We start from the raw sequence: 576,716 nt of genomic DNA, 5'->3' as shown, positions 1-576,716 counted from the left end.
AGGTACAAATGTGGCCAGCCAGGGCCCACTACTGGAGGACGAGGAGGACGAGGATGAGGAGGAGGTGGAGGAAGATGAGGATGAAGCATGGTCACAGCGGGGTGGCACCCAACGCAGCTCGGGTCCATCACTGGTGCGTGGCTGGGGGGAAAGGCAGGACGATGACGATACGCCTCCCACAGAGGACAGCTTGTCCTTACCCCTGGGCAGCCTGGCACACATGAGCGACTACATGCTGCAGTGCCTGCGCAACGACAGCAGAGTTGCCCACATTTTAACCTGTGCGGACTACTGGGTTGCCACCCTGCTGGATCCACGCTACAAAGACAATGTGCCCACCTTACTTCCTGCACTGGAGCGTGATAGGAAGATGCGCGAGTACAAGCGCACGTTGGTAGACGCGCTACTGAGAGCATTCCCAAATGTCACAGGGAAACAAGTGGAAGCCCAAGGCCAAGGCAGAGGAGGAGCAAGAGGTCGCCAAGGCAGCTGTGTCACGGCCAGCTCCTCTGAGGGCAGGGTTAGCATGGCAGAGATGTGGAAAACTTTTGTCAACACGCCACAGCTAACTGCACCACCACCTGATACGCAACGTGTTAGCAGGAGGCAACATTTCACTAACATGGTGGAACAGTATGTGTGCACACCCCTCCACGTACTGACTGAGGGTTCGGCCCCATTCAACTTCTGGGTCTCTAAATTGTCCACGTGGCCAGAGCTAGCCTTTTATGCCTTGGAGGTGCTGGCCTGCCCGGCAGCCAGCGTTTTGTCTGAACGTGTATTCAGCACGGCAGGGGGCGTCATTACAGACAAACGCAGCCGCCTGTCTATAGCCAATGTGGACAAGCTGACGTTCATAAAAATGAACCAGGCATGGATCCCACAGGACCTGTCCGTCCCTTGTCCAGATTAGACATTAACTACCTCCCCATAACCATATATTATTGGACTCCAGGGCACTTCCTCATTCAATCCTATTTTTATTTTCATTTTACCATTATATTGCGAGGCTACCCAAAGTTGAATGAACCTCTCCTCTGCCTGTGTGCTAGGCCTAAATATATGCCAATGGACTGTTGCAGTGGTGGCTGACATGAAGCCTGATTCTCTGCTATGACATGCAGACTAATTCTCTGCTGACATGAAGCCAGATTGTCTGTTACGGGACCTCTCTCCTCTGCCTGGGTGCTGGGCCTAAATTTATGACAATGGACTGTTGCAGTGGTGGCTGACGTGAAGCCTGATTCTCTGCTATGACATGCAGACTGATTCTCTGCTGACATGAAGCCAGATTGTCTGTTACGGGACCTCTCTGCTCTGCCTGTGTGCTAGGCCTAAATATATGCCAATGGACTGTTGCAGTGGTGGGTGACGTGAAGCCTCATTCTCTGCTATGACATGCAGACTGATTCTCTGCTGACATGAAGCCAGATCGTCTGTTACGGGACCTCTCTGCTCTGCCTGTGTGCTAGGCCTAAATATATGCCAATGGACTGTTGCAGTGGTGGGTGACGTGAAGCCTCATTCTCTGCTATGACATGCAGACTGATTCTCTGCTGTCATGAAGCCAGATTGTCTGTTACGGGACCTCTCTGCTCTGCCTGTGTGCTAGGCCTAAATATATGCCAATGGACTGTTGCAGTGGTGGGTGACGTGAAGCCTCATTCTCTGCTATGACATGCAGACTGATTCTCTGCTGACATGAAGCCAGATTGTCTGTTACGGGACCTCTCTCCTCTGCCTGTGTGCTAGGCCTAAATATATGCCAATGGACTGTTGCAGTGGTGGCTGACGTGAAGCCTCATTCTCTGCTATGACATGCAGACTGATTCTCTGCTGACATGAAGCCAGATCGTCTGTTACGGGACCTCTCTGCTCTGCCTGTGTGCTAGGCCTAAATATATGCCAATGGACTGTTGCAGTGGTGGGTGACGTGAAGCCTCATTCTCTGCTATGACATGCAGACTGATTCTCTGCTGTCATGAAGCCAGATTGTCTGTTACGGGACCTCTCTGCTCTGCCTGTGTGCTAGGCCTAAATATATGCCAATGGACTGTTGCAGTGGTGGGTGACGTGAAGCCTCATTCTCTGCTATGACATGCAGACTGATTCTCTGCTGACATGAAGCCAGATTGTCTGTTACGGGACCTCTCTCCTCTGCCTGTGTGCTAGGCCTAAATATATGCCAATGGACTGTTGCAGTGGTGGCTGACGTGAAGCCTCATTCTCTGCTATGACATGCAGACTAATTCTCTGCTGACATGAAGCCAGATTGTCTGTTACGGGACCTCTCTCCTCTGCCTGGGTGCTGGGCCTAAATTTATGACAATGGACTGTTGCAGTGGTGGCTGACGTGAAGCCTGATTCTCTGCTATGACATGCAGACTGATTCTCTGCTGACATGAAGCCAGATCCTCTGTTACGGGACCTCTCTCCTCTGCCTGGGTGCTGGGCCTAAATTTATGACAATGGACTGTTGCAGTGGTGGCTGACGTGAAGCCTCATTCTCTGCTATGACATGCAGACTGATTCTCTGCTGACATGAAGCCAGATTCTCTGTTACGGGACCTCTCTCCTCTGCCTGTGTGTGTGCTGGGCCTAAATATATGCCAATGGACTGTTGCAGTGGTGGCTGACGTGAAGCCTCATTCTCTGCTATGACATGCAGACTGATTCTCTGCTGACATGAAGCCAGATTCTCTGTTACGGGACCTCTCTCCTCTGCCTGGGTGCCGGGGCCTAAATATCTGAGAATGGACTGTTCCAGTGGTGGGTGACGGGAAGCCAGATTCTCTGCTATGGAACCTCTCTCCAATTGATTTTGGTTAATTTTTATTTATTTAATTTTTATTTTAATTCATTTCCCTATCCACATTTGTTTGCAGGGGATTTACCTACATGTTGCTGCCTTTTGCAGCCCTCTAGCTCTTTCCTGGGCTGTTTTACAGCCTTTTTAGTGCCGAAAAGTTCAGGTCCCCATTGACTTCAATGGGGTTCGGGTTCGGGACGAAGTTCGGATCGGGTTCGGATCCCGAACCCGAACATTTCCGGGATGTTCGGCCAAACTTCTCGAACCCGAACATCCAGGTGTTCGCTCAACTCTACACATACAGTCATGTGCATATAGCCTAGCCTGTGCCCTCACTAAGAGACTGTAACTATACAATTGTTGTTCCATTTGCGACTATAATGAAGCTAGTTGTCTCTTGCAAGAACATTGTAACCAAATGTGTTACCTCAGCTGAGAACAGTAAAGGCATTGTTCCAGTTGCATCTGTGTCCACCTGTTTCTTTTCACCATCATTGAGTGGGGAGCCACATATACCAATCATAGGCCAAAAACATTCTTTGATAACGGCTGACCATTTTACAAATGCATGAATCTGTCTACAAAGCCAAATGCATTATTGCCCTTAAAGGGGTTATTCAAGGCTGGAAATGCCCCGACATATGCCCGGGCCCTCACACTGATTCTACCTACCTGGCTCCCCACTCCCTGTGCCGCTTCTGGTCTCAGCACGGCCGCCGTTGCTTCTCCCAGTGCGTGGATAGAAAAATCCGGTGTTGGGGCGGGCAGCCAATGGCTTAACATATGTCTTCCTATTTGCAAATAGGGAGAAACATGTCAATTTAAATGGCTGTCCAGTCTTTAGTAAGTGATGACCTATCCTCGTCAGGATATGCCGTCACTAACTGATTGGTGGAGGAGCACTGCTCCCATTGGGATCAGCAATGGGAGAAGTGCTGTTCTAGCAAACTCCCTCCACTACAATGTTGCTGGTTCTTTGCAGCACCATTACCTACATCCGGCGAGAGAGATACCAGAAACAGCTCATCATCAGGTGGGACCTCTATTGATCAGCTAATGGTGGCCTATCCCAGGGACAGTCCATCACTTACTAAAGGCTGGACAACCCCTTTACACCAAGAAGGGTGTGCAGAAGCAGTACAATGGACTTTTATCCCAGTGTCCAGCTCATTCTTAAAATTTTGTTTGCTATAAAAAATCGCAACTTTTCAGAGTCAAACCCAGATCTTTGTAATGAGGGTGTCATTTGGGATTTTATGCTGTCCAAAAGACTTTCAAGTTGATTATGAAGCTTCTGTAAAGGTTAGACAATACATTTATTGTAAAGTGCTATGCAGGGGCGTTGCTAGGGTCTCCAAAGATCCGGGGCCCAAGCCCCAAAGTATATGGCCCAATTATCTAAGTCGACCAACTGCCCCCTCCCCTCCTCCCAAACACTAGCACTGAAGAAATTTTGCTGTACTTGCTATACAGCAGCACGTACATCTCACATCCACGGCCTCCCAGGTGGCGTCTCCTCTGATGTAGATCTCTGTCATTATCTTCTCCATTCGGTCCAGACAACTTCTCTCAGTCGCCTCTTCTCTGCAGAGTGTGACACACAGACATCTTAGCTTCCTCACTTTTCCATCATCATCCCCCAACCTGGAATTATCCTGCTGCTTGCTGTGCCTCCCAATACTCCCAAATACTATCCTGGAGGAAAATGAGTGCCATACAGATAATCTTCCCCATAATAATTGTGCTCCTCATAGTCCTATCAATAGTATTTCCCTTCTAGAATGCCCTCATTGGAAATACTGCTCCCTAAAAGTGCCCCAACAGTGATAATGCTCCCCAAGAGTGCCTCCATTAGTAGAAGAGCCCTCCAGTATTAATAATGCCCTTACAGAGCCCCCAGTAGAAATAAGGCCTCCCTATTGTTCCCCCAGTGGTAATAAAGCTCTCTAAAGATCCATCAGTGGTAATAAGGCCCCCTATAATGGTGTTAGAAGAAATAATGCGGATCTATAGGTCCCTCCTATATAGGCCCCAGTAGTAATAAGAACGCCTAATGTCTCCTAGATTTAAAGTGCCCCCACAGGGCCGCCAGTATTTATAATGCCCCCTACTGTTACAATGCTCACCCTGAAGTCCCCCAGTATTTATATCGCCCCATACTGTTATACTGGTACTACAGTGCCCCCAGTATTTATATTCCCGCCTACTGTTATAATGCTCACCCTGAAGAGCTCCCAGTATTTATAATGGCCTATTTATAATGGCCCCTGCAGTGCCCCCTGTAGTTATATTCCTCCATTTAGTGTCCTAAAACAAAAGAAATTATAATTCCTCAGGCTCTCCACCATACAGTCCCATGTAAATAACATTATTTCCCTCCCTCTGTCATAGAGTCCCATGTAAATACCATCACACCATCTCTCCAGCCCCTCCAATATACAGTCACATGTAAATAACATCACACCATCTCTCCAGCCCCTCCAATATATAGTACCACATAAATAACCCCCTTTCCAGCCGCCTTCAACATACAGTCCCATGTAAAGATCATCATCCCCTCCCCAGTCACCTTCAACATACAGTCCCATGTAAATATCACCCCCTCAATATTCAGTCCCATGTAAATAACATCACTCCCTCTGGACACCTTTAACATACAATCCCATGTAAATAAAATCACCTCCTCCCCAGCCACCTCCAACATGCAGTCCCATATAAATAACATTACCCCTCAACATTCAGTCCCATGTACATAATATCACTCCCTCCCACAGCCACCTTCAACATATAGTCCCATGTAAATAACATAACCCTTCCCCCGCCACCCCCAACATGCATTCCCATGTAAATAACATGACCCCCTCAACTTTCAGTCCCATGTAAATAATGTCCCTCCCTTCAGCCCTAACAGACAGTCCCAATTAAATAACAACTCACAACATTGATCTGTCTCTCATACTGAGTAATCTACCCCTTCACTTACCTCTCCTCTTGTAGCAGACCTCACCTCAGCTTCTCTTCACTGCTGAGCCATCCTCTACTGCACTGGTCACATGATGGTGACATCATTGCAGGTCCTTTTCAGCTACTGCATATAGAACTAGTCACATGTCATCACAGGTCCTTCATCTTTTGCAGGGCATTAGATTCAATTGTATTGTCGTCCTGAGGACGGCAATGAAGTTGTATCTATCTGGCAGGCAGCACATGTGGGGCCTGGGAGAAATTATCAGGGGCCCAGGCCCCGAATGTTTTAACCTAGCAACGCCCCTGGTGCTATGTACAAGATTTACAATCACACAACTATAATGAGTTAAGTTTCTAGAAGAGTAGTGACAAGTAACACAGTTATCATGATAACAATAACAGATTTTAATAATACCTTAGCTATAAGCAATTAAAGCTGAAATAAAATCTGCTAAAAAATAAAGTAAATACAATTATAGCTGGAACTAATTGATTTTTTCCGTTCGAAGTGTTTACGCTGCAAGCTCAAACGCCTGCAGTGACTCCTCAGTGACTCATAATATCTAGAGCCATGCCAATGTGGTTTTTGTATCGTCGCCTTTAGTACCTATCTAGGGATTAACCTAATTGCTCTTTCCTAAACTCTACCACTGCAGCATGTATTGTTTTGTTGTCTAATAATTTACACTAGATTATAAATAGAGATAATTGTCATGACGTGGACGAGAAAGTTATCTTGTAAGAATAAACACTGGTCCAGATTTACTTATCCTTTAGACCATATAAATTTAGACAGGCTGTCAAAACCTGCACCAGATTTATTATAATGGCTCAAGCTGGATGATAAATCTGGTGCATGGAATTAAACTTTTGTCTAAAGGCCCCTTTACACTGCTAGTATTCCTACGAACACTTGTTGTTGCGATTATCTTGCCGATGCTTGTCCAGTGTAATGCCACATGGTATGGGGCAACATAACACACAGAAGGTAAAGTAATAGGGACAGATAGGGCAGCAGCATGCACGGTATTCTGTGTATCAGCAGGGCGGGGAGTGTGTGTGTGGGTTTGGGAAATATAGAATGAATGTTAGAAAAGTTAGGATCCAAAGATTTCTATGTTGAAAACAATTCAGACACATGTTATGGCTGGAAGAAGTCATCATGGTGGTCTGGGCCAGAAAAAAATAAAAAAATGATTCCAAGTTCCTACCAGAGATGTCCACTGCAAATTATTGGCTATAACTTTACTGTAATCACGTGTTCAATATTTTCTGCACAGTACCGCTGTAAAGCTAACATCTACCACTTTTTGGTCACAGTGTAGGGGTAATATTGGTCCTCGTACAGTATTTAGTAACAGTTTGTTTAGTGACAGTATGGCGGATATGATTATAGGTTGGAAGCGCACTCTGGAGACGATATGTTTGTGTATATAGCAAAAGATCTGTGTGTAAATGGCCATCTGACCAATAATTTGGCAGAAAATCTGTTGGTGTAATACAGTCCTTAGATGGCGGCTAGACAGAGCATGCATACATTACCACTGAAGCCATTGATTTGCCGCCAGTGGACATGTATGTATACAGCACACCATCACTTTAGGTCTGATGTTGATCAGAAATAGCAGGGACGAGAGCAGTGGCACTGAAACTGCGATGATGTTAAAAGATGAGCGCTTTTTTTGTTTTGTTATTTTAAGCAATGTCCAGCCAGCCTATATGTTACGCTGAGCGCTCCGGGTCCCCTGCTGGCCGCGGAGCGCTCACAGCGTATGCCCCCAGGCAGCACTCCAGTGTCTCGGCGTGTGCGTCCTCGCTCTCTAGGGCGTGCGTGCACCGGGACTCTTAGATTCAAAGGGCCAGTGCACCAGTGATTGGTGCCTGGTCCAAAAGGGATATTAAGGGTTAAGGTTTGTGAGAGGCAGTGCTGACTTAATTAGGCTGCACCTGTGCACTGCCCATTTATACCTTCTCCTCCCACAGCTTCCTGACGGATCTTTGTGCCTTGTGCCTCAGAGAAAGCGTTCCACAGTGTTTGTTTGCCTTGCCTGTTGCCGAACCCGTTGCTACCGTCTACTCGCCTTAGAACCTTTGCCGCCTGCCCTGACCTCTGCTACGTCCGACTACGCTCTTGCCTTCTCCCTGTGTACCACGCCTTATCAGCTGCCAGAGAGGTCGAGTTGTTACTAGGGGACACGACCTGGTAGTTACCGCCGCAGCAAATCCATCCCGCCTTGCGGCGGGCTCTGGTGAAGACCAGTAACTGCTTAGAACCGGTCCTTTAGTACAACCCGCGCCATCGCCTCTCTGGTCCAGAGGATCCACTACCTGTCCTGCCGGTACGTGACAGTAAGATCCGGCCATGGATCCCGCTGATGTTCCCCTGCCAAGCCTAGTGGACCTCACCACTATTGTGGCCCAGCAGGGTCAATAGCTGGCCCAGCTGACCGCCATGTTGCAGCAGCTCCTGCCTTCTCAGCAACAGCCAGCTCCTCCGTCTGCTCCTGCTGCGTCACCTCCGCCTGCAGTTGCCACCGGTTCCAGATTCCGTTTGTCCCTACCAGACAAATATGACGGAGATCCTAAGCAGTGCCGTGGGTTCTTGTCGCAGTGCTCTCTCCACCTCGAGCTTCTGTCCGACCAGTTTCCTTCTGAGCGAGCCAAGGTAGCCTTTATTCTCAGTTTGCTGTCCGGGAAGGCCCTGGCCTGGGCTACACCACTATGGGACCGCGCAGATCCTGCCACCGCTTCCGTCCAGAGCTTCTGCCTAGAGTTCCGGAATGTTTTTGAGGAGCCTGCCCGGGTTACCTCCGCAGAGACTGCCTTACTAAATTTGACCCAAGGAGGTTCTTCCGTGGGTGACTATGCCATTCAGTTCCGCACCCTGGCCTCTGAGCTGAACTGGAACAATGAAGCCCTTTGCGCCACCTTCAAGAAGGGACTTAATAGTGAAGTAAAGGACGTTCTGGCTGCACGTGAGCTTCCTTCCACTCTTAGTGACCTCATCTTGCTGGCCACTAGGAAAGACAAACGTTTCGCCGAAAGACAAGAGGAACTCCTCCTTGAAAAGGAAAAAGCTCGTCCTAGACGCTTTCCTCGTCTGGCTCCCGTTTTTCTGCGTCCACCTCAACCCGCTACTGGGCTTTCCGCCGTGGAAGCCATGCAGGTGGATCGGTCACGCCTGACTCCGCAAGAACTAAGCTGCCGCAGAAACGAGAACCTGTGTCTGTACTGTGCCAGTACCGAGCACTTCCTTAGAGATTGTCCTCTCTGTCCACCGCGTTCGGGAAACGCTCGCACCTAGTAAACGTGGGAGAGGCGTTGCTAGGTGTGGATTCTTCCTCTCCACGTCTCATCATACCCGTGCAGTTGATCATCTCTTCCAAGTCCTCTTTCTCCGCAGCCGCCTTCTTGGATTCCGGTTCAGCTGGCAACTTCATTCACGCCTCCTTGGTTGATAAGTACCGTATTCCAGTAATCCGTCTACCCAAGCCGTTTTTCATCTCTACTGTTAACGGTGAGAGACTCTCTGCCACCGTACAGTTCCGTACCCAGCCTCTGCAGATGGACATCGGAATATTTCATACCGAGACTATAGAGTTCTTTGTCCTTCCCTTCTGTTCCTCCGAACTCCTCCTGGGTCTGCCGTGGCTTCAACGTCATAGTCCTGTCCTGAATTGGTCCACCGGTGAGATCCTGCGTTGGGGTTCCTCCTGTTCGGACCGCTATCTCAAGCCTGCTCTGGTCAAACAGAACCCGCAAGTTTCTCCGTCTTCTGGGCTGCCCAAGCCATAGCATTCCTTCGCGGATGTCTTCTGCAAGAAACAAGCTGAGGTCCTTCCTCCTCACCGATCCTATGATTGCCCGATCGACCTGATACCCGGTTCTACTCCACCTCGGGGCAGAATTTATCCTCTCTCACCTCCTGAGACTCTTGCCATGTCCGACTATATACGTGAGAACCTACAGAGAGGATTCATAAGAAAATCTTCTTCTCCTGCTGGGTCCGGTTTTTTCTTCGTGACAAAAAAAGAAGGCTCCCTCCGCCCCTGCATTGACTACAGAGGTCTTAATAAAATTACCATCAAGAACCGTTACCCTCTGCCTCTAATCTCTGAGCTATTTGATCGTCTCCGAGGGGCTAAGATCTTCACAAAATTGGACCTTCGAGGGGCCTATAATGTGATCCGTATCCGGGAAGGAGACGAATGGAAGACCGCCTTTAACACAAGGGATGGCCATTTTGAGTATTTGGTGATGCCCTTCGGCCTCTGCAACGCACCTGCTGTCTTCCAGGAATTCGTCAATGATATTTTCAGGGACTTACTTTACACCTGCGTGGTCGTATACCTGGATGATATCCTGATCTTTTCCTCCAATTTGGATCAACACAGGGTCCATGTGCAACAAGTTCTTACTCGTCTTAGGAGAAATCGCCTGTACGCTAAACTTGAAAAATGTCTTTTTGAACGGACCTCCCTGCCTTTCCTGGGATACATTATCTCAGCCCAAGGACTTCAAATGGACCCAGCCAAGCTCTCGGCGGTTCTGGATTGGCCACGCCCCTCTGGTCTCCGAGCCATACAAAGATTTCTGGGCTTTGCGAATTACTACAGGCAATTCATCCCTCACTATTCCACTCTGGTAGCTCCTATCGTGGCCCTCACAAGAAAAGGAGCTAACCCCAAATCTTGGCCTTCCCAAGCCGAGGAAGCCTTCCAGTCCCTGAAATGCGCCTTTGCCTCTGCACCCGTTCTCTCTAGACCAGATTCCACCAAGCCTTTCTCTCTTGAAGTGGATGCCTCCTCGGTGGGAGCCGGAGCTGTCCTCACCCAGAAGTCTTCCCGGGGCAAGACTTCTACTTGTGGCTTCTTTTCTAAAACATTCTCTTCCGCAGAGAGAAATGACTCCATTGGGGACAGGGAACTGCTGGCTATTAAATTGGCACTGGAGGAATGGAGACATTTACTCGAGGGCGCCATACATCCTGTGTACATCTTCACGGACCACAAGAACCTGGCTTATCTCCAGTCTGCTCAGAGATTAAATCCCCGTCAGGCTCGTTGGTCTCTGTTCTTCGCCCGCTTTAATTTTGAGATCCATTTCCGTCCAGCTTGTAAGAACATTAGGGCAGATGCTCTCTCGCTCCTCTGATGTGGTGGGCGACGAGTTAACACCTCGATATATTATCCCTCCAGAACGCCTTATAACAGTCGCTCCCGTGGACCTGCGCCTTCTTCCTCCTGGCAAATCCTACGTACCCCCACGTCAGCGGCTGCGAATTCTCAAGTGGGCCCACGCCTCCCCTTTTGCCGGTCATCCAGGGGTGCAAAAGTCTCTCCAACTAATCTCCCAAAGGTACTGGTGGTCTTCTCTAGAGAAAGATGTCTCGGACTTCGTCCAGGCCTGTATGATTTGCGCCCGGGATAAATCGCCTTGCCAGAAACCAGCGGGTCTCCTCTTGCCTCTACCCATTCCTGAAGTTCCCTGGTCTCACATCGCCATGGACTTTATTACAGATCTTCCCTCCTCCCATGGCAAGTCCGTTATTTGGGTCGTGGTGGATCGCTTTTCCAAGATGGCTCACTTTGTACCCCTGCCCGGTCTACCCTCTGCACCCATGTTGGCCAAACAATTTTTCCAACACATCTTCCGTCTCCATGGCCTTCCCAAACATATTGTCTCGGATCGTGGGGTACAATTCGTCTCCAAATTCTGGAGGGCTCTATGTGCTCAGCTCGGGATCAAATTGGACTTTTCTTCTTCGTACCATCCTCAGTCTAACGGCCAAGTAGAACGGGTGAACCAAATTTTGGGTGACTATCTGCGTCACTTTGTATCCTCACGCCATGACGACTGGGCTGATCTACTTCCCTGGGCGGAGTTCTCCTACAACTACAAACAATCCTCTGCCTCTAACAAGTCTCCTTTCTTTGTCGTTTTTGGCCATCATCCTCTTCCACCTCTGCCGCAGTCTCCCACTCCTTCTTCTGTACCTGCCGTGGACAGTCTTGTACAGGATTTTTCCTCCATCTGGCGAGAAACCCACGCTGCTCTCCTCAAGGCTTCCGCCCGTATAAAGGTTCAAGCTGACAAGAGACGCAGATCTCCTCCGGAATTTCGCCCGGGTGACAAGGTGTGGCTCTCCTCTAGGTACATCCGATTTAGGGTCCCAAGTTACAAGTTGGGCCCTCGTTTCTTGGGACCCTATAAAATCAAGAGTCGTATCAATCAAGTTTCTTATCAGCTCCATCTTCCTCCCTCCCTCCGAATCCATAACTCCTTCCATGTCTCCCTTCTTAAACCTGCTGTCTTTAACCGTTTTTCTCCCAAGCTTGTTTCTCCCACCCCTGTCGCCGGTACCTTCAATATATTCTCTGTCAAGGAGATCTTGGCGACCAAGATCTCCCGGGGAAAAATATTTTTTTTGGTCGACTGGGAGGGCTGCGGTCCTGAGGAGAGGTCATGGGAGCCGGAGGAGAACATCCTGGACCGCAGTCTCATCCGCAAGTTCTTCGGTACCAAAAAGAGAGGGAGACCAAAGGGGGGGGGTACTGTTACGCTGAGCGCTCCGGGTCCCCTGCTGGCCACGGAGCGCTCACAGCGTATGCCCCCAGGCAGCACTCCAGTGTCTCGGCGTGTGCGTCCTCGCTCTCTAGGGCGTGCGTGCGCCGGGACTCTTAGATTCAAAGGGCCAGTGCACCAGTGATTGGTGCCTGGTCCAAAAGGGATATTAAGGGTTAAGGTTTGTGAGAGGCAGTGCTGACTTAATTAGGCTGCACCTGTGCACTGCCCATTTATACCTTCTCCTCCCACAGCTTCCTGCCGGATCTTTGTGCCTTGTGCCTCAGAGAAAGCGTTCCACAGTGTTTGTTTGCCTTGCCTGTTGCCGAACCCGTTGCTACCGTCTACTCGCCTTAGAACCTTTGCCGCCTGCCCTGACCTCTGCTACGTCCGACTACGCTCTTGCCTTCTCCCTGTGTACCACGCCTTATCAGCTGCCAGAGAGGTCGAGTTGTTACTAGGGGACACGACCTGGTAGTTACCGCTGCAGCAAATCCATCCCGCCTTGCGGCGGGCTCTGGTGAAGACCAGTAACTGCTTAGAACCGGTCCTTTAGTACAACCCGCGCCATCGCCTCTCTGGTCCAGAGGATCCACTACCTGTCCTGCCGGTACGTGACACTATAAATATTATTTAATGTTAGATAATACTTTTTGGATTCGCTCAGGGGTGTAGACCCAATAAAAATGTATTAGGGCTTTAGCGCTTAATGCAGCTAAAGCCCTAATACATTTAATGTCATACTTGTGGGCATGCTCATGAAAAAAGGTGAGGGTTAGGCATGGTGGTAAGGTATTTCTTGATACCATATCACAGTGACCATATAGTTATAGCTTATAATTCTTAATCATACGTTATATAGGTTGAAAAAAAGAATGCTGACATAGTATCTGTCCTTAGTACTTCTTGGGGTAGGGCATTCTATAGTTTTTACTACTGTAACTGTAAAGAACCCCTTCCTGTATTGATGTCTAAATCACCTTTCCTCCACACAAAATGAATGTCTCCCGTTCCTGTGTAAAGTCCTTGGAATGAATAAATCATGTGCCAATTCTGTTTATTGGCCACAAGTATATTTGTGCATGTAAATGAGATCACATCTAAGATGTCTTTTCCATGCTGAACAGCCCAATTTTTTTTAAGCCTCTCATTATAAGACAGACCTTCCATCCCATTTAATAATCTTAGTGCCAGTCTCTGAGCCCTTTTTAGCTCTCCTATATCCTTTAGTACAGTATAGCTCAAAACTAAATCCCATATTTAAGATGTGGTCTTACAAGGCATTTATGGATTTAATATGTATTTAAAGATTTCATTTAAGGATTCTAATGTTGGCATCGCAGGTTTTTATCTCTCTCCTTATATACCCTAAAAATGTATTTGCTTTTGCAGCTGATGCTTGACATTGAACACTGCTGTTTAGCTCCTTAGTACTTTCTTTTGCTGTGTTCTCTCCATTTATTCCATTTTATGTACATGTAGCCATATGATTACTCTGGCCTATATTATTTTACATTTATCAACATTACAGGGGTTTTCTGGGAATTAAGAAAATGAAAATACAGTGTACTTAAATATTGCTTCATTATAAATATATTCCCGTGGCTGTTGTCTGCAAGTGGCAGTAATGCCAATTGCGGACATTTAACCCCTCAGATGCCGTGGTCAATCCTGACCACGGCATCTGAGCGCTATGAAACCGAAAGTGTGCACTTTTGGTGGTGCTCCGGCTCCCCTGTGTAGAGATCGGAGGAGCCGGAGCATGTATGCAGCAGCCCTTGGAGTCCTTGCATGTAATAGGGCTCCATGGGAAACTAGTAAAATAATCATAGATTCCAATGCAAGTGCATTGGAATCTATGATAATAGCAATCAGATAATTGACTGTTATAGTTCCCTATGGGAACTATAAAAAAAGGGTAAAAAAAAGGGTAAAAAATAAATACAAAAAAACATAAAAATTCTAATTACCCCCTTTTCCCAAAATAAAAATAAAAGAGCTAAAAAAAAAAAAAACACATCATGAGTGTCGCAATGTGCGAAAACACCCATCGTATAAAAATATATTCCTCATACGGCAAACAGCAAAATGGAAAAAAGCATCCAAATGGCCGATTCGACGTTTTTGGTCGCTTCATTGTCTACAAAAAAATTCAATAAAAAGTGATCCAAAAGTCATACACACTTCAGATGATATCAATGAAAAGTTCAGATCGCCTGCAAAAAAATGAGCCCCCATAGAGCTCTGTACACATAATTGCAAAAAATTTATAGGGGTCAAAATATGGTGGCAAAAAAAGAAAACTGATTTTTTTTCCCACTTAAATTTTTTTTTATAACTATCAAAACGCAATAAAAACTATACATATAAGGTATCGCCGGATTAGTACTGACCTGTAGAATAAAAGTAACCAGTCAGTTTTATCTCACATCAAACGTTGTAAATAAAAAACCCATAAAACTGTGGTGGAATTGCTTTTTTTTTTTTTTGCAATTTCACCCCATTTTTTCCTGCTTCCCACTACATCATATGCAATATTAAATGGTAGCGTTGGAAAGTACAACTTGTCAAGCAAAAAACAAGCCCTCATATGGCTATGTGGACAGACAAATAAAAAAGTTATGGCTCTGGGAAGGTAGGGAGTGCAAAAGGAAAATGCAAAAAAAATAAAAAGCTCCGGGCTTGAAAGGGTTAAGAAAGGGAGTATCCAAGGTTTCTCAGGCTCACCATGTCTCCACTGCTGAAGTCCGTCAATGCCTACACTGATCACATGATGGCAATATCATCACAGGTCCTTCCCACTTCTCCTCTCCACTGCTGAGCTCAGGCCCCTCCTGTATTGATCACATGACGATGACATCATCACAGGTCCTTCAGCTCTTACTCTGTTTCATATTATAGTGCCCACCCTGGACTAGGAATTGTAAGGGCAGTATGGATTTCACTTATGGAGTTTGGGGGCACAGTAGGTTTCAATTATGGAGCTACAGTGGCTGGAAGTTCTGGGGGCATAGTGGCTGGCAGTTATAGGGGCTCCAGGGCTATCACCCCTGGCATCCCTGTGGATTACACCTATGGGGTCAATATTACGGAGACAGTAGATGAAAGATATGGGGGCATTACTTGGCACGTTCATGGTATTGTTTCTCACTATCTCTAATAGGGACACTGTGGATAGTACAAGGGGCCCACAGTTGTAAGATCTGTGGGAGTGGTGTCGCTGGCACCAACTATTGGCCAACTATTGGTGGGCAGTTATGAGGGCAATCCCAGACACTTGAGTAAATGTATGAGGGCATACAGACATGTACATCTTAAGACCCATTCACACACCCGTATATTTCTATCCACATTTATTCAGCAATTTTACGGAATCGATGTGGACTAATTCCTTTCAATGGGGCTGCAAAAAAAATCAGACAGCACACGTGTGCGGTCTGCATCCATACTTCCGTTTCTTGGCCCTACAAAAAAGATAGATTAGGTCCTATTCTTGCCCACAAATTGCCCGCAATTTGCGGACAAGAATAGGCATTTCTATCATAGGGCTTGCCGCGTGCATTCTGCAAAATGTGGAACGCACACGACCGATATCCGGATTTTGCGAATTTGCAATTTGTGGACCACAAAACACATATGGTCATCTGAATGTTTCCCTAGAAACCAATCAGAGCTCAGCTTTCATTTCTTTATCTGCTCTGGAAAAATGAAAGCTGCTCGCTGATTGGTTGCTATGGGCAATGAAGACAGTCTTACTGGTAGATAGCTTTGATAAATGAGGACCCATTCCTCAGGGGGGAGGTGCACCTGTGTTATTTATTCTATGTAATCCCCTAAGGCCTCTTTCACATGGGCGTGAGTTTTTTTGCCCGGATAAGAGCCGGGTGCGTTGCGGGAAAATGCGCGATTTTTTCTGCGCGAGTGCCAAACATTGTCATGCGTTGCACTCGCGTGAGAAAAATCGCGCATGTTTGGTACCCAAACCCGAACTTCTTCACAGAAGTTCGGGCTTGGGATTGATGTTCTGAAATTGTATTATTTTCCCTTATAACATGGTTATAAGGGAAAATAATAGCATTCTGAATACAGAATGCATAGTAAAACAGCGCTAGAGGGGTTAAAAAAAAAAAAAAAAATATTTAACTCACCTTAGGCCACTTGCTCGCGAAGCCCGGCATCTCCTTGTGTCTCCGCTGCTGATGAACAGGACCTGGGGTGAGCTGCTCCATTAAATACAGGTTAAGGACCTTCGATGACGTCACTCCGGTGTCAAGGAACCATGAACCAGACGTACAACAAGAGATAAGTGGAAATAGAAGGCTTTATTGAAAATCAAGCTGTAAGCAAAAGTCCAAACGGATGGCTAAACCGAAGCAGGGTCTTGCGTAGCCAGAGGTCAGGAACCAGAAGGGTAGTCAGACGAAGCCTGGATCAGGAACCAGCAGGGTAGTCAGACGAAGCCAGGATCAGGAACCAGCGGGGTAGTCAGACGAGGCCAGGATCAGGAACCAGAAGCAGCAGCAGTCTTAGAAGCATGTGAACACAGGAGGACCAAGCAAGGAACTGAAGCCACAGACCTCCTATATATATGAGCTGGGCATCCAGCTCCTCCCAGTGGGAAGGAGAAGCCGCAGGGTGGGAGGCTACAAGAAACCCAGAAACCAAGATGGCCGCCAGCACATGTCAAACGAAGGAGAACAGCAAGAAGGTAAGACCATGACATCCGGTCATCACATGGTACGTCACATGATCTTTTACCATGATGATTCACCATGGTAAAAGACCATGTGATGACCGGAGTGACGTCATCGAAGGTCCTTAACCCCTTAAGGACCGAGGACGTACCGGTACGCCCTATTTCCCGAGTCCTTAAGGACCGAGGACATACCGGTACGTCCTGACTTAAAATCTGAATTCCGGCGCCGCGGGGGTTAATCGAAACGGGCATCCCGAAACGGGCATCCCGTAACAACGCAGGGGGGGTCATTGGACCCCCCCCCGTATCGGCGATCGCAGAAAACCGCAGGTCAATTCAGACCTGCGGTTTTCTGCGTTTCCGGTCCATTCGGGTGTCCTGTGACCCGATGAACCGGAAAAAGACTGCGATCGGTGGCGTAATTTTACACCACCAATCGCAGTCCGAGGATTTGAGGAGGCGGTGCTGGCCCTGGTGCTGAACGCCGCTGTCCAGGGTGCTGATTGGTGCAGGGGAGAGAGGCGCGAGATTCAAACTTCCTGCGCTCCTCTCTCCCCTCCTCTTCCTGTCCAGCACCCTGACCGTGCAGCATCGTCCAGCACCAGCTCCTGTGTCCCCCTAAATCGGCATCCATCACCCTCCTGCACCCATCGCCACCCAGGTAGGTTAGGGTCAGTGAGGGAGAGGCACCTTTAGGCAGGGATAGAAGGGAAAAGTTAAAAAAAAAAAAAAAAAAAAAGCACATTTATTCCAAACTTTTTTGTTTCAACTTTCAGACCCCAGACCCCCCCTGCCACTTGCCCCCCCCCACCCACCAACCCCCTCCCCCCACCACCAGACCCTTCCCCCACCACCACTGCTGACTGGCCGGCACTTTTTAGCGTCCGTCCACTGTTAGCGCATCGCCCGCCCCACCACCCCACCGACCGCTGATCAGCGTTGAACCGCTGATCAGCAATTTTGAACTTTTTTTTTTTTTTTTTTTTCCTAACACTTGCCCATTTTTTTTGCCTGGACTTTTTAGTACGTGAACACCCGTGCCCCCACACACACGCACATAGAATAAAGGTTTACACGCACGCACATACACACGCACACACACACACCCATGGCCCGCCGGGTGTTCTCGGCCGAGGAGGCATATGCCCAGATTGCCTCCGACTCTGAGAGCCCCAGTGAGGATGAGGATGACCCCACGTTCCTTTTGTCATCCGCATCCTCCTCATCATCATCGGATGACGATGAGCCACCAAGGCAGCGGAGACGCCGCCAGGCAGAGCCAGGGGCCACACATGCTAGGGATCCTGTGGCCCACCCTAGTACGAGCCGCCCTGGGGTTCGTACTGGTTTCCCGGCCCACCAAATAAGTTCACCGGAGCCCCCTGCCGATGAACTTAGCTGGTGTCCCCCAGTGGACTTTGAGCCTGAGATTCTGGATTTCGCTGGCAATCCTGGAATCCAGATTCCCACAGTGAGGTTTACTGAAATAGACTTTTTTAGTTTTTTTTTCAGTAACCCACTGGTGAATTTGATGGTGGAGCAGACGAATCTGTACGCCCAACAGTTCGTCGCTCAAAACCCAGGCTCAGTTTTGGCTAGACCCGGTGGCTGGACGCCGGTCAGTGCAGCCGAGATGAGGACATTTTGGGGCCTCGTGCTGCATATGGGTCTAGTCCAAAAACCCAGTGTCAGGCAATACTGGAGTGGGGACGTCCTGTACCAGACCCCACTGTACAGTATGGTCATGACACGTCACCGGTTTGAGGCCATCCGGAAATGTCTGCATTATTCCGATAATGCAGCATGTCCACCCCGAGGTGATCCTGCCTATGACCGGCTGTATAAGATACGGCCGGTCATCGATCACTTTGGGGCCACATTTCAGCAGGCCTACGTACCTGGAAGGGAGGTCGCGGTTGATGAGTCTCTCGTTGCGTTCAAGGGGAGACTCAGTTTCCGCCAATACATTCCCACAAAGCGGGCGAGGTATGGCGTGAAGCTATACAAAATTTGTGAGAGTACCTCAGGGTACACTTACAAATTTCGTGTGTACGAGGGGCGAGATTCCCGTATTCAACCCCCAGAATGTCCCCCCACTCTGGGTGTTAGCGGGAAACTCGTGTGGGACCTTATGTACCCACTGCTGGATAAGGGTTACCACTTGTACGTGGATAACTTTTATACCAGCATTCCCTTGTTCAGGTCCCTTGCCGCCAGATCCACGTTCGCTTGTGGGACTGTGCGGAAAAATCAACGCGGCCTCCCTGCCTACCCCCTCCAGGTACCTATCCCCAGGGGTGAGACCCGTGCACTTACCAGTGGAAACCTGTTGCTGGTCAGGTATAAGGACAAGAGGGATGTCCTTATGCTGTCCACAATCCACGGTAACAGCACCACCCCAGTCCCTGTGCGAGGTACCGCGGCAACGGTCCTCAAGCCCGATTGTATCGTCGACTACAATCGGTATATGGGAGGAGTTGATCTCTCTGATCAAGTCCTCACGCCATATAACGCCATGCGCAAAACCCGGGCATGGTACAAAAAAGTTGCGGTCTACTTGGTGCAGGTTGCCATGTACAACTCTTTTGTACTATCACGAAGCGCTGGCAGCACAGGGACATTCCTCCAATTCTATGAGGCAGTCCTCAAGGACCTGATCTTTTCGGACCGGGAAAGAGCAGGCCGGAGTACCTCGGGAACTGGAGGCGCCCGGATCGTCCCTGGCCAACACTTTCCAGGTGTGGTCCCCCATACTGGAAAGAAGGGACGAACCCAAAAAAAGTGCAGAGTGTGTCACAAGAGGGGGATACGGAAGGACACCACAACTCAATGTGACACGTGCCCCGATCATCCGGGCCTCTGCATTATCGATTGCTTCAGGGAGTATCACACTTCCATGGAGTACTAAATTTTTATAATCCCCAACAGTTCACTAGAGAACATAAAACACTATGGCTCTCAGACTTTGGAGACACGAAAACAATTTTTCTTTCCCCAAAAAATATTAGTTTTAGTGCAGGCATCCTCAAACTGCGGCCCTCCAGATGTTGTAAAACTATAACTCCCAGCATGCCCAGACAACCTACAGCCATCATCAGGGCATGGTGGAAATTGTAGTTTTACAACATCTGGAGGGCCGCAGTTTTAGGATGCCTGCTTAGTGTCTCCAAAGTCTGAGAGCCATACATATTGAGCATCGTCGCGTGCGTAAAAGTCGTCGCTATAAAAATAACTTTTTACCAAACGCCTCGGATGAACGGTGTTAAAAATATAAAATAAAAACGGTGCCAAAACACCTATTTTTGGGCAAAATTTAAATTTAAATCCATTTTGCCGGTAATAAAGCAAGGGTTAACAGCCAAACAAAACTAAACATTTATTGCCCCAATTCTGTAGTTTGCAGAAACACCCCATATGTGGTCGTAAATGGCTATATAGCCGCACGGCAGGGCATAGAACGAAGGGAACTCCATACGGTTTCTGGAAGGCAGATTTTGATGGACAGTTTTTTTTTTTTACACCATGTCCCATTAGAAGCCCCCCCTGATGTAGCCTAGACTAGAAACTCCAAAAAAGTGACCCCATCTAAGAAACTACACCCCTTAAGGTATTCAAAAATTACTTTACAAACTATGTTAACCCTTTAGGTGTTCCACAAAACTAAATAGCGAATGTAGAAACAATTTTAGAATTACATTTTTTTGTTACATTGCCTCAAAAAAGAGTAATATAGAGCAGCCAAAAATCTAATTTACCCCAAAAATTGTCCCAAAACAACAACCACCTTATCCCGTTGTTTCCTAGATGGGGTCACTTTTATGGAGTTTCTACTCTAGGGGGGCATCAGGGGGCTTGAAAGGGTACATGGTGTAAATAAACCAGTCCAGCAAAATCTGCCTTCCAAGAACCATATGGCGTTCCCCTTCTTCTATGTCCTGCCGTTTAGCCAAACAGTAGTTTACGACCACATTTGGGGTGTTTTTGCAAACTACAGAATCAGGGCAACCCATTTTGAGTGTTGTTTGGCAGTTAACCCTTGTTTTACTCCTGGAAAAAACTGATTATATTGGAAAATTTTCCCAAAAATAGAAATTTCTAAATTGTTTCTCCATCTGCCATTAACTCTTGTGGAACAGCTAAATGGTTAACAAAGTTTGTAAACCCAGTTTTGAATACCTTGAGGGGTGTACTTTCTTAGATGGAGTCACTTTTTTGAAATTTCTATTCTAGGGGTGCAACAGGGGGCTTCAAATGGGACATGGTATAAACAAAACCAGTCCTGCAAAATCTGCCTTCCAAAACCCATATGGTGTTCCCCTCCTTCTATGTGCTACCGTTCGGCCAAACAGTAGTTTACGACCACATATGGGGTGTTTTTGCAAACTACAGAATCAGGGCAACCCATTTTGAGTGTTGTTTGGCAGTTAACCCTTGTTTTACTCCTGGAAAAAATGGATTATATTGGAAAATTTTCCAAAAAATAGAAATTTCAAAATTGTTTCTCCATCTGCCATCAACTCTTGTGGAAGACCTAAAGGGTTAATAAAGTTTGAAAAAACAGTTTTGAATACCTTGAGGGGTGTAGTTTCTAGAATGGGGTCATTTTTGGGAGGTTTCTATTATCTAAGCCTCACAATATGACTTCAAACCTGAACTGGTCCATAAAAAGTGGGATTTTGAAGATTTCTCAAAAATTTCAAAATTTGCTTCTAAACTTCTAAGCCTTGTAACATCCCCAAAAAATAAAATATCATTCCCAAAATGCTACAAACATGAAGTAGACATATGGGGAATGTAAAGTCATCACAATTTTTGGGGGTATTACTATGTATTACAGAAGTAGAGAAACTGAAACTTTGAAATTTGCTAATTTTTCAAAATTTTTGGTAAAAAATGTATTTTTTTATGCAAAAAAATTAACTTTTTTGACCCAATTTTAGCAGTGTCATGAAGTACAATATGTGACGAAAAAACAATCTCAGAACGGCCTGGGTAAGTCGAAGCGTTTTAAAGTTATGAGCACTTAAAGTGACACTGGTCAGGTTTGCAAAAAATGGCCTGGTCCTGAAGGTGAAAATGAGCCTGGTCCTTAAGGGGTTAAGCTCTATTTAATGGAGCAGCTCACCCCAGGTCCTGTTCATCAGCAGAGGAGGCACAAGGAGATGCCGGCAAGTGGCCTAAGGTGAGTTAAATTTTTATTTTTTTATTTTAACCCCTCTAGCGCTGTTTTACTATGCATTCTGTATTCAGAATGCTATTATTTTCCTTTATAACCATGTTATAAGGGAAAATAATAATGATCGGGTCTCCATCCCGATCGTCTCCTAGCAACCGTGCGTGCAAATCGCATGGCATCCGTACTTGCTTGCGGATGCCATCCGATTTTCACACACCCCATTCATTTCTATGGGGCCTGCGTCACGTCGAAATCGGACAATATAGAGCATGCTGCGATTTCAACTGAACGCACAAGTGATGCGTGAAAATCACCGCTCATGTGCACAGCCCCATAGAAATGAATGGGTCAGGATTTAGTGCGGGTGCCATACGTTCGCCGCACGGATCGCACCCGCACGGAAAACTCGCCCGTGTGAAAGGGGCCTAATATTACATATATAATACGCATTTATATATTTAGACCAGGCTATGTTCCAGTTTAGCCACAAAATGGGACACGCGGCTAAATATGAAAGTTACCAACGCCATAAAGCTGTCAAAGAAGATTGATCCATTCGCTCCACAGCATTCACCTGAACAAGTTATTCAGCGCAACGGTATTGGGGCACCTAACACTAGAAATGCTCTGCTAACACGGGCAATGCTCTGCAACGCTCTGCTAACACTGGCAACGCTCTGCTAACACTGGCAACGCTCTGCTAACAATGCTCTGCAACGCTCTGCTAACACTAACAATGCTCTGCAACGCTCTGCTAACACTAACAATGCTCTGCTAACACTGGCAATGCTCTGCTAACACGGGCAATGCTCTGCTAACACTGGCAATGCTCTGCTAACACGGGCAATGCTCTGCTAACACTGGCAACGCTCTGCTAACACGGGCAATGCTCTGCTAACACTAACAACGCTCTGCTAACACTGGCAACACTTTGCTTACACTGTCAATGCTCTGCTAACACGGGCAATGCTCTGCTAACACGGGCAATGCTCTGCTAACACGGGCAACGCTCTGCTAACACAGGCAACGCTCTGCTAACACAGGCAACGCTCTGCTAACACAGGCAACGCTCTGCTAACACTGGCAACGCTCTGCTAACACGGGCAATGCTCTGCTAACACGGGCAATGCTCTGCTAACAGGGGCAACACTCTGCTAACACTAGAAATGCTCTGCTAAAACTGGCAATGCTCTACTACCACTTGCAATGCTCTGCTAACACTAACAACGCTCTGCTACCACTTGCAATGCTCTGCTAACACTAACAACGCTCTGCTAACACTGGCAATGCTCTGCTAACACTGGCAATGCTCTGCTAACACTGGCAATGCTCTGCTAACACTGGCAATGCTCTGCTAACACTAACAATGCTCTGCTAACACTGGCAATGCTCTGCTAACACTAACAATGCTCTGCAACGCTATGCTAACACTAACAATGCTCTGCTAACACTGGCAACGCTCTGCTAACACGGGCAATGCTCTGCTAACACTAACAACACTCTGCTAACACTGGCAACACTTTGCTTACACTAACAATGCTCTGCTAACACGGGCAATGCTCTGCTAACACGGGCAATGCTCTGCTAACACTGACAACGCTCTGCTAACACAGGCAATGCTCTGCTAACACTAACAACACTCTGCTAACACTGGCAACACTCTGCTAACACGGGCAATGCTCTGCTAACACTAACAATGCTCTGCTAACAGGGGCAACACTCTGCTAACACTAGAAATGCTCTGCTAAAACTGGCAATGCTCTGCTACCACTGGCAATGCTCTGCTACCACTGGCAATGCTCTGCTAACACTAGCAATGCTCTGCTAACACTAGCAATGCTCTGCTAACATGGGCAACGCTCTGCTAACCCTGGCAATTCTCTGCTACCACTGGCAATGTTCTGCTAACACTAATAACGCTCTGCTAACTCCGGCAATGCTCTGCTAACACTGGCAATGCTCTGCTAACACTGGCAATGCTCTGCTAACACTGGCAATGCTCTGCTAACACTAGAAATGCTCTGCTACCACTGGCAATGCTCTGCTAACACTGGCAATGCTCTGCTAACACGGGCAACGTTCTGCTAACCCTGGCAATGCTCTGCTACCACTGGCAATGCTCTGCTAACACTGGCAATGTTCTGCTAACACTAACAACGCTCCGCTAACACTGGCAATGCTCTGCTAACACTGGCAATGCTCTGCTAACACTGGCAACGCTCTGCTAACACTGGCAATGTTCTGCTAACACTAACAACGCTCTGCTAACAGGGTCAACGCTCTGCTAACACTAGAAATGCTCCGCTAACACTGGCAATGCTCTGCTAAAACTGGCAATGCTCTGCTACCACTGGCAATGCTCTGCTACCACTAGCAATGCTCTGCTAACATGGGCAACGCTCTGCTAACCCTGGCAATTCTCTGCTACCACTGGCAATGCTCTGCTAACACTAATAACGCTCTGCTAACTCCGGCAACGCTCTGCTAACACTGGCAATGCTCTGCTAACACTAGAAATGCTCTGCTACCACTGGCAATGCTCTGCTACCACTGGCAATGCTCTGCTAACACGGGCAATGCTCTGCTAACACGGGCAATGCTCTGCTAACACGGGCAATGCTCTGCTACCACTGGCAATGCTCTGCTAACACTGGCAATGTTCTGCTAACACTAACAACGCTCTGCTAACACTGGCAATGCTCTGCTAACACTGGCAACATTCTGCTAACACTGGCAATGTTCTGCTAACACTAACAACGCTCTGCTAACAGGGTCAACGCTCTGCTAACACTAGAAATGCTCTGATAAAACTGGCAATGCTCTGCTAACACTAATAACGCTCTGCTAACACGGACAATGCTCTACTACCACTGGCAATGCTCTACTACCACTGGCAATGCTCTGCTAACACTGGCAATGCTCTGCTAACACTAACAACGCTCTGCTAACTCCGGCAACGCTCTGCTAACTCCGGCAACGCTCTGCTAACTCCGGCAACGCTCTGCTAACTCCGGCAACGCTCTGCTAACTCCGGCAACGCTCTGCTAACTCCGGCAACGCTCTGCTAACTCCGGCAACGCTCTGCTAACTCCGGCAACGCTCTGCTAACAATAGCAATGCTCTGCTAACACGGGCAACGCTCTGCTAACCCTGGAGATTCTCTGCTACCACTGGCAATGCTCAGGGCCAGCCTTAGGTGTTCAGGCGCCCTGTGCGAGCTTACCTTGTGGCGCCCCCCCAAAAAAAAAAAAAAACACTGCTTGTTGCTGGCATCATAGCATAGGCTGGCTGACTATCCAACCAAGTAGTTACCAGCCCTCACACCCCAAAGGCTGGTGTAATGTTATACTTCCCTAGTTCGTGAGATTTCCCTACCCTCGTCACTTCCGGTCGCACTGGACATGACGTGAGGAGGTGTGCAGCGCCGCGCAGGCGCACAACGACAGGTTAGGGAAATTTCACAGCAGAGTGCGCATGCGCCAGGAGCCTCGCCGGCGGTTAGGGTAGGGAAAAACTATGGGCCAATGCGCAGGCGCAGTGATCGGATGGATGTTCTTAGCTGAACACCGGCCGACACTGCGCATGCACCGGGAGCCTCACCAGCGGTTAGGGAAGGGAAAAATTTACGTACGGGCCAGTGCTTTTTCCCTACCCTAACCGCTGGTGAGGCTCCCAGCGCATGCGCAGTGTTGGCCGGTGTCCAGCTGAGAAAATTAGTTTCCAATGTAGTATTAATAACTAAACAATTAAATAATAAACATATTGCATTGTCTACTTACCACCAGGACAATAAGATGATCTGGACTCTGGCTGCAGTCTGGCTCTGGGGACTCCATTGTCACTCCCCCCCCCTTCCCTTGTCACTCTCATTATTCCACCCCCCCCCCCCCCCTCTCCCTTGTCACTCTCATTATTCCTCCCCCTCTCCCTTGTCACTCTCATTATCCCCCCCCCTCTCCCTTGTCACTCTCATTATTCCCACCCCCCTCCCTTGTCACTCTCATTATTCCCCCCCCCCTCTCCCTTGTCACTCTCATTATTCCCCCCTCTCCCTTGTCACTCTCATTATTCCACCCTCCCTCCCTTGTCACTCTAATTATTTCCCCTCCCTCCCCCCTTGTCACTCTCATTATTTCCCCTCCCCCGCTTGTCACTCTAATTATTCCCCCCCCCCTCCCTCCTTGTCACTCTTATATTATTTTCCCCCTATCACTCTCATTATTTCCCTCCCCCCTTGTCACTCTCATTATTTCCTCCCCCCCTTCCCCCTTGTCACTCTCATTCTACTCCCACCTCCACCTCTAGTGTAGCGTGGCCGAGCTCTGTTCGATCCGCGGTACAGGAGCATTTGTTTCCTGTACCCGGCCGGACTGACAGGAAGTGCACACTAAGTGAGCACTTCCTGTCAGTCTGGCCGGGTACAGGAAACAAAAGCTATTGTACCGCGGATCGAACAGAGCTCGGCCACGCTACATTAACAGCACACAGCAGGCGCAGGCAGGATTCTTTAGAGCGCCAAGCGCTCAGCCTCAGCCACTCAGACTGCGCAGAATGAGGGGCGCCGCCGGCCGCCCGAACTTATATAAGCAACTTTTTTTTTTTTTAAACCGCAACGGGCGCCGGGCGCCCCCTGCTGAATACAGGGGAGGGGGAGATGGAGGGGGCGGGGGGCCCGCCCCGTGGGAAAACATAAGTGCCGCCTCGCCTGCCCATATTACATTGCGAGCTGTCGGCCGCCCGGCGCCCCTGTTGCTATGGCGCCCTGTGCGGCCGCACAGCCCGCACACCCCAAAGGCCGGCCCTGGCAATGCTCTGCTAACACTGGCAATGCTCTGCTAACACTGGCAATGCTCTGCTAACACTGGCAATGCTCTGCTAACACTAGCAATGCTCTGCTAAAACTGGCAATGCTCTGCTAAAACTGGCAATGCTATGCTACCACTGGCAATGCTATGCTACCACTGGCAATGCTCTGCTAACACTAACAACACTCTGCTAACACGGGCAACGCTCTGCTAACACGGGCAATGCTCTGCTAACCCTGGCAATGCTCTGCTACCACTGGCAATGCTCTGCTAACACTGGCAATGTTCTGCTAACACTAACAACGCTCTGCTAACACCGGCAACGCTCTGCTAACACCGGCAACGCTCTGCTAACACTGGCAACGCTCTGCTAACACTGGCAACGCTCTGCTAACACTGGCAACGCTCTGCTAACACTGGCAATGCTCTGCTAAAACTGGCAATGCTCTGCTACCACTAACAACGCTCTGCTAACACCGGCAGCGCTCTGCTAACACTGGCAATGCCCTGCTAACACTGGCAATGCTCTGCTAACACTGGCAATGCTCTGCTAACACTGGCAATGCTCTGCTAACACTGACAATGCTCTGCTAACCCTGGCAATGCTCTGCTAACCCTGGCAATGCTCTGCTACCACTGGCAATGCTCTGCTAACACTGGCAATGTTCTGCTAACACTAACAACGCTCTGCTAACACCGGCAACGCTCTGCTAACACTGGCAACGCTCTGCTAACACTGGCAACGCTCTGCTAACACTGGCAACGCTCTGCTAACACTGGCAACGCTCTGCTAACACTGGCAACGCTCTGCTAACACTGGCAACTCTCTGCTAACACTGGCAACGCTCTGCTAACACTGGCAACGCTCTGCTAACACTGGCAATGCTCTGCTAAAACTGGCAATGCTCTGCTACCACTAACAACGCTCTGCTAACACCGGCAGCGCTCTGCTAACACTGGCAATGCCCTGCTAACACTGGCAATGCTCTGCTAACACTGGCAATGCTCTGCTAACACTGGCAATGCTCTGCTAACACTGGCAATGCTCTGCTAACACTGGCAATGCTCTGCTAACACTGGCAATGCTCTGCTAACACTGGCAATGCTCTGCTAACACTGACAATGCTCTGCTAACACTGGCAATGCTCTGTTCACTTGGTTATTTCATAATTAGTTTCACTTTAAGGAGTATACCCTGGGACATTTATACAGATACAGCAGAACTAAACTTGATCGCTAACGCATAAAGTAAAAAAAATGGCACAAAAAGGTTAATTAACTCTTTCAATGTATTTCAATGTCTTTTATCAAATGATGGCACCAGGTAACACTGTGTGATGTGTTATCAGAGTCAATTTTAGTCCGTCTACATCTGTATCCATAGGATGGGCCCCTCAAAGTATACAGACAGCAAGTCGAGCATGTGCGGTCACCTTCATCCACCGTTATGGTACTTCAGAAAATAGCTAAGCGCCGGTTTGGCTATTTTCAGGAGTCCCATAGTGGTGAATGGCGATGTGGCTGCGCTTGTGCTGCTTGTTTTCCATTCGCAGAAACCAGCCAAGCTTGCTTGCAATTTTGGGAACTCCCATAGCAATAAATAGGGAGGACGCGGCACATGCGCAATGTACTCTCCGTTTACTTCAGACCCCAAAGGCGCGACCCTCACCTATCGGACATTTATCATCCTATTGATATATGCTATATATGTCCCAGATGGGAATACCCCTTTAACCTCCTCCCTGAGAAAATCATGCATACACCCCTGAGACCAAAGAACGCAAATTAAATACACAGAATAAAGACACAGAACACGTTAATTGGGGAATAAAAGGCCAAATTGTTTATTTAAAATATTTAAAATGACAAACCCCCGACTCACGGAGAGTCACCCTCCAGCACTCAGGAGAGGAAAACCCCCTGTGGAGGAAACCTCTAGGGAACCATGGCTGGAGGGCTGCCCTTCCCTTGGGCTTAGAGGGTAATGCCACTATGTGGCTGCCACATAAATAGTAGAGGGGGGGGTGCAGCAGCCGGGCTGATTTGGTTCGCTAGGCGGATGTCCCTTTCTTCCCATTGGGTGATGGGCTTCCTGCTAGTACCTCCAAAGGTGCGGTGGGCAAGGGGTAGTCAAGCTCAAGGTCCTCAGGCCATCAAGTACGGCACCAAATATGGCCGCTAACTCACGTTTTACAAAGAGTCTTCCCTTATGACACATGTACTTGTGATGTCACAGGTGTCTATGACTAATGTTCTTAGCAGTGTTCTGAAGGGTTAACTCTTTAGTGACTGTCAATGTGCCTTACTGCAGAGGCCCTTAACCCCTTCCTAACCACACTTTGTCAATATACCCCAGTTTGGATAACCGCTGTATGTTTATGCTTCCCCCTGAAGATCGCATGGTTTTCTGCTTTGATCTGTTCTGTTACTGAGATCCACTGGTCCAGGTGCCAACACCAAGCATCCAGACCAGTGGCTCCTATTTAACCCCTTCCAGACGTCACCATGTAAATGAACAGACTAACAGCATAGTACAGTCAGTTTTCTACCCTCTCCCTTCCTCTGATACCCCATAATAACAGCCTAGACATACTGGGAGTTGTAGTTCTCTCCTCTTGTACCCCCTCCCTGTAATGTCCTCTGATATCACAATATATCAGTCTCGACATGCTGGGAGCTGTAGTTCTCTCCTCTTATACCCACTTACTTCCCCTGATATCCCATAATTTCATCCTGGACATGCTAGGAATCGTAGTCCTTTCCTTTTATATCTTCCTATAATGTCTGCTGATGCTGGTATATATTGTAGATTATGCTTTCCATTCTGTGTGTTATATCGTCACCTACTGTCCTGGGTATGGTGTCCTCCCTGTGGGGGTTAAGAAAGTTATCACCCTAATCTATTATATAACAGATAAACTACATGTATGCTTGCCACTTTTCCCAGCAGATTGCTGGTAACACCGGCTAGGTCAGTAGTTTACCAGGCAGGTGGCAACCCTAGTGGGCACCCCACCGATTAGCTGTTTTTGGCAGCCTGGAATCAAAAGGCTCCGTCCACTGTGCAGTGGCCTTGAAGTTGCTGCCATACTGCAGATTGTAATGGGATGGTGCTGCCCCTTTAAATTATTTCATCCATACTTTGCACTTTCAGGGACACCGGCTCTTACACTGAGAGGAAGCCCAGCAGTCATGTATGATGTCTGTCCTCTTTACCAGTCTTCTTGTGCCTGACATGTAAAGGAGCCCAGCACCTATAAGGGATGTGGCTGATGATCAGTCAGATGTCTAGGCTCAGTCAAGGAGAGAAAACAGCAAGAGGCAGTTGAGGGGAAGATGACAGTTGGGGGGAGGGAAGAGAGTGTCTAATGGCCTCCATAGCGTGGCCCTGACAAGACAGCCCTGATCCATGTGCTCCGCCACATCTTGTTAGCGTGAGTTGTTACAAACTGAAAACTAGTGCCCTCAGGGCGAGATCTGTTCAGTTGCCCGTAGCAACCACCAAGCTTATAATAACAATGTAACCATCAGGCTTTCTACCCAATGGTGACTGAAACGACTAAGTCAAGATGCAAGTGTCTATCTCAGGGCTGCACCATCCTCAACTGGACCACGTTGTTAGTCTGTTCTTTCCATCCATTGCTGTGAGAGTTCCCAAAATAGCGAGCATGCTCGGCTGTTTACAGAAGTCCCATAGCAGCGAATGGCAAACAAGTAGCAGAAGCACAACCACCTCTCCATTCACTACTAAGGGACTCCTCAAAATAGCCAATCCAGCGCTCAGCTATTTTCTGAAGTTCCATAGCAGTGAATAAAGGGTGGCCCCGCATGCGTGACTTGCAGTCTATACGCTTTGGGGGGCCCATCTTATGATATAAATGTCCCAGATGGGAATACCCCTTAAAGTGAAATTCATTTTGAAATAACCAAGTTAGCAGAGTTTTGCTAGGACTCTTAGCAGTGTTAGGAGTCCAGGCACCGTTGTGTCGAATGAGAGCAGTTGCTGCTGACAGCAAGGGTCAACGACTCTTCAGGTGAACGCTATGTGGTGAATAGATCAATCTTCTTTGCCGCAAGAAACTTGTGTAAATTGACCCTTAATTGCGTATCCCAGTTTGTGCCTAATTCAGAGCACAGCCTCGCCTAATTATATTATGTATTATATATGTAATATTAGGGGATTACATACAATAAACATAGGCGTGTGTAGCCTATTGCGCGTGTGTATGTGTATATATAAATATATATATATAATATCCACAGATCCTCTGCAACAGTGTGTCAATTTTTATTGTACTAACCTAATACTTAAAAGACAAGCTTTCAAGAGTTTTCCTTTCTTCCTCGGTACGCTTGAGTATTCAGAAACAATCTATTTCTAAGGTTGGGTTCACATGTGCGTTATCCCATTCTGTTATAGGTTCCGTTTCAAACGGAATATAACGGAATGGCCAGATGGAATGCAAAACGGAAACCTTTAAGAGGCATTCCGTTTTGCTCCGTCCTAATAGAAGTTTATGAGAAAGTATCCGTCTGGGTCCCCTTAAGCAAGAGAGAAAACAAATTCCCGTCGACAGGACCTTGTTTTCCGTCCTGCATAACGGGAACCAGATGGATCCGTTTTGATTCCCCTAGACTTCTATTAGGACGGAGAGCAAACGGAATGCCTCCTGCAGAGTCTGCACTGTAGGAGAGAGAGATAGCTGTGGCTGTGAAGGGGAAAGTTCCAGAGCACACAACGACCGCCCCAGAGCCTTTCTGCTGCCTGGCCAACTGTATGCTTCCACAGTGCCAGCCCAGCCTGCAGGACATCAGAGAGGCCTGGGGTCCACATTACAGCATCAATACATTTACATTTATTTATTATCAAAAAGCATCATACATAACTAAAAAAATATATATATTTTACTCTCCCTTTAAGCAAAAGCCAGATTATAATAAAAGACTAAAACAGACATCAAACTACATTTATAATAAAACAATTTACTTACAAAAGAAGCTATTCAGTCATCTGCTGTGCCGTCCTCTGCTTGCTTCTGCAGATTCTTTGCCCTCCTTTCTGTCTCTCCTCAGTGTGCAGGCGCACTGTTATGGGGGACCTGTAGATGACACACTGTTATGGGGGACCTGTGGATGACACACTGTTATGGGGGACCTGTAGATGACACACTGTTATGGGGGACCTGTAGATGACACACTGTTATGGGGGACCTGTGGATGACACACTGTTATGGGGGACCTGTGGATGACACACTGTTATGGGGGACCTGTGGATGACACACTGTTATGGGGGACCTGTGGATGACACACTGTTATGGGGGACATCTGTGGATGACACTGTTATGGGGGCATTTGTGGATGACACTATTAGGGGGGCATCTGTGGATGACACTGTTAGGGGGGCATCTCTGGATGACACTGTTAGGGGGGCATCTGTGGATGACACTGTTAGGGGGGCATCTGTGGATGACACTGTTAGGGGGGCATCTGTGGATGATTAACAGTGCGTCATCCACAGATCCCCCCCAAATAACAGTATCATCCACATATCCCCCCCAACAGTGGCACTGTTATGGGGGCATCTGTGTGGAATATGACACAAATGCGGGGGGGGGATCTGTGGATGACACTGTTATGGGGGGCCAGTGGGGATCTGTGGATGACACATAGCAGCATCTTGTTCAATATATGTGTCATCATCTACAGATTCCCCCCCCCCCCCCCATAACAGTGTCCCTGACAGTGACCCCTCCAACAGAGGGTGGAGGCTGGCAACTATTGTAAGACCCCGCTGTGTTCCTTATGTAAAGTGTTGTTAAACTTGTGCCAAGTTGTACTGCTAGTACTATCTAATCTATTACTAACTTACTTGGACAGGACTCCAGCTGGTATTCACAGTTTTTATTTTTCACACAATCACCATATTCACTGGGCGGGCAGGCAGGCTCTTCAAACATTCAAGCTAGGCCGGCAGCAGCGTAGCGTGACGTCGCTCACTCCGCCACACCGCATGCGCCTGCTCCTCCCACTTTATTAATGAAGCAGGCGCATGACATCGGAGTGAGTGAAGTCACGCGGCCAGCCGCCGGGAGACGGGGCACAGGAGCAGTGAGCAGTCGTATACGCAGATGTATGTCATTGAAGCTGTCCGGGGCTGGCAGGCGGCAGTACAGGAGGCGGCGCACAGGGGTGTGATTAGGGTGTGCCCAGGCACACCCGGCACATCCTGTGCGCACGCCTATGACAATAAATAATAACATAGGCAAACCTCCCTCTTGAGGAATTGATTGTCATTTATTAAGGCTAACTACCAGTAAGACTTCATTGCCCATAGCAACCAATCAGAGAACAGCTTTCATTAGGGGCAACAAGGATTTTTCACATGTCTGTATCATCACAATACTGTCACGGATGGTGGTGCATAAAACAAGAAGTAACAAATAATGATCCAACTGACTTGATCCCAAAACTAAGGAACAAAAGGGTGAGCTCTGTTAAAGCCCTATAGCTCTCCCTCACTGCTCAGCCCATGCAAAGAGCTCTGTGATAGAAAGTTGCATGTCCACGTACCTAGACTGAGTGACACCTGAAACCCCTATAATAGTGAGGGGATACAACCACCGGCTCCCTGCACTTAATACGGAGGGAGTCAGGGTCACCTAGGATAAAGCCAACAGGAAAACACAAATAAAGTAACAGACTTATCTGAAGAGCTAGCAGTTGCAGCATCTAGCCATGAGCACCATCCAGGAAGTTGTATAAACTGCAAAGTGAGGCAGTATAGGAGGGAATATAAAGGGAGGCAATCACTGCTAATAGATGACAGCTGGAAGAGGGAGAAGAGATGTCAAAGTGAAACCACAACAAAAGAACATCATGCAGGAGGTACTGAAGAACGTCTATAAGAACTTCTCAGAGATCTGGCGGTGACAGTACCCCTCCCTCTACGAGTGGACTCCGGACACTCAGAGCTCACCTTCTCAGGATGGGACCTATGGAACGCCCTGATAAGACGAGTGGCCTTAATGTCCGCCACTGGAACCCACATCCTCTCCTCAGGACCATAACCCTCCCAATGAACGAGGTACTGAAGAGAACTGCGGATAATACGAGAGTCCACAATCCTAGAGACCTGAAATTCAAGACTACCATCAACCATAATCGGAGGCAAAGAGGAGGGTACAGTGGCTTGGACATAAGGTTTTAATAGGGACCTGTGAAAAACATTATGGATCTTCCAAGTCTGAGGAAGGTCAAGGCGGTAGGCAACGGGATTGATGACCGACAAGATTTTGTGAGGCCCAATAAACTTAAGACCTAACTTCCAGGAGGGAACCTTCAATTTGATATTCTTAGTAGACAACCACACCAGATCACCAACATTCAGGTCCGGACCAGGCACACGTCTCTTATCCGCCACACGCTTATATCTCGCACTCATGCTCTTTAGATTATCCTGATTCTTTTGCCAAATAGATGACAAAGACGAGGAAAATCTCTCCTCATCAGGTAAACCAGAAGACCCCTCTCCAGAGAATGTCCCAAACTGTGGATGAAACCCATATGCACCAAAAAATGGTGACTTATCAGAGGACTCCTGATGACTGTTATTTAAAGCAAACTCAGCAAGAAACAAAAAAGAACACCAATCCTCCTGATTCTCCACCACAAAACAGCGCAGATATGTCTCCAGATTCTGATTGACGCGCTCTGTCTGGCCATTTGACTGCGGGTGGAAAGCAGAAGAGAATGACAACTGAACCCCCAAGCGAGAACAGAAAGCCTTCCAGAATCTGGAAACAAACTGCATGCCCCTATCAGAGACTATGTCTGAAGAAAAAACATGCAATTTGACAATGTGATCAATAAATGCCTGCACCAGCGTTTTAGCATTGGGCAACCCAGGAAAGGGAATGAAATGCGCCATTTTGCTAAAGCGGTCCACCACCACCAGAATCACAGTCTTCCCCGAAGAACGAGGCAGGACCGTAATGAAGTCCATGGACAGATGTGTCCAAGGACGGCAAGGAATGGGTAATGGGAGGAGAGGACCTGATGGCCGTGAATGAGGGACTTTGGCACGAGAGCAGGTCTCTCAGGCTGCCACAAAACCCTCAACCGACTTACGAAGCTCCGGCCACCAGAATCTCCGAGCAATGAGATCCACTGTGGCTCTACCCCCCGGATGCCCAGCAAGGACAGTATCGTGGTGCTCCTTAAAAACCTTGTGTCGTAAAGCGAGAGGCACAAACAACCTCCCAGGAGGGCAAAGATCAGGAGCCTCTGCCTGGGCTGCCTGAACCTCCTCCTCCAATTCAGGACAAAGAGCAGAGACCACCACTCCTTCAGCCAAAGTTCCCCCCTCCCGGGAAACAGCGTGACAGGGCATCCGCCTTCACATTCTTAACCCCAATTAAACCTTGAAAAGAACAAAGACCATCTGGCCTGTCTCAGGTTCAGACGCTTGGCTGACTCTAAGTAGGCCAGATTCCAATGGATGGTAAACATGGTAATAGGGTGTCTGGCTCCCTCTAGCCATTCCTCAAAAGCTAACTTGATGGTCAACAACTCCCTATCTCCCACATTGTAATTTCTCTCTGCGGAGGAGAGTTTCTTCGAGAAAAAGGCACACGGACGACATTTGGCAGGAGAGGGACCCTGAGACAAGACCGCACCCACACCCACCTCAGAAGCGTCCACCTGAACAATGAAGGGCAAAGAGACATCAGGTTGTACCAAGATGGGAGCAGAAGCAAAACTCTCTTTGATACTAGAAAAGGCCTTACGCACCTCTACCGACCAGGAGGAAAAATCTGCCCCCTTTCTAGTCATATCAGTGAGTGGCTTAACAACAGAGGAATAATTCAAAATGAACTTACTGTAATAATTGGCAAAACCCAAAAAGCGTATCAGCGCCTTCTGATTCTCAGGAAGCTCCCAATCAAGCACCGCGTGGACCTTCTCGGGGTCCATGCGAAAATCAGAAGCGGAGAGGAGAAAACCCAGAAATTGAATTTCTGGAACCGCAAACACACATTTTTCTAGTTTAGCGTACAATTTATTCTCCCGCAGAATGAGCAAGACCTGACGTAGGTGGTCCCTATGAGTTTTGAAATCAGGAGAGAATAATCAAAATGTCATTTAGATACACTAGTACATATTTAACCATTAAATGATAAAAAATGCTGTTCACAAAATGTTGAAAGACGGCATCAAACCAAAAGGCATAACCAAATTCTCAAAATGGCCCTCAGGGGTATTGAAGGCCGTCTTCCATTCGTCCCCTTCTCTGACCCTGACCAGGTTGTATGCCCCTCTTAAATCCAACTTGGAAAAAACTTTAGCCCCAACAATCTGGTTAAACAGATCCGGGATCAGAGGAAGCGGATATGGGTCACGAATCGTGATACGGTTCAGCTCCCTGAAATCCAGACATGGTCTTAAAGAACCATCTTTTTTCTTAACAAAAAAAACTGCGGCAACAGGTGACTTTGAGGGTCGTATGTGTCCCTTTCTCAGGCTCTCAGAGATAGAAGTACGCATAGCGACCCTCTCAGGTTGGGAGAGATTGTATAAATGGGATTTAGGCAGTTTGGCGCCTGGGCTGAGATTAATAGGGCAATCGTACTCCCGGTGAGGGGGCAGCTCCTGAACACCACTCTCAGAAAACATATCCGAAAATTCAGAGAGAAAAGATGGTACCGTCTTAGTAGAAACTTCTGAAAGAGACGTCGAGAGGCAATTCTCTCTGCAAAAGTCATTCCAACCGTTTATTTGCCTCGCTTGCCATTCAATGGTGGGGTTATGTTTAGTGAGCCAGGGTAGCCCCAACACTATAGGAGTAGGTAACCCGCTTAGGACAAAACATGACACATCCTCAACATGAGCATCACCCACAGTCAAACGGATATTGTGAACTATGCCCTTTAATGATTTTTGAGAAAGTGGAGCGGAATCAATAGCAAAAACAGGTATGTCCTTTCCCAAAGTGCATACCTGGAAAACATGTGTTATAGCAAATTGATTATCAATGAGATTGACAGCTGCTCCACTATCTACAAAAATCTCACAAAAAATGTTCTTGCTCCTTAGCGCCACCCTGGCAGGTAGGACAAAACGGGAACTACAAGCAAACGGAAAAACTTCAATTTCCACATCAACCTTGCCAATGGTAACAGATGGAAAGTTTTTAGAGGATTTTTTCCTTTTAGTTTCTTTATTACCCTCAAAACTCTCCCTGAATCTTCTAGAGCACGGGTGTCAAACACAAGGCCCGCCAGACCTAGTCATGTGGCCCGCGTAGCCGCCGCCGGCCGCCAGCCTTCACCTTTTATTCTCTCTTTTTTTTTTTTTTTACACAAGAAAACCACCTCTTCGGTGCATGCGCAGCAGCCTACAAGCCAGAGAACGTCTTCCCTCTAGCGGCGCCGGCCGTTCTACACAGGAAACCTCCACTTGTTTTTATATTGAGCGCATGCCATCCTGTGATGTGACAGATCCAACGGCTGCCTGAACCCTTCTCTCCTGTACTGTAAGTACATATGTTGTATGTGGGGGGGGGGGGTCTGCTTATTATTCTGCTTAAAAGTCTGATTATAATTAATTTGAGAATATAATTCCAGTAGGAAGGTTGCACACTGCTGGTATCATCCGCAAGAAAACTTTATTGGAGACTGCTCAGACGGAAGAACATGGTATTTGGTCTGAGCAGTCTCCAAGAAATTGTCTTGTGGACAATATCAGCGATGTGGTCTGCTTATTATTCTGCTTAAAAGTCTGATTATAATTAATTTGAGAATATAATTCCAGTAGGAAGGTTGCACACTGCTGGTATCATCCGCAAGAAAACTTTATTGGAGACTGCTCAGACGGAAGAACATGGTATTTGGTCTGAGCAGTCTCCAAGAAAGTGTCTTGTGGACAATATCAGCGATGTGTGACCCTCCTTTTCTGACTTGCATCATCTGCTACTGAAATGTGAGTGGGCTCTGCGTTGGTCTGCACCTGCCCTTCACAGCACTGCAATGGTTACATACCATGGCAGGTGGAGCGGTAAACTTTGGATATACTGACCACTTCCATGTCACTTTACAGTGGTATAGGGACCATAAACTACAATCAAATAACCCAAAAATGTCCAAGAAAAGAAAAGTTGATGCAGAGGGAAGGCAATTTCAGGAGAGATGGGAAAGTGAATACATGTTTGTGATTAATGGAGATGTCAGCCATCTAGTCAGAAAAGTAAAAAAAAAACTTAATGCCTTGTGTTTGCCATACAGTCATGTGAAAAAATTAGGACACCCTTTGAAAGCATGTGGTTTTTTGTAACATTTTTAATAAAAGGTTATTTCATCTCCGTTTCAACAATACAGAGAGATTAAAATAATCCAACTAAACAAAGAAAACTGAAGAAAAGTCTTTTCAAGATCTTCTGTAAATGTCATTCTACAAAAATGCCTATTCTAACTGAGGAAAAAGATAGGACACCCTTGCCCCTAATAGCGAGTGTTACCTCCTTTGGCTGAAATAACTGCAGTGAGACGGTTCTTGTAGCCATCTACCAGTCTTCGACATCGGTCTGAGGAAATTTTACCCCACTCCTCAATGCAGAACTTTTTCAGCTGTGAGATGTTTGAGGGGTTTCTTGCACGTACAGCCCTTTTCAAGTCACCCCACAGCATCTCAATGGGATTCAAATCTGGACTTTGACTTGGCCATTCCAGGACTCTCCATTTCTTCTTTTTCAGCCAATCTTTGGTTGATTTACTAGTATGTTTTGGGTCATTGTCATGTTGCATGGTCCAGTTCCGCTTCAGCTTTAATTTTCTAACTGATGGTCTCACATGTTCTTCAAGCACCTTCTGATACACAGTAGAATTCATCGTGGATTCTATGATGGTGAGCTGACCAGGTCCTGCTGCAGCAAAGCAGCCCCAAACCATGACACTTCCACCTCCATGCTTCACAGTTGGTATGAGGTTCTTTTCTTGGAATGCTGTGTTTGGTTTACGCCAAACATGTCCTCTGCTGTTGTGTCCAAATAATTCAATTTTGGACTCATCTGTCCAAAGAACATTATCCCAGAAGTCCTGGTCTTTGTCAACTTTATCTCTGGCAAATGTCAGTCTGGCCTCGATGTTTCTCTTGGAAAGCAAAGGTTTCCTCCTTGCACACCTCCCATGCAAGTTAAACTTGTACAGTCTCTTTCTGATTGTAGAGGCATGTACTTCTACATCAACAGTAGCCAGAGCCTGCTGTAGTTCTCGAGATGACACTTTAGGGTTTTTGGAGACCTCTTTTAGCATCTTGCGGTCTGCTCTTGGGGTGAACTTGCTGGGGCGACCAGTCCTGGGCATGTTGGCAGTTGTTTTGAAAGCCCTCCACTTGTAGACTATCTTCCGGACAGTGGAATGGCTGATTTCAAAATCTTTTGAGATCTTTTTAAATCCCTTCCCAGACTCATAGGCTGCTACAATCTTTTTTCTGAAGTCCTCTGACAGCTCTTTTGCTCTCACCATGGTGCTCACTCTCACTTCAACAGTCAGGAGCACACCAAACTAAATGTCTGAGGTTTAAATAGGGCAAGCCTCATTCAACATGCAGAGTAACGATCTACTAATTATGTGCACCTGGTGTGATATACCTGTGTGAGATCTGAGCCAATTTAAGAGGGAATACATGTGAGGGTGTCCTATCTTTTTCCTCAGTTAGAATAGGCATTTTTGTAGAATGACATTTACAGAAGATCTTGAAAAGACTTTTCTTCAGTTTTCTTTGTTTAGTTGGATTACTTTAATCTCTCTGTATTGTTGAAACGGAGATGAAATAACCTTTTATAAAAAATGTTACAAAAAACCACATGCTTTCAAAGGGTGTCCTAATTTTTTCACATGACTGTATGTGTAATAAACAGTGTTTGGCAATATTTGTATGTTTAAAAAAAATAAAAACTGTCTGTTACCAAAAATCATTTTTCAATAAATTGTACATTGGAATATCTACTTGCCATTATTCTGACTGTTCCTGCTTTCAGAGCTAGTTATTACTTACATTATTACAAAAAACAGTAATAATTGAATGCAGTGACAATAATTTATGATAATAAAGAGTGGACACATAGTGCTACAGATACAACCGGCCCTTTGAGGGTGACCAAACTGCTGATGCGGCCCCCGATGAATTTGAGTTTGACACCCCTGTTCTAGAGGGACAAACATTTGCCAAATGACTTATACCTCCAACACAGAAACAAACCCTCCTCTGAAAGATGAATCCTCTGTTGTTAGAGGCAAGCAAACACAGGTGCATGGGCTCCTCCTCAGAGGGGATTGAGAGAGACTGAGACCCTTGCGCACTGAATGAGACCGCCCCACTGTCCTTGGACTGAGTATGACAGGAAGGAGTGATCTCTCCTCTCTCTCTAAGACGCCTGTCAATACAAAAGGCCTGAGACATGGCAGACTCCAAGGAGGTAGGTCTCTCATGAAAGGCAAATGCATCTTTCAATCCCTCTGAAAGACCATGGCAAAATTGACTTTGGAGTGCAGCATCATTCTAACCAGTATCAGTTGCCCATCTCCGAAATTCTGAACAGTATATCTCTGCGGACTGTTTACCCTGGCATAAAAGACGCAGTTTAGATTCAGCCAGAGCAATATGATCCGGCTCATCATATATCTGACCCAGAGCTACAAAAAACTAATCCACTGATCGGAGAGGCTGTGCCCTTACTGGCAGCGAAAAGGCCCAAGACTCAGTGTTATCCCTGAGCAGTGATATGATGATCCCCACCCTCTGCTCCTCATCACCAGAGGAATGGGGAAGTAGGCGAAAATGGAGTTTGCAAGCCTCTCTAAAACGAACAAAATTCTCCCTACCCCCAGAGAAGGTATCTGGAAGCGAGGTCTTAGGCTCAGAACAAACTCCATGAACGCAAGCAGAACCAGTCGCCTAAAACTGAGACTCCAGTGAAAGCGCATGCATGCGGTCCGTCAAGGCTGAAAGCGGATCCATGCTTAAGACGGTTTATAATGTCACGGATGGTGTTGCAGAAAACAAGACGTAACAAATAAAGATCCAACTGACTTGATACCAAAACTAAGGAACAAAAGGGTGAGCCCTGTTAAAGCCCTATAGCTCTCCTTGACTGCTTATCCCATGCAAAGAGCTCTGTGATAGAAAGTTGCATGTCCAAGTACCTAGACTGAGTGACACCTGAAACCCTTATAATAGTGAGGGATATGACCACCGGCTCCCTGCACTTAATACGGAGGGAGTCAGGGTCACCTAGGATCAAGCCAACAGGAAAACACAAATAAAGTAACAGACTTATCTGAAGAGCCAGCAGTTGCAGCATCTAGCCATGAGCACCATCCAGGAAGTTGCATAAACCGCAAAGTGAGACAGTATGGGAGGGGATATAAAGGGAGGCAATCACTGCTAATAGATCACAGCTGGGAGAGGGAGAAGAGATGTCAAAGTGAAACCACAACAAAAGAACATCATGCAGGAGGTACTGAAGAACGTCTATCTCTATCAGAACTTCTCAGAGTTCTGGCGGTGACAAATACAGCAGTAACACAAATGTCCCAGTGTCCGCATTGTGCCCCTTTACCATAAGTGCCAGACTGAGCCCTCATAAATTTACTCAAGAGTCTGGAATTGCCCATTATAACTGCAAACCATAGTTAGTTCCAGCCACACCACTATTACAGATCCTAGAATTCTAGGGCACTTGTGCTAACCACGGTGTCCCTATTAGAGATAGCAAGCGACAACGCCAACCAACATCCCCATAAATTTAATCTTCTGTTTCCATAATTGCCAGCCTTAGGTCCTCAAGAAATCACAGCAATAATAACCCCATAGGTGTTAACCACAGTAATGCCACGGGTGATAGACTCAGTGCCCTCATAACTGTCACCCACTGTGCCCCCACAACTGTCAGCCACTGAGTCTCCATAAGTGAAATCCACACTGCTCCTACAGCTCCCAGCAATACTGATAAAGGGTTATCCCATTATTAATATAAAAAATCAGACATCATATAGTACATGACAATCTCTCTCTAACAAAGCTAGAACTAGCCCTGTACCTCACATGGATGCAGAGATCTCCCCATTCATTTCTCCAATTGTTCTGCTAGATTCTCTTCAGGCTGGCACCTCAGGGGACATGTCCTTTCTCAGGGAGTGTGTCCATTCTGCTGCAGCTTTGATCATGGACAAACAAATAAGAAAAAAAAACTGCAGGTGGCACTATACAGATATATTTTATTGAATAACTCAGTTTGTGCTTGTTTGAAAACCATAGAATATATTTTGTGGGATGATCCCTTTGACATGTGATGATTAGTGCAGGAGGCCCGGAGCTCAGCAGTGGAGAGGAGAAGTGGGAAGGGCCTGTGATATTAGTGTCATGTGATCAGTGCAGGATAGGCCAAAGCTCAGCAGTGGAGAGGAGAAGTGGGAAGGGCCCTTGATATTAGTGTCATGTGATCAGTGCAGGAGAGGCCAGAGCTCAGCGGTGGAGAGGAGAAGTGGGAAGGACCTGTGATGATATCACCATCATGTGAGCAGTGGAGAAGTGGTGAGCCTGGGAAACCTTGGAAGTTGTAGTCCACTCTTATACACCCTCTTTGAATTGTACTCTTATGTAACAGAATAGGCATGCTGGGAGTTTTATTACTCTCCAGTATCAGACTAGGATACCTAGGGCCCACCAATAAAATTAATTCTGGGGGCCACTGCACAGATAACTGCAAATATTACACATTCACACATTGGAAGACAGCTGCAAGACACTACGAGGTGATTGATTATAGGGGTCCCTGCAGTGACCTCAAGAAGGCAGGTGCCTAGAAAAGGAGGATACTGGCTGGCCTGCTCCGATGTCTAGAAGTCATCTCAGCCACGCAATGCATCTATAATAATTAACTGGTAAATAACCTACCCAGTTTTTATATGGACATAGGCTTGTTGAGATGCTGTACTTTGCCTATCTATACATAGTGAAGTAAGTCTACTGTGCCACGTGTGCGGGGGGTGAGGGACTAGGGGCCCAGCTTACTCGGGGCCCACCGGGGAACCACCTGTACCCCTGTAGGTCAGTCCAAGCCTGTGTACAGTTGCAAGAAAAAGTATGTGAACCCTTTGGAATGATATGGATTTCTGCACAAATTGGTCATAAAATGTGATCTGATCTTCATCTAAGTCACAACAATAGACAATCACAGTCTTCTTAAACTAACAACACACAAAGAATTAAATGTTACCATGTTTTTATTGAACACACCATGTAAACATTCACAGTGCAGTTGGAAAAAGTATGTGACCCCCCAGACTAATGACATCTCCAAGAGCTAATTGGAGTGAGGTGTCAGACAATTGGAGTCCAATCAATGAGATGAGATTGGAGGTGTTGGTTACAGCTGCCCTGCCCATTAAAAAACACACACCAGTTCTGGGTTTGCTTTTCACAAGAAGCATTGCCTGATGTGAATGATGCCTCTCACAAAAGAGCTCTCAGAAGACCTACAATTAAGAATTGTTGACTTTCATAAAGCTGGAAAGGGTTATAAAAATATTCCCAAAAGCCTTGCTGTTCATCAGTCCATGGTTAGACAAATTGTCTATAAATGGAGAAAGTTCAGCACTGCTTCTACTCCCTAGGAGTGGCCATCCTGTAAAATGACTGCAAAAGCACAGCGCAGACTGCTCAATGAGGTGAAAAAGAATCCTAGAGTGTCAGCTAAAGACTTACAAAAGTCTCTGGCATATTCTAACATCCCTGTTAGCGAATCTACGATACATAAAACACTAAACAAGAATGGATTTCATTGAGGATACCACAGAGGAAGCCACGGCTGTCCAAAACAAACATTGCTGCACATTTACAGTTTGCACAAGAGCACCTGGATGTTCCACAGCAGTACTGGCAAAATATTCTGTGGACAGATGAAACCAAAGTTGAGTTGTTTGGAAGAAACACACAACACTATGTGTGGAGAAAAAGGGGCACAGCACACCAATATCAAAACCTCATCCCAACTGTGAAGTATGGTGGTGGGGACATCATGGTTTGGGGCTGCTTTGCTGCGTCAGGGCCTGGACGGATTTCTATCATCGAAGGAAAAATGAATTCCCAACTTTTTCAAGACATTTTGCAAGAGAACTTAAGGCCATCTGTTGGATGTTGCAACAGGACAATGACCCAAAACATAGAAGTAAATCAACAAAAGAATGGCTTAAACAGAAGAAAATATGCCTTCTGGAGTGGCCCAGTCAGAGTCCTGACCTTAACCCGATTGAGATGCTGTGGCATTACCTCAAGAAAGCGATCCACAGCAGACATTCAAAGAATATTGCTGTACTGAAATAGTTCTGTAAAGAGGAATGGTCAAGAATTACTCCTGACTGTTGTGCATGTCTGATCTGCAACTACAGGAAACGTTTGGTTGAAGTTATTGCTGCCAAAGGAGGTTCAACCAGTTATTAAATCCAAGGGTTCACATACTTTTTCCACCTGCACTGTGAATGTTTACATGGTGTGTTCAATAAAAACATGGTAACATTTATTTCTTTGTGTGTTATTAGTTTAAGCAGACTGTGATTGTCTATTGTTGTGACTTAGATGAAGATCAGATCACATTTTATGACCAATTTGTGCAAAAATCCATATCATTCCAAAGGGTTCACATACTTTTTCTTGCAACTGTATAAGTAATCCAACAATCACAAATTCAAGTCCCCTATGGTGACAAAAAAAAGTAAAAAAAAGAAAGTTTTACATTCAAATTAAAACTTTGCATATAAAAATAAACCATAAAATATAAACATAATTGGTTTTGCTGCATCTACAAATGTAAGAACTAGTAAATATAACAGTATTTATGCTGCACTTTGAACATTGTAGTGAAAAAAAAATCTAAATGCCTTTGCATCACCTTGCACCTCCCAAAATAATTAATAAAATGTATGCTCCTCAAAATGGTACCAGTATAAATTACAGCTTGCCCTGAAGAAAGAACTCTAAGTGAACTGCAGATAGAAACATTTAAAAGTTTTAGAATACAGTGACACAATGCAAGTTTTGGCTCTACACTTTTTTTTTAACCTCTTAGGGACATATGACGTATCGGTACGTCATAATGCCCTAGTACTTAAGGACACATGACGTACCGGCAGGCGGTGATCGGAACTGGGTGCCTGCTGAAATCAATCAGCAGGCACTATGGGACAATGCGCGGGGGGGGGGGTCCCGTGATCAATTCAGACCTGCGGTTTGCGGCATTTACGTGTCGTTGCAGCGAGAGGTCAGCGGTGCCATCAGGTCCCAGTGCTGCTGCAATGGGGACCCGATGGCAAGGAAGGCAGCGCAATGCCTTCCTTAGGCATTGGCGCTGCCTTCCGGTGAAGAGCCTGTGAGATCCAGCCCCCTGGATCGACCGGCTCTATAAACATATCACATGACCTAACCCCTCAGATAAACATCGTAAAAAAAATAATAATACAAACTGTGCTAAATAAACAATTTTTTTGTCACCTTACATCACAAAATGTGTAATAGCAAGCGATCAAAAAATCATATGCACCCCAAAATAGTGCCAATCAAACTGTCATCTCATCCCGCAAAAAATTAGACCTTACCTAAGATAATCGCCCAAAAACTGAAAAAACTATGGCTCTCAGAATATCGAGACACTAAAACATTTTTTTTTTGTTTAAAAAATGAAATCATTGTGTAAAACATAAATAAATAAAAAGTATACATATTAGGTATCGCCACGTCTGTAATAACCTGCTCTATAAAAATATCACATGACCTAACCTCTCAGGTGAATACCGTAAAAAAATTAACATAAAACGGTGTAAAAATAGCCATTTTTTGTCACCTTACATCACAAAAAGTGTAATAGCAAGCGATCAAAAAGTCAAACTAACCCTAAAATAGTGCCAATTAAACCAACATCTCATCCCGCAAAAATCACAAGATAATCACTCAAAAACTGATAAAAAAAACTATGGCTCTCAGACTATGGAGACACTAAAACATGTTTTTTTTTGTTTCAAAAATGAAATCATTGTGTAAAACTTACATAAAAAAAAAACAATACACATTAGGTACCGCTGCGTCTGTGACAACCTGCTCTATAGAAAAACCACATGATCTAACCTGTCAGATGAATTTAGTAAACAACAAAAAATAAAACCGGTGCCAAAACAGCTATTTCTTGTTACCTTGCCTCACAAAAAGTGTAATACAGATCAACCAAATATCATATGTACCCTAAAATAGTACCAACAACATTGCCACCCTTTCCCGTAGTTTCTAAAATGGGGTCACTTTTTGGGAGTTTCTACTCTAGGGGTGCATCAGAGGGGCTTCAAATGGGACATGGTGTAAAAAAACTGTCCAGCAAAATCTGCCTTCCAAAAACCGTATGGCATTCCTTTCCTTCTGTGCCTTGCCGTGTGCCCGTACAGCAGTTTACGACCAGATATGGGGTGTTTCTGTAAAAGTACAGAATCATGGCCATAAATATTGAGTTTTTTTGGCTGTTAATCCTTGCTTTGTAAATGGAAAAAATATATTAAAACGGAAAAAAATTTTTTTTTTCTCTATTTACCATTAATTCTTGTGGAACACCTAAAGGGTTAACAAAGTTTGCTAAATCAATTTTGAATACCTTGAGGGGTGTAGTTTCTAGAATGGGGTCATTTTTGGGTGGTTTCTATTATGTAAGCCTCACAAAGTGACTTCAGACCTGAACTTGTCCTTAAAAGTGGGTTTTTGAAAATTTCTGAAAAATTTCAAGATTTGCTTCTAAACTTCTAAGCCTTGCAACATCCCCCGAAAAAATAAAATGTCATTCCCCAAATGATCTAAACATGAAGTAGACATATGGGGAATGTAAAGTAATAACTATTTTTGTAGGTATTACTATGTATTATAGAAGTAGAGAAATTGAAACTTCAAAATGTTTGCTAAATTTGGCATTTTTTTATAAATAAAAATTTTTTTTTTTACTCCATTTAACCAGTGTCATGTAGTACAATATGTGACAAAAAAAACTATCTCAGAATGGCCTGGATAAGTCAAAGCGTTTAAAAGTTATCATCACCACATAAAGTGACACTGGTCAGATTTTTTAAAAAATGGCCTGGCCCTTAACCCTTTGAGGACCATAAGATTACCGTCATCAATATAAAAATAATAATTATATTTTTTTCCATTTTAGAATGTATTTGAACAATAAATAAAACCATTTCCACACTTGTGTCATTTTTGGGGGAGTAGTTATGACACGGGACAAATGTGACTTTTTACATTACTTTTAATGGAAGGCCAAAAGAAGCTAAATTTTTTTGTTACAGCAACTGAAGTTCGTATACTTCAGTTGCTGTAACTAAGCCATTTCATGAAATAACTGGCAAAAAGCTAGATCCATTTGTTGATAAGAACTAATATTTTGACTCAAACAAAAAAAAAAAAGCATTTTAAGTTCTTAATCAGACGATACAGGCAATTAAAATTATGGGACAAATACGTCCCTTGGTACTCAAAGGGTTAAGGTGAAAATGAGCCCGATCCTTAAGGAGTTAAAGAAGTAAAGCATAAAGAAAACTATTTGTTATCACTGCATTTATACTAGCCTGCACAATAATGGTAACACGTCAATTTTAGTGCATAGTGAACACTGTAAAAACATTTTTTTTAAATGGCAGAATACATTTTTTTTTCAGTATCACATTCACTAGTGTTGAGTGAATCAAAATATCTGATGTGGACTTTGAGCCAAATTTCAGGAAAAAGTGTGAAACCGAATTTTTCCTGAAATGGCGCTTAAAAAAAACATACTCACCTCATCCATTTGTGTGATAAGAGGCCAGTGTGGCCATCTTGATTGCAGAAACCGCGCAAAATCTTGTGTGAGATGACATGTGTATCACAACGCTGGCAGCGATGACGTCGCCACACCAGGCGAATGTGATGACGGTATCATGTCACTGTGCAAGATTTTGCACAGTGTCTTCAGTCAAGATGGCTGTGCCGACCTCCCTGGGATCAAATGGATAAGGTGAGTATATATAAATATAAAAAATATATATATATATATATATATATATATATATATATATATATATAGAGAGAAGGAAAAGTCCGCAGCACTCCTTTAAGTAAAAAAGTGAAATTTATTCACACATGTCAGACAACGTTTCGGTCCTCTCACAGGACCTTTTTCAAGTCAAGTGAACCAAAAAAGTGCATAGTGCAAAAATAAATACAGCTCTACAGCATGACACAATCCATTATCAGCCAATAGAGTACTAGTGCACTCCCATTCATGGGTGGACTACAATTCATATAATTAACTCCATATATTGCCGTACATTCCAACTTCAGTAACAGTATATCAGTGATACATTCAATAATAATTCATCATCATATGTGTACATAAGTGTATATAATAAAGTGAACTGTGCAATTTAAAAAAGTCCTTGACTGTATTACCTTGCCTCAAGCCTGCTGGAGAACCGAGATAGTTTGTGGAGAAGGCGTCTCTCCTTGTGTCTGAACACGCCACTCATCCGCGTCCTCTACTCCTTACTGCGCATGTATTCAACCCCCTTCTGTTCACGCAGCTTCTAATACTACTACGTCGCCTCTACGGTGGAAACCAGCGTGATGACGTACGGTCGATCACGTCCAGGCGCCGCGCACAGACAAGTCTGCGTCAGCGTATAGACAGATCGCTCGCGCCCCATCACGAGTCCATATCCACCATCTTACTTTAGGCAATGTTTTTGGGCAACAATATCATGCCTCCATAACTCCCATATTTATCTCGTCTCCATCCACACAAGGCCCGGCACTGGCAAAAAGTCAGCATACATATATATCTTTAATTCAAACAAATCATTGTAGCTTCCATTCAATTCACTGCATATAGAGAGCAGACAACATCAGGGTATAGGCCATGTAAGATGGATATCTAGCTAACCATTCCTCCTGTCACCCTAAATTCTACATTTAACCCTTTGGGTTTTAGGGTATCAAGCCGAAAGATCCACCTTAGTTCAGTTTTTTTTAATTTGCTTAATCGATCACCTCCTCTTTCCAATGGTTTAACATGATCTATAATCATAAATTTCAAATCACTTTCTTTATGATTTTTTTCGGCAAAATGCTTTGATACAGGCAGATCTCTTCTTTTATTCCTAATAGATTTCCCAGTTTACGTTAACGGCATCGACTGACCGGGTGCAATATTTGGATACACAAGTATATATTGAGGATGAACAGGTACATATGGATTTAAACATTAAGGCCACAGATAAGAATACATTGTTGCATTTTACCAGTGGGCATCCAAGAAGGATGGTAGATTCTCTGCCGTTTAGCCAAATGCTCCGGGTGCGGAGAATTGTTGATAAAGATGAGAATATGTGCACAGCAATGAAAAATATGGAACAATCTTTTATAGACAGGGGATACCCTAGAAAGTTAGTGAAAAGACATGCAGAAAGGGCTAAAAAAATCCCCAGAGATGAGTTATTGACCCCGAAAACTAGAAGAACTAATGATAGAATGCCGTTTGTATCATCATATAACGAGTTGAGTCCCGAAATTGAAAAAATAGTAAGGCGACATTGGAGTTTATTGAGCAGTGGACACCCAAATGTTGCTGCATTTAGAAGTGTGCCGATGATGGCATATAGAAGAGCAGGCAACATCAGGGATAAGGTAGTACACTCCAAAGTACCAGATAAAGGACAATCTAGACAGACATTTCTTAAAACAAGGCGCACGGGCTCTTTCCCGTGCCTGGGATGTGTGAACTGTAAACAGATGGTCAAGGGATCGACGTTCACACATCCAGACACGGGTGAGACCTTTGATATAGGACATTATCTCACCTGTGATTCGTCATGGGTGATATATGTACTATGGTGCCCTTGTAAAAAATTATATGTTGGTGAAACCACTTGTGATCTAAAGACTAGGTTAAATAACCATAGGCAATCCATCAGGAATAAAAGAAGAGATCTGCCTGTATCAAAGCATTTTGCCGAAAAAAATCATAAAGAAAGTGATTTGAAATTTATGATTATAGATCATGTTAAACCATTGGAAAGAGGAGGTGATCGATTAAGCAAATTAAAAAAAACTGAACTAAGGTGGATCTTTCGGCTTGATACCCTAAAACCCAAAGGGTTAAATGTAGAATTTAGGGTGACAGGAGGAATGGTTAGCTAGATACCCATCTTACATGGCCTATACCCTGATGTTGTCTGCTCTCTATATGCAGTGAATTGAATGGAAGCTACAATGATTTGTTTGAATTAAAGATATATATGTATGCTGACTTTTTGCCAGTGCCGGGCCTTGTGTGGATGGAGACGAGATAAATATGGGAGTTATGGAGGCATGATATTGTTGCCCAAAAACATTGCCTAAAGTAAGATGGTGGATATGGACTCGTGATGGGGCGCGAGCGATCTGTCTATACGCTGACGCAGACTTGTCTGTGCGCGGCGCCTGGACGTGATCGACCGTACGTCATCACGCTGGTTTCCACCGTAGAGGCGACGTAGTAGTATTAGAAGCTGCGTGAACAGAAGGGGGTTGAATACATGCGCAGTAAGGAGTAGAGGACGTGGATGAGTGGCGTGTTCAGACACAAGGAGAGACGCCTTCTCCACAAACTATCTCGGTTCTCCAGCAGGCTTGAGGCAAGGTAATACAGTCAAGGACTTTTTTAAATTGCACGGTTCACTTTATTATATACACTTATGTACACATATGATGATGAATTATTATTGAATGTATCACTGATATACTGTTACTGAAGTTGGAATGTACGGCAATATATGGAGCTAATTATATGAATTGTAGTCCACCCATGAATGGGAGTGCACTAGTACTCTATTGGCTGATAATGGATTGTGTCATGCTGTAGAGTTGTATTTATTTTTGCACTATGCACTTTTTTGGTTCACTTGACTTGAAAAAGGTCCTGTGAGAGGACCGAAACGTTGTCTGACATGTGTGAATAAATTTCACTTTTTTACTTAAAGGAGTGCTGCGGACTTTTCCTTCTCTACTGAATTTGTCCCATATCGAGGGACCACCGCGGGCACCTGCACTATTTTATTTGCACCGAAGGGAGTGCTGCCTGAATCTTTCTATGGATCTATATATATATATATATATATATATATATATATATATATATATATATATATATATATATTTATTTATTTATTTTACAGAATTGGCCCCTGAAAGGACTTTATTTTATCTCAAATGCCACAATCAGTGATGAACGTGGCATCTGAGTGGTTCAATGACAGGGGGCAGCGCAATTCCTGTTCCACATCACAAATAGAATTTCTTTGTGAAACTTGGTGAAGCAGCCAAATCAAGTTTTTCATAACTTCGCTCATCTCTAACCATCACAAATAATTTTTCAAAATGCAATCTGATAAATGAACTTGTCCTGCAAAAAAAACCTTATATTGCTATGTGAATGGAAAAGTAGAAAAGCAATGGCTCTTGGTGGGGAGGGAAAAAATTTCAACTGGCTCCAGCAGGAACGGTTTAAAAGACATGGACTAACCCAAAACTGGTACAAAAACAGCAGCAAAAGTTACTCAAATATACACTGAGCAAAAATATAAAGGCAACACTTTTGGTTTTGCTCCCATTTTGCATGAGCTGAACCAGGGGCGGACTAACCATTCGGGCACTCGGGCATGGACCGAGGGCCCGCAGCCTCTAGGGAGTCCCGTCAGGCCCTGCTGGCTACTGCCTCCGCTCCGCCGGATCCTTGTGTGTCCCGATCCTATCCTTATAGTGAATGACTCACCATGAATACTAATCGGCACTTTTATTTTGGAAGCGTTGAGTAGTAGGGAAGTGGTGAAGGATCGGTACTCATCGCTTCCTGGTCCTCGGCTGTCAGCTGTGCAGGGCTACGCTGACAGCAGGAGGAAGAAGATTGCGGTGCCGGTGAGGAGCGGCGGAGTCCAGGAACAGGAGAGGTAAGTGTTTTTATTATTTTTTCTGTGGGCATAATGACCAGGCTGCTGGGGGCCAAGAGGCACATAATAGGGGCCTGAGAGGTGCATAATGGGGGGCCTGAGAGGCGCATAATGGGGGGCCTGAGAGGCTCATAATGGGGGCTGAGAGGTGCATAATAGGGGCTGAGAGGCGAATAATGGGGGCTGAGGGGCATAATGGTGGGCCTGAGGTGCATAATGGGGGCTGGGAGCAGCATCATTTGTGCTCATTCTTTTTTTTCCTCTATATTAAGGGATGCTATAGTCACCAGAACCACGACAGCTAAACATAGTAGTTCTGGTGTTTATAGCATGTCTCTGCAAGCTTTTATGTAAACACTGCCTTTTCAGAAAAAAAAAAAGGTTGTATTTACTTTACTGCCAAGTTACACCTCTAGTGGCCACTCATCAGACGGCCACTAGAGGTGCTTCTTCCTAGTCCAGTGTTGCACAACATGCAACACTGGCATTTACGCTAAACACTCCTCATAGCAATGCATTGATTCAAAGCATCTCTATGAAGCCACGCATGCGCACTAGCCTCCCAATGCTTCCCTATGGAAAGTAGTGGGTTGGCTTTGATATACTCACACACTGCACATTCCTGTGCATTTTATTGATGTAAAGCTTTCAATACTCACACACACATTACTGTAGGTTGTATTGCTGTGGAGATATGCGATACACTGTCTGAGATACGCATGTGTTGTGGGGGAGGGCGTGATTATATATTTTTTTTAATTAGTAAACATTTATTTTGAACATAGCTAAGAGAAATTCAGTACCAAGTGTAGGTGATGTGGGCGGCGCGATATGTGTGTGTGGGTGAGCCTTGATGGTGAGCGGGGACACAGGGGCTCCATAATCTCCTATTGCCCGGGGGCCTCATGAGTTGTCAGTCCGGCTCTGAGCTGAACTCAAAGATCTTAAAAATTTTCTACATACACAAAAGACCCATTACTCTCAAATATTGTTCACAAATCTGTCTAAATCTGTGTTAGTGACCACTTCTCCTTTGCCGAGATAATCCATCCCACCTCACAGGTGTGGCATATCAAGGTGCTTTTTAGACAGCATGAATATTGCACAGGTGTGTCTAAGACTGCCCACAATAAAAGACCACTCTGAAATGTGCACTTTGATCACACAGCACAATGCCACAGATGTTGCAACGTTTGAGGGAGCATGCAATTGGCATGCTGACTGCAGGAATGTCTACCAGAGCTGTTGCCCATGCAATTAATGTTCATTTCTCTACCATAAGCCGTCTCCAAAGGAGTTTCAGAGAATTTGGCAGTACAGCCAACCGGCCTCACAACCGCAAACCACGTGTAACCACACCAGCCCAGAACCTCCACATCCATCATGTTCACCTCTATGATTGTCTGAGACCAGCCACCCAGACAGCTGCAGCAACAATCGGTTTGCATAACCAAAGAATTTCTGCAAAAACTGTCAGAAACCATCTCAGGGAAGCTCATCTGCATGCTCGTCGTCCTCATCGGGGTCTGGACCTCACTGCAGTTCATCGTCGTAACCGACTTGAGCGGGCAAATGCTCACATTTGATGGCGTCTGGCATGTTGGAGAGGCGTTCTGTTCACGGATGAGTCCCGGTTTTCACTGTTCAGGGCAGATGGCAGACAGCGTGTGTGGTGTCGTGTGGGTGAGCGATTTGCTGAGGTCAACTTTGTGGATCGAGTGGCCCATGGTGGCAGTGGGGTTATGGTATGGGAAGGTGTATGTTATGGAGGAAAACGAACACAGGTGCATTTTATTGATGGCATTTTGAATACAGAGATACCGTGATGAGATCCTGAGGCTCATTGTTGTGACATTCATCCACTACCATCACCTCACATTGCAGCATGATAATGCTCGGCCCCATATTGCAAGGATCTGTACAAAATTCCTGGAATCTCAAAACATCCCAGTTCTTACATGGCCAGCATACTCATACTCACCGGACATGTTGCCAATGCTCTGGATTGGTGTATACGACAGCATGTTCGATTTCCTGCCAATATTCTGCAACTTCGCACAGCTATTGAAGAGGAGTGGACCAACATTCCACAGGCCACAATCAACAACCTGATCAACTCTATGCAACAGAGATATGTTGCACTGTGTTAGGCAAATGGTGGCCACACCAGATACTGACTGGTTTTCTGATCTCACTTGAGGCAACATGTTTGTAGGTTGCAAACTGCTTACAACAGGCAACTAGTTTGATGGTTAAGAGACAACCAGCCTATCATTTACAGTCTAACTTTCTTAGTCCCTTCAAACATTGCACTTCTGAGCAACAACACATTGGGGGTTTCCTGTTGGCTCACAGTACTGAAGATGGCTTCTTTGTCACTAGATTTTAGGACTCTCTAAATCAATATGCACAAGTGTCTAACAGGTCATCGTATCTCTCTCCTCACAGCACACTGGGACAAAGAGAGTTCACATGGCACGATTCAGTCATCTACCTGCAGCAAGTTGGCTGGTTTTTACTACAGAGCTGGCTTATTCACATGTCCTCTGCTGCTCCAAGGTGCAGAGAATAAGAAGTGCAAGTAAGCTACCTGTCACCACCAGACATCTGAGAAGCTCTGACAGACGTTCTTCAGAACCTCCTCCTTGAGGTTCCTTTTGTTTTGCTTTCGGTTTCTCATCTCGTTAGCCTCTCTCAGCTGTCATGTAGTTTCACTGATTGCATCCCTTTAAATCCCTTCCCATGCTGCATCATTTTGTGGTTTATACAACTTCATAGAGTGTGTGCCTGCTGGATGCTACTACTGAGTCTTCTACAGATATGTTTTGTTCATTCATTTGTGTTTTCCTGTTTGCTGGATCCCAGATGACCCCACGGCCATCGGGTCCTCTCCTTCCGTTACCCATTCCTTCCCGTCCTTGGACACATCTGTCCATGGACTGCATTTCATTCCTTTTCCTGGCTTGCCCAATGCTAAGACGCTGGTGCAGGCATTTATTGATCACATTGTCAAATTGCATGGTATTCCTTCAGACATAGTCTCTGATAGGGGCACGCAGTTTGTTTCCAGTTACTGGAAGGCTTTCTGTTCTTGCTTGGGGGTTCGGTTGTCATTCTCTTCTGCTTTCCACCTGCAGTCGAATGGCCAGACAGAGCGCGTCAATCAGAATCTGGAGACATATCTGCGCTGTTTTGTGGCGGAGAATCAGGGGGATTGGTGTTCTTTTTTGTCCCTTGCTGAGTTTGCTTTAAATAGCCGTCGTCAGGAGTCCTCTGATAAGTCACAATCTTTTTATGCATATGGGTTTCATCCGCAGTTTGGGACATTCTCTGGAGAGGGGTCTTCTGGTTTACCTGATGAGGACAGATTCTCCTCGTCTTTGTCATCTATTTGGTAAAAGATTCAGGATAATCTAAAGAGCATGAGTGAGAGATATAAGCGTGTGGCGGATAAGAGACGTGTGCCTGGTCCTGACCTGAATGTTGGTGATCTGGTGTGGTTGTCTACCAAGAATATCAAATTGAAGGTTCTCTCCTGGAAGTTGGGTCCTAAGTTTATTGGGCCTTACAAAATCTTGTCCGTCATCAATCCTGTTGCCTACCGTCTTGATCTTCCTCAGACTTGTAAGATCCATAATGTTTTTCATAAGTCCTTATTAAAACCTCTTTGCCTCCTCCTCCGATTGTGGTTGATGGTAATTTTAAATTCCAGGTCTCTAGGATTGTGGATTTTCGTGTTGTCCGCGGTTCTCTCCAGTACCTCGTTCATTGGTAGGGTTATGGTCCTGAGGAGAGGATGTGGATCCCAGTGAAGGACATTAAGGCCACTCGTCTCATCAGGGCTTTCCATAGGTCCCATCCTGAGAAGGTGGGCTCTGAGTGTCCGGAGTCCACTCGTAGAAGGAGGGGTACTGTCACCACCAGACATCTGAGAAGCTCTGACAGGCGTTCTTCAGAACTTCCTCCTTGAGGTGCCTTTTGTTTTGCTTTTAGTTTCTCATCTCGTTAGCCTCTCTCAGCTGTCATGTAGTTGCACTGATTGCATCCCTTTAAATCCCTTCCCATACTGCATCACTTTGCTGGATGCTACTACTGAGTCTTCTACAGATAAGTTTTGTTCATTCATTTGTGTTTTCCTGTTTGCTGGATCCCAGGTGACCCTGACTCCCTCCGTATCAAGTGTAGGGAGCCGGTGGTCGTGTCCCCTCACTATTATAGGGTGTTCAGGTGTCATACAGTCGAGGAACGAGGATATGCGATCATCTACCATTGAGATTTTTGCATAGGCTGAGCAGTTAGGGAGAGAGCCAGGTCTGTTGCAGGGCTCTCCCTTTGGTTCCTTAGTTTTGGATCCAGTCAGTCGGATCTTCATTTTGTGTCTTCTAGTTTTCTGTACACCTTCGTGACACTACCCCTGCTCCAGGCCGGTCTTGCCTGCGGCTTCTCTTGAATCCCTCTAGTCATTGAGTGGCACTTCTGCACAAAGATCCTTAAAAAGGACCTGTCACCATAAAATGCAGTGCAATGTGCAAGCCGCATGTTATAGAAGAGGAGGAGCTAAGCAGATTGATATATATATATATATATATATATATATATATTATTTATTTATTTATTTATTTTGTAGGAAAAGATTATGTAAAACTATTAATTTACAGTATAAATTTACATCTCTGCTTTTTTTTATATTAAGACCACCCCCGTGAACAGCTCTCAGTACACTAATTGATAGCATTCAAATATGTATGATTAATTGTGCAGCGATCCGCTATGGAAGAAACAGATTACTAAGAGTTCACACTGTGTCAAAAAAAGATAAAGTATCTCTGGCTCTAAACATCTCTTCCAATAGTAACACAGAGTACTCAGGGACTTACCACCATCACCTCAGAAGAGACGGAGGGTAAGAAGTTTATATGCGGTAAGCGCATATAAACCTCATACCTATAAAACATATATCAGATGTCAAAATGTGGGGTGGGGGTGTCAAGGGTGGCCCCGCCGGCAGCAAAGGCCGCCCACGGGGGCAGCTGAGGCGTCCCCAACCCACCAGGCCATTGGTGCGGTCCCCAACAATTATTGACATCAAGAAATAACAATACAAGAGGTTACATGATGTGGGACGAGAGGCGACCCACCATCCATAGGTTCGACAATGGCACTCCCAACCCGGCACACAAGAAGGAGAACCGTAGACCCATAGTATATATAATAATCTCTACAGGAACAATCGCCAGCATATGCGAACATCAGAAGAAAATGGCAGTACAAAGATAACAGAGCATGGGGGCGAGAGTGTCCAGGGCAGCCCAACCGGCGGCAAAAAGGCCGCCCATGGGGTCGACCGAGACACTCCCGACCCACATCACACCAAGATCCCCATGCCAATGATGCATACACAAACGGTATCTAACAAAGAAGGAACATCAAACATAACCCCAATTATAATGTGGGGAATGCACATACACTTGATACATATAATTCGCCATATGATACATTTTTCTGTATGCATGTAATTAAATGTTCATCCAGGGCACTGCAATTCTTCCCAAGCGTGTCTTCTCCTAGTAGATGGTTGGATCCACCACCATATCCCAGGTACGCAGAATAAATGATCTCAAAACAAGAAAAAGAGTAATATTATAATAAGGAATAAAACCTACTATACCCTGTTGATTAAAATTTGCGCTATCCTTATAGGAAGGAGGAGAAGCTATTAGATTAATTCAGGCCGTATGGGGTGACAGTTTCCAAGATGACTATCCATCTCGTTTCTCTGCAAAGCAGAGCTAATTTGACATTGCCACCCCTGGATCCTAGGTGGACTCTATCAATACCTCTCACTGTAAGACCCTGTGAATCGGAGCCGCAAATTACGAGACCTTCTCCATGTAATCTGGGGGTGTGATGTAAGGCACACTGCCAGATCTCCATCTGTTTGCAAGACCGGCCAGTGCTTGCGCAAGATGTTTTGGATGAACCACCATTTATTGTTAAATGGAGTAATGAAACGGACCCCTGAATCTCTGTTGTCCTTTGTTTTAATTTTACTTACCAGCAGGGAATCTCTTGCTGCCTTTTTGGCTCTCTCATAGCCTTGCTGAATCATATTAGGTTGATATCCTCTTTCAAGGAATCGCTGTGACAAGATAGATGCCTGCTGTTCAAAGTGCTTATCACTGGAGTAGATCCTGCGTGTTCGTAAAAATTGCCCTGTAGGTATTGCCTGAATTGTTTTCGGGTGATGTGCAGAGGAGGCGTGGAGAAGGGCATTCACAGCTGTGGTCTTCCTAAAAAGGTTAGTGGACAGATCCATCAGGACCCTTCGTGATCATAATGTCTAAAAACTCAACATTGGTTAGACTGTATTTCCAGGTGAGTTTGATGTTGCGTTTGTTGATGTTCAAACGAGCCAAAAATTCCTCGAGGGCAGGAACAGAGTCCTGCCACAAGAAGAATACATCGTCTATATACCTAGACCATAGGAGTGCGACATCGTATCCAGGAGTGTTATGGACAATCTCTCTTTCCCACAGCCCCAGGAACAAATTTGCATATGTGGGTGCACAAGACGCCCCCATTGCTGTTCCCTGGAGCTGTAGGAAGAGGTGGTCCTTAAAAAGAAAATAATTATGCGTGAGCATAAATTCTAATAGCGCCAAAATAAATTCGACCATATTGTTGTCATAGTCTGTCATAGATAAAAAGGATCTAGATGCTCGCACTCCCTGGTCATGGTATATAGACGTGTATAGGGACTCGATGTCGCACGTGACGAGCACCACATCCTGATCAACGTGGATCCCATTAAGGCGTCTCAACATGTCGGTGGTGTCCTTCATGAAGGAAGGGAGAATTTCCCACTCTTTTGGAGAAAAAAGTCGATGAATCTGCCCACATTGGTACACAATCCCCCAATCCCCGATACTATGGGGCGTCCGGGGGGATGGGTTTGACTTTTGTGGACCTTTGGGAGCAGATAGAGAGTTGGTTTGATGGGAAAATCGACCTGTAAGCCCTGTATCATCCCTGTTAGAGGACCTGGTCGATGTCAGGACCAGCAAATCTCTCATGTATCTGCACCAGCATTCGCGTACGTTCCCCCTAAAACCTTATGTCCCATGGTGGATGTCTTTGTTAAGCTGGTCAAACGCGACTTAAATGTCGGAGACCCATATATAAGGGGAGATAATCTGACCAGATTGCAGAGGCAGGCACTGCGTGAATTACAGGAACTTAGTGATATAGTGATCAAACCTGCTGACAAGGGGGGTAATGTCATGATATGGCCGGTGCAGATGTATGAGAAGGAAGCTTTCCGGCAGCTTAATAACAAACAATGCTATAGGAGAATTGATAGAGACCCTACTGCTCTCTACAAAAGAGAGTTGGACTATATCTTGAGGGATGCCCACGATCAGGGCATCATTAGTCTCAAAATGATGCAGGGCTTACAGGTCGATTTTCCCATCAAACCAACTCTCTATCTGCTCCCAAAGGTCCACAAAAGTCAAACCCATCCCCCCGGACGCCCCATAGTATCGGGGATTGGGGGATTGTGTACCAATGTGGGCAGATTCATCGACTTTTTTCTCCAAAAGAGTGTGGAGATTCTCCCTTCCTTCGTGAAGGACACCACCGACATGTTGAAACGCTTTAATGGGATCCACGTTGATCAGGATGTGGTGCTCGTCACGTGCGACATCGAGTCCCTATACACGTCTATATGCCATGACCAGGGAGAGTGGGCATCTAGATCCTTTTTATCTATGACAGACTATGACAACAATATGGTCGAATTAATTTTGGCGCTATTAGAATTTATGCTCACGCATAATTATTTTCTTTTTAAGGACCACCTCTTCCTACAGCTCCAGGGAACAGCAATGGGGGCGTCTTTGTTCCTGGGGCTGTGGGAAAGAGAGATTATCCATAACACTCCTGGATACGATGCCGCACTCCTATGGTCTAGGTATATAGACAATGTATTCTTCTTGTGGCAGGACTCTGTTCCTGCCCTCGAGGGATTTTTGGCTCATCTGAACATCAACAAATGCAACATCAAACTCGCCTGGAAATACAGTCTAACCAATGTTGAGTTTTTAGACATTATAATCACGAAGGGTCCTGATGGATATCTGTCCACTAACCTTTTTAGGAAGACCACAGCTGTCAATGCCCTTCTCCACACCTCCTCTGCACATCACCCAAAAACAATTCAGGCAATACCTTCAGGGCAATTGTTACAAACACGCAGGATCTGCTCCAGTGATGAGCACTTTGAACAGCAGGCGTCTATCTTGTCACAACGATTCCTTGAAAGAGGATATCAACCTAATATGATTCAGCAAGGCTATGAGAGAGCCAAAAAGACAGCAAGAGATTCCCTGCTGGCAAGTAAGATTAAAACAAAGGACAACAGAGATTCGGGGGTCCGTTTCATTACCCCATTTAACAATCTATGGTGGTTCATCCAAAACATCTTGCGCAAGCACTGGCCGGTCTTGCAAGCAGATGGAGATCTGGCAGTGTGCCTTACATCACACCCCCAGATTACATGGAGAAGGTCTCGTAATTTGCGGGACATCCTGACCAAGAGCCATTATGTCCCTAAAACAGCAGGAGGCATATTTGGTAGTAAGGGCCCTAGATGTGGGTCATTCTCTTGTGGGTCATGCGCTGCATGCAAGTACATGGTCCGTTCTACTGCCTTCTGTGATTCTTCTGGCAAGAAGAATTTTAAGATTTTGCATAACATCAATTGCAACACAGAGGCAGTTATATACCTGATTACATGCCCATGTAAACTTATTTACATTGGTATGACAACTAGGGCTCTTAAGGTTCAGGTGTTGGATCATGCTAATAAAATTCGTAGATTCCACGGCTCCGATTCACAGGGTCTTACAGTGAGATGTATTGATAGAGTCCACCTAGGATCAGGGGTGGCAATGTCAAATTAGTTCTGCTTCGCAGAGAAACGAGATGGATAGTCATCTTGGACACTGTCACCCCATACGGCCTGAATGAATCTAATAGCTTCTCCTCCTTCCTATAAGGATAGCGCAAATTTTAATCAACAGGGTATAGTAGGTTTTATTCCTTATTATAATACAAACCGGATTCCCAAAAAGTTGGGACACTATACAAATCGTGAATAAAAACTGAATGCAATGATGTGGAGGTGCCAACTTCTAATATTTAATTCAGAATAGAACATAAATCACGGAACAAAAGTTTAAACTGAGAAAATGTACCATTTTAAGGGAAAAATATGTTGAATCAAAATTTCATGGTGTCAACAAATCCCCAAAAAGTTGGGACAAGGCCATTTTCACCACTGTGTGGCATCTCTCCTTCTTCTTACAACACTCAACAGACGTCTGGGGACCGAGGAGACCAGTTTCTCAAGTTTAGAAATAGGAATGCTCTCCCATTCTTGTCTAATACAGGCCTCTAACTGTTCAATCGTCTTGGGCCTTCTTTGTTGCACCTTCCTCTTTATGATGCGCCAAATGTTCTCTATAGGTGAAAGATCTGGACTGCAGACTGCCCATTTCAGTACCCAGATCCTTCTCCTACGCAGCCATGATGTTGTGATTGATGCAGAATGTGGTCTGGCATTATCTTGTTGAAAAATGCAGGGTCTTCCCTGAAAGAGATGACGTCTGGATGGGAGCAAATGTTGTTCTAGAACCTGAATATATTTTTCTGCGTTGATGGTGTCTTTCCAGACATGCAAGCTGCCCATGCCACACGCACTCATGCAACCCCATACCATCAGAGATGCAGGCTTCTGAACTGAGCGTTGATAACAACTTGGGTTGTCCTTGTCCTCTTTGGTCCGGGTGACATGGCGTCCCAGATTTCCAAAAAGAACTTCGAGACTCGTCTGACCACAGAACAGTCTTCCATTTTGCCACACTCCATTTTAAATGATCCCTGGCCCAGTGAAAACGCCTGAGCTTGTGGATCTTGCTTAGAAATGGCTTCTTCTTTGCACTGTAGAGTTTCAGCTGGCAGCGGCGGATAGCACGGTGGATTGTGTTCACTGACAATGGTTTCTGGAAGTATTCCTGAGCCCATTCTGTGATTTCCTTTACAGTAGCATTCCTGTTTGTGGTGCAGTGTCGTTTAAGGGCCCGGAGATCACGGGCATCGAGTATGGTTTTACGGCCTTGACCCTTACGCACAGAGATTGTTCCAGATTCTCGGAGTCTTCAGATGATGTTATGCACAGTTGATGATGATAGATGCAAAGTCTTTTCAATTTTTCGCTGGGTAACACCTTTCTGATATTGCTCCGCTATCTTTCTGCGCAACATTGTGGGAATTGGTGATCCTCTACCCATCTTGGCTTCTGAGAGACACTGCCATTCTGAGAAGCTCTTTTTATACCCAATCATGTTGCCAATCGACCTAATTAGTGTTAATTGGTCTTCCAGCTCTTCGTTATGATCAAATTTACTTTTTCCAGCCTCTTATTGTTACCTGTCCCAACTTTTTTGGAATTTGTTGACACCGTGAAAATTTGAATCAACTTATTTTTCCTTTAAAATGATACATTTACTCGGATTAAAGGTTTGATCTGTCATCTACGTTCTATTACAAATAAAATATTGACATTTGCCATCTCCACATCATTGCATTCAGTTTTTATTCACAATTTGTTTAGTGTCCCAACTCTTTTGGAATCCGGTTTGTATTACTCTTTTTCTTGTTTTGAGATTATTTATTCTGCATACCTGGGATATGGCGGTGGATCCAACCATCTACTAGGAGAAGACACGCTTGGGAAGAATTGCAGTGCCCTGGATGAACATTTAATTACATGCATACAGGAAAATGCATCATATGGCGAATTATATGTATCAAGTGTATGTGCATTCCCCACATTATAATTGGGGTTATGTTTGATGTTCCGTCTTTGTTAGATACCGCTTGTGTATGCATCATTGGCATGGGGATCTTGGTGTGATGTGGGTCGGGAGTGTCTCGATCGACCCCATGGGCGGCCTTTGTCGCCGGTGGGGCCGCCCTGGACACTCTCGCCCCCATGCTACCATTTTCTTCTGATGTTCGCATATGCTAGCGATTGTTCCTGTAGAGATTATTATATATATACTATGGGTCTGCGGTTCTCCTTCTTGTGTGGCGGGTTGGGAGTGCCATTGTCGAACCTATGGATGGTGGGTCGCCTCTCGTCCCACATCATGTAACCTCTTGTATTGTTATTTTTTGATGTCCATGATTGTTGGGGACCGCACCTGGCCTGGTGGGTTGGGGATGCCTCGGCTGACCCGGTGGGCGGCCTTTGCTGCCGGCGGGGCCACCCTTGACACCCCCACCCCACACTTTAATATCTGATATATGTTTTATAGGTATGAGGTTTATATGCGCTTACCGCATTTTTGGGGTGTATATATCACCATGACTGGTACAATCACCTCCCTGTGATGTATTAGCCTCATTGGTAATATTCTGACTAGTATGATGCACTCATTTATTGATTACAACCAACGTTTTTAAATTAGATTATTGAACTATTATATGTACAATCACACATGGTATTCACTCAGTGTTACATTGTGGCTCTCGTGGGTTCATGGTTATTCATGAATGGCACGGGAGCCATTGTGGCATTGATTGATTATGTATTGTTATAGCACTATTTTTACGATATCTGTTATTTATTCACTTATTCACATATATATTTTTCTATTCATATCCCCAATGGGACATTTATTTATGGTTGACCATGTATTATATCACTATGTCACTATGTGCACCGGTGGTTAGGACTGTATCGGATATACCGTTGTACTTTGTGTCTCCTTGTCTGTGGATATCTTGGTGTATGTAGAGGATTGTGGGCCTAATATGGATGTTCTTCCCAGATACATGATTCATTCCCCCCCGTCTTTTGAGACTACTCATATATACTACACGATTTGTAGTTCTACCCTCCACAAGAACCACCCTACGCGATTTGCGGTCCACCTGCGTTCCACTGGGTCGCGGATCACGCATGCGCTGCACGGTGTCATCTCAACGTGCTCCGCGATGTCTGTATGCGCCGTGCATGCGCAGTATGCAGGCGGGGACGTGCTGAGAGATGGCTCCGTGGATCATGATGTTTCCGCGCCCGCTCCACTGGATCACAGGTGTCCGCAATCCAGGTAAATTAAATTCTGCTGTTACTTAGACTATATATACCCTGTCACTATGCTACTTAGTACCTCCTGACGAAGCCGCTGAGGTGAAAAGCGCGTCGAGGTCTTGCGCTTAGGGCTTTATCCACTTGTGTTCATCATGTCCTCAGGTACGTTCCATGTATAGCACTACGCTACATCTATACATGGTTTTACATCACATCCACATTAAGCCCAGGATATTATTTGGTGGGGCATCATTACACCCTGATATCCAGTGACCGACTGTATTTGTGACATGTTATAACATATGTATTGGTCCTGGAGGTCCATTTCTTCGATGTGAGGTGTTATTCATGGACAACCAGTTATTTATCTATTTTGCTACATAGTATATACACCCCTTGTGGGTAACCATCACTATTTGCTATGCAGATTTGGTTGTCCGTGTACCATAATCACCTTTACCTGTAGGTTATCGATGCTTATTTTTGCGTGGATACACATGGTTACGCAGTTGTGCATATTGCCCTTTGCTTCTCTGTATACTGTTTGCCATCCTGTCTTTTCCCCATTTTTATATTTGATAATAAATTGATATTTTGGTATATTATCTCCACTTGTTCTTTTGTTTATAGATCAGTTGCTATACAGTTGAAATGTTTTGGAGGTTTAATATTTTTTTATCTAATCTGTAATCTGTTTAATGCCCATTTTAGTTAGCAAGGAATGAGCCATTGCCGGCAGTCCAAATTTCCAATAATTTAGTACAGAGGTGGGGATTGGTCCTGGGGAGAGGGTCACTTGATGTCTTAAAGAAAGGGGTTTTAATTTGCTTGTGTAAATAGCCTGGTTCCATGATGTTTATGGAAACCGGGAAGCAATCCTTGTTCCTCTGGACAGGATCAGGGTCTTGGACACAATCAGCTTTACTTAGCTGCCGCTCTGGTCACTGAGGGATGCTCTCACACCTAGATGCCGTCGGATCCTCTGCTGACACAGTTCCTCAGTCTCAGCTCCCTCTAAGATGGCTGCCCCCTTTCTCTTCCTCCCCAGGCTCTGTGTAACCCCACCTCTCATGAATATGGAAATATATGCAGTATATGCAGTAATGGGAAAATTGGCTTCTCAGTTGTTCCATGGCCAGGTGTTTGTTATTCCCTCATTATTCCAATTACAATTAGCAGATAAAAGGTCCAGAGTTCATTTCTAGTGTTCTATTTGCATTTGGAATCTGTTGCTGTCAACTCTCAAGATGAGATCCAAAGAGCTGTCACTATCAGTGAAGCAAGCCATCATTAGACTGAAAAAAGAAAACAAGCATCAGAGAGATAGCAAAAACATTAGGCGTGGCCAAAACAACTATTTGGAATATTCTTAAAAAGAAGGAACGCACCGGTAAGCTCAGCAACACCAAAAGACCCAGAAGACCACGGAAAACAACTGTGGTGGATTACCAAATAATTATTTCCCTGGTGAAGAAAATACCCTTCACAACAGTTGACCAGATCAAGAAGACTCTCCAGGAGGTAGGTGTATGTGTGTCAAAGTCAACAATCAAGAAAATAATTCACCAGTGTGAAAATAGAGGGTTCACCACAAGATGCAAACCATTGGTGAGCCTAAAAAACAGGAAGGCCAGATTAGAGTTTGCCAAATGACATCTAAAAAGCCTTCACAGTTCTGGAACAACATCCTATGGACAGATGAGACCAAGATCTACTTGTACCAGAGTGATGGGAAGAGAAGAGTATGGAGAAGGAAAGGAACTGCTCATGATCCTAAGCATACCACCTCATCAGTGAAGCCTGGTGGTGGTAGTGTCATGGCGTGGGCATGTATGGCTGCCAATGGAACTGGTTCTCTTGTATTTATTGATGATGTGACTGCTGACAAAAGCAGCAGGATAATTTCTGAAGTGTTTCAGGAAATATTATCTGCTCATATTCAGCCAAATGCTTCAGAACTCATTGGACGGCGCTTCACAGTGCAGATGGACAATGACCCAAAGCATACTGCAAAAGCAACCAAAGAGTTTTTTAAGGTGGATGTTATGCAATGGCCAAGTCAATCGCCTGACCTGAATCCGATTGAGCATGCATTTCACTTGCTGAAGACAAAACTGAAGGGAAAATGCCCCAAGAACAAGCAAGAACTGAAGATAGTTGCAGTAGAGGCCTGGCAGAGCATCACCAGGGATGAAACCCAGTGTCTGGTGATATCTATGCGTTCCAGACTTCAGGCTGTAATTGACTGCAAAGGATTTGCTACCAAGTATTAAAAAGTGAAAGTTTAATTTATGGTCATTATTCTGGTCCCTTAACAAGTGGGAGGCACATATGCAAACTGTTGTAATTCCTACACCGTTCACCTTATTTGGATGTAAATATCCTCAAATTAAAGCTGACAGTCTGCAGTTAAAGCACATCTTGTTCGTTTCATTTCAAATCCATTGTAGTGGTGTATAGAGCCACAAATGTTAGAATTGTGTAGATGTCCCAATATTTATGGGCCTGACTGTATATTTGCAATTCATTTTAATGATGTTAGGTATTTGTTTTTCTGTGGCTAATTTAGCCAACTCTAATTCATCTTTACATTTCATTTGAGATCTTTGTAAGCCTGGAATGCTTATGAACCTATGGCCTTCAATGTTTTCTAAGGGTGAGTTTACACTTCTGCACTTGGCATGCATTAACTTTTTGCACTGAGCACTTAGCATACCAATACAAGTTATCTCTCCTTTTGTATGTATTTTGTATTTGTATGGCCTTGTGTATTATGTATCTAGGTTTGCACTATGCACTTTTATTTTTGGTATTGAAAAAATTGTTACTGCTATACCCAAATTGCTGTAGGTCTGATTGACCTATTTGGGTTCCATTTTATACACTGACAAGTGTTGCAGTTCTATACATATTTCTGCATTGTATGTCATTATTTGCACAGACCATTTTAGTACATTTCTGGATTACTGTTATTGCTATTTTATATGTACAGGGTTGAAGGTTCTGGTCCATTTTGTGCTGTGGATCATATCTGTAAACCAGCTTTTAATGTATTTATTTTATTGGTATGAATTATATTTGTTAATACAGGTGGATGCACCAAAATTATGTAGAGGCGCACTTTTTTATGTAGAGTTTATATTATTTATGTGCATTGGCCTGATATATATGCTAGCCGAGAAGTATCTATGAGGTATTTATTAGTTGGGGCAAATTTGATTGTTTTGTTGCTATGTAGGTAACACATATGTTTAATGGATCTAGCAGGGTGTTGCGACAAAGAATAGCCTGCTGTAGTTCACTGGATCAGGCCTAGCTGGATACTGTCATTCACCGCCGGGCCCCTTTGACTCTTTCTTGCAAACTGCGACTTTGCAAAAAATGTTGCATGCAAAGGGCCAAAAATCGCTACTTATGCCGGAACACTACAGGATCCCATTATAGTCAATGGGGTCCAGCAGAGAATTGTTGTATCCAGCTAGGCCAGATCCGATGAACTCTGGCAGGCTGCTTTCTGACGTAACAGGTTGTCGAACCCATTAAATACAAATGTGAACCTAACCTTATTATGCTTAGTGCATTCCTTTTTAGCTACATTGGTTTACTTTTATTCCTGGACATTTTGTTACTTGCTGGTATGCACTTACTAGATTCATCTATTATATCTTTAACCACCTCCGGACCGCCTAACGCAGATGTGCGGTCCGGAGGTGGCAGCCCTGCGCTCAACGACGCATATACGCGTCATCTTGCGAGGGCCGGGATTTCCTGTGAACGCGCGCACACAGGCGCGCGCGCTCACAGGAACGGAAGGTAAGCGAGTGGATCTCCAGCCTGCCAGCGGCGATCGCTCGCTGGCAGGCTGGAGATCCGAATTTTTTAACCCCTAACAGGTATATTAGACGCTGTTTTCATAACAGCGTCTAATATACCTCCTACCTGGTCCTCTGGTGGTCCCTTTTGTTAGGATCGACCACCAGAGGACTCAGGTTGGTCAGTACAGTCGCACCAAACACCACACTACACTACACTACACTACACCCCCCCCCGTCACTTATTAACCCCTTATAAACCCCTGATCACCCATGATCACCCCATATAAACTCCCTGATCACCCCCCTGTCATTGATCACCGCCCTGTCATTGATCACCGCCATGTCAGGCTCCGTTCAGATGTCCGTATGATTTTTACGGATCCACGGATACATGGATCGGATCCACAAAAAGCATACGGACGTCTGAATGGAGCCTTACAGGGGGGTGATCAATGACAGGCGGGTGATCACCCATATACACTCCCTGATCACCCCCTGTCATTGATCACCCCCGTCATTGATCACCCCCCTGTAAGGCACCATTCTGACGTCCGCATGATTTTTACGGATCCATGGATACATGGATCGGATCCGCAAAACACATGCGGACGTCTGAATGGAGCCTTACAGGGGGTGATCAATGACAGGCGGGTGATCACCCATATACACTCCCTGATCACCCCCCTGTCATTGATAACCCCCCTGTAAGGCTCCATTCAGACGTCCGCATGCGTTTTATGGATCCGTAAAAAATCATGCGGATGTCTGAATGGAGCCTTACAGGGGGGGTGATCAGTGACAGGGGGGTGATCACCCTGATTACCCTGATCACCCCCTGTCATTGATAACCCCCCTGTAAGGCTCCATTCAGACGTCCGCATGCGTTTTGTGGATCCGATCCATGTATCCATGGATCCGTAAAAAATCATGCGGATGTCTGAATGGAGCCTTACAGGGGGGGTGATCAGTGACAGGGGGGTGATCACCCTGATTACCCCCTGTCATTGATAACCCCCCTGTAAGGCTCCATTCAGACGTCCGCAAGCGTTTTGTGGATCCGATCCATGTATCCATGGATCCGTAAAAAATCATGCGGATGTCTGAATGGAGCCTTACAGGGGGGGTGATCAGTGACAGGGGGGTGATCACCCTGATTACCCTGATCACCCCCTGTCATTGATAACCCCCCTGTAAGGCTCCATTCAGACGTCCGCATGCGTTTTGTGGATCCGATCCATGTATCCATGGATACGTAAAAAATCATGCGGATGTCTGAATGGAGCCTTACAGGGGGGGTGATCAGTGACAGGGGGGTGATCACCCTGATTACCCTGATCACCCCCTGTCATTGATAACCCCCCTGTAAGGCTCCATTCAGACGTCCGCATGCGTTTTGTGGATCCGATCCATGTATCCATGGATCCGTAAAAAATCATGCGGATGTCTGAATGGAGCCTTACAGGGGGGGTGATCAGTGACAGGGGGGTGATCACCCTGATTACCCTGATCACCCCCTGTCATTGATAACCCCCCTGTAAGGCTCCATTCAGACGTCCGCATGTGTTTTGCGGATCCGATCCATGGATCCGTAAAAATTATACGGACGTCTGAATGGAGCCTTACAGGGGGGTGATCAATGACAGGGGGGTGATCAGGGAGTCTATATGGGTGATCACCCCCCTGTCATTGATCACCCCCCTGTCATTGATCACCCCCCCTGTCATTGATCACCCCCCCCTGGTAAGGCTCCATTCAGACATTTTTTTTGGCACAAGTTAGCGGAAATTTTTTGTTTGTTTTTGTTTTTGTTTTTTCTTACAAAGTCTCATATTCTACTAACTTGTGTCAAAAAATAAAATCTCACATGGACGCACCATACCCCTCACGGAATCCAAATGCGTAAACATTTTTAGACATTTATATTCCAGACTTCTTCTCACGCTTTAGGGCCCCTAAAAAGCCAGGGCAGTATAAATACCCCACATGTGACCCCATTTCGGAAAGAAGACACCCCAAGGTATTCCGTGAGGGGCATATTGAGTCCATGAAAGATAGAAATTTTTGTCCTAAGTTAGCGGAAAGTGAGACTTTGTGAGAAAAAAACAAAAAAAAATCAATATCCGCTAACTTATGCAAAAAAAAAAAAATTCTAGGAACTCGCCATGCCCCTCACACATTTTGGCCCCTAAATTGCCAGGGCAGTATAACTACCCCACAAGTGACCCCATTTTGGAAAGAAGACACCCCAAGGTATTCCGTGAGGGGCATGGCAAGTTCCTAGAATTTTTTATTTTTTGTCGCAAGTTAGTGGAATATGAGACTTTGTAAGAAAAAATAAAATAAAAATCATCATCATTTTCCGCTAACTTGTGACAAAAAATAAAAAGTTCTATGAACTCACTATGCCCATCAGCGAATACCTTAGGGTGTCTACTTTCCGAAATGGGGTCATTTGTGGGGGTTTTCTACTGTTTGGGCATTGTAGAACCTCAGGAATCATGACAGGTGCTCAGAAAGTCAGAGCTGTTTCAAAAAGCGGAAATTCACATTTTTGTACCATAGTTTGTAAATGCTATAACTTTTACCCAAACCATTTTTTTTTTTGCCCAAACATTTTTTTTTATCAAAGACATGTAGAACAATAAATTTGGCGAAAAATTTATATATGGATGTCGTTTTTTTTGCAAAATTTTACAGCTGAAAGTGAAAAATGTCATTTTTTTGCAAATAAATCGTTACATTTTGATTAATAACAAAAAAAGTAAAAATGTCAGCAGCAATAAAATACCACCAAATGAAAGCTCTATTAGTGAGAAGAAAAGGAGGTAAAATTCATTTGGGTGGTAAGTTGCATGACCGAGCGATAAACGGTGAAAGGAGTGTAGTGCCGAAGTGTAAAAAGTGCTCTGGTCATGAAGGGGGTTTCACCTAGCGGGGCTGAAGTAGTTAAAAACTTTTGTTTTAGCTTTAGCATCCCCATTCACCAAAACATTATCCAGGTCTATATGACTGAGCTCTTACCTTAGTCAACTGAATTTGGCTTTTCTAAAGCTGCAGTTTTATCAGCTCCCTTTTGTATGACTTGAATATTATATTTGTATGATTAATTATTACATTGAAGCTTAACATATTATTTTCGGTGTTGCCCAAGTGCTCCTGGACTTTCACATCCAAAATTATATTTGGTCTGTTTGACAAGACCAGATCCAGCAAAATAAATCCTCTGGTCAGGTCCTGAATTGTGGATAAAAACTTAAGGAGACATTTATCGTCTCTTCTATGTCAGAAAGTCACAAACTTTAGCGCATACTGCTGTTGTGAATTTTTTTTAGGTTTTACTCACCGCTCATCACTTTTAAAATTGGCGAGCTGTGAGGGGCTATAGAAGGGGTCTGTCACATGTATCATAATCAATGCGGGAGACTGGCATAGATTATAGCAGAGATCTAGGCCAGCTGGTGAAATATTAAGAGGTATCTGCTTCTTAATAACTGCAGTGCATTTATAACAAGCATAGGATAGATTAAGAAAGGTGTGTGAAAAGCCCCCCTTAGAGTTTTTGTACAACCAGCAGAATCAATGTCCCAATTAATGTCAGATATTCAAAATCGTCTATAATAAGGACTACATTATTGGTTGCTTCCTTTCCTATTTGTTGCAGTGTTTTGGCCTGTTTGGCTATGTTAGGTTATTTATATCAAACTCTCTTACACAATACACATATTACTGAGGCAAATGACTCATTTACTTACAAAAATGTATATTACTAAGTCACCCCTTCTAACCCAGGCCTATTTACACCTTCCTTCCCAGGCCTATTTTTGCAAATCTGACATGTCAATTTATGTGGTAATAACTTTGGAATTGTTTTACTTATCTAAAAGATTCTGAGATTGTTTTCTGGTAACTTGTGCTTCATGCTGTAAATTTGGGTCAATATTTTTTTCCTTTATCTATAAAAAAATGCACTGAAATATACTGAAAATTTCGAAAAAATTCACATATGTTGGCATCATTTTCTAAATGTCATTTTTTTTTATTTTTAGGATGCTAGAAGGCTTAGAATTTTAGAAGCAATTTTTTAATTGTCAAGAAAATTCCCAAAAACATTTTTAAGCACCAATTCAGTTATAAAGTGATTTTGAGGGGCTTACATAATAGAGACCACCATAAATTACACCATTTTAGAAACAACGTCCCTCAAATTATTCAAAATTGATGTTACAAACTTTGTTAACTCTTGAAGTGTTCCATAAGAAGTAAAGGAAAATGAGGGTAAGATTTAAAAATTTAATTTTTTTGCAGATTTTTTATGTTAATCTGTTTTTCATTGCAACACAGCAAGGGTTAACAACAAAATAATCCTTAATATTAATTACTCTGATTCAGAAGTTTAGTGAAACACCGCATATGTGGCCAGAAACTGCTCTACAAGCACATGATCAGAATGGAACGAGCACCATATGGTTTTTGGAGGGCACATATTGTTGAAATGGTTTTTGGGCACCATGTTCTATTTGAAGAGACCTTGATGTACCCCTACAGTGAAATCTCCAAGAAGTAACCCCATTTTGGAAACTACACCCCTCAAGATAATTTAGTAAGCTGTGTACTGAGCACTTTGACCCCACATGCGTTTTACGGAATATAGAAATATTTGGCTGTGAAAATGAAAAATTTTATTTCTTCCAATAAATTGTTGCTTTAACCCCAAATTTTCAATTCTCACAAGGGGTAATATGAGAAAAAGCACCCCATAATTAGTTACCCATTTTCTCCTGAATACGGCAACACCCCATATGTGGTGGTAAGCTGCTGCAAGGGTACACCACAGGACTTTTTGCAGTGCAGATGTTTATAGATTGGTTTATAGTCACCATTTTGGTATTAGTATAGTAATGCACTGACTGTTGGGTCTCACAGACTTCCATAGAAGGCAAGCCCTGATACCTTACACAGGCTGCCTTCCAGCCATTGGGTCCTCATCACCACAGCGTAGGGAGTCCCCTCCCTCCACAAACCCAACCAAAGATCAAATCACCTCCTTTCCCTATTTTACATATAAAATATATAAACAAAAAAAAAACATATTAGGTATCGCTATGTCTGGAAAGGTCCGAACTATTTAAATATAACAAAATATATCCCATGAGGTGAATGCCATAACAGAAAAAGATAAATAAAAAACAATTGATTTGCCATTTTTAGTCACCTTGTCCCCCCAAAAAATAGGATAAGCCTGTTCTATTATGGGGCGAGTGTTCCATAAAATTTGGAGTTTTATTTTTTATGCGTGGTATCGAATGGTATCGAGAATCACAATACTTTTTTACGGTATCAAAATCTAATCAAACGTTTAGTATTGTGGCAACACTAGTATGGAACAAGATAACAAGATATCTGTGGAAGATAAATTGAATATCTGTATGTAGAATAGTGTCAGAACAATATTTTAACTTTCATTTCATTGCCAAACCGTCATTTACTGTATGTTCAAAGAGGAAAGTTTTTTATGTATTGTGTTGATTCTGTGCCCCTGAACATTTAGATATGAATACAAAAAAAACTATGATTACTTATTAGAAGTCATGTTGGGTTCTGTTAATAGTTTTTTTTCACCCTTTCCTACTGAAAATTGAAAACCCACGGAAACTGTAATAAAATCAACTATATGTTTTAAAGTACCAGACTTTTTTCTTTTTATGTTTGAAAAGCTATGTTTAGAGACGGCAGTGGTGAGAGCTGCAGTGATAAATGATCTTCACCAAATATGGCCTGCTATCTTAGAAAAATATACTCTGTGTATGTGTGTGTAGAAGAATAGCATATGACATCAGTGGAGGCTCAGATTTTCTTCTGACCTTTGTTGATAACCTGTAGTAAATTAGAAAAATAGCTTTGAGTTTTTCTTCTGCAGCTCCTTTTAAAAAACATTATTACCTCTGCATAACCTTCATTTATCAATGTTTGTAGTTTAGGGCTCACAACAATAGCTCGGAGAGCACAGCAAAATGATGAATGAACAAAGTAGCAAAAAGATATTTATTTAAAGGATTTCTCGATCAAAACACTGGCAATCAGAAAAGGTCAGTCTTTGGGGCAACATTAATTGGGACACTCAGTGATCTACAGAAAAAGGGGGTTCTGTTACCTGCTTACAATTATCAGGTTGCTTTGCACAATTAGCCAATGTAAATTATATGAATTGAAAATTCTTAAAGGGATTTTCTAGGATTTTGATATTGATGGCCTAACCTCAGGATAGGTCATCAATACCAGATCTGTTATTTCCAAGTCCTGGCATCCCTGCTTTTCAGCTGAGCGCTTAGGCATCTTCCTAGGCCAGTGACATCACCACGCATACAGTCACGTGGCCCAGGCGCTGCTCATTCCCATTCAAGTGAATTGGGCTGAGCTGTAATACAGTCCTGATCAAAAGTTTAAGACCACTTGAAAAATGGCTAAAAATCATATTTTACATTGTTGGATCTTAACAAGGTTCCAAGTAGAGCTTCAACATGCAACAAGAAGAAATGAGAGTGAGACAAAACAGTTTTTGAGCATTCAATTAATTGAAAATAACGATTAAACTGAAACAGGCTGTTTTTCAGCTGATCCCAATTTTAGGACCACATGCCTTTAAAAGGCCAAATCTGTGCAAAGATGTGGATTCATTGTTATTTTCTGTCAGGTAGTCCCACGTTGTGATGCCAAAGGCCAAAAAACTCTCCCTTTTTGAATGTAGTCGGGTTGTTGAACTGCATAAAGGGTCTCTCACAGCGCGCCATCGCTGCTGAGGCGGGACATAGTAAGACAGTCATTGGAATTTCTTAAATGATCCTGAGGATTATGGAACAAAAAAGTCAAGTGGAAGACCCCAAAAAATGTCACTGAGCCAGAGGATCCAATTGGCTGTCCGTCAAGACACTGGATGATCCTCGACCCAAATTAAGGCCCTTACTGGTGCTGACTGGAGCCCCATAACCATCAGACGGCATCTGAGACTGAAGGGCTTCAAAAACAAAAAAATTCTTTAAAGACCTCGTCTCCTTGAAAGCCACAGAACTGCTCGTTTGGACTTTGCAAGAGAGCACCAAACATGGGACATTCAAAGGTGGAAGAAAGTTGTATTCTCTGATGAGAAAAAATTTAACCTTGATGGTCCTAATGGTTTCCAACGTTACTGGCATGACAAGCAGATCCCACCTCAGATGTTTTCTACGTGCCACAGTGGAGGGGGCGCCATAATGGTCTGGGGTACTTTTTCCTTCAGTGGAACAATGGAGCTTCAGGAAGTGCAGGGGCGTCAAACGGTCACTGGCTATGTCCAGATGTTGCAGAGAGCATTCCTCATGACTGAGGGCCTTTGTCTGTGTGGTAACGACTGGGTTTTTCAACAGGACAATGCTACAGGACACAATGTCTGCAGGAAGAGGGACTTCTTCCAGGAGAGTAACATCACTCTTTTGGCCCATCCTGCGTGTTCCCCTGATCTAAATCCAATTGAGAACCTTTGGGGATGGATGGCAAGGGAAGTTTATGGCCATCTTCACCACTTGGAGAAATGTTCCCACTCACCCCATGGAAACGTTTGCATCAAGCATGCCGAAACAAATTTTTGAAGTGATAAACAATAACAGCGGAGCTACTCATTACTGAGTTCAGGTTTGGAAGCTGGATTTCTGTTTTGGGGGGGAGTTCTTTTTTGGAGGTGTGGTCCTAAACTTTTGATCAGCTGAAAAACAGCCTGTTTCAGTTTATTCGTTGTTTTCATTAAATTGAATGCTCAAAAAATGTTTTGTCTCACTCCCATTGCTTCTTGTTACATGTTGAAGCCTACTTGGAACCTTGTTAAGATCCAGCCATGCTAAATATGATTTTTCAGGATTTATCAGGACTGTACCAAGCACAGCTGCTGTGCAATGGATGACTCTGTGCTTGGTAAGCTACGAGGAGACAGCAGCATTTACTGGAGCTCTCGTAAGCACAGCGACCTCTTCCAACAGCTGACCGGTGGGGGTGCCAGGTGTTGGACCCTCCGCCAATCTGATATTGATGACCTATCTTGGGTATAGGCCATCAATATTAAAATCCTGTATAACCACTTTAAAATTTCAACATTCAAAAAGTTCCATATCTGCTCTTGTTCAACCCTTTGACAAGAGTACATAGAGATTTTGCATATCTGCCAGCCAGAGCAATTTACACATTTTTTTTATTGTGTATGTTGGACTGCATCATGCCTATTATTTTGTTCCTGCAGGAGACAAGCCACTGCTGGTGGATTCTGGCAGCAGCTTATTTTCTTCTCGCCAAAGGGAAAAAAAATATTCAGCTGAGTGATCATTTTTATTATGCTAGGATGACTAGCTTCAGGGGGGATTGGGAACTTAAAATGGGCAGTAAAAAAAAATCTAAAAGTGGACTGCCATAGTAAGTAGGTTAATGCAAAAATACAGTGGAATACCTCATTAAGACAATGGAACAGAGGTCACTTACTGACCTTTGTAGCTCTGCAGTCAAATATGGAGCATATCATTTAATATGCAACTCTGTAGTGATATGTAGAGTCAAGCTACTACATATAACACCATATAGTGAAATATGGAGCACCAGAATAATTGATACAGTCCTACAGTGCTATGTGGAGCGCTATCATTATACATACAGCCCTCCTTTGAGCGGGCATTGGCACCACGTCACTTACCCCACTCTCCGATCTGCTGTGTCAGTGGGGTCCAAACCCGCTCAACCTCCTTCGCCCTGCAAACTCTGCCAAAAAAGGTGTTTCTTGGGACTCCATAGACATATGCTGTACTATGATCAATACTCCTTGGAGATATATATCACTGGCTTTGCTTATACCTCCTTTCATGGTTTGATGTGCATATTTCCATTGCAGTTTCATGTTAGTTTGGTACTTTTCTTGATTGTCTTTGTGTACAGTACTTTTATCATCTTTGGGATTAGTTCCTGACTTCACCACTTGCCATATAAATATTAGATGCTTTAAAATTGTTTGGTCTATGTTCACTTTCTGTAATAACTGTGTCCAATCACACGTAAGTGTTTCGCGGTCTGAAAATTGCTTATCTGCTAAAGACAGATATCGGCAATGTGCTTTCCGCATTTTGTGGACCGCAAATGGCCAGCTCTATGATAGAAATGCCTATTCTTGTCCGCGATTGTGGGCAAGAATAGGACATGCTATATCTTTTATGCGGGGCCGCCGAACGGAACAATATATGCGGACAGCACATGGTGTGCTATCCGCATCTTTTGCAGCCGCATTGAAAAGAATGTGTCCACACCTGTTCCGCAAAATTGCGGAATGGATGCGGACCCAGAACTATGTACATGTGAATGAACCCTAACAGAAAAATAATTTTGTCATTTAATCTGTGTATGCAGACTGTCATCTGGTGTATCTCTCTCCTCTCTCACTCTCTCAAGCGAGAAAGGCTTCATGTTGGAGCCAAAACGTCGTGTCACCACTGGGTGAATAAACAGCTTTCTTTTTTTCACCTTACTAGAGCGCTGCTCTGTTTTTCATTGATATTATCCTGGGACGCTATTCCCACTGGAGCTTGCACCCAATCTCCAATATATTCCAAGGTTGGTGCTGCCATTTATTATAATATATATATATATATATATATATATATATATATATATACATATATTAGCAGGAACTGGTCTTGTTGTACCTAGGTGATATGTTGAAGGTGCTAGCCCCTATCACATGTACTTTGCTTTATATAAATGTGGTATTGGAACCAAAGCAAAAGTAATTAAATATTGAAGTTTAATTCCTGTACCACTCTTACTGCTATACCACAAGAGACCTCTAGCTGGCACTATACATAAATCTTCCACTATATCATTAGTGGCAGTGAACGGTTGACATGCCACAACAAAACAGTCGCATGTTGATACATGGTATATTTTAATTAATAACACTTTATCTAGTGCTGACCTATTCCACTGCGCTGTACAGATAATTTATTCTTCCAATTGAGTTTGCAAATTAAATTATTTACATTCAAGCTAATTTGAGTATAAGTGAATGAACGTGTTAGTTTGTTTTCTGATTGTGGGAAAGTCATAAAAGAAATAATATACAGAAAAAAAATAACATGAAAACTCCATGTAGCTAATGACCTTGCTGGAGTCATAGAGTTGCTATGATGCAATGATAGCATCCATGTTTATCTAATATATACAACATATGTATTCATTTCTGTGTTTGGTTTTAGATAAATTCTTGTCATTAATAGGGCTCACAATTTAATTTCCCTCAAAAGTGCACTCGGTACAGATTAGCGAATCTCTTGAAATTAATTTAATGTCCAATTCAAACAATGAATCCATCAAAAAAATTGTATTCAGATCCTAATTAATTCTACCCAAATCGACTTGCAAATTGGTGTATAACACTATGATGTCTTCTAAGATTCCATTTTTTTTCTCTTTTGTCTTTCTCTATTTTTTGGCTCTCTCTCACCTTTGAAGCTTGTTAATGCAATGACAAAAATAGCTAATAAGGTCAGTGACACTGACATATATAGCTATGGGTAAACATATGATTTAGGCCTCATGCACACGACCGTGCCATTTTTTGCGTTCCGCAAACCACGGAACCCGTCCCGTGCCTTCCGCAATTTGCTGAACAGAATGGGCGGCCAATTGTAGACATGCCTATTCTTGTCCGCATCACGGACAGGAATAGGACATGCTATATTTTTTTTGCGGGGTCACGGAACAGAGCAAAGGATGCGGACAGTGCTGTCCGCATCTTTTGCGGCCCCATTGAAGTGAATGGGTCCATATCCGAGCCACAAAAACTGCGGCTCGGATGCGGACCACAACTACGGTCGTGTGCATGAGGCGTTATGGTGTTAAAAGATTATTTAACCCCTTCCCGACATCCGTCGTACATGTATGGCGCATCAGGAAGTGAGTTCCTGAAAGCCACCATACAAGTACGGCACGCTGATCAGGCTGTTGAGAGAAAATGGTTGTCAGAAAATGGTTGTACTGGTCTCCAGAGGCTGATCATTAGCAACATGGAACCAGTAAATTATTCCACCAAAATCTGCCCTCCAAAAACCATATAGCCATCCTTCTCTTCTGATCCCTACCATGTTTCAAAACAGCAATTTACAACTACATATGGGGTGTTGCCATGTTCAGGGGACAATGCTTAACAAAATTTGTACAATGTTAAAACTGAGCTGCTGACTAGAAGCTCCACTCAGACTACTTCCGTTTGTGTTGACATTAATCAATACGCAAACCAAAAGAATAAAGGAGAAAATAAAAGGTATTTATAATTTGAGTTCATATCAGCTCATGGATAATGAAAAAACTGTCCTAATGAAAGTGAACAAATTTGAAATGTTTTTGGATGTGCATAAATATATTGGAAGATTAAATTTAGCAAAATATGCGATCCTAAATCCCAGATTAGAAACTAATGGGGGAAAAGGGGATATTATTATTCACTCAGGATTGCGGGAAAAATCTTCTGGCAATTAAAGAAAATGAATGTGTAGAGGCCTTTAGGAGAGGGATTTTGAAGGAATTAGAAACTATCAATACTAAACCCGTATACCATAATTTAAGATATGAGGAAAGGCAAACATTGCTAGCCCTGGAATCCCGAACTGAGATAGTGATAAAGCCTGGCGACAAAGGGGGTGGGGTTGTGATAATGGATAGGATAAAATATGAGGCAGAAATGCTGAGATTATTGGAGGATAAAAGTACATATAAATGTCACAAGGGTGTCAAGAGCCACATCTAACTTCGTTATACCCGGGGTCAGGAAGTCGCAGCGGGTGGCTGCGCGCTCTATGTCTAAAGATAGTGCTGTTTCTTAATGGTAGGTTTCTGGGTTTGCCTTGCAATCCTTTTTGGCTCACTCAGGGATCCGTAGCTTCTTCTCCTCAGCTGTTCCTTGTCCAGCACTCCCAACCTTCTTATATTCCCCTCTCCCACGTCTCTGGTTGCCAGATATAGAGCTTCCTGCCTGGACTTCTATACTGACCCACTGGAGCTGTGTTGCTGCGTTCCCTGGTTGTTGTTCCAGAACGTTACCCTCCGGATCCCTGTTGGGCTTTTGTTGTCCGCTGTTGTCGCCCACCTGGGATTATATGTTTTGTCTGTATTGTCTGTCCTCTCCCTGGTGTTTCCCTCTTAGTGTCAGTGGTGCGGACTAGTGTTTCCACCGCCCTATTCACTACGTAGGGCTCATCTTAGGGAAAGCCAGGGTTTAGGCACGTGATCGGCGTACGGGTGAGGAACCCGTCTAGGGATGTCAGGGCAGTCAGGTGCCAGCCTCAATGTGAGTTAGGGGTCACCACCTTTCCCTCTCCCTTGGACAGGGCCTTCCCATTTCCCTCCCTTTGCGTCACATATGTGGTCGGCACGCCGGTCATGATAATAAAGTGTTGAAAGGAGACCCTACTAATGAGTTTAACCACCTCCGGACCGCCTAACGCACAGATGCGTCCGGAAGGTGGTTGATTTATTCCTCCTGGACGCATCCGTGCGTCATCTCGCGATAGCCGAGATTTCCTGTGAACGCGCGCACACAGGTGCGCACGCTCACAGGAACGGAAGGTAAGCGAGTGGATCTCCAGCCTGCCAGCGGCGATCGTTCGCTGGCAGGCTGGAGATGTGATTATTTTTAACCCCTAACAGGTATATTAGACGCTGTTTTGATAACAGCGTCTAATATACCTGCTACCTGGTCCTCTGGTGGTCCCTTTTGTTTGGATCGACCACCAGAGGACACAGGCAGCTCAGTAAAGTAGCACCAAACACCACTACACTACACTACACCCCCCCCCTGTCACTTATTAAACCTTTATGAACCACTGATCACCCCTGATCACCCCATATAGACTCCTTGATCACCCCCCTGTCATTGATCACCCCCCTGTCATTGATCACCCCCCTGTAAGGCTCCATTCAGAGGTCCGTATGATTTTTACGGATCCACGGATACATGGATCGGATCTGCAAAACGCATACGGAAGTCTGAATGGAGCCTTACAGGGGGGTGATCAATGACAGAGGGGTGATCACCCATATAGACTCCCTGATCACCCCCGTCATTGATCACCCCCCTGTAAGGCTCCATTCAGACGTCCGTATGATTTTTACGGATCCACGGATACATGGATCGGATCCGCAAAACGCATACGGACGTCTGAATGGAGCCTTACAGGGGGGTAATCACCCATATAGACACCCTGATCACCCCCCTGTCATTGATCACTCCCATGCAAGGCTCCATTCAGACGTCCGTATGATTTTTACGGATCCACGGATACATGGATCGGATCCGCAAAACACATACAGACGTCTGAATGGAGCCTTACAGGGGGGTGATCACCTCATATACACTCCCTGATCACCCCCTGTCATTGATCACCCCCCTGTCATTGATCACCCCCCTGTAAGGCTCCATTCAGACGTCCGTATGATTTTTACGGATCCACGGATACATGGATCGGATCCGCAAAACGCATATGGACGTCTGAATGGAGCCTTACAGGGGGGTGATCAATGACAGAGGGGTGATCACCCATATAGACTCTCTGATCACCCCTGTCATTGATCACCCCCCTGTGAGGCTCCATTCAGACGTCCGTATGATTTTTATGGATCCACGGATACATGGATCGGATCCGCAAAACACATACGGACGTCTGAATGGAGCCTTACAGGGGGTGATCAATGACAGGGGGGTGATCACCTCATATACACTCCCTGATCACCCCCTGTCATTGATCACCCCCCTGTAAGGCTCCATTCAGACGTCCGTATGTGTTTTGCGGATCCGATCCATGTATTCGTGGATCCGTAAAAATCATACGGACGTCTGAATGGAGCCTTACAGGGGGGTGATCAATGACAGGAGGTGATCAGGGAGACTATATGGGTGATCACCCCCTGTCATTGTTCGATCCCGCCCCCCCCCCCCCCCCCCCCCCCGTAATGCTCCATTCAGACATTTTTTTGGCCCAAGTTAGCAGAAATTTATTTTTATTTTTTTCTTACAAAGTCTCATATTCCACTAACTTGTGTCAAAAAATAAAATCTCACATGAACTCACCATACCCCTCACGGAATCCAAATGTGTAAACATTTTTAGACATTTATATTCCAGACTTCTTCTCACACTTTAGGGCCCCTAAAATGCCAGGGCAGTATAAATACCCCACATGTGACCCCATTTCGGAAAGAAGACACCCCAAGGTATTCCGTGAGGGGCATATTGAGTCCATGAAAGATTTAAATTTTTGTCCCAAGTTAGCGGAAAGGGAGACTTTGTGAGAAAAAAAAAAACAATTTCCGCAAACTTGTGCCCAACAAAAAAATATTTCTATGAACTCGCCATGCCCCTCATTGAATACCTTTGGGTGTCTTCTTTCCAAAATGGGGTCACATGTGGGGTATTTATACTGCCCTGGCTTTTTATGGGCCCTAAAGCGTGAGAAGAAGTCTGGGATCCAAATGTCTAAAAATGCCCTCCCAAAAGGAATTTGGGCCCCTTTGCACATCTAGGCTGCAAAAAAGTGTCACACATGTGGTATCACCGTACTCAGAAGAAGTTGGGGAATGTGTTTTGGGGTGTCATTTTACATATACCCATGCTGGGTGAGATAAATCTATATATCTTGGTCAAATGCCAACTTTGTATAAAAAAAATGGGAAAAGATGTCTTTTGCCAAGATATTTCTCTCACCCAGCATGGGTATATGTAAAATGACACCCCAAAACACATTCCCCAACTTCTCCTGAGTATGGCGATACCACATGTGTGACACTTTTTTGCCACCTAGGTGGGCAAAGGGGCACACATTCCAAAGAGCACCTTTAGGATTTTTACAGGTCATTGTTTACACATTTTGATTTCAAACTACTTACCACACATTAGGGCCCCCGATTAATAACAAAAAAAGTAAAAATGTCAGCAGCAATGAAATACCACCAAATGAAAGCTCTATTAGTGAAAAGAAAAGGAGGTAAAATTCATTTGGGTGGTAAGTTGCATGACCGAGCAATAAACGGTGAAAGTAGTGTAGTGCAGAAGTGTAAAAAGTGGCCTGGTCATTAAGGGGGTTTCAGCTAGCGGGGTTGAAGTGGTTAAAAAGGAAATGATGGCTCTGTTGTAAAAAGGGTATAAAAAGGTCATATTGCGTTGAAAAGAATATGAATACCTGAGTGTTAAACATCCAGTCATACCGGTAATCTACCAACTCCCTAAAATGCATAAGAGTCTTGTAAATCCACCAGGGAGACCCATAGTTTCGGGAATAAACTCAGTGACTAGTAGATTGACAGAGTATGTAGACTACTACCTACAGAAATATGTAATAGCTACAGCCTCATATTTGCGGGATACGGGATATGTATCTTGCTACAGTTGATGTTGTGTCTTTGTACAGGGTAATTCCTAGGGAGAAAGGGTTAAGAGTGGTTTAGAAGCATTTGGAGAATGATCCAAATATGTCTAAAGTACAAGGGGAATTTTTGGTTGAATAATTTTTAATTTTTTTTATTACCATTCAACTGGTACGTCGATGGGGGTGAAATTCACCACGGCCTTCGGAAATGTATTTATGGCCACCTGAGAAAGTGAATTAATTTATAGATCCTATACCAAATTTGCAACAAGAAAAGAGAAAATTGTGCTTATGGAAGCGATTTATCGATGACTTTCGAGAAATTTTTGCAAAATATTAACAATAATCACTGGAATTTAAAATTCACAAACACTATAAGTTCAGTTAGTATTAATTTTTGGGATATCACTATTTTTGTGGAGGATAATACACAACAGACAAAGACATATTTCAAACCCACGGACACAAATACATACATTGATATCACTAGTTGCAATTACGGTCCCTGGATTGAAAATATCCCAACGGGTCAGTTTAAAAGAATTCACCGGAAACAGAGAAAAAAAACTATAGGGAACTGAGCAATATGATACAGAAGTAGTTTTTGGAAAAAGGGTACAAAAATAAAAATCTAGAGAGGTGTAGGGAAGAAATAGAGAGTGAAAAACAGGAAATCACAAAAAAATATGGAAAAAAAAAAAGCAAAAAGGATTACAGATTTTCATTTATCCCCCAATTTAATTGCAATGCTGGTTTAATTAGCAATGATATAAGGAAAAATTGGTCAGTCCTTAAAAATGATCCCGTTTTAGGGGAGGTGATCCCTGCTCATCCCAAATTTATATTCAGAAAGGCACCTCATCTAAAAGATCGCCTCTTGCATAACTGTTTACCTTTAAAAAATGAAGGTGCCAAAAAACATGTGTTCACATGGTGCGGTTCCTGCTTGCCATGCAAAAAACATGAAAAGAAAGACAGAAGACATAATATAACTGAATTGGTATCTATGAGCAATGGTGGTGCATTTTAGATTGGAGGTGAATTGTCCTGTGAAACCATGGGGGTCGTCTACATGCTGGTGTGCCCTTGTGGAAAATTAAAAACCTGTATACAAGACATAGTGTCTCGACCTATTTCAAAAGAGTACATAATACAAATCCGTCCTGGTTAAAATTTGTTGGAGTTGAGCATGCGATTAACACAAATGCTTATGGGAGGGTAGTAGCTTTTTCTGAATGGGTTTTGATAGTATTCTCCGATTGACGTTATACGGATATGTGATGTTGGAATGAAGCATATACGCATGTGTGATGTTGTAATGAGAAGGATTGTTGATTTTATGAATTTAAGAGCTAATGAGTTGTTAAACCAATGACTTGCATATAAAAAACACTCCTGTCTTGGGTGGGACATGCAGCCCTGATGAAGTATAATAAAAGCTGTTTTGTGATAAAATCTTATTGCGGTGCTTCACTATTTTTGCCGATCTGGTCTTGACCATTGTAGGACAGGCGAATAGATGTGCAGCAAGAAGTCAGTGATTGGCATATCGATTAATGTCAACGCAAACTGAAGTGGTCTGAGTGGAGCTTCTGGTGAGCAGCGCAGTTTTAACATTGTGAAGATTGGAGCTCGATGTGAACAGGACCCACCACACCTGTAACCTGAAGCGCTCAAAGTAGGATTGACAGTTCGGAATTTACTTTTTTATTTCTATTAACTAAATTTGTGGAGTTTTTCTCCTGTTACCCCTTGTGAAAATGAAAAATAGGAAGCTTATAAAACATTTAATTGGAAGAAATGAACATTTTCACAACCAAGTATTTATAAATTTTATTAAAAGCCTATGGGGTCAAAGTAGTCAATACACTCAATAAATTCCTTGAGGGGTGAAATTTCCAAAATAGGGTAAATTTTCAGGGGATTCTACTGTGGGGGTACCTTAGGGTGCCTTCAAATGTAACATAATTCCCCAAAACCACTAATCTGCCCTCCCAAAAACATATGGTTCTCCTATCCTTCTGAGCCCTGCCGTGTGCCCATACTGCAGTTTATGACCACACATGTGGTGTTTCTGCACACTGCAGAATCGGGGTATTAAATATTGAAGCCTGTTTGGCTGTTAACCCTTTCTACCTTACAGAAAAATGGTTTAAAATGTAAAATCTGCAAAAAAAAGTAAAACCTTCAAATATTGCCTATATAATTCTTGTGAAGCACATAAAGGGTTAACAATGATTGCAAAATCTGTTTTGAATAATTTGAGGGCTTTATTTTTTTAATTGGGTTATTATGGGTGGTTTCTGCTACATAAGCCCCACAAAGTGACTTCAAAACTCAATTGGGGTTTTGGAAATTTCTTAAAGAATCTGAAAATTTGCTTCTAAAAATCTAAGTATTCTAAGGTCCTAAGAAAAATAAAATGACATTCACAAAATGATACAAATATAAAGTAAATAGATAGTGAATGTTAATTAATAACTACTTTATGAGGTATCACTATTCGTTTTAAAAATAGAGAAATTCAAATTTAGAAAACAGTGAAATATCCGTAAATTACCTTAAACATAAAGTATATTGTGTCATAAGAAAACAATCTCACAATTGCTAGCATTCCAAAGTTAATAACAAATAAAGTGACACATGTCAGATTTGCAAAAAATAAGCTCTGTCAGGAAGGTGGAAAATTGCTGTGTCCTGAAGGGGTTAAAAACACACTGCAACATAAGATTTGTTTTGCTTTTTAAAATGAAAAATATTCCAAAAATTATCCCTTTTTGGGGGCAGCCGTCTGCTCATGTTAAGCACAAATGGGGGAATTGGAAAAAAACAGTGGCTTGTTCTGAAAAAGTGCTCCCAAAATCCTCCCTTTTATGGATGGGTAGCATCAAATGGTAGGCATTTGTGGGTTATAATGCAGCAGAACACTTTTATTGAAGTCAAAATAAACAGGATGATTGTCCAGTAGCATATAAAGTCTAAAAGGAAGTGTGCTTTCTTCAACAAACAATATAAGCCTTTACTTAGGCAAGTTTCATATAGTCCATATCTTCACATAAGAATGGTAGCTAGCACGGATTAAGTGCATCATAGGCCAGGGGCCCCCTCCTTCCATTTGCCCTGACCATCCTCCCTTTATATACACAGACATGTACAATATATACAGTATATACACAGACATGTACAGTACAGACCAAAAGTTTGGACACACCTTCTCATTCAAAGAGTTTTCTTTATTTTCATGACTATGAAAATTGTAGATTCACACTGAAGGCATCAAAACTATGAATTAACACATGTGGAATTATATACATAACAAAAAAGTGTGAAACAACTGAAAATATGTCATATTCTAGGTTCTTCAAAGTAGCCACCTTTTGCTTTGATTACTGCTTTGCACACTCTTGGCATTCTCTTGATGAGCTTCAAGAGGTAGTCACCTGAAATGGTTTTCACTTCACAGGTGTGCCCTGTCAGGTTTAATAAGTGGGATTTCTTGCCTTATAAATGGGGTTGGGACCATCAGTTGCGTTGTGGAGAAGTCAGGTGGATACACAGCTGATAGTCCTACTAAATAGACTGTAAGAATTTGTATTATGGCAAGAAAAAAGCAGCTAAGTAAAGAAAAACGAGTGGCCATCATTACTTTAAGAAATGCTGGTGACACTGTTGGGGATGCTGTCCTCCTTGCCTCCTCTCAACCACCCGCCACTCCACCTCTTGCCTTGAGCAGTTCCTGCTCATCTACCCACAGTCAGGTGTCTGTCAAGGACATGTTTGAGCGTAAGAAGCCAATGTCACAGAGTCACCCCCTTGCCCAGCGTCTGACAGCTGGCTTGTCGAAACTCTTAGCCCGCCAGCTTTTACCATACAAGCTGGTGGAGTCTGAGGCCTTCAAAAAATTTGTAGCTATTGGGACACCGCAGTGGAAGGTACCCGGCCGAAACTTATTTTCACAAATGGCAATCCCCAACCTGTACTCTATTGTGGAAAAGGAAGTCATGGCATGTCTGGCACACAGTGTTGGGGCAAGGGTCCATCTGACCACTGATACCTGGTCTGCAAAGCACGGTCAGGGCAGGTATATCACCTACACTGCGCATTGGGTAAACCTTCTGACGGCTGCCAAGCATGGAATGCGTGTCTCTGCAGAGGAGTTGGTGACACAGCCACGACTTGCAGGCAGGCCTGCTGCCACCTCCTCTACTCCTCCTACTCCATCCTCTTCACTAACCTTCTCGGCTGAGTCCTCTTCTGCTGCTGCATCTTGTTCCACATCAACTGCACACCCCCAGTCCCCAGGGGCTATTCCACATCCCAGATACAACAGTGTCACGCCATCTTGGGGTTGACTTGCCTGAAAGCAGAGAGTCACACCGCACCAGCACTCCTGTCTGCCCTGAACGCACAGGTGGATCAGTGGCTGACTCCGCACCAACTGGAGATCGGCAAAGTGGTGTGTGACAACGAAGCAATTTGTTGGCGGCATTGAATTTGAGCAAGTTGACACATGTGCCGTGCATGGCACATGTGTGTAATCTGACCGTACAGCGCTTTGTGCATAACCAGGCTTATAGGACGTCCTCAAGCAGGCCAGGAAGGTGTGTGGCCATTTCAGGCGTTCCTACACAGCCATGGCGCACTTTTCAGATATTCAGCGGCGAAACAACATGCCAGTGAGGCACTTGATTTGTGACAGCCCGACACGTTTGAATTCAACACTCCTAATGTTCGACTGCCTGCTCCAACAAGAAAAAGCCGTCAACGAGTATTTGAATGACCGGGGTGCTAGGACAGCCTCTACGGAGCTGGGAATTTTTTTGCCACGTTACTGGACGCTCATGTGCAATGCCTGTAGGCTCATGCATCCTTTTGAGGAGGTGACAAACCTAGTCAATCACACTGAAGGCACCATCAGCGACATCATCCCACTTCCTGGAGCGTGACCTGCAAAGAGTGCTGGATCAGGCCGTAGATGAGCGTGAAGAGGAAGAGAAACAGCTCACCACCAGAAACAGCTTTATCAGCATCACTTGCTGGACCTGCGGCAACGCTGGAAGAGGAGTCTGAGGAAGAGGAGTCAGAGGAGGAATGTGGCTTTGAGGAGGAGGAAGACCAACCACAGCAGGCATCCCAGGGTGCTCGTTGTCACCTATCTGGTACTCGTGGTGTTGTACATGGTGGGGGGAAGAACAGACCTTCAGTGAGATCAATGAGGGCGAGGAACGGGACATGAGTAGCTCGGCATCCAACCTTGTGCAAATGGGGTCTTTCATGCTGTTGTGCCTGTTGAGGGACCCTCGTATAAAAAGGCTGAAAGAGAACGCTACTAGTTGTTGATAGAGGACATTCAGAGCTTTTTAACCACCTCCGGACCGCCTAACGCAGGATTGCGGTCCGGAGGCGGACGGTTTGTTCCTCTACGACGTGCCGACGCGTCATCTCGCGAGATGCAAGATTTCCTGTGAACGCACGCACACAGGAGCGCGCGTTAACAGGAAACGGCAGGTAAACGACTGCATCTACAGCCTGCCAGCGGCGATCATTCGCTGGCAGGCTTTAGATGCGATTTTTTAACCCTTGAAAGGTTTTATTAACAGCGTATACCTGCTACCTGGTCCTCTGGTGGTCCCTTTTGCTTGGATCGACCACCAGAGGACACAGGTAGCTCTGTAAGTAGCACCAAACACCACTACACTACACCCCCCCACCCCCCTGTCACTGATTAACCCCTGATCACCCCATATAGACTCCCTGATCACCCCCCTGTCATTGATCACCCCCCTGTAAGGCTCCATTCAGACGTCCGTATGTGTTTTGCGGATCCACGGATCCGCAAAACACATACAGACATCTAAATGGAGCCTTACAGGGGGTGATTAATGACAGGAGGGTGATCACCCCATATAGACTCCCTGATCACCCCCCTGTCATTGATCACTAGGAATAATACTACTTAACATACCACTCATATTAGGATTGCATAGTACATTGCACGGCGCACGCGCAGTGCCCCAAGTTGGAAGTAAGAGGACCGACCAAGCATCTTTTTCCATCTCCCGGGTCCTAAAATCTATTCCATACACGTCCCCTGATAGGGGACGTAACAGGGATTAAACAGATAGGAATATTACTACTTAAACACACCACTCATATCTGGTGGCACAGTACATTGCAAGCCGTACGCGCAGTGCCCCAAATTGGAAGTAGCGGGACCAACCAAGCATCTTTTTCCATCTCCCAATTCCTAAAATCTATTCCATACACGTCCCCTGATAGGGGACGTAACAAGGATGAAACTGATAGGAATAGTACTACTTAACATACCACTCATATTGGGATTGCATAGTACATTGCACGGCGCACGCGCAGTGCCCCAAATTTGAAGTAAGAGGACCGACCAAGCATCTTTTTCCATCTCCCGGTTACAAAAATCTATTCTATACACGTCCCCTGATAGGGGACGTAACAGGGATTAAACTGATAGGAATAGTACTATTTAAACACACCACTCATATCTGGTGGCACAGTACATTGCAAGCTGTATGCGCAGTGCCCCAAATTGGAAGTAAGAGGACCGACCAAGCATCTTTTTCCATCTCCCGGTTCCTAAAATCTATTCCATACACCGGCCCCTGATAGGGGACAAAACAGAGATTAAACTGTTAAGAACAGATTTTTTTTAATAAAATAGAAAAGAGGACAGCCTCTGCGGAACTGGGTATTTTTTGGCCGCATTACTGAACGCTCATGCACAATGGCTGTAGGCTCATGCGTCCTTTTGCGGAGGTAACATCATCGACCTCATCCCATATGCGTTTTTTCTGGAGCGTGGCCTGCAAAGAGTGCTGGATCAGGCCGTAGATGAGCATGAAGAGGAAGAGTTGTGGTCACCATCACCACCAGAAGCAGCCTTGTCGTCGTCGATTGCTGGACCTGCGGCAACGCAGAGAGAGGAGTCTGAAGAAGAGGAGTCAGAGGAGGAAGGTGGCTTTGAGGAGGTGGAAGACCAACCACATCAGGCGTCCCAGGGGGCTTGTTGTCACCTTTCAGGGACCCTTGGTGTTGGAGGAAAAGACCTTCAATGACGTCAGTGAGGACAAGGAACGGGACATGGCTAGCTTGGTATTCAACCTTGTACAAATGGGGAGTTTGCGGTTGTGCAAATGGACTGTTTGCGGTTGTTTGCGGTGCGTTAAACGGGGAGTTTGGTCTGTCAGAGTTTGGTCTGTCACTGTAAAGCGGGCGTAACCCTTGCACTACCTGATCGATACAGCATCATACCTGATCGTATACACACACTGGATGTTTTAAAGCATGTTATTCCAAACAATTTAGGAATGTTAGGTGATTTATGCCCTTTATGGATTAAAACCCGACTCTGCGTCAACTATGTAATTTTCCAAGGGAGTTTTGCCATGGATCCCCCTCCGGCATGCCATAGTCGAGGTGTTAGTCCCCTTGAAACAACTTTTCCATCGCTATTGTGGCCAGAAAGAGTCCCTGTGGGTTTTAAAATTCGCCTGCCTAATGAAGTCTATGGTGGTTCGCCCATTCGTGAACATTTGCGAAAATTCGCGTTGGCCGCTCACGAATGGAAAATTTTATGTTCGCGACATCTCTATTGTCATGCTCCACTCCGAGATTTAAGAATATGCCCATGTCCAGTGATGCTACTTAATCCTGTTGCTGGACTTGGGTGGGGCTCTCAGTCTGAGGAAGGAGCAGGCTGTGCTAAAGCCTGTGGGAGCCAGGACCCTCTGATCCTGTGTGAGGTAAGCACTGCAGTATTTTAGGGAACTGGGTGGTAGACCCTGATCCTGCTAGAGAGGGACTATACTGTTTAGTCAGTGGCCAGACGGCTGAGGATTTGTTTTGATTTATGTTTTGGTTGCTGTTTGTGCATGAAGACTGCCAAATAAATGCAATGTTTGGACACTAAAGCCTTTGTCTGGAAGAAGTCTGAGAATGACCCCGAATAAAAAAGACGATCCCTTACAACAGACATACACACAGTTACATACTGTAGGAAAGTGCAAGGGGCCGTCACGGAAGATATGTGTCACCAAGGTTCCTGGCCTCGGTGAGGTAAGAGCCATTGGGAACTGCTACTGCCAAAACCGCTGACAAGGTGAATGCTTTTTGTTCTGTGGACTTGCCATGGTGTAAATGAACACCAAGACAACGAACTGTCATTTTTGTTTATGTGTGAATAAACATGGCAATGTTTAAGTCAAAGACTTTGGTTTTGCCTCTGTACTGCGTCTGCTAATCTGCCTACCAGAGGGAATCCCCACACTACTTACAGGCATCATGGAGTAAAACTGGGTCAGAGGAGGGAAGAGATGATCTTGAGCTCTTCCCTGACACAGCTGATAATTTTCATTGCTTCCTGTCTGGGTCACAGGTGATCATCATTCACTTCCTGTGCTGAAATTTGACGGACTGAGGCAGTGGAGATGGGCAGATAAAGACAGACTCTGCACTGGAGTCTAATATGTGTTTGTGTTCCATTAAGATGGTGGATGGTGTGGGAAATCATGGTCCCCGAAAAAATGTTGGGTCGGAGCTACTGCTCCCAAACTACCACATTATAATCCGCCATTGATGATAGCATAAGAGGGCTTAAGATAATAATGCACTTATTAAAGCAGATGCAAGCACTATATATGGACCAAGTCCTCACTCTGATATGATAATGTCTGAGACACTTAGTCAATATATTTTGATCAAAACACATCTAAGCCCGCCTACCGAGCGTCAAGGTGGTCTCAGGTCAGGCGGGTCCTACGCTAAACCTACCTAAGCCGTTGGGCTTCTATGTTCAGGAGCGCAGACGCCGCACATATGGTGTGCTGCTCCTAGTAACCTCCATGTGCATCAAGCAACCAATGGGAGGAGGAGCAAGCACAGCCATATGTACCACCTAATTAAGGCACTCATTGGATAGGGGAGGGGGGCAAAAGTGCAGAGGAATGCTACTCCCAAGATACTAGGTGCGCATTCACACTTGAAGGTGCCACTCCCTCAAGCAAACACTACATAAACAAAAAAATCACAGAAAAAACTAAGATAAAAACATCCTGCACGATATGATACAAATTTGCGGATGTCCCTGGCCATATTATTGAAGAAAACCACAGAAATGAGATAATAATGCACTTATTAAAGCAGATGCAAGCACTATATATGGACCAAGTCCTCACTCTGATATGATAATGTCTGAGACACTTAGTCAATATATTTTGATCAAAACACATCTAAGCCCGCCTACCGAGCGTCAAGGTGGTCTCAGGAGGGCTTAGCCTACAAAGATTACCAGAAGCCAGTCCCATCATGACAGAAGTCTGTTCTCACCAGAACTGTTTTTCTAGCTCCCTGACCATGCATCTTGTCACGCTTTCTCACACAGAAGCTTGCCCTCTTTAATTGCATTTTGAAGCCTAACTGAGTTGTTACCTCAGCATGGCAAAACCTGAAGTGTAATACAGGATCAGCTATACCACCCAAACTATAGAGCCACAACTAGATCCTGGACCTAGAATCCACCAACATCATATATTTATTACCAAAATGTTGCTCAGCACCCTCCAGGACATCCCCTGGATGCAGCCAAAATATACGGTGCTGTTGTATAAAATTGCAGCAGGTTTTTTGGGAAAAAAACACAGATGCAATAGGAGGTCTTTTGGGTGTGACAAAATATATAATACACTGCTGTTGACACACTAAAACACGCTAATTGCAATGCGCATTTTTAAAATTGTAGAAGCTTTGCAACAGGTTTATGTGCAAAAAAGGCTGGGGCCTGCACATATAAAAGTATTTTATAAGCATACTTTCTTGTGTAGTACAAAACATGTAGTTACTAACGGGTCCATTCCTGGCTATAGACACAAAGTACTCTAATGGCCCCTATCCTGCCCCTAATGATAAATCCTATTTTCTACCTAGTAACTCAATCTACCAAAATAAATACTTCACTTAAATCTACTTCACAATCCCTACACTTCTCTGCCAGACACTAAAATGGCTGGTTCCTTATGTGTCTATTGCAGATAGGACAGATATATCCTGTCACATCAGCAGCTGAACTCACAGTATTGTCTGTGCTTCAGAGCTAGCATACAGCCTGATACACCAGCCAATATCCTCCCTCCTAATTGACTGTCAGGTTGACTACAAAGCATTGTGGGAAACTACAATGGCCAGGGCCCCAGCCTTGTTTCATTTTATCCTCCATCCTCAGCCTCCCTGTCCTGTTTCCTTCACTAGTATACTGAATTTTAAATGTAAAACGGACGGATTTTGCACAATTTGACCTAAGAGAATTGGCAAAACTTCAGATTCACTTCGAAGAAGAACTGAAATTTGTGACAAATCCGATGAATTTAGAATCAATTTGCTCATCTCTAGCATGGATTTATAGGAAGCCAATAAGCCTATCAGTATGTTCTTAGAAAGTGGACAGAAATGGGAGTAGCTGAAAGAAACCAACACAGACACATGGACAACAAATGAAAGGGGTTGTGCCACTAATATAAATGTATTCCACCGAACAGATATCGCTGTTATAACACTTATCAAAACTGCCTTATTCTAAAGTTATTAGCTTACCATTGCTGTAGGTTACATCCTACACTGGAGCCTTGTAATGTAGGATGTAGAAAGCATCATTTGTAAGAAATAGGGGCATGGTTAATGTCACATCATGTCAGTCCACATCCCACTGTCCTAAGGCATGATGACACATCACTAACTAGGAAGCAGGATTCAAGAATGGGGATAAGAGAAAACTGCAAGTGAGGTAAATTTTGGGAAAAATAACAATCCAAGGAGGAAAGGGAGCTAGAGTAAATGATAAAAATAAACTTTAGCATGAAAAGTAGTTTATGGCAGAACCCCTTTAATTCCATGCAGTGGGATTCCATGCACTCCACTACTGTGGAATTAGTGTATACCATGGCTGTGAGGTAATGGGAGCTAAGTGTAAGAACTGTAGGTAGAGACACAAAAGGACAGTGAGTCCTAAAGTTAGAACTCAGCCTGCTTTCCCTACCTACTTCCCCTAAAAGCCATAGATAGCTAGACTGCAACTGGTCGACAGTCTCTAAGCTATTTCACCCTTCCCCGATATGAGACATACTATTACATCACATTGGGTCTTTATAGATTGCGCCCGCTCCTGAGCGAAGCAGGTGCCATAGCAACAGGCTGCCTGTGCAGTGACCAGGAATGGGTACGCTGATGCCTCTTATGCAGTGGGCCAGGATATGGGTGGTTAATGTTCTGAATTTGTTGTGATGCCAATTGCAGCGTGCGCAGGGTACTATCCCAGGGCCCTTCCAAGGTGCTGTAACGCACGTCCCAGATTAGGAATGCCAGAGTGCGGTAATGGCCTATAGTGTCTCTATAGGGTGATGATAATTGTGTCAATGGTGTCTCCTACCTGGGTACGGCTGGACTCCTGGCTCACTTGCAATAAATTTGAGTTGTATGTTGCAGCAGAAATTATGTCCAGACCTTTAGATGAAGTTCAAACATTTCTTTACTGAAGATAACTTGTATCAAAGCAGTATACAGCTTTGGTCTCTGGTGCCAGCAGGTTTTATCAATGATTGGCAGGAAATAAATGCTTCTGCTTTAAACTTAGGGAGCTTGCAGGATATGTTGTCTGCCTTGTAGCTCTGTAATTGTAGCAGGAACTAATCTTCTGCACTTTTCTGTACTTCTGCTGTATGGGGACAGACTAGCTGAGGAGGAATGGCTTCTTCTAGGTCTCCGGGCTTAACTCACAGATAGATTCTCATGGGATGCTTTCTTCCTGGAACTCTGGAGGTTGTAGTTTCTGCTTCTTTTTATCCAGCTGAGGCGCAGGTGCTTAGTCTGGGTATATGATCAGGTCTCAGCCGAGACAAGATCCTTGCTGTCTTCCCTATGCAGGGGAACGCCTCACACACACCCTACCCCTAGCAGGGGGTGGGCTACACTCAATAATTTCCTTCTCCACACCTCCACAGAGGGGGAGCTAAGCTGGAATAACCCATTAAAGCCTAGATACACTAAACTAGGACTTGTAGCTGGCCAATGCATTGCTACCACCTGCTGGTAAACCTGGAAAATTTCAGGAGCGATTGTGTTTAACATGGTTTTACATTTGTGAAGACATAATATAAATTACATCAGATGACAATATACAGGCTCTTAACAGATAGTAGCTGGGTAGAGGAGTGTAGTAACACAACTCTGGGGTGTTAAACCTGCTGTTTCATACAGCAGACGCCCGTGGCTAATGTCCACGACCACGGTAATGCCAATCATGGACATTTAACCTCTCAGATGCCATGGTCAAACCTGACCATGGCATCTGAGCGCCCTAAATACTGAAAGCGGGGTTATGCTCTGGCTCCCCCGTGCGGCGATCAGAGGAGCCCGAGCTTGTGTGTGGCAGCCCCTGTCATAGTGAATGACAGCAGGCTGCTGCACAGTGTTTCCTATGAAACACTAGCTTGTTGCAGGGCTCCATAGGAAACTAGTAAAATCATCATAGACTCCAATGCTAGTTCTTATGATTGCCTCTTATACTTCCCTATGGGGGAAAAAAAAGTGTAAAAAAAAATAACGTTTTTGCAACAAAAAAAAAAAAAATTATGTAAAAATTCAAATCACCCTCCCCTCCCCAAAATGAGAATAAAAATGCAAATCATCGGTACCGTCACGTGTGAAAATGCCCATACTATCAAAATATAAATGTAATAATCGCATACGGAAAAGGGCGAAATGAAAAAAAGGGTCAAAATAGCCGATTTGCCATTATTTGTCACTTCTTCTCCCACAAAAAATGAAATAAAAAGTGGTCAAAAATTTGTAAACACACTAGAATGAAATCAATGAAAAGTAAAGATCGCCCGCAAAAAATTAGCCCACATAACTACGAAAAAGTTATAGGGGTCAGAAAATGACAGCAATAAAAAAATGTTTTTTAGTTATTTTTCAGCATCAAAGCGCAAGGATAACTATACATATATGGTATCGCCGGATTCATACTGACTCGGAGAATGAAGATCACCAGTCAGTTTTACCGCATAATAAATACTGTAAAAAAAACGTTAAACTGTGGCAAAATCGCGTTTTATTTTTCTATTCCACTTTTTTTCCCACTTCCCACTATATTCTATGCAATATTAAAATTGTGAAGTTGGAAAGTTTTTGTCCTGCAAAAAAAATGTGAATGAAAAAATTAAAGTTATGGCTCTGGGAAGGCGGGGAGGGCAAAACGAAAACACTAAGTAAAAAAAATCCTCCAGGGTGGAAGTGGTTAAGTGCAAAGAATGACTAACAATACTAGAGTCGTTCATAAATGGGTCAGAACCAGACATGCTATGCAGTACCAAACAAGAGACAGAGAGTGGTCAGAAGACGAGACAAGATCAGAACCAGACATACAATGCAGTACCAAACGAGAGATAGAGAGTGGTCAGAAGACAAGCCGGGGTCAGAGGAACAAGCAGTCCAATGAGCACAGGAACAAGGAACCAGGGACACAACTAGTGAGTAAGAGACTATCACTGGCACTGGTGTATGGCAAGATATAGGTTAAAATAGAACGCCAAGTCCCTATATCAGACCCTGATAGGTCCATCACTTGGCTTTCCATTAGTCAGAAACACTAGCACACAGTAATAGAGCAGCTGAGCAATCAGCCCACTGCTAATCTCCCCCAGCGCACACGCCTGCTACAGGGAGAAACAGAGCATTGCATCCTGTTGCTAAGGATACTGTTGCATCACCAGGGAGAGTGGCTCAGGTAAGTATGTTACACTAAAAAAGCTAGTGGTGGGTCCTCTTCCAATCATCATTATCATTATTCACATCAATTCTTGTCTTTAATAGGGCAGTCACAATCCGATTCCCCTCACAGTGAGCAAATTCATAGGTAGCTGATTGACCTATCACTATTAGAGAGTGGAAAGAAGAGTAGCTGAAAGAATCACACAGACACATGGAGAACATAGTAAAGCCATAGAGTGCTATACCTTTGTTGAAGTCAGTGTATACCATGGCTATGGGGCTGTGGGTGTAAGGAAAACACTGCTTGGCTCCTCTTCCATTCAATGCAGTTGAATGCACTGGAGATTTGGATGATCTATCATACATGCAATATGCATCCCAAGGCCTACTTCGACTATAACTCATTGGAGGAAAGTAAAAATGTTATATGTGGACACTGACTGTCTTGCACTTTCTCTGAAGATTAAGGGTTGATAGGCACATATGGCTGAAATCCCTTAGGATGATTGTACTGCATGATATTGAGGCTGGATGGAATTGTTAGGTAATTTAGGTGTTATGCAGCCAGCCAGTCGCAGGGGGTACACGTGAGGTTCACAGTAGACCGATGAGGGGTCAAAAGATATAACATACAGTTCATCAGTTTACTCACGGTTAGCAGATGTTGAGGTGGACAGCACAAAATCCTCCGGGGCACGCTCTGTGGTAGGAAGCATCAGCCAAGATGGTGGTTGAGGTGCCCTTGATGTTAAGGGTGCTTAGGGTGCTTGTTGCGGCTGAGTCCCTTGATGGTTTTTGTCGTGACGCCAGTACCGTTAATGGTGGTACAACCGTAGCTAGTAATAATGAGGTAGACAGTGGTAAGATGCAACTCACAACTTTTACTTTAGTGGTTTTTCAGTTGCAGTAGTACACTTATGCAGACTTTAGATGGTACAGAGACAATACTGCAAATCCACTGTTTAAGGCTTGTCAGGTGTTTGGTTGGTTTTGGAGCAGTGGGTTACTTCAATATCAGTGGAATCTTGGTGAGGTTGCCGGAGGCTAGAGTATGCTTCACCTAAAATATCCCAAAGGTCCTTTATGCCTGGGTTATGACTTTTATCCTTTGGATGAAGTTAAATTGAAGCTAGTTCTTTTCGGTTGTCCCTCTCTGGACTAGAACTTTACTTGAGCTGAAGTGGTGGATCTGCACCTTTTCACTCTCTGATCTTCACACTGACCTGTGGTCTCAACTGACTCCACTCCTAATCTTGTCTAATCTCTCTCACTAGGCCTGACCTGAGTATATATAGGACCTTAACTTTATCCCCATCTAGTGGTGGGATGTATAAATTCACCTAATAGGCCTGTTAACAGGGATTTTGCAGTTACACAAATGCAAAGTTATACATTATAGTACAATGCAATTATTATGATCAAAAGTACTTTTAAGTAGTGCCCATAGTGGGACGCTGCAGATTGTCCCATTCATATGAATAAAGCTTGCAGAAATCTCTGTGCAATTGTAAATGCAACCCCATTCAAACACATGGAAACATGTTTCAGTATAGAGCCTCATGGTTACTGTGAGGAATATGGATTAATATTTACTGTCAGCCATGTCCTCACACCCCCCATTTGCTGACAGACAGCAGAGGTAGGGATTTCCCTGCTTCAAAGCCCCCCAGCCCTGATTGTAATTTTATGCATCTCTTGGCATGACTCAGGGTACATGCAAAATAAGTTTACACCCCCCATGTGCTGACAAATTGCAGAGGTAAGGAACTCCACAGGAGGTCCCTGCTTCAAGGAAAAGTTCACACCTCCATGCACCAGTTTGGAGCCAGCTGAATCCTGAGGCAGGGAGGGGATGGACCAGCTACAGGTTAAAAGCCTGGTGCCAGCAAGTAGGCGGCGTCTTTTCTCTGAAGAGGGGTCACATTCTACACATGTGTTTAGAGGGACCCAGGAAATAGCAGGAGATCACAGCCCCTCGTGTGGCCTCCGGCTCAGGACATCGCCAAGGAACTTTCATCATACTTGGTAACTTACTTTCACCCTGCTCAATCCTATTGTAACCATATACCCTGTAATCTGTAACCTCAGACCACTGTATATATATTGTCTGTGTATAGTATGTTATATCTAGTGTGCTCTTATAGCGATTAAATCTATAATTTAATCTTGTGCTATCTTGTATCTCGATCACGAATCCCCACGTCCGTGTTTTGGCCTAGTTATAAGCTACCGTGGGTTGGTTTCTGACCCTATATAATCCCGTTAGCGGACCGGGCTTATATCAAACGAGAAACTGGTGGCAGTTACCCAGGCTGAGTGTGGGCTGTTTTGTTGCCTCTCTGTGCCCGCGTGGACAGGAGGTGTGTGTGTAAACTATACCAGCCTGACCTTACGTGCTCCTCTGGAGGGCGTAACTTCACGTTTTTGGTAAACCCCGTGATCATACCAGGTCTCGTGAGCTCGACGTGGTTGACGTCAGCGGACACGAGGGGTGGTATTCATCACATATTGGTGGCAGCAAAGTGGGATCGAGATACTAGTGTTTGTGAGTGTGAGACCCATACTTCCAGACACTAAAGACGACCAGCAGTAGCTCTTGCTGCTGGAGTCTTAAGATCAGTTCAACACTAGACAGTCTGAGTGCAGATACAATAAGGTGTGTGTGCATCAGGTTGCAGTGGTGTCAGTGACCATCCGTTGCAATGACGGCCAGTATCACAAGGAGCAAATCGAAGGAGATGGCCGATGCTTTAAATGGGGGCGGAGAGGAGGTGGAAGGCGAGGGGGAGCACAACCAAAGCTCCCCAAGGAGCCAGTCGCCAGAGGTGAGGTCCGCGGCGGGCCTCACTCCACCTGCCCATCCCCCCAGCCAAGCTGGCTCAGCTGCTCTCCTACAAGCTGCCATGGACCGTCTCCAGGCTGGAGACCAGGCAGCCTCTGAGCTCCTACTGGCGGCTGCAGAGCGTCGCGAGCGAGCAGAGGCTGCAGAACATCGCGAGCAAGCCCAGGCCGAGCGTGAGCACCAGCTACAAATGCTCCAGCTGAAGCTTCAATTCCAGCAGCCCTCCCCAGCCCAATGTGAGTCTCCAGAGGTCCGGATTCCCAAACTGCGGGCGGAGGACTTTCCCCTACTGGACAAAGATGGGGACCTGGACACCTTTTTGTTGGCATTTGAGACAGCCTGCCATCAATACCAACTGCCAGAGGACCAGTGGGTCAGATTCCTCACGCCACGGCTCAGGGGAAAAGCCCTTGAAATCTTCGGGTACCTGCCCAGCGAGACCATCCTGAGCTATGAGGATATCAAACAGGCTCTGGTCAGGCAGTATAACTTAACCCCTGAGTCGTACCGGAAAAGGCTCAGGAATTTGCACCAGGGTTCTACCCAGAGCTGGGCCGATCACATGCGGGCCTTGCTGAGAGCGGTCGACCAATGGACCACAGGATTGGAGCTCTCCACCGTCCAGCAGCTGAAGGAGCTCATCGCCACAGAACAGTTCTTGTGGAACTGCCCAGAGGATCTCCAGCAGTACCTCCGTGACCGGAAGCCAAAGGGGGCCTCCGCAACAGCAGCCCTGGCCGATGAATACACCAACAACAGGACTTCAGAGGCCCGGAAACCTGTCGGCTGGAGAGGGGGTAAGACGCACGCTGCACCTGCTACCCCTGCCCCTAGGCCCAAGTGGGCACCGGCCCCTGCTGCACTTTCCACGTCGGTGGGGGAACCCCGACTTTGTCACCTGTGTAAGCAGCCAGGACACTTCCAAGCCATGTGTCCCCAGCGCCCGAGGGATCCGTCCCAGTCATCAACCCGGAAACCGTCCACTGTGTTGTGTGTGGGTGGGGGTGGTGGGAGGTCCCTTGACAATGTTCAACCGGTCACCGTGGGCCAGGCCGTGGCCATGGGACTTAGAGACACCGGCGCTGAAATGACACTGGTACGGCCTGAACTGGTGACACCCCATGATTTACTGCCCGGGAGATCCCTCACTGTCTCCGGGATTGGAGGAGTGGACCCGGCGCTGCCCGTCGCCAAGGTCTATCTGGACTGGGGCGCCGGCCGAGGAGTAAGGGAGGTGGGGGTATCCGCAAATATCCCTGCCAGTGTTTTGCTGGGGACGGACCTGGGGCGGCTTGTGTCTAAGTATGTGGCCGCTGACGCCCCAGGGTCCGATTCCCCAGAATGTGATGTATTGTCCTCCCCTGATAATACTGTGAATGTACCTATTATGCATGTTGATGGGGATGTGGGGGATGTAATGTGTGCCTCTCCCCTCAGTGGGGATGGGGTCATTCCTGTCAGCTGGGCTGAAGCCCCAGGGTGTAGCCAGCAAGCATGCTGGGACCTGTTGTCCTCCAGTGTGGTGACTGGGGGGACAAGCAGGGGGCAGACAGCTGCGGGGGAGGAGGATGCAAATGAGGTCAGGGCTGTCCCAGGAGAAGTGGGACTGCCAGGTGAAGCCTCAGTGCAGTGTTCCTCCACCACTGGGATGTCAGAGGGCCAGGTTAGTCCGCCTGGACTGGCGACTTGGTTGGGAGTTGAGGGGAAGCAGGCACTACCAGCGGTGGCAGCGGCTGTCAGCCATGTCCTCACACCCCCCATTTGCTGACAGACAGCAGAGGTAGGGATTTCCCTGCTTCAAAGCCCCCCAGCCCTGATTGTAATTTTATGCATCTCTTGGCATGACTCAGGGTACATGCAAAATAAGTTTACACCCCCCATGTGCTGACAAATTGCAGAGGTAAGGAACTCCACAGGAGGGCCCTGCTTCAAGGAAAAGTTCACACCTCCATGCACCAGTTTGGAGCCAGCTGAATCTTGCAGGAAACCCCCCCCCCCCCCCCCAGCAGGGGGTATCTGCTTTTGCCTGGTTCAATGAGATTTCCTAGACATATTGGCACCTACCTCTCATAAGGAATTATGAATCACCTGGCCACCGCAGACGCAAACCGGATACATATTTGTGTCCCGGTGGCCACGAGGTACGGTCCCATGGTCTTTTTTTACTCGTACCCAGTCGGGGTAGGGAGATACCCATATCTCCCCATAGAAGCCACCTACCGGTACCAGGTTTGGGCTCTACTTGTAGCCGGAACCCAGGCAGGTCCATTAGTCCCAGAACTATCTCCCTGTGACCCTCTAGTCTGGAGCTATGACCCCTAAAGTGTTTTGTGGGTCATTCACCGTCAGCCCAGAAGAGGGGGAGTTGACCCCTCCCTGAGGCAGGGAGGGGATGGACCAGCTACAGGTTAAAAGCCTGGTGCCAGCAAGCGGGCGGCGTCTTTTCTCTGAAGAGGGGTCACATTCTACACATGTGTTTAGAGGGACCCAGGAAATAGCAGGAGATCACAGCCCCTCGTGTGGCCTCCGGCTCAGGACATCGCCAAGGAACTTTCATCATACTTGGTAACTTACTTTCACCCTGCTTAATCCTATTGTAACCATATACCCTGTAATCTGTAACCTCAGACCACTGTATATATATTGTCTGTGTATAGTATGTTATATCTAGTGTGCTCTTATAGCGATTAAATCTATAATTTAATCTTGTGCTATCTTGTATCTCGATCACGAATCCCCACGTCCGTGTTTTGGCCTAGTTATAAGCTACCGTGGGTTGGTTTCTGACCCTATATAATCCCGTTAGCGGACCGGGCTTATATCAAACGAGAAACTGGTGGCAGTTACCCAGGCTGAGTGTGGGCTGTTTTCACTGCGGCAGTGAAAAGGCCCTTCCAGCTTGTTGCCTCTCTGTGCCCGCGTGGACAGGAGGTGTGTGTGTAAACTATACCAGCCTGACCTTACGTGCTCCTCTGGAGGGCGTAACTTCACGTTTTTGGTAAACCCCGTGATCATACCAGGTCTCGTGAGCTCGATGTGGTTGACGTCAGCGGACACGAGGGGTGGTATTCATCACAGTTACTTATGAAGTTTGCAGCATTACTTTTTTCCATTTTTCTTGTGCTGTGACATCATTACACTATTCATGTATTGTGACATCATATGTGCATAATACTTGCATGTGACATCACTTTGTGTATAATTCTAGTGTAGCATAAGTAGATTATGTATATACTGTGACATCAGTGTTCTTATCACCTCTGCACTGTGGCATCCCTCTGTGTATTATTCAAATATTGTGACATCAATGTGTCTACTATTCCTATACTCTGACTTCATTGTGTTTATTACCCCTGTCCTGTGACATTAATATAATAATATTGGAGAGGGGAGAACAGAGGTAGACAGTTTTATTTATTTTAAAAACCTAAAAATGTTGCTAAAAAACAACCATAGAATGCCCAGTATATTTAAAAATATATATACTTTATTATATCATAAATTGATATAAATTCACAGATATAAGATATTATTGCACAGAATTAATTGGAAAAAGTCAGCAAACAACCTGGATGCCGTAGTCCCCCCCGCCGGTGTCTCAATAACCCGCCAAACAGATGGAACACATGTCTGGTGTACAGACGTGGACAAAATTGTTGGTACCCTTTGGTCAATGAAAGAAAAAGTCACAATGGTCACAGAAATAACTTTAATCTGACAAAAGTAATAATAAATTAAAATTCTATAAATGTTAACCAATGAAAGTCAGACATTGTTTTTCAACCATGCTTCAACAGAATTATGTAAAAAAATAAACTCATGAAACAGGCATGGACAAAAATGATGGTACCCCTAACTTAATATTTTGTTGCGCAACCTTTTGAGGCAATCACTGCAATCAAACGCTTCCTGTAACTGTCAATGAGACATCTGCACCTCTCAGCAGGTATTTTGGCCCACTCCTCATGAGCAAACTGCTCCAGTTGTGTCCGGTTTGAAGGGTGCCTTTTCCAGACTGCATGTTTCAGCTCCTTCCAAAGATGCTCAATAGGATTGAGGTCAGGGCTCATAGAAGGCCACTTTAGAATAGTCCAATTTTTTCCTCTTAGCCATTCTTGGGTGTTTTTAGCGGTGTGTTTTGGGTCATTGTCCTGTTGCAAGACCCATGACCTGCGACTGAGACCAAGCTTTCTGACACTGGCTAGTACATTTCTCTCTAGAATTCCTTGATAGTCTTGAGATTTCATTGTACCCTGCACAGATTCAAGACACCCTGTGCCAGACGCAGCAAAGCAGCCCCAGAACATAACAGAGCCTCCTCCATGTTTCACAGTAGGGACAGTGTTCTTTTCTTGATATGCTTCATTTTTTCGTCTGTGAACATACAGCTGATGTGCCTTGGCAAAAACTTCGATTTTTGTCTCATCTGTCCACAGGACATTCTCCCAGAAGCTTTGTGGCTTGTCAACATGTAGTTTGGCATATTCCAGTCTTGCTTTTTTATGATTCGTTTTCAACAATGGTGTCCTCCTTGGTCGTCTCCCATGTAGTCCACTTTGGCTCAAACAACGACGGATGGTGCGATCTGACACTGATGTTCCTTGAGCATGAAGTTCACCTTGAATCTCTTTAGAAGTCTTTCTAGGCTCTTTTGTTACCATTCGGATTATCCGTCTCTTAGATTTGTCATCAATTTTCCTCCTGCGGCCACGTCCAGGGAGGTTGGCTACAGTCCCATGGATCTTAAACTTATGAATAATATGTGCAACTGTACTCACAGGAACATCTAGTTGCTTGGAGATGGTCTTATAGCCTTTACCTTTAACATGCTTGTCTATAATTTTCTTTCTGATCTCTTGAGACAGCTCTTTCCTTTGCTTCCTCTGGTCCATGTCGAGTGTGGTACACACCATATCACCAAACAACACAGTGATTACCTGGAGCCATATATATAGGCCCAATGGCTGATTACAAGGTTGTAGACACCTGTGATGCTAATTAGTGGACACACCTTGAATTAACATGTCCCTTTGGTCACATTATGTTCTGTGTTTTCTAGGGGTACCATCATTTTTGTCCATGCCTGTTTCATGAGTTTATTTTTTTACATAATTCTGTTGAAGCATGGTTGAAAAACAATGTCTGACTTTCATTGGTTAACATTTATAGAATTTTAATTTATTATTACTTTTGTCAGATTAAAGTTATTTCTGTGACCATTGTGACTTTTTCTTTCATTGACCAAAGGGTACCAACAATTTTGTCCACGTCTGTATGTGTGGTATGCAATGGGGTAATTTACAAGTAAGTAGTATCTGGTATAAAACCACTACGAGTAACTGTTATCATCACTCCATTGCATAGCCATGAAGCGAGTCTATATAGGTGTAGTGACCTAAGTAATCTATCAATAGTGACAAAACAGGTTTCACAATATCTATCTGAAGTACTCAAGTAGATAAGTCCCCATACACCAAACCATCTAATAGAGGCTATAAACAAAAACTCGCCCACAGGCACCTGCTAGAAATTCAAAACATACATAAAATCACTGAAAAGTTCAGTAGCAACGCTAACCTAAATAAAGGATTTGAAACTCAAAGCCTCATTTAATCCATGAGGGGTCACAGTGTTGAGCAGAACCATCCACTTTGTTTCCTTTTGGAGGAGACAACGTACCCGATCTATCCCTTTAAAGAGAATGCGTCTAGGATTGCAGTTATGTACCTCCCTAAAGTGTTTTGCCACTGGTTTTAGTTTCCTGAGCTTGTCACACTCAGTAATCTCGGCAGCCGCCTTAATATCCCGGATGTGCTCCAGAACTCTCGTCCTGAGCGCCCTTGTGGTCATCCCAATGTAGATCAGGCCACAAGGGCACTCAGCACAATAGACCACCGCCTCTGATTTACAGGAGATATGGTGCACAATTTTGTACTCCTTCTCCCTGTTGGTATTAGTGAATTTGTCTGATCTGGTCATATATTTACATGTGGTACAGTCCCCACAGGGAAAAAATCCCCACTGTGGGCCCCTATCTCCAAACATTCCCCCCTTTGTGGGGGCTACGTAGTGGCTCCTGGTCACTATGTCTCTCAGGTTTTTGGCTCTCTTCCAGGTAACTAAGGGTCTCTCTGAGATAACCTTCTTCAGGTCCCTGTCAGTTTGAAGAACCTGCCAATGCCTTTGGAGAATGTCCTGCAATTGTCTCCATTGGGCATTGAAATTAGTGATAAACCTAGGAAAGCCATACTCTTTTTCTTTTTCTTTCTTGCGGGAAGGATGATTTAGCAGACTATCCCTAGAGGAATTTTTGGCCCTGATGTAGCCCTTTCTGATGACTTTATTACTATAACCCCTCTCCCGGAGTCTCCTAGATAGATCTGCTGCCTCCCGCTCAAAACTCGCTTCACAGGAACATATCCGCCTGGCCCTGCAGAATTGTCCAATGGGTATGGCACGGGAGACCTGTGGATGATGCGAGGAAGAGGAGAACAATAGTGAATTTGTCGCCTTGGGCTTCCTATGTATATCAAAGCCCAACAGGCCATTATTCTCCACAGTAATCGCAAGATCCAAAAAGTCAACACGTTCTCCACTATAGAGCCACGTGAGTTTTATGTTCTGATCATTAGAATTGAGGTTGTGTAAGAACTTCTCCAAGTGCGACGTCGAGCCCTGCCAGATGAACAGCACATCATCTATATATCTCGACCACGAGACCACGGCATCATGACCTTCCAAATTCAGGACAATCTCCCTTTCCCACAGCCCCGGGAAAAGGTTGGCGTACGAGGGCGCACAAGTCGCCCCCATCGCCGTTCCCCGGAGCTGTAGGAAATAGCGGTCCTTAAAAGTAAACGCATTGTGTTTCAATGTGAATTCTAACAGTGTCATGATTAAATCAATCAAGTCACTGTTTAAGTTAGTTGTATTCAAAAAGAATCGTGACGCTCGTAGCCCGTGGTCGTGGCAGATAGAGGTATACAGGGGCTCGACGTCGCACGTGACCAGAACCATACCACTGTCCAAATGCATACCACTAAGTCTCTGAAGGACATCAGTGGTATCACGTACAAAAGAGGGCAAAGTCTCTACACATTTTTGCAGGTAGAAGTCCACAAAGCGGCAGACAGTCTCACACAAACTCCCAATCCCAGATACTATGGGTCTACCTGGAGGTGTTTTGGGATCCTTATGTACTTTTAGAAGTAAATAAAATGTGGGGAGCACCGGAAATTCAGTAGTAAGGCCCTCCCACATTTTCATGCTGATAATACCCTTCTCATATGCATACCTAAGGATACCATCCAGCTCACTCTTATATTGTATCATGGGATTGAAGTCCAATTTCCGGTAACAGGATGCGTCCCCCAATTGCCAGAACGCCTCCTTCTCATACATTCGCACCGGCCAGACCACAACATTGCCCCCCTTGTCCACAGGTTTTATGATAATATTTTTCATATTTTTAAGTTTTTTTAAGGCAAGCCGTAACTTCTTAATAAGATTGTCATGTGATCTAATGTCACATAATTTTTCCAGATCTTGTTTGACTAGTTTTACAAATATATCAACTGCTGGACAAGAAGCCGTGGGGGGCCACTATTGTGATCGGCGGTGCAAGAGTATGGGGAACCTAGGCACATCAGTTTCCTGTTCGTCTAATAATGATTGTAAATCATTTAGAGTTTGTACCTCTATAGGGGAGAGATCAGAATGATCCCCTCCTCTACTCTTCTTACATTTACTTATTACTACATCAGCCTTAAACTAAGATATGTAATTCAATAGCAATAAGATGGAAGCCTTTATTATTCCAGTGCCAGCGTGCCAGCCAATACTATCCAGTCTGCACCCCTTAGGAAGGCCAGGTCTTAAAGGGGTTCTCCGGGAATTAAGAAAATGAAAATACTTAAATAATACTTTATTTTAAATAATATTCCCAAATACCTTTCATTAGTTATAACGGTTCGTTTTGTCTAGGGAGCAATCATTAGGAGAAACAAAATGGCCACTGTCCTATTAGTGCACACAAAACCTGCCCTAATCACACAGAAGGACAATTTACTTTTCAACAAATATATTTTCATTTTCTTAATTCCCGGAGAACCCCTTTAATGATGACCGTCCTCATCTTTTGCTGGTTTTACTTCTTCCTTCAAGCTCTCCATGTCCTTGAAAATTCAGCAAGCTGCAGAGAGAGGAGGAACTGGATGTTCCTGATGACATAGTCTCACCGATATTAGATTATGTGGGAAAGGAGGAAAATCAGATGGCAGAAGAAGGGCTCCTATACCTATATATGGCAGGAGAGTGCTGGGGGTTGGAGAAGTGGATTTGCCACAGCAGTTTAATATTCAGTGTTTACTGTCAAATAACCTGCAGGAGATTGCAGACCAGAACAGCAATATGCATATTGTCCCCCCACCTAACTTCACTCATCTCTAATTATGTTTGTACTGTGATATTACAGTGTGCCCTATCCCTATACTGTGACTTTGTGTACATTATCCCTGTACTGTGATATTATATGTCCATTATATTTTCATTTGACATCACTGTTTGTATAATTAGAGTAGATTATCTCTATTTGTGACATTATTCTCTATATTATTTCTGTACCGTGACATCACTGTGTGTATTATGTCAATATTGTGACATCATTGTGTGCACTACTCCTATAATGTGATTTCACTGCACACATTATTCCACTATTATTACATCACTGTGTACCTTATCTCTGTACTGTGATATAACTAAGTGCATTATAACATCAATGTGTGCCTTAGCTATGTGCATTAGGGAGAACAATCATAAGCTTTTCTGACCATGCTGCTGAAAGTGGTTGTGTTCAAGTTTTGCTATTGGGTCTGTGACACAGTGAGAGATTTTGTCTGGAAAAACAGGTATTTTCCTCCCAGCATGTGCTTCTGGGCTGATTTACAGCCAGGTGAGGTCAAATACCGGACCGTATTTTAAGCGCCGGTCCGGGTTTTGGCAGCACCTGGCTATCCTTAAATAGGCAGCTGGGCTCAGAAGCCAGGTCTCTGTGTTGGGATCTGGGAGCCTTGTGTCTGGATGATGGCTTGCTACCTGTTTGGCGTGAAAACAGGTTGGTGCTGCCATGGTCAAGGACTCTTTGAGGTAGAATTGCTGCAATGTGACTTTTTGTTTGCAAATGACTGCGTGTTTTGTCACTTTCCTAAAGTGTGAATAAAACACTGAACTGTTTGATCCAAAGAACTTGTTGTTCCCTCTATACTGAGTCCGCTATGCCTGTCTACCAGAGCGAAACCCCACAGGTCCCATGATTACTTGTTACTCCCTTGCACGGAACTGATAGACCTAGTCTGAATATACCTTTAGGATGTCCTTTCTAACGCTATGTATTTTTCTGCATATGTGCCAGATAGGCAAATATTTTGTTTTTTGGCGTATATATGTCATTTAGTAGCAGCACTATATTTGCAATGGTTTGAAGGCACTTCCTGTTGACTCATTTATACCTAGCTCGTGAATTAGACAAATATGATAGTTTGGCCTTTGGGTTTAATGTTTATTTATGCCGCAAGCAATTACTAAGGTATGCTTACCAAGCACTGTCAAGTTATCATTTAACCATGTACAGTATACTGGAAAACAAGCTAAATGCATCCTGTCCAGAGAGATCTTTCTTTTTCCAGCAGTGGTTATTATATTACAGAAAATAAAATATACATGCTTGATTCATTTGCCCTTTATTAATGAAAAGGGAAATTATGTTTTAGAATGCTTGACTAATAGAGGTCATCTAAGTAGTGATTGATAAGCTATGGGGAAAAACTTTAAATTATGGAGGTAGTTTTTTTACTTTTCGTCATCTCTTTTTGGTGCGGGTTAGGGGGTGAGCAGTTAAAGGCTGCAGAAAAAAAAACAGATGTAGAAGACGGATGCTAATGGCTCTTTCAGCTGTTGTTTATTTGGGTCTCTCTCACTTGCTGTTTTACTGTTCATCTGTCTCTGGCAAAAATAGTTTGTGAATAAAAATGACTGAGAATACAGCTTTCTTCTTCCAGCATAGTCCCTTCCAATGTTCCCTTTAATAATATGCCATTGTTCTCCTCCAACCACCTGCCATCATTGGCCCATGGTTCTGCGCTTCAGACAATAGAACCAGGACATAGAAGCAGGATACTTGGCTTCAGTCTGAAGATAATTTGGGGAAATCGTCTGAAATTGCATCAAATTTCAGACAGGCCAAAAAACAGCTTATTTAAAAAAAAAAAGGATTTTACATCTAGCATTTCTCATTTGAAATGAATGTGCTGATTATGTCTCAGTGAAATCAATGGAAACACTGTTTCACATTTTAGTTAAACCTGCAGTAAAAATATTGAATAGATTATAATCTGATCCCACGAAATTCTTACAACTTTAAAAAACTGTTAACAAGTTGGGATGCATGGAGAAAAAGTATAATTTAGTGGTCAGATTCCTGCTTGTAAAAAAAAGGTACATTATTAACTGGACACAGGACAAATGACCAAAAGCAAAATGATATGCAATGTAAAATAAAATTTGTAATACAATATTTTGCTCCTTTGGGCTAAATTCATATAAGACACAGTCCAAGAAAAAACCTCTGGTAAAATTACATGGCAAAGGTTAAAAATCATGGCAAACTCTGCCACAAATATGCCACATATAGAGCATCTAATAGACAAAGACGACCCTATCTGGGAAGGGTTTCTATAAATCACCAAAATAAAGCCTGCTTAGGCTAATAACCACGCTTGTCCCAGATAATAAAACATAACTTTTACTACCATTTATTAAAATACAATCCTAAATATAAGTGAATGTGAGCAAAAAATAAGTGAAAAATATCTCATGCCCTGTCAGTTCTGAAGTTTATTGCTGCATCTGCAGTGACAGTTGGGGGTGCACTCCCCGTGCCTTCACATGCTTGAACTCTGCTTGGTAAACCAGTGCAGCACCGTCCTACATGTATTTGAAAGGAATAGTGCTTTGTGGCAAACAATGTTTACTCTGAAATATCTTCACTGATGATTTGCTACACTGGTTGCCAGAACTGACTCGGACATAGAAATCTAAAACACTAAATGCTGTCCCCCAACATGTTTCGCCAGCTAACCTGGCTTCATCAGGGGTAACGGACAGAATTGAATAGAGATGCCATCCTTGAACCTTATAAAGGCTAACTCCACCCTGGCAACAGGCTGGAGGGCCAATAAGCACATCAAATGTGGGAGGTGGGGTCACTGCCTCAATTAATCTGCCAGTAGAAAGGCCAGAGTTCACAGTGACTCATATCTCCATCATAAGGGTGGGTGTAATTGAATGATAAGGATGCGCTGCCAATACCTGCGCAAGGACTTACCTCCTACCAACACCACTACACTGTCCTGCGGCCGGACTTGGTCTTAAATATCACAGACGGACAACTCGTCCCAGTGCGCATGCTCGTCCCAGTGCACCAATCGTTCCAGTGCGCATGTGCCGACTCAAACCACGAACCGATCATGCCAATGCGGGTTTGAGTCTAAGTGTCGGCACATGCACACTGGAAGTCAGGGGCCTAGGGGCTAGGGGCTTACTAGGGCCATTTTTATATAGGGTAAGGTTACGGACGGGGTCGCTCTTATCAGGGCGGGTGGTCTGTGGTTAGGCTATCAGGGCCAGAATAGCCCCCCCATGTAGGGCAATATCAGGGACAGTTCTTTGCCCACCCTGTCCTTCAATATCACATCATCATCTAGCCCAGGGATGGATGTTTTTTTTGCTTTCCTTCCTGGATTCATCGATGTGCACTGGAACCCCCCGGATTGTGGTAGGACATATGGTTTCTAATTTGGTGCCGCCGAGCGGATCCGCAAAATACTCACGGACGTGTGAATGGACCCTCATAGTAACATTATTAAAGGTTATATTTTATCTTTATGTATATTCTAATGTAGTGATCGACCGATTATCGGATTTACTGATATTATCGGCCGATATTCAGGATTTTGACCGCTATCGGTATCAGCATTTATTTGGGCGATATTCCGATAGCGTATGAGGAACACAGATCGCGCTGCTGACAGCGCTCTCCGCGTTCCCCTTAGCAGCACAGGGGAGAAGGAAGCAGTGTCTCCTCCCCCTGTGCGTCTGCTGCCGCCAATGAAAGGACAGGGGACAAGAGGAGGGGAGGAGCTATGGCCACTGCGCCACCAATGAAGCTTAAGCTCTCATTTATTCATATACAGGAGGCGGGAGCTGCAGGATCACATAGCCGGCTCCCGACCTCTATGAGCGGTAGCTGCGATCTGCGGTAGTTAACCCCTCAGGTGCCACGGATCGCAGCTACTGCTCATAGAGGTCGGGAGCCGGCTATGTGATTCTGCAGCCAGCTCCCGCCTCCTGTATATGAATAAATGAGAGAGGGGTTGTCCAAGTTATATTTATTGATGACCTATCCCCAGGATAGGTCATCAATATCAGATCGGAGGGGGTCCGACACCCGACACCCCCTCCGATCAGCTGTTTGAAGAGGAGACTCGCACGGTGTCAGCGCTGCCTCCTCTTCACTGTTTACCTTCTAGCCGTTGCATCTGCAGTGGTGAGCAGGTGTAATTACACCCAAGCCATCCCATTCATTTCAATAGGAAGGCTTGGGTGTAATTACACCTGCTCACCACTGCAGATGCAACGGCTAGAAGGCAAACAGTGAAGAGGAGGCAGCGCTGACACCGTGCGAGTCTCCTCTTCAAACAGCTGATCAGAGGGGGTGCCGGGTGTCGGACCCCCGCCGATCTGATATTGATGACCTATCCTGGGGATAGATCATCAATAAATATAACTTGGACAACCCCTTTAATCTTCATTGGTGGCGCAGTGCGCCCCCCCAACAACAGTATTAGACATTGGTGGCGCAGTGTGCCCCCCCTCCCCCCCAGTATTAAGCATTGGCGGCGCAGTGCACCCCTCCACAGGATCCCCTCTCCCCTCCTCCTCCGATCGGAGCCCCAGCATTACTGCTGGGGCTCCGATCGGTTACCATGGCAGCCTCCCCCCAAGCCCCCCCCCCCAGTATTAAGCATTGGTGGCGCAGTGCACCCCTCCACAGGATCCCCTCTCCCCTCCTCCTCCGATCGGAGCCCCAGCATTACTGCTGGGGCTCCGATCGGTTACCATGGCAGCCAGGACGCTATTGAAGCCCTGGCTGCCATGGTAAGCTCCATGCTGCTGTGTGCACAAAGCACAGAGCAGCAGGGACAGTGTGAGCTCCTATTCACCCTGATAGATCTCCATCAGGGTGAATAGGACAAGGGTTCTAGTCCCAAGGGGGCTAAAAGTTAGTAAAAAAAAAAAAGTTACAAAAATAAAACACCAAAATATTAAGTATAAATGAAAAAGAAAGATTTACAAAAAAAAAAAACGACACATTAACAATAAACATTAATTTTCAGCAGATTTGTGGTTTTTTTTCTATAATTTTTTTTTTTAAATAAAAATTCCCAGAATATCGGTATAAATTATCAGCTATCGGCCTGAAAGTTCACAAATTATCGGTATCGGCCCTAAAAAATCAATATTGGTCGATCCCTATTCTAATGGATTGCCTTCCTTGCACAATGTTGTAATATACATTCTATGTTAGAAAGTATATTATAGTGCATTTGTATTGTGCGGCAGTTGTGTGCGGTTCTGCTGCGATACTGCAGGTATATAGAGGGACAAGCGTTATTGGAACAAATAATTTCTACTGGTGTGATATACGAGTCGTCCCCCAAAAAAGCAGATTGAAGCGGGGTGTTATATACCAATATACTTTCTTTATAGTGCATTTGGGTACTGTATAGTGCATTTGCGCATGCGCGTTCGCGAAAATTATATTGCCGATATTTCACATTGAATTTTTTTTTTATGGAGATCGCAAATTCGAATAATACATCTGGTATGTCACTGTCCATGTTGTGGGACTATTTGTGCACTTCTAGTAATTATTTCTTGGCTCCAAATATGAGCTGAAGGTTTATCAGATTCGCCTGCCATTAAAATGAATGGGACCCACCGCAAACTTGCGGTTCGCGAACATTTGATCACAGCCGTCCCAGCAGATGTTCGTCCATCACTACTGACAGGGCATGAGATCTTAACTTATTTTTTGCTCATATTCACTTATATTTAGGATAGTATTTTAATTTTATGGTAGTAAAAGTTACATTTTATTATCTGGGACAAGCGTGGTTATTAGCCTAAGCAGGCTTTATTTTGGTGACATATAGAGCATGCTGCAAAACTAAGGCTACTTTCACACTAGCGTTCGATCGGATCCGTTCTGAACGGATCCGATCATAATAATGCAGACGGAGGCTCCGTTCAGAACGGATCCGTCTGCATTATTTTAGCATATAAAAGCTAAGTGTGAAAATAGCCTCGTACGGATCCGTCCAGACTTTCAATGTAAAGTCAATGGGGGACGGATCCGCCTGAAGATTGAGCCATATTGTGGCATCTTCAAACGGATCCGTCCCCATTGACTTACATTGTAAGTCTGGACGGATCCGTACGCCTCCGCACGGCCAGGCGGACACCCGAACGCTGCAAGCAGCGTTCAGCTGTCCGCCTGTCCGTGCGGAGGCGAGCGGAGCGGAGGCTGAACGCCACCAGACTGATGCAGTCTGAGCGGATCCGCTCCATTCAGACTGCATCAGGGCTGGACGGCTGCGTTCGGGTCCGCTCGTGAGCCCCTTCAAACGGAGCTCACAAGCGGACACCCGAACGCTAGTGTGAAAGCAGCCTAAGCACGCTCTTTTTTTCTGCTTGCATTACTAGGACCATGTAACACCCCATAATGTACCCTTCACTGTAGTATAATTGGCCTCATGGGATCCTGACCAAGGAAAACATCTGCATAAAGTTCTCCTCCTCTTTCTGTGGTTTTCACCAAGACGTCAGGGACTGATGGAACTAATGCACAATATGATGGCACCATAGAAGAAATTAGAGTACCAATTCTGCCTGTATCCTTCATGGACAATAGTGATTTGGATGATAGAATGTAGAAGGTAAATTCAGTAACAATTTTTCGGTGAGAATGTTTTTGGAAGTTACAATTTACAATTAAAGGAGTTGTTTCATTTCACTATTACTAAGGTGAGATGGGACAACCTCATTAACCCATTAATAGCCACCTCATATATAACTGCTCAGGAGAGCTTCTAAAGCACTTCCTAGTTTGAAGGCATCCATACAGATTAATGAGTTGTATTTGGCATGGTGAGCTGACTATCTAATGCGCATAGAGGCCTCCAACTGTCATATCAGGGGAAGATAGGATTGGGTAAGTTGAATTTCAATGGGTGATCCGTTTATTCTGAAAGGAAATGAGCCACATTCAGAAATGTCTGAAATTGGCTTTCTCCTCTCTCTTCCCATAGAAAATACATATAGTTTTAGCTGACAGTAATTAAAGGTGTCTTGGCACTTTTATAATGGTTATTTAATTTAGTAATGTGCATGAATGTATACTGTCCTTTAAAGTGCAAAGTGTTTCTAAAACGTTTGGCACTGATCTAGAATCAATAGGTATGGTACAGAGATGAGACAATTTCTGGAAATTCGGAAAGTCTTCAGACCCTTTTTCCTTTTATGACATTTTGTTATGTTGTCACCTTGCAGGGGGCATCAAAGGGCCTCCTGGCCAGACATGCGGGTGGCAGGAGTCTCCTCACTGAATGCTGTGGCAAGCTGTGTACACAGTGTATCCTGGTAAATTGTCCTCCCTTTTAGCAACAGGAAAACATTCCTTCATTTTGCTTTGATAATGAGGGTCTAAAAGCATGTCTATTCAATAGTCATCAGATTATTTCATGTGAAGGATACGCCTGTCAGTAGGTAAGTTCCACAAGGAAGAGTAGAGGATGGCAGTGGCAGTGCTCTGGCTAAAGTGCATGATAGGCCAGGGGCTGTCTAATTCAACTTGGGCCCCTCCTTCCATTTTAGTTTATTTATTTATTTTTTCCGTGAGTGCCACAGTCTCTTCCTAGGCCATATGACATCTCCAGACTAAAAAATAAATACCCCAAATTGGCTCCTAAACTGAAAAATTTGGTTGCTAAATTTTAAATACATATAATTATAATAAAAAAGACTTGGAGGAGAATACAGCACCACATACCTCTTGCATCCTGGGACATATCCTGTCATGTAGACCTTCTCTTTCCTCTTCCCCTCCATTAGATAATTATAAATTCTTTCAGCCGCATCTCGTTTCTACAGAGTTTGTAACACAGACACGTTAGATTTCTAAATTTTTCCATCAACCTCCCCATCCAGGTGTCCCAACAATGTCATCCTGCTGCCACTCCCAATACTGGACCTGGTGTGTTCCCCAATGCCCCAGGTACCATACTGCTGAAAAAATAGTGACCCCAGTAAAGGGAATCTGGAATCTGATTGTCTGCTATGGGCAACTAAGCTAGTTCTACTTTACCTTACACCAGTTTGATAAATTACCCCAAATGTCACTATAGTGTCCACATCAGTTATAATGTCCCCTAGAGTGTCCCCAGTAATAATAACACGCCTGTGCTACAGGCAATAATCCCTGTATAGTGTCCCATTAAATAATAGAATTGCCTCTACAGTGCCTCACCAATAGCAACGCCCCCCCCCCCCGCTGCCCCATATGGTAATTTCCCCTACACTGCCCCCACATAGTAATCCCCCATAGTAATTTGTCCCCACACAGTAATTTTCCCCAAACTGCCCCATATAGTAGTTTGCTCCACACAGTAATTTCTACCACACTGCCCCCATATAGTAGTTTGCCCACACACAGTAATTTCCCCCACACTGCCCCCACACAGTAGTTTCCCCCACACTGCCTCCACACAGTAATTTCCGCCACACTTCCCCCACATAGTAGTTTCCCCCACACAATAATTTCCGCCATACTGCCCCCACACAGAAATTTCCCCCACACAGTAGTTTACCCCAAACTGCCCCACACAGTAATTTTCCCCACACTGCCCACACACAGTAGTTTACCCCATACTTCCCCCACACAGTAATTTCCCTCACTGCCCCACACAGTAATTTCTGCCACACTGTCCCCACACAGTAGTTTCCCCCCACACTGCCCCCACACAGTAATTTCCCCCACATTGCCCCATATAGCAATGTTCCCCCACATATTAATCTCTCCCATAATAATTTGCCCCACATAGTAATCCCTCTCATAATAATTTGCCCCCACATAGTAATCCCTTCCATAATAATTTGTCCCCACTTACCAATCCCTCCCATAATAATTTGACCCCACATAGTAATCCCTCCCATAATAATTTGCCCCACATAACAATCCATCCCATAATATTTTCCCCCCACATAGTGATTTGCCTCCATACTGCAATGTCCCCCCGATGTACTGCCTCTTCACATGTCCTCCTGTTTGTTAGCCCCCATGTCCCCCAAAGTTGGCACATGAAATAAAAGCTAAATACTTACCTATGTCCAGGTGTGATGACAGGCGCGCACACTTCACTGTGCTGCATCCCAGCACAGGCGCACAAAGATGTCATCACGCACGCCTGCGCAGGGATTTCACTACCGCCTGAAGTCTATGGTGATGATCGGCGGCGGGCAGGGAACTATGCCCTCCCGTGCCCCGTCGCAGTATGTGGGCGTTCAGGTCGGCGTTGGGCCCACCAGCGGTCCCTATTGTAATCCGCCACTGGGCTCTGGCTTCAATAACTATTTACAGTGGCAATCCTCGCACCAATGCTCCCTAGGGGCCAGGGCATTGATAGGTGTGTGCATCCATTCTTTCCTTGGGCAAACTCTAATATTGGGGCTCCTGATTGATGGTAGTTGGGGTGCCCGTGGTGTTGTACGTGTAGGTGTAGGAGGCGTAGGTGCTCTGGCCGGCATATGGTGCTGGAGTCAGTAACTAGGCCTTTTGTAGGAAAATTGCAAGTGTTTTTTTATTGAATTCAAAGACAGAGGCACAATTAAACATCTTCCTCTTCTAAAAACGCAGTGGTCCCTGGTATTGACAATTTACTTTGCTAATAATGCAAATTGTGCAGTAAATGTGTTTGAGCTACACGTTCTGTTGGAGTATTGCATTCACTAACAGGGTATAACAAAAGATTTTTGGTAAAAAGTTTTTGAACTATGCGTTCAATAACATGGGTAAGGCCTCATACAGACGTCCATAGCCGTTTTTGCAGTCGGCAAATTGCGTATGCGTAAAACACGGATACCAACCATGTGCATTCTGCATTTTGTGGAACGGTACATCCTGCCCTTTGTAAGAACTGCCTATTCTTGTATGAAAAATACAGATAAGAATGTACTTTTTTTTTTTTGCGGGACCATGGAATGGAAGTGCGGACGGGGACAGAACAAGGTGTCCTGTCTGCACCTTTTGTGCCCGAATTGAAATGAATGGGCCCGCATTCGATCCGCAAAAAATGCAAATTGGAAGCGGACCAAAACCACGGTCATGTGCATAATGTGCATCATGTGGCCTGCATACTAAGCCCACTGGCTCCTGAGATGGAAATTCAGTAGGAAACATCACATAGGCGCAAGATCGGTTCAATACCATAAAGCAGGATCAGCAATCTGAGGGAATATTGAAAGCATCTCACTGACATTCATAGAAACATTCAACACTAAGCTACTGATCGTCAGCAAAATAGTTTTTTATTCCTGATATGAAGAAAATCCATAGCACACCCAAAGAGTCGATGCAGAGAAATACAATTTTATTGGTTTGGGCATATGATACCGTAGGGCAGATATTACATACTGTATATTCTTTACAATAAATAAATAATCCCAAACTAATAACATAATGTTTTTTTTTATAACTGTAGTCATATATCTGTTCTGCACGGCAGGGTTGGAGAAACATTACAGATGTCGTCTGCCTCAGTCTTGGTATTTCAAAAGTTGTATTATACTTTGTTTTTCCTGTTACAATACTACTGCATTGTGGGTGGTGCACTGAAAGCAAATAAATCACTAAAACAGGAGGGTAGCACAGAAGCACTGAAAAACTTTAAGGAAAAAAATAGAACATGCAAAAAAACTAATAAAAGCGGCCAAACTAGAGACCGAGATTAATTGCCAAAGAGAGTAAAACTAACCCTAAAATGTTCTTCAATTATATAACTGTTAAAAAGTATAAATCTGAAGGTGTCGGCCCTTTAAAGAGTAATGAGGGGGGAGTCGCAGAGAGCGACGAGGAGAAAGCAAAGCTGTTAAATATTTTTTTCTCCAATGTATTCACTGAGGAAAATAAACTGTCAGATGACATGCAGAATGTAAAAATAAATTCCCCATTAAAAGTGTCCTGTCTGACCAAGGAATAAGTACATCAGCGACTTAAAAAGATTAAACTAGACAAATCGCCAGAACCGGATCACATACACCCCGTATCCTAAGGGAATTAAGTAATGTCCTAGCCAGACCCTTATTTATGATATTTGCGGACTCTATACTGACAGGGAATGTCCCACAGGATTAGCGCATGGCAAATGTGGTGCCAATATTCAAAAAGGGTCCAAAAACAGAGCCTTGAAACTATAGGCCGGTAAGTTTAACATCTGTTGTGGGTAAACTGTTTGAAGGTTTTCTGAGAGATGCTATCTTAGAGCATCTCAACGGAAATAAAAAAATAACGCTATATCAGCATTGCTTTGTGAGGGATCGGTTATGCCAAACTAATTTAATCAGTTTCTATGAGGAGGTTCTAGACTTGACAGCGGCGAATCAATGGATGTTGTATATCTGGACTTCGCCAAAGCATTTGACACTGTGCCACATAAAAGGTTAGTATATAAAATGAGAATCCTTGGACTGGGAGAAAACGTCTGTGTGTGGGTAAGTAACTGGCTGAGGGATAGAAAACAGAGGGTGGTTATTAACGGTACACACTCAGATTGGGTCACTGTCACTAGTGGGGTACCTCAGGGGTCAGTATTGGGCCCTATTCTCTTCAATATATTTATTAATGATCTTGTAGAAGGCTTGCATAGTAAAGTATCAATTTTCGCAGATGACACTAAACTGTGTAAAGTAATTAACACAGAAGAGGACAGTATACTACTACAGAGGGATCTGGATAGATTGGAGGCTTGGGCAGATAAGTGGCAGATGAGGTTTAACACTGACAAATGTAAAGTTATGCACATGGGAAGGAATAATGCAAGTCACCCGTACATACTAAATGGTCAAACACTCGTTAACACTGACATGGAAAAGGATCTAGGAATTTTAATAAACAGCAAACTAAGCTGCAAAAAACAGTGTCAGGCAGCTGCCAACAAGGCCAATAAGATAATGGGTTGCATCAGAAGGGGCATAGATGCCCGTAATATGAACATAGTCCTACCACTTTACAAATCGCTAGTCAGACCACACATGGAGTACTGTGTACAATTCTGGGCTCCTGTAAACAAGGCAGACATAGCAGAGCTGGAGAGTGTCCATTGGAGGGCAACTAAAGTAATAACTGGAATGGGGCAACTACAGTACCCTGAAAAACTATCAAAATTAGGGTTATTCACTTTAGAAAAAAGACGACTGAGGGGAGTTCTAATTAATATGTATAACTATATCAGGGGTCAGTACAGAGATCTATCCCATCATCTATTTATCCCCAGGACTGTGACTGTGATGAGGGGACATCCTCTGCGTCTGGAGGAAAGAAGGTTTGTACACAAACATAGAAGAAGATTCTTTACGGTAAGAGCAGTCAGACTATGGAACTCTCTGTCTGAGGAGGTGGTGATGGTGAGTACAATAAAGGAATTTAAGAGGGGCCTGGATGTATTTCTGGAGCATAATAATATTACAGGCTGTAGCTACTAGAGAGGGATCGTTGATCCAGGGAGTTAGTCTGATTGCCTGATTGCAGAAGGAAAGGAATTTTTTACAGTTTTTTTTTTTTTTGCCTTTCTCTGGATCAACTTGCAGGATAACAGGCTGAACAGGATGTATAGTGTCCCACTAGGTAAAGGTGGGCACTACACAAAGGGGTTAATGTGTTTACTGCCTTTACTGTTATGTGTATGCATTTCCTGTGTTAACTGGGTGTCAGGCCTGTCAGGGTGCACTTTAGCCTCCCAGGCGTTAGAGGGAGCTAGAGAGCCCTAGTTATATATAGGACGGCCCAGACAGGGGAGAGGCAGTGTATTCCAGGGGACTAGAGGAGTCACCTAGTCAGCCTGAAGCTCCTGAGGCTAAGGATAGCTCAGTTGAGATACCCCAGCAGTAGGAAAGCACCTCCTGGGAGAAGCCTGCAGCCACCTTTCCCATCCAGCAGTGAAGACAGCTAGGAAAAGAAGGTATTGTAACCTTAAGCAAGTGCCAATACTGGAGGAAGGATTTTATACCAAGGATTTAAGCCAGCAATTAGGCACCCGGGCCTTGGAATCCAGCCAGCTAGAATAGCTGTGGGGATAGAGCAGCATTGCACTGCAAAGCATTAACTATATACCCTCCAAGTATCTTGCAAAATTGAAACCTGCTGTGACACAAACCTGCTGTGTATTTTGAACTGTAAAGGACTGCATTATCATCTACTGTAACTACATGTACAAAGTTGGACTGTTTCATCAAGTAAAGCAACGTTTGGTTCACCAACTGTGTACTCCTTTAATCCTCCTGCAAACCGGTGTGCCACCGTTACAGGCACTGCGTCACGATTCTTAAAGGGACCTTACCTAAGGCACTCGAAACACCTATAACATCCAGGGCACCTCACATACCATCAGGCCTGGTCCCTAACTACAGAGTGTGCCCCAGAGGAACTAGTGTCTGCCTCTCTTTCACTGTTGCATGCCTGCCCAGGGTTCTCCTCAGAAAAGTGAGTAACCCTCTATTGCCCATACCGTGACCTCACTGTCGCTAACACCCTGCAGGTCTGGCGTGCTGCATAAATTGGCGTCACGAACAGGATACGATCATTCCTGCGCCATTGCGGATATAAAAACTGTGTGCTGTTCTTTGCCTTAAAGTGACCAAGCCCTAATTGCTTTATTGAAAATTACTGGGCCAAAGTGAACTGTGATAATTTTCGGTGTGAAGATAATATTGTCTGGACTGTTTGCTGCTTATTTAATCCACCGCTTGCTGTCAGCGATTTTGCCCACTTAACCTGAATTGGATTACAAGTGCGCCTTGTGGAACCGTTTGGCGCGAAAAAGAACAAGGTGGAGTCATCGCCCAGCCAACAACGAGGAAGAACGCCGCCCTGTCTGGAAGAAAAGGTGCCGCCTACCTGAGTCCCGGAGCTACGAGAGACTGCGCCCACCTGCTGAAGCTGTACGCAGGATGCTCGGCGCCCGTAGCCACGCATGTCGCGAGATCTGGAGCGAGCATCACCGGAGTAAGTACAGACTTTAAACTTTTGCCGGCCCGTCCGATTACCTTACCGGAACATTCCCGACCCCTGTCAGGGCACCGGAGAAGATCCCCTTAGTGACCAAAGACTTTACTTAGAAAAAGTTATTACCATTGCCGCTCCAGTCCGCTCCGCTACATTTAAAGGGCCATACCCACATATTAACGCCATGTCCGCACCTGAGGAAATCGGGCAAGCGGCCCCAGTCGTGCCTTCTGAAGTACCCACAGCCGACTCTAGGGCCCCTGCCGCCGCGGCACCGCCAAGCCTGATGCCGTTAACCATGCCGTATTACTTTGGGGCCCCCTGGTTCCCACGTTATTCAGGGGAAGCCCACAAGTTAAAAGACTTTAGGGAGCAGATACTGGCCTTGTTCCGGCTTTATCCCATAACTGCCAAACAACAAATGGAGATCCTCCTAGCTCAGTTAGAAGGGGCCGCCTGCAGGGAAGTCATGTCATGGCCCCGCACTGAGAGGAGTAGCCTGGAACAGATTTTTGATCGCTTGGGCACCACATTTGAGGCCAGAACGGTGTCAGAAGTTAAAATGCGTTTTTTCAGCAGAAAGCAGCAGCCTGGAGAGTCGCTCCGCGATTTTGCCCTGTCCTTACAAGAGACACTGAGAGCTGTAGTCCAAGTGGATCCCAAAGAAGCTGAGGACCAGGACCGGACTCTTAGAGAGCAGTTCATTGCGGGCATAAGTACTGAGCATTTAAAGGGCCAGCTACGGATGTTGTCAGCTCAACACCCCTACTGTACATTTTTGGATTTTAAGGAATTGGCCATCAGTATACTAGGCCAGAACCCTGCTCCAGGGCCAGCAGCCTTCTCTGAACCTCAGGCTTGTCAGCCAAAGACTGTTAATGTGGGGCCTGCAGGAGTCAGTCAGGCCACCCAGGCTCCAGTCACAGATGTAGTGGCAGCACTAATGGAGCAAGTGAACCATCTTACTCTAAGCTTAGAGAAGGTGTGTAAGAAAATTGAGGTGTGGGAGAGACCATTGTTACTGGAAGATGAAGGCCCTTTTCCTCCAAGGCTCCCACCTGCCTATAGGGATGTATATCCAAAAGAACCTGATGGGCGACCGAGTTACCGGCCCAGAAGTAGAAAACAGCCTGTCTGCCACCACTGCAAGAAATATGGACATACTGAATCAATGTGCTGGCAGTTAAACGGGCAACCCTTGAGGCAGAGGACCGCCCCTCGGGAGGTAGAACAGTAGGTCCAAAGGATCCAAGCTGGATGCCTAGGTATGTAGGATCCCGTCCAAAAATTAATATATGTATCAATGGGATACCCTTTGAAGCCCTGTTGGACACTGGGTCACAGGTCACCACCATTCAACGGCCTGCCTTTGACAAGTTCAGGGATCCAAGTCTCCTCACCCAGCCACCAGAGTCCTGGCTAGATATCATTGCCAGCAATGGTAAGCCAGTGAAAGTGCATGGGTATTGGGAACCTACCCTTCAGGTGGGAGAAGCCACCCTGCCACAGCAAGGCGTAATTGTGGTACAAGCAGGAGATAAAGGAGGACACCCTGTGATCTTAGGGACTAACGTTCTAAAAAATTGTTACTCTGAAGTGCTTGACGCATTAAATCAAACTATATCTTCAGCCTCATCTGCTTCCAGAAGAGTTATTCAAAAGACTATTAATGTGCTGTGTGCTCAACAAAGGTTCGCCAACAAGAAAGGAGAAATTTGTACTGTCCGGATCCGGGATAACCGGCCGGTAATTCTGCCTCCAAATTCCCAGATCATCCTGTGGTGCCGTGCTGTGTTAGGGATCCAGGGCCAGGACTATCAAGCCCTAGTGGAACCTATTAACATTGAGAATCATCCCTTCATACGGACAGCTAAGAGCCTGGTGACCATGTCTCAAGGTAAAGTGCCTGTCCGTTTAATTAACTTTGGTGATCATCCCGTTACTCTCCTTAAACACTGTCTTTCCAGGATGTGATCCGTCTGCCTGCCACGGAGGCGTTCCAGACCACACAGAGCAGCAGCCACCCTACGACATCCTGGTGGGAAGAACTGCATGTGTGGAACGAATCCACCCCAAAGGAACAAATAGAGGGAGTCCTGAAGCTGGTGAAGGAGCACCACCAGGCTTTCAGCAAACACTCCACGGACTACGGAGAGGTCAGTGTAATCAAACACACCATACCCACTGGCTCTCATCCTCCTATTAAGGAGAGATACAGACCCATACCACCTACTACCTATCAGTCTGTGAAAGAGATGATATAAGAGATGAAAGACCCTAATATAATCCGGGACAGTCATAGTCCCTGGGCTGCGCCCCTAGTTCTTGTCCGAAAAAAAGATGGCAGCATAAGGTTCTGCGTGGATTACAGAAAAATTATCAAATCACCCACAAAGATGCATATCCATTGCCACACAGAAGAGTCCTTGACTGCCCTGGGGTCATCAGCCTATTTCTCCACCTTGGACTTAACCAGTGGGTACTGGCAAGTACCCATGGCCCCAGAAGATCGAGAAAAGACTGCTTTCACTACACCTATGGGCCTGTTTGAATTCAATTATATGCCGTTTGGACTGTGTAACGCTCCAGGAACGTTCCAGAGGCTGATGGAACGTTGTTTAGGCCATAGGAATTTCGAGACGGTACTATTATACCTGGATGATGTCATTATATAGTCCAAGACGTATGAGGACCATTTAAAGCACCTGGGTGAGGTGTTTCAAGTTCTTACTAAATATGGCCTCAAAATCAAGCCATCCAAGTGCCACCTGCTGAAACCAGCGGTCAAATACCTCGGGCACGTTGTCAGTGCCGAAGGAGTACAGCCTGATCCTGATAAACTTGCTGCTGTCCGCAACTGGCCTACTCCTACGACCGTGAAAGAGGTGAGAAGCTTTCTCAGTTTTGCAGGGTATTACAGGCGTTTCATCCCGCATTTCGCACAAATTGCGGATCCCATCCAGGAACTCCTGAGGGGGCATCCAAAGAAGAGCCCAAAAACTCCTATTCCTGTTGAATGGAATGAAGAACGGGAAATTGCCTTTCAACTCCTAAAGAAGAAGTTGACTGAACCCCCTGTTCTGGTTACCCAGATTATCAGAAGCCATTCCACCTCTACACAGATGCCAGTAAAAGAGGCCTGGGGGCCGTGTTGGCTCAAGTGCAAGATAACAAAGAAAGGGTAATTGCCTACGCCAGCAGATCCCTGAAGGGAGCTGAAAAGAACGACCAGAATTACAGTTCTTTCAAGCTGGAGTTTCTTGCCTTAGTGTGGGCTGTGACCGAAAAGTTCAAAGACTATCTCGCTGCCACACCATTTGTTGCCTTCACGGACAATATTCCCCTGGCTCATCTAAATACAGCCAAGTTAGGGGCACTGGAGCAAAGATGGGCCTCCCGCCTTGCCAACTATGACTTTGCTGTGAAATACCGGGCAGGCCGCTCCAACGATAACGCTGATGCTCTGTCGCGGCTTCCCACTACAGAGGCCCCAGATGAACTAAAAGATGCCTGGGAAGAAGTGGAAATGCCAGCGTTCTACAATAAATTTGCCCAGCAGGATAATATCCGTACTGAAGATCTCCCTGCTGCTGATCCTCCCTCATCAGATGGTCCTGAGTCCAGAGGCGATCAAGAAAGATGGATTAAGCTCCAGTCCGAAAGTAGAGTCCTCGGTGAACTGCTCGACTTCCTTACAGAGGGAAAATCCCTGAGAGAATCCGTAGGAAGAGTGCAGACCCAGAACTAGCGAGACTGTGGAGACATCGCCACCAACTATTCCTTCAAAGAGGCCTGTTGCTCAGAAGGAGTCTTGATCCAGTGTCCTGTGATAGAGTGTACCAAATTCTCCTACCACGTCGGGATGCCAGCCTGGTGTTGGATATGTATCACAACCAGTCCGGACACTTCGGTGTGCATAAGACTGAGGCCACCATTCGCAGAAGATTCTATTGGATTGGGATGAGAGAAGATATTGAGAAATATGCCGAGAATGCACTGCTTGTGCTGTGGGGCGAACTGAATGCCATGACCAGAGGGCGCCTCTCCATCCTATCGTAAGTAGAACTCCTTTAGAACTTGTTGCTATTGACCATGTGAAGTTGGAGCCGAGTCGCTACTCAGGGTATACGTATGCCATGACTATTATTGATCGCTTCACCAAGTTTGTCGTAGCAGTGCCTGTGAGAGACAGCCAAGACTACAGCGCAGGCGTTCTGGAAGCATTTTCTACTGCCCTACGGCTGCCCAGAAAGGATCCTCACCGACCAAGGGTCTGCGTTTGAGTCACAGCTGTTTCATGAGATGTGCCTGCTGCATAACTGCCAGAAAGTCCGGACCACTGCCTATCATCCGCAAGGTAACGGACTCTGTGAAAAAATGAATAAGACTCTCATTGAAATGCTGAGAGCAGTACCCCCCGAGACGAGGGGTGATTGGCCTACTCTGTTGCCGCAGCTCATGTACACTTACAACAACACCATCCATTGTTCCACCGGTTACACCCCGTTCTATTTGATGTTTGGCCGACAAGGGAGATTGCCTGCGGATCACTCCCTGGGTGTACAAGTACCGGATGTGATCAACCCACTGCCAAGGACGGATTGGGTAGTGGAACACCAAAGACGTCTCCTCAATGCTAAGGAGATCGTCCAGGAACGCATGGAGAATGTTCGAGAAAGGCAGCAAAAAGACTATGACCAGGCTGCCCATGTGGAACCCCTGGCTCTTGGAGATAAGGTGTGGTTGAAAAACAACCACCGGACCAGCAAATTGGATAGCAAATGGGAAAGGATTCCCTATATTATTACTGCCATCCCCAATGCTGCAGCACACATTTATCAAGTCTCCAGAGAAGGAAAAGGTTCCCAAATCGTTCCTGAACCGTCTCAAGCCTTGTATAGAAGGAGAACCAGCGGCAGAGGATATGGAGCCTGAACCTTCTGAAAAGGAGTTGCTGGTTCCACCTATGGACCCTATGCAGGCTGTGGAGAACTTAATCCATGACAAGGAGCCGCTCCACTGGTTCCTCACGCCCTGGTTGAATTTAATGGTTCCTGCTCCCGTTCCTGTCAGCCCTCAGCCTCAGGACACCTTACCCCAGAGAGCTCCTGAAGTAGCTCCAGAGGCGGTGGGCTCCTCTGACCTTCCTGAGTCCAGGCGGGAAGAACCCCTGCCAGTAAGGAGGTCCACCCGTTCTACCAGGGGGCACCCACCTGTGAGGTTTGGAGACTACATTATGGGCCCAGGTAGCCCCTCACGGGAAACCCCTGTTTAACCCTTTGCAAGCCGGGGTACGGACTCATGATATCCTTTGAGCCTCCCAGGACTTTTGTTTGTTTGCATTTTTATGGACTGTTTACATTTAAAGGTTTATAATGGACTATCCTGGTTTATTGATACGCTGCACCAGGTCAGCGCCCCTGTTCCCTTACATATCCTGAGAGAAGAGAACGACGCCCCTTTTCACCACTCCTTTCAGTAACACTGTTTGTCAATTTTTATATTGTTATTGTGGTGATTGCTGTGTGCCTGTTCTTCATTTGTCTTTCAGGCTGCCGCTTCCAGATGGGCGGACCCTCCATGTTGCGCCGAGGACGGGCAACGTCATAGCGTGGGGGTATGTAGTGTCCCACTAGGTAAAGGTGGGCACTACATAAAGGGGTTAATGTGTTTACTGCCTTTACTGTTATGTGTATGCATTTCCTGTGTTAACTGGGTGTCAGGCCTGTCAGGGTGCAGTTTAGCCGCCCAGGCGTTAGAGGGAGCTAGAGAGCCCTAGTTATATATAGGACGGCCCAGACAGAGGAGAGGCAGTGTATTCCAGGGGACTAGAGGAGTCACCTAGTCAGCCTGAAGCTCCTGAGGCTAAGGATAGCTCAGTTGAGATACCCCAGCAGTAGGAAAGCACCTCCTGGGAGAAACCTGCAGCCACCTTTCCCATCCAGCAGTGAAGACAGCTAGGAAAAGAATGTATTGTAACCTTAAGCAAGTGCCAATACTGGAGGAAGGATTTTATACCAAGGATTTAAGCCAGCAATTAGGCACCCGGGCCTTGGAATCCAGCCAGCTAGAATAGCTGTGGGGATAGAGCAGCATTGCACTGCAAAGCATTAACTATATACCCTCCAAGTATCTTGCAAGATTGAAACCTGCTGTGACATAAACCTGCTGTGTATTTTGAACTGTAAAGGACTGCATTATCATCTACTGTAACTACATGTACAAAGTTGGACTGTTTCATCAAGTAAAGCAACGTTTGGTTCACCAACTGTGTACTCCTTTAATCCTCCTGCAAACCGGTGTGCCACCGTTACAGGCACTGGCGTCACGAGTCTTAAAGGGACCTTACCTAAGGCACTCGAAACACCTATAACATCCAGGGCACCTCACATACCATCAGGCCTGGTCCTTAACTACAGAGTGTGCCCCAGAGGAACTAGTGTCTGCCTCTCTTTCACTGTTGCATGCCTGCCCAGGGTTCTCCTCAGAAAAGTGAGTAACCCTCAATTGCCCATACCGTGACCTCACTGTCGCTAACACCCTGCAGGTCTGGCGTGCTGCAGATGGACAAATGTCTTTTTTCGGCCTTATGTACTATGTTACTGCATTGTGGGCGTGCAAAGCATTCTGGGAAAGAGAAGTCTCTAGTCTCCAGGACACAGTTCAGAGCTGTCCTTTTGCAAATCTCCTTCTCAAACTCCACCATCCTTGTAAAAGCATATCTGGTGAGAGATCTACCTTTGTTTCAGGGACATTATGTTATGCAGAGCTGTTCAGTCAGTTGTAATTGTTATTCAGGGAGTTATAACTGTTATATGTTAGCCATGTAATCCTATTTATATATTCAGCCATTTTACCATGTGCTTTCACTGTCAATGCAAATTTTATAGTACATGCTATCCGTGCTTAATACTTATACATGTTATTTGTATTCTTGTAGTTTTACCAAACAATCCTGTTTTACCAATCAATCGTATATAATTAATCAATCACATATGTACGGCCTGTTGACCAATAAACAAGTTAGACTACAAAGAACATTCCTCTTATTTGGAAGACAGGAATGGTTCATGGTGAATGTCAGACTGCACACGTTGTGAACGTGTAAGAAGACAGAACAGATTCCACCATTAAAGGGGTTGTGTAACAAAACATTCAACATTTTTTTATATCTGTTTTATTTGTTTTTCACAAAGAAAATATAGGCATTATTTGCAGTGTTACAGAATAGTACAAAGTTATATATTCTCTTTCACATAGTTGCAAATACAGAAAAACAGTCATATATAACAAGCACTTGTCAAAGTATTCGTTTTTGGGCAATACATAGATAAGAGTGACATTTATTCTTCCGACCAGTCTAGCAAAGACCTGAAATATCTCAAATATTGCACTTATTCCATTCTACATTTTTTTAACCAGTACCTGGATCTTAATAATTTTGTAATTGCATGTAATCAGGGGTAGACTGGCCATAGAACCTACGTGGAAATTTCCCTTTGGACTGAAGCCCAGAGGGCTGCCCAAGCCCTCCTCTTGGCTGCCTGCTGGGTGCATAGTGAACTGATGCTCTCACCATTAATTAGTGTAGGAACATCAGGCATTTATGCACCGGCCCAAAGGCCGCAGGTGCCCTCCTAAATTCAACTGTATTGCCATTATTAAGACCATGATACAATTTCATACTGTGGCGTGGGTGGCAGTATTTTGTGCTGCACTGTGGTATTTGGTTCTGCTGGGGTGGTATTGTGTTATGCACTACATTATTGCTGGCCCCACCTACTTCTGTTGTCCCACCTTCTGTCAATTTGGACCCGCCTACAACATGGGACCACTTTTAGGTTTCTTTCCAGAGCCACTTTAAGTTCCCAGTCCACCCCTGCATGTAACTTTAAATTTTGTATAGCCACTGAGAGATTCAATAAAAATATATCTGTATAGCTCCACCTGCTGTTTGTGCAGTACACCACCCTGCAGGGTGAGGAGAATAGTGAGGTCACAGGGGTAGTTACTAGCCAAGGGTGGTTGTAGTACTCACAGTCTTTTATATACCCTGGGCAGACGTACAGCAGTGATGGAGAGGCTGGCACAGGGGACCACTGTGGCACTCTCTGTGTATAGGGACCAGGCCGTATGGTAGATGAGGTGCCTTGGATGTTGCAGGTGTTTAATATGCCGGTGGCAAGATCACTTTAAATTTGTGCTGGTAATGGTGGCACACGATTTATGGTAGGAATAATTGAGGAACACGATGTTGTGGTGAACCAAAACTTCCTTTTACTGGAAACAGTTAACTATTTACAGTCTTTTGGCAAAGTTTCATATGTCAGCAGCAGTCACAAGAAGGCTTATACTAATGGCAGGCACACTATTCTTGCAAGATACTCAGAGGGTTAAACACTTACAGATCAGGCTGCACTTTTCCTCAGAATCCTGTCTGTCTTTATCCCAAGGCCCGTATGCCCTATTGCTGGCTTTATCCTTGGTTAGGGGAAACTTCCTCGGGTATATATCTCCTTGCTTTAAGTAGATCCTTCTGCCCTTCAGCTCTCTTGTTGGCTGGAAACACTTTTGCTCTGCTCTGCACTGGTTATAGGAACTTCAGGTTTCTCAGGAGGCAACTCTTCCCCTGGAGACAAGCTAGAAGCCTGGGCTGTCTAGCTGCATGTTAGTAGGTGGCCTTCAGCTCCTCTCTGGCTAAAGTGCACACTCACTTCTGGCTCTACACAGACTCCTGACTCTACACACCACCCCTGAACAGGAAATGACTATATATATTAGGGGTTCCCTAGCTGCCTCTACTGTCTAGGAGGAGGAACTACACCCTAAAAGGTCTGATACACAGATAACAGGGAAAAATACACATAAAAACATAGCAATAGACATTAAAATGCAATGTAAAATACAATGCCACTGTCCCATAAGGAATTGGAGAACAAACGTGGCCCAATTGACCCTTGTGTAGTGCCCACATTTACCTAGTGGGACACTACATTTGTTATTTTCCGTATTTTTTGTCCGTCTCACTGAGCAGGTCGAACCTGCTCAGTTTAAAAGGCATATGTCCGCAGATTTGTACCTATGAAACTGGCTGACCTGTTGCATATGCGCTAGGTAGCTGAAGGCATCTGTGCTGGTCTCATGTTCATATGTGCCCGCATTGTTCAGAAAAAAGTTTTAATATATGTAAATGAGACTTTTGGTGCAACAGGGGTGTTGCTGGCCGGCAGATCTCATTTATCATTTTCTACAGTCTCTACATCATTTTGGCGTATCCACCGCCAGCTAAAAGGGTATTAAGACTGACGTCTAAAACACTGGTCTAAATAAATCATCCACTTTTGTGGTTTTTTTCTTTCCTGGCCTACATTTTAATAATTTAGAGGGCACTACTGGGGGCACTGGTGCACTGCTAGGGGATATTAGACTAATGCAGGGAGCATTGCTAGGCACATTGGGGCACTGCTTAGACTAATACAGGTGCAGTAGCCTGGTTTGGGGTGGCCCTAACGCTATGCTGGGTCCCCACTTGTTGCTGCTCTCCGGAAGGGATGGTAAGGAGTGGTGCACACCAGTGGGAAATAAGTCTAGAGAGTCAGGTTCTGCAATAAACCAGTGTGCTTCTTTAATGCATGAATTCAGGTGCAAAACAATACAGGCAAGGAGTAGGCTGGCTTCTCCAGTCTGCTCCTGGGCAGAAGAAGGGTTTGATGATGAGGAAAGGCCTGACCTAGCTGTCCCTCTCTCTCTCTGCAGAAGGCTGGTTCCCTGGTCAAAGGCTGGTGATTCAGGGTCTGTGGCAGAGTATCCCAGTCTCAGTGTCTTCTTCTGAGCACTGTTTCCTAACTGCAGAACACTAGGGGCTCTGACTGCTCTTCTTATATACCATTTCTATCTAGACTGGAATTTTCTAGTGGGAGGGATGGAGTGGAGAAATGCAGCACAAATATTACAAAGTTACCACTCCCGTCTGTCATAGACTTATATTAGAGCTTCAGTGATACTCAATGGCAATGACACAGCAGTTTTTCCAGACAAAAACAAGTTTCCAGACATAACAACAGAATTAAACCAGACATTCAAGAGGTCAGTCTTTCTGGTTTTGGTGGTTAACAAGTCTGGCTTTTTCCCACCTAAAAAAATGCTCTGCTGTGGAAAATTACCAACTTCTTATTCAAAGTCCCTAAAGTCCCATTTCCACAGTGCTGTGCAAATACAGTGCAAATGAGCAGGATATATATATATATATATATATATATACACATATATATATATATAAGTATTATACCGTGCAAGTTAACCCTTTCAAGTGAAATAAAGTAAGAAGTTTATTAATGCCCCATTGGGGCAATGCTGGTAGACATCATACTAATGTAGGGTACACTACTGGGAGCATTGGGGTACTGCCGGGAGATATTATACAAATGCAGAGGGCACTACTAGGGGCATTGGGACACGGCTAGGGGACATTATACTAATGCAGGGAACCATATTGGGGGCATTGGGGCACTGTTGGGGGCATTATTGGGGACATGATATTAATTCAGGGGAATTACTTTTGGCATTATTATGAATGAAGGGTCATTGTTGGGGGCATACTAATGCAGGGAGCACTGCTGGAGGCATTATGCAAATGTAGGGGCACTACTGGGACATTGAGGCACAGCTGGAGGACATTATACTAATGCAGGGATGCCAACCTGCGGCTCTCCAGCTGTTGCAAAACTGCAACTCCCATCATGCCCAGTCCGCCTACAGCTATTAGGCTACCAGCAGGGCTTGGTGGGAGTTGTAGTTTTACAACAGCTGGAGAGCCACTATTGGGGCATCACTGGGTACATTAGGGTATTGCTAGGGGACATTATCCTAATGTAAGGGGCACTGCTGGGGGTATTGTAATAATGCACTGCTGGGGGACATAATACAGGGGGAAATGCTGAGGGAGATTATAATAATACATGGGAAACTACTAAGGGAGCAAACTCGAGGCATTATAAGTGTGGGCACTGCTGGGGGACACAGTGGGCACAGTAGTGTAGGTGGCAACAGGATAACACTGTTGGGGCACCAGGAGGGTGAGGATAATGGAAAAGTAAAGAATCTAACTTGTCTGTGTAGCAAACTCTGTAGAAACGAGACACGGCTGAAATAATTAATCATAGAAGGCCTGGTCTTAATGGAGAAAATGAGGAAATAGAACATCTACATCAGAGGAGACACCACTGTATGCAAGAGGCATGTGGTTCTGTATGTAATGTCCAATTATCATATGCCTTTAGAAGTATGGCTGGGGGGGAGGGATTGGATTGAGAATTTGGCATGGGTTGGGGGTGTCATTTCAATTTTCACCTCAGGCAGCAGAAGAGGTAGAATAAATCACAGGCCACAGCTATCAACTAGAAATATGTCCTAAGGATGCAGATACAGTTGTGGACAGACAGGGAACCACTGCAGGGAACAGCAATTCCTGGCTAGCTGTCCTGATTAGAGCTCCCAGACATAACTTTGCTTGGGGCTGCTGGTGGACATCAATTGCTGCAAAAGTTAAGGCTCTGATAGAAAAGTGTCACAAAGTGCATTGCCTATGCTGTCCCCTGTCCACTTACAAAAGCCACTACAAAGGAAACATTAACATCGGAACTGAGCCATGGAGCAATGGAAGAAGGTGGTCTGGTCTGATGAATTACATTTTTTATATCATGTGGACGTTTGTCACTTGGTGAAAAAATAGCATTAATTTGCAGTATGGGTAGAAGCCAAGCTGATGGAGTCAGTCTATTGCTCCTGGAAATCCTTAAGTACTGGCATTCATATGAATGTTACATTGATACATATGCCTAAAAATTGTAGCATACAAAGTTCATGGCCACGACATTCCTTAATAGCAGTGGCATCTTTCAGCAAGATAATATGTCCTATGGCACTGCAAAAATTGTTCAGGAGTGATTTCAAGAGCATAATAAAGACTTTTTTGGTATATGCCCATTGCAGTAGTATAGTTTATGTAGATTTTCTGTGTGTTTTTTTGTGTGCAGTTCTCGATGCACTTCTGCACCAAAAGATGCATGTGTTACTTGCGTATTTTTCACAGATTTTGATCCATGGAGGACCCACATCCTAACTAACAAGACTTAAAGGGAATGTGTTATCATAAAAAGACCTATTGTTTAAATCACATGTTCATGTTTAACCTCTTCCAGACACATGACGTACCAGTATGTCATGTATAGATAATGGAAGCATCCAGCTCACCCTTGTTTTGTGATGATGTGAATGTTCCACCTCGGGTGCACGGAAGTGAAGGTAAGACCTTGATAGTAGCAATAGAGAAGAATTTTCCAGCACCACTGCTTTCTTGAGCAAAATTTTCTTTATTTTCAGTGACAAGAAGACAGCAATAAAACTTGTTCGCAGGTCCTGTTTACAATCTACGCGTTTCAAACAGGTGAGTTCTTATTCATGACTGGCATATCTTGCCTGTGTGAGAGCGGCTATATATATATATCCCTGTCTGGAGAGCCTATCCCCCAATTACAGGGAGGAGAATATATCCAGGTGTATGCAAGGCCGTAATCACACTGTTGTGGAAATTTTATTATGTGGACATTTTACTTTAGGATGTGTATTTAATATATTGTGTATTGTCATCATGTCTCTCAGTGGTAATGGTAGATTATTGTATACATGTGTTTGTGAGCTGGCTATGTTATTCTAAATGATGGTGTCTTGTCTTCCTATGTCATCACTTCCTGTATGTCATCACTTCCTGCATCCTTGTCTTGGGCCAACCCCTTTTACACCTTTTTGTGAGTAAATAAAAGTGAACACACTGAGCAGGGCGGGGGGGAGTGCTCAGCAAGAATTCAATCAAGATGGTAGCACCTGGGTCTTTCTCTGACTGCGGCTGATGGAGGATGGATTTATCTTTTTCCTTACACAAACTTTGATGCAAGCCGATTACAACTATTAATATTTCTACAACAGATGGCAAGCTCAGGAAGGAAATACATTTTTTCTCTCTGTTATTAGCAGAACTTAAAGGAGACACAATTTAATTTTCAAAAAGCAAAAAAGGCTGGTATAAGGTAATATCCTTTTCCTTACTCTCATTTTTGAGAAAGTTTTGCTCTTTGTGAACTGAAATCTGTGTACTCCAATCTGCTAGTATAAAAATAAAAAAATCTATTTAAACAACCTATGTGGTTGTCTTCTGCTGCGTCAAGGGGTGTAAGGATAAGGTAAGCATTTTTCTATTGTGTAGTTTTTGATGGATCTGAGTTGATTGCATGATGAGATTGTATGATGAGCAGTACAGGGTATTGTGTTTTTTTTTAACTTCTTAACTTTTATGTTACTGTGATTTTGTAAGAGGCGATTTTATAGAGGTTTTTTTAGAGGCAGCAATTCGTTTTAGTGTGTGTACGACCATGTGCTTGTCGGCCATCTTTACCATGCTTGTCGGCCATCTTTAAGTTTGTCGGCCATCTTTAAGTTTGTCGGCCATCTTAGTTAGTTTGCTTTGGAAAGCGTTTTTGCCTGAAATGTTAGTTTTGTCAAATAGTTATCTTGTCTTTTTGTAACCTTTCTATGTACAGTTTGATTTTGTTTTGATAAGTTTTGTGCTGGATATCAGTTGAGTGTTCGGTTATGGCATAGCGCAGTGACCAGTCTGATACAGGAATCATTGTGTGAGCATTAGTGGCAGTTTAGTGGTGAAATCGTCCTATAGTTGATGATTCTGCTTAATGTTTGTATATCTGTGGCTGTTACACTGAATTGTAGAATTGTTGGGCATAATTTATACGGGTACTACAGTGTAGAAAGGTTCTGTGCCAAAAGTATTGGGACAACTCCTAGAAATTGGTACTAGTGTTTTGTAGCAACCATTGTGGTGTTTGTTTTTTGTGCAATGGAAAGTATTTTTAAAGAAGTAGCAAAGTTGAAGGACACGGCGCCCATTCTTCAGGCTATGCAGGGATCTACTTATCCATGGCTGCAGGCCCAGAATTGTGTAGCAAACCTGATCAGTACCAAAAAATGGCGCAAAAGGAAAGGCAAGTATGCTCTGATTTTTGCTGCTGGGTGGATAGCGGATAAATATCAGGAGCCTTGTAGGCTGAAGCTGAGTTTGGAAGGATAAGTGGAAAATTTAAAAGTGGAAATTGTTAAATTGAGATCTCTTGTCCAGCAGGCAGCTGAAGCTAGCGCTAATGTACTGTGAGGTGTAATACTGAGCTGTGCAAGGAAAATGAATGTCTATCTGTAAGCCTGATGCATGCACAGGGTGCTGTAAGGGAATTGCCAGAGTTATTGAAACAACCATTGGAGAGTAATGTGTCTGGGATTAGAGGCAATGTATGGGCTGAAAGCATGGAGAAGTCTGAGGACTGTGGGTCGCATGGTGGATCTGACTCAGGAATGGAGATGGACAATGTGTCTGACCCTGGAGTTGGGCGTATTAACACAAGGCCAGAAGATTCCTCAGATGAGTCTGTGGTAAGTGGACTCAATACAGATAGTAGTGTGGGATCTACTCATGCTAGGATGGTTAATGTTGTGCGCCAAGTCAAATCGCCTTGTGCAGGGAGGCAGGCTATTCTTTGTTTCGCATGCAGGGAATACGGGCACATTGCACGATATTGTGACATTGCTAATGGCAACAGACACAGGTTTGTTAAGTACCCCAGAACCACACCTAGAAGTGAAGTGGTTTATTCAGGAAGGTGGGGTAATGGTCCCAGACATGCTTCTTTGCAAAGGCAGAGAACCCAGGGACAGCCAAGGTCATGGATCAATGAAGCGGATTTTAAATCATAATATGAACGGTTAAAATGTGAAAGAAACCGGTTTTGGGACCTTGTGATGTTAAATCCTGCTTCGCTGGTCAAATGAATCTGAAGCTGTTTGGGGCTGGGCAAATTAACATTTCAATTACTGGGTGGGTAGAATTTCTCTTGTACGGTTTATGGGGAACCCTCCAGGACATTGATTTGTTAATTCAGTCCTATACAATTGTATGTGTTCCTAAGGTTTTAGGTTTTGTATCTGAGTTTTGGGTTTTAAGTTAAAATTAACTTTTTACTGAAGCTCAATGTATGTAATCAAGTGTTTTTTCCTTTTTTATTTTTCAGTTATTTTTGTCTTTTTTGTTTGGGTATTTCTTTGATTAATTTACATTTACATTTTTCTTCTTTTACTAATTCATTTTTATTTTTTAGGTTTTTATTGAAGTTTCTTTCAGTTTTTCCTTATTTACCAACCCATTTTTATTTTTAGTCCATTATTAATTTTTTCCTTTTTTCATATTTTGGTGCTTTTCTCATTTTCTTTCTTTTTCTCTCTCGCTCCCTCTCTTTTCTCTGTAGATTTGGTTAGGAGTACTGGGGGTCTCATGATATTGTGTGGGAACTACTGTCTGAATTCAAGGGTTGCTGCTGAGTGAGAGGTTTTTGATCAGCCACTGCAAAAAGGGCTTTGTGTGCTGTTCAGCTTGACTATATAGAATCATATCGGCAAAGGAAAGTGAGTTGATGAGCATTTTTTTTTTTAAGGAGACAAGGTGATATATATCACTTGGGCATACCAATAGCTGTGTGAGTAACCCCATTCCCACAGAAGGTACTGTGTGTTCTCTGTGTACCCCTCGTTCCCACAGAAGGCACTGTGTGTTCTCTGTGCACCCCTTTTTCCACTCCAGGTCAATTGAAAGCCCTATCCTGTGGTCAGGTCACTATTCAAAGCCAAAACCGAGGCTGGTATATCTCATTAGGAGACATAGAGGGCCGCCGTGTGTCGGTGAGAGCCCTTTTCCTCACACTGATTAATCCTTTTCCTGAGGTCTAACTAGGGTGAACGGAGTCCGTGTGTCGGTGCCAGAAACCCTAGGGCAACTCAGAGGCGAACGAAGGGGATTAACAGCAGTCCGGGCGTAGGTCGCGGTACAATTCTTTGCGTAGGTCGCGGGAAAATTCCTTGCGTAGGTCGCAGGAAAATTTATGCTCGAGCATGGGTTTAGGGAAATTTAGGGATCAGAAGGGTACTACTTCTGACTATAGGACAACCAAGCAGTACATGAAATCCATCTATGGAGGAGGAGTTGTTAAGCCCCTAAAAGATTGGCACCAAGGGACTGTAGGTTCAGAGTGGACCATCCCCAAAGAAGGGACCTTTGAGGTCTGGATTGGGAAAAAGTTTGTTCGTAAATTCCCCACTAGACTCCAAAACCATGGTTCCCTCAAGAAAGCAGAACTGTGGCTGCACGAATCCATTGATCTCCAGCAACAGGGCATTTGAAAGTCCCAGACAGTGCAAACTAACACTGTCATGTACTCCCGTCCCGCTAAGACTGCAGAGTCCAAGAGAAGCGCTTTTCTCTTTCTCTATTTCTCTCTCTCATCCCTCCGTCATCTCTCCATCTAACCTTGAGATGATGCACCATGTTTAATCCAGCTTCTCTTCGTCCTGGTTTTAAGGACGATGAGAAGGGGGGAAAGTGGTGCAGAAAACAACAATCTTCAAACTTTCTAACCTCTTAAATGTCAATCAATTTCTAAACCATCACAACTGCCTTTTCTTTGCTGGTACTTGGGTCAGATTTTTGCAAAGAAGGTAAAAATCACGGCCGATCCATGGCCTGAATGTTCCGCTCTAACCCTTTTATTCCATCAGGTATGCCCCCAGGCAGCCCCACGGGTTATCACACGATGTCCACCACCGGGTTCGGGAGTTTCTCCCGGACCCAGAGTCAATAACCAGTGTTCATTCTAGTCAACCAGGTGATTGGGTCGTGCTAAAGAAACATCCGAGGACGGGACTAGAGCCGAGATATCTTGGGCCATTTCAGGTGCTGCTAAGTCAAAGAATGCAGAGTATCACTTTTGTTTATTTGTTACAAGGAGGCATTTGTTGATAGACGATATTAATATTAGCTCTGGCTCCTGCTCCTCGCTTGTTAATCCTGTATGGGTGTCCGGGCAGCTAGGCGACCCGTAGATGTGGGATCCTCCAGTTGTGAGGAAGGTATATGGTTATGCCAGGCTAGCAGACTCCATTGACAAGGGTCAGGCCCATACTGACAGGAGCAGGGCAGGGGCGAAGCTATGACTAGTGAGGGTCAGAATCCTTTTTAAAGCTTTGGGAGGTCAAGGGGCTCACTGGTTTTCCATTGGATCCGGGCGAAAGGAAATAGGACATATACTTATGTTTTTTGTTTCCATTCCTTCTATACGCCGGAGTGAAATGTTCCTGATGTCTAATTGACATATACCGAAGCCCGAACAGACAAGACGCCCTGAAGACCAAACCATGGACCAGATGCAGAGGCTCCCAAACCAGCCGGCGACCAATGCGAAACGCCACCTCCTAAGTCACCTCCCAAAGAAAAGAAGCTACGTGTCAAGATTGACGTTCTGTTTTCCATCATCTGTTTTGTTTTATGGATTCAGGACTTTTCGTAGACAAGACAGTTTTTTTTCAAAGAAAAAGATCGAGATTCGTCAAGGGACACTGGGGAGCATATGACAAAGAGGAGGGACTGTTGTGGAAATTTTATTATGTGGACATTTTACTTTAGGATGTGTATTTAATATATTGTGTATTGTCATCATGTCTCTCAGTGGTAATGGTAGATAATTGTATACATGTGTTTGTTAGGGCTCTTTCACACCTGCGTTGTTTTCTTCCGGCATAGAGTTCCGTCTTCGGGGCTCTATGCCGGAAGAATCCTGATCAGTTTTATCCCAATGCATTCTGAATGGAGAGAAATCCGTTCAGGATGCATCAGGATGTCTTCAGTTCCGGACCGGAACGTTTATTTGGCCGGAGAAAATAGCGCATGCTGCGCTTTTTGCTCCGGCCAAAAATCCTGAAGACTTGCCGCAAGACCGGATCCCAAATTAATGCCCACTGAAAGGCATTGATCCGGATCCATCCTTAAGCTAAACGTCGTTTCGGCGCATTGCCGGATCCGACGTTTAGCTTTTTCTGAATGGTTACCATGGCTGCTGGGACTCTAAAGTCTTGGCAGCCATGGTAAAGTGTAGTGGGGAGCGGGGGAGCAGCATACTTACCATCCGTGCGGCTCCCGGGGCGCTCCAGAGTGACGTCAGGGAGCCCCACGCGCATGGATGACGTGATCGCATGGCACGTTATCCATGCGCATGGGGCGCTCTGACGTCATTCTGGAGCGCCCCGGGAGCCGCACGGACTGTAAGTATACCGCTCCCCACTACTACTATAGCAACCAGGACTTTAATAGCGTCCTGGCTGCCATAGTAACACTGAACGCATTTTGAAGACGGATCCGTCTTCAAATGCTTTCAGTTCACTCGAGTACACACCGGATCCGGACAACGCAAGTGTGAAAGAGGTTAGCTGGCTATGTTATTCTAATTGATGTTGTCTTGTCTTCCTATGTCATCACTTCCTGTATGTCATCACTTCCTGTATCCTTGTCTTGGGCCAACCCCTTTTACACCTTTTTGTGAGTAAATAAAAGTGAACACACTGAGCAGGGCGGGGAGGAGTGCTCAGCAAGAATTCAATCAAGATGGTAGCACCTGGGTCTTTCTCTGACTGCGGCTGATGGAGGATGGATTTACCTTTTTCCTTACACAAACTTTGATGCAAGCCAATTACAACTATTAATATTTCTACAACACTAAAAGGCAAGGCAGGCGTCTGTTCAATTCATGGTACATATTAGTAAAAATACTGGTTGATTGGAATAACATATAAAGACTTCAGTGTAAGAAATGGGTCTTTGTCATGGTCAAAAAAACCTGCAACATGCAGCTCCATATAAGGTTAGAAAAATACAAAAAATATAGTAATCTTGGCCATGAAAAAAAAATGCAGAGTGTGAACATGGTTCCAATGAACCCAGTATAGAAAAATTTAAAATAGTAATGAGAACAGACAAGAATATACATATGGTACATAATTTTAAGCAATATAAGCTAAGCTCAGTAAAAATACATGTTATTTTTTAAGGTTTAATTCAGCAGGAAATCTGGTATTTAGTTTCAGGATCCAGTATGCTTCTCTTTGTGTGATTGGTCTCTTTAGATCACCACCTCTGTATGGGGGGACAACACGTTCAATAACATTGGCTGAAAATGTTGTTAGACTTCTATTGTGGAAAGAAATAAAGTGTTTAGCTGCATTGGATATATTCACATATGCACTATTAGTTATATAATTCAGGTGTTCTAATTGTCTTATTTTGAATTTCCGAGATGTGCATCCCACATATAAAAATTTACACTCCGTACATTCTATTACATATACTACACCAGTGGTATTACAGTTTATATATGTTTTGATCGGAAAGCATTCCGTATTAATGGAATTATGAAAAACCTTGTGGCTGATAACATAGCTGCATGCTCTGCAGGGGTGACTGTGGTCCTCAAATAGCACCGAAATACACCTAGAAAAAATGTTTTTTTATTTTATTGAATTAGTTACTATAAGTGAGAACCAGTGTCGGTACATTTTTGTTCTGAGATTAATTTTTTGGTGAGGACTCTTTATCAAAGAGAAGTTCCCTACGGCTATGTTATCACCCGCAAGGTTTTTCATAATTCCATCAATCGGAATTGTCAACCTGTTGTCAGGCATTACTGGAGTGGGGACGTCCTCTACCAGACCCCACTTTACAGTATGGCCATGACACGCTCCCGGTTTGAGGAAGGACACCACTACTCAGTGTGACACGTGCCCCGATCATCCGGGCCTCTGCATTATTGGTTGCTTCATGGAGTACTAAATTTCATGGAGTACTAAATTTATATACCCCAATTTAGCCACTGACAATCGGATAAAAAACTATGGTTCTCAGACTTGAGACACTAAAACTAAAAATTCATTTTTTCAAAAATATTATTTAGTAAAACTGAAATAAAATAAAAAAGTAGAAATATTAGGTATCGCCATGTCCGTAAGAATCTGCTCTATAAAAATACCCCATGAACTAACCCCTCAGATGAACATGGTCAACATTTTTTAATAAAAACAGTGCAAAAAAAGGTATTTTTGTCACCTTACATCACAAAAATTGTAATAGCAAGCAATCAAAAAGTCATATTTTGCCCCCCAAAATAGTGCCAATAAAACAGTCCACTCATCCTGCAAAAAATGAGCCCCTACCTAAGATAATTGGCTAAAAACTAAAAAACTAAATTACTCTTAGACTAACATTTTTTTTTTTATATATATATATATATATATATATATATATATATATATATAAAAAGATAATATAGTGTAAAACATAAATAAATTTAAAAAAGTTGACATATTAGGTATCATTGCATCCGTAAGAATCTGCTCTATAAAAATACCCCATGACCTAACCCCTCAGATGAACATGGTCAAAAAAAGATTAATAAAAACGGTGCCAAAACTGCAATTTTTTGCCAAATTTTCCATTTTAATCTGATTTTTTCCAGTGACAAAGCAAGGGTTAACAGCCAAACAAAACTTTATATTTATTACCCTGATTCTGCAGTTTACAGAAACAGCTCATATGTGGTCGTAAACTGCTGTATGACCAAACGGCAGGGCGCAGAAGGTAAGGAATGCCGTATGGTTTCTGGAAGGCAGATTTTGATGTCCTTTTTTTTGGCACCATGTCCCATTTGAAGCCCCCCTGATGCACACATAAAGTAGAAATCCATAAAAGCAACCCCATCTAAGAAACTACACCCCTCAAGGTATTCATGTAATAAAGAGCAACCAAAAATCATATGTACCCTATAAATAGTCCCAACAAAACTGCCACCTTATCCCGTAGTTTCCAAAATGGTAACTTTTATGGAGTTTCTACTCTAGGGGCACATCAGAGGGGCTTCAAATGGGACATGGTGTAAATAAACCAGTCCAGCAAAATCTGCCTTCCAAAAACCACACAGCGCACCTTTCCCTCTATGCCCTACCATGTGCCCGTACAGTAGTTTATGGCCACATATGGGGTGTTTCTGCAAACTACAGAATCGGGGCAATAAATTTAGCATTTTGTTTGACTGTTAAACCTTGCTTTGCTACTGCAAAAAATAGATTAAAATGGAAAATTTGCTAAAAAATTGAAATTCTCAAATTTTATCTCCATTTGTCATTAACTCTTGTGGAACACCTAAAGGGTTAACGACGTTTGTAAAATCAGTTTTGAATGCCTTAAAGGGGTGTAGTTTCTAGAATGGGGTCATTTTTGGGTGGTTTCTAATATATAAGCCTCACAAAGTGACTTCAGACCTGAACTGGTCCCTAAAAATTGGGTTTTTGAAAATTTCTGAAACATTTCAAGATTTGCTTGTAAAGTTCTAAGCCTTGTAACGTCCCCAAAAACTAAAACGTCATTCCCAAAATGATCCAAACATGAAGTAGACATATGGGTAATGTAAAGTAATAACTATTTTTGGAGGTATTACTATGTATTATAGAAGTAGAGAAATTGAAACTTGGAAATTTGTAAATTTTTCCCAAATTTTTGCAAATTGGGTATTTTTTTATAAATAAAAATATTTATTTTTTTACTTCATTTTTTATTTTTTTTTAACTTCATTTTACCAGTGTCATGAAGCACAATATGTGATGAAAAAACAATCTCATAATGGCCTGGATACGTCAAAGCATTTTGAAAATATCACCACTTAAAGTGACACTGGTCAGATTTGCAAAAAATTGCCTGGTCCTTAAGGAGTTAAAACATTTTTAAAACATTATTGATGTCTTTAATTTTCCATGTCAATATCTGTATTTAAACAAGAGCCATAAAATACTGCAATTTTTGCACTGGCCACTAAGCCCAATAATAAGCGCAACTTCTTGGTCTGTACAGATCATTTTACTGCAGTTATCTGCTTATCATTGTCATTTTAATCCTTCCTGTAATGATGTCTGTGTATAGATAAGACAGGATCCACCATTTACAACAAGTGATTTTCAAAGCTTATCTATTCTCTCCTTGTACTATGACCTCTGGTCAAAGAGCATTCCTAGAAAACTCTCCCTTAACCCCTTAAGCCCTATTTCACCTTAAGGACTTGGCCATTTTTTGCAAATCTGACCAGTGTCAGTTTAAGTGCTCATAACTTTAAAATGCTTTGACTTACCCAGGCCGTTCTGAGATTGTTTTTTCGTCACATATTGTACTTCATGACACTGGTAAAATTGGGTCAAAAAAGTTAATTTTTTTGCATAAAAAAATACCATATTTACCCCAAAAAAATCGAAAAATTAGCAAATTTCAAAGTTTCAGTTTCTCTACTTCTGTAATACATAGTAATACCCGCAAAAATTGTGTTGACTTTACATTCCCCATATGTCTACTTCATGTTTGTAGCATTTTGGGAATTATATTTTATTTTTGGGGATGTTACAAAGCTTCAGAAATCTTCAAAATCCCTTTTTATGGACCAGTTCAGGTTTGAAGTCATATTGTGAGGCTTAGATAATAGAAACCTCCCAAAAATGACCCCATTCTAGAAACTACACCCCTCAAGGTATTCAAAACTGTTTTTTCAAACTATATTAACCCTTTAGGTCTTCCACAAAAATTAATGGCAGATTGAGAAACAATTTCAAAATTTCTATTTTTTTGAAAATTTTCCAATATAATCAATTTTTTCCAGGAATAAAACAAGGGTTAACTGCCAAACAAAACTCAAAATGGGTTGCCTGATTCTGTAGTTTGCAGAAACACCCCATATGTCGTCGTAAACTACTGTTTGGCCGAACGGGAGGACAAGGAAGGAGGGAAAACCATATGGGTTTTGGAAGGCAGATTTTGCAGGACTGGTTTTGTTTATACCATGTCCCATTTGAAGCCCCCTGTTGCACCCCTAGAATAGAAATTTAAAAAAAGTGACTCCATCTAAGAAAGTACACCCCTCAAGGTATTCAAAACTGGGTTTACAAACTTTGTTAACCCTTTAGGTGTTCCACAAGAGTTAATGGCAGATGGAGAAACAATTTCAAAATTTCTATTTTTTGGAAAATTTTCCAATATAATCAATTTTTTCCAGGAATAAAACAAGGGTTAACTGCCAAACAAAACTCAATATGGGTTGCCCTGATTCTGTAGTTTGCAGAAACACCCCATATGTGGTCATAAACTACTGTTTGGCCGAACGGGAGCACATAGAAGGAGGGGAACACCATATGGGTTTTGGAAGGCAGATTTTGCAGGACTGGTTTTGTTTATACCATGTCCCATTTGAAGCCCTCTGTTGCACCCCTAGAATATAAATTTCAAAAAAGTGACTCCATCTAAGAAAGTACACCCCTCAAGGTATTCAAAACTGGGTTTACAAACTGGGGTCTGAGAGATGGAACACAGAAAGTTTTAGATAAAAGTTATTTATTTTTATTTTTTTCCTAACTAACTTTTCCCTTCTTTCCCTGCCTAACGGTGCCTCTCCCTCACTGACCCTAACCTACTTGGATGGCGATGGGTGCAGGAGGGTGATGGATGCCGATTTAGGGGGACGCAGGAGCTGGTGCTGGACGGTGCTGCACGGTGCGGGTGCTGGACAGGAAGAGGAGGGGAGAGAGGAGCGCAGGAAGTTTGAATCTCGCGCCTCTCTCCCCTGCACCAATAAGCACCCTGGACAGCGGCGTTCAGCACCAGGGCCAGCACCGCCTCTCCAAATCTTCGTACTACGATTGGTGGTGTATAATCACGCCACCGATCGCAGTCTTTTTCCGGTTCATCGGGTCATAGGAGACCCGAATGGACCGGAAACGCAGAAAACCGCAGGTCTGAATTGACCTGCGGTTTTCTGCAATCGCCGATACGTGGGGGTCAGATAAAACTTTTAGTGACACATTTCCTTTGAAGGATCTATCACTAACGTCTTGGTGCCAGATACCACAACACACTTTCAGAGATCTTGTGGAGCCCATGCCTCAGTGGGCCTAAGCTGTTTTGGTGGCACAGAGAGAGACCTACACTTTAAAGTGGCTGATCCTGTGCACTTTTCACTATTAACAATATACTTCTACATGATATTTTGTACATAATCTTCCCTTATTTATTTTGCCCTTTTACAAGACAAAAGCAATAATTAAAAAGATCAGCCATGGTTTATGGCTATGCATAATAGTTTATCTATATATAAGATATAGAAATCTAAGAACCCAAACTATTAGCATTGATAATTATCAAAAAGACAGGTACATATTAAGGGTGTTTAATGTTGGTCCTCCTTTATGAGTCACAATTGAAATATCTGCTGTGCCTGTTCCACGAGTTTAATAATAGTGCAAGTTCATGACAGAAGCTTGTAACATACGTACCCGAATACTTCAGGTTTATACTTTTGTTAGATCCAAAATAAATTATAGGGACATACACATTCCATCACTGTTTTATTTTCTTTCTTAGGCCCAATTTTCAGAGCTATATAAAGCAAAAAAAAAAGTTTTATACAGTATGCTTTAAATGAGGCTAAAGTTGGTATCTGAAGGGAGATATTAGCATGTAGGTCGTGGTTGTCTCATTGTCGGCCAGTGGGGCAAAACTGGTACCAAACCAACTGTCTTCTATTACATAACCCAACATTGGTGAAAGAGGGGCTGTAGGATGTTGTTGATTGGAATAATATGCTAGGTACAGGTAGGTTTGTATGAACATCATTTGTTATAATAAAAGCTTAACTTTCATACTCCTGGATGGTAACAGACTTCTGTACCATTAATAAATCTAACGGCTGATAAAAAGGATTAAAAGGCTGCAGGGGTATGTATGAGACATACCAATCCATAGTAAATGTTGTTTATGAACGTGACCATGTACGAGACATGCGTTTTTCTCTAGTCATCTTTATTTAGGATGCAACTGTGGACACAATTTATGTCTTACCTGGTTCTATCATTTGCTCATCTGATAATGTCCTCTATAACATTTCAACGATTAGGTGCAATGTTGTCTGGTATGTCCGTACTTGTTATTTTATAAAAAAAATAAAAATATATAAAAAAAAAATTACACTTAATTATTTAGAAACATACAAAGAACAAAAGAATAACATGGACAACCCCTTTAAGGTTGTTTATCTAGGCACATGAGCCACAAGCAGAGTACCACTAATTGCTCGGCTGCACAGGGTGCGGCCACCCAAACTGGCTATTTTATTTCAAATAACAAGTACAGGTATGACATGGCAATGGGTTGTGGATAGGCACCCATAACACTAACAATTATTAGCTGGTGTAAAGGACCTTGAAGCAAGTGATTACACAGTGCTGTAGGTCAACACAATGTAAACAGTTATAAATGAGCACTGAATGCTAGCATAAGAAATCCTCATTTTTTCCAAGCAGTATTTTTTTATTTCACTTTATTAAGCTTTTTCCAAATAACATGAATAGTAATGTGTTTTATGGATTGCAATGAAGTTTAATAAAGTAGAATTATCTATTTGTCTGTGTATCAATATTAGGTGAGATTAACCGTGTTTAACCATATCTGGGGTGGTCTAGTTGTTTTTAAATTCTGTTAAAAGGAATCTGTCACCGCATACCTGCATATTAATTCAAATGACTTTTTAGATATGCGCTTACCTGCTAATCTCGATCTGGTAGAGAAACTTCGCCGTGCACGGATTCCAGACCAGAAATCAATCAGAACAGTACAAAAAATCCAGCAGCAGGCTCAGGATAAAATACAATTTCTTTATTATAAAATTCATGGGCTGACCAGACGGGCAAGGTCTACGCCAGAGGTAGGCAACCTCCGGCACTCCAGCTGTTGTGAAACTACAACTCCCAGCATGCATACTTCCTCTGCTCTTCTCAGAACTCTCACAGAAATAAATGGAGCATGCTGGGAATTGTAGTTTCACAACAGCTGGAGTGCCGAAGGTTGCTGATCCCTGGTCTACTCGTTTCGACTGTACATCTTAATCATGACCAAGACGTACAGTCGAAATGCGTAGACCTTGCCCGTCTGGTCAGCCTATGGATTTTATAATGAAGAAATAAAGAAATTGGATTTTATCCTGAGCCTGCTGCTGGATTTTTTCTACAGCATTAACATTGTCGGGGCTGGCACCAGCAACCCAGCAAACTCGGGCATGTGCAGAGGGGCCCACTCTGCTGCTATGAGCACTTCCATCAATACAGATAGAAGCACTCATTGTTGGAGTGCAGGGAGCTGAAGTCCTTTCACCTACGCAGCTTCAGCATCCTCTTGTAGGTCCTCTGATAGTCACATGAAGTTGGCTGTTGCTGTCCTCCTTACAAGCTCCTGTGCTGCGGAACTTCAGATATGTCCCCTCTTCACTCCAGCAGAGAAGACATGTTGCCTTACCAGCTTCAGATACGCCCCCTCTACACAGGAAATGCTGCCTGACGAGGAGAGAGAGACCCCAGCGGCTGGATCTGAAGTGTGAAGACAGTCTGTGAGTCAGCACTGTGACTGTCTCTTCTCTGTGGGACAGGAGGGCGGGGGGGGGGGGGGTGTCAGGGAACTCTTCAAGCTGCTGCTGGATGCTGTAATCGACCAGCAGCTTCAATGCTATATGTTATTTTACTGCCTCATTAAGCAGTTTGCCTCTATGAGACCTGCCCCTGCCCCCCATATCCTGTCCTATCTCATCCTCACGGAGACCCTGCTGTCTCTTTTCCTCCCTCATGTATCCAGAGATCCTCTTCCACCCTCCTATTTCCTATTGCTGCCCTATAGATATCACACGAATGTTTAGACAGCACTCCGTGGTAATCATGATAATAAGTGATAATTTATTTCATATTATTCCAGCCAAAAACAGTGGTACATCAGTTGCTTGCAACGTTTCAGGCTAACATACGCCCTTCATCAGGCTGACAAAACATAATATACAAGAAATAGCATTTTTAACAGTAGAATATTCCTAGGACATGATTTTACAGCATTACAAAAAATCTGTTCCAATAGACATGATTAGTAAAGCGAGACATAATTTAATTGTATTTACTATATACATAGTAACATGCTTCGTGGCATATGTATAATTCAATTGCATGTACTATATACATAGTCATATGCTTCATGACATATAGACAATACATATATATGGGGCATAATGAATAAAGATATATATCCAAATAACGACCCATACAAAGAAAAAGATTGATGAAGCATGATAGTCAGATCAGACATGCAGAGGGAACCATAACAGATCTGACCCAAGTACCATGCTACAACACTGCAGACAGGCTGAAAAGAAGGTCACCTAAACTGGTGAAAAGGACAACAGTGGAAGAGAATGGACAAGAGCTTCAAAAAAGCTAATAGAGCAAATGAACAAGGCATTGCAACTGTATGGAGAAGTGATGCTATATAAATGCCATATAAAAGAGATCACAAGGGAGCCACAGGCTCAAGAAACTCACCACTAGCAGGACCACGGCTTGGATATGCCGGCACTAACTAGGAGTGCAGAGCGCCATATTAAATACCCTTCAGGGAATGCCAATTGGTGGCTAAACATCACATGTCTGCCGAGATGGGCGGACGGCGCGATCATGTGACGTGCGCGTCACATACCTAGTTTGCATACACTTGACACGCCCTCCCTGCGTTTGATTCAGATAGCCCAGCAGGCTTGAACCCTTCCTGCATTCTAGTCCTCTGTTTGGAATAGTTCCGCCGATGTCGGCAGACATATGATGTTTAGCCACCAATTGGCATTCCCTGAAGGGTATTTAACCACTTCAGCCCCTCTAGCTTAAACACCCTTAATGACCAGACCACTTTTTACAATTCTGCACTACACTACTTTCACCGTTTATTGCTCGGTCATACAACTTACCACCCAAATGAATTTTACCTCTTTTTCTTCTCACTAATAGAGATTTCATTTGGTGGTATTTCATTGCTGCTGACATTTTTACTTTTTTTATTATTAATCGAAACTTACCGAATTTTTTGCAAAAAAATGTCATTTTTCACTTTCAGTTGTAACATTTTTTTTAAAAACAAATCAATATATAAATTTTTCTCTAAATTTATTGTTCTTCATGTCTTTGATAAAAAAAATGTTTGGGTAAAAAAAAAATGGTTTGGGTAAAAGTTATAGCGTTTACAAACTATGGTACAAAAATGTGAATTTCCGCTTTTTGAAGCAGCTCTGACTTTCTGAGCACCTGTCATGTTTCCTGAGGTTCTACAGTGCCCAGACAGTAGAAAAACCCCACAAATGACCCCATTTCGGAAAGTAGACACCCTAAGGTATTCGCTGATGGGCATAGTGAGTTCATAGAACTTTTTATTTTTTGTCACAAGTTAGTGGAAAATGATATATATTTTTTTCTTCCAAAGTCTCATATTCCATTTCCAAAATGGGGTCACTTGTGGGGTAGTTATACTGCCCTGGTATTTTAGGGGCCCTAATGCATGAGAAGTAGTTTGAAATAAAAATGTGTCAAAAATGCCCTGTGAAATCCTAAAGGTGCTCTTTGGAATGTGGGCCCCTTTGCCCACCTAGGCTGCAAAAAAGTGTCACACATGTGGTATCGCCGTACTCAGAAGAAGTAGGGCAATGTGTTTTGGGGTGTCTTTTTACATATACCCATGCTGGGTGAGACCAAGTCCCAGACTGCCTTCCCACTGCTCCCCAGGTAGTCAGGGCAACCGACCGGCTCTAGGGTCTGATCTTTACCCTCATAGATCCAAAATTTGTGGGTATAGCCTGTGGCCCTTTCACAGAGCTTATACAATTTAACCCCATACCGGGCGCGCTTGCTTGGGATGTATTGTTTGAAGCCAAGGCGCCCGGTAAAATGTATAAAGGACTCGTCTATGCAGATGTTTTGCTCAGGGGTATACAAATCTGCAAATTTGGTGTTGAAGTAGTCTATGTGGGCCGAATTTTGTTTAGCCGTCAAAAGCTGGGTGGCCTCTGGGACGAGAGGTGCTGTTGTCGCTAAAGTGCAGGACACGCAGGATGGTCTCAAATCGTGTCCTGGACATAGCAGCAGAGAACATGGGCATGTGATGAATTGGGTTCGTGGACCAATATGACCGCAATTCATGCTTTTTGGTTAGACCCATGTTGAGGGGAAGGCCCAGAATTTTTTTTCATTCGGAAACTTGGACGGGTTTCAAACCGGAAAGGCTGGGCATAATAGCTTCCCGGGTTGGCGGCTATAAATTGAGTGGCATACGATTTGTTTCTGCAACAGCTATGTCCAAGAGCTCCGCAGTCAAAAACAGCTCAAAAAATCCCAGTGCCGAACCGATCTGAGCTGTCTCAACCCGAACTCCAGACTGGGCGGTGAAAGGGGGAACTAATGGTGCTGCTGAAGTTGGGGACTGCCAATCAGGGTTTGCCAGCACCTCAGGGACTCTACGGGCCTGTCTATGCGGTGGCTGCGACGGGGTAACTACTGCACGTGCCACCGGACCAGCTTCAACTGCCCATCTGGTGCTCGCCACTTCACCATGTTGTACGGCAGTGCTGGTACTAGGTCTAGGGTGGGCTGCGCTGCTGGTGTATGCCTCACCACGTAATTCGACAGCGCCAGCCCCACTCTGCTGCCCTTGAAGCGGATCCTGCGCAACCTGTAGTGTAGCAACACGGGGCTGATTTTTTTATCGCCGCAGCGCTTGTGAAGTGATTGTACAGTGATAAAAAAAAAATTAATTTTTTGTCACTGCGACGGGGCGGGCGTGGGTGAACACACGTGTGGGCGACCGATCAGGCCTGATCGGGCAAACACTGCGTTTTGGGTGGAGGGCGAGCTAAGGTGACACTAATACTATTATAGATCTGACTGTGATCAGTTTTGATCACTTACAGATACTATAAAAGTACAAATGCTGATTAGCGATACGCTAATCAGCGAATCAGTGACTGCGGTGCGGTGGTCTGGGCACTAAACGATGGGCCTAAACTATCCTAAAACTATCAGTCAATACCAGTGAAAAAAAAATGTGACAGTTTACACTGATCACTTTTTCCCCTTTCACTAGGTGATTGACAGGGGCAATCAAGGGGTGATCAAGGGGTTAATTGGGGTGATGGGGGGTGATCTGGGGCTGTGTGTGGTGTTTGGTGTGTACTCACTGTGAACTGTGCTCCTCTGCTGAGACCAACCGACGAAAAGGACCAGCAGAGGAGAAGAGAAGCCATTTAACACCTTATATTTATAAATGGCTTCTGATTCGATTTTTTGAAAATCATCAGCCTGCCAGCAACGATCATTGGCTGGCAGGTTGATGACGAAATACTCCTCTAACTTTTGCCACCCCGCAATGTGCATGCGCGGGCCGGCTGTAAGCGTTATCTTGCGTCTCGCGAGATGACGGATAGATGCGTGACTCTGCCTGAGACAGCCGCCTCCGGAACGCGATCCTGCATTAGGCGGTCCAGAGGCGGTTAATATGGCGCTCTGCACTCCTAGTTAGTGCCGGCATATTCAAGCCGTGGTCCTGCTAGTGGTGAGTTTCTTGAGCCTGTGGCTCCCTTGTGATCTCTTTAATGTGGCATTTACTTGGCATCACTTCTCCATCCACCTTCTATTTAGCCTGTCTGCAGTGTTGTAGCATGGTACTTGGGTCAGATCTGTGATGGTTCCCTCCGCATGTCTTATCTGACTATCATGCTGCATCAATTATTTCTTTGTATGGGTTGTTATTTGGATATATATCTTTATTCATTATGCCCCATGTATACGTATTGTCTATATTTCATGAAGCATGTTACTATGTATGTAGCACATAAAATTGAATTATGTCTCGCTTTACTAATCATGTCTATTAGAACAGATTTTTTGTAATGCTGTAAAATCATTTCCTAGGAATATTCTATTATTAAAATACTATTTCTTGTCTGTTAGCCCGAAACGTTGCAAGCAACTGATATACCACTGTTTTTGGCTGAAATAATATGAAATAAATTATCACTTATTATCATCATTACCACGAAGTGCTGTCTAAACATTTGTGTGATATCTACAGTTCTTGAGGTGGAGCTACAGAACACATCTCGGACGTGCACCCACCATTGCCAGTCTTAGAAAGAGTGTTGTGGCCCATTGATTTGAATCTATTGCTGCCCTGCATAGACCTCCTGCCCCTACTTTTTGTATGAATCCCCCTCAGAGCCCCTTCCACCTACCTCCTGTGTCCACCCCTCCTGTCCATCCAGGGCCCCATCACCTGTCTCACTCCTCTTGCCTCTCATTATGGTGGTGTGTAAACCGCATGCTCCATAAGGACCTTTTAACGTCACAGGCTCACATGACTGCGCCCCTTAGCCCGTACTGTGCCCCCTTATACCCTGCATTGTGCCCTCTTACCATACCCTATACAGTGCCCCTAGTCATTCCCTGTACTGTGGCCTCTTATACTCTTTTATCAGGTGACTGTATGGCGGTGGTATCCAGTTACTGTATGGTGGTGTTATCCAAAAACTGTCTGGCAATAACTGCATCCCCTTCCCTGCCCCCGCCACCTTTTGTAGACCTGGCATGAGTGGAGAAAAGTTGCAGATTGCGGTGCTAAGGACCTTTGTGCAACAATCTGTGTCAGAAATGAATCTAATATAGGCATATTTCTATTTAATAATTGACCCCCTAATTGTATTATTATTCCAGGGTAGGGCTAATATCTTTACAGTATATAGATTCTAGTGCATTATACTAAGCCCTGTATTTCCCAATAGATAAATGATCCTTGGGAAACACAGTCCTCACCCCTGACCACCAGGCCCAGGTTGTGCGCTCTGTCAGTACATGGCGGCCTCCCTCTCTGCCCTCTCTGCCCCGCTGAGTACTAGTACTTATTCTGGCACTAAGACTGGGTTCATATCACATTTTTGCCATCCATTTAATGCATACCAAAATGTATACATTAACAGATGCCTCAGACTGATGCCGTACAGTGGCATCCATTCACCATACAGTTCCATTGTAAAAAAAAAACATATACGTTAATGTATTTATTTTTTACTGTACTTGGCAGGATACAAAAACGTGGTGTACTGCACATTTGTATACATGAAACCGATAGAAAAAACGTGATGTGAACCCACTGGGGGGGGCGTACAAAAATTTGCTGTGGGGCCCAGTCAGTTCTAGCTACATCACTGCACAGCTCCTTCTCTCCTCCAGGCCCGCCCAGAGGTGATGTTATGACGTGTGTCTCACTGCTGCAGTGGGTCAGAGGAGAGAAGGAGAGCAGGGAAATGAGCTGCGGTTAGTGAATGACAGGACCGCCGGCCCCCCTGCGCTCCAGCAATGATAGGTATGTGAGGGGGCCACTGGGGGGGGGGGGGTCATTACACTGTGAGGGACCCTTACACAGTATAATAACCCCTTCAATGCCCCCCATTTAGTATAATGATCCCAAATATCCCTCCATTCAGTATAATGATCCCCAGAGCTCCCATTCAATATAATGACCCTCTGTGACCCCATACAGTATGATGACTCCCAGTGCCCCCTCCATACAGTATAACCCCCAGTGTGGGGGCCACTGGGGATCACTATTATGAATGGGTGGCAACTTGGGGTCATTACTCTGAATGGTGGGCCACTGTGGGGTCATTATACTGTGTAGGGGGCCACTGGGGGTCATTATACTGTGTGAAGGGTCACTAGTGGTCATTATACTGTATGGGGGCCACTGGGGGTCATTATATGGTGTGGGAGCCACTGGGGGACATGTAAATTTAAAAAAAATGCAAGGGGGCCCACATGAACCTGGAGCCGGCCCTGATCATTGTGCATTGTTGCACCTATAGCTCCCCTTCCTTTCCCTACTGCCTGCACCCCCTAGCTTTCAAGGACATGGACAGGCAGTGTTGATGTAATCATGCCTGGCCCTGAACTCTGATGTGTGCGTGTTCGCCTCAGGAATCGTAGCATGTGCAGTACAGGCGAAAGCTTGCTGGGCACAAGAAATCTGTATTTGACATTTCGCTTTGCACCTGAAAGAATTGGAGCATGCACAGTACATGGTTTCTTCACTGATGCTGAGGAAGTACTGTATTCTGTCTTCAATGAGGAAGAGACCTCCCCAGTTCTGTTCAGCTGAACTGACTGGTCCACCAATAATCAGTCCGATCACCTGGACCCTCATCAATCTCAAGAAAGGAAAAGGCTATGTGTCATTTGGGTATTTTCTGACATGTCAAGTCACTATCCAATTAAAAGAGATATACTTCAATCAAATTGTTACCTTCATAATAAACAATCTGATGATTTGGTTCAGTGGGATATCCCAATAATTCCCATCAGATGTGCTTTACTACATGTGCAGCTCAATTACACATGCATGCTATTCAGAACATTATTGCTGCTAGTTATTGGTAGTACACCATGTTCCAAATTATTATGCAAGTGATATTTATCTTTGATTATTCGAAATGGTCGATGCAAATGTCAGTGGTTATAATTTACAAGTCATTAACCGAAGAGTAGAAATCACATTTTTTTGAAAAAAAACCTCCTAATGAGAACAGTATTTTTTTCACAAATTAAGAAACTCAAAATTCACTGTTCCAAATTATTATGCACAAAGTTTCCAAACATTTTATAGGCTGTAAAGATCTGAAAATGGTCATTTGTTGAATTTGTAGCATTAGGAGGTCACATTTACTGAAATCAAAAGCTACTGTGTATCAATCAAAACTATTTTAACGGGCCAAATTCCATGTTAACATAGGACGCCTTCTTTGTTTGATATCACCTTCACAATTCTTGCATCCATTGAACTTGTGAGTTTTTCTGCTTGAATATCTTTTCAGGATGTCAGAATAGCCTCAAGAGTTGCCTCCCAAAAGTTCTTACTAGGATTGAGGTCAGGGGAGGATGGTGGCCACATCATGAGTTTCTCTCCTTTTATGCCCATAGCAGCCAATGACTCACAGGTATTCTATGCAGCATGAGAGCGTGCAATGTCATGTATGAAGAGCAATTTGCTACACATTTGCACAGTTCTTCTTTTTGTACCATGAAAGAAAGTAACATAGTATATATAAGGCCGAAAAAAGACATTTGTCCATCCAGTTTGGCCTGTTATCCTGCAAGTTGATCCAGAGGAAGGCAAAAAAAAAAATGTGAGGTACCAGCTAATTTTCCCCACTGAAGGGGGAAGAAAAAAATTCCTTCTCGACTCCAATCCGGCAATCAGAATAACTCCCTGGATCAACGACCCCTCTCTAGTAGCTATAGCCTGCAATATTATTACACTCCAGAAATTCATCCAAGCCCCTCTTGAATTGTTTTATTGTACTCACCATCACCACCTCCTCAGTAAGAAACTCTATATACTTTTCCAAGGTCATTTTTACACCATTCCCCCCATGATTCCGGCCCAAAACATGAGTCTGCCACCATCTTGCTGACATTGCAGCATTGTTGGGACATGGTGGCCATCCACCAACCGTCCACTACTCCATCCATCTGGACCATTCAAGGTTGCACGACACTCATCCGTAAACATGACTCTTTAAAAATTTGTTTTCATGTATGTCTGGGACCAATACAACAGTTTCTGCTTTTAAACGCTGATTAAGGGTGGCCAAATAGTAGGTGTATGCACAACTGCAAGCCTCTGGAGGATCTTACACGTTGAGGTTCACAGGACTCCAGAGTCACGAGCAGCTTCAAACACCAGTTTGCTGCTTTGTAATGGCATATTAGCAGCTGCTCTCTTAAGCCAATAAATTTGTTTGGCAGAAACATTCCTTATTATGCCTTTGTCTGCACAAACCGGTCTGTGCTCTGAATCAGCCGCAAATCTCTTCACACTATGATGATCACGCTTAACTTTTCATGAAGTATCAAATGTTTTCATACGTTGTCCAAGGCTTTGTACTATTTGATGCTTTTCAGTAGCAGAAGGATCCTTTTAATTTCCCATATTGCTTGAAATCTGTGGCCTACTTAATAATGTGGAACATCCTTCTTAAAGGGGTTGTCTAACAAAAAATATACTACAGTTTTCAAATCAGCACCTGGATCTGAATACTTTTTCAATTGTATGTAATTAACCATTTAGCATAGCCACTGAGCAATTCAATAAAAAAGTATCTGTATAGTCCCACTGGCTGTTTTTTTCTTTTTGTTTGACCTGCTCACTGAGAAGGCCGCACATGCTCAGTTTCATCCTTCAACTGCCTCCTGAGCTGTGATAGGGAGAACATGGACACGCCTCCTCAGCTGCAGCAGAAAAGACACTCCCCTTGAGCTGTCAGCTTGATATAAATCTAGCAAAGCAATGAATGGGGAGATCTCTGGATCCATGACATTAAGTAGTTTTCCTTTAATTTGGCTCACCTGGTAAACTAATTATCACAGGCATTTAAGATTGATTTCAGTGATCCAAGAGACATAATACCATCTATGAGTTTAACTGAAAAACCAAAAATTACATCTTTATGAAACTTACATTTGCAATATAATTTGGAACGCTATGTATAAATGTATAGCAGCCATGAATGATCACTGTTGACAAATCAAAGCTAACATAATGATTTTTATAAAGGACCTTCATAGAGTTTTGTCACAGCCTACAATGAACGAATTGCTGTTAAAGCTCACTCGAATGAGCACTGCTGCATTCTTTTTAGACATTTTAGTATTCATACAAGCTTTCTAGCTGCAATGTTATCTATATACTGTATATAATGACTGTATGTACAAACGGCCAATAATGAGTCCTTGTCCATTTTAACAATTTCACCATTATGGCTAAAGGTTATGCCTGGCTGTTACAGCGGCAGCTCGTCACCGTCCTCCTTAGTAGTGATGAGCGGCAGGGGCTATATTCGATTTAGCAAATATTTAGGCGAATATTCGTCATATATATTCGCAAATTCTCGAATTCGCGATATCCATTCATTAATTTCTTCGTTGCAAAAATCCACAATGTAATATTCGCATATTGCACATGCCCAAAATGGGCGTGGCCTAGTTTAGCAATTGTTTTCAAACTACCCGAAGTCTGATGAGATTAAAAAACATGGTTGGCAGCAATTTTTGTGACAGTGAGGAAGAACTTCTGGTCACTGTAAGTAATTTGACATTACAGCAGTGTATTTGATTACATTTCACATGCATGTCAGAACAATCGCTTTATATGCAGAGTGTTTTAAAATATTCACGATTGCGAAAATTGTCACTAATAAGGCGAATGTTTTTTTGCAATACATACAACTTCACATTTTATCAGGTCTCAGTAGATATTACTGATTGGTGCACTAAGTATTGTTGTGACATCACAGCACTATGTCTGTAGCATGTATGTATGGACAGCAGAGAAATATCTCTCACGTGCACATCCATTTTCCTGCCTCACACTATATACCACACACACACGTCTATAGATTAGAGTTTGTGTCCTGTTGGTCAGGACTCAGGAGAAACTTTCTTTGTCTGACCGTCAGTATTTGCTGGTTCATTTAGAGTTACCCAGGGTGCACCACGGGGAGGCGAACCAGCTTTACACCCCATACCGTACCATCACTTCACTAGACAGGTACATCTCTGCTCAGTTGGTTAATATCCGATTGCTCAGACCCCACACACATACAGTCACAATATAATCCGATCTTATAACGGTAACATTAAATCTAATATTTTTCCTTCAAAGACTTAAATATTTTTGTTGTTTTGTTGAGAACATTATTTTTAATACTTGTATAAAAAAAAATTGGAATGTATAATTGCATCTTTATCATGCAGCGCATGTTAGGGCGGGGCTATGACAGGACCCGAGTCCAGTCTGAGAAGCCAAGGATTGTGAGGGGGATCCGTTTTGAGCTATGGAGGAAGTTCAATGGCAGGCACACTAAGATGGCCATACTAAAGAAATGGTCTGATCTGAAGAGGAGGAACTCAGAGTGGATCAGAGAGATCCATGACAGAATATGCCCAGGTACAATGCTTACATTACTTTTGTATCTCTCGCCAACACTCTGTAATGTATATATACAGTTATGAAAATAAGTATTTCATCCCTTTACAAATGATTACCTGGTGTGACATGTAGCAAATCAGCAGGCTACATCATACATCTCTAACTCGCCATAAGTGTATATGTATATATATATATATATATATATATATACATACACACAGCGAGGTACAGATGTATGATGTAACCGATTGATTTTGTGCGTTTCACACTCACATAAAGATATATATGTGTGTGTGTATATACATAAACCACAATCATCATTCTGTATTCCAGTAAAAGGCCCCATCCATCATTATATTAGAAACATCCCCCACCTAATTTGCATTTGTTATGAGTTCTGAGTTTGTCTAAATTCTGAACATTGTGTGATTACAGGGGTTCCCGTTCCCTCCGGCCGCCGCAGGCCTTAAACAGGGGATCTGGAGGTGGTGGTGTTGTCCGCCGAGGAAGAAGAGGGAGAGCAGGCCGGACCCTCCCAGCATCTGCAGCATGAGGCGCCACCCCCACCTGATGTGGGTGAAGAGGTGGAGGTTGAAGAGGCTGGACCCTCCCAGCAGCCAGATCCCCCCCCCAGCTTCTGATGACGATGAAGAGGAGAAGGTTTGCACCAGCCCCTGCAAGCCCCCTGTCCTAACAGTACTGATTAATAAAAAAAAATAATGAGGTAGATGCAGCAGGAGCACAAAGCCAGCATGCACGAGATGCGGAAGCAGATGTGCAAGCAGATACGGAAGATGGAAGCGCTTCACAGCAAACAGATGCAGGAGATGTTGTACCTTCATGACCAACTAAAAAAGTTGCCTTAGGGCCATTTTTGTAAATAAATATTTTTTTTCAGTTCTAACGTGTGCTTTCATTTTTTTTATATTGTTTTGTTTTCGTGTAATTTTAAACGATAAGGTTGCAGTAAGGCGCCTTTAGTCCAGGGTCAGGACAGACAGCAGCAGGTAAATGGTAATGGTGTAGTATAAGGCCTACACATAGTTCGGCCAAATTCATCAGGTCAGACAGCAGCATCAGCATATAAATGGTATTGGGGTAATATAAGGCCTACACATAGCTCGGCCAAAATCATCAGGACAGAGAGCAGCAGGTAAATGTTAAAGGTGTAGTATAAAGCCTACAAATAGCTGGGCCAAACTCAGCCAGAACAGACAGGAGCCAGTTCTTTGTTTGTAGCAGGAATATGTTCCCAGGAATGGGCCCCCGCCAGGTCGCGGCAACACCAAAAATAAACTTATACAGCTCTGACAGCAGCAGGTTGTTTGTCTACAGCAGTATTAGAAATTTGTAAAAATAAATATTTATATATATATGTGTAATTTTATATATATATATATATATATATATATATACAGTTGCAAGAAAAAGTATGTGAACCCTTTAGAATTATATGGATTTCTGCAGAAATTAGTCATAAAATGTGATCTGATCTTCATCTAAGTCACAACAATAGACAATCACAGTCTGCTTAAACTAATAACACACCAAAAAAAATATGTTACCATGTTTTTATTGAACACACCATGTAAACATTCACAGTGCAGGTGGAAAAAGTATGTGAACCCCTAGACTAATGACATCTCCTAGAGCTAATTGGAGTGAGGTGTACGCCAAATGGAGTCCAATCAATGAGATGAGATTGGAGGTGTTGGTTACAGCTGCCCTGCCCTATAAAAAACACACACCAGTTCTGGGTTTGCTTTTCACAAGAAGCATTGCCTGATGTGAATGATGCCTCACACAAAAGAGCACTCAGAAGACCTACGATTAAGAATTGTTGACTTGCATAAAGCTGGAAAGGGTTATAAAAGTATCTCCAAAAGCGTTGCTGTTCATCAGTCCACGGTAAGACAAATTGTCTATAAATGGAGAAAGTTAAGCACTGCTGCTACTCTCCCTAGGAGTGGGCATCCTGTAAAGATGACTGCAAGAGCACAGCACATACTGCTCAATGAGATGAAGAAGAATCCTAGAGTGTTAGCTAAAGACTTACAAAAGTCTCTGGCATATGGTAACATCCCTGTTAGCGAATCTACAATACGTAAAACACTAAACAACAATGGATTTGATGGGAGGATACCACAGAGGAAGCCACTGCTGTCCAAAAAAAAAACATTTCTGCACGTTTACAGTTTGCACAAGAGCACCTGGATGTTCCACAGCAGTACTGGCAAAATATTCTGTGGACAGATAAAACCAAAGTTGAGTTGTTTGGAAGAAACACACAACACTATGTGTGGAGAAAAAGAGGCACAGCACACCAACATTAAAACTTCATCCCAACCGTGAAGTATGGTGGTGGGGGCATCATGGTTTGGGGCTGCTTTGCTGCGTCAGGGCCTGGACGGATTGCTATCATCAAAGGAAAAATGAATTCCCAAGTTTATCAAGACATTTTGCAGGAGAACTTAAGGCCATCTGTCCACCAGCTGAAGCTCAACAGAAGATGGGTGTTGCAGCAGGACAACGACCCAAAGCATAGAAGTAAATCAACAACAGAATGGCTTAAACAGAAGAAAATACGCCTTCTGGAGTGGCCCAGTCAGAGTCCTGACCTCAACCCGATTGAGATGCTGTGGCATGACCTCAAGAAAGCGATTCACACCAGACATCCCAAGATGATTGCTGAACTGAAACAGTTCTGTAAAGAGGAATGGTCAAGAATTACTCCTCACCATTGTGCACGTCTGATCTGCAACTACAGGAAACATTTGGTTGAAGTTATTGCTGTCAAAGGAGGTTCAACAAGTTATTAAATCCAAGGGTTCACATACTTTTTCCACCTGCACTTTGAATGTTTACATGGTGTGTTCAATAAAAACATGGTAACATTTAATTATTTGTGTGTTATTAGTTTAAGCAGACTGTGATTGTCTATTGTTGTGACTTAGACGAAGATCAGATCACATTTTATGACCAATTTGTGCAGATATCCATATAATTCCAAAGGGTTCACATACTTTTTCTTGCAACTGTATATATAGTGAGGAATATGGATTAGCCCCTTAACGACCCAGGACTTAGCGCTCGAGGACGAGCGGTTTCGTCCTGCAGTCGTTCCTCCCCCCGCATGTGGTCCCCCCATCAGCAGAAGAGATTACTGCCCGCCGGATCCCTGCTGCATCCACCAGCATCGGTGATAACGCTGATACCGGTGGATTAACCCCTCATATGCCGTGGTCAGACCCTGTCCCATAGTGGGACAAAAAATAAAGTGAAAAAAAAACTGTTAATAAAATTAAACAGTTTAAAAAGTTTAACAACAATTTTTTAAAGTTTCAAGTAAAAAAAAAAGTAACCTTTTCCAAAAAGAAAGTAAAAAAATTCAAAAAAAAAAATAGGGAAAAGACATATAGACATATTAGGTATCGCCGGGTCTGTATCGACCAGCTCTATAAACATATCACATGACCTAACCCCTCAGATGAACACCGTAAAAAATAAAAAATAAAAACTGTGCTAAATAAACAATTTTTTGGTCATCTTACATCACAAAGTACAACAGCAAGCGATCAAAAAGGCATACACCCACCAAAATAGTACCAATCTAATCGTCACCTCATCCTGCAAAAAATGAGCCTCTACCTGAGACAATCGCCCAAAAAATAAAAAAAACTATGGCTCAGAATATGGAGACACTAAAACATCATTTTTTTTGTTTTAAAAAAGCTGTTATTGTGTAAAACTTACATAAATAAAAAAAAGTATACATATTAGGTATCGCTGCGTCCTTATCGACCGTCTCTATAAAAATATCACATGACCTATCCCCTCAGGTGAACATCGTAAAAAATAAAAAATAAAAACTGTGCTAAATAAACAATCTTTTGTCACCTTACATCACAAAAAGTGTAATAGCAAGCGATCAAAAAGCCATATGTACCCCAAAATAGTGCCAATCAAACCGTCATCTCATCCTGCAAAAAATGAGACCCTACCTAAGATAATTGCCTAAAAACCCAAAAAACTATGGCTCTCAGAATATGGAGACACTAAAACATGATTTTTTTTTGTTTCAAAAATTATATTATTGTGTAAAACTTACATAAATAAAATAAAAGTATACATATTAGGTATCGCCGCGTCTGTATCGACCGGCTCTATTAAAATATCACATGATCTAACCCCTCAGATGAACACTGCAAAAAATAAAAACTGTGCTAAATAAACAATTTTTGGTCACCTTACATCACAAAAAGTGTAATAGCAAGCGATCAAAAAGCCATATGCACCCCAAAATAGTGCCAATCAAACCATCATCTTATCCCGCAAAAATCATACCCTACCCAAGATAATCTCCCAAAAACTGAAAAAACTATGGCTCTTAGACTATGGAAACACTAAAACGTGATATTTTTTTTGTTTCAAAAATGATATTATTGTGTAAAACTTACATAAATAAAAAAAAGTATACATATTAGGTATCTCCGTGTCTGTAGTATCGACCATCCCTATAAAAATATCACATGACCTAACCCCTCAGATGAACACCGTAAAAAATAAAAACTGTGCTAAATAAACAATTTCTTGTCACCTTACATCACAAAAAGTGTAATAGCAAGCGATCAAAAAGTCATATGCACCCCTAAATAGTGCCAATCAAACCGCCATCTCATCCCGCAAAAATCATACCCTACGCAAGATAATCTCCCAAAAACTGAAAAAAACTATGGCTCTCAGGCTATGGAGACACTAAAACATGATTTTTTTTGTTTCAAAAATGAAATCATTGTGTAAAACTTACATAAATAAAAAAAATTGTATACATATTAGGTATCACCGCGTCCATGACAACCTGCTCTATAAAAATACCACATGATCTAACCTGTCAGATGAATGTTGTAAATAACAAAACAAAGAAAACAGTGCAAAAAAAGCTATTTCTTGTTACCTTGCCTCACAAAAAGTGTAATATAGAGCAACCAAAAATCATATATACCCTAAACTAGTACCAACAAAACTTCCACCCTATCCTGTAGTTTCTAAAATGGGGTCACTTTTTGGGAGTTTCTACTCTAGGGGTGCATCAGGGGGGATTCAAATGGGACATGATGTCAATAAAAACTATCTAGCAAAATCTGCCTTCCAAAAACCGTATGGTATTCCTTTCCTTCTGCGTTCTGCAGTATGCCCGTACAGCAGTTTACGACCACATATAGGGTGTTTCTGTAAACTACAGAATCAGGGCCATAAATATAGAGTTTTGTTTGGCTGTTAACCCTTGCTTTGTTGCTGGAAACAAATTGATTAAAATGGAAAATTTGCCAAAAAATGTAAATTCTAGAATTTCATCTCTATTTGCCAATAACTCTTGTGGAACACCTAAAGGGTTAACGACGTTTGTAATCAGTTTTGAATACCTTGAGGGGTCTAGTTTCTTAGATGGGGTCACTTTTATGGAGTTTCTACTCTAGGGGTGCATCAGGGGGGCTTCAAATGGGACATGAATGGTGTCCAAAAAACTGTCTACCAAAATCTGCCTTCCAAAAAATGTATGGCATTCATTTCCTTCTGCGCCCTGCCATGTGCCCGTACAGCAGTTTACGACCACCACATGGAATGTTTCTGTAAACTACAGAATCAGGGCCATAAATAATGAGTCTTGTTTGGCTGCTAACTCTTGCTTTGTAACTGGAAAAAAAATATTAAAATGGAAAATCTGCCCAAAAAGTTACATTTTGAAATTGTATCTCTATTTTCCATTAATTCTTGTGGAACACCTAAAAGGTTAATAAATCTTGTAAAATCAGTTTTGAATACCTTGAGGGGTGTAGTTTCTAGAATGGGGTCATTTTTGGGTGGTTTCTATCATGTAAGCTTCACAAAGTGACTTCAGACCTGAACTGGTCCTTAAAAAGTTGGTTTTTGAAAATTTCTAAAGAAATTTCAAGATTTACTTCTAAACTTCTAAACCTTGTAACGTCTCCCAAAAATAAAATGTCATTCCCAAAATGATCCTAACATGAAGAAGACATATGGGAAATGTAAAGTAACAACTATTTTTGTAGGTATTAATATGTATTATAGAAGTAGAGAAATTGAAACTTGGAAATTTGCAAATTTTGTATTTTTTTTATAAATAAAAAGTATTTTTTTTAACTCCATTTTACCAGTGTCATGAAGTACAATATGTGATGAAAAAACTATCTCAGAATGGCCTGGATAAGTCAAATAGTTTTAAAGCTATCACCACATAAAGTGACCCTGGTCAGATTTGCAAAAGTTGGCCTGGTCCTGAAGGTGAAAATGAGCCCGGTCCTTAAGGGGCTAATATTCACTGTCAGTCATCTTCCCACACCATCCATCAGCTGTAAGATAGCATAGGTAGTGAACTCCACAGGAGGGCCCTGCTTCAAAGCCCAGCCATATGGCAGAGAACTTCTTGCAGGCCACCTTTGTTTACAGTTTCTCACCTCCATTCAGCCAGCCAGGAACCCAGCTAATGGAACAGGAAAAACCTCTCTGCAGGGGTCTGGGCCATTCCCCAGTTCAATCAAAATTTATCAGACATATTGGAGCCGGCAGTTTATAAGGAATTTTGAATCGCCTGTCCATCACAGGCATAAACCCAATACATATTTGTGTCCCTGTGGCCACGATGAACAGGCCTGTGGTCTTAGTGTGGTGGTGTGAGGCCAGGGAGGGGAGATATACATATCTCCCAACATAAACCACATAACGGTATGGACTCTACTTGTAGCCGGGCCCAGGCGGATCCATTGGTCCCGGAACCACCTCCCTGTGGCATTCTGGTCTGGAGCTATGAACCCTTTCCTGTAACAATTTCCGCAAACTGAATGAGGTGTCCAAGTTTGACGCGTATCCCATGGTCTGAGTAGATGAGCTTATTGAGAAGTTAGGCCAAGCTCTGTATTTTTCTGTGTTGGACCTCACCAAAGGGTACTGGCAGGTACCCTTGACGGAGGCTGCCAAGGAAAAAATGGCTTTCATCACGCCAGAGGGGCTTTATCAATACAAGGTATTACCCTTTGGTCTACATGGCGCTCACGCCACATTTCAAAGGCTAATGGACATTATACTCCGTCCACATCAGCAATATCGTTGTCCATAGCACCGACTGGGAAAGTCACCTACCTAAAGTACAGGCTGTAGTTGACTCCCTTAGGAAGGCTGGGTTAACCGCTAACCCAAAAAGTGCGCAATAGGGTTAGAAGAGACCAAGTACCTGGGGTATGTAAGTGGGCGCGGAATGATCAAACCTCAGGTGAACAAAATTGAGGCAATTAGGAATTGGCCCTGACCTGTCACTACTCGGCAAGTAAAGTCGTTCCTGGGTATGGTGGGGTACTATATGAGGTTTGTCCCCAATTTTGCTACAGTCTCCGCACCATTGACAGGTTTTTTGAAGGGACACAAGTCAGTGACGGTCCAGTGGAATGAGCAGGCGGAAAAGGCTTTCTCCACTTTGAAGTCGGCCCTGTTTGGGTCCCCGGTATTGGTGACGCCCGACTTCAAGAGAGAGTTTGTGATCCAGACCGATGCCTCTGAAGTAGGCCTCGGAGCTGTACTCTCTCAGAACATTAATGGGGAGGAGCATCCCGTTGTTTTCCTGAGCCGAAAGCTTATCTCAGCCGAGACTCAGTACAGTATAGTGAGGAAAGTGCCTGGCCATCAAGTGGGCACTTAAGTCTCTCCACTATTATAAGTTGGGGAGAAAGTTCCGTCTGGTGACCGACCACTCCCCTCTCAAGTGGATAAGCCAAGCCGAAGAGAGGAATGCTCTGGTCACCAGGTGGTTCTTGTCTTTACAAAAAGTTTTCCGTGGGACATAGGGCAGGCAGGTTACAGGGAAACAAGGATGCCCTGTCCCGGGTACACTGTCTGGCAAGTGTTCACCCCCTCAGGGTTGAACAAAGGGGGAGGTACGTAAGAAGGCGCAAGGGCCCGTCATTGACAGAAGGTATGTGTCACCGCAATTCCTGGCCTCAGTGAGGTAAGAGCCGGTAATTTTAAGTGTTAGCAGCAGTTAGTGCTGACTAACACTATTTGTTATTTAAAAAAATATTGATTAAGGCTGAGCACTCACCACCTGGGCCATGGATGACAAAAGGATAGTAAAAAACACCTAAGTAATTCAATTTGTGAAAACACCTAGGTAATTTATTAAATACACATATATTACATAAAAAAAACTATAAAATACCGTATATAAGTTACAAAATATGACGCAAGTTACTGAGATGATTGCATATAGCGATAGTATAAAATCAGATGCGCTTATAGTGGGTCAATGCCTCAATTGGTGTAAAGCAGTGTTTAAAATCCAACGTTGATACTGGATTGTCCAATACCTAGAGCATAAGTGCTGGGTAGTCACTATAATAATGCCTTGCAATGTCACATATAACGATCCCAGTTTAGTGCTCTCCCATATGTTTAAAAGCAATTGTATTGCATACAAAGGTTAGGCATAAAGAAGCCTACTTATAATGTTATAGTTACACTTCACGGTGCACACGTAACCTTATTGTGAGATTAAAGGTAATTGAAGTGCTGTACGACTTGCGCTCACAGGGGTGTCCCACGTGGCCGCAATGTCGAATACAGCAGTACCTTGTTACGAGTTGTCAGCTCGATTTGACGGTCGCTTGTCTATGTAGTCATTAGTTGATTTGTAGACAATCTCTGACAGTAAAAATTCTTTAAGTGATGTCTCCAGATGGTTGTCAGGACCGGAGACTCAAATCACAGCGCTCCAGATATGCCGAATGGGAGTTAAAGCTAGCCTCTATTGTGGTGCATTAGAATACAAATCCAGAGTAGATACAAAAATGTATGTCCATCAGCTGATGTGCGGGTCTCCTATTAATCAGACGCGTTTCGGGGTCTATTCCTGGCCCCTTCTTCAGTGGTAACACGCAAGAATGATCTGTCCCTTTTATATCAGGCATTCATTGCATTCAGTGAATCCTAAGTTCCGGAGTGGATTCAAGTTAAAGGTAAACTCAGACATGGATTTTTCAAAATTCAAAAAGAAACATATAAAATCGTATATAATTACATAGATATCTTACCAGGTGTTATATACTGGTTTTCATTCCAACATGAGCTGTTAAATTTTATCATTTATCGCCATAAGATGTATCATGCGATATTAATGCGATTGTTTGTCTAATAGGTGTGATTTTCCAAAAATGTGTTTTGTTTCTCTTCACTGCTACATGGACAAGTTAAGTAAATTCCATGTGTTGTATTCTAAAAAAGTTTCAATACATTATGTTTATTTTTGTATTTTAGCAAGCACTTTTGGAAAACAGCACCCCAGGCAGAATATTCATCCTATTTAGCAAACTTATGGACAAACCAATATACTTATCTCAATTTTTGGAGAATGTAGTAGGTGCTTTTTCATAACATATAGTCAACTCATATTCTGCAGATATAATATGCATCTGCTCTAAAATGAAATCTGATGTATAAAGTATATAAAATATATATCAATTTTGGAAAAATAAAAAATAGTAACCTAGATGCACTATTTGTTATTTTGTATGGCTGTAGAGCCGATCCGGGTCGGCTCTTACTGGGAGCAACCAAAGTGCAGGGTGGGTGGCTTCACCCCACGCTCCAGGCTTGGTTTTGGTTTGGGATATAAAAGCCCAGCCAGCAGTCTCAGCTAAGTGGATTATCCTCCAATTCACAGTGAAGCTGTGGAGACACTGTGGTTTGGGGATCTGCATGAGGTGTGCCGTGCTAAAGGGCTGAGAGCAGCATTGCTTGAAAACAGGCCCCCTAAAGCCGCAGTGGATGGCTGATGAAAAACTGCTAACCAGGTGAACGTTTGTGTTCTGTGGACTTTCCATGGTGTGAACATACACCAATACTGCAAACTGTTATTTTGTTTTGCCTTTTGTGTGAATAAACACTGAACTATTTAAGTTAAAGACTTTGTGATTGCCTCTATACTGCGTCCGCTAAGCTGCCTACCAGAGAAAATCCCCACAATATATATAAATATTGACAATATATGATGAACAGAGCACACGCGCAAAAATGAAGCATGCGCACCAGTTTAAGAAAATTCTAATACTTGACAGTTGACACAGTCCTAGGGCGAATAAGCGGTCCATGCTGGTCGTCCTCAGCAGGATCAGGACAGACAGCAGAAGCAGATAATTAATAAAGGCTGTAGTTTAAGGCCTACACATAGCTCGATCAAACTCAGCAGGATCAGGACAGACAGCAACAGTTAAATGGTAACGCTATAGTATAAGGCCTACACGTAGCTCGACCAAACTCAGCAGGATCAGGACAGACAGCAGCAAGTAAATGGTAATGCTGTAGTATAAGGCCGACACATAACTCAGCAAGATCAGGACAGACAGCAGCAGCAGGTAAAGGTAACGGTGGAGTATAAGGCCTTTGCATAACTCAGCATGATCAGGACAGACAGCAGCAGCAGGTACATGGTAACGGTCGAGTATAAGGCCTACATATCTCGGCTTAACTCAGCAGGAACAGACAGCAGCAGGTTCTTTGTTTGCAACAGGAATCTGTTCCCAGGAATGGGCCCCCACCAGACCAACGATGACAATAATTCCTCCCTAGCACAAGAAACCCTAAGACAATGACACTAAAACAGCAAGCAAAATACTTTTTTTGTTTTGTTTTTTTCACAGATGAATGAGGATGACAATAATCCCTCCCCAGCACACACATGACTGGAACCCTTGCATACGTACAGGAGCCCTAACACCAAAGAGGACGCCGTACCAGCAACTCACACAAGTATCCAGCACTCCAGACTCCGCCAGGACCCCCATGCGGCAAGGTGCATGGCAGCCCCAGGCAGCGCTGCATACAGGCCAGTGGTTCACACCTCCGGTAAACAAACCCCCTTCCAGAGGACACAACACACAGGGAAAACGTCTTACATACATGCAGGGACAAACACCAACAGCCCAGACATGTAGCAACAAACAAGAAGTACAACACACCCTGAACATAAACCCGCACCTAACATACAACAAGTGAGGTAGGGTATAAGGAGCATACAAAAGGAAGACATTTTATGTCCAACAAGGTGGCCCTCAAGGACTGGGAAGAATCACCCAGGAAAGAAGTAGAGCTCCAACAGCCAAACAAGGCTGGAGTACACCTGACTCCAGCCAGGAAGCCACAGGTAATATCCACATTGTGGCCACACCCAGGACACACCTAAATCCCCACCAGCTAGAAGATTAACCCCTCGCTCACCAAACAGCAGGGAGACACACCTTAAAGGGGAAGTGCACGTGCAAACCGCAAACTACACATTGCCACAGGACAACCAGACTGCACAGCAAACGCATCATGGTCTAACAACAATACGACCATGACAATTACCTTCAGAAGTCACATAATTAGTAAAATAACGTCCACCTGTGTGCAATCTAAGTGTCACATGATTTGTCATTACATATACACACCTTTTCTGAAAGGCCCTAGAGGCTGCAACTAACCAAACACTGCCATGAAAACCAAGGAACTCTCCAAAGGGACAATGTTGTTGAGAAGTACCAGTCAGGGTTAGGTTATAAAAAAAATATTCAAATCTTTGATGATCCTCAGGAGCACCATCAAATCTATCATAACCAAATGGAAAGAACATGGCACAACAGCAAACTTGCCAAGAGACGACTGCCCACCAAAACTCAAGGATCGGGCAAAGAGGGCATTAATCAGAGAGGCAGCACGGAGACCTAAGGTAACCCTGGAGGAGCTGCAGAGTTCCACAGCAGAGACTGGAGTATCTGTACATAGAACGACAATAAGCCGTACGCGCCATAGAGTTGGGCTTTATGGCAGACTGGCCAGAAGAAAGCCATTACTTTCAGCAAAAAACAAAAAGGCATGTGGGAGACTCCTAAAATGTATGGAGGAAGGTGCTCTGGTCTGATGAAACAAAAATGTAACTTTTTGGCTATCTATCTTTTGGCTAAGAAAATGCTATGTCTGGAGCAAACCCAACACATCACCCAAAGAAAACCATCCCCACAGTGAAACATGGTGGTGGCAGCATCATGTTGTGGGTAGGGGTGGGCGGTATAGGCGATATAGGCGATATGTGATATGAATTTGGGCCACGATATGGATTTTCGCCATATCGCCTGACCGCGATATGATCATTTTCTCCTGAGCCGGCACAGCGGAGGGAGGAGGGGGGAGTCCCTCGGTTACCATGGCAGCCAGGAGTCACGCTACTGAAGTCCTGGCTGCCATGGTATGTTAGTGAGCAGAGAGCAGCATCATACTCACGTGCGCTGTGGCCACCGGTCGCTCCTTCTTCTGTCTGTGCGGCGGATTGCTAATGCATACAGCATTAGCAATGCGCCACACAGACCTATGAGAAGGAGCGACCGGCGGCCACAGCGCACGTGAGTATGATGCTGCTCTCTGCTCACTAACATACCATGGCAGCCAGGACTTCAGTAGCGTGACTCCTGGCTGCCATGGTAACCGATCGAAGCCCCAGCATTACACTGCTGGGGCTCCGATAGGAACTGCAAACTGCCACCAATGATGGGGGGGAGGAGGGGGACCCTGTGGCCACTGCCACCAATGATTAATACTGGGAGGGGGGGGTTGCGTTACCAGAGGGGGCAGATCAGAGGCTGGGGGGGGGCAGATCAGAGGCTGGGGGGGCAGATCAGAGGCTGGGGGGGCAGATCAGAGGCTGGGGGGGCAGATCAGAGGCTGGGGGAGGCAGATCAGAGGCTGGGGGAGGCAGATCAGAGGCTGGGGGGAGGCAGATCAGAGGCTGGGGGAGGCAGATCAGAGGCTGGGGGGCACAGGAGAGGCTGGCGCCATGGTCAGCTCCCTGCTGTTGTGTGCACAAAGCACAGGGCAGCAGGGAGAGTGTAAAGTCCTATTCACCCTAATAGAGCTCTATTAGGGTGAATATGACAAGAGTTCTAGCCCTTAAGGAGGCCAATAGTTAATAAATAAAAAGTAAAAAAAAAAAAAGTTTAAACCCCCCCCCCAATATAGAAAACAATATATCGCAATATATATCGCATATCGCACATGCTTAAAATTATATCGCAATATAGATTTTAGGCCATATCGCCCACCCCTAGTTGTGGGCATGTTTTTACCCAAAAACCTTGATTAAAGGATCCATGGAGAGAACCCTGAGATTAGACCAAGAAACAGCTCTACAACCTAAAATGATTAAAACAAGCCCCAATAGGTTAATCTTATCACCCGATACAGCAATAGACATTCACAAATAAGGAAAATATATATTGCCCTCTGGTCCGACTGTTACCTTTAGAAGGGCTACAACCCTAAAAAATCTACTGGCCCCGTCGCATCCTCATCTCAAGAAAAGAGAAAGGATTAATCGACTAACTTCTACCCACAACGATAATAAAGGATCTTTTAAATGTTTCAGTAAAAAAAGTAATGTTGCCAGATTATAACTCATAAGAGGAAAACAATCAGTATCCCAGGGTCAGATGAAGTTTTTTTTTTTAAACATACTATGGATTGCAGTACCAGGAACGTTATTTATCTATTAGAATGTCCTTGCAAACTAAGCTATATAGGAAGGACCACACAGTGTCTGAGAGAGCGAATAAATGAACACCGCTCTAATATTAATCGTATAGTCTGTACACATAGTGTTTTGAGAAATTTTTTCGAACACCATAAAAGTGACGCAACCCTTTTAAAGGTCACTCCACTGGAATGGGTGCCACAATCATATCAACAATTGTCCCGCAAGGAGATGTACTGGATCTATCACCTTAATACGTTTGGCTTAAACAAAACATTAGAATATACTAATTATTAATTTTTTCTCTATGCCCCTCCCCAATTGTATGTACATGGGTATATTATATATATATATTTATATATATATATATATATATATATATATATATATATATATATTATTCTTAGATCAGGCGCATCCATATGGATTCATATATTTATATTATTTTTTATTATTATTATTATTAATATTTATACAGGGGGTTTATATATAAAATATTTTTTATATATACACTTTTTTTATATATACTGGAAAGGTTTTATATATATATATATTTCTTTTTATATGTATATATATGTATTTTTTCTATATGCTATATTTTTTAGATATTTTTTTGTATTTTATATATATATTTTTTATGAATAATTTTTTGTATATATATATATATATATATATATATATAATATATGTGTGTGTGTGAATTCTTGACTAGATATGTTCTATCATTAGTATTTAATATTCAATACTAAGTATCACACTATGATCTTATTTTGAATATTAAATATTATTTATTATTTATCTATTATTTTTTTAATACCCATTATCAAAAACATTCATATATTCATGAAATAATTACCTATAATATTCATATATCTATTCATTTTTATATAGGGGGTTTTATCTGTTTGTATAGGTAGGCATACTCTTATATACATTCTCCCATTTATTTTATCCCTTGTGCATGCGATTCATTAGCCCTCCCGATCTAGCGGTTCCTCTTTTATCCTTCTGCCCTCCTTTATGTGTGCCGAATAGCTTCTGATCGAGCGGATGGTGTGGCGCATGCACAGAGGGGTTGCGCGTTCAACCAGGCCTTTTTTTTCCCCCATGCGTTCCACGACTCAGTTTGGAGCCGTTCTCCTTTCTGGGGCATGCACACCCCCCCTGCTCGATCAACGAATGCGTTCCACGGACCGGAAGCAGAGTCCGGAACCGAGACGCAAACTTTCTTCTTCTACAGTATGTAAACCATTTTTTTAGGGCCCACTGACCCACCAATGTCAAAGGATAATGTCCTGAATATATGTTGGACTGGTGTTTTATTTTAGTTGTATGTATTATGTTTCGTCTTCGCCCCTGTGAGGTCATCATTATTCCATGTCACAGAAAGTGACCCCTACTTGGCAGTTTTTTAATGGCTATAAAGACTTTAAAGGGAACCTGTCACCAAAAAAACGGATACTAAACTGTTACTAGTACCTTACAGTGCTGCAGAGTACTTTCCTAATGCACCCTTTGATTGTTAAGCCGCATGTAGCCTCCTGGAGAAATCGTTGTTTTATTCAGCTGCTGCCCCCTGCTTCAAGTCAGGTTTGAAGTCAAGGGGGCAGTCGCCTAGGCGTCTCGAATGCTGCTCTCCCTTTACTGCGCATGCGGGCTGGGAGCGTGGTCCCGGCACTGAGATCCGGCGTGTCAATAAAGGCGGGGGGAGGCGGGGAGAGCAGCATTCGAGACGCCTAGGCGACTGCCCCCTTGACTTCAAACCTGACTTTAAGCAGGGGGCAGCGGCTAATAAAACAACGATTTCTCCAGGAGACTACATGCAGCTAAACAATCAAAGAGTGCATTAGGAAACTACTCTGCAGCACTGTAAGGTACTATTAACAGTTTAGTATCCGTTTTTTTGGTGACAGGTTCGCTTTAAAGGGAACCTGTCACCTGTTTTATGGTGTCCTAACTAAGGGCAACATAAATAAGTGACTGATTGTCTTAGCAAAATGCTGGGACACTTTCTTTAATTGACCCAGTCAATCTATTGAAAAGCTCCAGCTGATAATGATGAGTCATGAATATTCATGAGCTCCTGACTCTCCCCGCCCACCTGCTGCTGAATGACAGTTATTTTCTATATGAATCAGCAGCAGGTGGGCAGGGGAGTGGCTATAGCTCTGAATTAAATATACGCTGGACTCAATGACATCATCCTGGACTCCAATCAGCTCATTAGCATGCGGCATGTGGCATCTTTGTGTGTATATCATGAGGTAACCATCTGTCACACCAGTAAGTGATACATCTAAGGTACTTTTTAGTAGTTAATGATTGTATATAATTAGTTAGATTATAATCAAATATCCACATGACAGGTTCCCTTTAAATGATATAGTCCTATTTAGACTTGTTCATGATGAAGGGGATATTCATTTCCCCGAAACACGTTGAGCTTTGAATTTTATATCCTGCTTCCATACCAATAAAGGAAATTGCAAGAAGTCATGGGTCTCGGACTGCTGCTTTATCCTAAGATCCTACAGGCGACCCATGATGGGGAGGACTCCTTTAGGCTGTCTTGAGCTTTATCCCAATAGGAAATCCTCCCTGTGAAGTGAGTGATGTTCACTAATCAATGATTTTAACTTGAATGATATAATACAACTTATTGATTCTGAATAGCTGTCAATTGCTCGGACTGGTACCTTCAGGTATATTGCGGTTAAGGGTGTGGCCAGTACCAGAAACAACACAGATGCTTATTGATCCACAAGGTAAACATGTTAAATCAAACCATGTGTTGTCAGTCTAAAGATCTCATGCCACTCACTGTCGCAGGGACGTCCGTATGTCTCGGTAAGTCTGTGACACCCAAATCTCATTCTGTTAAGCACCTGAAAATGGGCTAGCTAGAAGCAGGGGGTGTGTGATGAAGATGTCACCAGTGTCTGGATGACAACAGAACTTGTGGGAGATGCTTGTGCTTGTCGGAGGATGAAACATTTTTCACTACTCTAGGTCTGTCCGGGCCATCCCGAACCTGTTCAACAGGTGTGTGTGTAACAACTTTTCCCAACACCTCTTAACAGCTAGGCCAGAATGTCTTTGATGGCAAGCAATTTTTCAAAATGGCCATCCTGCTTCTTTCAGTGCAACAATAGGCAAAACGTATTTGAGGGCATCAAAGAGGCATGTCTAGCAGTCTACAATCTCTCAACAAATGGTACACTACCCAAAAGAAGCCCCTGAGAGCCCTTTTATAGGACAGTGAGGGAAGCACTTTTACACTCTCTTGTGGCAAGACCCTGTGTCTAATCAGACCACATTTCTATTCATTTCCATATCTGCCTAAACAAAACAGCATGTCGATTTTTGCAGCAATTTCTATCTGGGTGTGCTATTTTTTTGTCAATGAGTGACACTGCGACCAATCAGGGAGGTCTCTGGAGTAGAGAAAGAGGCTTGGTTTCAGGAGTTGAGGTAGAGATGGGTAGGCTCCCAATTTCAGTTAGGCCCCATGCACACGGCCGTGTTTCACGGCCGTGTGTGGGCCGTGGAACCGCGGCCTGGATCCCTCCTGAGAGCAGGAGCGCACAGCGTCACTGGTTGCTATGACGCCGTGCGCTCCCTGCTGCCGGCACAGTACAGTAATACACTGGTATAGATCATACCAGTGTATTACTGTACTGTGGCGGCAGCAGGGAGCGCACAGCGTCACAGCAACCAGTGACGCCGTGCGCTCCTGCTCTCAGGAGGGATCCAGGCCGCGGTTCCACGGCCCGCACACGGCTGTGTGCATGGGGCCTTATGGTGTTGAGCTTGTCAAATAGGATCATTAGTAAGCTCAATAAGAGAGGAATGAGCTCTTGCCTCGGGGTTCCAGATCTGGGTATGATAGGCATTAGCAGGCCTACGGGACTCACCATGATGGCATGAACTGTGTATGTATTTAGAAGTACTGGGTATTAGGCACCGTGCTCAACAGTAAGAGACATACAAGGCTATATATTTTTGGTAAAATTTGCTTTGTACTGCTATGGTGTGTACACTGTTGTGCGGTGGAAGATAATTAAACTGGCTCACTTGCACCAAAATCATCCTTTTCTGTATGTGCCCCAAAGTGACTAACCTCCAAATTGTCACTATATATCTAATATATAAATGAGTGTATGTATGTCTGCTAAAGTAATCCAAACCGTCGCATTTACAATCACGAAATTTGGCACACAGATACATCAGGTGTCCGGGAAGGTTTTAGACTGGATCTCAACTCTCTAGCACGTACCATTTCTGAGATGGTCTCATACTCTTCAGCCGACAGGGATTGAAAAAATAAAAGGTAAAAATCAACTTCTGTCAGCTGCAGGGGTGGGAGGGACGGTGACTTTCTCCCTGTAGCTCGCGCTTATACAGCACAGTGCTGCTGTCTGAGAGTGAGCTGTTCAAAAGGACATCCCTGTGCAGGGCCGGACAAAGAACAGGAAGTCTGAAAACCGGACTCTCTGGCCTAAACCGGACTTCTGGCCACCCTAAGGCCAGGCTGCTGTGGAGGTCACAGTAAAGGGGATTTTCCATTATGGAGGTCAGTGTTAAGGGGCAGATTGCTGTAGAGGCCACTGTTAAGGGGATGGGGTGTTGTGGAAATCACTGTTAAGGAGATGGGGTACTGTGGAGGTCACTAATAAAAGGGGTGGCCGCTGTGGAGGTCACTGTTAAGGGGACAGGATGCTGTGGAGGTCACTGTTATAGGGGCGGGCCGCTGTGGAAGTCACTGTTAAAGGGGCAGGTGCTGTGAAGCTCTCTGTTAAGGGGGCAGGGAACGGTGGAGGTCACAGTTAAGGGGATGGTCCGCTATGGAGATCAGTGTTAAGGGGCAGGGTGCTGTAGAGGTCACTATTAAGGGTGCGGGTGTTGTGGAGGTCACATTTTAAGGGAATAGAGCTCTGTGGAGGTCACTGTTAAGGGGGCAGGTTATTGTGGAAATCACTGTTAACAAGACGGGGTAATGTAGAGGTCACTAATAAAGGGGCAGCCACTGTGGAGGTCACTGTTAAAGGGGAGGGCGCTGTGGATGTTACAGTTAAGGGGGCAGGCTGCTGTGGAGGTCACTGTTAAAGGGGTGGGGTACTGTAGATGTCACTGTTATAGTGGATACTGTTGATATATTTTAATGACACACACAAACATTAAATGAAATAGATGAAATATACCCGTGCGAAGCCGGTTCCTTCTGCTAGTCTAATATATAAAGCTGAGTGTATGTATGTGTGTATGTCCGCTAAAGGAATCCGTACTGTCGCATTTACAATCACGAAAGTTTGCACAGCCGCCTCCTATGACTCGGGAAACGTTATAGATTATATTTTGAGTAGAAATTCTCACCATGCTTTCCAATTATTTGCCCAAAAATACGCTTAGTAACCTAACCGCCAAACTACAGGAGCCTTTGTTGGTTGGCTGTTGTGGCAGTTAGTTTGGATATTCATCAGGTTACATATAGCAACCAATCACAGCTCAGCTTCTATTTTGCTACAGCTCATTAATATGAGCTCTGATTGGCTGCTATAGGCAACGAAGGACATTCTTAGTATAAGACAGCTTATGTGTGAGTTAATATGATTTCGATTGCGACGTTTAGCCAACATTGTTGTAGAGGCTGATGTAACTCACATGACCTTAAGTGTATACTAATCTGTGGGGTTTTGTATACTGTCAATTAAAGACAATAATGCCCTGCTGTGGAGGTCTTTAGTTAGGGGGGCGGGTGGGGTGTTGTGGAGGTCACTGTTAAAGGAGCCGGCTGCTGTGAAGGTCAAAGTTAAGGGGGTGGGCTGCTGTGGAGGTCAAATTTTAAGGAGGTGGGGCACTGTGGGGGGGTTAGTGTTAATAGATGGGGGGCTGTGAAGGTCACTGTTAAGGGGGCGGGTGCTGTAGAGCAATTTTGATCTGGTCTTTGGACCACAAGACATCTTTTTACATGCACTTGCACGATTCCCTGAAGATGCCGGTTTACCTGCGAAACATGTCGGGAGGCAGGGTGTGCGTGTCTTTTTAAAGCAGTAGAAAGCAGTCAGCCCGGTAGTAGAAATAGTGTTTCAAATGATCAGAGATATAGAAAAGCAGGATACAGACAGCCAGGGTGCACACTGGCTAATTACAGATACAATGTTGCAGAGTATTGCTGTGAAATATAACAGTAACACCTAATATACTATCTGAAGAAACTAAATTAGGCAGATTGCTGTAGCTCTACTGAACATTTTAAACATCCTCACACTTATAGTCTAAATAATAAGTAATTATCAAAGGAGCACTTTGTTTAATGTGAATAAAATAATTAAAAGTTTTAAATTAGCAGTGCATGTAAAAAAACATCTTGTGGTCCAAAGACCAGATGAAAATTGCTATAATAGATGTTAATGTCTAAGGCTACTTTCACACTGGCGTTTCTGAGTCTGCTTGTGAGATCCGTTTCAGGGCTCTCACAAGCGGCCCAAAACGGATCAGTTCATCCCTAATGCATTCTGAACGGAAAAGGATCCGTTCAGAATGCATCAGTTTGGCTCCGTTCCGCCTCCATTCCGCTCTGGAGGTGGACACCAAAACCCTGCTTGCAGCGTTTTGATGTCCACCTGATGATGCAGAGCCAAACGGATCCATCCTGACTTACAATGTAAGTCAATGGGGACGGATCAGTTTTCACTGACACAATATGGTGCAATTGAAAACGGATCCGCCTCCCACTGACTTTCAGTGTAAGTCAAAACGGATCCGTTTGCATTATCATGGAAAAAAAATAAAAAATTATTTATTTTTGTTCATGGCAATGCAAACGGATCCATTCTGAACGGATACAATCGTTTGCATTATAGGTGCGGATCCGTCTGTGCAGATACCAGACGGATCCGCACCTAACGCAGGTGTGAAAGTAGCCTAACATGCACTGAGAGATCTTTTATTTAATTTATAAATCACAGAAAAAAAAAAATGCATTCACATTGCATTAGTTGTCCTGCTATGCGGTTGTGTGGAAGCTTGGCTCAGTGTTCACACCATAGTTAGCGTAGTGGTAGGGCCCTTGCCATACTGAGAGACCGTGACGTGGTGCATGATGGGCTCCGATGTGTTCCTAACAGGAATATATTGGCAAAAGTCTCAGCTTTTAATATCTGCTTGTATGACTAGCTAGTATAGTCAGTGGCATATCCATTTGGTGCATTTTTTTTCTGTGATTTATATGTTTATATATTTTCATCCGCACAATGCTCGGTTTTGTGTAGGATGCCTTTGTGGTGCATGTGGACCACGCCGGCATCCTCCATTGTACGCATTTTTTGCTGGGGATGGTCACTTGCTGCGGTTCACATGTGGTGGGACTGCTTCCCCAATGAGAAACACGCTACAGTGTTTGGGGTCTGAGAAGTTCCCCCTATTGGCCACTATATTTCTGTGATCTTATTTAATTTACTTGTAACTGTAAGGGTGCTGTACAGGTCACTGTTATAGTGGATACTGTTGATATCTTTTTACAACACATACAAACATTAAATGAAATAGATGAAATATACCCGTGCAAAGGCAGGTTCTTCTGCTAGTGTATATACAGTCAGGTCCATAAATATTAGGACATTGACACAATTCTAACATGTTTGGCTCTATACACCACCGCAATGGATTTGAAATGAAACGAATAAGATGTGCTTTAACTGCAGCCTGTCAGCTTTAATTTGAGGGTATTTACATTGAAATCAGGTGAACAGTGTAGGAATTACAACAGTTTGCATATGTGCCTCCCACTTGTTAAGGAACCAAAAGTAATGGGACAGAATAATAATCATAAATCAAACTTTCACTTTTTAATACTTTGTTGCAAATCCTTTGCAGTCAATTACAGCCTGAAGTCTGGAACGCATAGACATCACCAGATGCTGAGTTTCATCCCTGGTGAGGCTCTGCCAGGCCTCTACTGCAACTGTCTTCAGTTTCTGCTTGTTCTTGGGGCATTTTCCCTTCAGTTTTGTCTTCAGCAAGTGAAATGCATGCTCAATCGGATTCAGGTCAGGTAATTGACTTGGCCATTGCATAACATTCCACTTCTTTCCCTTAAAAAACCTAGACATATTAGGTATCGCCACATCCGTATCAACCGGCTCTATAAACATATCACATGACCTAACCCCTCAGATGAACACCGTAAAAAATAAAAACTGTGCTAAATAAACAATTTCTTGTCACCTTGCATCACAAAAAGTATAATAGAAAGCAAAAAAAAAGTCATATGCACCCCAAAATAGTGCCAATCAAACCGTCATCTCATCCCGCAAAAGATGAGACCCTACATAAGATAATCGCCCAAAAACTGAAAAACTATGGCTCTCAGAATATGGAGACACTAAAACATGATTTTTTTTTTGTTTCAAAAATATTATTATTGTGTAAAACTTACATAAATAAAAAAAGTAAACATATTAGGTATTGCCGCGTCAGTGACAACCTGGTCTATAAAAATACCACATGATCTTACCTGTCAGATAAATGTTGTGAATAACAAAAAATAAAAACGGTGCCAAAACAGCTATTTCTTGTTACTTTGCCTCACAAAAAGTGTAATATCGAACAACCAAAAGTCATATGTACCCTAAAATAGTACCAACAAAACTGCCACCCTACCCCGCAGTTTCTAAATTGGGGTCACTTTTTTGAAGTTTCTACTCTTCAAATGGAACATGGTGTCAAAAAACCAGTCCAGCAAAATCTGCCTTCCAAAAACCGTGTGGCATTCCTTTCCTTCTGCGCCCTGCCGTGTGCCCGTACAGCGGTTTACAACCACACATGGGGTGTTTATGTAAACTACAGAATCAGAGCCATAAATATTGAGTTTTGTTTGGCTGTTAACCCTTGCTTTGTAACTTGGAAAAAATTATTAAAATGGAAAATCTGCCAAAAATGTGAAATTTTGAAATTGTATCTCAATTTTCAATTAATTCTTATGGAACAGCTAAAGGGTTAACAAAGTATGTAAAATCAGTTTTGAATACCTTGAGGGGTATAGTTTATAAAATGGGGTCACTTTTTGGAGTTTCTACTCTAGGGGTGCATCGGGGGGGGGGGTCCAAATGGGACATGTTGTCAAAAAAACAGTCCAGCAAAATCTGCCTTCCAAAAACCCGTATGGCATTCCTTTCCTTCTGCGCCCTGCCGTGTGCCCATACAGCGGTTTACGACCACATATGGGGTGTTTCTGTAAACTACAGAATCAGAGCCATAAATACTGAGTTTTGTTTGGCTGTTACCCCTTGCTTTGTAACTGGAAACAATGGATTAAAATGGAAAATCTGCCAAATAAGTGAAATTTTGAAATTGTATTTCTATTTTCCATTAATTCTTGTGGAACACCTAAAGGGTTAACAAAGTTTGTAAAATAAGTTTGAATACATTGAGGGGTGTAGTTTCTAGAATGGGGTCATTTTTGGGTGGTTTCTATTATGTAAACCTCACAAAGTGACTTCAGACCTGAACTGGTCCTTGAAAAGTGGGTTTTTGAAAATTTCAGAAAAATTTCAAGATTTGCTTCTAAACTTCTAAGCCTTGTAACATCCTCAAAAAATAAAATGTCATTCCCAAAATGATCCAAACATGAAGTATTGGGAATGTAAAGTAATAACTATTTTTGTAGGTATCACTATGACGACGTTTTTTTTAGTCTGGCAGGGAACTGAAGAACAGCTAAGGGATTTCTTCATGGCCCTCAATGAAAACTCTCGGAACATCAAACTTTCATATACAGTACAGACCAAAAGTTTGGACACACCTTCTCATTCAAAGAGTTTTATTTATTTTCATGACTATGAAAATTGTAGATTCACACTAAAGGCATCAAAACTATGAATTAACATATGGGGAATTATATACATAACAAAAAAGTGTGAAACAACTGAAAATATGTCATATTCTAGGTTCTTCAAAGTAGCCACCTTTTGCTTTGATTACTGCTTTGCACACTCTTGATGAGCTTCAAGAGGTAGTCACCTGAAATGGTTTTCACTTCACAGGTGTGCCCTGTCAGGTTTAATAAGTGGGATTTCTTGCCTTTTAAATGGGGTTGGGACCATCAGTTGCGTTGTGGAGAAGTCAGGTGGATACACAGCTGATAGTCCTACTGAATAGACTGTTAGAATTTGTATTATGGCAAGAAAAAAGCAGCTAAGTAAAGAAAAATGAGTGGCCATCATTACTTTAAGAAATGAAGGTCAGTCAGTCAGAAAAATTGGGAAAACTTTGAAAGTGTCCCCAAGTGCAGTCACAAAAACCATCAAGCGCTACAAAGAAACTGGCTCACATGCGGACCGCCCCAGTAAAGGAAGACCAAGAGTCACCTCTGCTGCGGAGGATAAGTTCATCCGAGCCACCAGCCACAGAAATCGCAGGTTAATAGCAGCTCAGATTAGAGACCAGGTCAATGCCACACAGAGTTCTAGCAGCAGACACATCTCTAGAACAACTGTTAAGAGGAGACTGTGTGAATCAGGCCTTCATTGTAGAATATCTGCTAGGAAACCACTGCTAAGGACACGCAACAAGCAGAAGAGACTTGTTTGGGCTAAAGAACACAAGGAATGGACATTAGACCAGTGGAAATCTGTGCTTTGGTCTGACGAGTCCAAATTTGAGATCTTTGGTTCCAACCACGGTGTCTTTGTGCGACGCAGAAAAGGTGAACGGATGGACTCTACATGCCTAGTTCCCACCGTGAAGCATGGAGGAGGAGGTGTGATGGTGTGGGGCTGCTTTGCTGGTGGCACTTCCATCCGGTTTGCGTTTAGTTGGACCATCCTTTATTTTTCAACAGGACAATGACCCCAAACACACCTCCAGGCTGTGTAAGAGCTATTTGACCATGAAGGAGAGTGATGGGGTTCTGCGCCAGATGACCTGGCCTCCACAGTCACCGGACCTGAACCCAATCGAGATGGTTTGGGGTGAGCTGGACCGCAGAGTGAAGGCAAAAGGGCCAACAAGTGCTAAGCATCTCTGGGAACTCCTTCAAGACTGTTGGAAGACCATTTCAGGTGACTACCTCTTGAAGCTCATCAAGAGAATGCCAAGAGTGTGCAAAGCAGTAATCAAAGCAAAAGGTGGCTACTTTGAAGAACCTAGAATATGACATATTTTCAGTTTCATACTTTTTTGATAAGTATATAATTCCCCATGTGTTAATTCATAGTTTTGATGCCCTCAGTGTGATCTACAATTTTCATAGTCAGAAAATAAAGAAAACTCTTTGAATGAGAAGGTGTGTCCAAACTTTTGGGCTGTACTGTATATATAAAAAGAAGGACGTACATATGTCTGTATGTATGTTCCGTGATCACTCAAAAACGCAACCATCGATTTCAACAAAACTTGGTATACACAACCCTTGCTACCTGGAAAGAAATCTTGTGAGGGTCACAGATCTCTAGCACATACCATTCTTTAGATTTTCCTCAAAAATGTAAATATGCCACATCACATGACCTACATTATCCAATAGAAGCCTGCAGGTCTTTCTCTTCATATCCCAACTGCCATACAGAGTCATCAGCCAATTGAAGCTCGCAGGTCCTTAGTCTCCACATACACACAGTTTTACACCAGGTTTCCATAACAACCCAGCCATTTTTCTTTACTGCTGCAGGTCAGCTTTAAAAGGAGCAGGGCACTGTGGATGACACTGTTAAGGAAGCAGAGTGCTGTGGAGGTAACAGTTCAGGGGGCAGGTAGGGTGGCCATTCAGGCCACCCTCAAAAGACGGACTTAAGAAACCTGCCCCCAGGACTCGCTAAGCCATCCCCTATCTTGTTAGGCCACGCCACCTCCCACTCCGCAGCCAACAGGGATTGAAAAAATGAAGGTAAAAATCTACTTCTGTCAGCTTCAGGGGTAGAAGGGAGGGCGACTTTCTTCCTGAAACAGCACTGTGCTGTCTGAGAGTGAGCTGTTCAAAAGGACATCCCTGCGTGAGATATTCCCAAAAAATGCATCAGCCAATAGAAGCCTGGTCACATCAGCCAATAGAAGCTCGCAGGCCCTTAGTCTCCACATACACACAGTTTTACTCCAGGTTTCCATTACAACCAAGCCATTTTTCTTCACTGCTGTAGGTCAGCTTTAAAGGGGTAGGGTACTGTAGATGTCACTGTTATAGTGGATACTGTCAATATCTTTTAATGACATACACAAACATTAAATTAAATAAATGACATATACACGTGCAAAGCCGGTTCCTTCTGCTAGTACACTATTTAATAAGAAACACATGCAGGTTTTTCTCAATATCTGAAATCAGAATAAACCTTTCCTGTTTTTGGTCATTTAGGATTACCATACTTGAGAGAAAGAGAATGTATTAAGGCATTTTTATTACTGTCTGCAAAGTCAAAAGTTTACATACATTTCAATAATATTTGGTACCATTGCCCTTAAACTGTATGACTTGGGTCAAACGTTTTGGATATCCTTCCACAAGCTTCTAACAATAGTTGGTCGGAATTTGGGCCCATTCCTCCTGACAGAACTGGTGTAACATGTTTGTTGGTCGCCTTGCTTGCACCTGCCTTTTCAGCTTTGCCCATAGATTTTCAATAGGATTGAGATCAGGGCTTTGTGATGGCCACTCCAAAACATTGACTTTGTAATCCTTAAGCAACTTTGTAACAAGTTTGGCAGTATGCTTCGGGTCATTGTCTATTTGGAAGACCGATTTCTGTCTAAGCTTTAACTTCCTGGCTGATGTCTTGAGATGTTGCTTCAGTATTTCCACATAATATTCTTTCCTCATGATGCCATCTATTTTGTGAAGTGCACCAGTCAATCCTGCAGCAAAACAACCCCACAACATAATGCTGCCACCCCCGTGTTTCACAGTTGGGATGGTGTCCTTAGGCTTTTCAAGCTTCTCGCTTTTTCCTCCAAACATAGCGATGGTCATTATGGCCAAAAAGTTCAATTTTAGACCACCGGACATGTCTTCAAAAATGTAGGTCTTTGTTCCTGTGTGCATTTGCAAATAGAGATGGCCTTGCGGTTCGCCCAGCAGTCGTTTTGCGGCAAACTTTGCTAGTTCGCGATTAGCCGAATATGTGAACATATGGCGATGTTCACATGCGCTATATTCTTTTGCATTGCGCTGAACTTTGACCCATAACACATCCAACAGGTGGGACAGGACAGATAATTGAGATGTTTCAGCAAATGGACACACCCTTCACCCTATAACAGAACCCGATCTGGCAGCCATTTTACATTCTATGTTTTGCCAGTATAGGGAGAGATTGCTTTGTGGAGCAGGGACAGACTGTTAGGGACACCAAACGCTAGCTAATAGGGCCACAAAAGTCCTTTTAAGTACTTGTATAGGTGTGCTATTGATAGGTGTGATATACTAAAGGATGTGATATACTTATAATATACTTTCTAACATAGAAAGTATATTATAGTGCATTTGTATATACCTGTTTCCACAAAATACTGATTGAGGGGTGCGATATACCTGCTTCTACAAAATAATGATTAAGGGGTTCTATATACCTGCTTTTACAAAATACAGATTGAGGGGTGCAATATAACTGCTTCCGCAAAATACTAATTAAGGGGTTTGATATACCTGCTTCCACAAAATACAGATTGAGGAGTGCGATATACCTGCTTCAACCAAATATTGATTCAGCTGTTCTATATACCTGTTTCCACAAAATAGTGATTTAGGAGTAAGATATACCTGCTTCTACAAAATACTGATTAAGGGGTTCTATATACCTGCTTCCACAAAATACAGATTGAGGGGTGCGACATACCTGCTTCCACCAAATATTGATTCAGGTGTTCTATATACCTGTTTCCACAAAATACTGATTTAGGGGTGCGATATACCTGCTTCCACCAAATATTGATTGAGGCCTGCGATACACCGGCTTCCACAAATACTGATTGAGGCCTGCGATACACCGGCTTCCACAAATACTGATTGAGGGGTGCGATATAACTGCTTCCACCAAATATTGATTTAGGTGTTCTATATACCTGTTTCCACAAAATATTGATTGAGGGATGTGATATAACTTCTTCTACAAAACACTGATTAAAGGGTTCTATATACCTGCATCCGCAAAATACTGAATGAGGGGTGCGATATACCTGATTCCACAAAATACTTATTGAGGGGTGCCATATATCTGCTTCCACAAAATAATGATAAAGGGGTTGGATATACCTGCTTCAACTAATACAGATTGAGGGGTGCGATATACCTGCTTCCACAAAATACTGATTAAGGGGTTCTATATACCTGCTTCCACAAAATACAGAATAAGGGGTGCGACATACCTGCTTCCACCAAATATTGATTCAGGTGTTCTATATACCTGTTTCCACAAAATACTGATTAAGGGGTGTGATATACCTGCTTCCACCAAATATTGATTCAGGTGTTCTAGATACCTGTTTCCACAATATACTGATTGAGGGGTGCGATATACCTGCTTCTACAAAATACTTATTAAGGGGTTATTCAGTGCCTTGCAAAAGTACTCACCCCGCTTGACTTTTTTTTGTATTTTGTTACATTACAGCCTTAAGTTCAATGTTTTGTTAATCTGATTTTTTTGTGATTGATCAGAACACAATAGTCTAAGTTGGTGAAGTGAAATGAGAAAAATATATAAATAAAACTACTGTTTAGAAATAGAAAACAAGAAATTGGCATGTGCATATGTATTCACCCCCTTAGGAAGCCCATAAAAAACTCTGGTGCATACACACCTTTTTTGAAAGGCCCCAAAGGCTTCAACACCTAAGCAAGAGGCATCACTAACCAAACACTGCCATGAAGACCAAGGAACTCTACAAACAAGTAAGGGACAATGTTGTTGAGAAGTACAAGTCAGTACAAGGTTAGGTTATAAAATATACCCAAATCTTTCATGATCCTCAGGAGCACAATCAAATCTATCATAACCAAATGGAAAGAACATGGCACAATAGCAAACCTGCCAGGAGATGGCCGACCACCAAAACTCACAGACCGGGCAAGGAGGGCATTAATCAGAGAGGCAGCACAGAGACCTAAGGTAACTCTGGAGGATCTGCAGAATTCCACAGCAGAGACTGGAGTATCTGTACATAGGACTGTCACGTACGGGGACCTCCCTGTCACATGACCCGGGTGCAACTGCCAAGGGTCTATCTATTTCACGCACTCAATCTCTCGTGCCCCTACACACAGGCCTCAGATCACACCCTGACAAGAAGTTACAAATAAGGATCTGACTGGCTTGATCCAAAACTAAGGAACAAAAGGGTGACCCCTATTAAAGTCCTGAAGCTCTCCCTGTCTTCTCAGCCCATGCAAAGATCTCAGTGATAGAAGGTTGCATGTCCACGTACCTAGACTGAATGACACCTGCAAACCCTATAATAGTGAGGGGACACAACCACCAGCTCCCTGCACTTAATACGGAGGGAGTCAGGGTCACCTAGAACCAAGCCAACAGGAAAACAACAAATACAGAAATAGACTTACTGAAAACCCAGCTGTAGCAACTTCTAGCAGAGAACACAATCCAGGATGTAATATAAACCGCAAGGTGAGGCAGTATAGGGAGGAGATATATAGGGAGGCAATCACTGCTAATAGATGACAGCTGGGAGAGGGAGGAGAGGTGTCAAAACGAAAGCAAAACAAAAGAAGATCATGCAGGAGGTACTGAAGAACGTCTATCAGAACTTCTCAAAGATCTGGTGGTGACAAATGCTGATCGGATCCCCAAATTGTGTCAAAGAAATGTTCCCAATAGTTCATTTTTATCCCCATTCGGCAGAGGGTGGAGCTGAGAGAAATCTCTCTCCTATTCTGTCCCAGCCTTTTGGGATGGCCCTCATGACCTGTGCATGCTCCACCTCTCTTACTCCGCTGGCAGGTATGAAATATTATTAAAACATGGCTTCCCGTCCACACTAATAGATATTCGGGACACAACAAATTTTATTATTGTATATTATATCTGGCTGGTCATTTTGATACCACACATGACCGGTGTGGTTGTCCCAGAAGGTGAGATACTGGTTATGTGGGAATGCTGGTTATCAGGAATGGGGTGTTTAGACCACCTACGATGCCCACATCATGCGGAATACAATGAGTTGTATCAGAGATGAATTATTGCTTATGAGATATTTTCTTCATCCACTGGCACTGTATTTGAAAAGCTCGTGGACCCCTGCAGGGTGAGGGTCCAGGAATTCTGAGTGGATGCATTGCCAGGAACCACCTTCATTACCACTTGCAAAATGAACAGTTTTCTAACATTCAGGCGATAAACTGATTTCCTCAAAAGGGCAATGTGTATTCCACCTGCAGGCCCAGACAGAATGGCACAAATAATCACAGAATGGAAAATATATGGGACCACACGACCGTATGGGATCACACGTTATAAAAACATAGGCAGATAATAAAAGTTATGAGAATTGTTGTGCATTTCTCACAAGGACGACAATAAGCCGTACGCTCCGTAGAGTTGGGCTTTATGGCAGAGTGAAAAAATTACTGCAAAAAATGCACCAAAATGATACACAACTGACAATACTAGCTAATTCCTCAAGCCGATGTTAAAAGCTGAGAACTTTGCCAATATCTTCCAGTCAGGAACATACCGGAGCCCCTCATGCACCATGTCACGGTGTCTCAGCACCCATGGGGTCCTAACACTCAACTATCCGTGGTGTGTGAACAGGGTCTGAACAGATGGCAGAGTGGCCAGAAGAAAGCCATTACTTTCAGCTAAAAACAAAAAGGCACGTTGCGAGTTTGCGAAAAGGCACGTGGGAGACTCCCAAAATGCATGGAGAAAGGTGCTCTGGTCTGATTAGGCTAAAATAGGCTGCTTCTGCGGCCATTTGATCAGATCACCAAACTGGTCAGTCGCAGGGCGCCATCAGTGACATCATACCTTACACCTTCTTTCTGGAGCGAGTATTGCGCCGTGTCATTGATCAAGCCGTCAAGGAGTAGAAGCTGGAATAATTCTGTATATGGACAGTACTAGGATGTATATAAAGTGCAGCCATCTTTACACCCACAGATGATCATGTATAAGGACAGTAGTGTTGATCGCAGTATATAGACAGTACTAGGATGTATATAAAGTACAGCTGTCTTTACACCCACAGATGATGGTGTATATGGACAGTACTAGGATGTATATAAAGTACAGCTGTCTTTACACCCACAGATGATGGTGTATATGGACAGTACTAGGATGTATATAAAGTACAGCTGTCTTTACACCCACAGATGATGGTGTATATGGACAGTACTAGGATGTATATAAAGTACAGCTGTCTTTACACCCACAGATGATGGTGTATATGGACAGTACTAGGATGTATATAAAGTACAGCTGTCTTTACACCCACAGATGATGGTGTATATGGACAGTACTAGGATGTATATAAAGTACAGCTGTCTTTACACCCACAGATGATGGTGTATATGGATAGTACTAGGATGTACATAAAGTATAGCTGTCTTTACACCCACAGATGATGGTGTGTATAAACAGTACTAGGATGTATATAAAGTACAGCTGTCTTTACACCCACAGATGATGGTGTATATGGACAGTACTAGGATGTATATAAAGTACAGCTGTCTTTACACCCACAGATGATGGTGTATATGGACAGTACTAGGATGTATATAAAGTACAGTTGTCTTTACACCCACAGATGATAGTGTATATGCACAGTACTAGGATGTATATAAAGTGCAGCCATCTTTACACCCACAGATGATCATGTATAAGGACAGTAGTGTTGATCGCAGTATATGGACAGTACTAGGATGTATATAAAGTACAGCTGTCTTTACACCCACAGATGATGGTGTATATGCACAGTACTAGGATGTATATAAAGTACAGCCGTCTTTACACCCACAGATTATGGTGTATATGCACAGTACTAGGATGTATATAAAGTACAGCCGTCTTTACACCCACAGATGATGGTGTATATGGATAGTACTAGGATGTATATAAAGTACAGCAGTCTTTACACCCACAGATGATGGTGTATATGGACAGTACTAGGATGTATATAAAGTACAGCAGTCTTTACACCCACAGATGATGGTGTATATGGACAGTACTAGGATGTATATAAAGTACAGCTGTCTTTACACCCACAAATGATGGTGTATATTGATAGTACTAGGATGTATATAAAGTACAGCAGTCTTTACACCCACAGATTATGGTGTATATGGACAGTACTAGGATGTATATAAAGTACAGCTGTCTTTACACCCACAGATGATGGTGTATATGGATAGTACTAGGATGTATATAAAGTATAGCTGTCTTTACACCCACAGATAATGGTGTATATGGACAGTACTAGGATGTATATAAAGTACAGCTGTCTTTACACCCACAGATAATGGTGTATATGGACAGTACTAGGATGTATATAAAGTACAGCTGTCTTTACACCCACAGATGATGGTGTATATGGATAGTACTAGGATGTATATAAAGTATAGCTGTCTTTACACCCACAGATAATGGTGTATATGGACAGTACTAGGATATATATATAAAAGTACAGCTGTCTTTACACCCACAGATGATGGTGTATATGGACAGTACTAGGATGTATATAAAGTACAGCTGTCTTTACACCCACAGATTATGGTGTATATGGACAGTACTAGGATGTATATAAAGTACAGCTGTCTTTACACCCACAGATGATGGTGTATATGGATAGTACTAGGATGTATATAAAGTACAGCAGTCTTTACACCCACAGATTATGGTGTATATGGACAGTACTAGGATGTATATAAAGTACAGCTGTCTTTACACCCACAGATGATGGTGTATATGGATAGTACTAGGATGTATATAAAGTATAGCTGTCTTTACACCCACAGATAAAGGTGTATATGGACAGTACTAGGATGTATATAAAGTACAGCTGTCTTTACACCCACAGATGATGGTGTATATGCACAGTACTAGGATGTATATAAAGTACAGCCGTCTTTACACCCACAGATGATGGTGTATATGGATAGTACTAGGATGTACATAAAGTATAGCTGTCTTTACACCCACAGATGATGGTGTATATGGACAGTACTAGGATGTATATAAAGTACAGCTGTCTTTACACCCACAGATGATGGTGTATATGGACAGTACTAGGATGTATATAAAGTACAGTTGTCTTTACACCCACAGATGATAGTGTATATGCACAGTACTAGGATGTATATAAAGTGCAGCCATCTTTACACCCACAGATGATCATGTATAAGGACAGTAGTGTTGATCGCAGTATATGGACAGTACTAGGATGTATATAAAGTACAGCTGTCTTTACACCCACAGATGATGGTGTATATGCACAGTACTAGGATGTATATAAAGTACAGCCGTCTTTACACCCACAGATTATGGTGTATATGCACAGTACTAGGATGTATATAAAGTACAGCCGTCTTTACACCCACAGATGATGGTGTATATGGATAGTACTAGGATGTATATAAAGTACAGCAGTCTTTACACCCACAGATGATGGTGTATATGGACAGTACTAGGATGTATATAAAGTACAGCAGTCTTTACACCCACAGATTATGGTGTATATGGACAGTACTAGGCTGTATATAAAGTACAGCTGTCTTTACACCCACAGATGATGGTGTATATTGATAGTACTAGGATGTATATAAAGTACAGCAGTCTTTACACCCACAGATTATGGTGTATATGGACAGTACTAGGATGTATATAAAGTACAGCTGTCTTTACACCCACAGATGATGGTGTATATGGATAGTACTAGGATGTATATAAAGTATAGCTGTCTTTACACCCACAGATAATGGTGTATATGGACAGTACTAGGATGTATATAAAGTACAGCTGTCTTTACACCCACAGATAATGGTGTATATGGACAGTACTAGGATGTATATAAAGTACAGCTGTCTTTACACCCACAGATGATGGTGTATATGGATAGTACTAGGATGTATATAAAGTATAGCTGTCTTTACACCCACAGATAATGGTGTATATGGACAGTACTAGGATATATATAAAGTACAGCTGTCTTTACACCCACAGATGATGGTGTATATGGACAGTACTAGGATGTATATAAAGTACAGCTGTCTTTACACCCACGGATTATGGTGTATATGGACAGTACTAGGATGTATATAAAGTACAGCTGTCTTTACACCCACAGATGATGGTGTATATGGATAGTACTAGGATGTATATAAAGTACAGCAGTCTTTACACCCACAGATTATGGTGTATATGGACAGTACTAGGATGTATATAAAGTACAGCTGTCTTTACACCCACAGATGATGGTGTATATGCACAGTACTAGGATGTATATAAAGTACAGCCGTCTTTACACCCACAGATTATGGTGTATATGCACAGTACTAGGATGTATATAAAGTACAGCCGTCTTTACACCCACAGATGATGGTGTATATGGATAGTACTAGGATGTATATAAAGTACAGCAGTCTTTACACCCACAGATTATGGTGTATATGGACAGTACTAGGATGTATATAAAGTACAGCTGTCTTTACACCCACAGATGATGGTGTATATTGATAGTACTAGGATGTATATAAAGTACAGCAGTCTTTACACCCACAGATGATCATGTATAAGGACAGTAGTGTTGATCGCAGTATATGGACAGTACTAGGATGTATATAAAGTACAGCTGTCTTTACACCCACAGATGATGGTGTATATGCACAGTACTAGGATGTATATAAAGTACAGCCGTCTTTACACCCACAGATTATGGTGTATATGCACAGTACTAGGATGTATATAAAGTACAGCCGTCTTTACACCCACAGATGATGGTGTATATGGATAGTACTAGGATGTATATAAAGTACAGCAGTCTTTACACCCACAGATGATGGTGTATATGGACAGTACTAGGATGTATATAAAGTACAGCAGTCTTTACACCCACAGATTATGGTGTATATGGACAGTACTAGGATGTATATAAAGTACAGCTGTCTTTACACCCACAGATGATGGTGTATATGCACAGTACTAGGATGTATATAAAGTACAGCAGTCTTTACACCCACAGATTATGGTGTATATGGACAGTACTAGGATGTATATAAAGTACAGCAGTCTTTACACCCACAGATGATGGTGTATATGGACAGTACTAGGATGTATATAAAGTACAGCAGTCTTTACACCCACAGATTATGGTGTATATGGACAGTACTAGGATGTATATAAAGTACAGCTGTCTTTACACCCACAGATGATGGTGTATATTGATAGTTCTAGGATGTATATAAAGTACAGCAGTCTTTACACCCACAGATGATGGTGTATATGGACAGTACTAGGATGTATATAAAGTATAGCTGTCTTTACACCCACAGATGATGGTGTATATGCACAGTACTAGGATGTATATAAAGTATATATGAACAGTACTAGGATGTATATAAAGTACAGCTGACTGTAAACCCACAGACACAGTGGTGCACCAGTAGACGATGGTGCTGGCATTAGTTGGCAGTGAGTGGCAGCAGCCCCGGTGATACCATGCCCCTAGCTCTGCTGGTGGCGTCTACCTGACCCTCCAGTCATTCAGCAGCGTCTCCGCCTCCTGCAGCCGCCTCCTCCCCGTCTCCAGCTTTCCTCCAGGTAATAGATCCACTAGCGGCAGTCTCCCGGCAGTAACTGCATCCACAGCTCCGGTCCCCTACTCTTCCCTGCGCCTTCGGCTCCAGTAGGAGGCGCTGTGCTCGTCCCCAGGGATCCCACATTCCCGAGCGGGGTTAGTTTGCTATAGCAGGGTGACGTCAGGGCTGCCTCCTCCTCCTCCTCTCCCCCAGCCGAACCCCTGAAAGTAACTCTGGACAGGCGAGTGCTGGGAACCGCCGAGCATGGAGAGCCGTGACTGTGGAGCGGGCGCCGGAGAACGGACTGGCGAGCCCCTCATGTGATCTGCTGCTCGGAGCCGTGTGCGGGAACTATCCCGGAGCCCTGAGGATTACTCGTGTGGAGCTTCACCTGAGAAACTTGTGCTGAGGAGGATGGACGTGTACCTGAGACTGCTGCTCCTGCTGCTCGGCGCTCCGGGGCTGGCATCGATCCGCGGGCAGCTGTCTGCAGGTGAGGGCTTAGGCACGGAGCCGAGTGCGGAGAAAGTTCCCGGAGCGCTCCCCCCGCCCGGGCCCGGAGTCTCCGCCGCTCGAGAAACTTTCCTGCTCCTGGTCTCCGGGCACCGGGCTTTTGTCTCTGTGGTAATGACTGCTGCAGCGTGTACCTTAGTGTGTGTGTTTACTATACTATACATTATATATATATATATATATATATATATATATATATATATATATATATATGTGTGTTTACTATACTATACAGTGTGTACTGTGCAGTATGTATATAGTGTGTGTTTACTATACTATACAGTGTATATAGTGTGTACTGCACAGTGCAGTGTATATAGTGGTTACTATACAGTGTATATAGTGTGTACTGCACAGTGCAGTGTATATAGTGTGTTTACTATACTATGCAGTGTGTATATATAGTGTGTGTGTGTATTATACAGTGTATATAGTGTGTACTATGCAGTGTATTTAGTGTGTGTTTACTATTCTATACTATACAGTGTATATAGTGTGTACTGCACAGTGCAGTGTATATAGTGGTTACTATACAGTGTATATAGTGTGTACTGCACAGTGCAGTGTATATAGTGTGTTTACTATACTATGCAGTGTGTATATATAGTGTGTGTGTGTATTATACAGTGTATATAGTGTGTACTATGCAGTGTATATAGTGTGTGTTTACTATTCTATACTATACAGTGTATATAGTGTGTACTACACAGTACAGTGTGTATATAGTGTGTACTGTGCAGTGTGTGTGTGTATATAGTGTGTGTTTACTATACAGTGTATATAGTGTGTACTACACAGTGCAGTGTATATAGTGGTTACTATACAGTGTATATAGTGTGTACTGCACAGTGCAGTGTATATAGTGGTTACTATACAGTGTATATAGTGTGTACTGCACAGTGCAGTGTATATAGTGTGTTTACTATACTATGCAGTGTGTATATATAGTGTGTGTGTGTATTATACAGTGTATATAGTGTGTACTATGCAGTGTATATAGTGTGTGTTTACTATTCTATACTATACAGTGTATATAGTGTGTACTACACAGTACAGTGTGTACTGTGCAGTGTGTGTGTGTATATAGTGTGTGTTTACTATACAGTGTATATAGTGTGTACTACACAGTGCAGTGTATATAGTGTGTGTGTTTACTATTCTATACTATACAGTGTATATAGTGTGTTTACTATACTATACAGTGTATATAGTGTGTACTACACAGTGCAGTGTATATAGTGTGTGTGTTTACTATTCTATACTATACAGTGTATATAGTGTGTGTTTACTATACTATACAGTGTATATAGTGTGTACTATACAGTGTATATTACACAGTATAGTGTATACTGCACAGCGCAGGGTATATAGTGTGCGCCCTGCACAGCGCAGGGTATATAGTGTGCGCCCTGCACAGCGCAGGGTATATAGTGTGCGCCCTGCACAGCGCAGGGTATATAGTGTGCGCCCTGCACAGCGCAGGGTATATAGTGTGCGCCCGTGTACACCCACCACCTCCTGCTCTTTGTTAGGAGACCAGGGTTACATAAAGGCTGCAGTGTATATAACAGTGGAGGAGCTCACATACCTTTCACTCTTCTTTCAGTGTATACCTTGTACTTAGTAGCCATGTATACAGCACAGGAAGGCTACAGTGTATACACAGCCACTTACTACAAAGTATACACCTTATCTATACCTCACATGAAGGCTGCCTGTATACTTTGTAGTAAGCAGCTATGTATACCCCACATGAACACCCACAGTAGCTATACGTAACCCAGGGGAAGGCTGCAGTGTATACTTTGCAGTGTAACGTCTGTTACTAGATGGTACCTGGCAGCCCTAGTCCTTTATTTCTGAGCTGAGAGGCCAGGCTGACATGAAGGTTATATTGTATACTCTGTAATGCGCAGCTGTATATACCCCCCCAATGAAGGCTGCAGTGTATACTCTGTAATGCGCAGCTGTATATAGCCCCCATGAAGGCTGCAGTGTATACTCTGTAATGCGCAGCTGTATATATCCCCCATGAAGGCTGCAGTGTATACTCTGTAATGCGCAGCTGTATATACCCCCCATGAAGGCTGCAGTGTATACTCTGTAATGCGCAGCTGTATATAGCCCCCATGAAGGCTGCAGTGTATACTCTGTAATGCGCAGCTGTATATACCCCCCATGAAGGCTGCAGTGTATACTCTGTAATGCGCAGCTGTATATAGCCCCCATGAAGGCTGCAGTGTATACTCTTTAATGAGCAGCTGTATATACCCCCCCCAATGAAGGCTGCAGTGTATACTCTGTAATGCGCAGCTGTATATACCCCCCATGAAGGCTGCAGTGTATACTCTGTAATGCGCAGCTGTATATAGCCCCCATGAAGGCTGCAGTGTATACTCTTTAATGAGCAGCTGTATATACCCCCCATGAACAACCACAATAGCTATACGTAACCCAGGGGAAGGCTGCAGTGTATTCTCTGTAATGCGCAGCTGTATATACCCCCCATGAAGGCTGCAGTGTATACTCTGTAATGCGCAGCTGTATATATCCCCCATGAAGGCTGCAGTGTATACTCTGTAATGCGCAGCTGTATATACCCTCCATGAAGGCTGCAGTGTATACTCTGTAATGCGCAGCTGTATATAGCCCCCATGAAGGCTGCAGTGTATACTCTGTAATGCGCAGCTGTATATACCCCCCATGAAGGCTGCAGTGTATACTCTGTAATGCGCAGCTGTATATACCCCCCATGAAGGCTGCAGTGTATACTCTGTAATGCGCAGCTGTATATACCCCCATGAAGGCTGCAGTGTATACTCTGTAATGCGCAGCTGTATATACCCCCATGAAGGCTGCAGTGTATACTCTGTAATGCGCAGCTGTATATACCCCCCATGAAGGCTGCAGTGTATACTCTGTAATGCGCAGCTGTATATACCCCCCATGAAGGCTGCAGTGTATACTCTGTAATGCGCAGCTGTATATAGCCCCCATGAAGGCTGCAGTTTATACTCTGTAATGCGCAGCTGTATATACCCCCCATGAAGGCTGCAGTGTATACTCTGTAATGCACAGCTGTATATAGCCCCCATGAAGGCTGCAGTGTATACTCTGTAATGCGCAGCTGTATATACCCCCCCCAATGAAGGCTGCAGTGTATACTCTGTAATGCGCAGCTGTATATACCCCCCATGAAGGCTGCAGTGTATACTCTGTAATGCGCAGCTGTATATACCCCCCATGAAGGCTGCAGTGTATACTCTGTAATGCGCAGCTGTATATAGCCCCCATGAAGGCTGCAGTGTATACTCTGTAATGCGCAGCTGTATATACCCCCCATGAAGGCTGCAGTGTATACTCTGTAATGCGCAGCTGTATATAGCCCCCATGAAGGCTGCAGTGTATACTCTTTAATGAGCAGCTGTATATAACCCCCATGAACAACCACAATAGCTATACGTAACCCAGGGGAAGGCTGCAGTGTATACTCTGTAATGCGCAGCTGTATATACCCCCCATGAAGGCTGCAGTGTATACTCTGTAATGCGCAGCTGTATATACCCCCATGAAGGCTGCAGTGTATACTCTGTAATGCGCAGCTGTATATACCCCCATGAAGGCTGCAGTGTATAATCTGTAATGCGCAGCTGTATATATTCCCCATGATGACTGCAGTGTATACTCTGTAATGCGCAGCTGTATAGACCCCACAGTAGGTATGTATACCCCAGGGGAAGGCTCAAGTATACACTTTGTACTGTGGGGTCTGTTACTAGCTGGTCCCCTGGTACCCGTCAGCCCCAGTCCTTTATCTCGGAGGTGCCAGGATGACATGAGGGCCATAGTGCACAGGAGAGTTCATGGCTGGGGCTGGATTACGTCTAGTTGTTTGGATCTCCCCCTCCTCCTCCAGACTGGAGTTGGGGAGGAAGTAGAGAAGCCTCTCGGCCCCTTCCCCCACCCTACCTGTTGCATTAGTGTTGGTGAGATCTGCATCTGTCCAGCCTGGAGCAATTACTGTACTTCTCAGTAAGGTCTCTTTCACACCAGCGTGACGGATTAGGTCCGGGTGCGTTCAGTGAAACTCGCACCATTTTGCAAGCAAGTTCAGTCAGTTTTGTCTGCGATTGCGTTCATTTGTTTAGTTTTTTCCGTGCGGGTGCAATGCGCATGATAAAAAAAAAAACGGAAGGTTTACAAACAACATCTCCTAGCAACCGTCGGTGAAAACGCACCTGCGCGTTCTTGCGGGTGCAATGCATTTTTCACTGAAGCCCCATTCGCTTCTATGGGGCCAGGACAGTGTGACTAACGCAGAATATAGAACATACTGCGTTTTTCACGCAACGCAGGACTGATGCGTGAAAAACGCTCATGTACACAGACCCGTTGAAATGAATGGATCAGGATTCAGTGCGGCTGCTATGCGTTCACGTCAGGCATTTCAGCCGCGCGGAAGACTCGCTTGTGTGAAAGGGGCCTAACTGCGCAGTGCCTGGACTATCTCACCCTGGCACTAGTGATGGCAGGGAGCTCTCAGGCAGCCAAGCAGGCCAGTTGGCAATTTTCTAATAATTGCTTCTCTTCAAAAATTCCCCTGTAGTGATCAAAAAGTGGAGCGAAAACTTCTAGCTCAGCTGAAAGGTTTGATTAGCAGCGCGCTCTTCCTTCAAGCACTGGGTGTAGAGAGGAGAGGTGCTGGCGGTTCCTGCGCTCACACTGCCTCCATGCCGAGATTGTTCGGAGCTGCACAACAAAGGCTTATGCATTCCATGTGAATAGAATGCGAGTCTGGCCTTGAAAAGAAAACTGTCTGCCTATGGCAGAAGTTCATTAAGGGAAGGGAAAATTAATTGGATTTTGCACTGCGAGGAATTGTCCATTACCTGTCATCTAAGATTTTCTGGGGGCTTTTAGTCCACCCCCCTCTTCTTTCCGATCCAGTCTTTATGCTAACAAATACTCAAGGAGTATTATCTGTACTTTATACTTTCTCTCCTCTTCCTGAATCCTGACCCATTTTTTTCACGCATCAGTTCTGCGTTGCGTGAAAAACGCGGCATGTTCTATATTCTGGGTTTTTCACGCAGCCCTGGCCCCATAGAAGTGAATGGGGCTTCAGTGAAAAACGAATTGCATCCACACGGAAAAGAGCTGAGCGCAATCGCAGACAAAACTGACTGAAATTGCTTACAAAATTGTGCTTTTTTTTTTTTTTTTAACTGAGCGCATCCGGATCTAATCGGTCATGCTCGTGTGAAAGGGGCCTAAGGCTGTGGGTCCGGCTGTGGTTAGTGTCCAGCCGATTCCCGGAATTCTCTGCTGGAAGTGGCGGCCTGATTGCCCCCAACGCAGATGTGAAACTAGCTTAATCTAGTCTAATTATACAGTTATAAGCAGTTTCCCAGTGGATAGGTGATAACTGCTAGATCGTGGGGAACCCCCCACTGAATGCCAGAACTAAGGCCCCTTTCACACGAGCGAATTTTCCGCGTGGGTGCAATGCGTGACGCTTAGCACCCGCTCTGAATCCTGACCCATTCATTTCAATGGGTCTGTGTACATGAGCGTTTTTGTTCTATATTCTGTGTTTTTCACGCACAGAAGTGAATGGGGCTGCGTGAAAAACGTATCGCATCCGCAAGCGGGTGCAGATGCAGCGTGTTTTTCACTGATGGTTGCTAGGAGATGTTTGTAAACCTTCAGTTTTTTTTATCACGCGTGTGAAAAACACATCAAAACGCATTGCACCCACGCGGAAACAACTGAATACAGCCGCAGACAAAACTGACTGAACTTGCTTGCAAAATGGTGCGAGTTTCGCTGAACGCATCCGGAGCCAATCCATCACGCTCGTGTGAAAGAGGCCTAAGGCCTTGTTCACACTTCAGTGTTTGGTCAGTGATTTCCATCAGTGATTTGTGAGCCAAAACCAGAAGTGGAGCCTCCACAGACATGAAGTAGAAGGGAAAGATCTGCTACTGTTCTGTGTTTAGAGCCGCACCTGGTTTTGGCTCACAAATCACTGACCAAACACTGAAGTGTGAACGAGGCCTAAGGGTCTTGTGTTCCTTGTTTAAATGGAGCAGTGACCAACATTCAGCCCCCTCCGATCTTACAATTAACACCTATCCACTGGAAAATTTTGGTTTAACTGCAGTATCCCTTTAACCCCTTAGCAACCAATGAACATACATGTATGTCACTGGTTGCTAGGAAGTGTATGGCGTGTGCTCACGAGCTGAGCCCGATCCATACATGGGTGGGTACTGGCTGTGTCATACAGCTAACATTTGCCTGCTACGACTGGGATCGGAGATAACTCTGACCCTGGCTGTTTAACCTCTCAGAGGATGCGCATGCCCCCCCCTCCCCCCTCCTATCTGCACCCACAATATGTAATTACTGGGCGCTGATCAGTTGCTTTGGGGGGGGGGGGGATTTCTGAACGCCTGACAGTGACTGAACGGAAGGCATACTGATGCAAACTGAACAGATTTCTATCCATTCAGAATGCATTGGGAAATGCCTTCATAGAGCCCTTTTGACGGAACTCTATGCCGGAAAAGAATAACGCTAGTGTGAAAGTACCCTAATCCTACTATTAGGGTTCATGCACACGTTTTACGTTCAGTATGCGTTACTTATACTGAACCATTCATTTCAATGGGTCAGCAAAAAATTCCATATTGGTTTTTCTGTTCCGTTCGAAGATGGAACATGTTCTATTATTGCCCACAAATCATGTTCCGTGGCTCCATTCAAGTCAATGGGTCCGCAAAAAAAACAGAACACATACGGAATGTACTCTGTCTTCCGTATCAGTTTCTTTTTTGCGGAACCATCTATTAGAAATCTTGTGCTAAACTCAATTTTTTCTATGTAATTACTGTATATGCCATACGGATAAACGGAGCCAGAAACGCTACTGTAACACAAACTGAAAAATTGATCCGTTAAAAAATGGCCCGCAAAAACACTGAAAAAGCCCTACGGTCGTGTGCATGAGGCCTTAAGAAAAGTAAAAATCAATATAAAAAATGCTAAAATATTAAAAGTAAAACAAGCTTTCCCGTGTCTCATTAGAAGTAAAGAAGAAATAAACATAATTAACAACGTGCCTGCTAAAATATTACAAAAAAACTGCATGCTAAAGAAAAATAAAATCCTCAGTGGCAGAATTGTTGTTTTTGGTCTCGGGGCCTCACAAAAAGTTACGTTTACATGAAAATAGTATCAGTCAAGACTACAGCGCGGCCTGCTGTGATCAAGACCCCACACAGCACCGTCAGAATATGGCGGCACACAGACTGTTTATTAATTGAATGAGTTATTAATCTAAGTCGTAAAATATAACAAACTCTGTAAATTTGGTATCGCCATAAATTTGTACTGAGCTGCAGAATAAAGATGTTATTTTCATTGCATCCTGAACTCCTGAAGAATTTTTTTTTTTTTTGTTTTACAGTTTTTAAGTACATTACATATACCATTAAATGGTTCCATTAAAAAGTGCAAGCAAAAATGAAGAGGGTTATTTATCAAACTGGTGTAAAGTAGAACTGGCTTAGCTGCCCATAGCAACCAATCAGATTCCTCATTTCATTTCCCAAAGGAGCTGTTCAAAATGAAAGCTGGAATCTGGTTGCTAGTGGCCACTAAGCCAGTTCTACTTTACACCAGTTCGATAAATGACCCCCTGTGAAAATGTTGCCCCCGACATGTGCTTGGTTCGGATGGGGTTAAAGGGGCACTAAACTGCAGCCAGCCTTTCTCTGATACGATCTGGTTTTGGGTTAATCCCTTCTTCCTGGATGCACTTATGTCTCTTGTGTTTTCTGCTATGATCCTCTCTTAACTCGCTGGGTACGGGATCGATATTTCAGAATATGCACGGGCCTGGCTGTACGATTGCTATGGCCGGTGAAGTGCGCTATTGATGTCTGCGCACAAGTTGGGGGCCTTTATTGAGCTTGGACAAGTGTTTCAGTTAATTGAAAGTTTGAGCAAGAGCGGCGTTACCTATTGCCAAGAGCTGAGCTTATAGCAGAGGGACTGTGTGTCAGTCTGGCAGAGCCGGTGGTTCTTCCTATTCTCCGCCTCATTCTGTGTTCTGCAGATGTAGCAGAGCTGAAGGCGTCATTGAACTGAGAACGCATTGGAAATCATTGCTATCACAGTGAATAACGGCGGCTCTGCCACAATTCTGGATTTCAATCTAGATCTCAGGGAGTCTGCGTGCAGTATTTTAGTGGTTAATTTATTGCTGTCATTTGCTAGGGTTTGCCTCTAATCCGTGTGCCATTCTACAGCCAATGTGTTCCTATTTGAAAAGCCACAGGCTTCAAAAGCAATTATTTGTACAGTTTGCCTTTGTGATAAGGGGAAAGGTTATTATTTGGCTTATTGTCTGTTGGAAGACGCGGTTTGGAATTCTGCTAAGTTTTCTGGACTACATGACTTGGCATCTGCTTTTCCATCTGCATGTAGACTTGACGTATATGTGGTTAGAGATGGACGCTAATATTCTGTAGCTTTATGTTTGAACAGTCTGACTGCTCATATTTGGGAAGAGCAGGGGTCTGGCGAATCCTGATCGTGAAGAACCACCAGAGCCAGTGATTGGCTGAGCAGCATTCCCACCCAATTATTGGCTTAAGTGGGTCTTCTCACTAGCCAGTGATTGGCTGAGCAGCATAGACAGCCATTTCCTGATGTGTCATGACAGCAGCAGGAAGTGGAGCCTAGCGGAGAACCCCAGCGGTAGGGGATGGGCGAGGAAAGTCCTGTTATTTTTTTTTACAGGACGTGCATCCCAGCCAATATGGAAGAGATCAGCGGAAATTAAAGGGAACCTGTCTACAACTTTATGCTGACCTCACTGAGGGCAGCATAAAATAGTGACAGAAATGCTGATGTCAGCGGTGTATCACTCATGAGCTACAAGTAAGTGGTTGCCGAGAACCAACATCATAATCGTTGCAGCCCAGGCCTGGAAAAGAGTCAAATCTACCTGAGAAGAGTCCTGGTTATACATAATCTCCTGCTCTCCTCGCCCATCTGCTGCTGATTGGCAGTTCTCTCCTAGAGAGAAAGGGAGAAAGCTAGGTAGAAGCCTGTCAGCCATCAGCAGGTGGGCAGGAGAGCCGGAATTTATGAACAACCAGGACTCTTCTCAGGTGGCCAGGACTCTTCTCCAGGCCCAGTCTACAATGATTGTGATGTCGGTTCAGACAGACGGATAAAATCAACTCACCCGTCTCTACTTTATACTGCCGTTAGTATGGGCAGCATAAAGTTGATGACAGGTTCCCTTTAACTCCTCAGTTTCAGGAACATGTAGAAAATATGCAGACGAAAGGACCCTTTACACAGGCCGAGAATCCGCCAGACAATAGCTTACAAACGTTTGCAGTAACTCTCGTTAGCAACTATCTGGCAGTGTAAAGGTGCACTCGAATCGCTCGATAGTTGGATTGTTTGTGCTGTCACCTAAATCGTTTACCAGCAGCAAGTTGTGCCATCTAATCATGCTCTGCTGCCAGGCACGAGTATGTAGGGGGCAAGTGATGGCATTAGTGATCATTCCTCCCCATACTGTGGAGGAGATTGCCACGTGTAAATGCGGCGGTCTCCTTCATTGACGAGCAGGAGCTTGCCGAAAAGGAACCGTTCCTTCCCGATGGTCCCTTGGAAATTTGGCCTGTGTAAAGGGGCCTTTAAGGCTACTCTCGCATGACAGTATTTTTTTCAGTTTTTATAAGCCAAACCTAGTGGAACATAGAGAAAAGAGATCTCTACATACTGCTGTGTGAATGAGTCCTAAGACAGGGTAAGCACTTTTATCTGGTGTTATTCATTTCTAAATTTAGTGTTACTTTTAAACAGATTATCCCATGAATCATTAATCTGCAGTGTGTCTGGCACAAAAACATACCCTGTCATTATTATTATTATTATTATTATTATTTGTTGCTTCCCTTGATGCTGATGCTAATCAGTGCTGATGGAGACTGATTCTCTCCAGAGCCTGTCTCCTTCCACCTCTGGCATCTGAAAACATAATCCCTTAGTACTACTATTTTTCTCAGCTATAATGTTCTGCTGCTGCATTGTCATGTTCAAGAAACCAATTTGAAATGATTCGAGCTTTGTGACATGGTGCATTATCCTGCTGGAAGTAGCCATCAGAGGATGGGTACATGGTGGTCATGAAGGGATGGACATGGTCAGAAACAATTCTCAGGTAGCCAGTGGCATTTAAACGATGGCCAATTGGCACTAAGGGGCCTAAAGTGTGCCCAGAAAACATCCCCCACACCATTACACCACCACCACCAGCCTGCACAGTGGTAACAAGGCATGATGGATACATGTTCTCATTCTGTTTACGCCAAATTCGGACTCTACCATTTGAATGTCTCAACAGAAATCGAGACTCATCAGACCAGGCAACATTTTTCCAGTCTTCAACAGTCCAATTTTGATGAGCTCGTGCAAATTGTAGCCTCTTTTTCCTATTTGTAGTGGAGATGAGTGGTACCCGGTGGGGTCTTCTGCTGTTGTAGCCCATCCGCCTCAAGGTTGTGCGTGTTGTGGCTTCACAAATGCTTTGCTGCATACCTCGGTTGTAACGAGTGGTTATTTCAGTCAACGTTGCTCTTCTATCAGCTTGAATCAGTCGGCCCATTCTCCTCTGACCTCCTAGCATCAACACGGCATTTTCGCCCACAGGACTGCCGCATACTGGATGTTTTTCCCTTTTCACACCATTCTTCGTAAACCCTAGAAATGGCTGTGCATGAAAATCCCAGTAACTGAGCAGATTGTGAAATACTCAGACCAGCCCGTCTGGCACCAACAACCATGCCACGCTCAAAATTGCTTAAATCACCTTTCTTTCCCATTCTGACATTCAGTTTGGAGTTCAGGAGATTGCCTTGACCAGGACCACAACCCTACATGCATTGAATTGAAGCAACTGCCATGTAATTGGTTGACTAGATAATCGCATTAATGAGAAATAGAACAGGTGTTCCTAATAATTCTTTAGGCGAGTGTATTTCTATTTGCTGCTCTATCATGGTTTGATTGTGGATAGAGTGACTGAACATGTGTGTCCACCAGCACTTTTTTGTTTTACCGCAGGTTTGTGGCAATTCCTGAAGCATTTTTTAAACAGGGAAAATGTATCAATACTGGTGCAAAAGAAAGATGACTTAGTTGCTTATAGCAACAAATCAGATATCGCCTTTCATTTTACAGAAAGGAGCTCTGATTGGTTGCTGTGTGCAACTAAGCCAGTTTTGCCAAATCGAGTGTGTTTGAGAAATTGCATTTTCTTTATGACTCATGCGCCAGTCTTGTACTCCCTGCAGATAGTGCATCTCTGCCCTGACGTGCGCCTGATCCTGAAGTCTACACAAACTACAGGCTGACGTATACTTCACCTATAACTTACTCCACGTTCTGGCGGAAGTTATAGTAAAGCCGGCGGGTATTGCTAAGCCACACCCTCTTTTCTCTGCACTTCGAACGAGTGCCAGGAAGCTTAAAGTCGCAAATTATACATGCACGCTATTATTGTGGTGTAACGTAATTAGAAATGCCCCTCAATATGTCAAAACTCCTACAAAAAAAACAAGAACTACAGAAGGCTGTGTTTTTGGAAAGAATCCTGAAAGAGAACCTAAGAGAAGCCTACTGTTCATATATCCCATAGACTTTTAGATAACATCTGCAGATGGCTTTTTTACAGCAAAAAGGCCACCAAAACCCTTTGTGTGAAGCCACTTTTATGCTTGTATTGTTTACTAGGTTTTCTTTTTCCCATGGTTCAGTTACGAATACATGTTCTCCACAGTCACGGAGTATCATGTTTCAAGGAGTGGCTGAGGTCGGTTCAGTTCCTGCTATAAGGCACAGACCACTTCGGCTCTATGGTCCTGGGAGATTCTTCTCCTAATAAAGTTGGTGTTACCGAGGGCAGTCATAACTGATGCATTTAGAGTTAGAAGTAAAGCCATACTGAGAGAGCCACGCAGGCGGTATGCTGCTGAATTGTCTATGCTGGTAGCGGAACAGGTCCACCAGCCCTGCACCTTGGTTGTCATTGGGTCCCTGAATTCTACCCCAGACGATGATCACAGTTAGAGCTAGCTAGAAGGTCTTCCTGGGCCAGTGTTGATCAGTCATAGCACAATAATACCGTATATTCAGACAGTAATTCACCCAAGTTTTCATGAAAACAGTGGAGATGGCTGAAAGTTCGAAACAAAATCCACATGTTAAATGCAGATTTTCCTTCATATTTTGCCACTGGTGTGGCAATCGGTGAAATGTAGCCCAAGTGTATTGGTATTCATGACCAACAGACACTGGCATGCTCCAACTGTTATTCATTGCTTCTGCCCAACCAAGGTAAACTCCAGTCTGAGTTATCATTCTACCTTCGCTCACCATATGGCTATATAAACTCAATAGTGTATAGGCAGCTTAAGTTAGACTGATCTTCCACCATTTAGCTAATGTTCTGGGGATTGGTCTAGGCCCTAGAGGTCGGTCCCAACTGATCATACAGTGATGGCATTCCCTAGCATTGGGGGGGCTTTCAGTTCTACCATTGGCAGCAGCCATTGGTGTTAGATGGTTGCTTCCTATTGCTGAGAACATTATGTGGATTCTCTGTCACATATTGGATGAGGCAGTTGGCTTTGTGGATAATGCATGTAGTTTGGTATATGTACATGTCTATGGCGGTAGCCTGTCTGATCCATTAGTCCAGTCAGATGTTACCCAGAAATTGGAGTGAAAAAGCACTGTGGCATTTGTGAAGTCTATTTAAAGGGGTATTCCAGTAAGAACATGTTATCCTCTGTCCACTGGGTAGAGTCATAGGAGTCCAACCACCGATCTGAGAATGTGGGTCCTGTGTTTTCTGTTTGGAGGGGCTGCACACTACTGCTTGGTTCAATCCCTGGTGGGCTGCTGAACGTAGCTGGGTACAGTGCTTGCCCATCTCTGCCAGTGCCTAGAGTGGCAGTGTGTAAACTCGACTGCCAGTCGGTTCAGATGCCCGTTCTCGATCAGTGTGTGTTTCATATTTGCTTATGGATTTTCAGCTAACATATGGCTGCAAGGTTTTTATTTTTAAAAAAATCCAGAAAGGATGTTGCAGAAATGTGTTTTTCTTAAAATTGCTGCTTGTAAAACCACCCACGACACTGCCAAATCATGTTACCAGGGCAGAGAAGTTGGTACAGCTTCCCCAGGTTATACGCACAGATGGCTCATAAATACCAGCAAACCCTATATTCCCAGTTGCTGTTATCATTTGGTGTATTGCTGCAAAAAAAAGTCTCGTATGACGTGTGAAGTGTACATTCACCTACAAATATGGACGCGTATATCGCATCATATGTACAATTTAAAGATCCCAGCAATTCTTCTGTCAGATGAAAATTGAGAGGAGGAAGAAATCAACACATGTTCTCTGCAAGATGTCTACAAGACTGTTCTTTTCAGGAACAACGGGGAGTGCTGCAGTCTGACGCACACAATGTGGATACTTTATTTTATTTTTGTTTTTTTTCTTCATTTACTGAGCCGTTCACCCTTTGCGATTTTTAACTGCCCTTGTTTTCTTGTGTGAAGGCTATCAGCTAGATTTTGTAGATGTTTTTAAGAGACACCTACTTTTCAAGCAGCCATATTTTCCATTTGGTCCTCGATGACTTTAAGCAGCTGATAGAGCAGATTCATTTTTTTTTTTTTTTTTTTTTTTTTTTTGTCCACCTTTCTGTTTTTAGCAATGTTTTTTTTTTTTTTTAATCAGTGTATGTTCTGGAACTGGAGAAGAGATAAACACTAATGTGGTGCACTAGTATTAAGAAATCATCTCCTAGGTCCTATCTTGATTGATCCCGAGCTTCAAATCACATAAAGGTAGTCAAGTCATAACTGAGCTCAATGTAGAGCAATAGTGCCGTAAACTCCCCCTAGTGGTGATTTTGGGATCATATAAGTTATCTTCATCTATGCATGGCACGTTGGGCTCTAAATCATGCCCTAACTACTGTAAAGGCATGTGTAGACATGAATGGGCATGGAAATGGTGTTCACAGGTTCTTCCCATCTAGCCTCCTGAATGAATAAACCTTTTGCAGAGTGTGATCTGCTCCACAATTGCTTTCTGGAACGTGTCATAATGCATTCCATTAATGCTGCCTAATTGTCGTCATTCCATCTGCTATCTCAACAGCTCTGCAGAGCGCCGGTATCAGGGGTTTCTTTAAAACCTGCTCATTAATCCTGCCACGTTCTGATTACGTTATCACTTAATCCATTACACTTCTCCATTATCAGGATTTAGTTCTGCGTCGTACAGAGTTTTACTGTGCTTATGAACTACTTAGTAAGGATTGTGAGGGTTGTTTATGAAGAAATATACACAACTTTTTGGGATATTTTACAGGCAGATTTGGTCACAAAGGGGTTTTGCATCAAAATCTGAGGCTTTTCCGCGCTCATGCTACTTTTCTGAGGTGGTGGGGAAGAGGACAGGCCATCTGTCCCCTCTCATTTACCATTTTCTTCACCACTTTATGGTGTGGCAAATGTTCTTAAACTACACCCGCAAGGTAGATAGCCTAGTTTAAACCATTTCACATGGCTGGTAGAATCAAGCGCCAAGGTTAGGTAGCGTTTCCTTATGTGGACATCTGTTTTTTGTTTCCGAACCCATTGGTGTGTGAGTATCAGACAGAATGGTACATGCTGAAACCAACAGTTCATGAGGAAAAGCGATGTGCACCAATTACCTTAATGGGTCCATGTGCTGTGCGGGTGCAGCCCTGATAGCACAATGATGGAAAAGACTGTTGTCTAAATTGAGCCTTGCTGTAAAGGTGTATTCATATGGCGTGCAACAAGTGTACTGCACCCTGAAAATGGTATTGTAGAATACAATGGTATTCTTTCTCTGAATGGTGTCTGCAGTTGATGGAAAATTGTGGTGCATAAATGTACTATATTGTAATATATCAAATGGCCATGCATCCAGCAAGTGCAACCTGATCATGGTGCACCTGAGTATGCCCGAAACGCGTTTTCTTTATTGTAGATGAACTTAAAGGGGTTATCCCATGATCAATGTAAAAAATGAAAATTGGACATCATACAGGGCATGACAACCTCTTTCTAACAAAGCTAGAACCAGCCCTGCACCTCACATGGATCCAGAGATCTCCTGATTCATTGCTCTAATAGATTTATATTAAGCTGACAGCTCAAGGGGAGTGTCTTTTCTGCTGCAGCTCAGGGGGCGTGTCCATGCTCTCCCTATCAGCTCAGGGGGCAGTGGAAAGATTAAACTGAGCATGTGCGGCCTTCTCAGTGTGCAGGACAAAAAAAATAAGAAAAAACTAACAAGCAGGTGGCGCTATACAGATTAAATAGCTCAGTGGCTATACGAAACGTTTAATTGCATGCAATCACAAAACGATTCAGATCCAGGTGCTGCTTTAAAAATTGTAGAATATTTTTCATGCGACAATCCCTTTAAGTGCCACCAAAGGCTTTCCTATGATGGATACAATATGGCTCTCTCAGGGCCTGTTCATACATATTCATGTAGGTGTGAATAAATACTAGTAATTAGGAAACGTCTTATATGGTCAGATATTCAAAACCTATCCTCTTTTCTATTATCGGTTTACCATCAGTGGCTCAGACTGTATTCGTGTGCACTGTACTGTACCACAAAAATGCTTTATGTACTAAGAGAGTCTTTGACACAAGTATGTTACACGGTCAGGACACTTACCAGACATTCTTGACATTTTTTTTCCTATGTTGTCTTTACAACTACTTGCCAAGAATTCTACACAAGCCACTTAAAGAACACACCAATTGTGTAGACCAGAGTTTGAGGTATTGCTCACTATACCAGTTGTCTTACTCCTCTAGCCTCGTGTGGAGTGATATGACCAAATGTTTGTGTGTTGGTGGCGTGTTCCTCACGGTGATCCACTAACCCAGTTGCATATTGGTTCTTTTAATTTGCTGTGAATCTGAGCACTGGCAGTGTTGCACTGTAGTCAACGTATGAATAATTATTTGCCACAACAACTAAGTCTGACCTAGAATGTCATTTTGATTAGTCTGCCGTGTGGTTTTGATGCTGTAAATGGGCAGCACAACAACGACAAAAAATACGGTATATAAACCTTTAAGGCAGCGCTGACACATTGTTAGAAGACGTGACTCTGAATTTATCCAATGCAATTGACTGTCATCCCTTCTGCACAGTACTTAGGGTATAATTCATTTTTCTGGCACAAAATACTCCACTGAGAGTCGACTTTGGAAAAAGCCAAGACCTGAGATATTTAGATTTCAGAGCGTGCATTTAAGATGTGTTTGACAGGACCGAACAGCTCCAAAAAAAGTATTTTGTTGGCTAGGCAAAACATGTGCCCAGGCAATGTTCGCAAGCAAAGTGAGCCTGGAGTTAATCCCTGGCACATCTTGTCTCCTGTTGAAAACAGGCTTAGTTTATTGAAAAAGCTGGATTTGTTTCTACATAATATCTGTAGGACTGCACAAAGTAGTGCGATATGTTTTGGGCTGCGTTCCCATATGTGTTGTGGGACCTCCATTTCGGACTCCATAAAGAGTAGGGGCATGCTACTTACTTTTTCTTGTAAAATGCTGTCGCTTGTCGTGAAACCCAACGGATTCTGTTGATTGGAGTCTGTGTGGTGCTATTTGTGTCCATGTGGTGGATCTGACACTCATGGAGCCTAGCCTAATGCTGGATAATGTTGCCATAGGTTATAGTAGGAACAAGGGCATTATTATTTAACTAGTTCCTCCCGTGAAAGTTCCTTGTTTCTCTGTTCTTATTCTGCATTTGTGCCAGGGTAAAATCTGCACGCAGTAGATATGGTTGTTGGAGTGAACTTCCCAGTAGACTTCATTCTGATGTGTGCCATTTTACAACCATTTTCTGAATGGCTTTTAGTTCACAGTTGGTCTAGGAAGACTGTTGTAAGGGTTGTCTGATATTGATGTTGAACAGGTGATCAATATCAGATCAGTGGGGTCTGATTCCCAGCACCCCCACGATGGACTGTTTTGAAGGGGGTCTCGGCGCTAGTGGAAACTGGGCAACCCCTTTACTAATTGGTCCATTCCTTGTTCTGTGGCCTGTTTGGGACTTCTATCGATGGGATGCAGATTTGCTTGGCATGAATGAGTTTCCAGGGACTGCACCCGATGACTACTGAAAAAATCCAACAGAGCAGATCTGCTTTCGCTCAGATATTGGTTTGTGGCTGGCATATCTCATACACATTCATTTGACAAAAAGGTACAGAAAATGGTCCAAATTGGCCATTTCTTTTGAAATCTAATTGCCATAAAGGGTGTGTTAGTAAGGTAGTAATGCAGACTGTTGGCTTCTGTGGACATAAGAACTGAGGCAGATGACATCCATGTTTGTACATAACTTCATAGTATGTACGCTCTACAAGAGAAACTAGAACTGAACTTTTTCACATTTTGTGCTAATTAGAATAGTTTTCAAAAGCTGGCATATGTAGCCTTTTATGGAAGATTGTACCAGGATATTCCCCCTCCCTCCATTGTGAGGTCACATCGCCCTACAAGGTTCTGCAAGTAGCTGTTTCTTGACTTGGCAAGCCCTAAGAATTCTTGGTCTGTGTTTTTGGCAAACTGTTGAGAAACCTTTGGCAGGAGGTGACCACAATGTTGACTTGTGGCGAGTACCCTGCTGGCTCGGCTTAACTGTAACCAGTGCATGGAACAATTCTTTTCTTTCTTCCCCGGTCACCATTTCCAGAGCTCCCCTTGTGACTCATCTCTTTTATGTACAGATTAATGACCTGGCTGCTCTTGTGTATACACCCTGCATTACAGATGCATTCATCTGCTTGAGGAACGCCTATGTGTGGCATAGAATTACACTTCTCATAAACTCTTCTGACAAAAGACGACTGGCCGCGCTCCTAATGCCCTACCTTCTGATAAAACAATAGGTGTGCCTGAATACTTTTCGGTTTCCAGACTTCCCCTTTGTAGGATCAACTGAACCTGTACAGACGTTTTCTTTGTGTGTCTTGTATTATAGCCTGCCGTACATCGGGACTGGACAGCAAGTTGTCAGAGATTCAGAGAGGTGCACAAATGACTCACATGGCTCTGTTCATACTTGTGCAATCATTTTTTTAGATGCATTGTCATAGGTTTATAATACAAAAAGGCACAGAAAATTGTCTAAATTGGCCATTTCTCTTCCACTCTAATTGCCATAACAGGTACAGAAGATTGTGCGCTTCTATAGGGACAGGAATTAAAGAAAATTATTTTGGTCTTCGTAGAGCGCTTCAGAATATGTAAAAGCTATGGAAACAACAAGAAGTGAACTGAAAATGTCATTTTTGTGCTTACTTGAATAAATGAATACAGCTGTTGGGTATGGGAACTTTAAAAGGATGGCCCAGGATTTCACTATTGATGGCCTTTTCTCTGGAGAGGCCATCAATATCGTAGGGTAGCGATCAGACCCCCTATCCCAGCTGTTCAGACTGTCCACTGTGTAATGGACAGAGCTAGCTACTGCAGCGCTGCATCCATCGAAGTGAGTAACCAGCTCAGTCCACTACACAATGGATGAAGCTTCCCCCGAAACCAGGTAGTTGGATCCCTGCTAAACATGTATTGATGGCCTATCCTGAGGATAGTCCATGAATGGTAAAATCCTTGACGGCATCTTTACGGTCATTGTTTACATGAAATTCTTTAGTGCAGTCCAGACGCCACAGGGTATGATTGGTAGTGGGCTGTACCTGGTATTGCAGCTCAGTCCCAATCACTTACTCTGCAGTACCACGCATGGCCACTGCCACATGTCCAGCGCTGTGGTGGGAAATAACAAAGATGATATGGTTCTTGCTGGAGCGCCATGGGGCTGGAAATCAGATCCCCACTAGTCTGATATTTTATGGGATTTTGGTCCTGAAAAAAATGTCAGAATCTCTTCAGTTATTGACATTCCCTGAGGCTGTAACTATTCTAAATGTGCTGCAGTGTAACATGATGTAAGAGTCACTGGTTCATATATGACATATCCTACATTACATTGTGTACTCTAGGGGAAGGAAGGGGGGCAAATCATTTTAGTCTGGGCCTGCTAAGGCAAACTGTTATTTTGGGGAAGAGAAGCATTGCTCAAGCTTTAAAGGTCATATGAAAGATTTGATTGCCTTTTTATTTTGCCTCTAATCATTCAGCTCATAATTCTCTTTGAGCTTAACCTATCCGCAGTGAAATAATCACCACTTAACAAAAATTACTCATGGGAGCCAATTTCAGTGTCCTTTCTGCTGAACCAGAATGCCAGAGAGGGTACTTTCAGCGTTCCTTACAGCTTTGAAGCAGATAAGACGCCGCCGTACTGTTAAAACACCTAGAAAAACATTAAAAAGGGAATTTTAATCAGATTCACAATGATGCAAGGTTTTGATACATTGAATCTTTTCAAATATATATATATATATATATATATATATATATATATATATATATATATATATATATATATATATATTCTTCTTTAACAACAAGATCACTTTTTCCAGTAACTTTAGCTGTGCTCATTCTCTGGCTGAGTTTGCGATGCGGCCACTGTCCTGTTTCTGAGGTTTTTTAAATTTATTTTTTACCAAAATTGTGGAAAACTACGGTCGCGACTTTTAAAACCCAGACTAAGGTTTTCAAGTATTCTAGGCAACCTGTAGATCCACTTTCTCAGAATATAGGATCAGCCCGTCTACTCGGTAACTGTGATCTAATGTAGTAAATTCTCCATCCTAAAAGTATGGTATGGTGCCAGATCTTTTCTCTCCGGATTGTGCTCAGTATATCAGTATTTAGCAGGAAAATGATGCCAGAATTATGGTTAGTCTTGCTTTGGACACGAGACTAAATGTAAAGCCTGTAGAGAAAAGGCTTCATGCAAACGACCAGATGTGTCGAATCCGCATTTTTTGTGGACTTATTGGGGGACATTTATTAAAACTGGTGTAAAGTAGAGCTGGCTTAATTCCCCATAGCAAGCAATCAGATTCCACCAAGGAGCTGTGGAATCTGATTGGTTGATGTGGGCAACTAAGCCAGTTTTCTTTACACCAGTTTTGATAAATCTGTCACATTGACTTCAATGGGTCTGGCATTTTGCCGCCAAGTATAGGACACGTCCTATCTGTTCGTGGAACAGACTTAATACATGGACCATCCGTGTACTTTCTGCAAAAAGATCAATTATGTTTGCAAAATCAAAATTTGGAGCACGGACCCATTGAACCCAATGGCCCTGATTTATCATTCCTTCCCTCCAGAATTCTGACATCAAAAAGTCGCAAAATAGGGCTTTTGTGACTTTTTGCATTCGCTTGGACCAAAAATTGTGTGACTTTTTCCATTTTTACCCCACTCACTCCAGTATTGTAATGTGGGTGTGGTTAGTTATGTTAATGATTTTCACTCCAGTACGAGCACCAGTGGATGATAATTGGCGGCTTGATTACACGGGCCAATAATTGTGAATGAGCATTCATGTCCCCGATAATTGGCCTGAAATCATGCGGTCTAATAGAGCTACAATACCGATGGGTATTTAGGATAAACCAGGTCAATGTTTCATGGCCCCCATTTGGCACTACCTCTCGTAGAACCCATCATTTATTTATTTTTTTGTCTCTTAGCTTTGATGAATAAAAGTTACATTTTACTTCTGAGCTAAATCTCCTTTGAATACAAATTTGATGTGAAGAAATCTAAGATTTTTCTCACATGGCTGCTCACCATCTTTCTCTATGAAGCTGGAGCCACAGTTGCATATCTATAAACTCTTTTAGAGCTTGATAATCCTCATTTGCATCAGCATTCATTCTTTAATGCGCTTGCTGCAAATCATTGCTCATTTTTACTCCCTGGATATTTATGGCAGAGGCTAGGAAGTTTGAAAGGTGGTTTACGTGGACATGTGGGAGCTTGTGATAGATGAAGGCCAAACAGTCAAAGCTGTTTTTAAGGTGTGACAATTTAAAGGGATGTTTCAACTCAAGCTTTCTTACATTTCATGAAATCTCCCTTAACTAATGGCTTTAAATGCTGTAATTAACATTATAGGATTATGCACAGCCCCCCATTTGAAGATCTTTATGAAACTCTTCTTTCTGAAGTGTCTGTCTATAGGAAGGACTGACCCTTGGCTGTATATTTGGTGGCTATTGATAAAACACTATTCTGCATTGAGCCGCTGTTCCGGTATTGAAATCTAGTAAAGGGTCTCAATACCGGGAAAAATCGCATCAGTTTTGTCCAAGTGCATTCTGAATGAAAGCAATCCGTTCAGTATGCATCAGGATGTCTTCCGTTCCGTCCCTTGTATGGCATTTGACAGGACAAAATACCGCAGAATGCTGCAGTATTTTTTCCGGACAAAATCCCGGAACACTCCCGCACTTAAATGAATGAATTTCTATTGAAATGTATTAATGCCGGATCCGGTACCAAATTTTCCGGATCCGGGTTTCTGATCTGCGCATGCACAGTTCTTTCTAGCTTTGGGAAAAATGAAATACTGGATCTGTTATTCCGGATGATACCGGAATAACGGATCCGGTATTTCAGTGCATAAGTCTAATGGATTTGGGGGAAAAATGATATGTTTGCATACAGATTTCCGGATCTGGCAGGCAGTTCTGGCAACGGAACTGCCTGCCGGATTCAAACAACGCTAGTGTGAAAGTACCCTTAGTCCTCACACACAAATTGCAGAGGTGTTTTTTAATGCCAGACCAATTTTTTTGCCTTTAGAATTTTCTTGCAGCATTTTTTATTTATTTTTTTGTGCGGTTTTGTCGAGGTACTATTCCTGTAGATACAGTAAATAAGGTGCAGCCTATCTAAATTTAATTTATCACCGTGGCTCAGGCTGCATTATCTGGTGCAAGGATAGACACTTTTGTACCAGCTATTGTTTGGCTTACTTTGAGACAGAATTGTGGACAGTTTTGGCATAAAACTGCATCTAAGACCATGCCCTTTTTCAGCAAAGCTCCAGCCTATCCCTCTCCACCCCATAGCTTTTTCTCGCAAATTGGTGAAATTATTGGAAGTATTTGCGCCAAATTGCAATTTTTTAAACGGGGTTTAGATGCAGGCACATTAGTAAATCTGGACCAGTGTGTCTTATCTCTAGCATCTTCTTTATGTTGGCTTTCCCCTATAGAGAAAAGGATATAGAAATGGCAGGAGCTATAGCATGCTGCATTTTTTAAAAGAAGCCATGTAGACCAAAAAAGCCACCTAATCAAACATAAACACCCCATAGACCTTCAGCTAACATCTGGAATTGGCCTTTTTACTGGAAAAAAAAAAAGGCTAAAAACTCTAAGATTGTTTTTGTGAACTGACTTGTGTTGGCAGGCAGATGGCTTCTGCAGAGGTTTTCATCCAGTGACATTTGGTTAAATGGTGCTGAAGTAGTATTGTGTACTTTCTGGGAAGGATCCGCTGTGTGGGAAGCACAGGTCCTGTTATGTTAAGTTTCAGACAAGCGTATTTATTCCGGGAAACACGCTTCTTGTGTGAGCAGTGTTTCCCAACCTGGAAGCTGCTCCTGTGAAGTGAACTCCCAACATTACAATGATTTATGATGTGCATTCCAGTCTCACTGCCCATCTACTGAACTGTTAGCCCATATTATGGTGACTACAGTTCAGTAGACTGCCGAGAGTGGAATTCACAACATCATAAATCATTGTAATGTTGGGAGTTAACGTCAAACATTGTGTGCTTCCTGGACTAAAGGCTTTGCCTCTAATGCCACCAGATGTAAGATATCTATCCTATAAGTCAATGTTAGAGCCTATTGAAAGGGTCGAACCATGACTTACAGGATATCTGCCTTACATCTGGTGGCATTAGAGGCAGAGCTGGTTAAGATCTCATTTGCATCCCTTTCTTCCCAGAATTCCAGAGGAGCATGTATGGCCTAGAAGTCTCCTCCCATGGAGAGGTAGTGCACCCCCCTTCCCCAAATCCTCAAAAGAATGCACACATTTGAAACTGGCCTAATTGATCTGTATGGAAGGAATTTGTTTCAGTGTAAATTTCCCAGTCATATTCTGCAGAGGAGCACAGTGTAGTTTTAGGCTAGGTCTACACGACTACATTTGTCGTGCGACAATTTTTATAGTGATGGTCTATGGTGTGGCACTGGGACGCGAAACAAAAAAAAAATCCACTCGATGGATTTTTCTGAGACTGTTGCTTCACAGCATGTCGCATTCCGACACCATAGACTATCACTATAAAAATTGTCGTACGACAAAATGTCTCGCAACAAATGTTGCAGTGTAGTTGTGCCCTATGTATTGCGCGACACATGTTGTTGTGTAGACCTAGCCATAACCAAAGCGAGCCTCACCCCCATTTTCTCGTAGTGTTAAAAGGCAGCTGTATATTGGACGTCCTACAGAAAACCTGGTGCACAATTCTCCAGAGAAGCTCTTTCCTAGAAGTATCTGCCCCGGCACACGGTACATGAAAAGCATGTACTCTGCGAAGGCTTGCTCAGCTTCTTCAGAGTCCCATTCTATCTTGGCACAGTGGCAGACAAAACTAATATGCCGGTAATTTTAATTATCCATTGTCGCCTAATCTGTATGTGTCATGTTGCCATTGCCACCTGGGGGTGGCAGCTCGCAGTGACTACAGACAATATTCTCATGTCACAGCAGCAATTCATACCCATTGTCGTAACTGCATCTGAATTATTTTCTATAAAAGAAATAAAAAGCCGTAAAAAAGACCCAGGGCGCTGCCACTTTGTCATGTTTTTATTAATGCTCCACAGTGAATATATAAATAAATGTATAATCTCTCCTGTCAAAACTGTCTCCTTGCCGTATGAGAAGCGCTGGTCTGCACATGGACATGTCAGCCTAGAAATGAGCAGTGCGAGATCATTAGATCCCCTCTTTTCAAGCTCTGGTTCATATGTAGTACCTTAGCTCCAGCTTTCCTTCATTCCTTCCCGATTTCATCTAGGAGAGCCAGCTTTGTCCTGTGGTCAGATATGTAGAGGCAGATCATGATCGGGTATGGGACTATCTTTCTAGACAGGTAATAAAACAAATGATGCATAGAGCTTGACTATAATTTTGTGACCTGATTCAGTCCTTTACTGTAACCCGTGATAAGACTGCACTTGTCCCTGAATTGGAAGCCGTGATGAGCGCTGCTGACTTGTGTGGATGTGTGTATGGATTTGATTGATGCATTTTATTGCTGATCCTGACATCCTGCTCTGTGCTACCTAGGTGAGTTGGAGGCAAGTTGTCAGATAGCTTAAGTCCCCGCAGATCCTGGCAGTTCAGCAGGATATAGATGGGAGCCTGGAATACTAATGATGGCAAGTTGACTTCACCGTATCTTCATATGGGCTGCGAAGTTGACAGTCTTGGATGTGGGAGGTGTACTGGTAATGCAGCAGTGCATCATGTGGGAATGCTAAGGAGTTAATGTGGTATGTCTGTGTTTCTGTACAGTGGCTTAGCAGATGGTATCATTAATTTCCCCTGGTGCAATGTGCTCTTTACCTTTCTAAATGTATGTCTGAGTGTACGTAGAGTACTAAGGCCTCTTTCACACTTGCGTTGTCCGGATCCGGCGTGTACTCCACTTGCCGGAATTACACGCCGGATCCGGAAAAACGCAAGTGTACTGAAAGCATTTGAAGACGGATCCGTCTTCAAAATGCTTTCAGTGTTACTATGGCACCCAGGACGCTATTAAAGTCCTGGGTGCCATAGTAGTAGTGGGGAGCGGGGGAGCAGCATACTTACCATCCGTGCGGCTCCCGGGGCGCTCCAGAATGACGTCAGAGCGCCCCATGCGCATGGATCATGTGATCCATGCGATCACGTCATCCATGCGCCTGGGGCGCCCTGACGTCACTCTGGAGCGCCCCGGGAGCCGCACGGACGGTAAGTATGCTGCTCCCCGCTCCCCACTACAGTTTACCATGGCTGCCAGGACTTTAGCGTCCTGGCAGCCATGGTAACCATTGAGAAAAAGCTAAACGTCGCATCCGGCAATGCGCCGAAACGACGTTTAGCTTAAGGCCGGATCCGGATCAATGCCTTTCAATGGGCATTCATTCCGGATCCGGCCTTGCGGCAAGTGTTCCGGATTTTTGGCCGGAGCAAAAAGCGCAGCATGCTGCGCTATTTGCTGCGGCCAAAAAACGTTCCGTTCCGGAACTGAAGACATCCTGATGCATCCTGAAGGACGGACTGTCCATTCAGAATGCATTAGGAAAATCCTGATCAGTATTCTTCCGGCATAGAGCCCCGACGACGGAACTCTATGCCGGAAGACTATAACGCAGGTGTGAAAGGGCCCTTAGATTTGGATTGTAATTGAAAGCTTGAAAGTCTTTTAATGTTAATTTGGAGCCTTTTATATTGTGATTGAAAAACAGGTATGTTTAGAATACCCTATAGAGGAGACCTGTCAAGAGACTGGTTCATGAGAAACATATATATAATTTTTTAGAGAGAGAGTTATCTCTATCTAATTTTACACACACATGTGTCTTCAAACCCTTTCACTTTTTTTTTTTAACTTCACATTTTGTTATGTTGTGGCCTTATGCTAAAATAGGCATTTTTTCCCCCCATCATTCTGCACTTAGTACCCCAGAATAACAAAGTGAAAATAGAATGTTGGAAATCACTAATTTACAGAAAAGGAAAAACTAAAATCTTGCATTGACATAAGTATTCAGACCCTTTCACTCAGTACTTAGGTGAAGCACCTTTGGCAGTGAATACTGAGCATCGGTACAGGGAGGAGGAGACACCAGGGTTTCTCAGGGGGCGTCTCCTTCGCCCTGGCTGTGCCACGATCCAATCACAGCAGAGCGCGTCAGTCAGGGAGAAGGTGAGCTTTTTCTCTCCCTGGCTGTGATTCTCCCTGCTGTGATTGGATCGTGGCACAGCCAGGGAGAAGGAGACGCCCCCTGAGAAATCCTGGTGTCTCCTCCTCCCTGTACCAATGGTCAGTATTAGCATACTGAGCGGGAAAAATACAGGGGGGCACAGCGGGGCGTAGGAGCGATATTTGAAAAAAAAAAGAAGCAGGGTGGCAGCATCAGTGGGGGTTGCCCCGCAAGTAAAGGTATTTATCTAAACTTTAACAAAAAAGCCATCAAAGGTGGTCTTTAAGGTCATTGTCTTGTTGTAAGGTGAACCTTCGACCCGGTCTGAGGTTCTGATCAGTGGGTGTCCCTGTGGTTGTGTGGCCAGCCGTTACTCATCTTGTGGATATGGGATGGCTTTTTTGTGGAATAGCACCTTTGGGCAGTGTTCACATTGGTATTCTTATTTGTAGCAGCAGAAATAATGGAAGCGTCTGTCCATCACATGACTGACGTGAACAGCGCCCCACAGACCTTACTGACAATGAAGTCTGGCTTCTCTCACACATTACACTATTTTACTGGGCAGCATGCAGCACTGTTTTGTTCTATCGGAGCTTTGACATAAATGTGAACACAGCCTTAGGCCACATCCACGCTTCCGTATGTATTTTGCTTCAGTTTATTGTGTGGAGCCATTTCAACAATGCCTATCCTTATCCACAAAACGGACAAGAATATTTTTTGCGGGACTACGGAACGGACATATTGAGGCGGACAGCACAAAGTCTGCCATCTGCATTTTTTGCTGACCCATTGAAATGAATGGGTCCTCATTCAATCCACACAAAAAAAAAACGGACACAGAAACAAAATACGTTTGTGTGAATGCAGCCTTAATGACATGAACATACCATGCTTCTGTATGTAATGACATGTAATACTGATGTGACTTTATCAGGTAAGTGCCCCTCACCAGCTCCCTTTTGCATCCACAAGTACAAATAAGTCCCACGTAATAAAAAGAAGAAAGAAAAACCTAATAGAAGCGCTTGCTTGGAAATGACACGGCTGTAAATGCATACAGATTGCTCTTGCTCCCTGGAACACAGTAATGAAGCTGGCTACGAGGACTATATTCATTGGTACATGACAAATCCAAAGCACAGGCGATGAGACTCCGAGGAGCAAGCGAGGGGCATGTCTCATTTTCCCTTTATTAGGCGCCTGTGATAGAACATCACAATGAATAGACTGATTAGTACCGCAGTGTCTCTCCGCCACTAAACCCTATCTTTATGTTTGGGGAAAAAAAGGGTGAAATGTTGAGCTTTAATTCCAAAGGCTCACATTCCCTCATTGTTCCTCCTAATTGCATCAAAATCAGGGCCACCTCTCATTTCTCTACAAAAGAGCACTGTCAAAACCAATGTGCCTCGCTTCCCAGCTCCACCATGTCCTTAGAGCTTTGCATTGTGCGCTTATTGAAATGAAATGTAACTCTCCAGAGCCGCCTCGCCTGCATTGTATGTTAATGAGAAGATCGGAGGGTTCTTTTTATTTTTTATTTATTTTGGCGACACAGACGGAGCTGCAATGTTGCTCTCAATGCTTATGATAAGAGAGGGCCTGTTGGCTATACATATATATATATTTCCTTTATTAAAATGCCCCGTAGATAGGTTTTGTCGCTTGTCTGTTTATTTAATTTAGTGCCCTCTTGGGCCAGGTTGTTAAACTTGATGTGTTCCTTCTGGAAGAAACAGTAGCTGCAGGCAGGTTTGACTTTTATTTCAGACCCTGTAATTGAATTAGATTGAGAAATGTAAATGTGCTTTGTAGCTGTTCTCTGGATTTCCGGAGCCGTCTCTTGCTCACAGCTTTACCTAGTGTGCGCTCCAGTCCCTTTTCCAAGTAGCCTTTATGTTTCTTATATCTTCTGTGCCATGGTAGCAGAGGGGGCCTTTTCAGTTTATATGGCTCTTATACTTAGACACAGTGGAGGCGTTTTATTAAAAGCGCATCCATTATAGAGCAGTGTAAAAACAAGCGGGAGTCCTGTACGAAGTCTGACCTGGTTTAAGATATGTTAAGTTCTGTATTGGAGGTTTCAGTGAAATCCATTAATCAGATGTGAATAGAAGTTTTATACGCGCTCTACTTTTAGGGTGCTTTCACACTTGCGGCATAGGATTCCAGCAGTTCCGTCGCAGGAACAGCCTGCTGGGTTCGTCAAAACGTATGCAAACTTATGGCATTTGTCAGACAGATCTGGATCCTGATCCATCTGACAAATGCATTGAAATGCCGGATCCGTCTCTCCAGTGTTATCTGGAAAAACTGATCCGGCACTTATTTTTTTTCCCACATTTTTGCGGTGTGAGCATGCGCAGACTGCAAAAACGGATCTGTTTTGCTGGAACACTCAGGGACAGATCCGGCATTAATGCATGTCGATGGGAAAAAAATGCATTCCGGCAAGTGTTTCGGAATTTTGGACGGAGATAAAACCGTGCTGCGGTATCATCTCTGGCCTGAAAAGGCAAATAGACTGAACTGAAGACATCCTGATGCATCCTGAACAGATTGCTCTCCATTCAGAATGCATTAGGACATAACTGATCAGTTCTTTTCCCTGTGACTGAACTCAGTTACGGAAAAGAATAACGCTAGTGTGAAAGTACCATTTTAAAGTATCCCATTTTAAATGCACATGATTAGGTTCAGTGCTGTTCTTTGCACGGTTTGTACTATGTCTCGGCCATAGTGGTTCTAAAGCAGCAGCACAGAAGATAATCTTTTGAAAATCTTCTGCTATGGCAGACTATAACCTGTCAAAAGTAGGATCTGACCGGTTGGATTTTTGTGGCTATGGTTGACACAAAATACAAGTGTATGGCTTGATTAACCAAATTTACACAATCACTTGCCACTTTGCCTAAACCCAGCGAGGGACAGTTATGAAATATTTTGCTCCACTACTGTGTGGACTTCTTGATTTAGTCTGGGATGTTGCTGGTGGAACATGTACTTGGATGGCCAGATTGAGAACCATCTTTTGCCACATCTGCCCCCTTGCATGCAACTGATAAAAGCTGTGTTTTTGGCTCATGAACACAGTACTGTATTCCTTACCAAATAGCAATTTTTAGGAAACCTTCCCTCACCTGTTGTGAACCATCTTGGGTTGACATTGGCTTCTGATTCTCTTAGGCAGACCACAGACACTTGCCCATGTTCCTATGTTCATCACTGGCTAAAAACATTTGATAACTGCATCCATTCCATTGATATGTTTTTGGCATTAGCAAAAAACAGATCTGAGATTATAAAATTTGCAGATGCTAGCCAGTGTTATGATGGTAATATAGTCTCCAGATTGTAAACCTAGCTTTGTCAATGAGAATGCATGAGTGCTTGAAAGTAAAAGCAGGCCAGCTTTCTGCTTCTGTACGACCCCTTCCCCCATCCTGTCCTAGATGTTGTGTCTGTCAGTGTCGCCTTTCTGCCCTGAGGGGACTGAAGGAACTTCTTCCACTTTTTGTATGTTCTACATGTTACAACCTGCAAACCTTTTAGCTACAGATTCTAAGATGAAGGCCTCTGTGCAGCTGTATATGAAGTTGGAATATGTGTGTGTGTGTATATGTATATGTATATGTGTATATATATATATATATATATATTTATATATAATTTAATAAAACTGATCAATAGTTTACACTGATCGATCTATACCCTTAATTGTTGTATTTGAAATGTTCGAAATACTTCTGGTGTTAGTCTGTAAAATGTGAGACCTTGTTCACAGTGTAATTTTGATGCAGTTTTGTCTTTAAATTTTTAGTATGGCCCATATGATTTACAGTTTTGACAGCTATTAAGAAAAAAAGGGAGAGAGAACGGAGGAAGAGAGACTTGATGCCTGTATGTGAAGAGTCACAGGGACCAGCCAGTACCAAGGCCAACTTGGGATTCCTATTTTAAAATGTTTTTAAATACGCAGATAGGAGTACGGTACTAATTCACTGAAGTCTTGCACAACTTTTGGCGATACAAAGTTTGGCTACATGGAGCCAATACGTTTTAATGCTGCACGGAAACGACATTATGAAAGTTTTTGAATGAATCTACTTTTGATCTGGGATCCGCAGCTCAATTCGCTCAAGCCTACCTGTTACAATAGGCCATTATTGGTAAGGCTTCTTTGTTTCCAAGCAGTTGTACAAGCTATTAATAAATCTAGTGCTGAAGGGATACATAAATGTCTCTTGGCCAAGTTTTCAGCAGCTTCTTAAATTTAACCTCTTGACTCTCCCGACATGAAGTAGTAATTCAGGAGCAGCTTTTCTTAGAGCTTTGCCGTTCCTCTCTTCCTCTGGGAAATACACTGTCCAATGCAGATATAATCAGTGTGCAACCACATGGATCGGCTGGCTGTACGACCCCCATCGCCATCCCATTAACTACATGCAACTTCATTGCAATGGCCCTGTTTTTCTGTGGTTTACGGCACAGCCATTACCAGTGAACTTAATTCATTGCAGCCGGGGCTTGCACGGCTCCACTAAACCTGGGCACTCCATGTGGTCGTACCCTCACTGTCTATATACACACCCTATTGACAAAGGGAATGTTAACGCTCACTTGTCAGTTTATTCATACATGTCCCAGAGGCGTAACAGAAGAATAGCACAATGCAGATATCCAAGAAAATATCCTCCAGGATCAGTATTTCAGGGGGAATACAAGTAGATGGGAAAACAGATTTCAGAAAGCAGGCAGGTCCTCTTTAGTATGAGTGAAATGTGTACAAGCCAAAAAAAAATTTAAAAAAAATGCCCAAATCTATAGGGGTCTTTATGAAGACTGGCGTATTCCAGTCTTAAGAAGTGCCCTTCTAATAAGTTTGGCGCATCTCCTGGCAGCTATATGCCCGAATTGCAAATCTACAGCAGCAGTGAGCAGTGGGAGTCAGCGCACAATTCTGCTTGTGCAGGTTGCCGGCACTTGTATGCTAGAGAACTGGTGTACAGACATATGACGGGAGCCTTAGGGCCGTTTCACACGAGCGGATGCCGTGCGTGGCATCCGCTCCGTGAAAGAGTGCCAAGACCCGCTGCAGAGGCACGGAGCAGTAACATGACTGTTAATGCTCCGTGCCTCTCTGTGATCTCTTTACTACGAAATCACAGTTGTCACTGTGATTTCGTAGTAAAGAGATCACAGAGAGGCACGGAGCATTATCAGTCATGTTAATGCTCTGTGCCTCTGCAGTCTGCAGCGGGTCTTGGCACTCTTTCACGGAGCGGATGCCACGCACGGCATCCGCTCGTGTGAAACGGCCCTTAAAGGTGTTGTCCACCTTTTTTTTAGATATTGATGACCTATCTACATATGTGTTGCCTAGCAAATTCCCAGTAAACAAACGTGAACGTGGTGTAAAGCAGTAAGCTCCTATGACCAGCGTTGAAGAACAAAGTCACTTCAATCCAGTTTATTGATGGTTCCAGACAACTTACAGTGCAGTACAGCCGCATCGCAGCCGGGTCAGGTAGTCAGTCCATAACACAAGAACAGAGTCAGGCCTCTTTCCCACGGGCGTGTAAGCACCGTGGTCGTGCTGCGGCCTGCAATGCACGAGCACAGTACGTGGGGCAGCCGCATCAGATCGCAGACCCATTCACTTGAATGGGTCTGCGATCCAGCCGTTCTGTTTCGCAAAAAGATGCAACATGTCCCATCTTTTTGCGGAAGTACGGGACGAAACCCCACGGAAGCACTCCATAGTGCTTCTGTAGGGTTCCGTTCCGCATATCTGGATTTGAAGACCCATTGAAGTGAATGGGACCACATACGTAATGCGGAATGCCCACAGAACGGCGACCGTGTATTGCGGGTCCGCAATACGACAACGGGGCGCACACGCCCGTGGGAAAGAGGCCTCATACAGGCTCAGGTCTCAGTCTTAGATCCGTCCTCCGGCCAGTGTTGCGTCACACGCACCTTGCACTTGGTGGTCTGTAGCCTCGCACTTATACAGACACACCCTGCTTCTTGCTGCTGACTTTTTAAATCACAACCGTGGACATGAGCTCCTGTGAAACCTAGTGTGGATCGTGGGGAATAAGCACCCACACAGCTCTTTGCTTATTCCCAGTAAAATCCAGGCCCAGATTAGCTGATACCGGCTATACTAAGTACCAACAGAGTCCACTATCTATCCTAGTGGACACACTAGGTACTGGCTTTCACTCCACCAAGGCTGGGTACCTTGGTGGCACGTCTCAGGTGAACCACAGCAAACCGTGACATGCATCTCCTCTAATAGATTTCCAGCACTATTCTTGGAGACGCATACCTTCCTTCATATATAAGGCCTGTCACTGCCTCACAGTGGATACAGGTAGAAGCCATTTATAAAATGTAACTCGTGTACTGGCTTATCACAAAGGTGATTGTTTTTTTAATTGTTTTTGTAGAGGGATAAGTGAAGTAAAGTGTGGCTCCACATAGCGGCCTTATTTACTGTGTATGGATTGCGTCACTCTGTCCTCAGCTCGCTCCCCCCGCCTATTTACATTCACTGTCTTCTGTGTACCTAAGGTTTCTTACCATTTGTCTGCACACTAGGAATTCCTTTACATCTTCACCACAGGAGGACAGCTGGAAAGCCCACCAACTGTTGTCGGGTGTGGATACTCTGAGTGCCTGTACGTTGTTGCACTCAAGGACAGTAAACCTCTGCAAACCAAACCTCATGGTGTAATCTGAATTTTAGTTTTAGCCTTCATGCCTGGGTCGTGGTAACTTTTGATCGCTTGTGATGAGATGCTGAAGACCTGATCTTTCCTTTAATACGTCTGAGCTGCTGCTTGCCACAGTCAAATTAACTAGGCATTTTACCTTGTAATCCTGGAATATAGAGACGGCGGTGCTTGTGTATTGGTGAAAATCCCTCTGAAATTGATGTGACGAAAGCAACCCCCAAATGCATTAGTTTTATTAAGAATTATTTGCTTCAGGAAGTTGCAGAAGGAAATGGGATGTCTGAGAAATGTATTTTGTCCGTGTTTTTAGATTTTGCCTTCAGGTTACTTTATGAATAAAGAACAAGTGAAGAATGCAGGATGGTTTCAGCGGTTTAATCAAATCAGCTGAATTTCCCAGGGCTTTTCTGCCAGAGCCAATCTGCTGGTGGTTGGGTATCGTAGATATTATTCTTTTTAAAGGCAATGTTATCCAGCTTCCTTCGGGCTCTCTAATTGCCTGAGCAGACGTGTGCTATTGGGGCCACTGAAGTCTGATATTGCAGGCAGATCACACAATGATGGTTAGTAAACCCTGCAGTCATCATCCACTGAGTGCAGGAGTAAGAGAATTGTAGCTTTAGTGGAACATTTATTACTTGTGTATGTACACCTAGCATACATACAGTGACCTCAGTGTACACAGATTGATCCCCACTAAAGACAATGTATCACCTGTCTACAGTGGTAAACTTATCTTTGTGGGTGGAAGGATGGGCAGCTCTGTGATCTCCACAGTCTTCCGAATGGACGTTCTGACTCTCCAGTTCTTTTTATGCTACTTAGGCCTATGAGGCTGAACGGTGGGGACGCGAGCTAGAGACGCCCATGTCACCCCCTTAACCCCTGGCAAACTACCATCACTTTGAAAGGCAGTTCTGCTGCTGCCTGATGCTAGATTCTCATATCATATGGCAGAAGGGGGCCTGACCAAATGCGCTATTGCTGTTTATTTTAATGGTCAAAATATGACAGATTAGGGTTAACAGGGGCTGACTATAAACGCTTAACCCCCTCTACCCTAGACTATTAAATTTAGTGACATTGACCCCATCCATTACATTAAACTACCAGAAAATGTTTATTTCCTAATTTCCTGTTGTCCAAACCTTGTGGCGTCTTATTGTCAGCTGTATTTTAGTCTGAAATACAGTAGCTTTCTGGGAAAAGTTTGTTAAATTTGTAAATTATACATTTAAATCGCTGACTTCAGTTGTACACAGGGAGAAGTGTTAACAGCGATTGGTAGCATTCCCTGTGTGATGGGGGTGTAGGGGTAGCTGTCAGTCGCTGATGGTTGCGCACAGAGGCGGTCTAGGTTTAAATGTATAAATTATACGTTTTGCTGAATCTTCTCACACAAAACTATATATCAATCTGCTCAGCTCTGCTTTTTCTTTTCTATAACTTGCTATCTGCAGATGCAGTTCTCTTTCAATGGGTTGCTGGGATGGTGCAGCATTTCAGATGAAACAGAGTTTTCTGGGAGTAAAATAGTACCTGTCCTCCTGATGTGGTTAGTGATTGTCTGACTCGGCGCCCCCGCTGATAAGCTGTCGGAAGAGGATGTGGTGCTCTAGCCTCTTCCTATTCCAGTGACATTCGGTCACATGGCCTACGTGCTGCTAAATCCCATTCAAGTAAATGGGCCTTAGCAGCAGTACCAAGCACAGCCGCTATAGATTGTACTGTGCTTGGTAAGCTATGAGGAGGAGCTGCGGCCTCTTCAAACAGCTGATTGGCAGTGGTGCTGGGAATCGGAACCCCACCAATCAGATATTGATGACTTATCCTGGGAATAGGTCCTCAATATTGTAGTTACCAAAAGACCCCTTTAAAATCAACATGTGAAAAGGCGGAAGAATCACAGGCCAGCTCCCTGTGTTGCACTGCTAGATTTACTCCTCTGTTTCCAGTAAGACCTATATAAGGGATTGCATGCTTTGAAAATGTCTCATGCCTATTTCTAAACATGAGACTTTACCTGCATGAGTAGCTGAACAAAGCACCTTGCCGCCATCCATATATTGGCAGGGGTCCAATAGCCTACATGCCCGCCAGTCAGCTGTTGCGATGCAGCTTCAGGGCTGGAACTACACAAATCCATCCAATGTGTGGTAGACGGAGCTGGTAACTACAGCACATGCTGTTCATATCATTGGGAGCAGAACTGTGGACTTCACACAACTTAGTCAGTGGGTCGTCCATGAAAATACTGTGTTTGCTTCATGTTTTAGTTTTTTGCCCTCTGTGTTATCTGTTTTCCATGGACACTCCTCGGCTGACGGCTGAAAATTAATTTCCTGATCATCTTCTAGCAACGACCAAACATGGATGGTAACCATGACCTTTTTGAATACACCTTTTAAAGTCAATAGGTACGTGTGCTGTCTGTGGAGACCATGCACAGCACACGACCGTGATTCACTGACTTGTGAAAGTGGTCTTATTGTCTGATGTACAAAAGCTAAACTGGAGATGTCTATTCTTTTCTAGTTCTTGCCTAACTGAGAACAGTCAGGTTTATGAATTATTTTTGTATGTGTGCCAAAGCGTTTGTGCCTGCGCCAATGGCATCGGTTTCACATGGACAGCGATACAACTATTCTACTAGTCATATTGTATTGTTCGCTCCTGAGTATCCACTTGAGATAAATGGTAAAACACTAACAAAGCCCATATTTATTTTATATCAGGCTGCCTTTGTTGTACCGTGGGCTTCAGCGTGCTCATTTTCAGTTGATTTTCATTTACATTTAGGCCACTTTCACATGGTCAGTGTTTGATCAGTGATATCCATCAGTGATTGTGAGCCAAAACCAGAATCGGGTCAAAAACTCTGAACAGGAGCAGAACTTTTTATGATAGTATGTCTTTAGAGACTCCATTCCTGTTTTTTCTGCTCACAATACCCTATAATCACGGAGCTGTTTTCTTTTGCCTTAAATTCTGTCCCCTTTAGGGGGCTTTCACCACATTTTTTTGGGCCCTGTGTACATTTTGGGGGGGGGGGGGTTCAGTCACACGACGATTTATTTGCATTTTATTCCCATAGAGAGGTCTATAAGAATACACCTGACAAACGCCACACCCAGAGCATGTTGCAATAAAAAAAAACAAAAAAAAAACAAACAAAGGGATATGTCAGTAAACCACCTTAAAGGGGTTGTCCGAGTTCTAGATCGCGCAGGGCAAGGGCTATTTTGTTTGCAATAACACAGTGCCGGATGGAAGCTTCTGCCCGGCAGTGTGTTCGGTGACGTCATCGGCTTTGATGGGCGTGGTTTAGCGCTGCCCTCTCTGTTTTACTGGCTAGGACAGCGCTAAAGCCCGCCCATCAGTGCCGGTAATGTCACCGGGCCTCCTGACAGCCCCATGGAGCGCCTGGTTCGTCACCGGAACTCCTGAAAATGCTTTTGCCCTGCGCTATTTAGCGCAGGGCAAAGGAGAACATCGGAGTATGAACTGTTCTGATGCTCAAGTCAGCGGGGCTGCCAGGGTGAAAATGGAGGTATGTCTGGGTTCAGCTCTGAACAACCCCTTTAAAATGCCATAGTGAAAAATGCAATGTTTATTGGGCGCTTTATATTTTCCCATTTGACAGCGATGTATTTTATACTAAATGTAAATTTTTTTTAAGGGATGCATTTTTATTACACTATAATGTTTTTTTTAATTCCACTATGAGATTACGATTTTGACTTTTTAATGCAGACTTTTTATGTATTGGCATACTTCTGTTTGCTAATACATTATGCTCTGTGTCACTGTGACACAGACTGCTGTGCCCGAACAGCAGGCTTTACAGTGGAGAGAGCCCTGATGTTCTTCATAGGTCCCCAGTGCTGACTGCAGAACGCTCCCTCAGTCTCTGATCGGGTCACTGGGAAACCCAATGACCCTTTCGTTTTTAAGGGAAGCCTTTAACCCCCTACAGCTGTAGTAACACCAAAAGACGTCACTGAGGACCTGCACCACCCACTGTCAAGACATTGGGTGGTTAAGTGTGTAAACGTGCTCATTCCTTCTCACCCCAGACATAATCTGTCAGGAAACCTTAAAGGGGTTGTCCTATTAAAAATCTACATTTTCAAACCAGCACCTGTAATTAAAATGTAGTATAGCCACTGAGCTATTCAATAACCTCTTATAAGGTTGCAAGCTGTTTATTTTCTTTATCTCTGTTCACCTCACTGATGGAGGTTGCACATGCTCAGTACCATCCTTCAGTTTTCACCAGCCATAGCTCCTGTTAGAAGGTGTGACGGTTACAGGACATGCGCTCCTGAGCTGCTAGCTTAAAATTAATAGCGGAACAGTTGGAGCAATGCATGGGGAGATCTCTGGATCCACGCGAGGTGCTGGTTCTAGCTTTGTGTCATGTACTGTATGTCATCCGATTTATTATTTTTTGTTATACTAGTCGTGGGATAACTCCTTTTAAGAGTAATCCTTGTGGAAAGATGATCAATCAATGTCCCTTGTGGGATAACCCCTGTAAGTTATATTGGTGAGACCAACCTCATAAGATGTAAAATCTCAACAAAGAGAAGTTCTTATGCTTGGTTTTATTTTTTATTGAATATGTTCTAGAAACTTTGAGCACTACATACTTTTTGTTTCTGACTTATTTTTGGCTGGAGTGTCTCTTGTGTTTAACAGCTTGTGTATGTGTGTCATCTTGTGGGCTTGAGGAGCGTGGTAGGTCCTCATCTGAAGTGTCAGAAAAGAACGAAGGAGGGAGATGGAGTAAAAAAGATTTCCATGTGGTTCCACTCAGAGGGAAAACATGTCATACATAACTATGAAGGAATGTTGAGTGTGTAACGTATTTTATAATCTATATGTGGGGGTGTACAGAAGAGCCTGATATGACTGGTGGCATTCTCTGTACATCACTGAGCCTGAATACAAGAAGGGAATAAGTATGACTGTGTGCAGTTACGATTGGATTTTGGGAATGCAGTACTGTTACAGTGTTTCTGGGACGCTAGCAGCCATTAAGGCTACTTTCACACTAGCGTTCGGGCGGATCCGTTCTGAACGGATCCGCCCATAATAATGCAGACGGAGGCTCCGTTCAGAACGGATCCGTCTGCATTATATTAGCTAAAAAAGCTAAGTGTGAAAATAGCCTGGGACGGATCCGTCCAGACTTTCAATGTAAAGTCAATGGGGGACGGATCCGCTTGAAGATTGAGCCACATTGTGGCATCTTCAAACGGATCCGTCCCCATTGACTTAGGCTGCTTTCACACTAGCGTTCGGGTTTCCGTTCGTGAGCTCCGTTTGAAGGAGCTCACGAGCGGACCCGAACGCAGCCGTCCAGCCCTGATGCAGTCTGAATGGAGGCGGATCCGCTCAGACTGCATCAGTCTGGCGGCGTTCAGCCTCCGCTCGCCTCCGCACGGACAGGCGGACAGCTGAACGCTGCTTGCAGCGTTCGGGTGTCCGCCTGGCCGTGCGGAGGCGTGCGGATCCGTCCAGACTTACAATGTAAGTCAATGGGGACGGATCCGTTTGAAGATGCCACAATGTGGCTCAATCTTCAAGCGGATCCGTCCCCCATTGACTTTACATTGAAAGTCTGGACGGATCCGTCCCAGGCTATTTTCACACTTAGCATTTTTTAGCTAATATAATGCAGACGGATCCGTTCTGAACGGAGCCTCCGTCTGCATTATTATGGGCGGATCCGTTCAGAACGGATCCGCCCGAACGCTAGTGTGAAAGTAGCCTTACATTGTAAGTCTGGACGGATCCGCACGCCTCCGCACGGCCAGGCGGACACCCGAACGCTGCAAGCAGCGTTCAGCTGTCCGCCTGTCCGTGCGGAGGCGAGCGGAGCGGAGGCTGAACGCCGCCAGACTGATGCAGTCTGAGCGGATCCGCCTCCATTCAGACTGCATCAGGGCTGGACGGCTGCGTTCGGGTCCGCTCGTGAGCTCCTTCAAACGGAGCTCACGAACGGAAACCCGAACGCTAGTGTGAAAGCAGCCTAAGATGTATTGCGCTAGAACTTTACTTTCTATGTTTTAAACTATTCTGTAAAGTGAATATTGAGAGAGTTGGGCAAGTATATAAACTTTTTGGCAGTGCAAAGGTTAATGATAAGTCAATTGAACCTCATGTCGAAATTTCATGCAACAGAGAGATGCTACGGGTTTCCAACCTGAGTTAATGCCAAGCTTGCAATTTTGTGATTACATTTCTGGATTGATGTTCTTTTAATAACAACATTAGTCTGTCTGGAATTATCATTCAGCATCCATTACATTAGCCGTTTAAACAATAATGCCGAAAAAATAGTGCCTTGGGTTAATTTATTGCATCTGTCTATCTTTTGACAGAGGTTAAGGAGAATGAGGGTTGATTTGGAAATTGAGTAAGACATGAATGTTCAATGGGTTATGAAGGCCAGTGTAAGGGAAAACATATTTCCTTCCATGCATAAAGTTCTTCTTGAAGGTTACAGAAATTACTGCAGAAATTGACTGGCAAAGCGACTGTATTTGTGGGCTGAAATGAAGAATCTGCTGCACCATTGAGGGGGGGTTGTACACGGTTAGGAAAAAAACATGGCTGGTTTCTTCCCAAAACGGTGCCACTACTGTCCATGGGTTGTCTGGTATTTCAACTCTGGCTCATCCACTTCAATGGGGCTTATTTGCAATGCCTCACTCAAGCTGTGTTTCTAGTTCTGTACAATCCCTTTTAAGCACCTTCATCTTATTTTAATTTGGAGTTGGGACTATCCCTTTCGGGTGCTGAGTTAGTTGAAATTGTAGACAAACTGTAATGTTTTAAAATTTTCTTGTTTATCTTGCTGTGAACTGTTGCTGATTTGTTCCTGAAGCTTTTGTACGCTGTATGTTTACTTTAGTTGAATTTACCTTTTTGTCCGTATATACAGTGAAACCTCCCCCAAAATGCAGCGAAGGATGGGCTTTTAAAACGGTGATCCTCACATGGGTTGATGGCTAGCTGATTGTAGCTGTTTTTTTATGTGCTTATATACATTTTTAAAATATCAACTTGTAATTATATCCTCTCAGTAAAAAAATCTGTATTTATGTCATGCCAACATAATCCACAGCGCTTTACAATTGGAGAGTTAGCACACAAGAAAAATGACAAATATACAAGCTATGAGACAAATGGAGGGAGTACTTGAACGTAAGAGCTTACAATCTATGGTTTGTGCTTTATTATAGGAGGGTGTACCTTTGATGATGGGCCAGCAGCCTGCGACTATCATCAGGATCTATATGATGACTTTGACTGGGACCATGTGAGCGCTCAAGAGCCCCATTACCTGCCTGCAGAAATGCCTAAAGGTGAGTTCATTTAAGGTATACGTGTTAAGGCTCTTTAACAGGAGCAAGTTTTCCTTCCGGACTGAATCCCGACACATTCATTAAATTGGGTCTATGGACAATGAGCCTGTAGATTGCTCACGCATCATCTCTGCCTTCAGGAACTGAACTTGCATGGAAAACCATCAGATTCGGACACGTAATGCTCGTGTGAATGAGGCCTTAATGCTGTATGTGTGTCAGTGTTTTCCTGCAGGTCATGTGTCAAATTCTTATTACACAGAATTGCTTCTTAGCCAGCATGTCAGCCTTGCATTGTTTGTGCTCTGTGTGGCCCTCTTTATTGCCCCCCCCCCCCCCTTCCCAGGGGTACACCACCAATGAGGCCAGGTGAGGCGATCGCCTCAGGCAGCACCAGGTAGGGGCAAGAGGGGGCAGCAGAAGGGCCATGGGCAATGAACACTTTCATTGTGGCAAAGGGGTTATGTCAGGAAATTAGCATGGGGGGCACCATTTCAGTTTTCACCTCAGGCAGCATAAAGGCTAGGTGCACCCCTGTGAACCCAATATCGTGTATTGTCAGCCCACAGTCTACAGTGAAAAAAATATTTATTGCTCAATCTAAAGCACATGGAATAGAACAATAGTGTCATACTGTGTCTAATAGTGTCATATGGTGCAAGGCCATAAGTGTTGCCCTTTCATAACAGGATAGGTGACAAATGTCTCCTCACTGTGTGCACCACCCTAGTTCCCCAAGCCCCTGCACAACCGAAGTGATAACGTGGATGAATGGAACAAGTCTAGTATGATCGGCCCAATAGTCATTGATTGGAGTGGCAGTGCACATAGTCGTTCACCGCTTCATTAAAACCAAATAAATGCACCAACTTCAAAATTATTTATTAAATGCATAGTTTGTTGTAAATTTGCTTATATAGGAATTTTACAATGCTCAGAAATGTTAATCGTACAAATGTTAAGTTTTATCAATATATGTTTGATAATCTATAAAAAGAGTTAGAACCAGCAGCTCTGTGGTGTTGGAGTCAGAGTGGTTGGAGTCATATATTTGGCTTACTGACTGCACAGACCTGCTCACTGTGTTCATGGGGATAAGGGGGAGGGAGCTTGAGACCATTTTCATTCTAGTGATCAGTCAGGATACCGACAATGGACCCCTAGTGATCAGACATATCACCTATCATGTCCGAAAAAGATAGGTCATAATTATGTACAGTAAGCACTCTAAAACCCCCAATAAACCACATTAAATTGGGGCAATTTTTTGTTATGGCATTCTACTCATTTTGTGGTAAAAAATATATATATTTTTTTTAACATGGTCTTGATTTAAAAAATAAAATAAAAAGCAACACTTTTTCCTCTACAGTTTTCACTTTCAGCACATTTGCAGACTAGCAGGTCACGCTGAATCCGTTAGAGAACTGCTCTGTTGACTTGATCTGTAGCCCTCATCTCTGAACTCCTGGCAGCTCATAAGCACTCATTATAGCTAAATTCTTATCAGTTTGAGGAAAGTGAAAACTGTAGAGGAAAACAGTTGACTTTTTTTTTTAATAGAGACCAAGGTAAAAAAATATATTTTTAGCACAAAATGAATAAAGCAATAATAAAAAATGCATGCATGTTAGTCCATAGCCTTTAGGCCTCTTTCACACGGGCGTCTTATTTTTGACCCGGATAAGAGGCGGGTGCGTTGCGGAAAAATGCGTGATTTTTCCGCGCGAGTGCAAAACATTGTAATGCGTTTTGCACTCGCGTGAGAAAAATCGCGCATTTTTGGTACCCAAACCCGAACTTCTTTACAGAAGTTCGAGCTTGGGATTGATGTTCTGAAGATTGTATTATTTTCCCTTATAACATGGTTATAAGGGAAAATAATAGCATTCTGAATACAGAATGCAGAGTATAATAGTGCTGGAAGGGTTAAAAAATAAAAAAAGTTAACTCACCTTCTCCTCTTGATCGCGTAGTTCCCGGTCTCTTTACTTGAGCTGTGGGCTAAATGACCTGTGGTGATGTCAGATCACATGCTCCAATCGCATGGTCCATCACCGTGGTGATGGAGCATGTGATCTGACGTCACCACAGGTCCTTTAGCCCACAGCTCATGCAAGAAGTAAAGAGATCGGGAACTACGCGATCAAGAGGAGAAGGTGAGTTAACTTTTTTTTTTTTTTACCCCTCCAGCCCTATTATACTATGCATTCTGTATTCAGAATGCTATTATTTTCCCTTATAACCATGTTATAAGGGAAAATAATACAGTGAATAGACTGTCACCTAGCAACCATGCGTGAAAATCGCATAGCATCCGCACTTGCTTGCGGATGCTATGCGATTTTCACGCACCCCATTCACTTCTATGGGGCCTGCGTCGCGTAAAAATCGCACAATATAGAGCATGCTGCGGATTTCACTCAACGCACAAGTGATGCGTGAAAATCAACGCTCATGTGCACGGCCCCATAGAAATGAATGGGTCAGGATTCAGTGCGGGTGCAATATGTTCACCGCACGGAAAACTCGCCCGTGTGAAAGGGGCCTTACAGTGTAACTGTACAGGGAAGTAAAATATTTTTGTAATATACTTTGTTAATGAAAGATATTTCTTTGCTCTAAGGTATAAAGAGTAATCTTATCAAATCACTGTCGTTTGGAACGCTACATTTCTGTTAAAACTGTTACTTTATTAATCAAAAAAACAAAAGGGAAGGGGGACTAACCTATATTAAAATTCTAGGACACCATCCATTCAGTATAGGGTCGATATGAGGACCTATAAGCCGCATACACGGTAATTGCAGCTGCGGATGGGGTCACTAGAAATGCCGCAGGCTAGTGCTATACTGCAAGTGAAAGCAGAGGGCCATGGGGCCGTGCTAATTGATTCCACAGAAGTAAGCACTAAGGCGCGGTCAGTGTGCTCTGAATCACTACCAGCTCATGGATCCCTCGACTAAAGTTATGGATAGACTAATCCAGTGATAAACATCTGCCTGCAGAAGCCGATCTCAATTGAATCCATCCGTTCATGTGAAACGGATGTCTAAGATTCGGCCCTGCAGACACGAATCACTGGATCTAAGCTAAGCTGGGTGAAACAGACAGATCTGGATTGCTGTTGCTCATCTAACTGCAGAGGGCTGAGAACCGCAGACCTCAACTGCAGTGTGAGCGCAAAGCAGATACATATGAACATTGATTTATCCCCACACCACACTCGACGCGTTTCGCCATAAGGCTCGTCAGGAGCGTGTATCTGTGGTTAGCAGGATAAATATTCAAAGCTGCTGAGCCTCCATTACAGAGGCTGCAGCTGTAAGTACGAGGTGGCCGAACGCGGCCGCTCAGGTGCACAGAATATGAGGAGAGTCCTCCTCCCCTCAACTGAGCCCCGCCTGCAGAACGGCCAATGAGGATGCAGGAGGAGCGGCATCGCCGCATCATCCATCCCGCCCCCATTGTGCCGCCCCCTCTATGAGACCGGCCCAGATGAATGTAATAACATTCTACATTAAAGTTAGAGTAGATATATACGGCGACTTACTACCCTGGCAACGTTTGTATAGCTCCGATCGGGACAGGGATCATGAAGTGGTATGAACTACATTGTATTTTATTTAATTTTATTTATTTAATTTAATTAATTGAGGACATCAATCGGTGGTGGTGGAGACAATACAGGAGGGTCAAGAAAGACCCAGCAGCATTTTTACTATATGGCAATACTGTGATCAGGCTGATTTAAAGGGGCAGTGTATGGTATGATGTGGTATAAGTAATCCACAACCAATAATTACACTATCACACCCCTGGTATCTCCTAGCCCCCTCAATTGCCTAGGTGATCTAATGACATAAAGTCATTAGTAGTCCATGCCGCTGGGACACACGGATCGTGGGCAGTATGTCATCACCCCTAATGTTCCCCCGTTGCACCTCAGCTCCAGGGATCTAGAGAAAACACACAAAGGAATTATACTCATTTAGTCCCTGGGGCTGGAGCGCACATAGGCGGTAAATCCACTGTGTCTCTTTTTGCAATAACCGCCTATCAAAGTCGCCTCCTCTTGGCGATCTTCTGACCACCTCCACAGCCTGAAATTTGATGACATCCACATCACCGTTGTGCATGGTCGATATGTGTCTAGCAATCGGGGTATCCGCCCCTTTGCGGATGTCATTTAGATGTTCTGCTACTCTTCTACGGAATTCTCTTGTGGTTTTACCCACATATTGCTTTCCGCAAACACAAGTGGCCAAATATACCAGGCCTCTTGTTTTGCAATTGACAAATGATCTGATAGTAAATCTCTGTTCGGTGACGCTACAGATAAATGTAGCGCCAGTCTGGATTGCAGGGCAAGCCACGCAGCTGCCACAGCGGAAGGTCCCTTTGAGGCTGGTACTCAGCCATGTGGATGTAGTCGGGCCCTGAAAAAAGCTGTGGACCAGGCGATCTCTCAAACTACGTCCACGTCTGTACGTGATTAGAGGTACATCGCCTATCATATCCCCAATATCTGGGTCTGATTTGAGAATACCCCAGTAGGTCGTCAGCAAGTCACGCACTGTGTTGTGTGCTTCATCATATGTGGCTATGATGCGCAACTGGTCCATTCCAGCCGATCCCGACCTAGGGGTAAGGAGGGCATCCCGGTTTTGTGCCAGTGAATGCTGGTACGCTTTAGTTAGTACATGTTGTGGGTACCCCCTACTCCTAAATCTGGTTCGTAGATCACTGGATGCCGTTCTGAAATCCGACATACTGGAGCAGTTACGCCTTACCCGAAGGTATTGCCCTTTTGGAATTCCCCTCTTCAGGGGCAGGGGGTGGCAACTGTCCCAACTAAGGAGGCTGTTTGTTGCAGTCTCCTTGCGGAACAGCCGTGTGCCAATATTGCCCATCCTGTCCCTGAAGATGGTTAAATCCAGAAAGTTGATTTGAGATTCCTGGATCTCTGATGTAAAAAATAATCCCATAGTGTTTATGTTCAGGTCTGAAACAAACCGATTGAAGTCCTCAACACTCCCAGGCCATAAAATCAATACATCATCGATGAAGCGTAACCACAAATTAATGTGGTCAGCCCATCTCTGATTATCCGCGAACACAACTTCACGTTCCCACCAGCCCAGGTAGAGATTGGCGAAGGTCGGGGCACAGGGGCTCCCCATCGCCACTCCCCTGAGCTGGTGGTACATGCGATGATCAAAGATAAAACAGTTGTGCTCAAGGACAAATTTCATTAGTTCAAGAATAAATTCGTTATTCTGCCAGCAATGGGTGCCACGTTGACTAAGGAAAGAGGCCACAACTCCACACCCCCTATCATGGGGTATGGAGCTGTACAAGGCCTCAACATCCAGGCTGGCCAGCATAACGTTCTCACCAAGATGTATTCCTTCCAATTTTTTGATTACATCCATAGAATCACGTACATACGAGGATAGGGACACCGCAAATGGTCGTAAAATCCTATCCACGTATGTACTGATTGGATGTGTCAAACTCCCAGTCCCTGACACAATGGGACGTCCCTTTAAAGGGGTAAGTCCCTTGTGCACCTTGGGTAACCCCTAGAAACAAGGGATCTGGGGATGTTTGGGAAACAAAAACTCAAATTCAGATCTACTGATAAGGGCATGATCGTGTGCTGTGTCCAAGAGGTCCTTCAATTGCCTCCTGAACGTCTCAGTAGGATTTGATTCCAGCACACGATAACATGATTTATCACTGAGAACATTCTTACCCCTTTAAAGGGACGTCCCATTGTGTCAGGGACTGGGAGTTTGACACATCCAATCAGTACATACGTGGATAGGATTTTACGACCATTTGCGGTGTCCCTATCCTCGTATGTACGTGATTCTATGGATGTAATCAAAAAATTGGAAGGAATACATCTTGGTGAGAACGTTATGCTGGCCAGCCTGGATGTTGAGGCCTTGTACAGCTCCATACCCCATGATAGGGGGTGTGGAGTTGTGGCCTCTTTCCTTAGTCAACGTGGCACCCATTGCTGGCAGAATAACGAATTTATTCTTGAACTAATGAAATTTGTCCTTGAGCACAACTGTTTTATCTTTGATCATCGCATGTACCACCAGCTCAGGGGAGTGGCGATGGGGAGCCCCTGTGCCCCGACCTTCGCCAATCTCTACCTGGGCTGGTGGGAACGTGAAGTTGTGTTCGCGGATAATCAGAGATGGGCTGACCACATTAATTTGTGGTTACGCTTCATCGATGATGTATTGATTTTATGGCCTGGGAGTGTTGAGGACTTCAATCGGTTTGTTTCAGACCTGAACATAAACACTATGGGATTATTTTTTACATCAGAGATCCAGGAATCTCAAATCAACTTTCTGGATTTAACCATCTTCAGGGACAGGATGGGCAATATTGGCACACGGCTGTTCCGCAAGGAGACTGCAACAAACAGCCTCCTTAGTTGGGACAGTTGCCACCCCCTGCCCCTGAAGAGGGGAATTCCAAAAGGGCAATACCTTCGGGTAAGGCGTAACTGCTCCAGTATGTCGGATTTCAGAACGGCATCCAGTGATCTACGAACCAGATTTAGGAGTAGGGGGTACCCACAACATGTACTAACTAAAGCGTACCAGCATTCACTGGCACAAAACCGGGATGCCCTCCTTACCCCTAGGTCGGGATCGGCTGGAATGGACCAGTTGCGCATCATAGCCACATATGATGAAGCACACAACACAGTGCGTGACTTGCTGACGACCTACTGGGGTATTCTCAAATCAGACCCAGATATTGGGGATATGATAGGCGATGTACCTCTAATCACGTACAGACGTGGACGTAGTTTGAGAGATCGCCTGGTCCACAGCTTTTTTCAGGGCCCGACTACATCCACATGGCTGAGTACCAGCCTCAAAGGGACCTTCCGCTGTGGCAGCTGCGTGGCTTGCCCTGCAATCCAGACTGGCGCTACATTTATCTGTAGCGTCACCGAACAGAGATTTACTATCAGATCATTTGTCAATTGCAAAACAAGAGGCCTGGTATATTTGGCCACTTGTGTTTGCGGAAAGCAATATGTGGGTAAAACCACAAGAGAATTCCGTAGAAGAGTAGCAGAACATCTAAATGACATCCGCAAAGGGGCGGATACCCCGATTGCTAGACACATATCGACCATGCACAACGGTGATGTGGATGTCATCAAATTTCAGGCTGTGGAGGTGGTCAGAAGATCGCCAAGAGGAGGCGACTTTGATAGGCGGTTATTGCAAAAAGAGACACAGTGGATTTACCGCCTATGTGCGCTCCAGCCCCAGGGACTAAATGAGTATAATTCCTTTGTGTGTTTTCTCTAGATCCCTGGAGCTGAGGTGCAACGGGGGAACATTAGGGGTGATGACATACTGCCCACGATCCGTGTGTCCCAGCGGCATGGACTACTAATGACTTTGTCATTAGATCACCTAGGCAATTGAGGGGGCTAGGAGATACCAGGGGTGTGATAGTGTAATTATTGGTTGTGGATTACTTATACCACATCATACCATACACTGCCCCTTTAAATCAGCCTGATCACAGTATTGCCATATAGTAAAAATGCTGCTGGGTCTTTCTTGACCCTCCTGTATTGTCTCCACCACCACCGATTGATGTCCTCAATTAATTAAATTAAATAAATAAAATTAAATAAAATACAATGTAGTTCATACCACTTCATGATCCCTGTCCCGATCGGAGCTATACAAACGTTGCCAGGGTAGTAAGTCGCCGTATATATCTACTCTAACTTTAATGTAGAATGTTATTACATTCATCTGGGCCGGTCTCATAGAGGGGGCGGCACAATGGGGGCGGGATGGATGATGCGGCGATGCCGCTCCTCCTGCATCCTCATTGGCCGTTCTGCAGGCGGGGCTCAGTTGAGGGGAGGAGGACTCTCCTCATATTCTGTGCACCTGAGCGGCCGCGTTCGGCCACCTCGTACTTACAGCTGCAGCCTCTGTAATGGAGGCTCAGCAGCTTTGAATATTTATCCTGCTAACCACAGATACACGCTCCTGACGAGCCTTATGGCGAAACGCGTCGAGTGTGGTGTGGGGATAAATCAATGTTCATATGTATCTGCTTTGCGCTCACACTGCAGTTGAGGTCTGCAGTTCTCAGCCCTCTGCAGTTAGATGAGCAACAGCAATCCAGATCTGTCTGTTTCACCCAGCTTAGCTTAGATCCAGTGATTCGTGTCTGCAGGGCCGATTCTTAGACATCCGTTTCACATGAACGGATGGATTCAATTGAGATCGGCTTCTGCAGGCAGATGTTTATCACTGGATTAGTCTATCCATAACTTTAGTCGAGGGATCCATGAGCTGGTAGTGATTCAGAGCACACTGACCGCGCCTTAGTGCTTACTTCTGTGGAATCAATTAGCACGGCCCCATGGCCCTCTGCTTTCACTTGCAGTATAGCACTAGCCTGCGGCATTTCTAGTGACCCCATCCGCAGCTGCAATTACCGTGTATGCGGCTTATAGGTCCTCATATCGACCCTATACTGAATGGATGGTGTCCTAGAATTTTAATATAGGTTAGTCCCCCTTCCCTTTTGTTTTTCTGATTAATAAAGTAACAGTTTTAACTGAAATGTAGCGTTCCAAACGACAGTGATTTGATTTTGATAGGTGGAACGTATACCATATATCAGTTATACCAGTGAAGTAATCTTATCAAAGCTGTAGCTGAGACTTGCTCAGGCGCGTATGTCTTCAGCATTCTACTAAGCACTGAAGACATCTGTGTAGCCAGTCAGATTGGGCTGGGTGATGGGCACATGTACCTAAGGAATGGGGTAGTGACAAGAGGCCACTGGAAGCCTCTGTATTTTACACACAGGTATCTTTCGGTCTAGTTCACACTTCAGTGTTTGGTCGGTGATTTCCATCAGTGACTTTCAGCCTAAACAAGTTGCGGCTCCATAATACAGAGCAAGTGCAGAGCTTTCCATTCTACCTTATCTATGAAGGCTCCATTACTGGTTTTGGTTTAAAAATCACTAATGGAAATCACTGAAGTGTGGACTAGGCCTTAGCGCTCAGCAGAACTGAAGACACACTCCTTAACAATGCTGTTAGATCTTTGCCAAGTAGACTCTTCACACCTTGTTTTCTAGTACAAAGAAACCTCTTTCCCTAATAAAGTATATTACAGATATGTCCCTACACAATATTAAAAATCTGGATGTAAATATCATTCCCATTCACTACCAGCAAGCGGAGATTATGAAAACTGTAATTACAGCAAAAGTATAAAAGCTTGTGCGTTTCCAGCCTTTTGGCTGCAGGACAAGGCATGTTCTGTTGCCTGTGACATTGTTGGGATCATTTTAGTGAGTTTGTGAAGTAAAAATCAAACAGTTGCTGACATAAATCTCCCCTCCTCCCTGGATAAGAGTACAATCAGAGGGATTGTGATTTATGCAAATGTTGGCATTGTTAATTACCTTGGAGAATAGGTAATGAATAGCTGAAGAGGTACAGCCTCGCTGACCTTGCTAGCTCACCTTTTGATGAACAGCTTAATCGACGGTTCTAAGACGGGATGATATTCAGGAAGAATAAAGGCTTCTGAAATTCTGCTAAGTTTTCAATGAATGTGACATTATGTAATTACTTGTTTGATTTGAGGTCATGTCAGGAAGTTTCTGCTTTTGGCAAATTGAAAAGGACGGCTTTACGTGTTTTTCTCTAGTTGTGTCATTTAGAATGTCACTTTAGATGAGCAGTTACAGAGCTAGAAGGTGGCTGTAGAGGACATGTACAGGTGATGGACATGACATGTAAATTTGGCGGTTGTTCTGAGACCGCCTGTACCACAGTTCAGCACAAATCGGCAACAGAAGTCAACCCCGATTTCCATCTTCTACAGAGACACCACTTGGAAAGTGTATAAAAGATACATGAGTGATGGATTTTTGGATGTGACTTTTCACATTTCTGCAGAAAAGTTATTGCCGTTCACTGGTAATCCATAATACGTTATTGATGAGGTCCAAACATTTGACAAGATTTTTCATGTACATTGAACTTTAATCCATCAGCCATGTTTTAGCTTTTTGGCAGTTTTTCTATCCAAACATCTTCCACCCCTAGTGGGGAATGCATCTGAGGTGTGTGGCAGTTCTACCTCGTGCACAAATGTGCCTTTCTAAAGGGTTTTCTGAGCTGGTAACGGAGATCCAGACCTTCTCCAGTCCACAGTTACATGTAATAAAGGGACTATGGAAAGCTATTAAAATTACAACCATATTCGCAAACTTTATTACTACTCAATAGCATCTACAACCCACAGGCGATTTTAAATTTGTAAAGGTTTAAAGGAGTTGTGCCACCATGAACAATTATCACCTTTCTAGAAGACCGAAAACTGTCTGACCACTCTGACTGCCATTGGTGACTAGAATGGGGGTTCGAGCACATGACTCTAGTGAAGAGGAGTTAGAATGGAAGTTAAATTATGTGCTCAACTGCAGCTCCTTGCAAACTTCTTTTCCCTGATATTGTCCACTGAGGGTTAACGGGAGTTCTTGGGACCCTAGTTCTACTTATCGGTGGGGGTCCTAGTAATCAGACATCTGTCACCTATCCGCTGGAACTAAATATCCTTTGTAGTATAGGCCCTTTCAAGTGGTTGTCCAGCCTTAACTAAATCATGGCCTATCCTCAAAATAGGCAATCACCAGCTGATTCTCAGGGTCCAACATCTCTCAGCGCCGCTAATCACTTTTTGGGGTGTAGTTCAATCGCTGGAAATCTGCCTCAGAATTACAGCTCCTTCAGCCTTCTCATGGAGTATGATCATTACGACAGAGATGCTCCGATTGACATCAAGGCTGGCCAACCTCTTTGTATATTTATTGTAATATCTGTTTGTATATGGTCCATTATATCGTCATAGTGCGGTCATATTCCTCAGCATCCTCCAAAGAATGTATTACTCCATTTGTGCCTTGCCTTCCTGCATGTAATAGGAAGGTTGTGATAGAAATGTGCCTAGTTTCTCTAAGAGAACAGTACCCCCCTTTTGGGCTGCTAATAACACCTGCAGGACACTGGTGCTTTACATTTCTCAATGACCGTTATTGATTCCTCCAAAAGAGTGATGACCAGAATCACAAGTCTCCGCTAAAGATTTCATTCAAAGTGGTTTTTAGAGCTCTTAAAGCACTGTTTGGTATCCATTTTCTGAGACACTGAGCTAAAAGATATGGAGTCCAAGGGTATATTACTGTCAGAATCACCCGAGAACAGCTGACAGCAGGAGAGGTATAAATAGTGACTTCATCCACAGTAGAGAATAGCCCTTTGTGCTGTACTTGCCATGCAAGATGCTGTTGTGCCTCATGTTAAGAAGGAAAGACTATGAAAATTGGTTGGCATAGTGAAGAAAATGAGGAAAATTTGAAAACTACACGCCTGCATCTTTTCCATCGTATTTATAGCAGCAATAAAATAATTAATTGGTGCCAGGTCACTTCCGGGATTTGGAATGGACTAAATAAATGAAATGAAAATTATTTAATTAAATAGATATAATCGATCATCAGACATACAAATCATGGATTACTAAGGATGAATTGAAGTCGCAATCAAATGAGTCTTATTTATTATTGCAACTTTTTATCACTTTTATTTTTATTTTATTTTTTATTCATTTTATTTTTTCTATTGCTTCTCACAAACTATTTTTTTGGGGTATGATAAATATATTTCTGGACTAATAACGTGAAATATGAACTTTTGCTTTTACTCAGACAAAATCATGGAACAACCTAATGGACATTAATTAGCAGTTTAGGGAACTGAACTTTCTCAGATTATACATTTTATATATTTATATTTCTTCCTTTTTTTAAAATATATTTTTGAGGTTTTTTTTTATATGAAATGGTGTATTATATCTATTAGGATTGATGTAATCTTTAAAATATTAGGGGTGATTAATTCTATTAATGGTTCCTATATTTTCAGTTTTTAGTTATTTTGAAGTTTAATTAAAAATATCTATATATTTTTTTTTTTTTTTATGCAGCTCCGAATGGTAGAGTGTGTAACTATTTACAAATATACAGGTGAACCTCGAAAAATTAGAATATTGTGCAAAGTTAATTTATTTCAGTAATGCAACTTAAAATGTGAAACTAACATATGAGAGAGGCTCATTACATGCAAAGCGAGAAATTTCAAGCCTTTATTTGTTATAATTTGGATGATTATGGCTTACAGCTTATGAAACCCCAAAGTCACAATTTAGAGGTACCCTTTGCTCAGGGGGTATGGGTTAATTTAGAGTGAGACATTTTGAGCCTAGAATATTGAACCTAATTTTAAGCTGCATTAATGCAGTTCCTTTTTAAGTTGCATTACTGAAATAAATGGACTTTTGCGCGATATTCGAATTTTTCGAGTTTCACCTGTATGTTCTTTTTTTTTTCTTTTTTTTTTTTTTTTAAGGACTTGCCTATTGTATGACTCTTATGATGTTGGTGCATGACCACGGCAGGTTAAACATTCTAGAACGGAAAAACTCAAGTGCTATTTGCTGAGGGAATCTGGTGAGCGCCAAGTAATTCACTTGAATGGGCCTTTTTTTATTTATTTTTGCGGTGTGGACGGATGACAGACCCATTCAAATTGCGGTCCCCAATGCACGGAACTGCCGCACAACACCTGTGTGCATGAGGCCTAACGCTCGGCATCTGCAAATCCTCCTACTTCTGATTTCTTTAATTACCTTTTTACTTAGTGCAAAATAACTGTTACTTTCTCTGTGTTTTTCACGTGCAGCTCACAACAGTTTATTATTTTATTTTTTTTAACCAACCTTACGCTACCACAGATTGGGAAAACGAGCCTCTCCCTTAGTGCTCATGCACACGACCAGTGGCAGTTTTGCAAATTGCGGCTCCGCAAAGCACTGATATTGGCCATGTGCTTTAGGCATTTTGCAGAATGAACTGTTTAGTCCATAATAAAACTGTCCTATCGTTGTCCGTAATATGGACTATAGTAGGACATTTTTATTTTTAAGAATGGACATAAGAAAATAGTATATTCCATTAGAATGGATCTACATGCGGGCAGCATGAAAAAAGACACTGAAACGGGAAAAAAAAATGTTTATATTTTTTCTAATGGCTGTATGCAGAATAGCTTTGCCTCGGTCCACTAGGAGGTGATTACTAGCAGAGCCCTCTGAGTGGATATGGGTGCCCAAGAGGTAGAGCTGCTCTGTGGCTCACTTAAAGAGGTCCTGTCATCTCCCCTGACGTGTGTTTTAGTAACTACTTGCATTTCCCATGTAATAGTTCTGGAGCATCTATTCTTATGACTCATTCCTTTATTATTCTTGCTGGAAATTTTGAATGAATTGCCAGCAGTTTGCAATGAAGGTCCAGATGGGTGTTACCAGTGTGGGGGGTGGCAGCCTTGCATAGGCTGACACTGACAGCACTGGATAGTGTCAGACTGTGCAGGGACACCCCCAAACTGGTGACACCCAGCTGCACTTCTATTGCAAGCTGCTAGCAATTCATTCATAATGTCTAGCGGGTATAGTAAATGCATGGCACATTATAGAGTTATAAGAAAAGATGCTCTAGAATTTTTGTTACAAGGGGAATGCAGGTAGATGCTAAGCAGACATGGGTTCCAGATCCTGTTTTAGCAGTCCACTGCACATTTTTGCAGCTGTCCTTCATAGTCATTATCAAGTGTAACCAAAATCCTGTACTGGAACATAATGAAATTTCATTAAAGTGTTTCTACCACTTCAGTATGACCAAATTAGCTTTCAGACACTAGCGATCTGCTAGTGTCTGATCTCCATAACCATGCAATTCTTATTGCTTTGTGTGGAGCCGTTTCATTAAAAAACTAACTTTTATTCCTATGCAAATGAGCCTCTAGGTGCTATGGGGGGCGTCTTTTCAGCACCTAGAGGCTCGGTCTACTCACACTGTATGCCCGCCCATCTCGTCTTGAATGCCTGCCTCCATCACAGCCATCGGACGAATTCACGCGCCTGCGCCGTTCACTTCTGTCTTCGGCGCAGGCACAGTGAGTGAAGGCCGCTCTCCTGATGCCGGCTTCCTCACTGTGACGTAGTCGGCGCAGGCGCAGTGAGGAATCCGGCACCAGGAGCGTATCATTTACTCACTGCGCCTGCGCCGATGACAGAAGGGAACGACGCAGGCGCGTGGATTCGTCCGATGGCTGTGATGGAGGCAGGCATTCAAGACGAGATGGGCGGGCATACAGTGTGAGTAGACCAAGCCTCTAGGTGCTGAAAAGATGCCCCCATAGCACCTAGAGGCTCATTTGCATAGGAATAAAAGTTTTTTAATGAAACGGCTCCACACAAAGGTCTAAGAATTGCATGGTTATGGAGATCAGACACTAGCAGATCGCTAGTGTCTGAAAGCTAATTTGGTCATACTGAAGTGGTAGAAACCCTTTAACCAAAAAATTTGTGCACTTGCAGCTTTTCTAATCTACAGTACCCCGCCCCCTTAGCAGTGACCTCCACAGAGCTCCGTTCCCTTAACATGTGATCTCCACAACACCCTGCCCCTTCCGTGAGCTCTACATACTCTCTTAATACTCTCCTCCACAGCGGCCGTCCCCTTAACAGGGACCTCCCCTGTTCCCTGCCCCCTTAACAGTGACCTCCACAGTATCCCGCCCCCCTTAACAATGACATCCACAGCGGCCTCCCCTTAATTAGTGACCTCGACAGTAACCCATCTCCTTAACAGTAATTTCCACAACACCCCATGCCCTTAACAGTGGCCTCTACAGCAATCTGCCCCTTAACACTGACCTTCATAGCGGACCTTCCCCTTAACTGTGATCTCCACAGCAGCCTGCCCCTAGGGTGGACAGAGGTCCGGTTTTTAGGCCGGACAGTCCGGCTTTCAGACTCATTGTCCTCCGTTCAGTGCAGGGCCTGGATGGACACAGGGATGTCCTTTTGAACAGCTCACTCTCAGACAGCAGTACTGTGCTGTCTCAGTGTGAGCTGCAGGGAGAAAGTCATCCTCCCTTCGACCCCTGCAGCTGAAAGAAGTGTATTTTTACCTTCATTTTATTTTATTTTTTTCAATCCCCGTTGGCTGCAGAGTTGGAGGGTGTGTGGCCTAAGCGGATCGGGGAGGGTTTTTTAGGGTGGCCTGAATGGCCACCCTACCTGCCCCCTGAACCGTGACCTCCACAGCAATCTGCTCCCTTAACAGTGTCATCCACAGCGCCCTGCCCCTTTTAATGCTGACCTGCTGTAAAACTGTGTGTATGTGGAGACTGTGGGCCTGCGAGCTTCTATTGGCTGATAAGGGTCCTGTGACCAGGCTTCTACTAGCTAATGCATTTTTGGGGAATATCTCAGGAACAGTACGTCCTAGAGAGCTGAGACCCGGTTTAAAACCTTCCCGGACATCTGATGTACCTGCGTGCCAGATTTTGTGATTGTAAATGTGACGGTGCAGATTCCTTTAGCGGACATACACATATACACTCAGCTTTATATATTAGGCTACTTTCAGACTAGCGTTTTGGCTTTCTGTTTGTAGGATCCGTTCAGGGCTCTCGCAAGCGGTCCAAAACGGATCAGTTTTTCCCCTAATGCATTCTAAATGCAAAAGGATCAGTTCAGAATACATCAGTTTGCCTCCGATCAGTCTCCATTCCACTCTGGAGGCGGACGCCAAAACGCTGCCTGCGGTGTTTTGCTGTCCGCCCGACTAAGCGGAGCCAAAACGGATCCGTTCTGGCACACAATGTAAGTCAATGGGGACGGATCCGTTTTCTCTGGCATCCATGACAGATCTGCAAAAAACGCTAGTGTGAAAGTAGCCTTAGATACTAAAAATGTTAACGTTAAACTCAGGAGGTGCCACCATGGCTTGAGTATTTGAGTATAGTTAAGAGTTTCAGATCTTCCTATAAATTCTAGGTCTGTGTTCCTCAAGCCATCGTATGCCGCTTGCATAATAATTACATCTCCTGAGATGAATGTTCATGACTTTCTAGAATAGTCCAAACGAATCTTTTTAGAATAATACTACCGGTCACCATTAAGAAAACTTTGTAGTGGTCATTGGGGGCCCTAGCTCATGGACTTCTTATTGAGAACTTGACATGTTTCTCCTTATTTATCCCTAGTGGCCAACAGATTAGGACTTATTGTCCAGGTCCAGTTGGGCCATGTATGTTCATTGTAAAATACATGACAATTTTCTTCAATGCTGAACTATGGTGGCCAGACATGCAAGAGAGCTGTTGGCCGAATGAACCAAAAATAAAAAATAAAAGGGACATAAACCCCAGCTGGACAAGAGTATCCTGCAGAAGTAAAGGATCGCATATTTTATCCAGCATGGCTGATCCTTCTTTCTACCAACAGTAGAGGTTTGGGGGCCCTTACAGACATTAGATTGTCAGCCAATCCCAAAGAAATTGGGAGTTCTGTGTGTGTTTTACCAGCTAATAATATTTTAAGCCACCTGTCTAAATGAAAACATTTTTTATTTTATAGATTTTATTATAATATTTTTTTTTTTTTCCGTATTCCTTGAAGTGCTTCTTTTCACTGACAGTTCCAGGCCACATTTCAAGGGATTTATAAAGTGAAGCACATTCTGGCATAATTACTGATGCTATATAGATAGATATATAGAGAGACTGTATATATACCTTTTATTTTTTTTGCTGTAGCCCTAAGTGAACATGCCATAAGTCCGTAGATGAAGTGCTATACGTTAAACATTTTAATCTCCAGTGCTTTTTGTATTGCATGAAAATGTGCTGCGGATTTACGATCCAAGTTGAGCACTTCAAAGTGTAGGTTTGTTTCAAATAACATGTAATAATCTTCCCCATGATCAATTTCCAAGAGTGTTCCCCAGCTGAGGTGGAAGAGAACAGGTCTTTCTGCTAATGATTTTATCTGCTGTAGCCTTGGCTTCTCCGATGGTAATGAAATGCGGCACATATAATGGTAAATCATTCTCAGATATTGATGAAAGGTTAGGTTTATGGAGTAGAGACCCATGAGGAACAGCATCTCTTGTAGTTGTGCATCACACTCAATCAATACATTACTTACGGGCGCTTGCTAATTTCCCATTTATCAGTGGTTTCCCCGCTAGGATACATCTAATGCTCTTTACAAAACTAAACTGTCTGAGTGTGCGGATTTGCTCTGACTAGTATTTTTTTTTATAGAATTTAACATGTCTTGGGCTTGTAGGCTCCTGTAAAGAAGCTGGTATTCTGCTGATGGTACCTATGCTGGAGAGGTGGACCTTGTGAAATTTCAGGCAGCTACTTGTGTTTTCTTATTGAAAAAGCTCTTTCTGCTAAAAGTAGGAGTTCTGATAATGCAGTTCCCCATAAAATAATCAAAGTAGCTAAAAATTTATAATTGTAGTCCATCTGCTGGCTAATGCCAGCAGATGGACTAGGTCTGCTAGATGTCTAAAAAATGCATTCTGGTTCCAGCGCAGAGCTCCCATCGCCTCTGGTTCCTGCTGGACTGGAAGTGTGATGTACCATCTCTATAGGTGCATCACTGCTGCTGGCCAATTAGCTGCCCCGTGGTGACCTGTGCAGGTTTGGCACGTGGCCACAGCTGAGACCATTGGCTGGCCAACAGCTGTCGCATTGAACTTCTGGTCCAATAGGGACTGAAAGTAGAGTAAAAAGGGGCACTATAGTGCAACTGGAGCCACAGTGACAGGCCATTTCTTTTTTTTTTTTTTTTTTTTTTAAACCCCTGCACCATTCCTGCATATACAAAGAGGGGTTCCAATCCTTACACTTAATGTTTTTCTGCTTCTAACACATCAACTTCAAGAACTGTCTAATGTATCAACTCTTTATGGGTGCCATTATCACAATGGCAAATATATATATATATATATATATATATATATATATATATATATATATATTGTATTTTTATATATAATTTTTTTTTATGTGGTCAGTAAGATCTGACAAAGAAAACAGGGACAGTTTAAAAAAAAAAAAAAAAACACAAAAAAAAAAAATAATGTAAAAGGAGCTGTGCCGTCTTGGTGTTTCAGCACTAATGGACTGCTCAATGGGTGGCTACCTAATGAACACTGAATTTTAATGTAAGGCTTTTGCCCCCAGGGATCCAAATGCAGTGTAAAACAAAACACCATGGGTAAATTACAGTGGTCATAAATGGCTTGTTGTCAGTGTATCTGTGGCGCAGTCCTTAGGAGACATTAATGTGTCTGAAATAAATATTTCTTATCTCCGGGGGGAACAAGGTGTGAGTGTGCAGAGCATCCCAGGTACTTGTTAGTGTATAGTGTATGTGTACTAATTGTGGTGTTGGTTTTTAGTAATTAAAAGGCTACATTCACACGACCGTATGTGTTTGCGGTCCACAAAAAGAAATAACGGATGTTTTTCAGTATGGCATCCGTTTTTTGGGGGGGCGATCCATTGTAACAATGCCTATTCTTGTCAGCAAAACAGACAAGAATAGGACATGTTCTATCTTTTTTGTGGGGCTACGGATCAGACATACGGATGCGGATAGCACATGTGCTGTCTGCATTTTTTGCGGACCAGTTGAAATAAATGAGTCCGCATCCTATCCGCAAAAAAAAAAAAAAAAAGGACACGGAAACAAAATACGTTTGTTTTGAATGTAGCCTAATGGGACAGTTTAATTGGGGATTGTCACCAGTCTGACTGACATTCCAGCTGTCCAGATCACTTTCCTCTATCTTTTGAGAATTATGCGTGTAACCGAATCTTTGTTGATCCAGTAAAAATCTGTTTTAAGGGTAAGGTCAGTGTTAAATGAGGATTTTATTACGTATTTGCCTCTTTCCATTCCCAGAGAAAATATGTAACAAATCTGTGACAGAATTGACGTGCTGTCGGTATGAAAATCAGCAGCATGTTCTTGTTTGTCGGTGGATTTTTTCCACTACAAGGAGATTTTGAAAGCCTCATCCACATGCAGTGTACTGTGAAATCTGCGCCGAAGATCCGTGACAAATATGCAATGTGTGAATTCGCTTCATTCCTATTGTGCTTACAACTGCAGTACCAGTCAGAAGTTTACATCCTTCAGGGAGGCTGCTCTGTGCACTGATGTTCTGTCCGTTTTTGTTGCTGCTCCTTATTTTCCGGTAGTTTGGGAGTGTTGTATAGTGATACAGTTAACCAGATTTTATCTATCTAGTATCGGGTGACATAACTGGCTTCATAGATGAGGCTTTCTTAGTCTGTACAGAGACATTTACTGTCTTTATGGTCAGCCATCCATTTACAAAAATCAACTAACTGTGGCATGCAGTCCCTTGGCTTTCTCACAAAAAGATGGACTGCCACTGCTCTTGTAAAATAGTTTGGTGGTGGGTAATGCGTACTATCACTGTAAAAAGGAATGTTAAAACCATTAAATCTTTATTAGTACCTTTATAAAATAAAATAACCAGGAAGATGTAACCCTATTTACAACCATGTGAAAATCAAACCATCACCTGCGGTCCCTAAAGGAGTATATATAGTGCCCTGAACAAGCACTGTCGGGGTACATCAAGAAGACGTAATCCCTTGTAATTATATATAGGACCCCAGATAACTACTATGTAACACCTCTGTTGGGGCTTGTTCAAACGACTGTATGGCTTTTTCAGTGTTTTGCGGTTTTTAGCAGATCCCTTTTTTCCGTTTTTTTGTTTCAGTAGTGTTTCCGGTTCCATTCCGTTTTTCCGTGAGGCATATACAGTATACAGTAATTACATAGAAAAAATTGAGCTGGGCATAACATTTTCAATAGATGGTGCCGCAAAAACGGAACTGATACGGAAGACATACGAAGTACATATTCCGTATGTGTTCTGTTTTTTTTGCAGACCCATTGACTTGAATGGAGCCACATAACGTGATTTGCACGCAATAATAGGACATGTTCGGTCTTTGAATCAAACGGGAATGCATACGGAGTACATTTGTTTTTTTGCGGAACCGTTGAAATGAATGGTTCCGTATACGGAAAGCAAAAAACGTACGTGGAGAAAATCCAAACTGCTTAGTGCAGTTTTAGCTCATTTAAAACTGCTCAAATCTGTCACATAAACAGTCCCTTGTAATGATGGCAGATAAAATAGATCTATGATTAACATTTCTAAGTTATTCTAAATTCCTATGAAAGTTAATAAATTACTTGCGCAACATAGATTTTCTCTAAGTACATTTCTACAGATTCCACCCAAAACTAGCTCTGACTCAGACTCTACGACTCTGACTCAAACTCCACAGCCCTGGATAATAGACAGGAAGTGATCTTGTTCTATAGCAATCATCATAAAACGATTAGTATTGTGATTCATCCAATTAAACTAAAGTGCTTTCTGCTCCTACCGGAAACAACTAGCACAGGTATTGAGCTAGACCTCCAAGAAAAGTTGACCAAAAATTGCTGTCCCTTTTTTTTTTTTTTTTTTTTTTTTCTTTTGTTTAACCTACTGATTACCAAGCTATAAATTATTCATTAAAAAGAACCTGTCACCGAAAAATGCAGAGCAATTTGCAGGCAGACGTGTCAAAGAGCAGGATGAACTGAACAGATTGATATATCCTATAGTGTTTGGGAAATGATCCAGTAGAACTTGTACTTTGTACATTTATAGAAGAACTCCTGCAAAAAAATGTTAAAAACTGGGTACATGTTAAAAACTGTAGTGAAGGTAATCTTCTTACCAGTAACTGTATTTGTGAGTTAGAACCTCCCTTCTGATCCTGGTCATGTGGCCAGCACTTTGACCCTCCAAATAACATAGCATCTTATGTGTGGACAAGAAGTCAGTTTCTCCACGTATTCCTATGGGAGCCTCAATGTCAGTCTAAGGGTCCATTCACACTTCCGTAATTTCGTTCTGCATTTTGCGGAACGGAATTGCGGACCCATTCACTTCTATGGGGGCAGCACGATGTGATGCCCGGATCCGGAATTGCGGATCCGTATTTCCGGGTCCGCAATTCCGATCCCGAAAATTATAGAACATGTCCTATTCTTGTCCGCAATTGCGGACAAGAAAGGGCATTTTCTATGATAATGCCGGCAATGTGCGGTCTGCAAAATGCGGAACGCACATGGCCGATGTCCGTGTTTTGCGGATCCACGGATCCGTGGATCCGCAAAACACACACTGATGTGTCAATGGACCCTTATAGGAATAAATAGAGAAGTAACTGACTTACTGTCCTGTGTCAGTTGGAGATCAGAGTGTTGATCACGTGACACAGCTGAGGATCAGAAGGGAGGTTATAACTAATAAATGCAGTCACAGGTTAAAGATTGCCTTCACTACATTTTACATGATGTACCTTTCTTACAGGTCAGAGAATACATTTTCTTGTGGAAGTGCTTCTTTAAAGGGTTTGTCTCATCTCAGACATTAGGAACATATCACTAGGATATGCCCCCAATGTCTGATAGCTGTGGGTCAAAACAGTCATAGCAGTGTTTTTTGTTTTTTGTTTTTTAATTTTAAAAAGTACCTTAAGAACTGATCCCAATAAGGTGCATATTCTAGTGCTTCAATGGACTGAGGCAACATGATTATCTTCAAAGAGATGGAGAAACAGTTAAAGGCAGATATCAAATAGAAGAATTGAGTTACCAGTAAATCCAAAGCAACCAGTCTTGGTTAGCATTACAGAAACATGTGTTACCAGCATGTGACTGATGCAGCTAGCCATTGGCCTCAGCAGTGATGCCAGTAAGTATGGTAGATGATCACTGAGGCCACTGATTGACACCAAATGTTATAACCCTTTTTGCTCTCATAGAGAGAGGTACATTCAGTTGCCAAATGCCCATTTCTTTGAAATGTTGTTTGGTGCACACTTGATTGAAAAGCCTGGTGGTGGTGAGACCAGGGGGTGGTCTTCTGCCATATGGGTCAGCTGACATCCCCTTTATATTCAAACTGTTTAACTACAGTCTTTGCGTATTTCTCATAGCTAATTTTTTATCTTTGAGGTTCATTCCTATTGGCATATGTGGTCTGCTTTGTGATTTCTCTGCCCTGTCTTCCTTGGCTTTATAGGCCCATGTAACATGCCGAATGTTTAAAATAAATGGGTCAAGTGGAGTTCTCTCGTGAACTATCCATAGTGGTGGTGTCCCTTCTGTGACTCTCCCACTGTTGCCGACTGGTTGATTTGGGGTTAAATGCTAGAATCGTCCCGTTCTGACAGGCACAATAAACTGTAGAAGTGTTCCCGCTTGTGGTGCTAATGTAGTGTGACAGCACAAAAGGTCAAATAATAGTACATCATTAAATGGTTGGAAAGACGTTTGCCTTCATAACTGTTTGTAGCTTGGAGCAACTGCCATGGGTACACCTGCAGTTTCCAGAGTGACTGTATCATGTAGTGTTCAAGGACGGCATGTGCTGAATGTTAAAGATGAAGCATAAAGCATGCAGTGACTTAATACAATGCCTCCATTTTCAGCAGTTATCTTGAAGTGACGGCATGTCTGGGGGTTATGCAAGTTTGGCGTTGAACTGTTCTCCTTAGAGCTTGGCATGGCTTGTCATTCTGTGTGGCATCTTGCCTGGTGTGAAATCAACGAACACACTTTTTTCCGCATGGGCATTATTAGTAGAAAACCATACCTGTGGGAAAGCTTGCCTTGCCAACTAGATGACTTGAACATGGGTAAGACCTCCGTTTACAGCGAAGCTAGTTTAATTTTGAGTTACGGTATATTTTGTTAGTCAGCTGCTAGTCCAAAGGATTTTGACCACCGACGTTCACAGCTCTTCAGCTGGGTATAGGAGTCCAAGTCTGCTTTCAATATTTAAATGAACCTACTGATTTATAGGCCAGGACATGGCAGAACCTCTAATATTCTTTAGCAACTATCTAAAATAAAGGTCCTTTTGCAAGGGAGCCCCAACCGAGCATTGGTCAGCCATATAACAAGTTGATCAGCACACTGCACTGGGCCAATGCAATCTGGGATGAACGGTTGTTAGTGCGATCGTCCGATCCCCATACAGTTTTCATATTGTTGGCAGCCCATCCCCTTTTACATGGGGAGCTGTGCTGTTGACAACAATGATTTTTGAGGCTGTTTTATACCAGCGGATTCTGCAGGCGATTTGCATTCCTTCCCGGCAATTGCCTGCTCTCTAGTGTAGGAGACCACTGTTATTACATGTAGCGATCTTCACAGCATCACCATGCTGTCTGGTTATACGCTCTGCTGGCGGCCAATCGTGATCTTTCAGCTTGCTGTAAGATCATGATTGCCCAATCGTGGCAATATTAGACTGCCAGAAAATCGCTGATGAGTTACTACATGCACTCGTTAGCGATGCCAGTGTGATACAGGCTTTGAGCACTCACAAAAGATATGATCGGCCAGCAAATGAGCAAACACTTCCTGCCATATTTACACAGGACAGTTCTGAATATTATCCTTTTATAAATGCTTGTGTTGCTAATTATTGACCTTAAGATATAGAGAGAAAATCCACAAGGCAGAGGTCGTGCTACATTTTTTTTTCCATGTTGTAGCCATATGTGGCTTGTTTTTTGTGGAGCGAGATGTATTCATTGGTACCATATTTTTGGGATACATATGACTTTAAATGTGTTTTTTAGGATGTGGTGAATAGGAAAACACAATTACATATGTTTTGATTTTTTATGTTTACAGGGCTGTATAAATAACATGTTATTCGGGTTGTGGCATGAAGGGTAGTGATGATCATGTGTCATTAATTTTATTTTTTGTTACCAATTTTACAAAATAAACCACTTTTTTATGGAAAATGTATTTTATTTTGTCCCACTAGCAGATGTTGCTTTTATAATGCAATGATTTTTTCTGTATCAGTATATTTAGAACCTATCACTATAACAGTGTTAGGCAGTATATTAGGCTATGTCTGTAGCACAGTCTAATAGACATGCATCCACCTTAGGTCCCCAGTTGCCACGGAACCACATTGGCACCCGCAATTGTCCTTGGGGAGCTGATGGTGGTAGAGCCCTCTCCCGCTGACTGCCTAGGTGCTGCAGTCGCTATTGACCACGGCATCTAGGAAATTCAGTTGCCGCTGAGTTTTTCCCGTTCTGGCCTCCCACTTTGGTCTGGAACGTTGTATCAACACAACATTAATGGTACCGGCCGCAGAGACTGAACAGACCAGACAGGCTCAGCTGATGCGGTGCTCTGGACCAAAATTGGATTCTTGCTTATAAATAGGAACTTTTTCTCTGTGTGGAAAAATGCAACATGCCTCATCTTGGGCCGGAATCCACGCTGAAGCTCCAATTGAAAAGGATAAGAAGTGTAAAAAAAAACTGCTCCATATTCACACACACATACAAAAAAAATAAGTAAGCTGAAAATGCATTTTTCTATTGAAGTAAACACCCATTAGTTTAAAGATAAAAATGTGAAAAACCAATAACAAAAACTCTGAAAAGAATGCTGAATTTTTTTAAGTGGGTTTTCTAAATCCGTTGTGTGAACCTATTCCTAAAGGGAACTAGTCATCAACTTTTTGCTGACCTCACATGAGCTAAAAGACTGGAAAAGAGTCAGATCTACCTGAGAAGAGTCCTGGTTATCCATAATCTCCTGCTCTCCTCGCCCATCTGCTGCTGATTGGCAGTTCTCTCCTAGAGAGAAAGGGAGAAAACTAGGTAGAAGCCTGTCAGTCATCAGCAGGTGGGCAGGGAGAGCAGGACTTCATGAATAACCAGGACTCTCTTCTCAGGTGGCCGGGACTCTTCTCCAGGCCCAGTCTGCAATGATTGTGATGTTGGTTCTTGGCAACCACTTACTTTTAACTTATAAATGACAGAACGCTGAAATCAACTCACCTGTCTCTACTTTATGCTGCCGTTAGTATGGGCAGCATAGAGTTGGACAGGTTCCCTTTAAGCCTTTTTCACGTCAGTGTTGTGGTCATAGATTTCCGTCAGTGATTGTGAGCCAAAACCAGGATTGGAGCCACAACAGACGTAAGGTGTAAGTGAAAGCTCTGCACCTGTTCTGTGTTAAGAGCCGCACCTGGTTTTGGCTGGAAATCACTGATCAAAACACTGTGTGAATGAGGCATTAGGCTTATTGCTTACCTGTCTCTAAGGCCTCTTTAACACGAACGATACAGATTGGCTCCGGATGCGTTCAGGATGCATTCAGTGAAACTCGTACCATTTTGCAAGCAAGTTCAGTCATTTTTTTTTCTGCGTGGGTGCAATGCGTTTTGAAGGTTTAAAAACATCTCTTAGCAACCATCAGTGAAAAACATATTGCGTTTGCACTTGCTTGCGGATGCAGTGCGTTTTTCACTGAACCCCCATTCACTTCTATAGGGTCAGGGCTGCGTGAAAAACGCAGAATATAGAACATGCTGAGATTTTCACGCAACACAGAAGTGATGCGTGAAAAACAACGCTCATGTACACAGATCCATTGAAATGAAGGTCAGGTTTCAGTGCGGGCGCTATGCGTTCACGTCACGCATTGCACCCGCGTGGAAAACTCGCTCGTGTGAAAGGGTCCTTATGGTTTCCTGTGTCAACTGCATAATAACACAGATGTATACGGACCCTAAAATGATGGGTCCAAAAACAAAGACAAATTAACACATCCTCCCATAGATTTTCTGCTTCCAGCTGATGTTCTAATGTGAATTTTTTTTCTTTTGCCTAGTTCTTTTTAAAGGACTCTGTGAACAACTTTTACTGTGCTAACTTACAGACAGCTCGAGGTAAGGCCTGGGGAGAGCAGTACCAACATACCTTTTTGTGGAGTTTTTCAATCAGGAGTAGTGTGCATATGAAGTTTTATTCAGTCACTGCTCTTGCATGAGCCCAGGGCAGGGCTTCACATGCTTTTTGCATTGAGCTACTGCACAGACCCTCCCCCCTGCTTTGAGTGAAAGCTGTAGCATCCAAACAGGAGACCACTCAGAGCATAAGGGAGGAGGTGTGCATTAGCTTAATGTAGAAAGCACTTTACAGTGAGGCCCTGCCTTAGGCATTTGCTAGAGTAGAATTAAACTTTATATCCTCTCTACTCCTGATGACAAAAGCACCACAAAATGCCCGTGCTGCTCTCTCCAGCCCCCCACTTAGCGCTGTGAACAGTTTAGCATGGTCAAAACTGCTGACTGATTCCATCTAAACATTGTGTCTGAAACCATAAAAAAAGGAATAAGTAAAAGCTATTCACTATGTAAAATGAGGAGCCACTGGGATAAATCTGCTGACTGCAGCCTATAGAATTCAGGGCTACAGTTTTGTTCTACTCGTAATCTATAATAAATGACTTGAAGAAACCTTTTTAATAACTGCATTGAAGTAAAGCGAGTTTGGAGGGTGAAAGGGGGGAAACAAAGGCGGAGGTAAAGGGCAGAAAGAGATGAAACTAGTGAAACAAGCAAAAATAAAAATTGAAAAGTTAATTAGATAGACTGTAGTAATGATATTGAGCTGACACATTGGTAAAGAAATAACAATCTGAGAAGTGAAAACTGCTAGAGTATTGGAATCCTATAGAACAATAAAAAGAGTAGGCGTAAGCAAGCTGTTGTAGAAAGCTCTGAGCTCTGCTTTCCTGTTTATGCAATTTGTGCAGTGCTCCTTTTTATTAGAGAAGGTGACCTATGATGAAGAATACACTGTAGAGTTGAATAGTTTTCATTTGACATGTTTATGGTCTTACACTGTAACATCCAAAAAGTATTTCCTGTGAACTCAAGAATATTTATTCAAACCAGTAGGTTGCAGTTCTGACTACATTGACTGAAACCACTAATTCTGTAGAGTAAGTATGCACAATGTGGCATTGTTGAGCATAGTGGAACATGGCAGATTTGTGTTTTGGGAAGGAAAATGCACAAAAATATATCCCTGCACCTCCTTCCTTAATCTCCTTTATTCCTTTGACCCTATTTTGTCTTATATTACAATTAAGACAGGGCTCTCTAGTATATAAAAATTATTTGCTATGTCTCCCAGAAGATCACAAGATGAAACACTCCTCCTCCTCACTGTCCTTTGTCAGCCTGTAAGACAAGTGGCTGAAGCATGAGCCTCCCTGCTGTTCTATGTGTGCATTAGATTGTTAATCTCTGTACCTTTGCGAAGTCTCACCCCCTCGCTTAGGGCACATGCGCATGACAATAGTGTTCTGCATTTTATAGCACATGTGGTCCTATATAGAGCTGTCCTATCCTTGTCTTTAATGTGGACAAGAATAGGATATATTGTAGTTTTTTAAGGTGCTGCGGAACGGACATACAGATGCGGACAGCACACAGTTTGCTGTCTGCATCTATTATGACTGCATTGAAGTGAATGGATCTGCATCTGACCCGCAAATGTGGATTGGATGCGGAAAAAAAATATACGTCGGAGTGCATGAGCCCTTACCCAACAGTCGAAAATGGAGAAAGTCAGTTGGTGGTTAACCCCCTGAGTTCTCTGCAGTATTTCTATATCACTGAAGAATGTGACACAAATAATTGGGGCCGCTAGATTTCTTTTACTTCTAGCATTGATTTCCAGCGTGTGATTTCAGTGTCAGTAGTGGAGCCAGGCTGTATTCCAGGTATGTCCCAGTTTCTGATATTGGGGGATACAGTGCTGCCCATAATTATTCATACCCCTGGCAAATTCATACCCCATGGAAATGACATAGGTGTCTCCCAAAAGATAATAATAAGACGATGTACAAGAGGCATTATTGTAAAAAAAAAAATGGGAAAATCAAAAGTTCTATACCATTCCAAATAGTCCAAGCTCTTCTAAAGCATCCTAATTACCCTGATTAATTGGGAACAGCTGTTTTAATCAACTCAACAGGTGAAAAACAGCAGCTCTCTGCAGTTGGTTTTTTTAGACAGTCATGGCTAAGACAAAGGAGCTCAGGAAGGACCTGCTGCTGCGCATTGTGGCTGCTCACAAGTCAGGAAAGGGTTACATGGCCATTTCTAAATGTTTTCAAGTTCCAGTGGCTACAGTACAAAGTATACTAGATGTTCCGCACTGTGGAAAATCTCAGAGGACGTGGTTGGAAGCCAAAAGTGACACCTGTGCTGGCCAGGAGGATAGTTGGAGAGGTGAAAAAGAATCCAAGGATCACCACCAAGGCCATCCTGGTGAATCTGGGCTCTGCTGGTGGCAATGTCTCAAGGCAGACAATCCAACGGACACAGCACACTGCTGGGTTCCACGGATGCAGACCAAGGAGGACGCCACTTCTCCAGATAAGGCACACAAAAGCTTGCTTGGCCTTTGAAAAAGCTCATCTGGACAAAGACGACAACTTCTGGTCTTCTGTGTTATGGTCAGATGAAATAAAAAATGAATTGTTTGGTCACAATGATGTTTCCTTCATTTGGCATTAAAAAAAAGAAGCCTTCAACCTAAAGAACACCATCCCCACTGTCAAACATGGTGGTGGGGACCTAATGCTTTGGGGGGTATTTTTCAGCCAATGGACCAGGGAACCTAATCGCAGTAAACGGCACCATGAAAAAAGAGCAATACATGAGGATTCTCAACGACAACATCAGTCCGCAGAGAAATTTGGCCTTGGGCACCAGTGGACATTTCAGCATTACAATGACCCAAAATACACAGCAAAAGTGGTGAATAAATGGTTAGCAGACAACATTAACGTTTTGGAGTGGCCCAGCCAGAGTCCAGACTTGAATCCAATTGAGAATCTGTGGAGGAAGCTAAAGATCAGGGTGATGGCAAGAAGACCCTCCAACCTGAAAGATTTGGAGCTCATTGCTAAAGATGTATGGGTAAAAATACCTGTGGAGACATGCAAAAAGCTGGTCTGCAATTATAGGAAGCGTTTGATTGCTGTAATAGCCAATAAAGGCTTTTCTATTGTTTATTGAGGAAGGTATGGATAGTTTTGGACTGGACACTTTTTGCTCAAATGTAAATAAAAGCCGAGAAATGATTTTTTCCCCACAATTATGCCTCTTGTACATAGTCTTATTATCTTTTGGGAGACCCCTACGGTATGTCATTTCCCGTCAAAAAATTACTTGCTGGTTGAATAAAAGTAACTTTAAGTCAAAATTTTCTAGGGGTATGAATAATTATGGGCAGCACTGTATATCCTAGTTACACTGAAGTTGCGTTTAGGACAGGACCAGAACAGTTTCTGGGCCACATCTCCAGAAGGTTCTGTATCGTCATGTTTGCAGGAAAATATTGTGTAATACCTGATAATTTGACAAGTCTTTTTTATTGCCGTGAAAGACATGCAAATTAGGACTCTCCCCCCCCCCCAAAAAAAAAGTGTGCAAACATTTATTTTATGTTCTGATTTTTTGCATAAAGTAAGATGGTTTCAGCCTCTAAGCCTAGGTTCACATTTTCAGTTTTTCTGTTCCAGTGTGGGTAGAGAAAAACAAGGTAAAAAAAAAAAAACAGCCATGTCAGATCTGGTCTATGCAAACGCCAAAACCTAAAACCACCTTTATATTATCCAAGTTGTCTCCAGATCAAAACGCCAACAAGGAGACCCTATCTGGGAATAGATTTATAATATATCAATCACATAGCCTGAACAGGCTGGTTTCCTTTCTTGTCCCAGACCTTGAAATATAACTTAATAATTCACAAAAGAAAACCACCATAACAATTGTAAATAGTAATTTGTGAGCAATCAACGTGCGGGTTAAAACTAGCTGACGATCTCTGTTGGTGCTACAATGTTGTGTTGTGTGCAAAGGTTTCAGTCGGGAGTGTACTTCCCTGCGAAACTGTTTGTAGCACACACCATTATCCTATGAGCTATCGTTGAGCTCATATCACACACGCACATTCACAGTGATGATCAAACTTAAAACCCTACACTGCCCCCCAACATGTTTTGTCGGCTAATCTGGCTTTATCAGGGGTAACTGGCAGAGATGAGTGAGAACGCGAAAGTGCAGCCTTTTAACAGCTTCCCACTTATTGCTGGCAGCATAACTGCCAATAGGAACGAAAACATGAGGAGGGTATGTATGTATCCATTACATGTGGACAATTGAATCTTCAAATCTACAGATGACACCTACCTTCGTCATCTGAGAGGGGAGTGCCTTCATGACGAGCTGCGCCAAAAGAGCCGGCGCATAAACTCTGTTCCTATGAGCGCCGCCACTTACTACTGCCGCTGTGCCGGTCCTTAGTGTTTTAACAATCCAAAATGAGGAAAAGCTCCTGCATAAACTTTGTCTAATGCGCGCCTCTCCGCTGTCCTGCAGCTGCGCACATACTTAGTTTACTGCGCATCCAGGGCGGCGCAAATGCGCCTGTGTCAAAACTTAGTCCAGTGCGCGCTGCTCCGCTCTACTGCTTCTGTTTTGATGCGACCACCAGAGTCCACTGAGATTTGAAGGTCCAGAAAATATGCTGATGTATTGCTGAGGTAAATTTCATACCTATGTCATTAACATTTAGGCTCTTAAGAAATTCATGAAAGAGTGCCGTAGTGCCATCAAAACAAGTATATCGTAAACCCACCTCTACTAATAACCTGCTACTTTGGCAGAGTTAACAGCCCTTGCCTTTGAAAAAAGGTATTCCTCCTGGACAGTATATACGTGCTCGCAGAAACTGCTCTGACTCTGGGGTTCCTCCAGGAATGTAATACGCGGGGTATCCTAAAAGAACACTGCCAAAATTACTTATCGTTGTGATCTTCTCCTCAACAAACAAAAAGGGAGTACCAAGACCCCCTCGACCATCAGGTGTATTGGTACTTTTGACGTACAGAATCGTAGGATTTTTCAAGTTCTACAGAAACACTGGAGTGTTCTAAGAGCTGACTGATCTCAGGGAGGTGTCAACAGTAACATCTAGTATCACCTATCGTGGAGGTAGAAGTCTAAAAGACTCTGGTTCACAGTCTTTACAGTACCACTTCTCCCAAAATGACCAATGACCCAAAATGTTATATTTAGTTTATATATTTTTTTATTATACCTTGTTGAGTATTTCTGAGCCTGGAGGAAGCGAACAATAGAGATACATTTGCAAACTATATGATAAATATGGTGATTATGTTCCTGACATGGTTGACCATTTGTTCTTTTCTATACTCCTTTATGCGTCGTATACCAGGACCAGCTTATACAGATTACTGTAAAAAACCACACTTGCAGTCAGATAATGTGGCCCACTCTCAGTAGACTCAATACTAATAAATGAGTGATATTTCTTGCTGTAGGAAAACAGTTTTGCAGTTTGACATTTTCTGCTATGGGACAGGTACCCTATTGAAATCCAATATAATGCAACTGAGTGGTTTAGTTTGGCTTGTTTATTCATAAACAAGTACTAAAATGTGTACAACTACAGTATTATATTAACGTGCTAGGTTATCAATCGTCACAAAATTTCATCTGCTATGTAGACATCAGGTAACGTAGGCACATAGCGTTGTCTATGCCTTGCAAATTACTAAGTGCCAGTGCAGGCGCGGTATCCTGGTTCAATTGAGAATCAGACAATGTTAGTCCGCAGCTAGTTTTAAGCCGCACGTTGATTGCTCACAAATTGCTATTTACAATTGTTACGTTGGTTTAATTAAGTGACTTATTAAGTTATATTTTAAGGTCTGGGACAAGAAAGGAAACCAGTCAGTTCAGGCTATGTGATGGATCAAAACGCAGCATAGATCCTAACCAAAAGAAACATCAATGGGACTATGACTATAAAATGTATAATAATCTTTTAGTCAAAATAAATAATTTAAATACAATAAGGCGAAAGAGGTACGATGGAAAGTGATCCAGAAAAGATATACATGGGGTACATAGATCAGATACAGCACTTAGGTCACAGATGTAATAAGGGGAAGCAAACTCCAAACTCACATCTAGCTACATAGTAAAGCCAAAAAGATACCATAGAGTCCTAATAGTTGTACTCCACCAGTGGGGGCGAAAAAATACATGCCCCAAAAAAGTTTTGTTGACCAAGCTAGATAATTCAAGCTCGCTACCAGGGCATCAACAAATGGAAGCCCAGGGTAGTAGATTAGATTCAAACTATAAGGCTGAGTACATATAGGAACTTAAAGGGATTCTGTCACCTCCCCTCAGCCAAAAAACGATTTAAAAGCAGCCATGCAGCACAGCTTACCTGGATTAAGCTGTGCTGTTTAATCTTGAAATCTGTCCAGCAGTTACTTTAAAAAACGACTTTGATCAATAAGGAAATGCGTCCTGAAGGTGCCCAGAGGGGCGTTTTTTTCTTCCTAGTGAGCCCAGTACCGCCCCTCTTTCAGTGCCCAGCCCGCCTTCCTTGTATTTTCTAACTGCCGCCCCCAGCCTGCCACAGCCTCTCCTGCCTCTCCTCCCCCTCCCTCACGCCGAACGAAGTCTCGCACAGGCGCAGTACCCACTGAGGGCTGCGCCTGTGCGATCAGCAGGAGACTGAGGGCGGCAGCTTCATCTTCGTCACTGGGCATGCGCAGAGCCCAGTGACGTCCGATGCTTGCTCTTCCCTGCTGACTGAGGGAAGAGCGAGCATCGGACGTCACTGGGCTCGGCGCATGCCCAGTGACGAAGATGAAGCTGCCGCCCTCAGTCTCCTGCTGATCGCACAGGCGCAGCCCTCAGTGGGTACTGCGCCTGTGCGAGACTTCGTTCGGCGTGAGGGAGGGGGAGGAGAGGCAGGAGAGGCTGTGGCAGGCTGGGGGCGGCAGTTAGAAAATACAAGGAAGGCGGGCTGGGCACTGAAAGAGGGGCGGTACTGGGCTCACTAGGAAGAAAAAAACGCCCCTCTGGGCACCTTCAGGACGCATTTCCTTATTGATCAAAGTCGTTTTTTAAAGTAACTGCTGGACGGATTTCAAGATTAAACAGCACAGCTTAATCCAGGTAAGCTGTGCTGCATGGCTGCTTTTAAATCGTTTTTTGGCTGAGGGGAGGTGACAGAATCCCTTTAATGGTACCAAGGGCTAGGTGCATAGATATTGCACAAAGTTATAAATGTTCCACTTGGCTACTAGCTAAATATATACAGGGAGTGCAGAATTATTAGGCAAGTTGTATTTTTGAGGATTAATTTTATTATTGAACAACAACCATGTTCTCAATGAACCCAAAAAACTCAATATCAAAGCTGAATATTTTTGGAAGTAGTTTTTAGTTTCTTTTTAGTTTTAGCTATTTTAGGGGAATATCTGTGTGTGCAGGTGACTATTACTGTGCATAATTATTAGGCAACTTAACAAAAAACAAATATATACCCATTTCAATTATTTATTTTTACCAGTGAAACCAATATAACATCTCAACATTCACAAATATACATTTCTGACATTCAAAAACAAAACAAAAACAAATCAGTGACCAATATAGCCACCTTTCTTTGCAAGGACACTCAAAAGCCTGCCATCCATGGATTCTGTCAGTGTTTTGATCTGTTCACCATCAACATTGCGTGCAGCAGCAACCACAGCCTCCCAGACACTGTTCAGAGAGGTGTACTGTTTTCCCTCCTTGTAAATCTCACATTTGATGATGGACCACAGGTTCTCAATGGGGTTCAGATCAGGTGAACAAGGAGGCCATGTCATTAGTTTTTCTTCTTTTATACCCTTTCTTGCCAGCCACGCTGTGGAGTACTTGATCGCGTGTGATGGAGCATTGTCCTGCATGAAAATCATGTTTTTCTTGAAGGATGCAGACTTCTTCCTGTACCACTGCTTGAAGAAGGTGTCTTCCAGAAACTGGCAGTAGGACTGGGAGTTGAGCTTGACTCCATCCTCAACCCGAAAAGGCCCCACAAGCTCATCTTTGATGATACCAGCCCAAACCAGTACTCCACCTCCACCTTGCTGGCGTCTGAGTTGGACTGGAGCTCTCTGCCCTTTACCAATCCAGCCACGGGCCCATCCATCTGGCCCATCAAGACTTACTCTCATTTCATCAGTCCATAAAACCTTAGAAAAATCAGTCTTGAGATATTTCTTGGTCCAGTCTTGACGTTTCAGCTTGTGTGTCTTGTTCAGTGGTGGTCGTCTTTCAGCCTTTCTTACCTTGGCCATGTCTCTGAGTATTGCACACCTTGTGCTTTTGGGCACTCCAGTGATGTTGCAGCTCTGAAATATGGCCAAACTGGTGGCAAGTGGCATCTTGGCAGCTGCATGCTTGACTTTTCTCAGTTCATGGGCAGTTATTTTGCTCCTTGGTTTTTCCACACTCTTCTTGCGACCCTGTTGACTATTTTGAATGAAACGCTTGATTGTTCGATGATCACGCTTCAGAAGCTTTGCAATTTTAAGAGTGCTGCATCCCTCTGCAAGATATCTCACTATTTTTGACTTTTCTGAGCCTGTCAAGTCCTTCTTTTGACCCATTTTGCCAAAGGAAAGGAAGTTGCCTAATAATTATGCACACCTGATATAGGGTGTTGATGTCATTAGACCACACCCCTTCTCATTACAGAGATGCACATCACCTAATATGGTAAATTGGTAGTAGGCTTTCGAGCCTATACAGCTTGGAGTAAGACAACATGCATAAAGAGGATGATGTGGTCAAAATACTCATTTGCCTAATAATTCTGCACTCCCTGTAGTGCTGAATACATACAAAATTCAGTTAGCCCTAAAGCTGAATACATATAAAGGCTTTATAATACCTGAATCTGAGTACATAAATATTGCACAGAGCTGCAGATACTATACTAGACTTCTAGCTAGATATATATTTGCTGAATACATGAAAAGTACACAAACACTTCGACACGTGTTTCGCCCCTCAGGCTTTATATGGCGTCACATATATTAATTATACATACATTTTTATGATATTGTCACTTTTTATTTTTATCTGTAAAGAATAAATCAAGGCAACTGGATGTACTGTAGATTTCTTGAAAACGTTTCACTCGTTCTTCCAACGAGCTTTCTCAATTCTGACTGTACAAAAATTCTGGGAATAAATATGTAACTGAATCAACATCTGGTAATTATACCCAGCATTGGGTCAAAGGTGTTGATTCCATTATCCTAATTGGAGTCAGTAGGTGATTAAGACTTCCCAGAAAAAGGTGTCAAGGATAAGGAGGCCGATTGGTACAAACGAGGCGTGAAGGAGGCCATCTACGTAAAAATGGAGAAGCCAAGCTTGAATAGAGGTGGGGGGGGGGTTAGACATCTATTGTCTGCCACATACAATGCTGTCTTGACACCTTTTTCTGGGAAGTCTATCACCTACTGACTCCAATTAGGATAATGGAATCAACAGCTATAATTACCAGATGTTGATACAGTTACATATTTATTCCAAGAATTTTTTTACAGTCACTCAGAATTGAGAAAGCTCGTTGGAAGAACGAGTGAAATGTTTTTAAGAAATCTACAGTACGTCCAGTTGCCTTGATTTATTCTTTACAGATATACCATGACCTGGATAAATGAGAACCTTCACAGACACTTTTTATTTTTGTACAGTACAGACCAAAAGTTTGGACACACCTTCTCATTCAAAGAGTTTTCTTTATTTTCATGACTATGAAAATTGTAGATTCACACTGAAGGCATCAAAACTATGAATTAACACATGTGGAATTATATACATAACAAAAAAGTGTGAAACAACTGAAAATGTCATATTCTAGGTTCTTCAAAGTAGCCACCTTTTGCTTTGATTACTGCTTTGCACACTCTTGGCATTCTTTTGATGAGCTTCAAGAGGTAGTCACCTAAAATGGTTTTCACTGCACAGGTGTGCCCTGTCAGGTTTAATAGGTGGGATTTCTTGCCTTATAAATGGGGTTGGGACCATCAGTTGGGTTGTGGAGAAGTCAGGTGGATACACAGCTGATAGTCCTACTGAATAGACTGTTAGAATTTGTATTATGGCAAGAAAAAAGCAGCCAAGTAAAGAAAAACAAGTGGCCATCATTACTTTAGGAATTAAGGTCAGTCAGTCCGAAAAATTGGAAGTGTCCCCAAGTGCAGTCACAAAAACCATCAAGCGCTACAAAGAAACTGGCTCACATGCGGACCGCCCCAGGAGTGACCAAGAGTCACCTCTGCTGCGGAGGATAAGTTCATCCGAGTCACCAGCCTCAGAAATCGCAGGTTAACAGCAGCTCAGATTAGAGACCAGGTCAATGCCACACAGAGTTCTAGCAGCAGACACATCTCTAGAACAACTGTTAAGAGGAGACTGTGTGAATCAGGCCTTCATGGTAGAATATCTGCTAGGAAACCACTGCTAAGGACAGGCAACAAGCAGAAGAGACTTGTTTGGGCTAAAGAACACAAGGAATGGACATTAGACCAGTGGAAATCTGTGCTTTGGTCTGATGAGTCCAAATTTGAGATCTTTGGTTCCAACCACCGTGTCTTTGTGCGACGCAAAAAAGGTGAACGGATGGACTCCACATTCCTGGTTCCCACCGTGAAGCATGGTGGAGTAGGTGTGATGGTGTGGGGGTGCTTTGCTGGTGACACTGTTGGAGATTTATTAAAAATTGAAGGCATACTGAACCAGCATTGCTACCACAGCATCTTGCAGCGGCATGCTATTCCATCCGGTTTGCGTTTAGTTGGACCATAATTTATTTTTCAACAGGACAATGACCCCAAACACACCTCCAGGCTGTGTAAGAGCTATTTGACCATGAAGGAGAGTGATGGGGTTCTGCGCCAGATGACCTGGCCTCCACAGTCACCGGACCTGAACCCAATCGACATGGCTTGGGGTGAGCTGGACCGCAGAGTGAAGGCAAAAGGGCCAACAAGTGCTAAGCATCTCTGGGAACTCCTTCAAGACTGTTGGAAGACCATTTCAGGTGACTACCTCTTGAAGCTCATAAAGAGAATGCCAAGAGTGTGGAAAGTAGTAATCAAAGCAAAAGGTGGCTACTTTGAAGAACCTAGAATATGACATATTTTCCAGTTGTTTCACACTTTTTTGTTATGTATATAATTCCACATGTGTTAATTCATAGTTTTGATGCCTTCAGTGTGAATCTACAATTTTCATAGTCATGAAAATAAAGAAAACTCTTTGAATGAGAAGGTGTGTCCAAACTTTTGGTCTGTACTGTATATGGGGCAAAATTGCGCTTATTGAGTTTCTACATATACTAAACATGTTTTTTCATCACGATTTGCTAAATCATGGATTTCATATTGACTGTATTATGTTGATGTTTATATACGATTATTCGATTATTTGGTATATCTGTATTAATTATAGGCCTTAATTTTGTATGGTGTGCCTAATTTATATACCAGCTATTTGATTTATTCTATCTTATTTATATACAACAGTTATTTTAGATTATTGTGCATGGTGTGCCTAATTCACATTCTATCTTATATACAACAGCTTTTTTTTAGATTATTTTGGTGTGGGGAATGTGCTTCGTGGCTGATCACATGATCCTGTGGTCACATAATCACATCAAGACGCGGCCCGATACATACTCTGGATGACCTCATCTGGATGCGCTCCATCACACGCTGCCGTGCATGCCGCGCATGCGCGGTGGTACAATGGGGATGCACTGAAAGATGATGTTCATCCATCATGACGGAGCCGTGCCACACGTGATGTTGTTCAGGTGATTTCTCTAATTATTCATCTAGTTCCCACCTCCTTTCCCTTTTTTATATTCCCCCTTTTCAATTGTGTACTCACCTCCTGACGAAGCCTGAGGGGCGAAACGCGTGTCGAGGCATTTGTGCGTGGGGTGATACCTCAGCATATTGCACATCATGTCTGTGGGTAGGTTGCTATAGCTGCATATGGGCTGTTCCCCTGAGTAGTTTATCTTTTTGTATGTTCATATGTGTGCAACTATTGATTTGATTACTATATGTCATTATTTATATGTACTCAGTTCGGCACCGGTACTACTGCTTCGGTGAAACATATCACCTAGAACTCTGTGTACTTTTCATGTATTCAGCAAATATATATCTAGTTAGAAGTCTAGTATAGTATCTGCAATATTTATGTACTCAGCTTCAGGTTTTATAAAGCCTTTATATGTATTCAGCTTTAGGGCTAACTGGATTTTGTATGTATTCAGCACTATATATTCAGCTAGTAGCCAAGTGGAGCATTTATAACTTTGTGCAATATCTATGCACCTTGGTATCATTAAAGAGGACCTTTCATCGGTCCAAACATTGTGAACTAAGTGTCATGATCTGTACCGCGGCGCCCAGGGATCTCACTGCACTTACTATTATCCCTGGGCGCCACTCCGTTCTCCTGCTATGCCCTCCGGTATGTTCGGTCACTTGGTTATAGTAGGCAGAGACTTAGGGGACTTGGTTATAGTAGTAGGAGACTGCCCTTGTTCTCCTCGGCATTTCCTTCTCCCAGGCTGTAGCGCTGGCCAATCGCAGCGCAGAGCTCACAGCCTGGGAGGTTTTATTCTCCCAGGCTGGGAGCTCTGCCCTGCGATTGCCCAGTGCTACAGCCTAGGAGAAGGCGACGCCCAGGAGAACAAGGGCAGACTCCTCCTCCTATAACCAAGTGACCGAAAATACCGGAGGACATAACTGGAGAACGGAGCAGCGCCCAGGGATAATAGTAAGCACCGCTGTACGGATCATGATACTTAGTTCACAATGTTTGGACCGATGAAAGGTCGTCTTTAAGTTCCTATATGTACTCAGCCTTATAGTTTTAGTCTAATCTACTACGTTGGGCTTCTATTTGTTGCTGCCCTGGTGGAGAGCCTGAATTATCTAGCTTGGTCAACAAAACTTTGTTTGGGACGTGTATTTTTTCGCCCCCACTGGTGGAATACAACTATTAGGACTCTATGGTATCTTTTCAACTTTACTATGTAGCTAAATATAAGAGTTTTGGGTTTGCTTCCCATTATTACATCTGTGACATAAGTGCTATATCTGATCTATGTGTACCCCATATGTATCTTTTCTGGATCACTTTCCATCGTACCTTTCTCCTTATTATTGTATTTAAATTATACAAACGCCTATTGTACCAGACAGCCCCTTTGACTATAGTGGGGTCAATTGGGTCTCTGTAACTGGCAGACAAAATACCACTGCCTGTGGCTGTATTTTATCCTGCTTTTTTGCTGGAATGTGCGAGAGGCCATTACCAGAACCTCTGCCACAGATGGCATAACTGCAGCAGCAGGGGAAGAGTTTCCCTGACAAATCTGCTTTTCTTGTAAAACCACTTCTTTCTTTAAAGAAACGACTGAGTCGTGTGCAAGTTCGCCATATGTTTGTTTCTGTGTATTACTGTTACATTTTTTTTTTCTCTTTTGTATTCATATATGTAGTAAACCTCTCATCTGGACAGATAAGAAAATATGCAAGTGACTTCCTTATTATGAATTATACCTTCTGTTGTCTCCTGTAATTTAATTAATGATATTGACTTTGTGTTAAATCCACTGAAAGTAAAACTCCTAATTCTGACCTAGATCAACCTTTGGAATTAATATAGATGGACAATGTATTGTTATTTTACATACAGGTCTTAATCAGTCCATGGCAATGGCGTACCTTCAGTGGAGGGAGACTGTGCGGCTACTACGGAGCCTGGGGGGGAGGATGGGCTGGCCATGAACTCCTTTTCCTATTTCTGATGTAAAAACACTGCATTTTCATGCTGCTGCCACTAGGGGGGAGTTCAGTACACAGAGATGATTACAGCTTCCATTGCAGACAATGGTAAATGTATAAACTCCCATGCACAGAGATCCTCCTATCGATGGCTTCAGACAGACAGCTTAGTGATTATGAAATGAAGCAGTAGATTTATCTATAGATGTATGCCAGTTTTTCTGACATAGAAGTTCAATAAATTGGGTGAGAATAAGGGCAAATATTTTTTTAAATATTTTTTTATTTAAAATTTCTTCTACTTAATAAAGTAAATTCACCTGAAATCTTTGAAGTTTCTGTTTGCATTTTGCACTATCTAGGGAATGATTAACGCACACATACTGGGAAATTGGTGGTGGTGAGATTATTATTTATTATTATTGCTACTACTACTACTTTGGGACCCCATGAGATCTGTGTTTGACCCTGGTCCATGATGTCAAATGCACCACATAGTGGTGCAAGTGGCTCACGACTCTTAAGAATTTGGGGCATATCAATGCAGATTTGTGCTCCAGAACTGTAATCTCCACTAGCAGGGAAGCTGGTATGCATGTTGGGTATAATCTGTGACAGTTTCCTGGTGTAGATTATGGTAAGGGTGCTGGGCTGTCCGGTGACACACCTACCTCTCCTGGCCCTGCTCACTATTTGGAAAAGTGACCAGAAGGTGCAGAATACCCCAAAAGTCACAACTTGTACAAACTGGGTATGCGCCCACCTTTGTGTCTTATTGATGCTAGTTTTCTGGCATTAAGGGGGTTAGTATATGTCTAGAAGGGCCTTGTACCCTTCCAGACACCATTGGTCGCTATGCTATGTCTTGGGAGGTCTTAATGGTATTGCTCCAATTTGACCAGATGAGGCCATGACCTGTGTTCTTGCTCAAGGTCTGTACTCCCTGTAGGACAGTCTGCAGTAGAGGGGTGAACACTGTTACCATACTGTCTTTTGGGATCTGTGTATATTAGCACCTACTCTGCAGTGAACGGAAGCTTAATTGCACTTTATGTAGAACTATAAAAATTGAGTTAAATGTTAGCAGGAGATTAAGAGCAAGAAACATAAGGTTCGCTAATGACATTCTATGGTACTGGTGTCAGAAGCAGTAATATGTTTAGACTGATTAACCACTTGTTATTTCCAAGGAGAGTATGCATTTCTTTGATAAGGAGAAATTAGTTAGAAGCATGACTTTAGCTGAATTATTGCTCTTTAGACATTTGTGGAATGGGGAGCTTTCAACAATTGATCATCTACATTTTTAATAGTATTTCAAGGGCATCCACAGAATGTGAAGCACAGTGCTGTGAAACCTTCCTGTCTCCTGTAAATAAAATATTCTAGTGCTACAATTAATTTCCTCCCATCCATCTTTTTATGAGCAGCACTTCTGGAGGCTGTTTTATGTTTCCTGTTCCCCATTGGCTAATAGCGTTGCATTACTTGAATGCCAGTACATGGAATGGGTTTTTCTTTAATAGTATCGCTATAGAGTCCTTTTATATACCTCTTCCAGTAGGTTAAGGAGCCTTTACACGGGCCGAGAATCACGCAGATAATTGCTAATGAGCATTCATAGGAATGCTCGTTAGCAGTTATGTGGCAGTGTAAAAGTGCCCCCAATTACCTCATGAATGAGCGGTCACAAAAATTATCAATTTCCGGCAGCAGATGCTGTTTGCTAACAGCTAGTAAGTATGGGGTCAACCGATGGCATTAGCGATCGCTCCTCCACATACTCTGGAGGAAATAGCGGCATGTTCTTCTCCACTGACGAGCAGGCAGTTGTCAGGAAGAAACTGGTACTTCCCGACAATAGTCTGCTGTGTTGTCCCGTGTAAAGGGACCTTTGTTAACACTTATTATCTTATCTAGAAAGTATACTGCAATTCTTTGCCACCACAACTTTCAATGTCGATCAGCTTACCTGTGCCATATGCATTCAATAGCTGTTCAGCTGACAATTATCTCTACCGACTACCCTGTACGTGTTCAGTTCGACTGGGCATGAATTTGTTCTCAATGGGGTTTTTCTCTCTCCTAAAATCATTGGTAGGGGTGATGTCGGGGGAGCCGCCCATTTGCATTAGATTGTTGGGCAACTCCATCGACAGACTACTATTGGCATCCACGTATATTGATGAAAAACCGTTTAGGGCAATTTTCTCAGATTCTGGCCATTTGCAAACAAAGAAAAAAATGTAATTGTGCATGATTGTCCTACGTTTTGTTTTCTGGCGGTAATAAATTATAAAAATATTTTAACCAAAAACGAGTAAAATAAAGAATTTTTGTCAAAACGCAGGTCAAGAAAGTTGCTGGCTGAAAAGTCACTGTAAAAACCCACAAAGTGCCTATTTAACGGTTACATAGATTCCTAAGCTAAAGTTGTATTAGTTCTTGCAGTATTTTTGATTTAAAGGTTCTGTTTGTCTTTATGAATTACTGCCTGTGCCCTCTTTAGGAGGTTTTTCTTTATTGCTCAGATCTTCTTCTATGTCGCACATCAAATGCTATGTTAGCCCTTTAATTTCCCAGGGGACGTGTCTTAGTATTGTCAAGGCATGCAACCAGTTTACTCTAGAATCCATTTCACATGTCTCTCTCTCTTCCTGGGTCTTTCGCGTTATCACTCTTGAGGAGATGTTTAATCACCATACAGCTCTTCTCTACACTGACTCTCATACATGGAAAAAATTGTCTTAGAGAATTATTTTTTAACAGATTTGTATATTGAGTCTATTGAAGTTCCAGTATTGCAAACACTGTAACACACTAAAGCAAAACCACCTCCACACGCACACAGCCGCCATCCCCTTACAATTGCAGTTATATGTAGACATCCAGGTCTGCTCTCCAGGTAAAAGTTGCAGAGACAGAAACAGAGCAGAGGATCCAACCTCCTCTCAGATGAAATGCCAGTGACGAACCACAATCTGGCATATGACAAATTGACCGCTATTCCTTTGCAGGCAATAGTAATTGTTTTTTGCTTCCATATGGTTACTCATTTTTGTAGATGTTTGTATGAGGGAATATGCTGCAGATGGATAGAAATGTTTAGGTCCGCATAGGGCAACGTTTGATTGCTGGACATGATCCTGGGCAATGTTTATTTGATTCTTGCCCAATATAAAGGTGTAGGCGCCCCAGCATGTAATGGCCAAAGACTGCATGTTTTTGCAATTAAAACTGAGGTTTTACCTTCTAAGGCTACTTTCACACTGGTGTTTTGGCTTTCAGTTTGTAAGATCCATTCAGGGCTCTCACAAGCGATCCAAAACGGATCAGTTTTTCCCTAATGCATTCTGAATGGAAAAGGATCCGCTCAGAATGCATCGTTTGTCTCCGTTCAGTCTCCATTCCGCTCTGGAGACGGACACCAAAATGATGCCTGCAGCGTTTTTCTGACTGCCTGACGAAGCGGAGCCAAAAGGATCCGTCCTGGCACACAATGCAAGTCAATGGGGGGACTGATCCATTTCTCTGACTCAATCTGGCACAATAGAAAACTGATCCGTCCCCTATTGACTTTCAATGGTGGTCAAGACTGTTCAGTCATGGCTATAGAAGACATAATACAACCGGATCCGTTCATGACGGATGCATGCAGTTGTATTATTGTAACGGAAGCGTTTTTGCTGATCCTTGACAGATCTGCAAAAAACCCTAGTGTGAAAGTAGCCTAAATCGTGTGACCAGTGGCTGCAGCTCAGTTGGCAAGGCACAGGGAAGTCTTCCTAGACCAGTGATGGCTAACCTTGGCACTCCAGCTGTGGTGAAACTACGACTCCCAGCATGCTCCATTTATTTCTATAGAGTTCTAAGAGCAGCCAAGCAAGGGGGGCATCTTGGGAGTTGTAGTTTTACCACAGCTGGAGTGCCAAGGTTAGCCATCACTGTCTTAGACCCTGAATGGGCCTAAATTTGGGGATGTTAACTTAAAGGGGTATTCCGGTAAAGTAACTTAATTTTTGAAAAACTGCATTAAGGCTGCAAGATGTGACCCAACAACAACCCACACCTATAACTAGAGCTTCGATTTACTTTGCAATCCATTTGACTAGCTCCTGTGTGAGCCTGCAGCACACAGAGTATCATGGATCTTCCCTCACAAGGACTATAATCCCCACAATCCCTAGCTTTCCTGCTGTGTGTGTTGATGATTGGCTGCCTGATATACAGTCCGGTCACGCCCCCTCTACTCACCAATCACCAGCACACTAACACTCTTTGTTTTACAAGACATTTAGCTAGAGAATTGTTAGAACACACTGAGCATGCTCGACCTAACAAAGGCTACAGGTCGATGTCAAGGTAATTTATGAGGGACAACAGTGAGTAGCAGAGGAGGAAAGCTACTTTTACTACTGAACAGTAAATATGTGACATTTACATTATATTAGGTAATTATTGATGATAAATTAGTCTAAATCATAGTTTATATTTATGGTAACCGGAGTACCCCTTTATTGGGTCAGTAACTTTAAAATACAACTTTAAAAAAAAAAAAATGATTTGTCATAGAAACATTACCGAAAATTTTGATCTTCGGGGGTCTGAGTGCAGAGAACCCCACAGGTTTTTTTAGAACAAGGGGAGAGAAGCCCTCACATATTGCGCTCTCCCCGCTGCAAGAAACGGGGAGTGAACTTTTCTGAAAAGCTACTGACGCTTTATTTCCTTCAATGTGTCAGGCATGTCCCCTGATTTCCATGACATGACAGTATGCCAAGTTATGTTCCAAGAACTGCTTAACATGTGAGACATTTACTTCTAGTGTAGCTTCCAATAGGTGGCACAAGAGTGCCAGCTTTTGCCTTCCTGGATCGGAGCTAATTTGCAAAGACATCCTAGCACACGAGACCTGGAATCTTCTCAAGGGTATTAGATCATTTATGATATCCAACATGACATGCATGTGGACTCACAAGGTGAAAGAAAGTGAAGTAAAGACTAAAACATTCGAACACAGAGGAGCTTTGAAGATATCAGCGTAAAAAAAAGTGACCCTGGCGCTAATTCTCACTTGGATTACTACTATTGGTAAATAGGAGCAATGTGATGGAGGCATCCAGGCGGAAGTTGATGCCTAGAAGATGATGGACCCGCCCATACTCTCCTTTTCTGATTTGCATCAACTTCCTGTAAAATCATTTCTGAAGAGAGCTGTAATTTTGTAAAGTATTTATTTTACCTTTTAAAGGGAACCTGTCACCGGGATTTTTGGTATAGAGCTGAGGACATGGGTTGCTAGGTGGCCGCTAGCACATCCGCAATACCCAGTCCCTACAGCTCTCTCTGCTTTTATTGTGTAAAAAAAAACAACGATTTGATACATTAGCAAATTAACATAAAAGAGTCATATCTTACTTGTGTGACCAGAGAAGAGTCATATTTTCAAGCTGTAACTCATCTCAGGTTAATTTGCATATGTATCAAATCGTTTTTTTTGCACAATAAAAGCACACAGAGCTATGGGGACTGGGTATTGCGGATGTGCTAGTGGCCATCTAGCAACCCATGTCCTCAGCTCTATACCCAAAATCCCGGTGACAGGTTCCCTTTAATGCTCTTGTCTTCATTCTGGTTGTGGTCACATAACCCTGTTCATGCAGCTCTTATTTCCAGCGATGTTAGGTTCATAGATAGTGTAGTGTCGATGTAACTAGCTGGTGGGAGGAGCTATAAACTAGCTGGGTGTTGGGGGCAGTGATAGGGGAGTGTCTATGTAACTGGTGGGAGGAGCTCTAAACTAGCTGGGCATTGTTAGGGGCGGTCCTGGAGCTGTGGCAGAGAAAGCAGAAGTGCATCATGGGTTTGGTTGGATACAGGAACAAGTGCTATATACAGGATGGAAATAAATGATTTCTTAAATTTGAATACTGGTTCGGAGAGTCCTAATTTGGGGATGGGGATATACAGGAGGTAAGCAACTTCATTAACATATCCGTTAAGAACTGTAGTAATCCCAGAAAACCCCTTTAAGAAATCTCTATTTATTGTAATCATCTTATGCTATTCACCCAACATCGGTTACTCTTTTGAAAAAGTTATGATGAGAACAGTAGCCAAGAAAATAGGCTTTCTTTATCATGATGGTTATGCTACTTTAACACTAGCGGCAGGACGATCCGACGGGCTGTTCACCCTGTCGGATCCGTCCTGCCGCTATTTCGCCGTGCCGCCGGACCGCTGCTCTGTCCCCATTTACTATAATGGGGACAGGGGCGGAGCTCTGTTGCAGCACAGCGAGAGGCCGCCGGACTAAAAAGTCGGACATGCAGTACTTTTTAGTCCGGCGGCCTTTCGCCGTGCACTGCCGTGCTGCGCCGTAGCTCCGCCCCTGTCCCCATAATTTGAGTTTTGAGTCCATTTTATTATCATTAGTATCATAATCTAAGTAATGCCGGTTTTCTGCCACTTTTCTATACCTGGACAAAAGTCTATACCCGGAAATGATGTAGCTGCACCGGAAGTCACGTGGACGCGCCAAATGTACAACAGGATTCATTTTGGATCAGTAGAAGCGAAAATGAAACTGGAATGTCACCTCTCCCTAACAGTTTCTACAGCCTGCCTGTACATATTGGTCTAAAGTTGATCACAAATGGTGATTTCAAACAAAACGATCTATCAGTGGAATTTAACTACTAATGATTATTTTACATTATAGACAATCATTGTCTGAGAAGAAATTGATGTAAATGTGTACTACTAGTAGTTGTTATGGAATATTTTACTGTTAAGTGTACTTTCACACTAGCGTTATTCTTTTAGCGTTAGTCTGAGAAGAATTTGTCTGTGTTTTTAAAGTTTTGTTTCATAGTTGGATAAGGCTGAGTTCAACCTAAATGATCTCTCGCTGAAAGAACAGATTGTTTGTAGATTAGAGCTATAAAACAACAATCCTCCCCCCCCCCTTTTTGTCATTGCTTATGCGTGTCCAGTTTGAGAAACCGTAAAGACTTCCATACACATTAGCGCATTGTTGGCAGAACCCATCAAAATCTAAAGTGTATAGGCAGCTCCTGACAGATTATGAATTGTTTTGCCTGATCTCTCATCTTCTAGGAAAATAAAGGGAAGTAAGAAGAATTATCTGACATCAGCTCTCTCCTCCCTCCACATACTCACTATGTATGAAGGAGTCAGGTCAGCCTAACAGTTGTACAGCCGGCAGCTATCCACTGTGTATGGCCTCCTTAACGGCAACTATAGACTAAATGTGTATGATTGTGTCGTTCACCTAGCCATAATTTGTTTAAAGGTTGCTCAAGCGTCGGCCTACATCTAATGTGTGTGGCCACTTTAATACGGACTGTCGTGAGGGGCATCTCCCCAATACATACATGCTGTCAAACAAAGCTTACACAAGAGAATGTATTTAATATGGAGAGCACTCCAATATCTGGTAGTTGTAATTAAGTTATACCTTTACAGATAGATATTAAGTTATTTTATTCTAAATAATTAGTAAAAAAAATATAAATAAATCAATGAAAGATATTCTAACTATTCCAGTAAAATGCCACTAATAAAACATGTTAATCCCACTTATACAATCAAAGATAAAAAAATATAAGTTACAACATATGGTTACACAGTATTAAAGAAATAAACAAATTAGTCCATCTTGTGGACCATCTATTAATGTAATACTATATACAGTGGCAAGAAAAAGTATGTGAACCCTTTGGAATGATATGGATGTCTGCACAAATTGGTCATAAAATGTGATCTGATCTTCATCTAAGTTACAACAATAGACAATCACAGTCTGCTTAAACTAATAACACACAAAGAATTTAATGTTACCATGTTTTTATTGAACACACCATGTAAACATTCACAGTGCAGGTGGAAAAAGTATGTGAACCCGTAGACTAATGACATCTCCAGAAGCTAATTTGAGTGAGGCGTCAGCCAACTGGAGTCCAATCAATGTGATTAGATTGGAGGTGTTGGTTACAGCTGCCCTTCCCTATATAAAACACACACCAGTTCTGGGTTTGCTTTTCACAAGAAACATTGCCTGATGTGAATGATACCTCACACAAAAGAGCTCTCAGAAGACCTACAATTAAAAATTGTTGACTTGCATAAAGCTGGAAAGTTTTATAAAAGTATCTCCAAAAGCCTTGCTGTTTATCAGTCCAAGATAAGACAAATTGTTTATAAATGGAGAAAGTTCAGCACTGCTGCTATTCTCCCTAGGAGTGGCCGTCCTTTAAAGATGACTGCAAGAGCACAGCACAGACTGCTCAATGAGGTGAAGAAGAATCCTAGAGTGTCAGCTAAAGACTTACAAAAGTCTCTGGCATATGCTTACATCCCTGTTAGCGAATCTACGATACGTAAAACACTAAACAAGAATGGATTTCATGGGAGGATAACACAGAGGAAGCCACTGCTGTCCAAAAAAACCATTGCTGCACGTTTACAGTTTGCACAAGAGCACCTGGATGTTCCACAGCAGTATTGGCAACATATTCTGTGGACAGATGAAACCAAATTTAAGTTGTTTGGAAGAAACACACACTATGTGTGGAGAAAAAGAGGCACAGCACACCAACATCAAAACCTCATCCCAACTGTGAAGTATGGTGGTGGAGGCATCATGGTTTGGGGCTGCTTTGCTGCGTCAGGGCCTGGACGGATTGCTATCATCGAAGGAAAAATGAATTTTTAAAGACATTTTGCAGGAAAACTTAAGGCCATCTATCCACCAGCTGAAGCTCAACAGAAGATGGGGGTTGCAACAGGACAACGACCCAAAGCATAGAAGTAAATAAACAACAGAATGGCTTAAACAGAAGAAAATACGCCTTCTGGAGTGGCACAGTCAGAGTTCTAACCTCAACCCGATTGAGATGCTGTGGCATGACCTCAAGAAAGCGATCCACACCAGACATCCCAAGAATATTGCTGAACTGAAACAGTTCTGTAAAGAGGAATGGTCAAGAATTACTCCTGACCGTTGTGCACGTCTGATCTGCAACTACAGGAAACGTTTGGTTGAAGTTATTTCTGCCAAAGGAGGTTCAACCAGTTATTAAATCCAAGGGTTCACATACTTTTTCCACCTGCGCTGTAAATGTTTACATGGTGTGTTCAATAAAAACATGGTAACATTTAATTCTTTGTGTGTTATTAGTTTAAGGCTACTTTAACACTAGCGTTCAGAGCGGATCCGTTCTGAACGGATCCGCTCATATAATGCAGACGGTGGCTCCGTTCAGAACGGATCCGTCTGCATTATATTGTATAAAATTTTCTAAGTGTGAAAGTAGCCTGAGCGGATCCGTCCAGACTTTTACATTGAAAGTCAATGGTGGACGGATCCGTTTGAAGATTGGATTGAGCCACAGTGTGTCATCTTCAAACGGATCCGTCCCCATTGACTTACATTGTAAGTCTGGACGGATCCGCACGGCCAGGCGGACACCCGAACGCTGCAAGCAGCGTTCAGGTGTCCGCCTGCTGAACGGAGCAGAGGCTGAACGCCGCCAGACTGATACATTCTGAGCGGATCCGCGTCCACTCAGAATGCATTAGGGCTGGACGGAAGCGTTCGGGTCCGCTTGTGAGCCCCTTCAAACGGAACTCACAAGCGGACAGCCGAACGCTAGTGTGAAAGTAGCCTAAGCAGACTGTGATTGTCTATTGTTGTGACTTAGATGAAGATCAGATCACATTTTATGATCAATTTGTGCAAAAATCCATATCATTCCAAAGGGTTCACATAATTTCCTTGCAACTGTATGTCATGGATATAGGATTCTGACACGATTATACTCTTCTCCATGAGGACTGTAACAAAATCTGAGGTAGATGGACAGATCTTAGATTTTCCTAAACTTGCATTATGAATAGCTGATTGTATGTCAGTGTCTTTTGATCGATTAAGAACTTATGCAGATTGTGCCTCTAGATGCCAAGCAGTCTGCAAAAAGTTGAGACACTCCACATTCTCAGAGGAAACTCCATTTAGCACTGGCCTGCTACTTACAAGCCATATGGGCATACTAATGAAGACCTGGAAGGGAACACTAAAAATGTAGGGCAACCCCACACATGGTGGCTGCTAACTCAGCAGGTGGTCTAAGCCATTCAGTAGGTGGATGAAATAATATCGGAAGCCATAACTCCGACCTCATAACACCCACATCCTCAGAACCCTAGTAATTGTGTTCAGCCTGGCATGGGCTTCAGGGAGAGTCTAGACACCCTGAACTGGACATGAGGCATTTCTCGGTATTCAGGATCTGGCCTTCTGGAAATCATAGCCCAATCATATTTGGTGTCTGTATGATCGGGACAAGGCGACTCAGATTATGGGATTTTACCTGTACCCGCAGTCCCTGTCATACGGCGAGAAAGTGCCGTGATTCATATTGCGACATCGGTCAGCCATTTGGGGATCCACATTGTTTGGAGTGACTGCCTGTATTCTCAGCTGTCCCCACGGCCGGGATATAACTGCTGCATCTCAGTAAGCCAATATTCTGTATTTTATCCCTTTTTATTTTATCTGTTTACTGAATTGTTATTGTGTGTGTGTGTGTGTGTGTGTGTGTGTATATGTGTATATATATATATATATATATATATATATATATATATATATATATATATACAGGTCCTTCTCAAAAAATTTGCATACTGTGATAAAGCTCATTATTTTCTGTAATGTACTGATAAACATTATATATTTTAGATTCATTACACACAACTGAAGTAGTTCAAGCCTTTTATTGTTTTAATATTGATGATTTTTGCATACAGCTCATGAAAACCCCAAATTCCTATCTAAAAAAATTAGCATATCATGAAAAGCTTCTCTAAACGAGCTATTAACATAATCATCTGAATCAACTAATTAACTCTAAACACCTGCAAAAGATTCCTGAGGCTTTTAAAAACTCCCAGCCTGGTTCATTACTCAAAACCGCAATCATGGGTAAGACTGCCGACCTGACTGCTGTCCAGAAGGCCATCATTGACACCCTCAAGCAAGAGGGTAAGACACAGAAAGAAATTTCTGAACGAATAGGCTGTTCCCAGAGTGCTGTATCAAGGCACCTCAGTGGGAAGTCTGTGGGAAGGAAAAAGTGTGGCAGAAAACGCTGCACAACGAGAAGAGGTGACCGGACCCTGAGGAAGATTGTGGAGAAGGACCGATTCCAGACCTTGGGGGACCTGCGGAAGCAGTGGACTGAGTCTGGAGTAGAAACATCCAGAGCCACCGTGTACAGGCGTGTGCAGGAAATGGGCTACAGGTGCCGCATTCCCCAGGTCAAGCCACTTTTGAACCAGAAACAGCGGCAGAAGCGCCTGACCTGGGCTACAGAGAAGCAGCACTGGACTGTTGCATGTCATTCGGAAATCAAGGTGCCAGAGTCTGGAGGAAGACTGGGGAGAGGGAAATGACAAAATGCCTGAAGTCCAGTGTCAAGTACCCACAGTCAGTGATGGTCTGGGGTGCCATGTCAGCTGCTGGTGTTGGTCCACTGTGTTTTATCAAGGGCAGGGTCAATGCAGCTAGCTATCAGGAGATTTTGGAGAACTTCATGCTTCCATCTAATAAAAAGCTTTATGGAGATGAAGATTTACTTTTTTCAGCACGACCTGGCACCTGCTCACAGTGCCAAAACCACTGGTAAATGGTTTACTGACCATGGTATTACTGTGCTCAATTGGCCTGCCAACTCTCCTGACCTGAACCCCATAGAGAATCTGTGGGATTTTGGGAAGAGAAAGTTGAGAGACGCAAGACCCAACACTCTGGATGAGCTTAAGGCCGCTATCGAAGCATCCTGGGCCTCCATAACACCTCAGCAGTGCCACAGGCTGATTGCCTCTATGCCACGCCGCATTGAAGCAGTCATTTCTGCAAAAGGATTCCCGACCAAGTATTGAGTGCATAACTGAACATAATTATTTGAAGGTTGACTTTTTTTGTATTAAAAACACTTTTCTTTTATTGGTCAGATGAAATATGCTAATTTTTTTAGATAGGAATTTTGGGTTTTCATGAGCTGTATGCCAAAATCATCAATATTAAAACAATAAAAGGCTTGAACTACTTCAGTTGTGTGTAATGAATCTAAAATATATGAAAGTCTAATGTTTATCAGTACATTACAGAAAATAATGAACTTTATCACAATATGCTAATTTTTTTAGAAGGACCTGTGTATATATATAATTTTTTTTTTTTTTTTTATCTGACACTTTATTTTATTTTTTGTATTGCACTAATTGAGAAATCCCTTCCTTGTTGTCTTATAGAACTTGCTCTTTTGGAGGGAATAAAGTTACCGGTAGTGTTTCAGAGGATTTTAGGTCCCATATAGATAACTCGTGTTACGGTGGTAATTTTGGCTTGTGAGAATGTGAGTATAGGCCCCTATTACCTTTAGTATAGGTGGTGGCAGCAATTGCGATAGAAAATATTGGCGTGTTAGAATCTAGGAGAGTAAGGGTCCATTCACACATCCATGTGTGTTTTGCGGATCCACGTTCAACTTAATAGAAAATGCCTAATCTTGTCTGCAATTGCGGACAAGAATAGGACATGTTCTATTTTTTTCGGGAACGGAATTGCGCATCTGGAAGTGTAGATCCGCAATTCTGGATCTGGTCAGCACATCGTGCGGCCCCATAGAAATGAATGGGTCCACAATTATGTTTCGCAAAATGCGGAACAGAATTGCAGACGCGTGAATCGACACTAAGTTAGCATAATTCCGTCATCTAGAATAGGTGGGTGTGAATTAATGTGGTAAATTGATGAGCTCACTAGTATAATTCTCCCCGAGACATGACCTGAGAGTAGGGATCATCACATGGACCATTTGTTTGTTTAATACTGTGTAACCATATGTTGTAACTTACTATATTTTTTTTATCTATATCTATTGTATAAGTGGGATTAACATGTTTTATTAGTGTCATTTTTACTGGATTATTTAGAAGATCTTTCATTGATTTATTTGTAATTTTTTATAATTTTTTTGCTAACTATTTTGAATAAAATTACTTTTAATATCTGTATAAGGCATAACTTCATTGCAACTACCAGATATTTGAGTGCTCTCCTTATTATATACATTCTCTTCATTATTATCTTTATCAGCATTGGGTTTGCTGTTGGAGTGTGCACCTGTTTCATGGGTTTGTGTCAGATGAGCCACTGAAATCTACTATAAAGCTTATGCAAGGTCTGGTTGTTACTCATGTTTTGTAATACTTCCCATTATTCCAACCAAATCTCCTTTGTTTTTAGGGGTGTTTATTTATTCCTCCTTCTCCCTTCCCCTCTGTGCTTCCTCCTGTCACTTGCTCAAATGCTGTAACTGGAGTGCATGGTTTAAAGGGGTTGTCTGGGGTTTACATATTGATGACTTATCTTCAAGATGGGTCATCCGGAAGTTGGAGCCCCGCCAGTCTCGTATGGAACTCCAGCCGATCAGTTGTTTATGTTGACCGCAGTGCCTCCTTGCTGCTTACCAAACACGTACATTGTATAGTGGCTGTGCTCAGTATCACAGCTCAGCCACATTGACTGACTTGAATGAGACTAAGCTGCACCTTGGCCATGTGACATCACATGGCCTATGAAGAGGCCTAGTCACTAGGGTTGAGCGAACTTTGTGGTTCAAGTTCTGCGTACAAGGTTTGGTTTCTTTAAGAATTCCGTTACGAATTCCGCTACCATGGAGCATAAGTTATGCTCAGTGGTAGCAGAATCCATAACGGAACTCTTAGAACCCGAACCTCGTCCACCAAACTTGAAACACAAGTTCGCTCATCCCTACTAGTTGCTCATGAAGCGCCATGACCTCTTTATACAGCTGATTGGCAGGGTGCCGGGTATGGGATAGGTCATCAATATGTAAATCCCAGAAAATGGTTATAAAGATTAGATTTGTGCTAAGGTGTGTTCATAGAAATTGTTCATAGAAATGAGTGTATAAATAGTGTGTGCCATTTATAGCACCTAGGTTAATTGAGGTTTGCTTTATGAATGTAATGTGACTCAATAAGAGGGTGGAAACACATTAATTGCCGCTTGGAAAACGAACATCCTTCCATTATACGTTAGTATTTTAACACTATACCTGAACAGGTGCCAGCACAGGGAAGAAACCTCTCAAAAGCAAAGTTCTCTTCCTTCCCGCCCCTTATACTGCATTCAGCTCAAACACCATGTTAATCATGACAGCTTCTCCTTAATAAATATGTATGGGACCTGAGAGTCCTTATCCCATGTGATGGGGTTAATACATTGAGCCACATAGTGTAGTTCAGAGAGTTCTTTATTGTACAAGTGGCTAGTTTCAGCTTATCGTTCATATTTCATTGTTTTGTCAGTTGATGTATTGTTCTGTTTTAGCGTGTTCTGGGATATGTTTGCACGCTTACATGAAAATGTAACAGCCGCCCTGTGAGACAGGTATAAAAGCTTTCTCCAGCATCTCGGCTACTTGACACACAAATACTCAGTTTAGTGAGCAGATGTATGGAGAGCGCATATTGGAATATGCCTGCAGCCATTCTTGCTTAAGGCCATCCTATCCAGAAGACGGAAGCGTGTTATTGATATCATAAAATATCTTGGGTCCATTTCAGAACTCTCTGCAGGCTGTCAAAGGCAAGCGGATAATACAATCATAGATGACATAACAAATTGCATTGCTGGAATCGTAAAATTCTTTTTATAAAATGAAACCATACAAATGCATTTGTTAACAGATGAGGAATGTGTTATGGTCCATGACCTATCAGAGCCAGAAAGTCAATGGTGACTGTTTTGTTTGCTATTGAGGTGATAGTTTATTTGCCAATCTGCTTAAAAAAAAATAAAGTTCCTGGAGCTGTCCATCTGACAACTATATCTGGAGGATTTTATCTATTTTTGTATTAACAATAAAGAAAGCAATATTTAAAGGCTTGTCTCGCCTCGAACATTGGTGGCATATTGCTAGGGTATCTTCTATAATTTCAAATTTGTTTGACCACAGCACTTTTTCGTGACCTGGCAAAATTGGGTGCACATCCGGGTTTTGTTCTTTGCTCCACCACAAGAACTGTACACGTCATATATAAATTTAGACGGCACTCCAAAAAAGGTTATGGTGGTCAGTGAGTTTTATTTCATTTCAGCCGGGCTTAGTGGTACACAAGAAACAACATTTCGGGCTAACATGATAAGCCCTTCATCAGGCTGAAAACAAATGGAAAAAATATAGTAGGTGCACTAGAATTTCATACAAAACAATTTTCAGATCTAAGTAATACAAAAATACATAAAGGGACATGATTCATGTGTTGAATTTTTTATTTATTTTTTTAAACATGATTTTTTTTAAACATGATTTTTTTTAAACATGATTTTTTTTAAACATGATTTTTTTTAAACATGATTTTTTTTAAACATGATTGTACAATGACATAATTGATATACAGCTGAAATTGTGTACCACTGTGCCCGGCTAAAATGAATTAAAACTCACTGAACATCATAACCTTTTTTTGGAGTGCTGTCTAAATTTATACAACATATTGCTAGGGTATGCCACCAGTGTCAGGTGCAGGTCCCATCTCTGGAATCTACACTTAGCTCTATAACAGTGCGGCCAAAGTTCGGCAGAGTGCAACGCGCATGCGTGGCTGCCCTCCATTAATTTTTTATGGGAATGCCGAAAATAGCTAAACAATTCCCCATAGAAATGAATGTATAGCGCATTTGGCAAGTGCAACCATCGCACCATTCACTTGGAAATAGCAGAGCCAGATCCTATATAAATGAATGTAGGGTAGCCGATTGTGTGGGGATATCTCATTCTCTTTGATCGCTTCAGTCTCAAGATGGATGTTGGTCCTAGAGGTGGGATCTGCTCCTATCTGACATTGGTGTCATATTCTAGCAATGTCACCAGTGTTGAAAGTGAGACAACCCCTTTAGGAGGATGAGATATGACACAAGTGCCAGGAAAAGAATGTTCACATCTGTTTGAAACTGTTTTAAACTATAGTAAAACCTCATGCACATGCCCATATTGCAGCTCTGTACAAACAATGAGCTGTACAGAACTGTAACATAGCACCCATAGGCTTCAGTTGAGGCATGTTTTAATGGGTATAAATGCTCCTGGGCAGAGTTTTGACATGTGCTTGAGCCCTACGAGGAATAGCCTGGCTTAAATGAGAACAATATTCCATGTCAAATTGTCCCCTCCTTGGAACAGTATCAATTTGTATTGGCTAGCACACTGGAACATGCACAGCCTAAAGCTGGATGTCTGGTCATCCTAATGCAGAGGCCCACAGCCACCTCACCAAGAAGTTTGGGGGACATTAATCTCCACATAGATGCAGCAGACATTTATGGCATATCCTGTGGATACGTTATAAATGTCTTAGGTATGCCCATTTAATGTTTTTATCTGTGCACTGTCTTTGGCCGTTTTGTAGTAGTTCTTCTGATGTTTATAGTGTGTGAACATCAAAGACAGCTCTTAGATTTTTAAATTGACCTTAAAGGGGTGTGCAATGGCTTAACGTTGATGACCTATCCTCAGGATAGCTCATCAATATCAGATCAGTGGGGGCACTAAGGGATAGCTGCGCTCATGGAATTTAACAGTGCTCAGTCTCTTTCATACTGGAGATACAGTGTAATTACAACCGCTCATCCCATACACTTGAATTCGGCGGAGCAGTTGTAATTACACTGGGCCGCCTCTAAAAAGTAGAGGGCATGCAGGTAATTTTGGAGCATAAGCAGCACCTTGTATGCACGCAGCTACCCTGTCAAACAGCTAATCAACAGGGTTGCCAGGAGTCAGGCCCCCCATCAGTCTGATATTGATGACTTATCCTGAGGATAATAACAGGCCACTGCAAAATAGAAAAGCTTTGCAAGATGGACCTTTTTTAAGATTTAGAACACCTATGGTCTCCCCTGATTTGTTAAAGAGCATCGTTAATTGTTATTAATATATCTGCTTGGAGCACCAATGGGCATGCCAAGACATCTCATCTGGCCCTTTCTTCTCGTGCCATGCTCTATCTCTGCAAACGCTCAGTAGGTATCTGCACTTCTTGGGAAGCTGCAGCAGATCCACTGCACATCCATAAACTGGTTGAAAACTGCATTGTTATATAGGTCCTTAGGGAAAATTTTATATATTTACTCTTCTTAAGGGGATTCGGTCAGCACTTTTGACCGAGCTAAAAAAAAGATGACAGCACTCAGTAGGGGGCTGGGGAGATTAGTCCAAACATGACTCTCCAAGAGTGCGAGTATGAACTTCTATTCTGCAGATTTTAATGCCAACAAGTGCCCAGAGCCGGACTTCACTATGAGTGCTCCCTGCATTGAGCATTGAGGTAGTGGTCCTCCTGGCTGGATGCTACAGCTGGCTCCATATGCCTTAGATTGGCTAAAGATGATATGGTTTCATAGTCTGCTTATACCTATTTGATTTCAGGCACGGTTATAGCAATGAAAAGGTAAAGTATAGCTTCAGTTAACTAGGTTGTCCCATGAAATCCATTTCTGGTCTACCCACAGGACACGAATAGGCATCTGAATGGTTGGGATCTGACTACAGGGGCCTCCAAGGATTACTAGAATGGTAGCACTTGTTCCCTGTTTGAATGCAATGCCAGACACGCTTGCATGTCCACCCTTCCATTAAAGGTAACCTTGACAGCAAGATATTTGAAATGTAACTAAGCACATCTAGCTTATCTATTTAGGCATGTTGTCCCTAATGGTGTGGTCTTGATTTTGGGTTTCATGTATACAGAGAGTATCTTTATTTAGGACTCCCGCTGTATTCTAATGAGTACTTTCAAGTCAGGAAAGCTGGCTCTTACAGCCTCCAAGTCAAGCTTGGTGTGCCCACATCCTGACCCTTGATTGATGTTTCAGATCTGTGGTTACGTCATCCCCTCACCTCTTCAGATCTCATGCAGGCAGAGTCTCTATCCTTCATTGCGCCTGCAATTCAGCCGCATACTGTCTACACTATCTGTAGCATGCACAGTGAAGTGATGAAGACAGAAGCTGTGCACCCATCTTTACTATGCAGGCACCATGGAGGTGAATGACTAGTGAGGGGATGACGTAACCACAGCTCTGAATCCTTAATCAAGGGGCAAAAGGCAGAATCTGGGCACAGCAGGCTTGACTCTAAGGCTGCAAGCGCTCGCCTCCTTCACTTGAAAGCGCTCACTAGCATACAACAGGAGAGCTGAATAAAAAAAAAATTTTTCTGTATACATGAAACCCAAAATCAATACAAGGGCACTATTGGAAGGCAACATGCTTAGACAGAAAAGGTAATGGGCTAAGTTAAATGTTGAATAACTTGCTGTCAGGTTCCCTTTTAAACTCTGGAGCTGCTATACATAGCTAAGTACACGTGTGCCATTGTCACCAGGAGCCCATGTAGTTGAATGGAGCAGAGGACACTAGTGATTGGTGGAGGCCTTGGCAGTCAGACCCCCTCCCCCCACCAATCAGAAGGTTATTTCCTATCCTGTGGATAGAGCATACATTGTTATGAGACAGACCCGTTATGGATTAGTAATGCTTGCACTGAATAGAGTGCCATTTGTTTGCTTGCACTGAATAGAGTGCCATTTGTTTGCTTGCTTCCTATCTTGCAATGTTATTATAGTCCTAGAACACCTATTCAGCAGAGAATGACTGAAATTGCATTGAAGAGCTGTGACAGAGCTTTCGCCTTAAGACATAGGTTATTCAGCAGCGGCACTGACTGATTCACCAGAGCCACAAACACTTGTATAGAAAACGAAAAACAAGTGCTAGGATCTTGGAGGGCAAAATATTGGTGGGTCGCAAGGGTAAAATAGAGACTTTTCTGTGTTTAGATTTTCAAGATGATATTGCTTTACTGCCAGAAAAGAAGTTGAAGCACTGTTACTTGAAGGCAACACAACACATTTAGAGGTTAAGACTTTACTGTAGGTTTTTATCATTTTATTATCTCAATATTTTGCTTTGTAAAGCTTTCTAATTCTGTTGTGATTCTTGCAACTTGTAGACAGATGGATGTGCTACTGTGGTCTTTAATATTAATGTGTAACACATCCTTAAAGGAACCCTGTCGCCGTGAAAATGCAGTGCATTCTGCAGGCACCATGTTATAAAGCAGGAAGAGCTGAGCAGACTGATATACAGTACTTTATGGGAAACAATTCGGAAGAGCTTTTGATTCATTCATTTAAACCTCCTTTAAACGTGTTGTCCGGGTTCATGGGTGGGCTTTAGTGCTGCCCTAGCCTGTAAAACGGCTAGGGCAGTGCCAGAGCCCGCCCATCAGTGCTGGTGATGTCACTGGGAACACTGCTAGGTGGAAGCCTCCACCTAGCAGTTTAAAAAATATCAACAAAGAGCCATTGCCCTGCACGATACAGAGCAGGGCAAGGGAGAGCATTGGAGCATGAAATGCTCCGATGCTCACATCGGAGGTCCTCTCTGGGAGAAAATGGGGATATGTCCGGGTTCAGCTCAGAACCTGGACAACCCCTTTAATGCTTAGGAGTCATTTTGGCGGTCCTACTCAGTGATTAACAGCTAACTCTGCATGACTTGGCATATAGAGTTAGCTGTCAGTAAGTAGGGCCCCCTACATGACTCCTAAGCATAGGCGAAGATATTTCAATGTATAATTTAAATATTTTACTGAATCCTTTCCCATAAAACTACATTAATCTGCTCAGCTCTTCCTGCTCTATAACATGCTGCCTGCAGATGTCATTGCCACCACAAAATGCAATGCAATTACTTACAGACAAACTGACATGTTATGCCAGGTATAGAGTCTGAGTAGTACAAGACACATGCACCCCCTTCTCCAGACTGCTATAGGAAAAACACGGGGTATCAAATTTGGTTGCAGTGTTCCTTTAGTATTGACTGATAGAAAAAATATTGCAGGGATATAAGGGTTAGATAATCAAATCAATTCTAATGAATCGATCATTTCATTAGTCAGATTTCTAAACCTATGGAGGGTCATCTCCACAGGTGAAGCAGCATCCACCTGCTAAAGGATTGATGGGGCTTACCATACTGCCTGGCCCTGTCTATCCCTTGCCTGTGCTGCTCCTGAAACTCTAATTTGGCTTTAGTAGCAGCTACTGTGCAAGTGCCAATACACTTCTGGGAAGTGATGTGCTACTACCGAAGCCAAATATGAGCGTGAGCTGTGCTGCAGGCAGGTGTTTGATAGGGCCAGTGGGATGTCCAGCCCTGTCAATCATATAACAAGTGGACGCTGCATCACCTGGGGGACAGCCGCCTACAGGTGGTGAACTCTGATCTTGTGACACAGGGCTGTATTACACAACAGATTTTCTGACCAATCATTGGTCAGATGCCCAATTACACACACAGATCTTTTATACACACACCAACTATTGGTCTTATTGAAAAAACTGATAAAACGTCCTCTTTAATTAATTAAAACATAACTTAAAATCATTAAAACCATTCCTTTTATAATCCAGAAAACCCTTTAAGGTTTACATTTACTTTGCTAATTGCTTTTCTACCTCTCATTTCATGTGTGTGTAGAAACTAATGAATACATTAATTCAGGCAGGATTGCCGCACTACAGTATAAAATATTGAGCTTGTAGGGATTGTGTCTAGCTGTATGGAATATAGGTCATAGTGATTTAAAAGTAAAGTTCTAAAAAATGTAGAATAGTTCCGATCAGTGATGCCAATGATTAATTTTTCTGATATTGTCAAAATTACATCTTAAAATGTTTGGGAGTATGTGAGTGTAAGGTATGTTAATGGAATTGTAGCTAAATTGGTGGTGTATGCACTGTAGAAATATTCTGGGAATTTGAGGAACCTGTTCCCCCTCCCTTTAAACAATACCTCATTATCTGTAGATATTTCCATCTACTCTCTGTGCCTTTTAGGAAGTTTTCAGCAAGTATTTTCCAAGTTTATACTTTTACAAAGGTCATTCAATTCCAATGGGTTGCCAGCTACTTTATCAGATGCTGACAATACTACCAGAACTCTGCTCTCTGTGTAGCTATAAAATCATTAGTAACTGTGCATATTGTTCTTTAACTTTGCTGCTTATGACACACTTTAAGCATGTTCAGCATAATTTTGTGATAGATGTGTCCTTGAGACAGGTAGAATGAAAATTCCTTTATGTAGAAAAAGTTTTTGACATAGATATTTCTTTAACTTTCTTTTAAGGCTCCTACATGATTGTGGACTCCTCCAAACATGACCCTGGAGAGAAGGCTCGTCTTCAGCTTCCTAACATGAAGGAAAACGACACTCACTGCATTGATTTTAACTACCTTCTCTTCACCCAAAAACGGGATAACCCAGGATCGCTTAACATTTTTGTGCGGGTGAACAAAGGACCTCTTGCGAATCCCATCTGGAATGTAACTGGTGCTACTGGAAAGGACTGGCTTAGGGCTGAGTTGGCGGTTAGCACCTTTTGGCCAAATGAGTACCAGGTAAAACCATACTAATCTGATCATGATAACACTATTGGGAATAAAACCTATTATTTATAATGCCATAATTATCTTTCCATTTTCAGATTAAACAGGCTTTGTACAGGGATTGTTCTTCTTTTGAATGATCCTTCAAAAACAGATTTATTCTTCTAGGTTTCTGGCTGAATGTGACATTTTAGAAACTAATGTGGTGTTGGCTGTAAAATAATTCTGTGAAGAAACAGCTTTGTGAGCTTAATCCGTGTTAAGAGCAGAGGGCTGTAATCTAAAGAGATGTATTGTGTAGGGGTGATTGTCTTCAAGTAAAGGGCTAATAGTCCTTGACATGACACTCACAGAATGCAATATGCATTGAAAAACGCTTTAAACCTGCTGAATTTTTAAACATGTGATATCAACATTGAAACCTGCTAAATACTGGTTTTGCTGCTTTAGATCTTTAAAGAATGGGAATTAATGTAAACATATCACAATGCTGTTTGCTGTGTTCCAGTAAAGTACTTGGCTATGTATCGTCAGTTGCTATTCTTCCCCTGCTTTTCCAAATACATTTCCTTAAGTAAACTGATACTTATGACATGGTGTTAATGCGTACCCATACAGTGGTGCTTGAAAGTTTGTGAAATATTCAGAATTTTCTATAGTTCTTCATAAATTTGACCTAAAACCAGATCAGATTTTCACTAGTCCTAAAGTCCTAAAGGTAGATACAGATAGCCAATTCAAATGAGTAAAAAAAAATTAGAATTAGCCATTTGTTGCGGAAAATGATCCAATATCACATGTCTGTGAGTGGCAAAAGTATGGAAACTTTAGGATTAGCAGAAGGGGAAATTAGAGTCAAGTGTTTTCAATCAATAGACTTCGGGGTGCGGCTTCAGTGACACTGTTTGTCAGAAATAGTCCAGACAAAAGCTTTCTATTTTTCTCTGCCAAAAAAATGTTTTCCTGAACGGAAACCTAATGGATCTCATTATAGTCAGTGGGATCTGTTAGGCTCCGCTCCTGTCAGTTATGTACCAAATCCGGCACTTCCGTTATTTTCATTCTTTTGCTTCTGTAACAGAAGAAGGGGAAATGGATAATGCTGATCTTCACCACACATATTTGGGGAAGTTTATTATAGCACAAACAAAGCAGATTTCTGAGGACTTCAGAAGAGCAATTGTTGATGCTCATCAGACTTGAAAAGGTTGCAAAACCATCTCTAAAGTGTTTGGACTCCACCAGTCTGCGTTCATACAGATTGTGTACAAATGGAGGCAATTCAAGGCCAATATTACTCTCCTTAGGAGTGGTCGACCAATAAAGATCACGCAAGAGTAATGTGCATAATAGTCTGCGAGGTCACAAAGGAACCCAAGTTGACCTCTATGCAACTGTAGGCCTTTCTCAAATTAGCTAATGTTCATGAGTCCACCATCAGGAGGACACTGAACAATGGTGTGCATAGAAAGACTGCAAGTAGAAAACTGCTGCTTTACACCCCCCCCCCCCCCAAAAAAAAAAAAAAAAAACATTGCTGCCTGTCTGCAGTTTGCTAAGCATCACTTGGACAATCCAGAAGGATACTGGAATAATGTTTTGCAGACAAATGAGACCAATTTAGAACTTTTTGGTTTAAATGAGAACTGTTTGAAAAAAAAATAATAAAGGAAAATACTGCATTCCAGAATAAAACCTTCAACCCCTCTGAGTTAGTATCATGGTTTTGGCCTGTTTTGTTCGTTCTGGGTTAGGATGGCTTGCCATTTTTAATGGAACATTGAATTTGGAATTATTACAGCAATTGTAAAAGAAAATGTCAATGAAAACATCAGGGAGCTGACTGTACAGAGAATGTGGGTCATGCAGGCAGACTGACCCTATGCACACAAGTCAGTCTACCAAAGAATTGTTAAACCAGAATAACGTTAACTGGTTTTCTAGGAGGAAAGTATTTGACCTATTCTCAGGTTAGGTAATCTATATCTGATTGGTGGGGTCCCGTCACCCAGCACTGACACTAATCGGCTATTTGAAGAGTCCATGGCGCACAGCTGAGTACTGCGGCCTCTTCACAGTATACAAAGCACAGTGCCATATTGCAGCCCAAGGCTATTCACTTGAAGTCATGTGACCAACCAATATAAGGTCACTGAGCTACAAAAAGGCTGTATCATTCAATGGTGTGCTCAAACATCTGGGAGTGCTTGGAATCAGACCCCCCTTCAAACAGATTACCTATACGGGACACAGCAAGTCTTTAAAGATGGCCATAGCCGCCAAGTATCTGTTTTATATTTGACTGAGGAATAGCCCAGCATTCCACGGTATTTCAGTGTTGGAACCAAACATTTATAAGTCAATAATGGCCATCGGGTGCCATCGCTGTCATATGACTTATCTTTATTTAATGCTTTGATGTGCATTTCTTTTTCTAAACTCTCTCCTTCTTGCTGTGGTTTCTATGGTTGTTTGCATATGGGCCATGTGATTTGCATTCATTTTATTTTGTGAGTGCATACGCTTTGTCTTTTGTTTAAAGTGGTTGTCGCCTGTAAAATATTCTACAGTCTTCATAAGTATGATTATTGTCACACGGAGAGGAGATGGACGTTACAAAGAGGAGAAATGAATGGTTAGGACAGCAAGGGCTTGGGCACATGCAACGATTGATAACGCCCTTCTGGACACTTAATGAAGTTGTGCAGTCAGGACATATTGATGACCTATTTTCAGGATAGGCCATCAATATCTGATCAGTGGTGGTCCAACTACCAACCCCCCCCCCCCCTCAGAAGTCGGCACTCGTACGAGCACTGCTTCCACTTTAAGTTTACACTGGGCGTCCTCTCGCTTGCAGTGGTGATGCAGTGTAATTCACGCAAATGGAACAAGCATTTGTAATTACAGCACCACCAAAACTTAGAGACGACGGACAGTGTAAGGGTTCATTTACACATCCACAAGTGTTTTGCAGTCTGCAAACCACGGACACTGGTCATGTGCGTTCTGCATTTTGCGGACCGCACATGGTCAGCACTATGATAGAAATGCCTATTTTTGACCGTGGTCCCGGCCAATCGGGTATCGATGACCTATCACAGTGATGGCTGACCTTGGCACTCCAGCTGTGGTAAAACTACAACTCCCCTTGCTTGGTTGCTCTCAGAACTCTCTAGAAATAAATGGAGCATGCTGGGAGTCGTAGTTTCACCACAGCTGGAGTGCCAAGGTTAGCCATCACTGACCTATCCTATGCATAGGGAGCGTATTTATTCACAGATCTTTTATTTAGATTTAGCTCTATATTTGTGACTATTAGATTATTTGATTTTTGCATATGACAAATGTTTAAGGCCGAATGCACACAGCCGTTTTTCACGGGCGTGAGCGGTCCGTGGAACCACGTGCTGGATTCCTGCTGAGATCAGGAGTGCACGGCGTCATTGGTTGCTATGACGCTGTGCGCTCCCTGCTGTCGCCGCAGTACAGTAATACACTGGTATGATCTATACCAGAGTATTACTGTACTGTGGAGGCAGCAGGGAGCGCACGGCGTCATAGCAACCAATGACGCCGTGCACTCCTGCTCTAAGCAGGAATCCAGCCCGTGGTTCCACGGACCGCTCACGCCCGTGAAAAACTGCTGTGTGCATTCGGCTCAAGTGTGAATTACTGCTTCTGAAGCTTTTGTATGCTTACATTACACAAGTTTTTTAACAGAGCAAAGGCACGGGTCCAAAAGTGTTATTCATTGCTGTCAACGTGATACAGCGTTGGATATTTGATGGGTTTGGTCAATGATCTGATGTCTAGGAAAACTGTCAAGCACCTTTGGGCATCTATTCTTAAAATAAATTGGATAGGATGGATTTTTTCCTGTATTTCAGACATGGAGTTACTACTTAGGTCAGTAAACAGTTTTTCTCACATCAGTGCCCTCTGACGGATTCTAATAACTGGCTGTCTTATAAAGTTTAGATTTTACTACCTGGAAGATTTGTCCTTGCATCTGTCCTTCTTTCTGAGAAGTATTAAAAACTGCACAGTCTCATAATTTTATGATTCATGGTGTTTTCCCTCATCAAGAGACTTGCTCAATTTGCTGGGGGCACATGTGTACTGTTTAGTGCGTTCTGCTGACTTGACATTCTGTGTGGTTACTAAGACTATGAGACTTGCCCATAAGCTCTACAAACTGAATAGTTTTTTTCCTTAGTAATTTAGATTGGGTTTATCGCATAAGAATATTTATGTGATACAGTCTGATGTTACAGAGATCTCATTGAGCCAGGGACTTCATTAGCTGCTTTAGCGATTGTTGACTATGGCTCTGACTGCTCAATGGATGCAGGCATATGATGGTTGTACTTAAAGGGAACCTGTCACCGGGATTTTGGGTATAGAGCTGAGGACATGGGCTGCTAGATGGCCGCTGGCATATCCGCAATACCCAGTCCCCATAGCTCTGTGTGCTTTTATTGTGTCAAAAAAACCGATTTGATACATATGCAAATTAACCTGAGATGAGTCCTGTCCCTGACTCATCTCACGTACAGGACTCATCTCAGGTTAATTTGCATATGTATCAAATCGTTTTTTTGACACAATAAAAGCACACAGAGCTATGGGGACTGGGTATTGCGGATGTGCTAGCGGCCATCTAGCAACCCATGTCCTCAGCTCTATACACAAAATCCCGGTGACAGGTTCCCTTTAATTTCACTGTCTCAATATTTTAGTCTAGGTCCTCTTTCTAGGCCTAGGGGTACTCCCTCCGCACCCCTACCCTTGCTGTGTTCTGTTGCAGGCTGTCCTAACCTGCTGCTTCCTCCCTTAGGGCATATCTGAGCTTAATGGCTCTTAAAGGGCAAGTGCTCACCTGGGCTAATCACTTCCCATCAAATGGCGGCATTTCCTGGGGTATATAGAGTGCCTTTCCCAATGGAGAGGTGCATTAGGTTCCTAACTTGTCTAGTCCTGGGAAGGTGAGATGTTCTGGCCTCCCGTGCTCAACCTCTCTGATTACTGGGTTGTCCCTTTGCTGCAAGTCCTGACCCCTGCCTGATCATTATATTTACTTTGTACCACTTGTCCTGATCTATTGTGTTGCCTGACATTTGCTTGTTCACTGACCATGCTTTTTCCTGTGCCCTTGGTGCCACTGGTGTCTCTTGACCCATCTTGGGTCAGCAGCCTCTGAACAGACTATTCCTAGAGGTAGTAGCATGGTGACCCTTGCAGTGAAATCCAGATCCTCATACAGGGGGTGAAGCCAAGGGTCCTCCTTGACAATGGCCTCTGGAGCAGCCACAAGCTAAATCTGTTCAGTAGGCAAAGTGGGCTCAAACTTGCTACAGTACAGCCTGCTGTAACTTTGAAAGGTAGCTTAAAAGTTGGTTTTTTTTTGTTTAGTAAAAGCAACAAAATTAGTTGGCCATTTGACATTTTTTCCAGTGATCAGCTGTACTTTATATTGTACTGTCCATTCTTTTTTCTTTCATAATTTGAACATTGAAAATACTTTTGGGCAAATGCAAAATCAAGTTTTTACAGACTTTTCTGTTAGCACAGCTTAGTGTCAGCTGTTAGATTTGTAATTGTCCTATTTAAAGTGTCATTAAACAGGTATCCTAGGGTTTTACTGTTGAATACCTATCCTCAGGATTGGACATCAATATCTGATCTTTTTAACAGTAATGATCTAGATATTGTCATAGTTATCGCTGTCTTGTGCTCCAAAGTATTTGTTGCTTTTTCCAATTCCAAGAAGTGTGAAATAGTCACCGGCTAGAAATGTTTGTTTCTTAGCTTTTCAGGGTTGAAAGGACAGAAGCTTCATACAGACTTTGCTTTTGTTAGAAAAGTGCATTTAGGGTAAGTTTGTGTATATTTGTCAGTCATGAACAGTTGTGTAATTCATTGCTGTGTTTCGGCAACGTACACAGCGCAGAAGAAGTCGAAATGCACAGCAGGGGTCAGCCTAGTGTTTCCGGGCAGCATTATCCCGGCATAGCTTGATACAAGGCTTTTCACTGTCTGTCTTTTGTAAGGCTGGAGAGAAAGGTGATGCTTCATACAGAAAGCCACATGTTAATATTAGGCATGCCCAAGCCAAAGCCTAACATGACAGTGTGAAGAATTGAATTGGTACTAGCGTTTTAGCTTTCCGGTATTGAGATCTGTCATAGGTGCTCAATATTGGGAAACAAAACGCTTCAGTTTTGTCCCAGTTTATTGTCAATGGGGACAAAACTAAACTGAACAAAACAGAACGCTCCAAAATGCATTCCATTCCCTTTAGTTGCGTTCCCAGACCGGAGAGCAAACCGCAGCATGTTGTATGCACAGGTTAACGTACACAAGAAAAACCCACATAAACGTTGGGCAAAATAGTCTGACCCTAAAGAAGCCAGCTCAGCATCATGAAGTAATCCTAAAAAAGCAAACTGAAACTAAACAGGCTGAAATAATCAGTAATTTTATTAAATACATAAATATGACAAAAGACACAAAAGCACATCAAAAGATGTGGTACGAATCACTCCTGAGGAATAGTAGAACACAGATGTATATAAATGGAGGCTTATAATACAATGGTATTGTATTGTATTTATTGTTTGTTGTTTTTTACATTTATATACAATTTAGGTAGTTGCATATACTTTGACATTTTCCCTTAGTTTAGGGTTTAATATATCTCTTACCTTTGTGTTGCAGTACCTCTTTGTAGTGCTACCTTGCGATTTAATACTAACAACATAACATATATATATACATCTGTGTTATACTATTCCTCAGGAGTAATTCGTACCACATCTTTTGATGTACTTTTGTGTCTTTTGTCATATTTATGTATTTAATAAAATTACCTTTTATTTTAGTATGTTTGCTTTTTTAGGATCGCAACATGTTGTAGTTTGCTTTCTGTCCTGGGATGCGGAGCAAGACGGATCCGTTTTCTTTGACACTATAGAAAACGGATCCACCCCCCATTGACTTTCAATGGAGTTCATGACGGATCCGTCTTGGCAATGTTAAAGCTAATACAACCGGATCCGTTCTGAACAGATGCAGACGGTTGTATTATTAGTAACAGAAGCGTTTTTGCTAGCTGAACCCTGCCAGATCCAGTAAAAATGCTAGTGTGAAAGTAGCCTAATTCAGGTTTTGAGATCCTCTGCCGGATCTCAAAACCCGAATTAAAAATGCAGATGTGAAAGTAGCCATTTGGTCTGATTACAGTGATGCCAAATTAGTTTTACAAGCTTTGGGAATAAAAAAAACTTTTCTTAAAAAAAATAAAAATGTTTTTATGTTGCTGTATTTCAAGACCCATGTAGTTTTATTTTTCAGTGGACCTTATGTGAAGGCTTGTTTTTTTTGCAGGACAAGCTGTAGTTATTTTTTCTATTTTACAGTACATTCCATTATTTCAACTTTTTTCCTTTTGTTCTATTTTAGGTGATGCAGAATAATCATCAATTCTGGCATTTAACATATGGAATAAATGACAGTCTTACAGTCTTACATAGTCATTACAGAGACAGCAATACCAAATGTGCATTTCTATTTGTAAAGGTTAGCATATAAATGCAGTTTGTGTAGAGGAGGGCTATTTTTTATTTATTTATTTATTTTTTCCTTTTAGTCAGACTATAAAACTTAACTATCTGATAGTTTGATCTATGTGATAGAAGTTCCGAGATGGCAGGGCTGGGCTTTGTTAGGTCTCCCGTCTTCAAAGAAATCTATTGTCACCCTTTGATCAGTTTGCAGGGACCACGGTAGGGAGACAGGGAGAGTCCCCTCCTGCTGTTTAGATGCTGCGGTCGCTTCAAATGTGTTACATGATTTGGATTGTAGGTAGCACTGATCCCAGCCATTGCAGTAGGGTGTAAATAACAGCTGATTGCCGTTGCGGATGTTGGGGAGGAACATTTAATAGGGGCCTGGATGCCTTTCTTGAGTGTAATAAGATGGCAAGTTATAGTTATAAAACATTCACAGATTTATTTTGGTTGGACCAAAGAATGAATTTGCTTCCAGTATAAGACAGAGACCACCTCATAAAGACTTGTCTTCCCCTGACTCAAAGCCGTAGGCCTATATAATAGTTAATTGACATATGCTTTCTTTCCATCTTATCAACTGTGTAGCTCTGACCTTTCTAATATTTCAGTAGTAACACCACAAAAAGCAGTTTTTGTGTTTATTTTTTATTTATTTTATAATTCAATTTTTATCATGCAGATAGTTTGACCGATTCTATAAGATATTCATATATATATTTTTTGCCCCATTACACTTGGACCTAATTCTAAATATGTCAAGCCTATGGCTTCCTTCCAAACGAGGGGCTCACTATAGCACAGGCACTCTTTAGTATCAGCAGAGGCGATAATAAATTCCTTAAGTAGTTTGGGAAACAATTGTGAAGCACAGTCTTCCTTACATTAATAGCAGTGCCAGGAGCTGCTGCTTTCTGGCGTATTGTTATTTGCTGTCCATGATGGGCACAGAAGGCGATGAGATTGCCAACGTGCTTTTGGCTGCAAGTCCAAACATTAAAAATGACACAGGAAGAGTTAGGTGTTGGCAAGTGACTCTCCCTCTTTGTTTCCTGCTGTCAGATGGCCATTTACTTCTGTAACCCTGTGCTTCTAGACTGTTTTTGAATAACCAAGTATGAGACCCATTCAGCAGTTATTGCTTCATTTAGTGCGTATTTCTAAGATGAACATTTGGGTGCCCTGTTAATCTTTTGCCATCCCAATATATACCTGCGCATAAAATGGAAGTAATACATATTTAAAGAGCATTCTGGTATGTTCTACAGAGGCTTGCACGTTGCCCCCACCCTGGTAAGACGGGTAATAGGTGCAGAATTCTCTTAGTATTCAGTTACCATTGGGGAGCACAGACTTTATTGCAGGAGCTTCTGCTACTTTGTACGGTCGCTTGCTTTGTTCCAGGGCTGGTAAGTGTCAGCGAGTAAATTGGGACGTCTGGTTCACCTCCATAAATGGAACACAATGTTCTGAGTTGTCAGGATAAGAGAGCATTATCTACAGATGGAAATGTCCCTTAAATGCTGATATTTGCCAGATTTAGCCTCTCACAACGAGGCTTTGAATCTTTTTTCAGTGATGGCAGAAAGTGTCTGCAGCTTGTTTCTTAAACTTTTTTTTAGCATGCTATGAAAGTTGTGGCAACATAAATTTGTTTGTCTGTGGACTGGAGTACTAGAAAACAGGGAAATGAACAGTTCATAGAAGCACAGGCAGGTAGCGTGCACCAGAGTTCGGGGAAAAATTGTATCAAAAAGTGCTTTACGTACTATGCACTTAAAGGGGTTGTCTAGTGTTTTTTTTATTATTATTAATTTATTTTTTAAATATTGGTAACATATCCTCAGGAAAGGTCAGCAGAGAGCCGACTCACAGCACCCCGCCGATGTGCTGTGTTCTCTTCTCTGTTAACTTGCTCGCCCTTGAAATTACAGTGGCGAGCAGTGTAATTACAACTCTACCATCTCCATTTATTTCAATGGGACATAACCCACTTGAAGTGAATGGAGACGGCATAGTTATAACTAAAACTTCTCTCTCACATCCACTGCCCCTCCTTGGTCCCTGAATGTAAACTTCCGGTTTGACGCCGCTGTCACCAATCATTGGCTGCAGTGGTGATTTGCTTCCCTTGCATACAACAGTGTCAAATCAGAAGTTGACATCCAGGGACCTGATCAGGCCAGAACGCGTAGGAGCTTGGGAGCCAGCATTGGGTAGGATGTAGTATGGTCCATACACAGGTCTGCCCAGGAAGGATTTGTCAAAGCACCCTCCAAACACGCACAACCCCATAAAGTTTCCATCACTCTGTTCCCTAGCTTCCTCAGTGTGCACACAATGAAGCTGGCTGTGCTTGTACCAGCCTCATCTGCACATGTGCCAGAAAGCAGGAGACAGTGCTGATGGTGGTTTAGTAATGGGAAGTCAAAGGACTCAAGTTTCCATTAAGAGTTTATTGATAAATCCCTTTTCAATTACTTTTGAAAACAATTGGTCACACCGTAAGCCTCCATATGCTTTAGGCCTCATGCGAACGACCGTTGTGTGTTTTGCGGTCCGCAAATTGTGAATCCGCAAAACACTCATGGCGTACACGTGCGTTCCGCAATCTGCGGAACGGCACGGACAGCCATTGATATAACTGCCTATCTTTGTCTGCAAAACGGACAAGAATAGGACAGGTTATATTTTTTGGGCGGACCACGGAACGGAGCAACAGATGCGGACAGCACACGAAGTGCTGTCCGCCTCTTTTGCGGCCCCATTGAAGTGAATGGGTCCACATCCAAGCCACAAAAATTGCGACTCGGATGCGGACCAAGACGGTTGTGTGCATGCGGCCTTACAGTGATCATTTTTCAAGAAGCTTGTAAGGGCCTGTTCACATTTAGTTTTTGCTGTGGGTCCAGCGGATACATTTCTAAATGGCAACAAAAATTATTTTTGCAAATGTTAAACATAAAAGTGATTTAAACAGCAGGAAATTTTCTGATACATTCACTTTAAAGGGACACTGACAGGCAGTATAAACATATTTAGATGTTCATATGCTGTCATAGGTCTTATAATGTGTATCCCAATTATATAAGTGTACCCCCTGTCCGCATTTCAAACACTGTAAAATCATATGTGAATCACTTGCCTTTGTGTCCAAGGGGCGATCTTTCTCCTGCATTTGTGCCCAGCCGCGCCCCAACTGCCGTTTCCTAGCGCCGCCCAGCTCATTATTATTTACTGTGCAGGAGACACTGAAGCCGCCACATTGAAGGTTATGGGACGCAGGCGCACTACGATTCCGGTAAGGTATCCGGCGCACGCGCAGAAGCTCCAAGTGAGGCCGATGCCCAGACGTTTCTATTCGGCATGCGCGGGATCTCGCAGTATCGGGGACTGGAAAAGCCGCCCAGCGCAGTGAATAATGATGAGCTGGGCGGTGCTAGTAAACGGCAGTTGGGGTGCGGCTGGGCACAAATGCAGGAGAAAGATCGCCCTTTGGGCACAAAGGCAAGTGATACACATATGAATCTAAAGTTGATTTTGCAGTGTTTGAAATGCAGACAGGGGGTACACTTATATGATTGGGATACACTTTAAAAGACCTATGACAGCATAGGAATATCTAAATATGTTTATAGGGTCTGTCAGTGTCCCTTTAAAGAGGACCTGTCACCTACCCTGACACATCTGGTTTAGTAACTACTTGCATTCCCCATGTAATAACAATTCTGGAGAATCTTCTGGTTAGAGGTCCTCTTTAAGATCCAACGCGCTCAGTGTTGCACATGAAGACTATTTGGGTAATTTATTAAACTGAAATACGCCTATATTAGGCAACAGCTAGTTGCACCGTAGTCTGTGAATTCTCTTCGTTCACACCAGGCGTAGAAAAAGGTCTAAATGTAAGACTGCTCGGAAACTGTCTTACATTTAGAACTAGTGGAGGATCCTCCGAAGTTATGGAAAGGTCTGCCCCTGTTCATAACGCCAGCGGAACCACTGCTAGCTTAGGTGTTTAGGGTCCATTCACATGTCCGCAATTTCGGACCCATTCATTTCTATGGGGCAGCACGATGTGCTGCCCGGATCCGGAATTGCGAATCCGCAATTGCGGACTAGAATAGGCATTTTCTATTAAGTGCCGGCGATGTCTGTGTTTTGCGGATCCGTGGATCTGCAAAACACACATGGATGTGTGAATGGACCCTTATTAAGACTTAATAATTGTGCCCCTATGGGTCATTAGTAATCTCGTGGACTTTGAGAAAGTGTGACGTCTCATAATTCTAAGCCAGCTCAGTAATTTTTGCCGTGAAAAGTCTGTAGGTGGATAAGATGTATAATAAAAGTTGTGGTGTTAAACCAAACATTACCATAAAAGGGCCCTGCAATCTTCTATTCATTTTCATTAAAACTTTGCTTTTCTCAAGGGATTACAGACCGTGAAAGGTGAAATTGTGGGGCAAAATACCTTTTTGTCATCTTACTACTATTCATTTTCTTATTTTAGGGGACTCTCAGCCTGTTTGTCTCATAGCTTTCTTTATATGCGATCTGGGTAAATTTCCTCCAGCTATCATGCTAACGATGCGATTAAGGTTTGTGATGTGGAACCATAGGCAACACTTTACCTAAAACGCTCTGTAGCATTAAGCAGCCATAACATTTTGATTAAGAAAATATTGAGTCTCTTTATTGGCCGCTTGGTGTGCAAAATATTCACGGGCTCTGCAAAATTGCTTTTAAATATAAGAAATAAACTAGGATAGAAATAAAAATCTTCACTAAAAGGTCAGTGTTAACAGCGGCAGTATTCTTTAAGTAACCCAGTCTGTTCAGATGGAGAGGCTCAAATGGTTTAATAATCAATGATAAGTATGGGCTTCTGGCACTCTGCATTTATGCTGATTAAAGAAAATGGGAATTTGCTATCTGAAAATATAATTTAAGGACATCTGTCCTAGCAGGGAAATTGGCTTGTATAGAATGTGATATTCAGGAAGCTACCATGAATCCCGCCTAAAGTATGTAATGCATGAAGACCAAGTGGATGATGGATTATTTGGACCATAAGTGTGTACTTGAAACGTGTTTCTGTGCTGAATTTACCATATGTGAACATATAAAAATACCAAACAGCACTTGTAATATAGGCAATGCTGTTTGAGATTGAAAAAAAGATAAAGCTACATACCCCAAAAAATTAAAGGCAGTATGCTATTTGCCATATTTCCCACACCATAAGGCATATCGGACCATAAGATGCACCTAGATTTTAGAGGAGGAAAATAAATTTAAATATTTTTCATCAGACCTCAAATCAGGCTCCCAATCTTCACTAGACCTTAGATCAGACCACCAATTTTCATTAGACCTTAGTTCAGACAAAAAATAAAATAACGGCCCTCTCCTGCTTTGGACAACACTGCCACTCATGAGATCCAGCACACTTCTCCTGCACTGTGACCGAACAGGTCACAGTATTGGGTCATATTGTGCTTTTACGTGCACTACTACTTGACGCGGTCAGGACACAGCACAGGGAGTGGTGAGTAAAGACAGCACTGCTATATTCACCACTCCTCGGCCTTACTGTACTAATCAGCACTTCCATAATGAAAGTCCTCCTTAGTATTCACATTATAAGATGCACTGCCATTTCCCCCCCATTTTTGGGGGAGAAAAGTGTGCTGTATAGTACAGGAAATGCAGTTTTAAAAAAAATAATTATATTTTATCAACTTAAAGGGGTTCTGCAGTTTTTTTTAAACTGATCTATCCTCTGGATAGATCATCAGCATCTGATCGGCGGGGATCCGACACCCGGGACCCCTGCCAATCAGCTGTTTGAGAAGTGCAGCGACCTTCACTCTGTTTACCGCAGGCCCAGTGAAGTCACGACTAGTATCACTGGCCTGGGCGGGGCTAAGCTCCATTCAATTGAATAGAACTTAGCCCTGCCCAGGCCATTGATACTAGTCGTGACGTCACTGGGCCTGCGGTAAACAGAGAGAAGGTCGCAGCGCTACTGCCACTGCCTTCTCAAACTTCTGATCTCTCTGTGACTATAGTGATATTAGAATATTAATCACTTGACGGGAACCTGTCACCTCCCAAAACCATCCCAAGCTGCCAGCAGTACCTGCGTGTAGCCAGCAGTGTGTTTGATGCCTTTCTTCCTCAAGGCAGATGCAGCAAAAGTACTGAAATAACGTTTTCAGTACTTTTGCTGCATCTGCCTTCAGGAAGAAAGGCATCAGAAACACACTGCTGGCTACATGCAGGTACTGCTGGCAGCTTGGGATGGTTTTGGGAGGTGACAGGTTCCCTTTAAGAACCGAGCCCGTTTTTCATTTTTGCATTTTAATTTTTTACTCCAATAGCCATGTAGCCATATGAGGACATATTTTATGCATGATAAGTTGTGTTTTTTAATAACACCATTTAATTTACTGTCTCTTGTATTGGGAAATGGGGGGAAGGGGGGATTCTTTGTGTGGTTTGAAAAAAAATCCACAATTCCAAGTTGTTGTTTTTTGTTTTGATAATACAGGGTTCACCGTGTGTTTTAAAAATGATGTGATGTCCTTATTATGCAGCTCAATATGATTACATCAATACCAAATTTGTATATTATTTTTTTTTTCTTTACTACCACACAGGAAAAATATTTTTTTATTTTAAAAGTTGTCCTTTTTTAATTTTTTTAATTTTTATGTAAAATTGGGAAAGGTGGATTATTTCTACTTTTAATATTTGTTTTTCCCCCAAAAAACTTTGTTTAAAAAAGTAAACAAAAATTGGTCACCTTAAGAGGCTAGAACATTTGGATCTTTTGCTCCCTTGTCCCATTCACCATAATAGAAATCTATTATGGTGAATGGGATTCTGCTACTCTCCCTGCTGAGCTGTGCCTGGGAAGCTTCAGCAGGCCTCAGACTGTTGTGGTAACTGATAGAGCCTTTGCAGTGAAATCGCAGGGCTCCTGATCGGAAGGCTGACGGAGCTGCATGGGTGTCTGCTGCGCTGAGCCCGCTCCATACATTCCCTCAACAACTGTGACATACAGGTAGGTCACAATAGCTGAAGGGTTAAACAGGATGCCCGACTGTGTATCCAGAGAGAGGTAGAGGAGGAATGAGTGAATTGACAGCGGTGTGGGGAGGTAAAACTTGTTTTATTATAAACTGTTCTGGGCTATTAGACGCCCCCTTTCAAGGGGTTGTGAAAAACCAAAGCTAGAACCAGCCCTTTCTCTCGCATGGATCCAGAGCTTACGCCATCCATTACTCTAATTGCTCTGCTAGATTTATTCTGAGCTGTTAGCTCAGGAGACGTGTCCTTTGTGAAGGGGCATGTCCTTCTGCTGCACCGCTCCATGTAACTGTTACAGCTTTTAACAGTACATACAGCTAGTGGCAGTTGAAGGAGGGAACTACTGAGCATATGCAGACATGCTGATTTGGTGGATATGCACATTACTATAAAGATTAAAAACTAAGGGCATCACTGAAATTAATTTAAGGGAATATCATGCATCTGGAGCATTTTTTTAACATTAAGTTACAAAAGTTTTTTTTTTTTTTTTCATGCTGAATTATGTCAAAATATAATTTGCTGGGCCCAGTCCCTTTTTAAGTTCTATAGACCTGCAATGTTGACGAAAAACATAAAGGCAATTTCAGAGCACTAGTAGGATTGGTCTATACAATTGGATATTTCTTGGCTTGTTTGCATGGATATTTTCCAACAAAACCAATAGAGATAACTGACTGAATCTGTCTGTTTGGCCCCAGCACATGATGACCAGATCTCATCCAACTTGGCCATTAACCACTTAAGGACCACAGGTTTATACCCCCCTAGTGACCAGGCCCTTTTTTACAAATCGGCACTCCACAACTTTAGCGGTTTATTGCTCGGTCATGCAACTTACCACCCAAATTAATTTTACCTCCTTTTCTTCTCACTAATAGAGCTTTCATTTGGTGGTATTTCATTGCTGCTGACATTTTTACTTTTTTTGTTATTAATCGAAATTTAACGATTTCTTTGCAAAAAAATGACATTTTTCACTTTCAGTTGTAAAATTTTGCAAAAAAACGACATCCATATATAAATTTTTCGCTAAATTTATTGTTCTACATGTCTTTGATTTAAAAAAAAATGTTTGGGTAAAAAAAAAAAATGGTTTGGGTAAATGTTATAGCGTTTACAAACTATGGTACAAAAATGTGAATTTCCGCTTTTTGAAGCAGCTCTGACTTTCTGAGCACCTGTCATGTTTCCTGAGGTTCTACAATGCCCCGACAGTACAAGCACCACACAAATGACCCCATTTCGGAAAGTAGACACCCTAAGGTATTCACTGATGGGGATAGTGAGTTCATAGAACTTTTTATTTTTTGTCACAAGTTAGCGGAAAATGATGATTTTTTTTTTTTCTTACAAAGTCTCATATTCCACTAACTTGTGACAAAAAATAAAAACTTCCATGAACTCACCATGCCCATCACGAAATACCTTGGGGTGTCTTCTTTCCAAAATGGGGTCACTTGTGGCGTAGTTATACTGCCCTGGCAATTTAGGGGCCCAAATGTGTGAGAAGTACTTTGAAATCAAAATGTGTAAAAAATGGCCTTTGAAATCCGAAAGGTGCTCTTTGGAAAGTGTGCCCCTTTGCCCACCTAGGCGGCAAAAAAGTGACACACATCTGGTATCGCCGTACTCAGGAGAAGTTGGGGAATGTGTTTTGGGGTGTCATTTTACATATACCCATGCTGGGTGAGAGAAATATCTTGGCAAAAGACAACTTTTCCCATTTTTTTATACAAAGTTGGCATTTGACCAAGATATTTCTCTCACCCAGCATGGGTATATGTAAAATGACACCCCAAAACACATTCCCCAACTTCTCCTGAGTACGGCGATACCAGATGTGTGACACTTTTTTGCAGCCTAGATGCGCAAAGGGGCCCAAATTCCTTTTAGGGGGGCATTTTTAGACATTTGGATCCCAGACTTCTTCTCACGGTTTCAGGCCCCTAAAATGCCAGGGCAGTATAAATACCCCACATGTGACCCCATTTTGGAAAGAAGACACCCCAAGGTATTCAATGAGGGGCATGGCGAGTTCATAGAATTTTTTTTTTTTGGGCACAAGTTAGCGGAAATTTATTTATTTATTTTTTTCTCACAAAGTCTCCCTTTCCGCTAACTTGGGACAAAAATGTCAATCTTTCATGGACTCAATATGCCCCTCACGGAATACCTTGGGGTGTCTTCTTTCCGAAATGGGGTCACATGTGGGGTATTTATACTGCCCTGGCTTTTTAGGGGCCCTAAAGCGTGAGAAGAAGTCTGGAATATAAATGTCTAAAAAATGTTACGCATTTGGATTCCGTGAGGGGTATGGTGAGTTCATGTGAGATTTTATTTTTTTGACACAAGTTAGTGGAATATGAGACTTTGTAAGAAAAAACAAACAAAAAAATATATATATTTCTGCTAACTTGGGCCAAAAAAATGTCTGAATGGAGCCTTACAGGGGGGCGATCAATGACAGGGGGGTGATCAGGGAGTGTATATGGGGTGATCACCCCCCTGTCACTGATCACCCCTCTGTCAGTGATCACCCCCCTGTAAGGCTCCATTCAGACGTCCATATGTTTTTTACGGATCCACGGATACATAGATCGGAACCGCAAAACACATACGGACGTCTGAATGGAGCCTTACATGGGGGTGATCAATGACAGGGGGGTGATCAGGGAGTGTATATCGGGTGATCACCCCCCTGTCATTGATCACCCCCCTGTAAGGCTCCATTCAGACGTCCGTATGCGTTTTGCGGATCCGATGCGTGGATCCGTAAAACACATGCAGACGTCTGAATGGAGCCTTACAGGGGGGTGATCAATGACAGGGAGTGTATATGAGGTGATTACCCCCCTGTCACTGATCACCCCCCTGTAAGGCTCCATTCAGACGTCCGTATGCGTTTTGCGGATCCGATCCATGGATGCGTGAATCCGTAAAACACATGCAGACGTCTGAATGGAGCCTTACACGGGGGTGATCATCCCATATAGACTCCCTGATCACCCCCCTGTAAGGCTCCATTCAGACGTCCGTATGCGTTTTACGGATCCGATCCATGGATGCGTGGATCCTTAAAACACATGCAGACGTCTGAATGGAGCCTTACAGGGGGGTGATCAATGACAGGGGGGTGATCAGGAAGTCTATATGGGGTGATCACCCCCCTGTCACTGATCACCCCCCTGTCACTGATCACCCCTCTGTAAGGCTCCATTCAGACGTCCGTATGTGTTTTGCGGATCCGATCCATAGATGTGTGGATCCGTAAAACACATACGGACATCTGAATGGAGCCTTACAGTGGGGTGATCAATGACAGGGGGTGATCAGGGAGTGTATATGGGTGATCACCCGCCTGTCATTGATTCCCCCCCTGTAAGGCTCCATTCAGACGTCCGTATGTGTTTTGCGGATCAGATCCATGTATCCGTGGATCCGTAAAAATCATACGGACGTCTGAATGGAGCCTTACAGGGGGGTGATCAATGACGGAGGTGATTAGGGAGTCTATATTGGTGATCACTCCTCTGTCATTGATCACCCCCCTGTAAGGCTCCATTCAGACGTCCGCATGCATCAGTGGATCCGTAAAAATCATACGGACGTCTGAATGGAGCCTTACAGGGGGGTGATCAATGACAGGGGGGTGATCAATGACAGGGGGGTGATCAATGACAGGGGGGTGATCAATGACAGGGGGGTGATCAATGACAGGGGGGTGATCAATGACAGGGAAGTGATCAGGAAGTCTATATGCGTGATCACCCCCCTGTAAGGCTCCATTCAGACGTCCGTATGCGTTTTGCGGATCCGATCCATGTATCCGTGGATCCGTAAAAATCATACGGACCTCTGAATGGAGTCTTACAGTAGGGATCGACCGATTATCGGATTTACCGATATTATCGGCCGATATTCAGGATTTAGAACGTTATCGGTATCGGCATTTATTTTGCCGATATTCCGATAACGTCCTGGGAACACAGATCGCGCTGCTGACAGCGCTCTCCGTGTTCCCTCAGCAGCAGCACAGGGGAGAAGGAGCAGTGTCTCCTCCCCCTGTGCTGCTGCTGCCGCTCCAGCCAATGGGAGGACAGGGGACAAGAGGAGGGGAGGAGCTATGGCCACTGCGCCACCAATGAAGCTTAATCTTACATTAATTCATATACAGGAGGCGGGAGCTGCAGAATCACATAGCCGGCTCCTGACCTCTATGAGCTGTAGCTGCGATCTGCGGTAGTTAACTCCTCAGGTGCCGCGGATCGCAGCTACAGCTCATAGAGGTCGGGAGCCGGCTATGCGATCCTGCAGCCTGCTCCCGCCTCCTGTGTATGAATAAATTAGAGATTAAGCTTCATTGGTGGCGCAGTGCGCCCCCCCAAGCCCCCCAGTATCAGACATTGGTGGCGCAGTGCGCCCCCCCTCCCCCCAATATTAGGCATTGGTGGCGCAGTGCGCCTCCCCCCAAGCCCCCCCAGTATTAAGCATTGGTGGCGCAGTGCGCCCCCCCTCCCCCCCACCCCAGTCGCAGTGCGCCCCCCACAGGATTCCCTCTCCCCTGCTCCTCCGATCGGAGCCCCAGCAGTGTAATGCTGGGGCTCCAATCGGTTACCATGGCAGCCAGGACGCTATTGAAGCCCTGGCTGTCATGGTAAGCTCCATGCTGCTGTGTGCACAAAGCACAGAGCAGCAGGGACAGTGTGAGCTCCTATTCACCCTGATAGAGCTCTATCAGGGTGAATAGGACAAGGGTTCTAGTCCCTAAGGGGGCTAAAAGTTAGTTAAAAAAAAAAAAAAAATAAAAAAAAAAACACCAAAATATTAAATATAAATGAAAAAGAAAGATTTACAAAAAAAATAAAAAATACACATTAACAATAAACATTAATTTTCAGCAGATTTGTGGGAATTTTTTATTTTTTTTTCAAAAATGAAAATTCCCAGAATATCGGTATAAATTATCGGCTATCGGCCTGAAAGTTCACAAATTATCGGTATCGGCCCTAAAAAATCAATATCGGTCGATCCCTACCTTACAGGGGGGTGATCAATGACGGGGGGTGATCAATGACAGGGGGGGTGATCAATGACAGGGGGGTGATCAGGGAGTCTATATGGGCTGATCAGTGGTTTATAAAGGGTTAATAAGTGACGGGGGGGGGGGGGGTGTAGTGGTGTTTGGTGCTACTTTAGTGAGCTGCCTGAGTCCTCTGGTGGTCGATCCTAACAAAAGGGACCACCAGAGGACCAGGTAGCAGGTATATTAGACGCAGTTATCAAAACAGCGTCTAATATACCTGTTAGGGGTTAAAAAAATCAGATCTCCAGCCTGCCAGCGAGCGATCGCCGCTGGCAGGCTGGAGATCCACTCGCTTACCTTCTGTTCCTGTGAGCGCGTGCGCGCGTTCACAGGAAATCTCGGCTCACGCGAGATGACGCCTATTGGCGTTAGCGTAGCCTGGGAGAGCCGCCGCAATGACGCCTTTCGGCGTTAGCGCGGCGGCAAGTGGTTAATATGCATGATTAAATTGCACTCCTGGTTCAGTCTCCTGGCACCAGTTCATGGATCTTACTGATCAGACTGCACTTTTCTAGAAAAGCTCTAACAATTATCACATTTTGAATGTTTGACAGCAAAAGTCAGTGTTCTTTATTTTTGCTAAATAATTATCATATCTTAGGGTACTTCCTAAGTAAGGCAGGCAGTTGCATCTGATCCGTCTGAGAAAGGCATTGAAATGCCAGATCCGTCTCTCCGGTGTTATCAGGAAAAACTGATCCGGCATTTTTATTTTTTTTGCATCTGAGCATGCGCAGACCGCAAAAACAGATCCGTTCTGCCGGAACACTCTGGGCTGGATCCGGCATTAATGCATTTCAATGGGAAAAGTGGCAAGTGTTCCGGAATTTTGGACGGAGATAAAACGTCACCTTGCTGCGGTATTATCTCCATCCTGAAAAGGCAAATAGACTGAACTGAAGACATCCTGATGCATCCTGAACGGATTGCTCTCCATTCAGAATGCATTGTATTGTGCCCCTAGATACGAACTCAGTGACTGAAAAGAATAATGCTAGTCTGAAGGTATCCTTATTTTAAAGAATTCTGTGACCTTTGCAAATATACAATAGTAAAAGAAAGCATCTAGAGCAGGTGTCTCAAACTCAGCTGGGTATATGGGTCACACATAGAAACAATTTCTAGTTGATGTATCACATGCATGTCCAATACAATATAATACATGTGGGTCACACTGACCCTCAGCCAGTCACACTAGGAATGATACCCACTGGAAACGCATCTAAAGGGTGTATTAGACACCCCCATCACACAAACATTTGTGTGGACATACAGATCTGAAAGATCTGGATTGCCCAATGAAAAAGCATTTGCTCATTCATCGTGCAATTGGCAGCAGTATTAGGGCTGTTTCACACGAGCGGATGCCGTGTGTGACATCTGCTGCGTGAATGACAGCCAAGACCCGATGCGGACTGCAGAAGCACGGAGCAGTAACATGATTGATAACGCTCCGTGCCTCTCTGATCTCTTTACTACGAAATCACAGTGACAACTTTATCTCACTGTGATTTCGTAGTAAAGAGATCACAGAGAGGCACGGAGCATTATCAGTCATGTTACTGCTCCGTGCTTCTGCTGTCCGCATCGGGTCGCGGATGTCACGCACGGCATCCGCTCGTGTGAAACAGCCCTTAAACTGCCAGATTGCTAATGAGTTACTATGAAACGCTTGTTAATGATCATCGGGCAGAAAATCTGCCTGTCTAATATACCCTTAAGGCCCTGGATCTCAAACATGCACTCACTGAAGATTTACTTTGTTATTATTGCCCTCTATCCACACACATTATTGGCTTCTAATATTTTGATTTGTACCCCCTGGACTCTACCGGGCTCAACTTAAGTCTACGTAGTTTTCAGTACCATTTATTTGTTGTCTCCCTGATAATTTGATGCTCATACCTCTAACAGTTTTGTATTCCATTCTGCATTCACAATATTTAAATTGCCGAAAACGGTTGTGACTGGATGTCAACTTAATAAAGAATACAGCACTAAATGCATTCTAGTGGAGTGTGGGAGTCTTTATTCCAGACCCTAAAATTAACACAGACTCCCAGATTCATACAAACCCCACATCAGACCTCATATTTATATAGACCCCAAATTCATCTAGGCTCCAGATCAGCCCACAAATTTGTAGACCGTAGATTAGACCCTCATATTTATACAGATTAAACCCCAAATTTATACAGACCCTACATTAGATTCCACATATATACAGACCCCAGATTACACCCCAAATCATACAGACCCCAGAATACACCCAAAATTTGTACAGACCCCAAACCAAACTGCTGCCGCCACTATAACACCCACCCAATCCCTCTGTCCCCTAAATGGAGACCTCCGAACAGACAGAAAATATATATACTGCAAAGAAAAAAAAGGGGGGTCAGTCAGCACATCCCAATGCGCAGATGCACATTGCTATGGCTGAAAACACAACACAGAACAAACCATGCAATGCAACAGCTCTCTTCAAACCAAATAAAGTACAAAAATGCATAATAATTGCTAATGCTGTAAATTAGAGATGCTTGGCAAATACATTTTGTACAAAATTATTTGAGCCCGTCTGCCACACGTCAAGGCGATCTCTGTAAGACTGGTTCTTAACACTAAATTCTACCTGTTATCTGCCATGACAGCTAAGGCTCCTTTCACACCTGCGTTCAGGTGTCCGCTCGTGAGCTCCGTTTGAAGGGGCTCACAAGCGGCCCTGAACGCAGCAGTTTGGCCCTAATGCATTCTCAGTGGAGGCGGATCCACTGAGAATGCATCCGCCTGCCAGCGCTCAGCCTCCGCTCCGCTCAGTGAGCGGACACCTGAACGCTGCAAGTAGCGTTCGGGTGTCCGCCTGGCCGTGCGGAGGCGAGCGGATCCGTTCCGACTTATAATGGAAGTCAATGGGGACGGATCCGCTTGAAGATGACACCATATGGCTCAATCTTCAAGCGGATCCGTCCCCCATTGACTTTCAATGTAAAGTCTGAACGGATCCGCTCAGGCTACTTTCACACTTAGAAAAATTTTCTAAGTTATAATGCAGACGGATCTGTTCTGAACGGAGCCACCGTCTGCATTAATATGAGCAGATCCAGTCAGAACGGATCCGCTCGAACGCTAGTGTGAAAGTAGCCTAATATACAATTCAGGTCGTGAAGGTTCCACATGCATGCTGGGCCCACTTTCATTTTTATCATCTTTGGTGACAAAATGGCCTCCATTATATCCAGGGTACCCACATGCATGCTGAGCCCACTCCACACCTCTCCTGGTGCCAAATAGCCACCAACGAATGCAATGAGAGTCCACCCTATACCTCTCCCTGTGCCAAATGGCTTCCAGTGAGTGAGGGTGAGCAGTCTAAGCTTTATACTCAGACTAATTAAAATCAGCCTATGGGGCAGACAGGCTGGTCAGGGCAGGGGTGCACGACGGAAGTGTCAGCCACACCTCCAGTACAACTGCAAAGAAAAAGGGGGTGAGTCAGCATATCCCAATGCGCAGGGGCACGTTGCTAATGCAACAGCTCTCTGCAAACCAAATGGAGTACCAAAATGCATAATAATTGCTAATGCTATACTTATAAATCAGAGATGCTTGGCAAATACATTTTGTACAAAATTTTAAAAAAAATATATACTCTCCTCTTCTTGGTGCCAGTGCTTCACTGTGTCCTGACATTGCACAGCATCAGGTCGTAGTGTACACCTATGCGCACTACATCCTGATGCAGTACTCTTTCAGGAGATTGGGCCTCCTCTATGGGCACTGCCCTAGGAGCAGTGTGTAATGTACTAATGAGCACTTTCTCAGTTAATGGCGCGCAACATCCCCCCCCCCCCAACCCCCTTTCAGGTATCGCAGAGAGAAGAAAACCTTGCTCGTTGTGATTTAACCATGAAACATTTGATCCTCACTTAAACATGTAGCCTTGTGCTGGTCCAGCACAGTTCTCTCCCCTGTCCTGATAGCTTGCTGCAGTGTATCTGTGGAGGTAAAATGTATCACCTGAGTCTTTTATTAAGCTTGCAGAAAAATATTAGTGTCCTAACTTTCCCTTAAAAAAATGTATTTCAATATTTCTATCTTTGCCAATCATCATGCTGAAATGCTCCACACTCTAAGCTCCTTGGCTTGAAGTAAAGTCACGTCCAGGGTACTGCCTGCTGATTGATGTTAAAAGGATGGTTCATGCAGGTCACTCACGTTAGCTTGGTGGAAACTGCCAAGCTGCCGAGATTGATGCGCAAAGAGAGTAATTGCTCCTGCCTTGTGTCATAGCACAAACCTATTTTCTTCCTTTTTTGTTTGTTTTTATTTCTCATATACAACAGACTGTTAATCTCTCCTGGCGTAATTGATTTATTGAACCCGATGGAACCTGTATTGTTTCTTCATTTTATAGTCTGTGTTAAAGGGGTTGGCCACTTTCTAACAATTTTTCATAAATTCTTAGGCAATCAACCTCTGACTGTTTGTCTATTGTCTGCGTAAATATTGCAGAGTCATAGACACTCTGTCTGTGGGAAGCAAAATGGACACGTGATTTATAGGCGCTTGGACAGTGGCTGAACCGGTTCACAGAAGGAGATGCAAGAGGGAAATCATGTGACTTAATCACCATCTTGCTTCTAGCGGATGGGGAGGCTGTGGCTCTGCACTGTTAATGAAAAAATGAAATTGCTTTTTCCCATGTGCTATCTTTTTTTATTTATTTTTATTGATTAAAATATAAAAATAAATTACACACAATTGGTATTGCAGTGTCTGTAACTACCTGAGTTCTAAAAGGATCGTGTATCCTGTGATACTCCCCAAAAAATAGTATAAAAAGAGATCAAAAAGTCATATGTAACCCAGAATTGTACCAATAAAAACTACAGTTTGATGTAATTTTTCATTTTCACAACCAAGTGTTTGTAAACTCTATTAAAGGCTTGTTGGATCAACATGATCACTGCACCGCTCGATAAATTCCTTGTGGGTTGTAGTTTCAAAAATAGTCTCTTTTTGGGACTTTTCACTGTAGGGGTACCTCAGGGTCTCTTCAAATGCAAAGTGGCACCCAAAAACCATTCCAGCAAAATCTGCCCTCTAAAAACAATATTGCGCTCTTTCCCTTTTGAGCCCTATGGCTCAGGAGGTTTACCACCACATCTAGGTAATAATTATTGAGGTTCGTTTTGCTGCTAATCTTTGCTGTGTTACAGGAAAGATGGAATAAATTGGAAAATGTGTACTAAAAATGACATTTAAAAACTTTATCTACATTTTGCTTTAATTCCAGTGGAATATCTAAGGGGTTAGCAAAGTTTCAGTAATCGATTTTGAATAATTTGAGGGGTGAAGATTGTAAGATGGGGTCATTTATGAATAGTTTCTTTTATGTAAGTCCCACAAAGTGACTTCATAACTAAATTGGTCCTTACGTCCTGAAAAAATGACATTTACAAAATGATGCCAACATAAAGTATGTGGTGAATGTAAAGTAATGACTACTTGAGGTTTTAATAAAAGAGGAGAAATTTCAAATATTGCTAATTGTTCCAAATTTTCTCTAAATAATTTTTATTTTTATTTTTTTAACATGTAGACTCCTTTATTACTGACATATGAAAGTGCAATGTATTGCAACTCAGAATTGCTGAGATTAAAAAGCATTCCAAAGTTATTACCACATAAAATGGCACATGTCAGATTTGTAAAGTAGGTTTTGGTCATTAAGGTCAAAACTGTTTGTGGAGGTGAAGGGTTAAACATGTGTATTGCCACATCCAAAAACGCCTGTTCTATTAGAATATAAAAATAATCATTGCATAAAGTGTAACAGAATTTTTATTTTTATTTTTAAAGCAGAGCCGTCCTTTTGTCACTTCACCTCCCCCCAAAAATGTAATAAGTGATGAAAAAGTGATACATACCCTACAATGGTATCAATAAAAAGTACAGGTTACCCTAAAAAAAAATTATCCCTTACAAAATACAAAAAAGTGTTTTTACAGTATTAAAACACAAAAATGATATAAACGTGGTATTGTATTTTTTCTATTTAACCCCATTTGGAATTTTTTTCCAGCTTCTCACTACATTGTATGCAATATTAAATGGTGCGATTACAAATAGAGATGAGCGAATTTCATATTTTGAAACTCTTTTACTCTTCGTTTGGTGGTAAAAGCAGAATTGCCTTATCGATTCCATGGACCATAGCACAATTCGTTGACTGAATGCATAACGGAATGCCTTTAGAGGCATTCCGTTATTCATTCAGTCATAATAGAAGTCTATGGGCTGCAAAACTGATCCGTCCCGTTTGTTATGCAGGAGAGGACTCTTTAGAGGCATTCCGTTATTCATTCAGTCATAATAGAAGTCTATGGGCTGCAAAACTGATCCGTCCCGTTTGTTATGCAGGAGAGGACTCTTTAGAGGCATTCCGTTATTCATTCAGTCATAATAGAAGTCTATGGGCTGCAAAACTGATCCGTCCCGTTTGTTATGCAGGAGAGGACTCTTTAGAGGCATTCCGTTATTCATTTTGTCATATTTGCATTGTGGTAACTGAATCCATAACGCAATTCTGCTTTTACCACCAAAGTGTGAACGAATTTCATAACATGAAATTCGCTCATCTCTAATTGCAAAGTACAACTTGTCCTGCAAAAATCAAGCCCTTATACAGAAAGATAAAAATGAAAAGGTCCTGAAAGGATTAAAAGGCATCTGTCAGCAGATTTGTACCTAGGACACTGGCTGACCTGGGCATGTGCGCTTGGCAGCTGAAGACATCTGTGTTGGTCCCATGTTCATATGTGTCTGCATTGCTGGGAAAAATGAGGTTTTAATATATGCTAATGAGCCTCTAGGAACAACAGGGGGGGTGGTGCGACTCCTAGAAGCTCTGCTCTCTGTAGCTACTTCACCCTCTGCACTTTGATAGGGTCAGGCAGGTGTGATCACATTTCCACTGCTTCTCCTGTCAGTGTAGAGGGCGTGGCAGTTGCAGAGAGAACTGAGCCTCTAGGAGTAATGGCAACGCCCCTGTTCCAAGAAGCTCATCTGCCTATAGTAAAACAACATTTTGGCAGCAATTTGGGCACATATGATCATGGGACCAACACAGATGACTTAAACCTCGAAGCGCCCATGCAGCAGATCATCCATTTTCATAGGCTGACCAGTGCCCTTTAAGGATATATTTGCACTTAAACATATTAAAAAAATAAAAAAGCTGTTCCTTGGATTGCGATATTACAATCCGTAAAGAAGTGTGCAGTGATTGAGATGTTTTATTAATATAAGTTTTATTAATATTTGTTACTTCAATAGAAATCTGCACAAAAAGTTCAGTTCATGAGATTGTTGTACAAATGAAATAAGAGGACATATATAAATGTCACCAGTCTGATCTCCAGACGAAAACCACTTAATCTTCTCAATATTACAGCAGCCGACATGCTTTGTGCTGGCTTTATATAAAGCATGGGCTGTAGGATTATGTGTAAAGCACCGTTGGCCCTTTATTCAAGGACTTTTTATTGCCAGATATTTTGCTCTATTTGACCATTAAAGACAGGTCACAATAATTTGGTTTGGTGGTAAAAAATATCTTGAATTCTGAGAGGTGAACCTACTGAAGCGTCTGCCTCCTGTATCTTAGCTTGCTGTAATGTGGATAAAGTCAGGCAGCGGTGAGCTTTTGCGTCTCATGGATTTTTATGGAACACTAACATTGTGTGCTTGTCTCTCCAAAAATAATCGGGTAGATGAATTGGCTTACTCGTTCCTGTTGTGTATAGATCATAATTAGGTAATGTTGGCCACTGAAATGCTGTTAAAAATTTCCAGTTCAGTTTTGTGGCATTTACTTTGATCATCTGGGGTCCATTCACACGTCCGTATGTGGGGCATTCCGCATTTTGCGAACCGCACATCGCGGGCACTCTCATAGAAAATGCCTTTTCTTGTCCACAATTGCGGACAAGAATAGGACATATTTTATTTTTGTGCCGATCATCAAATGCGCATGCGGATAGCACATTCCGGTCCAATTGGAATTGAATGGGTCCGCACCTGTTCCGCAAGATTGTATATGGCGATGTGCAGCTCCATCTATTGAGCTTTGTGCTGCTGGTCATGTATTGTCACACTCCCCACAGCCAGGTCTCTTCATAGTGATCCTCTGAGCACTGCACAGCAGCCTATAGAAATAGATTCCCATTGTGCCTCAGAGTGAATAGTTCTGCCCCAGGGGCACCTCTGGAGATGGTTTAAAAGAGGAACACCCCTTACCAGGGACAGGAGATTTGGAAGACAATGGGCTACAAGGCCCGTAGGTCATTGTGTGTGGCATTGCCCCCTCCCTCCTTAAGGTGTATTTATGTGCACCAAAGAGCAGCCAATTGTCAGGAAGCACGCCTTCCCAACAGTCAGCTGCTCGTTCAGTGGAGGGTGAAGCACCACGTGCATCGATCACCTCCATAGTATGGGGTATCTCTATTGCGATTGCTTGTCTTCATACAGCTGCATTGTTTCTGGGCAACAGATCGCTGTTTAGACCGCACGGTCTGCTGCCCATAAACGAGAATTTATGTGCCTGCACGGACTACAGGATCACCCGATGAACAATCGCTTTGCTCGTTCACCGGGTGATCGGTGGCACCTTTGCACAGGCAGATTGTCGTTCCTGATAATCTGCCCATCTAAATCCACGTTTAGTCCTTCAGGAAAGATCCAGTGTAGATGCTAGGTCTACTCGGTGGGACTGGCTTTCTTTGAGCTCTGCTGAGTCCTGAAATATCCTGCCGTGTTGGCATGGCAAGCTGTCCTGCTCCCCTCTAGAAAGATCCTTCCATCAGAGTGCGTTCTCCTCCGTCTTGTACCGATGGGATCTATTAGCATGCAGGGCGTGAAGTGGGGGGGACAGCGAGGAAACAGAGCAGCTTAACTGAAAAAACAAATGACAGCGATGACCTCTAATAATGCCCTACGGTGCCAGGTACTTATATTTTAATGTCAGGACTGGTGAAAGGTCCTCTTTAAAAAGTGTGGCTGCTGTATTTAGTGGTATATTGATTTATTTATGTTATTTTTTTTTTAAATAGTCATTGTTTTTCCTTCCTGTGCCCTGTATCAGTGCAGGTGTATTTTCAATCCCTGCTGCCTGCGCCATTGATCTTGGCGCGAGCAGAATTGACTGAAGGGACCCTGCACAGACTATGCTGATACAGTGCTCCAGATCACTGCGGGAGCCTGGCACTAACTGTAGCTGGGCGCCTGCTGTAATAGCCGAATCGGAGATAACTCTGATCCTTAAGGAGTTGTCTCACTTCAACAAATGGCATTTATCATGTAGCTATAGTTAATACAAGACACTAATGTATTGTGATTGTCCATATTGCCGCCTTTGCTGGCAGGATTCATTTTTTTCATCGCATTATACACTGCTCCTTTCCAGGGGTTATGACCACTCTGTAATCCAGCAGTGCTGGCCATGCTTGCACCCTATGGGAAGGAAAAGTACCTATGCGCATTCCCGCAGCCCCCGGACACCAGAGAAGTGAACAGGTGGCTGAGAACAGAGAAGTGCAAAATGTAGAGCAAAAAGCCACAGCACCACACAGATGGGTGCCATTTGCCTTTTCTGCCTAGGGCACCAAAATACCTTGTCAAGGCCCTGGTGTCTGGATGTGTATGGTAACCACTTTGAGCACCTAATGTGATTTCAGAAATCAAATATGACATAGAGCTACCCTTTGTCTTTGTAAATCTAGTAATACAACTTTTATACAGATACTTTTCATGTTGTAGTATGTTGTAGAAGTTTTTGGGCCCATGTGTATATTATTAAATTACCATCATACAATGACTGTATAGTGGTAAATACCGGTTCTACATAGGCTCTGCAGACCAAGTAAGTATAGTTACATCCAATCACTTACAGGCGACACCCTCTTTGATTGGAATTGTTCACGTTGCCTTTTCTTCTCTTTGTGGTGCAGACCACCATAAAGACTTCTGCCATCCATGACTTCTTTATGTCTGTAGTGTAACCCACAAACAGCTTTAGCTCTGTGCTCCCCAACTCCCTACCTGCCTTTTCCCCCTACCTCTACATACGCCATCCATAGTGCCCTAAATTGTATGTAAATGTGTATGCCCTGCACAGTAATAATGCCTCTTGTCTGTTCCCTATGTGGCAGTGCCTTCCTTTGCCTTTTTCCTCACATTGTAGTTTTTGATAGTGCAAAGACCCAATGTGCCCCACAATACTTCTTATGAGAGAAAATCAATCATTTGCTAGGAAATTACTGATAGTTGTCCTGATCACAGAGAAAATATGCCAGATCCCGTTTTGGATATAGAGACCATCTTTGATCCAGGCTCACTTGAAGGCAATTCATTTTTTTACCACACATATATTTATGAATTTATGGGAATTTGCACCTTTTGAATTATTTTTAAAGCTGTAAATTTACTTTGTTTTACTTTTAAAATCTGTAAATTGATGTCTAGATCCCTCTGAGATTGTGCTCAAAGCAATCATTAACATATGTGGAATTGATTTTTGTTTCTATAGAATAATTGCCCGGGAGTCACATAGGAATTTCATGGAGCAAGCCTGGGCTGTTGTCTTCACAAACAATTCTGCAGTTTCCACAATCCATTTAAATGTGGTGTTACTTTTATTTTTGGCAACAGAAAGCATGCTGCCAAAGTTGGGAATTTCCACTTATAAATGCAGGATCTTATTCAAACCTTTGTCTCCATCGTATGTTTCAACTGTGTGCTGTCTACATTTCTTTGTGGATGGCACACAGATCTATTCATCTCTATGGGACCTTGCACACCTCCATAATTTTTGTGATCCCTCTGGCCACTCCACAATTTATAGAACTTGTCCTACTCTTGTCAGTGTTGTGGGCAAGACTATACTTTACTGTTGATCGAAGTCAGAAAAATATAGAATGCCTATGAAAGCTGTCTGTATTTTGCGGGTTTGTCTTTTGCAGACTGTAATACGGATGCAGCCATGTGCATTCACTCTTATTCTGTTTTTCATCAGAAGTGTACTAGAGTAACATGTGCCAAGGTTAAGAGATACCCTGAATTTATTAAAAGGCATGTATCTTCTGGCAGTTTGTGCACCTTTAAGAAGCGCTCCACATAGTTATTCTCTGACCTGTTAGAAAGGTAAATTTTCTTACCAGTAACACTATTTGTGAGTTATGCCCTCCCTTCTGATCCTCAGCTGTGTCATGTGACCAGCACTGACTCTGCAAATAACACATGGTCTTGTGTGGACAGTAAGCTCCTATGGGAGCCTCAATATCTGTCTCATAGGAATGAATAGAGAAATAACTTACTACCTGTCCTGTGTCAAATGACACAGCTAAGGATCAGAATGGAGGGGATAACTCTCAAATGCAGTCACCGGTAAGGAGGTTACCTTCAGTACACTTTACATCATGTACCATTCTAACTGGTTAGAGTAAAAATGTTTGAGGTGCTGCTTTAAGGCAAAATCTGCATCAGTATAACTAATGAAAATGTGCATTATAATTTAGTTTCTGGTGTAAAATACAGTAAATCTGATTGGCCAGCAGCGGCGCCGCATATTATAAAAAAAAAAAGTAAGAGTGGTAGAAAATCTCAGTGTCGCAGACTTTTTCACCAAATGTGGCTTACGGCAAAATCTATCTGCTTATGTATCTATTTATATGGATAGTCCCGAGGCACTTTATATAGACATAATATAGCTGCCATTTTTCTTTAAAGTGGTTTTAGATTTAGACATGGATGGTGTGTTTTCTAAATGAATATGATAAGTGCCAGCATGTAGCGGACTACTTTGGCACAGGAAGGAAGATTTTTTTGTCTATCTCTGCTGAGGAGATATGCATACCATGCTCTGCATACTTATCAGTCCATTCTTCCCCAGACTGCTTTTACAGCGGATGAATGTGTGAAAATGGCTTCCTTCAGGGCTTGAAAGACTGAATGAGGAAAAATTATGCATTTTATATTGAAATTATACATTTATACTGAAATTATAGGAAAGTTTGCTGAGCCTCTCCGCACTAATAAAGTAAACAAACTTGGCTCACATAATTGATAATCTTCAATCTCTACTGTGGCGAGCAACTGTATGTACCAGAGATTTTTAATTTTTTTTTATTGAATTTTCCTCCTATCAGCCCTATGTTAGTATCCGCCTTAAAGGGGATTTCCGGTAATTAAGGATTTTTAAGCAGGTGCCTGCAGTCTGCCCCTTGAAACAGAAGATTCCTACTTACCTGCTCCATGCCACTTTGGTCCTTCGTGCTGTCTCTACTCCATCTTCCAGTTCCTGCACTTCTTCTTTCTCCTGGCACTGGATTGACATGTTCACATGCACCGCTCCAGCCAGTGACTGGCTTCAGTGGTGACATGCTGCTGGTGTCTACATCACTGCTGAAGCCAGTCATTGGCTAGAGTGGTACATGTGACCATGAGGTGAACTGTGCGGAGACCAGAAGATAAGGACAGCAGAGGTACCACAGAGGACCTGCATGGAGTAGGTATGTATGCAGCACGCCAGACCTGCAGGGTATAGCGATAGTGAGGACACGGTATGGGCAATCAAGGGTTACTCACTTTTCTGAGGAGAACCCTGATGGTGTGTGAGGTGCCCTGGATGTTGCAGGTGTTTTGAATGCCTTAGGTAAGGTCCCTTTAAGAATCGTGACGCCAGTGCCTGTAACGGTGGCACACCGGTTTGCATAAGGATTAATGGAGTACACAGTTGGTAAACCAAACCACAACAGTCCAACTTTATACAAGCAGTTGCAGTAGTTGATAATGCAGTCCTTTACAGTACATATGCACAGCAGGTTTACTTGATAGCTCAGAAGGTTTCAATCTTGCAAGATACTTGGAGGGTATACAGTTAATGCTTTGCAGTACAATGCTGCTCTATCCCCACAGCTATTCTAGCTGGCTGGATCCCAAGGCCCGGATGCCTAATTGCTGGCTTGAATCCTTGGTGTATATATAATCCTTCCTCCAGTATTGGCACTTGCTTTAGGTTACAATACCTTTGTTTCCTAGCTGTCTTCTCTGCTGGAGTGGAAAGGTGGCTGCAGGCTTCTCCCAGGAGGTGCAGTCCTACTGCTGGGGTATCTCAACTGAGCTATCCTTAGCCTCAGGAGCTTCAGGATGACTAGGTGACTCCTCTAGTCCCCTGGAATACACTGCCTCTCCCCTGTCTGGGCCGTCCTATATATCACTAGGGCTCTCTAGCTCCCTCGAACGCCTGGGAGGCTAAACTGCACCCTGACAGGCCTGACACCCAGTTAACACACGGAAATGCATACACAGGACAGTAAATGCAATAAACACATTAACCCTTGTGTAGTGCCCACCTTTACCTAGTGGAACACTACATGTATACCTGGGGAAGATGCATTGAAAACTGTATATCTGAATTCTGCGTTTAGCGTAGTACAGTGTCGGCAAAGTAGATTTAGTTCTGCAACGTGTCATGATGCTGATTTTCATAGTGGATTTAACAATTTGCAATGTATGGGGGTAAATCTGCTACAAATCCACTGTCTTTATGTGAATTTTACCACGATTTTGCAACTTGATGTACCCTTGAAACTTTCCTACTTCTCATATACATAATTTCTATAAACCACTTAGGAGAAAACTTGATAACCTTAAGGCTGCATGCACACGACAGTATGTGTTTTTTCGGTCTGCAAATTGCGGATCCGCAAGAAAAATGAATAACGTTCCGTATGGCATAATTTTTTTTTTTTTTCCGGATCTGTTTTTTGGGCGGATCCATTGTAATAATGCCTATCCTTGTCTGCAAACTAGAAAAAAATAGGACATACACTATTTGTTTTTATTTTTTTATTTGTGGGGCAATGGAACGGACATAATGATGCGGGCAGCACACGGTGTGCTGTTCGCATATTTTGCGGACCTATTTAAATGTATGGGTTCGCATCCTATTCGCAAAAAAACAAACGGATCGGACACGGAGACAAAATACGTTCTTGTGCATGTAGCCTTACCCTGTGTGTTTAAAGGCCTCTTTCACACTTGAGTTGTCCGGATCCGGCGTGTACTCCACTTGCCGGAATTACACGCCGGATCCGGAAAAACGCAAGTGAATTGAAAGCATTTGAAGACGATCCGTCTTCAAAATGCTTTCAGTGTTACTATGGCAGCCAGGACGCTATTAAAGTCCTGGTTGCCATAGTAGGAGCGGGGAGCGGGGGAGCAGTATACTCACCGTCCGTGCGGCTCCCGGGGCGCTCCAGAGTGACGTCAGAGCGCCCCATGCGCATGGATGACGTGCAATGCAATCACGTGATCCATGCGCTTGGGGCGCTTTGACGTCACTCTGGAGCGCCCCGGGAGCCACACGAACGGTAAGTATGCTGCTCCCCACTACACTTTACCATGGCTGCCAGGACTTTAGCGTCCTGGCAGCCATGGTAACCATTCAGAAAAAGCTTAAGGCTGCATCCGGATCAATGCCTTTAAATGGGCATTCATTCAGGATCCGGCCTTGCGGCAAGTCTTCAGGATTTTTGGCCGGAGCAAAAAGCGCAGCATGCTGCGGTATTTTCTCCGGCCAAAAAACGTTCCGGTCCGGAACTGAAGACAACCTGATGCATCCTGAACGGATTTCTCTCCATTCAGAATGCATTAGGATAAAACTGATCAGGATTCTTCCGGCATAGAGCCCCGACGACGGAACTCTATGCCGGAAGAAAAGAACGCAGGTGTGAAAGAGCCCAAAGATGGTTGTCAAAGTTAAATAAAAACCCAGCAAATTTGCTAAAATGACAAAATGAGTGCTCCCTTACCCCTTTTCTCTTGAAGTGAAATGCTCCAGGCCTCCATGCTGCTGTTTGGTTTTTCTGGCTGCAGCGGTGATGTCCTGTCTACTGCTGAAGGTAGTGATTGGCTGGACTGTGGCCTGTGTGCATGGCAGCAGCGGGAGGACCGGAGCGCATTGCTGGAAACGGGGAGAAAAGGGGCGAGTATGGTTCTTTTTGTTTTAGCACATTTACGGTGGCTGCCTGAGTTTTTACTTATTTAATTTGGACATCCCCTTTAAGTGTATGATATGTGTTGCAATTTATATCATTTTCTACATTGTGTATTAAGAAATTGTCGCATAAAATAGATGCCTTCTACTGCGGTAAAATTGCACTGGATAGACATGTTCTTAATGGTTGTAATTTTATGTCTAATGGCAGGTAATCTTTGAAGCTGAAGCCTCAGGCGGGAGAGGTGGATACATTGCCATAGATGATATCCAAGTTCTGAGCTACCCATGCGGTAAGGATGATTTTCTATTCCCTTTTAAATGTATGTCCGTCACCATGCTTGATCGGTTTTGTTTTATTTACACCCATACCACCGAAACAGTGGTTTAAACCTCTTTTGTCTATTGCTCCATGCGGAAAATGATGTGCTTTCTGCAATAATTACTGACTAATCTCAACTGTGACAGAAGACCTTACTTAATGAATGTTAATCCTTAATTAAAGGAATAAATGCATTATTTGTGCTGGGTCCTAATTAGTTACTTTTAGTTGTGGCTACTTCCTTAATGAAGATGCAACATGCACTCTTCTTTAATATGGCCTTTGGGGATATTTTACCCATCTTATTCCAAATATGTTAAGCGCTGACTAAGATTTGTAGTGCTGCTGGTTAGGACAGAATGTGTGAAAGATGCTCGAAACAGAGCCTGAAATGTTGATGTCAGCCTTGGGGTACGTTCATATTTTTGGTAGTCTGTTCTGGCAGAGAAACGAATTACCAGCTTTGGGGACACGGCAGTATCCAGGGATTCACTATAATGGGAGCTGACATTTTTTGGGCATAAATGGCAGCTTTCCTTTATTATGAATGCTAGAAGTTATAAATGAATTGCTAGAAGTCTTCACAAAGGGTACAGAGGGGTGGTAACCAGTTGGGGGGGGGGGGGGGTGTGCGTGCACATTCTGACTCTATACAATCAGTGCTCTCATTGTCAGACTGTGCAGGTACACCCTACCTCCCCCAACTGGTAACCATCCCTCTGTACCCTTACTGCAGACTGCTAGCAATTCATTCATAGCTTCTAGTAGAAATAATAAAGGAATGGCACAAGATAGAGACTTAAGAATAGATGTTCCAGAATCGGGAGTGGTAAAAGGACCTCTCTAAAGGGTTTTTGTCATCAGAAAAATAGTTATGTAGCTATCAGACGTTAGTGATATGCTGATGTCAGCAGAACATAACTGTACGACTTTTATCTTCCTGCCTGCCCCCGATCGCGCTAAATAATGACTTTTATAATATGCAAATGAGCATCTAGGTGCTAGTGGGGGGTTGCTGCATTGATTGTGATGGATCAGTTCCGCCCCAATGCATTCTGAATGGATAAGGATCCGTTCAGAATGCATCAGTTTGGCTCTGTTCCGTCTCCATTCCGCTCTGGAGGCGGACACCAAAACGCTGTGATGCAGAGCCAAACAGATCCGTCCTGGCTTACAATGTAAGTCAGTGGGAGCGGATCCTTTTTTACTGACACAATATGGTGCAATTGAAAACTTATCCGTCTCCCATTGACTTTCAATATAAGTCAGGACGGATCGGTTTTCACTTAGACTTTTTATGAAAAGAATAATGCTAACGGACCCGTTCTGAACGATACAAGCGTTTGCATTATCGGTGCCGATCCTTCTGTGCAGATACAAGACTGATCCGCACCCAACGCAGGTGTGAAAGTAGCCTAAGATGTGAGAAGAATATGTTGAAGCTCAAATTTATGAGATCCGGCAAAGGAGCTCAAAACCAGAGCAAAACTCTTCCATTTAGTGTTTTTGTCCCCATGCATTGAGGACAAAACTAATTAGGATGCATTCCGTTCCAGTTTATTCAGTTTCGCGACCAGACACAAAACTGCTGTTTTGTCTGGTCTGTAAAACGGAACTAACCAGATCCAGCACTTAAAACATTGAAAGTCAATGGTGCCGATTCCAGAAAAAAAAACTGATCCAACACCCATTGACTCTACATTGTTTTTAGTGGTGGATCCAGTTTGTTCAGTTTTGCTTTAATACAAAACCCAGCCTTAGTATACACTTGTCCGGACCCACTGTCTTCTGTGGGTCGGCCAACGATCTAATGTGTATAGGAAGCTCTGGCAACAGCTTTCTCCACAGAAAACACACATGCTCGGCCAAACTGAGTTTATACCATTGTTCTACTGACATACATTGAAGGTGTATAAGCCATGTCTCTTTTCTCTACACCATAACCGAAATGTATGGCTTGACATTTTGGCAGAAATATGTTAAAATGCCCTGACCTGTATTCTTTAATGCATTTACGCCACTATTGTGGCATAAATTAGTGGCAGCTTATGGCGCACACCATATGTGCCCCATAACATGCGACTTTGTAAACTTCTTGACGTTTTTGTGAAGTGGCGAGAAAAGGGGTTGGTTCTTACCAGAAGGGGCAGAGCTTTAAACGGCCTGCCGTTTCTGGCGTAAGTTATAGAAGGAGTTAAGCTGTTTTATTTTGTAGTTGTAATTATTCCCAACATGTGCTCGAAATGTTGTGAAACTGTCTGCATTTGTGCATGGTACTTCTGAATGTGAGTCATGATTATATGCACTCGGTTAGTGATAATTGTATTGATCTGTACCAATTACTAGGACAGAGCAGTATTCTAATGAAACCTTTTTAATTACGTTCTCTGCTAGGAGACAACAAGGTTTCATTTATTGCGCACATCGTGCACTGTTTAAAAAAATATTTAATTCTGGTACATCTAAGACCGTATAGCACCCATCCGATATGTCTTATTGACTAAATAATAATTGCCTCATAGCGGCCTGTTTTGACTTTAAGGGTATGGCCAGTCCGAGTGACTGTTGGAGATGTGGGCTTGATGCAGCTGAATCGTTGGGGTCATGCAAGCCGCAGCTATTTGGTATTGGTATTATATAATGAAAGTTTGATTGGCAATCACTTGCTTATTGTTTATTCACTTGTTTTTTTTGCGCACTTATATAGCACTACTATATTCCACAACGCTTTACAGACATTAGCATCACGCTGTCCCTAATAGGGCTCACAATCTAGGTTTCCTATCAGTATCTTTGGAGTGTAGGAGGATACTGGAGTACCCGGAGGAAACCTATGCAAACATACAAACTCCATGCAGATATTGTCCTTGGTCAGATTCAAACCTAGGACCCCAGCACTGCAAGGTAACAGTGCTCCTGAAGAGCAGCTGTCAACAGATTTGTACCTATGAAACTGGCTGACCTGCTGTTGGCTTGAAGGCATCTGTGTTACCTCCATGTTCAGATGTGCCTGCATTGCTGAGAAAAATGAAGTTTTAATGCATACAAAACTTAAAGTTGTGTGTACATGTTTAGGTGTTCTGATACAGTTTTAGAGCTAAAGCCAAGTATGGACTTTTGAAATAGGAGAAGTAAAATATGCCGTTTATACTTTTGCTCTCTTTATGATCCACACCTTCTTTTGGCTTCATGACCTACATCAGAAAATTCCATTTAAACCTGAACATGTATAGGCAGGCTTACAATAAGCAAGGAACTGCCAATCCATTTTAAGCCTCTATTATACGGTTGTAGCCCACATGGCTGTGTGGTTTTCAGGTGCTATATGGCCACGTCTCCCCCATAAGCCACCTCCCTCCATCTAGCAGTACCTTTACAACCTAAGGCTAGGTTCACATCCTGTTTACACCATATATTCGAGGTATATGGTTTATTTTATGGTTTACTCCAAGAACAGAATGCAACCGGATGCCTCGAAGGTTGATTCTTGTTGCCATCATCTTCCATGGCATTATACGAGTATTTCAGTAATAGCCAGGCCTGTAGCTGTATGGCGAAAACGTAATATAAACCTAGGCTTACTCAGGTTAGGTTTGTACCGTTCTTGTTAACCCATTTTAGCTAACAAAACCCTAAACATTTTCTGAGGAGCCCCTGCCGGACTATGTTGGTGAGGTCCTTTGCCTAAGGCACTACATTTTATTTATGTGTAGGCGCTGTCTAGCCCGAGCCCTATTAGAATCCAAAGATTAAGATTTCACTCTGCACATTTTAATGTTATTCTTCAGAAAAGCCGCCATGAGGAATGTATCTATTCCTGCAAATAATGTTACAGAACGAATGATGCTGAGATGGGCAGCTAGGGAAGCGGATGTTCTCTGCTGACTTACCACAATTTTCCACTCTTTCTTTTGTGTACAGATAAATCCCCTCACTTCTTGAGACTGGGAGATGTTGAGGTAAATGCTGGTCAGAATGCGACATTTCAGTGCATTGCCACTGGAAGGGAAGCAGTAAACAACAAGCTGTGGCTTCAGGTAAGACGCAATTATTATTTTTTTTTGTCTATCTTCACATTGTTTTTCATGTTTACGTTCAGTTTTTATAGTTTTCTAGCCAGAAAATGTAACTTTATTCATGGGGTATTGCTGATTTGAAATCCAGCAAAAGTAAAAAAAACGATGCCACTGCTGCAGTCCATAGGAATACACGGAGTGGCTTGTACATGCATCTTTCAGAATATTTTCATACTACTGATGACATACATCAATGTAGGGGAAAAAAAATAGTAGTGTACTCTTCTACCGAAGTCCATGTAGTCAAAGACTTAAAGGGGTTGTCTCATCATGGACAATAGGGGCATATTGCTAGAATATGCCCCCATTGTCTTATAGGTGCGGGTCCCACCGCCCCTATATCGAGAATGGAGCCCCGCAAGGTGGTGGCTAGAGGCCACCACCAAGCTGGCTCTCCATAGAAGTAGTTATAGAATGGGAGCGTACCGCGCATGTGCGGCCCCAGCTCCCTTTCATTTCTATGAGGCCGACGAAAATAGCCGAGCCAGAGCTTGGCTATTTTCGCTGGCCCCATAAAAAATTAATAGAGCGCTGCTGCGCATGCGCAGTGTGCCCTCCTTCACTTTTGGGGCTCCCTTCTCGATATAGGTGCGGGCTCTAGCAGGGGGACCCGCACCTATAAGACAATGGGGGTATATCCTAGCGATATGCCCCTATTGTCCATGATGAGACAACCCCTTTAAAGGAAAACTGTCACCATAAAAATGTATTGTAATCTGCAGACAGCATGTTGGAGCTGAGCAGATTGATATGTAGTTTTACAGGGAAAAGACTCAGAATAACTTGTATTTTATTCATTTAAATTCCTCCTTATTCTGGGCTGTGAAGTCAAGGTGATGGTCCTATCCGTGATTGACAGCCCTCCCTCCCTCTGTCTGTCTGTCTGTGTGTATGTATGTATGTATGTGTGTGTATATATATATATATATATATATATATATATATATATATATATTTATATAGTACAGACCAAAAGTTTGGACACCCCTTCTCATTCAAAGAGTTTTCTTTATTTTCATGACTATGAAAATTGTAGATTTACACTGAAGGCATCAAAACTATGAATTAACACATGTGGAATTATATACATAACAAACAAGTGTGAAACAACTGAAACTATGTCATATTCTAGGTTCTTCAAAGTAGCCACCTTTTGCTTTGATTACTGCTTTGCACACTCTTGGCATTCTCTTGATGAGCTTCAAGAGGTAGTCACCTGAAATGGTCTTCCAACAGTCTTGAAGGAGTTCCCAGACATGCTTAGCACTTGTTGGCCCTTTTGCCATCACTCTGTGGTCCAGCTCACCCCAAACCATCTCGATTGGGTTCAGGTCCGGTGACTGTGGAGGCCAGGTCATCTGGTGCAGCACCCCATCACTCTCCTTCATGGTCAAATAGCCCTTACACAGCCTGGAGATGTGTTTGGGGTCATTGTCCTGTTGAAAAATAAATGATGGTCCAACAAAACGCAAACCGGATGGAATAGCATGCCGCTGCAAGATGCTGTGGTAGCCATGCTGGTTCAGTATGCCTTCAAATTTGAATAAATCCCCAACAGTGTCACCAGCAAAGCACCCCCACACCATCACACCTCCTCCTCCATGCTTCATGGTGGGAACCAGGCATGTAGAGTCCATCCGTTCACCTTTTCTGCGTCGCACAAAGACACGGTGGTTGGAACCAAAGATCTCACATTTGGACTCATCAGACCAAAGCACAGATTTCCACTGGTCTAATGTCCATTCCTTGTGTTCTTTAGCCCAAACAAGTCTCTTCTGCTTGTTGCCTGTCCTTAGCAGTGGTTTCCTAGCAGATATTCTACCATGAAGGCCTGATACACACAGTTTTTCTTTACTTAGCTGCTTTTTTCTTGCCATAATACTAATTCTAACAGTCTATTCAGTAGGACTATCAGCTGTGTATCCACCTGACTTCTCCATAACGCAACTGATGGTCCCAACCCCATTTATAAGGCAAGAAATCCCACTTATTAAACCTGACAGGGCACACCTGTGAAGTGAAAACCATTTCAGGTGACTACCTCTTGAAGCTCATCAAGAGAATGCCAAGAGTGTGCAAAGCAGTAATCAAAGCAAGAACCTAGAATATGACATATTTTCAGTTGTTTCACACTTTTTTGTTATGTATATCATTCCACATGTGTTAATTCATAGTTTTGATACCTTCAGTGTGAATCTACAATTTTCATAGTCATGAAAATAAAGAAAACTCTTTGAATGAGAAGGGGTGTCCAAACTTTTGGTATGTACTGTATGTATATATTACTGGGTCGCCATCTTGGTTGTGGTATCGGATGTCTTTTATGTGAAATGTTAATCTCGCAGCATGAGAAGCATTCGACGCCTGCGCAGTATGATTTTTCTGACGCCAATCAGGTCCTGCCGTCTTGAGCTACATGTGAGACTCTGATAATGAGCTATTTGATTTTGAACACAGAATGATGTACTCCTGTGATTGGATGTTTGTCAATGAAGGATATTTTACGATATAGATCATAGTACACATATTTAGACAAAGAATCGTGTACACATTTGTGGAATCACTGTGGAATTATGTATTTTAATTCCGTTTTTGAGTATATGAACACTAAATCATGTAATCACTGTTTAATCATGTATGTTATATAAGCACTTGACTTTGCACATTGTAACAAGGCTTGACAAAGGCTCCATAGAGAGAGCTGAAACGTTGCTATCACATGGGTTAATAAATTACCCACTTTTTTACACTGATACAAGTGTGCTGCCTTTGCTCTTTTGGTATAAGTAGCTAGACCTTGGTCTTTTGAAGGTATTGCACCGCCGATTTGTTTGTGTGCTGCTCTTTAACCTTTTTTGTGTATAAAATGCAAACAAGAATCCATTTTGTGAAATAGACAATATTGTGAGGATTATGTAGAATATATATATATTTCACAAAATGGATTCTTGTTTGCATTTTTGAAAGATCTACCTGAAGTTTAATAGGCACGCAGCTAGGCTCATGGTTGGACTGCAGACCATCATTATTTTATTTTAATATTTTATTTGTGCATTTATTAGGGTATATTGATGCATTTTTGAGTGATTGAGGGGAGTATATGTATTTTTTGCCTGTCTTTTCCTGGTCTATATATCGACAAGTATGAATAAATATTTTATGATCCGGTCAGTTTATGCCTTGATTACCTTACCATAGTAGATTGCATTTCTGATTTATCTTACCATAGTAGATATTGCTTTTCTTCTCAGGTAAGAGTACTCAACATGATTTGATTTGCTTTAATTATTATTTTTATCCATCTATATCATTGTGAGCCGTCAGTTATCTGTGAGTTGTATATAGATGGCTGTCAATCACTGATAGGACCTCCTCCTTGACTTCAAAGCCCAGAATGAGCAGGAATTTAAATGAATAAAATGTTATACTGAATCTTTTCCCATAAAGCTATGTATTAATCTGCTCAGTTCCTGCTGTCCTATAACATGCTGCCTGTAGCTTACACTTCATTTTCATAGCGACAGGTTTCATTTAACCATACACTACCTACTGAAAGAGGGGCCATGGGGCTCAGTGGAGTGCCGTGGTAGTTTTCTTGTTTGCCCGACATATGGCTATCAGACACTGCAGCACAGCCGTTAGTTTTTGTTTATAGTCTATTATAGTCTTTATGCAGCTGCTTCAACCCCCAGCCATCAGCATTTATCGCCAGGATCAGCCATGCCGGGTATATGCTGGGGAAAGGTAATGTTACACGCATGAGCACGGTCATCCAGAGCAGGTTCATAGATGTTCTTATTCATAAACTGTAGGGTTCTTAAGCAGAGGTAGGTGGACAGGGATAGTCTTGAACGTATTAGGCCTCTTTCAAACAGCCGTAGTGCTCCCGTGGCTGTATTGCGGGGCCACATACAGCGGTTCCGCAATACACGGGCCACCGGCCGTGTGGATTCCTCATCACATATGCGGACCCATTCACTTGAATGGGTCCACAAATCCAGAGATGCGGAACGGAAGCACGGAACCGCACTGAAGCACTACAGAGTGCTTCGGTGGGGTTCCGTTCCGTGCTTCTGTTGCGCAAAAAAATAAAACTTGCTCTATCTTTTTGCGTAACAGACGGATCGCGGACCCCATTCAAGTGAATGGCTTCGTGATCCACATGCGGCTGCCCTGCGGTCGGTGCCCATGCATTGCGGACCGCAATTTGGGGTCTGCAGCCCGGGCACCAATAGCGCACAGTCGTGTGCAGGCCTTAATGGATATGAAATCTTGGAGCATACCAAAGGACAAGTATGCATGCATTGCATTTGATGTACACATAACATAAACATTTTTCATGTAAAATCATTTTAGTCCAGACTTATATTACAAGTAAAAAAAAAATAATAATTGTAAGAATTGTTTATAAATGCATTCATGGAAAGTAGGGGTGTACAGCCTGTGGCCCATAACCATCTAGTCACAAACATATGTCTGGTTGTTGCTCGCATACTGTATATATTTGATGAATGGCACAGAGAGGGGTGTGCAGCGGGGTATGTTTTTATTGTGTACTGAGACCCCCATATATTAGCAGAGTTAAGGTATCCGGACTCCACCTGACCTGGAGAAGTGACCGTGCATGCGATCCTCTCCACTGAAGTTTATGGGGGTAGTTAAATACAGTATTTGCCTATTTCAGCAACTTACATAACTACATTGGAGACACCTTGTATGGTCCTTCTGAAGTGCTAATAAGGGATAAGGGGGACTCGCGTAATACCAATAGGTGGAGCCCTGGAATTGTATTGTAACTGATACCTACCAGACAGTTGGGGCCTGTTATTCTATATAATACCCCTTTAAGTTTTATCAGCCTCTTAGGATGTGCATCTCTTTTATAACGGACTTGGGATTTTATCATGTATTGCAGTAGCGTTATTCAGGCCTCATTTAGTTCAGTATGTTTTTAAACTACACCGCTATACTGTGCCCTCAGTCTTATACCATACCCACAATTTAAAGCAATACCATTTGAAGCAGTTTAGCGAGGAAAACATTTATTGCAGCAGAAGTCTCCTGAATCCATCCTGTTCTATCTCTTCCTCGTGGGACAGATGACATATGGTAATATATTATTACAGTAGTATCTGTAATGTAAAGCTGTGACTGTATCAGCTGATTCAGCCGTCCATCGCTTGCTTCCCTCTAATGTACCTGAATCATATCATATCTGGTAGCCGTGCAGAAACAATCTGCTATGTTTCCGTTTAGCCGCAGAGAGATCCCTAGCGGATGATCTGAAATGTGATTGCTCAGTACACAGGAGCACTTTGGCTGTCGAAGGAGCAGACTGGAATTCATTCCTTGTGACAGCTGTGAATTGCATCAGGTTCTCACAATTAAAGTGGGTGGATGCACTGCACACTCAGAGGAACGAGCACAATGGGGCAGGCATCGCATTCCATTCCAGCAGAAACAAAGCGTGTGGCCATTCTGTTAGACAGGTTTAAGCCCCAGAAGCTTGCAAACTCCAAAAATAGTTTGTTTTCAACTCTGCTGCCTGTTAGGTATTCAAATGCCTTTACTTGTAGCATTGGTTCCCCCCGCCTGACCTGTTCATTGAGGTGTTGTCCAATGGGATACAACTTCTTAGAAAAGGGGAAGGAACATTACTCAGCGACTCCCTACTACTAGCATTCTGATGCTTACCAGGTTTCTGCTTCTCTCCACCTCCTTGCCGGACCACCCTTTTAACGTCTATGTGGGGGTCAGATGGCTGATTTTTGGGGAGAGGCATAAAATTGAGCCAGAAGAGGACAAATAACAAAAATAACTATTGCTCACTTCCAATGGTCCACTGCTGTTCTGATCCCCACTGTTCTCCACTCCCTGGTCCCAGGAACTAACTTGGACTGTCCACTGGACAGAACTGTGACCCGCTTCAGCTAGTGATTCGCTGACTGGCAGTTCCAAGCTAGGACAGGAAGTAGGAGAGGTGCGGAGTCTAAAGCAGTGGCAGGGATCAGTGAATGTGAGGAATGCTTATTTATTTTGAACCCTTTGTAACTTGTTTTTATTTTTAGTTCTATCTCCCCAGAAAACCGCCTAACTCCTCACTTTAAAATTGAAAAAAAAAAATAATCAAACACTCCAAAAATGTAACTTTTTTTTATTGTACATTTTATATCTGAAGTAAATCTAGTTGGCACACGACTCTGGGGACACAAGTGGATTTTTTAACCCCTTAGTGGCATGACTAATTTAAGATTTAAAGAGTACCTGTGAATCCCAAAAAGTGAGCTAATGTATTCTAGTTGGCCATGCTTACCTGAACATGGCACACTTTCACTTATGAATATGTGCCCTCTCATTCTGCAGTAATGTCCCCTGAAATTTCTGGCACCACACATGTCAGTCTGAAGTGACTAGCCACAGAGGTGTGGCTAGTCACTTCACTTCTTTGCTAGAGGTTTCTCTGTCACCCAGTCACCAAATGCAGCGTGATCTCGCGAATTCTAAAGGGACCGTGTCTTACTCAAAGTGGAGGGAGACGCTGCCACAGAGAACAGCCTTCTCTGCAGCAATGTCACTCCTGTCCGAGTCACACTGTCCCATTGGAAGCTATGGTACAGCGTGGTCTCGTGAGAAGTCTCTCGCGAGATTACGCTGCATCATGAGGCTGTGTGATGGAGATTGTCACAGTGGGAGAAACATCCTGTAGGTAGTAAAGAATAGAAGTGACTGACATATGGTGTGCCCGAAATATCAGGAGACAATTACTGCAGAACGGGAGAGCGGGGGCACATTGTCATAAGTGAAAGTATGCCATGCTCAGGAAAACATGGTAAATTATAATATAGTTTACAAAAGGGGGGGGGGGGGCTAACCTGGGTAAAGGTATTTTTTATACACGCATATATTAATGCCAAGAATGGCCTAGACCTATCTTGACCCAGGTATAAAGTGTGTATTAAAACCTCACTTTTAATTTGACATAATGATAAAACGGCTGTAAGACCATAACAAACAATTAAAACACTTTGTTTCCACCCCAAAGAGTTGACAACTTAGTGCACATCTCCCTCACCCTGGCAGCAACTATCTCCTATTCACCACAACTATGTCTGCAGAGCTTGAACATAGGGGGGCAATGTGTGGATGGACTAATGTAAGCAAACTGCCTGTCGTTGCCTGCAAAAACTGATTAAATGGAATAGGTGACTTTGCTCCTACACACAAACGTTCACAGCACAGCACACTTGTCTGACACTACGTCAGTAGCTGTCAAGACGCTTTCCCACACGCTGCTAAGCGCTCCACCTAGCTCAAAAACCTTGCTATATTGAATGAAATGTCCTACACAAGGACTTCTAAGCTAATAAGCAACATTGGAGTGGACAACAATTGTTAAAATCAACTGCCCCCCAACATGTTTCACCAGATCACTGGCTTCTTCAGGGGTCTGGGCAGAATTGAAGACAACAGACATGATGGTGGTATATATGCTGCAGTTCTGTGATTGATTTGTGTGGTAGCCAATTGCTGTTAAGCAAGCTACACCAAGTGACAAATGAGATTTGGAATAGCTGCCCTCCCTATTTTGTTGTTGACAAATGAAAGGAGGAGGAGGTCTGCTTATGACATCATGCGCAAGCTGTCACTGCGCTCCAACTTAGAAAATCAGCCAGAGGAAACACTTTTTAAAAAAAAAAAAGGAAACCCTTTTTTTAAAAAAAAAGGAAACACTTTTTTTTTTCTTTGTTAACCAAGTGCTCACGCATCGGCTGCTGGCGCAGGACATGCGCATCGGACATGTCTTGACTTCCCTTACTTTTTAGTTAGTGCGCATGGGTAAAGGCAATCAGTGTTTTGGCTACTAGAGACTGAGTGCTCACGCACCCGCTGCCTGCTCAGTATATGCGCTTCGGAAAGAATCATCTCGCTGATTTTCTAAGTTGGAGCGCAGTGACAGCTTGCGCATGATTCTAGTAAGAAGCAGGGCGGCACTACCACAACATCTCGCAGTTGAGGTATCAGATTATTGAAGGTGTATCATTACCCCGTCGAGGGGGTGACAGAAATAAATTGTTATTGAAAAGAGAGGCTTACTGGATCCATCGTCTTCAGACAATGGAGCCCAGGGGCCTCAATCGTGAGTACAATGTGTCCTGCTTCCTATAAGGCATCCGGCCTTATGCAATCCGATAAATATATTTATTTTTTTCTGTAGCGTGATTAATCACTGCAAGAATGGATTATGTGGCTGAAAATCTTCGCCAGTATAGAGTGGATATGTTTTTTGCGAATTTTCTATTGCGAATTTTCAATTGCGAATTTTTCAATGTGAATTTTTTATTGCGATTATTTGACATGCAAATTTTTATTTAATGAGGGAGGCGGAGCTCCTTTGATGTCAGTTCCTTTGTGTTTCATTTATGTATAAATAGCTGGAGTGTAAGATGTTTTATTGCGGTCTGATGAAAGCACACCTGTGCTGAAACGCGTCACTATGCCATTTGAATATGTGACTGAATAAATCTACATTGTGATCTACATCAGTGAAGTGCCGGTCTTTTCCTTTGAAAAGCTTGCTCATGATGTCATAAGGAGACCTTCTCTGCCCTGTTTTCATTTGTCAACAACAAAATAGGGAGGGCAGCTATTCCAAATCTCATTTGTCACTTGGTGTAGCTTGCTTAACAGCAATTGGCTACCACACAAATCAATCACAGAACTGCAGCATATATACCACCATCATGTCTGTTGTCTTCAATTCTGCCCAGACCCCTGAAGAAGCCAGTGATCTGGTGAAACATGTTGGGGGGCAGTTGATTTTAACAATTGTTGTCCACTCCAATGTTGCTTATTAGCTTAGAAGTCCTTGTGTAGGACATTTCATTAAATATAGCAAGGTTTTTGAGCTAGGTGGAGCGCTTAGCAGCGTGTGGGAAAGCGTCTTGACAGCTACTGACGTAGTGTCAGACAAGTGTGCTGTGCTGTGAACGTTTGTGTGTAGGAGCAAAGTCACCTATTCCATTTAATCAGTTTTTGCAGGCAACGACAGGCAGTTTGCTTACATTAGTCCATCCACACATTGCCCCCCTATGTTCAAGCTCTGCAGACATAGTTGTGGTGAATAGGAGATAGTTGCTGCCAGGGTGAGGGAGATGTGCACTAAGTCGTCAACTCTTTGGGGTGGAAACAAAGTTTAATTGTTTGTTATGGCTCACAGCCGTTTTATCATTATGTCAAATTAAAAGTGAAGTTTTAATACACACTTTATACCTGGGTCAAGATAGGTCTAGGCCATTCTTGGCATTAATATATGTGTGTAAATTATAATCTTATTGTATATGATGTTACCAAATTACAAATTGAGAAGAGAGATGTGCAGATAGGTAGGTCTGCTTGGAGGACAATGCCTAAATTGGTATGAATGAGAAAAAATAAATAATATATATATATATATATATATATATATATATATATAGCAGCACAGAAAAATCTGCGGCACTCCTTGAAGTGAAAAAAATGTGCAATTTTATTCACACATGTCAGAAGAGACAACGTTTCGGTTCTCTCACAGAACCTTTTTCAAGTCAGCTGTCTCTTCTGACATGTGTGAATAAAATTGCACATTTTTTTCACTTCAAGGAGTGCCGCGGATTTTTCTGTGCTGGTTATCCGGTCCCATATCAAGGGATCACTGCGGGCACCGTTACAGCTACAGCTGCGTATTGAGGAGTGCTGCCTGACCTTTCTTATGGATATATATATATAGTGGACAGCAGAAGCACGGAGCAGTAACATGATTGATAATGCTCTGTGCCTCTCTGTGATCTCTTTACTACGAAATCACAGTGACAACTTTATCTCACTTTGATTTCGTAGTAAAGAGATCACAGAGAGGCACAGAGCATTATCAATCATGTTACTGCTCCGTGCTTCTGCTGTCCTCATCGGGTCTTGGCACTCTTTCACACAGCGGATGTCATGCTCGGCATCCGCTTGTGTGAAACAGCCCTAACTGGTGCTGACTGCAGCCCCATAACTATCTGAGACTGAAGGGCTTCAAAAACAAAAAACGTCTTCAAAGACCTCGTCTCCTTAAACGCCACAGAACTGCTCGTTTGGACTTTGCAAGAGAGCACCAAAAATGCGACATTCAAAGCTGGAAGAAAGTTTTATTCTCTGATGAGAAAAAATTTAACCTTGATGGTCCTGATGATTTCCAGCGTTACTGGCATGACAAGCAGATCCCACCAGAGATGTTTACTACTCGCCACAGTGAAGGGGGCGCCATAATGATCTGGGGTGCTTTTTCCTTCAGTGGAACAATAGATCTTCAGGAAGTGGGGTAATGACTGGGTTTGTCAACAGGACATTAAATTAAATGCTCAAATTTTTTGGGGTCTCACTCCCATTTCTTCTTGTTGCATGTTGAAGCTCTACTTGGAACCTTGTTAAGATCCAGCCATGCTAAACTTTTGATCAGAACTGTATATGTTTGTGTAATTAAAATATATATATATATATATATATATATATATATATATACACACTTTCTGATGCTGTATCCAGCCAAATCCATGATGCACTCCTTTCTCTGATGCAACTTCAGCACCAACTTTAACACCCAGCTAGTTTATAGCTCCTCCCACCAGCTGGTTACATAGACACTCCCCTATCACTGCCCCTAACACCCAACTAGTTTATAGCTCCTCCCACCAGCTGGTTACATAGACACTCCCCTATCACTGCCCCTAACACCCAGCTAGTTTATAGCTCCTCCCACCAGCTAGCTATTTAGGGGCGTGTCTAACGCTGACACTGTTGCTACTTTGACACATCCATTGACATAATATCACAGAAAATAAGAAAGAGCTTCATGGTCATGTGCCCACAGCCAAGAATGGGAGACAAAGGTAAAAGAAATACATTACAAAATGACAGTTACCTTCATACATTTTTATAGAGTGCTGATGCTAATTCGAAAACCTGTTTTAGCATAGAATGGATACAGTAAACATTTGAAATGGTTCACTGCATAAGACCACTCTGAAGAATGGAGCTGCTGACACCTGTTATTTCTCAGAGCTGCTGCTGGCTGGAAATGGGGAATGAAAGAAAGGTCAAATCAGGGGTGCACCACCAATATGGCCAGGTGAGGCGATCGCATGGGGGGGGGGGGGGCGAGCACCATTTGAATTTTCGCCTTAGACAGCAGAAAGCCTACGTGCACCCCTGGGTCAAATAAAGGTAAAGCTGAAAAGTGAACAAAAGAAAGCAAACGGTTATTAATGAAGCTTGAAAGTTAAAATATAAGTTGCAGGAACCTTTATGAAATTTGCCTGGCAAGAATTGGGGGTTAACCGTCAGTACAGGAATGCTGACATGTTCGTGTTTCTAGAAATCCATTTCAACTAATCAACAGAAATCTGCCACCTTCAGATGACAAGCTGCTTTTTTTTCCTTTTCCCTTTCTGACATGTGAATGTAAGGAAGTTTGGAGGTGTTAGTGTTGACAGGCGTGCAAACCGAAACGAGAGAGGGCCCTGGGCGAAGCTGAACCTTACTTTTAACATGGGGATGAATGGGACTCATACTGTGCCTTTAAATGCTGACAGTGGGTACACTGATGTGACCTTGTTATGTCACTGTAGCCTTAATTACGCTGATTGGGGGTAATTTAGCCCTCATGAATTATATGCCCAACACTCATCCTGGATCGCTCCTTCTGAGATAGCGGCTCCAGCTGTTCTTTTGATGCAGCTGCTAGAAGTGCACCGTGTAATCAGATGTTTTATCATGTTCCTTCAGCTATACTCATGTCTACTTACTTTTTATGCATTAATATAAAAAAAGAATGAAGTTGTGATTTTTATGGTAGTTAGAAATTACTGTAATAACTAGAGATGAGGGTTCACGCTTCGTTTACTGGTAAAAGGTGAATTGCGTTATGGATTCCGTTACCACGGACCATAACGCAATTCTATGACTGAATGCATCATGCATAAGGTGATGCCTTTTAGATGTATTCCATTATTCATGCCATCATAATGGAAGTCTATGGCCTGCATAACGGATCCGTCCCGTTTCCGTTATGCAGGAGATGACTTCCGTCATAGACTTGCGTTATGGACTGTGGTAACGGAATCAATAACGCAATTCAGCTTATACCGGTAAACGAAGCGTGAACGAATTTCAAAATATGAAATTCACTCATCTCTAGTAATAACATTGAATGTTAATCGAAAAACATCTATTCACAGTTTTTGAGGACTGTAGCTTTAAACAATAACCTTCCCTATCCTTCATCCATCTGTACAGCATTCTGTCTCGCTGCTTCCGTATTTATCATTTCCTCCTACGCAATGACAGCAAATGATCATGTTTGTCATTCTCCTAGGCTTACATAGCCTACGACATATAGATCTTGCTTTGATTGCCTAAATACTTGCAGAATCCTGGAATAAATTCTAGTCAAATGTCTTTTGGTTTGTGGGAAGTGATATCGTGATTTATAGGAACGATGTCCATTATAATGCAAAACGTGTCTGTGGAGGTAGTGGAAGTCCTATTGTAAAAGCAGGAAATATGAGACTTTTCATAAAAATTCTAAATGGCAGCTGAAGATTTAAACTGAGCATATTTGACCTTCTCTGTGAGACAGACAAAAAAAATAAGGGAAAAAACAAACAGCAGGTGGCGCTATACAGATACATTTTATTGGATATCTCACTGGCTATACTAAATTTTAATTTTAATTACAAAAGTATTCAGATCCTTGGGCTGGTTTGGAAAATGTCAAATATATTTTGCGACATAACCCCTTTAAGGCTGTCTGTATACATTAGATAGATCTAAGGCTACTTTCACACTAGCGTTAAAGTTTTCCGGTATTGAGTTCCGTCCTAGGGGCTCAATTCCTGGAAAAAACGCATTCGTTTTATCCCCATGCATTCTGAATGCAAAGCAATCCGTTCAGTATGCATCAGGATGTCTTCTGTTCTGTCCGTTTTACGGCATTTGACCGGAGAAAATACTGCAGCATGCTGCAGTATTTTCTCCGGCCAAAATTCTGGAACACTTGCCGGATTTCCGAATCCGGCATTGATTTCCATGGAAATGTATTAATGCCAGATCCGGTACCAGGAGATTGTATTAATGCCAGATCCGGTTCAGGAAATTGCCGCATTGATGGATCCGGTTTCCCGGTCTGCGCATGCGCAGGCCTTTAAAAATGTGAAAAAAAATAAATGCCAGATCCGTTTTTCCAGATAACACTGGAGAGACTGATTCGATATTTCAAAGCATTTGTCAGACTGATCTAGAAACAAATGATATCTGTTTGCATACGGATTTCCGGATCCAACAACGCTAGTGTGAAACTAGCCTTAGCCAAATGCACATTCCTCTGTTTAGATCTACTTGAATTTTTTTGGGGGTTTCATACATTTTTTTTTTTTTTTTTTGCAGAAATTATTGCATAAAGTCAGTACTATTAGATGCACATGCCCCCAAAAAATTTGCTCACTATCAATAATGTCCATATATAGAGTAGCTATTGAGAAAACTGCCACCATGTATAACCTAAGAAAGATTAAAGGTATGTTACAGAATTTTAAATGTGATGTGATCCTCAGGCCATCAATATCAGATCAGTGCGAGTCTGAGACCCCCCCCCCCCCCCCCCCCCACTAGCCGATCAGCTGTTTCAGTGTAGCTTCGGTACTGGAATTCGTCGCCAGAGCTGCATCCATTGTGCAGTTCACGCCCCTCTTGGCTACAATGGGGCTGTGCACTTCCAGAGTTACTCTAAAAATACTTATTGGTGGTGGATGGGGGTTGGATGCCTGTGGGTAGGCTATCAATATTAGAATCCTGGAATACCCCTTTAAGAAGCACAGTGAAAAATGATTTCAAAATGTGAGTGGTAGACCGGTACACTAACTAGCTAAATCATAAGGTGGTCTCCTAATAATGCCTTTCTGAGGAAATCTGATGACTCGTACAATCTACATCGTGCATAACCTGTAGCCCACAGCAGTTTCTGCTTCAGTGTACATGTGGCAATTACCTGAGCAGCGCTCAGACAGTCCCTTGCCGTGGTGGTTTTATTATTTTACACCCTTTTTTACCCCCTATTTCACGCTATATTAACCCCTTTAATAGGTCCTAGTACCCCATGACTACTATATGGCATACGGTTAAAACTTGAAAAGTTTGACTTTAAATCCTCTGGAAAAGGTGGTTGTCATAACCATTCATAACATCTCCCTTTTTTCGGATGTCTGCTGAACTTTTAGCACTGTGTGAGTAATTTCCAGCTTCTGCCCTTGTATCCGATTCTACACGCTTCCATTTATAAAAGTAGTTAAGAAGGCTATATACATATTACTGTTAGCCCTGCAGCGTTTGCATCAATATGATGTCCTTTAAAATATTAACCAACTGTAATTAAAACTCGTTATTGAAAGCGATGCTTTGAATTCCTGATATGCTTAAGGCTGAGGTACCCTAATTAAATGGCACAAAAACTCGTTGGAGGGATAATGCCACCCCTCGCTATTGCTGGTTAGTAGTTCTGTGGACTGGAAGAAATTACCGGAAATACTGTCTTTACCTTTTGAGTTGCCTTAAAATAGCCTTTAATGAATGCAAATCAAAAGTAATCAACTGAATAGACTGCATGCTCAGAAAACAGTTCGTAGCGCTCCGTCATTATTAAAATGTGCGGTATGTATTTAAATTTAGAACGCGAAGACCAAACGGATTGGCATCCTTCAAAATACCGGGAAAAGTTAGGGTACATGCACACAAACGTTGTTTGTTTCAGTGTACGTTCAGTTTTTTGTTTTGTTTTTTGCAGATAGGATGCGGACCCATTCATTTCAGTGGGTCTGCAAAACATGTGGAGAGCACACAGAGTGCTATCCGCATCTATTGCTCCGTTTGTCCTATTCTTGTCCGTTTTGTTACAATGGATCCACATAAAAAATGGATGGCATACAGATGTCATCCGTTTTTGTTTGCGGATCTTCAATTTGCGGACCGCAAAACACATACGGTCGTGTGCATGTAGCCTACATTTTCCTCAAGAATTGTAGAAGTTGCTTACTTTTTAAGCATTGCTTCTTTAAAAGTGCTGCTTTTATGTTCAAGGGGTTGGCCACTTTGTAATATGTTATGCTTACTTATATATATTCTGTGCCAGCTTCTGTTATCCTGTGGCGATTTACATTCCTTCCCTTTTTGGGTGTTTTTTGGCAAATGAGCCTCCTCACAGCATACCAAGCACAGCACCCTTCATTTTATTGCAGCAGTGCCTGGAATTTACAGCCCAGGCCTTTTCGCTTGGGCTCGTAGTGGATTTAACTTCGTTTGTTTGCCTACCAAAATAACATTTGTGATGTTTTTATGTGACATTTTTCAATATTTTTTTTAACAATTGTATTTATTTTATTTGGGGAAAACTGCATTTTTAGTCATTTTTTTTCCAAATTATAGCTTCTTATTCTTTAAGCCAACTGACACCAAAATACATTATTAAAATAGGTTCCCTTTGATCATTTTAATACATATTTTTTTTTTTTTTTGGGTGGCTGTTTTATTTGATTTAGGCCTTTTTTTTTTTTTTTTTTTTACTTGTATTTTATTATATTTTTGTACTTAATTTTTTTATATATATTTTTGACACATGTCCCCCAAGAAGTTTTTAAAGGATCTCTGGTGGACACTGACATTTTTAGGAGGCCCAGTAGCAGGTGAAAGTCACCCTGCCTGAGACTCCCAGCAATCCCATGATCACCCGTCAGGGGAGGGGAATACACTTTAGACATTTTTCATTCACTGCAGGTAGCAAAAAGCAGACACCGTACTGCACAGTCACCATGCAGGAAGGGTATGTTTGCATCCAGTGTAGAAGCCCCCTGGTAAAAGAAATGAAAAATAACATTTTAAAAACTTTTATTTTTATTTTTCTGCTTACTCAAAAGGATTTTCTGACATTTTTAATACTGGTGACCTATCTTCTGTATAGGTCATCAGTATTTGGTGGAGGTCCCAGGTGTTGGACCCCCACCAATCAGCTGTTTTCAGAAGGCACCAGCGCTCCTGAAAGCACGGGTGCATTCTCACAGCTTGCCAAGTAGAGCGCTATACATTGCATAACGGCTGTGCTTGGTATCATCCTCAGCCCCCTTCACTTTTAAGGGGGTGAGCTGCGCCTAGGCCATGTGGTCTAGGAAAAGCTGGAAAAGACTGCTGCTCTCACAGGAGCTCTGGTGCCTTCCGAAAACATCTCACCGGTGGGGGTCCCAGGTGTTGGACTCCCACCAATCAAATACTGATGACCTAGCCAATTTAAATGGCATTTAAATGATGACCCTAAAATGATATACACGTTGCCTTATCTAATCTAAAGCATGCATTGCGGAATTGCTGCAGAGACCCCTCACGGTCAACTTTATCTATGGGAAATGTGACCAATTATGTTACCATTTTATTGACGTGTGACTTCACTAAACCTAGTGTATGCAGTGTGCAGTTTCTGGCATGGATTGTTTCCTGTTTCAGAATGTAGAGTGGATGATTTTAAGGTTCTTCGGTGAGATCCTACTACTAACCGGAAATATTAATTTATCCCACGTATCTCCTGGAGACATCAGAAACCTTTACCTGCATATGAGGGTGAATGAGTGCAGCATAGTTTTTGTTAAGTATTAATTTAGCCCACATATCTCCTGGAGAAATCTGAAACCTTTACCTGCATATGAGGGTGAATGTGTGCTGCATAGTTTTTGTGAGCCCTTTATGTTGCTGTATAATTGCAAAATAACTTTTTTTTTCAGAGCCCTATAATACCGTACCTTATCTCACAGAAGCAGATGTGCTCTGCCTTCTGATGGTCTTATTAATACTTTGATTCTCTCTTTATTAGACATGAGGTGGCTCGGTTAGACGACCTCTCTTCAGTTTTTTATTTTATTACAGGCAGAGATCATGAGCTGATAATTCTGCCCAGAAATCCGTGTGACATCTAAACCACTTCATTGTCTTGGTTGCAGAGATTGTGAAAGATAAACTAGGTTGTATTTCTGTCCATTTTTTTTCTGAAATGGTTACTGAGATCCCATAATCATAAAACCGTAAAATATCAAATGCAGTCTACTACGTATCACTTAGGTCTCTTTCACACGGGCGTCATGTTTTTGACCCAGATGAGATGCGGGTGCGTTGCGAGAAAATGTGCGATCTTTCTCCGAGAGTGCAAAACATTGTAATGCGTTTTGCGCCTGCGTGAGAAAAATCGTCATGTTTGGTACCCGAACCCGGACTTCTTCACAGAAGTTCTGGTTTGGGATCGGTGTTGTGTATATTCTATTATTTTCCCTTATAACATGGTTATAAGAGAAAATAATAGCATTCTTAATACAGAATGCATAGTACAATAGGGATGGAAGGGTTAAAAAAAAAAAATAATTTTACTCACCTAAATCCACTTGATCGCGCAGCCCGGCTTCTCTTCTGTCTTCTTCTTTGAGGAATAGGACCTTTGATGCCGTCACTGTGCACATCACATGGTCCATCACCATGGTGATGGATCATGTGACGGACCATGTGATGAGCACAGTGGCGTCACCACAGGTCCTTTTCCTGTGCACAGCAAAGGTGAAGACAGAAGAGAAGCTGGACTGCGCGAGCAAGTGGATTAAGGCGAGTTAAAAAATTTTTTTTAACCCCTCCAGCCCTATTTTACTATGCATTCTGTATTAAGAATGCTATTATTTTCCCTTATAACCATGTTATAAGGGAAAATAATAATGATCTGGTCCCCATCCCGATCGTCTCCTAGCAACCGTGCGTGAAAATCGCACTGCATCTGCACTTTTTCACGCAGCCCCATTCACTTCTATGGGGCCTACGTTGCGTGGAAAACGCACAAAGAGGAGCATGCTGCGATTTTCACGCAACGCACAAGTGATGCGTGAAAATCACCGCTCATGTACACAGCCCCATAGAAATGAATGGGACCGGATATGGTGCGGGTGAAATGCGTTCACACGCGGAAATCTCGCCCGTGTGAAAGGAGCCTTAAAGGAGTTGTTGCATGAGAAATATTCTACATTTTTCAACCAGCGCCTGGATCATATATCTGAATGGAACCACCTGCTCTTTGTTCTTTTCCTTAATTCTCTGTCCACCTAGTTGAGGTGGTTGCACATGCTCAGTTCCAACCTTTAACTGCCACCAGCCCTATCTAATGTTAGAAACTGAGACAGCTGTAGAGAGCTGTAATTAAAAGACCCCTGAGAAAGGACACACCCCTTGAGCTGGGATGGCGGAGAGCTACAGCAAAAAGGACACCAAATCTAGCAGAGCAATGAATGGGAACATCTCTGCATCCTTGTGAGGTGCAGGGCTGGTTCTAGCTTTGCTAGAAAGAGATTGTTGTGTTCTATATTTCCTCCGACTTTCATTTGATATGAATCATGCGTGAACTTTTTTGATGTACATTTAAAAGAATGCTACAGCATAATCTCCAGTTGTGTATTTATCATTTACTGGTGTATTTGTTCATATGGTAATATGACTTTTTTTTGGGCTATTTTCAGAGAAGGAATGGAGAAGACATCCCTGTAGCGCAAACAAAAAACATCAATCACAGAAGGTTTGCTGCCACTTTTAAGTTGCGCGAGGTGACCAAAGCAGATGAAGATTTATATCGATGTGTAACGCAATCAGAGCGAGGGTCTGGAGTCTCAAACTTTGCCCAACTCATCGTCCGAGGTAAAAAAAAAAAATATAAATATATCAGTTCTTTGGATCTGTTCTACTTCTAGATTGTATTTCGGCCGACACAGTATATGAAATTCATCAACAGTGTCATAAATACACACAGGTTTTGTTAATAATACAAATATGGGTTCCCCAGGTAAAGTCCTTAAATCTGGTCTATTATTTACACTCACTGTCCTGTTAAAGTCTATTTTAGAAAAAAAAAAAAGGATCTGATTAGTGTTAAAGGGTAACTGTCATATTTTTATTTTATTTGCTAGTTTATTAGAGCTAGGCTTGTATACCTGAGTTACTCTGTCAATGATTGTCAAAAGACCTGTAATTGCCTTATAATAACAGCTTTCATTAATGTCTGCTGTCCCTTTCCACCGCTCCTTTAAAGCGTTTGTCATCAGAAAAACAGTTATGTAGCTATCAGACATTAGCGATGGGCTAATGTCAGCAGAACATAACTATGACTTGTATCTCCCTGCCTGCCGCCGTCCACGCTAAATAATGACTTTTATAATATGCGAATAAGCCTCTAGGTGCTAGTGGGCCGTTGCTGCCGCACCTTGAGGCTCCGTCTTCTCACCGCTTGGCACGCCCTTGTAAAGGTGATTGACATCCTCTGTCTTCTCCGTGCCCCGCAAATCCTGCGCCTGCGCCGTCCATTTTAGTATTCGGCTCAGTGAGTGAAGTATGCTCACCTGCGGCCGTCCTTCACTCTCTGCTCCTGCGTGAGGTGAGCGCATTGCACCCGCGTGAAAGGGGCCTAAATGTTTAAACAGCCGTAACTAAGGGAAAAACTCAAGGAAAACAGTGCTAATGTTAAGAAACTAAAGATTGCTTTATGCATAATGCTGCTGCAGCAGTAACATATAGTAAAAATTTTTTTTTTTTATGAAAACATGACAGTTAACTTACCAGTCCCCTGCTGTTCCCATTCAGAGACGGGGCAGACATGTTTTTTTAAAATCCTGAGCAACCCCTTGAAAATAGCATGATTGACCAGGAAAATTCCCTTAATTCTCAAGATCAGAGGGAGATCCCAGAGGTTAGCCCTCCCCGATCATAAAGTGATGGCATACCTTGGTGATATGTCACTACTGTATAAGATGGCCAAATCTCCGCATTGATAGTACTATAGATTGCATTATAGTCCCCCTTGGGTAGTGGCTGAGGCTCCATACTGGCCTTTAGGGCTGTTTATTCCATAAATCGGGTTAACTGCAGTTCACTTAAAACCCAGGAGGAGTTCAGAGTCTGTGGTGTTAAAACCTATACTAAAGATTAACTATGGTGACGACTCCTGTATCTCAGTGGCACGTTAAATCTGACATCCTGCTACGTCTGGATAAAAGATGGTAATTTTAAGGGAAGGTTTGGGGCCACTGATACCAATTGCCTATAATGTGAGTTGGCAGCATATTGCCCGTTGTCAACGATGACCCAGGGGTAAGAGTTTATTAGTGCATTTCCTTCTAAAGCCAATGTGACAGGGCATGCCCAGGGCTTTTTTCCCTTGCTGTTTGGAACAAATGAGAATTTCACTCGTTGATGTTGCTGCTGTGTAATATTGATCTGGGTATTAATACAGCCAGAGGATAAGGAAAAAGAAAGCAAACAGTTTACTTTGTCGTGGGTTTTAGTATTGCATTCATTCATTTTGCGCAATACTAATGTTTTTAGCTTGTAGTGCATAGATTTTCTTTTTCGTTTCGCGTTCACGTTGCTAATATGATTAGTATTTTAGAAGGGTGGTCAGTACACTTACTGTAGTAAGCAATGGAAAGTGGTCACTTGAAATAGGATTTATTTGACCACTACTCCTATCTTCATTACTAAGTCTAGGATTGTTTCCATTGTGTCGCATTGATAAAGCCTTACCTTTTTTACTTTTTTTCCTCAGTGTAACTGTAATGGGGCTTTTTTGTGGGATGAGCAACACGATTTTGAGGGGCATATAACTTTTAAGAACTTTTTGGAGGGTAATAGAACAAAATAAAAATTATGCCTTTTTTTGTTTTAAATGTACGTATTTCACTGTTCGACATAAATAGTATATTACCTTTGTTCTGTGGGTCCGTGTAATCAAGACAACAGCAAATATGTCGTTTTATGTTTTGCTACTTTTGCACAATAATGGCACGTCATGTAAAGAAAAATGGTGTCCTTATTCCAAGAGCCATAACTAGTCCATGGTTTCCATGGTTACGACCACTCTACAATCCATCAGTGGTGGTCATGCTTGCAAATTATAGGAAAAAAACACCGGCCTCTCCATAGGCTAGTGCTTTTTCCTATAGTGTGCAAGCACGACCACCCCTGCTGGATTGCAGGGTGGTTGTAACCATGGAAACTAGCAGTGTATAATGCAATTGAAAAATGAATCCAGCCAGCAAAGGAATCAATATAAATAATACATTAGTAAGTGGCTTGTATCATCTTCCTCTACATAATAAATGTTATTTGCTGAAGTGAGACAACCTTTAAGTGCTTTGTATGTTATGCAAGAGTAAAAATTGGCCAAACAGTGAATCACAAGCTGTGTATAGTTCAACTTGCTAGTTAATAAAGTCATGTGATCACTGCAGCTTTTTAAGCATACTGTTGCTCTGTTGTGTAAGGGGTAACCAATGAAATGTAATGTGAGCTGCAATGTTATGACTTTTAATTGTGATTCCTAAAAGAGAACCGGTCACCAAAAAATGCAGTGCAATCTGAAAACATCATGCTGTAGAAGGAGCAGCTGAGCAGATTGATATATACTTTTTTATTTTATTTTTTGGGGGGCGGGGCAGTGGAAAGATTCAGTAAAATTTGTAATTTATATGTTCACAATTCATGTTTTTGCTATTTATTTATTTTTTAACCTCCTGTAAATACCGTATTTTTTGCCCTATAAGGGCCCATAAGACGCACATAGGTTTTAGAGGAGAACAATAGGAAAAGTGTTCCATTACACCTCAGATCAGACCCCCAATGTCACAGACTTCAGATCAGACCCCCAAAGCCTCAGATGAACTCCCAACTTTCAGCCATCTACTAGCCCCCATATGTCAGCCATCAGCCATCAGCCCCAGCACAAATAAAAAAAAAAAAAAAACCTTGCTTACCTCTCCTGCTCCAGGATGCTACTGCTCCTCACCATCACGATCCTCTTCATCCTGCTGTTGGCTGTGTATCGTGGCGCCACAGTGTGAGGTCACAGAGCGCCCTCACGCTGTGCGCAGCCCTGCACAGCCGATAGCCTAGCTGAGGACCAGGAAGCGGTGAGTACAGAGCCTTCACCGCTTCCCGGTCCTCTGGTACTAATGAAGTGCGTCTATAATGGAAGCGCTTCATTAGTATTCGCCCCATAAGACGCAGGGGCATTTCCCCCCCCACTTTGGGGGGGGGGGGTGGAAGTGTGTCTTATGGGGCAAAAAATATGGTACCTATTGGTACAGGAGGGAGGTGTTATTAGTGACTGCTATCTCTTCTTGACTATAGTTTCTGTCTACATCCAATCTGCTTGTTTTCTGAATTGGGTGCAGACCCATTAAAAAAAATGTAGGAGAAAAAAAAAAGTCCTATTGTCTGTTTTGCAGACAAGGATCGGAGATTTCTACAGAAGTTAAAGAATAAATAGTGGTATACTCATCCACAGAATTGATACAGTCATGTGTTTTAACCTTTACACACACAATGCCATCAATCACTGATCAATCAAACACCTCCCTCCTGTACCGATAGCTGTTCACTGGAGGTGAAAAAAGCCAAGATATAAATGTGAAAATTGTAGGCTTTACTGAATCTTTTACCCAAAAACTATACTTCAATCTTCTCAGCTGCTCCTTCTATACAGCATGGTGCATTCCGATTGCACAACTTTTTAAAACAAATTTATATGGATCTTATTAAAAAAACAATATTTTGCAGTTATACCTTTTCTCACAACTGAACCTTATGTCTGTTTTCCATTTCCAGTTACTGGTATAAAAAAGTATGACTTATTAAAAAAGTCAGACGGAGGTCAAAATTTCATTTCACTCATTAATTTTCTCTTTGTTAGCCACTGACATCAAACAAACAGTTCAGTAAGAGCATCTGTCTTGGCAAACTTTCTCTCTGGTGTTTGAGACAATTGGATTACACTCTAACCCATTTACAAGGCATTTATTTTTAATAGTTTTATGTAATATCACGTTCATGAACTGTTGGTGATACAACAAGATCTTACAAGTTTATTGAAATAAGTACTGTCGTACAGAAACAACAAATTTGGATGGAATCCATAGATTTTTTTTTTTTTTTTATAATGTTGCCTGTTTAATGAACCCACAATGTCTCCCATCAAAGGAAAATTCATAAAAGTTAAGGGTTATTTACTATCAGATATGGCATATATCTGGCGCAGAATACGGCACAAAGGCTATTTATGCCGCAATCAGCAACTTTTCCACCGTGCACGTGTGGGCCTGTGTTTGGTGTAGAAAATGGTCTAAATTTAAGCCAAGGAAGCTGGCTTACAGTTAGACTGGTGCATGCGCCAAAGTTACGTAGGGGCTGGCGCATCCAAGGGGTTATTAACACCGGCGTCTAAAATGCTGATCTTAATAAATGACCCCCTTAGTTTCCCCAAAAAACTTTCCGATGTTTCTCCATAGAGATCGCCATAGATATTAGTGTATTGTCATGTGTATTAAGAAGTCAGGAAAGAGAGCCATTGGCCAAACAGACTATTCAGCCAGCAGCTACCATGGGCACATTGTGCCTCAGAATAGATTGACACAGATAGGATTGCAATGAAACTTACACCCATATACAGTATACTTTAAATGGGATCATGCACAATAGAGGATTCTCATAGCTTATCACTTCGCTCCTCCCCCACAAAGATGGCGTTCACCTTGCAGGGATAAAAATGTATTTATATTTTTAGTTTGATACCAATTATGTATATTTTTTACATTTATTTTTATTAGAAAAATTGTATAAGAGGGATGATTTGAAAGTTTTCATTATATATATATATATATATATATATATATATATAATGTGTGTGTATATGTATGTAATGGGGATCGACAGATTATCGGAGTTACCAATTATTATCGTACGATATACATGATTTTCAAAGTTATCGGCATCTAACCTTGCAGATATGCTGATAATGTGTCCAGCGCGCTATCACAGAACATGAGCGCTCTGCTCTCAGCGCGCTCATGTTCCCTCAGCAGCACAGGGGAGAAAGCGTCACTCTCTCCCTCCCCTCCCCGTGCTGCGCTGCCAATGAGGAGAGTGGGGAGAAGGAAGGGGTGAGCCCACTGTCTAATACAAATGCAAGAGGCGGTGCCTAGCCTATATGACGGGAAGATGCAATCAGCAGCAGTTAACCTCTGATTGCAGCTCCCTGTCAGAGGCAGGGTGCCAGCTTTGTGATTCTGCGCTGGCACACCCGCCTCCTGTATTAAATGTCAATTATCATTGGTGGCACAGTGCGCCCTCCCCCGTACTAAAAACATTGGTGGCACAGTGCGCTCTCCACTTCACCCCCAGTATTAAAATCATCGGTGGCGCAGTGCGCCCCCACCCTCGGTTACCGTGGCAGCAAGGATGCTACGGAAACCCTGGCTGCCATGGTAAGCTTTCTGCTGCTGTGTGCACTATGCACAGGGCAGCAGGGAGAGTGTAAGATCCTATTCACCCTGATAGAGCTCAAAGTTATCGGCCTGAAAGTTGACAGGTTATCGGCTCTAAAAAAATCAATATCGGTTGAGATAAAATATATATTAAAAAAAAAAAATATATATATATATATATATATATATATATATATATATATATATTTTATCTCTCAATATATCAAATTTTTTTGTTTATCTTTAGAGTTCTTATTGGAATGCATTAGCCTTCCTTAGGCAGTGTTTAATAGGATCTTTACTGTGACAGTCATGGGAGCCTCCCAACTGCCAAAACAACTGAACCAATTCCGCCATCTCCTTGTGTTTGTGCAGTTTGGTCACTGGAAGCAGCTCTCTCCTTGTGAATGACCACTCGGATACCCTGGTCTCAATTAACCATGACCTCTAACGAGGTAACTGCCTGTGATTAGCATTGTCACCCATCGTGAACTGTTATTTTTAACACTGCATCTGCCTTTACAGTAGCATCAACACAACATGTTTTTAACAAAAGTCCATCTTCCTGAAGCCTCATTCACACGTCGGTGTTTTTGTCAGTAATTTCCATCAGTGATTGTGAGCCAAAACCAGGGCTAAAGCCTCCACAGATGTAAGGTATAATGGAAAGATCTCCACTTGTTCTGTGTTTTTGAACTGGACATAGTCTTGGCTCACAATCGCTGATGAAATCACTGACCGAACATTGGCGGTGTGCACAGAAGAGCTCCGCGTTGGCTACCCGAATGAAGCAATCAATTAATGTACATGTGACTGGATATGTTTGTACATTTATTGATTTTAATGTGACCAAATAAATAGTAATGATTTTAATGTGGATGAGTGATGGGGAAAACCCATTTATCATTTATGTGCTTTAGTGTGTTTACGGCACAATTATTATTATTAGTGGGCTTAACTGAGGTGACATCAAAATGAATGGATTAGAGCTTAAGCAGTTACGGGTCAGATGACAAGCGCATAAAGTGTCATACATAATGGAGTATGAATAGCATTATAGGTGTTGAGAAATGTTATTGAGATATTTTACACTGAAGAACCAGTTTAGTGCATGGAACTTTCTTTAAGGGGTATTCTGGTTGTTACAAGTTATCCCCTATAAACAGGATAGGGGATAACTATTATAACGCTAGGGGTCCTACTGCTGGGACCCCAACGATCACGAGAATGGGGATATTGTACACACTCGGATCCCCTGAAATGAACAGAGCGGCAGGTTAGGCAAGCAAACTGCTTGTCCATTGAACTCTCTAATAGTTCCAGAAACAGCCGAGCGCTGTACTGGAACTCCCGTAGAGATGAATGGAGGGGCAGCGCACATGCTCGACCCACCAATCTGTTCATTTTGGCCGGCTTTGAGTAGTATGATGTCTACATTCCCCTGATCGCTGGGAGTCCCAGCAGTAGAACACCTTTGATAAAATCCCCACTGGATAAGGGATAACTTCTAACTAGAATACCCCTTCAACCAATAACTGCTAATAGTCTGTGAATCTTTCATTGGTTATTAAAATGGCAATTTTCAGAACAATGAATTACCGTATATACTTTAGTACAAAAAGTTGACTGCATTGAGAACCCCTGGTGATATTGTCTACAGAGATGAAATTGCTTCACGTAACTTCTGTCGACACTGGATAGAAATCAGCTAAAGGAGAGCAGAGATTGGGTGTAAATAATGCATTGAAACATCCAGAAGGTTAAAATGTGTCAGGGGAGCATCTGAATTTTTTTCTGTCAAGGAAGTGAAAAGGGGCTATTTATGTAAGAAAGTTTTGATACACTGTATAATTCGCAGTCTGTACAACTTTCTGAATATAGTTTAATACTACATTCACCCTTCAGTTCATATTCACATCCACTTTCTATTTTTCCATTGTATTATTAAGTAATAACTAGACTGATATGATCCCTTAAAGGAATTCTCTATAATTTATATTGTATGTACTGAATGACCGGCTTGATATAAAGTAAAACAGTTTATTACATTAGTATTCATGGGGGGAGAACAGAACTGGATCACACATCCACAATGCTATGCTTTGATCTAACTCGCTTATCAGCGCTATAATAAAGTGTACAGCCCCCCATACTGCATGCTGTACAAGAGGCATTAGTGTACATTTTGATCAAAAGGCATAAGCCCACTCACCACGCCAAGGTCGCCTCTTTTGAGTGGGACCTACTCTGAAAAAAGGGCGCAGCGCAGTGCGGTGACAAAGCGGTAATGCCCTAGTAGGCGGTGGGACCCAGGAGTCAAAGCAGCAGCCCTGCTGTCTGACAATGCCACCCATGGGACTGGGTCCCACCAACCCACCAGAGCAGCATGCACGCGGCCGTTCTGTGCATTGGGGACTGCAGCACGGGCAACATCCGTGCAGCGGGCTGGACCCATTCAACTTGAATGGGTCCATGGTCTGTCCGCACTGGAAAAAAAATGACATGTCATGTTTATTTGCGGTTCGGAACAACTGAAAGTGCTTCCGGTGTTATGTTCTGTGACTCCGTTCAGCATCTCTGAAATTGTGGACACATTCAAGTGAATAGGTCCGCATCCGTGATGCGGGGTGCACACGGCCGGCGGCTGTGGATTGCCGACCCGCTGTTTGTGGGCCGCAATAAGGCGATGGTCCCCCAACGGCTGTGTGCATGAGGCCTTACATATATATTGCCCCTAAAAAAAGTCATAAAACCTTATACTATTAAAATGCATAAATAAAACTGGCAAAACATATTATATATAATATATACATAATTGTGTGTTCACACAGGTTCTCTGTCCCTCTGCCTTACTGCAGTGTGGAGTTCACGCACTGCTAAATTGTAATAGAAAAAAGTTCCTTACCGATGTCAGTATGATTAGTAACCCCGGAGAAGACGCTCGTTACTTGTAGTAGTATGCTAATCCACGTGTTACTGCAAACAATCTCCAGTAGTTTTTCGAGTTGAAATATAGATACAATGTCTCCTATTTATATATAAAAAGGTATCAGGCTCCTACCGCACCTTCAATGCATCGGTATCTCGATGTATACATACGTATAGTGCAGCCCTCAGTTCATGGTATTCACACCCACAGATGTCCATAGGTGTCCTTCCTGCACCAGTGTCAGCACTCTCAGAATTGTAGCGCTGGTGGACCTTTGATACTTATTGGAGATATTGTAGATAATCAATCGTTGTGAGTAGTGTGCGTGAAACTGTGTAGTGATCTTTTCTGCATTTTTTTAGTATGTTATCGCAAGGTAAAAAAAAAAGATATATATTAGATAGATAGATAGATATATAGTGGATTAGCACACCAAGCTATACTTCGGTGAGCACTCCATTTCACATATTGTTATAATTTATATTGTGCCTGCATATTCTGCGCCACATTACATATAATATATTCAGCTGTCATTAGATTCTGTCATGTAGCTCCTCGTCAGTCACACAGACTGTGTGGGCACAATGCTTAGTGGGAAATGACTTGACCCATTAGTGTAGTCTCGCATTGAGGAAAGAAACTTAAGTGCTGAAAGGAAACCGATATTAATCTTGTGAAGATCATGCAAAATCCAGGCAGACATTGCCACTGTCAGGATTTCACACATTATGGGATATTTACCAATGCTTTTACACCACAATAATGCCATAAAGAAGTCACAGATTATGGCACACATAATATTTTCGCCATAATTTGAGATTCTTCATACTTACCACTAGGGGTGGGCGATATGGCCTAAATTCTATGTTGCGATATAATTTTAAGCATGTGCGATATATATCGTGATATATTGTTTTCTATATTGGGGGGGGGGGTTAAACTTTTTTTTTTTTTTTTTTTTTTTACTTTTTATTTAATAACTATTAGCCCCCTTAAGGGCTAGAACCCTTGTCATATTCACCCTAATAGAGCTCTGTTAGGGTGAATAGGACTTTACACTCTCCCTGCTGCCCTGTGCTTTGTGCACACAACAGCAGGGAGCTTACCATAGCAGCCAGCATCTGATCAGCCCCCCAGCCTCTGATCAGCCCCCCAGCCTCTGAAAGAAAAAGAGCACGGTTTCTGCAAAGCCCACCAGAATTACTGTAATATACGCCAAGAACTTGCGTCTTCACCAGCTCCTAGATTGCATAGATTAAGTTTATGGTGCCAAATTTATAGTTAACCTTAAGTCTTTCCTGATAAGTTTTATATAAGGCCTCTTTCACACGGGCGTCATGTTTTTTGCCCGGATAAGAGGCGGGTGCGTTGCGGGAAAATGCGCGATTTTTCCGTGCGAGTGCAAAACATTGTCATGCGTTTTGCACTTGCGTGAGAAAAATCGCGCATGTTTGGTACCCAGACCCGAACTTCTTCACAGAAGTTCGGGCTTGGGATTGATGTTCTGAAGATTGTATTATTTTCCCTTATAACATGGTTATAAGGGAAAATAATAGCATTCTGACTACAGAATGCTTTGTATAATAGTGCTGGAAGGGTTAAAAATAATAAAAAAGTTAACTCACCTTCTCCTCTTGTTCGCGCAGATGCCACTCTGTTCTTTAGCTGTGGACTGAATGACCTGAGGTGACGTCAGATCACATGCTCCAATCACATGGTCCATCACCATGGTGATGGAGCATGTGATCTGACGTCATCAAAGGTCCTTTAGCCCACAGATAAAGAACAGACCGGCATCTGCGCTAACAAGAGGAGAAGGTGAGTTAACTTTTTTATTATTTTTAACCCCTCCAGCACTATTATACTAAGCATTCTGTATTCAGAATGCTATTATTTTCCCTTATAACCATGTTATAAGGGAAAATAATACAGTGAATAGACTGTCACCTAGAACCCATGCGTGAAAATCGCACCGCATCCGCACTTGCTTGCGGATGCATGCGATTTTCACGCAACCCCATTCATTTCTATAGGGCCTGCGTTACGTGAAAAACGCACAAAGAGGAGCATGCTGCGATTTTCACGCAACGCACAAGTGATGCGTGAAAATCACCGCTCGTGTGCACAGTCTCATAGAAATGAATGGGTCAGGATTCAGTGCGGGTGCAATGCGTTCACCGCACGCATCGCACCCGCACGGAAAACTCGCCCGTGTGAAAGGGGCCTAAGACTCTCCACAGTTTTGTGAACGGTTCTATTTTGATCAATGTCTTGCTGTAGGTGAGGTCTCCAGAACTGGACACGGTACTCCTAGATGTGGTCTCCCTAGAGCTCTATACAGCTAGATTGCAGTATCCCTCTCTCCTAACTTCTACCTATGCAGCCGAACATCCTACTTGCTTTCCCACACTATTGACTGACTGTATCTGAAATCAGAACCCCTAATTCTTCTCTTAATGAACTCTGGACTAACACAGAATTACCAATGTGATACTTGGGCCAAGAGGGTTCTTTTACTTTTGGAAACATCAAACAGCTGTATAATTATTACACAAGAAGATACCTAATAGCATGGCATATTCAGAACAGCACTTGCATCCCGCACCTCTCACTCCTTTTACCGTTTCTGTCTTTGTTGCCCTCAAATTACTTTCTTCAAATTCAGCTGCAATCCAATATTTTTGGTCCATCCCAAATGCCATTTCAATAATTACTTATATAATCACATTAATGTTTGAACCTGTGTTGGTTATAAAGATGAGAACAAGAATAAAATGAAATTATAGGCCCATCAAGGAGGCCTCAAAGGTTTAAGCACATATCATTCACGTCAGGTTTGCATTTCATAAGAACTGCTGCATTCAATTACTGAGCACTAATTAGAAATGCCCTAGTTAGAAGTTTTACTTTGTCTGCACTATGAATAAAATGTGACAGTGAACCACAGTTCACATATCTCTGGAGCTAGTTTTTTAGATGCCGCTGCAGCAGTGTCTTGATTTATGGGGAACACTTTCTTGGGTTGTTATGGTGTTGCAGTGCTCCCTATTTGTCAAGGATTTGGGTGATGTAATTTAAAAAGCCTTGGATGTTCTTCTGACTGTTCTCATCCCTACAGTTTGATTAGGATAAATGCCTTGCTACAAAATATAGGGGGTAGACTTTGCTAATAAACATTGTTGGACAGCCAGTCCCTCAGCTCTGCAAAAAAAAGCTGGAGAAAGCTTTTCTGACCACTGGTTCTCCAGCTCCTCTCTGACCTCTCCTTGCTGAACCTCTGAGCTGATTTATGACCATATGACTTTGCCATAATTCAGCTTAGATGCTTGTTCAGAAAAGTTCAGAGGAAGGTGGTCGGGCTGGAGAAGAAGTCTTCAGACCAGCTTACTGACAGATTTATCACAGCTACTTTGTACTGTGAAAGCTGCATTACTAAACAAATCATTTGTTTTTATATACCTTTTACATATATTTTTAGCTTAAAATATATTTAGATCATTAGTAAAAGAAAATTTTTCTGAAGCTGTCCATAGTCTTGAATCATGTTTTTCAGTGTCTTGGTTGTCTACACAGTTTACCAAACGGTTGCTTTTCGGAGCTATTACTATTTTATTGAACTTTATATATTAAACAAAAAATGTACATGTTCTCTCTTTAAAGGGAACCTGAGGGCAGCCTCTAACTGGTGACAGATGCCCCGAGCAAATTACTCGTCCCTTTTTTAAATTGACCCCGCGGTTTTGCTAAAATCCGATCACTGACGTCGGCTAATTACAGTGCATTCATCAGGGGGTCCTCATATTCTTGAGTGCCCGGCTCTGCCTGACCCTGCCTCTGAGTGCAATGAGAAGAGTGCTGCCAGTCAGTGACACGGCAGGGAAAGACAGGAGCTCATGCATATTGGAACTCCCTTGTCCGTACGTTCAGATAGGGCAGCTTATAACAGGCGGCAGATTCCTTTTAAGTGCTGTCACCTATTCTGAATATAAGCACAATGATGGGTGCTGTACAGGCTGAATATTTGGTTCTCATCCTTGGAAACTTACATTTTTCTAGATGCTACCTTGGATGTCACATAGAAATGATGGAAAAGAAAGCAGCTGAATTAGTCACAGCAGCAAAAAAAAAATACAGAATGTCACTTTGGCTGTATTTTACAAGGAATTTGAATTGGAAAGCTGATTCCCCACCTGCCACAGGGGGCATTATGATCATTTTCATGCAATAAACTTTTGTTACTGAATCCAGAAAAATCTGAATTAATACTTTGTCTTGGATATTTTATGACACCAAACTGTCTGTCTTCTGATGAGTGCACCATCTTTTCTTTTGATGAGAGTATATTAGTGTTTGTAGTTAGGTCATTTCAGATAATGTATATCATTTTTATGTGTTTTTAGGCTACTTTCACACTTGTGTTTTTGCCTGACCCGGCAGGGATCAGCAAAAACAATTCCGTTACTGTTAAAAGAACCATCTGCGTACGTTATCAACTGATCCGGTTGTATTATCTTTAACATAGCAAGGACGGATCAGTCATGAACACCAATGAAAGTCAATGGCGGACAGATCAGTTTTCTATTGTCCATTTTGCTCTGCATTCCATGATGCAAAGAAAAGTGCACCTTGCTGTGGTATGAGAACGTAACCAAATGGAATGGAATGCATTTTGGAGCTTTCCTTTCTGTTGAGTTCCGTTTTGTCCCCATGCATTGTCAATGGGGACATAATGTAAGTGTTTTTCTCCGGTATTGAGATCCTATGACGGATCTCAATAATTGAAAAGAGAAACGCAGATGTGAAAGTAGCCTTGGGTCTTGTACTCACAACCATGTCTATATTTCAATCTGCAAACCACAAACCTGCAAAATATGGATTCCTTCCGTGTGCATGCTGCATCTTTTTGCCCAGGTGGTGGCTCTGTCCACATAGTGCCCCTACACAGTGGTTGTGCCCCCCTTACAATAGTATACCCCTGTACTGTTTATGAAATAAAAAGTTATGAGTTGCGGATAATGCACACTCAAACACGGCAAGGATTTCCCAGATTGCAATGATTCCATGGCCTGCCTAGCCACCATATTTATTACCAGTCCAACTTTGGCTTACATCTGCAACAACTGTGGGCGAATGTGCCGCAGGATACCATATTGAACCTGTTTTACTCCATGCCCTTCATCTTGTATCCAGCCTAGAGGTGGACCAACAGGGTCCTAGAGCCTCCTTTCAATTGCGGTTTTCCTCAATAAACTTAACCTTTCACTCTAATACTCTAATTACATATATCATTATGTCTCCTTTTTACAGTGATCTCAGCATGTACACTGGGAAAACAGCGAATACGTTAACGTTGTAGCCGTACAATATATATGTGCAAATTGATGAGGAGTAAGGCTACTTTCACACTTGCGTTTTGTTCGGATCCGCCAAGGACAGATCCATTCAGTTAATACAACCGTCTGCATTCGTTCTGAACGGATCTGTTTGTATTATCTTTAACATAGCCAAGACGGATCTGTCATGAAAACCAGTGAAAGTCAATGGAGGACGGATCCGTTTTCTATTGTGCCAGATTGTGACTTACATTGTGTGCCAGGATGGATCCATTTGGCTCCGTTTCATCAGACGGACACCAAAACGCTGCAAGCAGAGTTTTGGTGTCCGCCTCCAAAGCAGAATGGAGACTGAACGGAGGCAAACTGATTCATTCTGAGCGGATCCTTTTCCATTCAGAATGCATTAGAATGCAAACTGATCCGTTTTGGCTTTCCGTTTGTGAGATCCGTTCAGAGATCTCACAAGCGGTCCAAAACGGGAGTGTGAAAGTAGACTTAGAAATACTGAAATGTATAACCGAATAATCCTGCCTCTGCAGGTAGTACATTTTTATGTGCTCTTCTGGTATTTTCAGGAACGGACCTAGACTAATGCAAAGAGTTCGAGGATCAGTTCAGTGACGGTGCAGTGTTATCTTTGGTGCCCATCTGAATCGGTGTGACAGATGGTTGATTCAGGACAGGAAGAATAGCTTGGAAAAGATGATCCATTTCTGTTTGTGTTAATGTTTTACATCATACCTTTTGTGGGCCCTTTCTTATGTGTCTCCTTTATTATGAAGAGCAGAATAACGTGGACTTGTGGACATCTTTATCCACGACTATCAACAGAGCTGGCACACTCATCCATTCAAACGTCCATAGTGTATTGCGGATCTGCAATATACCCGGCCCGCACCTACATAGAACTGCCTATTGTCCTCAATTGCGGACAAACTTAGGACATTTTCTATTTTATTCCTGCCCCGCGGACTGGAAGTTCGGGGCCACGCTCCAGAAATGCGTATGTGGACAGCACACTGTGTGCTGTCCGCATCCATTCCTGCCCTATAGAGAGTGAATGGGTCCGCACCCGTTCTGGATAAATGCGGAACGGGTGTGGTTACAATCTACGAACGTGTGAATGGACCCTTAGGGCTCATGCACATGTCCGTATGTATTTTGCGGTCCGCAAAACACAGATGTGCAAAAAATACTGGATGACATCTGTGTGCATTCCTATTTTTACGGAACGCAGCAGCTTGGCCCCTAATGGAACAGTACTATCCTTATCCATTATGTGGACAATAATTGGACATGTTCTATTTTTTGGCAGAACGGACATGTGGACATACTTCCATTTATTTTTTATTTTTTTTGTTGCACCCATTGAAATGAATGGTACGCATACGGTTCGCAAAAAAAATTCATGGACACAGAAAGAAAATAAGTTTGTGTGCATGAGCCCTAATGCGTCATCCCCTATTAATAATGACTGTTAATATGCCGATAACATCTTCCCCTGACGGTGGCGGCAATCTGACAGTGCCGACTGCTATATTTTATATTTATTTTTGATTTGTGTAGTACTAATGAAATGGGAAAAGCAACCAAAATTGTAAGAAAAAAAAAATATTCTATAAATATTTTCTGAGATTACCCTTGTCCATCTAATGAATTAAATTACATTTAAGCGTGTCTTTAATTTTAGCGTTATTCCCTTGCTTGTCGTGTGGACTTTACAGCTAGTGCTGATCAGGTGAAAGTCTTCTGCCTATTATATAAATGGGAAAGTAAAAATGATTGCCTCGCTGTTTCAAATCAAGGTGAACAAAATGCCACATTGATGCATAGTATGGGAAATTCAGTATGCAGAAGTTAGCAGTTTCTGGTGTGAAATAATTCCAATTTCAGCACTTCAAGCAGCTAGTAAGTGGCATGTCACAAAGATGAAATGCTTCCAGCAGCTGTATGCATGACAATCTGGTGAGTCTGTAGTAGGCGTATTACTTATACAGTTCAAAGGCACATCTTTTTACTTAACCTCTGGAGCTCCAAAGGCCACGAGAGAAGCGCTGCAGTTCTTCCTTTTGGCCTTTTTTAAGAATAATGTCTGGGTATATTTTAGTAAGCTTTATACAGCAAGCCCTCTATAATAATTCACCTTTACTATGGTTAAGCCTTGGTCATCATGAGGCGGGTGTGTGCTCATGTTAAAATGGCACCAGTGCATGAGCTGCTTTTATTTGGAATAAACAGCCAGCCATGTGCTTCACCTTTCTAAAGGGCCCTTTACACTAGGCCAAGAATTGGCCAGATAATTGCTAATAAGCATTCCCAGGAATGCTCGTTAGCGATCTGGTGATGTAAAGGTGCCGCGTATTACCCGTTGAACGACCAAAACGTTTGTTCATCTAGGAATTGTATCTTTTATGCGGTCACTTAAATCATTGTGCCGTCTAAACACCCTCTCCTGCCGGCATACATGGATTCTGTATGGGGACAAGCGATGGCATTAGTGATCACTCCTCCCCATACTGTGCAGGAAATCTCTGCATGTAAATGCGGCAGTCTCCTTTCTGACGAGTAGGCGCATGCCGGAAAGGAGCGCTTCCTTCCCAGCAATCACCTGCTGAACTGGGAAAAGGGACCTTTACTCTGCATTTTAAGGCCACTTTCACACAGTCAGTGTCTGCAAACCTTTCCATTATGCCTTATTTCTGTAAAGGCTCTGGTTTTGGCTCCAAATCACTGCTGGAAATCGCTGATCAAATACCGACTGTCTGAAAGCCGTCTGAAAGAGATGTTGATCACTGGTTTGATGTTAGAGGACAGTTGGGGTAGCAGTATAGAGTGCACTGTCAAGGAAATGTAACACCAGAGGATTATTTTTACATATGATCTCCTGTGACTATTAATAGTCGCCAGGAATTTGTGATATTTTTATAGTAACTCTCAATGTATGATGTGACTGTCATTTTATTTTACTGTATCTTTACCGTATTTTCTAGTTTATTTTGAATGGTTTTTTTCATATTGTCCCAGCGATCAAGGTCTGATCCTGTGATTGAGGGTAAGTGGTGTTGGTATGAGAATAGGGTTGTTGCAGTTATCGAAATTTCGATACCCAATCGATACTTTGCTGCGCAGGCTAGTATCACAGAACGTGAGCGCGCTCATGTTCCCTCAGCAGTACAGGGGAGAAGGAAGCAGTGTCTCCCTCCCCTCTGTTCTGCTGCTACCGCTGCCACCAATGAGGAGAGGGGTGGAGGAGGGGTGGGCGCACTGCACCACCAATGATAGGAGGACCTTTTTTTATGGGTTCGGACTTAGTTAAGTTAGCAGGCTACATAGAGCGGCGCCCAGGGATCTCCCAGCACTTACTATTGTTCCTGGGCACTGCTCCGTTCGCATGCTGTGTCCCAGTTGGTCTCCTGCTCCGTATGCTAATTACTACTATCGGAGCGATGGGGAGGAGACATCAGCTTCTCTAGTGGGCGTTCCTTCTCCCTGAGCTGCGCTGCGATTGGACAGCGCTACAGCCAGGGAGAAGGAACACCCACTAGAGCAGCTGATGTCTCCTCCCCATTGCTCCGATAGTAGTAATTAGCATACGGAGCAGGAGACTGTAACTGGGGCACAGCGGCTGAAAGGAGCGGCACCCAGGAATAATAATAAGTGCAGGGAGATCCCTGGGCACCGCTCTATGTAGCCTGCTAACTTAACTATGTCCGAACCCACAAAAGGTAGTCTTTAACTTTTAATACAGGGAGCTGCGATCAGCGGCTGAGGGGTTAACTGCCGCTGAATTGCTGCCAGTATCCGCCTCCTGTATTAAAGGTTAATTATCATTGGTGGCGCAATGTGTTTGACACGTCGGGTAGCCCCTGGTTCATTTGGTGGTGACCTTCTCCACTATAGCATGTTGGTCTGCCCTCACACACCTCCGTAGTTGACATAATGAAATTAAAAAAATGATGCTAAGTTTTCACAAAGACTATATTAGTAAGTGCCATATAATCATCTCGCAAACACAACAGTAGAAAGAAAGTGGCCAACCCCTTTAACTGTATGTCTGGGATACTGGAGGAGAGTTATCAAAACTATTGCAAATGAAAACTGGCTCAGTTGCCCATAGCAACAAATCAGATTACTCTTTTCATTTTCCAAAGGAGCTCTGAAAATGAAAGGTTGCTATGGGCAACTAAGGCAGTTTTCTTTTGCAATAGTTTTGATAAATGTCCACTGCTGTGTATGTTAACTGCACGGCACCAGGAACAGTTTAATTTGTGAAGTGATGGTGACAAACTCCTTTTGAGGGTGATTTATACCTCAGTACACATAACATAACTTGTATACAGGGAAATTACTAGTGCCATTTACTCAGAGATCATAAATCACTCCTATGTGCTGACCACATCGTTCCCAGCAATGTTATTTTGCTCAAGACGATTTCATCACCTTAATAGAATATTATTTGCCATCCCTGTTTACACATTGGGAAATCTGGCAAATTTCTGAGATTTGATCTGCCATATGAGAATCTAATTCATCAGGGACTCGTGACTTGATTATACAGTGAGCTCAGCCAGAAGTGTTAATTGCAAAACAAATTACTTTAGATGATGATCACAGATTTAGTTTTTTCTGATATCGAAAAGCTTTATTGTACCTGTTTTTTCTACAAAGTCTGCATCGTGAAGTAATCTGGTTTTGGCAAGCCCGTATCTGAAATCGGGTGCTCCTTCCATAAGGCTGGGTTCACACCTGAGTGTTTTACAGCACATTCCTACGCGCCGTAAAACGCTCAACAGGCAAAAACCAATGCTTCCCTATGGGCATGGTTCTCACCTGAGCGCTTTACAGCGCGTACGAACACACTGTAAAAATCCCTACGCCCCAAGAAGTACAGGAGCTTCTTTGGGGCGCATTGTCACTCGTTCCCGCACATAGACCTAGCGGGAACGAGTGATAATGGGCGTTTGCTTCTTTCCTCGCACGTATGTAAATGCCCGATAAGCGCGCTTGTAAACAGCGCTTATCAAGTACGCTTATGTGTGAACCCGGTCTTAGTCTAGTCGCTTAGGGGTGTTGCTGCTACACAAAATCTGATCAAGTGAATCTCGAAGCTATCCATTGTTTGCTGTAGCCAAACTTAGTCTTTCAGCACCATGAACACAAAATAAACTACATGAAAGTGTATTTGAGGGATAACTTGTTTACCAGACATGCTTGTGTAGTTGCTTACCTCATGTACATCTTCAGGAGCTATATGGGCCATGGACACAATGGATAGGAGCTGCCCCCATCGACTTATATGTGGAAGTTTTCTCGCTCTGTGACCTGTGCAGAGGTCAGGAGGGAGCTCATCAGCTCCCTCATCACCTATTGTAAAGAGTAGATTATGTGTTATCTAATATAGAGGTGTTACTTGTCATTGTAATTCTGCCTGTGGTGATGACGATATAGCTAATGAAAAGTTAGGTTACTTTCACACTCATTTTGTGCAGATCCGTTCAGATAATACAACCGTCTGCAACAGTTCAGAACGGATCCGTTTGTATTATCTTTAACATAGCCAAGACGGATGCGTCTTGAACACCATTTAAAGTCAATAGAGGATGGCTCTGTTTTCGATTTGGCTCAGTTTCATCAGAAGGACACCAAAACGCTGCAAGCAGAGTTTTGGTGTCCGCCTCCAAAGCGGAATGGAGACAGATCGGAGGCATTCTGAGCTGATCCTTTTCCATTCAGAATGCATTAGAATGCAAACTGATCCGTTTTGGACCGCTTGTGGGAGCCCTGAACAGATCTCAAGCGCAAAGCTAAAACGTGAGTGTGAAAGTAGATTTGCCTGTACAGGGAAGAAAATCGTGAACGGTTATCAGGCAATGTGAAAATTTGCAGGATTGTATGCATTTTTTTTTATTTTATTATACATAATTACATGGAAACATTAAAAGAAAATGTAAAATAAAAGTTTTGCATAAAAACGTAATTTAAACAATAGGTTGTTTTCAGGTGGCATATTCCCTTAAATGACAGCTTGAAGTCACACAGTTACCTAAGAGGAATTAGTTAAATTATATTGTATCTAATAGGATAACAGAAGGAAATGGAATAAAAGAATGCCAGGGAAGAGAGGGAAAGTTTCCACAACATATTGCACTAATTCAGAACTGGATGTTATTGGGATTGCTGTGATTTGTTTGGTACTAGAGCCGGCACCAAGCAGACCTCTGGGAGTTTTCGACACTTGGGCCTTTCGGGGCTGGGATTCGTTTTTGAGTATGTGTAATAAGAAATATTAAAAATGCTGCTGAACAATTTCTCGTTATAATACCAACTGATTAAAATGTATGCATAATTTATAAGATCACCAAAATGTATAACTAATCACTAGCCTATTCTCCGGGGGCTTCTCAACAAAATGTGTCTGGAAATATTCTGTACCCTCCAAAGCAGTAGTGAATGTATGAATATTGCATGTTGGTATAATGCGAATGAATGAATAGACTGTTTAGCTCATTTTCAGACTGAAGTCTTATTTTCTCCAAGAGCTAAGTGGCTAAATAATTGCATCAGGGGTGGCTGCACAGCTATTAGCAGGGTGTTTAGATGCTGGGAGGCAAGTGTTGAGGACGAATATGGTCCTATTGCTGCACAGCAGATTTTTTTTCTGTATGGTTTGATGCCATACACTTTTATTATTCTGCTTGCTAGCTTGTGGAAATCTCCACAATTTTAGTATGGTATTGTGAGATCAAAATGACTCCCCTGCTTTTTTGTTTGCCACTAGGTCTCTCTAAAAGTAACGCATGACACAAGTTGGATCGGGTCTGTGTCAGAGAACAAAAGATTTCAACAATCCTGTTAGTGAGCACAGGCCTTTCACATCACTCCTGTGTAATCACTGCCTTGTTAGAAGGACAGAAAAGCCTCGACTGTGACCATAGGGTCAGGCTGTCTATGAGAAAACTGTTTGAAATTCATTTTCATGGTTGCCAGCTTGAAACTCCAAATGTATTCCTAACCCCATAGACATTACAAGCCATTAGTGTGCGATATGGTCAGGATTACAGCTGTATCTTTATATAAGTGTTACAACCTTAACAGGCCCAGATTTGGTTATTATCTGTAGTTACTGCATCATTCATGTTCTATGTAAAAATGAAAAAAATGTAGTTCTACGGCAAGTTGGTGGCGTCTAACATGATGGACATTATACAGGAAGTTTTCAAAACTACTTGAAAGGGTTGTCCAATAAATAATTTTTACTCTAGGTAACAACAATGTAAAAACAAAAAAGGGCCAAACACTGGGCTTCATGCGGGTCTTTGCTTCTAACTCTGTCAACAGGATATGCCCGCTTAGCCAATCGCTGCAGTGGGTGGTCAATGAGGAAAAATCATACACTCCTCACAGATCTTCCACCACACCTGGTCCACCTCTGCCCAGGTTCTCCCCACTGCTCTGATTCTCGGTCCCTCGGAACACAGGTTAATGCCTGCTTAGTCAATCACTGGCCACAGTGGTGTCCCCCAGCTGTCCTGAGTTTTCCAAGGGCATTCCTGTTACCCAGACCTCAAAGGGTTTATGCCCAAATCTCACAAAGTGGGCGTTCCTGTCTGTTTGGGGGCATTCTCAGGAATGGGTCTTAAATGCCCCAGTTTAGGCCAAGTATGGTATATTCAGCAGGTGTGCTGTAACTGAAAGAGTTCTGCCAGGAAGCGAACCACTATATGTTTACCCTATTACCGAAACCTTTTTGGACATGTAGCAAAAGAAAAATATATTATGTACGTGCCTAGTAAGGAGGAAAATGGCAATGTTCTGCACGGATATGCTGCAGTTGCCTGATTAATTAAAACAAATAGATGAATACTTGAGCCATCTGGCATGCAAAGAAGAAGTCTGTTGTCCTCCTGGCCTTTATCCTCTCATCTCCTTTTATTCCGTGATTTAAGATGCTGTTTCCTACAATACACTTTGAAGGTTCATCTCCCCTCTGCTGCAACCAGGCTGTGCGTCTCACTGTCCACATTAAATCCCACACAAATTGTGAAAAATTTCTTATTTGTACCTGAATCAAAGTTCCCTGGAGACTTGATCTGCTGGAGTTTATTCAGGATGTTTATTTTGGCCATTGAACACCCCATTGTAGCTAGGGCTGGCAGGCGGCAGGATGCAGCTCTTGTCCTTTTACAGGCATTCGCTTGTGCACAGAACTCAATATGAAGCCTTCAGCGCTTGTCTCTAGACACACAAGCCTTTCTTCCATGGTGCCAAGCTTCAATATCTCAAAACAAGACCTGGAAAATTATAAATAAAACGTAACTTTTACTAATTATAATTAAAATAACGTTATACTAGAAAATGTGGGGAAGTATAATATATAAAAGGGTGTAGTATTACCATATGCACCTATACACTATTTTCCCCAGAAAAAAAATTGAATGGTCTTGCCAGATCTAGGAACACGGACTGTAACTTATGTCTATCTAGTGCCGTTCCTTTGCTGATGTTGAAGAGGCGGATGCTTGTCTCAAGATTGATGCAAAGGGGACTCGAACTACATGACCCTAGATGATGCCAAAAAAAAGGATAAGGGTGCTAGTCATCCCTGCCTAGCAGTAATCAGAGCACCTGCCCTGATGGGGGCGATCCAGTCAGGAACCTGTCCCTGAATGGGGCCTAAAATCCTAATTCTGTTCCTCACTTATGTCCCGACATATCGGATTTCATCCCTGAACGGGACTCCTCAGGGGATATGAGTGAAATAAAATAAAATACTGCAAATTGGTTGCAATATAACATTAGACACTCCCCAGTTGTTGTCCTGAGGGGCCAGATAAATTATATAGCAAGGTGTGTGCAAAGATGAAACCCTTGCCTATTAGCAACAAGCAATACAAGCGCAACAGGGATGCTGGTCAATGTCCCAAGCAAAAGGCTCCCAAAGGGCAGTGGTCCTTGCCTTAATAAATAGGTAAGTGAATGATGGGAAAGTGTCCCCAATAATTGCTGGTCACCGCTGGCCTGGATAGGGAGGTGAGCACAGACTTTGGCGCCAAGTTCCCTTTTGAATGTCCCCTAATCAAGCCCTGGCTTAACCACACCCTATCCTGCCCATCTGTGGAACACATATGAAGTGCACGCCAAGAGCGTGCGCTTGACAGCAAAAGAGGAAGTCATGTGATTGGGCTGAAGGGACGTAAAGGAGCGGAGACAGAGCGTACCTATTGCTAAGCAACCAGGGGACGCTCAGATTGGCTCAATACAATGCTACTGATGCCAAGTAGCTGAAATGAAAAAGGCTGTGTAGCCAATTGTAGGATTTACTGACAGGTTAGCGATCTAAGTAATTTTCAGCAGCAATGTGCTTAAAGGGAACCTGTCACCAGTTTTATGGTGTCCTAACTAAGGGCAACATAAATAAGTGACTGATTCTCTTAGCAAAATGCTGGATCACTTTCTTTAATTGACCCAGTCAATCTGCCAACATCTTGTATTGAAAAGCTCCAGCTCATAATGATGAGTCCTGAATATTCATGAGCTCCTGACTCTCCCCGCCTGCCTGTTGCTGATTTACAGTTATTTTCCATATGAATCAGCAGCAGGTGGGCAGGGGAGTGGCTATAGCTCTGAATTAAATAAACGCTGGACTTAATGACATCACGCTGGACTCAAATCAGCTCATTAGCATGCGGCACGTGGCATCTTTGTGTGTATATTATGAGGTAACCATCTGTCACACCAGTAAGTGATACATCTAAGGCACTTTTTAGTAGTTAATGATTGTATACAATTAGTTGATTATAATCAAATATCCACATGACAGGTTCCCTTTTAAAGGGAGTCTGTCGCCTCCATATGGCCATATACAGTGCTTACATGGCTCTGTAGCACACCTATACAGGATTGTAGCGGTACCTTTGTTCTTTTCTTTAGACTTGCACCAGCAGGAAAAACGAAGTTTAATTCATATGCAAATAAGCATTTGCAAGTGCCCAGGGGCGGCGTTCAGTGTGTAGGTGCCCAGGCTGCTCTGCCTTCTTTTCACTTTACTCCTCCCCAGTCTCTGCCTTTGCATGCCCTCCAAGTCTCTTGCCTCATCGATAGGTCCGGACTTGGAGGGCGGGCAAAGGCAGAGGCTGGGGAGGAGTAAAGTGAAAAGAAGGCAGAGCAGCCTGGGCACTTACACACTGAACGCCACCCCTGGGCACTTGTGAGTGCTCATTTGCCTATGAATTAAACTTCGTTTTTCCTGCTGGTGCAAGTCTAAAGACAAAGGAACCATTACAATCCTGTATAGGTGTGCTACAGAGCCATGTAAGCACTGTATATGGCCATATGGAGGTGACAGACTCCCTTTAAATAGAGACTTATGTAGAGAGAGGATCAAAAAGAGGAAAAAAGGAGAAAATCTAATAAATGTGCCTGAATTATAATGCAAACATTGGGTTATTAGAAGACCTGGGTCATCAAGCACACACACTCCAATCGCAGTCATATTTTTGTTTATATGAAACAACTAAAATTGAGTTGTTCATTGAGGCCATTAGGATGTACAGTTTTTAAGTAAAAAAAATCCACTTTGCTTCACTCTATAGGATTTTTTTATTTTTTATTATTCCAATTGCCTCTCCTAACTGATTGCTTGATCAAAGCAATACCTGTGAAATTTAGGCAGTTTGTCCTCCCTTCATGTTCATTTCTCACATGATGTGATACTGAGGTATGTCTTTGATTAGAGAGATCCCCAATGTGCTCCCCAACCCTATGTCTCAACTCTCTGGCTGTCTTTCCAATGTATTCTTTACCACAAATACAAGTTATCTTATAGATAACACCTTTAGATTTGCAATTGATCATGTCCCTGATCTCATATACTCTGTTGGTGACATATGGTACATCCATATGGTAATACTACACCCTTTTTATATATTATACTTCACCGCATTTTCTAGTATATTGTTATTTTTATTATAATGACGGTAGTAAAGGTTATGTTTTTATAATAATTTTCCAGGTCTTGTTTTGAGAGAGACCATATACCTGTGAAGCCATTTTTGAGCAGGGATACATAGATTTTGTTTATGGTGCCAAGCTTCTTATATTTGGTACTCTGCAGAGCTTTGCATTCATTTAGGCCTGTATTGGTTTCTAATTCATTTTGGTTCACAAGGACTGTAATCCAGTAGCTGCATGCATGAGGAAGTTCCCATGAAAAGAACAACCACTGAACACCTGGGAGCAAGTACTTGTTATATGTGGTGCATTGTAATGAAAGGCAGTAGCCTGTCACCGAAAATCCATTACGTTAATCTGAACTGCATTGTTTCAGTTGCAAACACATGGGTTTTGTATTCTTTTAAAATAATGGGCCAGTTGCAGAAGTTTTTGCAACAGATCTGCCACATGTGAATCCTGCTTTAGGTCTTACGCACCCAACCGTATTTATTTTGGCCACATCCGCAGATTGCAAAATACACATTTTGGCCACATTTTCTTGTTCCCTTCTATAGAAATGTCCTATTCTTTTCCTCCAAATGGACAAATATAGGACAAGTTCTATTTATTTATTTTGGCTGGCACGCACCTATTTATGTATGCTGTCCACTTATTTATTTATTTTATGCCCCATTGAAATAAGTAGGTCTAAAATAAATAAATTAAAATATGGTCTAAGTTGCCCTACACATAGCTAGAAGATGTTGAATTTATTGAAACTAAGCCCTTGAAAGGAAATTGTGCCACTAAAATAAAAAAAATATAGTAAATACTTGTTTATATACGGTACTTGCCAATGCATATACTCAGTGATTGCCAAACAGACAAAATTTAAGTATATTCCTGGTCCATTACCTTTAAGAATGCCATACGTATGATACATTGTTTTTTCTCAATGAGAACTTTTGATTGCATATTCTGTTTTTCAACAAATACGTTTTTTTAATTGTGCAAGTTGTATGTTGTGCAGTTTTTAAATTTTTCTGTGTCAGTTGCTTACGATTTTCAACATCTGTGCTTGCAATCATTGAATGGAATCCATTGACTTCTAGAGAGTGAAACTCTTGTTACATGGCAAAGGTAGCTGGTAGCTGTACTGTACACAACCAGAGCAGATTTCCCTGCAGAACACATCTGGTCCCTGGGAATCCTGACAAGTGGGCACTTGTTGAGGGTTCCTTCCAACAAGTAGGGATTGTCCAAAGCAGACCACCCTTTTAATTTTTCTTTCTTTCTTAGTGTTACATATATATCTCTTTCCACCTTTTATGTTAACGCCTTATTGATGTTTTCCCTCCCACAGAGCCACCGCGACCAATTGCCCCACCACAGCTCCTTGGTGTTGGACCAACATATCTTCTGATTCAGCTGAATGCCAATTCTATTATTGGTGATGGGCCTATTATTCTGAAGGAAGTGGAATATAGGATGACCACTGGCACATGGACAGAAACACATGCAGTGAATGCACCAACCTATAAACTGTGGCATTTGGATCCAGATACAGAATATGAGATTAGAGTACTACTTACAAGACCTGGAGAAGGTGGAACAGGACAGTCAGGACCACCACTTATTACAAGGACAAAGTGTGCAGGTAAGCCTAATTATAGGGTGGGTAATTTGTGTACCTTGTTTTTAGAAATTTTGGCTTTTTTTTTGTCCATCCAAAAGCTGGCATTGATGCCAGAAACCGGTCGGATCCTATTATAGTCAATGGGGATCTGGTCTGTCACAGCATTATCCGGATATAGTGGATACGGTGAACTCCAACAAGCTGTTCCTCTGCTGGAATAGCCTGCTAGATTTGTGAACGCAGATGTCAACCTAGCGAAAAGGGGTTTCTTCACCATGTAGATGGTGCCAGCTATCTCCAGCAGTCCCATAGAGAATAAATATAATGGCAGTACAGTGCTCCCAATAAAGACGTTTCAAGTTAATACAGTGGTGCCTTGGACTTGTCTTGCATGCCAGGTTCCCTCAAAGTGGAACTCACCACCTAGATAACATACCATAACCTAACCTGGTGCACATCATTTCTGTTTGGGTTTACTTTGATGCTTATTATAAGACCACTCACAAGGATTTTCTTTTCCCTTTGTATAAAAGGGCATTTGCCGACCACTGGCCATCCTCATGCACTCAGGGCTCTCACAGATGGATGTCTGAATAAAAATATTTTGTCGAAAATCGCAATTTTTTTGCTCTTTTAAAAAACTGTTTGAGAGTTTGGAGATTAATTTTTTCCTCCAACACTTGCATGTTTCCCGAGCATTACCGTGTTACCGATTTCAAACTGCTCTAATAATTTTTCTTACATCTTTCTCTCAAATGCGGCCAAGATTTGTACCTTTTGGTTTCTAGTGGAGGTCAGATCCAGCTTCCTTTGACGTGTAATCATATGCAAATATTCTTCACGCCATTTGGAAGAATTATAATAAGACCTCAGCCTGTCCTTGAAATGGTCTTTTAGGAATTTATAATGGAGTATATCAGAGGAGAGGGGCACTCCTGGAAAATAAAGGGTGGTGGTAAAGCTGCTTACCTCCTGGCCGAGGACTACGGGGTTATATAGTTGTACGGTGATAGAATCCCTTCTATATGCCACTCGTTGTTAGAGTAATGAGAGTGCAGCAGCTGAATTATTATACGATAACCCCGCTGCCTAGGGTCAGCAAGACTAAAGCATTTCCCTACTCAGGAGGACGGCGTAAGTGGAATTGGCATTTGAATTTCTGAGTGGAGCGGGCTGTCTTTAGCGAAGCCGCTATGCTAAGCAGTACTTCAGATACTTGTTTTGTCAGGTCACATCACAGAACTGACAATTAAATGTGGCGCTATCAGCATTTAAATCACATAGAGTATGGAAATTCTGAGATTAAAACAGCTCAGCCAAGTCAGATGGTGAGCTAAACAAAATAATGAAGCACCCCGGCCTCCCCCTCTCCCTTTCCTTTCCTCCGTATGACAATGCCTAGCGATCTATGTTATGAATCCCGGGCTTTATTCTTTTCTCCCACCTTGCAGAGTGCACTGCCTAATTGAGAAGCTAGTGTCATAGCTCAATGCGCTCCATGCTTCATGGGCTGTTAGTGAGTTGTTTCTGCACTAACAGGAGCCACAATAACGGTGTATTTATATGCGCTGACCAAGCAGGCAATTAGCGGGAAGGGACTGCTCGTCAGTAGAGGAAAAAGCTTCATTTACATGCAGCGATCACCTCCACTGTATGGGGGCAAGCGATCACAACTGCTATTGCTCGTCCTCATATAGATTCAGAAGTTTTCTCATAGACTTCTTTATGTACTGTTTTAATCACTTTACAAATGAGTGGTTAAGTGCACTGAGGGCGGGCCCAAGCCCTTTCTCCTCCTGCTTCCTCTGCCGATGCCTTCCTTGTCTTAACAGGGCCAAGTTCCTGCATAGTCATCTCGCCTGCTCTGTCCATCAAGAAGGTGGGTGAGGGGCTGGCATAGGAAGCAGAAGGGACAAGGGTGCATGTAGTGGCTTGTGCTCACTCTTGGTGCACTTAATTATTTGTATCACGATTAAATAGGATTTCTTCTCCAGAATGAACCAATGAAAAGTATCATTACATTCAACTGTCTTAGCTCTGGGCATGGTTTAGTGAATTTCCTGGTGTCAAACTCCCTTTAGACATTCCCTTGCCATATACTAGACTAGGATTTGTTTGTTGAAGGGACACTTTGTCTGAATTTCCCACCAGTTCTCAGACTGTGTCTCCAGATTTTCTTTCATTTGGAGTGGGAATCAAGGTGCTTTGAAAGTTTCCACCTTTAGTGACACGTGCATGGTACAGGCAAGGTAAAATGTTGTTCTCCCCACTCCATTATGAGCTCTACGAGTATAAGTATATGTTTTGCTGTCCAAATGTCTTGAAATAAATGGTAGCTGGAGGAGTTCACGCGTATTGAAGCCTTTCCCGGAACTAGGACAGACTAATTCTAGAGCTCTCGAAGTTTATCCGGCATACATCTGGCTTGTTCCTAGTTCTTCTGAATAAAAGTTCTGTGGGCTTTTGTCCTGTGAGGTTTCCTATGTAAACGTCTAAATTTAAGACTTGTGCTTGGGAAACGTCAGGATACAATACTGTACAATTATTTCCTGCCATTAATTTAGTTTTTTTTTTTGTTATGAGTGTACAGTTTCCGCTTTGAGCCTCTCCTGAGAGTAACATTGCATGCTGGATCTTCCTAGTTATTATGCCTTACCGGTCTCGGGGTTGTTGCTGTAGCATGGCAGACGTCGACCTATTATGCCGCTGCTGCTCTGGTGCCTGCTGGGCTTCCTCACTATTTTTATGCTAACACAAAAGCAAGAGGGTCAAGAGTTCACACTGTTCAAAACTTAAATATATCTATACTTTACCTGGGCTTTCTTCTTCCATTGAAATGGAAGGGGGGTGGGCGGGGGGGGGGGGAAGGTTCTCTCCTGGTAGCCTCGATTCATATGTTTATTACAATGGGAGTGGATCTTTAGTTATTGATCTGTGATTATCAATCAAGCAGACAAAATATCAATGGTCATCAGCCAGGTTAATTTGTCTGCCAACATGATGGCTGTTTGATGAAGTATAGGATTTTTTAATTTGTCATTGATGTATTTGTAACATACTACAGTTACCATAGCTGAGGCCACTTCAATTAATTATCCCATCCGCTGACTGAGGCGGCTTTCACACAATCAGTGTTTGGTCAGTGTTAAATCAGTGATTTTCATCAGAGATGGTCAGCCAAAACCAGGAGGAGGCTACACAGAGATAAGGTATAATGGAAAGATCTGCACCTGTAATGTGTTTTTAACCCACTCCTGGTTTTGGCTCAGTCACTGATGGAAATCACTGATCGTGTGAAAGTGGCCTGAGGCTGGAGATGCACATTACATAGCTGTTAGGCTGCGCTCATATCTCTGTTAGAGATAATACCAGCAGCGGTATTTGTCCAGGTTAAACCCGGCATTTATGCCGGAAAGCAGCCAGATTACATTGTAGTTAATAGAGATCCCGCGGTGAACTGTTGAATTTAACAATGCCAGATGCGTAAAACATTTACCGGAGCTGTAAACGCAGCTTTAACTGACAGCAATCCATCCTTACTCCATGCTCAGCTGAGTATCCATGTGTTCTGAATTTGGGAGATGGGTTTGGCAGCTTCCAGATACCTCTCCCTTAGATCAGGGGTGTCAAACTCAAATTCATCGGGGGCCGCATCAGCAGTTTGGTCACCCTCAAAGGGCCGGTTGTATCGGACTTATGGGGGATCTGTGGGTGACACTTATGGGGGATCTGTGGGTGACACTTATGGGGGATCTGTGGGTGACACTTATGGGGGATCTGTGGGTGACACTTATGGGGGATCTGTGGGTGGCTCTTATGGGGGAGCTGTGGGTGGCTCTTATGGGGGAGCTGTGGGTGGCTCTTATGGGGGAGCTGTGGGTGGCTCTTATGGGGGAGCTGTGGATGACACATATATAGCATCTTATGCTATGTGTCATCCACAGATCCCCTCCATAAGGGTTCATTCACACGTCCGTTGTTTATTTCCTGATCTGTTCCGTTTTTTGCGGAACAGATCTGGACCAGATCTGAACCCATTCATTTTCAATGGGTCCTGAAAAAAAATCGGACAGCACAATGTCTGACTTTTTTTCAGGACCCATTGAAAATGAATGGGTCCAGATCTGTTCCGCAAAAAAAGGAACAGATCAGGAAAGAAACAACGGACGTGTGAATGGACCCTAAGGCCCCTTTCACACGGGCGAGTTTTCCGTGCGGGTGCGATCCGTGCGGCGAACGTATGGCACCCGCACTAAATCCTGACCCATTCATTTCTATAGGGCTGTGCACATGAGCGATGTTTTTAACGCATCACTTGTGCGTTCAGTTGAAATCGCAGCATGCTCTATATTGTCCGATTTTGACGTGACGCAGGCCCCATAGAAGTGAATGGGGTGTGTGAAAATCGGATGGCATCCGCAAGCAAGTACGGATGCCGTGCGATTTGCACGCATGGTTGCTAGGAGACCATCGGGATGGAGACCCGATCATTATTATTTTCCCTTATAACATGGTTATAAGGGAAAATAATAGCATTCTGAATACAGAATGCATAGTAAAACAGCGCTAGAGGGGTTAAAAAAAAATAATTATAATTTAACTCACCTTAGTCCACTTGCTCGCGAAGCTGGCATCTCCTTGTGTCTCCGCTGCTGATGAACAGGACCTGGGGTGAGCTGCTCCATTAAATAGAGCTTAAGGACCTTCGATGACGTCACTCCGGTCATCACATGGTCTTTTACCATGGTGAATCACCATGGTAAAAGATCATGTGACGTACCATGTGATGACCGGAGTGACGTCATCGAAGGTCCTTAACCTGTATTTAATGGAGCAGTTCACTGTCATGGTCTTACCTTCTTACTGTTCTCCTTCGTTTGACATGTGCTGGCGGCCATCTTGGTTTCTGGGTTTCTTGTAGCCTCCCACCCTGCGGCTTCTCCTTCCCACTGGGAGGAGCTGGATGCCTAGCTCATATATATAGGAGGTCTGTGGCTTCAGTTCCTTGCTTGGTCCACCTGTGTTCACATGCTTCTAAGACTGCTGCTGCTTCTGGTTCCTGATCCTGGCCTCGTCTGACTACCCTGTTGGTTCCTGATCCTGGCTTCGTCTGACTACCCTGCTGGTTCCTGATCCAGGCTTCGTCTGACTACCCTTCTGGTTCCTGACCTCTGTCTACGCAAGACCCTGCTTCGGTTTAGCCATCCGTTTGGACTTTTGCTTACAGCTTGATTTTCAATAAAGCCTTCTTATTTCCACTTATCTCTTGTTGTACGTCTGGTTCATGGTTCCATGACACTCACCCCAGGTCCTGTTCATCAGCAGCGGAGACACAAGGAGATGCCAGCTTCGCGAGCAAGTGGACTAAGGTGAGTTAAATTATTTATTTATTTTAACCCCTCTAGCGCTGTTTTACTATGCATTCTGTATTCAGAATGCTATTATTTTCCCTTATAACCATGTTATAAGGGAAAATAATACAGTCTTCAGAACATCAATCCCAAGCCCGAACTTCTATGAAGAAGTTCGGGTTTGGGTACCAAACATGCGCGATTTTTCTCACGCGAGTGCAACGCATGACAATGTTTTGCACTCGCGCGGGAAAATCGCGCATTTTCCCGCAACGCACCCGGCTCTTATCCGGGCAAAAAAACTGACGCCCGTGTGAAAGAGGCCTAAGTGTCCCTGTAGTGAATAACCCTCAATACACGGGCTAGGGGCCGGCATCTGCTTTTGTAATGACAGCAGGGCCCGTGCAGTGACTATTCTACTACACGGGCCCCGCTCACTGTATAATCGTATCTCTAATAGTTGATGGTTACCGTATGTATATAATCGCATAAGGAGCGCTGTGTATTACCGGTACTTACAACTACAAGCGCTCGCCGAGAGGAGGGAGGAGGCAGGCCGGGAGGACAGGCGCTGGCAGCGTGAGTCATACGTCATGCGCCCATTCCGCCTGCTTCATTCATAAAGTGGGCGGCGCCGGCGCGTGACGTATGACTCACGCTGCCAGCGCCCATCCTCCCAGCCTGCCTCCTCCCTTCTCTCGGCGAGCGCTTGTAGTTGTAAGTACAGGTAATACACAGCGCTCCTTATGCGATTTATTATCACTTCCTGCAGGGGCCGCCTGCATGAAGTGATAATAAAAGGCGAAGGCCCGGCGGCGGCTACGCGGGCCACATGACGAGGTCTGGCGGGCCGGATTCGGCCCGCGGGCCTTGTGTTTGACACCCGTGCATTAGATGGTTGGTTGACTTCCCCAAAATCTGTGTTCAGGTGACTGTTAATATTATGTGCGACCACTGTAAATTTTCCCTTTTTGTTAAATCTCCTTACACTATATTCACATGAGCATAGTGAAATCCAGCAGCGGAACAGCCTGCTGGAGTTCATCATATTTGGCATAGCCAGATAATGCCAGATAATGTCCGTATGCAACTCAGGTCGGGTGTATGGCCGCATGTATGCAGATTCAATTAGTGTGCAAACTCAGCAGGCAGTATAGGTCAAATGTTCAACCAATATAGTCTTGTCCAAAACTTCATACAAGCCCCATAGGGCAAAGTACATTACCCCTCCTCCGTCCCCTTGATCTTGCTCCAGCCACTTGGACTCAGGTCTATAACGCGGCGTCCCACGTGACCTGACTACGTCCCACGTGATGCACGTTGCTGTTGTAAGGCTGGTCAGTGCGCTGGGTCCTAAGATCCGGACCGTATGGTTGTATCCGCACTGGAGATCACTCCCTGGGGGTCCGAGGGGTACGGTGACTTTTGGTAATGTCACCTCAGAGTTCCAATGAAAAGTCCTGTGCTGTCATGATGTCGCATAACAGCCTGCTGGAGTTCATCGTATCCGGCATAGCCAGATAATGCCACATAACAGCCTGCTGGAGTTCATCGTATCCGGCATAGCCAGATAATGCCACATAACAGCCTGCTGGAGTTCATCATATCCGGCATAGCCAGACAATGCTGCGGGACAGCCTGCTGCAGTTCATTATATCCAGCATAGCCAAATAATACCGCGAACGCCGGATCCCCATTGACTACAATGGGATCCGATGGGGTTCCAGCCACTTTCTTTCATAATGCTGGCTTTTGACCGGACAGTCCAGGTCCCCGGCAATCCGGTTGTAGTCATAGGGAATCCGGTGGTTCTCTGCCAGATTTCACAACACAAATGTGAATGTAGCCGTATTTCCTTTATGGTCAAATGTGAAGTTTACAAAAGGGGCAGATTTATTAGCAATTGAAGAGGTTTAAGAGCAATTTGTGACATTTTACTCATGATTTCAGATACAGGGCAGTGACTAGTCATGTCTTCACTTCATGCTGTACAAAACATATTAGATTATATACAACTTGTAAGTCCAGCTCACCTTATGTCCTCTGTGTGCGGTACGAGCCAAGGCAAACTCAGCATGCATAGAAATCAAGACTATGGTTAAGAACCGTGGCGTTCGAAACATGTCAAACCAGACGTTGCAACGACAGAATTATCCGGTGCTGGATCACTTTCTTCCTTGATTTTTATATTAGATTATAGTCAGTTGAACTTTCTAATTTCTGCTGGGCTGACTGACATTGCCTAGGGGTCTGCAACTCTCATTGGGGGAAATAAGGATTGGGCAAGTTGAATTTCCATGCGCAATTGTTGTGTACTAGAAGGAGATAATCGATCACCAGAGCTGGCTAGTGCAGACTTTCTCCTCGCCAGACTGTATGGGGGTGTTGGGGGGTATAGCTGCCGGCTGAACAATCGAAATGTATATTTCTAGGCTATGTTCTCACCTCCACATTGATAATATGTATAAAGCATAGATTTATTTGCACAAAATGGAAACTTATTTCAAATGAAAGCAGAAAACCTGATTTGGCTTTATTCTGATAGGATGCTGTACTGTTTTGGGAAAAAAATAAAAAAAGTTCCCATGCACTATTGTAAATTTACACCTAGGTGTGCTTAGCAGGTGCAAAAGTGGCTCAGCTGTTAAAGGGAACCTGACATCCAGGTATTCAAGATTTAAAGTGCCATTTTCTGGTTAATGTTGACCAGTGTGTTTGTAAGATGACTATATGGCACTAATATAGTCTTTGGTGAAATTCTGCACCATTTTCTATATTTCATAAGCTATTCCCGCTTGTATACAAAGTCTTGTGTGCTGTCCATAAGATGGCCGCTGATGGAGGGTCATGTGACCAGGCAAATAACCTTCTTGTTATGTCTCCTCCAGTCAAATGCAATGCACCTGCCATGTGCACTTGCACTGTTGAAAGTTTAGTGTATCTGAATGGAGAAGACATCACATGGAGATGATTTGCCTGGTCACATGACCCTCTATCAGCAGCCATTTTATGGACAGGACCTCTGTGTGAACAGCACAAAAGATTTTGTAAACAATGGGACATAGCTTACGAAATATAGAAAATGGTGCAGAATTTCATTAAAGGATATATCAGTAAGTTCCCTATAAATATCTTACAAACACACTGGTCAACAGTAATCAGAACGTGGACAACCCCTTTAACTTTGCACATTTCCTTATTATTTACAGCATGTCCGTTATTCTGCTTATATGTTTCATGGCTACAGAGAAAAGCAACTTTACTAAGCTCTTCTGCCGTGTGTTAATGAGCATTTTGAAGTCAAGGTGGCCGGCTCTAGCATCCTTAAAGTTAACTTCCCCGCTCCCTCTTCCTGTCTCCCACTCCTATAATTGACATTTCAGAGCAGTGGTCATATCATCCCCTCGGCTCTCTACAATTTGCGCAGGTGTGCTGGAGCAAGCACATATGTGCCACCTAATCAAGGCAGCTTATTTGATAGGAAGGGCAAAAGTGCCCAGGAATGTTGCTCCCCAGATAGCTGGCTTGGATGGGTCTGCTCCTCCTCCTATTGGTTGCTGGATGCATGGAGGTGACTAGGAGCAGCACACCATATGTGCAGAGTCTGTGCTCCTGAACATAGATGCCCAATGGTATAGGTAGGTTTAGCGTAGGACCTGCCTGACCTGAGACCACCATAGCGCTGGCTAGGAGGGCACAGATGTTTTTTGATCAAAATATATTGGCTAAGAGTCTCCGATTTTATTGCATCAGACTAAGGGCTTAGTCCATATATCATTCTTGCATCTATTTTGTTAGTGCATTATTATCCTTTTTTCTGGGATTTCTTCAGAACGAACTTAACTTGAAGGATACAAGTGCCAGACTCCTTGACTTGAGTGCTCATTGGCATAAGGTGGGAATGTGGAATAAAGTAGATTTTTCTCCCTAACCATGAAACACAAAAGCAGAACAACGGTACCATGGGGTACAACATACTGGCTGACAGGTTCCCTTTAAATAAATGTGGCACAGACTGTTTTCAGGGCCACTCCACATTCTAAATCAGCCTGATTTGTGTTCTGCAGAGTTCTTCACTAATGGGTTAAATTTAGTCATTGCCTTGCTTTGCCTCTCAATTATTAGTATTTTCATTTCTGCAAGTGTAATTATACCACACTTGCCTTCTTTCATCTCTCTTATGCTAAATAGCGTTTGATTAATGCTCAAAGTGCCACCTTGTTTTCTTGTTTTATGTAAAGCAGCCGTGGTCTGTGAGCGCTGCGGATAGATGTGTGTGTGTGTTTGAAGTCTGCAGCACTTTCTGAAGTTTACTTTCTGTCCCTATTATAAGGACTTCAGGGATGGGGAGAGAAGAGAGAGCTTAACAGGAAATCATTGTCTATAATGTGACCCAAATACAGCAGTCTGATTAGTGTTACAATGGTGTTTTCATCAGCACTGCACATTTTTACTCCAGCCTCCGCGAACAAGGGGACTACAGAAAATGTGAAGGTCTATGTTCAGACATCGGTCTTAATAAGCCTTATAGCTGGCAGTGGACCGGCCTCTACATAACGTCGGTGCATCCAGCGCTGATTCTAAATGTAAGACAGTAGGGCTGCAGCTATTGACTATTTTTGTAATAGAGTATTCGATCGATTAATAATAATATAGGCTGGCTCACAGTATTTTTGCATAAAATTTTATTGATGCACTAACTCAAAACAAACTGACTATATGTCAGCATACATACATAAGTAAAATAGGTATATGAGTGCGGAGCTCACGCACAACCTAAATAGCTGGAGTACTCCTAAGAATAAAAACCTAATGGCTAGGGTGAGGTTGCAAGAGGTATTCAATTGAACCGCTCAAATGTCCATGACTTTGAATGTCAATTTGCCGAATAGTTGGAACCAGAAAGGTTCAGAAACGTTTCTGAACCTTTCTGGTTCCAACTATTCGGCAAATTGACATTCAAAGTCATGGACATTTGAGCGGTTCAATTGAATACCTCTTGCAACCTCACCCTAGCCATTAGGTTTTTATTCTTAGGAGTACTCCAGCTATTTAGGTTGTGCGTGAGCTCCGCACTCATATACCTATTTTACTTATGTATGTATGCTGACATATAGTCAGTTTGTTTTGAGTTAGTGCATCAATAAAATTTTATGCAAAAATACTGTGAGCCAGCCTATATTATTATTGATTTATTCCTTTTTTTCAGCTGGTAACTGAAAGGCTGAGCTCCAGTAGTTTGGTGGTGGAGCCTTTTCTAAATATTTGAGAATATTCGATCGATTAATATAACAATTAATCGTGTACTCCAATAACAAAAACTGAATTACAAGAACGTTTTTCTTTATAGGACCTCATTACCCCCCCGTGACATCAGCCCCCCCCCCCCCCCCCATAAAATAATGTAGCTATATAGCAATATTGCACACCAATATTAAAGCTCCATAAGCGACGGTATAAAGGCGCTCTTGTGAAGATAGCTGGCTGGTTGTCTCAATGGAGCAGAAAATGAGACGTGTCCCTTACAGGAATAGAACAGTGGTAGATGGTAGGATAGTGTCCACTTGATAGTAGGAGCGTAACAGCTATGCTCCTACTATCAAGTGGGCACTATCCTACCATCTACCACTGTTCTATTCCTGTAAGGGACACTCGTTCTTAGTGTCCCCTGATCAAGTGACACGTCTCATTTTCTGCTCCATTGAGACAACCAGCCAGCTATCTTCACAAGAGCGCCTTCATACCGTCGCTTATGGAACTAATATTGGTGTGCAATATTGCTATATAGCTACATTATTCTATGTTTGATTTTAGGTGTATGTACTTTTTTTTTGATGCATATAAAATTTTAGACTCATCAGTTTGTCCAGGGCTCCCTGATATCTGAGTGCCCCTCCATCTCAATACGCTGCAGTTTTTGTCATCATCTCCCGCCCGTCCCCATTAAAGTGAATGGGGCCAGGCCGGACTTCCGGCAGCACACATGTGCAAGCGTTAGTACAGATCCTGCTAGATCAATGTTCCTCAACTCCAGCCCTCAGGGTCCACCTACCGTTAATGATTTGAGAATATCCCACAGATTGAATACCTGTGGTAAGTCCTGATGGATGGACACTAATTATATTACAACCTCCAAACTAGGGAAATCCGAAAAACATGAGCGGCAGGTGGTCCCTGAGGACCGGAGTTGAGGAACACTGCACTAGATGCTGGCATAGACATGAGCCACAATAAGCCCTGCCTCCCACTGTAAGCCCCACCCCATGTCTAGGCGCAATTGTAAAAAAGCCACACTTTTTTTTTTTTTTTTTCTTTTTCTTTTTCCTTTAACGCCACAATAGTAAGCTTGGTTACTTAAGTTATAATGAGAAATATAGGTTGTTGACACAGGGGGTGGAGGAGATACTGCATTAAGCAATGGGACTAACACAAATATAACGATAGGGCGTGTGCACAGTACTATTTCTGTGCCTGCTAATAGTTTACATACTCATGATTCAGTGGGCTAGGTGTCTTAGGGTGAGGCCACATGAGGCAGCAAATTTATGCAGCCATTTGACATTTGAAAAACCACACGGGCTGTATCCCATAATAGTTTTTGTCTGGATCGTGGCCAGTACTATTACCTGGACTTTTCTCAAGCATTATAAAAAATACTGTGTGATAAAAGTCCTGGTAAGGATGTGGACCCATTCATTTCAATGGGGCCGCAAAAGATGCAGACAGCACTCCGTGTGCTGTCCACATCCATTGCTCCGTTCTGTGGTCCGTGAAAAAAATATAACCTGTCCTATTCTTGTCCATGCTTTGCAGACAAGAATAGGCAGTTATATTAAAGGCTGTAAGTGCCGTTCTGCAAATTGCAGAGACGCCATCCGTGTTTTGCAGATCCGCGATTTGCAGGCTGCAAAACACACAATGGTCGTGTGCATGTAGCCTAAGAGGACTGTAACGTCACATTGGTGATTAACGAACACGACCTTTTAACAACTATTGGGAGCAGCGGCGGATTTTCTTTCACAGCTGCTGGCACAGCATAATTCACATTGCTCCTGCTGTACCTCTTGTGTTTTATATTTTTTGGCGATATCTAATATCCATCTATGTCCGCCCTTTCTATCTATGTCTGCACAGTGCTGCCCATAATTATTTATACCCCTGGCAAATTTTGACTTAAAGTTACTTTTATTCAACCAGCAAGTAATTTTTGGACTGGAAATGACATAGGTGTCTCCCAAAATATAAGACTATGTACAAGAGGCATTATTGTGGAAAAAAAACCTTTCTCTGCTTTTATTTACATTCAATAAAAAAAATTCAACATGTACCTGCACTGTGGAAAATCTCAGAGGACATGGTCGGAAGCCAAAATTGACACCTGTGCTGGCCAGGAGGATAGTTAGAGAGGTGAAAAAGAATCCAAGGATCACCACCAAGGCCATCCTGGTGAATCTGGGCTCTGCTGGCGGCAATGTCTCAAGGCAGACAATCCAACGGACACTACACACACTGCTGGGTTCCACGGATGCAGACCAAGGAGGACGCCACTTCTCCAGATAAGGCACACAAAAGCTCGCTTGGCCTTTGCAAAAGCTCATGTAGACAAAGAAGAAGACTTCTGGTCTTCTGTGTCGTGGTCAGATGAAACAAAAAAAAAAAAAAAAGAAGCCTTTAACCCAAAGAACATCATCCCCACTGTCAAACATGGTGGTGGGAACCTAATGCTTTGGGGGTGTTTTTTTCAGCCAGTGGACCAGGGCACCTAATCGCAGTAAACGGCACCATGAAAAAAGAGCAATACATGAGGATTCTCAACGACAACATCAGGCAGTCTGCAGAGAAACTTGGCCTTGGGCACCAGTGGACATTTCAGCATGACAATGACCCAAAACACACAGCAAAAACGGTGAAGAAATGGTTAGCAGACAACAACATTAACGTTTTGGAGTGGCCCAGCGAGAATCCAGACTTGAATCAAATTGAGAATCTGTGGAGGAAGCTAAAGATCAGGGTGATGGCAAGAAGACCCTCCAACCTGAAAGATTTGGCACTCATTGCTAAAGATGAATGGGCAAAAATACCTGTGGAGACATGCAAAAAGCTGGTCTGCAATTATTGGAAGAGTTTGATTGCTGTAATAGCCAATAAAGGCTTTTCTATTGATTATTGAGAAGGGTATGAATAATTTTGGACTGGACACTTTTTGCTGAAATGTAAATAAAAGCTGAGAAATGTTTTTGAATTTTTATTTTATTTTTTCCACAATAAGGCCTTGTACATTGTCTTATTATCTTTTGGGAAACACTTATGTCATTTACCGTCAAAAAATTACTTGCTCGTTGAATAAAAGTAACTAAGTCAAAATTTTCCTGGGGTATGAATAATTATCAGCAGCACTGTATGTTCTACAGTATCTATCTTTCTATCTATGTACAAACCGGATTCCAAAAAAGTTGGGACACTATACAAATCGTGAATAAAAACTGAATGCAATGATGTGGAGGTGCCAACTTCTAATATTTTATTCAGAATAGAACATAAATCACGGAACAAAAGTTTAAACTGAGAAAATGTACCATTTTAAGGAAAAAATATGTTGAATCAGAATTTCATGGTGTCAACAAATCCCCAAAAAGTTGGGACAAGGCCATTTTAACCACTGTGTGGCATCTCCCCTTCTTCTTACAACACTCAACAGACGTCTGGGGACCAAGGAGACCAGTTTCTCAAGTTTAGAAATAGGAATGCTCTCCCATTCTTGTCTAATACAGTCCTCTAACTGTTCAATCGTCTTGGGCCTTCTTTGTTGCACCTTCCTCTTTATGATGCGCCAAATGTTCTCTATAGGTGAAAGATCTGGACTGCAGACTGGCCATTTCAGTACCCGGATCCTTCTCCTACGCAGCCATGATGTTGTGATTGATGCAGAATGTGGTCTGGCATTATCTTGTGGAAAAATGCAGGGTCTTCCCTGAAAGAGATGACGTCTGGATGGGAGCATATGTTGTTCTAGAACCTGAATATATTTTTCTGCATTGATGGTGCCTTTCCAGACATGCAAGCTGCCCATGCCACATGCACTCATGCAACCCCATACCATCAGAGATGCAGGCTTCTGAACTGAGCGTTGATAACAACTTGGGTTGTCCTTGTCCTCTTTGGTCCGGATGACATGGCGTCCCAGATTTCCAAAAAGAACTTCGAATCGTGAATCGGAACAGTCTTCCATTTTTCCACACTCCATTTTAAATGATCCCTGGCCCAGTGAAAACGCCTGAGTTTGTGGATCTTGCTTAGAAATGGCTTCTTCTTTGCACTGTAGAGTTTCAGCTGGCAACGGCGGGTGGCATGGTGGATTGTGTTCACTGACAATGGTTTCTGGAAGTATTCCTGAGCCCATTCTGTGATTTCCTTTACAGTAGCATTCCTGTTTGTGGTGCAGTGTCGTTTAAGGGCCCGGAGATCACGGGCATCCAGTATGGTTTTACGGCCTTGACCCTTACGCACAGAGATTGTTCCAGATTCTCTGAATCTTCGGATGATGTTATGCACAGTTGATGATGATAGATGCAAAGTCTTTGCAATTTTTCGCTGGGTAACACCTTTCTGATATTGCTCCACTATCTTTCTGCGCAACATTGTGGGAATTGGTGATCCTCTACCCATCTTGGCTTCTGAGAGACACTGCCACTCGGAGAAGCTCTTTTTATACCCAATCATGTTGCCAATTGACCTAATTAGTGTTGGTCTTCCAGTTCTTCGTTGTGCTCAAATTTACTTTTTCCAGCCTCTTATTGCTACTTGTCCCAACTTTTTGGGGATTTGTTGACACTGTGAAAATTTGAATTAACGTATATTTCCTTTAAAATGATACATTTACTCGAATTAAACGTTTGATCTGTCATCTACGTTCTATTACAAATAAAATATTGACATTTGCCATCTCCACATCATTGCATTCAGTTTTTATTCACAATTTTTTTAGTGTCCCAACTTTTTTGGAATCCGGTTTGTATGTCCTATCTATCTATCTATCTATCTATCTATCTATCTATCTATGTCCTATCTATCTATTCAAATCAAATAATCTTTATTGGCAGGACTAAATACATTTTAGCATTGCCAAAGCAAGTGGGAAATAATTGGGTAGGGTTGGTGGATGGGGACATATACAGGGTGGGGCTATGGGAGCCAATGGTATATCAGGCTCCTCTCAGTCTATGGCACGCAGTAATATATTGTGTTGCTCTGCCCGCTGTGTTCTCCTCTTCCCCCAGCAGTATGGAGAGTCTCTCTTCCTCCTCCATGGAGATGAAGTCTGGGCATAGATCAGACAGTCTCCTGAAGTGAGTCTTTCTCACTGCTGAGTATTTGGGGCACCGCTGCAGGAAATGAGCCTCATCCTCCATGGCCTCCTGGTCACACTGCTGGCAGTCTGCTCTTCTTGGGCATGTACCTCTGTTGGTGACGCCCAGATTCAATGAGCAGGCTATGGGAGCTCAGTCTGTACCAGCTCAGGATCTGTCGGTCTTTTGGACTGGGGAGTTTCTCTATCTATCTATGTCCTATCTACCTATCTATCTATCTATCTATCTAAAATTATGGAAGAAAGGCAGCATTTTGACTTCAGTGAAACAAGTGGATTCCTTTATTCCCAACCCTCCCAGCTCCCTCCTGTTGGCAGTCTATAGATTGCTTAGCTCCAGTGTGTATCATTTGCATTCCTTATTACTGAGCCATTGCTTTTTTTTTTTTTATTGAATCTTGGTATAAATCTGGCTTTTGCACACAAACTGGCCGTTCTGTGCTTTGGGGACCGCATTTTGCTGTCCACATGCACGAGCACCATCCATGCAGTTGCCGCAGATGGAAACAGACCCATTCAACTTAAAAGGGTCCATGATTCGTCCGCATCCCCAAAAAATAGAACATGTTCTATTTTTTTGTGGTGAGGAGGCAGGGAGAGAAACCCCACGCTCCATAGTTCTTCCGTGGGGTTCCCTACCTCCGTTCCGTACCACACCTTCTGGATTGCAGTGAATGGGTCCACATCCGTGATATGGTGAGCACACGGTTGGTTCCCACATATTGCAGACAAGCAATGGCCGTCTGCATGACCCCTTAGGCGGAGTTCAGACTTCAGTAATTTCCATCAATTGTGAGCCAAAACCAGGCACGGTTCAAAACACAGAACAGGAGGAAATCTTTGCCTTAGCCTACATGCACACGACTGTATGTGTTTTGCGGTCCGTGAATTACAGATCCGCCAAAAAAACGGATGACCTCCGTATACAATCATTATTATTATTATTTTTTAAACAATATTTAATTTTTTTTTTGCGGTTCCATTGTAACAATGCCTAAAACTGAGATGGAACGGACATACTGATGCAGACAGCACACATTGAAATGAATGGGTCTACATCCTATCCGCAAATAAAACGGAACGGACACTGAAACAAACAACGTTCGTGTGCAAGTAGCCTTATACCTAATCTCTGAGTAGCCTTCACTACTGGTTTGGGCTCTCAATAAGTGATGGAAACAACTGAAGTGTGAACTGGGCCTTACCTGCTTCCTGACACTGGCTCTCGGCTCCGGTGCTCTCCGACCTCTGCTCAGGTCCCTGGATGTAATCATCCATTTTGATGCTGCCTGCAACCAATCGTGGGCCATGGCGGTGACTTCGCCGCTTGCGTCTTGAATAAATTTGACTAATACAGTACTTCAGAATTTGGGGCCCCACGTTTAATTTCGCCCAGGGCCACATTTTGTCTAATACTGACCCTGCTGAGCGGTATGCTTTTGTATGTACATTGAAAGCAGCATCACAGCCAGATAAAATAGCAGGAAATTTAATGAAGAGTATTCGGAAAGCTGCTTAATTGTAGTGTAAATGTGTCCATAGTCTTTAATCCTCTTACTATGAAGTCCCCTCAAAATGTAGCCACACATTTTCTGGATCTCAGAACGGTGGCTGAATCACCAATTGATTTATGGGCAGTATATGGTAAATTCCTTTTAAAGAATTGTTCTGTGAAGTTTACTGCCCATCTATAATGATCATGTCTAGAATATAGGTATCAGTTGTGAAAGCTCTGCATTATTTTATGTCTACTTGTGTATGGAAAGCGTTATGCCAGATTAATGGGATAATGTTTTCTACAACTCCCATAGATAGGACTGCAGAGGACACAGTAAAAGCCATTAGAGGAGTAATCAGTGCTGATCTAGTAATTGTATTAACTGCCTACATCTCACCTTTCTGCTTGACCCCTGTGTAAATGACTGCAATTATACTGAGTATTGCACAAACTGTGGTCACAGCCTGCATGCTAACTGGATCAGGCTTGGACCTAAGATGCCGCTATACTCCAAGGTGTGGGAGTGATTTCATTGTTCTCAAGTTTCCTGATGTTTCCAATGGCTAACAGCTGACAGAGGGATGAAGTAACCTGTTCTCACCTGTTCTCCATCTCTGATCAGTACAATATTCTCTTTTTTTGGATGAATGTGCTTTCTGCAGTTGAAAACGAAACAAAACCACAGATTTTAGTGGGAAAATGTAAGAAATGTTGACTTTTAGCCTCTAGAATAGATATCTTTATATCTAATATAGCAATCATGCATCATAGGTGTTTGTCTAGTAAGACTTTCCCTTTATAGGGGTATTCCATACTGCACTGTTCAGACAAAGCCATTACAGCAGAGCTACCTGGTCTCCTTTCCCAATAACAGTTGATTGGGTGTGTTGGAACACAAACCGCGGCGCTAACGTCTCCCATTGCTGAGTTCGGGTATTCAGGAGTACTGTATGCTTTAGGGGACATTCACAGAATGTCTTTTACAGTGGAAATTTGGCACAGACAGTTGTGGCAAAAACCCACCGGTGGCTGCGTCCTTTCTGCCTCCCATGCGTGTCAATGGGAGGCAGCGCTGAGGATCACTGAGCGGCAGCTTAAAGAGGACCTTTCATTGGTCCAAACATTGTGAACTAAGTGTCATGATCTGTAAAGCGGCGCCCAGGGATCTCGCTGCACTTACTATTATCCCTGGGCACTGCTCCGTTCTCCTGCTATGCCCTCCGGTATTTTCGGTCACTTGGTTATAGTAGGAGACTGCCCTTGTTCTCATGGGTGTCTCCTTCTCCCAGGCTGTAGCGCTGGTTAATCGCAGCGCAGAGCTCCCAGCCTAAGAGGGCAAGAGGTGCGGTTGCATCGCAAACCACCGCCCCCATACTGACCGCCCCACTTATGGGGCGAATCATCCTGGCTGTCAAAACACCAGAAATAATAAAAGGAATATATTGGCGATTCATTTAGTAGCAGGACGGCATTAGACTGCAGCAACATATACTGGACGCGGCGTTAGATGGAGCCAACAGTGTTATTCCCTTTGCATCTGATCACATTACATAGCACTGTGTCCTATGCGCCCTCACCGAGAATGGGGAGGGCTGTCAGAAGCTTATATGACTACAAAAAATGATGAGAAGTGAGAGGGATAAGTATGGATCCTGAAGTCAATAAGCCCTCCACATATTACGGCTAACTGCTTAAATACTAGTCCCTTTAGGACATCTCTTGTTCTATATTTTAAGGTATACCAATAAAGTCTAACATTTTAAGTATACAACAATACAAACGTTCAGTGATCAGAAGGGGGAATAGATGAATGGGGGACACAGCAAAAAGACTGATGTAGATTCTGTAAATAGAAAGTATATATCTCAGCCCAATTACTTTATTCACAACCATACAGGTCAGTGCTTCTCTGTAATGTCCTCCATGATCTGGCTTCTGAGCAAGTAAGAGAAGGTTAGGAAGCAGATTCTCCTCTACTTTCTGTGTGCAGTGGATGGTAGCTAGTCTCCACCCACCATCTTTGGGAGAACTGCAAACCAAACATTCAGTATGCAACACTAGTATGCACGCTGTAAGTCATAGTGGCCACAAATAGTGTTATTCCTCATGTACAGACACTACTATTGATAAATGCAAAGTTTGTTGAAATGTTAGTTCCGCTTTAATAATAACTGTGACTTTGGGATGACTACACCTTTTGGTGTGATCATGTTGAAGTCATATTGTAGTCCAAATTATTGTTGTTTATGGAATAAAACTTAATATTTCATGCTGTCTTCCCTACCTCATGTTGTTAGCAGTCAAAACTGAATTTGCTATGGTCTCTTTACCTCACATGCACTTACATAAGAGATTTCTGATCACGGTTGTGAATTTTACCTTTCTGGAAGACCATGCCATATGGTGAGCTAAATCGCCAAATATTAGCAGATGAATTTGAGTTGATCTAACATTTGGCCTGGGCTTTTATTGATTGGGGCAGATCTTTCATATGCTATTGCCAAATTACTGCAGTTCAAATAATGACAAAGTCTGGAAACCACCTATGCTGGGCAGAGGTGCTGAGCTGTCCACTTGGCCTTTTGTTAATGGTGTGATCCTGTATTATGTGCCTCCACTCTTATAATATAAGGGCTAGACACAGTTCACATAGTATATTTCTTTTTTTATGGCAGACGTTAAACATACGTAACTTATATTGCAGTAAAAATACAAGTGCCCCAGTGGACAGATTGGCTGGATGACTTGTGTCACAGAGCCATGGCTTCCATTATACACTGCAGTCATGGCTCTAGTGTGAACATCCATTAGCCCAAACCTTTCAATGGAGTCCTGATGAGATGACTGACACCCCAGCTCTACAAAACAGGCTTCTTTGGCTTCAGAATTTCATGAATATTTTTGGTAAAGGTGATCATAGACTAATGGTAATTGACCAGTCAGTCAGGCAGCTTTTTGTGACAATTAAATCTTCTGTGTGACAATGTAGTGGTGATAAGGATCTTTCCTAATGTACTGGACATAAATGCCCTTTAATTTCTAAAAGAGTGAAAGCAATGACAGCCGCTGGTGTGAAATAAAAGGGCTCATGAGCCTGGCTAAATTCTTTTTAAATTGCTTAATAAAAATGACATTGTTTTCCTTCTTTGCGTCGCTCTCCATTAAGGCTCCTTGCTTCTGCCGCCTGTGTCAGAATTAGTTTGAGATAATGCTCCTTCTTCTAATAGCCGCCCTGTGATATAAACATTCATTCTTGAGCCATTCCATCCGGCAGACCTGCTCATAAACTAGTTCTCGCTTATTATCTTGGGCAAGCCACTCAGAAGCGATGCAGCAATTTGTTACTCTTCCTGCTAGGTCACGGTTCAGTGGCACACATTACCATGATGTCTACAATGGGACCTTGTAATATTCTCCATGCATATTTATGTGTTTGTGTTACACTTGGTGAGCAGCAGATACAGTGCTCTCCTCATGAGACAAATGGAGTTACACTTCCAAAATCACATTCTTACAAGTTACACCAGAATATTATGCAAATGACAGATATACAGAAGTTTTTGATAGCGTTTTATCTACAAACAGTTGTTTTACATTCTAGCCTAAATTCAGGGTACACTGCATTTGTGCTGTAATATAACGTAGCCTACAGAGCTTAGTGACCATGCCGCCAGTGTGCTGTTCTTGCCGCAGATTCACTGCAAATTTTACCCAAAATAGGTCAAATTGGTGGCATGTCCACAACTTAGAGCATAGAGAGGTGTTAGAAATATGTCTTTGGTACAAAAAATATATAGCATCTTAATGCTTCAGAAAAAAACACTCACCAAATGGTGATTTATTTTTATTTTTTTATGCATATTTCACTCTCTGCATTGCAAAGGGTGAAATCCACAATGAAAATCCTCAGCTTAAAGGGGTTGTACAGTGGAGTATTATTGATGACCTATACTCAGAATTAGGTCGTCATTATCAGATTAATGGCCACCCCGGTGAACAACTGAAGGTGCCGCTGATTCCTCTTCAAAAAATGTCCTGCTTTCCATGTCTCCCCTGTAGCGGCAGTGCAGGGTAATTAGAACCGCTTGTCCCCATTGATAGAATGTGATGAGCAGTTTTAATTGCTCTGTGCTCCCTCTAAAAAAGAGTTAAAGGGGTTGTCCGGGTTCCGAGCTGAACCCCGACATTACCTCCATTTTCACCCCTGCAGCCCACCTGATGATAGTATCAGAGCAGTTCATGCTCCGATGCTCTTCTTTGCCCTGTGCTAAATTGCGCAGGGAAAAGGCATTTTTTGTGACGTACTGGGCTCTCCATGGGGCTGCCAGGAACCTCGGTGACATCACTGAAACCTTGCCCTGTGCGATTTAGCAAAGAGCAGGGGAGCGCATTGGAGCACGAGGTGCTCCGATGCCAATATCAGGGGGTCTGCCTGGGTGAAAATAAGGGTGTGTCCGGGTTCAGCTCTGAACCCGGACAGACACTTTAACATGCAGTTATACTTTGAAGAGGAAGCAGAGCTCGTATGAGTGCAGCTGCTCCTTCAAAAACAGTCCGGCGGGGGTGCCCGGAGTCTGACCCAGTCAATCTGATTTTGATGACCTTTCCTGAAGATGGGTCATCAATATTACTCCTCTGTACAACCTCTTTAAATTGATATGTTAAAGACTCCAAATCCAGTGCAGGGCCTTATTAAGACCAGCGTTTTAAATAAATGTGCCCCAGGGTTTTTAATTTATACTTCTGTAATACTGTTGTCTTTTTATCACGCACAAAATAGATTTTGCTGCCTAATGTGGTAGCACATAGATAATGTTTTCTGGTACTGCGGTGTTATGTCAATCTTCTATTCCCTCTGTCAATATGATGATGTAAAAATAGAGATTGTGGGTATAAACATACAGTAATGCATTTGACCGTAAGACATCGCATTACCAATCCCCCCTGTCTAGTCAAGTGGTTAAAAGGCGGTCCGGGAAAAGTATGATGAATACACCTTTTCAGCTTCATTTGTGTTTGTGAGCTGTGATCATGCTGTACTTACACAGACTCGCATATACATATACTGAGCAAGAATATAGTGACTAATATATTTTCATGAGTGACTGTAGTTTGGCAGCGTTGTGATGGATTCGTTCACCCCAGACAATGTTTATTTCTTTTACTTCATTACACATAATCCACCTGTGCAAGATCTTAAGGCTCCTGTTGACTTTATAGTCTACCACAGAGCTTATCAGCCTCTCTGCAGGCAGCCCAATTTGAATTTTAAAGCTGGCAGAATTTGTCTCTTGTTGAGGAAGCGTGCCTGCCTGCTGCTCCGGGACCCTGTGTCCCTTATTTCTGTGCTTTTCCTGAGAAATTTAGCACTTGCTGAGCAGTCTTCCTGAATGATGAAATGATCTACATCATGCTTATGGTTGTTGACGACTCTTCCATCTGGGGTGTCTAAGCCCTGAAGAGTATACGTATTTCACACCAGGTTTCACAAGTGTTTCTTTTATGTATCTCTTATGAAGCTTGCCTTTGTTTAAAACATTTTATTAACTATGGTGTGACTAACAGTTTACATGTTAAGCGTTAAAATGCTGCTCATATCTTGCATGCATAGTACCACTGTGCTAAAAATGTTAAAATAGGTTTTGTAGTTATGGCAGCTTTCACACTAGCCTCTAGAACAGACCCAATATGCTGAAATGCTCATTTGTCACCTTTGCTGTATAGACTGGAATTGAATGAGTAGAGTTATTTCTGTATCATTAGAGGGTGGGAGAGATAAGGGTCCATACACATTAGCGTATTCTGGTCCGAACACACCATCATTCTAATGTGTATCGGAAGCTCCAGACTCTCCCCTGACATCATCTGGATCTGGCAAAATGTTTTTTTTTCAGCAGCTTTCTCCTGTCTCCCCGTGAAGAACACTTCCATGTTTGCCTGAACAAGCTTGTGTGTGTGCGTATGGGGGAGTCGGGAGAGCTAGTTGTCAGCCGACAACTATTGAATGTTTAGTGTCACCTTTAGTGACAGCTTTATTGCACTGCTGGGGGCTGTGCTACGCTTATTTTCATGGACTCTGCACCACTGGAGAGGTCATTAAAGTTATAACGAGGCCCCTGCCCCATCATAAATTAAATGAATCCTCCGGCAGTCTGTGTGCCAGACTGAAATCTGTTTCACTTCGTAGCTGTAGTAGATTTCATTCATTTACTTTAGTTTCTTGCATAAATGATAGATGTTTTGGGGCTAATGACCCTGCCCACACGCCACTCTTGTCATTCCTCGTTTAAAAAACTGGTGAGGGCGGTTTTAAAGTTAGTTGCGGCTCCCCCTTCTGTCTGTTTCACATTAGTAGATTCAGTCCAGGACTTTATGTGGGGGCAGTATTTTCTACACTCAACACTGCTCCTCTGCAATAATCTTGCAGCATCATAATCATATACGATGCTGCATATTCCTGTCTCCTCTTGGGTCTACTGAACTGTAGTCACATAATCCCATGACTACAGTTCAGTTGACCTGCAGCAAGACAGGAATTCACAGCATCATAAATCATTCTGATGCTGCAAGGAGCAGTGTTTATTCTAGGAAATACTGCTCCCACATATAGGCCCTGATTTATCATGTTTTCACTCTAGAATTCTAGCTTCAAAAAGTCACTAAATATGTTTCACTTGTTTCAATGTTCACTTGTGTAAATATTGTGTGACTTTTTGCAGTTTTTTTAAACATGGGAGGTAGTGTGTGTGTGTGTGTGTGTGTGTGTGTGTGTGTTTTTAGCTATGTAATCAGCTTTACTCCAGATTTATCATTGAGCATCACAGGTAAGGCTAGGGAGTCTAATCCACGTTGCGGCCTGCTATTGGTTCTGCCCCCCTCGCTGTATGTTTTGATCCGCGCAACAGAGATGCAGCAGCGGCTGTGTGGGAATCGGGAGCGATGCCGGGTAGTGGGGTAAATATAACCTACAGGTCCTTCTAAAAAAAATTAGCATATTGTGATAAAGTTCATTATTTTCTGTAATGTACTGATAAACATTAGACTTTCATATATTTTAGATTCATTACACACCAACTGAAGTAGTTCAAGCCTTTTATTGTTTTAATATTGATGATTTTGGCATACAGCTCATGAAAACCCAAAATTCCTATCTAAAAAAATTAGCATATCATGAAAAGGTTCTCTAAACGAGCTATTAACCTAATCATCTGAATCAACTAATTAACTCTAAACACCTGCAAAAGATTCCTGAGGCTTTTAAAAACTCCCAGCCTGGTTCATTACTCAAAACCGCAATCATGGGTAAGACTGCCGACCTGACTGCTGTCCAGAAGGCCATCATTGACACCCTCAAGCAAGAGGGTAAGACACAGAAAGAAATTTCTGAACGAATAGGCTGTTCCCAGAGTGCTGTATCAAGGCACCTCAGTGGGAAGTCTGTGGGAAGGAAAAAGTGTGGCAGAAAACGCTGCACAACGAGAAGAGGTGACCGGACCCTGAGGAAGATTGTGGAGAAGGACCGATTCCAGACCTTGGGGGACACTGCGGAAGCAGTGGACCGAGTCTGGAGTAGAAACATCCAGAGCCACCGTGTACAGGCGTGTGCAGGAAATGGGCTACAGGTGGCGCATTCCCCAGGTCAAGCCACTTTTGAACCAGAAACAGCGGCAGAAGCGCCTGACCTGGGCTACAGAGAAGCAGCACTGGACTGTTGCTCAGTGGTCCAAAGTACTTTTTTCGGATGAAAGCAAATTTTGCATGTCATTCGGAAATCAAGGTGCCAGAGTCTGGAGGAAGACTGGGGAGAGGGAAATGCCAAAATGCCTGAAGTCCAGTGTCAATTACCCACAGTCAGTGATGGTCTGGGGTGCCATGTCAGCTGCTGGTGTTGGTCCACTGTGTTTTTATCAAGGGCAGGGTCAATGCAGCTAGTTATCAGGAGATTTTGGAGCACTTCATGGATGGAGATGAAGATTTCATTTTTCAGCACGACCTGGCACCTGCTCACAGTGCAAAACCACTGGTAAATGGTTTACTGACCATGGTATTACTGTGCTCAATAGGCCTGCCAACTCTCCTGACCTGAACCCCATAGAGAATCTGTGGGATATTGGGAAGAGAAAGTTGAGAGACGCAAGACCCAACACTCTGGATGAGCTTAAGGCCGCTATGGAAGCATCCTGGGCCTCCATAACACCTCAGCAGTGCCACAGGCTGATTGCCTCCATGCCACGCCGCATTGAAGCAGTCATTTCTGCAAAAGGATTCCCGACCAAGTATTGAGTGCATAACTGAACATAATTATTTGAAGGTTGACTTTTATTGGTCGGATGAAATATGCTAATTTTTTTAGATAGGAATTTGGGGTTTTCATGAGCTGTATGCCAAAATCATCAATATTAAAACAATAAAAGGCTTGAACTACTTCAGTTGGTGTGTAATGAATCTAAAATATATGAAAGTCTAATGTTTATCAGTACATTACAGAAAAGAATGCACTTTATCACAATATTCTATTTTTTTTTAGAAGGACCTGTATATGAGGGGCTCAGGCATTAGGGGAATCATTATAGGAGTGGTGGATAATCCCTTTAATTAGAAGTGAGCTTGACACTTGTTTTCCTGTCATTCAAACAAGGCAATGTGGACAGATATGATTTATGCTTCTCAGTTTTGTTCCTGTTTTGGTGTTATCCCATGACCAATGTAAAACGTGAAAATCGGACATAATATAGTACATGTACCATCCCTGTACTTCACATGAATCCATTCATTGCTTTGCTAGATTTATATCAAGCTGAAAATTCAAATGGAGTGTATTTTCAGCTGCAGCTAAGGTGGCGTATTCTTTCCCTCCCTATCACAAATTAGGAGGCAGTTGAAGGACGAAACTGAGCATGTGCGGCCATTTCAGTGAGCTGGACACAAGTTTTACTCAGTATCTCAGTGGCTATGCTAAATGTTTAATTACATGCATTTACTAAAGAATTCCCATCCAGATGCTGGTTTTAAATGTAGAATATTTTTCATGGGACAACCCCTTTAAGATCAAACTTTCCACTCCAGTACATTGAGTTGTGGGGCCTAGCCCCTTGGTGCTCCTCATCTTTCCCATCCTGGCCACATCCCTTGGTGCTCTAAATCCACCATTTGCATAAAAAATAAAATTATCTTTTTCTACGCAAACAAGTTTGCTTGTATACCTGGTTTTAGGGTTGTTCCTGCTGACAGATACTCTTTAAATAGTTTTATATCAGTCACCAACGAGTACAGGATTTCTTGCTCATCTTTGACAAATGATGATCTTCAAGATATCCATTTTTGATACTCCTCACAATTAGAATATGGATTGTATTTCTAAAAACAGGTCAATTGTTCTCCAATCCTTTACATCCAACTTCCTTTTTAAGGTCATCTCGGGTATGAATTCCATTTTTTGGAAACAATAGATGCGAGCAATTAATGCGAATACTTACATTATATGCTTCCCCAATAAATAGCAGTATAAACCATGTAATGTGTCACGCTCGCTGGTAGCACAGCGCCAAAGGCTGTAATTTAGCAGAAGGTTTTGAAGCCATTGTATGAGTTTCTTTTGTTTGACAGTGATATTTTGCATACAGATCAGAAGGGTCTAGGCCACATTCCAGCTCAATCTGTGGGCAACACCAGCCACTGTTTACTTTCTTACATGGTTATTAACAATTCTTTTCTGTAAGCCAGAAAATAATTCCAAGATAATAGACCGTTGTGAGGCAGGAACTTTAGAAATCCGAGTCACAGCTAAATATTCCCAGCTGTTAAGCACCTTTTAATGTTTAATATTCTCCATGCTGTGCTTCCCCCTCTGTCTTTTTTTTCTCTTATTTATTACTATAGTAGTTTCTCTTGGTGCTAATGGGTAACATATTTGCCTGAAAAAAAAAATATAGCAATTCAAGTGCTTAGCAAAAATTGAATTCATTTTCATACTTTAAGGTCCATTCACACGTCTGCAAAACACGGACACCGGCCATGTGAATTCCGCATTTTGCAAACCGCACATGGCCGGCACTATAATAAATATGCCTTTTCTTGTCCATGTCTGCGGATAAGAATAGGACATGTTCTATTTTTGTGCGGGGCCGCAGAACGGAAGTGCGGATGCGGACAGCACACAGTGTGCTGTCCGCATGTTTTGCGGCCCCTTGAAAATGAATGGGTCTGCACCCGTTTTGCAAAATTGCGGGACGGATGCGGACCCATTTTGCGGACGTGTGAATGGACACTTGTATAACAACTATTAGGCACAAGATATTTTACCTCTGAGAACAGATCAGATCAGAGTTTTCTGCCAGTGAATCAGATTATAAAGCAATAGACCTGTGCTGCTGCTCTGCCTCTTTTCTGAATTTGTTAAATGTGCTCGGACAGAGTATCTTTGTGCCCAGGAATTGGTTTCTAGTGCCATAAAACATATTTACTTAATATGAAGCACTTCCTTTTCCGTACTGTAGCCTTGAGAGTAACGTCCATCTCAGTGTCCGTTAGCTATTGTGTATCTTTCGGTGCATTTTTCCATCCCAATGTCAAATTCAAGCTGTATAATCGCTTGTGCTATTGAAAAATACATTGGCAAGGATTTACATAGTAAAACTAGTTTGTTGGTGGAGCACTATTACATTGGTTTCCTTCAGGTTGTCCTATCCGATAGAATAACTGAAAGGGCTAAAATTAGGGGGCAATTGTATTTCCCCTTTTTAGCGCTAGTGCATGTGAAAGAGGAATTGTGTGCACTTATGCTCATGTCTTTCCCCATCATCACTGTGCAGTCTACTAACGACCGCCATACACATGAAATAGTTTAATGGACTTTGTTTTCCCTGGCGGCAGTTGTAGGGAGAGAGAAGGATCAGGAAGTTGGATTTCAACATGCCCGATCCTTATATTGTTCTGTTAGATAAACCACTGCCCTATTCAGAATACATTCATGCTTAATCAAATGAGAATGTGTTTGGGGAGGTAGGAAGATTTGGCAGATCTTTAAAATGTATGACCAAATTTAGCCTACTTTGTCTTCATCTTGTTATACAGTCTAGGTAATGCACCCAGGTAAGAATAGCCTTTTGATATCACAGAAGGTTGGTTATTGCTGTAAATAGGCGTTTGCACTCATAATACTTACCTGGTATGCTGATAAGAACAATATACTGCAACTGCGGGCAGATTTACACCGTGCAATTGTCGGGCCGATTAGCGCTTGTACCCAATAATACGTGCTTGTAAATTTGCAAGATGCTGAGTCATCTTTCATGCAGCACATTATATCAATATTTCTTGGTGTAAACAGCGACCTGATGGAAGTGTTTACTACATGTAAATGCTGTTCTTTTCCTTCACTGACGAGCAGGCAATTATCAGGAAGGAACGATGTCTTCCCCATAATTGCCTGCTCGTTCGGGCAGTGTAAATGTGCCTTTATTGTTAAACCCATCACGGCAAAACTCTGAAAGATGGAACTTCCGTTTGCATGTATAGAAGAATAACTATGCTAAATATAGGGTGCAAATCAAATAGAGGCAAAGCCGACCAGATGACAAATAACTGACCGGGTGGTCATGTGTAATTAACTTTATTAGGATAAAAAGCTATTTGGTCCGACATTTATCAATCCAAATTTTCTTCAAAAGGTTTCCCTTCTGCCTGTGCTCACAAAACGCTTTCCGTTCCCTTGCCTGGTATAACAGTTTGGCACACTGCCCAGTTCATAACTACAAATTTGAATTGTGAGTTTGAATATGAGCCAGGGTTCATGGAATGATTGGCACTGCAAAAGCTGCACGCTTCACACATCCTCTGTGTATCGCTTCACTTGTAGCTTTTCTATTAATTATTCCTTGGTTTTTTGTCTTCGTGAGGCAGTCATCCAGTTTGACCTAGAAGCTTGTTTTGACACATTTGTAAACCCCGCTCTAAGGGAAATATGTAAGCGTAGAAATGGGACTTTTCAGTGCATGTACCATGAAGAGCAGAACAGAAATACTTGGCTAATTGATCTGTCTCCAATTGTCCATGTCAGCAGGTCAGTTTATATATAGAAAAAGGAAAAATTAGTTTCCTACAATAGCTTGTTCGTCACTATTCGGGGTATTGTAGTGTGGGGCAAGCACTTCCACTTAGATACCTAAAAAACAAAGTGGCTTTGGATCAAATGTAACTACATTAAGCTTGTCCTGTCCTTGTGCTCTTTTCAAGAGCTTGTTAAAGTGATGCTTGATCCCCATAATGTTGCTTCCTTGCATCTATAGCAAATTCACCTGCCTTCTTAGAGGTTTCATTGGAATCCTGGAAACAAACCATATCAATATTCAAGTACATCCCACTTGTTTCAGTAAACTACTGCACCATATTAAAAACAACATAATGACTTATTTTCAATCTGTCTTTACAAGAATAAGGCGGGTTTACACAGTCCAAGGAGCAGCGTTCCTTCCCGACAATCAGGTGATTTTCCTATTTCATGACGTAAAGTCATGATTTTATTAAAGACACGGAGGCGAGTATTGCTATTCTCCTTCTTTACTCTGACCAATAGCAGCAAAGATAAAAAATAAATATTGAACATTTGAACAGCCCCTCCCCATAGTCCCAGTATAACAGGCCACTCCGCCTGCAAATCCTCCTCTTTCTTTGTAACTCAAGTCCGAACATCCAACAGAACCGGAAAAACCAAGAGTCCCAGAACATCATGGAACAACAACCGCCTTCCATCCGGAAGCGAAACGGGAAGAGCCGGAAACAGCGCCGAAGGATGCTCCTCGACTTGTCCACATCAACCAAACGGTCGGAACCAAACTGCCGACGACGTAGACCAACAGACACCGCACACCGGGCCGGTCTCAACCTGAAAAGGTGAAAAAACAGAAAATGACAGTAACAAAATTGGGACATGGCATCCAAAATCAACTGGTTGCGAACAAACCTACTCAGGAAAAACTCATAGAGTTAAGAACAACATGCGTATGACACAAATCAATACTATCTGCAGAATAAACATCATTCATAATAATAAACATACATATAGGGAGGGAACTCAGGGTGGGCAATACTCGCCTCCGTGTCTTTAATAAAATCATGACTTTACGTCATGAAATAGGAAAATCACCTGATTTTATTACAAGACCCGGAGGCTCATATTGCGAGTTCAAAGTTAAGACAAATTCTCAATGATTGATGAGAAAACGTGAGGACCTGGCCGAAAGTAAAATTCTCTGAACGTGGACACTCTGGACCAGTCCGCCAACTTCAAAATGTCCTCCAACCTGGCGCCAGCCACCGCCAAAGAGGTAGCGGATGCCCCCCTAGCAGAATGCGCCGAAAAAATGGAAGTGTCCACGCCCGCCAATTCCATGATCCACTTCATCCACCTAGCCAGCGTGGGAGTGGTCACCGGGGCAAACGGACGAATGGTAGAGAGGAAAAGATGAGAAAACTCCCGTGATCGATGAATGGAAGTGCGAGCTTCATACTCCTTGAGACATTCCACCGGACAGAGAGAAGGCGAGGCCGGGAAAGCCGGATAAGCGACTGAGCGTATGTGAGACTTGGTCCTCCTAGAGATGTCAAAGGAGACCCCCTCCGGAGTATACGAGCGGGCATCATAATCCAAAGCCCGGACGTCAGACACCCGCTTGCAGGAAATTAAACAGAAAAGAGTGACCAGCTTCGCCGACAGTTGCCTTAAGGATAGGTCTGAATTCTGAGGCCAAGAAGATAGAAACGAGAGGACACAAGACACGTCCCAAGTAGCCGAAAATCTAGATCTAGGAGGCCGAGACATCCGAGAGCCACGCAATAGACGGCACACCAAAGGATGTTGCCCCGCTGGAGTACCGTCAAACCCCTGGTGGGACGCAGAAATGGCCGACCTGAAAAGGCTGATCGTGCGATAGGCCTTGCCCTGGTCGAAAAGAGAAGATAGGAAGTGTAAGATCTCCGTCACAGGTGCCGAAACGGGATCCAAGTCCCTAGCCACGCACCAGCGATCCCAAGATCCCCAGGCAGATCTGTAAGATCTTCTGGTTCCTGGGGCCCAAGCGTTCTCCAACAGGACTCTAGCTGTTCCCGAAACTCCCGGGACCTCCCAGGGTCCCCTGAAATTCGACACGCCAACAGGCGCAGAGATCCGTCCAGGAGGAGAGGATGTAGCTGGTGATTCGGACCTCGGAGGAGAGTCTGAGATGTCGGGAGCAAGTACGGGGTCTCTATCATCATTTCCAGAAGGTGAGGAAACCACGACTGGGAAGTCCAAAACGGGACCAGCAGAACCAGATCCGCTGAATGACGGCGTACGTGGATCAGGGTCCTGGGGATCAGCTGAAAGGGGGGGAATGCGTAAAGCAGACCCCGCGACCAATCCTGTAGGAACGCGTCCACAGCTTCGGCCTCCGGGTCCGGGCGCCAACTGTAGAAACGTGGCAGCTGCGTGTTCAGGCGGGAGGCAAACAGGTCGATACAGCAAGGCCCCCAAAGAGACGTTAAGGAACGGAACACTGCTGGATCTAACTGCCAGTCGCTGGAGTCGGAGAGATATCGAGAGCTCCAATCCGCCCGAATGTTCTGGACTGCCCGGAAGATATTCCGCCAAGACAATCAACTCCTTGTCTAGACAGTAGTCCCAGAAATCCTTCGCCAACCGAGATAGGATGGTGGAACGTGTACCGCCCATGCCGTTGATGTAACGCACTGCCGACACGTTGTCCATGCGAAGTTGAATGCAAGCCTTGGCCGTGTCCCTCGTGAAACTCTTGATTGCGAACGAACCTGCCAACAGTTCCAGCGCATTGATATGGAATCCCGCTTCGTCCGCTGACCAGCCGCCTCCGGTTGAGATCCCCTCGCAGTGAGCTCCCCAGCCCGACAGGCTGGCATCCGAATCCACCACGAAGTCTGGACGATGACCGAAAATAGCCTTGCCGTTCCAAGCCTGTAAATTGTGGATCCACCAGGATAGCTCCTCCTTGGTTTCCTCGTCCAGGGAAATCCAATCCGCATAGGAAGCCCCCCTCCGGAGGTGGAAAATCTTCAGTCGCTGGAGGGCCCGGTAGTGTAGTGGGGCTGGGAAGACCGCCTGGATAGAAGAAGCCAGAAGGCCTATGATCCTGGCCAGTTGACGCAACGGGATCTGGGAAGACGACCTGGCTCTGCACAACTCCTTCCGAATGGACCGGACCTTGGTCGGTGGTAGGCTGAGAGTCCCTGCCGTGGAATCCACCAGAAACCCCAGGAACTCCATCTCGCGAGCCGGGGTGAGACAGGACTTCTCCTGATTGAGAAGGAAACCCAGATCCGACAGGAGATCCATCGTCCAGCGAAGGTGATTCAGTAACACTGCATGATCCTGTGCCATGATCAGGATGTCGTCCAGATAGACGATGAGGCGAACTCCCCGACTGCGCAGCCAGGCCATAGCAGGGCGCATCAGTTTGGTGAAGCACCACGGAGCAGAAGAGAGGCCGAAAGGGAGGCATGTAAACCGCCAAATCCTGTCCTTCCAAAGGAAACATAGAAGGTTCCTGGACGCGTCCTCGACAGGGACGGTAAGATACGCGTCCTTCAGGTCCAACTTGACCATCCAATCGCCCACCTGAAGTAGGTCCCGCAGGAGATGGATGCCCTCCATCTTGAAATGGCGGTACCTGACGAACGCGTTGAGAGCGCGTAAATTGATGACGGGCCGAAGCTGGCCCCCTTTTTTCGCCACCAAGAAAATGTTGCTGATTATCGCACCAGTGGATGCCGGAGCCGGCTCTATGGCCCCTTTGTTGAAGAGCTCTGATAGCTCTGAGTCCACAAGTATGCGGCTCTCTACCGACAGCACTGCCGGTTGTGGGGGCGGGATGGATAGGTGGGAAGATGTCAGCTCTATGTGGAAACCCCTGACCGTGGAGAGAATCCATTGGTCCAAGGTGATGCGCGACCAAGCTCGAGAAAAGAGCTGGAGTCTGCCCCCTACACAAACAGTTGAAGAATTGAAATGAGGCATCGGTCTTACCATAAGGACGTCTGGAACCAGGGTTTCCTCTGTATCCTCTAGGCCTCCAGGATCCTCCCCGGGAAGGGAAGAAAGATGATGTCTCTCGCCTCTGCTCCTGGAATGCAGGTCTCTGGGAGAAGGAGCCTCTGCCCGTAGCACGGGATTGGAAATGGGCACGGCCGGACAGACGGCCCCTGAAACTGCCGGCCCTGGTAGAGACCCTACCGTGAAACACCCGTTTCATTGAACTCTGGGCCTTATCGAGTGCTGTAAAGGCACCAACAAAACGGCCTAAGTCCTTAATAAAAGACTCGCCAAACAGTAAGCCCTGGGCCTCCTTACCGGCCTCAGTGAGCGCCAAGTTGGAGAGTTTAGGCTCAATCTTGAAAAGTATGGCCTTGCGCCGTTCAATGGCCAGGGACGTGTTGACGTTACCTGCCACGCAAATCGCGCGCTGCACCCACTCGCGCAGCTCTAGAGGGTCTACCTGTTTACCCTCTGCCTTGGCAGCCTCGGCCAGGTCAAAAATCTTTGCCAGGGGGCCAAATATGTCCAGGAGCTTGTCCTGACAGGCACGCAGGGCCGACTCCAGACCCTTCCTCGGATTCCACCCAGATTTGGTGAGGAATTGGGTCATTTTAGGGTCTACCGCTGGAGTCTCGCACACCCTGTTGGGAATAACGGGTCTGGGGCATTCCGCCCTAAGCTTGTTGCGCGCCTCTTTGGAGAGGGGGCAACGCACTCGGGCCTCCAAATATTTGGAGACATGCTCCAACGGCAACCACTCCGCAGACCGAGGGTGGTGTAGGGAATCCGGGTCAAAGAGAGGTTGCCCTGATGGGTCCGTCAAGGACACGTCTGCTGCCGAAAGCATGGAGCTGCACCCGGGTAAGGGGTTTGAATCTATGACCCCAGAAGGGTCGTCCTCTGCCTCCTCAAAGGCGTCATCTATCGCCTCCTCATCAGAACCGACTTCAGAGCCGGAAGCTGCATCCTGTAGTGCTCTAGCACTTTTCCAACTGCGCGTATGTTCTGCCTGACGCGTACAGGCTCTCTTGCGCGAACCCAGCGCGCCAACATTGGTGGAGACAACGTCACCAGTCAAGCGTGTTCTGGAGGCAGGCCCTGGCCCGGTAGGTTTAGAAACCGTAGCGGGTTGTGGGGTGGGAGAGGCAGCTGGATGGGTTGCAAGGGCTTGGGCAATAGACTGGGAAATGACCGAAGTCATTGATCCCATGGCCGCAGCAATCACATTAGATAAAGTATTTTGAAAAACCAGGGAAGGATCCGCAGAGGGCATCCCCATATCACAATCGTCCCCAGAAGGGGTTAAATCAGCCTGAGGCATATCCTCTTCCATAGGGCCCTGCCCACTGAGATCTGTATTGGGCATAGTCACACAGCCCGCCTCTATATCAGTAGTGAAAGGGTTAATCTGCAAACTAATCCTACCCTAAGAACTCCGCTGGTGAGGATTTTCCCCAGCCAGGGAGAGGAACTAGAGTGGGGGAGAAAACCTGATAGAAAAAACAGGAGCCGGTAAGCAGGGAGGCCGCCGAGCACAGGAGCCGGAGAGCAGATGCAGGACAGTGCGCGCCGAGACTACGGAGCGCCGCACTGAAACCGGAAGCGCCCGAGATCTCGCGAGATCTCGGGCGGAGCGAAGCGCGGCAAGCAGGAGCGCCGGCGGCAGGATCAAAGGTGAGCCGCGGCGCGAAAGATAAGCGGATGGGAAAGGGAGACCAAGGGGAAGTGCGCAGTGCGAACGGCAAGCAGGGGAGAGAGAAAAAACTCAGTCAGATGACAAAAGTAAAAAACCCTGATAGGGAGAGGTACAGACAGAAGGGGATGATAACCCCAAAGGAGATAATCGGACACACAGGGTACTCCTGAAGCACAGGGTCACCAGAGCTGTGCTAAGGAATCACACAGCATCAGGCCATGGGAGATCCCACAAAACAACCTGCAAACAATAGAGTATCACATAAAACCCCAAAAGGGAAAAAACTACAATAAGAGAAAACAGTAATAGAATCAGACAAATATCACAGGTACTTATCTCTGCGGTCAGCAGCAAAGAAAGAGGCGGATTTGCAGGCGGAGTGGCCTGTTATACTGGGACTATGGGGAGGGGCTGTTCAAATGTTCAATATTTATTTTTTATCTTTGCTGCTATTGGTCAGAGTAAAGAAGGAGAATAGCAATATGAGCCTCCGGGTCTTGTAATAAAATCAGCTGCTCATTCAGTGATGGAGAAAGCTTCATTTACAGTTCATGCAATGATCTCCTTCACAGTAATGAGAATGAGCATTTGCTAATGTGATAACTCTTCTTCTTCATATAGCGGCGTTGTTCCTGGGCAGCAGATCGCTGTTTAGACCACACTATCTGCTGCCCAGAAACAATAATTTCTGTGCCTGCATGAATGACAGTATAACCCGATGAACAAGCATTTTGCTCATTCATCGGGTGATCAGTGGCACATTTAGACAGAGAGATTGTCTGGAGGAACATGCAGGAACATTTGTTCCCAATAATCTGCCTGAATATCAGGCTGTGTAAATCCCCTCATAGTCTGTAATATCAAGGTAGTCGGTCAGTGGACAAGCCTGTAAGTAATGGAAATCTCAGCAAAAGAACACAATAAATGCCTCTCCACATATTTACATTTTTTTTTTTAATTATGGGGCAGTAGGGAAGGGGGAACATACAGGTGAAACTCGAAAAATTAGAATATCGTGCAAAAGTCCATTTATTTCATTAATACAAATTAAAAGGAATTGCATTAATGCAGCTTAACATAAGAATATTGTGAAAAGGTTCCATATTCTAGACTCAAAGTGTCACACTCTAGTCAGCTAATTAATCAATACCCCCTGAGCAAAGGGTACCTTAAAATTGTGACTTTGGGGTTTCATAAGCTGTAAGCCATAATCATCCAAATTATAACAAAAGAAAGGCTTGAAATACCTCGCTTTGCATGTAATGAGTTTATCTCGTATATTAGTTTCACCTTTAAGTTGCATTACTGAAATAAATGAACTTTGCACGATATTCTAATTTTTCGAGTTTGACCTGTATGCTCCAGCAAATAAATTCCCAACTAGAGACGTTAGGCCACCTTTATTTTCCAAACTAGATAGAAATAGATTCACTTTTTCAACCTTTTGTGTTGCGTTTTGAGTAACTTTCTTTTTTCAACTTTAGTTTTCTCTTGAAAAGTTCAAGTAAAAGCATTTCAGTTTAGATTCACATAAATATGTTGGACTTTGCTAAATCCATTATGTTCTTTTCTTCACAGCTCTCAAAGGTTTTTCACGACCTAGAGAGCAGGGACGTATCAGTCCAATTTGTGCATATAACATTGTTTGGCGCACAGATCAGTCTGCTGGTGCCATTTTCAGCAGACTGTTCTAGCAGTGCCTATTTCATTCAGTCCTGTCTAGGTCTGAGTTATCCCTTATTGCAGCCAAGTAGAAACCTAGAAAGCCACATGCGTTAATTGGTGTTCAGATGGAGACGTCCATAAGGCAAGCGAGATGTTCAGTTCTTGCTGTAGAATTTTCTCTTCTGCTTATCTCTTTTTCTGTTGAATTCTTTCGCTCTGCCTCAGTACAGCCAGACAACACGTTCTGGCTGCTGCCTCTGGCTTCATGAATGCAGGATTTAGTAAACCAACAGAACCACTGTAGGGACAGAGATGCTACATGCCATCTGTCCGCTGTTTTTCTATTAGGTGTAAAACTCTGAATTGGAATGGAGCATGGAGAGCCAGCATTCTACAGAAAATTAGGAAATGGTCTCCTTTTGAAAAATTGAAAACCTCACTGGCCTTATTGCTACCCATAATGGTTTTCAGACATGAACCTATCAGAATAAGCAGGAAGACGAGACTGTTTAGACACTGGTAAATACAAAACAGATGGCTGTCACTCCACAACTCAGAGAATTCTTTTTTCTCTTGGTGAGGAGATGATATCCCAATGTTGAAATCATTCACGGCACTCATAAATAATTAGCAAAATAGAAATTGAGTGTTTATTCAAGCCTCCATTGTTTTTCAGTTTTATATAGCCTTGTTTATGGCCTCCAATGTGATACTGACTGCAAGAAATATACTCTACCTTTGTTCCGGTCAGTATCACATTGGAGGCTGTGAACAAGGTCCGGAAGGGACCGAAACGTTAGCCATATAAAACTGAAAACCAATGGTGGCTTGAATAAGCACTCAATTGCTATTTTGCAAACTATTTGAGTACCGTGATTTTTTTCTAGACACTGATAAAGACATGTTCTTCTTTGTGTCCTCATTTTAAGAGATTTTTCTTTAACAGTTATGGTTTGAAAGCCCTCAATTACACTGTTTTGAGTAAAGGTAAATTCTGGTTCATTTTCACAGGTACAATTAGCTACTTGGATACTTCGTCTTAACAGAGCCATCATTTTTTTATTTTCCATTCACGTACCCATATAAGGGATTGTTTTTGTGGGACAAGTTGTACTTTCTAATGCTATCATTTAATATGCCATACAATGTAGTGGGGAGCGGGGGGGATTCCAAATGGGGTGGAATTGGAAAAAACACATTTCCACCATAGTTTTTCGGGTTTTATCCCTACAGCGTTCCCTATGCGGTAAAACTGACCCTGTGCCCTTTAAACTCTGGGTCATGTACAATTACAATACCACTTATGTATAGACCCCCATAACTTTTATATAGTTATGTGACTGTCTATCGAGCTGTGTGGGGCCCCATATTTTGCAGGATAATCTGTAGTTTTATTGATACCATTTTGGAGTGTGTGACTTTTTTTTAGCACATTCTATTCAATTTTTGGGGGTAAGTGAAGCAATTTTTTTCCCATTATACCATTTTCCGTATGGTATAAACACTTTTAAATTTTAATAGTATGGGTGTTTTCGGATATGGTGATGCCCATGAATTATTATTATTATTTTTTTTTAAATTCTTAGGGTTTTAAATTCTTAGGGTTTAAACATAAAAAAAAAAAATTTTTTGCCCTTATAAGAGGCTACAATATTCACTAGTTAGATATTTTATAGCTTATACTGTAGTTCCATAGAACTACAGTATAAGCTAAATTCACGGTTATCCTATGTTGGCCTGCCAACTGCATGCCAAGATATGAAGTGCAACTCTAATACGCTGGGACTCTTCAGAGAGACACTCAGCGCATTAGAACAAAGGACCGGCTTCCCCAATAACCACACGAGGGAGCCAATTTTAACTCTGAAGTGGACCCATCCAGGTTTTTCGCCGTTTAGATGATGTGATCACACTTGACTACAGAACCTAAAGTGTTAAACGCCTGCAATCTGCTTTTTTGCGGACATTAGCGGCGGGCTTTTGCTATTTGATATAGCATTTACCCACTGGCTGTAGTACCCGCTGCACTCTCAAGTGGAGGGATGCTATATTTAAAGACCCTGTACATACATGTACGGTGCAGGAAGCCTAAGGGTTTAAAGGCCGCTTTACACGGGCTGAGAATCGGCCAGATACTCACCAACAAGCATTCATTGGAATGTTCGTTACTGATTATCTGGCAGTATAAAGGTGCCGCCGATTACCCTATGAACAAGCAAAATGCTCATTCATCTGGTAATATGATCATTTGTGCGGACACCTAAATTGTAATTTGCCAGCAGCAGATCCTACTGTCTAAACATTCTGTACTGCCAGCAAACAATGATTCTGTATGGTGATGATTAGGGACAAGCGATTCGACTTCGGATGAAACATCCAAAGTCGATTTGCATAAAACTTAGTTCTAATACTGTACGGATCAGGAGCCCTGTACAGTATTAGAATGTATTGGCTCCGATGAACCAAAGTTATTGCTTCGCAAAGTCTCGTGGGACTTCGGGTAATAACTTCATACATTAATTTGTACTGTAAAAAAAACATTTCTCTGGTTCGGTTCCAAGGTACCAATTGGAACCTTAGGAAAATGTTTTTTTTTGCAGTGCAAATAAATTTATGAAGTCATTACCCGAAGTCTCACGAGACTTCGCAAAACAATAACTTTGGTTCATCGGTGCCAATACGTTCTTATACTGTATGGAGCTCCTGCTCCGTACAGTTTTATGCGAATCGACTGAACACGTTTCATCCGAAGTCGATTCGCTCATCCCTAGTGATGATGGATGGCATTAACTATTGCTGTTTACCATACTGTGGAGGAGATCACTTCCCTACAATCAATTGCTTAATTGTCCTGTGTAAAGGGGCCTTTAGGTTGTGTTTTTTAGGACATTAAATTGTCAATTGTCAGAATGCTTGCGTCTGTGTTATCTGTGTCAATGTTTTAAATTTACAAATTGATTCCAATAGTTAAATAGTTAATCCCCCGCTCTGTGCCTCTTATCATTATGGCTCCTTTTAGCTGCTGGGGAATATACTGACACTTTTGTGTCTATTTGCCTTTGTATTTCTTGATGCCATTCATGTTTCATTGCTAAGGATCGTGGGGCATATGCTACAACCCAGAAGGACTCTAAGGAGGTCACACATTCTGATCACTGTAGTATTTTGTCTCTCGGCAGTCATATATCTCCTTTTAATTTAAACTCTGAGAAATGTACTGAGATTTCTGCTGCTCAGCCTCCGGGATCGATGGAATTTATTATCACGGGACATCTAATCTGTAAAGCTAATGCTAGTCTTCCTAGATTATTGATTACACATGAAGGATACACAAACAGTTAATCATTCATGGAGGTGATAGAAAAAACATTGTATCAAAGCAAATAGACAGGTAATTGTCGCTGGGGCATTTATTACTGTCTCAGCCTACTACTGGTAGCCCGGAACTGAGCACGACTGCTGGTTTATTATTGCACCATGTCAGGCAAAATGTAATGGGTCGAGATACACAATATTTTATCTTGTGGCTTTTTTTTTTTTTTTTTTTTTTCTGTTTCTACTAGAAAATGTTCACCTAACTTTGCTCTACTTTATGAAAGAAAAATTGGGGTGATGGAAAAAATATATAAACTTGCATGTTTTTGTGAACTTGCAAATTCAGTTTTCAGGTGTTATGTCATAAGTGAATCAGTACCTTTTGGCCATTCTCACTGCTACTTTTTTTTGGTCTCCTGTTGCTGTTTTTGGGTCCACAAAAACAAGGAGACTATGAATGACTTTATAGTACTGTTATCTGGCTCCCACTCATAGGGGTATGTTCATATAAGCAATATGGGCCAGATTTATCATTACATTGCGCCAATTTTGTGTCGTAAAAAAGTTGTAAGCTGCATGTTTATGACTTTTTCAATTGCACTTGCACAAAAAATTCTCTGCCAGTCTATGCACTTTCCCAAAAATGGGGAAGGGTGCGAGGCTGGAGGCCCCTCCACATTTATAATCTTCTACACTACAAGAAAGCATAGAAGATCACTGAAATCTACACCAGCCAGTTCATGCGCACAGACTGCCGGGTGCTATGCCTAGTCATAAATCTGGCACAGCATCCGGCAGCAGGCTTGGTTATCATAGCCCGGCGTACGCTGCTGGGCTTTGATGCATCTACCCCTATGTTTCTGTGAGTGGGGCTCGCAGAAATATATGTGCTTGCCACCTAAACAACTCCATTCAGATTAATGAAACTTATTTTCAGTTACAGAAATGTTCTGCTGCAAAATCTGCCACATGCAAAGTAGACCTTTAGTGCAAGGAAGGCATCGCAATTGCACCTGAGCTCAACTAATTTTTGACTTTTAATTTTAAACTACTGCCACATTTTTTTCATGAAAGTACAAGCTAAAGTGTGGCCCCACCTTCACACAGAAGGGAAACGAGCCACTCGACTGACCACTCTTTTTTGCTAGACGGACTACCTCTGTAGTTTCTTAATCTTTTCCAGAACTGACTGTAACAGATAAATGCTGTGTAGCACTCTTTGCTGCAAATTGGAAAGTAGAACTTTGCACTGTACTTAATGCACTTTTGGGTTTTGTAGGTACGTAGTGGATACCCCAATTCTTAGGCCACTAGCGTAATGATGAAGTTGATTTCTAATAAAAAAAAATTCTAATTAGTTTTTGTTGAAAGTTTTCAATAAAGTACAAACAATAGGGATAAACAACATCCTATAGTATATAGTACCAAAGAAAGAAGTATAAAATATTGTACAGTTATACCCCTGAAGCAGAGAGATGGTTAACAGGAGATTGCACCTACATCCCTCCGGGATGCTTTCTTTTATTACAGTGCATACAGTAATTTTCTCAAAAATGGACCATACCTCTCCAGATCGCTTTACCCAATTTTAGCACTACACTCCTGACTTCTTCTGCAGAGTGTGCTTAAAGCACTGGCGAGTTGAATTTGCATACTTTGTGTGGCCGTTCCGTGCATTGGGGACCGCAATCAACTTGAATGGGTCCTTAATCTGTCTGCACCGCCCAAAAATAGAACATGTTCTATTTTGCGGTGCGGAGGCATGGACAGAAACACCATGGAATCGTTCCGTGGCTCTGTTCCGCACCGCAACTTCTGATTGTGGACCCATTCAAGTGAATGGGTCCGCATCCGTGATGCGGGGAGCACACAGCCGGTGCCCGCATATTGCGGATCCACTGTTTGTGGGCCACGGCCGGGCAATGGTCGTGTGCATGAGGCCTGATGGAAATGTCCCTAATCTACAGGAGGAATCACTTAGGATGGTAAGAAGGGGGGTGACCACCAGCAAAGAACCGCTTATCCCATAGGCCTGTGGATTTAGAGAGACCTTTTCTCTTCAGATAGACTCCCTTCTCAAAGTGAGGGTCTTCATTTACTCCACAGATAAATTCAGTAGTATTAGGGGGATGTGGGCGGATCCAGTGCCGCACGATCAGTTTCCCGACCTGTTCTCTAGTAATTATTGAGATCTTACATCTAAAGTCGACACGAACGGTATGTAGACACTGCTCCTGCCACACGGTTTACTTTTTGAACGTTCATCTCCAATTAAACAGTTTTTATTGACCTTTTGCATGTGACTTCTTAGAAAACAACATATGATCACTGTGGCTGGTTTGAGGGCATCATGGTTGAGTTCTGCTGCAATTATGACTGACACTATATTGTATATGGGTAACTGCTGACACTATTAGTAATGCCTATTGATAAATCTATGATGTGTTGCTATTGTTTAGACCCATTAGCTGTTATGTAACAGACAAGCCCTATATCAGTACTAATGTGGTTGGGTAGTATTTTTTTAACTCCCTTATTTTGCTAGAAAAATCCCGCCTTTGTATATATACCCCATTCAGATTCCTCTGCATGCAGACACTTGCTGTGGTTTCCAGCTTTGTGGATTTTTGTCCAGCCTGTAAAATAGCCACTTTGTAATTGGAAGGGCTGCCCAAGAATTCAGTTTTTGGTATGCTGTAACAGCTCTGCCAACAAACAATGGGCTACCCAAATTACGGCCATCACAAATGTGTGTGATAAGAGGAGCCATAAATCCATGGAGCCTTGTAGATGATATCACAGATGCATGTTGCTAACTCTGTGATGTAGAAAAAAAACATACAGCATTCAAAGGTTTAGTGGTTGGCAATATCTGGGATGTTGGGGGATGTCATCGCATCCAATTTCATACTGACAAGTGTGCTTTCCCAAGAGGTCAAGGAATTGATGCTCTCATTTTCACAGACTGGTTAGATTGAGCCAGGCATTGCAATCTACACTTCAACTTTTGCTGAAAGACACCAGAGAAACGGATTGTCATTCTGCAAAGTTCTCGTTGAACTCACATCTTTGGAAATAGCTTCATGTCAAAAGCTTTTCGGACATCTCTCAAGATTTTCCCACAACTGACAGCTGGATAATAAGTTTTATCATTAAGATGTGCTAGAAGCGAAGCTTGCGTTCAGCTATTGTTTTGCCTTACCAAGTTGAAGGCTAGGATTTTCACTGACCCAAGGAATAACAACATTGGCAGCATGGTTGTCTGTCATTAGTAAATTGAAATTATTAGAGAGATTCTTGTTTAGGTGTAATATTAAAAGGCTTTCACTAATTTATCTCCATCGCAGTGAGGTGTAGTTGCAATAAAAAATAAAAATGTTTTTATTTATTACCAGGAAGAAAAAAAATTCACTTTAGTCCTCATGCATTCTGAATGGAAAGAGATCCGCTCAGGATGCATCAGGACGTCTTCCGTTCCGTAAGCATTCCATTTTGTGACCAGACACTAAACCGCTGCAAGCTGCTGTTTTGTGTCCGGTCATTAAAGCGGAAAAAAGAACTGATCCGGCGCTAAAAGCTATGTAAGTCAAAGGTGACTGAACCATTACGCATTGACTTTCAATGTATTTAGTGACTGATCTGTTTTTTTTTTTTTTTTTCGGTTTTGATTTCACACATAGGATGTGCAATAGGGGTAGACTTTATAACTTCATTACCTACAATATTTTCTCTGTAGTTCCTCCAGATTAATCATACTTTTATTTTAAACTTTTATAAATTATAAAGGCAAGGGTCCTTCAGGCATTTTACATGAATTTTTGCAATACTAATACGAGGGGAAGTGAAAAATTATCCGCACCCTGGCTGTAGAATTTATTTTAATCAACTTTCAAATTCAAATATGTCATTTTTCAAGATAAATCTCCCAGATTTTCAAGACACCTTTTGTCAACTTCTCAACCAGCTTTTGTATTCCTTCGTTAAAAATATTTTAGGCTGAGCTGCCAAGTCCATACTGCCCCTCTGTCTTCACTGGTGAGCCATGGCTGATTTGCCACATAATCCACTGTCACTCACCTATCTGACAGAATCCGTTAAGGTGCACGCTCAAGGTTGTCATCGAGGATGAGTGTCCTGCTCCTCCTTCATGGCTGACACTTGACTGCAACCTTCCTTGAACTTCTCTATCCATTCATACACAACAAAACACTTTCTTTATAGTGTGCGCAGTTTTCTCTAAATATTGTTACCAGACACACCCTCAGACCACAAAAAATGTATGCCGCGCTTTCATGCAAAAGTGGGGGCAGCCATTGTTTCTTCCACCACAATCACATATTAACTGTTAAATGTTCCAACCTGCACAGCAGTGACTAGGGAGATTATTTCGAGAAATGATGTACTTGTCTTTTCTGAAAGTTAATTTAAATTCTGCCTCGTATATTGGATAAAGGCTCTATACACAGCCTGTTTGGCTGATACATTGGGAATTACTCTAGATGTATATGTCTTAAATGTTTTTTTTCAGCTCAGACATTGGGGGCACCATTCATTCCTATGGGGGTGCTGAAAATAGCCGAACAACACACTCGGCTATTTTCAGCAGACCTATTGAAATGAATGGGAAGTGCACAGCACAAGCGCGACAACCACTACATTCAATTCTGTGGGTCTGATGGTCAGCGCTCAGCTATTTTTGGCACTCCCATAAGAATGAATGGAGGGCGGCCATGCATGCACGGTGGACCCTCCTTCACTTTCCAGACTCTATTCTAAAGATCAATAATAGTATATTAGTTAGATGCACAGGGTGGTTGATGCACCAAACAGGGTGCTCTCAGTCTTGCAACGTCACCCCGCTGCTAAGAAGAACAGAAATATAAAAGAAATAACTGGGCACACCTAGGATATTTGTAGCTAATATTTATTGAAATAGTTAGAATAGTTTAAAATATAAATCTAAAATAGGGATATATGGTACCGAAGTATAACTTGAATCACTGCCACACTATTTGTCAACACTCAAAATAAAATAAATTCTGCGTATTTGTGGTTGGGATGAAGCTGAGTTGGTCACTCACAATTGTTATTGTGACCCATCAGCCTCACTTCAATCCCAGCATAGGCAGAAAAATGGAGTACATGAAATATAAAGTACATTCAGTGGAATTAAATGAAATTAAAACAATACATTTAGCGGAAAAATGCAATAATAATCCGATGGCAGTAGGATATAAAATCAGGTGACAATAGGATATAAAGTCAGGTGATGATGGAATAAGATAAGAATTTGCTTGACCTGAAAGGTTCTGAATATCCGAATGTAACAAAAAGTGCCCACAAATACTTGTTGCCAATTTGAAGTAGCAGATGATATTATATAATGTATTTGCAGCAGTGGAGTATATTGGTTTACTGAGTCATTGACCCAGCGGCGTCCCGCTTTCGGTCCGGAATCAATCCAACAGTAAGGCAATAGTTAATAAAGGAACACTCTTACCGATGTTGGAGGTTCTCACATTTGAGAGAAACCTCTGCCGTCTATCGAAACTTATTCCCGGTTTTCTTATTAAAGCCACTGAGCAAGGGGATACTCTGACCCGGAAACGCGTCTGTTCTGACCCCCCCAAGTATAATTTAATGCGAGTGCACCGCATCGACCTCACTCAGGAACAACTCTGAACCGACTTATAAAACGCAGCCGGTCTGAAACCTCTACCCGGAAGGTTGGGACACTTCATCTGGATCCAAACAAGCGGGACCTCGTGCAGTGACCTAACTGGCAACAGGTGATCCATACTATCAACCGCGAGATTCACCTGACCGCAATAAGAAAACCGGGAATAAGTTTCGATAGACGGCAGAGGTTTCTCTCAAATGTGAGAACCTCCAACATCGGTAAGAGTGTTCCTTTATTAACTATTACCTTACTGTTGGATTGATTCCGGACCGAAAGCAGGACGCCGCTGGGTCAATGACTGAGTAAACCAATATACTCCACTACTGCAAATACATTATATAATATCTGCTACTTCAAATTGGCAACAAGTATTTGTGGGCACTTTTTGTTACATTTGGATATTCAGAACCTTTCGGGTCAAGCGAATTCTTATCTTATTCCATCGTCACCTGACTTTATATCCTATTGTCACCTGATTTTATATCCTACTGCCATCGGATTATTATTGCATTTTTCCGCTAAATGTATTGTTTTAATTTCATTTAAAGGGGTTGTCCGGGTTCAGAGCTGAACCCGGACATACCCTTATTTTCACCCCGGCAGCCCTCCTGAGCCTGGCATCAGAGCATCTCATGCTCCGATGCGCTCCCGTGCCCTGCGCTAGATCGCGCAGGGCACAGGCTCTTGTGTTTTCAATAACACACTGCCGGGCGGTAACTTCCGCCCAGCAGTGTGTTCGGTGACGTCACCGGCTCTGAGGGGCGGGCTTTAGCTCTGCTCTAGCCGTTTTACTGGCTAGGGCAGAGCCAAATCCCGCCCATCAGTGCCGGTGACGTCACCGGGCTGCCTGTCAGCCCCATAGAGAGCCCGGTATGTCACCGGAACTCAGAAAAATGCCTTTGCCCTGCGCGATTTAGCGCAGGGCAAAGGAGAGCATCGGAGCATGAACTGCTCCGATGCTCATGTCAGGGGGGCTGCCGGGGTGAAAATGGGGATATGTCCAGGTTCAGCTCTGAACCTGGACAACCCCTTTAATTCCACTGAATGTACTTTATATTTCATGTACTCCATTTTTCTGCCTATGCTGGGATTGAAGTGAGGCTGATGGGTCACAATAATAATTGTGTGACCAACTCAGCTTCATCCCAACCACAAATACGCAGAATTTATTTTATTTTGAGTGTTGCCAAATAGTGTGGCAGTGATTCAAGTTATACTTCGGTACCATATATCCCTATTTTAGATTTATATTTTAAACTATTCTAACTATTTCAATATATATTAGCTACAAATATCCTAGGTGTGCCCAGTTATTTCTATTCTAAAGATAGGTGCATATCAGATATTAGGGTATATTCTAGATATGTGCACCTAATGTCTGAGGTGAGACAACCCCTTTAAAATTGCACGCTTGTAGAAATTTTTATTCTCTGACTACTGACAACTGTAGTGAAATTAATCTTACCAGTGACTGCATTTGTTAGTTATAACCTCCCTTCAGACCAACAATCTGACTCTCCAAGTAACAGATCATCTTAGGTGTGGACAGGAAGTCGGTTTCTCTATGTATCCCTATGGGAGCCTCAATGTTGATCTCATAGGAATGAAGTAGAAGTAACTGACTTCTTGTCCTATATCATTTGTGTTGGTCACTTGACACAGCTGAGGATCAGAAGGTTGATTATAACTCACAAATACCTTGAGAAGATTACCTTGACTGCAGTTTGCATCATGTCCCTTTCTAACAGGTCAGAGAATAAAAACATTTGTGGGAGTGCTTCTTTAAATGCTCATAATGTTCTACTGGCTTGCCTTTTTCTTTTTTTTTTATATATATATTTATGCCAAAACCCGGTTATGGTTTCAAATGAAAGTCTCTACAATAATATATCTGTAAAGAATAAATCAAGGCAACTGGACTTACTGTAGATTTGTTGAAAACGTTTCACTCGTTCTTCCAATGAGCTTTCTCAATTCTTAGTGACCGTACAAGAATTCTCTGGGAATAAATATGTAACTGAATCAACATCTGGTAATTATACCCAGCATGGGGTCAAAGGTGTTGATTCCATTATCCTAATTGGAGTCAGTAGGTGATGATGACCTCCCAGAAAAAGGTGTCAAGACAGCATTGTATGTGGCAGACAATGATGTCTACAATAATGCACATTTGAATTTTATTATTGGCTGAAACTACAGAGTAGAGCACTATCATTTTTGCTTTGTTGTGGCTGTTTCCACTTCTATAAGATTTCCAGGGTTTGTTCTTTCTAATTAAGCCGCCCTGATGTTTACTATACTCAACTGCTTCCTGCCACACGAGTGTGTTTGTAGTCTTCCATTCCCCGGCTTGTTTATTTCCTGACTGGTCAAATACACCCCTGCAGCCAATCACCAGTCTCAGTGGTGACCAATCCTCAAGAGATGTATGAATAAGTAGTGATATGGCACTTGGAGAAACATTGCCACTGAGGCCAGTCATTGGCTGCAGCAGCACACATGACCCTGTCCATACCAAGGCCAGAAGTAAACAAGCCTGCTAACAGAAGATTGCCAAACAGAGCTAGGGAGTTAGACCAGAGCACCAGGGAACATACAGGTGAGTAGGATTAATTAATTAGGTACCACATGCCAGGAAGTTTAATTAAAACAGGACCAAATCCTGGAAAAGCTCTTGTGAAGACAACCCGGCTCCATGAAATGTAATGCAATCTGCAGGCACAGAGGGAACTGAGCAGATGGATACATAATTTTGTGGCAAAAGATTCAGTAAAACTTTTAATTTCATATATTTAATTATCTGCTCTTTATGAGCTCAGTTAACTGTCTTATCAGTGACTGACCACTATTTGTGTATACACACTTATGGTGGGTCTACACAGGGCGAGGAGCAGCTGATTACCGGGAAGGCAGCGTTCCTTCCTGACAACTGGCTGCTTGTTCATTGGGGGTGAATAGCTACGTTTATATGTAGCAATTGCCTCCGCACTATCATAATGAGCGATCTTACACCTGCATTTTTTCTAGGCATCAGAGCGCTGTTTAGACAGCATGGTCTGCTGCCCCAAAATGATGATTTACTTGCCTGCACAAACATCCATTTCACCCGATGAACGAGCATTTCGCTCGTTTATTGTCTGCACCTATAGACAGGCAGATCTTACGCAGGAATGTTCATATCCTCAATAATCTGGCCGACTATCGGGATGTGTAAACCCACCATTAGGCTAAATTCACACATCCGTGAAACACGGTCCGTGAGATACCGGACTGGCATCCTGCTTAGTGCAGGAGAGCATGGCATCATTTGTTGCTATGATGCAGTGCAATTCATGCCGCTGCTGCTGTACAGTAATACATTTGTATAGATCATACAAGTGTATTACTGTACTGTGGAGACAGCACAAAGCGCATGGCGTCATGGCGACCAATGACGCCATGCGCTATTGCACTAAGCAGGATGCCAGTCCGGTATCTCATGGACCGTTTTCCACGGACGTGTTAATTCAGCCTTATACAGAGGATGCTAACAATCACTGAAAATTACCAAATGGACCATTTTGAGATTTAAAAATATAATTTCCCACAAAAACACAGTATATATTAATTTGCTCAGCTCCTTCTGCTTGCAGATTGCAGTACATTTTCATGGTGACAGGCTTTTTCTGTCCCAAATCTATGGGATTGTGTTGTCCATCATTTTGTATTATCAAGCTAGTGTAAACTTTCATCTAATTGTATGAAAAGCAAATTATAGTTCTCTATTGAATTAATATGTGCTTTTATACGTTTCTTACAACCTAAAGATGTGATTCACTTAGTAAGCATTTGGCTGGCTCAGTTATCACACCCAACATAAGCTGATTAAAATTGGAATTAACATACGAGTAAAGACTTCTGCCATTTGTTTCCAGCTTAACTAAGCATACTCTTTTTGCCAAGTCATTAATGGAGTGCATTATAAATGCAGTTGTGCAGTTTAGCATCAGCGTGTTAGGGTAAAATAAGCGCAGCTCAGGCTTGTTAAATAGTAGCTGCTGAGGTCGTATAAGAATCGTCCGTTAAGGCTTACATAAATGCATATAAGTCCTGATGAATGTTTAACGTATAGTGGAGATAATCATGAGCCTGATCGCCGGATGCAGTGCTGCAATTTACCGAAATGCACTGCTTATTGGACCACTTTATTTTTTTGTCGATTTCATGTGTTTCATCCCTTTATCTTTGTCACGGACGTTACCCATGGCAGGTACCAGGAGATCAGAGAGACTGGCAACTCGTGGGTTAAATTGACAAGTTCCCTGTGGATCTTATTGTGTCTGTTTTGGTGACTCCCACACCCCTTGCTTCAGGTGTTGCTTGTTGGTAATTTACCTTTCCCATAAGTCGCCGCTTCTCACTCTTGGAGGTGCAGTTTATAGATTTTCTTCCTGTCTTCGGTTGTACTCTGGTGTTTCTGGAGTTGCCAGTTTTCTACTTTCAGCTAAGTTTTGTCTTTTCTAATTGTATTGTATTTTTTTATATTCCCTGTTTGTATCTGGGCCTGAGAAAGAGACTTCCATTCGTCCATATGGGGAGGAATGGGTTGTGTCTGGTCCTAAACTCATTCCAGGGCCTTATATGGATATAAGGGCCCTGGTATCCAGCTTATTAATATTCCTACCTTCAAAGTCTATTCATATTGATAGGTAGTTAGGGCCCGGATTAGGGTTGTTCAGGAAGTGACCTGTTCCTTCTCTAGTTTCCAGGCCCAGTTACTGTTCCCCTTCCCTCCTGTGTTCAGTATTGAGTGGTCCCCCCACACTGATCGTGGCAATCTTGGGCATTGAAAGTCAATGGGAGGCGGATCCGTTTTCAATTGCACCACAATTGTGAGTCAGGACGGATCCGTTTGGCTCTGCATCGTAAGGCGGACATCAAAAGGCTGCAAGCAGCGTTTTGTTGTCCGCCTCCAGAGCAGAATGGAGGCTGAACGGAGGCAAACTGATGCATTCTGAACAGATCCTTTTCCATTCAGAATGCATTGGGGCTAAACTGATCCGTTTTGGACCGCTTGTGAGAGCCCTGAACGGATCTCACAAGCGGACCCAGAAATGCCAGTGTGAAAGTAGCCTTACACATAAGTGAAAAGCTTCCTGTGTAAGGGGTTATCCCACAAAGTGTTCAAATGAAAGTATATAGTCTTTTTTTTTATGGGCCCACTGCTGTTTCTCCTGTGGACAAAATTCTTGTTCACTTTCTCCTACATTCAGGAGTGGACATAAAGTCTTTGTCTCACGTTTAAAGCGGTTGTCTTACTTCAGCAAGTGGCCTTTATCATGTAGTTAATATAAGCCATTTACTAATGTATTGTGATTATCCATATTGCTTCCTTTGCTGGCTTGATTAATTTTTCCATACATTTTACACTTTGCGCTTCCCTGGTTACGACCACCCTGCAATCCAGCAGGGCTGGTCATGGCTTAGGCTAGTGCGGTTTCCTATAGTGTCCAGGCCAGTGCTGGTCATGCTTGCACACTATAGAAAAAAGCGCTGTCCTCTCTGGTGGTTGGGACCGTAGGAGCACACATAGGCTAGTGCGGTTTCCTATAGTGTCCAGGCACAGCCATCACTGCTTGATTGCAGGGTGGTCATCACCATGGATACGAGCAGTCTATAATGTGATGAAAAAATGAACCAAGCCAGCAAAGTAAGCAATATGGACCATCACAATACATTAGGAAGTACCTTGTATTAACTTTCCCTACATGTTAAATGGCACTTGCTGAAGTCACACAACCCCTTTAACACTTACACATTGTATACATTAAATGAATGCCTCCGACTGATTCCATCCATTTAACTTATACGTTTTCGCTGGACTCTGCAGGAATCGAGAAGCGTGGTGTACTATGCTTTTCATCTTTCCTTTTCCCCAATGTATATGTTAAATGTGGGACAAACATGATGTGAACAGAGCCTAACATGCTTACTAGGTTCCCTGTCTTTTTTATGCCCACAGTGTTGGTGTAGTGATTTCATTGTGAAGTGGCCTGGACAATTTTCATTCATCCATCCCTACTTCCAAATTCAAAGAAATATTTAGCTATGTATCTTTCTAAACAGTGCCGGCAATAAAGGTAAACAATAACCCCCCTCATTGCCGTTTAATAATGGGGTCACTGGGGCAGCTTGAGAAGGACTATTTTCTGCTTCGGGAAGGCAGACAGGAGACCATAGCTTCAGAAACTATGGAGGAAAGGTTCGGCTAGTTTCACACCTCCAGTGTGAATTCCAGTAGGCAGTTCCGGCAGAGAACATTCTGCCGGAATTCACTGCATCCAGCACGGCCGGATGCAGAGGGAATGTCTGCTGGCCCCATTAAGTATAATGGAGTCCGGTGGGATTCCAGCGGGAAATCTGCCGGACACAAACTCTGCATGCTGCGGCTTATGGTCTGGCCGATTCCTGGCATTGTCTGCCGGAATGGGAAATTAGCCTTAGCAAGAGCTGACTGCAATGCACTCTTGGGAGATGCTGCCTGCCACAGAAAGTGAAGCGACCAGAGTTGCAGAGGGTAAGGAAGCTAAAAAGGGTGAAGATTACACTGTAGATCAGTGTTTTTTGCGCTGATATATAGTAAAAATAATGTGTTTTTCATCAGGTATTTTATTTCTACTGGTGGGACAACCCCTTAAAGATTGCACAGTTCATAAAATTAATTTATTAATTTGATTTATGCCTGTTGCAGATGAAACAGATTGATGCTTGGTAACACAGAATGTATGCTCATCAACGCTACATTTCATTAAATTACTTTGCCTGCTGATAGAAATTCCACTTACGGGACATTATTTCAAGAGCATATCCTTGTAAAGCCAGCGTTTCTTTTATGTTACAGTCCAGTAAATGTTGGAATCGCCATCATTTAACAATATACCCAGAATAGTCTATTAGTAGTAGTATCTTTAGAGCACAATTTAATGTTGACCCTAACCTCTTAATTGTGGAAAGAGGCTGGATTCTTTAGCTTGTGTTTTTTTTTTCTTCTTGACTGTCAGATGTAGACCTTTTTACTGTCAGTTGTATTCAAGACATCTAATGTATTACGTAAGTAATTATTTGACCCGCTCTGGTTAAGTACTCTCCCAGTACTGGTACAGATTTCAGTTATAATACCTATGGTCATGGCCGCTGACTTCAGTTGAGTAATAATTTAATTATGTTAGATTGGGAAAGTTATTCTTGCATGAGTGATGATGCCACCAGGGAAACAAAGAGATTGATGGCAGCCTCAGGAGTCCGACGTGTTATACTGGTGTTTTCCAGCTGAGTGGAAATCCATTGCATCAACTAATTGAGCCTTAGTGACAGAAATAGAGTTATAGCCTCAGTTGAGGAGTAAAGACTTTCTCTATGAAATTCTTGTGACTTGAAACATTTGATCATGGTAAATTGGACAACATGAGACCTTCCACATCAGACCAGACCCTTCTACTATTAAGGGTTACTCAAATGAGCCTTGTGAAACCTGTCCGATTACAACCGTTAAAAACAGATGATTTTCCACCCATGAGGAATCGGTATGATCTCCAACTGCGTTACATTTTTCGGTCCTTATAGCATCTGCATGTCATCTGTGGTTTTTCAGCCGTTAAATATAGAATGAGCAGAGTTGTAAATTACAAGTGTTACTTTTCTTACAAAACTCTCCATCAATCTGCTCATCCTCTCTAGCTCTGCATCAAGCCTATGCCTGCAGATTGCACTGCATGTTGTGGTGACAAGTCCTTTTTAAAGTTGTTTTTTGAGATTTTTTTTTTTAACTGATGAGGATGGGTTCACATCACGGTTTATTTTTTCCGTTCTTCTGATCTGTCAGAAGAATAAAGAAAAAACGGATCTGTGTTTTAAGCATCCTTTATGCTTATTTATGCACATTTGGCATCTGTGTTAGCCGTTTCTATCTGAGATCTGGTATTTTAGATGGGGGGAGTCCTGCATGGACAATACCAAGCATACTGTAGCCGCTGTACAGTTCTGTGCTTAGTGAGCTGAGAGAAGGCTGCAGTGCTACTGTGAGTTCCAGTGCCGATCCTTGAGGGTCCCGGGTGTCAGACCCCACCGATCAGATACTGATGGCCTATCCAGAATAAAGTGCCATTGGGATAGTAACTTACTGGGGGAAAAGCAGTCCCTTTTTTTTCTACTCCTGTAAGCTGTATTTTTTTCTGTAGATTGCTGAAAAGATACTAACAACAATTTGATTGTCGTTCAAGTGGATGGACTACTTCTATAGTTCCCTGGTCCACTAGATTATTTTCTCCCAGTGAAAGAAAAATATTCTGTTCTGGCTTCATCCAAGCAGGAACCATTGAGATGAAAACAGCAATGTACGCCCTATTTGTGTGTTGTAGAAATGATTTCGCTCATTTAATTTTACAGTATCACGCCATCCACTTACAGATTGAATTACAGGCAGAACTGTTAACATTTATACTTTCTCACCATTGCTTTTGTCAATTTTGTGCAGCAAACTCGGCAATGAGCAACGATAAATGGCTATTAAAATCTGCGTCATCCCGGAGACTGCTCCTTTTAACTAAGCAATTAGTTCAATTAGCAGACTGAATCGGCATGCGAGAGGATTCATCACAATCCAGGGGATATTGATGCTTTTCTAGTATGATGTATCGGCTAATTTGCTTCTTAAGAAAAAAAAATTAAAAGCGACAGCTGCATGGTCTTCTCATCACATCCCCATGCATCTGCTCCAAGCACTATTAAAATGGATCATGCTATTAATTAACATTTCCTCTTTAATGTTGTTGAATCTTAAACATTGATTAAAAACCCACAGGGAAGATCTCCGAACAGTAGGGAATAAGACGAAACAGCATTGGTGTTCAACCTTAAAGAAGACCTTAAATGGGATTTTTTTGTTTTGAAGCAAGTATCTTTGTACGTAGTCCGCCTTCTGCAGATGCTATGGCTTTTTTTTTCCATCTTAAATAGTCCCCTCCGTTGTGACGCCATGTAAGCGAGTTTAGTACTCACTGTACTCGCTTACTTAGCCTGTTCTCATGAGATTTACCAAATCTCTTGAGAACAGCTAGTCTTCTCCCTTGCTGTGGAGTGGTCCGCTGTAATTAGACAGCATTACAACCAGAGAAAAAGGCGCCCACTGAGGAGAGCTTGAGGTCTCCTCCCTAAAGCTATGGTACTAATTAACATTTCAGGTGCCAGAACACACAGGGGGCATAGCGGCACAATGGAGGGGAATACTTGGGATAAAAAAGCAATAGCATGTACAGCAGGTTGACTACTTACGAAGGTATGGTACTTTAAAAATAAAATAAAAATCCCTCGAAAGGTCCCCTTTAAAGAGCCTTTGTCAGCAGGATCAACTCTATTAAACCTGGTAGGGTTGATCATGCTAATTAGAACCTTAGTCCACCCGGAAGTGGAGGAGTACAGCTGCCAGCAAGATGGAAAGGCAAGTATTCTCGGAAGAAGTCCCGGAAGAGACTCCACTGCCACCAATGACTCAGTACATATTAGCCACAGCACATAATTACAATCTTGCATTCCTTAGGGAATGCATGATTTATTTATTTTTTATAAAACTTACAAACACCAATGACTCAATATAACCTATTAACACTGGACCACCAATGAAAGTGCAGCAGGCACCATTAGACAGGGACCTGTTAAAGGGGATGGGGTAGTGTAATGAACACTAGGGGCGTAGCTGTGGACAGGGTCAGCAGAGGGAGGGGGATTTAATGATCACTGTGTGGTACTGCTAGAAGACTAGAGTAGACACGATCACCATAAGCTATATACAGAGACAAGGCTCTGTATGCGTCTACCATGGGAAATGTGACATTTCTGTACTAGCATTTTAGATAATTAATAATTGTCCATTACACACTTCACATTTTTTTTTCTTGATTTCTCTAGAACCAATGCGAACACCTAAAACCTTGAAGATAGCAGAAATTCAGTCCAGACGAATAGCTGTTGATTGGGAGTCTCTGGGCTATAATATTACCCGCTGTCATACCTTTAATGTCACCATTTGCTATCACTACTACAAAGGACATGGAATGAACAAAGCCGATTGCTTGGACATGGATCCTAAAGCCCCTCAACATGTGGTTGACCATCTTCCACCATATACCAATGTTAGCTTAAAAATGATCTTAACTAATCCAGAGGGTCGCAAGGAAAGTGAAGAGACCATTATCCAAACAGACGAAGACGGTAAGTATATAATTATAATATACTCTGATAAAGTGCCATGTTTATTCTATATATATTTTTTTTTCATATAAAAGCCAGAATTTAGGTGTCAACGTGATTAAGTTCATGCAGAGTTAGAAATACTTCAGTTACAACGCAAACCTATTCTAAAAAGTCAAATGTCAGGCTAATGTGCTAGAATATGTGATGGTTGAAGTTGTGCTTTATTTTCTGAGACCTCAGCTCCTAAGTAGATTCACACATTAAAATAAGTTGTCACACTATGTTCTCTTTGATAGCCGCTCCACAGTCAGACAGGCTTTGAAGGAGCCCAAATGAATGTGCTTAAAGTTATCTTGAGCACCGTGTGCACAATAAAGACTTGAGGAATTCTTATAATACTCAATTACCGTTAATTGGGAGTCACAAAAAGGAAATATAAGAATATGTGGTAGATTGTAGAGATGTGCTTGTTGTTGTGCATTATGTGTTGCTCTCTGAAAATTGGCAATAGTGTCCCATCAAGACACAAGAGCCCATGGCAGGATAAATCTAGTCAACATATGACACGCACAGCCTGTCAACGTGCATCGTCCCCTACTGCTCTACACTCTCATGTCAAACAGTGAAAGGACAAGGCAATGCCTTTCTGCTCTTTACCCGAACATTCAGCTGACAGCTCATGTCTGAAGGAAAAGACGTTGTCACATGTCCTCAGTGGTTCAGGAATTCTTTCGTCCCTTCTGTCGTCTTTCTCATTTCCAAAACGTAATGCATGGAAGACAAACTTTCAATATTGAGGTTGTCTGTTTGTCGTTTCTTGTTTTAATTAACAGAATTGCCCAGTTTAGTGACCTTTCTGATGCCATAACCAGTCATTCATGCTCCATACGATCATACATGACTTTATACTGTCCCCAGGTGAAGGTCAGGTGCCCTGGTATTGGCTGCATAGAACCTTACATATGCGCTTCCACAGGCTGTTCCTGGCTACCAGTACTTCTGCACAGGCACTAAATGGAAAGTAAATGTGTCTGGCCCATGCGTTATTACAGACAGCAGAATCCCTGTACCTGCACATGCGTCAGATACCGTATGTCCTTTTGCTGCTCAGCTCTGGAACGGTTGGAAGGAGCGGTCAACAGCAACAAGTCACATAGCCACCTCTATCTTGCAGCCCATGGACATGGAAGATGCCCAAGTTAGTAGGTTTACTCAGCCAATACTGAGGCAGCTGGGACCTTCCCCGTGACACCTGGGGGACAGTACAAAGCCAATGATATCTGCATGGCTCATACACGATTGTTTACAGCAGTTTGAGAAATGTCATTGTGAATTAGCCAACCTCTTAAAATGTGCTCAGTTGCCTGGTTCTCACTGTGTAACAGGCATGATAACGTATACCTTAATATAGTAGACATAACAGTAGACTTCTGGACAATGCATGCCAAGAATGCAGACCGTTCTTAAATCTGTCAGAAAACAAGCCTTAGCCAGTTTCTTGTTACATTAATCAAAAGAAGAAACCTGAAGTTCCTTTTGGAGCCAGCTGAATGGGAATAAGCAGGCTACATTAGGAATTGCTTATCGTATGAAGCATTTTGACTTCTGTAGTAGTTGCTGAGGATCACTGTACTTGATGTGTAAGTGCAGTCTCTAAGTGCTCTCAGCAAATAGTAGTATGTCCAATCTCTTCAAAGTAAGGATTGCTGACTCTCAATGCAGCATAGAAATTGTAGCTCCTCAGGTTTCTGCGCCCCCTTGGGTTCTGCATCAACATTTTGAAGTACCCTTATCAGATCTCTGTGCACTTTCTATGTATCTCCTGACAACTTGGCTTTGTTTCTGATTTCCTAGTGGGTTATTGAATTGCTCTCTTTTGATTGCATTCCCTGAGCGCACAAAATAAAAGCGGTGAATGTGCACAAAGTATATAATGACATGTATAAATGACTCATTCTAACAGTAGTATAGTTATCAGAAAGATAATTAAAAATTGTACATTTGTTTTTGTTTGTTTTTTCTTTCTCCAGTACCTGGACTTGTCCCGTTCAGTTCTTTGAAGGGCACACCATTTGAAGACAAGATCTTCTTGAATTGGAAGGAACCAACAGAGCCAAATGGCATTATCACTCAATATGAGGTACCACTGCATACTTCTGCCGAAATATTGTCTTAAAATAATAGCTGCAATTAATCATGTCAGGTTATACAGATTGTGGTTTGCAAGCACCTAGCAGCTTGAGGTTAGTGGACCATCTTGAAGGGCACAGTAGTGATGAGGATAGTGAAGCCAATGGACAGATGCAGAGCCGTCTGTGCAACTAATAAGTTACAAGAGCGATCGTTAGGACTTTGCATTACAGCTTGTAAAGCCTTTATAAGGCCACTGTATAGAGAAAATATTTGGGTGTGAAATCAACGTTTTACCAAATTTTTCTTTATTTTCACAGGTGAAATACAACAGTATACGATCATTTGACCCTGCAGTTCCTGTGGCAGGTCCACCTCAGACTGTGACCAAACTTTGGAATAGCACACACCATGTATTCTCTCAGCTGCACCCAGGCACTACCTACCAGTTTCTTATAAGGGCTAGTACAGTAAAGGGATTTGGGCCGGCAACAGCCATTAATGTTACCACCAACATATCAGGTAATACGAACCGTAATCAAATTAGGAAATATACTGTACTGAGCACTGATAAAAATGCTTACTATTTTATGTTAGTTGAATCATCTGACCCAATTGGTTTCTTACCACCTAATGTAAGAAATGTAAGGCTCTGAGGGCATTTGCATCAAGCATTTCATTTATAAGGGCAGCCATGGTGTAGTGCCATATCCAAGCTACAATAGATCCCCCACAGATCCCACTAATTATTATAGGGTCTATCAATTTGAGTGAAAGAATAGAGCCGACTGCAGCATTATTCTTTCCATAAAATCTGCTGTGGTCTGGGACACAGCCTCTAATTTACCAATTCGGAATAGGGAACAGTTTATCTAAAAGAGGATCATGGAAGAATTTGTCTGGAATATAGTTTTTAAATCCACTGAACGGCTGTACCTACCTTGTCTCAAAGCTCCTTTCTGTGTAGTCTTACAAATGTTGTGATCATGACTGCAGAGTGAATCCAAAGTCTTGTTCTGTGGGAACACTTGGTAGGGGAGTATGACAAAGCAGATCAATCTAATTCCCTCTCTATAATTATGAAGTGAAGAGTTGGGATGTTTGGTTGTACTACGGAAACTCACCCATTTAACGCTTTGTCATGTTTTCTTATGTTTCGTGTGCTTATATATAATTATTTTTTTGCTTTTCGCTGATGAATTGAACATTTGTCCCTTGATTTTTAACAGTTCTGATTTTTCCACAGCTCCTACGTTACCTGATTATGAAGGTATTGATGCATCTCTCAATGAAACCGCTACCACCATCACTGTTCTGCTTAAGCCAGCCCAGGCAAAAGGTGCTCCAATCAGGTATGTCGCAGTGCTCGGTTTATGGAAGCTCTCATTTTTCCTGTATAAAATCTACAGGTCTGTTAGGTTGTCAGGATTGGAGCAAAATATCTGTATGAACACTATACTGTTGAGACCTCCCTATATTTAAACCACCAGACTGCATATTTGTGCCTCAGCACTTTGCTTCCCCTATTCCCTGCATTATTTCGTCTGGGCAGGATGTTTACATGAAACACTTCCTTTCTGCATACTTTGCTATTTAAGATTTCCAAAGGCTTGCTCCTCCTCATTAATATGGAGAGGGGAGGTGTAGGGGTGTGATTACTGCAGAGTAAACAGTGGTGCAAAAACAGGAAGTCCTGCATGTAAACATCCTGCCAGATGCAGTGATGCCAAGAACGGGTGAATGAAAGAATTGATATGAAATACTGGTATATGATGTAAAAATAAATGCAGATAAAAAAAATTATGGAACTAGGAGAGCCACTTTAAGCATGTTAGTTTACAATGTGTTTATGTGAATATAGTATACGTTCAGTTATGTATTCAGTACAGTCCATTTACTTGCAGTGTTCATCTTCCTTTTATAGCTTACCCGTTTCCTCTGTGGCTGCTATTTTTGACAGATTTCTACTGGGTGAAGGGTTCTCCCTCTCTCTTTGCTAAAAGTTGGTAGCTAAATAGAAGGCTCATTACTGAAATCTGTAATTGTAGACGTGACAAGGTTTCCTGGAACTTTACAAGTCTGTGCTGTCTCTGTCAATTATGGGACTCGTTTTAATCCTCTGTGGTTTGAAGAAGCTGAGCTACATCGATTTATAAAATTTTGATGCCTCCGGCTTGAAGCTGCGTGTAGCCGAGTTAGACTTGTGCTTCATACGTAGACAGAAGGTGCTGCTTTGTTGTGTGTGTTTGTGGGCTTCACTAGTCATATCTGGTTCCGTTCTATTACTTTCAGTGCTGGGGATTTGTGCATCTGTCATGCTAGTTTTAGGGATCTCAGCACATTTTTTATAAAGGCACACGACTTATCCTATACAAGTCGACTCCATTACTCAGACAGCGCCAGTAAAATTGCTGAAATGACTTAGTGGAAGTAATGGGGAAACACAGTCAAAAATGGCAGTCGTGCGGGCTTTAATTATATTTATTGGGCTTTGTTTTCTCAACTGCTTGTCTAAGGAAAGTGCATATTGTCAGAGTTAATACTTGGTAATAAGCGGCACTCTGTGAGTAATGACTTATTTTCCATGAAGAATGGAAAGCGTAGGTTGCTGTATTCTCAGCTGAAAGGGGGCCATGTGCTTTTCACTTACTCCCGACAGAATAGTGCAGGCCATTTCTGTGTAGAATTGCTTGTCTACCTAAGCGCACACTCCATGTAGGGATGAGGTCATGCATGTCCTGTCTCATTCTTTTCACCTAGGCTTTGCGTGCAAACTACTGTTGTACACAGTTCAGCGAAATGGGAGCCTTTTGATGTTCTGCAAGCATTCCGTTGTCAGATGAAATAGATGTTTTAGTGCATACAATTTATATTACTTTATATCATTTCACATTTTGTTGTTTATTCTGTTACATTTTAACAAATTCAGTGTCGAACTAAATACATGGCGTGGTCTAAAAGTTGCGGTGTTTGTAGAAGTAGTAGACAAAGCAGGTTATCTCCATACAGCACCATCTGCTATAAACTTTTCCAAGGATCTTGTCTTCGGCAGCGGTAGAGATGCAAGGCAGTCTATTTCAGTACAGTGGACAGATTTCTGTCCATCTGTGCTTGAATTACAAGATGTCAGTTAGAGTTTGGATCTGTATAGCTCTAAGCCAAGATAGCGAGGAAGCTGCAGCAAGGTCAGGAGGTGGGGATGCCTTTCAGCTCTTTCTGTCTCTAATAGTATGACAACTGCAAATTGGAGCCCTAAGCAGAGCCCACAGCCAGTCATTATGGTCATCTTTTGGTTTGAGCCTCTCCATAATATCATTTCAAAGGGAAATGCTAACGAAAATTGTGTAAAAAGTCTTGAGCTAGGAGCTTAATCTGCCAGGTTGCTCTGAGATTGTGAGATGCCTTGAATGCTAAGCATTCTCTAAATGATGATTTGTTCTATTGAATATTTACAGTGTGTGTTAAGCACACTAGAGTGCCCATTATTGCAAGGATATTGACTGGAAGTGTATCTTTGAAGGGATACTTCCATTTAAAAAAAAATCACATACAAAATTGTGGTATGCCAGACCAACAGGGGAATTATACGTGAGGTCACGGTGTGAGCATTAGGTGGGCCAAGGGTATATACAGTTCTGTTTACTCACGGTTATGTCGTCCCTGGGCAGGCTCGCATAAGTGATGAGGAGAACGGCACAGGAATTCTCTGGGACACACTGGTGTAAGGGACACAGGCCAGATGGTGGTTCGAGGTGCCCTTGATGGTCTGTATTAATGTGCCTATGGCAAGGTCCCTTGTAGTAGTGACGCCAGTGCCTTTTGTGGTGGTAGAACCATTTTCTGTAGTGTTAATTGAGGAACTGAAGACTGAGACGAGGATGGTGTAATTCAACGTATAACTTTTACTGAACGTTGCTCCTGGTAACAGTAACATCCAAGGAATAAACAGTCTCATGCATACATGGGTAGGGTAATGTAAGTCCTCAGAAGAAACAGGTCCTGCTTGCAAAGGTGCTTGGGAAGCCCTTAAGTATGGCCGTCTGCTATCCTTTGACTTAAAGGCAATAATAAAATCAAGGGGGGTATTCTGGCGGTTATTTCTAATTCCTGTCCTTCCTCATGACAGTCTCTAAACTTTTGCTCATTCATCAGTTCCTTGGCTGCTCAATTAACATTCCTATGAAAGCTTTTTCTCAATACTTGGCCCCGAAATGGTGTTGTCTAATAGGGCCCTTACACTGTGGTGGTCAGGACGGATCGAGACCCCTTCAACTTGAATTGGTCCGTGATCCATCCGCACCGCAAAACATTAGAGCAAGTTCTATTTTTTTGTGGTGTGGAGGTGCGGACAAACACCACGGAAGCACGCCGTAGTGCTTCCGTGGGGTTCCAGTCTGTGCTTCCGTTCCGCATCTCCGTGATTGCTGACCCATTCAAGTGAATGTGTCCGCATCCGTGATGCAGAGTGCACACTCGCTGTATGCGGGCCACAATATGGCCGTGTGAACAAGCCCTAACTGAGATAAAAATAAATAAAATACCCCTTTCTGATTGAAGTGTCGATTTAACACACTTTTTATTTTGAGTATACAACCATATAAAAAAAATCACTGTATATGCTGCATTTTAGGCAACCATTGTGTGATGTTTGTCAGTAGAGCTCTCTAGTCTTGAGGATAGAGCATAAAAGGGCTCTTGTGATGGTGGAAAAGGTGTAACATGTCCAGCTTGCTCATATGAGATTTTCGGGTGAACTTGTCCTTAAAGTTTGGTGACGTGTCCCCGGAAGGCACATCATTGCTGGGTAATGTGCTGCTTGGTGACACGTCACCACTTAGGCCAGTGATTGACCACAGTGTCGGACGTGACCCCTTCTGTACGTTTACAGACCTGGGACTAGAAGATAGCTGAAAGGAGCCAGGGAGCTGGAATGGGATGCGTTTGTTCACCAGGTACAACATGCTGTTGAGGATAGTTAGAGAACAAAAGGTTGGAAAACCCTTTTAAATCACTGGAGCTATTCAGTGTGGAATCTGCCTGCAAATTCAACATACTGTGGATTTTTAAAAGAAAAAGAAATCTGGAGTATGTTCATTGCTCCACACAGAAGTATCCCTGAGCTTGTGAATGCCCTGGTCACATGCATTGGCAGCAAAATGGTAGCAGCTGGATCTGCATCGGAATACTGACAGGATCCTCAAGATGTGAATGTGAGTAACTACATAAAAAATAAAAACCTCGAAGGATAACCGAGCCAGATCTTTCATGTTGGGCATGTTTGCTGTATACTTTTCAGCACAACTAGAGGCGGATATTTAATAGATTATAACGGTTGATAATTACCTTTTGGATAGTAGGCTTAGTTTTGTTTAGGGCTTGTTTAATTGAATCTCCAGGAAAGGAGAATGAGTCACAGTGGCTTTATTAAAGGAGGCTTATGGGATTTTGGTTGCTCGCATTGTTTCACATTAGAGACATTCCACCTTTTCATAAAGTTTCACAGTTGAAATAATAGAAATTCAAGGTTGTGTAACTTTAATGTCTTGCTTTTACAGTCTTTGCTGTAGTTTCAAGCTATTTTACATTACCCCCCCCCCCATGCATACACATAGTTGATGCTTTCAGTACTAATTTGTGATTCCGTCTTTTTTTGAACAGAGAGCAGTGTACATCCTCTAGCTGACTATTATCAGACAAAAAGTTGGCTATGTTTGAAATTTTCATTCAAAGAAAGATCATTTGTGGCGGAAAGATCTCTTTGAGAGAACGTTGCCAAAAATATATTTTGTCTATCACCTAGTTTCAAAGAATGTGTATTGGCAGTTTGAACAGTGGCCAATATAGACTATAATGTGGATGGCCGTGTCTGCCAAACCATCGTTCACTGCTGTTCAGTCTTCAAACTACCTCTGTCTTAGGCTACTTTCACACTTGCGTTCGGAGCAGATCAGTCTGGTGTCTGCACAGACGGATCCGCTCCTATAATGCAGACGATGGGATCCGTTAGTCAGACTTTACATTGAAAGTCAATGGGGGACGGATCCGTTTGAAATTGCACCATATTGTGTCAACTTCAAATGGATCCGTCCCCATTGACTTACATTGTAAGTCTGGACGGATCTGTTTGGCTCCGCACGGCCAGGTGGACAGCCGAGCGCTGCAAGCAGCGTTCGGGTGTCCGCCTGCTGAGCGGAACGGAGGCCAAATGGTACCAGACTGAGGCATTCTGAGCGGATCCACATCCACTGAGAATGCATTGGGGCAGTACGGATGCGTTCGGGGCCGCTTGTGAGAGCCTTCAAACTAAACTCACAAGCGGAACCCTGAACGCAAGTGTGAAAGTAGCCTAATGTGTATGGAAACCTTAACTGTACCCTTTAGAGATTTACCTGCCGATGCCACCATTCCCACTGCACTCACACAGGCTGCAGGCTCTTCTGCCCGGGTCCTGACCAGATGTGTGCCCTTCTTTTGCTGTTGAGCTGCATAGTTTCAACAGGGACCCAGATGGAAGTGCCCACAGCCTGTGTGAGCACTATGGAGACGGCGGCCTCAGCGGAGGAAGGAGCGGGAAAATACTAAATAAATCTTCCATCCACAGGACATTAGAAAGAACTGTTTTTATAAGTAGCCCGGAGAACCCCTTTACAAGCTTGTACAAGAGAAGTCAAGCCAAGTGGTTTAGTAACCCAGTTTTTAATGTCGACTATTGAAATATTGTAAAACGTCATTTAATAACGACTTACAAACGAAAGCAGTTGCACAAAAAGGTGATCTTTCGATTTGTCTTAAAGACATTTGAGAAAATCCCACAAAGACCATAAATTAATATTTTTTCAAAAATATTGATTGCCCATAGTGATTATTGGATAGCAACAGACCTGATCAGTTATGATTTGTTTAGAATGTTTCATCAAATAACTGGTATGGATAATCTCTGAAAGGAATTTGGGCTACCTATAGCCCTCTGCAACCATTTCAGTCTGGTTATTAATGATGATGCAAGAATATGCCCTGCACCAATGGAATGTGGTATATCAGCCTTATTTCATGTTTTTTGTTCATTTTATGTTTAACTTTGACTTTTTTGGGGGGTATTTTAATTTTTAAATGAACTTGGCAACAACTTCTTTAATGGTGGCAAGGATGAAACAATGTTATTTCCTTTTTTTCTAGTGCATACCAGGTTGTAGTAGAAGAATTACACCCCCATCGGACAAAGAGGGAGATCATAGGGTTGGAATGTTATCAGGTTCCAGTTTCCTACAGCAATGCTGGCAGTGGTGGTTCTCCGTACTACTATGCTGCAGTACTGCCTCCTTCTAACCTCCCTGAAGCTGCCCCGTTTACTGTTGGCGACAACAAAACTTACCAAGGATTCTGGAACCCCCCTCTTGCTCCACGTAAAGGATATAACATCTACTTTCAGGCTGTGAGCAGTGTTGAGAAGGTGAGTTTTTGTGATGGATTTGCACATGGCTCTTTGTTCTACTATTTCTGCAGGCTTTTGTTCTGCTTTCAGAATACCTTTCAATGTTCTATAGCACAGTGCATTCAAAAGTTACATTATTCAATTACCTGATGGCATACAAGATTGTTGTTTTCTAAACTGCACTACAGAGTAGGCATATAGAAATGTTGGGCTAGTTTATACAGTATTGCCCAAGCAAGTCTGTGTAAAATTAACTTTTTTTTTTCTTTTTTTTTTCTTAAAGGGGTATTCCGGTTACCATAAATATAACTTATTTTTAGACTAATTTATCATCAATAATTGCCTAATATAATGTAAATTTCACATTTACCGTTCAGTAGTAAAAGTAGTTTTCCTCCTCTGCTACTCACTGTTGTCCCTCATAAATTACCATGACATCGACCTGTAGTTTTGAACCTTTGTTAGGTCGAGCATGCTCAGTGTGTTCTAACAATTCTCTAGCTAAATGTCTTGTGAAACAAAGAGAGTGTTAGTGTGCTGGTGATTGGTGAGTAGAGGGGGCGTGACCGGACTGTGTATCAGGCAGCCAATCATTAACACTCACAGCAGGAAAGCTAGGGATTGTGGGGATTGTAGTCCTTGTGAGGGAAGATCCATGATACTCTGTGTGCTGCAGGCTCACACAGGAGCTAGTCAAATGGATTGCAAGGTAAATTGAAGCTCTAGTTATAGGTGTGGGTTGTTGGGTCACAGGTTGCAGCCTTAGGGCTGTTTCACACGAGCAGATGCCGTGCGTGACATCCGCTCCGTGAATGACAGCCAAGACCCGATGCGGACTGCAGAAGCACGGAGCAGTAACATGATTGATAATGCTCCGTGCCTCTCTGTGATCTTTTTACTACAAAATCAGTGAGATAAAGTTGTCACTGTGATTTCGTAGTAAAGCGATCACAGAGAGGCACGGAGCATTATCAGTCATGTTACTGCTCCGTGCTTCTGCCGTTCGCATCGGGTCTTGGCTGTCATTCACGGAGCGGATGTCGGCTGTCGCGCATGGCATCCGCTCGTGTGAAACAGCCCTTAAAGGGATTCTGTCATCAAGATTTTCGATATGGAGCTGTTCATATCATCCTCTCAGTCTCCATTATCTAATTAAAAATATACTAGTTTTACCCCCACCTGTCCTTTCATTTTGGATTAAAATCGGTTATATTAATATGCTAATTACCTTACTAACATGTCCAAGGGGCTGTCCGTCCGGCCGTTTGTGCCCAGCCGCACCCCTTATCTCTTAGCCCAGCCGCACCCCTTATCTCTTAGCCCAGCGCCGCCCCATTGCTAATTATGTACTCCTCTAATCGCCGATGGTGCACCGTAATCACGCTCATGCGCCCTAAATCCACTGGTCAGCGCCCGCGGGTGAAGTGCGCAGACAGCTGGTGCATGTGCGCTTCATTCGCTGAGGGTGATGCCAGGACACCGCGCGGGCACTGACCAGTGGATTTATGGCGCATGCGCGAGATTACGGCACACCATCGGCGATGAGAGGAGTGCATAATTAGCAGTGGGGTGGTGCTGGGCTACGAGATGAGGGGCGCGGCTGGGACCAAACGGCTGGAGGGACAGCCCCTTGGGCACGCTAGTAAGGTAATTAGCATATTAATACAACAAATTTTTATCCAAAATGAAAGGACAGGTAAGGGTAAAACTAGTATATTTTTAGTTAGATAATGGAGGCTGAGAGGATGATATGAACAGCTCCATATCGAAAATCTTGATGACAGAATCCCTTTAATGCAGTTTTTCAAAAATTAAGTTACTTTAATGAAATACCCCTTTGAAGTTTGAAGATCCTATAATAAAAGAAAAATAGGAAAACATTTTGTATAGTAAACTATTTTCTGCTTCGCATTGCCAAGATGTGTTCTGGCAAATTACATTTTTCCCCTTTAAGAAAGAATATATATTTGTACTCCAATCAGACCTCAGCTTAGAGCTCCTGTCAAACCTCCAATGTTAATCAGATCTCAGCTCACACCCCCAATGTTAATAAGACCCCAAGTCAGACCTCAGATCAGACCCCCAATGTGAACAAGACCTCATATCGGACCCCAAATGTAAATATGACCCCCATTTAGACCTCAGATCAGACCCCCATGTTAATCAGATCTCAGAGCAGACAAAAAAAAAATGGCTTCCTGTCCACACGTAATATGCTATGTTATTTGGAGATCAGAGTGTTGGTCACATACTACAGTTGAAGATCAGAAAGGAGGTTATAATTTACAAATAAGATAATTACCTTCACTACAATTTACATCATGTACCTTTCTAACAGGTCCGAGAATAACATTTTTTATAGGAGTGCTTCTTTAAATAATATGTTAGGGAAAAACTTAAACTTCAGTTCTTGTAGGTTATCATAACAAATGTGCATAAGTGTACTTTCACACTTGCGTTAAAGTTTTCCGGCATTGAGTTCCGTCCTCTGGGCTCAATACCGGGAAAAAACTGACCAGTTTTATCCTAATGCATTCTGAATGGAGAGCAATCCATTCAGGATGCATCAGTTCAGTCCCTCTTACGTTTTTGGGATGGAAACAACACTGCAGCATGCTGGAGTTTTCTCTCCGGCCAAAAATCCTGAACACTTGCCTGGGATCTGGCATTAATTTCCATTGAAATGCATTAATGCCGGATCCTGCCCCTAGTGTTCTGGCAAAATGGATCCAGTTTTGTGGCATGCGCAGGCCTTTAAAAATGAGAAGAAAAAAATAACTGAACCGTTTTTCCGGATGACAACCAGAAAGGCGGATACGGTATTGCAATGCATTTGTGAGACGGATCCGGATCAGTCTCACAAATGCCTCCGTTTGCGTCTGGATTGCTGGCAACGGAACTGCCTGCCGGAATCCTCTGCCGCAAGTGTGAAAGTACCCTAAGCGTGCTGGCATACGTCACGGCTGTGCTGCATTTATGTTGTGAAAGCTGCTGTATACCAGCCAGTACCAAATCCCACTGTGTCCCCAAAGCACACAGAGCTATGGGGACTGGGTATTGCGGATGTGCTAGCGGCCATCTAGCAACCCATGTCCTCAGCTCTATACACAAAATCCCGGTGACAGGTTCCCTTTAAGGAAGATACCTAGTAGGTAACGGTCAGTGCTAATAGTAATTTCAAGCGCAGGACTGGACATTCACTTGGCCGTGTTTGGGAACATCCAGTATCCATGTGTTTTTCCAGTCTTATTAGTGAAGTGCAGTCATATAATGGACATGCTTTGTTTGGTTTGTCTTGAGATCTGTGGAACTGAAGTGTATATTCCCTGTAGTGCGCAGTTTCGGTTACTATACTGTGAGCCTTTTTTTTTGTGAGAATTCGGAGTGGGGCAGTACTAGGGCAAGCTGTGGGCTAAATGGATAAAAAGCTGCAAGACTGAAGCGGAAGCTGCTTTCTGTGAATGATTTCCTTGTTTAAAGTGAATAAGAGAAAAGCACAGCACGACGTGCAATAACACAAGATGCTTTAAAATCCAATTTGAGAATCTTCCTCTAGATAAGTAGGGTTCTCCTGGAGATCGCCGCATCCTTGTTATACAGTCCCCGTGCCAGGTGTCTGGGGATTAGTTGAAATTGCAGGGATGTGCAGCGAGATTGATGGCTAGGGTCTGTACCTGGATGTTTAGAACCAAATGGAAATTGAGGTTTTTAATGTTTTTTTTTCCCTCTGCTTCCTGTTTAGGGTCTTGAGATCTGTGAAATTATTACTTTGGTACACTGTCAGACTCTTAGTAATAGAGGTCAGACTGCAAATGTAAATGATTATGCGACTGTGTGCATGCTGCTATTTAAATAGTTCTCGCTGGATCAGGATTATTTTTTTTCATGTCAAAGCACAACTTTCCAGTTTATAAGAGACAAAAAATTGTTCATTTGTTCATGATCTGCATGATGTCTAATCTAATATATGCCATTAAACTGGTATCCTACGTGCTTTATTGCTTCAAATGTAATGATTTAGTATCAACCACCATAAGTTAAGATAACTGTATTGATGCCTTTCAAACGAATTATTATTAGGGTGCAAATTATTATTGGGGTGCATTCATCCGCAAAACACGGATACTGACTGTGTGCGTGCCGCAATTTGTGGACCGCACATGGCCAGCGCTATGTAGAGAATGGCTAAGCTTGTCCGAGGTTGCGGACAAGAATAGGACATGCTCTTTTTTTTTTGCGGGGCCACGGGATGGAACAATAGATACGGACAGCACACGGTGTGCGGTCTGCATCTTTTGCGGCTCTATTGAGATGAGTGGGTCCGCACCCGTTCAGCAAATTTGCAGAACGGATGCGGATCCATATCCATTTATACGGTCGTGTGAATGCACCTTTAGTCGTTTTGTCTTTTGCAATAAAGCAATATGACAGCTCTCCCTTGGGCCTCATTCACATTTTCTTATTTGATCAGTTTTTTTTTTATATCTGTTTTTTGTAAGCCAGGATCAAGTTGCATGCAGAAAACGAAAGAAGCATACATTTCTGATAGCGGTCTGTTAGCACATAACTACTTTATAGTTTTCTGTTATCTCCCCCTACATTTTAAGCTGACTTGCAGGAATCTCCACGTGGAGTGGCACATGCACTTTCGCTGCTCTGGCAGTGGCATCAGAGTCTCATGTGCCCTTACTTGGAGCAGACAAGGAGGCGTGAGATTGTCAGGGCCTGGTAAGATGTCCAGCACTGTCAATCAGGCGTCAGGGGGAGCTTCTTCAGCAGCAGGGACTGCCCCTCGCAGCTGAAGAACTCTTTTCGATCATCAAATCGATTCACTCATCTCTAGTCAGGTGGAAAAGCTATTAAAGTGTCACCGCCTTTACTGTTTGCCTGATTTATAAAGTTCTTGTGAGTATATCAGCCAATGACTTTAAGGTTGTGCAATGTTTATATGCCGTTGCCTCTCTACTGTGGGATATGGGGGTCTTAATCACCCCATTTCTTTAGGACTGCACCACTGATGAATACAATTATTGCATACTGTATCTAATCAGTACACACTAAATGTCTGTAGTGGGAATACAGCTTAAAGTCCATTTGTCCGCTTTTATGTATATTGAATAACACAAACTCACTGATGCTTATTTTTGTTTTCCAATAGGAAACAAAGACTCAGTGTGTGCGAATTGCGACCAAAGGTAAGGGCCATTTTGCCTGCTTTTTTTATGTAGTCAGTAAACAGTTGGGTTCTATTTGTTAGCAGCTTATATGTCCTTACTTTGACGGTCTCGTGCATGTTTTAGACTCGCCATTCTTGTTTTTGGGAGAGAGTCAGGTTTTAGTAGGAATGATAAATTTATCTCTGAAATGTTTGCTCTGCAGGGTCCTGTTCCTGGGAACAGCTGGAGAGTCAGTAAAACGTTGGCGACATTACTTACAGATAGCATCATGCCTTTTTATAAGCCCCTGCATTATGGCAAGCAAAATACTTTGCTGGGTCTATAGTGTCGTTTTTTTTTTTTTTATCTATCTATTCTGGAACTTAAAGCAGAATTTTGTTTTTAACAAAATTTCACTGTTTAAAGTTCCATAAAAATCGGAATAGGTTTACATATGTGCTTTTCTGTTTTTGTGCCAAACCTGAATTATTTAGCATTACTTATCCCATTAGTATACCTTACTGCTTCCACGTTTCTGTTGGTTGCTATTGAAACTCCGCTCTGTTGTAAAACTCGAATCGTTTTTTACCTCTGCACCAGCAGAACAGACCTTCTTTATTTTAGAAGTTTGCATGAGGGCTGTTACAGGCAGCTGTTGGCAAGCGCAGCAGCATGGACCAGCGAAGGCCTGTGTAGCCCTGACCAAGGGATGTTTGTGTCAGTGTTCCTTCCTCTCTTTCTACATCAGCTTTCCTCTACGAGACCTGTGTTTTGTGTTCAAGATAAAAGAAAAATAATAAAATATTATTATCGGCTTTCCTTCCCAACAACTGGCTGCTCGTACAATGGGGGTGAACAAGGGGGCACAATTTATAGTTGGTAGAGAGATTAGAACAAATGTCAGGAAATATTACACTGAAATATCGTAATAGGTCATCAATATCAGATCAGGGGTTCAACACCTGAGACCCCCACCAATCAACTGTTTGAAGAGACCACGTCACTCCAGTGAGTACCACAGTCCTTGCTGCTTACCAAGCACAGTGCCATCCATATAATACTGGCTGTGTTTGGTATTGCAGCTCAACCCCTTTCACTTTCATGAGACTGAGTTGTACCTAGATCATATGACCAATGATAGTGACATCACTGGGCTAGAAAGAGCTGATCAATGGTGTGCCGGGAGTCCTGAGGATAGGTAATCAATATCAGAGTCTGACAACCCCTTTAAAAAAAAAATATATATATATATATATATATTATTATATATATATTTTTTTTATTGATATATCGCTGTTATGGTGCCCCCTGGTGTTCTTTTGTTTCCTTCTCAGAACGAATATGTTAAATGCTAGTGAGAAAAAGTCTCTGGCCTGCAAAGTAGCTTTCTGGAGCATTATAGGAGTGTGATTGAGCTAGTGAGTGTGGGACCTCTGAGACTGGACATATTAGGTAGAAGTCCTGAGAGGGTATGCCTCAGGACACCATAGCAGGTATGTAACAGTATTATCTAGGCAGAGGATGTTTTCTTTTATTGCAATTGTCATATGTTTTGTATGGACTAAATTTATATTTCTTTATGGGCCGGATTAGCCATTAGGTGGTGAGAGAATAAACATGATGAGATACCACCATTAACTCCCTACTAATGATAATGAGAGGAATGATATGAGCATTGGCATTAGAGGAAGTGGGTGGTTCAACAGACATGAGCATAATTGATAATCATGCGGCAATGAATGACATTTACTGTCAGGACCACCCTGTCCTATGCTGTATTAGGAAATATTGACATGGAAGGCAGTCTACCTATGTGGGTGGACATATCTCAAACAGTCAGCTGTTGGATGGGGAAACCAATGTGTGGTAATACACATGGACAATATCTGCCACAGTTTCAACTATCATTCGTTTGGGAAAATCATTCCCATCTTTGCAGCAGACATCTTGAGAACTTCTGTTTCTTGAGGAGGGAAATACCTTTTTTGAAAGTAGGAAAGTATCATGCTCTGTGTCATTAGATAATGTCTGCAACCATTTTCTTTGTGTCCAGGTATAGGTTTCTTCCAACCTCAAACCTAAAGATAGAAACTAACAACCTTACACTAGTTTGTCTTCCCCTACGGTACTTCTTTATGCATTTTTCAAACCTTGTCTAGTCTAAATTGGTGCTGAAGAACATTCTTCAAAAGTCTAGTGCTTTTCTTGGGAGCATTTGCAAGCGTTTAATTAGAACGGAGAGCACCAGTGTCTTTTATCTACCTGTGGTTTAGGGCTTCACATTCAGAGAACCGCTTTTCATTTCAGCTCTTGGAATGTAAATTTTCCACTTGATTGAACAGGTAGTCTAAATAAATGATGCTTGTTTTAACTCTTTGGGGGACATTTGTGACCCACCCACCCTCTCCTCTCAAAATAAGTCTGGCTCCTGAGCTGTATGTCAATTTTATTTTTTCATATATGTGCACTACAACATTAAATGCTTGAAAATCCACAGGGAGCTCAGATTCAAATAGTTATCAGATCTCCATCCTTGAATTTTATACAAAAATCAGTAGTTAATGGAGTGGGTGGATTACACTTTAAGCCTGTTGGCATATATCAAGGCAATGTGTGGCATACCTTTAGCAAAGCTGACTACTTTTCAATACAATGACATGATGCGATAACCTTATACTGAGGGTCAACATATAGAACTATATAGCATTTTCACTTCTAGGCGCTGTGACTGACAGCACCCGGAATTAAACTTGACTTTTTATTCCAGTTTCTGTCAAAAGTCTGGTGGGCTACTCCTAGCCTCTCCCCATCCCGTCTCTCTCCGTTTCAGTAGCACAAGTTGCAAACTTTTAGCTGCAAAAGTGCTGTAAATACTTTTAAAAAAAATGGTATAATTCATACATGATTTTCTTTTTTCACGGATGATTGTTTCTAGGAGCAAAAATCTCAGCATGTTGTATTTTCATCTGTTTTTCATGCAGGATTGGCCCATTCAATCAGTAGGTTACTGTAAATAAATAGAAGAATAGGGACGTTGGGTGTTCACTAATGGTTGCTAGCAGACGCTGGGTGTTCACTGACGTGAAAAACTGTTGACAACTGTTGCCACCTGGACAGAAAAGACTGACAAACTGAATGTAATCCCAGAAAAAAACTGGATCAAACTGAAATAAATTAGTCAGGTTTTCACTCGCCGAACTTTAATATGCAACAGTTTTTCCCACAGCGCAGTAGCAAAAACCGTGCCAAACCGCATGTATTACGTGTGCTTTTTGCCACGGAATATGTTGCAGACTTCCTTCTCTCCATTGCAAAGAGTGAAATCTGCAGGGAAGGTCTACATCATAAATTGAAATGCTTCAAATGTACACCGCAGGTCAATTTATGCAGTGGTTTTTGTTCGCAGTATGGATGAGATTTCTTGAAATTTCATCCACTGTGCTGGTAACAATGGCGCAATCCTGAAGATCTGCCACACACAAATCTGGGGGGCATTGCCATAACTCCTAGAACCTCTGCTCTCTCTGCAACTAGAACAAAAATTACTTTGCACTTTTTTTTTTCCCCTGCATAACAGCTTTCCCACCAGGCAGGTCTCTGACATTGCAAGTCTAGTGAATGGGGGTACATTAGTAGATCAGGAGTGGTGCTGTGTCAAGAAAAATTAGAAGGGGGTACTGCAGCTCTTTTGTTGGGTATCCCAGCATTTGGGTCCCTGCTGGTCAGAAAGTGGTGACACCTACTGGCAGTATGTCATCACTGCATCCAGCTCAACTGAGTTTTCTGTTCAGTTCAATTTCTTATAGAAACAAGAGTCAGAAATAGCATAAAACTAGATCCCCTCCCATCATCTTAAATTTCCTCCTCACTTATTTTTGTAGAGTATTAATTGAGAGCACCCCCTTCCTGTGATAATGTAACATGATGTGGCTGCAGTGGAGGGTTTTTGCTCATATTCATTATTAATACTTTTCTATATTGTTCACCCTTTGTTTCCCTATTAATGTTTTCCTATTACTCTTACACTATATATATATATATATATATATATATATACAGACGTGGACAAAATTGTTGGTACCCTTTGGTCAATGAAAGAAAAAGTCACAATGGTCACAGAAATAACTTTAATCTGACAAAAGTAATAATAAATTAAAATTCTATAAATGTTAACCAATGAAAGTCAGACATTGTTTTTCAACCATGCTTCAACAGAATTATGTAAAAAAATAAACTCATGAAACAGGCATGGACAAAAATGATGGTACCCCTAGAAAACACAGAACATAATGTGACCAAAGGGACATGTTAATTCAAGGTGTGTCCACTAATTAGCATCACAGGTGTCTACAACCTTGTAATCAGCCATTGGGCCTATATATATGGCTCCAGGTAATCACTGTGTTGTTTGGTGATATGGTGTGTACCACACTCGACATGGACCAGAGGAAGCAAAGGAAAGAGCTGTCTCAAGAGATCAGAAAGAAAATTATAGACAAGCATGTTAAAGGTAAAGGCTATAAGACCATCTCCAAGCAACTAGATGTTCCTGTGAGTACAGTTGCACATATTATTCATAAGTTTAAGATCCATGGGACTGTAGCCAACCTCCCTGGACGTGGCCGCAGGAGGAAAATTGATGACAAATCTAAGAGACGGATAATCCGAATGGTAACAAAAGAGCCTAGAAAGACTTCTAAAGAGATTCAAGGTGAACTTCATGCTCAAGGAACATCAGTGTCAGATCGCACCATCCGTCGTTGTTTGAGCCAAAGTGGACTACATGGGAGACGACCAAGGAGGACACCATTGTTGAAAACGAATCATAAAAAAGCAAGACTGGAATATGCCAAACTACATGTTGACAAGCCACAAAGCTTCTGGGAGAATGTCCTGTGGACAGATGAGACAAAAATCGAAGTTTTTGCCAAGGCACATCAGCTGTATGTTCACAGACGAAAAAATGAAGCATATCAAGAAAAGAACACTGTCCCTACTGTGAAACATGGAGGAGGCTCTGTTATGTTCTGGGGCTGCTTTGCTGCGTCTGGCACAGGGTGTCTTGAATCTGTGCAGGGTACAATGAAATCTCAAGACTATCAAGGAATTCTAGAGAGAAATGTACTAGCCAGTGTCAGAAAGCTTGGTCTCAGTCGCAGGTCATGGGTCTTGCAACAGGACAATGACCCAAAACACACCGCTAAAAACACCCAAGAATGGCTAAGAGGAAAAAATTGGACTATTCTAAAGTGGCCTTCTATGAGCCCTGACCTCAATCCTATTGAGCATCTTTGGAAGGAGCTGAAACATGCAGTCTGGAAAAGGCACCCTTCAAACCGGACACAACTGGAGCAGTTTGCTCATGAGGAGTGGGCCAAAATACCTGCTGAGAGGTGCAGATGTCTCATTGACAGTTACAGGAAGCGTTTGATTGCAGTGATTGCCTCAAAAGGTTGCGCAACAAAATATTAAGTTAGGGGTACCATCATTTTTGTCCATGCCTGTTTCATGAGTTTATTTTTTTACATAATTCTGTTGAAGCATGGTTGAAAAACAATGTCTGACTTTCATTGGTTAACATTTATAGAATTTTAATTTATTATTACTTTTGTCAGATTAAAGTTATTTCTGTGACCATTGTGACTTTTTCTTTCATTGACCAAAGGGTACCAACAATTTTGTCCACGTCTGTATATATATATCCACACATACACACACATATATCCTGATAAGGTTCCAAGTAGAGCTTCAACATGCAACAAGAAGAAATGAGAGTGAGACAAAACATTTTTTGAGCATTCAATTTAATGAAAACAACAAATAAACTGAAACAGGCTGTTTTTCAGCTGATCAAAAGTTTAGGACCACACCTCCAAATAAAACCTAACCCCCCCCCCCCCCCAAAAAAAAAAAAACAGAAATCCAACTTCCAAACATGAACTTAGTAATTAGTAGCTCCGTCGTTATTGTTGATCACTTCTAAAATTCATTTTCGGCATGCTTGATGTAAGCGTTTCGATGAGGTGGGAACATTTCTTCAAGTGGTGAAGACGGCCGCACGAAGGCCATCTACTGTCTGGAACTGTTGTCCATTTTTGTAAACTTCCCTTGCCATCCATCCCCAAAGGTTCTCAACTGGATTTAGATCAGGGGAACACGCAGGATGGGCCAAAAGAGTGATGTTATTCTCCTGGAAGAAGTCCCTTGTCCTGCGGGCATTGTGTACTGCAGAGTTGTCCTGTTGAAAAACCCAGTCGTTACCACACAGACGAGGGCCACCTTTGAATGTCCCATGTTTGGTGCTCTCTTGCAAAGTCCAAACAAGCAGTTCTGTGGCGTTCAAGGAGACTAGGTCTTTGAAGAAGTTTTTTGTTTTTGAAGCCCTTCAGTCTCAGATGCTGTCTGATGGTTATGGGGCTGCAGTCAGCACCAGTAAGGGCCTTAATTTGGGTCGAGGATCGTACAGTGTCTTGACGGACAGCCAATTTGATCCACCAGTGCTGGTGAAATTTTTTGGGGTCTTCCACTTGACTTTTATGTTCCATAACCCTCAGGATCATTTAAGAAATTCCAAATGACTGTCTTACTGTGTTCCATCTCAGCAGCGATGGCGCGCTGTGAGAGACCCTGCTTATGCAGTTCAACAACCCGACCACGTTCAAAAAGGGAGAGGTTTTTTTTGCCTTTGCCATCACAACGTGTGACTACCTGACAGAAAATAACAATTAATCCACATCTTTGCACAGATTTGGCCTTTTAAAGGCATGTGGTCCTAAAATTTGGATCAGCTGAAAAACTGTCTGTTTCAGTTTAATTGAATGCTGAAAAAAATGTTTTGTCTCACCCTCATGTTGTCTTGTTGCATGTTGAAGCTCTACTTGGAACCTTGTTAAGATCCAACAATGTAAAATATGATTTTTTTTTTGTCATTTTTCAAGTGGTCTTAAACTTTTGATCAGGACTGTATGTATGTGTGTGTGTGTGTGTGTGTGTATGTGTGTGTATATATATATATATATATATATATATATATATATATACTCACCTAAAGAATTATTAGGAACACCATACTAATACGGTGTTGGATCCCCTTTTGCCTTCAAAACTGCCTTAATTCTACGTAGTATTGATTCAACAAGGTGCTGATAGCATTCTTTAGAAATGTTGGCCCATATTGATAGGATAGCATCTTGCAGTTGATGGAGATTTGAGGGATGCACATCCAGGGCACGAAGCTCCCGTTCCACCACATCCCAAAGATGCTCTATTGGGTTGAGATCTGGTGACTGTGGGGGCCATTTTAGTACAGTGAACTCATTGTCATGTTCAAGAAACCAATTTGAAATGATTTGAGCTTTGTGACATGGTGCATTATCCTGCTGGAAGTAGCCATCAGAGGATGGGTACATGGTGGTCATGAAGGGATGGAATGGTCAGAAACAATGCTCAGGTAGCCCGTGGCTTTTAAACGATGGCCAATTGGCACGAAGAGGCCTAAAGTGTGCCCAGAAAACATCCCCCACACCATTACACCACCACCAGCCTGCACAGTGGTAACAAGGCATGATGGATACATGTTCTCATTCTGTTTACGCCAAATTCGGACTCTACCATTTGAATGTCTCAACAGAAATCGAGACTCATCAGACCAGGCAACATTTTTCCAGTCTTCAACAGTCCAATTTTGGTGGGCTCGTGCAAATTGTAGCCTCTTTTTTCCTATTTGTAGTGGAGATGAGTGGTACCCGGTGGGGTCTTCTGCTGTTTTAGCCCATCCGCCTCAAGGTTATGCGTGTTGTGGCTTCACAAATGCTTTGCTGCATACCTCGGGTGTAACGAGTGGTTATTTTAGTCAACGTTGCTCTTCTATCAGCTTGAATCAGTCGGCCTCCTCTGACCTCTGGCATCGACAAGGAATTTTCGCCCACAGGACTGCCGCATACTGGATGTTTTTCCCTTTTCACATCATTCTTTGTAAACCCTAGAAATGGTTGTGCGTGAAAATCCCAGTAACTGAGCAGATTGGGAAATACTCAGACCAGCCCGTCTGGCACCAACAACCATGCCACGCTCAAAATTGCTTAAATCACCTTTCTTCCCCATTCTGACATTCAGTTTGGAGTTCAGGAGATTGTCTTGACCAGGACCACAACCCTACATGCATTGAAGCAACTGCCATGTGATTGGTTGACTAGATAATCGCATTAATGAGAAATAGAACAGGTGTTCCTAATAATTCTTTAGGTGAGTGTGTATATATAGTATCTTTACATTTTAATGCTTCCTCATATTTGAATCTGCAGTGCTGTTAGTCCTCATCTATAAAACATATAATAAAGTTGTTGCTGAGCCTCTTATGTCAGCAGTGGGATAGCAGAAGCTGTCATCGGGAAGCATGCCTGTCTGATCATTGTTCCACAGTCCTTTGGTCCATGCGCCGTTTACCTTGTCATATGCAATTCAAATCAGTATTCAGTATGTTGCAATAGATTTTAGTTACTGCTTTATTTTGTGACCTACCTTTCCTGTAGATAATGATCAGACAGTTATATCACTTTTAGGGCAGCTATGGCAGAGTATATTATGTGAAATTTGAATATTATATACCATAATTGTTTTATATGATACACTTAGTTTTTGGAAGAGGAAAATAAGAAAAAAACGTATTTATGATTAGACCCCAATGTTAATTAGACCTCAGATCAGACCACTTGGTGTTAATCAGACCTTAGCTCCAGCCCCCAATGCTAATCAGACCTTAGATCAGATCCCAATATCAGTCAAAAAATAAATAAAAGATCTTGCCTCTCCTGGTCCAGACGGCACCACCACTCTGGAGATCCAGTGCTCTCTTCCTGCAGAGCTGCTCAGTGTCAGGTGATAGTACACAGCCAATAGCAGATGGGGACGAGCCTAGTGTCACCCACGATGGTAGGGAGGCTCATCCCCGCCTACCATTGGCTGCTCTCTGCCCCCCGACACCGGATGTTTTCATCCATGTACAGGGAGAAGCGGCGGTGCAGATCTTCCAGTTGCTGCGCTGGGTATGTATTTTCCCTCTGAGGGGCCTGTCACTTGGGGAGGGGGCTGTTGTATGATGTTGGATAACCCCTTTAAGTATTGAAGAAGGCCATCAACAGTACACAGGGGATTCTGGCATACTGCTCGCTCTGTGCGTCAGTGTTGACCTGCCACAGTCTGAGAGAGGCTGCAGAGGTCACATGCCCCTGTGTTGGAACATAATCTCTAGACCAGGAAGTACTGTTATGGAGGACACATGAAGTGAGTATTATTTTTTTTGCACAGTACCGTTAGGTTTTCTGTAAGAGAAAAATAGTTCTATTTATATTTGTAATTTTAATTTCTTTTTTTGATACCTAACATACCATATCATACCTAACATTTGTAATGCTGTATTTTTATTCTTTTGGTACATTGTACAGTGCATGTCCAAAAGAGCCCACAAAAGATTCCTGGATAACATTTACACTATATATTTTTATTTTTTCCTATAGAGGAAAAAAAAGCCCTTGCGTGGCATTTTCCACTTGTAGAGCTGGACTGGGTTTACTGAGACCAAGCAGCTCTGCTGTACCTGGAGAACATCTGGAAATCGTGTGATTCCACTTCCACTACTCACTGCACCCAACTCATTGAGCATTGTGCAGCCTGGATAAGAGAAGGAAGAAATTATATAAACCGCCTCTGTCCTCCTCTGGGTCCCTGGCTGCCGAATGATTTTGCTGTGGACACAGCACCTGTACTGCCCGCCATTAATAGTTTGGGTTAGGTCAGTAATATAAAATCCAGCCCAACAGATATTCCCTGAATATTACCATTTATCAAAATTGCCTTTTTCAAAAGTTATTAGCCTACTATTGTTCCCTGTGGCCAAAGCTATTTTTATTTTCAGTTTCTTCTTGGTTACGTCCTGCATTGGACTCTTAGGCCTCTTTCACACGGGCGTCGCGTGTGAGGGCTGGACAAGATGCGGGTGCGTTGCGGGAAAATGTGTGATTTTTCTGCGCGAGTGCAAAGCGTTTTAATGCATTTTGCACGTGAATGGGAAAAATCGGCATGTTTGGTACCCAGACCCGAATCGGGTTTGGTGTTCTGTAGATTTTATTATTTTTCCTTATAGGATGGTTATAAGGGGAAATAATAGCATTCTTAATACAGAATGCATAGTAAAATGTCCATTGAGGGGTGAGGGGTTACAAATAATAAACAAATTTAACTCACCCCATCTACTTGGTCGCATAGCGTGTCTCCTCTTCTTTCTACTTTCTTCAGGACCTGGCTAAAGGACCTTTTGACATCACTGCACTCATCACATGGTCCATCACCATGGTGATGGACCATGTGGATGGGGTGAGTTAAATTTGTTTATTATTTTTAACCCCTTATTCTGTATTAAGAATGCTATTATTTTCCCTTATAACCATGTTATAAGGGAAAATAATAAAGATCGGGTCCCATCCCGATAGTCTCCTAGCAACCCTGCGTGAAAATTGCACTGCATCCGCACTTGCTTGCGAATTCTTACGATTTTCACGGAGCCCTATTCACTTCTATGGGGCCTGCGTTGCGTGAAAAACATAGAGATATATATATATATATATATATATATATATATATATATTTATAGAGAGAGAGAGAGAGAGAGAGATATTTATACATATATATATATATATATATATATATATATATATATATATACATATATATATATATATATATATAGAGAGAGAGAGATTGCTTTGATTTTCACACAACGTACAAATGATGAGTGAAAATCACCTCTCATGTACACAGCCCCATTGAAATGAATGGGTCAGTGTTCAGTGCGGGTGCAATGCGTTCACCTCACGCATTGCACCTGCTTGGAAAACCCGCCCGTGTGAAAGGGGCCTTATAATGTAGGACGTAGGAAGCCTCATTGGTAAGAACAAGGGGTGTGTTAGTGTCACATGATCTGCTGATATCGGGCACATCTCACTGCCCTAAAGTATGATGTTACCCCAGTCACATGACAAACCAGGAAGTAGGCTTCAAACATGGGGGATAAGAGAAAACTGCAAATAAGGTAAATTTGAAGGGGGGAAAAAAACGATCCAAGGAAGAATAGGAGGTAGGCCTCATGCACACGACTGTAGTTTCTGTCCGCATCAGATCGGATGTGGACCCTTTCATTTCAGTGGGGCCAGAAAAGATGCGAACAGCACACAGTTTGCTGTCTATTCTGTGGCCCCGCATAAAAAAAAAAAATAGAACATGTCCTATTATTGTCCGTTTTGAAGACAAGGATAGGACATTTCTACAGAAGTAAAAAAAAATAGTGGCATGCACTCGGTTGGGATCTGTGCTTTGTAGATCGGCAAAACACTTACAAACGTGTACTTGAGCCCTTAGAGTAATTGATGAAAATACATGTTAGAGTGAAAAGTAGTTTATGTTGATAAGTCAGTCTGACCTCTCAGTGGAGGTTGGAGCTATATGATATCTCTTGACACCTCTGTTTAACTGTTCATAAATAGCTATCACAGGGATCATAATCTTTTATTCATTATTCCTTTTTTTCCCTCTGTTTTTATTCTTTGTCTTCCTGTACTACGCAATGATCAGATATCACCTCATGCATAAGCTTTTATGACGCACAGAAGAGATGTAAATTGCATAGAGTCCTTTGGATGATCTCTAACCCTTCTTGTTACTGGTGTCGTTCATCATTAATCATGAAAGAGCCCGGGTCGGGAACTCTTTTCAACATTTAATAGATCCTTATTTCATTAAAATAATTTCTCATAAAAGATTGGATGAATTCATCTTTGTCATGTTACCATAGGAATAATGAATAGGTTGATATTTAATTACCCTTCTTACCTTTAATGGTGTTCAGAGTCATCACCTTCACTAGGGGGAAATACCAGCTATGCTTTTATGATGGGCTCCAGTAATGGGCCCGGTGACATTCCTGACTGTTTTAGAACACACTTGTCATATAAAGTAGTTGAGATGTCTTTCAAGGGTCATCCTGGCAGTTAGCTCTGTTCTACACTTCCTTCATACTTAGAGATGAATACTATATAATGTTGAACTTGTTACCCAGTACCTGGTTTTTAGCCTAGCCTTTTTTCTGATGAAGTTAAGCTACATGCTATTTTATGTACTAATGGTTGGAATTGGTATGAATCACTTGTAGGTAGTGCATTTGTATCATGTTGGTTATTATACTTGCATACCTCCTGCTGCATCGTTTGCTGTGCAGGGATGGTATAATGCGATAAAATAATCCCAGAGTTTTAAATCACATCTGATAATGTCTTTCTTCGAAAGGAAATCTTGTATCCATAGCTGTCCTGCTAATGCCAGTGTGGTGCTTCCTGCTGAGAACATATTTCAAAGCAGTGGTCCTTGGCAGGAGCTATTAAGTAAATCACCACTACAACAAGAGCAGCTCTTCTCCTGTCTGTGTAGTTTATAGTGGTTTATAATAACATGGTTAACTCCATCTCTGCTGTGTGCTTTTGATTTGTCTCTTTTAGTAGTTGAAGTTTATACACCTTCTTAAAAGCAGGCAATTTTATAGCATCCCTGTTCAGTCCACTGTTGTAGCAGAAGCTGCAATTGCGCCCAAAATAGGAAATGTGTCTATTGCGTTGGCACATGATAAATAGTAATGCTATGACAAATGTACAATAAGCAGGTTAATTAGAAATATCTGATCCTATCCACTGTGTTAATGTTGGATGATGTATACCTGAAGGACTAAATGTGCCTAAAACCTAATTTTTATTGCGCAACGCATGTCCTGTATATATGGACTTTTAATTACACTGTAGCTGTTAGACGTTTTGACTATGCAGAACTACTGACAACACTAGGTAGGCGCCGGGGAGAGCAAGACATACATATTTTTTGTTATTAAGTATTATTTAAGTATTATCAGGAGTAGTGTGAATATGACATTTTATTCTGCCAGATTCTGTACCTGCAAGTGCACTGGAGGCAAAACTTTACTTTGAGTGCTCCTTTCAGCTGCTTCACAACCCCTCCCCTCTGAGTGAAAGCTGTAGCATCCAAACAAAACACTGTTACCGCCGGCACTCAGCAGAGTGGCTGAGAAGCTGCTCACTGCACTGTCAGCAATTTTACACAGTTGAAATTGCTCACAGACTCCCAGTAAGCAGGATAACCAGGCATGAGCTGGTGATGTCAGAAAAGACATTACAGAGGTAATGTCTCCTGAAAATAACCTAAAATAACGAATCTATACTTATCTGTGATTACTCCTTTGCTTTCTGCGCTGTGCTCCAGCCTCACTGCTGTTCTTTTTTTTTTTTTTTTTTTTTTTTTTTTTTTATGGCTGCAGTGGTGATATTCTGTGCACACATGTCACCTGTGCAGCCAGTCACTGGCCTCAGCAGAGATGTCTCGTGCATGGCTAAGGCCAACGATTGGTTGCAGCAGTGACTTTTGCAATGAATGTCCCTTCTGCAGCCAGCAAGATGATGTCAGCAGTGGGAGGATCAGAGAACAGTGCTCAAAGAAATGGTAGAGAAAGCAGGTGATTAAAGCTATTAAAAGAGCTTAGCAGTTTACTAGCAAAACGATTAACAGATTTATTTAACCAATCACTGGTAACAGGAGTCGTCCCAGAAGATTGGAAATTAGCAAATGTTGTGTTCATTTACAAGAAAGGTAGTAGGGAGTAATCGAGCAACTATAAGCCAGTAAGCCTGACATCAATATGGGGAAATTAATGGAAACCATGTCACAAGTTAGCGGAATAGGAGACATTGTAAGGAAAAAAAATAAAAAAATCATCATTTTCCGCTAACTTGTGACAAAAAATAAAAAATTCTAGGAACTCGCCATGCCCCTCACGGAATACCTTGGGGTGTCTTCTTTCCAAAATGGGGTCACTTGTGGCGTAGTTATACTGCCCTGGCACTCTAGGGGCCCAAATGTGTGGTAAGTAGTTTGCAATCAAAATGTGTAAAAAATGGCCGGTGAAATCCTAAAGGTGCTCTTTGGAATGTGTGCCCCTTTGCCCACCTAGGCTGCAGAAAAGTGTCACACATCTGGTATCGCCGTACTCAGGAGAAGTTGGGGAATGTGTTTTGGGGTGTCATTTTACATATACCCATGCTGGGTGAGAGAAATGACACCCCAAAACACATTCCCCAACTTCTCCTGAGTACGGCGATACCAGATGTGTGACACTTTTTTGCAGCCTAGGAGGGCAAAGGGGCACACATTCCAAAGTGCACCTTTCGAATTTCGCCGTTCATTTTTTACAGATTTTGATTGCAAACTTCTTCTCACACATCTGGGCCCCTAGAATGCCAGAGCAGTATAACTACCCCACAAGTGACCCCATGTTGGAAAGAAGACGCCTCAAGGTATTTTGTGATGGGCATAGTGAGTTCATGGAAGTTTTTATTTTTTGTTACAAGTTAGTGGAATATGAGACTTTGTAAGAAAAAAAAAAACATAATTTTCCGCTAACTTGTGACAAAAAAAAAAAGTTCTATGAACTCACTATGCCCATCAGTGAATACCTTAGGGTGTCTACTTTCCGAAATGGGGTCATTTGTGGGGTGTTTGTACTGTCTGGGCATTGTAGAACCTCAGGAAACATGACGGGTGCTCAGAAAGTCAGAGCTGCTTCAAAAAGCGGAAATTCACATTTTTGTACCATAGTTTGTAAATGCTATAACTTTTACCCAAACCATTTTTTTTTTACCCAAACATTTTTTTTTATCAAAGACATGTAGAACAATAAATTTAGCGAAAAATTTATATATGGATGTTGTTTTTTTTGCAAAATTTTACAACTGAAAGTGAAAAATGTCAATTTTTGGCAAAAAAATCGTTAAATTTTGATTAATAACAAAAAAAGTAAAAATGTCAGCAGCAATGAAATACCACCAAATGAAAGCTCTATTAGTGAGAAGAAAAGGAGGTAAAATTCATTTGGGTGGTGAGTTGCATGACCGAGCAATAAACGGTGAAAGTAGTGTAAAAAGTGGCCTGGTCATTAAGGGGGTTTCAGCTAGCAGGGTTGAAGTGGTTAAAGGGTTTCTACCACCAGATTTTGAGATTTTTAGCTGACTGACACTAGCGATCTGCTAGTGTCTGCACTACCTAACAGTGCTCTTGTATCACCTTTGTCTGCTGCCATTTAGCTTAAAAACATACTTTTATTGATATGCAAATGCACCTCTAGGTGCTATGGGGGCGTCTTTTCAGCACCTAGAGGCTCCGTCTGCTCACTATTTCTGCCGCCCACCGCGTCCCTCCAGCCTGCCCCGCTCCTCTTGATTGACAGCCAACCTCGCTCCATCTCTAATTCCAGCACCTGCGCCGTACTCTTCTGTATTCGGCGCAGGCGCAGTGACTGTCGGGCCGCAGTGAAGATGCCGGCGCAGGGAGCGGTCCAACAGTCACTGCGCCTGCGCCGAAACAGAGAAGCGCAGGTGCTGGAATTCGAGATGGAGCGAGGTTGGCTGTCAATCAAGAGGAGCGGGGCAGGCTGGAGGGACACGGTGGGCGGCAGAAATAGTGAGTAGACGGAGCCTCTAGGTGCTGAAAAGACGCCCCCATATCACCTAGAGACTCATTTGCATATCAATAAAAGTATATTTTTAAGCTTAACGGCAGCAGTCAAAGGCGATACAAGAGCACTGTTAGGTAGTGCAGACACTAGCAGATCGCTAGTGTCAGTCAGCGAAAAATCTCAAAATCTGGTGGTAGAAACCCTTTAAGGAGAGGATTGTGGAACATCTTAAATCCCATGGATTGAAAGATGAAAAACAGCATGGGTTTACTTCAGGGAGATCATGTCAAACTAATCTTATTGATTTTTTTGATTGGGTGACTAAAATAATAGTTGGCGGAGGTGCAGTAGACATCGCTTATCTAGACTTTAGTAAGGCTTTTGATACTGTCCCACATAGAAGGCTTATCAATAGAGTGCAATCTTTGGGCTTGGACTCCCATATTGTTGAATGGATTACGCAGTGGCTGAGGGAGATAACAGAGGTTTGTAGTCAATGGAGTATATTCAGACCATGGTCTTGTTACCAGTGGGGTACCTCAGGGGTCTGTTCTGGGACCCATATTGTTTAATATCTTTATCAGCGAAATTGCAGAAGGCCTCAATGGTAAGGTGTGTCTTTTTGCTGATGACACAAAGATATGTAACTGGGTTGATGTTCCTGGAGGGATACACCAAATGGAAAAGGATTTAGGAAAACTAGAGGAATGGTCAGAAATCTGGCAACTAAAATTTAATGTTGATAAGTGCAAGATAATGCCCCCTGGGGCGTAAAAACCCAAGAGCAGAATATAAAATCAGTGATACAGTCCTAACCTCAGTATCTGAGGATAGGGATTTAGGGATCATTATTTCAGAAGACTTAAAGGTAGGCAGACAATGTCATAGAGCAGCAGGAATGCTAGCAGAATGCTTGGATGTATAGGGAGAGGCATTACCAGTAGAAAGATGGAGGTGCTCATGCCGCTCTACAGAGCACTAGTGAGATCTCATTTGGAGTATTGTGCTCAGTACTGGAGACCATATCTCCAGAAGGATATTGATACTTTGGAGAGAGTTCAGAGAAGAGCTACTAAACTGGTACATGGATTGCAGGATAAAACTTACCAGGAAAGATTAAAGGAACTTAACATGTATAGCTTGGAAGAAAGACGAGACAGAGGGGATATGATAGAAACTTTTAAATACATAAAGGGAATCAACAAGGTAAAAGAGGAGAGAATATTTAAAAGAAGAAAAACTGCTACAAGAGGATATAGTTTTAAACCTTTGCTCCTCTAATTTAAAAGTAATATCAGGAAGTATTACTTTACTGAGAGAGTAGTGGATGCATGGAATAGCCTTCCTGCAGAAGTGGTAGCTGCAAATACAGTGAAGGAGTTTAAGCATGCATGGGATAGGCATAAGGCTATCCTTCATATAAGATAGGGCCAGGGGCTATCCATAGTATCTAGTATATTGGGCAGACTAGATGGGCCAAATGGTTCTTATCTGCTGACACATTCTATGTTTCTATTATCCATTCATCTGTTATTTTAGGCCATTTACAGGGGTTTCCTTGAGTCTTTATATGTTAAGGTTTTAACGTTAAAAAATAATATATAAGAACACCTTGACATTGTAATAGTTGTGAGGTAAAGCTCATTTTGAATCCCGGAATTGTTCTTTGTCTACTGTCTTCAGAACTTTCTCCTAGACTGACACAACCCACATTACTTAACATTTGTGCATACAGTTGAATCTCTTGCCTCTTCTGTCCCTCTTATCATGGCAATACAATGTTTAAACCCTTGATGCTCTTAATGCCATCCGTATGTCAGTCTAAAAATCCCTCCAAATCTGTAAAAATGAGAGTCAAGATGATAGTTTGTGAGCTCAGGATGATGAGCCGAGCTCTGAGCTGCTTGAGCAGATAAAGATTTGTCAGTTGGATCCCTAATACTGCTAAACCCCTAGCATTGTGCGCATTGTTTTTCCCAATACATTCTATTATGCCTGTCTGTTGTAATTCATTTTACAAAGAGAAGAAAGTCCTACTTTTGAAATAAAAGCATATAGGCAGCATCTGTGTCAGTGCCCACAGCATTCTCCTTCTGTGCCACAATCAGCAGAGCTTTTCTTGGATTTCTGCTCCAGGGTACATGGACAACTGGAGTGACTTCTAGTGCTGCTTATTCTAATTCTGTTTCATTTCTACAAGATGTGCTGTTTTTCTAACTTCTTTGTGATGAACCCCTCCTAACATCCACAGTATACGTATGGCGGATAAGACTTCAACCGTCACGAGCTGAGTAGATGCCATAACCAAAGGGGGTCTGCGTATTACACAGCTGCTGGCAGAGAGCAGCTCCCCGACTGATTGCAGTAGTCTGCAGATACACTGAATGTGAAGGCTGTAGAATAAAAGATGTTTAAATTGGTATGAAAGATCAATTTAGTCTAAAATGAGTAAACTGCAATGATAAAAAATTGCCCCCAAAAGGTGTCTTTGGCCTTTTAGCAGTGTTTGTAATGACACTTGTGCTGCATTCGCAATGCATTCATACCTACAATACAAACATTGGGGGTCCTTTATTAAGACCGCCGCTTTTAGATGTAAATACTGTCACAAAGCAGTCCCTGGAGGCACAGTGGTTAACCTAGAAGTATATATAGCCAGTGTTTATCTCGCTGAATGCGGTTGTCTTGTGACTTCACAGCATGAATTTCAAATTTTTATATATATATATATATATATATATATATATATATAATTTTATTGAATGTGTCTTCCTGGGGCTACAGGTGTCGAGCCACCAGTGCAGCTTTACAGCAAATTGGTATTGAATGGAGCTGCAGCACAAGTTTCTCTAACCTATAACCGCTAAAAGCCAACACTGCTGTATTTTATGGTGATTCTGTGCCGTGTAGCTCCAGACATAAAATTACATATTATGAATCTAATAGTTAGTAGTTGTGATTTTTTTTTATTTTTTATTTTATTTATTTTTTTACACCTGGATCACAACCTGAGAATGCCAGTGCTCAGTAGGGGTCAGCTAGAACTGCGACTGCTCCGCTGCCTGATTTGATATAGATTGCAAGGGGATGTGGATAACAAGAAACCGGGGATTATTTCTGTCTTGTAATCTCTCCATCCTCTTCATAGCAACAGCTCTTATGATTTACATGCTTAGGTTGTAGGGTAATGTGTGGTCATCGTGCTAGAGGAAGTAATACATTTATTTCTCTACCAAATGAGATAGGCAATAATAGTACTATAATCTGGCCATACACATGGAAAATGGCTGGTTAAATTGTTTTTAATTTTAATTTTTTTGCCCAGACCTTTTGTTCTTCAGTGAGAGAGGCCACTATATATATATATATATATATATATATATATCTATCCAACTACCGTACTCACAATGTTCAGACTTGGGATGAATGCATGATTAGTATTATATAAAACAGATACTGGGCACTCTCTTAATATAGGAACCTCATAGTTTATTGATAATACCACACATAAACAATTAATACTTCACTATTAAAGATAATAAAACATGCAATAAAAATACAAAAATGTAATACAATAAAAAAGATTCCTTAAATGATTGGTACCGATCACACATAAAGTAAAACAAATAAAATATAGATAAAAATCTATAGAGAAAGTCTCTGGGTGTTTGAGGGGTAAAACAGGATCTCCAATTTGCTGTCCCTCCAACTTAAATTTGGATGTAGGAAAGGTCGTTTATGGGAGTGTTATATAAGTCCTCCACAGACCGAAATAGCGATATAGTTGCAGTGATCTATTAAAGCGGCGTCCCGCAATTACTCACTGTTTCGCTGTACACTTGTGCATCCGCCGCTATATCCGTGTTGTAATTCAGGGATGTTCGCTGATAGTCGCAATCCCTTAGCTGTCTTCCCGGCGCCGCTCCGTAGATCTAAGAGCCGGCACTTGGGTAAGTTTACAGACTCCTTGTACCACGCTGAGCTTGCTGTATAGGTGAGCGTGATAGACTCTTACAGCCTGTCCTCAGAAGTGCGTGTAGGGTCTGCAGTTGAAGACAGGAATGATTTTGATGCGGGCGGTGTAATAGCGCACAAAGTCCAAGTCCATCCAGGGGTCCTAGCACCAAACGCGTTTCGGGGTCTATTGTTACCCCTTCCTCAGTGGTAACAATTGACCACTGAGGAAGGGGTAACAATAGACCCCGAAACGCGTTTGGTGCTAGGACCCCTGGATGGACTTGGAATTTGTGCGCTATTACACCGCCCGCATCAAAATCATTCCTGTCTTCAACTGCAGACCCTACACGCACTTCTGAGGACAGGCTGTAAGAGTCTATCACGCTCACCTATACAGCAAGCTCAGCGTGGTACAAGGAGTCTGTAAACTTACCCAAGTGCCGGCTCTTAGATCTACGGAGCGGCGCCGGGAAGACAGCTAAGGGATTGCGACTATCAGCGAACATCCCTGAATTACAACACGGATATAGCGGCGGATGCACAAGTGTACAGCGAAACAGTGAGTAATTGCGGGACGCCGCTTTAATAGATCACTGCAACTATATCGCTATTTCGGTCTGTGGAGGACTTATATAACACTCCCATAAACGACCTTTCCTACATCCAAATTTAAGTTGGAGGGACAGCAAATTGGAGATCCTGTTTTACCCCTCAAACACCCAGAGACTTTCTCTATAGATTTTTATCTATATTTTATTTGTTTTACTTTATGTGTGATCGGTACCAATCATTTAAGGAATCTTTTTTATTGTATTACATTTTTGTATTTTTATTGCATGTTTTATTATCTTTAATAGTGAAGTATTAATTGTTTATGTGTGGTATTATCAATAAACTATGAGGTTCCTATATTAAGAGAGTGCCCAGTATCTGTTTTATATTTTTCTATTTTATCAAAGGAAGGGTGAGTCCTTTTTACTGAGAGCACCTCTCCAGCTGTTAGCACCAATCCAGTGCGCCACTTCTTTTCACTTAATGATTAGTATTATGTGCAGTTACGTGAGATTGCTTGTCCCCATACAGATTCATTATTTCTAGCAGCAGATCACTGTTTACACAGGACAATCTGCAGCTTAGAAGCAGTTTTTGGTGCTGGCTGAAATGCACAATTACCCAATTAACTATGAATTTTCTCATCCTTTGGCAACACCTTTACATAGGGCAGATATCAGGAACAAGTGTTTCCAGGAATGCTCAATGCCCGGTCATTGGTCTGTGTAAAAGGACCTTTATCCACATTTATTAATCTTCTAAAAATTCAGATTCATAGTAATTTAGAGAGAGCATATTAAAGTGGCTCTGAATGCTCTTAGGCCCCTTTCACACGGGCAAGTTTTCCGTGTGGGTGCAATGCGTGAAGTGAACGCATTGTACCCGCACTGAATCCGGACCCATTCATTTGTTTGGGGCTGTGCACATGAGCGGTGATTTTTCACGCATCACTTGTGCGCAGCAAGCTCCCAGGCCCCATAGAAGTGAATGGGGCTGCGTGCAAATCGCAAGCAAGTGCGGATGCGGTGCGCTTTTCATGCGCGGTCGCTAGGAGAAGATCGGGATGGGGACCCGATCATTATTATTTTCCCTTATAACATGGTTATAAAGGAAAATAATAGCATTCTGAATACAGAATGCATAGTAAAATAGGGATGGAGGGGTTAAAAAAATAAAATAAAAATAAAATAATTTAACTCGCCTTAATCCACTTGTTCACCACCTTAATCAACATCTCTTCTGTCTTCATCTGTGAGCAATAGGACCTTTTGACGTAACAACACTCATCACATGGTCCATCACATGATCCATCACCATGTTAAAAGATCATGTGATGAGTGCAGTGACGTCATCAAAGGTCCTATTCCTCACAGATGAAGGCAGAAGAGATGCCGGCTGCGCAAACAAGTGGATTAAGGTGAGTTAAATAATTTGTCTTTTATTTTTTTATTTACTTTTTTTATACCCCTCCAGCCGTATTTTACTTGGCATTCTGTATTCAGAATGCTATTATTTTCCCTTATAACCATGTTATAAGGGAAAATAATACAATCTACACAACCTTGAACCCAAACCTGAACTTCTGTGAAGAAGTTTTGGTCTGGGTACCACATTCAGTTTTTTATCACGCGCGTGCAAAACGCATTGCACCCGTGCGATAAAAACTAACCAACGGAAAGCAATCGCAGTCAAAACTGACTGCAATTGCGTACCTACTCGCGCGGGTTTGCCGCAACGCATCCGGACCTTATCCTGACACGCTCGTGTGAAAGAGACCTTATACTCACATGCAATTAAAAATATAGCAGCTGTTGAGTTAGTCAATAAGATGTATCTGTATACCGCTACCTGCGGTTTGTTCTCCCAATTCATGGAGAGAAATTAGATCTCTGAGATCTCTGAACTGATGTGAGGTACAGGGTTGATTCTAGCTTTGAAAGAGACTGTCATGTATTATATAATGTCTGATTTTAATTTTTTTAGATTAATCATGGGATAACCCCCTGTCCCAAAGAGAACCCCCCTTCCCCTTATGTGAAACATGGTGGCTCGGTAGTTAGCACTTGTGCCTGGGGTCCTAGGTTTGATTCCAACCAAAGACAACATCTGCATGGAGTTTGTATGTTCTCCCTATGTTTGTGTGGGTTTCCTCCGGGTACTCCGGTTTCCTCCTACACTCCAAAGACATACTGATAGGGAACGTAGATTGTGAGCCCCATTGGGGACAGTTGAAGGCTAATGTCTGTAAAGCGCTGTGGAATATAGCAGCGCTGTATAAGTGCATAAAATAAATAAGTTGACACATAATCAAATATTGAGCCATATTCGTTCATTCAAGTTTTCACCCAAATGTACCTGCCAGTGTGCCCCAGATTTAAACTGTACTTTACCCGACAGTATTCTAATGAATTTCTTATATATACATGAAAATGAACTCCCATCACTACCAAATATACCTGAGTCCTCTTTTTTTTAAATATTTTTTTCTAATTTTCTTAAAAAGCGATCTGTTTAATATACAAAAAAATATGTACTGCTCTTTAACCCCAAGTAATTTTGTAGGCTCTGAAATGTTATCAAGGTGTCCACCTTATACAATTGGGTGTTCAAAGTCAATGCCATTTACTCTCCATTCCTCATAACCAGTGATTTGTCTTCCTTTATATTCAAATGATCCCATATAGTAGTTCCAGTAAACCATGCTTGCATTCCCCAAATTTTGTTTTTTTTTGCTCCTTCCCTGCATCTTTTGATCTAGAAAGGATCAGCATTTTTTTTTTTATATGATTTTGCTTCTTGAAATTCCACCATGTTCAGATTCCGATCAACACAGTGTAATATTCCATTAAATCAGGGTTTCTCAACTCCGGTCCTCGGGACCCACCTACCAGTCATGTTTTCAGGATTTCCTTAGTATTTAGCAGGTGATATAATTAGTGTCAATGCATCAGGACTTACCACAGGTATTCATTCTGTGGGATAGTCTCAAATCCAGACTGGTAGGTGGGTCCCGCGGACCGGAGTTGAGAAACCCTGCATTAAATACTTCACTTACTCTCTTGCTTGTTTCTCTAACCCTGTGTTCAGACCTGAGCATTCTGAAAGGAGCGCTCTGTATGCGCGATTGTACCAGCGTTTACAATCGCGCATACAGAGACAGGCGAACACACATTGTCGCGCGTTCCCAAAAGTCTATGTACGGGAATGCGCGACAAAACGCCCCAAAAAAGCTCAAGAACTTGTTTGAGCATCGGGCGTTTTACAGCGCGATCGTACGCGCTGTAAAATGCCCAGGTGAGAACCATTCCCATAGGGAAGCATTGGTTTCTCCTTGTTGAGCGTTTTACAGCGCGTAGGAACGCGCTGTAAAACGCTCAGGTGTGAACTTAGGGTTAAAGATTCAGCTACTTGAGCTGCAATATACCGTAGTATAAATGCCATTTAGGAATTGCTAAACCACCCTTTCCCATTGGGCTTTGTTAGTAACTCATAACAATTCTTGAAAGCCCATTCTTCCAAATGAATTTACTAGTAATTGCATTCATCACTGTACAGTATCTGTAGTATTTCTGTAGGACTATTTTAAAAAATATATAGCAACTGTGGCAACCAAATGTTTTAACTGAATTTATCTTGCCATTGATAAACCCATCTTAGTCCGCGCCTTCATTTTTACTTCCCAGCTACGAATCAAGGGGGCCACATTTAACTCGATAAACTTCTCCATATCCAGAGAAACAACAGGAAGGTATCTACTCCCAAACATTGGCTCTAGGATCCTTATAAATGCTTCTTGTCCAATTAATGAATATGGGACCAAAACCCTTTTTAGTTTACACTTCCCACAAAAATGTCCATTCTACCCCATCAAAAGCTTTTGTTGCATCCAGGAGAAGAATGGCAGCCCCCTCCCATTATCAGGTTCCACCATTTAGCTATATTATGTGTGGTGTTTTTTCCGATCAGAGGATTAGTCATCGGTATAGAAGTCTTGGAAAACCCTTTTTAACATACTCTATTTAGCAAATTCTCCAATAATGATCACATGCTCACACAGAGCTCACAAAAACTAATTAAAAACACACAGAAAAAAGCCTGCTTACAGTTGCATTTTTGCTGTGTTTTTATTAGAGTATAACCAGAATCTCCACAATGTTTCAAAAAAAAAAAAAAAAAAAACTACACAGCCAGCATCTGGCCACTGCATTCCCTGACGATGGCACTATGCATATGTATAGCAGTCAATGAGGGAATAAAGTGGGAATTGCACATTGCCATGACACTGTTATTTGGCAGCATTGACACCCTTTTTTTTTTTTTTTTTTTGGATGAAAGTGGTCTGAAGCATTACCCTGTTGTGATTTGTACAACCTTCGTATAGCCACCAGATCTACGTTCCCACAGCCCCGTCCATTAGTTTACTATGTTTGGGTGCCAGAAGGTAACAAGAAACCGCAGTCTGTAACGGCATCTTTGGAAGTGACTTACAGCTGGCTGCCTGCAGCCTAATCTGAGAAACAGATGGGCCTGGAGATAACCGTTTCAGATAAAATATGCCTGCTAAGAATTCTGAAACATTTTACTGGGTTCTAATCTCTCTGCACGTTTTACACTGAATTATCCTAGTTTTATCAGCAGCCTGCAGAATGAAGTATTGCTGGACTATAAAAAATTTGGGGCTATTGGACTATTGATAAAACCGTATATCATAAGTAGCGTTAGACATGCATACCTGTTTACTTAGTCTTCAGTTTTCCCTCTCCTCTATTCTAAACTCTGAAAGCTGAGCAAATGAATCAGGGTTGTCATGTAGAGTTAAACAAGAAGACTGCACGGCTGGATTACTGGGATGGAGCAGCATATTAAAACCGCAGCGATGATAGATTCTTGGCTCTTGAAGCATAGCTGCTGTTGCACAATTCCCTCTGTTTTCTTCTTATTCATTGCATCAGAGTTGTATTTTGCAATGGATACCATGTATGCTTGTGTCCTGAACATTTCTATGCTGGGCTGTCTGAGTAAGATGACGGAAGTGCCGGATTCAGCACATAACTGACCCAAACACAGCCTAGCAGATCCCTTGTTCAGGAGGCCTCTTTTTATAGTGTCCTGTATGCCCCGAACAGAATCTTCAAGGAGATATAAACTGGCCCTTAACATTTTGACTTTATCAGTCTGAGAATGATGCATCTGGGACGAGACATTCCTATGATTCCTATGAACAGTATGTATCCATGAATGATGAATCCATATGCAATAGGTAGCTCATTGTTGTCTTTTACTTTTCCATTTGTGCCACTAGCCATCGATTTCACTGTAGTCTGCTTAGTTTTCCACATACTGCAGAGGCAGCAGAAGGAAAGATACTATACAACGGTGTTCCTCAACTTCAGTCCTCGGGACGCACCTACCAGTCATATTTACAGGATTTCCTTAGGCGATTGCCTTAGGCGATTCAATGTTATACATATATATATATATATATATATATATATAAAAAAGGAAAACAATGGCGGCACCGGAATACAAAAAGGGTGCTATGTCCAGGGATGTAGCAGCTTACCCCATCAATAGGAAACGAAAAAAGGACAGCACTCCAAGTAAAAGTGATGATGATTTAATCACCCATGTGCAGGCAACGTTTCAGCTCATACAAGAGCCTTTGTCAAGCTTGACAAAGGCTCTTGTATGAGCTGAAACGTTGCCTGCACATGGGTGATTAAATCATCATCACTTTTACTTGGAGTGCTGTCCTTTTTTCGTTTCCTATATATATATATATATATAGTTACTTTTCAATTCCCTATTTCTATATATATTTTTTTTTTTCTTGTACAAATAAATCCCAACCTCAAGATGATTGACACTTAAATGGGAGCAGGCGGTGATTAGCGTTCGGCGGTGGACGGACCCCGGGAAATATGGGGTCCTCCAGCCACAGTGCTCCCCACTCCGTTCTCAATATAGGTGCAGGTCCCACCGCTGGAGGACCCCATATTTCCCGGGGTCCGTCCACCGCCGAGCGCTAATCACCACCTGCTCCCATTCATTTCTATAGAGCAGACGGCAATAGCCGGCTGTTTTCGGCGGCCCCATAGAAATGAATGGAGGGCGGCTGCGCAGTGCACTCTCCTTCACTTTCGGGGGTCCGTTCTCGATACCTATAAGACAATGGGGGCATATCCTAGCGATATTCCCCCATTGTCTGAGATGAGAAAACCCCTTTAAGTTTTATCACACTGTCCTTTAAATGCAGCAGGGTGAGCATTAAAGTGGCTGTCTCATCTTAGGCTTTGGTGGCATATCGCTAGTAGCAATATCAGATAGGTGTTGGCCCACCTCTAGGACCTGCAGCTATTTCCAGACCAGGCCACTGAAAGTGAAGCAGTGTGTACCATGTATATGTGGATTGCTATCCATTCATTTCTATGGGAGTTCCAAAAATAGATGGCTATTTTTGGAAGTCCCATAGAAAAGAATAGAGATTACATCTTGCAAGCAGGGGCACTGTTCCATGCACTACTATGGGACTGCTAGAGATAGTCGAGCCATCTCTCTGCTATTTCTGGCACTCCCATAGAGGTGAATAGAGGGCAACTGTACATTCACTGCTCCTCTCCGCTCACTTCGGGGTGCCTGTCCCACCTCTGGGTCCTGCACCTATCTCAGGGGTAGGCAACCTCCGGCTCCCAGCTGTTGTGAAACTACAATTCCCAGCATGCTCCATTCATTTCTATGAGAGTTCTTAGAAGAGCAGAGCAAGTATGCATACTGGGAGTTGTAGTTTCACAGCAGCTGGGAGCCGGAGGTTGCCTACCCCTGACCTATCTGATATTGGTAGCATATCCTAGCGATATGCCACCAGTTTTTAATATGTCAACCCCTTTAAGCTAGACAAGCAATGTTTAGAACCTAGAGGACTGATACTAACAGCATTGCAAGTGAGCATTCATATTTATTGAGGACCTGTCATCTCTCCTGGCATGCCTGTTTTAGTAACTGCTTGCATTCACCATGTAATAATTCTGGAACATCTAATCTCATGGCCCTATCTTGTGTCTTTCCTTTGTTAATCCTACTAGAACTGTATAATTGATTTGCTGCACCCTGCATTAAAGGTCCAGCTGAGTGTTAGGCCCCTTTCACACGGGCGAGTTTTCCGTGCGGGTGCGATCCGTGCGGCGAACGTATGGCACCCGCACTAAATCCTGACCCATTCATTTCTATGGGGCTGTGCACATGAGCGATGTTTTTAACGCATCACTTGTGCGTTCAGTTGAAATCGCAGCATGCTCTATATTTTCCGATTTTGACGTGACGCAGGCCCCATAGAAGTGAATGGGGTGTGTGAAAATCGGATGGCATCCGCAAGCAAGTACGGATGCCGTGCGATTTGCACGCATGGTTGCTAGGAGACCATCGGGATGGAGACCCGATCATTATTATTTTCCCTTATAACATGGTTATAAGGGAAAATAATAGCATTCTGAATACAGAATGCATAGTAAACCAGCGCTAGAGGGGTTAAAAAAATAAAAAATAATTTAACTCACCTTAGTCCACTTGCTCGCGAAGCCCGGCATCTCCTTGTGTCTCCGCTGCTGATGAACAGGACCTGGGGTGAGCTACTCCATTAAATAGAGCTTAAGGACCTTCGATGACGTCACTCCGGTCATCACATGGTCTTTTACCATGGTGAATCACCATGGTAAAAGATCATGTGACGTACCATGTGATGACCGGAGTGACGTCATCGAAGGTCCTTAACCTGTATTTAATGGAGCAGCTCACCCCAGGTCCTGTTCATCAGCAGCGGAGACACAAGGAGATGCCGGCTTCGCGATCAAGTGGACTAAGGTGAGTTAAATTTTTTTTTATTTTTTTTTAACCTCTCTGGCGCTGGTTTACTATGCATTCTGTATTCAGAATGCTATTATTTTCCCTTATAACCATGTTATAAGGGAAAATAATACAATCTTCAGAACATCAATCCCAAGCCCGAACTTCTATGAAGAAGTTCGGGTTTGGGTACCAAACATGCGCGATTTTTCTCACGCGAGTGCAACGCATGACAATGTTTTTTCTAGGAATTTAGGGAGTAAAAATGATTTATATGTGATCTGTATTTTATATACCAGCTTTTGTCTTTACACTATGTATGTTTTGTTTGTAGCTGCTACGACTGAGGAGCCTGAAGTCATCCCTGATCCAGCCAAGCAAGCGGATCAGGTTGTAAAAATAGCTGGCATCAGTGCGGGAATACTGGTATTCATCCTACTTCTACTAGTTGTCGTTTTAATTGTTAAGAAAAGGTAAGTGCCCTGAATGATCTTATTAGCTATGCTGTCCTATACGGTCATAGGTATTCTAGCAAGAGTGAGAAGGAGCTTGTATCACCAACCTGGTTAGAAATAAGCATACAGTATGTGTAAAATGCAGCCGGCGGGTTCTCCAGCTCCCTGCATTGATAGTGTGTCCAGTACATTGGGCCATCGTGGGATGACATTTTAGAAGGTTATGCCAGTTTTAAGTGATAGAATTATGTTTCTTTTAGGAGTGTTCCTAATCTATATGAGGAGAACACAGAAATATGTTTTGTTAGTACCACAGATTTCTCACGTTTTTGGAAAATGTTCAAAATCATTTATTCTGCTGATTTCTTAAAGGAAAAATGTATTGATATCAAAATGACTGACGTTTACCCAAAATATAGTTATACGTTGTAGCCAAGGGGCATTACTCTTTTATATTGCCGCTAATGTACTTAGATGCTGATCTGTAGCCCATCCACGTCCGAATAATAATGTAGCCTGCAATTTGTACACCTTTACAGCATTCTATTTTTTGCAGTGCCTCCAAAATGAAAAGATCACTATATACTAAATGAAACCTGTATAGTCTTCTCATGCAGTTATATTCTGCTTTATGCTACCAAACTTGGGTAGGTTCTCAAAAAGTAAAAGGCAAGTAGAAAGGGAGTATAGCTGCAGTACCAGACTACACAAGGTTGTCTGTTACCATGGAGATGCAAGGGTATGTATAGGATCTGTAAAAACCAAACAGTAGGACATTTGCTTCTTAGATCTTTTGTAGCAATAAAAATGGTTCCAGGGGTGGCTGGAGGCTTTAAATGACTTGGCTTTAGTTTAAAATGTGAAAATGTCTGACTTGAATTTCACAGCTTTATTGAAACTATAAGAGAAGTTTTCATAATTATATCAAGTTATAGCAATGTGCAACACTGGGATTTATCTGTAGTGTATGGGATCGGTGAAATAAAGTGACTTGCTTAATCGAACTTGATATTCAGTCCAATTGTATAACTAAAATGAAAAGAGCATTTCTTAGTCTCCTGGTCTACACAGTCTTTATCTGTGGGACATCTTTTTGCACATATACTTCTGTGTATAATAGATTTTTAAGATTTGGGGCATAGAAAGAGATATTTTAAAGAGTGAACAGAGATAAGTGCTGCTCACTTTGTCAAATATGAGCCACTAAGCATGATATTCTCTTAAAGGGGTTGTCTAGCCATTTAACATTTCAAAAAAACAGACTGAATGCTTTATAAAGGTAAAAGAAGCAATAACTCCCCGATCCCTCTCTGCTTATTCTGACACTTCCTCGGTTATTTTTTTTAAAGCATTCTCAGCTGTTTTTCAAAAATTTTTAAATTGCTTTAAATTTATTTCCCATAGCTCTGGAAAAAAGTCAGTTTATCCTGTTCTCTCTATCCCACAAGTAGTTTAGGTCTAAGTGATCATGTCTTATTTGGTCAGTATCCCATCTATTATCACTTTCCAAGATTCTTACCTTAAAGAAGACCCGTCACCTCTTCTGACATGTCTGTATTAGTACCTACTTGTACTCACCATAAAACAAAGATTCTGTAACATTTTTTTCTTATAATATTACTAGAGATGAGCGAATTTCCGCATATGAAATTCGTTCACACTTTGTTTGGTGGTAAAAGGTGAATTGCGTTATGGATTCTGTTGCCACGGACCATAACGCAATTCTATGACGGAATGCCTTTAGAGGCATTCTGTTACTCGTTCCGTCATACCAGAAGTCTACGGGCTGCAAAAAAAACGGTTTCGTCCCATTTCCGTTTTGCAGGAGAGGACTCCCCTGCATAACTGAAACGGAATGGATCGGTTTTGCAGCCCATAGACTTCTATTATGACGGAATGCCTCTAAAGGCATTCAGTCATAGAATTGCATTATGGTCCGTGGCAACACAATCCATAATGCAATTCACCTTTTGCCATCAAACGAAGTGTGAATGAATTTCAAAATATTCAGCGCTGATTGCCTGCTTTTTTCCTCTACAATGTTGATCTATTAAAATTTTTCACATTTTAATTAGATAATTAGCCGTTTCTGATTATAAAGAGAACAGTTCTTTTTTCTGTCTGTACCGTAAAGTTTTTTCAGCTAAAAGCCTATGAGAAGTAGCATATTATTCACCAATTTATATTGTACCTGATGATTTTATCTCCCACTTGTCTCTGTAGATGTTTAGAGCGACTATAGTTTCCCATGTCCCTTTTACATAGGGGGGGAATATAGATAAAATAGCACCACCTTGTGGCACTCTGACGTACAGCAGCTACTAGCCTTTATTAATATTTGCTGTGTATCTATTGAATGTAGTCTTGGCAGCATGCCCTGCATATTAATATACTTTATGGATAACATTTCTATTTTAGGCATGTTCCTAATATCTGCTTGCCCTTGTCCTAATATGTCATGTATAAGAACTTTCAGTAAATGTTTGCATTTAAGCACAGTGACTTGAATTGTACCTGAGAAACCTGAATGCAATTGTGGATATATTGTTTGTTGCTGTTAATGTTCTGTTTCTCTGATTGGACTGATTAATTATTGCCTTTTTACTGTTACCCCCTGGAGATATATTACATGGCGAAGGAACTTCTGCATTAGAAGCATTAGGTATGCTCCCGGTGTTGTGTGCAAGCCAGCTACCCATGTGCTTTCATGTATTCATTTTCTAGTTATTTCTTTTGAGGAATAAATTTTGTAGTATTCCACTTGTAGTGACATGTCTTTAAGGCATTCTAGAACATTTCTTCTAAAGTGTACTTTTTATCTGGTTCCTTAAAAGCTACACTTTAAATATCAAGTCTGTGGTATCTAGAAACTGGCCACTTGTGCTTGAAGGTCAATTAGTTGGGTCTAGTTGTGTAGCTTTTGTTCACCATTTAACCAGCGGCGTTCTGTCATTCATATGTGAGGGTTGTTTGCCTGACACTGTGCTGCTATATACATGTCACCTACGGTAATACTTTATTACCTTTGGTAAATGGAAACTGATAATATGCATATGTAATATATGTGTATTTATTGGCATGTTTCCATACCCACATATATACAGTATAAAATGGATCTGAAAAATGGGTGGTATGTAGACTACTACACTGATGTGAATACAGGTTAACTTTCCCGCCTAATACCGTGCTTGGCAAAATCTAAGAAGGTGAAGGGCACTCCATCTTAAGTAACCTGTACTGTTCTAGGTTTCTAAATATACAGATATGGGTGATGGTTTGTCAGTGGATCAGCTAATTAAGCCTCATATGAGTCTAGATGACCTTGTGTTTGACGACTCTGTTCATTAAATGGTATCCGGTGGAACATGTGATTTATTTATTTTTTTGTTTTTTATTTTTATTGTGCTTTTGAGATATAAGAGGCTGTATACGGTGTGTGAATATGGTGCATGGCCTATGCATTCTGGATCCTGAAGATACCTACGTGCATTTACTATTAAAAAGTGGGGTAGAATTTATAGCTATTCGTTCTGTGCAGACCTCTCCTAGTACTGGAGAAGACCTGCACATGTGGTCATGATCCTTCGTAGATGTTTTAGTATTAAGTATGTTGAAGTGTGTAATGATTTTGCTGCTTTCATAGAAAAAGTGGGCCTAGAAGAGCCTATAGTTAAATACCTGATTGTCAGTGAAGTTTGTTGAGGTAGCTAATTGACTCATTAGTATCAAATGAAGCCTGGAGTATATCGAGCTTTAGGAGAGGTGGTTAATGACTTTAGTTTAGTGATTTAGGCATTGTATTAATTGGATGTCTCCAGGCAGGCAACATGGAAATAGTGTTATTTGGAATAATTATGGCTTGTTTGTTTTTTTTTTTTTGTTTTTTTTTTATAAAATTCTTGTTTATCACATATTTATCACATATTTCCATTTACTAGCTAGAAATCGTTTCCCATATTAGTCATATGTGAATCCTTCATAGCGCCCTGTCCCTACAATCAGTTGCAGCGTGCTGTCCCTGCCCACCGTCATAACTAAACCTCATGTGTGCCCATAAAGCAGATGGAAACAAATGATTGGGGCCCCCCCCCCCCCCCCCTTTTGTAGGATTTGACAGGAACTATTCTTAACCCATGAGTGGATGACAACTGGAGATTGACATGTCCATACTCTGAGCCATCTGTGTATGTATGTTTCTGATGTGCAGTTTATTGCTGAAGCAGCGGATTGGGCTTGTGAAGTTCCTATTATTATACTATTACAGATGATTATACGCTCTCCTACTGTTGTACTCTTCTAGGTTACAGATTTCCCTATTACTACAGACACATTTGACATGGTCTTTTGGGTGCATGATATTGACTTTCCTTACTTTATTACTAGTCTAGCCCTTCTTTGATATCCCCTTTTCTAGGCCCTTTGGGCCTGTGCTATGGTTTGTTTCTGACTTTCTAAATTTGTTGGACATCTTTAGAGGTAGTCTTATTCTTACCTCCATTTATGTGTTTTAAGCATGCAGAGTAGCTAAGAACTAAATTTGATAGCATTAACATTAATTTTCATTTGATCTAACAGTGAAAACATATAGGAGCCAGCTTGGTGCTGAACGCAGTGTCACTTTTAATCTCTTAATAATTCATTATATCATTATCCCAGCCATATTCTGTGATTCACAGGTTCAGGCAACCAACTAAATCCTGGCCCTTTGATATATCCTTTTTGTATCCATTGCTCATCTTCCTTTATACTTTATAGATTAATTGCATGCCACAAAATGTAAAGAACGTTTAGTATACTTGGTGTGCTAAGGAACAGACCCCTCTAGAACAGAGGGCAGTCCCTATTTCCCAGCCGAGACCTGGCCACATAGACAGTACACCAACTCTCTACATGTGAGAGCAACTTGTAAAACGTATATGTCTGCTTTCAGTCCTTAACCCTTTTTTTTTTTTTTTTTTTTTTTTTTAGCTGGCCATGCATATTAGATGTATTTTGACCAAGGTCACCGATTTTGACTCGCCAGGCCATCTTATGTGTATGGGTCATCTCAACTTTCCCCTGACAGCAGTTAGATTTCAATCTTCACTTCTTAAAGAGATGCCATTGCCAGAAGCTTCCTCCTCCTTGAGGATACATGTGTTCTCGGACATGCGTGCATATATACGAAGGGATCTGGAGAGATCGCGTTTAGCGAAACAGCTATTTAATGTGCATGGCCAGCCTTTGGCTGACATCTGCTGTTCCCAATCCCTCATACACATGGGAGTCTTCCCACTTCTCAGTGGGAAGACTCTTGATCATATCTTCCCAAGAACAAACGACCAGGCAGTTGAAATCCAACTTGCCGTCTGGGGACATTCTGGAGTCCCCCATACACATTAGATTTTCGTCAGGTTTGGCAGACAAACATCTGACGTGTATGACGAGCTGTAGAATTTTAATAGGATTGTGTTAGTGGTTTGTTTCAGAAGACTTTGGCGGGAGACCAGTAGACCGTTTTGAGCCTCCATTTACCCACATTACTGTATAGTGTTTGATTTGTTTTAAACTCCTTATATCTCTACCCGTGCAGAATTAGGAGACCATTATCTTGTTTTGCAATGAAGGGTTCCGTTTGTGAATTAGCTGGTTTTTCTAAAAATATTTTTTAGTTTTCTTACAAAAAATCTGCTGTGTTGAATGAAAATTCACTACACAAGCATTTATTTCTGCTCAAACTAGTCTAGTATCCCTAGTAAATGCTCTGTTGCAGGCAATTTACTGTATTGGCCAGTTACGCAATTGTGCATAAAATCTAGCAGATGATTATGTAATTAGCCTTCCAACCTGATTCTCATGTAGTGTTAGGGCCGTCCAGTAACTTGTCAGGGGTGTAACTGTGAACTTCAAATTCATAAACCATTTAAATGTTCATTATTATTTTTGTTGAATCATTTCTTTTGTTTTTGCATTTTTCCCCCCGGTGGATTTAATGTCAGCATGTAATTTGCTCAAATGATCTCCTTTCAAGAAGTCATCTTATTTGTGTACACATTTTTCAGCTAACATGTATTTTATGTTGATTTGCATGGCAACATATACTTAATGCATGGAGCCACTCAAATGCTAACAAGTGACATGTATATGAAGATAATTTAATATATTTTAAGTGTTCATTGTTATTTTTTTTTTCTTGTGCTGCTTTGTTGAATGTGGATGATTCATGCTTTTCATTCACCATTGCTTCTCTTTCCCCCACTGTTTGTGATTTGCTTACCAGGAGGAGCTACTATTCTTACTCCTACTACCTGTAAGTAGAAAACGCCCACCTACTTTATTTTGGTTATTAACACTTATTCAAGAAGCAATATCCCTTTAAAAAATAAATACAGCTGGACAATGCTCACAGAGCCCCAATTGGTACGCATCATAATTAACTTATAGCCAGTTTTTCTTTAACGTAACCATTATGTAATCCAACTAGATTGCTAAAGAAAAATGTCAGACAAATTTGTGACATTTCAGTCTTTGTCATATTGAATCTTAACCTTGCATTATTTATTCTTAGAGGGATATCATACTGGATGTTTCACAAGCCACTAACACTTTTTTGTTGCACGTTTTGTGTTATGTCATCCTTTTTTGTTTGTTTCCTTAACAAATTGCTAACAAACAATGTATAGCCCTCTATATCGGTTTTGGAAGAATGACTCAGTATTGGAGAGCGTTAAAAAGGCAATGCGGTGCTGCATGTGGTGGTTTTTAATTTGGGGACATGGTGGCCTCAAAAGCTGTGCAACTAGTTTTGAAAATGTTGCATACCGTAGTGCTTTAGGGTTGAGTAGAACTTGGATTGCTAGGAAGACCCCAAAGATGACATGCTGGTAAGTAATCTAAAACTAGATGCAGTATGCCTCCTCTATCACTCATCTATTGGGTTAGGTGTGAATACCATTACGTGACCTGTAGTTTGTTTTATTCTAGTGATTACCGAGACAACAGAGGAAGTTGCAAAATGTTGGTTCACATTAATGGACACCTATCATCTATTTTATGCTGCCCTCACAAATCTAGTGACAGACGCTTTGATTTCAGCTGTCTGTCACTGATGAGCTAATATTAAGTGGTTGCTGATAACTTGCCATGTCCTTTTTGAAGCCCATGCCTGGAAAAGAGTCACAGCTCCTTGAGAAAAGTTAGTCATACATGAGCTCCTCTCCTTGCCCACCCACTGAGGAATGACAGTTGTCTTCTTGGTTTTCTCCCCAGAAGAAATGATTTAATGATCATATAGTTGGGCTGGGGAAGCAGGGGCTCATGCAAAACTATGACTCTTCCCAGGCAGCCCTTGTCTATTTTCCAGACCTACAAGAAAATTTAGACTGAATTTGCTAGTCTAAATTGTCTTGTAGTATATATTAACGGTAGCTGCCTCTTTTAGATTGAGCACTCCCCGGCCATCTACCTTGGGCTTCTAAGCAGAATATAAATGTAGCTGGTTCCTACACTGCCCTGAACATTGTAGGCTTAGGTTACACCCAGGAGAGGCAGTTCTGTTAGTGTTAGGTACCAGAAATTGATTTATACTGTAAAAAAAACATTTCCCGAACTGTAGTTCGGTTCCAAGCGATCGCTACGTACAGTATTGAAACTAAGTTTTATGAGACTCATCCCTAGTCATGGCGTCAAATGCTCTTTAAGATAGTGATATCAGGTCCCCATTTTGAGATCTGCAGCTTCTTTTGGCATGCTGTGGAATTTCAATAGAATGGTTGTCCCTTCATGTGTCTCACTTAGGAACCTATATTAAAGACGGATGACTGTGTTCATTTGAGTAGTTAGTAAGCGTCTGGCTGTAATATTGGATCTTCATGTGAATCACATCTGCAACGATTGCTTTGGTGCTACATTCCCTTCATATGCCATTACCGAATTGTATCTTGAAGTCTTGGTGGAAATATCTGTGCTTTAGTTCTATACAGCAGTTTGAGTATTTCCATAAGAGAACTGCTGCTGCATTTAAGTGACCATGACACTTTTATAGATTGCTTATTTATGATTCACCCATGTTAAGGGAAAGAAGATCTTTATAGAATACATGACTTTACTGGTCATCGAATGGTATACTTATTTCTTTGTTAACCCCCCATTATAGACACTTGCAAGCACAACGGATGGAAATCTGCAAATTTCTCTGTGGAGTTTAATGATTTTCAGTCCAGTTTTACAGAAATGTTGCCTTCTTTAACAGGTGTTAAACATGGAGTTACCCTTTAAATATTCTTCCCTAATTACAGCAGTACTTTGTTCACTAGATATATTCGGCTGTATTGTTTTGTCTGCTGAACACTTAATCAGCCTTTGCTGCTGTAGAACATTTATAGCAATTATAGAACATTTATACCTAATAACTCTCCATGTTTAAAAATGTTGCTTTACATGATCATTTCTGACTTCTATTTCTTAAGATACTGGGCAACTCTTAAGGTTGTCTGGGTTCAGAGCTGAACCTGGACATGCCCACAATTTCACCCAGACAGCCTCCTGTTATGAGCATTGGAGCATTTTATGGGCATTCAAAGGCATTTTATGGAGATCAAGTCACATACCGGGTTCTCCATAAGGACTGCTAGGCGGAGGCTTCCACCTAGCAGCGAGCCTGTCGACATCATCGGCACTTATGGGCGGGCTTTAGCCTGTAAAACGGGCTATAGCCCACACACCAGAGCCAGTGACATCACTGGGAACACTGCTGGGCAGAAGCCTCTGCAAAGCAGTATGTTATTATAAACAAAGAAAAGCCCTTGCCCCACGCAATCCAACACGGGGCAAGGGAGAGCATCAGAGCATTTTATGCTCCGATGCTGATATCATATAGCTTGCCTGGGTAAAATTTTGGGTATGTCCAGCTCTGAACCTGGACAACCCTTTTAAGTTGGCCACTCACATCAGATAGCTGTCAGACAAATGTCTGCTCCACTGACATCTATTTTGTCAACCTCCATCCAATATCCATACATGTTCAGTTTCTGCATCAGCAAACATGCATTTACAATGCAGTTATAGAACAGCCAATTTAACACCTAATTAAACCCTGGAGGTTATCTAAATCTTTTAGTACATTGCAGCTTGCTATGTTCTAAATCTGCATTGTGAATGCATGTTAGATGCATCCCGACTGTGCTGTGTTACAGCAGCGTGAGCCAACGCAGACACCTCTGGCAGCAGATTATCTCCTTAGAGGACAAAAGATTACACATGTCCCGGACCCTTCTTTCCCTGATATCTGTCATAACGGGAGAGTTGGGACACCACCATACACATTAGATCAGGCATCCTCAAACTGCGGCCCTCCAGCTGTTGTAAAACTACAACTCCCACAATGCACTGCTGTAGGCTGATACCTGTAGGCTGTTCGGGCATGCTGGCAGTTGTAGTTTTGCAACAGCTGGATGGCTGCAGTTTGAGGATAGCTGCATTAGATGGTCATCTGGTCCCCCTGAAAATGGTGGGTTTAGCCAAAATTCATCTAATTTCTATAGCCACTTAACCCAGCTATTGTAGGTATTGCATCTGAGCCTTGATGAATATTATTCTGTGAGCTTTCATATGCTCTTATAAAAACTACATGCTGTGACTGTGGGGCAGAAGCAACCAAGCTGAAGCAGAGATGGGACACACATCAATATTTAAAACAGCCTTTGTACCTAATAAAAGGCACTGATGAGATTCCACTCGCCTTTAATCCTGATGTATTATAAACCAAGGTACATCCAAAGCATTAGCCTGAATGAAATGAATTTCCTCAGCTGATGTAATATGAAAGGGGGAAAAAAAATCCTTAACTCAACAGTCATTTGTATTCATTAAAAATATAGCTTCATAACATTTACTGCCGCGCTATTTGCAGCAGTTGACCTTCTCCCCTGCCATTTCTATTTCAACTCTTCGGGAAAGAGTCTTGTTACCTGATATAAAAGCTATTTTTCCTGCCTAGTAGCGTGGATGTAAGGTCAGACATTAAGTTGCAAGAATAATTTAGCACACAAAAAATGAAATTAGAAAGGTTCCTAGTTGCAGAAGGTTATTGTTATTGTAGAAAATATTTCTTGTGATCGCAGATGGGAGAATGCGGAGAGCAACAACTAGATAACGTGCTTCATGTATCTCATGTATATGCAAATAGTTGAGCAAGTTAGTTTTTCGAAAAGAATGGGAAGTTGATGGATATAATATCTTATATGAACATAGCTGAAGAAAAGTGTATGGATTTGTGTCCCAGATATTTCATCACATCATCTGAACCTTGTTTTGATGAAATATTCTCTTTACCTGTGCATGATTTCTGTATTGCCCTACAATTTTACAAGGCTAACATCGTTCAGCTTTTGCAATATGCACTACAAATCCTCTCAGTACAAAAATATTTATTCACTGTGTGAATGGGTAACATGTGATAAAGTGGTTGTGGACTCTCAAATCCCAATTTAAATCCATAGTAGACATTAATATGGAGTTGGTCCCCCCTTTGCAGCTTAAATCAGCCACTACTCTTCTGGGAAGGCTTTCTACAAGATTCTACAGTGTATCTGTAGGAATCTTATCCAGAACAACATTTGTGAGGTCAGACACTGATGTTGGATGAGAGGACCTGGCTCAGAATCTCCATTCTAGTTCATCCCAAACGTGTTGGTTGGTTGATGTCAGGGCTCTGTGCAGACCAGTCAAGTTCTTCCACACCAAATTTACCCAACCGTGCCTTTATGGACTTTTTTCGTGCACTGGCCGTGCTGGAACAGGGAACGGCCTTTCCGAAGCTGTTCCCACAAAGTTGGAAGCAGTTGTCCAAAATGTCTCTGTATTCTGAATGAAGCATTATTTTCCTTTACTGGAAATCAATAATGTTGGTAGGTTCACACGTAGTAGAATTGCAGTGGAAAATTGTGCACTGAAATTTACGGTGGCAAATCTACAAAGAACAGTGACATTTTGTTGGTGCCAATCCTGTAAAATAAAACGATCACCTACCTGGTGCTTTTCTGGCAACCCTTCTGTTTCACACTAGCGCTATGTATCCTGTGCAGCGACTTTCTTCTGGCCAATTCTCTGCATATTTGCCGGGTTGGGGCCAGACGGAGACATTCAAGCTTTCAGAATCTTGCCTGCCGGATGCATAGCTCTAGTGTTAAACTAGCCTTACATGTTATAACATGCGAATTCTTCAGCACAGTCTGGATGTAGAAAAACTTTGCCATTGGGGCTATAGGGGAGTTGAGTATAGTATTTGTTTTATTATTTTGAACCTTGATTTAAAGTGATTTTTTATTTTATTTTTTTTGGGCGAAATTTTTCTATGGATGTGCAGCAAATTTGGCAATGATTGGGTTTTGATCTTCCCCTATGAACTCAGTGCATAAAATCCCAAAGCAACGAGGCTGTCAGAAATTGACATATTTGAAAATTGATACTACAAGTCTATTTCTGTGTAGAAAATGTCCACAATATATGGATAAGACTTGTTAAAATCCAGTCCACTTTGTTGCTACTGTAGTCCTTTGTGGATTATCCATCCGAAAAAGCCATACAAGAAATCTGCAGCTTGTGCACCTACCTACCTTTTATGAAAATGTTTTACTGAGGTGCATTTTGATTTGTTCCCATCTGGAAAGTAAGCAAGCATCTGCAGCCACCTAAAAGTAGAACTAGTGAATAAGACCATTTAAAGGGAATGTGATCATAAAATACATGGATGTAAATAATGTGTGGATAGCTGAAGAGACAGATTCCAAACATCACGCCCAACAAACAGTCTGAGCTCGGTCTTGTAATGCATCCCCCGAACACCGAAGCTTGGGAAAATAGTACAGCAGACTCCTAGATGCTTCATTAGCATGCAGAGCACCAAACGTTTGCTGGTTTACTGCAGTGCAGTGAAAGTGCGTTCAGAGATAATAATTACATCTTTGGAATCTGTGCCTCTTCAGACATTAGATTACTTCTGGGATTGGGGATGTGGGTTTCTTGGTGAGAAAGTTCCTTTAATTCTTGAAGTTTTGCAGGTAGGGGGAGTTGGCTGATTGACTTGTCAGCTGTACAGTCAGAATGCCCCCATACAGGTGGGATGTTACATCCATATGGCTCAATCTGTTCAGCCTTGTGGCCATGTTATAAACTTTTTTTAGTTTTGTGTTTTTTCCTTAATCAAAATAGATGGCTTCTTAAAGATAGAAGTCGAAAGACTGCAATTCTGGGTTCACATATGTGTCTTGCCAGTTTTATATCTGAAGCGGCCAAATTGGAAACAAAGTGAACCATAGTGCACAAAAAAATGCCTCGATGTTGCTGTGTGGAAATAATAGGTGCAGTTGATAAAATCGTTACAATTCTTACTGAACATGAATAGCTCATGTCCTATGCACAGAATGTAAATTTATTATGTGTGTGTAGCCTGCGTTTTTTATTTTTTATTCTTTTTTACAGGTTATCAATATTGGCAAAAACAGTATGCAACTTTTTATGCACCTTGTGGACAGTTAACAATTTTTTTGTACCTTGCAGTAAACTAGCCAAGAAACGCAAGGATGCCATGGGTAGCACACGGCAGGAGATGACTCATATGGTGAACGCGATGGATAGAAGTTACGCTGATCAAAGTACCTTGCATGCGGAAGATCCTTTATCCATCACCTATATGGACTCTCATAACTTCAGCCCCAGATGTAAGTATTTTTTACCCACTGAATACATTTATCATCGTATAACATCACATAATGCAATATTTTATGTGCATTAGCTGATTAGTGTAGTCAAATTTGGCATCTCCTATACCTGGGAATTAGCCTACGATGTATGGTTCGGTATTGAGCTAAATGTTATCTGAAATTTCTGTGACTTTTAATGTAGTTTTATGCAGATCAGCATTCTTTGTACTCCATAGTGGATCGTCTGTTGTGGATTTTACCATGATTGCTAAGGATAGCATCTATTTAAGGTCTAATATAAGTAAATGCAACCAGTTGGGGGTGTGCACCTGCACAGACTTGCTCTATCCAATCAGTGCTGCCATTGTCAAATTGTTCAGGGACAGACACCCCAACTGGTTAACTCTGTACCTTTACTGCAGACTGCTAGCAATTCATAACTTCTAGTAGAAATAATAAAGAAATGACCCAACATAGAGCCATAAGAGAAGATGTTCCAGAATTGTTATTATATGGAGAATGCAAGAAGCTATTACAACAGGCATGTCGGGAGAGGTGGCAGGTCCTTTTGAAGCATCTGCATTCACAGTTGAAAGCATTGTATGTACAGAGTTTTCCCTACTGCTTTGCTTTCTGGGAAATATAAGCTGTACAACAGACACTATGCAGTCATTGACGAGGGGGGGGAAAAAAAGAAATCCAGAATGCAGTGTAGCATTAAATTATAAGGTCTCAGCTAAACTGTTAAGGCACATTTACTTGCGCTAACCAAGCAGGCAATTATCGGGAAGGGACCATTCCTTCCTGATAACTGCCTGCTCACCAGTGGAGGAAATAGCTCCATTTACATGCATATATCGACATAGAAACTTCAGCACTCCAATGAATATGGTGAAATGAGTGTCTTTGTTTTTGTTTTTCTTATGCAAGGCAACTCAAAGGTGATAGTGTGACGTTTCAGTCAACATAGACCTTTCTCAAACACTAAAATAAAAAAATATTTTTTTTTTGTAACAAATGGCTTGGTTGTTTTTTATGTACAAAAAAATTATAGTATATAGTCAAGTAGCAGCTTAAGAATGTTTAACATATATCAATAGTATGAAATAGTAATACATTGAGATTATACATCTAATTGTAAACCAGCAGAACATCACTGGAGAGAGAATGGAATGCAGGGAGGTACTTCTAAGACAATACAATTGGAGATTTATATTGCAATTCACAGTAAGGTTCTTCTGAGCAGGTATCTGTCTCATTCTGAGTTCAGTTTGCATCAACTATGTAAAGTAGTGAGTCTTAAATGGGACAACATAAGGTGTACTAGAGCATGATAATCAGATACGTAGAAGTACTAGGTATGATTGATATAGTAAGGAACCGGGTCCCCTAATAATAAATAGTACTTACCAAGTTACCCGAGAGAGATATAGAGAAAAGGAATGAAGTTGTATTGAGCTGGTAGCCATGTGTATCCACACCATGTATGACGCTATGGAAGTAGGGGAAGATGTCCACTATTTATGATGTCAGCAGCAGGAAGTGTTGTACAGCAGGAAGTAGCTGGAACGTTTGTAGTGTAAAAGTCCATTGTGTTTTTTTTATGCAACAATAAATTATCCATATCACCCCCTCTAGGGGAGCCCCTCACATGCTCAATACCCTGAAACGTGATGCAATTCCTCTCTCCTGGATGACAATCCTTGACCTATTGTGCAATTGGTGTATTGTTAGAGCTGTTCCCCTATACGCCTCCAAAATTTTCTCTTGGTCTTGCCAACATATTGTTTGAGGCATCCGAAGTCCATTCGCATAAAACTTTGTTCTAATACTGTACGGAGCAGGAGGTCCGTACAGTATTAGAATGTATTGGCTTCGATGAGCCGAAGTTATTACTTTGCAAAGTCTCGTGAGACTTCAGAAATTGATTTATACTGTAAAAGGTACCACTTGGAACCGAACCAGAGTTCGGGAAATGATTTTTTACAGTGCAAATTAATTTATGAAGTTATTACCCGAAGTCTCGCAAGACTTCACGAAGCAATAACTTTGGCTCATTGGAGCCAATACATTCTACTACTGTATGGAGCTTCTGCTCCGTACAGTACTGGAACAAAGTTTTATGCGAATCGACTTCAGATGTTTCACCGAAATCGATTCGCTCATTCCCTACACCTTTGTTTGCCGGAAACAGAATTTAAATGTAGATTTCACATAAGGATATTTCTATGTGATGAAAATTATATTGTAGGATGTTTCCTAGATGAGATTGACAGCTGTTTACTGTGTATATACTGTATATTTTAGTACTTTTCAGATGGTGTTTAGTAACTGAAATAAATCACTACTGACTTTACTCCATTGTTTTCTACTTAGTTGCTTTTATCATGCATTTCTGGCAGTATTGTGATTGGCTGATCTAGCTCTCATTGACATGCTAAGCCATTCATCTTTCACATCCGCTTTTGCACAATTGATGCATGATGTTTAAGGAAGCTCTATTAAGCATACATATTTTGTTTGTCTTGTATATTGCTGGCATTATGGAAAACTAGCATTAGAATTATGACCTGGTGCCCGTATTTAACCATACTTGGAAACATTGACACTTAAACATTGCAGTATTTGCTCTGACAAGTACTAGCTTGTGTATGTTTCAGGACTGAAAGTTTCAGGAGGATTTCCACCCAAAATGTTATATTTTCCATATATTAGTAAATCAAAAGTTAGGCTGAGTTCACACTTCAGTCATTTCGTCCATTATTTCCACCAGTGATTGTGAGCCAAAACCAGGAGCGGGTCAAAAGCACAGCACAGGTGCAGCTCTTTCCATTATACCTGATCTCGGAGTAGGCTTCACTACTGGTTTTGGTTCACAATAACTGATGGCAATAACTCGCCAAATAACTGTGTGAACTCGGCCTTAGAGAAGCAACCAAAGTTTGGTAGTATGTTTTAGGGTACTTTCACACTAGCGTTATTCTTTTCCGGCATAGAGTTCCGTCAAAAGGGCTCTATACCGGAAAAGAACTGATCAGGCATATCCCCATGCATTCTGAATGGATAGAAATCCGTTCAGTTTGCATAAGTATGCCTTCCGTTCAGTCACTGTCAGGTGTTTTGGCCGGACATAATACCGCAGCATGCTGCGGTATTATGTCCGTCCAAAATGCCTGATCAGTCGCTGGAATGCCGCATATGGCATTATTGACTTGCATTAGTGCCGGATCCGGCATTGCAAAACAACTGAAGGATGGATCTGTCCTTCCTTGCGCAGACCGGGAAAACTGTGAAAAAGACTGCAAGACTGATCCGTCCATCCGCATGACAAGTGGAGAGACGGATCCGTTCTTGCAATGCATTTGTAGACAGTTCCGCACCCGGATCCGTCTACAAATGCTGTCAGTTGTCACACTGATCGGCGGATCCGTCAGGCAGTTCCAACAACGGAACTGCCTGCTGGATCACACTAACACTAGTATGAAAATAGCCTTACTTGAAGATTTTGCAGTTTTTCCATTTGGTTGTGGAAGGCATTTTTGCAAATGTGATGACAGGTGCCAGCCTTTTCTGATAATGAAGAGGAAGGAGAGAAATTTAAAGAGTGCGCTTGGCCTACTCATTACTCCTGGAGATTAAGAACAACACCAGTAAATTGAGAAGAAATAATTGATTTTCAAGGTTCCATTGGTTCTTTATAAAAATAAAATCTTCACCTATGTTTTCTTTCCTAGATTACACTGGCCATACTTGTGCCGGTGGGCTAAGGGGAAACGACTACTGGCACTGGTTATAGATGTAGGTTTATGATTTGACAACCTATTTGGCTGTTTTTCCTTTGGTGACTTGTGTAAAAAATACACTACAGCTGGGTAGAAAGTTTATATTTATGTAAGCAAAACGATCACAATGAAGAAAATTGGTCACTGCGCCGATGTCTGATTTACTTATATATGGCAGAGCGTAGAGTTTGGGTGGAAAAAAACGTTTTTTATATTGACGGAGTGCCCTCATGCAAGTCTGTTACATACTTTATTGTTGGCTTTTTTTTTTTCCTCTTTTGGATTTACTCACCTTTCTATAGCAGTCGATATTATTGTGCTGATATCTATGTCTGTCTGTTTTTCCAACTGCCCAAAATGGAAGTAATATGTATTTTCATGAGCTTTGTTTTCCTGCAGTGCCCAATGATCCACTTGTGCCGACTGCTGTGTTAGGTGAGGACCCAGTCCGGCATCATCACAGTTCATGCATGAGTGACCGTGTTGCATGTATGTCACAACTGTGCTAAGAGATTGCTTAACCAGGTTTTAACAGAGAGAGATTATAGATCTAAAACACAAGCCAAAGGCTCAAAATACATCCGCAATATAAACCATTTAGGTTTGAAGTAGCTTGCGTTGGTGTATCTTCAACCTGTCGATGCAACCTCCAGGAGCATCTTTTGAACAGTTGTGTAGGTTTTTCTGTGTATACCCCTCTATCCTAGTCTTGGGTTTCATATCTTGATATCATTTTATCAAAGCCTGGCATACAATCCACATAATGCCAGTGTCCTAGACACCCACACTTTATTACAGTGTGGTATTTATTGCCTTTTACCAATAATATGTAAAGTGGCCTTTGGTTATTTTAAATACTGCCAGCTTGTGATTGATAAATCCAATGACAGCAATGCACTGCCTTAGTAATGCACATGTATAACTCTGGGCTAGTTGTAGTGAGTCAGTGCACATCCATACAGGGCCACCGGCACATTATTTTAGTGGGAGATATAGGTAAATTAAACGTTCTTTTAAATCCGTAGCAGGAGATTACATCTATTCTGTGCGCACAGTGCTTTTGTAGATGGCCTGTTATTTCAGGATCCATTTTCTATTTCACGCCTCTGATACACCTCTTTTCCCATTATCTCTTCCATGGTAAAAGCTTATCCAGAAATACAGTATTAAAATGTTTCATAGGGTTTATTTTCATTCTGATAAAACAAATTAAAATAGGCTCCCCCTAAAATGAGTAGCAGCAGGTAACCTGGCTGCATAAATGGTGCATGTAAATACACACCGGCTATCCCAGACACATTCAATTTTATGAGGGAACGAATAGACATTATCGCAGATTGATTTTCACTTCAATATTCAAAGAAGGTCACATTACCGACCATGAAATGATTTATTGTAAATTGCAAGGACTTGTACAAAACCTTGTAGAAAATGCAATCCTGGCATGTGTTGTGCGGAACGGTGGCTCTAAAGGTCTATTTTACTGACATTTGAAAAGACATGCCTATCGACAACCATTATCAGTTTGGTTAAACCGTACATATTGAGGAATTATAATGCCAATTGTTGAAGAACATTGTTTTTGAGGGATCAAAATAGTATTATTTTTACCATTACCAATTTACACTTTACAGTGGCTCATTGCCGACACTGTGCCGTTTACAGAATTAGTTTGTTACATGTTGAGCATGACTATTAAGACAATATAGAGAACATGATATATGTTTTCCCTGAATGTTTTTATAACAGGCAAAACGCATTTACTTACATACTTCACCAATCACCACCAGTTACTACATCTTGATGCCATGGCAAAACCCAAAAATTTTCTGCTGCGATTTTAACCAAACCTGAACCATAATAAGATATATTCACACATGGCAGATTTGTGAGTAAGGCTTGCAGAAATCCATAGGATTGCCTCCAAAACAACGCCATTAGGATGTATTGAAGTGATTTTCGGTTGAAGGAGGAGAAATTTGAAGGAGGAGAAATTAAGTTAAAGTAGTTTAGGGATAGTATTGTTTTAACTGTATATTTTAAAATGAGACTACTTTGGTTATTAGAGCTACTTTATAATATGCGCTAGCTAGATGCGGTCTCTATAAACCTTGCTTACATCTTCTTTTGTAAGGTTTATTTTCTCGTAATTAGCTTTTTGTAGTTTTATCTTAATGCTGGACTAGGGCTTCACTCAGATGTTGCCTTTAAGGTGTACAGTGTCACCAGTGCAATGTGCACTGCGTTTCCTTGGGTAGGACTACATGTGACTATTTGATAAAGATGCTACAGACTTCACATTCATAGAACTGAATACTACAGCGCTGTTAGTGGAATGGTTTCCTGTAGCTATTGTCCATGATTCTGGTGTAACCCTAGCCATGTGTGCACTTTTGTGACCTCCTCCGTTGTATGTTAGAAAGATCTAGTCTGCATGGCTGTATTGTCCATCTGTTTCATCCATCTTCGCAAAGCCATCGACATAACACATTGTATATACATCTAGTGCAGTTTGATCTAGGTAACAGAAAATAATTTGAAAAAATCTTTTTTTTCCCTTGCTGCCCTGACTCAGTGCCAATCACTGGTAAGTAAGATGACAGAAGTGTTGTTGTTTTAATACTCTTGCTGCCTGAAAGGTTTTAAACAGTCCACTTTAACTAGAATCTCTTTCAGATGAAAACCATTTTGTGTATGACGTTCCCAGTAATTAGGAAGCTAGGCTTAACAATCTTGCTGAGAGGTGCTACTGTGCTAATTCATGGCAGATGCCACCCCCAGCTGCTCCTGCCAGATGCCTGCCTTAGTGCGTCTAAACAACTGACAAACTTGAGATCTCCTGTGAAGCGTGGAAGATGGGTCTGGCTTATTTCAATGTATTCACATGTTGGAAATTTTCAGAAAGAACCCACAAAAAATTTGTTTGAACTCGAAAGTAACAAACAAGGTGTACAACATTTATGATTTTTTTTTTATTGCTTAGGACTTGTGGGCACATAGATGGTTTTTCCTGATGACCGAAATAATACACTGTTATTTTTTTAATTCTTATTCCAGCTGAAAATGAAATCTCTGCTCTCTACTGTTTGAGCCTCTGTTCGCATGTGCATCAGAGGCTCTGTTAAAAGGGTTAGCCAGGTTCTACCGTGATCCTGTGGGGCGGCCACTTCTGGGATCATGTGTCGTACATTGAGCATGTGATCCTAGCGTGGTGTTAAAACTCAGCTCATGCCCGAGTCTGAATCTTTCGCTAGCACTGTGGAGATAAATTCAGACTCGCACATGCACTTGTGGGTTCTAACCCCAAGCTAGGATTGTGGAGCGACCCAGATAACCCCTTTTAAGAACCGCTTTCACACATCCAGTATCATGTGATGTAAAAAAAATAATGCAACGCTATTTTCGTCAGTAAAATGATGAACACCGTGATAAAGCCTGACAGACCCCATTAGATGTCATTGGGGCCTGACTGGCATTATTGATGTCCTTCGCAAAATGGATCCATCACGGAACAGAAAAACTGTATTCACAATGCAGATGGTTCAGCTTTTAACGCTCTGTATTCAATGATATAATAACACTTATTGTAAATAACTTGTGATACCAATTAATAATGTGTACAGTGCATACAGATCTTATGCAACATTATTGTATCATAGGATGTAGGGCTTAGTACAGGTTTTGCATTAAAGGGGGTTTTCCAAGAGTAAGTGTCGCCCCCCACTTACCCCGCTCCCTGCACCACCGCTTCTTCCCGTACACGGATGAAAACATCCAGTGTCAGGAGGGAGCAGCCAAATCCCCATCCTCACCTTCCTTTGGCATTGCTGCATGGGGAGAAGCAGCAGCGGCGGTGTGGGGAGCCGGGTACGTATATTCCGTATGGTGGTGGGGGGGGGGGGGGGCACTTTATACTCTTGGATAACCGCTTCAAGCCTTAAGAGGTTAAGCTGCAGCCTTCAATATTGTCTTGAATTTCCCAAGGCATATTCAACAAAACTTCTAAAGTACTGTAAAGTTTACAAGATTTGAAAGTAATCTATTAAATTGTACCTGTACTTTAGCAAAACTTTTGATGTCACAGGGACTTATCAAAGATTTTAATCAGTAGGGTCCGATTACTGAGATCCCCACTGATTGCTAAAACAAAGAATAAAAGCACTCACAGAGCGCTGTCTATCCTCGCTGCAGGAGACCAACTGATGGGCTTTCTATTGAGGCAGTCTTCTCTTTAGTGATAGGTGGGGGTTTCAGCACCTACAACCCCGCAATCAAAACTTTTGATATGTCTGTATGACATATGAAAAGTATTTCTAAAGTACAGATACACTCAATAAAAAAAAAAAAATATATATATATATATATATATATGTATATATATATATTTTTTTTCTAAGTGCTATTGACTTTAGACTTTATTGTAGATTTTCACATTTTATCGTTGCTTAATTCTCAGTTTGTTTCTTTTTCTGTCTATCCTCGCCGCAGGAGACCAACTGATGGGCTTTGTATTGCGCCAGTCTTCTCTTTAGTGATAGGTGGTGGTTTCAGCACCTACAACCCCGCAATCAAAACTTTTGATATGTCAGTATGACATATGAAAAGTATTGCTAAAGTACAGATACACTAAATAAATATAATATATATGTATATTTTTTTTTCTAAGTGCTATTGACTTTAGACTTTATTGTAGATTTTCACATTTTTTCGTTGCTTAATTCTCAGTTTGTTTCTTTTTCAGTATTAGTCCTCTGACAGGCTTAAGTGGTGCTTTGTATTGAAACCATCATTAAAGATCAGCCGTGACTAAAAAATGTGTGCAATTTTCTTACTGTGTTCTTAGACGAAAACCACACTGCAACAGCAGAGTCCAGCCGTCTCTTGGATGTCCCACGTTATTTATGTGAAGGTACTGAATCTCCATACCAGACGGGGCAGCTTCACCCAGCCATTAGAGTTGCTGACCTACTTCAACATATTAATCTTATGAAAACTTCTGACAGCTATGGATTTAAAGAAGAATATGAGGTACAAGAGAACTGAGAATAAAACATCACACAAAACTAGCAAAAGAGAAATTTGAGATCAACTACATAATTTATAATTTCCACTGTTATAATTCCAAAAACTATGGAATGACCGCACCTAGAAGATGTTAACCCAACTCAATAGACAAATCACAGATATGACACAAGGAATGTTTAATAACTGAATATTCTCGCATCATGTAACATATGTCAAACAAATGAAAACAAATTCTTTTAATTTGGGGGGGGGGGGGGGGTGCAGTCTCGCGACACTGCCCTGCTCTGAGGGCAGTCTTGACAGATCAGTGACACACAATTGCTGCCCCTCACACTGCAGGGTCTCCATGCTTACCTACGCGATGCTGGTTCAGCCTGTCTGCCCTCTTTGCCCTGTCATCTTTCTCCTGTGAGCTCTCACATGCAGGAGGCATGGTGACCAGTGTGAAGCTGCATCTCGTAGAACTACAGGTGGTGATTACTGGGTGAGTTTTTCTCTTTGGGCGTTTTGCCTTTATCCAAGATGGTGGATTCCATGTCAGCGCCACACCCCCACTGGATCATGCATGTGATCGATGGGGAGATGTTGCATGCCTTTTGCTTATACCCGGCCGGGTTAGGTGTGTGTTCAGTAATAGTATTGTGTTTCTGTTGTAGCCATATTTTGTCTTATTGGGCACTTGTACCGAGGCCATCATTCATTATTTGATGCTAGTATTAAGCACAGTCTTTTACTACGCTTCTTTTTTTTATTTTGTGTCACATGACGCTTTGATCATATGATCTCAATCTGCCAGACATGCTTACAGGAGGATACGCCCTGTGTGAATTGATGTATGATGTGAAGTGGGGCTTGGCTTATATGATTTTCATCATGTGTGACTAATTGGTAGTACTGGGTATATATATGTGGGCCTCTCTGCCTGATGCCTCTACTTCCCCTGAGGAAGCTGACGCAAAACACGTGTCGGGGTCTCTAGGAGGTGCCACTAGCCAGGTCTGTATTGTGCACATGTTGTGAATCATGGTTTTTTATTTAGGTGGGGGAGCCACACAGTTTGATTTTGTATTTATTTATAAATTTTTTTTCCATCCCACCTTTTCCACCACTTGCAATGCTATAACTTGATGTCCCGGCGTATTGTGCGCACTCTCCATGTGGTTATGTCTGTCTTTGCCAATTTATGCATCTATTTATTTATTTTATCGATTTCAATAAAGAAACATTTTTGGATATCCATATTTGTATTATATCTGTGTATATGCTGAGTGTCTGGGTTTGTCCCATCTAGGAGCTATTCATTTTTGACTATTTGTGTTGTACAGCCGCATTCCGACTTTGTGTTTTATTGCTCTTTGGTACCACAAATTATAGAATGTGTCCGATACGTTTCCGCTTTGCAAACAAGAATAGGCAGTTCTATTAGGTAAATGTGGCCAGTATCTGAATTTTGTAGATCTGTGTTTTATGGACCACAACGTACATACTGTGATGTGCATGTAGCCTAAGAGTGAATGCTAGAATATTAATGGTGAGTTAGTAATATATGTAAAATGGAGAAGCACTTTTTTTTTACAGTAGAGGAAAACATTATGAATTCAATGCTTGAGGAGTAAATTATGGAATCACCTTGTAATTTGAATTACTAAAACACAAGTCTAAAATTGCAAATTAGCCTGCAGTTAGAATGGAGTGCTTACAGAGGTTATCACGTTGTTGAACTTGATTAAGAAAATGTGGCCCCAGAGTTGTCAGTTGAAACAATGGAAAGGAAGATTCTTTGAAGATGTTTTTCCCAGTTAGCAGTGTGTAAAATTTAGTGGAGGTATAAACAAAATGGGAAGGTTTTAAAAGGAAGCATACTAGTAGACCAAGGTAGATGCCAATGCATCAGAATAAGAAATGCAAGAAAATATGCCTTGAAAGTAGAAAATGCAAAAAACACAAATCAAATTACAAAATAGTGGGAGTAGGTAGTAATTATTTGTGACAGAACTGTAAAGATTCAGCTAAATGAGTGGATTTATGTAAAAAAGCCAAATTAAATTCAGCATTAATCCCTCAATAGAAAAAATGGCTTGCACTGGGCTGAAGAGAAGCCATCTTGTAGTGTGGATGTTTGAATAAAAGTGATATTGACTGATGAATCATTGGTCTGCATTGTCAAGGAGATCATGTGGGAACTTTTGTCTGGTGCCATTTTAATGAAACATGTAAGGCTATGTCCACAAGTACTTGAAATTAAACTGCTGTGAATGTCTTCGAAAAATCTGCATGTGGCTTTTACTGCATCTTCACCTTCCATTTCGCCTCCCACTTTTAAAGGTGAACATCTGCACTATTGTCAGGTTCCCCAGATACTGTTGACTTTATACCTGCAAATACAAATGGAAACTCAGCAGCTTTTTCATTGCATGTCAACGTAAAACAACTTTCCCACTTATTTATTGTATGGGATGTGAAGGGACAGGGTTGATAGCAGTTATTACCTCAACAGTCTTGAAGTTCTGGACATTTTTCGCATTGCTACACTAAAAAATAATTTAAAGTAATTTTGCAGGATGATAATGCATATGAACTCATGGACATGGCCAGCAAATAGTCTGACTTTCAATTCGAAATTTATAGTATAAATATATTTTAAAAAAATGGTCCAGGGCAAAGCTCCATCTTGAAAAGCTGATCTGTTGACCGCTCTTGGAGACTATTGGAACTCACTTGATGTAGAATATTTATCATGAGCGATTCCCATATAGTGAGAGAAGGGACAGAGCTTAGTGGGAGTGCGGGCCTTTGTGCAGCCTGCCAGAAATGGACATAAGTTATTGCTGAAGTCTGTGCCAGGCCCTAGCTGGACTTCATTTCTGGTGTATGGAGGACCAGAGATGCAACTAATTTATTACGAGGTATCTGCCTCTTAATAAATTAGGCACATCTCGCTCCAGCGCACAGGGATCAAGACTGGCATATGAGGGTGCCAGTCCTGATAAATGTCCCTTGCTGTTTTGTGTCATATCTGTGATTTGTGTATTTGCTACAAAGTAAAAAAAAATTGGGTGCATACACTCTAACTTTGGTGCGTCCATAATTTTGGTTGTAATATTTCTAATATAATTTTGTCGGATTCTAATTTTAAACTGAAACTTCTAGTATCTTCATGGAGCTATGGTGTGTATGATTTAATATTACAGAGTTTCTTTGAGGGGCAGTCTGCATCATGGGATGTTGCCAAGAAAGATCAGAACCGGACAAAGAATAGATACGGAAACATCATTGCCTGTAAGTCTTCTGCATCCATGGTTTTTAAAGGTCCTAGTACACTAGATATTTTCAAACATTGCTGTATGGTTAATGTGTACAAAACATTATTGTGCGGTTAATGCAAGGTATACAATATATTCTGAGCTGGCTAATAAGTTAACCTGTATTGAAGTCTAAGCAGCTAAGCTAACTATATTTAGTACCTACAATATGCAAACAGTGCAATTCCCAGGGACTTCTTCGGATTATTTTTTTTTTTCCTTTTTTGGTTGTGTGCCGGTATTTTTTCCCACCTGAAATTAAAGGAAATGTGGCACGAAAATGACAATAACACATCTCCTCTTTCTAATCTGATTTTATTTTCTGATTTATAGATTATTTTTTTGTCTGTTTTCTGAATATTATTATGAGCCTGCCATCTTGCCTGAGCATTTACAAAGCATAAAAAGAAATTGGTCTGGAGGGGATCCCTTTGACTTCTATGGGAGAGTTTTCTAGGCATGCTCTGTGACCTGTGCAGAGGTCATTGTACAAAGAAAAGTATAGATAAGCTTTGACGATCACCTATTGTGCGTGGTGGATCCTGTCTTATCTATACACAGAGATGATATCTCCTTATTACAGGCAGGTTTAGAAGAATATATAACTGTAGTAAAATGATCTGTACAGACCAAAAAGTGATGCCTATTATTAGGCTTAGTGGCCAGTGCAAAAACTGCAGGAATTACCGTATGTTTTTTGTTTAAATATAGATCGTGACATGGAAAACTAAAAATAACATTAAAAAAATGTGATTTAAGCAATAGGTCATTTTCTGATGGCACATTCCTTTTAAAAGGGTTCACCAGGACCCTGTAAAGAAGTTATTGAACCAAGCAGTGAAAGTTTGTTTTATATGTTAAGTGCCTTTGTGCTGTCACTCCAGGTAGCAATGTACTGTATTTTAGTAGATCCTAAGCTTTCACGGATATAAAATGTGCATTTGTAGTAGGGAGAGATTTCTTGCAAGCTGTGGTCTCAGTTTCTGGCAGAGCTCATAAGGTGCTTATGCGCTCTACACATTTTATCGAAAATGCCAGTTGATGGTTAATGGACTAAAAGATAAAGCATAAAAGGGTAAGAGAGGACGTATTTTGATGAAGAGTACGTAAGGGAAGGAAATGAAGATAAGAATACATGAAATGAATATTGGCATGCCATCTGGTCAAAGTTCATAATGTTCGAATGCAAAGAAACTATTTTACTTGCTTTCTGTCCAAAAAATGGGGAGTCCTAGCGTTGAACATATTACACTGAGGGAAGAAGCCACTTCCTGAATAGACCTCCTTAAAAAGTGTCTGGCCCTTGATTGATCATACTGTAATTGAAAAGTCTTCTCCTGGTAGGCAGCTGGACCTCTACCTTGTAGCATATAGAGTAGGGGACCTGCTAACTGTTGGCCGTTAGAATAATAGTGATCACTTTTCCTAAATAATCCACTTTTTTGCTAGACGATCACTCAAGAGTCATCCTACAACCAGTGGAAGACGACCCGTCCTCGGACTACATAAATGCCAATTATATTGATGTAAGTGATCTTCACCATCTTGCCCCTATTCCTGCATGCCTTGAGCTTTTGGGCTTTGGTATGTGAGTGTTTCTTTTCCGCATGTCATGCTTATGAAAACTGATTGCAAGTGTTTGAAAAGAAGAGAAACTGTACACTTTACTTGTTCGAAGTCTTAGTACTCACTGACATTGTTGTGCTTTCTTTCACACCTGACTTTGGTTTGGGCTGTAGATTTGGCTGTACAGGGATGTAAGTACCACTATATGTGAATAACAGACCCCTACAGTAAACATTCAATTATAGACATTGTCCCAGTTACTTTCTAATTCCGACTAATGCTTTTTACCCAACATCTGTGCATGCTTCACCTGATTAACTTTGTATGGTTTGTCTTATTTTCTTTTGACTTAGTTGTGTTTTGTTTTTTTCTTATTTTACTTTCATGTAGAAAGATATTGTAACCTGCCAAAATAGTCCAGTTTGTTTTGTTTTTTTAAGGTCCCATTTCCCCTAGTAACATTCCATGCTCATTTTTTATTTTGGTTATTTGGCTGCATCATTCTTTATGTTGGAACATATACTAAAAGTTTTTAGAAAATGTCTATCTTGTATTATCTTCTATTACTTTTTGCAGGTTTTGTAATTGTCTACCTGTGGAAAGACTTTTGATTTCACATGATACAGGTGCTTTTGGGGGGTTTATATTACAGATGCAAAACCTGGACCTCTCCTGCCTAAAAAGGGGTTGTGTCACTTCCGCAAATAACAATTTATTATGTAGAGATGAGTTAATAAAAGACACTAATGTGTTGTCATTGTCCATATTGCTTTCTTTGCTGGCTGGATTCATTTTTCCATCACATTTATTCACTGCTTGTTTCCATTATGATGACTAGAGTTGAGCGAAGCGAGCTTGTGATGCTTAATTTCAAGTCTCTTATTTCAAAACTTTGGAATAATACTGTACGGAGTAGGGCTGCAATGATTAATCGAAGTTATCGATAATATTTGGTAACTGGATTCGTTGTCGATGAATCCCATTATCGAATAATCGGCAGATTCGTTGCTATGTGTGCGGGTGTGGGCGGTCAGGCACTATGCCTGCGGGTCCTTAAACTTTAAATCAGCGCATCTTTATTACCTTACAATGAAGCTCCGGTAACAGGCAGAGCGGGGGGCGGTGTAACGTCACTTACTCACGTGACACGCCTGCTCCGCCTGCTTCATTCATAAAGTGGGTGGAGCAGGCGTGTCACGTGAGTGACGTTACGCCACCACCCGCTCTGCCTGTTACTGGAGCTTCATTGTAAGGGACTAAAGATAAGCGGATTTAAAATTTAAGTAAAAGTTACTGCCAGAATAGTCTACTGCTGTGAGCGGCGGCACCGGGGGGTGCTATGGGGAGGGGGATCTGTGGATGACGAAGTCTTACGAGACTTTTTTGAATAACTTTGGTAATTGATTATTACAGTGAAAACCCACTTCAAAACTTGGAACCGTACTCTGCTTTGGTTCCGAGTGGTATCTTGGAACCCAAGCAGAGTTCTGTTCCCAGGTTTTTCACTGTAATAATCAATTACTGATGTTATTCAATGAAGTCACGCGCGACTTCATGAATAACAGACTTCGCTTCATTGGAGGCAGTACATTCTAATGCTGTACGGAGAAGGATCTCCGTACAGCATTATAACCATCTTTTTTTTGTGAAGCAACTTTGGATGTAGCATCAGAAATCGCTTTGCTCATCTCTAGTTACGACCACCCTGCAATTCAGCACTGGTGGTCATGCTTGCACACTATAGAAAAAGGCAATAGCCTATGTGAGCTTCTACGATGCCACCACTTTTTTCTATAGCATGCAAGCACAGCCACTGCTGCTGGATTGCAGGGTGGTCATAACCATGGAAACAAGCAGTGTATGATGTGATGGAAAAATGAATCCATCCAGCAAAGAAAGCAATATGGACAATCACAATACGTTAGTAAGTTGTTTGTATTAACTTTCTCTACATGATAAATGCCACTTGCTGAAGTCACACAACCCTTTTAAATCTGAACCAGAACTTAGGTTACCACAATGTTTTAACAGGGTTCTACTTGGACCACAGGAGGTACACGTGTTGCACCTGATATACAAGCATAAAAAGCACTCTTATTTTGGCCATCTGAATGCAACCCTATTGGCATCCTAAACTAATTGAGCCAGATGGGGGGGCACCTGAATTGCAAAGCAGTACAACTTGCTATATTCCAGTTTAATTGAGTACTTTGAGTCCCCTCTCCAGGAATGCATTTTCTCTACAACAGAAGTTTTACATGGGTAGACAAATCAAATTTGATTTATCCCTGGGGTCAAAGAATAAATGATGAATTTACTGTATGATGGCTGGCAGTCTGACAGAGATGGGACTCCCAGTGATCACAAAAATGAGGGTTCCCTGAGTAAATAGAGTAGTACTGCTCATGTGTGACCACTGCTTCATTCACTTCTATGGGACTGACAGAGATAGCCATGTGCTGTACTCAGCGGTCCCTTAGACAATAAATGGAGCGGTGTTCATGCATGCACACTCGTGCTTCATTCACATGATTCACATTCAGATGATTTTGGGGCCCCTGTTCCTGTGATCACTGAGGGTCTTCCTTTCATAGGAAGAGAACAATTACTTCCAGTCCAAACTGTGTTTTATTATCTAAAGAGGTTTTCCAGGATTAAGTATTGATGACCCATGATCAGGCTAAGTTATCAATATCAGATATTGAGGTGCGACCCCCTGAACCCCCACGATCAGCTGTTTAGGGTATCAACTGAGTAGCTTTCATCACCCGTGTACTGCAGCTCATCTCCTCTTCTTTTGAATGCAGTACCCCGACACAGCTACTGCACAGTGTACAAAGCCTTCTGCTTCCCAGCACTGGCAGCTGCCCAAAATAGCCGATAGGTGGGATGCCAGGTGATAACGTATGCTGAAGATAGGTCATTAATATTGAAGTCCTAACCCCCCCCCCCCCCCCCCCCATTGAATGAATGCATTGCTTTATGCACTATACCTTCCCGTTCAGGTTGCATATAGTCAGAAAACCTTTTCACCTGTTCAGACTTATGACTCTTTGATGACCTGACTAGCATAGTATGCAGCAATATTCTTATCATAAAAAATCACTATTATTGAATTGGATCCTTCAGCATGCATTACAAAATGGATAATTGATCCATCACAGCTCCCAAAAGATTTTTTTTTTAAATATGGATTGGATGCGAACAAAAAACACGGTCGTGTGTCTGAGCTTTAAGGGCTCTTTCACACGAGCGGATGCGGTGCGGGTAATCCGCTGCGTGAAAGCATGCCAAGCCCCGCTCTGGACAGCAGTGACATGGAGCATTAACATGATTTATAATTCTCTTTGCCTCTCTGTGACCTTTTTACAAAAAAAATCACAGTGAGATAACGTTGTCACCGTGATTTTGTAGTATAAAGTTCATAAAGGCAAATAGCATTATCAATCATGTTAATGCTCCGTATCTCTGCTGTCCAGAGCGGGGATTGGCATCTGCTCGTGTGAAAGAGCCCTAAGTGTAGTTATCGGTGGCCAGATATAAGTCTAAGCTCCTATATTTATTTATTTATTTTCTTTTTCAACTCTTTTTCATGGTAGAATTAAAATTTAGCATACAGTAAAAACTGTAAAAAATAAAATAAAATCATGGATTTACCGATTTTTTTTTTTTTTTTTTTTTTTTTTTTTTTTTTTCCTTAATAAAGCAACTACATTTGTCCTTTAGGCCTCTGTCACACACACATTTGCTCTGGTGAGATTGTTTTACCAATAAAAAAAAAAGCCATAAAGCCGTTTTTTCCCCATACCAAATTTGGTGGCATTTTTGTATTAAGGAATGTGTGAGTGGCTTTTCTTTTCAGGTATTTTTCCCTATAGAGGAGGGATTGGAATAAAACCTAAAATTGAGGCCATTGCTTCAACATGCCGAGTTAAAAAAATTGGGGAGACAAAAAACACAACCAAGATGTGAAAAAACGGCAGTAGAGAAGAAATGCATGTATTTCTTACATTCCTGATTTTTGCATAGGCTTTCAGCAATGCTGGATGTGGTATTTTTCAAGCAAAGAATACAAAGTACTTGAAAAGCCACAAAAACCTATGTGTATATCCACCCTTAGGCACTGTTCAGATTTGCTGTTTATGTCAATAAATTACAGAAAAGTAATAGCATGTGTGACAGCAGCCTTATGGACCAGCATTTGATGACCTTTTTTTCCCCTTGCAGGCAGTATATTGTTAACAGTTATGACCAGTGTCGTAGTGCGTTTGCTTCCTTTATCTGTACGGGTACGGCCACTCGTTGCGAGTCTGCTGTGGGTTTTATGCAGTGGATCTGGCCAAAAAGTGGCATAAGAAAAAACACCTGAAATTGACAGGTTTTTGCAGCGGCATGGCTAGCAGCATGTCGGCGGATCTTCAGATGCTTACAATCTTTGCATTGCCAATGTTGAAGGCCACAGGTAAGGCCCACAGCATGAATTGACATGCTGCAGATTGAAAACCAGCGGCAATGCACACCTTTTACACGCATGTGTGGCCGTACCCTAGAGGTTGTGTAAATTGGTTTTATACACCTGACATCTGAAAATGGTTAACATTCAAGTTTCACTGAATAAATGCCCTTTGATATGGTTGTTCTGTATGGTTTTTCTTTGTAGTTAAAACACAATGTATTCATTACCAGATCCATATGTATACAGGAATTGAAGTATTTGACATCCTTATATCTTTACAATCTTATGTTGTAATTGCTAGCTAGCACAAAAGCCAGTAAAGAGAGAGGCTTTCAGTTCTGGATTAGTCGGTCGCTCCATTGTCTTTCTAGAGGTGCTGTCCCTTTAAGGGACACCAACGTTTCAGAGAGGTTTTACACGGTCTAATTTTATATATTGTATTAAAGGATTACATGAATGAAATGTGCACACTCCCTTGTCTGCACAGCATGTTAGATGTGTTATGAGCGGAAATAAAACTGCTGTAAAACCTGTTTACAGACTTGGTGTCCCTTGTGCGTGATGTGTATTAGATGTACATATGCTCCAAATGTGTCCATCCTTCTGTAGATTGGATGAAGCAGCCAGTGATTAGAACGTGCTTTACTGTTATAAAGTTAATTTAGTACTAGTTTCCTCGGAAATGATGCCCTTGATCCGTTGCACTTTTAGTAGCTGTATATGGCTACTGGTCCTCATGCCTGCAGATACCACATCTCCTTGCCTGCATGTAGCTCTGTGTTGTTTTTTCTTGTTAGTTTTTTTCTGTAACTGAGAGCCTCTCATTGCCACATACAGTAGACGGCCACTACTGCCTACAATTGGCACAGTTACAATCAGCTTTAGACAAGATATTGTCAATATTTCCAGTAAGTAACATTAAGGCTGTAATTTATAGTTGTAGATTTATCATGTACAGTAAATTCTTTTCTATTCTTACCAAATTCGATTTGGCTGTGTTTCTTACTGGGTGGTTATGGCCACACGGTGGTGTAAATGCCACGGATTTGCGTACATCAAATTTGCAGTATTTTACAGTACCAGCAGTGTTGGTAGGAGTTTAAGAAATCTCATAGGATATAACTCCTTGGCAAAATCTACAGCAAATCAGTTTTTCAGAATTTCATCAAAATCCACCTTGTGTGGTCATTCTTAAAGCCCCCAAGGGGTTGTCGCACAGCTTGTGTAGCACCTCATTAGCAGATTTGCATATTAGAACAGCGATATCTCTTCCACTCCAATACTGGTTTTAAACAGATATATGGCAGAAACTGCTAAACAGTTTTAAAAGTTTGACAAAATACGACTTGATCTTGGGCTGTTCAGGTGCCGTATACTGTACGTAATTTCACAAAATGAGCGGGTGGTCGAAAATCCACAAATATGTTAAACCAACTTGAGAACCTGTAGACTTATTAGCCATGTTTTCTAGTTTTATTGCACCTATTTTATATATGCTGTATATACAGTTGACAGTCTGTCTTAAATGAATGAATGTATTGTGTACTAATTCCTATAATTTCCTGCTCATGGTCTTGATTAATGAAAGTAGATTACAGACAGTGAACAGTTATTTGCATGTTTTTTCAGGGGTACCAGAGGCCGAGTCATTACATTGCAACCCAAGGTAAGAGAATCTACTTTTATGACAGTTTTTTTTAGTATGCTTTTATTAGAGAACATATACAAAGACATTATTACTGTTTTATAGCGAATGGGTTTTATTGGCTTCCAGTATTGAGTAGTATTTATTTTAATAAAGAGGGATGACCTAACTTTGTGAAGAGAGAGATCTCTACATAATGCCTCTCATGTAAAGCAGTGGAGGGAATTATGCTGTAGGATACCAGTTTGCATAACAGTTTTTGGTCCCTGTTTCGCGCATGTTCTTTCAATAATCTGAAGGGAGATTTTCTGCTGCTCCTCATCTGTTGGGATTCAAGAAAAAGCAGACCGGAAATATCTGTCCTATTGGGTTTATTTCTCCTAAAAATAGATGTCAGGGTAGCATCTAGAAGCTGGAAACGACTAAATGTAGTGTGCATTTTTCGATTGCTTGTTTCCCCTCCAGTTAAACCATGTGTTATCGTTTTTCAGGTCCAGTTCATGAAACGGTGTATGATTTCTGGAGGATGATTTGGCAAGAACAGTCTGCCTGCATCGTAATGGTTACAAATCTAGTGGAAGTTGGCAGGGTAAGACTCTTCACAGCTGGCTTATTTGGTTATCCAGCCCCTTCCATTTTTTTAAAGGCTTACTGCTTCTACCAGTTTTGCCTGCACTGGGCCCCATACTGGATAGTATTTTTTTCACACACAGAAGAGTTGTTCCACTGCAACAAACTACAGTCTATTGTGGTATGTTGTGTTTTTTGCATTGAATTTTGGAAGAAAGTGCCCTATATTCTAACTTAAAGTTACTCATTTATACTGCATTTGGGGTGCATCATAAAAAGAAAGTCCCATGTTTCACTGCACTATTTTTCCAAGATTTGATGTTTAAAATAGCTGATACTGAAGACTTAACTGTAGGGACGGCCATACTGAACGCTTATTCGAATGACCACTGTCTTTTCTGACTACCAAGCTCCTCCCCCCTTGCCCATATACTTGGACAGTTGTAATAGGGATGGGGGAGTGAGTTGCTCCCAGATCCCCCCCCCCCCCAACAAATGGGTTGGGCATACTGAATCCAACTGCCCAATCCTTATCTTCCCAGACATCTGCAAGTCAGGAGACCCTCATACATACAGTTGCAAGAAAAAGTATGTGAACTCTTTGGAATGAGATGGATTTCTGCACAAATTTGTCATAAAATGTGATCTGATCTTCATCTAAGTCACAACAATAGACAATCACAGTCTGCTTAAACTAATAACACACACAGAATTAAATGTTACCATGTTTTTATTGAACACACCATGTAAACATTCACAGTGCAGGTGGAAAAAGTATGTGAACCCCTAGACCAGGGATGTCAAACTGCGGCCCTCCAGCTGTTGCAAAACTACAACTCCCACAATGCCCTGCTGTAGGCTGATACCTGTAGGCTGTCCGAGCATGCTGGGAGTTGTAGTTTTGCAACAGCTGGAGGGCCGCAGTTTGACATCCCTGCCCTAGACTAATGACATCTCAAAGAGCTAATTGGAGTGAGGTGTCAGCCAACTGGAGTCCAATCAATGAGATGAGATTGGAGGTTTTGGTTACAGCTGCCCTTCCCTATATAAAACTCACACTAGTTCTGGGTTTGCTTTTCACAAGAAGCATTGCCTGATGTGAATGATGCCTCGCACAAAAGAGCTCTCAGAAGACCTACGATTAAAAATTGTTGACTTGCATAAAGCTGGAAAGGGTTATAAAAGTATCTCCAAAAGCCTTGCTGTTCATCAGTCCACGGTAAGACAAATTGTCTATAAATGGAGAAAGTTCAGCACTGTTGCTACTCTACCTAGGAGTGGCCGTCCTGTAAAAGGGTTCACATACTTTTTCCTGCAACTGTATAAATTAGCAGATTTAGCTGATGTACTGTAGATCTAATATGGCTTTTCTTTATAGAGAATTTTCTAAAGACCTCTGGTTACTGTTGTTGATATGTAAAAATATTTAAAACCTCAATCACAGTGCTTGTTGGTATCTAAAATATGACACTGTTTTTTATGTGGTTACAGGTCAAATGTTACAAGTACTGGCCTGATGATACTGAAGTCTATGCAGATTTTAAGGTGACCTGTGTCGAAATGGAACCACTTGCCGAGTATGTGATCCGAACGTTCACTCTTGAAAGGGTAAATATGAAGAAACGTTTTCTCTGTGTATCTGCTTTGCCCTTGCCTCCCCCGACCAGATTCATTCTGAGTGTTTTAGCTTGCACTTCAGTCATTCTGAAAAAAGAAAAAACGCAATCTGATGTCACAGTAGCTTGTTTCTTTGAATAAAATACCACACAGTCAAATAAGCCCATGTTGGCGCTTCCTCATGTATAGCATATACCATACGTATATACACTGGGGTCTGAACGCTGGAACTCCACCCATCCAGCAAAATGAGGTCTTGGCTATCTCAGGCTCAATCATAGAGAATTATTTGAGCAGGAAGACACATGCTCGACCAGCCAGTGCTTCAGAACAGGGAAACAGTGGGAGTCCCATCAGTTGGACACCCAGCGATCTGCTAATTATCCCCTATCCTTTGGCACAGCCTCTTTTAAGTATTTGTGTCCTTATTGGTCAAGTAGTACAGACAAAATAAATATATGACAGCTAAAAAACAAGTAAGAAAATATAAAGTCAGACAAGCATATTTATTTTACTCCTGGTCATCATATAATTCTAGACTCTAGAGCAGGCATGCTCAACCTGCGGCCCTCCAGCTGTTGCAAAACTACAATTCCCACGATGCCCTTCTGTAGAATGATAGCTGTAGGCTGTCAGGAAATGATGGGAGTTATAGTTTTGCAACAGCTGGAGGGCCGCAGGTTGAGCATCCCTGCTCTAGAGAAACAAATAATAGATCCTCATAGACTAGAAGTGTAAAGCTTTTTTGAACCAGACAAAGCGGCAATGGCCATATTCCACCAGGGGGCAGTTATTTTTATTTGGAGTGTTCCCTTACTGTTCCACTTGCAGATTTGTTTTAGTCATACCATGTAGTTTTAAGGCATTGGGTAAGATTGACCTTTCTTAGGTCAGTTGATCCCATGTGCACTGGAGTAAGATGCATCTATCAGCAGTCTATCTGGGTGTTACCAGTTGGACGTTTATTGCAAACTACTGGAAATTTATTCATACATTTCCAGGGGTAGTAATAGAGGAATAATCCATATAGTCATAAGAATAGATGCTCCAGAATTATTACATGGGGAATACAAGTAGTTACTAAAAAAATAAAAATATGTCAGGAGAGGTTACAGGCCCACATTAAGGCCAATTCCAGAAGAGCGTGTTCAGTGCAGCAAACGCTGCCTGTGGATTGTGATATCTCTGCCCTATCTTGCATCTACTGAATTGTACGTCAGTACAAATCATTAGAGTTGAGGTCAGACAGGAAAACACAGCATTATTAATCATTATAATGCTGTGCAGTGTCCATAACTAGAAATCATGCTCCCACGCGGAACATGTATTCCGCAGCGGACACACACTTCTGAAATTGGCCTAAGAGGCTCTTAATAAATAATAAAACATTTTTTTGTGCAAATGATGCACGTGTCAAAATGTTTAACTTTTTAAGCTAGTATTGTTGTGTAAAGCCAATGATAAATTTCCCCTGTTATGTTTTCATGTGCAGTGGAGAATAATTTTAAGGCTAAAATCGAAATTTCAGCGATTTATTTTTATTTGGTTAACTATTACGATAGTAAAAAAAAAAACAATAAAAAACTCATGGCTGATCCGATTTCAGATGTCATTTCTCTAACTGCTTCTAATCAATGATTTAGTCATGTAAAAAACTAAAGATTCATTATATATCTCTTTACATGTTTAAGGCACCGATTATAGGTCCATACCAACATTCTTCTCATCTTTTTTGGAGCAAAGCCTCTCTTATGGCTCTTCATAGTCAATGACCCCTCTTAAGTTTACTTGAAATAGCATTAGAAGATACTTCCACTTACTCATAGGAGCCTGAATTAAATGACCTACCTTGTTTTCCAGACTATAATGGCTCCATGCCTGTCCTATTCTCCCAGAATGAGATGTAATGCGCATACTTGGAGCGAAATACATAGCCGCAAGGGTATATTGACACGCAGTGCAAATGTCTTTGCCTGTGCCAATTACCCGAATGTATCTTGCAGAAAACTTTCCCATTCAGAATGATGGGATTGATCTTCAGGTGCAGAAATGTCTGCAGCAAGCCTGGCATATGTGAGTAATACAGCCATGCATATGCACTATAGTAAACACTCAAGTTTGGATTGGTGGAAAGTAAAATTCCGCCCTACTGGTACCATTATAAACAGATTAGGTACTTTATTATAGAGTTATGGTACTTTATTATAAATTATTATTATTACATTTTAATAAGATGTTCATGTTGTCCACAATACGTAAAGTGTCCGCAATAGATTTCTACTAGTTTCCTTCTATGGGAAGAGGGTGTCGCTGCAGTACTTTCTGCAGCATCCACTACTTTTCACATAATATACTGCACTTGTAGCTTCTTATTCTTTTGCCGCGTGCAGCGTCCCTTGAATGTTTACCTTCCTGTGGATTAATTATTTGTTACGGCTCTCTCGACGTTTGTTGCTTGTGGTGCAGCCAAGCAAAACAGTGAAGTTAGGTTCTTTCTCCTGCAGATAGCGGTTTGGTGGAAATTGATTGCTTGATAGCACTATAAAATATCCTGGAATAAAGCAATCATTTGCCGTCAACCCGCTCCCTGATACTATAACTCAGGACACAGTGAGTGCTGGAGTGAAATAAATGTAGTAATACATGTACTAACGGCACTTTCTTCTTTCTTTTTCCATCTTGGGCCTGGAAATATATAGTAGACATTTACTTCTTTGTCTGTCAACCCCTGTACAACAATATCTGAATTTCTTCCAGAGAGGATATAATGAAATCCGGGAAGTCAAGCAGTTCCACTTTACTGGTTGGCCTGACCATGGAGTACCGTACCATGCCACTGGACTGTTGTCCTTTATTCGAAGAGTGAAAATGTCCAACCCTCCAAGTGCTGGGCCCATTGTTGTGCATTGCAGGTTAGTATTTGGAAGAAAGGGCTAGTACATGATTTTTGGATGACTCTGCTGCTAAATTTTCAGTACTGGAATTATGCAATGGATTTATGTGAAACCCTCCGCTGCACAAAACACCCGAATTGGGCTGGTTTTTGCAGGGCTATTGCTGCAGGAATCGCAACCGGTCTTCCACTCATTTCAACCTTTGCATTTCAGAAGTTGAAAGTGGTCTGTAAATCCTACAACATTAATCGACATGCTGAGAATAAAAAAAAAACCCTCAGCAAAAGCCAGGTTACACTGCTAATAATTCAGAGATTGTCACACTCAGGATATTTAAGCACAAATCCGTTAGGAAATTGGTTCAAATCCAGTTCCAGAGCAGTCAATGACCATGAAGTCCATACACCCCTATAGTTTCGCCATCTTCTCGGCTTCTTCCAGGGCATCTTATTTTAAAGAGTTGCTTCATCCTGGATTTTTAATCTAATGTGGTTAACAGTGTTTGTCAGATCATTGTGGTCATTGACTGCTGTGAAATTGCAGTGGAACCTGTTTCCTAATAGATTTGTGTTTTAAATATTAGGCGTTTTCTGAATTATTGAGATTTTTGATGATTTTGGACACTATGCTTTTGTCTGTTGCACATGTACCTGTGAACTCATTGTTTTTATATTACTTGTGCTTTTATATTTCAGTTAATGCTGCTGTTTATTTCTGCAGAGTGTGGATGAGATTTCTAGTACTCTAAAACACTGCAGATTAGCCAATGTTGATGTCCATTGTGAATGTACCCTTAGATTGCAGTGTCACACATGAGGCAAGAAAGGCCTCATACACACGACCATATCAGTTTTGCCGTCTGGAAATTAAAGATCTGCAAAATATGGGTGCGTCCATATTTCTTTAGTGGACCTGTTGATTTCAGTGGGTCCATGGTCCGGACATATGGATCCTGAAAGCACACTGATGATCTGTGTGCTTTCTGCATCCATATGTCCATTCCACAAAAACGTAGAACATGTGCTACAGACGTGGACAAAATTGTTGGTACCCTTTGGTCAATGAAAGAAAAAGTCACAATGGTCACAGAAATAACTTTAATCTGACAAAAGTAATAATAAATTAAAATTCTATAAATGTTAACCAATGAAAGTCAGACATTGTTTTTCAACCATGCTTCAACAGAATTATGTAAAAAAATAAACTCATGAAACAGGCATGGACAAAAATGATGGTACCCCTAGAAAACACAGAACATAATGTGACCAAAGGGACATGTTAATTCAAGGTGTGTCCACTAATTAGCATCACAGGTGTCTACAACCTTGTAATCAGCCATTGGGCCTATATATATGGCTCCAGGTAATCACTGTGTTGTTTGGTGATATGGTGTGTACCACACTCGACATGGACCAGAGGAAGCAAAGGAAAGAGCTGTCTCAAGAGATCAGAAAGAAAATTATAGACAAGCATGTTAAAGGTAAAGGCTATAAGACCATCTCCAAGCAACTAGATGTTCCTGTGAGTACAGTTGCACATATTATTCATAAGTTTAAGATCCATGGGACTGTAGCCAACCTCCCTGGACGTGGCCGCAGGAGGAAAATTGATGACAAATCTAAGAGACGGATAATCCGAATGGTAACAAAAGAGCCTAGAAAGACTTCTAAAGAGATTCAAGGTGAACTTCATGCTCAAGGAACATCAGTGTCAGATCGCACCATCCGTCGTTGTTTGAGCCAAAGTGGACTACATGGGAGACGACCAAGGAGGACACCATTGTTGAAAACGAATCATAAAAAAGCAAGACTGGAATATGCCAAACTACATGTTGACAAGCCACAAAGCTTCTGGGAGAATGTCCTGTGGACAGATGAGACAAAAATCGAAGTTTTTGCCAAGGCACATCAGCTGTATGTTCACAGACGAAAAAATGAAGCATATCAAGAAAAGAACACTGTCCCTACTGTGAAACATGGAGGAGGCTCTGTTATGTTCTGGGGCTGCTTTGCTGCGTCTGGCACAGGGTGTCTTGAATCTGTGCAGGGTACAATGAAATCTCAAGACTATCAAGGAATTCTAGAGAGAAATGTACTAGCCAGTGTCAGAAAGCTTGGTCTCAGTCGCAGGTCATGGGTCTTGCAACAGGACAATGACCCAAAACACACCGCTAAAAACACCCAAGAATGGCTAAGAGGAAAAAATTGGACTATTCTAAAGTGGCCTTCTATGAGCCCTGACCTCAATCCTATTGAGCATCTTTGGAAGGAGCTGAAACATGCAGTCTGGAAAAGGCACCCTTCAAACCGGACACAACTGGAGCAGTTTGCTCATGAGGAGTGGGCCAAAATACCTGCTGAGAGGTGCAGATGTCTCATTGACAGTTACAGGAAGCGTTTGATTGCAGTGATTGCCTCAAAAGGTTGCGCAACAAAATATTAAGTTAGGGGTACCATCATTTTTGTCCATGCCTGTTTCATGAGTTTATTTTTTTACATAATTCTGTTGAAGCATGGTTGAAAAACAATGTCTGACTTTCATTGGTTAACATTTATAGAATTTTAATTTATTATTACTTTTGTCAGATTAAAGTTATTTCTGTGACCATTGTGACTTTTTCTTTCATTGACCAAAGGGTACCAACAATTTTGTCCACGTCTGTATACTTACACACAAAACAAAAACCCCTTGAAGTCAATGAGTCCACAAAAAATGTGAATGCAGCACAGACAATATCTGTATATTGCAGATCCGCAAAATATGGTCGAGTGCAGGAGGCCTATAAGAAATCATGTTCCGGTTATAACTGTCAATAACCATTGTGAAAATTCACTTATGTTGGAAGTTTTTGTAATCATTTGGTTTGCATGTTTTCCTATAGAGATCAAAATGTTCTTATTTTCATAAGAAAGCAAGGGATCTGGCCAATGCTGCATGTTAATTGAAATGGAGGCAGGAGGGTTAACGCGCACTGTGCACAAAGAAGTTGTAACTTTTCATGTAACGTTTTGTGACTTTGCAAACTTTACGCCAGGGATGTTTACCAGCAAGACATCCTTATGTTAATTTAGGTTGTTGGGCTCATTTGCTGCAAAGTACAAAGTTAAATCAGTCTCTTCCAACAATGTAGATGTTCTGCCACGCTTTTAGATGCGAGTCGTTCAAAGCTCCATGTTTGCCTAAACACTGGTGTCACTCTGAGGCAATGAGATGGCTGCATTAAATAACCCAGAGCAGCACTGTTACTTACATTTCCTTGAAAGAAGTGGCTGGAGAATGCACTTGTAATAAATCAGACCTCGGAGTGTGCTTCTCCTCTTGTTTTATTCAGACAGCGGCTGGTGAAGAGTAAACAAATAGCTGTGCTGAAAACCTCTTGGTATTGATCTTCCATGATTGAATGCTGGGGCAGGCAGGGTGGAGAGTCAGAGCACAGCCCGTTATCTTCTGCCTGTGCTAGTCCTACTAATGAGAACCAGGGATGCAATACGTGGGATGTAACCCTTTGTCCACCACAGTCTGCTTTCCCCTGAGTCCATTATCTGCCAGATTCCTAGCAACATACAGTATTTTTTTTTCTTCTTCACAAGTCTTCTGTTTTAAAATACATTTTTCTCTAATTGTCTTTCATATCAACATAGCGTGTACTAGGAAAACAGTGCCGTGTCAGTGGAGAACAATAGGCACAAATACAGCTCTTACCTATTCCAAAGCACTCTACAGAGATTGTCACCACTCACATCTGGGACTCACTAAATTCTAACTTAGGCTACTTTCACACTAGCGTCACGGACCTCCAGCAGGCTGTTCCGTCGGGTGAGCAGCCTGTCGGATCCGTCCTGCCGCTAATGACCGTGTGCCCCCAGACTGCCGCTCCGGTGGAGGCACGGCGAGAGGCTGCCAGAATAAATGTCGAACATGTCGTCGTAGTTTTATTCCGGCAGCCTCTCTCCCTGCGTCCGCCGGAACTCCGCCCCCATTATAGTCAATGGAGACGGAGCTGCAGTCCGGGGGCACACGTTCACTTAGCGGCAGGACGGATCCGACAGGCTATTCACCCGACGGAACAGCCTGCCGGAGGTCCGTGCCGCTTGTGTGAAAGTAGCCTAAATCTGCCTGTATGTTTTTCAATGTACATGATGCCATAAAATTGAGAAATATGATAAGGAGACTGTGCACAAAGTTAAAAGGAACCAATCTATTTGTTCATGCTGTGCACATAAGTTGATCTTGGTCTCATGAAACCACATGACATGACATGGTTCCAGTAATCCATGTCCTTGGTCTTCAACAAACTGTATGCAGGCTCTCTTGTGCATCATCTTTAGAAGAGGCTTTCTTCTGGGATAACAGCCATGCAGACCAATTTGATGCAGTGTGCGGCGTATGCTCTGAACACTGACAGGCTGACACCCCCCCCCCCCCCCACACCTCTTTAACCTCTGCAGCAATGCTGGCAGCACTCATGCTTTTTTTGAAAAGACAACCTCTGGATATGACACTGAGCATGTGCACTTAACTTGTCTGGTTGACCATGGTGAGACCTGTTCTGAGTGGAACCTGTCTTGTTAATCCGCTGTATCGTCTTGGCCACCGTGCTGCAGCTCAGTTTCCGGGTGTTGACAATCTTCTTATAGCCTAGGCCATCTGTATGCAGAGCAACAATTCTTTTGTTCAGATCCTCAGAGTTCTTTGCCATGAGGTGCCATGTTGAAGTACTAGTGACCAGTATGAGAGTGTGTGAGAGGGATAACACCGAATTTAACACACTTGCTCCCCATTCACACCTGAGACCTTGTTACACTAAAGGAGTCGCATGACATCGGGGAGGGGAAAATGGCTAATTGGGCACAATTTGTCCGTTTTCACTTAGTGAATGTTCTCACTTTTATTGCCAGCGGTTTAGACATTATTGGCTGTGTTGAGTTATTTTGAGGGCACACCAAATTTACACTGTTATACAAGCTGTACATTGACTACTTTACATTGTATCAAAGTGACATATCTTCAGCATTGTCCCATGAAAAGATATAACTAAATATTTTCCAAAAATTTGAGGGGTGTACTTACTTTTGTGAGATACTATATAACAGTGCTCCAGACAAAAAATAAATAAACAGGAGCCATTGGCTCCTAAACTGAAAAATTTAGGAGCCAAATTGAAAATATATATAATTATAATTGAAGAAAAAAAGACTTGGAGAAGATCCGACTCAGGTCACAGTAATGAGCCAGCACTATATATTAGGGGTCTCACGATACCAAAATTTAGATTTGCTTTCGATACCATAAAAAAGACATCATTCCGCATTTTATGGAACGTCCGGACAATAATAAAACAGAAGGACCTATTTTTGTGTGGGTCAAGGTGACCGTTATTATTACCGCATAGGAGATATTTTTTTATGTTTTAATAATTTGGACTTTTCGGACGTGGCGATATGTAATATGTTTATTGTTTATATAAGTAAAATTGGGAAAGGGGACGATTTATACTTTATTTTATTTTTTTTACACTTTTTATTTGCTAACTTTCCCTGCTGCTGCCCTGGGCTTTGTGCACACAGCAGCAGAGAGCTTACCATGGCAGCCTGGGCTTCAGTCGTCCTGGCTGCCATGGTAATCGATCAGAGCACTCCGCCACCAATGTTTTTAATACTGAGATTGAGGGGCGCACTGCGCCACCACCTGAGGGGGTTAACTGCCACGGATTGCAGCTACCTGTCATAGAGGTCGGGTGCCGGCTATGCGATTCTGCAGCCAGCACCCGCCTCCTGTATTTGAATTAATGAGTGAGTTAACATTGTTTGTGGCGCAGTGGCCACAGCCTCTCCCCTCCTATTCACCTCTGTCTTTTCATTAGTGGCAGTGACACAGGGGGGAGGGAGAGACTGCTTCCTTCTCCCCTGTGCGGCCTGCGGCGGGGCAAGGAATTATTGGCTCCCATGCCCCGCCACAATATTCAGCTACAGCGCGTCAGTCCTGTCGCAAATGGCGACAAGGCTAAAAAGTCTTGTCGCCATCTGCAAATTTTAAAACGCATTAGCGACCATTTTGGTCGCCATCTGGAGCGCTGTATAAATTGTGGTTACCATATTTTTTGCTTTTATAAGACGCATTTTTTCCCAAAAAAAGTGGGAGGAAAATGGCTGTGCATCTTATAAAGCGAATATTAGTGAGCACTTCCATTATGGAAGCACTCACTAGTATGCATTAGGTGCCTGGAGCCGGGAGTGAAGCACTACGAGCGCTTCCGGTACTCACCCTCCTTGGTCTTCCTTCCTGGGGCTGGCGCTGCACTGTCCTGACCCCGTACAGAGTCACGGGCTGTAGAAGACATGGGAGCGCTGTCGGAGATGGAGAGGGGCCGTGGAGCAGGAGAGGTAAGAGGCGTTTTTAATTTTATTCTGATCTGAGGCGTCATGGTTCTGGCAAGGAACTCTGTGGGGTCTGACAATGGGGGCTGATCTGAGGTCTGATGGGGGTCTCAAATAAAGGGCTGATGGGGGTCTGATACAATGTATTGATATTTGAGGGTCAGATCTATTTTCCTCCTATAAAACCTGGGCTGCGTCTTGTCATAGGGTGCATACAGTAATTATAACTTGTTTTGTTCCTTCCCTGCTCATTCTATACTTAGGAACCAAGTGGGTGGTCATATTAGTGATTGACAGCAATCTCTGTATACCTTTCATAGAGGAAGGCTGTCAGTCACTAATCAGACCACCCACTGAACTCCTAAGTAAAGGGAGAGCGGGGATTGTAATAATGAATGAAATTCAAGTTTGTTTTTCTCACAAAACTCTATCAATCTGCTCAGCACCTCTTGCACGATAGAATTCTGTCTACAGATTGGATACCATATTCCCTTTAAGAAACATTTTCCCTAGAGTAAAGTTTAGTGCTGTAATCAACATTGTTTCCTGTTCCAAAAAATGGAATTATGTCCAGGCTAGTCTGTGAGAAAAGTCAGATGAATGGCTATTATGGATAATAGCAGATCTGAGGCCTATGTCAGTAAAGTGCCATCATTTTCCAAAGTCCTATATACTCCAATATGATGTCGGTGAAAGCTTTAGACATAGAACTGCAGTGAGTCAGAGAAAATGATTGCTAGGGGAAAATAAAGCAAATTCACACAGAACAGTTTGTATACTGTAGATCCACAGTCCATGGATTGCCACCTTATTCTCATTTCAGTCATGTAATACATTTGAATTAACTGGAAGGTTGCTTTGACTTTATTATTATTATTTTTTATCCTAATGATCTTTACCAAAAGACATACATTTCTCTGGAAAAGTTCCTGGCGTTTTTAGGTTATATTAAAACACTGTAACATGAGAAAACATGCCTAATGGATAGGTAGTATAAGAGATGTCTTGGTATGTGCAGTTTCATCATTGTAATTAAATCATTGTATCTATATATTTCCTAGCGCTGGCGCTGGCCGAACTGGCTGTTACATAGTTATTGATATCATGCTGGACATGGCAGAGCGGGAAGGAGTTGTAGACATCTATAATTGTGTCAAAGCTTTACGTTCTCGCCGAATCAACATGGTCCAGACAGAGGTAAGTAACTTCTTTCCAATTAACCTATTTCATGTGCATGTGTCCAATATAGCAGTTGCTTCTTCTCAGTTAACTTAATGTCGAGGGGTCCTGTATCCACTGGTATGTAATTGGTGGCATCATGAGAACTGAGCCCCACTTATTTATCCTGTGTCTACAGGAGCAGTATATCTTTATCCACGATGCCATCCTAGAAGCATGCTTATGCGGAGAAACTGCCATTCCAGTCTGTGAATTTAAAGCAGCATACTTTGACATGATCAGAATAGACTCCCAGACCAACTCGTCACATCTCAAAGATGAATTCCAGGTATTATCAGTATGTATTCTAGGCTTCTCTCTTTTGAATGTCTTACAAGTATTTCCAATGTTAATTGTGTGTCCTTTAAGATGTATTTAGCAATGTGAGGAAACAAATTCATTTTAGCTAGGCACATATAAATTACCGACCCAGTGCTGTAATCCTAGTACACATTAGAAGTATCCAGCTAACATGCCACTTAGGAAAAACAAATGTTTCTCTTTTACTTTAACATGAAGCTCCACTTTTGTTAATCCTTTCAAGAATAGACTTGTACATAATTTCTATATCTTATGTACAATATAGTGTCCATAGAGAATCAGATGAACTGAGCTTTGGCGACATAGTTTTCATATTCTTGGCATAGAAAAACTGCCTCTTTCTTACTTAGCAGGATCTCTTTTGCTTACTAAAAGAGCCATCAGTGGCAGTAAACAATGGCTTTCCCCTAAAATGGAGCTTTACTTTAAGTGGGTTAGAGGAAAATCCTAACCGTTTGTGGATGTTAGACATAAATGTGTTTACACTGATTCCTGACCTAGTTTGGTGTGTCATGTGCATGTCATGAGTAGTTGTCCTGCATGAACATTATTAAAGACCATTTATATTATAGATGCATCTGACTGTAAATTAAACATCGGAATAGCTAGTCAGCAAATTGTTATATTGAAGTCCTTGTGCTGTTGTAATTAGCATCAGCATGCTCCGATATACAGAAAGATCTATTGTCCACAGGCAACCAGCAGTTCTGGCCCAGCTTATATCAACCAAGTGGTTTTCATTATGTTGTTTACTTCAAATTCCAGTCTATTTCAGTTTTCTGAGTTAATTCTACTTCCAAGAAATATTTAGCAATTTCTGGCTTTCTATTAAGTGAAAGATTTTTGCCAGAACGTTGTACACAGACTAGTGCATAATGTAACTCCACTTTTACCTATCTTCTGACGTGTGTCAATATGTAGGAGTACATATATTGACTCGCTAGACTCTCTGGTCCTCTTTTTATCCTAGAGATTTGCATATCTCTGAGCTGTTCTAACAGCTTTCAAGCAAACTGTATACAATAGCAGTAGCGTCCCCACCGTAAAAAGCTAAAAGATCAAGGCACTTAGTACTGTAGATTTCAGGCCCCTTTATTTTTGCAGTTTGGGGACATCCCAACTCATGGCCATCTTCAGACTCGTGTCCAGACCACGCTAGCAAGGTGGGGCATGTAATCCAGTATACAAGGTGCAAAGAAAAAAGGAGTTAGAGCACATTTGTTTCCAACAATAGAAAGTGACACATTTTCCAAAGTTGAAGAGAAAACTTTGTGGCGCTCTTTTGTAGGTACACTACTGGAAGTCGGGTTCCCACCCCGTGAAATCAAGAAGAATGCAAACTCCAGTTTATGCGATTTGATGAGTTGTATTTAATAGGAAATGCGGTAAATCATATATGCGTGACGTTTTGGCCGCAATCCGGCCTTCATCAGACTATTACAATAAATACTAAATATAAAGAGGGTACAATATATATATATATATATATATATATATATATATATAGTGTCAGATATTATGATCGTGCTGAGACGGTAGTATATATATAATATATTATGTAATATACTACTGTCTCACCATGATCATGATATCTGACACTATATAATGTACCCTCTTTATAAACTGGAGTTTGCATTCTTCTACATTTTCCAAAGTTGTCAGGCACATTATTCCTCGTGTCATAGGCATGGAAAGTACTGTTTGTGTTCTCTACATCTAATTCATACATCCCTCCCTAATACGATAATGCTGAATTTCTCTCTAATCAAAGCAACCTGGATAGTTCATAAAATAAGCAACCCTGACTACCCCACGAGCACAACATATAGAAGGCTCCTCAAGCTTTCTGGAGATTCAGTGAGCATTTTAAATGATGTCTGTGATTAAGGCAGCAGAAATGTGTACAAGTCTTCCCCACAACTTCTCCCCTTCCCTATTTACTTGGTTATTACCAGCTTCAATCCGTTCTGTAGTCAGCACACTCATTTTAAAGAAAACTGCTGGATGTTATCCACAAGCTATTTTATAAAACAGCAATGCTTTGCAAATCTTTTTATTAACTAGCACATTTTTCTTACCCATGCTTCCAAATTCCCTTAGTATATGATTTATGTTTAAATAGATCTAACTGCTTTGAAATGATACTGTACTGTGAACTGCTTACTATGTAATGGATTCATTAAATGGTCATATATATATATATATATATATATATATATATATAATAAAAAAAAGTGATAGTATTACCATTTTGCATTTATCTTTCTACACTCTATAAGAAAGGCCCTTTCATTTTTGTCACAGGTTTGACAGTATTAAACTCCTACTAGACCTTTTTCTGGCTGTAAGGCACCAATGCTGTACCTGCACCAGAAAATCCGGCATGCTGTGACCTACCCCTTAGGCTACATGCACACATCCGTATGTGTTTTGCGGTCTGCAAATTGCAGATCCGCAAAAAAAAACAGATGACGTTCCGTATGGCATCAGTTTATTTTTTTTGCGGATCAGTTTTTTTGGCGGATCCATTGTAATAATGCCTATCCCTGTCCACAAACTAGAAAAAAATAGGACATGCACTATTTTTTTTGCGGAGCAACTGAACGGACATACTGATGCGGACAATTGAAATTAATGGGTCCGCATCCTATCCGCAAAAAAAGCGGAACGGACACTGAAACAAAATACGGTCGTGTGCATGAGGCCTTAGGTGTCCCACCTCAGTAGACGTTTGCCAGCCAAAAATTGATGGCTTCAAGAGGGCATTAGCATGACTGTTCATTTCAGGAACATGTAGGCAATAGTGCAGACTGACACACTCCCAATGGACAAGTCCTTTTTTTTTTTTTCCTTTATGTCTTGGATTATTGTTCTGTTACTACTGTCCTCCTCATTACAACGTCTACATCTGGTACATGATCTAGTCCAGGGGGCCTGTACAAGCAGCAGTCATTAGCAGATGCATGAAGTTACCGCTAGGCAAGGTGGATTGATTTTAGCTACATATAAATAGCAGGCCAGTTGATCGTCTTTCATAAGATCACAGAGACTTTTGAATAGAAAGGTTTACACACACTAATCAGAGTAACAGTTTTCGCCAAATTACTTTATTATTCAATTGTTTTTAACCCATCAGTATCAGTATACAGCCTTCTTTCTTGCGAAGGTTAAGCAGTTTTAGCACATTCTCCTGTCACAAAAACCACTGGGGCAGCACGGTGTCTCTAATGAATCTCTCTCCTGCAGACTCTGAATTCTGTGACCCCAAGATTACAGGCCGAGGACTGCAGTATAGCCTGCTTGCCGAGGAACCATGACAAGAACCGCTTCATGGACCTGCTGCCGCCTGACAGATGCCTGCCTTTCTTAATTACCATAGATGGGGAGAGCAGCAATTACATCAATGCTGCGCTGGTGGATGTAAGGAGACCTATCTCTCTGCTTGATGTGTGTAGAGAACAGGAATAGAGCCTGATACACCGTGATTGATGGACCTGCTCTGCAGAATATTCCAAAACTAATGGGCAGTAATTAAAGCCCTGTTGCCGTTGACTGAAATTGAATTCCCATGAAATGTTGGCTAGTTGTTTGTCACTTTCAGGGTTCAGCTCTTGTGGGAATGGTGCCTTCACATGGTCCATTTATTTGCGATCTAGCTATTAATGGAGAGCTTAGTACCATTCAAGGTTATCAAGACACAGTCTACAGATCTGTTTGAAGCTTTAAGGTCACTGTGCTGTGTGACAAAAGTGTTCACATCTTCCCAGATGTCATTTAGTTGTAATATGCCTTAGCGCCGTTTCTTGTGTGCATCTCTGAGGTTTCTAGTCCACATCTGCTCACTTCAGGAGCCCAATATCACTTCTAGCGACTCTACGAACCAAGCTGTTCTGCTAATGCTGATCCCTTGATGCACACAGAAAGCGGGTTACAAGTGTGATGTATAATTGCAGTGAAAAGTGCAAGCAACATGGTTTTTAATAAGAAGAAAATCTAAACTTAAGTTTGAAAAACCCCTCCTAAAGGGAGTCGTAATTGGCAAACTCGGCAGCAGCATGTATCCTTGTTTACATGTCATGAACGGGCGGCATGTCTCGTTTTGTGCTGTTTACTGCATTCCAGTTCAGTGATTCTTCATGCTGAATAATTAATGGATGCATTAAATTGTAAATGGAGACTTTAATGAACTACATTAGGCACAGCATTTTATGTTGCGTTTAGAAGAGGCAGCTCTATTTGTTTCATTTAGCATAATTGGTTAAGTGATGCTCTATGTGATGAAATGCATTAGAGAATGTAGTGCTGGATATGCTCAAATATCTCCCATGCCACCCTGTCTGTCTTCATGTGCCGCAATTTTAGGGCAACAGTGTCTTATGACTTCTAACAGTTTTCCTATCTGTAGCTGTGAGCGAGGCTTCACGTTATTTCATACTCTATGCACAAACTCTGAATTGCTGCTGACCGCTTTTTAGCTATTACAAAGCTCTTTTATAGCTAAAACATGATCTACCAAATATGAAGCTGTGGGCAGTGATGCCCTGATTGGCAGACCTGTCCATCGTTTCCTCTTTTTGCTAAATCCAAGTCTTTATCATTTTTTTTTCTTCTTCTTCTTCTATGTAACAGAGCTACAGACAGCCAGCTGCCTTCATTGTCACACAGCATCCCCTGCCAAACACTGTGAAGGACTTCTGGAGATTAGTTTATGACTATGGATGCTCTTCCTTAGTGATGCTGAATGAAGTCGACTTGACACAGGTCATTTGCCGTTTGGTTTACAATCTATTCGATAAAATGGAATGTCATTTTATTAAGAAGGTATGGTTTGTGACCCACAGGGTTGTCCACAATATTGGCCAGAGGAGGGAATGCTGCGGTACGGTCCTATCCAAGTGGAATGCATGTCCTGCTCAATGGATTGTGATGTCATCAGCCGAATCTTCAGAATATGCAACCTGACGCGGGTAACTAATTATAAATTTAGTGGACAATGTGATATTGAAAATTAAATGAAACTTGCTTCTGTTTTTTTTTCATCTAGTCCTTAACCCCTTAAAACAAAATGACGTAACTATGCAGGCTCATCTAGCTCCATATGCAGCAGGTGCTGGCTGTGTTATACAGCTGACACCTGCCGGCAATGATCAGAGGGAAGTTCGATCCCGGTCATTTAACCCCTTTAGATGCTGTGGTCAATAGCAACCACTGCACCTGAGGGGTTAAATCGTGAAATCGCAGTATTCTGACCGATTACTACAGTAGCCTGGGGCTATTGTAAAAAGTTAAATTTAGTGCCAAATGTGTCGGTTATGTTGCTAAACCAAAAATGGATATGCAGATCGATCTATTTTGTTATGTGACCGTCACATAAAGTGTAACTGTAATTATTTCTTTGTAATGTACAGGGCAATGATACTGACAATTTTTGCAATATACTTTAATTACTGAAATCATACATTTCTATTAGAAAAATAGCTGTAAAGTGGTCCATTTTAAGCCATAGCCACGCTCCTCTGTCTTCTGTTTACATAACAGTGGAGACTTGCCAACACTGACTGTAATGTAAACAGAAGACAGAGGAGCGTTGCAAAGGCTCAAAATGGGGCACTTTTTCTAATAAAAATGTACAATTTCAGTTATTATATTATATATTATATTAAGTATATTACATAAATGGTAAGTATCACCGCCCCTGTACATTACAAAATATAAAAAAATTACAATTGCACTTTAAAAAAATTAACATTGACTGCTGCTGGAAAATCTAAACTCAATTATAATTATTATTTTTTTTTTTTATAAAATTGACTTTCCCATGGTTACAGTGGCATTCTGTTTAGTTGGTTCAGTAAGTAACCATATGACGTTTTCATGCCTGATAGAGATTTACTGCCTTATACATTTTTATAAGAAATGTTTTATTGTGATGCTCTTAGGTATAGATGTTGAGGATGTGTACTGCTTGAGTTAACATGATCTTACAATCCATACCAGCATGGCACCATGACATTGATCAGTAGCTTACTTTTTGTAGCAGAATATAGCAGCTGCCTTAAAGGGAGTCTGTCACCAGGAAATTCTGCCTGGTAAATCAGTCACCATGTTTTATGTAGCTAGCTCAGATTAATGTAATGCTGACTTTAACTTGGCGATCAGTTGCTTAATTCTGGGGGGAAAAAGTATGTTTTAATCCATATAGAGTTGGACCCAAGCCAATCTGTGCACCTTAACGCTTCAGTTTCCTCTGTCAGCCCCTCCCTCTCCTTGATTGACAGGGCCAGGTTCCTGCATAATTATCTCACCTGGCCCTGTCAATAAAGGAAAGGGAGGGGCTGGCAGAAGAAGTAGGAAGAACAGGGGTGCATAAAGTGGCTTGGTCCCACCATTGCACTTAAAGGGGTTATCCCATGATTGTTGTAAAAAACTAAAATCAGACATCATATATTACATGGCAGTCTCTTTCTAAAAAATCTAGAACCAGCCCTGTACCTCACATGGATCCAGAGATCTCCCCATACATTGCTCTGCTAGATTTAGATCAGACTGGCAGCTCAAGGGGAGTGTCTTTTCTGCTGTGGCTAAGGGGGCGTGTCTCAGCTCTCCCTATAACAAATCAGGAGGCAGTTGAGGGATGAAACTGAGCATGTGCAGCCTTCTCAGTGAGCAGGACAAAGAAATAAAATAATGAACAAACCGGAGGTGGTGCTATACAGATACATTTTATTAAAGGGGTTGTCCGGGATCAAGCTAATTGTTTTTTAAAGCCGCTTACTAACCATTAGTATTAGTAAGTTTATGTTCCCAAGATGTTTTTAGGTAGCTTTTACACTGCTGCATTGCTCCTACAGTCCCCAACAGACTGTTTACATATCTGTATATGTATGCCATCACTTCCTGCTGCAAAGCATTGTGTGTCCCAGTGCAGCTCAGCAGCAGGTGGTTTCTACAGTGTAAGTCCACCTCCCTGCATCCGCCCCCCTCATACATATTCAGCCTCCTGCACATTATTCACTCCTCCATAGAGCCGCCCCCTCTTACATATTTATCCTCCAGCCTCGTATTCCTCCCCCATAAACTCCTCCTTGCAAATGTTATGTGCTCAGTGTTTGCAAAGCAGCTCCCTCCCTTTCAACCCTGTGGATGCCGCTGATGGCTGCTGACCGCGGCATCTACGGGGTTAAACACCCCAGATCGTCGCCAGCACCGATTTGGGGCGTTGGAGGCGAGTGTTAGCTGTAAATTAGCGGCTCCAGGGCAGCAGGAGCGGAGGAACATCGGGGCGATTGAGGACAATGGGGGGATTTATTTTAAAAAGGGAACTGGGGCCACATATGAGGGGGCTTTTTATTCGCTTTCAGGCAGCGATCAGGCAGCCTGAAACCAGCATTTTTACAGTACCGCGCTCCAATTGGGTGGTCTGCATAGACCAACCAATTGGAGTGAGCGTGGGCAAGGGACCACTCTGGTCCCTTGTCAGCACTTGGTGACATCACTGGACTGGAGGGGGTGGAGCTTAGCGGGATCTCGGCCAGGCTAGTTACCGCCCCTCCAACACTTTTGCATAATTAGCTAGGCTGGTAGTGACATCACCGGGCTCCCTGAGCAGCGGAAGAGGAAGCTTTCCTCCTCTGCAAGGGACCAGGTATGTCACTGAGTGAAAGAAAACCTTCACTTCCGGCAGAGAATTTATTGGAGCAAAAGGAGGCATTAGAAGTAAGTTCATCAGGTAGGACATGGGTCCCAAATCCCGGACAACCCCTTTAAATAGCTCAGTGGCTATAGGAAATTTTTTAATACAAAAGTATTCAGATCCATGTGCTGGTTTGAAAACTGTAGAATATTTTTTGTAGGACACCCCCTTTATAACTGCTCAGTTGTATATGTATTTAATGTACTTTTGTCTCTGGAATAATGCAACAGATCACTGCGTTTTATCATTACATTCAGCTTTGCTAACCCTACAAGTCATTGTGCCTGATTTACCTGTGAATTTCCTGGTGACAGATTCCCTTTAATGTTTGTTGGATCCAAATGACTAAAACATTAATTTGAGCGTTCTTTCTTTTGGACAGCCTCAAGAGGGTTATCTGATGGTGCAACAGTTCCAGTACTTAGGATGGGCGGCTCATAGAGAGGTGCCAAATTCCAAAAGATCTTTCCTAAAATTGATTTTGCAAGTTGAGAAATGGCAAGAGGAATGTGATGAAGGGGAAGGCCGCACCATTATTCACTGCCTGTGAGTTAACCACTAATAGCCATCATTTATTGTTCCTATGTCAGTCTGAACTCTCTAATGGATGTCCTTATTGGCCTGGCCTGTGGTTCTGATACGTGATTAAAAGTGTGAAATGAGGGTCTACAAATGGTAGCATTATATTGCTTTTATGTTATATGCATATGTATAGAGAGAAGCTTTTTATCTTTTAGGATTAGAAATATAGATGGAAACCAATTTTGTTTCTAGAACAAAGATGGCCTATATCAAGCCTGAGACGTGTTTACACATTTCTATAGCCGCAAAAACCGACAAGACTTTCCTGTGCCTTCTTCGATGTAAAGCAATGCCAAATACAGGGTCATCATTGAAGGGCAGATCAGCGTTTGGGTTTTTAGTGATTTATTTATTTTTTCTTAGAGAGAGATTTGGAGCTATACATTTATCAATGAAAACAAAAAAAATTTTGAGAATTCCCCCAGCTTGCCTTCCACCACTCTGCTGCTGTTCCTGTTTCTCACAGATAGATGGCAGTAAATTAATGAATTATTAATACATGTGACCGTTCCGTCAACATGCCTGCCTTGATTTTTCTGAAACTGTTGTCATGAGTGTAATCTGAGCAGTTATATCCCCGAATTTCTGTCCTGCAAAATATCTTGAAAGGGAGTCTGTCACCAAAATGTGCCCTTATACACTACTTACATAGCACTGTAGTATAACTATACAGGAGTTAAATGGTACCTTTGTCCTTTTTGTTTTGATGTTCACCAGAGGCAAAAGTGCCTTGCAAGTGCCTAGGGGCGGTGTTCGGGAGTTCGGGCTGTAAGCGGTGTTCGGGCTACTCTGCCGTCTTTTCACATAACCCCTCCCCAGCCTGTTGCTTGGACCACCCTGTAAGCCTCTTGCGTCATCCAGTGTACTGGCCAAGATCCCGCCGACACATGCGCACTGTGATGACCATTGTGGACAGCAGCATCGCTCCATGCAGTGTGCATGCAAATTCTGGTGACAGACTACCTTTTTTTTTTGTTTACTTATAATCCCTATACTGCGATTTATGCCTACATAATCTAATTAATCATTTTGGTCCAGTAGATTTTGTTTAAAACGTGCTTTTAAAATATGCAAATTACCTTGCTACCAGCAAGTAGGGCGGCTACTTGCTGGTAGCAGCCGCATCCTCCGATCCTAAAGACGCCCCCTCCGCATGTTGATTGACAGGGCCAGGGAACGGAATCGTTCTCTGCTGGCCCTGTTTGCATTCAAAATCTCGCGCCTGCGCCGTACCGGTCTTTAATCGGCGCAGGCGCAATGAGAGGCGTCCGCTCGCTCGGCCGCTCCATCCTCAATGCGCCTGCGCCGAGTGTAGATGTGAAGTCATCGGCGCAGGCCCATTGAGGATGGAGCGGCCACCTCTCAGTGCGCCTGTGCCGACTGAATACCGTTACGGCGCGAGATCTTGATAGCAGACAGGGCCAGCAGAGGACGATCCCGTTCACTGGCCCTGTCAATCAACATGCGGAGGGGGCGTCTTTAGGATCGGAGGATGCGGCTGCTACCAGCAAGTAGCCGACCTACTTGCTGGTAGCAAGGTAATTTGCATATTTTAAAAGCACATTTAAACAAAATCTACTGGACCAAAATGATTAATTAGATTATGTAGGCATAAATCGCAGTGTAGGGATTATAAGTAAACAAAAAAAAAAAAAAAACGGTTTAGTGTGGTGACAGAAGCCCTTTAAGGACCAGACCATTTTTTGCAAATCTGTCATGTCACTTTGTGGTGATAACGTTAAAACACTTTTACTTATCCAAGCCATTCTGAGATTTTTTTCTCGTCACATATTGTACTTAATGAAAGTGGTAAATGTGAGTCAAAATATTTGAATTTTATTTATAAATAAAATACCAAATTTAACAATAATTTGGAAAAATTAGCAATTTTCTAAATTTCAATTTCTCTGCTTTTAAAACAGATATACCTCCTAAAATAGTTACTACTTTACATTTCCCATATGTCTACTTTGAATCATTTTTGTAAATTAAATTTATTTTTTATTTTTTTGGGGACGTTAGAATGCTTAGAAGTTTAGAAGCAAATCTTACCATTTTTAAGAACATTTCCAAAACCCAATTTTTAAGGACCATTTCAGGTCTGAAGTCACTTTGTTGGACTTGCATAATAAAAATCACTCATAAATGGCCCCATTTTAGAAACTACACTCCTTAAGGTATTCAAAACTGATTTTACAAACTTTGTTAACCCTTTAGGTGTTCCACATGAATTTAAAGAAAATGTTGATGAAATTTCAGAATTTCACTTTTTGGGCTGATTTTCCATTTTAATCCATTTTTTCCGCTAACAAAGCATGGGGTTAACAGCCAAACAAAACTTTATTACCCTGATTCTGTTGTTTACAGAAACACCCTATTAAAGATCGTAAACTGCTGTACAGGCACTTGGCAGGGCGCAGAAGGAAAGGAACGCCATATGGTTTTTGGAAGGCAGATGGGATAATTTTTAAGTTGCCATGTCACATTTGAAGACCCCCTGATGCAACACTAGAGTAGAAATTCAAAAAAAGACCCCATTTTGGAAACTACAGGATAAGATGATAGTTTTACTGGTACTATTTTAGGGTGCATATAATTTTTGGTTGCTCTATATTACACTTTTTGTGAGGCAAGGTAGCAAAAAATAGCTGTTTTGGCACGGTTTTTATTTTTTGTTTTTTTACAGTGTTCATCTGACAGGTTGGATCATGTGCTATTTTTATAGAGCAGATTGTTACGGACGCCACAATACCAAATATGACTTTTTATGATTTTTTTTTTATATGAAAAACACGTAGAAGGCAAGCTCTGATGCCTATGAAAGACATCGCGCTTACCTTCTCTGCCATCAGGTCCCTACCACTGCAGAGCCGGAAGCGGAGGGCACCCGTACCCTCCCCGAACCTTCTGCATGCCGCAGTTAGATTTGACCACGGCATGCTGGCGTATGTAGCAGGGGCCCGGCTGTCAGTGACTGCACCCGCCCAATCTTCCCGCCGTACACGTACGACGAGGGTCCTTAACATAACTTAGTTGTGCAACTGAAAAACAGGATCCAGTAGCATTTTGGATGTCCCATTTACGTTAGCCTCTCACCAACTGATGACAAATTGTCACCTTATCGACAAGAAGTGCTAATAACATGTCGGCTGCTGTAAATTATTATTGCTGCCTTTTAATGATGATTTCATTACAGCACTCATGACTGAATGTCAGTAAACCAAAAGGCTCTCATGTTTCTCCTAACACTTCTCTCTTCTACTTTCAAGAAATGGTGGAGGCAGGAGCGGTGTGTTCTGCGCCATTAGTATTGTGTGTGAAATGATCAAGAGACAAAATGTGGTGGATGTTTTCCATGCTGTGAAAACACTACGCAACAGCAAGCCAAATATGGTGGAGACTCCGGTGAGTTTGACTGTGGTAGTCAACTGCTTTGTTGTCTGTAGACAGCATAATGTATGTGCATATGCAAGTGTAAGGTATATTTCCCCTACAGATAGACGTTTCCATTCATGCAGTACGTGGGATAAATCTGTCAGGTTTTCAGGTGCCACTGTCTATTGTATATTTCTGCTTTGACGTCTCTAATTGGAAGTGCAGACATTTTGAATTTCAAGAGCATCTGTCATTATAATCAACCCAATCAAATCATACAGTCTGGTAGGGTTGATCATGCTGTTAAAAACCAAACCCTGATTATGTCTCCCCATTGATGAGAAAACTGGATTTTTATTCCTATGTAGATAGACTTTCTGGAGCATAGAGGAGCCAGTCAGATCCTTTGGAGCACCAGATTGTTACGCTTGAGCTTTAGTCCCTCCCTCTATGCCCTGGATTGACAGGGCTAGACGTTTGGTCTAACGCACTCCAATTACACCTATGCCATGAATCCCAATCTTGACACTTATGCAGTGTATTTTCAGCTGCTCTCTAAGCAGCACAGATTTCCACTTAGCATACGCTGAGACCTGTCATCTTGCTCCTCTGCGCTGTCTCCCCCGTCTCGTTGCTGCTTGGAGAGTGCCGACACTGGGAGACAGTGCAGGTGCGAGATGACAGGTCTTGGTAAATGGAAATCTGCACTGCTAGGAAAGATTGGGACACACTGCTCAGGTGTAAGACGACTGAGCTAGACCGGACGTCAATCAAGGGGAAGGAGAGATGAATTAAAGCTCAGGGTGAGTAACAATCTGATGCTTTAAGGGCTGTGGACGCCCATCAGTACTCCAATAGGCTTATTTTAATATGAGTAAAATCAATTTTTCAGAGTATCGTTTTTATCAGCATGATCAACCCTACCAGGCCGTTTGCCTGGTTTAATAGGGTGGATCATGTTGACAGATGCTCTTTAAGTCTCATCTAATAATATTTAGTATTTCTTTAGTTCGTTCCATTAAGCAAATGCAAGTGAGCACTACTGTTGCCATAAAAAAGCTAAACGCTCCATATAGAGTATTTTTTGCATGGTGAAAGAGCATTGGTGCCCTCTAGGTTCCAGCTTAACAGTTCATGCTTGCTTAATAAGGTACATCAACTCATAATGATGTAGTGTTTGCACAAAATGTAGCTGGCCCCTGGGATCTCTTGCATATATCACTTTGCTAAGGAAACAATGGAACCCAAGCAAATTATGGAAATCCTGCTAGGCAAACATTCCTCAAATGAGCTGTGTGGTTAATGACAAATAATGTTTGTTTAGATAATTGTTTTCTAATTATTTTTTCTTCGTTGCACATGTTTTTTCCCGTTTCTTTGTACCTTTTTTTACTTCTGTAATACATGGCTGTTTTAGGGATGTGATACAGAAAATAGGACTTCAGTTTTTAATAATCTACCTACAAAAGCATCAGTCTAATTGCATTCTGTGAACATCATAGTTTTACTTTCATCTTTCTACTTCTACAAAATTTACTGTGAAATGACTTGTATGTAAATTAGCTATGAAAAAAATTAGTTACCATACATTAGCACTAATTATAACAAATCACTTGACGAACTAGAGGGTTTTTCACATTAACGTAGTTTACTGGCCTCAGAATACCGTAATCGAGGTATCGGGTTTACTGATTGCAGGCTCATCTGTATCATGACAGCTGGGCTGCTGGTCAAATGGACCGGATAGGCAGAACTATTGATCCCACCCGTTTAAACTCTGAGATGCTGTGGTCCATAATGACCGCTGTGAAATAGAAGGCCCCCAGGTCTGCCCCCTGTGCTTGCCTATTGGGCAGTGCCTAATAGATTGCCCGTCAGTTTCCTGACAGCATAATACTCTGCACTTACATAAGTGTATTACGTAAGCGATCGGATGATTGCATGTCAAAGTTCCCATGTGGCACTAATAAAGCGGTAAGATGAATAGCTAAAGATTTATTTTGAAAAAAAAAATCTCAATCTTCATGGAAAAAAAATATATGCTTCAATGGAAAAATAGACTTCAATGGAAAAAATGAAAAAATAAAATCCTATCCACATATTTGATATCTCCGCATCTGTAACTCATGACCACATCATAAAAGCCGTGTAAAAGAAAAAAAAACTGTCAGAATTGCTGTTTCTTGCTTATCTGTCACAAAAAATGCTATAAAAAAAACAGTGTTATGTACCCCAAAATGATAGCAATGAAAGGTACAAGTCACCCCACAAATCAAGCACTCACAGAACTATGTAGAAATAAAAATAAAAAAGTGGTGTCTTGGGAAGCTGGGGTGCCAATAGAAAAGGGGGTTAGTCGGCACTTCCCAATGCTATATCATTCTTTTAAAGGGGTTTTATTATTTAAAAGTGGTAAAATATATTTTCTTACTGTATTCAGAATTGCTGTTGATCATTGCGCACCCCAAAATGGGGTTTTTAAAAACTACAACTTGCTCCCAAAAATACAAGCAGCTACATCAACTGGGCAAAAACGGTTATAGTTCTTGGAGTGCAACAAGCAGCGTTTTTGAGTGCGTCCTGGGATGTGGAGGAAGACGGATCCGTCATGACTCGCAATGTAAGTCAATGGTGACAAATTAGTTTTCTCTGAGACAAAAGAAAACTGATCCATCCCCCATTGACTTACAATGGTTTTTGAAATGGAACAGTCATGGCTATTTTAGAGATAATACAACCAGATCCGTTCATAACAGGTGCAGACGGTTGTATTATCGTGACAGATGCGTTTTTGCTGATCCATGACGGGTCCAGCAAAAACGCAGATGTGAAAGTAGCCCAGTGCAAGCAGCGTTTTGGTGTCGGTCTCCAAAGCGGAATTGTGACTGATTGGAGGCAAACTGATGCATTCTGAGCGGATCCTTTTCCATTCAGAAAGCATTTGGGGCAAAACCAACCTGTTTTGGACCGCTTGTGAGAGCCCTGAACGGATCTCACAAACGGAAAGCCAAGACGCCAGTGTGAAAGTAGCCTACAACCCACAGTTTGCACAGTACCGGGATGTGTAATTAAGCCCCTAAGCACATTATCTGTATGCTTATGGATAGATTTTTTACACGAGCCCTAATGCTTTATCAATATCACTTCTATGCATTTACCACGTGTCCGTTAAGGGACTTCATTGCCCACAGTAGTAAACCTGATTCATTCCGAAAAACTCCTGCATCAGGAACCAGAAATAACTGCACCAGTGTTAACACAGTGTGCCTGCTGAGGATCAGGTACTTACTCATTTTTATTATGCCGCCTGGCTATGAAGTCAAAGCTAATGTGATTTACACATACTGTTGCAATGTAGAAAAAATATGGCTTTACATTTCAGACACACACTTGAGCACATTTTTCTAAGAAATATCCCCTGATACAGAGAGTGTGGAGACCGTAGATGAATCAATTTGTGCAAGCTCTCACGGCACACTTTTCCTAATCGGAAACCACAATTGCCACCGCAGTATCCTTATTTTTTGTTCTTTTACATTATAACTTTTGAAACTTTTTTTAGAACACGGATCTGGCGCAGTTTGAAGCAACACATTTATGAAGTTGTTTAGGGGATGTGGCTTGATGAGCATGGTGGTGTGGTGCACTGCTCCAAAACAAAATGCGCCTCCATTTTTGTTGCATTTCTGTGGGCGAGCTAAGCCAACAAATAAGTGGCGTAAACTTAGACTAGACAGTCTATAGGGCCACCGGATTCATCATCTAACCTCAGGCAATGTTGATAAATCTGGTTTACAGAGCATTAGTAACTGTGGGCCAACATCTGTACTATGCAATAGTGTGCGTCTGCCACAAATTTAGTTTTATATTGATGGCAAATTGGCAGAATAGTTTTGCAGCGGGTATATGAAATCCTTCCCTCTAGCCAGTGCTAGAGAGCTGATCTATCCGATTGGTTCATTGACACTGGGATGAACACAAACGTCTTTTGTAAACTTTTTGGTATGGTACGGAGATGCATTAGAAACACACACAGGCCCTTTACTATTCGTAAAGATGGCTTAAGCTTAGTCAGGCATTATAGACTGCACCAGATTTATCACAGTGGCTCAGGCTGGATGATCAATCTGATGCAGGAACAGGCACTTTTCTGTGACTCTGTATCAAACAATTTGTTGACATAGGTTCAGAGAGAATTTTACATCAGAATTGTGATGCAGTTTTGGTGCAAAATTGTGCATTTTAGGCCTCATGCACACGGCCGTTGTTTTGGTCCGCATCCGAGCTGCCATTTTGGCAGCTCAGATGCAGATCCATTCCCTTCAATGGGGCCGTAAAAGATGCTCCTTCCGTGGTCCGCCCAAAAAATATATACTGTCCTATTCTTGTCCGCGCCTTGCGTGATTTGCAGACCGCAAAACACACAACGGCCATGTGCATGAGGCTTAGACCTCATACCCTTTCCAGTGAAACTCTACCCCCTTGTCAAGCATGACACGAAGGAGTGAAGAAACCCTAGATCTGCCAATTTTTAGGCAGATTTTTGATGCAAACACATAATAAACCTGGACCACAGTGTTGTCACTGTGTAACATAAAATGTGTATTACTTGAAAACCCCCAAAAATTACACTGAATGACTTTTCTCTTTAGTGTACTATAACTGCCAAACTTAACAAGCATAACCGATTTTTTACTAAATGTTTTTCTTCATTTTACAGGAGCAGTACCGGTTCTGCTATGATGTTTCCTTAGAATACCTAGAATCATCATAGTTGGATGTGCCAACCAGCAGTTCCCGTTCGGACAAATGTCACTCCAGCTGTGCGGTGGGGGATTTTTACATGGGACCTTTTAAGTTTTAAACAAAGCAAACAAAAAAAAAGCTGAAAGGAAAAAAAAAGTATTTTTCTTATGACTTTCTGTATCTTCATAAAAAAGGACAAAAGCTGTTTCTATGACTGTAGTCAGTATTGATGAACTTAGTGCCACACGATCACACACTGCTGGAAACCAGAAGTGGACAAGTCTGTCCAGGATTTGTACGTATTTGTATATGCAGCCGTCTCACAAGACAACTCTCAAGCCAGTATGTTGCATGTGTCTATTTACAATGTGGCAGTTTCTCTTTTTTTAAATAAAATTTGGTTAAAATGATTAACAAAAAAGTGCAGATTTGACAGTAAATTCCTGTAATTCTATCTACATTTCAAGCATCACTGAACTGTACTTGGCTTAATATTTTTTGTACATTTATGCCATGATCGTACCATATATAGCCCAAACATAAGCCAAAGAATTAATTGTAAATATGTCAATATGGAGAAGCACACTCTGTATTTATTGCTTATTTACATTCCTTTATTTTGACGGCTGAAGAAACAATCATTTTTCCTGAGGAAAGCTTTTTGCTGAAAATGACGGCGGTTTATTTTTGTATGTAATGAACGTAAGTAAAAGGAATCTGTTTTCTGCATTAATCTCAGAGCAATGTTTCAAAGATGTTTTGTCGTATTTTATTCTGGTGGACTCAAGTTATGTGAATTTGTTTGGTTCTGGATCTTCTTTTAAAACAGGACCAAAGTGATATACCGTTTTCCACCAAGACATCAGTAACCATGGATCAAATATTCATATACCGTGTGGGAAATCACTGCTTACAAATTCAAGATCTGAGTCCCAGACCACTTGCTATGAACATTCGGTTACCGTCGAAAGGAGGAGAATGCAGCATTGTGGTCCAGGGCCTGAGAACATATGATTAGCACATTGTAAGAAAATGTGTATCTTGATGTTTACAGATGTGTAAGCTTTGGGCTATCGGCAAAGTAAATTGAAATAAATGAATACCATATTACAGGAGTGTCATTTGTCCCATGATTCCCGAAAATTTTTAAAATTATGATTTATGCCAGCTATTTGTGCGTGCGTTTCTTTTTTTAGTTTGTAGGTCTACAATGGAGTCAGTTTCTCAAAATGTATTCATCTACAGTAGGTGTCTTTTATATAAGCGTAACGTGTTGTATATTATACATCACACAAGCATACAATGCAAAATATTTTTTACAGTGGACTCTAGGATTGCAAAAATAAATGGGTCCATACACAATTGCCAGCTGAATAGATATACCGGTTAAAAGGGGTTTGAGACATTACCATTGATGACCTATCCTGATTATAAGCTATTAAAGGGAGATTTCGGTTGTTAGAAGTTATCTCTTATTCACAGGATAGAGGGTAAATATTAGATCATTTGGGGTCCTACCGCTGGGACCCCTACCGAGTACGAGAACCCTGTACCCCCTGCAGCCTCCCTGAAAAGAACAGAACGGATGGTCGGGCATGCATGCGTCCGCTCCATTTATTTCTACGGGGATTCCGGAGATAGTGGAGCCCAGTACTCAGCTATCTCCAGAGCTTCCATAGAACTGAATGGGACAGCCATGTGCATGTGTGAGCTGCCGCTCCATTCATTTCAGGAGGTACGGGGCCCCTATTCTCGTAATCGTTGGCGGTCCCAACTGTAGGACCCCCGCCGATCCAATAGTTATCCCCTATCCTGTCGATAACTTCTAACAATCAGAATACCCCTTTTATATCCGAGAAAGCAAATGGTAGCTGTGCTGCTGTAAGGATGTCCTAGATATCTCTCTTAAAAAATATGCAAACATTTTAAGAATAACCTTTCAAGACAAACAGTTAAATGACATAAAACTCCAAGATATAAACAAACAGGAAAAAAGCATAAAATATAAAATGATCAATCTCTTATTTTTTGTGAACCGGGAGGAGCTTAATTTGTGTGTGCAAACTACTGTATGCTGTCTCTGATACCAGACGCCTACAACATCAAGTGAATGAGAGTGATGTTTGTGAGCCTGCTATCACCAGTGTCAGATGGGCTCAGCTCTCCTATGCCTATTCCAATCTTGGATATCCTGATGGCGACTAGTCAAGAATCGCCAGAATGTATCCCGAACAAGCCATTTTTGCATGGTATGCTTTCCTGAAGAAGTATGGAAGGTACACCCTTGAATCACGTAGGCAGTATTTATGCCATAAAAATTTAATTGTTACATACGTATTTTAGGGTTTTTGTTTACATGATTACATAAAATGCTGTTAATATCTTTGATAAATGGCTACATTCTACATTTTCCAGCTGAGTGCTAACCCTACTCTCATAATGGAAAATTCAAATAATGATCATGTTGGCAGATGGCAATTCTCAGCATAAGATTAAAAGATATTGTGCATTTAACGCAAAAGGGAATTCTAATGTTTCCTGGACAATCAGTAAGGCCACTTTCAGACTAACGAGTGTCTCGCTGTGGACTTGCAGTGAGGCACCTGGCCTGAACTTCCACCACTGCCAGGGTCTCTTAGCATTATATTGATTTATGATGCTATGTTACCCTTAGGGCTCTTTCACACGAGCAGGTGCCATGCAGAGTGCCAGGCCCCGCTTCGGACGGCAGAGACACGGAGCATTAACATGATTGATAGTGCTCTGTGCCTGTCTAATCTTTCTACTACAAAATCACAGTGACAACTTTATCTCACTGTGAATTTGTAGTAAAAAGGTCACAGAGAGGCACAGAGTATTATCAGTCATGTTAATGCTCTGTTTCTCTGCTGTCCAGAGCGGAGCTTGGCACTCTTTCACGCAGTGGATTACCCCAACGGCATCCGCTCGTATTAACGAGCCCTTACAGTTCTGGAATGTATTAGATGACACTGACATAATGCTGTCAGTGTTATCCAATACATTCCAGAACTGTAAGGGTTACATAGCATCATAAATCAATATAATGCTATGCGACCCCGGCAGTGCTGGGAGATCAGGCCGGTTGCCTCGCTGCGAGTCCGCATTGAGACACACTCTCGTCTGAAAGGGGCCTAATGCTCTCTATACACCTAGCACTTTGTGGCTCAATGTCCACACAACAGCTGAGTTAAAGGGAACCTATCAGCACCAAAATGGCCCCTAACCTGTCTGCAGTATCTTACAGCTGTAGCTGTCTGGTTTCTAATGTGCTTGCTCAAGTTGTCTGAAGCTGTATGCAAATTAGGTCAATGGCTTTCACACCTGAAGTCCAGCTTGCCACCCCCCTGAACTGCTCCTTCGCTTATAGTTGATGGTCTTTCATTTCCCTCATGCACGGTTCCTTCTTGAGACCTCACATATGTGCCATTTGATACTGTTCTCTGGCTTGTGTGAAAGCCGCTAACCCTTTGACAGAAATATCCTACTTTGCGCACTGGCTGGGGCGGAGTAAAAGTTGTTTTATATCGTTCATGCCCATTAGAGGACTTAAAGGGGTTATCCCATGTTTTCATGTATGCTAAATTGTGTTGCTTTTGACACCATCAACAACTTACCCAATCGATGTTATTAGTGATTCCTCCTCCCTTCTTCTATATTTTACATTCTTGTTTCGCTTTGTTTACTGCCGATTGTTAGTAGTTACGGCCACCCCAGCGACACCGAAGCAATGGCCGCGCTTGCGCGCCATCCTCCTCTTTTTTTCCTACGCAGCCTGACCTAACTCACGGGCTTGCGCATTTTCGCGCGTGCGCGATGGATTCTTTTCGTCCGTGATGTCTTTTTTTTTTTTCTTATCTGAAAAGTCTCTGTTGCGCACGCACGATTTCTCCTGCGCTTTTCAGTACAGGTTATGGATGGTAGATGAACTTGTCATATGACAAGGAAGCAGGCTAGGATAGAAGAGCGCAGATAAATAAATTCCAGTGAAAGGAAACAGATTCGGGGCAAATTATCTGGGAAAGCATTTATGTTTTTGGCCTTATAAATTCACCTGTAAGTAATGAAAGTAAATAATAATAAGGGAAAGATAATTTCAAAAAAATGTATTTATGTGCATCCATAATAGGTATATTTTTTATGAATACATACCATAAAAAAAATATATCATTCATAGAATAACTTTATTAAAAAAACGACAATGCAATAACAACACAGCAATAAGTCTTGCTTGTCATATAATCAAAGGGCTGTGAATGGTGTGTTGCACTTTGATATATCCTGCTAGAACTACAGACCACATAAATTGAATTTTTTGGGAATGTTCTTGCAATGTGATTTTTAAACATGATGCAATTACTTCACCATAATTGTAAAAAATTTATGTAAGTACGATTACTGTGCGACTATCAAGTTTCTTTACCAGCTCATGATATAATAACGAGTGAACCTACCAATTAGTTTCTGATAATTATGTATTACATAAGTGTTGCAGGACACATCTTGCAGTGTGGTGAAACTAAACTTGACAAATGTCATCTTGATCCAATATCCTTAGGCTACATTCACATGGACATTGTTGTTTCCATCCATGCATTGGGGACTGCAATTTGCATCAAACACAGCACAGTGAATTTCAACTTGAACGGGTACGCAACCTGTCCGATACGCACAAAATAGTCTTTTTTTTTTTTTTTTTGCGGAAGCATAAACAAAAACAATACTGAAGCACTCCAAAGTATTTCCATGGTGTTCCGATATGTGCCTCCGTTCAACAACACAAAACATATCTGTGATTGTGGACCCACTCAAGTGATTGGATCCGTGATGCGTGTTGCACAGAGCTGGTATGTGTTCCATTATTGACAACACCGTCCATTGCACAGCTTGTCTAATGTATGCATTTCTTGAACAGCTGTTCGAGGGGGCATGTATTAGTTTAAAATGTGAGGAAATTGCGGCTTTTGAATCGCAAGTAGAGTATCTAAATGGACGGGTTTCCTCACTGACAGGCGCTAAAAAATTTTTTAAAAAAAGTAAGCTTCACACTTGAGCAAGCACTGTATGGGGTAGATGTGAGGGAGGGTAGTAGCGGCTGTCTACCACACACAGGCCCCTCCATCAATTTTATTTTAAATTTTTTCATTATGAAGACGCTGCGGTGCTTCGTGAGCGCCAAAGTCTCTTCCCAGGCCATATGACATCATATTCATGGTTCACGTTGCATGGCTGCGGCTCAGTACCATCAGAGTGATTGAGTCTGATCTGTAATACTAAGCACAGTGCTATCAAATGCACAGCGCTGAGCAAAGAGTCTGCGGCGCTCACTGGGACATCGCTGTCTCCTCAAACAGCTGATTGTCGGTGGTGCAAGGAGTCAGACCCCCACTAATCTCCTAACTCTCTGAGTATAGTTGTTACCTGCAGTCCTATGTAACAGTCCACATAACACAGTGAATTATTTTGTTATGTGGCTTTTTAACTATGACTGCAGGGAACATCTACTACATTATCTACACACAGAAGGTTAGCACTGTTATATGGGCTTTTACATAGGACTGGTGGTGACCTCTACAAATTAAAATATTTGTCCGCACTACAAGAAGAAGAATTCAGCACCACATACCTCTTACCTCAAGTGACATCTCATGTCATGTAGATCTTATCTATCCTCTTCTCCTCATTTTCTTTCAGCCGCATCAAATCTCTCCAGAGTTTGTTATACAGACATGTTAGATTTCACATAATTGTGGTCATTTATCAAACTGGTGTAAAGTAGAACTGGCTTAGTTGCCCATAGAAACCAATTAGATTCCACCATTCATTTAGCAAAGAACCAGTCAAAAATGAAAGGTGGTATATGATTGATTGCCATGGGCCATTGCCTGTTCTACTTTATGTTCTACTTTACACCAGTTAGAAAAATTATTACAAAGGTCCCTGTCTACAGCAGTTATAATGTCCCTTAGAGTGCCCACAGTAATAATAACACCCTATATTGTGCTTCTGGTAATAATGCCTGTATAGTGTCACCAAAAATTATGATCCCTAATAGAAACGCCTTCACAATGCCCCCATATAGTAATTTCCCCCATACTGCCAAAATAAATAATTTGCACCCACACTGCACTCCCACAATATAATTTGCCCCCACACTGCACCCATGAAGTAATTTGACATCACATTGGCCACCATGAAGAATTTTCCCACAAACTGCAGTGATTTGGCCACCCAGTAATAATCTGCCCCACATCAAGTGATTCGACCCCATTTATTAATCTGCCCGCTCCCCTGACCTTATTTGCTACCACACTGCCCCGTGTCCTTCTCCTGCCCCCCCCCCCCCAAAGTTGGCACACAAAGAAACAATTATTTTTCTAAAGATAATACTTACCTGTGTCCAGCATGGTGAGGCAGGCGCGCATTCTTCATTGTCCTGCGTTCCTCCAGGAACAGTCGCGCAATGACGTTATCAAGCAAGTCTGCGCCGGGATTTCACTACTACATAGGCCTCCGGCTTACTAGGGCTGAATCCTATTTCGCTGATTGGGGGCGGGGTAAGAAACTATTCACTCCCGTGCCCTAACACAGTATGAGTGCATTCCAAAATAAAGATGGTCCAGCTTCACTGAAAAATACTTTAGGCTTTATTCAATCCCGTGCAGATAAAAACCAACATACAGCAATGCAGTATTTTTCAGTGAAGCTGGACCATCTTTCTTTATTTTGGGATCCGTTGTGCGCCCAAGGTTCAGGGCGAGGTCCGGGCTCCTGGCTTCCTGTGGAAGAGCTTGGCATTTTCCAGTGTTGCTTCATAGTATGTGTGCATTCCGGTCTGCGTTGGGCCCCCCAGGGATGCCGGGCCGTGGCTACCAACACAAACGCCCCTATTATAATCCTCCACTCATCAGGAGAGTGAGTTAGCAAGGTGTATCACATTTAAAAAGCGGGGTAGAGGGAATAGTACCAGGGAGGCTAGCCCTGATCTGACCCACCACAACAAGTTTGAACAGTTGTTAGTTGAGGGGTATGTCGGTTCAGGTACAGCACTGCTGTAGCCCACCCGTTTTTATGCCAGTCTTTACGGTAAGAGCAGTTAGACTATGGAGCTATATGCCTGAGGAGGTGGTGATGGTGAGTGCAATAAAACAGTTCAAGTCTGGGTGTCTGGATGTATTTCCGTAGTGTAATAATATTACAGGCTATAGCTACTAGAGAGGGGTTGTTTATCCAGGGATTGATTATGATTGCCTGATTGGAGTCAGGAATGAATTTTCTCCCCATTAGTCTTGATAATTGGCTACCTCACAGTAGGTTTTTTGCATTCGTCATGATCAGTTTGCCGGCTAACTGGATGTAAACCGGATGGAAAAATTTATTTTTTCTATCTTATAAACCATGTTACTATATATTAGATACGTTTAATTTAACACTTTATGATCTAACCATTGCCCTCTTAAAAAATGATTATATAAAATAATACAATTTTAGTTTTTGGCCTGTATCACCAGTTGCACGGTCAATAATAATTTTTCAATTTCATTTGATAGTGTATTTCCATCTCAAGCCATGCCATCCTGCATCATCCCTGGTTGTGGTAATACATGGAAAAGAAAAAAACTAAATATTATTATGCATGTTTTCCCAAAAGACAAAGATTTGATTCGCCGTTGGCTATTACAAGCACCCCAATATTTTCAAGATTTGGAAGACTGGGTAGAAAAAATATTTCTTGGAAAACAGACCGACCGCTATAGACTATGTTCCCGTCACTTTGATTATTTTGCATATCAGGATGGCGGTTCAAGAAAAATACTATTTCCACATGCTCTACCAACAATTTTTCCTGACCTAAAGACAATGATACTGGAAAATACAATTTGGGTATCACAGGAAACACCGTTTGGAAAAAAAAGAAAACGCTCCAGAAAACAGGCCACGAAAAAGAAAACGAGTAACCCAAACAGAGAGAGTTGACACGGATCCAAATAGATCAACAATAAACAGTAACATAGTGTTATCCGGATTATCGATTGGTGAAACTGTATATCTACACTTGCCCATATTTTCTAGTCCTATAACCACTACTGTAAATACTGAATGCATCAGCATCAAAACAAAAGATAATTCTACAAACACTGACCTACACTGGTACGAGGACAAAAATGTATTTGTTATGGACTCATCACTAATTCTAAAGAAAAATATTGGGACTCAAACATGCAAAGGAAAAAAAAAAATCGTGGGACAACTTGCAAGCTATTGACAGACTCACATGATTTACCAAAGAAAGAGAATGAGAAAAAAACGTACCCTTGAAGAAATTAAAACAGTTGAAATTTTACCATCAGACGAGGATCTTTACCATAAGTACATTGCTAACAATAATGACAACAGGTTAGATAAAAGTGCATTATCTTCGATGGAAAATGTTGATTCACTATCACATTGTGAACAAAGGATTGGTTTTCATACTGTGTCAATATCAAATACAGATCAAAATTATTCACATTTTGACATTCCACATACATCTCCTCTTCATAGGTGTTTACTAAGCCCAGAAGAACCAGTTTTTACTTCTACCCCAATGAGTGTATGCTGCACACCGTATGCACGCCCAATGATAATAGTTTACCAGTTCAGAAAGCACCATCTTCAGTTGTTAAAAAACTGGATTGGATGGAAGGAGTAGTGCAACCTGTTGAAAAAGAGTCTATTGAAACAAATCAAGAGTACTTGGATATACCAATGGAGGATTCTGATATTGAAGAAGAGGAAATTCTAAGTGACCTTTCTGACAACAGTGATGACGAAGATACAGATTTTTTTTTTTTAATCCAAATTCCAGGATGGACAACATGGATAACATATCATCTGACTCAGATAACTATTCGCAAGAGCCTAAATTTTTAGTTTTTTATAGTTGTCTTGAAAAACTAATTAGTATGATTCCATGCCAGTATCGTAAGACATGTGGTCATGAAATAACGCATATTGGTGTTAGACAAAATGGTTCTGCTATAAATGTGGATGTGAAATGCACAAAGGGTCACCACAAACACCTTTGGGATAGTCAGCCCCTAGTTAATCGAGTTCCAGCTGGAAACTTATTGATTACAAGCTGTATTTTGCTGAGTGGAAACCATTTTTTAAAGATTAAATCATTTTTTGATGTTATGAACATCTATTCTATATCCAAATCAACCCATTAGAGGCACCAAAGAAGATATATATTCCCTATGGTTGATTATCATTGGAAACAAGAAAAAAAAAATATTATCACATCTATTGGACAACGAGCGGTGTGCCTTGCTGGTGATGGGCAATCACCAGCAACATGCGTTTACACCATGTTGGACACTGAGTCAAGTAAAATAGTGGATTTTACTGTTGAACAAATTGTACCCCCAAATAATTCAGTGAGCTTGGAGAAAATTGCTTTCAAAAAGACATTGGAAAGAATACTGGCTTCTCATGTTAAAGTAAGAATCCTAACAACAGACAGACATGTTGCAATTCAAAAAATTGTAAGGGCGGACTATCCGAACATCAAGCACCAATTTGATGTGTGGCATATGGCCAAATCGGTTGGTCAAAAACTACTGGCTGTCTCTAAATTCAAAAATTGTGAAAAGATTTCTCCCTGTATACAATCTATCAAAAACCATCTTTGGTGGTGTGCCAGAAATTGTAATGAGGATGCTTCAAATTTATTGGCAAGATGGAATTCCATTACTCGTCATGTTTTGAATGTGCACGAATGGGATTCAGATGGGCAATACTGTAAATGCCATCATCCACCAGGCCTCCCACACACTAAATGGTTAACGGAAGATTCCGCTGCATTTGCTAAAATAAAAGCTGTTATTGAAAACCCATCACTTCAAAGTGACTTGGAACACTTATCTTTCTTCTGCCACACCGGCGACTTAGAAGTGTTCCATTCAAGTACCCAAAAATACAGACCTAAGCGAGTTCATTTTTACTATGATGGTATGGTGGCACGGACAACTTTGGCTGTTCTAGACCATAATAGAAACATCGAAAGAGTTCAAGTGGCTTTGAGAACATTTGTAAGTGACACTGAAGAATCAAGCCGAAAGCGTTTTCGAATAGAATATTCCAAAGCCCGTAAGGCCTGGGTGGTCAAAATACTATATGAACAGCGTTGTAACGAATTCCTGAAAGAAATTATACATGACCTATTTCTTTATGCTGAAAACAGAATTGAGAGTGATTGGGAGTCCACACGAACCTCATTACCAAAAAATATAGCCCCAATTCCAAAACCACCATCTCAGGAAATGATAGACAAATATTTATCTAGATTTGGAAATAAATAACGGGTAATAGTTCATGGAACCTTAGTCTACATGCACAATGTTGCGTTAATATTATCAGTGAGCATGTACACTGGTTTGACATTTGTATATAAGCCTTTTACATAATCTAAATGGACACCCATATGAAAAATCAGATTACTGTTGGTATAAAGACCAAGACTAAAGTGTGTTCCTTTTTTTCTAATACTAGAACTCTGAACTTAAAAAATAAGCATAATACCCAATTTTGGCCGCAGTAAAGTTTTGTATAAAAAGTGGCCAAATGAGGCATAATTGGATGTTGAACCAAACAATTGTATGCCTACGTCCTTATTTGGTTGCATTACTATTTCACATTTTTTTTCTTTTAAATTAAAAAAGATGTTTGGTAAGTTTTCAAAGTGAAATATACCTAATAATCTGATATATGGCACTCAAAAAAAAATATATATATATAATTATTAGTACACTGTTACTGTTTTTATCTATTAAAATTCTTTTTTTGTAGAGGTGAATGGTCGTGTTTCTACATCAAAGCTTGTAAAATTGAACCAATTGTTGATGTTTCAATAAATAATTTGTTTTAGAAAACATTGTGTGTAAACATCGTGTGCAATATTATTTTTTACGTAAAAAAATAAGCCGACCTTTAAAAACAATTTTTATTTTTTTACGAAATTGTAAGTTCACTGAATCATGAATCAAAACATATAATATCAAATTTTTGAGATTTTTATAGAATGTAATTTGTACATATATGGATAAACTTTATTGATAGCAAACATTAGTTTAGGATTGACAAAATTTGCTGTATTTTATTAAACCAAAGTAATAATATAATTGAAATATCTTCTTCTACTTTATCGATTTCGTCAGGCTTCTCAAGCCGGCTGTACAGGGTAGACAAAAATCAAGGCAGACAAGTGCTGCCTGTAGTGCAGTAGTACCTCTCAAACTCCGCTCCAATCGCATTGTCAATAAATTTGTACGTTCTGGGTTTCCGGCAAGATCACAGCAGACAGACAGAGGATGGCTGAATAAAACCATTCAGACTTTGATTGGAACTTCTGCACAATCGGAAGCAAGTATCGGCCTTGGTTTTCTCATGACAGCCGTAGAAGCCTGCAGAGAATGTGAAAGTAGCCTTAGATGTTAGTCAAGTGTGTCCATTGAATCGTGGAAAAGTGTGTCCATTTAAATTTCACTTCTAAGTAATTACAAATTTCAAAATCGAATTAATTGGTGAAGAATAAAATATGATTCATCTCTGAAATTTTATACAGTGAACACCGAGTGGTTAAAATTATGTAATGCACATAAATAGCCAACCTAAATACAAAAACTTGGATAAACCGATATATCAATGCAGATCTAGCTGGATGATATATCTAATATTTTGGATAGAGGTGGCCGCTATAAGTGCGTTAGGTAATATTTTAGGTTCATTGTATTAAAACTAAAATATATGTTTAAATTTTAGTGTTGAACAATTTAGTCGATATTGTAATTTAAAATTACTTAGATGTTAAAATTCTATAGGTTATCTTGACTTATGTCTTTGTTTTGTATTTTTTTCTAATCGTACATAAAATAAAAAAGATAGTTGTATAAATTCAGCCATTGGATTATATTCAGTATAAGTAATTTTTTATATACTATGATTGTCCTTTTTGTAGTTATTTAGATTCATTTTAAACTGGTTATCCCATCTTAGACAATGGGGGGATATCGCAAGGATATGCCCCCATTGTCTGATAGGTGCGGATCCCACCGCTGGGACCCGCACCTACAAGGAGAACAGAGCAGAGAAAGTGGAGGAGGGCGCACTGCGCATGTGCAGCCGCCCTCCGTTCAATTCTATGGAGTCGCCTAAAATAGCCGATCGCTGTCTCGGCTATTTCCGTCGGCCCAATAGAAATGAATGGGAGCGTTGCCCGCGTTTGTGCGGTGCGCTCCCATTCACTTGAATGGGAGAGGCGGAGAGCTGTGCCTCGTGGTGGTCGGACCCTTGGAAACCCAGTGTCCTCCAGCCACAACTATCCCCGGCTCCGTTCTCGTTGTAGGTGCGGATCCCAGAGGTGGGACCCGCACCTATCAGACAATGGGGGCATATTCTTGCGATATGCCACCATTGTCTAAGATGGGATAACCCCTTTAACATTTCATTATATACAAATATTTTCCTTGGCTAGGACCACCCTACACGATGGATCAACTGAGATGATCCTTGCACACTGTAGAATAAATAACTTGCCTGCTTGGGGACGTGAATGCTGAAGTGCCATTTGGCTAGTGCTTATTCCTATATTGTAAAATAAACTCCTCTACTATGTTATTAAAAGGTGGTCGTAACGCCAGGATACATACAGTATATATTTGTGGAAATACCAAAGAATCAATCCGGGAAAGGAGATATTATGGACAATCATAATAGATTAATTGGTTCCTTGTGTCTTCATATCAAAGGTAATTGGATGAATTTATACAACCATTTTTTCAAGAATTAGAATTATTTTTTCTAAAACTATGGAAGACAACTTTGAAACTAAAACAAAATTAAATCGCATTAAAAGTTAAAATCCAAATCAGATTGGATAAGTGGAACGTCTTGATAATAGCGAAAACCCGTGTAACAACCATTTTGATCGGGAAAAAGTGCTCTGATTTTTAGAACTGCACACGTTGGAATTGGTCTCCGGTTATGTTTACCCAGTGGGCCATGTACCCACATAGTAAATGCTCGATAAGCGGCCAAACGAAGACATCTAAAAAGAAAAAAAAAAAATTATTGCTTTATTGTCCGACATCCACGAGATTATGTTCTGGAATGGGATTATTTCGTTGAAGAGATATCTCCCTCAAGCAATATCTAATGTAACAGGTTTTAAAAGTAACCACATCCAATATAATTAGAGGATTTCTACTAAATACAAGTACCTTCAAGTTGCAATAGCTCCAAATTTACTTTATGGTCATATAGAAATCTAAGTAGACTCACCGAGGGTTTTTGGAGTCCATTGTCCGACCAGTGGTAATTTGCATCGATGTAATGAGACCAATGAGTTGATCACGGTCTTGACAAACTTCAGTAAACCTTGGATGTTTACAGATACAAGTAATTTCTGGGGTTAATAGGCTTTCCAAGGCATAGATCTCTGTGCAACATAAACAATCATTTACTGATGTCAAGATTTGGCACTGTCCACAGTTCCACCAGTGCAATTCTTTTAGTCTATTTTCCGGGTCTGGCTCTTCAATTGAACTATCCTCTTCTGGTGACCATAATGGGTCAGTCTGAAAACAATAGTCTTCACCTGGGTTTGCAGCTCTATTTTTTTTTTTTCCTTAGGCGCTCTAATAGACTTTTCATTTCCTAAAAAAATAAATATAAGGTAAGGATTAAAATAAAAACTGGTTATTTTGTGAGACAAAATAAATATATCGTATACAGGATTTTTTTTTTTAGCTGTGTCGAACATAGAGAAGTCTGGCCACTATAGTAAGGTTCAAAGAAGGGTAGAAAAAAAAACACCCACCCCAAAACAACAGCGGACTGATGAATTTACTCATATTCTTTTTGACATGAATATTTGTACTTTTTCTTATGAAGAAACTTCGAGTTTTAATTTCAGAAGAGGAGAAGAACCCAACAGGGCCGACTCTTAGGCATAGACATTTATAAGTAGCTTTGTCCGTCGTTTTAATTCCGGGACAAAGTGACAGGTAATGCACCCAATCCAAATAGCTAAGTTTGCGAAAGTAGTAACATGTTTTATCAACTGTAAAAAAAAAAAAAATCTGTTGAATCCAGTTCAATACCTCATCTTCCTCAATTGTTTCATGTTCAAAACTTTCATTGAGCCAACTTTAGTCGATTTCCGATATCTATATTTGTAATAAAAAAAAATAGTAAATGCTTTACATTATAAAGATATCTAATTTAAATTTGATTAGAAATCTAGTTATTTTTTAAAGTTACTCATACTATTTGCATTCAAAAAGCTGAATAAGTTTGTGTCCACAATGCAATCATAGCCATTATATATGAGGAAAATAATTGTAGAATAATCAAAGAATACAATCATTGACTTTGTTTTTTACATGTTCTCAATTCATGTTGTAAATTATAGTATGTAAAGCAAACATGCCATCCACAATCTACCTGACCATTAGGGCTGCACGATATATCGAAAAAGTAATCGAATCGCTATAATCGCAAAATATAATATGGTGATTTGGCCGGCCTGAAAATGCTGCGGTTACATATGAAGGGACCACGCGCACAAAACTTGCTTTGTGTGTAAAGTAGTTTACTACTGTGTGAAACAAGCTCTCTCCTATTGATAACATGGCCAGCCTCTGTACTCACTTTGACAGTACTATGAATGCAGGGCAGCGAGCATGCCGGCCGGCGCATGACTGATGTCACTTATTAACGCTCCTCCCACTTCGGGAAGCAGGAGCTTTACTAAGTGACGTCAGTCACGCACCGGCCGTCCTGCTCGCTGCCCTGCATTCATAGTACTGTCAAAGTGAGTACAGAGGCTGGCCATGTTATCAATAGGAGAGAGCTTGTTTCACACAGTAGTAAAATACTTTACACACAAAGCCAGTGATTCGCCCAGTTTAGGACACATGAGGGGACACATAGGTCCATGAGGGGGACCAGCATAAGATGCTATAGGTGTGTCTTATGCTGGCCCCACTCATGGCCCTATGTGTCATAACACATATCCCCTATAACAGTGCTATCCACAGATACACCACATAACAGTGCCATACACACATAACAGCGTCCTCCACAGATCCCCCACATAACAGCGTCATGCACAGCTCCACCACAAAACAGCGTCCTCCACAGATACCCCATAACTATGTCATACCCATCAGCGTCAGCGGCTCCTATGTGAAATTCCAAGCAAATAGACCTCTAGCACAATTCCCTTTAAAATATCAAACCGCATATGGTTATTGCAATTTTTAGGGCCCTAATGGCAATCGCACCAAATTCCTATATCGTGCAGACCTACTTACCATGGCAGTTTAATCTAAATAGTATGACTGCGGAGAGGATAAGTAGAGGATAAGTAGATAATTTAGTAATGAAAATTTATTCATCAAAATTTTTTTTTTTTTTGGTACAGTTGTTGAATTTCCTCTATCGCCGGCAATGCTATGCCAATACTTCACACTAGGAGTTGGATTGCTGACATCCCATAAACAAAAATTATATGGTTTTAAAATAAATTCATGCATATGTTTCGAGCCTTGGGCAGCATTATACACTACGTCAGGGTGCCAGTGATATCAACAATGAATGTAGGGGTGGAGACTCTGACTACCATAGCGTGAGATGTCATTGAGCTTCATCGGCAGTAAATAAAACATGTTTGAAAGGGAGAAGCTCTTTTCAAAAAAATGCACAAATAATACACTGCGTCAGAATACATGAGTAAAGATGGTAATATGTCTGTGATCATCTCCCACCATGCAAAACACAGCTATTATGTGATTATCAATTGATTTATAAAAAAAATATAGATTCTAATAGACAGACAGAAAAAAATATATACAATTCGAATTACCTGCATTGATGACATAGTATTTTCCAGTTCATCTAATTCAGAATCAGAGATCACCTCTCTGTAATCTTTACTGGTTGCCTAGCAATCAGAAGAACAAAGGTTATAGATAATTCAAACTAAATGTAAGACAATAAAACAATATTAAAAAAAATATATGTTTTTAAATAATATATGGCAAGAAAAATCACCCTAACGTACACTGAATGCCCTGAGTACCCTCCTGTAATATACACCATTGCCACTAAAATGCACACTGTAATGTACATCGATTGCCAACATGAATGTCCTTAGACTTCGCCCAGTACTGTCCCCAGACTGGACTGCTGTAATGTCCACCACCGGCCCCTGAATTCCCACTGTATTATCCCCAAACTCCACACATTCTGCCCCCAGTACTGTCCGTCCTACCCAGCCCTTTGTAGTGGTTTTTAACAGTGTACTACTTGGGCCTGGCACAGGAGGAAAAAGAACACCAATGTGAAAATCAATCTGACAGAGGCATGACCAGTGGCGTACACACAATCCATCGGGCCCCGGTTTAAAACCCACCTCCCCAGCCCCCCAACCTGCCTTCACCCCTCCCCAACCTGCCGCCGCAAACACCCCCCCCCCCCCCACCATTCACCTAACAGTACTGCTTTGTGAAGGACAGGCTGAATTTTTATGGCAATCCTGCTCTACTGCCGTCTGTTGAGGGAACTTATGGGGGCTTTGTGTAGGTAAATTATGGGGGTACTGTGGATGGCACTTATGGGGTACCTGTGCTAAATATTTGTCATCCACAGAGCCCCCATAAGTGCCCTCCGCATAGCCCCCATTAGTGCCCTCCACAGAGCCCCCATAAGTGCCCTCCACAGATATCCCCATAAGTGCCCTCCACAGATATCCCCATAAGTGCCCTCCACAGATGGCCCCCATAAGTGCCCTCCACAGATGGCCCCCATTAGTGCCCTCCACAGATGGCCCCCATAAGTGCCCTCCACAGATGGCCCCCATAAGTGCCCTCCACAGATGGCCCCCATAAGTGCCCTCCACAGATGGCCCCCATAAGTGCCCTCCACAGATGGCCCCCATAAGTGCAACACTGCTTCTGATGCGAAACAGAGAACGATGCAGCGGGTGTCAGGGCAGCGCAGCGGATACATGGGACATGCTAAACTACTCCACGAGCCGGCATCTCTCACTGAGCTACCTCCATCATGCGCCTCCTGCCCCGCCTGCCTGCTTCATTCATAAAGTAGGTGGAGCAGGCAGACGGGGCAGGAGAAGCATGAGGGAGATTTTTCAGAAACTGAATGCTGGGCACTGGCATTTTGCCAGCAGCATGATGCAGGGGCCAGGGGGGGGTCCACAGGCGGCCGGGCCCCCTGGAGTTCCGGGCCCGGTCGCAAATGCGAACACTGTATGTACGCCACTGGTTACGGCGTGTTTGCTATATTGAATGTCATGCGGCATGACATTCAATATAGCGAACATGCCGTACCTCTACACAGGATTGGGTATACAGACGAACATATATGAAATACCATGGTTATCTAGTTGTAGGGAGGGGATGGGAGATTAGAATTGTAGCTGCGGCAGCTTGAATGATTTCCGGCTAACACAGGAGCGCGCACGCAAAGGAAGGAGGCAGAGTCAGCAGTCAATCAATAGAAATGTAAACGCCCACCAACTGAGCAGTTTCTTGTACAGGAGAGAGCAGCAACAGCATGGTAAGGAGGAGGTGGGATAACCCCTTTAAGCTACTTTCACACTAGCGTTAATATTTTCCGGTATTGAGATCCGTCATAGGGTCTCAACACCAGAAAAAAATGCTTCTGTTTTGTCCCCATTCATTGTCCATGTATTCTGGATGGAAATAAAAGGGAAGCAGTTTCATGGGCATGTAAGGCGTTTAGCATTTTTCCATATAAAAGAGAACACTCTACGGATGGCTAATAAAGAACACTCCGGCAAAGGTATGGGGAGTGTCTAGCAGGTAGAGCAGTTTCGGCAGGACATATGTTTTAATTACATTTTTCCTGCCTATCAAGGGTAAGTAGGGGATATTATGATCCTTAAGTTGCTTTTGGATATCAGACAGAAGTGTGGAGTAATTCAGTTGGTAAGACTTGCTAGGATCTTTAGGAATATTTACCCCCAGGTAATTGATATGTGATTCAGCCCATTGGAAAGGGAATTTCTTGGCCAAAGTTGAAACTGTATTTAAGGGGACTTTAATGCCTAGAGCAGTACATTTAGAAAGGTTAATTTTGAAGTTGGACATTTGTCCAAAAACCTCAAATAGGTTTAATATAGCCTGAAAGGCCTCATCCGTGTCAACTAGGAATAAAAGCATATCATCTGCGAATGCCACAACTTTGTGAATCGCTAGTCCTACCTCTAAGCCCCGAATTTTTGTATCTTGTCTAATGGCCTGCAGCAAAGATTCCAGGCACAGTATAAAAAATGTGGGTGATAATGGGCACCCTTGTCTGGTTACATTTGTAATGGAAAAAGACTGGGAAAGAACTCAGTTCACCTTGACCTTTGCATGGGGGGAGAAGTACATGGACAGTATTGCCGTTATGAACGGAAGAGGGAAACCAAACTTATGAAGAGTGAATTCCATGTAACGCCAATCTACCCGGTCGAATGCTTTCTCAGCATCTATGCTGAGTAGTGTAAGTTGAGAATTATGTGCCAAGGCATATTCAATGGCCTGTTGTACTCTAAAGGTACTGTCCCTACACTCTCTCTACCCTGCACAAACCCAGATTGTTCTGGGGAAATTGATTTTGGGAGTAGGGGGGCAATTCTGTATGCTAATATTTTTGCCCAGACTTTTACATCGGCATTTAAAAGTGAAATGGGCCTATAACTAGAGGGAATTTCAGGATCTTTGCCTGGCTTAAGAAGCACAACGATGTGAGCTTCTAATGCTTGGTGTGCCGGAGAGGAGCCGGAAAGCAGTGAATTAAAATATGTCGCTATGTGTGGTCCCAACACGGACAATTTTTATTTTTTTTATATAATAGGTTGCCTATCCGGCCCTTGGCTCTTGCCGTTAGGTACAGTGATAAGAACTTTACACAATTCCTCAAGGGTAACCGGGGCCACCAGAGACACTCTATCAAATGTGTTTCACTGCTAAATTTAGAGCAGACAGAAAATTATGTGTACTGACTTTCCTTGCAGATAAAGTATCAGGAGGTTCCTGAGGGCAAATATCATATGATTGATGATATTGCGAAGATTTTCGCCTATTATGGGTGGATGACACGGGGTTGCCATTAGGAGACTTCATTTGTTTAATATGTGTTTGTTCTATCCTCTTTTTGACCAGAGCTGACATGATCTTGTTGCCTTTGTCACCATGGGCATATTGTCTATGTCTTAGCCGTATATAGGCATTGGCCGCCTTAACATTCAAAAGGGATTTAAGTTCATTCCTTAATTTCACTAGAGGGTCAAGGTCTGTAATGGCTAAGGATCTCTTATGAGAACTCTCTATAACTGCATTTTGCGACAAGAGTGAGGAAATTTGTGATGTGTTTTTTCTTCAAATAGGACTCTAAAGCTATAAATTCTCCCCGAATGACAGCTTTATGAGCTTCCCAAATGGAGGCGGGGGAGGACTCTGAAGGAGTATTTAAGTCAAAGTATGTTTGGAGTTTCTTGGAAAGGGATATAACCTGTGAGGAACTGTCTAGCAGCGTTGGGTTAAGCCGCCATGTCCACTCCCTCCCAGGTAGTTCAGGGATGACTAAGGACATGAAGACAGGAGCATGGTCCAAAACCGTAATGCAATGGTTGTCAGTACTAATTCCTTGGGGTAAGTATCAATCCTGTATAAAGAAGTAATCAAGCCTTTGATATGATTTATGAAGATTGGAATAAAAGGTATAGTCCCTTCTATCTGCGTGTTTAGACCTCCATACATTGCTCTAGCCAAGTTCTCTCAATGTACTGTGTATACCCCTCAGTGCCCAATATGAGACTCCGGACCTCTGGTCAAGTAAAGGATTTAGTAATAGATTGAGTTCCCCACCCACAACAAGAAGTCCCGAAGTGAATGAAGAAACATCCAAGAGCACTTTCTTCAACTATTTGGCTGTGCCCGTGTTAGGAGCATATAAATTGCATAGGGTGACCTCAACATTCCCCAGTTTCCCCCTTAAAAATAGATATCTCCCCTCAGGGTCCGCCATCTCAGCTGAGGCCACAAAGGGCACATTTTTATGGAAACCAATACTGACACCTCTTGATGAGCGTTCATAACAGGCGTGGTACAATTTTTGATAGTAGGATCTAGTCATTGCAGGAGCGCAACCTGATCTAAAATGCGTCTCTTGTAACATAATCACATCAGCTGTCTCTTTCCTCAATTTCTGGAAAACACGGCTCCTCTTAACTGGGTTAAGCCCATTAACATTAAAAGAGGCCATCAACAAGACATTTGAGGGATGTAGAGCAGGCCCACCACAAGCACCATGACCTGATATTTAAACATAACAACTACTGCTAACGAAATTAATAACAGATTAGAAAAAAATCTTACGAAACCATGAGGCTCTCAAAAGAGCAAGTTGGGGAGAGCTTAACATAAAATTATGTATAGCTCAATCTGCCCAAGCTGCTGTAGGTAAGCCTATAGCAAACAACAAAAGGTTAGAAAGCCTATTCCGCTGATAATTACAGACTGAATTGCACTAAGAGCAAAATAGGTGAATGAGGTATGAAACAGAGCGAGAGCTGGATACATAAGAAAAGCTTGACATACATAAGGGAATAATCCCATATGGAGTATTCGGTGTATAGGTTGGGCTGAGTACTTGAGGGAAGCTGAATACCTAAAAGAAGCTGAGTACATAATAAAGCTGAGAACATAATATAAGCTGAGTACATGAAATAAACTGAATATAATCAGTGAGCTGAGTACATTAATACAAGGGAGACACCAAAGGTGTGTCGGGTACATCATAAGGGTTGAGAACACTATGTGACCTCTATTCAGGGCTGGGGCAGACACCCCGCATAATCCCACTTACGAGGACCTTCAGAGAGTCATATCAACACATAATCTTGGAAAGAACCTTCAGATCAATTGTTGGATCCTGATCTAGGAGCCCTGTTATTTCTAGTGGTTTTCTGCCTCTTGATGGTGGACCAGGAGTTTGGAGTCTGCGTCGTAGGCATCGCCATGTCCTGAGTTATGGGCAACCATGAAGGAATCTCCAATGGTGGTAAGTGCAGGATCACCCATGCTTGGCTCAAATCTTCAGGTGAGCGAATTGTGACCTCCGTCTGTGAGTAGGCCAAAAGGGAAGAGCCACCTGTATGGTATTTTAGACGCCCGCTGTGCGTCAGCTAAGGGCTTTAAAATCCTCCTTTTTTTGAAGGGTGGAGGGAGCTAGATGTTGATAGATCTAGATTTTGGCGCCTGCCAATGTTATATCAGCCGTGTCTCTGGCTTTATGCAATATAACTTTCGTATCACGGTAGCTTAGCAGACCACATATATCCCTTGGATTTTCAGAGGGAGTAGGTTTGGGGCGAATAACCCCATGGACCCGTTCCACTACTATGGCAGATGCTCTTTCTGTACCCAACAAACTAGAAAATAAAGTCTGCATAGAGGCAAACAGATTCTCTTTATCTGGAGCTTCAGGAAATCCTCTTATTTTTAAGTTTTTTCTACGATCCTGTTCTCCTAATTCTTCAACATCAATAACGTGTTGCTGATTGCGGAGCTGTGGGTCTCAAAGATATTCCTGGCCTCTAAGATAAACGAAAGCAAGTCATCCTGCGTTTGCTCCAAAGCCTCCACTCTACTGCCTATGTGGCGGATATCTGTTTTTATGGCCGATCATTCCGCAGCAATAGGGGCTAGAGCTCTCTGCAGAGCCTGGTCAAAGTAGTCTCTGGTGAGCACGGTGGCATCACTTACCCCCCCCTGTAAAGAGAAGGCGCCAGCATCTCCTGCATAGTCCTCAGAGAGGGCTTCTGTATCATGTTGCAGGGAGTCTTGTTTTTTTGGCGCCATCTTGCCCGAACGTGCAGCTGGGTGAGTCGCTTGCTTGTGAAGGAATTTATCCATCTGTTTAAGCTATTTTGCCGACCGTTCAGTATCTGGCGTCTCGGCAGGAGGATTCTTGGGCTGTATGTTCACCATTACGGCAGAATAGGGTGCTACAGAAAGCTTACAGCAGCTTGGTGGCGGGAGCTCTACTCTCGAGCAGCCGCCATCGAGTGAGGTCAGGCTCCGCCCAGATTGGTTGAGTATGATCTGGTATGGTTGTATGCAATTTGGATTGCAATATGGAATCTGAATGCTTGCAATTGTATACTTGCAATTTGTATTTGTATGGTTGCAATTGGTGGAACTGTAAGTAAACACATATATATCTAGTTCAGTATACAGTTCTAAACACAATACTAACAATATGAACATTATATAACTGTTTTAACTACCTATTTTGGCCTCTTGTTCCCATAGAATGTCTCTTCAGCTCCTGTCTCTGGTGAATGATGATTCTAGCAGCTCCTGCTAGGGGAATTTCCAGACAGGCTGTGTGTGAGGCTGACTGTGATTAGTGAAATCTCTTGCTGTGTGAGAAGCTGGCTGTGATTGGTCTAGACTTCTGCCCAGCAACAACAGATTAACACTATACTTTTCGGTTTCTGCTGTGTGTCACTTACATTACAAAATGAATCTTAAAGGCATATTAGCTTTTTCTGCTTCTGTGAACACAAAATATGACATCTAAAACATGATGTCACAGTAAATAACTTTGCTTTTGTCTTTAACACCCAAACATAGGAACTGTATCAAGGCTATTGGCAGGTTTTAGCTGTATACACATATAAGCTATACTAGCAACCTAAGACTACTCTTAGCTGGCCAGCTACACTCCCACCAAAATTACCTATAATTCTATGTTCTAAGTGGTAGGACTTGAACATGAATTTGAGGAATTTTCCATCAGGTTCTCAACTCCCAAGTATCTTTTATCACTCAAGTAGAACAACTAACTTCTGTATAGGACGTTCCAACTTGAGTGGAGTAGTGAGACGTTTTCCTTTTTTGTCAAGTTTTGAGTCTCCTATTTGTAACAACACTCTTCTTAATAGTCTGTCTTCATCCTTTTGAACTTCTAGAACTTTAAGCCAATTGCCATTGACTTCTAGGGAAATCTTCTTTCACTAACACTATGTCAGCAACTTGGACATTTATTCTGGCTAAAGGTGAAGTAGATGGTTGGGAGTTAAAGGGTCCAAACTTGTTGGATCGTTGATGTTATCAACTGTAAGTGGACGACTGTTAACAATAGACATAACTTCATAGAATAGGGTCCTAAGTGATGCATCATCTATTCTTCCGGCGTTCTTTTTCAACACTGAACTTAACACATTTCTTACAGTTCTGATTTGTCTTTCCCAAACTCCTCCTGTATGGCTTACCTGTGGAGCATTCATATGAAACTCACACTGTTTCTCTAACAAATACTCAGTTACTTTTTCTTCATCAATCTCTTTTTAGCGCTTTCTTCAATTCATTCTTTGCTCCAACAAAATTAGATCTTTGGTCAGATCTAAGCTCTCTGACGGTACCTCTAATGGCTATGAAACATCTTAACTTGAATGCGTCAGTTGACATATCCTCTAACATTTCCAGGTGAATTGCTCTAGAGCTCAGATAAGTAAATATTAGTCTATATCTCTTGTACTCCTTGCGGTTCTGTTTGGTGAGGAATGGGCAAAAACAATCTATTCCGCTATAAAGAAATGGTGGTGATGGGTTTACACGATCTGCCGGCAAATCTGCCATTCTTTGTTCTTCTGTAGGTCTACAGGCCTTTCTGCAGACTACACATTTACTTATATACTTTGCTATAACTTTGCTTCCTTTCACAATCCAGTAACCACCTTCTCTAACAGCTTTGGGTAAAGCTTCTTCCTTGATGCAAGGATATGTTGTGGTAGTGATCAATAATCAATCTTGTGAAGGTATAGTTTTTGGTTAGAATTGCTGGATGCTTCACTCTGCTAGGTAACGATGCATTTTCTAGTCTCCCTCCCACCTTCAGTATACCATCCTGAAGAACAAGATTAAGCTTGTACAATGGGTGGTTGTTTGTAAGCCTGTTAAGTTGTTGACTAGGACTCTTCACTGTAGAATCTCTGTTTTCATTCTTTCTTCTACATTCAACAGTTCCTTCTTTCTGATTCTCTTTGCCAAACTTTGAATTCGAGCTACTACGTTTATGACTGTATTCCATTTTGAACATCTGGCTAGTCTTTTAAGTATGTCATCTTGACACTTGGCAGCAGAGCTCAATATACAAATTTTGCTTCAGGATCACCCATAGACAATTCTGTGTAACCTTTACTGGGCGTGATTTCCTTTTCCCAAAGGAACTCTGGACCGGTGAACCAGTTTGAATTTTTTAATTCTGTTACAGTCAGGCCTCTTGAAGCATGATCTTCAGGGTTATGCTTTGTGCCAATGTTCCGGATTTGTTATTTCCCGAATTTTCTCAAGTCTGTTGGCGACAAATAACCATGGCACAGTGTATCTTTTCTTCTCCTATTCCTCTGACGTAGGAGCACTGACCATAACCATAACTATGGAATCTGAAAAGTGATGAAGTTCTATTTTCTCGTACTTTCCGAAATCATGAGGTACAAAACATCTGGGTATCCGAACTTCTCAAGTTTTTCAAGTCTCTTATCCAACTCTCCCACCTTGGCCTCAAATTTTTAAGTATGGGCTCATCCCATCCCAACTTCAGTCTGCGTATTTCTTGCAGTATTTATTTTGCTCTGAGGATTACTGGAATCCCAATGGATCAAATATAGAGGCCACTGCGGAAAGAATAGTTAATCTAGTTGCAACTTTCTCTTCAATAGATACTTCAAAGAAGAACTTGTCGTTCTCTACATTCTATCCCAATCCACGTACTTTCTGAACTGGAAGATGATCATAATTGAAATCTACATTCTTTATTGTTGCTGCACGTTCAGAGTCACTGATGAATTCCAGTACCTCTCTTTTGTTTGAGATGAATTTGTGAAGGCGCAGGTTTCCCCTTGCGCAAAACTTTAGGCTTTCTTTCACTAGTTTGATTGCAGATTCTGTGGACTCTAGACTTATCTACATAAAAGTTTTTCTTTCAAAAAATTTGCTGCTGATGGGCAATCCTTTTCATTCTGATTGGCCAGGTACTTCATACCATAATTGGCGCAACCTGGAGACGATGCTGCTCCAAACAAGTGTACTTTCATTCTGTATTCTGCTGGCTCTGAATCTGTATCTCTGTCCTTCCACCATAGAAACCTCAGGAAATCTCTATCTTAATTTTTCACATTAAATTGGTGGAACATCTTTTCAATGTCACACATGACCGCTATGGGATACTTTCTGAATCTACAGAGTACTCCAGGCAGAGTGTTTGTAAGATCTGGTCCTTTTAGTAGATAATCATTCAATGCAACACCATTGTACTTTGCTAAGCAATCAAATACTACTCTAATCTTATCTGGTTTCTTTGAGTGGTAAACACCTTGATGTGGGATGTACCACACTTCTCCTTCTTAAGGTTTATTATTAACTTTCTCTGCATATTCTCCTTCGAGGATGCCTTCCATGAATTTCAAATAATCCTGCTTGAATTTGGGATCTCTTCCCATCTTTTTCTTCAAACATTTAACTCTTGCTAGGGCAATATTTCTGTTGTTTGGCAGACGAGGTCGTTCTCTAAAAGGTAAGGGAATTTCAAGATGACCTTGTTGATTCTGCTGAATACTTTCTTCTAGAGTGTGTACGAATTTTGTCGTCTTGGGATACACTCTTTTCTTTAGAACTTATGTCTGCAAAGTCAGATTCAAGGATCTTGATTGTTTTTGCTGGACTTACAGTTGGTAACTCTTGGACAGATATTCAATGACACAATCCCGTCACCTGTCTTGAGTTTGTAATCTACTGTTTTCTTCCAACAACACCCCATCCTAGATCAGTTTCAACAGCGTAGGGCAGGCATGTCCAAACTGCGGCCCTCCAGCTGTTGCAAAACTACAACTCCCAGCATGCCTGGATAGCTTACAGCTATTATGGCATGTTGGGAGTTGTAGTTTTGCAACAGCTGGAGGGCCGCAGTTTGGACATGCCTGGCGTAGGGTTTACCCTTTCCTCCTGTGATTACCTTTCGTGGTACCAAGGCTTTGGGACAATTGTAGCCTATTAACAGTCCAACACCAAACTCCTTCAGTGGGGACATTTCATGAGATATCACAGATAGGTGCTCCCATTCATTAGCTGTTTCACAGGTAGGTATGCGATCTCGATCTAGTGGTATATCATCTGTTGTATAAGCTGAAGGTAGAGCCAATGTGCAGTTTGAATTAAGTCCTCTAACTCTCAGTCCTTTTGACCCTTTGACTGTTCACTAATGTGTATTTCCCCGTCATTGTGGTGAGTTTGAGCTTCACTGGTTCTGTAGGCAATTGTAATTTCTTGCAGATTTCTTGATCGATGAAGGTGACATCACTCTGGGCATCCAGTAGCGCATAGGCGTATACCTTCTTGTTCCTCCTTTTAGGATTTGAAATGCACACTGGTACAACCATTGATGTGCCATTGCTTTCTCCTTCCCTCACTCTGCAAGAGAATACTGATACTTTCTTTCCTTCCTCAGTATCTTTAGGTATTGAGAATTTATATTTTTTGGGATGTTCTTCATGTAGTGGTGTAGGATGGTGTCCTTTGCTAATGCGACATGTGGCCTTTTTCTTACACTCCTTACTAACATTACCTTTTCTTAGGCATCCGAAACACAGTTGGTTATACAGCACAATTATTTATTTTTTCTTCTGGGGACTTCGCCTTCAATTGTTGGCACGTATGTATGGTGTGTTTCTCTCCACAGAACATACACTTGAAGGTAGTCTGAAGATTTGTTGGTTCTGTCTCTCTACTGATCCCAGTAGTGACTTTGAACTTGCTCTCGTAGGTATCTGGACCTTTAGCTAGTATGTTGATTGGAAAGCTAGTTGCTCTTGCACATCTTATCTCTCTTGCAGGCCTTTCTTCTAATGATTTTAAGACGTAAGATGATGTTACTGGATTACATGCTACCCGTGCTTCCTTATTGATGAACTCAGAGAACTCTTTAGAACTTGGGAAGTGCTTGCCTAGATCTAACTGTTTAGTCACATAGCGATTCCATCTAGAAGCCACTTCTTCAGGTAGCTTAGTTAGCATCCTTGGTTTTCTAGATAGTCGTTCAGTACTTCCAGTCCTTGAACGTGTGGGATGGCATTGCTGCATGCTTGCAGGAAGTCACCGTACTCTTGGAGTCTGAAGTGTTCTTTAGGACCAGTTATTCAATTTCTCTCTGAAAGCTCTTTGTACTAATAAAGGATGACCATATCCTGCATTTAATTTTTCCCAAGCTTGCGTGTAGGCTTCTTCGTCTTTTCTATAGAGGTTACCTTCAAGAACTTTCTTTGCTTTCCCACCAACATATCTCTGAAGATAGAATAACTTGTTGATTGGACTGAAGCATTGATGCTCAATGATAATTTCAAAACTTGCCCTCCACTCTATGAACTTCAGTACGTCTCCTGAAAATACAGTGGGTTCTGGCACGCGAAGTCTAGCGAGGAATGTTTTCTGTTGGGACAATAGTTGTAACACTCTCCTCAGCATTGCTGTGACATCTACGAATAGAATCATTGAGATAGAGGGTAAATTTACACACCTTTTTCCTAACACTGGACTAGGCCTCTCTTTGTTTTTCTGAGCAGGGATGGAAGGATAATAACTTATTCTCTCACTAAAGAGATTCACTTCCATTCTCATAGGCGTAAGTAGGAAAGTAGGAGTCTGCTTCTTCACTTAGAACAGATTTGAACCCATGACTGCTCTGATTCATATCCTCTTAGTGTACTCTGAGTCTGGCTTCTATGATCTTAACTTCTTTTTGCCTTTCCAGACTTTTCATCTGTTGGTGCTGTGCCTCCATTTCAGCTTCCATTTGATGGTGCTGTGCCTCCATTTCAGCTTCCATCTGATGGCACTGTGCCTCCATTTCAGCTTCCATCTGATGGCACTGTGCCTCCATTTCAGCTTCCATCTGATGGAGCTGTGCCTCCATTTCAGCTTCCAGCTGATGGCGCTGTGCCACCATTTCAGCTTCCATCTGATGGCGCTGTGCCTCCATTTTAGCTTCTGATGGCGTTGTGCATCCTTTTCAGCTTGATTTTCAGCCATCAGTTGACACTGCGCCTCGATGGCAGCTTCAATCTCAATTTCTGCTTTCTTGACAGCAAGTTGTTCAGCTAATTCCTTTCTTTTGGCTGACGTATTTGAGGACTCTGATATGGGGGTGGCACTTCTGCTAGTGAAAAAAGTCACACTTGAGATAGTGGTTCCCTCAAAGGACCTAGCATAGTCTCTCATAAAAAGCTCGTTCATTCTACTTCTTGCTTTAACTTCATCATAGTTTGCTGCAGATGATAGTTCTCTCATGAGCTTTACAAAATCTTTAGTGACCGCAGTACATGTGTCCATATTCCTTGCAATATCCTGGGAAGGTGTCTTAAACGACCGCAGGTTGACATATGCAGATTCTTCTACCATCTCTACCATATCACTCAAGTTTCTTTTTAAACTTTTTACTCTAGCTTTCTATGAATGTCTTTAATGGATGATTTCCGCCTATCATACATCTGGGCAAACTTTTTCTCCTTTAATGCTGCCTCTTGCTTCAGATTTTCGAGCATCTTTGAGGTTGGTTTTCTGGCACATGATGAATGTCTTAGTTCATCTGCTTGGGCTATATTTGTTTGAGGCAAGACTAATGCTGCATCAGACTCTTCTACCTCAGACAGGTTCCCTTGCTCTTCAACTTCTACTCTATCTATCTTTGTATCCTCTAAAAGTTAAATGGTAATACTAGGCTCAGACGTTTTACTTTAAATGCAATACTCACAATCAATACGAATAATAAGATGCCTTTCACTTTAAAGGGTTTCTACCACCAGAAATACCGTTATGTAGCTGACTGACATTAGTGATGCGCTAATGTCAGCACTACATAACCGTATGTTTTTTACCTTTCTCCCTGCAGCCGTTTTGGTAAAATACACACTTTTATGATATGCTAATGAGCCTCTAGGTGCTATGTGGGGGTAAAATCAGCACTTAGAGGCTCCGTCCACTCACCCTTTATCCCACCCAGGTCCCCTGTTCTGCCCGCCACGCTCCTCTTGATTGATGCCACGGTTCGCAGCATCGCTTACCAAATCCCGCGCCTGCGCCATTCACGTCTGTATTTTTCGGCGTATGTTGCAGTGCGACACCATTATAAAAATTGTCGCGCGACATTAGTGCAATAAAAAATAGAGAAAAAAAAGTGTCACTCACCGAATCTTCACAAGTTGTAGCTTTGTCAGGTTAACCACTTCAACCCCGCTAGCTAAAACCCCCTTAATAACCAGGCCACTTTTTACACTTCTGCACTACACTACTTTCACAGTTTATTGCTCGGACATGCAACTTACCACCCAAATGAATTTTACCTCCTTTTCTTCTTACTAATAGAGCTTTCATTTGGTGGTATTTCATTGCTGCTGACATTTTTACTTTTTTTGTTATTAATCAAAATTTAACGATTTTTTTGCAAAAAAATGACATTTTTCACTTTCAGTTGTAAAATTTTGCAAACAAAACGACATCCATATATAAATTTTTCGCTAAATTTATTGTTCTACATGTCTGATAAAAAAAATGTTTGGGTAAAAAAAAAATTGTTTGGGTAAAAGTTATAGCGTTTACAAACTATGGTACAAAAATTTGAATTTCCGCTTTTTCTGAGCACCTGTCATGTTTCCTGAGGTTCTACAATGCCCAAACAGTACAAACACCCCACAAATGACCCCATTTCGGAAAGTAGACACCCTAAGGTATTCACTGATGGGCATAGTGAGTTCCTAGAACTTTTTATTTTTTGTCACAAGTTAGCGGAAAATGATGATTTATTTTTTATTTTATTTTTTTCTTACAAATTCTCATATTCCACTAACTTGTGACAAAAAATAAAAAATTCTAGGAACTCACCATGCCCCTCACGGAATACCCTGAGGTGTCTTCTTTCCATAATGGGGTCACTTGTGGGGTAGTTATACTGCCCTGGCATTTTAGGGGCCCATATGCGTGAGAAGTAGTTTGCAATCAAAATCTGTAAAAAATGACCGGTGAAATCCGAAAGGTGCTCTTTGGAATGTGTGCCCCTTTGCCCACCTAGGCTGCAAAAAAGTGTCACATCTGGTATCGCCGTATTCAGGAGAAGTTGGAGAATGTGTTTTGGGGTGTCATTTTACATATACCCATGCTGGGTGAGATAAATATCTTGGTCAAATGCCAACTTTGTATAAAAAAATGGGAAATGTTGTCTTTTGCTAAGATATTTCTCTCACCCAGCATGGGTATATGTAAAATGACACCCCAAAACACATTCCCCAACTTCTCCTGAGTACGACGATACCAGATGTGTGACACTTTTTTGCAGCCTAGGTGGGCAAAGGGGCACACATTCCAAAGAGCACCTTTAGGATTTCACCATCCATTTTTTACAGATTTTGATTTCAAACTACTTCTCACGCATATGGGCCCCTAAATTGCCAGGGCAGTATAACTACCCCACAAGTGACACCATTTTGGAAAGAAGACACCCCATGGTATTCCGTGAGGGGCATGGCGAGTTCCTAGAATATTTTATTTTTTGTCGGAAGTTAGTGGAATATGAGACTTTGTAAGAAAAAAAAATCATCATTTTCCGCTAACTTGTGACAAAAAAAAAAATCTAGGAACTCGCCATGCCCCTCAGGGAATACCTTGGCGTCTCTTCTTTCCAAAATGGGGTCACACAACTTAGCGGAAATTGATTTTTTTTTAATTATTTTTTTTTCACAAAGTCTCCCTTTCCGCTAACTTGGGACAACAATTTCAAACTTTCATGGACTCAATATGCCCCTCACGGAATACCTTGGGGTGTCTTCTTTCCGAAATGGGGTCACATGTGGGGTATTTATACTGCCCTGGCATTTTAGGGGCCCGAAAGCGTGAGAAGAAGTCTGGAATATAAATGTCTAAAAAATGTTATGCATTTGGATTCCGTGAGGGGTATGGTGAGTTCATGTGAGATTTTATTTTTTGACACAAGTTAGTGGAATATGAGACTTTGTAAGAAAAATAAAATAAAAATAAAATATCTATTTCTGCTAACTTGTGCCCAAAAAAAATGTCTAAATGGAGCCTTACAGGGGGTGATCAATGACAGGGGGGTGATCATGGAATCTATATGGGTGATCACCCCCCTGTAAGGCTCCATTCAGACGTCCGTATGTGTTTTGCGGATCCGATCCATGTATCCGTGGATCCGTAAAAATCATACGGACGTCTGAACGGAGCCTGACAGGGGGGTGATCAATGACAGGGGGGTGATCAATGACAGGGGGGTGATCAATGACAGGGGGGTGATCAGGGAGTGTACATGAGGTGATCACCCCCCTGTCATTGATCTCCCCCCTGTAAGGCTCCATTCAGACGTCCATATGTGTTTTGCGGATCCGATCCATGCATCCGTGGATCCGTAAAAATCATACGGACGTCTGAACGGAGCCTGACGGGGGGGGGGGGGGGTGATCAATGACAGGGGGGTGATCAATGACAGGGGGTGATCAGGGAGTGTATATGAGGTGATTAGGGGTTTATAAGGGGTTAATAAGTGACAGGGGGGGTGTAGTGTAGTGGTGTTTTGTGGTACTTTACACAGCTACCTGTGTCCTCTGGTGGTCGATCCAAACAAAAGGGACCACCAGAGGACCAGGTATATTAGACTCTGTTATCAAAACAGCGTCTAATATACCTGTTAGGGGTTAAAAAAAATCGCATCTCCAGCCTGCCAGCGAACGATCGCCGCTGGCAGGCTGGAGATCCTGTCTCTTACCTTCCGTTCCTGTGAACGCGCGCGCCTGTGTGCGTGCGTTCACAGGAAGTCACGGCTCTCGCGAGATGATGCGTATATGCGTCACTCTGCGCAGAGCTGCCGCCTCCGGACCGCAGATCTGCGTTAGTCGGTCCGGAGGCAGTTAAAACACTGCGGAGGCGGGTCACAATTGCAGCAAAGTAAGGCGTTACTGCCGTTTTTTTTCCTCTATTTTTTATATAAACTGTTGTGAAGAATACCACCCCTCGTGCCTGCTGACGTCAACCACGTCGAGCTCACGAGACCCGGTATGATCACAGGGTTTACCAAAAACGTGAAGTTACGCCCTCCAGAGGAGCACGTAAGGTCAGGCTGGTATAATTTACACACACACCTCCTGTCCACGCGGGCACAGAGAGGCAACAAGCTGAGAGAGCCTTTCCACTGCCACAGTGAAAACAGCCCACACTCAGCCCGGGTAACTGCCACCAGTTTCTCGTTTGATATAAGCCCGGTCCGCTAACGGGATTATATAGGGTCAGAAACCAACCCGCGGTAGCTTATAACTAGGCCAAAACACGGACGTGGGGATTCGTGATCGAGATACAAGATAGCACAAGATTAAATTATAGATTTAATCACTGTAAGAGCACACTAGATATGACACAATATACACAGACAATATATACAGTGGTCTGAGGTTACAGATACAGATTATATGGGTACAACAGGGTTAAGCAGTGTAAAAGTAAGTTACCAAGTATGATGAAAGTTCCTTGTGATGTCCTGAGCTGGAGTCCACACGAAGGGCTGTGATCTCCTGCTATTTCCTGGGTCCCTCTAAACACATGTGTAGGATGTGACCCCTCTTCAGAGAAAGACCGCGCCTACTTGCTGGCACCAGGCTTTTAACCTGTAGCCGGCCCATCCCCTCCCTGCCTCAGGGAGGGGTCAACTCCCCCTCTTCTGGGCTGACAGTGAATGACCCACAAAACCCTTTAGGGTTCATAGCTCCAGACCAGAGGGTCACAGGGAGATGGTTCTGGGACTAATGGACCTGCCTGGGTTCCGGCTACAAGTAGAGCCCAAACCTGGTACCGGTAGGTGGTTTCTATGGGGAGATATGGGTATCTCCCTACCCCGACTGGGTACGAGTAAACAAAGACCATGGGACTGTACCTCGTGGCCATCGGGACACAAATATGTATCCTGTTTGCGCCTGCGATGGCCGGGCGCTTCATAATTCCTTATGAGAGGTAGGTGCCAATATGTCTGGGAAGTCTCATTAATCCGGGCAAGAGCAGATACCCCCTGCTGAGAGTTTTCCTGCCGGATTCAGGTGGCTCCAAACTGGTGCCTAGAGGTGTGAACTTCTCCTTGAAGCTTGGACCCCCTGGGGCGTCTTCCTGGCCCACTAACACTCAGATGGCCCAAAAAATTATTTTGCATATACACTGAATCATGCCAAGAGGTGCATAAAATTACAATCAGGGCTGGGGGCTTTGAAGCAGGGAAATCCTGTGGATTTCCCTACCTCTGCTGTCTGTCAGCAAATGGGGGGTGTGAGGACATGGCTGACAGTAAATATTAATCCATATTCCTCACAACTGTCCTTTGTTTTACTTTAAAGTCTTTATCTGAACACAATAATGTCTCTTTAAGCCAAAGCCTATATGCAATGATAAGTAATAAAAGGAAAGCTCTGACCTTATTCTGAAGAGCAGGATACTGTGATCTGAAGGTTGCTTGTACAAATGTCAATCTTAAAGGAGTCTTTTCTTGATGTGATGTGATGTGATGCGATGGTCTGTGAGGACTTGCGATGGTCTGTGAGGACTTGCGATGCTGCAGGCTTTGGACCTAGTGGTGGAAAACTAGCTGACTGCAGTACGTGGTCTCTCCGTGGATAGCGGTGCAGGAACTCTAGCTCTGGACCTTGGCCTCCCACCATGCGTCTTTCTCTCTCTAGGGATTGCAGGAGGGTCTGCGCTCTTTCTCCGACTTTCTTGCTTTTGCCATTCTGACACTTTAAGAGTCGGCTGCAGTTTGACTAATGCACACGTTCTGTGGCCTCTATGGTAGCTCCGCAGAGGTGTCTTTGCTTGCTCACTCAGGGAATGGTTTCTGCGTGGCAGTATATGCTGGCGCTCCGCTGCTCTAATGCGCTCTTTACTGTGCAAGTTGAGGAGCGCTATCACTTTGCCCTCTGGGGGTAATAGTTCCGCTAAGACAAGTGCAGCACTAAGAAGTGCCTTTTGCACTGTGGCATTAGTAGAATTTTGATATCTCTGACTTTTGGTCTAACCAGAATGTCTATTACTCTGTAATTCCTCTAGTGCCGCTCTATGGAAACAGGTTTAAAGAGCGCACCAAATGCTTCTAATAACTTCTTTATTAACTTAAACTTTTCTTCATATGTAACACTGCCGTCTCCGTAGCAGATAGTCCATGTACAAAACACGTGTTGAAAAGATATCACAAAATGGTGGTATGCATAAGATGGCGGTTCAACTGTTCAATTTTGTCATTCAACATAAAATGGTGGATAGATTTCTCTCTTCAGTATCTGTACTGTTACTTTAAGTTATTTAAGCACTTTATGATCTCTCAGAGGTATATATGAGGTCTAACTAACAGTTCTACTTGCAGTATGCAGTTATCAGTGACTATTTGGAGATTAGTTGAGTATGATCTGGTATGGTTGTATGCAATTTGTATTGCAATTTTGAATCTGTATGTTTGCAATTGTGTGGTTGCAATTGGTGGAACTGTAAGTAAACACATATATATCTAGTTCCGTATACAGTTTTAAACACAATACTAACTATATGATTATTATATAACTGTTTTAACTACCTATTTCTGGCCTCTTGTTCCAATAGATTTCTGCTCTCAGTGGAGGGAATGTCTGTTCAGCTCCTGTCTCTGGTGAATAATTATTCCAGCAGCTCCTGCTGGGGAAATTGCCAGACAGGCTGTGTGTGACATCCAAAACATGATGTCACAGTAAATAACTCTGCTTTTGTCTTTAACACATAAACATAGGA

At 42.5% G+C, this 576,716-nt stretch overlaps 1 protein-coding gene and 1 long non-coding RNA gene across 5 annotated transcripts; one reads left to right on the top strand and one right to left on the bottom strand.

The window, feature by feature from the left end:
• The first annotated feature begins 194,699 nt into the window (after positions 1-194,699).
• Positions 194,700-542,883, top strand: PTPRK (protein tyrosine phosphatase receptor type K). Of its 4 annotated transcripts, none has more exons than XM_044291903.1 (31): positions 194,700-195,129; positions 235,190-235,312; positions 296,306-296,577; positions 331,590-331,671; positions 335,622-335,737; positions 354,379-354,553; positions 380,729-381,022; positions 436,557-436,859; positions 438,872-438,981; positions 439,292-439,493; positions 440,218-440,323; positions 446,148-446,421; positions 451,562-451,598; positions 479,804-479,942; positions 486,184-486,213; positions 492,462-492,622; positions 501,230-501,414; positions 504,603-504,690; positions 506,163-506,239; positions 512,365-512,401; positions 512,872-512,969; positions 514,442-514,558; positions 517,325-517,479; positions 524,900-525,035; positions 525,196-525,354; positions 528,624-528,797; positions 530,007-530,138; positions 530,219-530,344; positions 533,453-533,616; positions 536,922-537,057; positions 541,748-542,883. In XM_044291903.1, exons 1-31 carry the CDS (start codon positions 195,051-195,053, stop codon positions 541,799-541,801), a joined length of 4,341 nt encoding a protein of 1,446 aa, XP_044147838.1. In that variant the 5' UTR covers positions 194,700-195,050; the 3' UTR covers positions 541,802-542,883. The 4 variants fall into 4 exon arrangements, with proteins under 4 accessions (XP_044147838.1, XP_044147840.1, XP_044147839.1 ...); XM_044291904.1 differs by having other exon boundaries at positions 194,702-195,129; positions 525,196-525,345; XM_044291905.1 differs by lacking the exon at positions 486,184-486,213 and having other exon boundaries at positions 194,701-195,129.
• A 9,931-nt stretch (positions 542,884-552,814) lies between these two features.
• On the bottom strand, positions 552,815-557,781 carry LOC122935817. Its single transcript, XR_006388829.1, has 4 exons — positions 557,699-557,781; positions 555,933-555,998; positions 555,112-555,486; positions 552,815-554,878 (listed from the first exon to the last, which is right to left on the bottom strand). It is a non-coding gene; the product is annotated as an uncharacterized LOC122935817 (long non-coding RNA).
• Positions 557,782-576,716: the final 18,935 nt, after the last annotated feature.

This window comes from Bufo gargarizans, chromosome 4 (genome assembly GCF_014858855.1).
Source record: "Bufo gargarizans isolate SCDJY-AF-19 chromosome 4, ASM1485885v1, whole genome shotgun sequence".
In the NCBI taxonomy this organism is placed as follows: domain Eukaryota; kingdom Metazoa; phylum Chordata; class Amphibia; order Anura; family Bufonidae; genus Bufo; species Bufo gargarizans.
Note: the sequence above shows the minus strand (reverse complement) of the source record. Positions and strands in the feature narration are given on the sequence as shown.

What these genes read in the sequence shown, in the direction of transcription:
- PTPRK (XM_044291903.1), top strand. Translation starts at nt 195,051, where the DNA reads ATGGACGTGTACCTGAGACTGCTGCTCCTGCTGCTCGGCGCTCCGGGG. An exon ending in TGTGCGAATTGCGACCAAAG is followed by an intron (nt 451,599 to 479,803) that starts GTAAGGGCCATT and finishes TTTTGTTTGTAG; the next exon opens with CTGCTACGACTGAGGAGCCT. An exon ending in TATTCTTACTCCTACTACCT is followed by an intron (nt 486,214 to 492,461) that starts GTAAGTAGAAAA and finishes TGTACCTTGCAG; the next exon opens with TAAACTAGCCAAGAAACGCA.